This window comes from Panthera pardus, unplaced genomic scaffold (assembly GCF_024362965.1).
Source record: "Panthera pardus isolate Hobbes unplaced genomic scaffold, ASM2436296v1 HiC_scaffold_13, whole genome shotgun sequence".
Lineage (NCBI taxonomy): Eukaryota > Metazoa > Chordata > Mammalia > Carnivora > Felidae > Panthera > Panthera pardus.
In genome coordinates, this window is record NW_026526688.1 from 167,677,072 (window position 1) to 168,253,787 (window position 576,716).

The 576,716-nt window shown below is 36.3% G+C and overlaps 1 protein-coding gene across 2 annotated transcripts; it reads left to right on the forward strand.

Annotated features, from left to right (window-relative positions):
* The first annotated feature begins 24,805 nt into the window (after positions 1-24,805).
* Positions 24,806-277,507, forward strand: KCTD8 (potassium channel tetramerization domain containing 8). Of its 2 annotated transcripts, none has more exons than XM_019413052.2 (2): positions 24,806-25,927; positions 276,124-277,507. In XM_019413052.2, exons 1-2 carry the CDS (start codon positions 24,970-24,972, stop codon positions 276,582-276,584), a joined length of 1,419 nt encoding a protein of 472 aa, XP_019268597.2. In that variant the 5' UTR covers positions 24,806-24,969; the 3' UTR covers positions 276,585-277,507. The 2 variants fall into 2 exon arrangements, with proteins under 2 accessions (XP_019268597.2, XP_053757583.1); XM_053901608.1 differs by lacking the exon at positions 276,124-277,507 and adding an exon at positions 125,899-127,015.
* The last annotated feature ends 299,209 nt before the right edge of the window (positions 277,508-576,716 follow it).

Below are 576,716 nucleotides of genomic sequence, written 5' to 3' on the forward strand. Positions count from 1 at the left end.
CTTGCTTAAAGAGAAGTCTAGTCTTTGCCCTCAGATGCCCTGACTAATAAGAGTGTCTTATTAACCTGGTAGTCCTGGGCCCTAGTAGATAATCTAACAATGTGACATAATGGGGGCTTTGGGTCACATTGTATTAGCTCAAACTTGGGAGGAGTTGGAGATAGAGTTTAGCCATGTGGACAGTCAAATATGTCCATGTGATGGAGCTGCAATAAAATCTCTAGACATGAAGTCTCAGATGAGCTTTCTTGGTTGGTGACACTCTGCGTATTGCCATGCATTGAGGCTGAGAAATTTAGAATCGTCCGTGATACATCTGGGAGATAACAACTGAAAGCTCCATGTATAGAACTTTCCAGGACTCTCCCCGTGTATTTCTTCCCTTGGCTGATTTTAACCTGTACCTTTTCACGTAATAAACCATGAGTAATAAACCATGAGTGTAATAAACCATGAGTGTAAATGCTTTCAGTGAGGTCTATGAGAACTTCTAAAAAATTACCAAAAAATGAGGATGGGGCTATGGACCCTGAACTTGAAGTTGGTGTTACAGGTGAGGGTGGTTTTCAGGACCCCAGACTTTCAGTTGGCATTAGAAGTGAGAATGGTTTTCTGGAATGTTCCTGAACTTTCCAAGCTGTTTCTCTTTACTTTGTTTCTTGTGGCTACTGGAACAGTTAAAAGTATACATGTCTTGCTTTTCTGGCTTGCATTATTTTTCTGTTGTGCATTGCTGGGATAAACTCTGTGTCTAACAGGAAAAGGTAGAATAAGGCAACGTGAGGTACCACAGCTCAATGAAGTGAAAAATTCTTTCAATGGCAATTAGTTATTTAAGTACATATATTTTACTTTGGATTCTAATCACACTGTTGAACATAGTGTTATAGATACCGTGAGTTTGATCTATAGAAAGGTTCAAAAGGAAACTTCAGTGAGTCTCAAGGGAAGTAGTTAGAGGTTTCTGTAAATTTATATGAATCCTTCTGTTTATAAACAAAAATCCAAAATTAAATAAATAAACAAACAAACCAGTTTTTCAGTGAGCTAGAAATTGGAATTAGTAAAAATAATTACTGTTGTAACTGCAGCCAGACTATCAGGTTTTGAAACTTACTCCAGAATTTGTTAGCTGTGTGAATTTAGGCAACATCAAATTATTCTGTGCGTCAATTTAATTCTAAGTAATGGTAAAGATAATAGTGTACCTATCTGAAAAGATATTGTGAGCGTTAAATAGTTTAATATAAACAAAGTGCTTACTCTGTTGGCACAGAGTCCACAGAAATAAGTATTACAGTTACAGTGTCATGACTTACCTGACCATCATTAAATATCCTCTTGAACTCATCCCCTACATCCAGCGAATCATTAAGTACTGTTGATTTTGTTGATAAAGGTTTTCTGAATCTGTCTCTTCCACTCAGTTCTCTCTGCCACAATCCAGTTCAAGTCTTTATCTTTGCTTACTTGGATCATTTCAAAAATTTCTTAAATGGTCTTAAAATGTCTTCCTGCTTATTCCCTCCATCTTGTTTTTACCAGTAGAGTAATTATATAACTCTTGCCCCTAAAGTACTCTGATAAGTCCCCACTATGTACATAATGTGCACAAAATTACGTAACTTGGCATTTCAGTCTATGTTGGCCTCATTATTTCCATTTACTCCCTTCCAATTCTGTGGGGTTACTCAAAATCTTCTGAGCACAGCAAGTATTTTTTTCCCTTAATAACCCACCAGCTGGCAATATTATTTTTTGCCCCAAATCCTTCTACCTTCACCTTTTCCGCCATGCAAATCTGGCCAGAATTCTTTCTTGGCTTATTGTTACCTTAGCATTTTGTTTACCTTGGTATTACAGCACTGTTACTGGATTATTGGTTTGCTCAGCATATCTCCCATTTGTCCTTCCAAGTCCACTCTTGTCATTTTAATTTTTTTAATATTTATTTCTTTATTTCTGAGAGAGAGACAGAGATAGAGAGTGAGCACTAGAGAGCAAGGGAGGGGCAGGACAAGAGGGGGACAGAGAATCCCAAGCAGGCTCTGCACTGATAGTGCAAGCCCAGCTCGAGGCTGTGAGATCATGACCTGGGCCAAAATCAAGAGTCCAATACTTAACTGACTGAGCCACCCAGGCGTTCTTTATTCTTCTATAGCTTTCTCTGTGTTGCAGAATATTCACCTATATGGAAAAAACAATGGGCTCCCTTGCTCTCTTGATTTTGGTTGGGTTTAACCAAGTATAATCACTGATATTAAAGTAAAACCAAATAAAATAAAAAAGTCAAATAAAGTAAAGTAAAAAATAAGTAAGAGAATAAGATTATAGTTTTTATTGTTTTTCCCATTCCTTCCTACTGGGTTGCTCTGGGATGATGCTTTTCTACCAAAAGTCATAGCCCCTGTCAAATAGTCTTCTGCATCTCTGAGATTCCAGTAACTTCTCCTTCCCTTTGCCCTTCACACTTAGGCCTGACAGTCACCCTCTGCTCTTACTAGTCCAAATACTTCCTTTGTTACATTTATTAAACTCTATGCATACCAACTCTTATCAGTAACACAACAGGAATGCGTACCATCAGTTTCCTACCCTGTCTGACCCAAGGCTTATGATGCTTTTTGAGAAAGAGATTGAAGGAGACAAATTCTAGGCTGGAAGGATTGAAATGGAAATAATTTATAATAAATGTTATGAATTTTATTATTTTCTCTTTTACTGGTAAAAGAAACAATTTAAATTTTGTCTTTGCCCATATTCTTTTTCCAAATTTATAGCACATTTGATATGTGATCTCATTAATCCTGGCCAGGCTCTCTCAGGCATCAGAAATTATTAGCTTGAGACACAGTTTGATGTAAGAGAGGAAGCAGAAACCAGCAACTTAGTTTAAGGGAGTCAAGATCTGTACTGAGATACAGGATTTTAAATAACAATATGAGAAAAGTGACAAACCATTAAAAAGTAGTTGGAAACAGGGAATAGACTCACGGTTCAAGATAAACAGAACATCCAAGGAAATGCTGCCCAAATCTGAGGTTATGCTTCATTTTTAAGGAGATTTGGGTGCTTGTCACATAGAAAGCATTGCATAAATATTTATTGAAAGAATTGGTAACAAAATAGTAAAGGAATGCCAGACTAGACAGCATTTACCACTCTTCTATTGAGAATCCTTATCCAGATGTCAGATATGACTATGTGAGGATTTAAGGTACAGGAAGAGGCAAACTCTCATTTATCGATTGCTTAGAGTGTGCTGTGCACAATCCTGGGTACATTTAATCCTTAATAAAATCCAAGTAGTAAATATTAAGATTTCATATTTTATATGTTGATATTGAGACTCCAATAGAATGAAAAAGCTGTCCAAAGTGAATAATCCAGAAACTGGACTGATTTTTCCAAATGTCATACAAATCTTAGGTTGGTGGCCAATCCATGGCTAATATGGAAATTTAGCTTTTTCTGATTCCCAGATTAGCATATACATTTTCAGACATGATTAATTTGATATAAGTAGGGAATGGAGTAAAATAAGAAAAATAGCCGCTTGGTATCTTATTCCTTTGCTCTCAAATGCTGGTTCCTTTAGGATCCAGAGGGCAGCTCATAAAACATTTTACTGAAGTTTAGTCTAGAGATCTAAACAAACCCTAGTTTTATCCCAAATCTACTGGGAGGCTGGTTGAGCCATTTCTTGGAATATTTAGGAAATATCATTTCTTTTATGCAGTCTGTTCAGGGAAGAATAATTCTGTCTCTCTGCCCAAAGCTAAACCCTTCCTGTTCTCTTGATCTCATCTTATTTTAGGCTTTGTTCCAGCCTCTCTTTAGGATTTTCACTTTTTCACAGGCTGCTTCCTTTTAACCTATAAGCATCCTTATTTTTCCTGCCCCCAAGGTTTTTATTTTCATCCTGATAATATAGTATCAGTTATTCTCACCACAACCAAGCTGTGTGTGTTTTCTGTCTCTAGACATTCTCTTGACCAATTTCTATCCTTTACAACCAGATTTTACTCCTACACTGAAAAAATACTGGATTCAAATCCAAATTCGAACTCTGGTAGTTACCTGCTGAGTGTTCTTGGTGGTGATTGACTTACTATTAATGAATCCCTATTTTCAATTTTGTAAAACAAAAATATTACCAACATCTCCTACAGAATTGCTTTTACTAAGTTGTACATTAATGTTTGGTCCTTAGCTCTCAGTCAGGATAAATAGATTTGCTACTACCCTTAATCTACTGTTAGATTTATATCAGGTATATTATTTGTGATATTGACCATTATTAGATAATCAAGCTGCCTCATATATAGAATTTGCTCTCCCAAAGGCATTAGTGATTTCTTTTTTCTTGTGGATAATTTGAGTCATGTAACTGATCACCTTTTGCTTCTTCTAGGAAGCTCACATGCCATATAAGCCCAAATTTTGGTTGGCTTTAATAGCCTAGGATATTATAAAATATAAACATGTTCTAATTTTCATATTGGTCTCAATCTTATATGCTATATTTTCCCTATCCTGATATTTATATATTTATATTTCTCTACAAGCCATCTTTCTAAAACAAGTCAGGGCAAGGATTGGTAGTTGGATATTGAATACATAGATGAGTAGATAGGTAGATCAGTGAGACAGTGTTGTTACTAACTAGACCCTTTTTAAATTTTTTTGTTGTTTATGTTATAATTTAGATTTGAAATACTACTCTCTGACATCCAAATCTATTAAAGTTATGTGTGTTTTAAAGCCTACTTATTCTACTCACTATGTGCTTCTTGAAGCATTTTCTAATCCTTCTACCAGAAGCGCTTTCGCTCTCTCTTTCTGCTGACCCTCATATTACTTTGTGTATTCTTACTCACTGCAATTAATCACATTAATCTTACTCACTGTAATTCAATCTCTGGTTATTTGTGGGCTTTCCTAATTCTCCTTTCCTATGTTGTAAGTTTCTAAGGACAATGGTGTATGTACCATTCATTTCTATAACCCACAATGCACTCAGCTGAATATGTAATTGATATTCAACAAATTGTCAAATTTAATTGAAATGAATTTGGTATGCACTTAGATTTTTAAATTACTTAAAAAATTATTCAAACTATATGTACGACTTAAACATAAACACCATCTTTTTTGGATATTTGTGTTGAAGTAACTAATTATTTCCTTTTATGTGATTTATGTCCCTAAGATTGGGCAGAAAAATTCAAAATTTGTGGGTTCATGGATGGCCATGTACCAAGGTGTGTTATATCCACTGTCTTTTTAATATTTGAATAAGCAAGCAACATGAGTAGTATGGAGTAAATGAGGGTAACATGGACAATAATGAGGAAATTTAGCAGAATGAGCACTGACAGACAGCACTTTTGTAAGGAGCAGAGTGAACTTTGGGACACAGAAATTGAAATTTATACAGTAGAGCTATATCCATTACATAATGATCAGAGTCCAGAAAATTGTTGAAAAACTGGGTAACAAGTACAATTTTAAGTGTTCACAGATGTATCTGTGTTCATGAGGTTAGTATCAAAATGATGAAAAAGAGGTGAATGAGGGAGATTGAAGACTTGCAGACATTGTAAGAGATGTTGAAAGAATGACGCAGAAGGGAGTTCTTGATTAACTAGAGTAAAGGCAAATTGGCTAAAGCAATTTGTTGGAGCACAGAAAAATGATAAAAATGAAAAAAGGAGATCCTTATTAAAAATGGAGGAAATTCCTGGCTATTCTTTCATGTCTTTAGATATTGGCTTAGGGGATGCTTGGGTGGCTCAATCAGTTAAGCGGCTGACTCTTGGTTTCAGTTCAGGTCATAATCTCATGGGTTTGTGAGAGTTCGAGCCCCATGTCAGGATCTTCACTGAACTACTGAACTTGGAACCTGGTTGGGATTCTTTTTCTCTCTCTCTTTGCTCCTCTGCCCCACTTGCATATGTTCTCTCTCTCTCTTTCTCTCAAAATAAATAAATAAACTTTAAAAAATATTGGCTTAAGATCTCACACAACCATAGCATTGTATTTCCTGCTTGTGCACGTGTGTATACCTCTCTGTTTCTGTGTCCCCATACATCACTAGCAGACTACATTATTAGGTATGCAAAGCCTGTAAAATGTGTGTCACAGCAAAATTCTATGGCTCTATTTACAAAGCTCTCTCTACATAAATATTATAAAGGGTGTAATGATCCCCGATTTTTACAGTTTTTGTGGTAGAGTAAAACTTGTAGATATGGCCACAATAATATTTTTGATATCACATGTTCTTACAGAAGGTTTCCACTATTCCTCCAAGCAGTAGAGTCTTTGTTTCCTCCCTTTGAAACTGGGAGTGCCCCATGGCTGTTTTGATAAATAGAATATGATAGAAGTGATACTTTGTGAATTCCTAGGCGAGGTTATAAAATATGACTCAGCTTCTGCATGGCTGCTCTCTCTTGGGTCATGCAACTTTGGATCCCTAAGTCACCATGATGAAAAGACAGCATACACAGACCACATCAAAAGAAAGAGAGGAAGAGACAGAGCAAAAAGCTCCATCTTTTCCAGCCCTCAAATACTTGAGTCTCTACACTGCAGGCACCAGATAATCCCAGTCCAGCCATTATCTGATAGCAACCCTTAAGAGACGTGATCAAGAACCACCCAGTTGAGCCCAGAACCATAAAGATAATGATAAAATGATTGTTGTTAAAGCCCCTTGGTTTTGAGGTGTGTGTGTGTGTGTGTGTGTGTGTGTGTGTGTGTGTGTGTAGCAATGAATAATCAGAACAGTATTTCCCAAAACATAACATGTTAGGATGTATCCATTTGACCAGCTAGGAAAGTGAACAGAAATGACATTTTCTTTGGTTCAATTAATCAATCTGTGTTATTGTTGGGGCTGGGATTAAAACTCATAGTTTCTCTTTCTTATTCAGACCTCTGGTCCACTCTACTTATGATAGGAGAAAACGCAACACACCCTAACATTCATTGGCATGAAAATTTATAACATACGATTTAAGGCTAGATTTTTAAAAAGCTATTTACTGAACCTGAATAACATAGTGCACTATAATGGGTTTTCATTAGCTGAATTTATACCTTATATTAGTTGCTCTCCCAGATTGAAGCATTATGTTTTAATTGTGTCTTAAAAGTCTGACTTGATGGATGTACTTTTAAAAATAGAATCTGGAGATACACAAATATCAATATTTTTCTATTTAGTAGTACACAGAAAAATTAAACAATGCCACTCATGCCTGCAAGTAGTCTCACTGATAATTAGTCATGCTGTAGATAAACAACTTGCCCATCATCATTTTAAACTTCCTGTATGCAGAACACTAATTGGAAATAAAACAACTGGAGAATAGTCCCTGTTTTCAAAGAGTTGTTACCTGGGTAGAGATAGAAAATAGACACGTGTGAAGGATAATTCAGAAGACAAATAAGCCAAATATATACAAATTGTTCTTTTTACAAACTATATGTAAGTAATGAGGGAAGCAAGAGTAAAGTAGGAGATATAACTTTTCTTTCTGAAAAATTATGAATATTTAGCATACCTACATAGGCATGTTTAAAACTCAAGTTATGAATTATGCCTTTCTAAATATTTAAGCATTTACTGATATGGTGCTAGATTCATTTTCCTTGTTACTAAAAACTATTAATTTGAATATTATAAAATAGCCAGTTTTCTTTTTTTCCTATGACTAAATGGCTTTTTTTTTTCTTTTTCAAGTTTTTACTTAAATTCTAGGTAGTTAACATACAGTGTAATATTAGTTTTAGGAGTAGAATTTAGTTATTCATCACTTGAATGTAACACCCGGTGTCATCACAAGTGCCTTCCTTAATACATAGCGCCCATTTAGCCCATCCCCCCCCCAGCAATCCTTAGTTTGTTCTCCATAATTAAGAGATTTTTTTCTGGCTTGCCTCTCTCTTTTTTCCCTTATGTTCATATGTTTTGTTTCTTAAAGTCCACGTAAGGGTGAAATAATATGGTATTTGTCTTTCTCTGACTTTCTCTGACTAGTGTATTTCACTTAGCATAATACACTCTAGCTCCATCTATATCCTTGCAAATAACAAGATTTCATTCTTTTTTATGGCTGAGTAATATTCCATTATATATTTATAATTTATCTTTATCCATTCATCAGTTAATGGACACTTGGGTTCTTTCCATAATTTGGCTATATTTGATAATGCTGCTATAAACATTGGGGATGCATGTGCCCCTTCAAATCAGTATTTTTGTTTCCCAAAAGGAAACAGTTCACCTGGGAGTGAAATTGCTCAGTTATAGGGTAGTTCTATTTTTAACTTTTTGAGGAACTTCCATTCTATTTTCCACAGTGGTTGCACCACTTTGCATTCCCACCAACATTTTACATTCCTCCCCAACATCTGTTGTTTCTTGTATTGTTAATTTAGCAATTCTGAAAGGTGTGAGGTGATATCTCATTGTAGTTTTGATTTGTATTTCTCTGATGATGAGTGATGTTGAGTACCTTTTCATGTTCTGTTAGCCATCTGAATGTCTTCTTTGGAAAAATATCTATTCATGTCTTCTGCCCATTTCTTCACTGGGTTATTTAGTTTTGGGGTTTGAGTTTATGATTCTTTATAGATTTTGGATACTAACCCTTTATCGGATATGTCACTTGCATATATCTTCTCCCATTCTGTTGGTTGCCTTTTAGTTTTGTTGATTCCTTCACTGTGCAGAAGCTTTTTATCTTGATGAAGTCCCAATAGTTCATTTTTGCTTTCATTTCCCTTGCTTCAGGAGACATGTTTAGAAAAAAAGTTCCTATGGCCAATGTCAGAGTGGTTACTAATGATGTTGTCCTTTAGGAATTTGGTGGTTTCCTGTCTTACACTTAGATCCTTCATCCATTATGAATTTATTCTTCTGTATGATGTAAGAAAGTGGTCTAGTTTCATTGTTTTGCATGTTGTGGTCCAGTTTTCCCAACAACATTTTTGAAGAGACTGTCTTTTTCCCATCAGAAATTCTTTCCTGCTTTGTTAAAGATTAGTCGACCATTACTTCTGGGCCATTTCTGGGTTTTATATTCTGTTTCATTGATCTATGTGTTTTTCTGTTGGTACCATACTGTCTTGATTCCTACAGCTTTGTAATATAACTTGAAATCTGCAATTGTGATGTCTCCAGCTTTTCTTTTCTTTTTTCAAGATTGCTTCGGCTATTCAGGGTCTTTTGTGGTTCCATGCAAATTTTAGGATTGTTTGTTCTAGTTCTGTGAAGAATGCTGATGGTATTTTGAAAGGGATTGTATTAAATGTGTATATTCTTTTGGGTAGTATAGACATTTTAACAATATTTGTTCATCCAATCCATGAGTGTGGAATGTTTTTACATTTTTTGTGTCTTCTTCAATTTCTTTTGTAGCTATTCTATAGTTTTCAAAGTAGATATCTTTCAACTCTTTGGTTAGGTTTATTCCTAGCTATCTAATGGTTTTCAGTGCAATTATAAAACGGATCGATTTCTTGATTTCTCTATCTGCTGCTTCATTATTGGTGTATAGAAATGCAACAGATTTCTGAACATTGATTTTCTAGCCTGTGACTTTACTGAATTTGTGTATCACTTCTAGCAATTTTTTGGTGAAGTCCTTCAGGTTTTCTATATAGTGTACCATGTCATCTGTGAATAGTGGAAATTTGACTTCTTCCTTTCTGATTTGGATGCCTTTTATTTCTTTTTGTTGTCTGATTGCTGAGGCTAAGACTTCTAGCACTATGTTAAATAAAAGTAGTGAGAGTGGAATCCCTGTCTTGTTTCTGACCATGGTGGAAAAACTATGTTTTTTCACCATTGAGGATGATATTAGCAGTGGGTCTTTTGTACATGGCCTTTATGATGTTCAGGTATATTCTCTCTGTCGCTACTTGGTTGACAGTTTTTATCAAGAATGAGTGCTGTATTTTGTCAAATGCTTTTTCTGCATCTATTGAGTTGATCATATGGATATTATCTTTTATTTTATTAGTGTGTTGTATCACATTGATTAATTTGAGAGTATTGAACCATCCTTGCAGCCCAGGAATAAATCCCACTTGATCATGGTGAATGATTCTTTTATTATAATGTTGGATTTAGTTGGCTAGTATTTTGTTGAGGATTTTTGCATCCATTTTCATCAGCCATGCTGGCCTATAATTCTCTTTTTTAGTGGGGTCTTTGTCTGGTTTTGGAATCAAGGTAATGCTGACCTTGTAGAATGAGTTTGGAAATTTTCTTTACATTTTTATTTATTGGGAGAAGTTTGAGAAGAATAGGTATTAACCCTTCTTTAAATGTTTGGTAGAGGGCCACCTCAGTGGCGCTGTTGGTTAAGCATCTGACTGGCTCAGGTCATGATCCTGCAGTTCATGTGTTGGGGTCCCGTGTCAGTCTCTCTGCGGACAGTTTGGAGCCTGGAGACTGCTTTAGATTCTTTGTCTCCCTCTCTCTTTGTCCCTCTCCCGCTTATGATCTGTTTCTGTCTCTGTCTCTCCCTCTCAAAAATAAATAAACATTACAAAAAACAAACAAATTAAAAAAACATACATTTGGTAGAGTTCCCCTGGGGAGCCATCTGACTTTGGACTTTTGTTTCTTGAGACATTTTTGATCACTGATTTAATTTCTCTGCTGATTATTGGTCTGTTCAAATTTTCTATTTCTTCTTGTTTCAGTTTTCATGGTTTGTATATTTCTAGGAATTTATTCATTTATTCCACATTTCCCAATTTGTTGGCTATATTTTTTTTCATATTATTCTGTTATAATTGTTTATATTTCTGTGGTGTTGGTTGTGGTCTCTCCACTCTAATTTGTGATTTTATTTATTTGAGAACTTTCTCTTTTCTTTTTGATAAATCTGACTACAGGTTTATCAGTTTTATTAATCCTTTCAAAGAACCACATCTTAGTTTCATTGTTCTGTTCTACTGGATTTTTTGTTTGTTTCTATATCATTTATTTCTACTCTGATCATTATTGTTTTCCTTCTTCTGCTGTATTTAGGCTTCATTTGTTGTTTTTTTTCTAGCTCCTTTAGGTTTAAGGTTAGGATATGTATTTGAAATTTTTTCTTACTTCTTGAAGTAGGCCTATATTATTATATACATCCCTCTTATGACTACTTTTACTACATCCCAAAGGTTCTGAGCCATCATGTTTTTATTTTCATTTTTTTCCAGGCATTTTTTTTATTTCTTCTTTACTTTCCTGGCTAACCCACTGATTCTTTAGTATGATGTACTTTTTGTTTGGTTTTTAAATTTTTTTTAATGTTTATTTATTTTTGAAAGAGAGAGGGAGACAGACTGTGAGCAGGGGAAGAGGAGAGAGAGAAGGAGACACAGAATCCAAAGCAAACTACAGGCTCCGAGCTGTCAGCACAGAGCCCAATGCAGGGCTTGAACTCACGAGCAGCAAGATTATGATCTGAGCTAAAGGTGGACACTTTACGGACAAGCCACCCAGGTGCCCCAGTAGGATATACTTTAACCTCAATGTATTTATGGTCTTTCCAATTTTTTTCTTGTGGTTGACTTCAAGTTTCATAGTACCGTGTTCTGAAAATATGCATGGTATGATCTCAATCATTTTGTATTTGTTGAGGCCTGGTTTGTGACCCAGTATGTGATCTATTCTGGAGAATGTCCCATATACATATGGGACATATTCTGTTGCTTTAGGATGAAATGTTCTGAATATATCTGTTAAGTCCATCTGGTCCAGTGTGTCATTCAAAGCCATTGTTTCCTTGTTGATTTTCTGCTTAAATGACCTGTCTGCTGTGAGTGGGGCATTAACATTCCCTACTATTATTGCATTATTATCAATGAATTTCTTTATGTTTGTTATCAGTTGTTTTATATATTTGTGTGGTTCAAGTTGGAAGCATACATATTTACAATTGTTAGATCTTCTTGTTGGACAGACCCCTTTATTATGATATAGTCCCCTTATTCATCTCTTGTTACAGTCTTTGGTTTAAAATCTAGTTTGGCATCTTTTCATGTGCCTGTTGGCCATCCGAATGTCTTCTTTAGAGAAGTGTCTATTCATGTTTTTTGCCCATTTCTTCACTGGGTTATTTGTTTTTCGGGTGTGGAGTTTGATGAGCTCTTTATAGATTTTGGATACTAGCCCTTTGTCCGATATGTCATTTGCAAATATCTTTTCCCATTCCGTTGGTTGCCTTTTAGTTTTGTTGGTTGTTTCCTTTGCTGTGCAGAAGCTTTTTATCCAACGTTGCTCCTCATCAGGGAAATACAAATCAAAACCACACTCAGATATCACCTCACGCCAGTCAGAGTGGCCAAAATGAACAAATCAGGAGACTATAGATTCTGGAGAGGATGTGGAGAAACAGGAACCCTCTTGCACTGTTGGTGGGAATGCAAACTGGTGCAGCCACTCTGGAAAACAGTGTGGAGGTTCCTCAAAAAATTAAAAATAGACCTACCTTATGACCCAGCGATAGCACTGCTAGGAATTTACCCAAGGGATACAGGAGTACTGATGCATAGGGGCACTTGTACCCCAATGTTTATAGCAGTACTCTCAACAATAGCCAAATTATGGAAAGAGCCTAAATGTCCATCAACTGATGAATGGATAAAGAAATTGTGGTTTATATACACAATGGAGTACTACGTGGCAATGAGAAAGAATGAAATATGGCCCTTTGTAGCAACATGGACAGAAGTGGAGCGTGTTATGCTAACTGAAATAAGCCATACAGAGAAAGACAGATACCATATGTTTTCACTCTTATGTGGATCCTGAGAAACTTAACAGAAACCCATGGGGGAGGGGAAGGAAAAAAAAAAAAAAGAGGTTAGAGTGGGAGAGAGCCAAAGCATAAGAGACTCTTAAAAACTGAGAACAAACTGAGGGTTGATGGGGGGTGGGAGGGAAGGGAGGGTGGGTGATGGGTATTGAGGAGGGCACCTTTTGGGATGAGCACTGGGTGTTGTATGGAAACCAGTTTGACAATAAATTTCATATATTGAAAAAAATAAAATCTAGTTTGGTATTTTTTTTCAATTAGAAGATCAAATTGTCAACTATATATATTTAATTTTATTTAAATCCAATTTAGTTAACGTATGGTATAATAATTGTTTCAGGAGTAGAATTTAGTGATTCCTCACTTACATAGAACACCCAGTGCTCATCCAACAAATGCTCTCCTTAATACCCATCAGCCATTTAGCCCCTCCCCCCACCTCACACCCCTCCAGCAACCTTCATTTTGTTTTCTGTATTTAGGAGTCCTTATGGTTTGCCTCCCTCTCCGTTTTTTTTTTTTCTTATTTTTGCTTCCTTTCCCTTTTATTCATATGTTTTGTTTTTTAAATTCCACATACGAGTGAGATCATATGGTATTTATCTTTGTCAGACTGACTTATTTAGCTTAGCATAATACATTCTAGTTCCATCCACTTTGTTGCAAATGGCAAGATTTCATTCTTTTTTGATCCCCAAGTAATATTCCATTCTGTATATCACATCTTTATCCATTTGTCAATTGATGGACATTTGGGCACTTTCCATAATTTGGTTATTGTTGAAAGCCTTTCTAATATATATTTAAAATGCTGATTGAGAAAGACTCCCTCACTCAGGCAGAATGTCAACTTCCTGAGGGGAGTGGGTACCCCTCTACATTCATTTGCTTAAGTGCATTCTTAGCTATTTAGATTGAACCAAACCAACATTCACAAAATAGACAATTGACTGCAAGATTTCCGCAAAGAAGAGTGTAGATTAAAGATGATTCTAATAATGCAAACTGAGTAAACAATAACAACATGGTGAAATGGCTTGACTTCTATTCCTACTTCTTACAGATTTGGTAGTTTAAAAAATGTATTCATATTTTTTCAATGTTTTAGAACAATTGGAACTTTACATATTGGGTATGGAGATGAATTATTACAAGAGTAAATAATCAGAAAAGTTTGGAAATTACTAAGAGAGGAGAAAGACAATCAGATTTGGAGTTAGATATGAGTTTGCACCAGGCTCTGTATTTTTATTGCTAGATGGGTGATCTATGACAAGTTAAAGAGCTTCAGAGAAGCTCAGTTTTCTCATCTGTAAACCAGGGGCAGCAATTTCAGGGGTTAAAGGAGGATAAAGTTTGAAAGCTAAGCATCTAGCTTGGTTCCTGACACAATTGGTATTCAAATCAGCTCTCTTTGTTTTCCTCTTCACTCAGTCTTACTGAAATTTATGAGATTTTCCTTTCTCTAATCCAGTATTAGGTGGGTAATGTAAAGTAAATATGATCTCAGGATCATATTTGTAAAAAAAAAAAAATATCTGGTTTGGGGCTGGTCCAGAAGGACAGTTGCACCAATGCACAGGAGCTTGGAGTGTGGAGTAAAGTGCAGCAAAAAGCAGGTGTTCAGAAAGCAGGTTGGCCACCCTCAGCAGGTATCTCTGTCCCTATGCTTACAAGGCAGGGGAGTGAAATGGAGCCTTCAGGCTCTTTTGTCCCCTGAAAGGCAATGCTATCTCTCCCAGATGCCTTCCAAGAAGGGATAACACTGTCTCCCAGTGCATCCCAGGGGACTCTTAGTTGCTCTGTCTGCAGTCCTTCTCCACAGGAGCACTGCAGCAGCTTCTGGGCTCAACACCTGCCACAGTGTGGACTTCTAAAATCGGTCTTTGAATTCCACTGGTCGTAAAAACTCATGATAATCAGCCACCCTAGTTTTCCCTGTCAATGGCTTTGGGGAAGTCTTTTTCTTATGTGAGCCCCTGTGCACTGCTCGCTCTCTCTCTCTCTCTCTCTCTCCTCTCTCCCTGATCAGGGCTCTCTCCCCTCTGTAGCACCCCCATCCTTTTCTTCTCCAAATCACATCTCCATACCTCCTACCTTCCACAATATAGCCTCTTCTCTCCCTCTAGTTGTGCAGTTTATTCTGTCAGTCTTCAGATGGGTCTCTTTGGAGTTCAGAATTATTTGATATTTATCCAGCCTTGCTTGAGGGGTGAGGGTCCTCCGACAAGCCTAGGGTCCTCCGACTATTCTGCCATCCTTCCTTCTTTTCCTCTAAGACAGTTGTTACAAACTTAGCTACTTCATATAGTTCAGCCTGACCTGTCAGCTGTTGAATGTACTGTCTCAGGCTCAATTAACCCTTACCAAAGACCACAGTCATTTGACAAATGTTCAGTCATCCTTTTAAAAAAATCTAATGATGGGAGAGTTGATTTCACTTGCAGATACACATGTACTATATTTTATTATATGAAACTATCAGCATTCCCATCCACACTATACATTTATAATTTTACAATAGTAGATTACCTGGGAACATTTATTTTAAAATTTTAATTATTTCTTTTTAGATTTAAGGAAGTTATCAAGTTTTTTTCTAACTGCCAACCTTAGACTGTAGGACTAATGTTGCAAATCCAACTCACCCTGTGTTCCCACTGGAGATAAAATGGCAGGAGAAGGGTAATATATGCAATAATCCTAGTTTGGATCCATTATCTCTTCCTTTGAGAAGCATCAAGTGCCTTATATTAACTACCTAAATAATCTTTTTTGACAAAACTAGTAAGTAGGACAAAAAGTTAAAAAGTATAGGAAATGACTGAATTCCTGCTGTGGTTAAATTTTTGATAACGGAGTCAAACTCACCAGTTAATAAATAGTCAGTTACTGGTCAACATAATAAATTTAAGGAAAGTTTGTAATTTGGGGGCAATTCCAAGGTAAAATCTGAATAGTTATAAGATATCAACATTGTCCTGCCTTATATTTTAGTATCTTCTAATCGGTGAGACTTTTTTTCTGTTTAATTGAAGCACGAAATTGATAAAACTTATATTATGCACATAATATCTCTAGTTATAGACTCCTGGTTTATGTTATCTTAAAGGGTATAGAATCCATCCTGGATCAGAATATTATCCCAACTTTAGAGCCTAATTTTTTTTATCCAGAATGTCCTAAGGTTATGGGGAATTATCTTGTCATTTGCCTCAGGCTTTGGGGAATTAAGCTATGTTTCAAGGAGACAGCTAGTTCAGCAAGATGAAATACTAGACCATCTGTTGCTAAACTACCACCAATGCATACATTCCACACACATTCGACGTATTAATTATATAGCCACCTCTGAAAACATGACCTTTACCTCATATAAGTTAATCTGAAAATTGTTTACAAATGATTTTATTCACAAACAACTGTTGATCACTTTTTATGTGCTAGACACTATACTAAGTGCTTAGATATGTTGAACCATAATCTATAAAAACTTTCATTAATTTCTTTGGGTATTTAATTTCATGGAATTTTACATGTCACCCTAACTTTTAATTGTGCTTCTGTAAAATTTATAATATAGAATTAGAATTCATATCACATTATGGTAAGATATTTAAGTTGCCGGAATATGCTATATAACATGTGCATCAAGCACCTATACTTCGAGCTTTCCAAATACCTCATTTACAAAGTTTTTCATTTCATAACATCATTGAAATTCTGAAAACTGATATACGAGACTTTGAGTAAATTACTTTTTAGACTCCGTTTTCCAACTTTCCCCAGATTCTATAGCAATTGTTGAATTTGAAGATGGTCCTTCCCATCTAATATTCAGTCTTGTTCCTACCAATGTTGACCCTGATCTAGCAGCAAACCTTTTGCTTTTGACCTTGCAGGTGGTCATTGGCCCTTGGAGTGGCTTCCTTTTTTTTTTTTAATTTTTTAATGCTTATTTACTTTTTAGAGAGAGAGAGACAGAGGCAGAGACAGAGACAGAAACAGAGTGCAAGATGGGGAGGGGCAGAGAGAGAGGGAGACACAGAATCTGAAGCAGGCTCCAGGTTCTGAGCTGTCAGCATGGAGCCCAACGCCAGCTCAAACCCACAAACCATGAAATCGTGGCCTGAGTCTAAGTCGGATGCTTAACCGACCGAGCCATCCAGGTGCCCCTATTGGCTTCCTTTTCATAAGAGTGATGTGTGTAGCAAAATGTGCCCAAATTTCACCATGTAGGGATATGACAGATTTTAAAGGGAAACCAAAATTCTTCCACTGGTAGAGTATATATTATTTTCTTTTTTCTTTCTATAACTTTTCCTTCTTCTTCTCCTTCTTCTTCCGGATGGAGAGATGCCTCAAAATCCCCAATGTATGTGTCAGTGATTCCACTTATGTGATGAGCTCCAGCCTCCTCCTTTTACAAGTCCTGTAAGGAAATCATTTAAAAGATATGTTATCTTACCTAATCTTCAAAACAAGTAGGTATTAGAATCACAAATGCTGTAGAGCTGTGCTGTGCAACATAGTAGCCACTGGCCATATATGGCTTTTAAGCACATGAAATACAGACTAGTACAAACTGAGGTGTGTTATAAGTGTAAAATACATAGCATGTTTTGAAAAACTAGTTTGGAAAAAATGTAAACTATGTCATCATTAACTTTTTTATTGATAATGTGGAAATGATAACATTTTGGGTACAGTAGGCTAAATAAATGACATCATTAAAATAATTTCACCTATTTCATTTTTACTGTTTTAATGTGGCTACTAAAAAATTTTAAAATTACATACGTGGTTGACATAGTTTTATAGGACAACACACTGCTCTAACTGCAAAGCTTCTGGTACAGGAAAGAATCTCAGGATTTTTGCTTAGAATTACAAACACCTGAGCTTTGTTTTTTTGCTAATTTGATAAAACTTTCAACTGCCTTGACTAGGAAAAACAGATACCAGGAAGGTTCCTGAAAATTAGAAGTGCAATTGAGCTTGGATACAAGCCTTGGTCATAGTCAAATGACTGAACACATTTTTTTTTAAAGAAAAGAACCAAGGTAAATTAAATAATAAAATTATATAAGTATCTGGGATGATAAAGTACAGCAAGAAAGAGGACCAGAATGGATATAGACAGGGAAGGACATGCTGGGGGTAGTGTAGGGATCTTCAAGTTGGTAGGACTATGTTACCTCAGGCCCTACGGGTAAGATAATTGAAAGGAAAGCAGAGCTACTATAATCATATCTAATTATAATATATCTGCTTGGGATCTCAGATACATCTAGTTAGGATGTGGCTCTGCTCATCCTCAGAACAATGGTGTGAAACAGACAAAATAAATATGGTAAACTCCATTAAACCTCAATGGGTCTGTGACTGGATACACAATACGAAGTCTGTGATCCTTATTATTTCCACTGTATCCATGAAAAAACTGAAGTTTAGAGAGGTTAAGTAACTTGATCAAATCAAAAAGCTAGCACAAAACAAATTTAGATTTTAATCCAGTTTGTCCTGACTTTGGATTTCATTGTTATCTTCTGTGTTCTTCTTCCCCTATCAAAGAAGAAACCTGGCCTTAAGTAAATCTCAGCCTAGTGAAGATATATTTTATTTGTTTTAAAAAACAAATTAATTTGTTATAATCTGGCCTCAATATATATTTTTTCGTTAGTGTGCTGTGCTTTTAGAGACACAATTTTGGACATGTTATTTAAGTGTTTTAAACAGTGTTGATTTATTTTTGAGAGAGAAAGAGAGACAGAGCATGAGCAGGGGAGGGACAGAGAAAGAGGGAGACACAGAATCTGAAGCAGGCTCCAGGCTCTGAGCTGTCTGCACAGAGCCAGACATGGGGACACGGGGCTCGAACGCATGGACTACAAGATCATGACTTGAGCTAAAGTCAGACTCTTTTCCAACTGAGCCACCCAGGCACTCCTTGACCATGTTATTTTAAAATGTGCTATATATGTGAAGTGATCTAGTGTAGTTTCTAGTCAGAGAAGTTTGCTGTCTTATTTTTGCACAGCAACAGAAGATCTTAAGGACCCATCTTTGGGTCCTTATGTCCAGTTGGCATAGGGAGCATTACTGGTGTCTGTGATATTGAGCAAGATGGTTTTGATTACAGGCATACCTCAGTGTTCATTGCTTCAGTGCATGTAAAGGTTGTGTTTATACTACACTGTAGTCTGTTAAGTGTATAATAACATCTTGTCTAAAAAAACTCCACAATGTAGGGCACCTTTTGGGATGAGCACTGGGTGTTGTACGGAAACCAATTTGACAATAAATTTCATATATTAAAAAAAAACACACAAAAAAAACCTCCACAATGTATATGCTTTAATTAAAAATACCTTATTGCTAAAAAAAAAAAAAGTTAACCATCACCAAAGCTTTCAACAAGTCATAATCTCTATGGTGATTCTTGATAACTGATGAGGGTGGCGGTTGCTGATGGCTAGGGTGGCTGTGGCAATTTCTTAAAATAAGACAACAATGAAGCTTGCATTTGGATTGACTTCCTCCTATGAACGATTTCTCTGTAGCATGCAATGACTGTTCTTTGATAGTATTTTACCTACAGTAGGGCTTTCAGAATTGGGAGTCAAACCTCCTCAAACCCTGCTGCTGCTTTATCAATAAGTTTATGTAATACAGTAAGTTCTTTGTTACCATTTCAACAATCTTCACAGCATCTTTGCCAGGAGTAGATTCCATCTCAAGAAACCACTTTTGTTTTTTTTGCTCGCTCATAAGAAGCAACACCTCATCTGTTGAAATTGTACGATGAGATTATAAGAATTCAGTCCTATCTTCAGGCTCCACTTCTTTTTATCCTCTTATCACCTTTTTTCCCCCTAAATATAATTTACTGTCAAGTGACCTAACATAACAGTATATACAGTATGCTCTTGGTTTGGGGAGTAGATTCCCATGATTCATCACTTACATATAACACCCAGTTCTCATCCCATCAAGTACCCCCCTCAAAGCCTATCACCCATTTTCCCCTTCCCCCTGCCCGCTTAAACCCTCAGTTTGGTCTCTGTATTTGAGAGTCTATTATGTTTGAAACTATTTTTCTGTCTGAAACTATTTTTCCCCTTTCCTTCCCCCATGGTATTCCCTTAAGTTTCTCAAATTCCACAGCATATATCTGTCTTTCTCTGGTTGAATTATTTCACTTAGCATAATACCCTCCAGCTCCATCCACATTGTTGCAAATGGCAGGATTTCATCCTTTCTCATTCAGGCTCCACTTCTCATTCTAGTTCTCTTACTATTTCCACTACATCTGCATTTACTCCCTTCACCGAAGTCTTGAACCCCTCACGGTCATTCATGAGGCTCAGAGTCAAATTCTTCCAAACTCCTGTTAATGTTGATATTTTGATCTCTTCCCATGAATCATGAATGTTCTTAATGGCATCTAGAATCCTGAATCTTTTCCAGAAGGTTTCCAATTTTACTTTGCTAAGATCCATCAGAGGAATTACTATCTGTGGCAGCTAAAGCCTTAACAAAAGGTATTTCTTCAATAATAAGACCTGGAAGTCAAAATGATTTAGCAGGCATGAAAACAACATTAATGTCATTGTACATCTTCATCAGAGTTCTTGGCTGACCAGGTGCATTGTCAATGAGCAATCATATTTCAAAAAGAATCTTTTCTTCTGAGCAGGTCTCAACAATGGGCTTAAAATATTCAGTAAACCATGTTGTAAACGGATGTGCTATCATCCAGGCTTTGTTGTTCCATTTATAGAGCACAGACAGAGTAGATTTAGTGTAATTCTTAAGGGCCCTAAGATTTTCGTAATGGTAAATGAGCATTGGCTTCAATTTAAAGTCACCGGCTGTATTGGCCCCTAACAAGAGAGCCATCCTGCCCTTTGAAGCTTTGAAGCCAGGCACTGACTTCTCTTTTCTAGCTATGGAAGTTTTAGATGGCAATTTCCAGTATAAGGCTGTTTTGTCTCCAATGAAAATCTGCTGTTTCCATTGAAAATAGCCGCTTCCTGAATTATTTTAGCTAATCTTCTGGATAACTTGCTACAGCTTCTACATCAGCACTTGTGGCTTTACCTTACACTTTTATTTTATGGAGGCAGCCTTTTTCCTTAAATTGCATGAACCACCCTCTGCTGGCTTCCAACTTTTCTTCTGCAGCCTTCTCACTTCTTTCAGCCTTCACAGAATTGAAGAGAGGGAGGGCCTTGCTCTGGATTAGGCTTTGGCTTAAGGGAATGTTATGGCTGGTTGGATCTTTTATCCAGACCACTCAAACTTTCTCCATATTAGTAATAAGATTGTTCCACTTTCCTGTCATTCATGTGTTCACTGGTGTAGCATTTTTAATGTCCTTCAAGAACTTTTCCTTTGCATTCACAACTTGGCTAATTGTTTGGCACAAGAGTCCTAGTGGTTAGCCTACCTCCACTTTCAACATGCTTTGCTCACTAAGCTTCATTATTTGTAGCTTTTGATTTGAAGTGAAACACGTGGGACTCTTCCTCACATGAGCACTTAGAAGCCATTGTAGGATTATTAACTGGCCTAATTTCAATATTGTTGTGTCTTGGGAAATAGGGAGGCTTGAGGAAAGGAAGAGAGATGGGGGAGTGGCTGGTCTGTGGAGCATTCAGAACACATAGTGTTTATCAATTTTGCTTGGGTATGGTTTGTGAAACCCCCCAAACAACTATAATAGTACATAAATGATCACTGATCACAGATCACCATACCAAATATAATAATAATGAAAAAGTTTGAAATTTTGTGAGAATTACCAAAATGTGACACAGAGATACAGAGTGAATAAATGCAATTGGAAAAAAAAAATAGTGTTGATAGATTTGCTCAATGCAGGGTTGCCACAAACCTTCAATTTTAAAGAATCACAGTATCTTTGAAGTGCAATAAATGAGGTACACCTGTATAGTACTTGGTGTTGATTGCTGAGCTCATCAAAACAATTGTTCTAATATGTAGATCTCTTTCTTGTTTTCCTTTCACTTTAGATTGAGTTTGTTTTGATCAGATTCTGTTCTCACTCTTCCTAATTAGAATTTTGAAGGACCAAGTCTTACTCATCTCTGCAATCTCATTGTATAGCCCAGTGTCTAGCACAGACTTGATGCTTTGTCATCCACTGTTCCATATAAATACGTTCATCAAATATGAGTATATTTATGTGCAGTAAACACTCCACAAATAGAAATTTTCTATCTCTTATGGGGTAGGCACCATGTTGGGGACAGAATAGTGCATATGGTCGTATGCCATACTTACAATCTAATGAGAGACAATGACATATCAGTGTGATAAACCTTGCCCATGTGTAAGCACAGAGTGCTATGGGAACACCTGTTTTGGTAAGAAGCTGAAGATTTCCAGGAAAAGTACTATTTAAGCTGAGACCTCAGGGAAGAGGTAAACAGGGGGAAAAGGTTGGGGAACTGGTAGAAAAGGAAAGGCGTTTCTAGAAAGAAAGAGAAAGAAAGAAAGAAAAGGAAAAAGAAAGAAAGAAAGAAAGAAAGAAAGAAAGAAAGAAGAAAGAAAGACATTCTGGACTTGAGGTTTGTTCAGTTTGGAGTTTGGTTGTAGGGTTTAGTTATGGGAAGGAGTGAGAGTCAAGAGGAGTATGGGGAGAGAAGGGATTAAAGAGAAATGTTCAATCAACATCGAAGGAATTATTTTAAGAAGCAATGTATCACACAATGCATTTCATTAAGAATTCTAAGGTGATTCATTTAGAGTAGAAATTCTACACCATTTTATTTTAGAAGAATATTTTATGTAATTAAAAAATTTAAATGGATTATAACCAGATAATATTGGAGACCTCATATTCATAGATAAATATGCATATGTATCATATGTCCACCTCATTGAGATTCTATAGTCTGTACCATACTTATCATAAAGGACGTTTCCCTCATGATAAATGGGCTTCATTAGTAGTGGTTTGAGGCATTATTATTTATTCATCTATAAAGGTTATGAAGATTCTATTAATTCATTTTCCAGGAGCTATTATTTTAAATTCTAAATGCTTTGCACTGTTAGCTTTTAAATGAATAAGGTGAAAATCAATTCTACTTCTTAATTTGATCAGTTTATAAATTTTGGGGGAAATGGTCTTGAATAAGAAGTTTGCATGAAGATGCCTATCTTCAACCCAGGTTTTCAGTCTCAGTCTTTTGGAAGATATGTTGCATTCTTTCATTGGTCCACTAGGTTCTCTCAGTCTCAGGTAACCTAACTTCAAAACTGATACAACATTTTCTGCGGACGGGGCTTAGAAGGATCAATGAATTAAATATTGTTCATAACATTCTAAAGAATAATGTATTATTTATAAAAATTTGAAGTTGGTACTCTTATCTCATATCCAGTACTTTTTTTTTTTTTTTTGGTGGATTCAGAGAAGGAATCCTAAATAGGCATTTAGAATTTTTTTTAAAAAACATTAAAGTTTGTACATTATTTTATCTATTAATGGATAAAATTTATCTGTAATATTATTATAATAATAATGATTGAAGCAAACTACTTTGTGCCACAGTATACTCTTTTCACTTTTGTACCTCATAAATCAATGATTTTTTAATGTTTTCCTACACAAAAGGATGCCCCAAGTGGATAGCCACAAGAAAGGAGAGTTCTCATTTGCATTTCTATCCTAACTAACTCTTTATCACAAATAATGCTGACCTTGCAGACTGTCCCTGTGCTATATACAAGTGGAAATTAAAGTAAACCTAAATTCATATAATTTTCATTTTGTGGCCTATTAGAAAACTAATAAAACAAGCCATTTTTCTTGCCCCGTGGAAAATGGAGAGATTAATGAAGGGACTGATCGAGATTAGAACAGAGTAACTTTTCTCCGTGTTTTCGTCTTTTCCTCCATAAACATTTATTAAGCATTTACTATGAATCAAATATCGAGAAGATGAAAGAAGAAAAGTCACATTACATACAATCCTTTATTAGTTTTGTGACCTGAAATCAGATATTAAAGATTCTTCAGTTATATGTAGCGCATGCAGTTAAATATGAAATCATGACAACTGATCGTAATAGAGGTTTGGACATTTCGCCCTTCACTTCAAAAACTATGGCAAGAGCCCCTCAAGAGATTCACAGCCACGCAGTCTTTGCACTCACTGCTTGCACGCCAACATTTGTAGTAATTTCAGATTAGAAGCCTCTCAATTTTGCTGTAATACAAACCTTCCCGCCCTGCCCCTGACGCCCACCGCTCCCCACTCCACTTTCCACCTAAACGGAGTAAAAACACAAACAAAACAAAACAACAACAAAAACCAAAAAGCACCCGCCCCCAACTAGTTTCACTGGGTGAACAGGGGCGAAGAAGGTAAGGAAGTAAGGTGGAGAAGGAAGAGAAGGAAGGAGGGAGGGACGGATCGGGCGGAACGAAACGAATGAAGGAGAGATGCTGTTCCTCCCTCCCCCCACCCCGCGTTGTGTTTTCTGTTCCCCGCGCGCTCTTCCCCGCTGGCTGCCAAGTAGCCTCTCCTCCAAGCTCGGCCCCCGCCCCCTAGCGTCGGAGCCCCGCAGCCAGCGGCTGGCGCCTATCTCTTTAAATGACAGCTGTGGCTCGGGTCCCAGTCCGGAGCTTGACGTCAGTGCCGCCTCCCCGGGCTGCGAGGAGTAGTTAGCGCCACCATCCGCGCCCGGGGCTTGCTGCGCGCTCGCAAGCTGCTAGGGCGGCGAGTTTTCTTTGCTCCGGCCCCTCCTCCAGCCCTCCCCGCGGGGAGCCGAGCGGCTGCCTAAGAGCCTCTCGCAAGTCTCCCTCACACTTCCCCGCCGTCACCCCAAAGGAGCAGCCGCTCCTCCTCGCGCCTCCACCGCCGCCGCGGCGCCCGCGGAGCTCCTCTCCCGCGCGCTTCGCTCCCCCGATGGATCCTGGGCGCCGCCGCCGCCGCCCCGAGCCCTGAACGGGGACGCCCCGGCCGAAGGAACGTGCCGCCCGGCCCGAGGGCGCACCAGGCGCACGCCCAGGCCGAGGGCTGCCAGGGGTGCAAGGCGCGGGCTTCGGGAAGGAGAAAGTGCTGCTCTCCCGTGTCACTTGGCCGGCGGCGGGGGGACCATGGCGTTGAAGGACACGGGCAGCGGCGGCAGCACCATCCTGCCCATTAGCGAGATGGTCTCCTCGTCCAGCTCGCCGGGCGCGTCTGCAGCCGCCGCCCCGGGGCCCTGCGTGCCCTCTCCCTTCCCCGAGGTGGTGGAGCTGAACGTGGGAGGTCAGGTCTATGTGACCAAGCACTCGACGCTGCTCAGCGTCCCGGACAGCACTCTGGCCAGTATGTTCTCGCCCTCCAGCCCCCGGGGCGGCGCCCGACGCCGGGGAGAGCTGCCCAGAGACAGCCGGGCGCGCTTCTTCATCGACCGGGACGGCTTCCTCTTCAGGTACGTGCTGGATTATCTGCGGGACAAGCAGCTCGCGCTGCCGGAGCACTTTCCCGAGAAGGAGCGGCTCCTGCGCGAGGCCGAGTACTTCCAGCTCACCGACCTGGTCAAGCTGCTGTCGCCCAAGGTCACCAAGCAGAACTCACTCAACGACGAGGGCTGCCAGAGCGACCTGGAGGACAACGTCTCCCAGGGCAGCAGCGACGCGCTGTTGCTGCGTGGGGCAGCGGCAGCCGCGCCCTCGGGCCCAGGAGCGCACGGCGGCGGCGGCGGCGGCGCGCCGGACAAGCGCTCGGGCTTCCTCACGCTCGGCTACCGCGGCTCCTACACCACGGTGCGCGACAACCAGGCGGACGCCAAGTTCCGGCGTGTGGCGCGCATCATGGTGTGCGGGCGCATCGCGCTGGCCAAGGAGGTCTTCGGGGACACGCTCAACGAGAGCCGCGACCCAGACCGGCCGCCCGAGAAGTACACGTCCCGCTTCTACCTCAAGTTCACCTACTTGGAGCAGGCGTTCGATCGCCTGTCCGAGGCTGGTTTCCACATGGTGGCGTGTAACTCCTCGGGCACCGCCGCCTTCGTCAACCAGTACCGCGACGACAAGATCTGGAGCAGCTACACCGAGTACATCTTCTTCCGTAAGTTCCCAGGGTCCGCGTTTCCTACTTCTCCCCGCCCCTTCGCCGACCCGCGGAGCGTTTGAGCTGGGCTGGAACCCGGACCGGGCAGGTGTCCCCGGCGGGGGCTGGTTAGCTAGTAAGTGCGAAGGGCTTTCTCTTGTAAGGCACAACTTACGGTTTCGTCTCTTTTGAGTCCCGTCTCCACCAACTCCGGAACACGCAGTTCCCAAGCATTCCTTTTTCTTAACTTTAGTGATGGCGCCCTCTCCCCTTGCCCTGCTCCCGGAGGCGCTGGGCGCCCTTCTGCGGAGGGCGGGAAGAAGACACGCAGCACAAAGCTGTGTGCCCGAGTCCTCACCCCTGTCTCTGCTTCCGCGGAATTCCTGGGGGTTAACTTATGTGGGTCTCAGCGGGGTCCCTCCAGAGGGCAGTTTAGCATCGAGGCATTACCGCGCACCGCCAGGATCACATACAGTTGGTGCCTTTCTGGAGCAGGAGCGTACAATTACGGTGTTTTTGGAAGGGGGCAACGCGAGCAGTGGCGACTGCGCCTACCGGGCTCCTCAGGGGTCCAGGGCAGCTCTTGGGAAAGAGGAGTCCATCCACTCATAGAAACCTCAGATTTCCCCCGCCAGTTGTCAGTAACTGCTGGTTTCCAACAGCGGCTGGTGGAAGGAACTAGAGTTTGGATGTCTGCTGCTGTCAGGGTTGGAGCTTAGGAAGGGACTTGGTGCGTGCGTGCGTTGTGTGTGGGTATGCGTGTATGTGTATGTGATTGTGTTTCCTTTCTGGGCACCTCACGTGCGAAAGGAGGATTGAGTCCACTTTCCCAGGGGGAATAAAATGCAGTGGTTTTCTGAAATGAGAGAATGGGGGCGAGGATTTGGAAAGGATTTCGCGTGGTGCTTTTTGCAGTGCGCTTCGGGAGGGGGCTCTGTGGATCAAGTTCAAGGACTGCACCAAGTATCACTGGGGCTGGGGGGGATGGGACCGGCACAGTAATCAGTGATGCTTATAAAGTGAGGGCCACAACTAGAGAGCTGTTTGGACACAGCAAAAGCCAGCTGGGATGGCAGCAGGAACATCATTTGGCAGACGTTTGTTTTTTCTTTGGCAAGACACAAGAAGCTTTAAAACTTGCCTGTAGAGTTAAGGAAGAGTAGGAAGAGTATCATTGACAGCCTATGGTAGAACTAGACCAGCTTTAAAGCTTTAATTGTATCTTTTTTTTTTTTTTTTTTTTTTTTTTTTTTTTTTGTAATTCACTCACTGGGAACTAGACAATTTATTGTACTTTATTTTGATTAGAGAAGTGGAAGGCATATTTATTCCACCGCCCTCCCTCCCCCACAGGTGCAAGCTTGAATGGAACATGCTCTTTGTGTATTCTAGTAACCTTGGAAATAGGGTGACAAAACACAGCACACTGGGCCTTAGTATTAGATTGTCTTTTTTAATGGTGCTGGATTTCGTGTGAAAATCATTTCGCAGAGAAGCAAAGAAAATTCCCTGAAGTAGTAGATACCAATCTAATTGTCTTAATTATATCAAAGTGTTACTTGTTACACAGCAAAAAGTTTTATAGAAAAGCTGCCCAGAGGAAGGTAATATTTTATTGCTTGTATAAAATTGGGATCTCTTCAACATAAAGTAATTAAAACATTATTTAGCATCACTGTTTACATTTTATCCTTTATCAATGGGACCTTTATTACCATTTTAGCTCTTAAACATTTGTCATTCCAGTGTGGATATATTTATAAGCATTTTAGAAGATGAGATGAACTTTTGACTCTTTTGGGGTTAGTGGTTTTTATTAGAGAAGAAATGAGCATACATGTTCAGTAGTTCAGATTCTTGCATTTTGAAATCTTTCAGTGTTGGCCTTTTTCTCTGAGAGTTGTGGACTTCAACATGTCCATTACTTTATGAAGGGGATATAGGTTGTCTCTCAATTATGAAAACATTCCCTTAAAATAGTTTATTGCAATTGGAAACTCATACACTTTAACTAATAAGGTAATTTGTGAGATATTTGGAATTGAGGATATTTCATTTCTGGAGCCACAAGGAGCATTAAACAAAATAAAATATCCATATTACGAATAGCTCTTTGCAGAGTCCTCATACAACTAATGAGCTCTGAGATTCATTCATAAAAGTCCTAGAAATCTAAGCAATGCACAGCCTTCTTTATTGATTATTCTGGGGGGGAAAATACACAATCCCAGGTTAAATATTGTTCTTCTGAAGTGGTATTCTAGTCACTGACTAAGCAGATGTAATATAAAACAAGCCAATTTGCCATGTGAAATATTGTATATGCATTTACTTTATGTTTGTATAGATTGTAGCTAATTTTCACAAGTTCTTTTGCACAGGATTTCTTTTAATATTGGTCAATGAAAATACGCTGTACAATGTTTGTATCTCCATTTCCTTCAGTTTAGGTAATGATATAGATATACAGAGTATAATTATTTTGTCTAGCAGTCTCTGTTTACAAAGACTAACACTGTTATTCATAAAAACAAAATCATTGGATGAACTTGTTTGTCCACCATGTTTTAGTGTCAGAAGAGGGTCTTTTAGCTTTTATTTCCCCCTTGACACAGGTTCTTCAACAAATATTTATTTTAGTGTGTCAGTCATTTTAACACCTCTAAAAATTCAGGCTATGTGTGAAATTAGCAATATGAAGATGATCTGAACCTGTAGAATTGTTGTTTACAGGCTGAAATATGGATTTCAGCTCCTCCCTCCCTCTCCCACTTGCCCCTAAGTTTCTATACAGACGGGAAGAGAGTGGCAAATGGTCTGGTAATCCCAGACACTGCCATTTGCCGAATGTGTGATCTTGGTTAAATTATTTACTTCTTCTAAGTCTCCATTCCCCTGCCTGTATAATGGGGATTGTAGTACCAATTTTATAGGATTTGAAAATACATGTAAAGTGCTCAGACCAGTGCTTGACACATAATAAAAGCCGAACAAATATCAGCAGTTACAATTATAAGCCGTATTATACAGACTTTATTATTCTTGTAAATATTACATTGCAATTTTGTTTTATGGTAAGTATGGTTGAATTAATTATAAAGTTAATTAGAAAATTATTTTGCAATTAAATGATAGTATAATAAACTTTTAAAAGTTTGGCATGGCCAATTTAATAGCAAGTTCTTTCCCGGAACTTGGATTTTTAGGCCAAGTTCAAGTCACCTATGTTTGCCAGTCATATTACGGTTAGTGTTTTTGGATCAACTCCAACAGAACCCTTTTCTGATTCAGAGCCAAGAAGTGTTTTAATGCTTTCTACTAGGACTTGAAAGTTTGGTAATATTTTCTGACAAACACTGAGCTGGATTCATTATCTCCTTAAGTGCTTGTATCCACGTCATTGGGTTCTAATGCTCAAGGTTATATACAGGCTATTAAACATTTAATACCAACTTCATTTGGCTACATGGACACTTTTATCTGTTTTCAGCATTAACTCATTATTTTACCAAGTCTTTTAGATTCTGGAACCTATACTAGTGATACTGTATTCCATATTACTCTTTTAATACTGAAGATTGTCTTTTTTAAAAAAAATAATATTTATTTCTGAAAGAGAGACAGACAGACTGTGAGTGAGGGAGGGGCAGAGAGAGAGGGAGACACAGAATCCTGAAGCAGGCTCCAGGCTCTGAACTGTCAGCCCAGAGCCTGATGCAGGACTCGAACTCACGGACTGCGAGATCATGACTTGAGCCAAAGTCAGACGCTTAACCAACTGAGTCACCCAGGTGCCCCTGTCCGTCCTTCCTTCCTTCCTTCCTTCCTTCCCTCCATTCTTTCTTTTTTTAATTTTATTTATTTATTTTGAGAGAGAGAAAGAGAGAGAGAACATGAGTGGGGCAGGGGTAGAGAGAGAGGGAGAGAGAGAATCCCAAGCAGGCTCCGCACTGACAGTACAGAGCCTGATGTGGGGCTCCATCTCACAATCACATCTCACAATCGTGAGATGATGACCTGAGCCAAAGTCAAGTGTTGGACACATCACCAACCAGCCACCCAGGTGCCCTAAAGATTGCCCTTTCTTGAAGGAAAGCAGAGTGATTTTTGTGCTTTCTGGGTTTTGGGGGGAGGGAGGGTGTCTGTTAAGTGTGCCTGTGGCTGCTTTTAGCTATGTCTGGAAGACAAGGCATTTTATGTTGACGTTGTATTATAGACAATAGATAGTTATAGGCATGGAATGTGATACATAGACTACCCATAGTTAGAATAAACATTGTATATATCCTTTATTTCTCATAATCAGTGTGTTTACAGAATGGTAATACTGCTTTTCTCTTAAAGTGCTTCCTGTTTTGTATTCCATGTGTTGGTTGAGTAATATTTGGTGTGAAAGTATACACTTCTCCAGGATGCACTTGATATTCTTTAAGTTTGGTATATTTTTGCTGTTGTTTTGACATATGAGAGTGCCAGATCTAGGGATTAATGCTATTACTGACTGACCTATGAATTCTGATTTGTCTGAATGGGCTTTTATATCTATTCTTTCATGTATACTGATTTATTTTACTGTGTTGGGTTGAAGTAGCTAGTTGAGTTGAAAATATTCAAACACCTCTTCAGTCCTATGTTGGTAGGCCTGTTGTATTAAAAGTTTTCTAGGAAATATCATTGAAAGGTTATTCTATTTATAAGCATACCTTTACATTTTTATGTTATTTTCCTAGAATAATGTTCCTACTTTTATTACAAACACTGTTGTATGGAAAATAATTTTGTTCATGACTTTTTATAAAGTTGGTTCTTTTCCTTCTAAAGAATTACTAGTTATTTTCATAATTATATTGTGAAAATTTCTTTTGCATCTACATGACTGAATGACTTTTGAGTCAGTGGAGAATAAGCAAAAGGAACAGATAACTTTTTAAAACAGCAAGGTCCTGATTTCATATAAATAGGTGGAGTGCTAAAGCAGACGGAAAATGACAAAATTCTTGGGGTGCAAAAGGTTTGGAGGCTGTGCTATGGCATTGGCTCCTGTTTAAGGACATTGAACTTTTATGTCTGGCATGGTACTGTCTCTAAACTTGATCATTTCTTACAGAGTTATGACTTCAGTTTTTCCTGCTACCCTCTACAGTGTCTTGTTAACCAACTATTATTCACATTATGAAGCTGAAACACTGATTGATATTATGTTTTATTTGGTAAAGTCCTTTTTTGTAGCTTAGAATACCAGAACTCACAGTGTGTGTGTGTTCATGCGTGTGTGTGTGTGCCTTAGTTAAAAAAAATCCCCTGTAAAAAGAGAAATAATCTGTATGAAAATAAGCATTAATTATTATCTATTCTACTGTTATGAGTTATTAACTGACAAGAGTTGAAACTGTGAAAATGATCAACTTTTCATTCAAAAGTAGCCCTTGTTTGATTATGAAAGTGATACATGCAGTTTTAAAAATTTTACAAAAGTAAAATAAAAAAATCACCAACAGTAACTGCTAATAATTTTTGATTTATTTTCTTCCAGTCTTTTTTTTTTTTTTTCTTCCAGTCTTTTTTCTATTCATAGGTAGGTGGGAGACATATTTTTTAAAAGTTATGGTTGTAGTATACAAATGATTTGTATGATGTCCTTGTTTTTGACACATTCAATACAGCTAATGACACTTTTGCATGACATTAACATTTTTATTGATGTCTTAAATAATAAAAGTATAATACATGTCCTTTGCTCCAGAAAGTATTATAAATTAATCTTGATGTTAGAAGCTTAGAAAAAACTTGATTTTTTTTCAAAATACAGATTGTATAATGAAAAGAACATTTACTACATATCTAATTTTGTGATGCATTTTATGCACATTACAGTGTTCCTTGAACTTGGCATTGGTTCCCTACTACTTCAGTTGGGAAACTATGATTTGAAGAGGTTATGTACCATCCCTGGGTCATAGAGCTATATGGGGCTGAAATGGAATTTGAATGGTTCTGTCTTACTTTGAAGCCCTTCCTCCTAAACATTTAAAAATTATACCTGTTTCATTCAGTAAATTTGACAAGTATATTTCAATGTCCACTCAGTACTTAGAACTTAGCTCTACAAGCAAAAAGAGGTAGTGTGAACTACATATGAATGAATCAAATATTTCTTAATCTATGTTAAATTTCCATAGGAATACAGTACATGTTTTATGTATTTACTTGATGAAAAGGTTAATTTTTTTTTTGACTAAGGCTACCATATTCATGGATGTTTTTCAAATTAAAGAAAATAAACCATTTGACTCAATTTAGCACTTTTTTGGAAGAACAAGTAGTATTTGTCGGTTTGATAAATTGACAAATTTGAACAGTGCTAAGGTAGTCGTATACTCCTTTTCTATAGAAAATTCATTTTCACTTTGTATATTAGAACACATTTTATATGTTCTTTCCTTAGAAGGTGGCATAATGAAGAGGCTATTTTAGTTGAAATCAAGTTTTGGTAATTTTATATAGTTTATTGGTTCTGAATATTGCTTAATGCCATTAAGTTATATATTTGGTATGATTAAGTTAAAAAAAGTATTAAGTACCTGATGGGTACTGGCATTGACTTTCGGTATTTTAGAAGCCATGTTTTGGAAGTGTGTGCGTGTGTGTGTGCGCGCATGTGTGTGTATATACATATATATGTGTGTGTGTCTGTCTGTATGTATATTTATATAGTATATACAAGTGTATTTGAAGTTCTTGGAAAGTAGCATTTTATATTACCCTTCAGTTCATATTTATTTACAGGTATCATTTCTAAACCCTCTTTTGAATTAACTTCAGGGTATTGAGTGAACTGTCAGCAGTTACTAGCAGCCACTATCCTGCAAGATGTGCTGGTGGCTTTTCTAATCAAGTTCATTGTTTTAGTAGTGAGAGGCTGTCCCATCAGAGGTTTTGCAAGGAGTTGCCTAAAGATGAGTACAACTTTATTCAGAGGATTTCAAGCTCATTCCAATAGGTTAACTACCTTATAGGTTCTAAGTGTAATGGTGAACCTCCAGCTGTAGACTTGAATACACATGTCTTGTGCTTATCAGCTGTAAACTTCCCATCATTCATTTCCGTGTGGGAGTATTTCATGAAATCTAATTATTCTACAAGGCTAGTTGTATTTTGCACCTTCAAAAACAAAAGTAGGTGAAATATTTTATGCTGAGCTCATATTATTTACCAGTTTGTATCCTAACCCATTGGTTTTTTAAGTGTATTCTTTGGTATACTCATGAAACACTGACTCCTTGCTATAGAATCCTTTTGTATTTAGTCTCTGTACTTCCCCAGGTACAGGGTCCTTATTGAATGTCCTACAATATGTAATTTCCTTCCTCTCTCTTCTTTCCTTTCCTGATAGATTCCATTTTTCCCCCTAACTTTATTGAGATATAATTGACATATAACATTTAGTAAGTTTAAAGTATGTGACATATTGGACATATTGATTTGATACATTTATATATCGCAATATGATTACTACTATAGCATTTGCCAGCACCTTTATCATATCACAGAATTACCATTCCTTTTTTGCAGTGAGAACATTTAAGGTCTACTTTAACAACTTTCAAGCATACAGTACAGTGTTGTTGACTATAATCACAATGCTGTACATTAGATTCCCAGAACTTAATCATCTGATAATTGGAAGTTTGTACCCTTTGACCAGCATCTCCCCATTTCCCCCACCTGTCAGCCTTTGGTAACCACCATTCTGTTCTGTTTCTATAAACTTTGTTTGTTTGTTTTTTCAGATTCCACGTATAAGAGGTATCATGAAGTATTTGTCTTTCTCTGTTTGACTTAGCTCACTTAGCATAATACCTTCAAGGTGCATCCATCACAAACGGCAGGATTTCTTTCTTTCTCAAGGCTAAATAATATTCCATTGCATATATACTACACTTTCTCTTTCTATTTATCCACTGACGGACACTTAGGTTGATTCTATATCTTGGCTAGTATGAATAGTGCTGCAATAAGCATGGGGAGTGCAGATAGCTCCTCAAGATCTTGTTTTCATTTCCTTTGGCTGTGCACCCAGAAGTGGGATTGCTAGGTCATGTAACAGTCTCTTTTCATCTGGATCCTCTGCATGAGTCCTCTCCTTGAAAGTTGACACCAAGTCTTGCTTTTGTGTTCTCAGCAACAGGTGCAATTGCTAGTACACATTAAGAACTCAATAAGTATTTGTTTTTTGAATAAAGGTACAAATCAATGGACGAACCAGAGATGTTGGTGGTTCCATTAAGGTAGTTATTGAATTGAGATTTTGTATCACTTCTATTTAAATTGAGCTTTTTGAGCAAATGCCAGGCTACATCATGAGATAAGACATATGAATGAAAGAGACCTTGCATTTCAATACTGATCTTAGTAAACTTTATGTAACTGTGAATTATGTTATTAGGTATTAGTGTATTAGCAAGAGGCCAGAGTAAAGACATGAGAAGTTGTTACACAGGCATTTATGAAGAATGAAAATAAAGAAAATGTTAACAAAAATAGGGGGCAGATTAAAATAATGTTATACATGAGCTTGTTAGCATTGTAATCGTACCCACACACATTTATTTCTATTTAAATGCTATGAAGGATGTTGGGCAAATGCTCTGTGCTGCAATCTATCTGCAACCACATTGCTGAGTATTTGCCTTTCAAAATATCTTAGATGTGGTGTGGCTGCTACCTCCAGATGTGGTCAGGCCCTATCGTAGTGTAATATCAAGTCAGGAATTACCTGGCTATACCTGTAGGTATTTGCAAAGGTGAGGATCTGGTTAACTCTATATTGCAATTTCTATTCTTAGTTTTTAAAAGGTACCTTAAAAGACACTTAACAGATACTACTATTTTGTGATCAGTATTCCAATATCAATTTTACTTATATTTATTAACCTTGTGTCAAGGCAGTTAATAAAAATAAATCAGCTTTTTCTGGCAATAACAGCACATGTTTCATGATACTGGACAGGATGCTCATTATTTCAGTGTTTATTCACCAAATTTAGTTTGATCTTGTTCAGCAGGTAACTTAGAATGTTAGTACTACCATACTATAACCATTCTCGTATTAATGTCTATTTACATAGGGTGGGGAGAGTAAGTTAAATATAACAAAAGAATATAAATTAAAAATATATAGTGTTGACTTCTCTTCCCCAGAATAGTGAGTGATTTAACCATTCAGTTGTGTTACTTCTATTTCTTTCACTAGTTATAATAACCAAACTTTGAGCATAGATGAAATTCATAATATATTGCTTTTTGTCATCATTTGGTATAATTATACAGCTGCAATTTTTGGTATAAAGAGAATAGGGAGAGTAGTAGTGTATTAAGGGGTAGACAATACCAAAATCTGTTATCTTCCGCTCTTGAGAAGTGAAAACCTTGAACACTATGAATGGTTCAATATCCTTTGTGAGATTCCTTGACAATTTCTGGATCTGTCTTTGAGATCTTGGAAAAATAATCTCCCCTCTGAAGGGAAAGTGAGGGAAACAATAATGCTCATAGGTTTGTTGTGAAAATTAAATTAAATAACCCATATAAAACACTTAGGGGTGTCTGGGTGGCTCAGCCAGTTAAGTGTTCGGCTCAGGTCACGATCTTGCAGTTTGTGAATTCGAGCCCTGTGTCGGGCTCTGTGCTGACCGCTCAGAGCCTGGAGCCTGCTTCGGATTCTGTGTCTCCTCTTGTCTCTGCCGCTCCCATGTTCATGCTCTGTCTCTCTCTCTCTCTCTGTCTCTCAATGATAAATAAACATAAAAAAAATTAAAAAAATAAAACGGAAGAATATTAGACAGGCACAAATTAAATGCTCCATACATGTTACCTGTTGTCAGGGCTTCAGATCACATAACTATTCCCATTTCTCTACAGTATCAATTCTCAGCATCAGATTTCTTTTATTCTTCTTTTTGAGGAAATTGGTAGCAATACTTATGAGATTGCTCTGAAAAGGTCCCATCATCATTAGTGAAATTTTACAAAAAATATTGACTTAATAAGTGTAAAATCAACATTAAGATACTGTTTCTTAAGCGTATTTATTTATTTTGAGATAGAGAGATTGCGCACGGGTTCTCGCACTTGAGTGGGGAAGGGGCAGAGATAGAGGGAGACAGAGAATCCCAAGCAGGAGATTGACAGCGCAGAGCCAGATGTGGGGCTCGAACTCACGAACCGTGAGATCATGACCTGAGCTGAAATCAAGAGTGGGACACTTAACCGACTGAACCACCCAGGTACTCCAATGTTAAGATATTATCAAAATAAGTTTATTCTAGTTGGTTCTTCATTGCTTAGGGGAAAAAATGTACTTTTCTAAGTTGAGTACCAGTCACTGGTCAATTTTTACACAATTAACAGGAATACTGGTATTCACTGGTTATTGTCTCAAACTATAGGATGTATTTAGTCAAAGCACGTCTTTTTTTAAATAATTTTTTAGTATTTATTTTTGAGGGAGAGACAGAGAGACAAAGCGTGACCAGGGGAGGGGCAGAGTGAGAAGAGAATACAGAATCTGAAGCAGGCTGTAGGCACTGAGCTGTCAGCACAGAGCCCAATGCGGGGCTAGAACTCAGGAACTGGGAGATCATGACTGAGCCACCCAGGCGCTCCTAGGCAAAGCACCTCATACTCCATATTTATATTTCTTGTGAATGCATTTAGCTTTCATTTTCAGCAGTTTTGTGTAAGAGAACAAATTGTCACAGCGCCAGGTGGACTCAAACATTGCTCAGAATCTGGGCACTTGGCCAAAAATTTTAGGCTAGAAATTGGATTTAAATACAGATTTCCACATTTTGAGGAAACTATGTTAGCTTAGTTAACTCATCAGCTCCTATTGAAACTAGGCTACACATTTTGAATGTAAGTTTTTTAGTTGTTGAAAGTCCAGGTATATGAAGAAAGCAGAGAGATCTAAGGCAGATGTTCATAGCCACTCAGAGGTAAGGCTCCCATATTTTGACCTCTTTTCTTCTGGTTGGTGAAAGCTGCATGTAGGATGTCTCTTTGCAGGTGCAGGATAAGGATTCATACATACAATTCCAGTGATTTCTGTTTTTTTTTTTAAGTTTAAGGTGTGTGATGTGTTACTTTAATACATTTATATATTATAATATGATTTCCTGTGTAGCAATATTTATCTTATTGTATAATTATAGTGCAATATTATTGTCTGTATTCATTATACTGTGCTTTAGATCTCTGTGGCTTATTTACTACTGGTTACAGTTTGTATCCTTAAACATCATCACTCTTAGTGCCTCCCCACCGATCCCCAATAATCACCAATTTACTCCATTTTTTACAGGTTTAACTTGTTAAGATTCCACATGTAACTGATATCATACAGTACTTGTCTTTGACTTATGTTGCTTAGGATAACATGTTAAGGGTCCATCCATGTTGTGACAAACAGCAGTATATTCTTTCTCATGGCTGAGTAATATTATACTGTGTGTATGTACCACATCTTTTTTATTTATTATTCAATTGCTGGGCATTTCTGTATCTTGGCTATTGTGAATAATGCTGTGATAAACATGGGCTTGCATATATCTCATCAAAATCCTGTTTTCACTTCCTCTGGGTATATACCCAGGAATGGAATTGCTGGATTGTATGCCAGATCTATTTTTAATTTCTTGAGAAACCTACATATTATCGTCCTTAGTAGTTGGGCCAGTTTATGTTCATACCAACAATGTATAAGGGTTCCTTTCTCCCCACATTCTTGCCAGCACCTGTTACCTTTTGTATTCTTGGTGATTGCCATTTAAAAGATGTGAGGTGATGTCTCATTGTGGTTTTTATTTGCATATTTCTTTTTTTTTTTAATGTTTATTTATTTGAGGGAGAGGGAGAGAGAGTGGAGGAGGACCAGAGAGAGAGGAAGAAAGAGAATTCCAAGCAGGCTCCACACCGTCAGTGCAGACCCTGACATGAGGCTCAATCTCACCAACTGTGTGAACATGACCTGAACCGAAATCAAGAGTGGGATGCTTAACCACCCAGGTGCCCTGATTTGCATATTTCTGATGATTAGTGATGTTGAGCATTTTTCATGTGCCTGTTGACCAGTTTGATGCCCTCTTTGGAAAAATGTCTATTTAGTTCTTTCCCCTTTTAAATTATAGTTTGTTTTCTTGTTATGTTGACTGAGTTGTTTACATATTTTTTATATTAATCCTTTTCCAAGATATAGTTTGCAAAAATTTTCTCCCATTCTGTAGGTTGTTTTTTCATTTTGTTAATTTTTTTTTTTTTTTTTTTGCTGTGCAGAAGCTGTTGAGTTTGATGTAGTTCCATTTCTTTATTTTTCCTTTTGTTATTTGTGCTTTGGGTATCACATCCAAAATATCATTGTCAAGACCAATGTCAATGAGCTTCTTCCCTATGTTTTCTTTTCTTTTTCTTAACATTTAAAAAAATATTGGTGTATAATTGACATACAATGTTATATTACTTTCAGGTGTACATCATATTGACCTGATTATTGTATACATTATTCAGTGCTTACTGCAGTAAGTGTAGCCACCATTTGTTACCAGATGGTGTTATTACAATATTATTGGTGATATTCCCTCTGCTGTACTTTTCACCTTGGTGATTTCTTGGTTTTACAACTGGAAGTCTGTAACTCTTAATCTACTTGATCTATTTTGCTCATCCCTCCACCAGCCTCCCCTCTGGCAACCACCAGTTTGTTCTCTGTATTTCAGAGTCTGTTTGCTCATTTGTTTTGTTTTTTAGATTCCAAATATGAGTGAAATCATACAGAATTTGGCTCTCTCCATTTGACTTATTTTACTTGGCATAATATCCTCTAGGTTCACCTGTGTTGTTACAAATGGCAAGATCTCATTCTTTCTTATGACTGAGAGATATTCCATTGTATATATAACACGTCTTGTTTATCCATTCATCTTTTGATGGACTCTTGGGTTGCTTCCATATCTTGGCTTTTGTAAATAATGCTCTAATAAACATAGGGGCATGTGAGTCTTTCTGAATTAGTGCTTTTGTTTTCTTTGTGTAAATATCGAGTAGTGGAATTACTGGATCGTATGGTAGCTATATTTTTAAGTTTTTGAGGGACCTTCATACTGTCTTCCACAGTGGCTGTACCAGTTTGCATTCCCACCAACAGTGCACAAGGTTTGCCTTTTCTTGACATCCTCACCAGCACTTGTTATTTCCTGTCTTGTTGGTACTAGCCATTCTAATGGGTGTGAAGTAGTATCTGTCTGTGGTTTTGATTTGCACTTCCCTGATGGTTGACATTGAGCATCATCTGAAGTGTCTGTTGGCCATCTGTCTCTTCTTTGGAAAAATGTCTATTCGGGTCTGATGCCCATTTTTTAATCAGATTTTTTCTTGGTGTTCAGTTGTATAACTTTTAAATATATTTTGGATATTAACCCCTTATTGGATATATCATCTGCAAGTACCTTCTCCCATTTAGTAGATTGCCTCTTTGTTTTGTTGATGGTCTCTCCTTAAATTTTTTTTTTAATTTTAGTGTAATCTCTATAGTTTATTTTTATTTTATATTTTATTTTGAATATAGTTGACACCAAGGTTATATTAATTCAGATGTACAAGTGAGTGATTTGACAGGTTTACACATTATGCTGTATTCACCACAAGTGCAGCTGCCATCTATATACCATTGGATCTACATCACTATTACAGTATTGTTGACGGGGTGCTGTGACTTTTTTTTTTTTTTTTTTGCTTTTGTTTTCCTTGCCTGGGGAGACATACCCATAACTGTGTTGCTAAGGCTGATGTCCAAGAGATTACTGCCTATGTTTCATTTTAGGAGTTTTACTGTGTCAGGTATCACATTTAAGTCTTTAATCCATCTTGAGTTTATTTCTTGTGTATGGTGTAAGAAAGTGATTAAATGTCATTCTTTTGCATATGGCTGTTCAGTTTTCCCAGCACCATTTGTAGAAGAGACTGTCTTTCCCCCATTGTATACTCTCGTCTCCTTCATCATAAATTAATTGACCATATAGGTGTGGGTTCATTTCTGGCCTCTCTGTCCTTTTCCATTGATCTATGTACCTATTTTTGTGCCAGTAGCATACTGTTTTGATTACTACACGTTGGTAATATATCTTGAAATCTGAGATTTTTGTGATGCTTCCAGCTTTGCTCTTCTTTCTCAACATTGCTTTGGCCATTCAAGGCCTTTTGTGGTTCCATACAAATGTTAGGATTATTTGTTTTAGTTCTATGAAAAATGCTATTGATATTTTAAAAGGGATTGCACTGAATCTATAGATTGCTTTGCATAGTATAGATGTTTTGATGATATAATTCTTCTAATCCACGAGCCTGGTGTATCCTTTCATTTGTTTCATCTTCAGATTTTTTCATCAATGTCTTATAGTTTTCAGAGTATAGGTCTTTCACACCTTTGGTTAAATTTATCACTAGATATTTTATTCTTTTTGGTCTAATGGTAAATGGAATTGTTTTATTAATTTCTCTTTCTGTGACTTCATTATTACTGTATAGTTATACAGCAGATTTCTGTATATTAATTTTGTATCCTGTAACTTTACTGAATTCATTTATTAGTTTGTATAGTTTTTTTTGGTGGTTTTAGGGTTTTCTATGTGTAGTATCATGTCACCTGCAAATAGTGAAAGTTTTACTTCTTCCTTACTAATTTGGATGCCTTTTATTTCATTTTCTTATCTGGATGCTGTGGCTAGGATTTCCAATACTATATTGAATAAAAGTGGTGAGAGTGGACATCATTTTTTTCTTCCTGATCTTAGAAGAAAGGCTCTCAGTTTTCAACCATTCAGTTTGGTTTTAGCTGTGGGTTTTTTACATGTGGCCTTTATTATGTTGAGATATGCTCCCTCTAAACCCACTTTATTGAGATATTTTATCATGAATGGGATGTTGAATTTTGTCAAAATTTTTTCTGCAACTACTGAGATGATCATATGGTTTTTATATGTCATACTAATTTTTGATCATAAGTGTTTAGGTATGATGTGTGTGTGTGTGTGTGTGTGTGTGTGTGTGTGTGTGTGTGTGTCCACACATGAGAATTCTTTGGAGGAGCATAAGTATAACTCCATGGCCACTGCAGGCAATTAAAAATGTTTGCCCTCTGAACTGTGGTTGAATAATGACTTATGTTTTATAAAAATGTAATACTGTTATTGATCTTGACGTTTTGTTGAACTTGCCTATTTAGAAGTAAACTCAGTATTTTCAAAGTGATAATATTTTTGGTTTCTGTATTACACCCGAATCAATTTCTGAGAAATTTTATCACTTGAAGAAATGAAAAGTCTTTTCAAGACTCCAGATTTTGTCATATTTCTTATAGGTGTTGCCTCTTTTCTATGAAAAAAAATCTAGTCAAATTAAAATGAAGATGTCTTCTAGCCACTTTTTAAAAAATGTTTATTTATTTTTGAGATAGAACATGAGCAGAGAGGGGTAGAGGAGAGAGAGAGAGAGAGAGAGAGAGAGAGAGAGAGAGAGAGAGAGAGAGAATCCCAAGCAGGCTCCATGCTGTCAGTGCAGAGCCAGATGCAGGGGCTCAAACTCCGGATCTGTGAGATCATGACCTAAGCCAAAACTAAGAGTCAGACACTTAATTGACTGAGCTACCCAGGTACCCCTACTTTTTATTTCAGTCAAGTGGACCTGTAATGGCATAATTCACAGACAGTGGTAAAAAGATACACATTTGTTTTATAACAAGAAGATATGGAACTTAACAGTCGTTAATGTTACTGGTAAGTGGAACCATGGATAAATATGCTGGGAAGTCCAGCATCTAAGATTCTGTAGCTTGGCATAATTATTTACATTTCTTCTGCTGGACTGATGTATTCCTAAGGCATATATAAGAACCATTACAATACTTTAGTTTTTAGTTCCTGTGTTAGCATGTTTGGGCTGTAAGCTTAGTTATTTCAAGCTGTCTGTTTTATAGCTACCACTGTCAAGCCATATTTATCATAATCATAATTTGGTACTTAGCGTTCATACTGTGAAGCTTGGTAATACTCGGTATTTGGTAAAAAAAAAAAAAAACAACAAAAACAAAAACAAAACAATAACAGGTTTACCCTACAATTTTAGTAGAAGCACCAGGCAATAATGGCTAAAATTATAGTTAAATTGTATGCAGTATTTTATGGGTTGTATTGTGTCTCCCCAAAAAGATATGTTGCTACCTTAATCCCCAATACCTCAGAATGTGTGATTGTATTTTCAAACAGGATCTTTAAGGGGTAATCAAGTTAAAATGAGTTCATTAGGGTGGGCCCTAATCCAGTAATACTGGTGTCATAAGAAGGAGAAAATTTGGACATAGAGATATAAGCCTGAATGCACACTGGTAGAATACCATATGAACACAGAAAGTGGAAATCGGGCTGATGCATCTCTAAGACAAGGAGTGCTATAGATTGCCAGTAACCATCAGAAACTAGGAGAGAACCCATGGAATAGATTCTTCCTCATGGCCTTCAGGGAGAACCAATCCCTTCAATATCTTGATCGTGGGCTTCTAGCTTCCCGAACTGTGAGATAATAAATTTTTGTCGTTTAACCATCTTGTCTATGGTACTTTGCTGCTGCAGCCCTAGCAAAGTAATATATTCCTTTCAAACTCTTTGTGTTGTAAGAAATCTGGGAAAAGTTTAAAAATACGATGATTTTTAAACTCCCCCTGTTTTGTAGAGGTGTTAGTTACAGACAGCAGGCTCCACTCTAGATAATTTAAGCTAGAAAAAACTTCCTATTAAGTATAATGCAGATAGCACACAGATTGCTTCGGAAGCCTGAGCTTCCTTCCAGGAATGATTCCCAGCCACACCATAGAATAGGGCTATCAAGGACGGTGCAGCCTTGCAATGATGTGGGAGCTCAGAATTAGGCAGCTGCCATAAAGTTTCAGCGTCTAGACCCACCCCCTCTGCCAAGGTCCGTAACAGTCAAAATAAGATAATTAGCAAACTGCCTGTCTCTCCTTATGCCTCAGTTCACAGTGTCTGGTTATGCAATCAACATAAATCACATATGGAACTCTAGCGAAAAGAGACTCTAGAAATATACCTTTAAAACAAAAAACCAGTAATAACGAATCTTCATGGTACATTACCAACCTTGGTCTGTGCATGCCTATTTCTTATTTTTATTATTGTGTTTAAAATTTAAACCATTCAAGTAATTGTAAGTATACTGGAATTAAAACTAAAAACTTTAAAAAAATTAAGCCATTGAGTCTCTACCACTTTATCCCCGTAGACATTCTAATGTATTTAATGTATATCTGTGTACTTTTGTGTTCTTGCAAAATGTGTCTTTCTGTTTTATTTTCCTAAATTATTAATTTACATATATGTTATTTCTGATTAAGGACTTTAGTTTAAAGATTTCTTCATTTTCATGTGCACGTCTAAACGAATTGGTTATTTCTAACTGTTGCAAGTTACTTTCTGGTGGGTAAATGTACCTAACTAACATCTCCTTTACTGATCTACACTCAAATTGCCTTCGGCCTGACCGTGACCAAGTCCACGATGGTCCTGTGTGAGAGTTTTTTGCAGTATACATCTGGGAGGGAAATTACGAGCTCACTGAAGATGCATACGCTGCGTTTGATTGAGTACTCTCAGATTGTTCTCCAGATGAAGGCACCAGCCTTCACTTCGGAGAGCAGTGCACGACAGTTCCCTTTTCTCCAATTTCCTGCCAACACTTGGCAAAATTCAGTTTTCTAATTGTTGCAAAATAGATGAAAAGTGATATTTCATTGTCATTTTAAATTTCATCTCTTTAATGACTAATGACAGAAGTACTTTTTAGCTCTCCAGTCTCTGTAAACTAGAAAGCTATTGGAAAGATTTCAAGTATGCCTGTCAACAGGAGCCACTAGAATCTCTTTCCATGGCCGCCTTCTTTCCTTATTGAAATTCCAACCGCAACAATAGCATCATCAACATGTGCTCCTCCATGGCATGAAGAAATTGCCCTTCATGCATGTGAATATTTTACTAGACTTTCTCACAAAGGGGAGACACCAAGTCTCATTAGCCCTGCCCCCATTTTGGGTAACGTGCTGTACATTTATGAGATTTGAATGTGATTTCTTGTGGAATGGTCACCTGTGAATTAACATATTAATATATATGTTATTTGCCCTCAGTACATCCATAGACAGTATCAAATGGGACGTTTGGATGACTTCAGTAAGAACTTTTCTTCCAAGAATGGGAGGATGTGGGCACACAGCATTACGGGTCTATAGCAAACCCCACTGTGCAAACAGTGGAGACTCCCTTTACTGGCCATAGAATAAATTTCTTGTTGAGACTATGTAGTAGCACCTGGTTCTCCCATTGAGAAAAAACAAAAACCCCTTGCCTCTTGTCCCTTATGATCCCTTTCTTAACTTTCTGTTGACACTCTTTTCTGTTAATAGTCCTCTGTGGCCACATCTGCAAGAGATACTGGGTAGTACACGCTCTTTGCAGCAACACAGCCTCCATGACCCACTTCTTAACTTTGCAGGTTCAGAGAAATGAGGGCTGCCTGAAGGGTTAAACAGCCTAGGCTATTGATGGCCAGTCTTGCAGTTTCTTTGGCAAAAGAATTGCTTCAAAATTGTGGTGCACTTTTGGTCAGTTACACGAGTGAAGTGAGATCAATCAAAATCTTGTGTTGTATCGTTTTTAGTCTCTTTATTTATTTATTTTGAAGACTCTTTATTTTGTGTCCTCTGTGAGTCAGTCATTTCAAATGATGTTTTAGGAGGATGGTGCCAGCTTTGTCAGCACGGCTGTCACCGTTGTGTGAAAGAGTTATCTCCCCTGCTAACGCCGCGGTTTGGTAGTTCGATTTTGTTGTTGCTATCGTTTCCTTAACGTAAATTTTTAGAATATGAACGTTTTAAACATAATGAAAACAAAACCCAGAAGTGAAAGTAAAAAAAAAACAAAAAACAAAAACCTCCCCTATGTTCATATTCTAGATTTAACAATAATCAAACTATCACTTCATCTCTCTGATTTTTTTTTTTTTTTGCTAAAGCATTTTAAAGAAAATCCAACGCTTTATTTCACGTCTACATACTTTAGTATCTAAAACAACAAAAGAGGATACTTTCTTTATTTTAAATTTTTTTAAATGTTTATTTATTTTTAAGAGTGGGAGAGGGAACACGAGCAGGAAAGGGCAGAGAGAGAGGGAGACACAGAATCCAAAGCAGGCTCCACGCTGTGAGCTGTCAGCACAGAGCCTGATGCAGGACACGAATTCACAAACCGTGAGATCATGACCTGAGTAGAAGTCGGACACTAACCGACTGAGCCACCCAGGAGCCCCAAGGATACTTTCTTATATAACCACTCTTCCAATCTCAACTGTAACAAGACAAATAATAATTTTTGTAAAATCTGATGCATAATCTACAATCGTATTTCCAAGATTGTCTCAAAGATTTTTAAACAGTTATTTCTTTTTCTTTCTTTCTTTCTTTCTTTCTTTCTTTCTTTCTTTCTTTCTTTCTTTCTTTCTTTTTGTTAAATGTGGGACTGTATGTGTCATTATTGTGTGCCTTATCTCCATGTAGGATAGCTCCTCCTCTCTCTTTCTCTCTCTTTTTTATCTCTGTATCTGTTTCTTTACAGGTAATGCTATCAGTTTGCAGAAATAAGGTCTGTTGACCTGATTAATGATCTATGTTCTGGATATGGCAGCTTGCTTTCTTGTGACCTCATTTAAATTGTTCCTTTGTCGCTACCTTTTCTGTAAATGAACAGTAACTCAAACTTGATTAGATTCTTTTTTTTTTTTTTTTGGCAAGAGTATTCATAGGTGATTCTGTGTAACTCTATTAATATCTTAGTTCACAGGTGAGCATTCCACAAGTGCCAGGTTGCCCCATTTTTAATGGTAATTAATCTGCAGATGTGAGTATTGTCAGTCTGATCCCTTCATTGTAAGTGCCCAGGAAACATTTATCTAATAGTTATCTTTTTAATTTAAATCCAAGTTAGTTAATATATAATATAATAATGATTCCAGGAGTAGAATTTAGTAATTCATTCCTTAAATATAACACGCAGTGCTCAACCCGACAAGTGCCCTCTTTATCATTGATGACCATTGCCTGATGCAAATATTATATTAGGGGATGCAAAAATTGCGATTTTCTTATTTTATCATTTCTTCCACATTTGTTAGGTGGAATCTTATAAAGAAGAACTCTCTCTCAAGAACTGCTTAAAATACAGTTCATAGAGAGAAAGCAGGGAAAATGCATAATTCTTTCTTATTTCTTGCCACTTTCCACAGTAAGGAGTTGGTTCCTAAGTAACTTCCAATGAAATTCAGTAAGTTGTTACTATTATTTTGGTATTTCAGGGCTTCCCCTTTTATTCCCCAGTTGTGGTTGTCCTCATCCTTGTCATTCTTCTCCTCCTTTGCCGCTTCTTTTCTCAATATCTCTCCCTCTCTCTGTCTCTGTTTCTGTCTCTCTCTCTTAAGAGTAGTTGTAAAACCATGGCCATTTCTTTTGTAGCAATGTGGATGGAACTGGAAAGTGTTGTGCTAAGTGAAATAAATCATACAGGGAAAGACATACCATATGTTTTCACTCTTACGTGGATCCTGACAAACTTAACAGAAGACCATGGGGGAGGGGAAGGAAAAAAAAAAGTTAGGGAGGGAGCCAAACCATAAGAGACTCTTAAAAACTGAGAATAAACTGAGGGTTAATGGGGGTGGGAGGGAGGGGAGGGTGAGTGATGGGCTTTGAGGAGGGCACCTGTTGGGATGAGCACTGAGTGTTGTATGGAAACCAATTTGACAATAAATTTCATATGTAAAAAAAATAATAAAACCATGGCCATTTAATTTATTTAAACATTTACATCAATGACGTTTATTATTTTGAATGCTCAAACTGTCCAGTCTTTGACCAGTGAGAGACTTGGTGCTCTTGTGACAGCTTATACGTCCTTGGAAGATTACCCGCCATTATGTGGCTACATCTTTTAACTGCTTCAGTTTGTGATATGGAAATAGTTGGATTTGTCAACTCTGTAAATTTCCAAATTCTAGGGCTCTGCTTCAAATTCTCTTTCCGGCTTTAGGCAAAGGGAGGAAAGAGCATCTCCTTTAGAAGAGCTGGGTTCTCTTCTGTCTCTTCTGGAAGGTTTGCTAGATGGGTCTCTCTTATCAGGCTTTGCTGAAAGAAGCAGGAAGCAAACACTACACACTAATATTCTGAGATCGTCTAGTATTTTCTCTCACATATACTATACTATGTACTGTATATTATACTATATACAATATACCATACTATATACTATAGCTCTAGATGACATGTGTCTATATTCTAAGGTACAGCAGACCATAATTTGACCAAATGGTCACCATCACATAATAGTTGTTGTTGTCTTTCTCATCTATTATATCTTTATCCTGTCACTGACCACCTGGCTGCCTTCTGCTACATTAAACTAGGGCCATATTTTGGGTTTTGTTATTGCAGGAAAGATCTATATTCTGTACTCCAAGTCATATTTCTTAGCTACATAAAACCAAATGCACTCTAGTTAGTTTAAGGTGAGTGGGATTTATTACGGATATGCATATCTCAGAATCATAGGAAGAATTGAAGAAAAGTGCCTTATGTTGAGCCCATAAGAAGGACTTCATGTCCACTGGAGAACTGGCCACTGAAGGACCTACTGCTTTGTTGCCATCAGAGAACCCAGAATCAAGACCCTGCCAGTACAGCAGGTCACTTGCTCTGCAACACCGTGCTGCTCCACACCCTGCCTCTCTTGAATTTGGAATGAGGGTCTGTGGGAGGACAGCTCACTAGGGCAACACCAATCACATCCAGAAGCCCATTCCAATGGAATCAAGAAATTTAGTTTTTAGTCATCTAGCCTCTTCATGTTAGTATGGAGCCACTCCATCCACTGTCTCCAGCACAGCCTTGCCATATTTGAATTTGAGAGAAACATCGGAAAAAATGCTGATTTATATTAAAATACTTGCAAATGTATACATATTTATGCACATCTCATTTATGTAAGGATATCTACACATAACTCCCCCCACGGACCTTCCTTTACATACAAATATATGTATAATAGAAATGAGGCTGTTAAATTTAATCTCATTGTTTCAGTGCAAATTATCAATGAGGAAAAGTATAGGAAGTACGATTGCAGCTTGTATAATAAAATAAAAGATGAGTAATGTTTAAAGTATGTAATTTCAAAATATGCATGTTAGAATCTTAGATAAATGAAAATCTGCTCAATTACTAGACAACTGTATCTAGATATGCTAAAGTATACATGGATTCTGGTGAAGATTAGACAAAATCAAAGGATCTTGGCTAACTTCTGTCACTCTCTAGTTATTGATTTAATGAAAATGACTTAAGTGCTTTGAGATAATTTCTCCACCTCTCATCTGAAAAATGATCTGGGCATAAATGAGATAATACTTGTCAGGTGTTTTTAGCACATCAGTTGAATTGCACTATGTAAGAACCAGTAGTAACAAAATGTAAGTTCCTTTGAGTTAAAATATGAGAAAGAAGCTGATGAAAGCACTAGCTCATTCTCCTTAACAGGCAAGATATGAGCTGAGGGTTCTACCCTAGCTACTTGCCAGACGAATAACTTTTGTCTGACATTGGAATGTGAATTTAAGTTCATGAAGTGCAAGATATAAGGCAGTTGTAGGAAAATTACAAGCAACAATAATGCCTATACATTGTAATAAATAATCTTACAAAAACCTATGAATGATAGCAATTACTAGATTACTTTAACTACCCAGAGAAATTCACTGTTAATCCACTGATGTGAATGTTTTGGCCAATTAAGTTAAGGGGATAATATCACATTAGACATGCTTTCCCTTCTGTGAAGTCTCAGTGTATCTGACAGCACTCTTCCTTCCTCTCTTCCTTTCTTTTTTTGCTTTTTATAGAAAGAGAGAGAGAGAGAGAAAGAGGGTGTGTACTTGTGAGAGCATGCTTGTGAGCGGGGGAGGGGCAGGAGAGGGAGACAGAAAATCTTAAACAGGTTCCATGCTCAGCATGGAGCCTGAAGTGGGGCTTGATCTCAGGATTATGAGATCATGACCAGCGCCAAAATCAAGAGTCAGATGCTTAACTGACAGAGCCACCAGAAGCACAGAAGGTGCTTCTCTTTTTAAAAATTTTAATACTAGTATAGTTAATATACAGTGTTATTATCAGGTATATAATATAGTGATTCAACAATTCTATACATTACTTGGTGCTCATTGTGATAAGTGTACTCTTAATCCCCTTCACCTGTTTCACCCCTCCCCCCACCCACCCCACTCATTTGCCTTCTGATAACCATCAGTGTGTTTTCTATAGTTACAAATCTGTTTTTTGGTTTGTCTCTTTTTTTTTGTTACTTTGTTTTGTTTCTTAAATTCCACATATGAGTGAAATCATATGGTGTTTGTCTTTCTGTTTGACTTATTTTACTTAGCATTAATCTCTCTAGATCCATCCATATTGTCGCAAATGGCAAGATTTTATTATTTTTATGGCTAATATTCCACCATATATATATATACACACACACACACATACATACACACACTCCATCTTCCTTATTTATTCATCTATTGATGAACACTTGGGCTGCTTCCATAATTTGGCTATTGTAAATAATGCTGAAATAAACATAGAGGTGCATATGCATATATCTTTTTGAATTAATGCTTTTGTATTCTTTGGGCAAATATCCAATAGTGGAATTACTGGATCATATGGTAGTTCTATTTTTAATTTTTTGAGGAACCTCCGTACTGTTTTCCATAGTGGGTGAATGCACCAGTTTGCATTTTTACTAACAGTACATAAGGGTTTCTTTTTCTGCACATCTTCACCAACAGAAGATGTTGTTTCTTGTGTTTTTGATTCTAACCATTCTGACAGGTGTGAGGTGATATCTCATTGTGATTTTGATTCACATTTCCCTGTTGATGAGTGGTGTTGAGCATCTCTTCATGTGTCTATTGGCCATCTGGATGTCTTCTTTGGAAAAATATGTGTTCATGTCTTTTGCCCATTTTGAAATTTTATTATTTGTTTTTTGGATGTTGAGTTGTATCAGTTCTTTATGTATTCCGGATACTAAACCTGTATTGAACATGTCATTTGCAGATATCTTCTCCATCCTTTTAGGTTTTTTTTACTGTTTCCTTTGTTGTACAGAAGTTTTTTATTTTGATATAGTCCCAATAGTTTATTTTTGCTTTTGTTTCTCTTGCCTCAGGAGACATATCTAGAAAAATGTGGCTGTGGCTGATGTCAGAGAAATTACTGCCTGTGTTTTCTTCTAGGATTTTTATGGTTTCAGTCTGACATTTAGGTCCTTAATCCATTGTGAGTTTATTTTAGTATATACTGTAGGAAAGTGGTCCAGTTTCTTCTGTTTGTACGGAGTTCTCCAGTTTTCCCAACACCATTTGTTGAAGAGACTGTCAGTACTATTTCTTGATTGAAATAGTGAAGGGTGGTATGTGCTAGATATGTTTTTAAAATGATATTAAAAATTGTGTTTCTTCAGTTAGCGAAGCTGAATTTTTAAATTAGATTTACTCTCCGTGCCCCACTCAGTGAAGCTTCATACTGTGTCTGGCACCAAACTGTCACTTAGCAAATGTTTGTTGATTTAACTAGGGAAGCTGTGTGATGGGCAAGTAGAGACATATCATGAGAGGATTTAAGGCAGAGTGAATCAGTACTATGTTCATATTCCAACTCTTTTAGTTAATAATTGTGTGACTTTGGGTAAATAATCTTTTGTCTCCAAACCTTGGTTTCCTCTTTTATAAAGTAATGGACTAATAGTACATATTTCATAGGGTACACCGAGGATTAAGTGATATGATGCATATAAATCACTTGGCATAGCATTTTATTCAAAGTTGAGGCTTTCTAAAACTAACTATTTTACTTATTATTTACAAAGAATGAAGGTAATACAGAGATAGCTGTTGCCTGAACTGAATGGAGGAATTGTGGAAGGCATTAGACTTTGCAAATTAGTGACAGAATGGTGGGCTTCCACGTGAGAACTTGGGAGCCTTGTTAGACAATAGTTTGATTTGGCTGGATATCAGAGAATGTGTTAGGAAATCTGGAAATGTAGATACAGGAAAGATAATAAAGTATTTTGTATAAGGCAAAGGGCTTTAAATCATGAAGGAACATGGTCAAATATGCATTTTAAAGAAGCAGCTATGACAGTGGAGTAATATGATATTGGGGTAACCAAAGATATTGGTTAGTTGGTGGTTATTAGAAAGGTTCAGGCTAGAGATTAGCTGATGTGCTCTAGAAGGTATAGGGAGTAAGGAATAAATTCTAGTGCTGTGTAGGTAATATCATTAATTGAACTTTGGGAGGAAAGACTTATAGTTTCTAGCAGTTGTCCTATGATTCGTTTATTCCCTTAACCTGGAGGATCCCTTAGGAGAAAGAAGCCAGGTGACTTGGTCTAATCTCCTTGTTAACTGGCTCTCCAAGTACATAGATGAATTATATTTCTAGGAAGAAGAGATCTTCTCTAATGAAGGCCTTTACCAGATAACCTTGGCTAAAGGCTGACTTACGGTAAATAAGTATAGTATCTATAAGGCATGGCCCCAATACAAGCTGTTCATTTCTCTGGGTACCTATTTTGAATTTTTCACTGTTTATTTGGAGCCAGAGAGTAAATATCTTACGTGAGAAAGAAGGACCTGGGGGGGGGGGGACGAGGGATGCCCCAGACCACTCTTTGTTTCATCTGTGCCTCTATTCTTGAAATTGTTGGTTAAATCTAATACTTGGAACTCTCTTTCATGGGAGTCTATTTGTTTATCTGGTCCTGTATCTTAGCTCAGACTTTGTGATCTAATGGATGTAGGTGTCAGAGAGAAAGAGATATAGAGGATGACTCCAGAGTTGGTGATGGCCTTACATGAAATTAGGCATCCTGGAGCAGTGAGGCCCTGCCCCCATCATTAGGGAGAATATAATGAAGTTGGTTTTAGACCTTTTGAATTTGAGTTATCTGTGTAATTTTCAGGTAGAGATGTCTCATACAAAGGTACTGGAGATGAGATGGTCAGTAAGATTGGAGAGGCAGAAAATGTGCTGAGGCTGTTGAAGGTAGGTAAAGGTGAGCCTGGGAATGATATTGAGAAAGGCCAGGTGGACACTGAAAATATCAGAAGAGAGAAGTGGTTGTGGAATCTATGGGAAAAACAAATCTTAAGCACCAAGAAGTGAGTTTTAAGCCCAATGGTGTACATGCTACAGAGGGTTGACCGTAGATTAAGACTGCAAACGTCGATTAGATTTACCAATTAGGAACTCATTAGTGATGTTAGAGATAATTAAAGAAAATTATAAATTTGTAGCGGTAACAAATTGCATGACTGGGAGACAGTCTCTGGTGTGGATGTAGAAGTAGAGAGGGTAGATACTGGGATTCATCCAGGCTTGTGGATGGTTAGTGTTGGTATGATGAAAAACAGAGAAGAGCTAGTTAAGGCTGCTGGTAAAAGAGAGTTGATACAACCAGTTGCTTCTTCCAGGATGAGCAAAAAAAATCAATAAAGCTATGATATTCTAAATAATTTCTAGTAGTATCACCTGGGATGTTGGTTAAAATTGAATATTTGTTCCCTGCTGAACTAGAATCTCTGGAGAATGGTGCTATAGAATATTCTTTAAGCAACTTTCCATATTAATTTTTAAGAGCCTGTTTAATTACAAACAAGTGGGTTCTGAGAAAATTGCTGAAATATTAAGTGAAAAAAACAGGACAGAGATCTGTATGCATAGAATGCTGTTAATTATATTAAAAAAGCTGCGAGTCAGTGTTCATGCATTAAAAAGGCTGGAAGGAAATGCTCTCAGTTATTTCTAGCTTGTAGGACTTTAAGTAACTTTCATTTATTTATTTTTGCAAATCTTTTAATTACAGCATATATTTCTTTCAGAATTAAAGATAAATTAAAATTATTAAAATTGGTAGCTAATAAATGATGCATTTCTGTATTCTGGGTTATAGTTACAGAGAGATAGGATACTGTCTTAAAGAGGCTGTTTTGATAAAATAGAAGGAAGAAAGAACATATAGACATTTTATACCTGAATTAGGTATAGAGGGAAAGATATCTGAGAGGAACATGGAGTGAAAGCCGAACTTTGTAGAAAATAAATTCCATGTACTTCATAATTTTGCCTAGAGTGGCCTATTTTCTAATACTCTAAAGACTGTAAGTGTTCAGACTTTTAGCTTTTACCCATTTTTTTTATCAAGACTAAAACTGTCCAAGTGTCATGGAACAAATAAAATAATACAGATCACTCTGTAGAATCAGTACAGTGATTTAGAGGGAACATCAGTCTGAACAAAAAAGCTGAGGTCATGAATCCAGCTGTGTTAGGAAAATCCCAAAGGCCATCTTAGAGAAGTGGTTGAAATCTGCCATAGATTTCTAGTCACCTAGGAATATATCTGTCAACAACCATTCTGACAAAAATTGGGCACAGGAGACCAGAATATTCTTTCGAAGCTTAAACTACAGATCTCTCTCTTTCTCTATCTTTTGTATTAAGAATTTGATAAAGCGGGTGTCACAGCATTGTCAGAGAAAAGTGTGTCAAATTCATAGATGTTTATCAAGTAAACATTATAGGCTAGACTCTTTGGTGAGGGACATCAAAATGTCTATATCATAAATATCCTTAACTTCAGTGAGCTTACAATACAGATGGGGAGACAAAATAAATGAGATCTTTATCCTTAAAATAAAGGTAAATATCAAAATGCAGAGGCAAAGGAAGACATGAAAGGAGTAGATTATTATGGCCAGAAAAGCCTTCGGGAGGTGATTGCAAGAGTGTAGGCATGAGATGGCCCTAGTTTGAACTGAGCTGATGACAATGTAAAGGCAAAAGAGGGGAAGGGTATGAGAAATATGGTTAAGAAATAACCATTAGGGCTTTTCAACTGCTTATGGAATACAAGGGAGGTGGGGAGGTAGATTCAAAAGTGACTCTAATGCTTCCATACTTACTACGCAGAAAAACTCACAAGCATATAAAAGGTGAGAGGAAGGACTGATTTAGGGGAAGGAGGGAAATGATGAGTCATTTATTATATCAAGTTTGTCATTATTGTCGTAGCAATATCCATGAGAATTTGGACTTCTGTTTTCTTTAAAAGGTAACTTCATGCAAAAAGGATTGCTAATAAATACTCTAGATGGATAGATTACTAGGGGTGACACAAAGGTTGGAGATGGGCAAATTTTGACTCTAATATTTTCCTGGTCACTAACTCAAGACAACAAACAGACCATATGCTATATATTCATAGTTGCTCTACTTTCAAAACTATTGATTTAAAATCTCATGGCCCATCCATAATATCCTTTCCTGCCAGCTTGTGTGATCACTCTCTGTTATAGCCACTTTCTCTCAATTCATCAGCCTACTTTTGTTCACTGCCCTCATTATCTAATTTAGGTTACAGGTTTATAATTGCAGTCACTCTCCTGGAAATAACCTAAATACTCTTTTTCTTCTTTTTTTCTTTTTCTCCCCCAATCCCTTTTGTGGATCTGAGTAGACCCAACTAGCAACTTTCCCCTGTTATAAGCAAAAGACCTAGGTGATGCTGGAGAAAGCCACATAATAACAGATGACTTCTACTAAAAATCCATGAACACTAGCCTTAAATAGACCTTCAGCACCATCTGGCAGTTCCCCTTTGCTTCTCTGGTAAACTCTTCTAATCTTTACAATATATTCTTATTGCAACTTTGTTTTCAAACCTCCAGTTACCTCACCTATTCCTGACCATCACTTTGAGCAAATGTCTTTGCCTCTTTCTTTACAGGGAAAATGGAAGCCATTACATTGATTCAGCTTCCTGCTGCCAATGGTACAAACCTATCCATAATTGAATCCAACTTCTGTTACTGTAAGAGAGGAACTGTCATTTCTGTCTGAGGGTGGTGGTTCTTCAGCTCTATGCTCTGGGTCCTATCACTTCCATCATATTAGGGATCTTACGTTAATGATTATTACTGTCATTTCTTGGCATTTAACCTCTCTCTCTCAACTGCATCCTTCCCATTAGCTTTAAAACTTGCTGGATTTCTTTCGATTAAAACAATAATGAAATAGTACCAAAGTTCCTTATTTTTCCCCAACTACCCACTTACATAGTTGAATTTTTGAAAGTTATCCCGTATCTTTATCCAATTAGCACCTTAATCAAGTGACCATTTTGAAAGAACGTTCTGTATTTTGAGTGAACATTTCTATCTCTTTTACTTGATGGTAATGTCTCAGCACACTTCAATCTGGCTTTTGGTCCTCAGCACGTCTTTAACACAGCCCCTTCCAAGGGGCCCAGTGTTTTTCATCCATACCATTAAATCCAGTAGCTGTCTTTCCTTCCTTATTTCTACCTCTTATCAACATTTGCCATTGTTGGGTATTCTGTCTCCAAACACACTTTCTCTTGGCTTCTGTGCATATGGCTGTTCAGCTTGTGCCTAACTGAGGGGATAGAATCAGATGTGTGATCCTCTATCCAAACCTTGTAAAAAAGCATGGACAAGTGCCAGACCAGAAGAAAAAGATTTTTCTGTTCTCCCATTCATAAGGATACTCTTAGGATTATTAATTTTAGGACACAAGAAGCTTATCTTCTCAGCTCTACTTTTTGTTTCCTATGTAGGATCATCATTCTCTCCCTAGTATTTAAATATTAGAGTTACTTAAGTTTTTGTTCTGTCTCCTTTCTTACCATTCTCTTGTCACTCAGAGATCTAATCCACCATGATGCAATGATCACTTATATGCTGACGGCTCCCAAATTTATACCCAAAGCAGACTTATTTGAGTGCTATACCTACTGGTAACTCAGCTCCCATTAAGAATTTCTGGGGCACTTGGGTGGCTCCGTCAGTTAAGCATCTGACTTTGAATCAGGTCAGGATCTCATGGTTTGTGAGTTCGAGCCCCTCATGGTGCTCTGTGCTGACAGCTCAGAACCTGGAGTCTGCTTCAGATTCTGTATCTCCTATCTCTCTGCCCCTCCCTGGCTTGCACTCTCTCTCTCAAAAATAAAGAAACATTAAAAAAATTAAAAGAATTTCTATGTGAATATGTGAGTGACATGTCTGATTTATTATATTCAAGTTAACAACTTATGAACAAAATTCATGATCTCCCTCCTCTCCCACTGCTACCAATATCTATTTCAATTTCAATGTTGCTTCTTTCCGTAATGGCCATTTTATGCATTCTGATACTTAAGCCAGAAACTTGGTAATCTTCCTTCACACATTTCTCTCCTTGTTTTTCTTTTAGAGTTGAAAGGAATTGTAGCTGTTTGCTAGTTTAGAACTATTTGATCTGGGGCACAGGGACGTCTTGCAGGTCTGTGAATTTTCTGATATTTGCTTCACAATTATTTTTACATAATCATCTGATATGATAATATTAATATGATAATATTAATCAAGATTTTGATTAACTTTCTTACTTTTGGATGAGGAAACTGAAAGCCAGAGAGGCTAAGTAACTTTGCCAGGGTCATAATTCTGGCTAGAGCCAGAGTAGGAACCTGAACCTAGGCTCCTGACTTCAGGCCACTACTCTTTACCCTTTAAGGCATTTAGTGGTCAAAATCAAATTGTTTTCAGTAGAGGCCATCATCTCTTATCCCAAATAAAATTGCATTCACAGTAATTTAAGACTGAAGGTACTTGTTCTTTGCTGTGGGTGAGCATTGGAAAATTCCCAGTTTATAATTTATTTCAGATTCAAATAGGTTATACTTATATGAAAAATAAAATTATATTTTCATCAAATTTCATACTTAAAAATTTTTAGAATTAGCCTCTTTTTAACTTGTTCATGCAAATTAATTTCCATTGTTTCACGTGCCCTTATCTCTCTCTGACTTATGATTCCACTGTCACCTAGCTCAATTCCCAAGGCCCACTTTGCTGTTGAATGAAATGATTAGGCTCCACTATGATCACAGGATGTCAAAAGCCACAAGGGAAACCTTGTACAAGATGTTTCTTGTATTATCTTAATAGTTTTACTTCTTGTATTAAGGTCTTTTAACCATCTTGGAGTACTCTTTGTATGTGGTATTCAAAGGCAGGATTGCAGTTTTATTTATTTTTCTGTCTACTACACAGAAGTCTATACTTTATTACTACAAAGAAATGTATCTTTTCTGCCTTAATTTATGCTACCACACTTGACTCATTACCTTGTTTTGTGATATGACCTTACTTGTGTATTAAGTTGTTTTTTTTATGCTTTGGAGAGTCTCTGAGTCTCTGTTTTGGTCCATTTGCTTACTTTTGTTTATTCCAGTGTACTTTTCTCTATTCTTCCTTATGTTGATTCCTATTTGTAGGTTTTCTTTTTCTATTATGAAGGGTATTTTGTGTCTCATTGTATTTTTTAGTTGGTTATCTGGTAGTGTCTAGTGTAGAAAACCATTCACAATTTTTGTAAATTGATCTTGTGTTGGATCAAATTCTTTTGTTGTTTTCATAGTTTGTCTAATCTTATCATTTCTCTCTGTCGTAGACCATCATATTATCCAAAGGACAGGTTTATTCCTTGTCCGGTCTTTTCTTTTTTCTTTTCTTTTTTCTTTTCTTTTCTTTTCTTTTCTTTTCTTTTCTTTTCTTTTCTTTTCTTTTCTTTTTTCTTTCTTTCTTTCTTTCTTTCTTTCTTTCTTTCTTTCTTTCTTTCTTTCTCTTTCTTTCATATCTCTTGCCAACATTTATAGTACTATCTAGAGCATATATAATCTTGCAGTTACTTGGACAACCTTCAATTCTGTAAGTCCCCTGAAACTGAATATGCAGTTTTGTATGAATGCCTGTCTTAATTGTAAAAGGAATGTGTCTAAAGTTTTCCCCTTAAATGTAGTGTTTAAGCGTGTTTGCTTTAGGTATTAGTTCATAACCATCACTAACATTAGGCTGTTCCTTGTATTCCTAGGGAGTGGATGTCTTTTTTAATTATAAATAAGGTTTAAATTCTATCCAATTTGTTTTTCTTTATCTCTTGAAATAATCATATGTTTTCTCTTTGTTAGTATAGTGATATGTTGAATTATATTGGTGTATTCTTTGTATTAAAATATTCTCATAATTCTACCTGATCATTTTGAATTTAATTTTAATATACCTTTTCATTTGCCTAATATTTTATTCTGGGATTTGCACATGCATTTGTAATTGAATGAGCTTATTTCCTTTCTTTTCTGTCTTCATCTAATTTGGGGATTAAAATTACATAGCTGTATAAAGGGGGCTTTTCCTTGAAAAGTATGAATGATCTGCTCCTTGATAGTTCGGAGCAGCAAGAATGCACCTAAAAATCAGCGAGGCCAGAGGATTTGGGGAAGGAAGAGACTTCACTTTTAAATTTCTCTAATACTTATTGATCTACTAAAGTTTTCTATTTCCTTTCATACTAATTTGACATTCTGTGCCTTTCCAGTAATATGTTTTGTTTAGGTTTTCAAATTTAGTAGCATATGGGTACTCACAATATTCCTTTATTATCATTTTAATGTTCTTTTGTGTCTATATTTTTTCTTACTTATGTCTTTAATTTGTATGATCTCCCTCTGTCCCTCCCCCCTCTTTCTGCCTCTCCTTCTGTGACTTTTTCCCCTTCTTCCCCCTTTCCCTCTCTTTCTCTCTCTTCCCCTTCTCTCTCTTTCCCAAAACTAACTGCTAGATTCTATTTATTAATCTCCATAATGCTTTTAATTGTTTTGTTTTTACTGATTTTTTTGTGGGTTTCTTCTCTGTTGATTTTCATCCGTGTCTTTATTATTTTTTTCCTCCTTGTTGCTCTGGATTTGCTCTGTTCTTTTTCCTACTTTCCAAATTCATTGATTGGTTAATTTTTCCAAACTTCTTCTTTCTTGATGAATGTACTTAAAATAAATTTCCATTGAAATGGAACTTTGTAAGTATTCTATATTTGTTGATGTACATTATTGAGTTTACTTTTCTAAAATAATTTCTCTTTTCTTTTTTTAGTATGTTATATTGTAGTATTGTACTTGGTTTTCCTTTTTTTCAATTCCTTTTTTTATTGATTGCTGATTTTTATTGCTTTTGAATCAGATATCTTTTTTTTTTTTTTTTTTTCTGGGAAAGAGAGGGAGTTGAGCAGGGAAGGGGCAAAGGAAGAGGATGAGAGAGAATCCCAAGCAGCCTCCAAGCCCAGTGCAGAGCCCAACACGGGCTTGATCCCATGACTGTGAGATCATGATCTGGGCCAAAATCAAGAGTCAGATGCTCAACCAACAGCTACCCAGATGCCCCGAATCAGATATCTTTGATATAGACAAGCAGCTGCTGCTAGTTCCTATCTGGCAAGTGGTGTGGAGCAGACAATGATTGTTCAAAGCAGTGTCTAGGAGAGGCAAGAGCAGAGTCTCTCCGAAACTAATCCTCAGGTACTGTGTGTAGCTACACTCTGCCACATGGTCTTATAATTCCACAACAGCTTTCTCATGGTTTTACATAGGTTCTTCAGATCTGTGATTCTCTCTGTCTTTTGTTATAAGGGTGATTTTTAGCTAAGAAGCAATACCCTGTGCTAGTTTGCCATCCTGTCAGGATCTAGTAGAAGCTACTAGTATTTTCTATTCATTGATTCTTTCAGCACTCAACAACTATTGATTAAGCAATAACAATGTCCAGAATAGTTCAAGATTCTGAGGACTAAGTTGTGAAAAAGACAAAGTAAATTACTACCTGTTAGTACTTACGTTTTTATTAATTAAAAAAAAAAAACATTTTGTTTCAGGCCAAAATGAAACATGTCCTTCTACTTATAAATGCAGAACTAACTGCTTTGTCAGACTTAATTTAGTGTAAGCATAGTTATGTGATATTAGGCGTCAAGAGAAATGGAAGACTGGCTGACTGTAGTATCTGCTCCATTACCTTTTGTCTTTTTGGATGCAGACAGACTAAAATTAGTAAAACACATTTGAGAGTGGAAAAGCTTATGGTTAGTGGGAAGTTTTCTCCCTTTTAAAAAAATTTGTAAGGACACCTGGGTGGGTTGAGTGTCCAACTTCGGTCTTAAACGGTTCTTGAGTTTGAGCCCCACATTGGGCTTGCTGCTGTCAGCATGGAGCCTGTTCCGGATCCTTTGCCCTCCCCCGCCCCCACCTCTGGCTCACCCCTGATTATGCTTTCTCTCTCAAAAATAAATAAAACATTACCAAAAAAGTCTCAAAAAATTTTGTAAAATTTTAGTATTGGTTTTATAGGACTGCCATAACAAAATACAAAGACTGGGTATCTTCAACAACAGAAATTTGTTTTCAATTCTGGCGGCTAGAAGTCTGAGTTTAAACAAACAAACAACAAAAAAGTCTTAAAACAAGATGTTGGCAGGGTTGGCTTCTTCTTCTTTTTTTTTTTAATTTTTTTTTTAATGTTTATTTATTTTTGGGACAGAGAGAGACAGAGCATGAACTGGGGAGGGGCAGAGAGAGAGGGAGACACAGAATCGGAAGCAGGCTCCAGGCTCTGAGCCATCAGCCCAGAGCCTGACGCGGGGCTCGAACTCACGGACCGCGAGATCGTGACCTGAGCTGAAGTCGGACACTTAACCGACTGAGCCACCCAGGCGCCCCATGGTTGGCTTCTTCTAAGACCTCTCTCCTTGGCTTGTAAATGGCTGTATTCTTCCGGTGTCCTCACATGATCTTGCCCCTGGTATGTTTGTGTCCTAATCTTCTCTTCTATTAAGGACACTAGTCATATCAGATTAGGGCCTACCCCAATGAGCTCATTAAACCTTAATTACCACTGTAAAAATCTTGTCTCCAAATATAGTCATATTCTGAGGTATCAGGGGCTAGCACTTCATCACATTAATTTGGGGCGGGGTACAGTTCAGTCCTTAATGGGAATTATATAACAATGAAGAGTTTCTTAATATGATCGACATCACTAAGTAGACAGTCTTTGTGATTAAATTAGCAGGACCATATATAATTACCATGTTAATTTTGTAGTTGACTTTTTGTGGTATTGCAAATGATGTAGAAAAGCTTTTCAGGGCATATGTCAGAAGCAGTTGCTAAACTTATTTTCGGTCAACACACCTGGTTTATAGAGGAAAAACCTCACATAATACTATGAAACGAGATTGCCTTCAATTGATATTTTCTAAACAGTATTTAGAGGTCTTTAAGATTTTGTAAACGTTATTCTTTTCTGAATTTCCCATGCTTCTGTACTAATTTTTTGCTTATAAATGTAGAGGTAAAATTGATTGTCAGGGAAGAGCTTTTTACATTTTGTGTATATGTAGGAATCTATAAAATTATGTAGAAAAAGCAGGGTCATTTACTAAGAAAAGCTCTAAGAAAGCTGGGCTGGGAGCAAGGACAGTTAGAGGAGACTCTAGGAGCTGCTACTATATAGAGAGTCAAATGTATATAGTGGAATATATACTGGCGGGTGACCAGAGGTATGGTTGGAGGAGTTGGTGGGAGACCCAGGATAGTCTCCTTACGGCCATAGGTATGTCTTTAGAAAAGGCTGGCCTACCTATATTGGTTAACAGTGTCTCTCTGGACCTTCAGAGAAGACAATGTTCATTGCATAAGATCAAACTAGAACCTATTTGTTTGGGTTGAAAATGGATAGTGTCTGATTAAACCTGTATAAATCATCTACTCAGTACTATGCTATGAGGTATAGTTCAGTGTGAAATTATGATATCATTTATATTGTTTATACCATCAGCAAATGAAAATCTGTAAGTTCCTTCTGAATGAATTTTACTATTAAGTCCAGTCACAAGGCTTATTCAGAAGTTTCATCACCTGCAGAAGAAAGTAAATTCACCTGCAGAAGAAAGTAAATTTTTCTTTAGGATAAAACTTCCAGATGTATAGAAGGTGTATGGATTGCTGATAACCACACTCTTCCTTTAATGTTTTAAGCAGCTCACCTTGTGTTCATAGCTAAGTGTGATTAAAAAAAAAACATATTTCTTTATCATTCTTGATTCAAGTAAACAATAATCTCGTGGTACATTTATTACTTACTTTTTTTCCCTGCTAACTTTTTAGTCTTTCTTTATCTTTAGAATTCTGGGTTTGCTTTGAAAGGGAGATAAAGTTTATTGTCTCTTGTGGACCATTCTCAAGAACTTTTTCCAGTTTAAATTAACAGAGGAATTGGGTCACTTTTTATTAAGCAGACATACTCATAGACATTCCCGGGAATCACAGCTGTGTCAGTAAATGAGCTGCGGAGAAGCTCTTTTTCATTGATGTCTTGACAATTAACAAAATAATTAACAGCATAGCTATTTTACTAATGGAATATTCTGCGTTCCGAGTGTTGTGACTGTTTATTTCAAAAATTGCTAAAGAGTGGAAAAGCATGTACCCTGCATTGTGTAAAAGATGTTCACTGAAGAAACAATGTAAATGTGTCAAATTAATAAAGGGCGGGGTTTCTCAGCTTCAGTACTATTGACATTGTGGGTCCAATAATTCTTTCTCTGGGGTTTGACCTCTGTAGGATGTTTAGTAGCATTCCTAGCCTCTACCCAATAGATTCCGGTAGCACAGCCTCCTGGTCTCCCTGGCCCAAATGTGACAACAAAAAAATGTCCCCAGATACTGCCAAATGTCTTCCAGTGGACAAAATCCCCCTAAGTGAGATTCACATACTTGGATGTTAACATTCACCCGGAAAATGAAGCAATCAAATTTGTGGTTGGTAAAATAGAGTTTGTAGGCCAGTCTCTTGCTAGCCAAAAACAACAGCAACAGAAATAACAACAGCCGTTCCTGCCACCATGCCCATGAGGACACGGAAAGGAATATTTGCTGGATCTGAACCAAGTACTAGGTACTATCTTAGGCCCTTTATGTTATTTCATTTACGTCTCCTAATTGACCTACGAAGAAGGACATTATACTTCTCATTCTTACAACCACAAGAACTGAGGTGTTATTAAGCTACCTACCTGAGGCCAAATATCTGCTCAGCAGTGCAGTTGGGATGAAACCTAGACAGATCTACCCTCCAAACCCTCCTTTTTTCTGTCTGATTCTACTGTACTTTTCAAACACTTTCTTCTGTAAGTTCTGCTACTTCTGTTAATGTAACATGATTCTAGCATGCAGAGTTGTGTTGTTTTATTTTTTTTTCAATTTTTATATATTAATAAAATTATTAGCTCTAATGCAAATGTGATATGGCTTTCTTTTTTAAAAGCACACAACAAAAATTTGGGTGGAACTTCTTTAAACTACATCTCCTCTCCAAGGAATTCTAATAGAGGTTCTTTCTTGGCTAAGAGGTTGGTTCAGTCTCCTCCCCCTACTCCTGCATACCCAAACTGAAAATCACACTAATAATACTTCTCAAAGCAATTAATATTTTTTCCAGCAATTAACAATGGAGACAAATATTCTCATAAATACTTTAATTTCTAAATTAAAAGTCTTTCTTTCTAATAGCAAAATGGTAGATTTAAATTTAATACTTTTTATTGTTCCCTTGGAGAGACAGGTCTGATCAGCAAGCAAATGGCTAATACGTAGACAGGAAAACTGAGGAGAGGCAACATTCTAAGCTAAGGATGTGAAAGTTTGAGATTCCTATTTCGTTGCTAAAGAATGCAGTGTATTACATTTAGCATAGACATTTAGAAAGATATTTCTAAGTAGCAAAACTAAGAATGAATGGCATATATTTTAGGAGCAGTTAATTAATGCCCATGCTCAGATTATGTAGCTGCTGTTAAGTGCAGAATACTTTAAATAAACAGAAAAAAAGGAGATCCATAGTTAAAATTGGAAACTATAGCACTATTATGAACAGGCCATTGTGACTTTTTTCTATAAGGATTCTGGGCTTTCTCCCAACAGTGGCTACATCAAACATTGAAACGTCTGAAACAGATGTTGCATGTTTTTTCCCCATAATTTCCAAGGACTTTATTAGAAAAGGTAGGTAAGTGATAGGGAGTCATACCATACGTCTATCATGCATATATTGTGATGGGACTTTTGTGAACTGTTTGGGGAGGTTCTGAAAAGCCTAATCTTCAGAAATTTGTCCTATTTCTTGGAAAGAAACATATACCATATGTCACTAAATATAAAATCAGGGTATGAAGAAACATTTTGCTTTCAGGGAAACCCACTTATACTATCTCAGTTATTTGAATCAAACAAGGAAGAAAACAATAATTCGTTCATGAAGAGATTCTACAAATCTCTTGTCTTCCTGTTGGGAATTCACTGTCTATCACTTTTTTCCCCTTCTACACTCTCCAAAAAGCAGCTGATTTTTGTTTCTGGACAGATGCCATCTTACGGACCATGAACCCTGCTCTATTTTAAATGTTTGATTGTGGTTCCTTTACAGCCTTCATTTTCTGACTTGTTCTAATTAGCTTCCTGACGGTTTTATAATCCTTCCCTATCACTCCAATCATACTATCTGAGTTTCTCTGGTAGGAATTACTATTTTATTCCATGAGGGAGGCTTTCTCAGGATTTTCCTGATCTTTTCTCTGAGTGCCTAGGGGAGAAGCCGGGAAGAAGATGTGAACTCTGTTTATATTTACAGCTCTCAGGGACTTTACTCTCTCTCAGTCTCTAGCAGTTGACCAATCATCTAGCTGACGAGTGACAAATCATGGTCCGCTCTGTATTTTTATAAGTAAGTAAACTTCTATTGGGATACATCCATGCTCATTCATTAACCTATTAGCTATGTCTGTTTTTGACATAGCTGAGTGGTTATGACCCAGTCTGTATGGCTTTCAAAGGTGAAAACACTTGCTGTCTGGCCCTATGAAGAAGTTTTCTGACCCTTTATTTCTTCTTCCTACTGTCCAGATGTATCTTGGTTAATTACATCACTACTCACCTCTTGTCTCTTCCTGTCGGCACCTGACTCTCCTTAGATTTTGGGTCAGGGGCTTTCCCTGTTACTTCAGCACTACACTAAATTCAAGTTGTCAAGTTGCTGTTTGTTCATTGCTATAGACTGAATATTTGTGTCCCCTCAAAATTTATATATTAAATCCTAATGCTGGATGTAATGGTATTTTGAGGTGGGGTCTTTGGGAGGTGACTAGGTCATGACGTTGGAGCCCTCATGGATGGGATTAGTGTCAGAGAGCTCCCTTACCCCTTTCACCCATGTGATGACACAGGGAAAAGACGGCTGTCTGTGAACCAGTGAGTGGATCCTCACCAGACACTGAATCTGCCAGTGCCTTGATCTTGCACTTCCCAGCTTCCAGAACTGTGAGAAATAAATTTATGTTATTTATAAGCTGCTAAATCTATGGTATCCTGTTATGGCAGCCCAATGGACTAAGACACCCATCACGTTTTGTTTAAAGTTGGGAGTGAAGATATGTCAACTCTATATCTCTAAGTGATATTCAAAAGTCTTCATTCCTCTTCTCCTCACTTTTTTTCACCCTCACAATTTATCTGTTAATGAACCTGGATAATTTTGCAGATTTCCCAACAGTCTGTAGCTTTTGTCTATAAGCATTACAATAATATGATGTCTTGCTTTCTGAGAATTCCTGGCTTGGTTCCCAAACGCTGCTTTTTTTCTGGGCTTTCTTGTGCTGTTCCCCTTTTGCCTCTCTCCTGCGGTATTTTGATCCCATTCCCAATTTTTCCTCAGTATGGAGTCCTGTTTAGTAAGGCAACTTAGAAGGCCCCTTTGTAGAAGCCACATGCAGTAAACCATTCCAGCTCCTTCAGCTCTTATCCTGGGACCCTGTTGGGACCCAGGAAGGTCTTGTGGCTGTTAGTGGCTTGAACCCACCCACTTTTACTTTGGGGCTTTGCAAAATATCTTGTTACCTAGTTTTGGTAAATATTGCCCATGGATTTGTAGTTTTGCTATGTACTGACTCTGTATGTTTTTATATGGATATTCAGAAGATATAAAATTATGTTTCCACAGCTGCCATCATTTTCCCTGAATTCTTGGTTCATTTCTTTGGCTAGTGAAGAATATTTGAATGTATTACGTTAGCGTGTTTGAGAAGAAGGATAATGAAATAATTTGAGTTTTATTAAGTACAGCCACATTTGGATATATACAAGATGGTTGTCACATGAAGAAACCAGATATTCATCCATTTAAAAATTGCAGTAGTGATAACTACTCCTTTAGGATCATTTTCTGTGTGTCATGTGCTTTCCATTTTCTTAATTAACCTTAGGAGACACACAGTATTTGTTTTTACCATTTTACAGATGAGGAGACTGGGACTCAAGGAGATTAAATCTGATTTGCACAAAGTAACACGCTAGTAATTGGGGAGTTGGAATTCTAACCCAGGCATGTCTAATGCCAAAGACCATGCCTTGACCACTGTACTATACTCGGCAGATGTTCAGCAAGGCCTGTTTTTATTCTTTGCTCTCTTTTCCCTGAACTTCATCCGCTGCTTTAATCCTCTCCAATAGCTTCTAAACATATCCCCACTCCCACCCCCAGTTGTTTCCCACCTTCCTTCATGACTGCTGACATTGATCTGGCCCCTTGCTTACCTGTAAGAGTATAGAACGAGAAATGTTAAGACTTCTGTGATGAGTTCTGATTGGTCAGAGATATATGGGAATGGACTCTATTACAGTTCATATTTCAACTGTTCCACCATTGGTTCTTGCTTATTTTTTGCCCTGTTTCCGATTATTGCCTGTTACAAATCATTGTTCTGGCCACGTCCATGTATTGACCGTCTGTAGTGCTGCCATTTACTTTTAGCCTTGTGTTTGCTCACACTGCCATCTATTCATGTAGGGTCCCCTCTTTGCACTGCCATTCTTTAGTGACAGATGCTTAGGGTATATATACAAGATTGTTGTCTTGTATGGATGGATGCCTGCTCTGGAGAGCCTTCCCTGGTTTCCTCCAATAATGAGCGAATTTATGGTTCCTTAATGGTCCTCACACAGACATTGGAAAAGAGCTCTATCATAACATTCATCAGAGCATGTTTAAGTGAGATATTTGTGAACCTGTCTGTTCTGCTAGACTCTGAGTTTACCAAGGAGCAGGACGTATCTACTCTTTGTAAACCCAGAGCCACCACAATGCCTGGAACACAGTAGTTAGTTAAATCAGTTTTGTTAGATAAACCCAATTAGTGTCATTGACATTATATTGCAAACAATAAGGTTAATCGTATGTGTGTGTGTGTGTGTGTGTGTGTGTGTGTGTTCTTTTTAAAAAATTATTACTATTTTTTTTAACCTGAAGTATAGTTGATACACAATGTTACATTGGTTTCAAGTGTACAACATAAGTGATTCATCACGTCTGTATGTTATGCTGTTCATACTAGGAGTATAACTTACATTTGTCACCATGTAATGCTATGACAACACCATTGACTGCATTTCCTATGCTGCAATTTTATCCCCATGACTTATTCTTTCCATAGCTGAAAGCCTGTTATAAGACTAATTTTAACTTCTTGATTAGAAAACAAATACTTGGGCCGCCTGTGAGCGTCCGACTTCGCTCAGGTCACGATCTCACAGCTTGTGAGTTCCAGCCCCGCGTCAGGCTCTGTGCTGACAGCTCGGAGCCTGGAGCCTGCTTCAGATTCTGTGCCTCCCTCTCTCTCTGCCCCAGCCCACTCACATTCTGTCTCTGTCTCTCTCAGAAATAAATAAACATTACAAAGGAAAAAGAGAAAACAAATACTTAACAATTGCACACTTATTTTGCCTTACCGTTATGACATATCTAATAACATATATTCAAAACTATACCTATGTAAGCATGGCCAATCAGGCAAAGAGCATGTTATTACCTAAATTTGCCATGAAATTAATCTTTTTTTCTTGCGTGGCAGTTCTCTGAGAATTATCTGAGTGTGAATTTATATATTTTCATGTAGCTCATCATGCCCAGCAAAATTAAATACTTTAATTAACATTTGTAATCAGCTTTTCCTGTTCTTGGGTCTACTGGTTTATATTCATTTAAACAAATTGAATTGTAAAGATAAGTTAAATACAGCCTTTACAACACCGACTTCAGATTGATTTTCTTTTCTCTAATGTCACGTACTTTATCAACTTACATTTTCATCATTCATTTATTTGTTCACTCATTTAATAAATCAGATGTGTGTTGAAAGCTAATAACTGTCATCTCTGGATAGGTCTAGAATTTGTTCAAGTCAGGGTGATGGATTTTCTGGAAAACACTGTGCTTTAATTTTTAAAATCACAATGAGACAGAAATTTCAAGACATCAGGGGATACAGACTAGACCAAATAGTTTTACTATTCATTTTTTTTTTTTTCTGATCAAATAGTTTAAACAGTATTCACAGGTTAATTGAGCTTCTGGTTCTCTGCCTAAAAGTGACATTATTCAGTTGTCCCAGTAGGTCCAGGCTCCGGGTTATTATTATTCTTTTAATGACTGAGATTAATGAGTGAAGATGTCTTACTTTGCAGACAAGTTAAATACTTTATAGGCTTAGGGGCTCTTTAATAAGGGGATAGGCTTTTGACTCCTTTTTCTCAGAGTAGAAATTAGGGATCTTTGAATGGCATTTGAACATAATTTTTTAAACTCACGGCACTTCAGAGAAAATTCATCTCATTTGACACATAAATATAAGAGCAAATAATTTCCAGGAAACTAGAGGATCTTTGATGTTCTTCTTTCTTATTGTACTTTGCAGTCTCTAGCTTTGGAAAAAGGCACATAGACCTTAGAGAAGCTTCTTTAGGACAATAGATACTGCGTAGACAATCTGCTAATGCTACCAGCTTCCCACAAGTAAGGAGACTTTTTTTTTTTTCCAGTGGGTGTTGGTTTTTCAGGCCTCAGGGAGAAGATGTTTCTTAAGGATATGTTATAGACAGGGATACAAACCCAAATAGAGCATGGTGCTTTCTCTTAAGTAGTTTATAATCTAACCAGAATAACATACACCCAGAGATTCCAAAGCAGTGTGACACATTCTTTTGAGTCACCAATTTACTAGGATAGATGGTATTATTGTTTTCAAGGCTGATACTTCTGCAAAAGACTACTTGTAGATAAAGTGCTCTCCTAGACAGTAGTAGCCTATGAGCTATAATTTGGACATACCTTTTAATAAACTTTGTTTCCTAATTTCTGTGGGAGACATAAGTTAAATTCTGATAACAAGGTAGGAAAAACTGGTAAAGACACCAAAAATGAATTTCAAAAATCTAGCTACAGGGGCAATTTGCTGTGTGAGTGAAAAGCCAAAAGTAGTCCCTAACATCATTGTATTACAGTGATCGTCATTCAGATCTTAGAGCTTTGAAGTCAGACACACAGGGATTCAATTTCTGGTTCAATATTAATTGTGTGATCTTGGATAAGTTACTTAACTGCTCTAAGTATCATTTCCTCATGTGTGTGATGCCTTGGAAATTTTTTTGAGGACTGGAAGAAATTATGATTGGAAAAGTTTATAGTATAGTGCATGGTAGGTAACAAGCCCTCAAAATATAGTTACTATCTTTATGTTGCTGCAATAATGCCCCCAAAGCAGTTTCAAAATATTTTAAACGATTTCCAGTATATCTATTCAAGGAAGTATCAAAATAAAAGGAAGCGAGATAAAGGTGTTACAAAGGGATCGTGGCAGGGCACGGAGACCCCAGAAGGAATGGCTATCAATCTGATCCTCAGTCATGGCTGGCCAAATAGTCTCTTTGTCAGGATGCATCTTTTATAATGGACTCATAAGGATCAGGGGACACTTCCTACTTTGGTCTCACTTATAGTGGAGACAATGCTATTTCTATATTACATTTCACCAGACAGAGCACTTTTCCCCCCCTTGTTTCATATCCTAGAAACAATTTGGTCATTAGTGGTTTGCATGGTGAGCACAGAAGCAGATCACAAGTAATTACATTATCTTCTGGAATTTTTTATCCAAGTTTTTTAAAAGTGCAATGACACCTCCTGAACAAGAAGAGCGTACCTTTCTGATAACCAGAGTACTTCCGGGTCTCTTTCCTTTGGCTATACTGAGTAAAAACTCTTCCCAATCTTTTGTGCTTTTTCAGTTTTCTTTTTTCAGTACTCTGAAGAACACCAGACTAGTTTCCTGTTACAGCTGTAACAAATTACTACAAACTTAGTGGCTTGAAACAATGTACATCTCACAGTTCTGGAGGTCAGAAGTCTGGATGGGTCTCACTGGGCTAAGATCTAGGTGTCAGCAGGGCCGTGTTTTTTCAGGAGTTTCTTGGGGACAATCTGTTTCCTGCCTTTCCCACCTTCTACAAGCTGCCCGTATTCCTTGGTTGCCGGTTCCCTTCCATCTTCAAAGCCAGCAGAGTAACACTGCAGAAAAGTCTCTCTATTTCTCTGTCTTTGCCTCTCTGTGTCCCTTTCTCCTGCCACTTTCTTTCACTTTTAATGACCCTTGTGATTACATTTGGGCCTACCTCAATAATGCTTGATTATCTACCTCCCCCTGTCCCCTGTCAAGATTCTTCATCACCTTTGCAAAATCTCTTTTTCATGTAAGGTGACCTGTTCACATGTTCTGGGGACCAGGGGGTGGACATTTGGCCAGAGGCATTATTCTTTCTACCACAACTACCTAGATAATCTTTCTGTGGGTATGGTAATACTGTTGATTGCATAATGACATTTTTCACATGTAACAATGCTACAATTAGATTTCCAGACTGCTCTTTAAGCATTGATTTGGGAGAAACCTAGTCCTTTCGGCAGATTTCTGTAATAGCCCATCTTATTCCTTATGTGGCTATAACCTTAGAGGTTAATGTTATACTGAAGTTTAAGTACTTCTTTTACTTACCAACTAGAAATCGCAGGAGGAAGTCATATATTTCAAAGATTTCCATCTGTAGGAGTGAGAATTCCTTTTCCAAATTTTAATCTTTTAAAGCTGCAAGTTTCAGTTACCTGGGAAATGCACTTGCATACAATTACTTAGTTTTTAAGGATGCTAATTCAGTAAGTTATTACTATAGCATATGTACGAGCTTCTTAAAATTTAGCAAGTACTGTAGTCTGCCTCCTCATTTAGATGTACTCATGCTTTTCACTGTCCTTTTAGGTAAGTTATACCATAAAGCTTCCTTTTTGAGGGTCTTTCATATATTGATGCAATATACTGGCATGGACTTGATGAGATATAATAGGTACAGTTTTTAAAGGGTACTGTATTAAACAGCAAAATATAAGAGCAGAGTAAGCATCGTCTACCCAGGAGTGACTTCTAGATGGCATACAGGCAATATTTTATTGCATTATGTATTCATTTTATAGGTCTTGAACTCCTGAATAAATTGCAATAGCAGGGAAGCATGATCATGACAAGGTAAGAAACCTGGAAGAAAGGGCTCAGAAGAAAGAAAAGAGATAATTTTTTGTGTGTGTTTTGGACAAGCCCTTTGAACAAATAGAGATTATCTGCATTAAGTCTTAGGCAAACATCTTTACATCATATTAGATAATTTGAAAATATGCCTGGAAAAATGATGACATTAATTTTACATTGTATTTTGAATGTCATGGTGGTAAGTGCTTTCCTTTTCATTCCTGTTCTATCCAATTAAACACTCTTAAAATTTGTAATCTTAGGCCAAGGTCTGCCTACCAAGTTAATCAAAGAAGCAGATTTTCTAGGAATCTCTTTCATGGCAGGCTAATTTTTGAAGATGTATGGCTCTATGCTGTCTTCCAGTAAATGTACTGCTTTTAGAAGTTGTACTAACTCTTCTGAGCCATTAAGCTAATGCATAATATTTTATGGATACTACATCTGAGAAATTATAACTTTGGGAACCTATTTATAATATCTACTCTTTCTTCACTAAAATAACAATTTTAAAATGACTTTGTGGTTTTCTGAGGTAACTCAAGGGTGGTGGTTGGAGAAATAATATTGATAGTAGAAAGTAGCTAATGTAGGAATTTATCTTGCTTGCTTTTCATAGACGGTGTATCCTGGTTAGTCACTATGATAATCTTACAAGGTTTGAGCTGGTAACCCCATTTTCCAGATAAGAAAATTGAGTTTCAGATAGATGTTACATTTGTTACTCTAGATTATCTTTAAAAAATAACATAAACAAGTAAATCTGTCTTCATCTGACCACATGCATACCTGCTCTCAAGTTTCTTTTCAAAATTATTTGCTCTTTTTTATAAAATTTTTTATATGTTTTTATTTATTTTTGAAGGACAGAGAGAGACAGAGCATGAGCGGGGGAGGAGCAGAGAGAGAGGGAGACACAGAATTCGAAGCAGGCGCCAGGCTCTAAGCTGTCAGCACAGAGCCCAATGCAGGGCTTGAACCCACAAACTGTGAGATCATGACCTGAGCTGAAGCCGGACGCTCATCCAACTGAGCCACCCAGGCACCCCTATTTGCTCTGTCTTATTATTAAGGGTGCTTTCCTAGAAGTATTCTAGGGTTTATTTTTAAAATATTTTTTAATGCTTATTTATTTTTGAGAGAAAGAGAGAGAGAGAGTGTGAGCAGAGGAGGGGCAGAGAGAGAGGGAGACAGAGAATCTGAAGCAGGCTCCAGGCTCTGAGCTGTCAGCACAGAACCTGATGCAGGGATTGAACTCAGGAACCGTGAGATCATGACCTGGGCCGAAGTCAAACTGAGCCACCCAAGTGCCCCATAAATATTCCTTTTATCCCATGTTCAATGTATCAAAATTTTATCTCATTGTAATTCATGAATGTTCGTTTCCTCAGTTGCTGTAACAAAGTACCGAAAACTGGGTGGCTTAAAACAACAGAAATTTATTCTCTCCCATTTCTGGAGAAGTCTGAAATCAAGGTACTGGCAGGACCATTCTCCCGCGTTGGGGTTCTGAGTAGACTCCTCACTTGCTTCTTCCTAGTTTCTGGTCTGGCTGTCGCAGTCCTTGGTTTGCAACAGCAATACTCCAGTCTCTGTTTTGGCTGTCACACGGTATTTTCCCTGTGTGCTTGTGTGTTCGCATGACATTCTTCTTCCTGTCCTCTTCTTCTCTTTCCTCTTTTTATAAGGATACCAGTCATATGAGAATAAGGGCCTACCCTACTGCACTATGGCTTCATTTCAACTAATTACATTGGTAACAACCCTATTTCCAAATAAATTAATATTCTGAAGTCCTGGGGATTAGAATTGCAATGTATCTTATTTGGGGGACACAAGTCTATCCATAACACCATGTGTTGGAAAACATTTGGAAAAACATAGAGTTATTTTTGTAAATTGTGTTTTTTGGCATTATGTTCTCAGCTTTATATCAAAGGATGTTCCTAATGATTGTAGGAAAATAATTATTGTACTTTATAAATAAGCATTTCTCCAAGTTTGTTCCAAGAAACACTAGTTTTTCAAGATGTTTTAAGAAAAAAAATGGAATGTGTGGAGAACCTGGGTGCTTAGTCTGTTAAGTGGCCAACTTCGCCTCAGGTCATGATCCCATGGTTCGTGAGTTCGAGCCCTGCATTGGGCTCTGTGTTGACAGCTCAGAGCCTGGAGCCTGCTTTGGATTCTGTGTCTCCCTCTTGCTCTGCTCCTCCCCTGCTCACACTCTCTCTCTCTCTCAAAAATAAATAAATGTTAAAAAAATTAAAAAAAAAAGAAAAATGGAATGTATTATCAAATAATTGTGGGATATACTGAACATTATTCTACATTTTATTCACGCTTCTTGGAGACCTAGTGACCCTTAGGATGTTAAAGTCACTTGGAAGTCCTGTGTAAAATCTGTTAAACCGACCCTATGTTTCCTAAACATATTTGATGTTGGAAACTGTTATGTCACACTTGTTACTTTGTACAACCATGTTGGAAAATGGCACATTTGGGGATCACAACATACATGCAACTGTCCCTTTTGGTTAAGAACATGGGCAGGTTGCTTAACCTTTGTATGCTTCAGTTTTCTTAGCTGAAACGTGAGAATAGTAATTCTTGTTATATCACAGAAATCTTATCATGCACAATAAGATAAAACAGGCAAAGAGTATGATCCAGTGTTCAGCCACAGAAAGAGCTCAATGCCTGTTTATCATTATTGTGATTAGTATTATGTTTAGTCAATATTTGTTCACAAGGCATTAATCCCGAGTGGTGTTGAGCTCTGTCAGACAAGAAGGCCATAATTATTAGCTTGAACACACTTTCTATATAATTTACAGAGTAAAGAGATCAGACTTTTTAAGAATTTGAATTTTTTATTCACTTTGAGAGAAAGAGAGAGAAAAAGGGGCAGAGAGAGCACGAGAGAGCGCGTGCTCTGTCAGTGAGGAGTGGGACTCGAACCCACGAACTGTGAGATCATGACCTGAGCCAGAATCAAGAGATGGACGCTTAACCAACTGAGCCACCCTCTCCTCCAAGAGATCATACTTTATATCCTCAAAGTGCTTAGTACTTTAACTGTTTATAACAATGTCTCAGGAAACAAAGAAAAACAGACTACATTAGAATTGGTGTAATATGTATAGTAAGAAGGAATGTGTCGTACAGTTTAGAATTTTTGGAGAATGATTAAAATTAAGGTCTCCTTAAGAATACTTGTCAGGGGAGCCTGGGTGGCTCATTTGGTTAAGTGTCTGACTTCAGCTCAAGTTATGATCTCACAGTTCGTGAGTTTGAGCCCCATGTTGGGCTCTATGGTGACAGCTTGGAGCCTGGGACCTGTTTTGGATTCTGTGTCTTCTTCTCTCTCTGCCCCTCCCCTGCTAGTGCTCTGTCTCTAAATGTCTCTCAAAAATGAATAAATGTTAAAAAAAAAAAAGAATACTAGTCATTTTTTTGTGCTATTAATAAAATGATGCCACAGGAGCAGTTGAAATATATAAGGCTGAGGGAACTTGCAGTAAAAACCCCCGATAGTTATGCTTTGGATTCTTATGACTTTTCTCCTATCGACTTTTATGTCAGGCGTTCAGTTGACAGTTTTGTTTGTTTGTTTTTCCTATTTCTCAGGTACTCTATTCTATCATTTATTCTAACCACTTGCTGTTTTAAAATATACTATAAACTAGAAGACTGATAATGAAGGTTATTCAGTTGTTTCTAAATTAATAAGATTGCTGAAAGCTTTTTTCCACATGCAGATTCATTTTGGTTTGTGTGTGTGTGTGTGTACGTACGTACGTATGTGTGTACATACATATATATATATATATTTTTTTTTCTTTTTTTAGAGGGAGAGAGAGTGCCAGCAGGAGAGAGGGGCAAAGGGAGAAAGAGAGAGAATCTTAAGTAGGTTCCATGCTCAGCATGGAGCTGATGTAGGGCTCAATCCCACGACACTGGGATCATGAGCCAAGCCAAAATTAAGTTTGATGCTTAACCAACTGAGCCACCCAGGTGCCCCCTGTTTGTTTGTTTTTAAAACAATTTATTTATTTGTAAGTTTATAAAATTTAGTGCTTAATAATTGTTTTGTTTAATTGACTCACAGAATTCCTGAAAATTGAACAACTAGGTTCTCAGCATGCCACACATGTTGATATTTTTTAATATAATTGTTTTTTTTTTTTGCTTTTATTTTTATTTTTTTCAATATCTGAAATTTATTGTCAAATTGGTTTCCATACAACACCCAGTGCTCATCCCAAAAGGTGCCCTCCTTGATACCCATCACTCCCCCCCCCCACCTCCCATCAACCCTCAGTTTGTTCTCAGTTTTAATGAGTCTCTTATGCTTTGGCTCTCTCCCACTCTAACCTCTTTTTTTATTTTTTTCCTTCCCCTCCCCCATGGGTTTCTGTTAAGTTTCTCAGGATCCACCTAAGAGTGAAAACATATGGTATCTGTCTTTCTCTGTATGGCTTATTTCACTTAGCATAACACTCTCCAGTTCCATCCACGTTGCTACAAGAGCCATATTTCATTCTTTCTCATTGCCACATAGTATTCCATTTGTGTATATAAACCACAATTTCTTTATCCATTCATCAGTTGATGGACATTTAGGCTCTTTCCACAATTTGGCTACTGTTGAGAGTGCTGCTATAAACATTGGGGTATAAGTGCCCCTCTGCATCAGCACTCCTGTATCCCTTGGGTAAATTCCTAGCAGTGCTATTGCTGGGTCATAGGGTAGGTCTATTTTTAATTTTTTGAAGAACCTCCACACTGTTTTCCAGAGTGGCTGCACCAATTTGCATTCCCACCAACAGTGCAAGAGGGTTCCCGTTTCTCAATATTTTTAAATATAATTATTAATATTTTATAACTCTTTTATTTTTTTTAAGTTTTAAATCCAGTGTAGTTAACATACCGTGCTGCATTAGTTTCCGGTGTACAAGACAGTGATTCAACACTTCTGTGTACCCAGTTCTCATCAAGACACCCTGCACATTCTTGAACACATTTTCCCACATATTCAAATCGCTGGCTCAGTGACTTGTCTCCACTTTGTAAAATGTTCCTGTGTTATGTAATAACTTCACCGTTATTTCTTAGTGTCAGAAGGCCTCTCTTTCCCCATCACTTTCTCCAAATGGGTGCTGAGCTGGCCACCGCCATGCCATTACAGCTAGACCACTTGAGTCAGAACCTTGCCTTCCTGCCCAGGAAAGGGTGTGAACTGCTCCCCCAGTGCGGCCTTGTCAATGCAGTGCAGCTGCAGACAATGCGTGGGGTCCCCTGTGGGTAGATACAAATGTCACTTTATTCAGTGTCGGTCATTTTACTTATAAAGATCGTAATGCTAAAATGATGGTTAGAGATTTTCCATTCAGGTCTTTTTTTTTTTTTTTTTAACTTTTTTTAATGTTTATTTATTTTTGAGACAGAGACAGAGCATGAATGGGGGAGGGTCAGAGAGAGAGGGTGACACAGAATCCGAAGCAGGCTCCAGGCTCTGAGCTGTCAGCACAGAACCCGACTCGGGGCTCGAACTCACAAATCGTGAGATTGTGACCTGAGCCAAAATCAGAGGCTCAACTGAGTGAGCCACCCAGGCGCCCCATCATTTCAGGTCTTTCTGATTCAAACATATTCACACTAATTTCTCCATTGTTAAATATATGAAACCCTGCCTTGCTGTTTGTGTATATGTCATTTGAGGGGATTATTTTTTGTTTCTTTTTGTTTTCTGTTAACAAAGAATTATAGTTAAACGCAACATATGTATCAGGTATATATTATCAATTTTCAAGGAGTTCATAGAACATAGAATGTATAGGGAGAATGAAAATATGTAACAGATTTCCTTTTTGGTTAATACTTAGGGATCATTTAGTGAGTCAAGGTTATAGTTTTAACAACTACTTTGTGCTTATATTTAGAAATATGAATTAGTATTTGATATACTGCCAAGTAAAATCACTAGTCTGTGCCAGTACTTTATATACAATGTTTCATTTCATCTTTTATTGGCCGTGTTAGTTTGGCTTTATTATCCCCTGTATTGTAGATAATGAAGTCAAGGCTTGCGGATTTAACTTGTCCTTCACAGTGGATAGATGACAGGGCTGGGATTCGGTCTCAACATTGCCTGAAACCTCAGTGTGTGTGTTTCCTACTCTACTGTTCTACTTCTGATGACACAAGGGTAAAAAAAAATAAAACAATCAGAGAAGAGGTGAGACCAGAATAACTTTTGAAGCAAGAGAATTTGTTAGGCAGTGAGTAGGACATCCCTTGTGGATGGAGAGTGGGGTATGGAATAGAAAATCAGCAAGTCAGAGACCTAGGGTTGTTTGTAGAACTTGGGCAGCATATTACAATTATAATGATGGAATTTTATCAGAGAGAAATTTAGGTAGTGTTATCTTCATAACAGACTGGAATGTTTAAACTTCTTTCAGTAGGTGATGGAGAATTGGTCCAGGCTGATGGGATGTCATGATCAAAGTGTTGAATTAAAAAAAAAAAAAAAAAAAAAAAAAAAAGTAATATGATGACTATATCAGGGTCATTGAAAAGAGGTAGTCTTTGAAGCATTAAAATTAATAAGGAGTTTGTTGTAACAAATGAGATGAGAATGATGAAAACCTAAACTCGGTTAATAAGTTAGTAGGAGATTTTTTGAAGGCAGTATCCTTTGAACTTGGTTGAGAATGAGAGAGATGACTGAAAAAAGGAAGATGTTGAATTTTTTTTTTTTTTTTTTTTTTTTAGAGACAGAGTGGGTGCACAATGGGGGAGGGTCAGAGGGAGAGAGAGAGAATTTTAAACAGGCTCCAAGCTCAGCACAGAGTCAGACACGGGCTCAATCCCACGGCCCTGGGATCATGACCTGAGCCTAAATGAAGAGTTGAATGCTCAACCGACTGAGCCACCCAGGTGCCCCTGAAATCTGTGTTTTAAATACTTAGAAGGATTGTGATAATATTGATTGAAATAAGGGCAATATAAAGCAATGTAAACCTTTTATGAGGAAGAAAAAGTAATGCATTTAGAAAATTGTGGGTTGATAGTTGGAATATGAAATGCATATGTCTAGAGGGCCATATGAGACAAATGGAACCGAACTCAAGTGTTGGCTGAAGATTAAGGAGAAAAATTAGATAGTCATCTATATATATTTAACATCCAAGATTTGTGTTCTTATATTTATTTAGTTGTTATGCTTAATTCAAACATTTAAATACCCAACTTGAGCTCTTAAAATTAACCTGAGAACAGAAACATTTGTAAATACAATATGTAAATTTAAGAATAAAAATAATGTGACAAGAAGCACAGATGGGATCTTCTTCACTAGAATCATAAATATGTTTTTTTTTCAAAAATTATACTTCAATTTTTTTTGGTTAAAGCTGTCATTCCCATAGATATTTATGCTCCTACATCCTTTTCTTAGGTTTGATATTTTATAGATCATGTTTGTCTTAAGAGCAGAGCCATATCTCTCAATGCATGAAATTATGTTTCGAATTGAATATCCCAGCTATACTTAACTCACGAAAGATAGGTGTTATATACTTTGAGTACTATGCTGACCTCCCAAAAACTTGTCCCTTTTTTACCTTAACCTGAGAACTGAAAATCACTGTATATTCATTCACCTCCTCATTCTTGGATGCCGTTCTAGTGTGAGAGGAAGAAGCCGGGGTCCGATGAAGAAAGCAGAAATGTCTCAATCTAAAGGAGACATGATACATTTTTTTTATTAGCTGTAACTCTACCAAGAAGTGCAAAATTTAAGTGTTGATTTCAAAGAAAGAAGGGCTGCTAAAATGTCATGCCAATCTTCTGGCATGACCACTCCTTTTTTCTAACTCTTGTTCAATTCCCTCCAACCATACCTTGTTACAAGAATGGGTCAGAGAAGGGCATCTGGTCAGTTAGTTGAGCATCCAGTTTTGGCTCAGATCATGATCTCTTGGTTCATGAGTTCGAGCCCCGCATCGGGCTGTGTGCTGACAGCTCGGAGCCTGGGGCCTGCTTCAGATTCTTTGACTCCCTTTCTCTCTGCCCCTCCCCCACTCGTAATCTGACTCTCTCTCTCTCTCTCTCTCTCTCTCTCTCTCTCTCTCTCTCTCAAAAATAAACATAAAAAAAAAAAGGATGGGCCAGATTATAAAGACATGCTTTGGGATGATAAAACTGTCTTACTGCTTATTATCTGGAAGAAACCAGGCAGATCCTTCAAATACTCATAGCTAGAGGGATGATTGATCAGTTGACCCCCAAATTAACCTGACTGCCCTTTGAAAACTTCCTAGTTTTTTCCTTGGATTAGGATAAAACTGGGGAACACCCTCTTCTTGGTGTGTAGTGCTGTTTGAGTAGAAGAGATCCTGAGAAGAAAATAGAAGAAAATTAGAAAAGTGGGACACTAAGCAGCTGTGACCACACCTTCTTTTACTCTTCTGTAATTGTAAAGACCTGGCTGATCAGATCTTCCACCCTGAAGAGGAGCCCATTTTGCAAGTGATTTTGTTGTTTGAACCTAAGACCATGTATGAGCATTTTAAATCCTTTTTCTATTGTTGTTTCTGTTGGAACAAAAGCTGGTATGTTTGGACATGAATATTAGATCCCCAGAAGGTAGAAATTCAGATCTAAATTAAGAAGCCTCATGAATTTTAAATTTAGAAAAATAAAATTGCAGTTATCTACTTTGAACTATAAATTTTTTAGGCTTTTCAAAGCAGCTTCGTCCGAAGAAACCCAAAATATTTTACTTCAAACGTTGCCGACTGAAGGTGAACTGTGATTATTAAGAAACAAGAGAGGCATTTAGCAGTCGAAAGTCTGACCTAAATTCTTCTCAACATTTCAGGCAATGTTGAAAGTGAGATTGCTTGACAAGCTTCATTACTTTTATGTGACTTCAAACATGAAATTAAGTGTGAAATGATAGAATGTCGAATGAGTGTGAGTTAGGAGGTTTCTTGAAATGCAAAACATGAGGATTTTATCAATTAGATACCCGTTTCTGTATCACCTTATTCCCCTGGGTGTCTGTCTGTTAAACGGGCCAGCTCTCGAGGGCATTCAGCTTATTTCCTCTTCTGGATCCTGTCTCCTCAGGCTGGAGGCAAAATTTAGATCTTACTCAAGGACATGCTGATGTTCCTGGAGAAACTCTACACAGGGTTTGTACAATTAGTGTCCCATTAAAGAATGATGTATAGACTATAATACAAAAAGATAAAATGTCATACTTATTTGTCCTGTTGGCAAAGTCAGACTCATATAGACATTGTTTGTGTCACTAGGCAAAGTTTTCTCATTGGTAATTTAAAATTTGTGTACTTATGACCTTTCCAAAGATACAGAAACAAGACATGAAATACAATATAATGAGAACACAGCACAGAATTTAATGTCTGGATTTAAGGACAGTTAAATATTAGGAGGGGGAAAAAAAAAAAAAAAACCTTTCTCTTTTGGCCTTCTAAGGAAAAAATTTGAATATATGACATTTCATAGATGACCATTTCTTTTCAAAATGTAGATATCTTGTATTAAAATGGACACAACTTATTTTTCAATGTCAATAAAATGATTTCTATTTTAGAGATTAATCCTTTGAACTCTGATATTCTCCGAAGACATTGAATCTATGAGATGGGGGTATACCTCAGTTTTGCGGGGACTGAATAATGCAGTATCGGGGGCAGGCAGCTTTCCTGAAAGAATACAAAATAAATTATGAGTACAAAACTAGGTACAAAAATGAATCTATCTTTCACACGAGAAAATAAATTACAACAAACCGCACATTTAAAAAAGGTGACAAATGACAAAAAACATTTCAAAGTCCATAAAAATGATATACTTCTATAGATTCCTTTTTTTCCCCCACTACATTTTATGGCTGTGTACTCTTAGTGTCTATTACGGGCTGAATTCTGTTCCCCCAAAAATTCTTTTATTGAGATTTTCACCCCACATATCTTAGAATGAAGACAGGGCCTTCTAGAGATAAGTAAGTTAAAATGAGGCCTTTAGGGTAGACCTTCATCCAATCAGATTGATATCCTTGTAAGAAGAAGAAGGACACTCAAAGGGACACCAGACATACGTGCTCACAGAAGAGACTGTGTGAGGACGCCGTGAGAAGGTAGCCATCTGTAAGCCAAGGAGAGAGGCCTGAGGAGAAATTAAACCTTGAGTTTGGACTTAGAGACTCCCAAACTGTGAGAAGATAAATTTCTGTTGTTTAAGCCCCCAGACTGTGATATTTTGTTATGGCAGCCCTAGAAAAGAAATATGGTGCTTCTACCTTCTACCTGTGAGAAGGATTTTACAATATTTTTATAGGAAAAAATAGATAATCCAGGTGTTTTCTTGTGTGATTGAAATATATTTTTTCATTATTGGGATGCATAAAGCATGTGACTTTACATGCAGATGTACTGACTTTATGGCCAGCAAATGGAGTCATTGTGATGAATTCTGTTTTGCTCAACTCCAATCCCTCATGCATTCATAATTTCCCATGCTGCATTGTTGAATATGTTCATAAGAGATATCTTGAGCTTTAACTGTGTGTTGAGAAATTTTCCATTTTCAATTACACATTGAAGTGTTTGAAAAATGAAAAAAAAAAATTCCCACAGATTAGCTTTTAGCTCATTCATTTCCAATCTTGTTTCTCTTTCACTGACCACACACTTTTTAAATTTTTTTCTTTACATTTATTTATTTTTGAGAGACAGGGAGAGACAGAGCACAAGTGGGGGAGGGGCAGAGAGAGAAGGAGTCACAGAATCTGATGCAGGCTCCAGGCTCCGAGCTGACAGCATAGAGCCCGACGCGGGGCTCGAACTCACAAACCGTGAGATCATGACCTGATCCAAAGTTGGACGTTCAACCGACTGAGCCACCCAGGCGCCCCTGACCACTAGTGTTGGGTACAAAGGACACATTTATATCAGTGTATAATCTTCAGTCTCTGCCTTTGTGTTTCAGAGCTAAATAAGTTTTCCTAGTGAACAGGAGTGTTTTTGGAAGCCATTTGTACAGTGGGATGGCTAATGTAATGGAAGCTATTTAAGATCATTTCAATATATCTGACTACATGTATTCCCAATTCATCTTCCCCTTAGCCAGATTCCTGAAATGTTTCCAAACACCCCAGTGCCAGCTGCCATAAGAAATCACCATGGGAAAAGACAGCAATTATGATCAATGTCACAGGAAATATATTTTGCAAATTTTATGAATATTTAAATGTAAACACATGGCTAAGGCCACTCCTCAGACCTGGGAAACAGCCTTGAAGCTTAAACTTTATTCACAACTGGGTAAATTGGCTTCTGAGACTCAATAGGTTTGCCTGAATTCACACAGTAGTTAATGGGAACACTGTCATATGTCTCTTTCTCTATACAGTTTTTTTCTCTTTACTTGGCAAAGCAGAGATTTATGCATTTTTGTTCTTTCTGGCATATTTAAATGTCATATGACAGTTAATTTCAATTAAATAGTAATTAAATACTGATATTCTGTTGAGGACTGTAATGCCAAGAGGAAATTGTCTTGGAATATTTGCATTAATAGATTATTGTTTACATCACTCTGTTGCGCTAAGGCCTGTGCTTAAAAGAGAAAATAAGCATTTGAAGTTGAAAGGTTTAAATTCAGAGATACTAAAATGAAAAATCAAATTGCAGCATGACTAAAATCTAAGAAGTTAAAAAAAGTGACTGAGTTGTCCTTTAATCTGTTGCTGTTCTCCAGCTACTTATCTTTTTCCTGTATACGTAGTCATTCAAATGCCAGGTTTATTTTGCCTTTCTGAATTCAGTGTTCATCCTAGAATATAGATTTTTATTCTAAAATTTAGAATTTTTTAAAAGTGTAGAAGCTGAAATAATTCGGGGAATCTTTGTTGGACTACTTTATGCTTCATCATAGATTTATGTTTGCGGAACTTCATAAAATTTGTATAAAATTATTTGTATAAAATTTGTATAAAATTATTTGGGGAGACCTATGTTACTCTTGATAATGTAAAAAACAAAATTTATTTATTCAGTGTCATGATAAGGTTGTAGTTTCTGGGTGGAGCAGTGTAGGGATGGACATAAGAAGGGATGCCTAAGTAGAATAGTAATTGCTGCCACTTATTTAAAATTTAGTATGACCTTGGGGCGCCTGGGTGGCTAAGTCAGTGGGGTTGAGCGTCTGACTCTTGACGTCACCTCAGGTCATGTTCTCACGGTTTGTGTGTTTGAGCCCTGCATCAGGCTCTGAGGTGACGATGCGGAGCCTGCTTGGAATTCTCTTTCTCCTTCTCTCTCTGTTCCTCCCCCACTTGTGCTCTCTCTCTCTCCCTCCTCCCACAAATAAATAAACTTAAAAAAAAAAAAAAGATTTAGTATGGCCTCTGTCCAGTGTTAACGTTCTGCATGTATTAACCTATTTAGTCTTTAATAAAACAACTATAACATAAGCGTTATTTCCATTTCCATTTTATAGATGAGGAGACCAAGGCTCAAAGATGTAAAATAACTCAGAGAAAGGCGACTTAAACTCAGATATTTCTACTTCACAGCCCATGTGCCTAACCACTGGATTATACTGCTATTTTATGTTTGAGTGAGTCATTGCCAGCTGTAGGAAGATGCACACCAAGGAAACACACTAAACACAAGCAAGGCTGAAAAAGCTCTATTCATTCCAGAGAGTTCTTTTTTTAAAAAAAAAATTTAATGTTTTTATTTTACTTTTGAGAGAGGCAGAGAGACAGAGAGAGTGGGGGGGGTGGCGGGGGGGGGGGGCAGAGAGAGACACACACACAGAATCCGAAGCAGGCTCCAGGCTCCGAGCTGTCAGCACAGAGCCCGACATGGGGCTCGAACTCACTGACAATGAGATCATGACCTGAGCTGAAGTTGGACGCTCAACCAACTGAGCTACCCAGGCGCCCCTCATTCCAGAGAGCTCTAAAGAATTCTTGCTTCTGATATGGTGCCTAGAGGAAAAGTACTGAAACTAGGCATCATCGCCTTGTTGGAGAGCAGTCCGTGCCATTAACCTACTGCATGTCCCCATTTGCCAAACTGTATCTTAAGAAACTCATGATCAAAACAAAATATCATGGAATTTATCCATTGAACTAAAATAAAATAGTCATATGTGAATTCCCATGAGATTGATTGAGCTGGCAGAGTTGAAGGTCCTCAAAGAACTGCTTTTGATGCCTTTTCTTTTTTTTTCTCCTTCCGTGAGAGCATGGTAACAGCCTGCTAGAAGAGATGGAAACTGAGAGACAGGAACAGGAGTCTGACCCGACCTCACTATCTGAATGAAGCAGTGAGAAAGTAGATGAAACCCCATGCTTTAAAATATTTTTGAATGTCTTACATCTGATTCATACATTTAGTAGTTGTTATTTGGCAGGCACTACAGACCATTATCTTAAGACTTGAAGCAACTTTACAGAAACTTATTATCAGAAATTAAATAAGACTGAGCAAAACTTAAGCCTGTCTTCTTCTAGGGATAAAATAATGCAGATTTATTTGAATAGAAACAGACAGTTAAAGTATCAGTCACAAAATTTGAAAATGTACTATGATGAGTTGAGTTGATAGTAACAGGAAACTGTCAGGGCGCCTGGGTGCTTCAGTTGGTTAAGTGTCTGACTTGAGCTCAGGTCATGATCTCGCAGTTTGTGAGTTCAAGCCCTGCGTGGGGCTCTGTGCTGACAGCTTTGAGCCTGGAGCCCCTCTCTCTCTGCCCCTCCACCACTCATGCTCTGTCTCTCTCAAAAATAAATAAATAAATAAATAAACAAACAAACAAACATTTAAAAAGTAGTAAACTGTCTAGTTTCTAAGTAATGTGAGGTCTCTTTTTATCACAGAAAAAAATGCTGGATGAAAGAGTGATAGAGTGAAATTCAGAGTTGTTTCAGAGGACATTTAAAAATGTGATGATTTGGCTTACCTACAAAAATATATTTATTTTCAGTACCATCTAGAGTAGATGCTCTGTAAAAGATTTATCCCATCCACAGTTAGAGGGAGATAAACATAGCCCCACTTATGCTTGGACCTGTTTCTTCTGTTGTGTGATTAATGCTATTGAAGGTTACTTGCATCCTTATTTGGACTTGTTTGCTCTTTTTTTTTTCCAATATATGAAATTTATTGTCAAATTGGTTTCCATACAACACCCAGTGCTCATCCCAAAAGGTGCCCTCCTCAATACCCATCCCCCACCCTCCCCTCCCTCCCACCCCCCATCAACCCTCAGTTTGTTCTCAGTTTTTAAGAGTCTCTTATGCTTTGTGTCTCTTCCACTCTAACCTGTTTTTTTTTTTCTTTCCCCTCCCCCATGGGTTTCTGTTAAGTTTCTCAGGATCCACATAAGAGTGAAACCATATGGTATCTGTCTTTCTCTGTATGGCTTATTTCACTTAGCATCACACTCTCCAGTTCCATCCACGTTGCTACAAAAGGCCATATTTCATTCTTCTCATTGCCACGTAGTATTCCATTGTGTTTGCTCTTTTTCATTTCGGGAGGGAACTTGCAATATTTAATAGGATATGTTCTACCAATTTTACTTTCTCCTCAAGTCCCCAAGCTATATACTCATTGCTTTATTGGTTGTTCTTTATCCCGCTGGGGGACCATCCCATGTGAATTGTACTAGCCTTTTCTGTCATTTAAAAATGGCCATTGATCTTTCCTTAAACCCTTGCCCAGGGCCACTCTTTCACCTCTGACTCTGATCCCTTTCCCTTCTGCCTCCTCTGCGATCTACTTACATCCCCAGTCTCTCCCTGATCCACTGGCTCTTTTGCCTCCACTAGCATCTGAACTAAAATTTCCACATCCCAACAAAAACTTCTTTCAGTATTACTTCTATCTGAGTGGTCTCTCTTCACTGATGCTTCTCTTACTCCCTTCACTTGCAAAATATTGCCTGAATTCTTTCACTGGTCAATTATTTGTTATCCTCCAAAATCTGGCTTCTGCCTTTTCAATATTTTATTGAAAGTGCTCTCATCTAATGGATAGATGGAATGACCTCCACAATGTGCCTGTAATGTTCAGCAGTAGTGATCAGCTCTCCTTCCCCACCTGAAGTTCTCTCCCTTGGTTTCGGTCTCATAGTTCTATCTTGATTATCTTCATTGTGTCCCAACTTGCTAGTTACTTTTCTTTCTCCTCTGTACCGAATGTGTCAAGGCAATCTGGAAGGTTTTATCATTGAATCTGTTTTCTCATTTGTTTATTGATTTAAAATGAAATCCATTCTCCTTACCATGGACTCCAGGAGTCTGCACGAGCTAGGACTGGCTTACTTTCTGACCTCAATTTCTACATCTTTGATGCAGTATGCTCCAGTCATTCTGGCCTAGAGTTTGTTTTGAATTTTTAATTCTGTGATAGACCTAAGTAACCTAAGGTGATAGAGATAAAAGACTGCTTTAAGCTGAATACCTTCAAGTATCCCCTTCATCAACTGCGTGTCCACAGCAGCTAGAGTATAGTTGATGCACAGTGGATGCTTAATGAATAAATCATTTGTCACCATGTGACTTAGGGTAAGTCACTTCTCTCTGTACTTCAGCTTTGGTGTTTATGCTTCAGTTTTGCTTTCTTTTATTTCTTGTGAGAAGTGACACAGAGAATCTAATCCTTTCAGGACGAAAGGTAGCAAGTGTTACAGAGAAGACATTAACGCATATACCCTGTCATCATTTTCTTGCATCCTTGATTAATGAACTATAATAGTTGACTTTTTAAACTTCTAAGGAATAAACTTCAGACAATAAGGAAAATAAATAAAAGACTGACCTCTGGGGGCATAGAACTGTGTAAATTTGTTATTTACCTGACAAACATCATTTTAAAGATTTTCTTAGGACTCCTATAAGATGAAATACACTTTTTGAGTTTCAGTCTCTGAACCCATGAATAAATATTTCAGCTTTCTCTCAATGTTTTTACTATAGAAACATGGCTGTAAAATGAGTCCTTTGTACTAAAAAAAACCCATCTAAACAAAAGCAAATTTAGTATCTTTTTAAAATGTAGATTTAATGTACTTCATTATGCTGCAACTACTTTTAACCACAACCAAATTAATTCCATTTGTAAGATACTATAATTGCAATAAATTGTGCTTTAAATAGCAGTTCAAAATTCTTGTTATGTGTTCTTCCATAGTAAGAGCATTTAACAGTATATTTTAGTTTTAACACATTAGCAATAATAAATCCTAACTTCTTTTTTCTAAAGAATGATTTTGTTCCTTTTGTAAGAAAAAGATACAAGCCTATTATTAAAAAAAAATAGATAAGCTATACAGTAACATTCAAGACTATAAAAAAGTTATTCAAATGTAACCACCCAGAAAATACTATTACCAATATTAAGCATATGACATTCTAGTTATCTCTTTATATAAGACTTGACTCCTTAACTTCCATTTGAGCCAGGAACATAAACTCTTATGTACCATTGATCACTGTCTTCTGCATATATGTTCATATGTGTATGTATGAGTGGGTGTATATACTACACATGCACACATAAGTTTTTTATCTTCATATATATGAATGTATGTATCAATATATGTATATATGTATCAATGAATGTATGTATGAATGTATGTATGAATGTATGTGCAGGTATAATTAATGTATATATATATATATTTAAATAGATAAATGGGCTTAAGATTTGCTATTTATAGTTAAGGTACTTATAAATCAGTAAAAAAGGTTTTACTAATTGGTATGTGATCTATATAGAGACTGTTGTTCCTTAATGTTTCCGTGGTCCCTGTTTTTATATAAACTGATTCACTCAGGTTTGGCACAATACCTTTATTTTATGTCCAATTAATAGAAATTCAAAATCTAGCTAACAGAACTTGAAAAACTGTGGCTTAACGAAATTAAGGGTGTTTTTTTTATTCACGTGAAAGCCCTAGATAGAGGCAGCCTCAGAAGGTTATTGAAGCCTCATTGTGTCCCCAGAAACCGGACTCCCCTTAGGTTTCTCAGCCTGCTCCTGAGAATGTGATACTTCTCATATTTGCAAATTGGCTGCCAGATTTCAGCCACCAGGTTTGAGTTTCAAGGTGTAAGAGAAAGACAAAGGGCAAAATGGGAGATGCCAGCTGAGTTGGTGTCTTTCTTTTGAGGAGCTTTCTTAAAACTCCTTCCAATGATTTCCATTTCCATTGCTGGGCTTGAAATGTGTCATGAGGACGTTCCTGGATGCTAGAAGTGGAGACAAGATACTGAGCATGCAAGTTGTGGACTATGTTCCCAATCAGCTAGGCAGACACTGGCTTGGTTTTTTTCTTAGGCTTTAATCAAATCATTCTTGTGTTTGTTTGTTTCTTCAGAAGTTTCATGTTGTAAAGCAGATCCATGAAGAAGTTGCTAAAGTTGTTTATGATTCTGTGACCCAATTTTCAGGATAAACAGAATCGCAAGTATCTGTTGTAATCACAAAATCCTTCCTTGTAGTTCCGGAGGCAAACCCTGTAGTTGGATCCCACAACACCCTTTCGCCTCTTCCTTCTTTCATTTCTGTCTTTTCCGTAAAGGCTGGAGAGCTGAACACTTCTTTCCCCCGCGTTTCTGGCTGGTAGGGTTAGAAAGCTCACAGCGTTTTGGCTACTGGACATAGGAAGAAGTGTGCTAGGAATGTGTATAAGAAGCTTTACTTTTTCATTAAAGGAAGGCCAGGGAGAGACATTACCTCTTTCTCCTCATTCACGCCCTAAGTACAACTATGATGCCTGCAGCCTGAACATCCGCATTGAGAACATGAAGGACAACACATGCAGGAAAAACCTAGATAATCACAGTCTTAAGCCCTAATTAATTGTGGAGTCACTGGGCCAAGGTCTATGTCAGAACCTACATGCCTTCTTAATGTGGAAAACTGTCACTGTCAGTTTTTCCATTATTTTCAGGTAAATTCTTGCCCACTTGATGCTTTATTGATTTCTTCACTGAATCAAACTAAGGTTTTTGTTTTTGTTTTTGAGTCTTCGGCCAGGTTTAGAGTTGTGATCAAAAACCTCTACAGGGAAGGCTTCATCTGTCTAAACCTTGCATGCAATAGTAAAACGGTGTGTTACCTGCTTGAGGCTCAGTGTGGTTTATGTTGTTTGACAGACTTAAGTTTGAAGCCAGGATTTGATTTTGAGGAGTTAAATCCAAAAGAGGAATAAAAACGACTACATCATGAGGTTTTTGCAACATTGAATATTATAATATGGGAATACGTATTGCCCAGACATTGGCTTTCTCTTGGAGTAATTTCAAAAAAAAAAATTATGTTCATTTATTTTTGAGAGAGAGAGAGAGAGAGAGAGAGAGAGAATACAAAGCAGGTTCCAGGCTCTTAGCTGTCAGCACAGAGCCCGACATTGGGTTCAAACCCACAAACCCTGAGATCATGACCCAAGCAGAAGTCGGACGCTTAACCAGCTGAGCCATCCAGGTGGGCACTTAATTGACTGAGCCACCCAGGCACTCCTCTTGGAGTACTTTCAAAAAGACCAAAGATTTCCTTTTTTGCTGAGATTCAGTTTTCTTTGAGACACTATGATTTTTATTTTGGGATCACAGATTTGGGAAGCTCAAAGAAAAGAAGTACTCAAATCATACTTGTATGAATTGTGAGCTGAGCTGGTTACTTGATCTTCCTGAACCTGTTTCTTTGCCTGCATTGAAGGGTATAGAAGCACTTACCCTCAGCTAGATGAAATGATTCATGTGAAAACTCCTAGTCTTTGCCATCCTATTGAGCAATTAGTACATGCTATTTTTCTTTTGTTTCATTAGAGTTTGCTACTCAAAATTATATTTCAGAGTGAATACCCTACATTTTGAAATAAGTATTCCTTTTGATACTTTCTAATGACTTAACAGAAAGTAAACTAGTGACAATAAGCAAACACACAGAATTGTTGGGAAATATTATATTCTCCTGAACTCTGTATTCTCATTGACCGAAACCATAGATTATCAAATTCAAAGTATACATATAATCAATATAGGCATAATACCACCTACTTTTATATTAATGATTCATAAGATACTTTCATATCTTGACAGTTACTATCAAGAAACTCCATTGTTCTTTTTTTTTCAATATATGAAGTTTATTGTCAAATTGGTTTCTATACAACACCCAGTGGTCATCCCAAAAGGTGCCCTCCTCAATACCCATCACCCACCCTCCCCTCCCTCCCACCCCTCATCAACCCTCAGTTTGTTCTCAGTTTTTAAGAGTCTCTTATGCTTTGGCTCTCTCCCACTCTAACCTCTTTTTTTTTTTTCCTTCCCCTCCCATTGTTCTTATAGTAGATTTTTTTAAATGCCATTTGAATTTTATGACTGGGATTTTTAAGAAATTAACTTTAATATTTATCATGTTAGGTAGGTAGATGGATACTTTTTTCATGTATTTTCTTCAGAGTGATGTTTAGTAGCTACTGTTTTGAAAATACAGTATATTTATTAATGTTGTTGGTGTGATTTTGATTTTCTAGTTTTTTAATTACCTATTTTTTTAACCCCATGGTGTATCAATGACTGTTAAATATAGTTTCAGACAAAAATGTTGACAGTAATTTTCTAAGGAACATAGTATTTGCACAACCAAATCTACATTCTTCATTTAACTTTCTCTGTAACTTTAAGAAAATAACATAACCTTTGTTTTTGTCCCTATCAAGTCTCTTTACTGAAACCTGATCCTACTTTTGAAGAGCCAGCAAAGCTATAGTTTGCAGTTATGATGCTCCTAAAAATACTGTGTTTATCTTGTGCTCACTACAATCAATGCTTAAATATGGAAAGAGTACAACTCTGCTATTGTCACAATATTGCATCTTTCCCACATTTTATGGCCTATTTCCAGCAGGAATGGGGATTCAGTGTCAGCAGTTTTCCCAACTATGACTTAGCACTGATCAGTATTCTTGCTTTGTAGGCTGGGAAGAAAGTGCTTCTCTGTCCTTATCTGTTCTGACAATTTGATATATTTAGGTTTATCTCATGAATATCATTTGGCGTTATTTTTGGCATTTAGTAAAAATAGATGTTTTTCAGCTGTACAGAGCTATAGTTTATAATAAACTTTATATTGCCGTGTTCAAGGAAGAAATTATGATAAATTGAGACCATTCTCTGCCTGTAAGCCAAATCTCTCCATTTTTACACTTCTTATTTAGCTTGGAGGGGAAGTTGTATCTACCATTTGGGATTATTTTACCTGGCTATTCTTAGCTCCAGAAGTTTGTCATCATCCGCATGATTAAAAATACTTACCAAGCATCTTTTTAAATGATCCTTTATATGAGTGAATCAGCCTCCAACTTTTGGATGGTCATGAGTATTGGCAGGGAAAACCAAAGTGGTTTGGAGCAATTCAAAGTCTTCTCCAAGCACATGGAAACCATTTAACTAAGGTTTGACTTTGATGTTGTGGGCGATCTGTCTCAGTGGTAGTTGAAATTACGTAATGATAATTAAACTACCAACCCACAAGCTCAACTTGTGTGTTTTGTTTTGTTTTGTTTAAGACTTGGAAGACATGGTCAACAAATAGGCCATTTCATATACATTTAACGCTTTGTTTTTGCAGAAGGCCATGCACATTACTAAGAGAGGAGACGGTCCCATGATATACCCATTTAAAGGACCAACTATCTTTCCTTCCAAAACCTGAATGTCTTTTTTCAATACAACTTACATAAGGAAGATGTTTATTTAAGGTTTAGGGACAGTAAGAACCTATAGGTTCAATTCTGTAAGTTAATGGATTGAGCGCTAGTGTGAATAATATCTGTGTGGGTTGAGAGCAGGCAGGCAAGGGGCTGTTTGACTAAAAATTTGTTCTCAACCTGTCTGCCAAAGTTTCTGAAATCTTCACATCGCAAGACTCTTTTCAGCTTGTCCTGAGGTTTGGCAGAAGCCTTGACATTTAGACAACACAGGTTGTTGGCTTTAGTTTAGGTTCAGGGTTTGGAAGACTGATTTGCTGAATGCCATCTCTGTCATTTCCAGCAACCTGGAATTTGTGTGAGATTATGTGGATTAAGCATCCGGTGATGATACATCTCTAATCAGTGTAACAGTAATGTAAACCAAAGTATGCCATTTGTATTGATTCTGAACATCTGAATGTATTTTTATGATTTAAAAATTTTCAGTGTAGTGAAATACATGCAACAGAAAATTTACTATCTCAACTATTATGTATGCAGTTCAATAACGTTAAGTACACTCACATTGTTGTGCAGCTGTTGTTTAGGCTTCTATGATATGAATCCAAAGACTGACTGACTTATAAGCAACAGAAATTTATTTCTCACATCTCTGGAGGCTGGGAAGTCTAAGATCAAGCCACACGCTTATTTCGTGTCTACCTTTGTGTTCTGTTCTCACTGGTGCAAGGCGCAAAATTGCTCTCTGAGATCTCTTTTAGGAGGGCACTAATCCATTCATGAGGGCTCCATCGTCATAACCTAACCACCTCCCAAAGGCCTTACCTCCTCATACAATCACACTGAGCATCAGTTTTCAACATATGAATTCTGTTAGGGCACATACGTTCAGACCATATCAGCAACCAATCTCTAGAATTCTTTTCATATTGCAAAATTGAAATTCTGTGCCCATTAAACTACTCCTTATTCCTTCCCCTGGCCTCTGGCAACCACCATTCTGCTTTTGTCTCTATTAATTTGACTACTCTAGATACTTCATGTAAATAGAATCATATAGTATGTGTATTTTAGAATGGCTTGTTTCTCTTAGCATCATGTCCTCAGGGATCTTCCACGTTGTAGCATGTGTCAGAATTGCCTTCCTTTTTTATGTTGAATTATATTCCATTGTACATATACATCACATGTGGTTTATCCATTCCATATTTTAGCTATTGTGAATAATGCTGCTATGAACATGAATGTAAAACTATCTCTTTGAGACAGTTTTCAGTTCTTTTGGGTGTACACCATAAGAAGAATTGCTGGGTCATATGGTAATTCCATTTATTTATTTATTTATTTATTTACTTATTTATTTATTTATTTATTTATTTTAATGTTTATTTTTGAGACAGAGAGAGACAGAGCATGAATGGGGGAGGGTCAGAGAGAGAGGGAGACACAGAATCTGAAACAGGCTCCAGGCTCTGAGCTGTCAGCACAGAGCCCGACGTGGGGCTCGAACTCACAGACCATGAGATCATGACTTGAGCCGAAGTCAGACGCTCAACCGACTGAGCCACCCAGGCCCTCCAGTAATTCCATTTTTAATTGTTCTGAGGAACTGCCATTTTGTTTTCCATAGCCACTGCATTCTAATTCAGTAGTACACAGGGCTCCAGTTTCTCCACATCCTTGCCAATACTTGTTATTTTCTGTTTTCTTTCTCTTTTTCTTTTTTAAATAGTAACTATCCTCATGGATATAATATGGTGTCTTATTTTGGTTTTGATTTGTATTTTCTTAATGTTTAGTGATATTAAACATTTGGGTGTTTGTACTTGTTGACCACTTTTATGTCTTCTTTGGAGAAATGTCTTTGCCCATTTTTAATCAGGTGTTTTTTTTTTGTTTGTTTTTTTTTTTTTGGTGTTGAGTTACAAGAGTTCTTATATATTCTGGATATTAACCTTTTATCAGATATATGATAAATATTTTCTCACATTATGTGGGTTGCCTTTACATTCTGTTAATTATGTCCTTTGATGCACAGAAGTTTCACATTTTGATGTAATCCAACAGGTACTTTTTGTGTTGTTGCCTATGATTTTGGTGTCATATCCATGAAATCATTGTCAAATCCAATGTCATGAAGGTTTTTCCCTATGTTTTCCTCTAAGACTTATAGTTTTAGCTCTCATGTTTAGGTCTTATATCCTTTTTGAATTAATTTTTTTATATGATGTAAGGTAAGGGTTCAACTTCGTTCTCATTCCTGCACTCTTCATTCATTCGTTTGCATATGGATATCCAGTTTTTTCAACACAATATGTTGACAACACTGTACTTTCTCCATTGGAGAATCGTGACATACTTGTCAAAAAAAAGCATTTAACCACATGAGTTTCTTTCTGGGGCGTCTCTTCTATCGGTCTATATGTGTGTCTTTATGCCAGTAGCACAGTGTTTTGATTACTGTAGCTTTGTATTAAGTTTTGAATCAGGAAGTGTGAGACCTCCAACTTTGTTCTTTTTCGGAATTGTTTTGGCTATTTGGGGTTCCTTAAAATTCCTTATGAATTTTAGAATGGATTTTTCTGCAGAAAATGCCTTTGGGATTTTGACAGAGATCACATTAAATATGTAGATCCTTTGGGTAGTATTGACATCTTAATTATGATAGGTCTTTCAATCTAGGATCACATGAATGTCTTTCCATTTACTTGTATCTTCTTTAGTTTCTTTCAGTGTTTTATAGTTTTCATTGTACAGGTCTTTTGCCTCCTTGGTTAAATTTATTCCTATAAATGCAATTGTTTTCTTAATTTTCTGTTTGGATTATTCATTGTTGTTATGTAGAAACACAATTGATTTTTTGAGTGTTGATTTATATAATGCAGCTTTGCTGAATTTATTGTTTGATCTAAGAGGATTTTTTGTTGATGAACATTCATTTTTAAAAATAGGCAAACATATATTATGCTAAGCAAAATAAGTCAGAGAAAGACACATATATGATTTAACTTATATATGGAATTTAAGAAATAAAACAGATGAACATAGGGGAAGGGAAGAAAAAAAGATAAAAACAGAGAGGTAGGCAAACTATCAGAGACTCTTAAATACAGAGAACAAATTGAGGGCTGCTGGAAGGGAGGTGGGTGGCGGGATGGGCTAAATGGGTGATGGGCATTAAGGAGGGCACTTGTTGGGATGCGCACTGGGTGTTATATGTAAGTGATGAATCACTGGGTTCTGCTTCTGAAACCAATACTACAGTGTATGTTAACTAACTTGAATTTGAATAAATAAATTTTCAAAAAAGGAAAAAAAAAAGGCAAACATTTGAGAGATAACAGTGAAAAATCTTATGTGACTTACACATTGAAATATAAGTGTATGTTAGCGTAAGTGTAAAATGTTACATTGAGGAATAATTGTAAATATTTTATTAAGAAAAATATTGGGGCACCTGGGTGACTCAGTCAGTTAAGCATTGATCTTCAGCTCAGGTCATGATCTTTCAGTCTTGGGTTCAAGCCCTGCATTGGGCTCTGTGCTGACAGCTCAGAGCTTGGAATCTTCTTTGGATTCTGTGTCTCCTTCTCTCTTTCTGCCCCTCCCCCGCTCATGCTCTGTATCTGTGTCTCTCAAAAATAAACATTAAAAATTATAAAAACAAAATTTAAAAAGTATTTATCAAAAGTTTCCATGTACATTGAAATCTAATGGGTCTATTAAGAGTGATTACAATGGGGCGCCTGGGTGGTTCAGTCGGTAAAGTGTTCAACTTCGACTCAGGTCATGATCTCCCTGTTCATGGGTTCCAGCCCCGCGTTGGGCTCTATGCTGACAGCTTAGAGCCTGGAGCCTGCTTCCGATTCTGTGTCTCCTCTCTCTGCTTCTCCTTTGCTCATGCTCTGTCTCTCCAAAATAAATAAATGTTAAAAAAATAGAAAAATTTAAAAAAGAGTGATTACATTAGATAGCTTAGGAAGACAGTATATTCTTTTTGAATCCAAAATGTTTATAGAATTTTAATAATAAAAGACAGAATATAGTTACCTGACCTTGTAATAATAATTTTTAAGAATTAAACAAGTGAAGTTTTCACGTTGAAATTCTTCACATCTTTTAAGCAAGAGTGACAAAGCATATCAACATTGCACTTCAAATTCACAAGGAGAGAAACCTTCAAAATCATTACATAGGATTCATGATTAATCCTCTTCAATACAGACAATATAGGAACTGTAAAAAGGTATGAAGAACAAATTATACAGAAGTTGAGGTATGCCCTAAACATATATATTTTTTTACTACACAGTGAACATGTAGGATTGTAGATGTGAAAATGGGTGACCATAGGGAAAATGTGGCCATAGGGACTCTGTATGCTAAGAAATTGTCTGTCCTGCACTAATAATGTCGAACTTTTAAAATATGACCATCAAATATGTGCATAATAAAATTGTATTAATAAGTAAAATCATTTAATAACATCTCAGATTTATTCTTGTATATCATAGGTTCATTGTATAATTAAAATATTCACTTTGGCCTTCGCCTTGGCAAAATATTGATTTTTAACATGTGCTCATTCAGCATTTCATTTATAATATGTAATTGGTTCGCCTATCTTGTGTGGATAAGTATGTTTACCTGAATTATAGAAGTGAGCTGAAAGACTAGAGCCTAGTGTAGCTTCATTTGATAATGCTGTTGCTGAACATTAAGAGAGTGGAGGTGCTATGGGGAAGGTTCAGGATGATATACATGATGTGTCTCGTGATAGAACAATAAAAGGGAAAAGGTAAATTTTACTTAACTTACAGATTGTCTACGGCTGTTCCGGAATGTCACAATTATTGATAAAGTGTATTTTCAAGTATGACACTTTAGAAAACAAAACAATATATGCAAGGAAACGTGCAATATGCCAGGAAGTTTGTGCCTTTATCAGACAATGCTAAACTTACCATTGATATAAAAGAGAAATATGAAATATTATAATAGATTTTATTTAATTGAAAAGGAAATGCCTAGTACATCAGTGGATTAGAGTGAGCTAATACAAATTTTAGACTTTGAGCATACTTTTAAAATACAAATCAGGTTCTGTGTAATTGCTAGATTATTGTGTATATAATGGTCATGCAGTAGAATTGAGTAAAATAAAAAAAATAGTAATATAAAAATTAATGTAATTTTATATAGCAATAATACATAATTCCATTACCTAGATTAATATGGTATTTCAGTCAAATTAAAAAGCTAATATCCTCTGCAATGTACTATCTCACAGAAGATATTTTATAATAAAATATGAGGAACATGGGATTTTGATTCTTAAGCAATTTATCCATTGTGATATGTCATTGCTCTTTTCTCCCCAGCATGCGTGTGAACATGCATACAGACACAGAAGACAGACAGACCATACACACATGTGTGCACACACCCACACACACCTGCTTTTACTCTACTTATATTAGTTTTCATCAGTTAATTACATGACTTACACAGGATTTGTCAAAGACCTAATGTATACAATGGTAATGTTCAATCTTCATATGCAAAAACCTAATAGTAGGTTTCAGGAGTTCATTAGCTGGTGTGCTATAATCCTAAAGTATGCCCATTTCAGATTAGGAACAGTGATAAACAACTTCATTTTGTTTACTTTTTTTTTTTTTTTCATTTACATTCTATTGTCAAAGAGTAACATGCATATGAAGTGTTATTTTGGTCGTTTATGCTGGTGGCTACTGAATGCTACCCCCCAAAGATATCCATGTCCTAATCCTGGAGACCTGCAAGCACATTAATTTAAAGGGACTTTGCATATGCTAAATTAAGGATATTGAGATGGACAGATTATCCCGGGTTATCTGGGTGGGCCCAATGTAATCACAAGGTCCTTGTAAGAGGCCAAAGATTCAGAGTTGGAGAAACAGATTGGAAGATGCTGTGCTACTGGCCATGAAAGTGGAAGAAGGGACCACAAGCTAAGGAACGAAGAGTGCAGGCAGCCTCTAGAAGTCAGAGAAGGCCAGCAAGCACATTCGTCTCTAGAGACCCTAGAGAAAACCAGCCCTGCTGAAACTTTGATTTTAGCTTACTAAGACAGATTTGGAACTTCTGACCTCCAGGATTGTAAGATAATAGGCTTGTGTTGTTTCAAGCCACCAAGTCTGTGGTAATTTGCAGCCATAGGAAATTTGTGACAGCAACCAACAGGAAACTAATGTACCCCAAATATTTGTATGAGTATTTCTTTGTGATTGCTTTATTAGTAAAATATGATCACTACATTGTTTATTGCAGTAATTGATAATTAAAAACCATTTTTTAATCAAGAAAATGCAAAGGTTATCTTAATATCTTATTCATTCAATGGTACACACACACACACACACACACACACACACACACACACACACACACGGCCAGGGTCGGAAGAGAGGTGGCATTGCCCAGAGAATGGAGGCTGGAGGCTGTGTCTCCACACACTATCATGCTCTGGGGTGAAATGTCAAGTAATATAAGAATTCTAAATTTCTGGCCTCCAGGTTGTTAAGACTGTCTATTTGTAAATGTAGAAGGCTAGAGCACAATTTATATAACAGTAGGTTAGCTTAATTTATATATTTCAAATATTTAGACATACGGTAGGCAGGCTTCTTTTCATTCTGGGTCCTGCAAATGTTAGTGTCAGGTATTTCTGCAATATCATTTTCTGCTGGTTCTCACTTACTCTGTGTGCTCCAGATTTAACTAGTCAAGTGTGGATTTCTCAGCCTTCCATGCTACTTGATACTTTTGCATGCATTACCTCCTTTGCCAGGAGTGCCCTTTCTTACTCTTTCACCTAGGAATCTGACAAGTATTCTTAAAGACCTAGATCAAAAGTTACCTCCAACCTCCTCTGGTCACAATTAACCATTTCACTATTGGTGGTTCTTTTGCTTCTTTTATTCCTAGTACAGTTCTCATATCCCTAACTTGAGTGTGAGTTTCTTAGTTGAAAGGACATTTTAATTCACATCTGTATTCCCACTGCCTTGCTTATAGCCTTTATTACTGGGGGGGGGGGGGAGCCTACTCTGTTTCTTACATATGTTGATAGTGTGAAATGAAAATCACTTAGTTCTCTTCTTCTTGTTGGTCCCAGTTGATAGCACACATCCACACTAAATGCATAGGTATTTAGGCTGAGAAAAATGAGTTTTACAAATGAAGACCCCAGAGGCCCAAAGTTCATTCCTCTCTGGTGAAAGTGTGTTGAGAGCATGACTATATCTTGAAGCTGAAGTGGGACTGGGGCCCTACTGCCTTTTTTTTCCTAAATCTTCACCTTAGGACTGTTTGTAGGGAGAGGCTCTGAATATGCTTACCATCCAGCTGTAGGGAGCATTACATGTCTTCATGCACTCATGAGCAGGTGAGGTAGAGAGCTCCATTAAACACTAGAGGAGGACTCCAGTATCATCTCAGGAATGAAGGCTTCAGGCCTGATCCTCTGTGCCTTCTTCATGGGTTGAAGAAGTGTGTGAGGAAGGCTGGCCCTGATTCTCTGATACGTCATCAGGCAGTTTGTGTGGGGTTATGGGTGGCGAACCTAAGTCTCTTTTCTGAGGAACAATAATCATAACCCTTAGCAGCAATCTTTCTAATAACATAGTCTCTCCAATCACATGATCACTTCTTTTTGAGGTGGAGTTAGGAGGACAGAGAAGTAAAAGAATGAGTGAAAAGTGGAGGGAGAAAGATACAAAATATTCACTGTAATATTTCCTGAATCATGAGGGCAAAGAATGTTTCATCCTGTGTAGAAAGGAGAAGCTAGTGCTTAAGTATAATCTCCTAATGGTAGGAAACCAATATAATTTTATTGAGTGGTCCATTGGTTGTCATGACTGAGAAATCATGCATGAGGGCTACCCTTTGTTCTGCCTTCCCAGTAGGCTCTCCACTCTGTTCTTTGTACCAGGAAGCTCATCTTGATGGATTGTTTCAAAGCATTCTCTTCCTTTCTGGCTACTGGTTGGATTTCACAATAGGAGGTTTCCTGTAGACAGCTGCAGTGCATGTGTGCTCAAGAGAACATGGGATCTAGACACATAGGTCCTGAAATTATTAGCATTTTGTTATTGTTGAAGCCCAGGGAGTCTTTGAAATCACCTAGTGGAAACTCAAGAATGCAGAAAGAAATCTCACAACACTCTCCCAATACCTTTACACTGTGCTTCTTTCCTAACCCATTGACTCCTATTTTACCTCCTGTCCCCAATCCCCCATATTTTCTTTTTAAATTTTTTCTTAATGTTTATTCATTCTTGAGAGACAGAAAGAGACAGGGCACGAGCAGGAAAGTGGTAGAGAGAGAGAGGGAGAATTCTAAGCAGCCTCCAGGCTCTATGCTGTCGGCACAGAGCCTGACACTGGGCTCAAATCCATGAACTGTGAGATCATGACCCAAAGCTGAAGCCGGACGCTGAACCGACTGAGCCACCCAGGTGCCCCCCACCCCAATATTTTCTTATTTCACTTCAAGTGCTTCCTTCACTTATATGTTCTTTTCTAGGCAACCTCAATTTCTGTATTTGTCACTTTTGCTTAGAATCGCCTGGCATTTTTCTCCTGCCTCAAACATCACCACCACTTCCTGGGCTTCTGTGTTTCCTGTTTCTTACCTCACTCTCCCAGTATACACCCCTCTGTTCCCTGGCCTGTTGCTTCTGTCCCTCTCCACTGACCATGTTGTCTGTCTCTCCTGTTGTCTTACATCTTCTGCTTACATGGAAATAATTTATGTAATGTTTAACACTCCAATTTTGAGGTCTCAATGTAAAAGAAAAACAATTCAGCCTAGTGAATTTGATAATATAGTTAAATTATAAGGAAGATACTGGTTTTACCTAATACACTGTGACTTTAATAAGTTGTTGAGAGCATTAGGATTTCAGGTCACAAATTCCTACTTAGTGCACTAGATGGTATTTATGAATGGAAAGATTGCACCATCTCTTTCTCTCATAGCTCATGTGGGGAACCTGTGTCATTTATTTGTTTTTTTCTTCCAATGGTCCTTTCATTGGCCACCATTTTTTTCCTACTCTTGAACATTGGTCTGTAAGAAGTTACAGAAAATATTTAAGATATGACAAAAAGGTATCAATGACTCACCATGCATTTAGAATTCCTTAGCAGAGATTTGAAGAAATGAAATAAATTCCACCTAAGACTTTCCTGGTCAAAATTATATGTACCAATTTTTGTTTTGCTCAGTGTTAACTTAGAGATAACTCTATTCTAAATCACTATATAAGATATTCATGTTTAGAAAACATATGTAAACATATTTCCAGATATGTTTTCTTTCAGATGAGTAAGATTATTTTATGTAACTAAAAGATAAAGAAATGAGAAACTGAAAAATGTTCCCAGAAAGCACAAGTAATTTTGTAGGGTTAGTTGTCTGACTTACCTATAATTTATCCTTTGTTTGTAACTTGGCAATCTTTATTTGTTAAAAGGTCAAATATTAACCATAACAACATTTATTTATTGCTAGGTATTCTGTAAGGGACACAGGTTTTTTTCCATTTATCTATCTCTCTATCTGGATCGATAATCACAGTATTTTTTTAATGTACAATCAAATAAATAATTCTTTATACTGAATCATTCTTTATTAATCCTAGTATCAAAGTTGATGTAAAACATCTAATATTCTCTAAACTCTTCTGAAAAATCAGATTCTTTGAGGACCTATAAATACTGATAGTCTAAGGTCATTGCTGTTTTAAGTATATTTACCACGTCTTTGAATGTGAATTTATTTCTGAGTAGTACATGTATCTAATATAATGATATATTTGGATATGAGAAGGTGATCCTAATTATTTTGGTTGCCTTTTCTAAGGAAATCATTAGAAAGCATAATTTTAAAATGATTTCTCATTAATATGAATGTCCATGTTGAATTGAAGACTCAGAACCTGTCAAGGCTTGAAGCCATTTGCCTCTCCTTGAGAACTATAAGAAAATGATGATTTGGAGAATTATAAATTCTCATTTATGACTGGTCAAAGTTATTATTATTATTTAACTAGCATAAAACAGTGGGAAAATATGACCTTTGAAATGAGACAAAACCAGGCTTCAAATCCAAGCTTCAAGTAGCTTTTTGACTGTAGGAATATCAGGTAATCTCATGAGGCTTCACCTCCTCAATATTGACATGGATACAAAGATAGATAGCTCACTGATTTTTTTTTTTTTTTTTTTTTGGTAGAGAGCAAATGAAATAACAAATATAAAGAGTTTCTAATATAAAACCTGGCACATATCAGGTGCTCAGCAATTAATTAGCCCCCTTTTTAAAAGTTTATTTATTTTGAGAGAGAGAGAGCAAGTGGGGAAGGGTCAGAGAGAGAGGAAGAGAGAATCCTAAGCAGGTTCCACACCTCCAGTGCAGAGCCTGATGTGGGGCTCAAACTCATGAACTGTGAGATCATGACCTGAACCAAAGCCAAATGTTTAATCAACTGAGACACCCAGGCACCCCAATTAATTATCCCTTTAAGAAATATTCATTGTTAGCTTTCTCACTGTAGCCTCGGTCTGCTAATGTACAGGTAAATTGCTTCTTATCACATGCCTGCACTCCTCTCCATTTTGATTGTCTTTTCCTGTCTAGGAGCACTTTTATATACTTCTTTGGCTTAGTCTACACTTTAAATTTGGGCCTGCCATCCATGTTTACATAGTAAAAACCTGTGCGATCATCTCAAAGTTGCAGGTAATCTTGACTAACAAATATTGACCATTATCCACATATAGACTAGTTTTGAAGATTGCCTAAATTCTGGGAAGACCTTAATAGCTGTCCAAACTATTTTGTGTTAGTTATAAAGAATATTACTTGGGGAGAAATAGATTTAGATGTTTTTAATCAAGCCTGACCTTTCAATGCAACAAAGGAGGTGTGTGAAATGTCACAGTGTCTAATGTAAGGATTTTATAATGACTTGGAGTATTGACTGGCTGTCTGAAATGTGAGTGAGAGAGGAAGAAGGAAGAGCGAATAAAGAGTCTTGGGGCTGGGGAGGGAGGCAGGAAAATAGGGAAGAGTCAGACAGGAGAACAAAATCTGGTCAATGACTTTCTTCTAATCATTTATTCAACACATACTTATTATCTGGTGCCAGGAGTCATGTGAGTCCTGAGCTTATGGTGATGATTGAGTGATAAAAAATAGTGAAACTTACATGGTACTTAGGGTGGATCAAGTCTCAGAATAAATGTTTTAACAATATTAAATCATTTTATCTTCATAATAACCCTATAGGGTAGATATCATTGTGGTTCGTTTTACAAATGAGGAAACAGAGATATAAACAGGCTGAGTACATACAACCATAGGGAACCTGAGTGGCAGAGCTGGGATTTGATCCCAGGCAGTCTTGGTCCCAGGCGGCTCGGAGTCCTTCCTTTTAACTGCAATACTGTACTGAGCCTTCTTGGGGGTCTACAGTCCATGAACACTATAAGTGCAGTGAAGGAGAGGGCCTATTAGAAGACATTTGTTAGAATAAAGAGCATAGGAAGATAAGGGAGCCATCCAGAAACACTTTCCTCTCATGGTTTCTGAGTTAGGAAGAGATTCCCAAGAAGGTGAGGTTTCTGACTACTGTCCATGGTTGAGTAGAAGGCAGTCATTTGAAGGGAAGAAGAAGGAATCTGGAGGAAGGGTGAGCTCCACTAGTAAAGGCAAATATTTTGCATTTATTTTATACAAAAGAAATGGTATTTGCAACAGAGTATCATTTTGTATTGAACAGAAAACTGTCCTCCATATTTTTCCTGAGCTGCTAAAAGCTCTCAGGGATTTCCAAAACCATTGATACAACTGGGATCTTGATTATCGTTGTGCCATAATGAAAGATAATGTGGAGTGATTTCTATGCCCCAAGCATGCAACTTGTAATAGTGTCCCAGGTTTTTAAAAGAATTGAAGCAGTGTCTCTGAACTGTGATCTGGTTTTCAGAAGCATAAGTTAAGATGCAAATCTGTGCCTGGAAAGGCATCCTATTGTTGGCTTTAAGACCTTCTCTTTCCAACACAGTGAAGGATGTTTATTGATCAGAAACTCCCTGGATTCTGAAGAGAGTCTGTGAGTAAAGTGATAAAAGAAAAAAATGCCCCAAGTTTCTTTCCATAGAAATGAATAATCCTTCAAAAGATGTTCTCTTTGCTTTTCTTGAATGCTTTACCTCCCTTCCCTCCCCTTAAAAAGTCCACTTGTTTCTGTGATGTGAAATATGTGTTACCTCCTCCTTAAAGTCACCTTATGCTTCCTCCCCCCTAGATAGATCCTGTAACCTTCCTCCAACTCGGGCACATACCCTCACTATGGCACTCACATCACCAGTGCATGTGCCTCACATACCTCTCATTCTTAGTACATCTGTTTGTTTTTCTGTAGACCACGAGCTCCCTGAGAGCAGGAACCGCATTCCCTTCAGTCTAATGGATTGCATGACTGCTTATTAAAAGACTGAATCACCTAATACCGCTAAAATATGATCTAGTGGGGGAATAATGCTGTTTCAACTAGAAAAAGCAAATGCATGGCTCCCTAGAAATACTGGATGTGTCACCAGAATTTCCTTTGTTTTTAAACCACTTCATGGTCAGGATTGGCCTCAAATACAGAACCAGAAGAATGTAGCTGTAAACCTGCCTCAGTTCTCCGGAGCAGGAAAACAATGCTAAAGTAAAAATTTTTTAAATGGCTAAAAAGCTAGTCAGAATAGGGAGGGAGAGAAAGCAGATTCTTTTAGATAAGTAACAAGTAAGATATACTGCTGTCATTATCATAGCAAACTTGGGATGTTACTCATCTTACAGTATAGATCTAGAGCACAGCAGGATTATAATTCTCAGTCATACTAACTAAAGAGATCACTTTTAACAATCTGGAATTTATTTTATTTCCTTTTTAAAAAAAATGTTCATTTATTTATGTATTTATTTATTGAGAGAAAGAGAGTGAAAGGGAGGGGGGGAGAGACAGACAGAGAGAGAGAGAGAATCTCAAGCAGGCACTGTCAGCGCAGAACCTGATGTGGGGCTGGAACCCAGGAACTGTAAGGTCATGACCTGAGCCTGAAATCACGAGTCGGATGCTTAACCAACTGAGCCACCCAGATGCTCCTGGAATTTATTTTCACACTTGCTTGTTTGTGTATGTTTCACGACTGGGATCACAGAATATATGGGTTGCCTACTGCATTCTTCATTTAATACTTTGTCGGGAACAATCTCCAATGCGGTTACTAGTCTTTTGACAATATAGTTTTAATGGCTGCCTGTATTCTATTAATTTACCAGTCCATTCATTTATCAATCACTTACTGAACATTACCAGGTGCCAGGCAGTATGCTGTACCACAGGGATACAAACGCCAACAGATAAAACCCCTGCTTTCGTGAATTTGTTTTAAAGATTTAATTTATGTGGCCAATACTGTTGGTCAGCTAAATAGTATTCATTTCCACCTCCTCCCCTCTATTTACAGGAATTGAGGCTGGAAAAGAAATGCACTTTTCACACTTCTCTTTCAGCTAGGGCTGGCAATGTAACCTAGTCATGGTCTGTGGGACTTATGTAGAAGGCTCCTGATGGATTTCTGGGAATTTTTTGCTTTTTTTTTTATTTTTAATTAATGTTTATTTATTTCTGACAGAGAGAGACAGAGCATGAGTGGGGGAGGGTCAGAGAGAGGGAGACACAGAATCCGAAGCAGACTCCAGGCCCCAAGCTGTCAGCACAGAGTCCGACGCAGGGCCCGAACTCACAGACTGCGAGATCATGACCTGAGCCGAAGTCAGACGCTCAACTGAGTCACCCAGGTGCCCCACTTTTTGCTTTTTTTGATAAAGGGGGTGAGCATTTTGAGATTTGTTTGTTTGTTTGTTTTTACCATTTTCCCTTCTGAAAGAATACGTGATGTCTGAGCTGTGTCTTCCATCTTCCAGCAATGAGAATACTGGCAACATTCTAAGGATGTCAGAGCACAATACAGAAAAATCCTGGGATCCTGGTGTCATGGTTGAGCAGAGCACCTAAAGCAGTGGAAGCGACTTCGTATCAGTAGACTTATTATGTGAAAAAAATGAACTCTTACTTGTTCAAGCCTCCATTAGTCAGATTTCCTGTTATTTACAGCTAAATAGAGTCCTAATGTTACATATTATTTAGCCAACCTACTATTTCAGTGTCATTAGGTTGATTTTCACTTTTTCCAATTTTTAAATTACCCTGTAATGAATAACATCTTGCAGAATTTTGAGCCCGTTTCTAATTATTCTGATGAAATACGTTTCTAGGACGTAGAATTGTTGGATCTAAGAGTTTGATTCTGGATGCATTTTAGCCATATTTCCATCTAGAAAGTTTGAAACATTTTATATTTTCAAAGATGTGAGAGCACCCAATTCAAATGGCTGGTATTTCTTAACTATATATTTTCAACTTATTGTACCCTTTCAATGATGGTAAAGATTTGAGTTCAGACAATGTCCCCGTGTACCCTCTGTGAGAAAACAAGGTTAAAAGGAAAGTAGTGGAATACTAATGGGCACCCAGGCGCCTTTTGTAAAAGGAGAATATTTCCTTGTGTAAACTCTGTACGTGGAAAAAGAACCCAATCTTGCTGTTTAAGATGCAGAAACAGAAAGAACTGCAGTATCAAGAGGCATTTGTTCTCATCCAACTTGTCTTTTATTCACTATTCTGAAATATCTGTGCAAATTTTAAGCCGGAAAACATGTTGAGAATTTGTGTAAATTCCAGGGATAATCCAGCCAACAGGTGTGGTATTGCTTATTAAAAAAGCAAAGCAAAACAAACAAACAAACAAAACCCTGTAAGTACTCAGAAAAGAAATCCCAGTAAAAGCATTTGTGCTCAGGTATTATCATCTTACCCATTTTATTAAAAAAAAAAAAGTGATTATCAGCTTAGTTCAGCAAAACTCAAATGATCTCACATTTATGTGCTCTACACGTTGCCAACTCCTTCATATAACATATGTTATTCCTGCTAGCAGATTGGAATGGTTATTTTCTCTTAAACATACTCTTATCTGATTTTGGACTATGGAGTATATACTGAACTAAACGTTATGCACAACTTTCCTATATAGAACACAACAAGTTTCCTTTGGGAATTGTTTTCTGGAAGGCTAAACATGACCTAATTAGAAGTACAGATAACCTTGAAGGAGCTTAAATAATCTCTCTCCAATCAATTACTAAAGGCTATGCTAGGAAAGTACTTCTCCCTCTTCAGCGCAGTTCTATTCCTGTGTAGAGCCCTTCTATGTGAGTAAGAGCTCTAACTTTTTCCCCTTCGCCAGAAAGGAATGTTTTCATTCCGTGTCTTCCTTACAATGGTGTATATTCAGCTACTACGGGAGTAGAGTCGCTGGTGTAGAAAACCTGGACGGCTAGCTTGCACGTATCTTTGCAAAAAAGGGCAGAAGGAGCTGAGCAGAGTCTATGCTGATGACTCACTGAAGTCCAGTCAAGTGTAAAATCAAGTTAGAAGCAGTCCAGTCCGGATACTGGAATGTGCCAGAAGGTAAGATTTCTAGAAAGTGTGTTTTCGTGATGATTATGGAAACTTTAAAGCTTTCTCAAAATATCATCATTGCCCTTCATATTTAACCCTAACCCTGGTCTATGTTGCTTTCTCTGGAGCAAGTGCTTTTGAAAATACTGTGGGGTAAAGATGAATTTAACAGGATTTGTTGTTTGTTGTTTCTGGGCTCACCTCTTTACCTTATAGTTTACATAACCGCTTTTCCCTTCAAAAACCTGTTCCCCTTCTGGGTACCAAAATCCACATTTGTCTTCCTTCTACAAATTCCAACAGTCAAAGGATGTAAGGCATGGCTTATTCTACCCATATTTATAGGGGTTCTTGGTACATTAAATGTGGCCCTGCACTTAATCTCACCAAAAAATAATTTTGTTTTGGGCATTCTGCTGTTAGCTTAGTGTCACTGCATTTCAGCAGCCATTGGCTGAGTTCCACAGTATGGCTCACGCAGAATCTGATTTGCCTGTACAAAAAATATAAACCAGACACTGATGAAACTGTTCAAAAAGCTCAGTGCGATATGTGTGAAATCCTGGTTTTATCCTTAATCTCAAAGATTGGGCATGACTGCTCATATCAGAGGATTTCAGCTCAATACCATCTTGATAAAGCAAGCACAAAATTTTCTAAAGAAAAAGATTTTTTCCCCTACTCTGTCATTTCATTTTGTGGGGGTCCTTGTCACAGTTATAAGATAGTAACCTGCAGCGATAGCTTTAAAGATTTTATAAAACCATGAATATCTTTGGCTAGGTGACGATTTCTGTGGTGCCACTTGCTATATTTATACATCCAATAACTGGAAAGATATTTAAAAGATCATCTGCCTTACAGTCAATAAAAAAAAGGGACACTGCCCATCACTTTTTCTGTAGCATCAATATAGTCAATTGAGTAGTTAGAGGCATTAATTCTAATTTATTTCAAGTCTGCTGAGGTCCCTCAAAAAGGTGACTATTGAGAGAAAATATCTTTTACTTTCATTTTACTTTCATATTTAAAAATACTTCTGGGGGGGCCTGGGTGGCTCAGTCAGTTAAGAGTCCCGCTGTTGGTTTCCGCTCAGGTCATGATCTCATGGTTCGTGAGCTTGAACCTTGTGTCGGGCTCTGTGCTGACAGTGCTGGGCCTGCTTGGGATTCTGTCTCCCTCTCTCTCTGCCCCTCTTCTGCTGACTTTCTATCTCTGTTTCTCATAAATAAATAAATAAACATTAAAAATAAACAAATAAATAAATAAAAAGGCTTCTTTTTAAAAAAAAAAAATATTTCTTTGTAAGATAGATCACTGATAGTCTGACCATACCTGATTCCTTGTTGTAAACTTAATGCACAGGGGAAACATTGCTGCCTGATGTGCTAAACTGGATCCAGTAATGAAAGATGAAGCTCTAAGAACTTTGCTAACTTTGAGATTGATTGATTCATTTATTGATTCATTCAATGAGTGATTTATTGGGTTCCTTCTGGGTATCAGGCTGTGTGCTGGCAATGTGATAGTAAGCAAAAATAGACATGTTCCCTGTCCCCTTGGAGCCGACTGTGGAGTAGAGGAGAGAGGCATTAATCAAATATATCACATATTGCAGCCGTGATAAGAGCTTCGAACGAAGATGATGCTTTGTGATTGTTTAATGAGAGAATTTCACCTCGTCAGAGAAGTCAAGATGGGCTTTACTGAGGACTTGGTGGTTGAAAGGACATGTGGAGGAAAAGCAACTGTTACCAAGGGAAAGAAGAAAAGGAAGAAGCAGCAGGCTGTCCACAGAGCCTGTGGCAGAAGAGAGCCCAGCAAGTCTGAGGGACTAAAGGAAGGAAGACAGGGAGACGAGTGTAGAGAATGTAGCTCACTGTGAGGCTGGAATGGGTAGATAACAGCCACTCACGCTGGTCTCAAAGTGTTTTACCTTTATCTGAAGAGCAATAGGAATTCATTAAAGGGTTTTTAAGCAGGTAGTTCAGGGAGCAGAATAGGACACATATTATATGAAATTTCTATTAGTCTCTGGTGGGGGGGGGTGAGGGGGGTAAAAAAAGCCGGAAGACAAGGAGCGTATGTATACCTGCTGTCTGGTTAGGGCTTTCGAGGACTTTACAAATGACAGAAGGGCAGTAAGTGGAACGCTGTGTTTCTTAACCAGGTTTCCAGAAACTGGTAATGATGGTAAGTCCAAATCCTGTTACAACAAATTATGGATGCAACATTTATTATGATGATAATTGTTAGTTGGTAGGGTAGGCAAATCCATATGGCTAATCTTCCCTCATGGAGGTCTTCATAAGCAGGATGTCTGTTTTGGTTTTGTTTTCTTGCTTGCTTACTTATTTTAATTAATTATTTTTCTAGTTCCACATTCTTTTTTTTTAATTTTTTTTAATGTTTATTTATTTTGAGAGAGAGGCAGAGCATGAGCAGGGGAGGGGCAGATAGTGAGAAGGAGACATAGAAACTGAAGCAGGGTCCGGGCTCTGAGCCCTCAGTCCAGAGCCCTATGCGGGGCTCAAACTCGCAAGTGGAACCGTGAGATCGTGGCCTGAGCTGAAGTCCAAGGGTCAACTGACTGAGCCACCCAGGCACCCCTCTAGTTCCGCATTCTTAAGATGTAAAAATAAAAGCAAAGATTCGCTCCCAGCCCTCTCTCTTTGCACACACAGCACACACCGAAACACATACCAATGTATATACATCAGACGGCTTATATGTAATTTTATATAAATTGTGCTAGAAATTTACAGCCTGCATATCAAACTCCATTTATAAGTAAGATATTCCCATGTCAGTGAAACATATAGCGGCTCCACCTTGATAATTGCATCATCTACTGTACGGAGTGACTAGGATTTTGTAGTAATTTCCCTTTCGATGGACATTGTGTGTTACTTCCAGTTTTCCCTATTATACAAGACTGGAATGAATATTTTTGTTCATAAATCTTTTAATCCTTGTGTAAATATGTCTTTAGGATAAATTTCTATGTGAAATCACTGGGTCACTTGGTATACACACTTATTTATTTATTTATACTTTTATGTATCTATTTATTTTATTTGAGTATAGTTGATACACAGTGTTACATTAGTTTCAGGTGCACCAGGAAGTGATTCCACAGGTTTGCAAGTTATGCTGGCCTCACCAGAAATGTAGCTACCATCTGTCACCATACAATGCTATTGTAGTATCATCGACTATATCCCTTGCATTGTACCTTTTATTCTCCTGATTTATTCATTCCACAGCTGGAAGTCTGTATCTCTCACGGCCCTTTCACCCTTTTTGCTCATCCCCCTCTCCCCTCCCCTCTGGCAATCATCAGTTAAAATTTCAATGTGTTTATGAAGTATCTGCCCTCCCCCAAACTTGAAACAATTTGATCTTTATCAGTTTTGGAGACGATTTCCGTCTTATCACATCTTTGTCAAGGCTGCATGGGCATATTTTTATTCTGATTATAATTTTTTTGCCTTTCTGGTAGGTTACAGGTAATGTGGTTTTGTTTTGTTTTTGCTGTTTTCATTTGCTTTTTAAAATTTTAATTGACGTCATCATTCTCAACGGCTCTGTATCACATTTTGGTGTGTTCATTTCACTTTTAGTAATTCACTTAAAATAAATATCCTTAAATTAGTGTTTACTGTGACATGTCCTTTCTTTGCAGACTTTGGAATCATTTTTTTATTCAGGGAAGTATAAGAATTTTGATGTAACCAGATGCAATCAACATGGAAAAGACACATTTTCCTTGATGCTGTTATGCAGAGCCCTGTTTTTCTCCAGAAGAAACACTCCACAATTTTTTTTTTATCTAATCTTTCAAACATTAGTAGACTTTATTTTTTTTAGAGCAGTTATGGGTTTACAGAAAAATTGTGCAGAAGATGTAGAGTTCCCATATGCTCACTGCCCTCCCAACAGCATTTCCCCTCCTATTAGTTGGCATTAGTGTGGTACATCTGTTCTCGTTGGTGAACCAATATTGATACATTATTATTCACTATTGTTTGTAACATATTAACATTCACTCTGTGTGTTGTACAGTCTAAAGGTTTGGAGCATGTATCATGTCACATATCTACCATTATAGGTTCATACAGAATCAGTTTTACCACCTTACAAGTCCTCTGTGATCCGCTTACACATCCCTCCTCCTCCCCTGACACCTCACCTGAACCCCTGGAGGCCATGGATACTTTTACGGTCTTTACTGTTTTGCCTTTTCCGGAAGGTCATATAGTTGAAATCCACACTGTATGTAGCCTTTTCAGATTGTCTTCTTTCACTTAGCAATATATACTGAAGATTCCTGCATGTCTTTGTGTGGCTTATTGCTGAAGAGTCTTCTAAAGTACAGTTTGTTTATCTGTTCACTTCTTGAAGGACATCGTGGTTGTTTCCATAATTTGGGGAAAGTTATGAATAAAGTATTTCCATCTGTATATCTTCTTTGGTGTGGTGTCCATTAACATGTCTTAAGCCTTGGGGCGCCTGGGTGGCTCAGTCGGTTGAGCGTCCAACTTCGGCTCAGGTCATGATCTCACAGTTTGTGAGTTCGAGCTCGACATCAGGCTCTGTGCTGACTGCTTGCTCAGAGCCTGGAACCTGCTTTGGATTCTGTGTCTCCCTCTCTCTCTGCCCCTCCCCCGCTCACGCTTTGTCTCACTCTACTTCTCAAAAATAAATCAATGTAAAAAAATAAAAAAAAAATAAAATCTCTTAAGCCTTTTTAAATTGGGTTGCTCATCTTCATATCATTGAGTTTTAAGAGTTCTTTATATATTTTGGGTGCAGTTTTTTATCAGATATGTATTTTGCAATTTTTTTTTTCCCATGGACTGTCTTCACTCTCTGCATAGTGTCTTTCATGGAGTAGAAGTTTTTCATTTTAATGAAATCAAATTTGTCAATTTTTCTTTCATCATAGTGCTTTTGGTGTTGTATCTAAAACATCATCGCCAAAATCAAGGTCATTTAAATTTCTTTTATCTTCCAGGAATTTTATAGTTTTGTGTTTTATATTTAGGTTCGCAATCTAGTTTGAAGTTATTTGTATGAAAGTTGTAAGGATTGTGATTTTATTTTATTTTTTGTTTATTTATTTGTTTTTTAAATTTAAATTCAAGTTTGTTAATATACAGTGTAGTCTTGGCTTCCGGAGTAGAACCCAGTGATTCATTTCTTACATATGACACCCACTATCCATCCCCAAAAGTGCGCTTCTTAATGTCCATCATCCATTTAACCCATCTCCCACCCACCACCCCTCCACAACCCTCAGTTTGTTCTCTGTATTTAAGAGTCTCTTAAGGTTTGCCTCCCTCTCTGTTTTATCTTATTTTTCCTCTCCTCCCTTATGTTCATCCGTGATTTTATTCTTTGATTTGGGTGTGGATGTCCAGTTGTTCAGGCACCACAAATGGATTTGTCCATGCTTGGGACCCTCAACTACCCCTGTGTTATTGATATACAGACTCAGATGTAGGCATGAATATTTTGCCACTTCTGAGTAGCTTGCTTGAAAGCCAAGCACAGTAACTTATATTTATTCTAAGAATCTTTAATTTAGGATGATGTCACTGGCAGGAGCACTTCCATAATGTCCAGTTTTAATAGAACTGGTGTATTGTTTGGGAACACACAAAGGACTATTCAAAAGCTGGTGCAAAATTATAGGTGTGCCTAGAGGAGAAATTGTGTTTCTTAACATCTCCCCTGTCTGCTCTGGTTCTTCTTACAGCTTCTCATTTTACTCAAGTCTGTGATCTTTGTCTTTGTTGGCTTGCCGTGAACCTCACTCACTGATGCTGGAGGCAGGAGAGTTTTCAGCTAGGTGCCCTCGCTCCTGAACCATACCCTTGGGGACTGGCTCTCGTCTCAATATTAAAATGTGCAGGAATACATCAAAGATACATTTTTTAAATATCCCCCTTTAACCTTAGAATACATAACTTGGAAGTATTTCTTTTAGTTCCTCAGCTTTGATATGACTTACAATGGGATAAAAAGACAGGAGTTTCAGTTCCTTTTAATGCTTCTCTTCTAATAGTTCTCTGATTTCATATCACGGTGACAGGCATCAGGAATTACTTAGGATTAATGATACTTGCAGTTGATTTGAAAAAGAAATGTATTTTTAATTCCTCTAGCTTCTTGGTTAAATTGCCATCTTGCATACAAACTCCTTTCTGGCATAAATGAATTGAAAATAATGGGGCGCCTGGGTGGCTCAGTCAGTTAAGCGTCCGACTTCAGCTCAGGTCACGATCTCGCGGTCTGTGAGTTCGAGCCCCGCTTCAGGCTCTGGGCTGACGGCTCAGAGCCTGGAGCCTGCTTCCGATTCTGTGTCTCCCTCTCTCTCTGCCCCTCCCCCATTCATGCTCTGTCTCTCTCTGTCTCAAAAATAAAAACGTTAAAAAAATTAAAAAAATACTGATTTCAAGAATTGTTTTAATTCGTATAGCACCATGCTTATTTCTGGCTAACTTTACCAGGTTATTTTAACCCAAATTATAGAAACAACAATAAAATAAAGAGTAAAGCAGATGGCTTAAATATTACAAGTACATCTTATAACACTTTTGGTATTTAGAAAATTACGTTTAGAATTGCTGAGCTCTTTCTTAGTATTTAAATGTCTGCTATTAAAATATTTTTGGTCTTCACTGGGTTAAAGTTTTAATTTTTTTTTTAATTTTTATTATTTTTTCAAGAGCAGGGTAGAGGCAGAATGAGAGAAAGAGAGAGAGAGAGAGAGAGAGAGAGAGAGAGAGAGAGAGAGGATTCCAAGCAGGCTCCATGCTGTGAGCACAGGACCCAACGTGGGACTTGAACTCAGACATTATGAGATCATGACCTGAACTGAAATCAAGAGTTAGACTCATAATCAACTGAGCCACGCAAGTTCCCCTATTTTTTTAAATTTTACCTTGAATGCAGAAAGAAATAGCCACTTGAAGTTATCCTAGTACTCCCTTTATAATACAGCAAGAAGCTGTGTTGATTGTTTGCAGTGTCCTTTGATATATTTTCTTCTCATTATTTTCCTACGGCAACCATTGCAGGTTTCCACTTCATCTCACCTGGACTGTTTTTATAACTTCTTGATGTCTCTGACTTCAGCCTTTTCTTGTACTTCTTTTCTTGTACTGTTTTGCCCCACACTCTACACACTATTTGATCTTCTACAAACACTATACTGCTCATATTATTGTAGAAATTGTTCTGCATTGTGATGTAGAAGGAATATAGATTTTGGAATAAGTGCTACTTGTTATCTCTATGCTTTTGGACACACTGTCTAATCTCTCTAGGGCTCAGTGCCCTTAATGGTACAGTATTGTCAGCACTCTCCTAGAAGTTGGCGTTATGATTAAGTAAGAACAGTGCTCATTCCCTTAATACTTCTCATGTATCTAAAGAAAACAGTCCAAAATTCTTTTCTTGACATATGAAATCAACCAAAATATGCGTCAGACAAGCTTTCAACACACATTAACTCACCTGTATGCACCCAAAATTTTAGCCAACACTCATACAGAACTCTCCTACCCCATTTGTGTCTTCCCTCTGCCTGTTCCTTCACCACGGTTTATATTTCTGCTGCTTGGAATTTCTTTCCTCTTCCTTCACCGTTTACTGAAATGCTCTCATTTCATTAAAGTGACCTGAAATGACATGTCCAGATTCTTGATCAAGTGTAGCCAGGCTAAAATGGTCTTTTTTCCTCCTGATATTTGTAGGGCACTGACTTTTGCTTACTCACAACACTTAACAATGACTGCTTTGAATAATAGTTATTTGTGCAGAGATCTTTTCTAAGAAGTCACAAGGGACTCAACAGTGAAGCCAATGTTATATTCATGCACACTTATGGCACTTAGACCACAATTGGACACATAAAAAAGTTTTCAATAACCATATGGTGAATTAAGGTATCATTTACCTTTTTAACATTCATCATTATTCTATTATTTCAGGATTATCTCTCATAGAGATATTTTTTCCTCATTAAATCATTAAAAATTGTCAACATTTGAGATAATTTGTGGCTCAAGAGGACTTACTGGACCATTTCAGCCCTGCAGAGTGCATGCATATCACTTTGAGTTTTTTTATTTTTATTATTACCTAGAAAGTTAACTCAAATTGACTAACAGCAGAAATGTCCCCTAATGTATCAGAGTTTGACAAATCTATGCCCATTAAGGAAAAAAAAATCCGAGGCATTGTTAGTTAATACATCATACTTTCAAATATCTAGGTTATTTTTGACTCCAAGCCTTCTGAACATATAAGACTCTATTGTATTATTGAATTAATGTCCTTTTTTTTTCAGAAGCATATGTTAAACAATGCCTCAAATAATGAATAATATCTCATTAGACACCATAAAGCTAAGGAAGACTTCTTAACCTAATACATTTTCCATATTTTCAGGCTAGTTTTACCTAAACCATTTCTGACAGGAAGACAACTTTTCTAGTCTTAATTATCCCAAGGGAAGATGATTTCACAGCCTCCCTTATAAAATAAAGATCTTCACAAATGAATGTGGTAAATGAACTGTAGAGCTATTGCAGTGACAAATAAAATATGTCATTGAAAAACTTGGAATTAGTAGGGGCAGCTGGGTGGCTCAGTCAGTTGAGGATCCAACCTGACTTTGGCTCAGGTCATGATCTCACAGCTCATGGGTTCGAGCCCTGTGTGGAAACTCTGTGCTGACAGCTCAGAGCCTGGAACCTGCTTCAGATTCTGTGTTTACCTCTCTCTCTGCCCCTCCCTCTCTCTCACTCTCTCTCTCTCAAAAATAAATAAACATTAAAAAAAGAAAAGAAAAACTTGGAATGACTAACATCAAGGAAGAAAATAATCTCACCTTGCCTGAGATCAGGTAAACATAAGGCATATATAATGGCTTTTAACGATGCCTCTCAGGATATCCTGCTTTGCAGTAGAGAATGAAGAGAGGATAACTGACTTTGATGGATAGGGAGAAGAAAAGAAAAGAGCATTTGAGGAAACTGAAAGAAATATTGGGAATTAAATAGAAAAGTGCCATATGGAAAGGAATATACCCATAAAAAGTATAACCTGTGCATTTATATTAACTGTTAATCTTAAAAAAAAATTAAAATCTTTAAATACTAATTTTTATGATTGCTTTCCTAGAAGTTTTCATCAAGAATTTCTTTGTTTTCACTTTGGTTAGTTTTTAACAAGTTAATTAAATATAAGGATTGTCTTTATATTCTCTTCTCGTGGTACTCCTGGCTGTTTGAAAAAGAACACTGAATTCACTTAATAAAGAAAACACTTGTTCATTGGTCCACTTCTCAAGACTTTCAGCAGATGTAAGGATAATTAAAACCATGCATTAGTATAGTTGTTGTTGTCCTCCTGGCAGCACAGTTCTATTTTTCTTTGATGACATCTAAGTTTTATTTCAGAATTTTATGAAGTTGTCCAAGAAAGGTAACTTTAGGATCCTGGGATGGCACTGATAGAAAGAAGCCATACATAGTTAGTGTAAATCACAGGGAGCAGGGGGTCTTGATTTCTTTCATCCTTTCTTTAAGTGTACTTAAAGCAAATAAAAATTTTGTAGTTTCTTAGAGAATTTGGGTAGTGTTTATGAAGCAATCTGGATAGCCTACTTTTTTATTATATTACATTTATAATTTATATGTTCCATAAATCCATTTTTTGACTAAAACATTTTATTAAAACATAAAACATTTAGTTGTTGGATTCCTGTAAACTTCTATCTACTGAAAAAAAATTCACTGAAGTATTCCCAGTTCCCTTTATCATAAGGATAAATACTTTTGCTCTTGAGAGGTGTGTGTACGTACCCTCGATGGTAATAATCAGCTGTGTTTTTAACCCTGATGAAATAATGCAGTATTCCTTATTTTTTAAATAAAAGTCATGTGTATTGACCTATTCACTCTGCAACACATAAAGATAGAATAAAAATGTATGATTTTGTTAAGCTGTATTGACTCAAAATTTAAAGGGAGGATTACATGTAGATTTCTTCTTATTTTTTTTTTGAGATTGAACGTGTGTATGTACATGCACACACAGGTTGTGGGGAGGGGCAAAAGGAGGGGGAAATAGAGAATCTTAAGCAGGCTCTACATTCCACACGGAGCCCAACATGGGGCTTGATCTCACAACTGTGAGATCATGACCTGAGCCAAAATCAAGAGTTGGATGCTTAACTGACTGAGCCTCTCAGGTGCCCCTACATGCAGATTTTTAAAAATAAAGTTTTGTCTGGTCTCAATCTGGTCTTATCTGATCTCAGTCTGATCAATGTTGAATTTATTCAGAATGGTCTTTAGAGATTTTGCCTAAGCCTAGAGAAAATATAACCATTCTACATAGGTTTAAGCTTTGAATTAAGCCTCACAAACAGCAAGACCAAAATAACAGGGTTAAATAACTAAATAAATAGATGATAATTACATAAAATGAAATAATTATGTTGAATGTCTTGAATTTTATATTACTTCAATAAAAGAGAATATACATATAGAAACTGTTACACAAATATTTCGTATATATTTCATTTCCTGCTTGGTCTCTGAGATTTGCTTAATGTCCAGTCTGCAAATAACTGATGATGTGTATGATCAATATATTTCATAAATGATATATGGAAAACTTAATTCATTTTATTCATATCACAAGCTTCGACCTGCCATTAATTTCAATAAAATATCAATAGGGTAAGAAAATCATATAATTTCATGTGTTAGGGAAAGCCAGCTAGTAGAAGAAGGAACAGTGTATTAAAATCTTGCTAAATAAATGAGTCTAGGAAAGAAAAATATAATATCATAAGAAAAACAAAGACATACATAACAAAAGCTTTTATAGTACTATTAACATATGTGGGATCTTCTAAATTAAAATATATGATTTGGAGAATAAAACTTTTAATTTCATTTATTTTTTGAGTTTTTATTGCACTGGCATCTATTCTGGAAAGTCTCTAAAGCAGACTTACACACTTTATTTAGCTCTTGCAAAGCCAACACCTGTGCAACCACATCTAGGACAGGAAATTGATCTTTAACCCCTTAATCACTATCCGTGTGTTGACCTCACAATTTTTATGTGGACTTTAAAGTTACTCATTGAATATTATTAATTTCCTTGCTTTTATTTATAATTTTAATTCTTAAGTGTGTATCCATAACCACAGCTAAAATGGTTTAGTTGACCATTTTTTGAAGAAATGGAATCATGCAATTCGCATCCTTTCAAGCCGAGCCTCTTACTCCCAGTGTGGTGCTTGTGATACTGACCCATGTGTTTGGCTGTATACTATTCCCTTTCATTGCTTTAAAACTATTTATTGTTTGGCTACTTCAACAATTTTAAATCTATTCTACTGTTCACGGACATTTGAGTTGTCTCTTTTGATCTGCATGTCTCTTAGATGTGCACTTAGATGCAGAAGTGCTAGGTACACGTATCTTTAACGTTAGTGGATAACGCCAAACTTTCCACAGTGGTAGAAACTAGGCACTGCCACCAGCCATTTGCTATTTTCCCCGTTACTTCACCTCCCTATCAACCTTTGGTTATTTGCCAAGCTTTTAAAGTCTAGCCACTCTGGGGTGCCTGGGTGGCTCAGTTGATTAAGAATCCAACTCGGGGCACCTGGGTGGCTCAGTCAGTTGAGTGTCCGACTTCAGCTCAGGTCATGATCTCACGGTTCGTGGTTTGAGCCCCACGTGGGGCTCTGTGCTGACAGCTCAGAGCCTGGAGCCCGCTTTGGATTCTGTGTCTCCCTCTGTCTCTGCCCCTCCCTCCACCGTCTCTCTCTCTCAAAAATAAATAAACATTATAAAAATTTTTTAAAAATAATGTCTAGCCACTCTGGTGTGCTCTGGTATCCCAGTGTACTTTTAATTTGCATATCTGACTAATTAGGTTGAGTTCCGTTTGGCCATCTGTGAAATATTTTATTTAAATCTCTTGCCTTATTTTTCTGCTGGGTTATCTTTCCCCCTCCTCTACTGATTTGTATGATTGACACACACACACACACACACACACACACACACACACACACACACTGTATAAAATACTGTGTTGGTTCCATTTGTTGCAAATATCTTTTTTCAATGTGTGGCTTACCTTTTTCCTCTCTTAATGCTATCTGCTAGGAACATAAAGAATTAATTTTTATGTGATCCAATTTATCAGTCTTTCTCTTCATGGGTATTGCTTATTGTGTCCTGTTATGAAATCTTTTTCTGCCCTGTCATATGCTTTCCTATATTATATTCTAGAAGCTTTATTGTTTTGCCTTTTACATTTGCTCTACAGTTTACCCAGAATTGATTTTTATGTATTATGTGAGATAGATGTCTAGTTTCATTTTATTCCATGTGGATATTAAATTGTCCTAGAATCATTTATTGAAAGAGACTGTCCGTTCCCCACTGTATAAAATGATATAAAGTGATAAAAACCAATTGTCTGTATATGCATGCATCTGGTGATGAACTCTCCATTTCATTCCATTTGTTCACTTGTCTGTCCTTGTGCCAGTTGTTAATTGTATTTTTGTAACAACTCCTGATATCCCAGAGAGCAAGTCTTTCTGCCTTGTTCTTCCACAGTAGTGTCTTAGCTATTCTTGGCTCTTTGCATTTCCACATTTTACTAGCAACTTGTCAAGTTATACACACACGCGCACACACGCACACACACACACACACACACACACACACACCACAAAGTTGCAGTTTTTATTTGGATTTATTCAATTGCTAGAGTAATTGGGGAGAATTAATGTCTTAAAATTTTGAGACCTCAAATCCATGAATGTGATCTTCCTCTCTAGTTTTTTTAGATCTGCTTTGTTTTCTGTCAACAGAATGTTATATTTTTCTGTGAGGAGATCTTGCACTTTTTTTATGAGATTTAATCCTAGTATTTTATTGGTTTTTCTACTGTTGTAAATAATATGCTTTATAAACATTTATATAGCACCCTTATAAAACTATGTATCTGGCATCTTTGTAAATCTTTATAAAATTATTTTATATCAAGGTTTAGTAATTCTCACTGTATCTAAATTCAGTACTTTTAATTATACACTTTGTCACTGCCCTCAGATAATCTATGGAATTTGGCTGTCCGCAACAGAAACTAATTTTGGCTAAGCTATGCAAAGGACAATTTATAAGAAGAATGTAGGTGAGACCACAGATTTCTGGGTTTCTGGGGATATGTTTTTGAAAACAAGTGAGAACCAAGGCAGCCCCAAAGCCCTCAGAGTGTGAACTGAAGTTTGAAAGCGTGATGCCTTTGTGACGGCTTTCCTACACCTGTTCCTGCTTATGCCAGCATCTTGTCCTCAGCTGCAATATTCACAGCACAGAGCGCTTAATTCACCAAACATAGGTTACTTCCTGATTCCCTTTATGTAAAGAGAGGGGAAATCTGGTCTTTGGGCTTCTTTAGTGTAGGAGACATTTACTGAGAATTATCTTTCCACCAATGCCACACACATTGGGCAAGAGATAGCATAATAGAATTCCTCAAAAGAAAATTGGGTGCTTTTAAGAAGGGGCTTTGAATGTTGGAGAGTAAAACCAACAAATAATCATTTCACGTAAGAGGAAGATAATAGACAACCTGTTGCCTGTCAGGCAGCTTTTCTAAAGTTTAGTAGTAAATACTTTACTAAGTATGGGTATCTACTGTAATAGGATTTCGAAATTGTGATTGTTGTTCTAATTCTCCCCCTCTTCCTCCCCCTCTTTCTCCTCCTTTTCCTCCTCCTCCTTCTTCTTCTGCCTCTTTTTCCTTCTCTATCTATATTCCACTATTACGCCTTATTGATTTTAATCTATCCAAACATGCTAATTTATAACAAAAAGGTTTAGTGAAGCAGGAGATTAGAGAGTTAGGAAGCCAAGTCTTGGTATAACTATTTAATTTTTTTCTGGAGAAATTTTTATTTTTAAGTGAAACGTACCCTATACCTTAATTTCTCCGGGAGTTAAAATAAGGTGTAGAACATTTATTCATCTGTTACTACTACTACTACAGGTTAGTATTTAACCCTTTTTCCTTTCCCAGGGATGCCTCCAACTTCAAACATGTTACTCACAAAATTAGTAACTTGCTGTATAGGTGTTTCTAGATGTTGTAGGCTTGTGGGGATCAATCACATTTGGAGTAATGTTTATGTATGCGCAGGATTAAATGTTACAATGGCATGGTAGTTTACTGTACTTCAAAGAGACTTCTGAGATCTTTTAGTTCAATCCCTACCTAATAAAAGAACTTGACCTATATATCTCTGTACTTTATTGTCTAGCATCCAATGGTAGCTTTCTGGGATGAAGAAAGGTACTCTATGAGGCAACCTTGTCAATTTTTGGATAATGCTAAAATCACCTTTTCTATCAATTCTTTAAGCCTCAATGGCTTTACTTACTTTGTATATACTTCTTCCTGCATGTAATTTTTAAAACTTTAAACATAATCGATGTTTCCTTTCATTTATAATAATTTCTTTTAAAAAATTTATGCAGTTGGTAGAAAATTATATGAATTAAAAAGTAAAAATTTAGGAGTGTCTTATACTGCTAAAGTAATTCTTTCTCTATGGGATTTCCCCACATCTAAGTTCAGCCTTTTGGAGCAAGAGAATGTACATGTATCTACTCTTTCTTCACATAAAAACATTGCAGGTGTTTGAATGCAGCTATCATGACCTTGTTGTTTCGTTTTTTTCCCTTTCTTACTGTGCCATATATTTTCATAGTTAAAACAGATATTGTAAGCATATACAAGACATCTTTAAAAGAGAAAATGGAATTGTTCAATATGTTTTTATAGAAACACTTGTATGACATTCATGCAATTTGATTTTATTACTAAAATTTAGGACAGTACTGAATAAAACTGACTCTTCACTGCTGAGTTTTCACATGAAACCTCAGTATGAATACCCATTTGTACCCTTTATATATCCAAAAGGTATTTTTGTTTTGGACATTCATTCAATAAAAAGAAACATAATTTTGTCATTAATATGTTATATGTCTAAATTCTCAAAAAATGCTAACAAGTAGAACTGGTAATAATAATTCTTCCTTTTATATAATAAAATCCAAAGATAGCATTACTTTAATTTATAAAATCACTGCGTTGAAAGATCTTTAGAGTGCCTCTGTCAGTACATGTATCACCTTTTTAATGAAGGAAAAAAAGTGTCTTGTCAAGGTCACATGAATGTAATCTAGTTCCTGTGCAAATAATAAATAACAAATATTATCAACTCTTCTAGTTAAGAAAGAGGTTCTTATCGAGAAGACTTAACACAGCAATAGAATGAAGAAAAGAAATTAATGTATGCCCATGATTGTGTCACTGAGATATATTTCTTAATATTCCCCCCTAACTTGTATAACTTATAATAAAATGATTAAAATATATAACTACTCAGCAATTTTTAAGCAATGATGTATATTTGTATTAATAGAGCTATCTTTAAAACAATTAGCTGCTTATTGTTCCATACCTTGAGTGTTTTAAAAATTAATTTATCCTTTCCCCTTCTAATGAGTATACAAGTATTTTGATTCTTTATAACAAATAATGTTGCAAAGAGCTTCTTTGCAAATGTGTGTGAATATTTTTATAATAGATTCCTTGAATTGGAAATACTGGGTTCAGAGTATGTGATTTCAGTTATTGACAGAAATACAAATTGTTCTCTAGTGACATTGTGATTTCCATTCACACCAGGTATGTTGCTTTGAAGAATTAATTTCCTCACATTCTCTCCAATAATGAATAATTATCATAATATTTTTAATTTGGGCAAATTGATAGTCAAAAAATGACATCTCATTTTAATTTTTCAATTTTTTAATTAAGTAGGTTGTAATTTGGCACCATTTGAATATCTTTTCCTAGGGATATCCTTTCCATATTTTTAACTGGACTGTTTTAATTATTGTTGATTTATTGGAACCCTTTTAAAATTAGGGCTGTTATTTTTTGTCTATTACATATGGTACAAATATCTTATTCCGGTGTGGTATTTGTTCTTTAACTGTAGCTTGTAGAAATATTTTTTTGCAGAGGACTTTTTTTTTTCTATTTTTAGTCTGTCAATTTTTTATAGTGTATGGTTTTCTTTCATGTTTATGGCAGCCTTTTTTACCCCAAGATAATAAACTGTTATTCTCTATTTCTCTTACTGATAATATTTTTTTTTTTTTACTGGATATCAAAATAGAAAAAGAAGCAATGTAATAATTGTTAATACACATTATGGCTTGCGTAATGTGGCAGGCAATTTCCTAAGATCTTTACATTCACTAATCCATTTATTCTTCAAAACTGATCAGGTAGGTTTTTCTGACACTGTAGATAAGGACACTGAAGCACAGAGATGAAGAGGTCACTCAGCAGGTATATGGTGAGTCAGGAATCAGCCCTTTGGAGTTTACCACTTCACCCTGTTCAGTAAACCATAATGAATTAGTTGCTAATGCAAACAGGTTTACTTAAGAATTATGTTTGAATATCTCTTTGTTTCCAGTACTCCTGCATTGCATTCTGTGGGGGGATATGGTGGAAGGTTAAGTGCTTCTTTCTTCTCCACGGAATGAGAAACTAAGAAAGTTGTATCGTAACTTGAAAGCAAAGGAAAACAAGTACACCAGGGAATCAGAAAACGAGTTGCATACTTCAGAGATGGGAGTTTTGGGTGATAAAATTCACAGGTCATATAGCATGAAGGTTTTGGTTTTGAGAGTTCTCCTTACCTCTCTCTGAAAAATCAAGACTATATTGACTCAAAGGAGAGATTTGAAGGAACAGAGGTCACTGCATTTCTGATAGAAAAAGAAAAAGAATCTTCTCCAATAAGAAAAAAAAAAAAGTACAATAATTCAATCTAGTACATTATGGCACCTAAGGGATCATCTGAAACAATCATGTTATTTTAATAAAAAGGAAAAAGAACTTTATTGAGGAAAGTGATTTTACTTGCTACTGGTTCTGGGACTAGAACTCAGTTTGCTAGCTCCTAATTCAGTATACTTTCCACTACTTCCAGTTTTTCTGCTTCATATCCTTTATAATGTAATGGCTTTGATTGAAATAATTTTTAAACTGCTAATTAAGCAGTGACCCACCTTGATATTTTAAGGAACATATTTATGCTCATATTAAATTACAAGAAGTGTGTAGCTTCCGGGAGGGGGGGGGAGGAAAACAACCCTGACCTTGTAAAGTCCTTCCTGTATGGATTTGGTAGAAATTTCCAACTCCATTTCATCTTCTATATTTAGATACTTTAATAACATTCAAGGTTATAGGAAAATATTTCTGGCAGTGTTCCTTTTCTTTCATATGTTGTTTTTTACTCTATTGTGAAATGGAAAAAACAAACAAATAGAGCAGATGAAATCCAGAACATCCAATTAAATAATATTTACTGCGTAGAGAGGATCTTGACTATTATGCCAGATAAAATTATTCATTAGCTTTAATATTTCCTTTTATTTGGATGATACCCAAGGATAGCATTTATTCAAGCAAAAGGTACAACGTATGAAATGAAATATCTACTTAAAAATATATACAGAAGTCAATTGAATTTTTTTCCTTCAATTTTAGGTTAGTTACAGAATGGTGGCCATTATGCGTAGTGTTCCCACTCACATCCTCTGAAGGATAAGTCCAATTCTGGTGACTCCTTTGAATAGAGTTTCTCATGGACTCTAACTTAATATTCTTTGCTCCTTTCAGTTGGGGCTTTAGGAGGGGAATCCTCTGACCTAAATATTCTTGTAATACACTTCAGCTGTTTGGTCTTTTATATTAAGAGCTAATGTAGTTGTTTTATGAAATTGGGTTAATCTTAGAAGAAAAATGCATCCATTCATTCTTTACACATTCAGATATTCATTCCTCTTTGTCTGTGGCAGTGATTTGGTGATGATGGATGAGAGGGAAGAGAAGGAGAAAAGGCTGGACTGAGGAAGGAAGAACAATGGCTGAATCCAGAGTAGTCTCAGAAGTGAAGCTGCCTGTGTTCCTTCCAGCACTTTCCTAACATGACATTAATCAAATTATTTCACCTCTTTGCCTCTCAATTTCCTCATCTTTAAAAGGGGGACAAAGTGGTGTGGTAAAGAAAGAGATATCAAGTAATAATGTAATGTGAGTGTTAACTATTTTTATATCTTTGTTTTGAAGATTTTGTTTCTGTTTTCATTTTAAATGTCTTCTTTTCAATAACTGCCCTTAAATTGAGTTTTGTGAAAAATGGCATGACATCTTACAATGGAGGACTGTCTGTGAAAATAATATTTAATAATTTTATACCATTTAGAGTTTTCAAACTAAAGTTCTAAATGTGGAATTATTGAGTGTTATGACAATTTTATTTTTTAATTTACTTATTTTTTGAAGTTTATTTATTTATTTTGAGAGAGAGAGAGTGAGAGTGTGCAGCATGAACCAGAGAGTGGTGAAGAGAGAGGGAGAGATAAAATGTTAAGCAGGCTCCGTGCTGTCAGCACATAGAGCCAATGTGGGGCTCAATCTCACAAACCATGAGATCATGACCTGAGCAGAAATCAAGAGTCGGACACTTAACTGATTGAGCCATCCAGGTGTGCCAACACTCTTATAGAATCGCCATCATGGTCATTAATATCCTCATATAGACCAAGCCTATTAGTCTAAGTTACACAAAGAGAAAGCTGAGACAGAAATGAAATATGAATCACATAAATTTTGCTCTTTTCATTTGATACTACCTTGCTGGGGACGTAGGTCCCTGATGGGGATAGAGAAAATGGGAATTTAAGAACATGTTAAGAGAAAGGAGCAATTACTTTCATAGCTGTCAGCTAATAATGCTTAGTCTTTCTTTTTTATTTTGCCAAAATAGAAACAAAAATGATGCAAAGAAAGTAAAGAGGTGAGAATATATCCAATAGTCTTAACTCACAGCAAACTGCTTGGAATCTTTAGGATCTTAATGAATTTTAGGCAAAATAAGTAAAAATTAAAATCAAGTGAGCGATAGTAAAAAATACTTTTTAAAATACGTTTATTGTAAAGCTAAATAGTCTTAAGCTGTAATAAAAATCAGAAAATTAGGAAATATTCAGAGTAAGAAGGTTGTGTACTACTCAGTGGTAAGGGGCAAAGCCAATAAGGGATGAAGAAGTTATGTACAGCGTATCTATATATAGGGTTAAATATGTGCATTCATGTGTTTGTGTAATTATTTTCCAAGTTTAGATAGTGGTTATTTTACAAATTATTGTTGATGATAATACTCAGATTTTTAATTTCTTTAACCTTTATTATAATTTGTATTGATTATTTTCTATATTTCTGTGAATTTTCTTTAATGATTATATTTAACTCTTTCAGTAGCTTTGTTCATTTATTGAATATTTTACATAACTACACTGTACCACATGGAATGTAAAGATGAATAAATCCCATTCTTAGAGACTGATATTATCAAATGGAGACATATGTTAATCTGGGTTTCTTTTTTTTTAAATTTTTTTTCAATATATGAATTGTCAAATTGGTTTCTATACAACACCCAGGGCTCATCCCAAAAGGTGCCCTCCTCAATACCCATCACCCACCCTCCCCTCCCTCCCACCCCCCATCAACCCTCAGTTTGTTCTCAGTTTTTAAGAGTCTCTTATGCTTTAGCTCTCTCCCACTCTAACCTCCTTTTTCTTCCCTTCCCCTCCCCCATGGGTTTCTGTTAAGTTTCTCAGGATCCACCTAAGAGTGAAAACATATGGTATCTGTCTTTCTCTGTATGGTTTATTTCACTTAGCATAACACTCTCCAGTTAATCTGGGTTTCTTGATTGTGTCCATACCCTCAATATGTAGACCAAATAATTTTTTAAATTTTTTTAACGTTTATTTATTTTTGAGAGAAAGAGACAGAGCGTGAGGGGGGAGAGGGACAGAGAGAGAGGGAGACACAGAATCCAAAGCAGGCTCCAGGCTCTGAGTTGTCAGCACAGAGCCCTACGCAGGGCTTGAACTCACGAACCTTGAGATCATGACCTGAGCTGAAGTCGGACGCTCAGACAACTGAGCCACCCAGGTGCCCCTGTAGACCAAATAATTCTCACTGAGCCACTGGATAGTAATTTATTCTAGTTATGTTAAATACTCTATTTGTGTAGAAGTCACATTCTGACAGCTCTAGCAGTTAAATTCACTAACACACAAATGAAAACAATTTCTTACTGGAAAACATATTGCAAAGTCCATAGAGGATTACAATAGGATTAGAACCACCCATAGTGCCAGGGAATATTTTTAAAATTATGTGTAAAGTTATGTTGACTAATTTAGTAAATTTGACATCATAAACTATTAAGAGCAGGGATTAGAGTTACTAAAAATGGAAGCAATGCGTCATGGTTCCTAATGAGGAAGAAAACACCAGAAGCAACATGCCCAGCAATAAAGCAAATGTCTTCATTGATCGCACTAACTCCTGAAGGCATGACCTTATTACTGCATAGGTCAGTAATCAATATTTCTAATGACTGTACGACAAAGAAAAAGCATACATTATATTTGGGTATTCCCTGTTTTAAGACGTAGGAAAACGTATAAGATATTTCTCAACAATGTTAGTAATTTTAAAAATAATGTTTTATTAGATAAAAGGGTAAACTTTAGACTTATCTGGAAATAAGGGCAGCTGGGTGGCTCAAGCAGTTAAGTGTCCGACTTCAGCTTAGGTCATGATCTCGCGGTCTGTGGGTTCCAGCCCCACATCGGGCTCTGTGCTGACAACCGGAGCCTGGAGCCTGCTTCAGATTGTGTCTCCCTCTCTCTCTGTCCCTCTCTGTCCCTCCCCCACTTGCACTCTGTCTCTCTCTCTCTCAAAAATAAATAAACATTAAAAAAATGTTTTAATTAAAAAAAAAGACATTGCAAAATTAAATAGGATTAAGCCTGGAAGCTGATACAATTAAAATTTTATCATAGAAAATTAGTATAGTTTGTTTATAAGAGGTTGGAGGAAGAGAGGCAAGTTGTATGTTATTGGGAGAGAAAAACCCAAAACCAAAAAACTGACCAAATAAAGAAGTAGGTTAGTGATGAAAAGATTGGGAAAGATGGAGTTGTGTATGAATGTTAGAAAACTAACTTTTGTTCAGGTTGACTATATCCAAGATATTTTTAATCTTAGTGTGGGTTGCAGGATGACTAATAAAAATGCTTACATAATCCAAAGCAAATTTTCCAGTCATGATAGCATGACTGGGGCTGGAGTAGCTGTGTCTCAGTAAATCACTAGAGCATTGGATAAAATAGGTTAAACATTGGGCAGTGGGAAATGCAAGACGGTGATCACAGAAAGAAGAGAATACAGTGAGGAGAGCCCTATTATCTTGGCATTTTCCCTGAAAACATGTTCCTAACCATGATGCAAGGAAGAGAAGCCAAGACATAATCCAGTGGTCTCTCTGGTTGAAGGGACATAAATAGTATTTGGAGAGGTCCAGACTGCTGGAATTTGCAGGGCAGGAGGGAGGTATGGAGCAAAAGAGCTCCAGAACTCTAATTAGTGGTATCATTGGGTCTATCCTTGAATACCAAGCTGGTCAGGTGTAGAGGGAAATTCCATGAGGATGACTTGGGAATGAGTAGGGAGTTATAAGTTGATCAACTTTCAGAGGTCACCCAAGACTAGGAGATGTTTCAAGCAAGAGTAGGGAGAACTGTTTGAACATCTGAGACATTCATAAAAAAACCCATAAGGGTGACACCTTAGAAACAGATGTAAATTTAGCTTAGAATAAAAGCTACACTACCCCCTCCCCAATAAAACAACCCTAAAAGAAGCCTCAAAAGGATTAGCCTGATCTTCACATAACTGCCTATCAGAATATAAGTCTAACACACATTTTTTAAAGTCAGCAAAAGGCAGTACTCAATAATATAACATTCATGATGTCTAGAAATAAACAAATAAAAATTACTAGATATGCCAAGAAAAATATAACTTAATTCCCTTAGGAAAAAAATCAGATAATAGAAAGTAGTATAAAAATTACAGAGATATGGAAAAATCAGAAAATGAATTAAATCACTTGTAATAAAAAGACTCAGGATTTAAAGCAAAACATGAACATAACAACAATAGGCATGGAATCTATAAAAGAGAATTAAATGGAACTTTTAAAGCTGAAATATAAAAGATATGAAAGGAAAATTCAATGAATTGGATTAATAGCAGCTTAGAGAGTAGAGAAAAAAATCAATGAATTTGAAGACATAGAAATAGAAACTATCAAAATTGAAGCACAAGGGTAAAAAATAATATAAAAATAAAAATAGACCCCCAGGGATCTATGGGATCTGTAAGACACTATCATGTACTCTAAAGAGGAGAGGGGGAAGAAATTTTTCTTAAAAAGTAACAATCAATTTTTTCCAAATTTGATTGAAATTATAACAAACATATCTACAAATATCAGAGAACCCAAAGTGGCATAAAAACAAAGAAAGGCAACGCAAAGTACATCATAAGCTAATTGCTAAGAATCAGAATTAAAGAGAAAATCATAAAAAGAGTAATAAAAGGAAGGCATGTCATATTTGGGAGTGGGGTGGGGAATATCAGATTTATTACATATATTTCATCATAAATAATTCAAGATAAAAGACAGTGGAATATATTTTTAAGAATGATGAAGAAGAGAAATAAACCAAATCTAGATTTCTATATCCAGCTAAAGCTTCCTTCAAAATGAAGGTGAAATATAGATTTTCTTTTCCAGAGAATCAAAACCTAAGAGAATTTATCACCAACAAACCTGCACTACAAGGAACGTTAAAGGAAATTTCGAGCTGAGGGAAACTGATATAACGTAAAGAAAATGCTTGTGTTCCTACCGGTGACCAGGCAAGAAGTTCGCTGGATTCCTAAGCCCATTTGTTCCTTTCAACTATTTATTCCAAAGACAAAAACAAAAACTATAATCTATTTCATGTTTTATTTCTTTTTTAGACTATGGCTTTATAGGCAAAGAGGAATGGACATATAATGGAGTTTAAATTTTGACCAAATAAAGTGAAACTAAAATGTTGAATAAAGAATAAATGATTCTTTTCAGCTCAATCTAATAACTATAATTGATGCCATGCCTCCGTATTCAGTAGAGGTCTAGGCAGAGAGATAATGTAAAGTTACTGAAAGGTCAGATTCATGTTTTAAGGATCTTACAAACTTTTTGTCCTATGAGAACATACTGATACTTTACATTAATGATATTTTCTCGATTGTTATACTGTCAGAGTAACAGAACCTCATTTTTTATATCATGCCATCTAAAGGAAATATTGGGTGGAATACCAGTGTATAAAATTAATGGAAAATAAAAAAGGCAAGTGTGAGGGGATGTGAGCCTGAAGCCCTTGAAACTCAGAACTCAGTGTTTTATTCATTTCAGAAATCTCCACAGAGGTCTAGGGCTCCTGCTGAGATCCCCACACCTCCTTGGAACCTTAGATTCATGAGCACACAATTGAAGGTCGATAACAAAGATAATTTTGCAGCAGTCTCCATTATTTTTTTCTGAACAAATGGCCAAAATGATACAGAAATCTAACTCGGTTTTGATGCTAACTAAAGGGTTTGTTTAGATACTTTTAATGCACAAAATATTTTAATAGCCAAAAATTGAACGAATTTCAGTCCTGTGGTGAAAATATCAGATCATCTAACCCATAATAATATCTTCAGAACATCATTTATTCATGCATGCCACAGTTACTTCTAAGAGCCAGGAGCTGTTCTAAAGGCTAAGGATAAAACAGCAAATAAGATAAAGTCTGTGTTCTTATTAAACTTGCATCGTGGGGAAGGAGATTTAAAAAAAAATTGACCAATTTAAAAAAATCGATATGTATGTCAAGTAAAATTATATATGAGGGCAGAGCACAGTAAAGGCATGGATAGGGGATTGGGAAAGCTGAGGAGCTATATTTGAACAGATATCTGAATGAAATTGATATACCGAGTGAATCAAAATTTACCCTTTGAGTGTTCCAGGCAGCCCACATGGAGTTCATTGGCTGTGATAATGGTTGTATGCAAGTGATGGGGACAGAAGTCTGCAGCGGATAGGATAGGAGGAGAGATAAAGAAGAAAGTAGATATTGACAGCTGTTTCAAGGTCTTTGACTGAATTAGAGCAGAAAATCAATGTTTGTTAAATAAATGATAGAAAGGATGGGCTAGTTTTCCTGATTCATTTTAATGCCATTTTTACATTGATGGCATTTCATAGATTAGTGGCCATCAAAATTTTTCTAAACAACAAAAATGTTTTATTCATTTTGGCAAAATATGAGCCATCATCCATAAACAGATATCCTTAGGACATCACTAAATAATCTCATGAAGTTGTTAGCTTGCATATCACCAGATGATGTTACCTTGAAATATTTAACAAGGATTTACTATTGCAAAGACTAGCATTTATGTTTATATATAAATATATACACACGCTGTCCTTAACCTGATGATACATTTACTCTAGGAATAAATGAAAACAAATGGGCGCGGAAAACAAAGGAACATGTGACTTTCCATGAGTGTTCCCCCAACTGGTTGGTTTCATTTTGTTTTTAATCTAAATGATGGAGCAACATTTGCTGGGGTGATCAGGAGGAGGTGGACTGTTAAGATTTCACATAATGGGTACAATTTTAATGGCTGAAAAAGTATTGGGAGAATGAGTATGTTGTAGAGAAAGAATTTAAAATAGGGTCAGAGGTAGGGCTCGTGGGTGGCTCAGTCGGCTCAGCGTCCTACTTGGGCTTAGGGCATGATCTCACGGTTTGTGAATTTGAGCCCCATGTTGGACTCTGTGCTGACAGCTCAGAGCCTGGAGCCTGCTTTGGAGTCTATGTCTCTCTCTTCTCTCTGCCCTTCCCCTGCTTCTCTCTCTTTCTCTCTCTCTCTCTCACACAAATATAAATAAACATTAAATAAATTTAAAAAGGGTCAGAGGTAGGGCATTAGGCAGGAGAGTATGAGACATATCCAAGGAATGGTAAATGATCTGATTGGATGAAGGCAGAGGAGAAATAACAGTAAAAGGAAATTAAAATGTATTAAGTGTTTTTGTGCCCTAAAATTATCTCAGTAAACTTTTGCAAAACACACCTCAGGCATTCTTATTTTACTAATGGGGAAATAAAGATGAAAAAACATACCTAGCAAGCGGTAGATAGAAACTGCATTCTAAATCTTCTCTGGCTCTGAAGTGCCTTTTCTACTGCACTTTACTATTTGGGTAAACCAATAAAGAATGACCGGACTCAGATTTTGGTGCACTTTCAATGCTGAGTTAAAGAATTTCAACTTCATTTATTAAATAGTAAATATGTGGAGTGCCTGTGTGTCTCAATCAGTTGAGCGTCTGACCCTTGATTTTGGCTCAGGTCATGATCTCACGGTTGGTGGGATAGAGCCCCAAGTCGGGCTCCACTCTGACAGCATGGAGCCTGCTTGGGATTCTCTCTCCCTCTCTCTGTGACCTTCCCCTGCTTTGCTCGCTCTCTCTCTCTCTCAGAGTAAATAAATTTAAAAAAAATATGTAGTAAGTAATAATATTAAATAATATTGAAGGCTTTTGAGTAGACATTGGTATAATCAGAATTGTGCTTTGGAAAATTAATCAGGTAGCTGAGTAGAACTGAGTGGTATGAAGAAGGCAGGATAGAACCCACCAAGCATAAGTCTAATGTAGTTGTGTCAGTGGAAAGTATTGAGGGGATGGCAGCCATGGGGGTGTGCCACTCAGCTATACTTTCCAGAAAGAACCTGCTGGTCAGCTGCAAGTTATAGAGTTGGTGGACAATTCCTACTGTTAATGCTTTCAGGATCCACACCTGCTTTTGAACCAAGGCCATGCTTTTCTTGGGCAGCTCTTTACCAATGGCTGAGCATGTCAGGGGTTCTAGAGCTTGGCCATTTCTGAACAATGTGGAACTCCTATAATAGGAGGTCCTTGCTCCAAAGTTTTGTGTAAACCAAGACTTTGTTAGATCTTAACTGTGTTTTGAGGCTTTCTTCGTCCAATCCTGCATCCCTTCTCCAACCAAAGCCTTTTCTTAACATTTTACACATCTATATCACACTCTGAAGTCTTACCCTACCCATTGTTTCTTCTTCCCCTTTTATCTTTCACAGGTATAATCCCCAACAAATCTCATGTGCTTCTAACTCTATCTCAGAGATGTTCATCCCATGATAGTTAATGTGTGAACATCAAAATGCGAGGACAGATGGTAGAACTGTTGCTGGATAATGATAATGATATAATGATGATGATTATGATGATGATGATGATGGTGATAAAACTGACTTTAACATCACTTAAGTTTTTCTGTAGTAGCAGCCAAAAATGCAGTTTATAAATGTACAGTTTCAGGAACTGACAATGTATCCAAAGAGATGGACTCTAAGAAAGAGAGAAAAAGAAAAAAAATAAAGGAGGCTCAAGGGTAGCAAGAGGAGATCTGTGCCAGCAGAGAAGAGTTTCATTGAGGAGACGGGAATCAATATCGTAAATGCTGCCAAGCTGGAAAGGAGGGTGAACACAGCCCAAAGGTCCTGTAACCTGCTTTGTGTGTGTGTGTGTGTGTGTGTGTGTGCTTTGTTTTTGTTTTGTTTTGTTTCTTTCTGAAATGTTAACTATTCTTTTTAAATTATTTTAGTTATTTTTATTTTTAATGTGAAATTTATTGTCAAATTGGTTTCCATACAACACCCAGTGCTCATCCCAACAGGTGCCCTCCTCAACACCCATCACCCACCCTCCCCTCCCTCCCACCCGCCATCAACCCTCAGATTGTTCTCAGTTTTTAAGAGTCTTATGGTTTGGCTCCCTCCCTCTCTAACTTTTTTTTTTTTCTCTTCCCCTCCCCCATAGTCTTCTGTTAAGTTTCTCAGGATCCACATAAGAGTGAAAACATATGGTAACTATTCTTAATGTGAGCATAAATGACTACAAGCAACAGGGACTGAGAGGGGTCACTAATCTAAAATCTTGGGTTTAGAACTTAATGATGTGAAAATCCCTGAGGAAATAGCTCTTCCCACCTGAAGCAATAGATGTATCTTTTCTTATAAGTAATTTTGATAAGGAATTAATATAAGAAACATAACCAACTGTAGTTAAGACCTACAGATACTCATTATTAGAAAACCATTGATCAAAAGTACAGAAACTTTGAAGATACACATACACGTACATGTTTAGTTTGCCTTTGTCTTTGTGATTCTGGCTGGTTTGCGTGCATTTTCTACCCTGGGTGAAGCAAATGGAACTAGACATAATATCTCCTTAACTTGGGTCACACCTATATTTTCTAGAGTGTGGCTTCCAGATTGGTGTTACATACGCCATCTGCATTATTGCAGTTATTTAAAACTGTGTTAAGAAAGGGGAAGTTAGAAAAATAGAGTTTTGGATAATGGCTTTACTTATCTAATATTTAGACCAATTAACTGTGTCATTTTTCTGTCGTGATTTTCGCAGCTGACCTACAATCTTTACCATACAAAGTTGTGTGCTCATTTTTATGTAATACAGTCATTTTAATTATGTTTTTAACTCTGTCCTTCTATGTTATTTGAAGCTAGACACACTCATTAGGAAGGAATAGTATATTTCCAAGTAAAATTGGGCTATAATTCCTGTACCTGCTGGGTGTATTCAGGGAACAGTTCTCCAACTGTGATATTAATATTACATTATTTATCATGAAGGAAACTTGCTGACTTATTTCAAGTGAAAGGCCAAGATTATGCCCTACAGGGATAATAATTGCATTTATTTTTTTTTTGTATGAAAGTATTGATATAATTATTTTGTTAATGGTACCAGGAGAAACATATGGCTGCCTATATTACCATTAGTATGATTCTGGTTCATACATGTAATATTAACTTATATTTAAAACTAATTTTAAAATCTTACAACTGAGAAGATTTGTGTAAAATTCTTATATTGATCATAAATGTCAGAATGTTGATAATGCTGATATACTTTTATATAATTCATTAATTCTACTAAGGATGTATACAAAAATTGTGACATATTTGTTAATGATTTACTGAGTTTTAGGGCTAAGTAAGCATGTTTGGTTAAAAAAAAATACCTCAGGAATGCTGCATTAAACAATGGAGAATTAATAGTCAAACTGAGGAATTTCTCCACAAACTGTTCAAAGTTCAAATTTAAGGATGGAGGCTGGAAGGTCTGCATTGGCCAGTAGCTCTTACTGTCTTCAGGAGTGCATGCATTCTGGCTTTGGTTGCCACTGATTAGTACCCAGAAAAAACTGGGTCACTTGCATCATTTTTGCTTTATGCTGCCATTGTTTTGGTGCTGTCGATCTTTTAATTTAGCTAGTGTAGTGAGTTTTTGGTGGTATCTTGTGGTTATTTTTGGTTATTATTTCCATGATGATATTGAACACCCTGTATATGCTTATTGGCCACTTGTGCTTTTTTAAATTTTTAAAGTATCTTTTCCAGTTGTTTTTCCATTGGGGGGGGCTATCTTTTAATTATTTTGAATAATGCTTTTATGTTTTGTACAAATATTTGTCAGGTGATTATTCAGCAATTGATTAATTTCCAAGTAGTTGGCAATTATCTGAAATACAATTTTTAATTGAATGTTGCTGTGGTCAAATGGCATATCATATATGATTTAAATCCTTTCAAAGTCTTGATCTCCCTTGATATATGTGCCTTCTCAACATTTTATTGTATTGTTCTCAAATTGTCAATTACTTTAAGTTGGTTGATAATATTGTTAAAATATTTTCTATCCGTAGGGATTTATCCTTTCTCTTTGTTTTATCAGTTACTGAGAGAAGAGGTTTAAATCTTTCAACTATAATTGTAGAACTGTCCATTTCTCACTATAATTGTGTAATTTTGTTTTATGTATTTTGAAGTTCCACTATTAGGTACATATACATTTAAAATTGTTATATCTTCCTGATAAATTGATCCTTTTATTGTTTAAATCATCTCTGTTTTTTTTATAGTACTCCTTAATCAGAGATCAGTTTGATATTTACCACTACAACTTTTTAAGGATTAGTGTTATCAAGTAGTAACTTTTACTATCTGTCTGCTTTTAAACCATCTCTGTATTTATATTTATTTTAATGTGTGACTGTTAAGGATAATATGTGCTCAACTCTTGTTTTTTTTTTTCAACTCTTGTTTTTTAATCCACTGTGATAATTGCTCCTTTTAATTAAGAGAGCTAATAAATTTATGATTAATGTAATTACTGTATGGTTGATTGTCAGCCAATTTGCTAATTTTTTCTATTTGTGCTATTTTATCTTTGTTTCTTTGCCCCTTCTACCTTGCTCTTTCCTGAGTGGCTGTAAATATTCTATAATATATCTCCTGTTGGTTATTATTTTTTTTAGATTTATTTATTGTTTAATTTACATCCAAGTTAGTTAGCATATGGTGCAACAATGATTTCAGGAGTAGATTCCTTAATGCCCCTTACCCATTCAGACCATTCCCCTTCCCACAACTCCTCCAGCAACCCTCTGTTTGTTCTCTATATTTAAGAGTCTTTTATGTTTTGTCCCCCTCCCTGTTTTTATATTATTTTTGCTTACCTTCACTTATGTTCATCTGTTTTGTATCTTAAATTCCTCATATAAGTGAAGTCATATGATATTTGTCTTTCTCTGACTAATTTCGTTTAGCATAAAACCCTCCAGTTCCTTCCATGTAGTTGTAAACGGCAAGATTTCATTATTTTTGATTGCTGAGTCATACTCCATTGTATATACATACCACATCTTCTTTATCCACTCATCTGTTGATGGACATTTGGGCTCTTTCCATACTTTGTCTATTGTTGATAGTGCTGCCATAAACATTGGGGTGCATGTGCCCCTTCGAAACAGCACACCTGTATCCCTTGGATAAATACTTAGTAGTGCAATTGCTGGGTTATAGGGTAGTTCTATTTTTAATTTTTTGAGGAACCTCCAACATGTTTTCCACCATGGCTGCACCAGTTCGCATTCCCACCGGCAGTGCAAAAGAGATCCTCTTTCTCTGCATCCTCGCCAACATCTCTTTTGCCTGAGTTGTTAATGTTAGCCACTCTGACAGGTGTAAGGTGATATCTCATTGTAGTTTTGATTTGTATTTCCCTGGTGATGAGTGATGTTGAGCATTGTTTCATGTGTCAGTTGGCCATCTGGATGTCTTCTTTGGAGAAGTGTCTATTCATGTCTTTTACCCGTTTCTTCACTGGAGTATTTGGTTTTTGGGTGTTGAGTTTGATAATTTCTTTATAGATTGGATACTAACCCTTTATCTGATATGTCATTTGCAAATATTCTCTCCCATTCCATCGGTTGCCTTTCAGTTTTGCTGATTGTTTCCTTTGCTGTGTAGAAGCTTTTTTTTTGATGAGGTCCCAATAGTTTATTTTTGCTTTTGTTTCCCTTGCCTCCAGAGATGTGTTCAGTAAGAAGTTGCTCCTACCAAAGTCAAAGAGGTTTTTGCCTACTTTATCCTCTAGGATTTTGATGGTTTCCTGTCTCACATTCAGGTCCTTCATCCATTTTGAGTTTATTTTTGTGTATGGTGTAAGAAAGTGGTCCATGTTCATTTTTCTGCATGTCGCTGTCCAGGTTTCCCAGCACCACTTGCTGAAGAGACTGTCTTTATTCCATTGGATGTTCTTTCCTGCTTTGTCAAAGATTAGTTGGCCATATGTTTGTAGGTCCATATCTGGGTTCTCTATTCTGTTCCATTGGTCTGAGTGTCTGTTTTTGTGCCATTTACAGTTGCACCAAAAACCATAGAATACCTAGGAATAAACATAACCAAAGAGGTGAAAAATGTATATACTCATTATTTATTTTTAATTTACATAGTGAAATTTACTTTTTTATGGCTATGTAGATTTTTAAAAAATGAATAGAATTATGCCACCACCATAATCAATATAATAGAATGTTCTATTAATTCCCTGTATAGTCAACCAGTTTTCTCACAGCCATTCATCTGTTCTCTATCCCTGTATTTTTGCCCTTTTCAGAATATGATACAGATGGAATCAGATAGTATATAGCCTTTGGGTCCAACTCTTTCACTTGAATATGCATTCAAGAGTCATTTGTATTGTTGCATGTATTGATAGCTCATTCCTTGTTATTGAAAGTAGTATTTCATTGTATGGATGTGCCAGAGTTTCTTTAGCCATACCTTGGGTAAATTACATTAAGGTTATGGTAACTATGAAAGAATAAGTTATAGATACTCATCTAGAAACTATTGTGTGCACGTAAATTTTCATTTCACTTGGATAAATACTTGTGCTATGTCCACAGTGCTTAGAAAAGTAGAGCTGCTCTCAGATATTTTTACAGGAAATTTCAGGATCTTTCTTTTAAATTTCTTTTAAATTTCTCCTTTTATTTCATTCTTATTTATGAACATCAATGTTTGAAGTGTTTTATAATGACACTTATATTTAATTTAAAAATTCATATGCCATTATGTTTTATAAACTTCACGGGGCATTGATTATTCTATGAAAGTCCTGGTTCTGAGTGAGAGAGCCAGTAAAATAATTAGACCTTGGATCCTGCAAATTATGCAAGTGCTCAAATAACACAGGGATTAGGGTTTGAGTTTCATCTCTACCTTTTAGTAGCTAGATGATATTAGGGAATTTACTTTATTTTTCTAAGTCTTAATTTATTTATCTGTAAGCTAGGAATAAAAATAAAATCTACCAAAAGGGCTTCCTGAAAGTTACATACGATAGTTAGTCAACTATTTAGGATAACACTTGACATTCTATATGTCTTATTGTTGTATTAGTATTAATTATACTTTTTAGGTTTTATTATTTAATGACACTCTAAAAAATTGGTGTAAATACTTTATAATCAGTTAACAATCTAATTATATTGAACAGAACATGAGAATTTTATGACTGTCATTTGTTCCACCAAATGAGTTTTAATATTTTGTCTAAGTGTATGATTCTGTATTAGCTTCCAAATGTCATAACAAATCACCATAGATTTAGTGGTTTGAACAACATATATGTATTGCATGGATCAGTGGCCTAGTGGGGGTTCACAGATCAGAAATCAAGATGTCAACAGAGCTATATTCCTTTCTGGAAGCGCTAAGGAAGAATCAATTTCCTGCTCATCTGGGTCTGTGGCAGAATTAAGTTCCTTGCTGACTGTAAACTGAAGCCACCAGTATTCCAGCAACAGTGGATTCAGTGCTTCTCATGTTGCATCTCTCTGACGCACTCTTTTCCACTGTCTTCCGTTTTCGGAACTGGTTTGATTAGATTGGGCCCACCCAAATAATCTAGAATTATCTCCAAGGCTTTAAACTTAATCATATCTGTATAGTTTCTTGTCATTGAAGGTAAATTGTCACAGAATCTGAGGGTTAGGTCTAGGGCTATTTTTTTTTTTTTTTTTTTTTTTTGGTGGGCATGGGGGAGGAGGAGTCATTATGCCACCTACCACATATTCTAATCAAGGGAAATTTCTTTTAGTTCAGGACCTACATATAGGACATAACACCTCAAAGATGTCAGATTTTGTCTTTTCACATCCATTACAACTTCAAATGCTAACCAATGCTCTATGTCCTATTGCACAGGAACCAATAATTTTCTGCTTTTGTTATATCAAAGGTTGGCTAAGCAGTTACTGCTGTGTAGTAATAGCTGGGGGAGAGAAAAGACCAAAAATGAGATGAACTCACAAAATAAAAAGGGAAAAATATATGTAAAAGAGGCCAAAGAATTTGATTGTTTTGTGATCTTGTTTTAGCAACTTAATCTTTATTTTCCTTTCAGTAGTTTTTTTGTTTTTTTGTTTTTTTGTTTTTTGTTTTTGTTTTTTTTTTTGTTTTTTTTTTTTAGTTTTTGTAATGTTTATTCCTGAGAGAGAGAGAGAAAGAGACAGAGGGTGAGTGGGGGAGGGGCAGAGAGAGAGAGGGAGACACAGAATTTGAAGCAGGCTCCAGGCTCCAAGCTGTCAGCTCAGAGCCTGACACAGGGCTGGAACCCATGAACCGTGAGATCATGACCTGAGCCAAAGTAGGATGCTTAACCAACTGAGCCACTTAGGCACCCCTTCTTTCTGTAAATTTTGAGCGAATGATGTCACACACACGCATACACACACAATTTTTTAATTTATCCAGTTTTCACCCTGATTGAAATAATGGTACTTTTAAAACAGTCTTTTTTCTTGCCACCATTATTATGCTTGGGTATTTTGTTAGGGTTTTTGAAAACTCCAGAATAATCATTAGTTCTCATTTTAAAATTTACTGTTCAAGTTAAGGACTCTTTTGGCTATACATCCAACACAAATACCCAAATTTCTTGTTAACATGTTATTGGATAGTGTATTTCTTCTCTCCTGAATTATAGTTATATATTTTGAATATTACAAAGTTCCTTTTGCAATTTTTAAAGAAGGAAACCATATAATAACTAGCAATCGCTTTGTTAACTATAGATTCCTATATCACATTTGGTCTTACAACAACTCTGCTAGGTAAATTGGTCAGGTAATATCTCTATTTTGTAGACAAAGTCAATAAGACTTAATGTCACCTAGCATAAACTATAGATTCATCTGTTAAACTACAGTTTCATGATTTTAACCTGTTTTTTCCTTTTCCCCAAAATCTAAATTCCCCTGCCGTGCAAGATTATTGAAAAATTGAAAAAAGAAATCCCATGTTTTCTCCTTTAAATTCAGAATGTGCTCTTCTATTCAATAAAGGCCCCAACTAGCTCTTTCTCTATTTTCTTGTGAGTGTAGATATATGTAAAGTATAAATATGTATGTAAAGTATAAAATATAAGAGATATTTAAGAGATATTTTTCTATTATAAATACAAACTTTTCCTCACCATCTTCCGTGTCATTTCCTTCTTCTAAAAATCCAGTTCTAAATTTATACTTTAGAAAAATCCCTGATTAGCTCTACAGTAGTTAGATCCATCTATAATTTGTTTTACTTTGTAATTAATCATTAGTCAGACTGCACATTTTGGAGGTATTTATTACCTATGTGCCTTTCTTCTTTTATGATCTATCCATTGAGATTCTTTCCGGGATTAACTCCTTTTTGGACAAATGACTCTAAATATTTTCCCATTTGTCATTTTAACTATTTAATTTGTTTTCATGGATCATTTCTTCAAAGATTTTTAAACATAAAAGGCTTCTCTGAATTAGAGATTTGTTATATAGCAATTTGTTATATAGCAATTTGTTATATAGCAATTTGTTATATAGCAATTAGAGATTTGTTATATAGCAGTGTTTCTTTTGACATACAGAATGGGAATATAATTTTATTCTTTTTTTTTTTTCTTACAAAGTGCTCATCAACTCTTTTTATATCTCCCAATAAAGGTATGTAGGTTTCTCCAAATAGATGCCACACATTTATTGTTTGGGATATTTTAGTTTCATGATATTATGACTTTATATGTTTTATTTTCTGTTACTGTTACAGAGAAAAGTTAGTGATTTTTTCATGTTTATCTCCTTTCTAGCCATTTGAATGAAATGTTTATCTTTAGTTTTTCAGTTGATACTTGGCAAATAATCATACTTTCTCTTATAATTATAGCTCCCATTTATGTTTCATGGGTTTTTTGTTATTTTATAGATGAGAGATAGTAGCATTTTGGGGGTTTTTATTTGGGTGCCTTCGGTGAAGGCATAAAATATCTATTTGAGTATGACATGCTTTATGACTTTAAGGAAATATTCCTCATTCCTGGCTTTTTAATTGGATGGTATTAAAACTTACCAAATTAAAATTTTGATTCTATGATGTTCTTTTTTCTAACTTGTCCTATTGATAAGATATATTATTTTATTAGAAATTCTAGCATTAAGGGATTTCATATTTCTGAGATGAATCTTTATTATGTATTTTTGGCTATTATTTTAATACTCTATTAATTAGATTTGCTAATATTTTATTCATATATTTAAAACTTTCTTTTATAACTTCTTTAATTTTTTTTTCTGTTATGGTCAGAGTTCCTTTGAGGTTGTATTTCTTTCCTTGAATCAGAAGATGCTTTTCTTCAGCATTCTCCAGAAAATTGTCATTTTTATTGTATCTATATCTATACTGTACCTATAACAGATATCATCTCTTCCTTGAAAGCATATTAATTCACTAATAATTCTCAATTCACTAATAAAACTGCCACTTTTACAAAAGATTCTTTCTCATCATTAAGGTATTTTCTTTAACTAATAGTCTTTTGCATGGTTTTCAGGATTTTTTTTTGCTTATTTGTTTTTGTTAAGAAATTCACTTAAAAAAATTTTCCATTTCATTGAGATGATCAATTTTGTTAGCATAGAATGGCACATGGTATCACAATTTTCAAATATTTTTTATATGTGATGTATATAAGTTTTTAATCCTAACTTTATTTGTGCTTTCTGCCTACCCCATTAAAAAATGTTTTGAAAAAATATAAAATAAAAATAAATGTTTTGCCAGAGTCAAATGTATTTAATTGTCTATGTGACCAATTTTAATTTCTATCTAAAACTATTTTATGTTGTCTTTTGTCTAATGAAAATTTAATCATTTTATGAATTTGCCTATTATGTATTAACATTAAAAATGTTTACGTATGTTATTCCCATTTTGGATGTATTACAGATAATCTGCAATGTATATTTGGATTTCACTTTGATGACAAAGAGTTGAGCAAAGTATTTCAAAATTTCCAAGGCATATTTAACTTGTAATCCTCCCTGGTTTCTGCTCTCAGCCTGTAATATTTATGATTGTCAATTGATGTTTTGTTCCTTTGTGATCGTATATTAGTTTATGTCTTGGGTTTTTTGTTGTGGTTATGTTCAAGGATCTTCTGATATTGTTAATGTATTCTCCTCAAACCTGTATTTTAAGTAGTTGCATATTATTACATAATATAGTTTTTTAAAATTCCATTGATTTACAATTTAATCCTTATGAGACTTTTTAATAACGTAGCTAATTAATACCTTGATAAATACCCTTTTAAACAAATCTGTATGCCTATCTCTAGTTATTTCTTAGAATAAATTCTCAAAAGTAGTATTACTGAGTAAAATTGGTACAAACATAAACATATAATAGTAATAATAACTGGTGAGGATTTTGTTTGAATATGCCCAATTTAATTTCTTCCTGTGTCATGTTGTGATTAGAAAATGTATCCTGTATAATTTGTGCGTTGGAATTTATTGAGGGTTTTCTGGCAGCTTACTAAAATAGGACGTGTGCTGCATGATGAAAAGAATTTCATCTTTTGTTCTTTGCTGTGTCCCAGTTACTAGAAGAGTGCCTGGCACATAGTAGACAACCAATGTATCTAGTGACTTTTAAAAACCCCTTCGTGGTTTACTGGAATAAAAATTATATCCTTCTGAAGAGTGCTAAGTTCAATATACTATAGCCATTAACTATATTAATTCCATTCTTTAAATTCTGTCCTAATTTCTATCTTCTTAATTGACAATAAGTTGGTAGTGATATCTACAGTTATATTTTGTTCAATTTTTCTCATGCTTCTAACAGCCTTTATACCAGTTATTTTAATAATAGCATTTTAGTGTAAAGGGTTATGAATATTATATCATTTTATGAATATTAACTTCTAAATATGTAATCAGCCATCTTTTCCTTTATTTCTTTAGCAACTAATAATATAGCCATTATTCCTTTTTACGTTTGGATATATCTTACGGTTTTGCCTTTCATTTTTGAAATTTTTTGTCAAAAGAGTGCCCATGTTCGTATTATCAACCTCATTCACCTCAGTACATCACATCCTTAGCTCAGCTGCTATATTGTCTTATCCTTACTTTCTAATCTCTTGCATATTAACAGATAAAATGATCACTTAATAAATGTGTGAAGAAATAAATGAGTGATGGGATCAGTTAAAGCAATCATCAGGACATTCCTTGAAGGTCTGTCAGGTATTGTTACTATAAGTAATCATGAATCATGGAAGACTTGTTCTTAATTATATCTACCCATGTGCTCAGTTCTGCCCTTGCCTACTGCGAATCACCTGGAGGATGTGGGAAAAACATAGTACTTGAGAAGTGTTGAGTTTTGTCCTTAAGATGGTAACCAGGATTTTATCCAGAACATCTCCAATAAAATTCTTAGTTGGTTTGCTGTTGACTTATATAAGTACTTGATATTCTGTATACAGTCTGCTATTCCATGTAATTTGAGACAGTAATATCAGTTTTTGGCCTCACATCTTTCCTAGTTTATGTATTAATATTCCTATATTTATCTTCAGTATCAGTGAAGAAATACAGTGTTTTCCAAGGTTTAATCAAGTGCCTGTATTCCAAGATTTAATCAAGTACCTGTATGAAGTATTAATTCCACTGTTTCCTTATGGTTAAAATGAGCAAGCTCCAAAGTGAGTTCGCTGTTTGGGCCATTTGAAAACAGGAATGGCATTTCTCTCTGTTCAGTCTGGACAATTGTGCTAGTCATTGGGGAGAATATAACCAGCATATTGAAATGAACTGGTCACTCACTGCATTTGACTTCAATGTTTGTCTGTCAAATGGTTCTCACTTGGAAGGTGATTTTGTCCTCCCCTTCCAGGGGACATTTGACAATGTCTGAAGATATTTTTGCTTTTCTCAAGCGAGAAAATGCAAACACCATGTAGGGGATAAAGATCATGCATAGTGGTAAGTGTCCTGAAGTTCACAGGACAGTAAACCACAACAGAGGATTATCCATCCTTAAATATCAGTAGTGCCATGGTTGAGGCTCCCTGCTCTATCATATCAAAGAAAAGGCATTTTTGAAAGAGCGACATGAGTATGAAACATGTGTGATAAGTGGTGGCATAAAATAGAATCATTCATGATGAAATTAGTGTGATGAATTTGTCTTTTCCTAACTATTGAGGTTTTTTTTTTAAGAGAAAGACTAATACAGTGAGAAAAAAACCTCCTCCTCTTTCATTTATACTTGTCTTGCCTGTTTAATTAAAAATTTTTGTGATGTTTATTTATTTTTGAGAGAGAGAGAGAGCATGAGCAGAGGAGGGGCAGAGAGAGAGGGAGACACAGAATCCGAAGCAGGCTCCAGGCTCCGAGCTGTCAGCACAGAGCCCGACGCAGGGCTCGAACTCACGAACTGTGAGATCATGACCTGAGCCGAAGTCGGACACTCAACCAACTGAGCCACTCAGGTGCCGCTTGCCTGTTTCATTAATGGTAAAAGCAAGCAAAAATAATGTGAGAAACTGAAAAGGCTTTGCATAACAAGTGAAATAGTACATAAGTGTAAGGTAGAATTGCAAATGAAGACATTCAAGTCAATAACCCTTTATTGAGCACTTATGCTGCATGATTCTCCTGGGAATAAAAATGTTGAATAATATTCCATTCTCTGCTGTGTTGAGAGATTGAAATTTACAGACTGGGGATTAATACTTTTTAGAAGTGGGATATTTGATTTGAAACAGTGTTTAAGGCATGACAGCCATGTGGGGCAGCTGAGCCTGAAGGTCCTGGACCATATTTCTCTCGTCTTCATTCCAACAGAGCAGACCCACAGTCAGCTGTTGGACACATACTGCAATTCCATGTAGATTGTGATTGGAAAAGAGAAGTCAACTGCTAAGAAGATTAGTTAGAAAAATTCTGGCTGAGCTACAGCTCCTTCATGGCAATTAAGAACACTTAAATTTACAGGATGGGTGACTTACTCAAGATTCTGTAGCCAGAAAATAATTGAATGATCAGTGAAATTTAGGTCTTCTGACTCCTCAGAGTACTTCCTTTAGCATATTGCATTAAACTTTATGTGCTAAAAGGTGGTGATCTCAGAGAAAGTTGCTCTTTGTTTTAATTGAAGGTATCAGTTTCTGTGGAATAACTGTATAATCATTTCTAATTAAGTGTCTCTTATTTCAGGTTTTTGAAAAATTGGTCTCAGGATGTTACGGTTATTTGCATGGACTCTAGTAGGATTGCATGCACTCTTTCTCTCCATATGTAACACACACAAACACACACATCTCTATATAATATGTCATATGTCCTATATATATCTTATATGTCATATATATGTATATATTATACACCTATATATAGTATTATATATCTATTTGTATGTCATATTATATACCTATGTATAGTGTGTATTTGTACATACAGACTATATATATATATATATATATATATATATATATGTGTGTGTGTGTGTGTCCCCATATATGGTCCCCAACCTCTGCCATTTTTGAGTAGAAAATTCACTGCTAATATTTGGCAGAGGTTGGGGATGCCTGGATGGCTCAGTCAGTTAAGCGTCTGACTCTTGGTTTCTGCTCAGGTCATGATCTCATGGTTCATCGGTTTGAGCCCAGTGTTGGGCTCTACACTGACAGTGTGGAGCCTGCTCAGGATTCTCTCTCTCTCTCTTCCTTTTTCTCTTCCCCTCCCCTGCTCTCTCTCTCTGTCTCAAAATAAATAAACTTAAAAAAAAACATTAAAAATGGCAGAGTCTTTCTTGCAGATTGATTTGAATTCACATTGTGTCACATTCATTATATCAACAATATAATCATCCCATCACTAAGACCTTATCATGATCTGTTTTCTCTCACTGATAGCAAATCATTTTCCCAGTGCTTTATAATAGAATATAGCGTATTATATTGAGTGGATATATTTTTCTAAAAGAAACTAATTTTATAATACTATGATTGTTAAAGTGTGTAGGCACTTTTATTCCTATCATCATTGAATTAAAATATCCTCAACACTAGGTGTGTCTGCATGTAATTAATATTCTGGTCCTAATTTATTTTTAGTTTGCATTATTAGAGGTTATAAAATTCAGAATATGTACTTATGGCCCAACAATTAGAACTTTTTTTTTCTTCAAAAATCTGCCAAGCTGGGAAGCAGCAGATCACTTCAAAAATGTAATCTTCTTAAATATTTCATGTTTTCGTGGGCTTTCTTTAGAAGTCATGTGAAGCTATCATGCCTTCTTAGTTTACAGTGTACCTGGGGTTATAGGACAGTTTCTTCATTGACGAAGTAAAATTTTTTTGTCATGTGATGAAGCATCTCTTAGATCTTAGTGACATGTGATGAGGATGGGGTCGGGAGATGTGTCACCATGCAGCATGCCTCTTCTGTGCTCTAGGAGAATGCATTTGTGCCCAAGCCCTCCCTTCTCCAGCTCAAATGGGAAAGTGATGGAAACTCTGAATCAGCAGCATGGACACATTGTCTTCGTCGGCACTGTTGCCATCATTATCATCACAACCGATTCCAGCATAAACTGAGTACCTTCTTTTACTGTGCACCATGTGCCTTGCATATATATCCTATTTAATTTTCATAGCACCCTTTCTGGTAGCCATTTTCAAACCTAACGTAGGGACTTATTCACTGAGGCTCAAGAGCGTTAGGTAATTTTACTCAAGTTCGGACCTCTGGTAACTGTCAGATTCTGATTGGTAGATAGGTCTGTCTGATTTTAGATTTTCCATTTTCTTTCTCCATAACCGTATACCACAATCAGCCCCTTAGTTTTTAACCTAATAGCTACTACACACTGACTGGAGCCCCTGCAAAATAGATAACATCTTGGGAGACTGATAACCAGCCATGAATAACAAAGCACTTGTGAAAATGACATATGAAACTAAGTCCCAGAGATACAGACTCTGTAAAAATTTATAAAGAAGGGAAATCAATGTATTTCAGAAGGGCAGAATTAAATAAAACACGAGAATGATCCAGTGGCAGTGTTATGGAAAATTAAGGACAGCACTGGCCTGAGGTTGCAAGCTAGTAGTCAGTGTGGGTATAATATTTGTAAGTGAACTATCTGTCTGAGATAGGACCCATGTTTGTAAATCTTACAGGAAGTTCAAATAGTACAGTACTGACGACAGAAAGACTCACCCAAAGATCCACCTAACCACTGTGATTCAGACATGTCTAGTCTGAAAGATGAGGCTTTTGGTTACACAAAAAGGTAGAATGAAAATAGAAAAAGCTGAGAGGCTCCTGTATATTTTTTCCCTGAATTGTTGGGGCTTTTCTATATTGAACATAAAGTGGGTGCAGTGGCCAGATTGTGAGGTATTGAGCCATGAAATTACGTGTTCTATTTATCGTGGCATTCCTGGGAAATTCCAGGAGGTGAAAGCTGCCATGGTCTTAAGTGAAAAGTTATAGTTACACTCACTGTTGTCTCCTGTGAGCTGAAATCTACGAGGGCAAATTTAGAATAAATAAATTTATTATTTACCTGTTTATATTTTTCTTTTTTTAATTTAACTTTTAGTTAGTTAACATACAGTGCAATGTTGGTTTCAGGAGTAGAATTCAGTGATTCATCACTTACATACGACGCCCAGTGCTCATCCCAACAGGTGTTCTCCTTAATCCCCATCACCCATCTAGTCCGTCTCCCACCCACCTCCCTCCATCAACCCTTAGTGTGTTCTCTATCGTGAAGAGTCTCTTGTGGTTTCTTTCCCTCTCTTCTCTTTGCCCCCAAACACCTTCCCATATGTTCTTCTGTTTTGTTTCTTAAATTCTACATATGAATGAAATTACAGTATTCTTCTTTGATGTATTTCTCTTAGCATAATACGTTCTAGCTCCATCCACGTTGTTGTATAGAGTGGACATAAATGGAAAGGCTTTTTCCAAGATACATACATGGCTATTTATTTGGAATATTTAAAATGAGTTCCAGATTTAGTACATACACTCCATGAATGTTTCCCTATATATATTTACTGTATAGAACATATTATTGCTTTTAATTACATTTTTAAAGTTTATTTATTTATTTTGAGTGGGGGGGGAGGGCAGTGAGAGAGGGCAAGAGACACAATCCCACACATGCTCTTCACTGGCAGCGCAGAGCCAGACATGGGGTTCGAACTCACTAACTGTGAGGTCATGACCTGGGCCAAAATCAAGAGTTGGATACTTAACTGACTGAGCCACTTAGATGGCCCAATTTTAATTACATTTTAAAATCTACCTTCCTTTTTCTCTAGGTGTCACAACCTACCCCTATGAGCATTATGACATTGAGAAACAGAAAGTAGTGATTTGAGCTCTTTGCATCTTAAGAAAATCACATTGATAGACTATTATTAAGATTATGTTTAGAACTGATGCTCTACATTCTCATCTCACTTTTGTTTCCCATTCAACAAGTTTGTATCGATTGCTTATAATCTGGTACAAGGTTGGTGTTGGGTGCTCATTTTTAAACATCTGATTGCACCGAGAAAGCTAAGGGTTCATTGTAACTCTGATTAGAATTAAGAACATGAGATCGATGGATGGGTTACATCTCTATAGAGCTTTACAGTTTGCACACTGCTTTTGTAGTTGTTAAAGTTCATTCTTGTAACATTTCTCAAACTTTGATGTCTATAGAAATCGCTTGAGGATTTTATTAAAATGTCAGTTCTGATTAACAAGTCGGGGCTGTAGCCTGAGAATCGGCATTTCTGCAAGGTCATGTTTTACCTGCTGCTGGTTCACTTCCAGTTGCAAGGCCTTTTGCACTTGTTCCTCTTTTGCTGCACGTGAAGCAACTTAGAGTAGACAGGCTGAATGACTAGCTCAATCACAGGGTGAGACCCTGCCAAGCCAGAGCAGTACACGAGAGGCTTGATTCAGACCAGTGCGAGCGCCACCTTCCCTGATGTCACAGAAACTAGTGCTTACAGAGAGACCCTCTAAAAATAATTAGGAGAAAAAATAATACAAACTTATAAAGAAATGTGCAAAATGAGACAGGCTTCTTTTGCCCCTCAAGATTTTCAGAATACTGCCTCAGAGACTTCATCTTTTCCAGAAATGAAATTGATTTGTGAATGATCCTTTTTTGAGATTTCCATATGTTTTAAATAGAAACACATTTTAGAAGAAAAACATGGCGAGATTGTTTGCTCTTTAAAAAAAAAAAAAACAGAAAATAGCGAATCTATCCTTAAAACTATTGAAATGCATTAATTTGTACAAGTCCCTAAGGTAATATTTACTTCTCTGATAGTGTGTTCCAAAAGGACCACTCTGTTTCTTCTGGTACCTGCCCATGACCCCAAATTTAGTAAGATCTGAAAAGAGATGTTTTAGTGCCAATATGTAGATGGAAAAACAAAAGCCATGGAAGGATAAGCCACTTACACAATATATTATCTAAGTGGCTGTAGAACAGGGATCAGAACCCAGTTTTCCCTTTCTCTGTACTCTTCTCCTTAGGTGCCTGGGAATGATAGACAAACCCAGTATCTACTGACAGTCAATAATGAAGTAAATCTCAGAGCTCACTAAAGATTAATGGATTTTCCAAAGTAACTTCTGGGTAGTTAAGATTTGACTCAATAAAAGCTGGAACCATCTTCTCTAGCTGAGTTCAGCCGCATCTATTACTTGCTGAAGCTTAAAAGTATTCTCTGGATGGCACTGATTATATAGCAGCTTGATTCTTTGCAAGCGCAGAATAGTCCATAGTTTTGTGTTCTTAATGGCAAATCACCTAAAATTGTTTTTATTGAGTACTTACCACGCGCAATAATATCTGTATATTTTATGGATGCCTGTATGGAGTGAAAATTGCTGTAAACCAGGAAAAGATACTTGTATCAAAGCCAAATCATCAGGATTGCCAAAGAGTATATTGTAACAAAGTAGTCATGCAATTCTCAGTTAGGCTAAGATCTCTCCCTAGTTCAAATCTATTTGCTGGAGTCACAACAAAGTATTTAGTAGGTGTTAGGAAATATCCTTTAATTCACTTACAACATGGTTGCCCTTAGTATCAACACATTTAGCAGCCATGTGGTTTATTTTTATGTTGATGCTTTGTGCAAAGTGCCATCTACAACCAATAAATCTAATTATTATGTGTTCCTATTCAAAAATAAACGCAAGGTTTTGTATCTATATAGGTACATCAGCTAAATATTAATAAAAATATTAAATATGTACTTGTTGTGAAACAGTGGCATTGCTTAACTTACTTAGAAAAGAAGTATCCCTGAAGGAGTGTATGAATTACCAATGTGCTTTGTAAGTTAATATTCTAAAACTACTTGAAGTTACCAGTTTTTGGTATTATAAATCGCTTGGAACAGTGTCTGATGCAAAGCAAGTGCTCAGTAAATGGCAACCCTTTCTAATGATTCATTAACCTTCACAACAACTTTATTTTATTTGTACCTTCCCCCTCACCACACAGGCCAACAGATGAGGTTACCAAGGCATAGATATGTTGAGTAACTTGCTCAAGATCACACAGCTAAACAGCTAGGCAGTTGTAAAATTGGTCAGTGAATACAAAAATTTATCCTCAGATACTATATATTCTTAATCCCTCGCTTCTGTAAGCATTTAAATAAAATAATAACAATAATAAGTAACTTATTTCAAACTCTTGTGTTTTCTCTGAGCCTTGTTTATTTCACTATATCCTTAGGGTTTGCTCTCAGTTCCAATATTAATAAAATCTTTTGCAGCCAGAACTACTGTAGAGAACATTATACAGACATTCTTTATTACCCCATGTGTTAACTAGGAAATATTTCATTTGCCAGGAAATGTAAAACAAAGACCTGTAATTAAAAGAAAATAGAGACGGTGAGGCAGAAGTTAACGTGCTTAATTCTTACTTGGAAAAAACATTGGATGCTGAAATTAATATGCATCAAAAACTGACATATCAAAACCTGACTTAATTTTAAGCTGTTTTTAGATGAATTGCCCAAATACTTAGAGTTAAGTCACAGCCAAAGTTGTGTTTGAGGTTTCGCTTCATACAGTTTGAACTTTCTTGCTATAGAAATAGGAAAGTCTTTTGACCCCTGACTTTTTATGCTTCACTTATTTGAACTGCATTTTTATTTTCTCACAAATTAAAAACCATATCTTTCGGCAAAGAGCCTATTAGGGGAACAAATCTTCCTTGAAAATGTTCTGAAACAGGCTTCATTTTCATCCTTGTGTAATTTTATTTCCAAACTGAGAGCCAACTGGAGCATGTCAGAAACAGCTGATGAGTAGATGAAGTAATGACTTCTTACATAACAAGATTAGTTTTCTCATTTGGAAGAATAAAGGAATGAAAAATATGAGGTGGTTAATTCCACTGTCAGAATACCTGTTACTCATGCATGGGAATCTTTCTGGAAAACAGCTTCCTTTCAAATGTTCAGATATTAGAAAGACAGGAGTATCAATCATGGCCATATGTAGTAAATAACAAGAAGAGAGAAAGGGCTCATGAGACAAACAACTAAGGCATAAAGCAGAGGAAGAAAGACACAACTTATTTATACGAGAAGAAAAAAAAGAAAAGAGCTAATATGTGAAAGATAAAATGGTGCTTAAGCTTTAAACTGATAAGACAAATGTAATAGAGAGTGGAGGCAATTACCTTGGTAGCTCAGGCCCCAAAGTCTGCAGGTAAGTAAAATGTATGAGAATAGACCTACATTTTTTCCTACTTTGGGCTTTCAGTAATCACTTTCACTCATCAAACTGCTGTAGTCACATTCTGAATCCGATGGGATTAAAGGCATATGGCACAAAATAGAATCCTGGTTTTTAGAAAAAAATAATCCAGATGGTGTAGACGGCTACTAAAATATATGCACGTACACACACACACACACACACACACACACACACACACACAGAGTCATGTTTAATTATAGTGTAATTGGTGCTGTGCTATTGTTCATGAAGGTAAAAATGACCCAGAGTATGAAGTGTTCAATCTTAAAATGTACAGAAGGCTCATCACATGTAGAAGATGCTCAATTTATTTAATGAATGAAACAAACAAAACACCAAAATAGTACAAAGTTGTGAACATAACAGAAAAAGCAAAGGCATACAAGGATATGCATTTCAAACTGAATATTTTTGAGCACGTCTTGGATCTGGTTATTTGCACAATGGTTGCCTTGTTCATATTTGTTTTCCCTTTATATTCAGAAATTCTATTTTGAGAAGTTATGCATTGAGTCTGGATTTTTCCCACCTCACCACTCTTTGAAGCAGATGAAAGGCATATCTTCTATCTGTACAAGTTTCTTCCTGCCCTGTTTTGGATTTCTTATGCCTTATAACACTAGGTTAATTATATCCCCTATGAATTAAGGAGATGTGGATACACTTCCTTCTGCAGAGCTATATATAAATATTTTCTACATATGGAGAGAGTTAAGACTAAGCAAGCCTCCTGCTAACATTTGCAGGCCTGGGGCAAGAATATATGCTATATGTATGACTATTTATAATTATACATCAAATTAGCAAAGTATTAAATAAAACAGATTTATTCATACCTTGACCAAGATATTTTTCATAAAATTCTAGAAGGTTAGTTTTAAACTTAGAATTCTTAGATTCTTGAGGTTTCTATTCTAGAATATGGCAGTGGGGGGAGAGCTGGTCCTCAGCCCCCCCCCCCCATGCTGTTTTTATCCCATTGTCTTCCCTTTGGATTCCTCCTGTCTTTTCAAGGGACTTACCCACATGTGAGATATCCCAGCTTACAAACCCAAACTTCTGCCAACCCTCCCAAGAAACCGCGCTGGCTAGGTATCTGCACTGCAGACATTCAAACAGACAATTGCATTGAAAGCTCTTCTTGCCCAGAATTACAGACATTTCAAATTAAACAACACTTAGAAATTCTTGCCTTAATGAAGATTATTCTTTGCACTCTACTTTTTCTTATGCCTATGAAATGTGATATTTAAAACAATGGTATAATGATATCTCTTGGTAGATACGTGAATCTGATGAAGAAAATTTTCTTCAGATGAAGAAAATGGAGTTCAGGGATGTCAACATTCATAACTTTTAAAAATTCATAGGTTAAGAAAATAACACATTTACCACAAGTCTTCAAGGGAAAGCCAATATCAATACTGGGACATTAGCAGAAGACTTTTCATTCCTGAAATACTATTAGGAACAATTACCTAGCCTAAGGTACAACTGAGGGAGAAGCTCATCAAACAAACTTTGAAAAATATTTTATGATGAATATTTATTATTCGATTTTAAGATTGCAAGCTAGGTATGGCCTATTACAGACGTTCATTGTCAATATTTTATGACTATGCTGAAATGTCCTGGGAGAACTTGGGGGAAAAAATGGAAATGAAATTGCTTTCTGAGAGCTAAACTGTGAAATCAACACATAGTCGATCAGATCAGAGATCTGCAAAGTCGCTTTAAAGAGAGAGATTGGCTTCCTAAATTGCAAAACTAAACAATCTAATTGAATGTAGTAAAATAGCAAAAGAAAGAATTATGCCCATCAGAAAGAAGTTAGTCGGAAAACGAAATATAGAAAAGAGAGGGTCCCAGAACTGAATTGACTATGTCAATATAAATATACTCTCATGGACAAGATGCCTTTTTCAACAAATTTTGAATATTTGTATCTCAGTGGAAAGGCCATCCCTAATGTGGGTATGTACATGTCAGGCTGTCTGATCCTGCCAGTAAATATTTATATCATTTAGTTTTCTCTCTTTGTCCTAACTCAGTTCTTTCCAGGCCTTCTTCTTATAAAGAATTTGTTTCTGATGTAGTTCAGTATAAATGGCTAATTATGCCTGCTGGGAGGACACAAATTATGTACGATGATTTTGTTGTTATATATTAAGAGGCATTGTAGTGTGTGTAGGAGAATGTTAATTCTCTGCTCAGACTTCGTATTAACAGAACCCTGATATTTTTGTAATGTTCCTAGTTTCACCAAATAAATAAAAACTACATTTTCCAGCTTCTCTTGCAGGATACAAAGGCTGAAATAACAGAAAATCAGAGGATCTCGTGGTAATGTGGAGTTGCCACACCTCTCCTAAGCTACTTACCTCTGAGTATTTTGTTATATGGAAAAACAAAACAAAACAACTCTCCCCTTCGGATAAGCCACCATAGAATCCATGTTGCCTGCACCCAAATAACAGTCCTAAGCGAGAAACAGAGTCTTCTCGTCAGCCTTTGAAAAACTGTTGTCATAAAGCTGAGGATGGTGAATTAATTAAGTCAACAAGTAATAATCAAGTGCATACTGTGTGGGAAGTTCTTGGCAGACATTTGGACTTAAACCAGCACTGTTCCCGATCTAATTGCCCATGCGGTGAAAATGGGGCTTAGACAGAAGACAGAGAAAGTAGGAATCGACATGTAAAAGTAATATAATAAATTATAGTATTATTATAAATCTGCTGAAGGAAATGGACAGAGTGAAGTGATGGGCAAAACAAGGTAGAAAGCATTTACCCAGGGTGGTTGTGAAAGCTGCTGCCAACAAATGCACTTTTGGAAGAAAAGTGAAATAAATGGAGCATGAGCATTGGAAGGAGCGTCTTCTAGGCACATAGAACAGCATGGGCAAATCCACCTGGGAGTGCCATTTTGTGAGGCCTCCTGTTTTTGTTACCAGCCTTCTACTGTCACTGTAATCTTGTCCCTTTGCTGGACTTCTTGAGGGGTCTTAAAAGAAAGTACATTAACAGAGAGGAGGTATTAGCTAGGGGTTCTTGCAGAATTAGGAATAAACCACACACTTTGTTTCATTTCCTTCTTCCAGTCACCATTGCACCATTGCTTGGAATTTATTATCAATTCATTAACATTGTCTCCATTTTCTCATACACAACTATGGCTTTACTGTGGTGCATCTCAGTCTCTCGATTTCAAAACCTTTCCTGAAAATGAATTCTAGCAGAGTGCTCTAAAGCTGTAATTATGCTTCCAAAATAAAAATGCTTTATTTTTCAGTGATTCTCTCTACATCACCAAAGCGTATGAAGTCTTATTTCAAAATATTTACAGGGAAAAAGCACCAACGACTAGGCATAGCTATATATCTGAATCATAACATGTATTCTTATAATTTAAAGCAGTACCAGAATCTAAAGAGAGATTCTACTGAAGAGACTTTTGAAATCTCCCTAAGTATACTTGAAAAAAGAAATTAGTTGCAATAAAAAATTCCCTCCAGATCTGCGGTTCTCAAACTTTTCTACAACAGGGTCATTTTCTTTATGTGAAATGGTGTCTGAAAGGATGGCTAGAAAGTGTGGGAGGAGATAAGAGTAATGTGTTCCGGGATTTGCTATTTCGTGGGAACAGGGCATAGAACTAACTGTTAGTCTCTGCTTATCCCCCTGTCTCTGGAAATATTATTGAGACACAAGGAGAGCCTGAAGAACATAGGATTGACTGTAGAAACACCTGCACTTCTCAAATTTCAGATCTATCACTTTTAGGCATTATCTAACCTTTGCAAGTTGCTGTTCTGAGACTTGATTTTCTCCTCCGAGAGGAATTGAGTAATAATTTTTCAGTGTGAGAATTTAATTAGATAATTCATTTCCACAACTACAGGAGGGATGGATCACGTCATCGAAGTGCTTTTTTTCTATTATTTTTAACTTAAACATTTTTCTCTCTAATTGCTGCTTCTTTTCCTGCAACTTTCTCACTCTATAATTTTACACAATCTTGTATTTTTTATCACACAGTTCCTAATTCCTCTACATTTTCTCCCTATCAGTTACCTCGTATTTTAAACATTATGGTCAAATTTTATTCAGTCTTTTGCTAATCTCCCAGTTATGCACTGGGAAAAAAAAAAACCCTGAATTTCCGTGACTCCAACTGTGGACTTTTCTGCACCTCTATTCAGATTGTGGAAAGCTGTTACAGAAAATTACAGACTGAAGCCTGTGTCACTGCAGAAGAATGAGAGCTGCCTTCAGTTGGAGCCTCAGTACTTCCTTAATAGTCAGTGTATCCAAATCTCTCTCTCTCTTCCATTATCTGTGGCAGCTCTTCCAACCCTCTGGATGTCCTAGGCTAGTGAACACCCAACATACATGATCAGCTGGTACCTCACATGGAAAATAAAAGTGATAGGACAAAATCTTTGTGAACTACTGCTATCCGATTCTGATTGTATCCACACCCATCCTTTCCTCTTCTCCTGTCCACCAACTTATTTAAAGTATATTCTTCTACTCATGTGCAGGATTTTATTTTTGTCTGCCTCTTCAAGGATGTGTTTCATAAACTATTTTCTCTCCTTCACTCTCTCTTCAACTAAAATGTCTTTCTGTCTCAAAGTTTCAGCCACTGGACTTTAAGTTTGCTAACGATAAACAAGCAAACACAGGTCCACTATTTAGTCACACATTCCCAGTCACATACCAGCCTATTTCTCCCCTCTCCTTCACTAGAAAGTTGGATGTGTTCACTGTATCCATTTCCTCAAATCTCCATCTTTCTCCAAGCTCGTGCTCTTTGCCCTCTTCCCCGCCACTGTTCCACTTAATCTATTACATCCAAGGTCAGAAATGCCATCCTTGTTTCTGTATCTAGAGCCATCTTCCCACATCTCATTTGGAGTCTCTTCAGTATTTAGCAATATTGATTATTCCTTCTTGTACAGCTTTTTTCTTTTGGAGTTCCGTGTACCAAATGATAGCTTGAGCACAAGAACCTAGCTCACTTATTTCCAAAATTGTCTTGGACTTATAAGAAATTTCATGAAAACAGGGGATACAGTTACAATGATAATAAATAAATATGTTATGCCAATAATGGATCAGAAGCTTTCTGGTAGTTGGGATATAGAAAGCAGATAGCATAGACTTGATTCGGAATATACTGCAGACATCAGAAATAAGCAAGGATTTCCCACAGAAGTCCAGAGGTGCTCTAACTTCATGGTCAACAAATGCGAAGACTATTGAGAATCAGCCAGGTACTTTATTACGTAAACAGTATTAGAATACCGGAGACAGATGCTTTTCTTCTATTTTCCTGTTGTAATCCAAGTATCTAGCATTTTGAATTTCTGACATCATGATACTGAGAATTGTTCCCTAAACACTGAAAGGGATCTACCTGGGGATAGCTACTAGTGACTACCAGAGGATGAGAAAGAAGTATTGAAGAGCTTAAGGGTACCCTAGACCAGAAGTTGGCAAAGATTTTTAACAAAGGACCACATAGCAAATATATTAGGCTTTGCAGGCCTTATAGTCTCAGAACTACTCTACTCTGTTATTGCAGTGTGAAAGTAGCCATAGACACTCTATGAGCAAATCAGTACGGCTGCGTTCTGATAAATCTTTGTTAATGTATGTCAACTCATGCTCTAGATCAACCCCCCAAAACAAAGAAATAAAACAAAATAGGAGCGTCTGGGTGGCTCAGTCGGTTGAGCGTCTGACTTCGGCTCAGGTCATGATCTTGTGGTCTGTGAGTTCAAGCCCTGCGTTGGGCTCTGTGCTGACAGCTCAGAGCCTAGAGCCTGCTTCGGATTCTGTGTCTCCCTCTCTCTCTGCCCCTCCCTGCTCATGCTCTCTCTCTCTTTTTGTCAAAAATAAATAAACATTAAAACAAAACAAAACAAAAAAACAAAATATAACTTCATCTAGTAGGGAAAAAAATAGGGGGGCGGTGCCTGGGTGGCTCAGTCAGTTAAGCCTCAGACTTTGGCTCAGTTTATGATCTCACAGTTCGCGAGTTCAAGCCCCATGTCAGGGTCTGTGCTGACAGCTCAGCTCCTGGAGCCTGCTTTGGATTCGGTGTCTCCCTGTCTCTCTGCCCTTTCCCTGCTTGCACTCTGTCTGTCTCTGTCTCTCAAAAATAAATAAACATAAAAACATTTTTTTTAAATGTTTCTCCACTGTCAGATTGCTTATTCCTTACTCTGGCAAGTATACATGTCTGACTTTCTGTTTCTGATCTGTGCAACTTATAGGATGATTAACCTGTTGACATGTCCAAATATTTATATAAAAAATTGCAGTTGGTCTTCCAATTCAAGAAAGAGATCACCTACGGGAGACCTACACAACTGGTGAGAAAGCAAATTTTAGACATGCCTAGTGGCTAACCTAGTACTTCATTTATATTTATGAATGGACAGCAGTCCATCTGACATCTGAGAAAAGTCAACATCATGAAAGAGATGGACCAAATTAAACTAAAAGAAAAACCAGCCCTGGAGGATTAGAAATCATTCAGAGAACAACAGAAATCTTGAAGATAACTGTAATTGTCCTTATAAAGATTTGGTATAAATTGCATCTACTGGAAAGATTAATAATAAATTTAAACAGTGAATGTGGAAATAAAAAGATGGTCAAATCTGGATGGTAAAAATGGGCATAGTTGAGGTGTACAGGTAGAAGAAGTTATCCCATCTGAAGGAAACCATCTGAAGGAAAAGTCAAGGAAATCAGAAAGAATTCAGACATCCCCCCCCCCCAAACAAACCCCACCGGAGATGAAAATTAAGAGCCAAGAAAACTAAATCAGAAAAATCCAGTACATTTCTAAAATGAGTTTTAGAGGGAAAATAGATGCTGACTTGCATTATCTGATGTTCTGAATAAACATGGATTAAAAAAAAAAGTTTTTAATTGCTGAGCAAGATTGATGAAAAGAACCAAAACAGTAAAATTTTAGGATATCAAATTTAAAAAGAAAATCCTAAAATCATCCAGAAAGAAATAAACAAAACAAAGTAATTATGTTAAATTATGTTGATTTCAAAAAATTGGCGCTCAGAAAGACATCAGACTTTTCATCAGCAACATTGAACTGTACAACAATGACTTCCTAAATCTGAGAAAAAATGTTTTGCACTTAGAGTTCTGTATCCAGATGTTATCAAACAACTGTGAGGGTAAAATACACACTTTTTCATATACAGAGTAACTCATAAAGTGTGCTATACATATTTACTTATTAAAAGAATTACTTGAAATTTTCCAGAAAATAAAAGGAAATTCCCCTCCCTACCTACTCCAAAAGGGGGAAAATATGGAATACAAAAAGTCTTATAAAGATGAAAAGGAAGCTAGAAACAAGAGTTTAAATGACATAATCTTATATCTTTATGGGTCCAATCCCACATTTTGATTATGTGATACATAATGTTTTCCTAATCGTATACCTTACATTCTCTATAATGGGTAAACATTTTTAGTATTAAGCTATAGAAATAAAGAAAATTCCCTTTAGAATTTATATTTGAGGAAAAGAATGCAACAGTGATAAGCCTTAACAACATAAAAGCATAACTTCTACCTAAAATTTTTGAGAAATGGAAGAAAACATGGACAGAAGCTAAGTATCTAATTTCCATTTTTTTCAATCCAAAGGAAAACTGGATAATATTAAAAGTGATAATTCAAGGGGCGCCTGGGTGGCTTGGTCGGTTGAGCGTCCGACTTCGGCTCAGGTCATGATCTTGCGGTCCGTGAGTTTGAGCCCCGCGTCGGGCTCTGCGCTGACAGCTCAGAGCCTGGAGCCTGTTTCAGATTCTGTGTCTCCCTCTGTCTCTGCCCCTCCCCTGTTCATGCTCTGTCTCTCTCTGTCTCAAAAATAAATAAACGTAAAAAAAAAAAAAGTGATAACTCAAGAAATAGAGATTACAATCTGTTATACAAGTAAATAAAAAATAAATTCAAACCCTAGAGAAATTAAAATGATTAAATAACAAAGATTTGGATATGGGGCAAGGGAAATGAGAGGTTGCATAAATTGCTTAAATTTTTCATCTTTTATAGGTAGGAAGTAAAACAGCTACAAAATTGATGAATTATGTAATACAATTTTAAGTCTAATGTTTATAAACTTGACCTCCAAATATCCTAAAAAGTGAAGAGACTAACAGTAATTGGTTCTGGAGGAGAGAAAGAAAATTTTAAGTTTTCAATTTTATTTTTATTACTTTTTTCATAATGTCTTGAATTATTTTTATTATAAGCATTTAAATATAAATTTAAATAAAGTACTCATGATATATTCATAAAATGGAATATGGTACAGCCATTAAAATGCATAGGATCGATCCCTATATGCTCATAGTGAGATATATCCACAATTTAATGAATAAATAAGCTACAGAATATAGAATATGACCCTAGTGTGTAAATATGCATAAATATAGAGATGTATATACATCTCTATTTCTATATAAATATATCTCTATTTAAATATATCTCTATTTCTATTAAATATAGAAATAAATAAATAAATAAATAAATAAATATATAGTAAATATATCTCTATTTCTATTAAATATGCATTAATATATGCATAGACAATGTCTGGTGTAATGCACACCAAAATGTTACTAATGACTTCTGAGGAGTGAGAATGCATTGGTAAAGGAAGCAGGATTTCTTTTTTACTTAATGCACATTTTACTGCTTGTATCAGATTATGAGGAATGTAAATCATTTATACAATCAAAAAAATAAAAGCTACCACTTTGCTTCCATGATGCTACCTTTTTTTTTTTTTCTCGCTGATTTTCTGTCCATTTTTTTATCAGCCTGCTTCAACTTTCAACTATATTCTGATGGTTACAAATCTAATTCACCAACCCAGATATCTTCTGGAATTCGAGTCTAATATACCCAACTACAACCAGCTGCATCGACTTGTATGTCTCAAAGCATTTCAAACTCACATTTCCAAAGTAGAATACATGATCTCTGTGTTTCTCCTCAGCAACCTAAAGCAATCTGTATTGTCTGCCTTGCCTTTCTTTATGCATGAGACCTCCATCCCACCAGATGTCCACAGTAGACTTTGAGTTCACATCAGTAACCGTCCATCTTCATGACTGGCCATATTCAATCAATTACTAAATCCTGTCCATTTAACTTGTTATTGCTTGAATTTATCAGTGTTCCTTTTTTCTACAACTCCACTTTAGTTTAGGCAAAATGCTTACTATATTTTACATGATCATTCATCCTCTGGCCACTGGTTTATTTCTTCATTCAGTCTTATGACTCCTTCCTCTTTTATTCAGTTTCATGTAGGTGGAGCTACTTTTATTTGTCTTAATTTTGGTAGGTCTACCTTCCAGGCCTTTGCAAATGTTTTCTGTGTTTGAAATTTCTTTCCTCAAGTCCCTCCCTGGCCAACTCCTGATTTACTCTTCAGGTCACAAGTTAGATATTCTTCCCAAGCATCCTGTGCCTATCCCTGTTTTCTTGTCTTATAGGTATTTATCTATGTCTCTTACTAGGGTATTATATCTCCATTACGTAAACCAGGGCGTAGTAAACTGTAGACATACGATAATTTTGTGGTAAATGCATTAGTGAATAATATGTAATTCTTCTAGGCAGAATCTGACTTGTAGATGTACCAAATAAATGGTAGTTTTATTAGTGTTGAATCACTTTACAAATCAACTCATTGCTAAGGATTAACAAGTAAGAGGGAACATATTTTCATTGAGTTTACTGTGACCCAGCATCTACTGGTGCTTCAAAATAGATAAAGTACCAAATTAGAGACTGACTTTAAGATTATAGGTGCCCTATCAAGGCCAAATGACCTACCGGTCTCAAGGCATTGCTAGATCACAGGTCACATGACCATATGGCCATTACATTCACTATGACTTGCTTTAACTCTCCCTGCATTAATGCTCCTTCTGTTGGTGTGCTTAGTTCAATGCTTTTGACATGCACAAAGTCATCATTATCACTGATGCACAAAGTTTTGGGGACACACACTAAGGTGTGTCGCTTTACTCTGATGGGAGCTCATGGGCAGATCACAGATAGAGGTCCCCAGTTTTCTTGAAATTCCACAGAAAGCATGCTTGGGTTGGGTACAGCTGGCTCCACGTAGGACTGTGTTACAAGAAAGTGACCCACCACCTTGCTGCTCTCATTTTGAGTATGAAAATGACTTCAAAAATGGGACGAAACTGTCTGATTTTGGAAAAATAGTCTGAACCAGGATATAAGCCAATAATACAGTTCAGAAGATGCCAGCTGCCTGCCAGTTGGAGGCTTTGGAGAAAGTAAAGATACTACATAACACTCCTTGTTGGGAGAGAAGGAAAATCTTGTCCCAGCTAGCTCATTGCCAGGCGATTTCAGAACAGTACCTGGATCATTTACTTAACAAACTTGTTTGCCTTTCCATAAACATTATTGCATATGTAAAGTACCAACAACAAATAAAGGAATCAAATCATCAGTCTATAATGTATGTGTGTAGAAACATATTAATGCATAAGGAAAATTGTGGAGGGATGTGTATCAAACTTCAATCTTAAAGGAAGCAAAGGGTGGGCTATAAGTAGCGGTTTCTTCATACATTTACATAAAATTTAAACTTTACTTACTGGGTGAATCAAAATGCATTTAGAAGTTATTTCTGTATCCATATAGTAGTTATTTCTTCTCTATTGCCTTATTTAAGGTTTTATACTTTGGATAATTTTCATTTAATACTGAATTGAAAAACAAGTAAATGATTGAAAGGAGAAAAATAACATGAATATTTAATCATATGTCTTTATTATAACCTAAAAAGATAACAGATTATTGATCCTGAGTGATTCAAGTCCTGACCTGAATGCCCTTTCTGTTTGCAAATGCAATTAGAAAGTCTGTTCAGTTCCCTTTAACAGTCCATTCACGTGAGTTACCTGGCTTAGAACCTTCAACACTTTTTGAGCACCTAAATGTGTTTGGGGAAACAAAAATAATTAAAACACTCCCTCCACTCTAAAGGAGCTCCCAAAGAGCTATCTACATCACTTGTAAAATCTTTGGAGAACATTTTCCAAGATCGAACTACTTCCAAGTCTGAAAATATACTCCTCCTCGTACTCACATTTTATCTAACTTTTTAAAAATCATAAATCAAGATTCCCAAAGCTCAAAGAGAATGTGGGTTTTGGAATGGAGAGGGGAGGGCAAAACACGGAGAATCACGTGATTCTTTAGCTCTGATACGCGTCTACAGAAAAATGAGAAGGTGGTCTCGTTATGACCACAGCTCAGCTTCTTCACTGAATTCCATACAATTAAGTATCTTCTGTGATGATGACATAGGATTAGAACATGACAACAAGGAAACTAAGAGGGAAAAATATAACATTTAACCTTTAAAATCCAATTTAAGGGTTTAGAGATGCCAATACATTAAAGTGGCTTTCTGTTTTGCAGATCCTGAATCACTTGTATCTCAGATTCATGCTATAAAGCACATTTGTTATCTCCTCCCTTTGGGTTTTTTTGGTAGTGCCATGTTTTGTTCAGTTTTAAATGTTCTATGTTTTCACTTTGGTCCCAACATTGTAACAACAGGCTCTCAGTCTGATCAGCAGAGGGATGGGTGTTTTTATATTGCGTTAAACATGCTGTGTTAGGGGCGCCTGGGTGGCGCAGTCGGTTAAGCGTCCGACTTCAGCCAGGTCACGATCTCGCGGTCCGTGGGTTCGAGCCCCACATCAGGCTCTGGGCTGATGGCTCGGAGCCTGGAGCCTGTTTCCGATTCTGTGTCTCCCTCTCTCTCTGCCCCTCCCCCGTTCATACTCTGTCTCTCTCTGTCCCAAAAATAAATAAAAAACGTTGAAAAAAAAATTAAAAAAAAAAAACATGCTGTGTTATCTGTTGGAGACTCTTGGGTTTCAAAATATAATAAAGTGAAAGGGGATAACATTGTTTTCTCTATATAAATATGGCTGGAGGTTGAGTGAGCAGTTTTCATTTTCATCTGACGAATGTGAACGTGATGGATAGACAAGATGATTATCTACTTTTGCGGTAAAAGAAATTCCTTTTATTACCACAGAAAATGATTTGGAGTTTGAAGGCAACACTAGATGAGACAGAGAAGTAATGGCAGTAAAGAGCTTATTGCAGATATGATCTTTATTGTCATTTAAACTGTGGATATAAAATAATTTTGAAAAGTTTGGAAGAGGAAAATGATGGGCGAAAGAAGATATTGGAAGTAAAGGCTATTCATGTCTCTAAGATATTGGTTGAAATGTTATTTATGGAAGAATTTGAAGGCTTCTGTCTTTAAAGGAGAGATTTTAGAAAATTATTTAAGAGGAATCACCAAGCCTGAAATTCATAACTATATAAAGGTAATACAAGGGAATGGGAAATAGGTGTAGAAGTGTGTCAAAGATGAGCATAGAACAACTGTGCTTTGGAAAACTGAGGACGTGATCTCTGCCTACCATTACAGGCAGTGGGAAGGGAATGGGCTTATCAGTGCTAATCTTTTCTACTGAATCCAGGAAATAGTTGACTTATACATAATTACACAAATATGCACACACAAGCAAAATTAAATCCCTCATATCGGAACTGATCAAACAGAAAGATTTTCACAAATGAAAGTAGGATTTATAACTGAAATGTCTCAATCACATCTACAATGTGTCTGTGCACTAACAGTAACTAATTGTGTTGGGATCACCTTTCCTTATTGTGCAATTAATGTTTCCTAACTGAAACATTTCAAAGTTTAAACTTTTTATGATAAGATATAAAGCGTATGATAGTGAAGTAGTTTGTTTTTTTCCTCTGAAAGTGATTAAGCAGCAATATCAATGGTTTTAGAGCGTATCAGGAAACATTAGGACTTAGTTTGCTGAATATGTATAAAAATTTGTATTTTTATTCTCATTTTAAATATTTTGATTATTTCATAAAACTCTCAGTTGCCCTTTTTTATTATAGCACTAAAAACTATTCAATTCAAAAACACTTCATTGCACTTAGTGTCTCTAGGCCTAGAAATTATGTAGTAAGGATGTTTTTATATTCAAAGCTAGATTATTCACAAAGTCTCCATAATACAAGCAGCATCTATACTATCAATGTATTTATTTCACCGGGCTATGTATAATTTTCAGACTGATCTCTAAAATGTTAAGTGTTTCTAAATAGTACATATAAACAAAAAAGGCTCTTCTCAATTGGATCTAAATAGTAATACCCTATGCTTTTAAGAAATATATAGTTTTTTTTTCTCTCTTTCTTCTTGAAGGCTGGCTTCAGGGGCTTAGAAGTCTCAAAATGATACAAATCTTATGATCAGATCTCCTTCGAAGACTCAATACACTGTTAGGCAACTGTCCTTTACATTGCTAGATACAATTATTTTAATAGATACAGTTATTTTGACTGTATTTGAAATATCAAACATTGAGAATTAGGAAAAGAATATTAAGGGTCTTGTGAAACTTATCTTACATTTTGAAAGTCATAATTAGCGCCGTTTTATCTCAGCTATACAATCCAGTAGTATGAGTTGCTGACTATTTTATGAGTAAGAGAATTAAACATAGTTGTAAGAATGTACTGGATTTACAGTATATTGTCAATGCTCAGAATAATGCAATTTGTTAAGTTTGTACAGATTTCCCCCGCTATCCAGAAGTAGAGCATCCTATAGAACATTTCATAAACTAAACTGGCATACAGGGAAGAGTATCCCCTGCTTTCCAAAAGTTCATGTTAAGCCACCTCAGTTTTGCAAACAACCTATACTAGTAGTTGGTTTCGCTAACCAAGGGAAATCTGTGGGGGGCGCCTGGGTGGCTCAGTCAGTTGAGCATCCGACTTCAGCTCAGATCATGATCTCATGGCTCCTGAGCTCTGTGCTGACCCAGAAGCCTGCTTTGAATTCTGTGTCTCCGTCTCTCTCTGCCCTTCCCCTCTTTGGGCTGTCTCTGTCTCTCTCTCCCCAAAATAAATAAAAGCATGAAAAAATTTAAAACAAAAGGAATCTGGAAAGGGTTGTCACTTTTCCATAAATAGCCATTACTGTACTAATGTAGGTCTTTTGTAAAAGCGAAGTGGTGTAACTTGAACTTTTGGAAAGCAGAGAATACTTGCGTCTTCCAAGGAGACTGTAAATTCTGTGAAATCTTATTTTTAGGTTATTGTAACTAAGGTAGGTTTGGAATTGAATTTAATTGAGGAGTTCAAGCACCTGCTTTTAAATGTTAGATTTAAATTCTTTGATTTGGTTTGTCAAAGATGAGTGAAGGTAACTTTGACCTGTATTTGATTAAGATCATTCATTATTCAATATAATTATGTACTTTAGGTGTTGTATATCAGTCATTGCCACTCCTGCTCAAACTAAGATTAAGGTGCTGTTTTGGGACAAACTCTTGGAGTTTCTAATTTATAACTGTATTGTGAAAGATACATGGCAGTAATTCAACTCTTATTTCTTCTTATTTCACTTAAAAATCGTTTTAGTGTCTTAGTGAATGTTTTTGTTAGTCTGCATTTTTTGTTGTTGTCGATTAGTGTACTCTTTATTTTTAAATTGCAATCTAAGTTTGATTATTTTTATCTTTAACTTTGTAAGAGAGGGACTGTAAACATTAAATATTTGCATAAGTGTAAGACATATTTTCTGTCAATAAGTATATATATCCTTGTAAACATTACAACCTTATTTAAAAAGATGCATCCATAAAATCAAGCTAAAATATAGACAAAATGAAATATTTCAATATTTATATTATATAGATCTTGACAGAATGGATCAAATTTCACATTGTTTTCCCTTATTTCCTCCTTTCATATTTATATATGACTCTGCTGGCTTGTGATTGATATACAATCTATTAAACCAGGAAAATGAGATTTAAATAATCTTCTTAATGAACTGCCTGAATGTGGAACAGGTTGTACTGTTTTAGGGAAAAAGAAGAAGGTTTATTATAATGTAATTTCTACTAGGGGCACAGATTTAATGAGCACTTTGATTGATTGATTGATTATACTATACTCATATCAGTTTGAAAGTTTGTTGCCATATCCAGCTATGAGATATCACATGTACTTAAACATTCTCTTTTTCATCTTGACCCATAGAAGATATTATTTAACTTATAAATGTGGATCACCAAATTATATATATAGGAGCACCTGCATATAATGAAAAAAATCTTGTATTTACATATAATTATAATTTAATATATGAAAACTAGGCAGGGAATATATTTCAGGATATGGAGCTAAGCAATAGCGTCTATAAGAGTGGGCTATATTCCCGTGTTCGTAAGTTGCTTAAAGAAGTGTTATTAGCCTTTTTGTAATTAATGAATCTGTCTTCTGTCTGAATCTCTAAACTGTTATGCACTGAATTTCTACACTATTTTAATTTTGTGTATTTTTTACCAAAGGTTTTATTTCAGTACATAAGTTTATAAACTGTAAGACTATGCATTTAAAAAAATATGTACACTGGCCTATTTCATGATAATTTCTACTTTACTCGTCATGTCAGTTGATATAATGAAAACCATTGGCCGATATGCAGCTTGAATCAGTGTTTTCTCTTGGAGTTTGAAATTTGATTATGCAATTAATTGGAAAATAAATTACAATGGAAATAATCTTGTGTTAAACCCAATAGTCTATTATTTCTTTTGTTAAAGTTGACATCGTGTTTGTGACATACTGACATCATAATGGCAGTATGTTGAACTTTTATTAAAAACGTGCATGGGGTGCCTGGGTGGCTCAGTCGGTTGAGCATCTGACTTCAGCTCAGGTCATGATCTCACAGTTCGTGAGTTCGAGCCCCACATCGGGCTCTGTGCTGCCGGCTCAGAGCCTGGAGCCTGCTTCGGATTCTGTGTGTATGTCTCTCTGTCCCTCCTCCGTTCACACTGTCTGAAAATAAATAAGTAAGACATTATCAATAATAATAAAAGAGAAATAAAAACGTTTCCTTTATGGGGCATCTGGGTGGCTCAGTCGGTTAAGCATTGACTTCAGCTCAGGTCATGATCTCACAGTTCATGAGTTTGAGCCCCGCGTCAGGCTCTGTGCCAACAGCTTGGAACCTGGAGTCTGCTTCAGATTCTGTGTCTCCCTCTCTCTGTCTCTGCCCCTCCCCAGCTTCCTCTCTGTCGCTCTATCAAACAATAAATTTAAAAAATTTAAATTAAAAAACCTGTGCATCTAATGTTGTACTATTTTCTAAAAATGATACTACCCTTGTAAATAATGATAAATAAACAAATATTGGATGACTTCACAGTGTGAGTGTTTTAGCATTTCCCATAATATAACATACCTGTGTTAGAAGATGGGTATCGATGAGCTAGCTTAATCTATCTATATAAGTTCAATTAATTCTAAGTATCATACACAAAGAAAGTATGTGGTCGTCATTGCTAGAATCTAGGTGTGGGCTTGGAAAACCTCTTCCCTTTCTCTTAGCCTCATGTTCTCTTAGACAAATAGCTCTTCTACAATATTCCTAACATTCATTCTGGTGAAATTCTTTAGGGATGGGGACTTCTTAACTGGCTTTGCTAGCTTTTTGATTGGATAATTCTTAATGAAATATTCTTCTTCTATTTAGATCTTATTCTATTCCTTCACAACTCTTAATGACTATTCCTGTGGTTAAATAATTTATCATTTATTTGAAGACGGCTGTCAAGTTACTTTTTTAAGTTGAAATGTCTCTATTCTTCTTTTCTTTTGGTTTTTCAGACTCCCTGGCTATTCTAGTGCGCTCCTTCTGCTGAAGATAATCTTAGTTTGTTAACTAACAGCTTCCTTTTATGCTTTTCTTTCTTGTTCTTTTTTATTAATCTATGGCAGAGAATGCTAGTTGTATATTAAAATTTACTTTCACCATTACTAGGAGGTCAGTTTTATTGGAGACATATCCAATAAAAATTCACATTTCATAGCTCCCTGAGATGGCAATATACTATGGTCAATCACATTTAAGCAGGAAATGTTGGATATATTTTCTATAAAAAATGCCTTTACAAGGGGATTGACTCACATTGATGAGCCTTTTCCTTTAACCCTTCTCCTTCTTTCTGGCTGTAATTCACAAGCAAGAGTTGGATCAGTCATCTTCTGTCAACGAGGCAACAAGCACTTACTAAGAAGGGCTGACAGAAAGCTGAAAGGACAATAGATCTCTGATGATATTGTAGAACTGGTGTACCATCTTTGAATTGCCTATTTCCAAATTGGTCTTCATATAAGAGAAAAAGAATTCACTAACTTGTTCATGATTTTTTGTTAGAGTTTTTGTTTCATATAGCCAAACTCAATACCTGATGCACCTGTTTAATATATAGGTCTGGAACTAAAGTAGCACTGAAGGTATAGCCTAATTTGGTAATCCTGCCAAAGTATGCATTTGGCAATTTTAAGGGTGCATATATAATTTTAAGTGTTACATTATACTGCATACTGAGGTTACATTTATTGTCTATTAAAATTATCTGGTATTTTTTTTTTACATGAAATACCGTCCAGCTTTGTCTTCTTATATGTAGATGTGATTTTTTTAAATCCAAAATACAAGGTGCACACAAAATACCTTGATCATTTGATGTGAGTATGCCACATTATTCTTCATACAGAGACAATTTTAGATGAAGAGTGAGTTATTTATAGCAGTTTCTTAAACTTTAATATGCCTTTGAATTATCTGATCATCTTGTTAAAATGCAGTTTCTGATGCATATATTCAAGGGTGGGCCTGAGAGTTTGGATTTTTACCAAGCCTTTAGGTAATAGCAGTCCATGAATTATACTTTGAATAGTAGCGATATGGGTAACTTTGTAATTTAGGCCCCCATATTCCAATTTATGAAAAATGATTTATGTATTTTTTATTTTGACCATATGACCTATGAGGCTGGCAAAGCATGAACTAAGAAGACTAGAATTCAAGAGATATCATTTTTGATAAAGACATGTGAAGCTGTTTAACGTGTATTAGAAAAAACCAAAGGCTTTGGATCTGGGGAAACATGCATTTTAATCTCCACCTTAGTAAGTATCTAACCTTGGGCAAGTTATTCAACAGGCAAGTGAGGACATAATGCTTGACTGATTTAAACATTAAATAATAGTGTCACACTAAGAAGCAAATAGCATAGTGGCTCTTGCACATTAGAGGCCTAATAGCTATTACTCTTTTTCTTTTATTTATTTATTTATTTATTTATTTATAATTTTTTTTTAACGTTTATTTATTTTTGAGACAGAGAGAGACAGAGCATGAATGGGGGAGGGTCAGAGAGAGGGAGACACAGAATCCGAAACAGGCTCCAGGCTCTGAGCTGTCAGCACAGAGCCCAACGCGGGGCTCGAACTCATGGACCATGAGATCATGACCTGAGCTGAAGTCGGCCGCTTAACCGACTGAGCCACCCAGGGGCCCCTACTTTTTTCTTTTAAACTGACATTATCTTCCTATTTTATCTTCATTTTTAAAATAAGTGTTTGGTTTTAAATTCGTTATTTCATTTCTCCCACTTTCTTTGGGTTCATTCCTGTATTCTTTTTCTACTACTGTGCAAGTTAAATATTTAGTTTATTAATTTTTAACCTTTCTTCTTTTCTAATATGAGCATTTTTGGGGGGCAGGTTTCCCTTGAAATGCTATTTTGATATGTAATAATATTGTACATTTTTAAGTATTTTCTAATTTCTGTTATTTTTAGGTATCTGGAGAATTATTTATTTAGAAATGTTTATTGTTTTTAATTTCTAAATATTTCAGCATTTGTTAATAAACAATTTAATTGCTTCAGGGTCACATATATGATAGAAGTGTTGTGATAGCAAATCTGAAAATTTTTGAAACTTAGTTTGTGATAAAGTTGAAAGACCAGATTTTATATGTGTCTAATGTATACTTGAAAACATCCATATTGGGGCCTCTGGGTGGCTCAGTTGGTTGAGCGTCCGACTTCGGCTCAGGTCACGATCTCACGGTCCGTGAGTTCGAGCCCCGCGTCCGGCTCTGGGCTGATGGCTCAGAGCCTGGAGCCTGCTTCTGATTCTGTGTCTCCCTCTCTCTCTGACCCTCCCCCGTTCGTGCTGTGTCTCTGTCTCAAAAATAAATAAACGTTAAAAAAAATTTTTTTTTTAAAAAGAAAACATCCATATTTTCCATTTTGGGGTAAAGAGTTATAATATACATATTTTAAATCAATCATATTAATTGTATTATTCAGTGCTTTATAGCATTACTTACATGTTGTATTGTTTCTTTCTGCTTGATCAATTATTAACTCAGAGAAATATAAAATCACCCAGTGTGACAATAGTTTTGTCTGTTTTTCCTTATTCCATTGTCAATTTTTGAAAATATATTTTGATACTGTGTGCATAAAAGTTTGGAAATATTACATTACACTGGTGAACTTAATTATTTAATCACCATGAAGTGATTCTCTTTAGCTCTGATAATGCCTTTTCTTTTAAAATGTAATATTAATACAGCTGCACCTCCTTGGTTTTTACATGTCTGCTTTGTTTGTTAAAATATCCTTTGACTTTCTGTGTTTCTAAGTCATTAAATTTAGGATTTTTTTTATAACCGGCACATAGCCAGATTTGACTTCCAAATTATCATCTTCATCTTTTAACTCAACCGTGTATTCCATTTATAATTAGCTTGATATTTTAAATAGAGGTAATTCTGTCACAAATCTTGTTAGTTATATCTATGCCATCTTTCTTGGCTCCTCTGGCATTGATTTTTTAATTCATTTTTTCTTTCTTGTAGATTGCAGTATACACAATCTATTCTGTTTTTTATGTGTTTGTCCCACTCATGTTAATATAAATATTTACTTGAGTAAAGCATATGTTTAACCAATGGGGCATTTAAAAGACATACTGTAAAAGTGGTTAGGGTCCTTTTTTGGTGCTAGTTATCACATACGATAGTATTTTCTCTTGTTTTCGTTTAGATTGCAAAACTGATGATTCTTTTCTGCACTCTTTTACTAGAATATCACACATAAGTTTTCATTTAAAAAGAGATGGCAATACAAAGAATGATTTTCTCATAAAACATGTATAATGTGAATATAACCTTTTTTCTGATATCCTGTTTGGAATTAAATTTAGTTTGAAAGGCACTCTACATTTATTATTATCTAATATTTCTACAGTAAAAATCATGATTAGAAAGCAGAAACAGAAACTACATCTCTAAGAAATATCAGCCCTTTGGAGGATTATAATCTCTTCTAATTTTTACATAAGAAGGAGGACTTAATTATAATCTAAAACAATGTGTCACTGTATACCTCTATAGGTCATTTTAGACAACTCTGAATTTCCATGACATATTAAACATAGATTAGATTTCAGCCTTTTCTCTAATTACCCACTAAATTTTTATGCAAGAAGAAAGGAGCACACAACAGTTTGCTGTCTTACTTTCAACTTTTAGTGGGAATATTCTGGAGTTCCATTACTTGAGAAGGCTGCTACATGGAAGAAGAACTTGTAGACAGTAAGACATGATAACATACCTACTTTTTAAAGAGAAACAAGGAAGAGTGTTTCTTCAAAAATGAGACTGAGAAGATCCTTGCAAACATCTGTTCCAGTGCTAGCTAAGGATTTTAGCAGTGCATATCTTTAGGTTATGTAGCTATTTAGCTTTTTAATATTCTTTGTCACACTTTTTTTTTTAAGCTTCCACAGCATGTATTCAGTTCTGTAATGGGAAAAAAGAATGGTACCGAGCTAATTTACATTAAAATAAATTATAGTGATGTTTATGTTTCTAACCTAGCTGCGTGGCAATTTTCAAAGAGGCTTGGAATAATAAGTGGTTGGATTTTATTGCCATTGGAAACTTGAAATTAATTCGTTTGCCGCTATGTGTATTTTATCATGTTTTCACCTTTGCAGTCTGCCTGTTTACATGAGATCTATGCCTTTTTCAAAAGGTTTCATTCACTCATTACTTTATTTGCTGTCATTTAATTAATATTTATTCCATGTTTAACTTCTGTGCTGTCGTACTGTTCTTTTGAATCTAGTGAGGGTTATTCAGACCAGAAATGTTGTCACCTGTCTTTAAGAAGGTAGCATTTTGTCATTTGGATACCCAGTGGGAATGAACTCTAAACTGGTAGCTATTCTCCATACTTTAAAAAAAAAAAAAAGTTCAGTCAGTTCAGTCAGGGACTTTGTTTCACACTGTGATGTCAGGATGACTATCCCGATGCAAGTTACAGGGAACTTCTCCAGGAAGCTACTTCCTATTGTTTCTGTGGGCCTGTCAGCTCTTCCTCTGAGGTTATTTTAATGTATATTTATACTTATTGCTGCTAGAACAGAAAACAAATTTAGGAAAAGTCAGTGGTGGTGATGATACTCCCCCCCCCAATTCATTTTAGTTAATTTTATCTTACGAAAAAAAATAATAAAGAGGAGGGCAGCTCATTAGTGTGCGAGCGTTCTGTTCGGAAAAGTAGAGGCTTTGCCATTTCCCTGCAGGAATCTGGATCCATGTGGGATACATTTCACTCAAACACATCATCTTCTAATTCCCCAACCAAGGAAGCCCTGAGAGACTAGTTGTGGGAAATGAGGCGGTCTTTAGTGTCAGTAGATCTGGAAGGACTACTATAAATCCTCATCTGAGCACAGAAAGAGAACGAAAAACTTTGGACCACGCATCCTTTAATTATTTCTGTGGCACCTTTTTGTATATATTCTTGTATACACATCTTCTTGTGTATATTTTCCATTATAGCTTCCGTTTCTGTTTTCTTCAATACTGACACTCTCTGTACCAGGCACTGTGCTCCTTGTGAAGGGAAACAGATAACTTGGACAGTTGTGGATTTCACCAGATGTAGTCTAGTGCAGGCTCAGATATGGAAACACGAATTATAACATTGGACAATAAAAGGATGTTCAATCTGGAGCGCCTGGGTGGCTAAGGCAGTTAAGCATCTGGCTTTGGCTCAGGTCATGATCTCACAGCTTGTGAGTTCAAGCCCCGCGTCAGGCTCTGTGCTGACAGCTCAGAGCCTGGAGCCTGCTTCGGATTCAGTGTCTCCCTCTCACTCTCTTCCCTTACCCGTCTCACACTCTGTCTCTCTCGATAAACAAACAAACAAACAAACAAACATTAAAAAAAATTTTAAAGGAGGTTGAATCCATTGTGTACTTTTAAAGCCAGGACTGACCTCTAATTACCAGAGATAAAATTCTATGCAGAACCATATATTTTTTTCCATGTAGAATTACTCACAAGTGTTAGAAAGGCATTGCACAGGGGCGCCTGGGTGGCTCAGTTGGTTAAGCGGCCGACTTCGGCTCAGGTCATGATCTCACGGTCTGTGAGTTCGAGCCCCGCGTCGGGCTCTGTGCTGACAGCTCAGAGCCTGGAGCCTGTTTCAGATTCTGTGTCTCCCTCTCTCTGATGCTCCCCCGTTCATGCTTTGTCTCTCTCTGTCTCAAAAGTAAATAAATGTTAAAAAAAATAAAAATAAAAATAAAAAAAAATAAAAAGAAAGGCATTGCACAAGTGTTGTGTTCCATGGACGTCTTAAACTTACCATGGAGAATTGTTTACATATATAAAATAAACATTTTCTCTTGGACTGTAAAGAGGCTAAGACATACCATATTCCTATTTTGTATCTTGGAAAGTTCTGCCTGGGAAGAAGCAGGTATGGTATTCTACTCATATATTATTAATAAACACCATCTTTTTCAAGATGCTTTTAGGATACCCATATTTTTTAATTAAAAACTTATGTTTTCAGAAGCAGTTTTAGGTTCACAGCAAAATTGAGGGGAAATTATAGAGATTTCCCATTAACTCTTGCCCCCATACATGCAAAACCTTCCCCACTATCAACATCTCCCACTAGAGCAGCAATTTGTTGCAAATGAACCAACATTGACACATCATTATCATCCAGAGTCCATAGTTTATATTATGATTCATTCTTGGTATTGTACATTCTTTGGGTTTGGAAAAATGAATAATGACATGTTTCCTTCATTATAGTATCACACAGAATATTTCCACTACCCTAAAAATCCTCTGTGCTCTGTCTATTCACTCACTCCGTCCCCTGACCCCAGGGTAACCACTGATCTTTTTACTGTTTCCATGGTTTTACTTATTCCTCAATGTCATATAATTGGAATCATATAGTGCAAAGCTTTTTCAGATGGCTTATTTCGTTGATTTTAAGTTCCTTAATGTATTTTCACAACTTGGTAGCTTATTTCTTTTAGTGCTGAATAATATATTTCATCATCTGATGTAACACAGTTTATTTATGCATTCACCTACCGTAGGGCACCTTGGTTGCTTCCAAGTTTTAGCAATTATAAATAAGGTTGTTATCAATATCTGTGTGCAGGTTTGATGTGGACATAAGTTTTCAACTCCTTTAACTAAATACCAAGTGTGTGATTTCTGGATCGTATGGTAAGAGTATGTTTAATTTTGTAAGGGACCACCAGACTGTCTTCCAAAATGGCTTTGCCACTTTTCATTCCCACCAGCAATGAATGAGAATTCCTGTTGCTCCAGATCCTTACCACCATTTGGTGTTGTCAGTGTCCCAGATTTTGGTCATCCTAATAGGGGACGTTATTTTTTAAAAGATGTGTTAAAGTACAAGGTAATGATAAATTACTGTTTGCTTTAAAAAAGAAAGAAAACATACATATATACTATGTTTCACTGATCCTAAAGTTGCTGTTTAATTAATAGTTTACCAGAGGAAAAAAGATCTAAGAATACTATATTAAATGAATACATCTATTTAGATACAAAAAAATGTGCATAATAGAAATACAGAATCATGTTATGAAAAAAAAAATGGGGGGCACAAAAACAGTAAAAAATGTAACAATTTGAAAAGTGATTTGAAATTTTAAATGGCTATCGTATTTTTACAGTTTTGTTGAAAATGTTACTACTAGGCCATTTTAATTTAATTTGTTCTGTTTACTGAATATACCTATTTGTTGAATGCCTTTGGTTTTCCTGTATTTTAAATTATGTTTCAACTTAGTACTTTACATTGGTAGCATGTTTTATGTGTGTTAGTGTTTCAGTTGAATTATTGAGTGTGTTATTTGGGCTTTTATGTTATCAACCCAGTGCTTGGCACATAGATATGCCAAGAGTATTCATGAAAGTACATTAAATATACTCTTTAGCTACTCTGTAGCATTAAATATACTCTTTAAAATATGGAGTGTTGGGGCGCCTGGGTGGCGCAGTCGGTTAAGCGTCCGACTTCAGCCAGGTCACGATCTCGCGGTCCGTGAGTTCGAGCCCTGCGTCAGGCTCTGGGCTGATGGCTCGGAGCCTGGAGCCTGTTTCCGATTCTGTGTCTCCCTCTCTCTCTGCCCCTCCCCCGTTCATGCTCTGTCTCTCTCTGTCCCAAAAATAAATAAAAAACGTTGAAAAAAAAATTTAAAAAAAAAAAATAAATAAATAAATAAATAAAATATGGAGTGTTAATTTGGAGAACCTAATGTAGTATGCCTTACTGATGTAAAAGAAAATGGAAAGGGGTCATTTTCCATTATTTAATGGAGTATTTCAGATTAGGTTTCACATAACTTGGACTATGTGACCCTGTGGATAGAATGATCCTTGGGTTGTCATTCTTGAACTTTTTAGAAGTCATTTGTATCCTTTAATTTTAGCTCACCACCAAGGGACATACTTTTTTCTTTAGTGTTCAGAAAATCATAGAAACTAAAGATTGAAAAAGGAAACAAATACCCAGCTTTCTGATGTCTTTATGAGAACTCAGGGGAAAAAATACTAGTGGAGCTTAAGAGATATCATTCATCACTATGTTATCAGCAGAGTTAAGTAATTTTGTGAACTTGTTAAAATCAACAAAATCATATGCAAATTATATTGGTATCTGAGATATTCTGTTTTCAGCAATAGAACTGATTTGTGGATAGTGATGTTCCATAAGTCATTAATGTAAAGATTGAAACATTATAATAGCATTATAAATGATTTCTTAATCCCTAATCCTGCTCAGAAATGGCTAATTAACCCATGTGGATAGGAGTTGGAAATCAAACTAAAGAAAATCATTATTGATGGCTATATAGTTAAGGGGGAATGGGGAGAAAGTAGTTTCAATTATCTGGGGATTTACACAATTAAAAAAAAATAGTGTTTATTTTTGAAACAGAGAGAGACAGAGCATGAGCAGAGGAGGGGCAGAGAGAGAGGGAGACACAGAATCTGAAGCAGGCTCCAGGCACTAAACTGTCAGCACAGAGCCCGACAGGGGCTCAAACTCACAAACCGTGAGATCATGACCTGAGCAAAGTTGGACACTTAACCGACTGAGCCAACCAGGCTCTCCTGGAGTTGCACAGTTTTAAAGTTATCTACTAAAAGACTAGGCCAAATGTTTTACAAAAATAAAAACTATTAAAATAAAATTAATATTTAGTGAATCACCAATATTAATAATTATATATCAAAATAAAGGAAAAGTAATACATGAAAACCTAAAGAGAACAAAAACATACTATTACAAATAATACAAATAATACATATTTATCTGCAACATTAAAAATTTTAAGCTTTTTCTTTGCTCTTCTTCCCTTTCCCAGAAACTGTCTATTAAATGAGAATGAGTTCAAAGGACCTGACAGGAGGGCTTTCCTGGGCCTCATATATAAGAGCTACTGAGCTGGCCAAATGCCAGCATCTTGGTTCTAGAAGGCCCCATTAGAAAACATGTGGATGGAGGCACCTGGATGGCTCAGTAGGTTGAGCATCCAACTTTCGTTCAGGTCATGATCTTGCAGTCGTGAGTTCCAGCCCCACATCGGGCTCTCTGCTATCAGCCTGTGGAGCTGGCTTCTGATCCTCTATCCCCCCTCTCTCTCTGTACCTCCCCCACTTGTGCCCTCTCTCTTCTCAAAAATAAATAAAACCTTAAAATAAAATGTGTATGGCCTTTTGGTTTCTCTGTCTCAGATAGCCTTTTAGCCCCTCTTGTCCTAGAACATTTTGTCTCAGCCTTTCCCTAGTTCTGTGGTGTTTTCACCTTCTCTTGGCATTGAGATTCAGTGGACGTGCTTCAGGATTTTGCCAGGGAAAAGTGGGACCTTAACATGAAGGGTGCTGGTATCTCACCCTGCTTTTAGCAATCCAGCTCCACTTTCATCTGTTCTGTATATTGGGCTTTGCATAAGATTAACTTAGGAAAGCCAGCCCAAGTGAAAATATGTAAGTTCAAAAAGTTGGGTGAAAATTGATATAGAGGATGTTATGCAGAATCAGCAATCTTCCGTTCTATTGATGATGGCGTTTTGTGAGAAACCAAGTAAAACCTCAGGGACACGTTGTCAAGAAAATCAGTCTCCGTCAGGAAATTGTTTTTCAGTATTCTTGAGTAGGTGCTCTTTATCACATTGAGACAGTGCTTTTATAAATCGACACCAGATAATCTCACCAGTTTCTATGGTGCTGAAGGGTGATAAGGAAATGAATTTGAACTAAATGCCATGAGAAAAGAACATATTTTCTTTTAAGAAAATATTTTCTTGTTACAATGAGAAAATCCGGTCTATAAATCTTTTTTCGGAATGTGCTCCCCTATCATGATCATGCCAGTGCTTTGATAGCTCCTAGGTAAAGTGGGCAAGTGAAACATACAAAATCTACTAAGCTTCTGAGGGTTAGACCGGCTTCCATCTTTGGTTGGCTTTCCACGAGCTGTTTGACAATGTTTTCGTCCTAGATCGTGTTAACTCCTAAATGCTGAAAGAATTTTTAAGTAGCTATCTCTGCTATTTTTTACATTTTTATTCCATTTAGAGGGAGTAGTAAAAGGGTTCTTAGGTCTTTTTCTTTTCTTTATGTCATCAAACGATTAAAATACTAACAACTGACGTACCACATCAGTTTCCTTAAAAAAATAAAAATAAAAATAAATAAATAATCAAAGCTTTGAAGCCTAGCATATGAAGTAATACATATCATTTGCTTTTCCCTGACTTTTTCTTGTATGAATCAGATTTCTTTATGTTCTTAGTGAGTTGCTCCTCGCTATTATACCTTTAGAGTTTCCATACTTGAATCTATAGATACTGATGACTGTTTACCCACATCCAACATAAACCAAGATGCAGAACTGAGTTCAGAATTTTGGCAGTAGTTCAGGTTAATATTGTCCAGTAAGCATGGGGGATATATTAATCTACTTTTAATTTGGGCAAGCTCAACATTGCTTTTGAAATTACTGTGAACTCAATAATTTGGTGGATTATATTTCATAACTCTGGCTGAAGGAGGAAAGCTCATCAGCTGAGGAAAAAAAAACTTTAAAATTACTTTCAAAAGAAAAGTATATAGAAAAAAATCAAGTTCAAACACAGAAGTGTTAGTTTTCATAATGATTCTTTAGATAAAGTTTCCTGTCTGTTCAGATTCTGTTGTTTCTTTAACTACCTAAAAATTTATTTACATTTTCTCTGGGGTGTTTTATCAACATCTCTCAATAATACACAATGACTTTGTACTCAATAATTATGGGTTTGTTTGCAAGGAGGCTTGAATAGGACTTCAACCATAGAAGATGCAGAAAAATACTTTCCATAGTCCCTGTGTAAACATGTAGCAAAAAATCAGTTGAACCACTTTAGAATTAAAAAACTATAATTTTTTTAAAAAAATTTGTTTGCAAATGGCTGGTATTTCTAAGATAAAATCTAATCCTGTAAAAGTTTCTATAATAGGAAAATTTAGGCCATTTCAGGTGAAGAATTGTTACTAAAGACTGAATCTTACCTGATACTTCTTTAACTTTCTCCCCCAGTATACCTAATCCTGATAACTAGTCACTAAAGAAAAATACACATCACAATCTAATTGTATTTGAATGATGGATAGGTGGGATCTGTCTTGTTTTACCTGAGAATAGTTATACCAACTTTGTATTTTAACTTGTATTTAATTTTTCTTTTTACTTTAGCCTATGATTACTTATGCTGAGGTGATTATATTAATATACCGTGAGAGATTACTACCGAGGTGTATTGGCTCATATAATATTAATATTATTATTTCAATATACTATATATTATTATATAGTATATAATTATACTAATATATATTAGATTAATGTAAAATTCTAACATACATTATATAACATATATTTATAAATGATGTGTATGTATGTATGAATAGGAAACAACAGTTCAGAGAGCATTTTGTATGTATCAATTTGTTTGAAGTTCACAACAATCTGTAGGAGAGATAGTATTTTTATTTTATAGGTAGGAATTCTGAAGACATTCAGGTAACAATACATAAGTCTAAAATTAAAATGCAGACTTTTAAACTGTATTGTTTTTTAAAGTATACTTGCTTTATTGTTTTTCTTAATGATATATACTCATTAAAAAATTCAAAGACTCAAAATCTGAATTCCCAACAATAATCATTACCCATATTCTCTGAATGTATTCCATCTACATCCTCCAATATACAGAATGAGAGGGGGCAAGTTACATGGCTAGTCAGAAAGAAATAACTTTTGAAAATGGAATGATACAATATATTTTCATATAAAGATAGAAAACTGATTAAATTTTACTTCAATGTAACTGAAATAAAAGGAACAGAAGTAAAGCTGAAGGAATTGATCAACTTGAACGCTTCTTCATAAAAAGAAAAGCTTACCTCTAAATTTAAAATGATCATGACCGCAGGTGCTTAGTATGTTTGTGACTGTTTCAGCTATGCAAAGTATCCACTGACTCCCTGCTAGAAAGGAAGAGGAAATTATCACCTTACAAAACCCGCACTTGCTTACTTTTTATATTTAAATAGATTCAGTACTCATCACTAGGTATTTTTGATTTATCACGTTTTTCTATTTATTGAGCTATTCTGATTAATTTCTTACTCTGAAATCTCTTGATTTCATTGTCACTTTGTATGTCTGTGTGTTAAAAAAAAAACAAAACTTACATGAGCTAAGTTGACTAATGCCTTGCATAGTGTCGGTGTTTCTGTTGATTATAGATGAAGCAACACTTGGCTGAATATACAATTTTTGATTTATACTTCCACATTAGAACTGTGTAGTCATTTCTCAACTATCTCCTAGTGTTAATTATGTGCAAGTCATATGTATCTTCATCAAAAAGGATTAGAAATATTTTCTTAATATGCTTTAACATTTTCTTTTAGCACATGGGCTTGAAGATACCAAGGACATTTAGCCTGGAGAATGGAAACAAGAGACACATAATATTTATCCAACTAAAGGGCTATTAGCAAGAAGGCAAGTCTTCCTTATCCTGTTTAATCTAGGCCAGGTGTCCTTTTTCTCACTTTCATAGTATTCTGTACTTCCTTTTAATACCCTATTTATGAGGTTGTTTTATGATCATCTGCATACAAATCTAGACTGAATTCCTTGAGTACAGAAACATAATAAGCACTCAATAAATAAATAAATAAATATATATATATATATGTATATATTATTTAGAAATATTAAGTTCATCTTGTATTGATTTGTAGTGACTGCCAAGAATACTATGTTGAGAATGATTCTGAGGCCACTGCTGGATCAGCAGGGAAGGGTACACTGATCAATTAGCAATGTCTGTTCTTGGCAGAAGAATGAAAAGTGGTGCTGAAAGTGACAAGTATTGTTCATCTTAGATTAGATATGACTTATTTACCACAAATAGCAAAATCAGGACTATTAGATAAATACCCTAGGAGGTTAGATTTTGGCTCAGTATAAGGAAAAGTGTTTAAATGATTCAATATGTTTAAATGTTGAGTTCGGTGCTCAAGTCACTGGATAGGTGAGTTTCCTCTCCCTGGAATTTTTAGCTCGTAGGTTAGCCAACTATTTGAGACATATTAAACATTATAGATACTTTCCACTGTATGATTCTAACCTTGTAGGACACAGTTTATCAATGAGACCAATATGTGGTCAAGGAATTCATTTCAAAGCGGAAAAGCATTGTTAGGTATATGAAATAATTTTTAAATCTCAACTTTTATTGAACTTATGAAATTTATATGGTTTAAGTCTGTAGAATATTTAAGTGAGAATAAACAGTCCTTGAGTTATATGTTTGAAGATGCCATGAAACCATACTAGGAGAATATTTCCTAACTTCATAAATAAAACCATCTACCAGGTTGCTTAAGCTAAGAACCAGATGGTTTCATTAATTCCTCTTTCTCTTGCCTCCCCTCAGCCAGTCCATCAACAAACTTCATGGTCTCTACCTCATTCTTGAACCTGCCCTCTTCTTGCCATATCATCTCCCCTGGTCTACTGAAATGCCTCTTATGTGATTACCTCTGTTTTTACCTTTGTTCCTATGCCAGTCATCCTCCTTCCAGGCACAGTTAGCTTTCTTAAAACATGAGTTAAAACATTTCACTTTCCTACTTAAAATATCCCAGTAGTTTCCTATCACAGTAGCATAAAATCCAGGCTTTCTATATTTACCTAGAAAGCTCTGCAGAAATTTATCTCTGGCCTTTCTTTATGATACCTGCTCTGTTACTTCATCCACATGCCCAGCCATACTAGACTTTTTGCCTGTTAGGAGACTATTGCATTATTATAAGTGAGAAACAAGGGCAACAGTATAGGAAATGATGAGAAGTAGTCAATTATGGGTGTGTTTTGAAGATAGAGCCTACAGCAATCCTTAACAGATGTGTTGTGGCGGAAAGAGGATTTAAGGATGACTCCAAGCTTTTTGGCATGAACAACTGGAAGGACAGAATTGCCATCAATTAAATTGGGAAAGGTTAAGTTTGGGGTAGATTTAGAAGAGAATGTCAGGAGTTCAGTTTTGGAGATGTTGAATTTGAAATGTCTAGGAGTTGGGTATTATGACCCTGGAGTTGCAAAGAGAGGTCTGGGCTGAGATAAAATTCAGTGAGTGCATCATTAGAATGTACTTGGTACTTAAAGTCATGAGACATCCCATATTTACCAAGAGAATGAAAATGGACAAAAATGAGAAGAGGCCAAGAACAGACCTGGGGAGTACTAGAATATTAAGAAGTGTTAGAAAAAGAGTAGAAATCCGAAAATGAGACTGAAAATGAAGTAGGAGGAAAACCAGGAGAGTGTGGTGTTCAAAAAGTCTAATGAAGAATATGTAACAAGAAAGGAGAATGATTAGCCATGTCCAATGGTGCTGACTAGTCAAGTAAGATGAGGACTGAGAACTGACCACTGGGTTTGGCAACACGTATGTTCCTGATGACCTTGACAAGAGCAGTTTTGGTGTAGTGGTTGGTGGAGGTGAAAGTATGAGTAGGTTAGGAGGACAGGAATTGGAGACAACAAATGTAAACATCTCTGTCAAGGTAAAGAAATGATGTAGGTTGTGGATGGAGCAGGAAATGGAGTCAAGTGTTGTTTGTTTCATTTTAGGCAGAAGAAGTTACATCACATTGATGTTGTTTTTGTGTTGATAGAAATACACATGGAGAAAGCAAAAGTTGATGATGTAGAAGAAAGATGACACATGCGTGAGTAAAGGATGTGAGTACGTGAGAGAGAATACGATTTACTGTACCAGTAGAAAGAATGGCTTTAGACAAGAGCATAAGTGGCTCATTCCTAGGAAGGCAGAGAAAGTGGGTGCAGTCACTCATAAGGGGTAGATGTGAAATGGCGTGGAAATCTATGGAATTTTTTCCTTTTTTTTCCCCTAGAGAAATAGAAAGCAAACCCATTAGCTAACAGAAAGTCCCAATTTTCTCTTCTGTTTAATGGGAGCATTTTAGGGAGAACTAAATGAGAAAAAGTAAAAGAAAATTGTTTTGCAAAATCAAATCCGGTATATAGCTTTGCATACTATTTTTAATGGTTATAGTCTCTCTAGTCTTATGTTACATGGAAAACTTTTAAGTAATGTGATATCCTTTCACTGCTATGAAATAGACAAATGTCAAAATACCTTATAAACAAATGTCAAAATATCTTAAATTGGAAAATTTTAGGTGTTGAAATGATTGACTAATAAAAAACATTGCTCTTCATAACAGATTCTATAAAATACTCTCAGACTAAAAATATCTTTTATTCTCGAAATCCAGCAAGTACACTGGAACTCATTTCTTACCATCTGGCATTATTGCCTTGCTAGATAAAGAGAATGATCACTCTGCTCTATAATAAAGATTTTTTTTTTATAATACAGATTTTTAGTTGATTTTTCTCTGGGTATATATGTGAAGTTTAGTCAGAAATATATTTACTTTTTCTATATGCTAACTAACGTGGATGTAAATTTTAAAAAATAAAAGCTAAAATTAAAAAATAAATAAATAAAAACAAAAAAAGGAAACGTATTTACTTTTTCTTTGGTTTTCATAGATTTTTTTTCAAATTTATTCAGTTTATTTAAAGAAAAAGAATCATTAATCATTTTGTTTTCTCAGGTTCTCTGTGAATCAGATATTCATATAACTAAAAAAAGTAAACCCCTCTATTTCAATGTGCTGGGATAAAACTATTTTCACCTCAGTTTAGCTACATAGCTTGTTCATTGTTACATTTGATTTAATCATGACTGACTTTCAGATTTGTTAAAAACCCAAACTGAAGGCATTATGATGAATCTGGTATTGCAATTTTGTTTGTATGTTTCCATTTACATCCCTGAGAAGCAGACATGTAATTGATAGACTATACCTTTTTGATTTGTGTGCTATTCAGTGCTTGTCTCTAATTTTTCACTGTGCTAAAGAGAAAACTAAAGAGCATAAATGCAGAAGCATGTATTTGTTTCTTACAAAGGACTCAATGCATTTTGACTGCCAGACCAAAAAAAAAAAAACAAAAAAAAACCCCAAAAAAGCAAAATACACAAATCTTGTTTTATTTGCTTACAATTATTCACCTTTTAGAGGTATCTTCACTTACATGGTCAGGTGGGAAGTTCAAAAGAACCATAATTTACTAAGTTTTTGTATACGATGTCTCAAAATCACTATGCAGTTCTATAGCATGTTATAGTATCCGTTTCATATTCACTACGGCTTCAATATTTAGTATTTTATGGTACCATGAGTCTTTAAATATTGCTAATTCTTGTTTAAATGTAATAGTGCATCAGTCCTTAATTGTTACCATAATTTCTCAATCATTCCAGGTGAATGATTGCTATATGAAATTCAGGAGAATAATCCCAAATATGCTTGATATTTGTTAAGAGATTAGATACTTTACTGAGTGCATGAGGACTTACAAGAATTAAGCTGTGGTATGACAAGCCATATGTAGTTAAGCAAGTTCAGATTTACTGCTTTGTTTTGGAATTACTTCTCATTCTTTTTAGACAATTTGTCCACATGCTATTCATCCTCAGGGGCCACTTTCTTTTAGGATATCCTTTTGGGGATGAATGTTTCAAATGTGTTGGTCCAGCATCTTCATTATACAGATAGGGAGTGCAAACCTCAAAGAGCAAAGGACGTCTGCTTCTAACTCTTTTACGGTAAAGGATTGCTCCCATTATTGATGGTGTTTAATACCTGTGCTGTGCTATTAAAGTTGTCCAGTCTTGGTGCAAAGTTCTTTATAGCTGCTCTCAATCTTTTCTCTGCTGGTACATTTTTAAGACTAATTTCTAGTAGGATTCTGGGCTAATTAAATGATAGTGGAAAAGCATTTTCCATCATTACCGTTGGAATAGGAACAGTAAATCACCAGAGGTACAAATTGGGAACTCTGTCTTAATATCATTAGACAGAGGAAGGCACACAGAAAATTCTTATAAGTCAAACCCTGCAATTTAATGATTGTACACATCAGTTCTTTCGGAGTAGTGCCCAGAAGTTGCTGGAAGCAGGTATCTCTGCAGCTTGAGCCATTTGTAGTTTAATATGTGGAAGAGAGAGAACAGGATACAATGTCTTCTAAATCTAAGTAGCAAAATATGTACTCTTTATAAAATGGAAACCAATCATGTGCATTCTTTTTGAAAAGAACAACCCATAAGTTTCACTCTGCTTCAATCAATAAATATTCAACAACCAGTAATAGTGTTGTGATCAACATTGATTCATTTGGGTGTAGATATATGGAAATAGTTTTGAAAATTGACTGAGGTTACCAAATTTTGAACAGGGTTGGTCGTGTGGTATAGTGGAAATAACATTGGTGGGCCCTTCCTTGTGCAAATCCTCCATAGTCTCAATTAAGCTGTACTCCTCTAGGCAAATTACTTAACTTCTCTTAGCCTCAACGTACTCACTTTTATTTTTTTTAATTTTTAAAGTTTATTTTGTGAGAAATAAAGTGCATGCACAAGACAGGAAGGGGCAGAGAGAGAGGGAGAGAAAGAATCCCAAGCAGGCTCCACACTCAGCATGGAGATCAGTGAGGGGCTTGATGTCAGAACCATGAGATCTGGAGCCCAAATCCAGAGTGAGACACTTAGCGTGAGCCACCCAGGCACCATATTCATTTTGAAAACACCATATTTGGATTAGGTAATCTTGAACCTCATAGCTCTGAACTCTGTCATCCTTATAAAATGACAGTTTTCTTGGAAAAAGAGAAAAAATAATCTATACTGTAAGCTACCTATTTGGGGAGAGATACCATCTCACTTTTCACACTACTTTTAATGAAATACTGCAACCATACTTCCTTGTTCTCTCAATTTAAACTTAATAGTACTGATATGATGTTTATAAGCCAAAGGAATCCAAGAAGAAAGCCAAAGTCACCATGTCTGTAATGGGGGGCAAGAATTTCATCTAGATTTGGTAGGTGAAATGAGTTACAGGATCATAATGGAAGAGGTATATGTAGTACAGAGAAACTTTCTGAGAGTACAAAGACAGAACCATCAGTATTTTTCTGGCCAGCTAGAAGGACAGCTGCATGTTAGGAAATGTATCTGTCTCCCTCTACAGTTTGATTCCTTGAGATAGTCTCCTTCACCAAGGGTAGCTGTGAAGGGAGGCATACAACGGAGGTTGTGAATCCATCCTAATTCTTGGTAGTAAGATTAGTAATTGCCATCATTGATATCTGAAGACAGGATGCTACTTTTGACAGTGATAGAAGAGTTGGGTGTTTGGGAAGAAGGGGAGATATAACCTTAATTGCTTTAAAACCTGTAATAATCTGCTAAGCAAAAAGATACCCCAAGGTTAGCAGTATAAGTTGCCCATTGCCCAGTGGCTCCCACCTATTTAAAGAAACTTCTGGGCACCTGAGTGACTCAGTCAGTTGAACATCCAACTCTTGATTTTGGCTAAGGTCATGATCCCAGGGTCCTGGAATCGAGCTCTGTGTCAGGCTTCCTGCTGTGTGTGGAGCCTGTTTGAGATTTTCTCTCTTTCTCTCTCTCTCTCCCTCTCCCCCACTGTGCTCTCTCTTGAAAAGAACACAAAAAGAAAAGAAAAGAAAAGAAAAGAGAAGAGAAAAGAAAAGAAAAGAAAAGAAAAGAAAAGAAAAGAAAAGAAAAAGGAGGGAGGGAGGGAAGGGAGGAAGGGAGGGAAGGAGGGAGAAGATAGAGGAAGGGAAGGGAAGGGAATGGAAGGGAAGGGAAGAAGGAAGGAAGGGGGAAGAAAGAGGAAGGGGAAAAGAAAGGAAGGGAAGGAAAGGGAAGAAGGAAGGAAGAAGAGCAGAGAGTCTGACAGTGAACTACAGCATAACAACAAAGAAAACACTGAGGAAAGCATGCAAAAGGTTTTGGGAGTGAGTGCAGCTTGTCTCCACAGCAAAGCGATAATGGAGACAGAGTTGTCAACTCTTGAGTCACGGCTGAGAGCTCAAAAAGGATGAGAACAGAGTTGAGGCCTTGGATTGGCTCTGAAACAGGTCACTGTTACTCTCATCATTTCTCTTTCCAGACCCTTTTCATTTTTTCAACCTGAATGCTATTGATCACTGCAGGTGTGATAGGTTTTCCAACTCCAACAGAATTTTAAAGTATGCTTGGATGACTTCCCAGGATAAGCCCAGAGAGCCAATGACTATTGACTGTTTCCTCTATAGTTTCTAAACTGTTTCGTCATCACCTTTATAAATATGCTGCCCCTTCACTTTTCACCATTGCCCTTGTAATCAATATGAAAGTAATCACTATTATACCTTATCAATATTCCGACTTTTTAATAAGCATTTCCACTATAAAAAGCACTTCACAGCTATCTTTCTTTCTCCACAATAGGAATGAAAAGAAAGTGAGGTTAGTTAAGGACAAATGTGGGATAAAGGAAGTAACCCTGAGACTGTGGGCATATTGAGGGAGGAATACAGAATATAAGATTAGGTGTAGAATGGGGCATCTGGGTGGCTCAGTCGGTTAAGTGTCTGAATCAATTTTGGCTTATGTCATGATCTCACAGTTTGTGGGTTTGAGCCCCATGTTGGGGTCCGTGCTGGCAGTGCAGAGCCTGCTTGGGATTCTCTCTCTCTATCTCTCTTTCTCTCTCTCTCTCAAAAATTAATAAATAAATAAACTTTTAAAAAAATTAGTTACAGAATACAGCATATTTGTAAATGATCAATATTGACTGATACAAAGAATTATTATGTATTTGGAATTTTTCTCTAATATTCCCATGTATTACTTCCCCCGTGGACTTGGCTTAATATATATACATGTCTGTGTAAAAACACTGCTAGAAGTCAAACATTTGAAGACAGAAGAGGAAACCCAAATTAATGAAAAATAGAGAGGGTAATGAGTCTCCAAAAATTAAGGTTTAAATGAGCTATTACAACTGAGCACATTCCTTAGCTTTGAAATTTCTAGAAGGTGAGGCAATAGAAGAATATTTAAATAACTATGGTTTTACCAGACAGTAAGCTCCTTGAGGAACTGAATAAAATTTGTGTATGAATATAATGGTATAGTAAGAATGCATATTTTGGAGTCAGGAATATCCTATTCCAAAGTCCTATTCCAGATATGAAGCCATAAAATTCCTAGAAGAAAACATAGGCTGTAATTCCTCTAACATGGACCTTGGCAGCATTTTCCTAAACCAGTCTCTTCAGGCAAGGGAAACAAAAGCAAAAAGAAGCTATTGGGACTACACCAAATAAAGCTTTTGCACAGCTAAGGAAATCATCAATAAAACAAAAGCAACCTCCTGAATAGAAGATATTTACAAATGAAATATCCAGTAAGAGACGGAGGTCCAAAATATATAAAGAACTTACAAAACCAAACACCAAAAAAAACCCCAAATAATCCAATTAAAAGTGGGCAGAGGACCTGATAGACATTTTCCAAAGAAGGCATACAGATGGCCAACACACACATGAAAAGATGCTCAATATCACTCATTATCTGGGAATGCAAATCAAAACCACAATGAGATATCACTGTACACCTGGAAAATGCATAGAATCAGAAAGACAAGAAATAGTGCTGGCGAGAATATGAAGAAAAAGGAACCATTATACATTGTTGGTGGGAATCTAAATTGATACAGTCATTGTGCAAAACAGTATGGAGGTTCCTAAAAAAAATTAAAAATAGGGGCTCCTGGGTGTCTCAGTCAGTTAAGCACCCAGCTCTTGACTTTAGTTCAGGTCATGATCTCATGGTCCATGAGATTAAGCCCTGTATCAGGATCCACACTGACAGCACTGAGGCTTCTTGAGATTCTCCCCCCCACCCCCACCCTTTCCTCAAAATAAATAAAAATGAACTTAAAAAAAATAAAAAAAAAATAGAGCTACCATATGATCCAGTAATTCTGCTACTGGGTATTTACCCAAAAATGAGGGAAACACTAATTTGAAAAGATTTTTGAACCTGTATGTCTATGGCAGCCTTATTTACAATAGCCAAATTATGGCAAAGTTTTTTTATTCCCTTATTACAGATGAAGAAACTTAATCTCTTGTCCAAAATCACAAAGACAGTAAGTAGCTAGATTGGAATCTAGACCCAAGTACTCCATCTCAATGGCATACCTACAGTATTTAAATATGTGCATCATGGTAGCATAATCTGGTTTTAAATGGAAGCCACCACTTCATTTGATGTGGATCAGTTTTTTAACATCTCATTCTCTATCTGTCAAAATTATTTTCAGTAAGATTCATGTAATAATCAATTACAGTCCTTTTCTCAATTCACTCTTTAATTTGAAGATAATTGAACTCTTGGAAAGAACAGTAAATTTGAACTTTATTTAAATTCAGTAGTTAATATATAAGATAAAATGTGCACTTACCAAACAAAAATATGACACCTTGTGTTTCTCTGTCTCATAGTTTATAAAGTTTTAAAGCCAGGTGGTCACATAGAATGACAATTCAAATAACTCAAGTTTGCTTTCTTTATTGTTATAATTACTTTGCCATTATTATTTATTCGAATTTCTGTGTAAACTAAGGAATATGTATTACCACTAGGATAAAGCCACAAAATGTGACCTAAGAAAGTTTGAACAATTCTGCATCCTTGGGAACTCATTTCAAAAGAAATGCATATAGCTGAGTCCACATGGGTCAGAGGCCAACTGTATAACCAGAAATTCTCAGAATTAATTTCTATATAGAATACTATGTCATTAAAAGATCTATTACACAAATGTGTTAATTTGGAGCTTATATAAATAATGAAAACTTGGTAGAAACTGTAGCAATTATTTGGAACTTAGTCAACCAAAAGATGTGTTCAGGGAGGAATATTTCATCATGGAAATCGCTGAGAATTACCCAAGCAAGGTAGTAATAAAAAGACAGTCTTTTGTTTGGTATTATTATTGTTTTTAAATTGTCCACAATGTATCCACCTTATTTCCTACACAGGGGTAGATGCTTTCCACTGTGTCACTGTTGGTATCCCACTGTTGGGGGTCCATGAGAGCAACCACCCCTATATGACTCTCATGGAATAAGAAACCATAATTGAAGCAAGTTCAATTGCATTTTGATTCAGACCTCTTAAGAAATGTTTTTGTAGCTGATATCAGTTGGTTAATTGATGACTAATGAAAAGTTGCTTTGCTTTTCTGTCGCTTGCTTTATGGGATAGAATTCTTCCTGTCTTGAACCCTTCTCTTTCTTCACACTACCACACTACTTGCTGGGAGCGCCTTCCCCTAGTCTCACGTTGATATGTGGGCATGCTTACTGCAGCAGTGGCTTCCACTTAAAACCAGATTGTGCCACTATCATGCACAAGAAATAAGCTGGTAAAGGATGCAATAAAGAGGGTGTTGCTTTTACATTTTATTTTATTTTCCTTTCTTTGTTGCTTTTACATTTTAAAAACATACTGTATATTTTAGTCTATTCTTGACTTTGTTTCAACCACATTTCAACTTCTTCTAGTTTATATCCATAAGCCTGACGTAAGCTTGTATCCTTATTTGTATAGTTATGAATAGTAAAGACTCCCTCCTCTAAATGTCTAGAAATTCCCAAAGATTCTTGATCTCTTCTGCTTTCGTGCCTTTATGCCTGCTATGGGTACTTTACACCATCTTTTTAATTTAGTTGTCATATTAAAAAAGAAGAAGAAGAAAGGAAAGAAAAGGTAAAAGTAAGAGAGATGGAAAAAAGGAAAAATATCTACTCATAGAGATATGACTGATAATTTACCTTATGTTCATACCCCACCACTTAGAATATTAAGAACTAACCTTTTACATTCCTATTTTCCAACATTTAGAGTTAGAAGCTACCTAGACTTCTTATGTTTTCCAAGTGATCTCTGTCTCATTCCCATGTTCTTTTTGTAAGAATACTTTCCCTGTATGTGCACACAGTTTAATCAAGAAGCAACATAAAGTCTTCATCCTGCCCCATAATAGATTTATTGTTTTAACAAGAGCTTCAAATATTAATTTTTATTCCAAGCTCTCATTAAGACATATTTTCTCAGTAAATCACTTCACCTCCTAGAAGCCATTCTAGGTAATAATAATGGCTTTACAACTTTGTATATATGTAAAACACCTTAATCAGTGCAAATTATAAAGAAGCATTAATAGACTATAGTGGATCACATTCCAATCTCTAAACTGATTAAACTCCATTTTGAAGGTATAAGAATAGATATTTATGCTTTATAGCAACCTGCCTGGCCAATGTAATTTCAATTTGAGACTATTTTAGAAAGCAGAATAAACTTTATTAGGGATGTACCTCCCAGTTCAGACCTTAAATTCTCACCACGAATGAACAAGTAATTTTCAACTAAATTCCTGGCATGGACCAAGGAATGACTACATAAACATTAACATAATATAATTAAGTTCAGATATTCAGATATAATGAAATTCAATCCAATCTGATAATGTACCATAGAAGAATAGTGTTTGAGAACCAGAAGACAGGCTCACAACAGCTAATATGCAACCTCAGTATAATCTTATAATTAGCATTTTGTCTGACATGGAGCCTCACAATATAGTAGTGCAGAGGAAAAACTGAAGTCTTTAGACAGTGATAATGAAGATTAAAAAATGAAAATACTAAATTAATTTGAATACCATTGAGGACAAAAAGAAAAAAATGAGATGTCAATGAAAAACACCCAACATCATTCAAAAGAATGACCTTAGTCTAAGGTCTAAGTCTAAGAATGATTCTTAGACTTTCTTGAGGCTACAAGGCGAGTCTCTGATATTACTCCAAGAAGCATCACACATATTTGAAATTATTAAGCCTATGAGATATCTCTTTCAAAAGCTAGTATTATAAAATCTTTGTTACCATCTCTAAAATTTGGCCACATATTCAGTTGTATTGAAATAATCTCTGGAGTTAAACTTGAGTACAGGGAGTTTTGACATTGGCAGATAGATCCAATAGGGCTATATAATCTTTTTCAATTTAGAAGAGTAAGCTGAATTAGTCTTTCTTTTCCTGTTGTTGCCTGTTTCCATGATTTCAAACAGCAGAAAGACTTATACAAAGATATAGAAGTTTTTAGATAGCAATAATCTAAGTTTTTCTGAGAATTGATTGGTGTTTTTAATAAACATAGCTATGAGAATCCAATTTAACATCCACTCATCTTGACAAGATGTTTATAAAGTATATTATAATGATAGCATTTTTGGATTGTTATTGATCATTTTTATCAGTCTGCAAGTGTCCAGATTATTTGGTTTACCTGATAGTGTTGTATTTGTTCTGTTACATATATCTTTGGCTTTTAACAATGTTATTTCTTACAATGCATATTTCCAAAAAGAATTCTTAAATTATCAGTGGAAAAATGAAGAAATGCCCATGTGTGCAGTATCCTGGCAATATAGTTTATAAGTTGCTTTCTGAGTTCAGGAAAGGCGACTCCTTTTCCCTGAAATCTTCATCTTTTTCCCACATGGTTCAACGATTGGATTGAGAGACATTTTCTACCCTTCCTAAGATTTCTAATTCATATTCCAAACCTCTGCACTCTTTCAGTCATGAAAAATTCATTAAGATTTTATGATGCTAACATTGAAAATGTCTTAGTTGTTTTCTCATAGAAAATATTTATGTAGAGGTCTGTTAATATACATATGACAAATGTACACACATGCTTTTTTTGACTACTCATTTGCTACTGGGAGAGTAAGCTTTTAAATTCAAATGGATAGTTAGCATCCTTTCAATGTACTTATTTTTTACCTGTATAATGGAAGCATGGAGAAAATCATGAATTATATATGCCACATGGAAAGAATGTCACCTTTTGAATATTTATGAACACTTGATTTTCTGAAAATTGGGAAACATTTCTTTTTAGGGAAGAAGCCATTGAAGAAATGAACTGTCATATAACATTCAGAATTCTTTAAGCAGGTTTGTGATTCACCTATTATTCTTCCATTTTCCAATTTTGTTGTTAGCTTTCTAACTCTTCAAGTCAAATAAGAGGTTTTGTGGTTCTTAATATGTGATGTGACTCATAAAAGAAGAGGGATAATCTTCTACATAAGAACAATTTAGTCTCTCGTTTTCAGAAATATCAACCCTGGCCCTCCTAAATGCTTACAGTGAGAAAAGGAATATGGATTTTGGTATTTGAAGAATTTGTGATTCTCTGTTTTGATGATTTTGCAATGATAACTGGAATCCAGCAGTTCCAGTGGTCTGTGCCTAGTTGACGGCAGAGACCCTGCCTGCCTCATTCACCACTGTGTCCCCGGTGCCTGAAACCCCACCTGATGCAACTGACGTGAACATGGATCTGTAGAATTAACGCATGAATCAAAATGCACAGTGCTCTAACTTGTGCTACCATTCATACAATTCGTATGCACACATTACACATATATATGTGAGCTTATGGTAGCACACAATTTTAACAAACTCTTAAAATGTTAATTTCAGGTATTGATTACCTAAAGTAGTATCCTAGACAGATTATCATTTTTCAAAGAATATAAATGCATGGGAATACACTTCATTCTACACATACTTTAAATATCTGATCATTTATAGTTTATAAAGTTTAAGTTCATGAAGGGTCTCATTTTGAATGGCCATTATTCCTTACTTTACACATGAGTATGAGCGAAAGGGAAAATTTATGCTGTTTAATATATCCTTGAAGTAGCCTGATTAGTTATTTATTTGTTTATTTTTTAGTTTGGCTCATTTGCTCATCATTTGTCCTTCTGAAAAGGTCGATGGGGAAACATGTTCCTATTGCTAACTTTTGTGGGGTTTCTTTCAAAGTTTCTAGAAGTTCAGTCTCTGTGTGCATTTATTAGATTTAACTATATAAAACTTCCAATAAATGACAGACATGGACAAAAACAGTAGTTACTTGTGGCTTAGCCTAGTATATATCCATGTTGATAATATTATGGGCATTTATTGATGGCCCATTATTATGTATAGGCACTTAATATATATCTTCTCATTTCATACTGACAATATCCCATGAGGTATAGGTAATTGTATTATCTGCGTTTGATAGAAGTATTAATAGGATCATACACACAGTAAACTATGGCACTGGAATTGAAAATAGAAGTTGGAATCCAAATCTGTGGACTCTTAATCATTATTCTCTTTTGTCTCTCACAATAAAATAATTATTTGCAAATTAGTTATCTGGTGTAGTCAGTATATCCCAGCATGATTGATTACTATTCATTAGGCTGAATATTCCTTCTGGAAGACTGGAATTATATGTAAATATTGATTGAAGATGAACTCCAAATGAAAGGACTTTGAAGTACATTATTTCTTCTGACAGGCAATAATGGGTATATTAAATTAAGATTTTAATTAATTATATAAATGAAGACACTTGTATAACTTGCTGTTAATCTTTATGGATTTTAGCCTCAATTTAGCTCCTGATTTCATGCCTTTATATAATGTGCGAAGGGAGTATAGTGTACAACCTTCATCATTTTTCCTAGCTCCTTCCATAACAGATATAGTCAATAGGTAAGTTAGCTATTTTCATATTCTTAAAGTCTGAATAAAAGGAGAAATGAAAGACGATAAAGGTTGACAGAGGCATACTGGGAAAAAGGAATAATATTCTGGGAATAAGTGGGTTTAAAAGAAGAACTCTGATATCACAGATTTACAGAGAAAAGTCTAATCATCTTGACATGGAAAGCATATGGAACAAAATAAGTATGTGTGTGTACATATATTTGTATATATACATATATGTTTGCATACATGCATACACATATATATTTTTTTGTAAAACAAAATCATTGATAAAATATGGTTGCCAACAAACTGTTTGTGATTTTAAAGTTTCTTTTTATGTGTAATACACCACTTATATTCCCAAAGCATTTGTTAAACCCAAGTGCTAGGACGGAAGTATATAAAAGTTTCCAAAAAAGAAAGGTCTGATACTGATTCTAGAACTTTATATTTAATACAGATACTCTGTTGAGGCTTGACAAGTGCCGTTGTCTAAAGAAAATAAGAAAATTTAACACTGCCTTATAGAAGTGCTAAGAAGTAATTTTGATTTTATATTGGCTAAAGGGGACAATATTGATTTCTGGCTCAAATACGAGGGCAAACTTTGAGTAAGTTTCACTTTTTGAAAAAGAATGATAAGAAATGTCTCTTCTTTGTTATTGTATGACTAATCGTAATATTAACAATAATTAATGTTTATTTAGTGTTTAAGATATGATAGATACAATTTAAAGCAACTTACCCTTTTTTACTTCATTTAATATCCATGATAACTTTTTGAGGTAGAAACTGATATTATCCCAGTTTTACAGACGAGACAATTCAGGCAAAAGAAGATAAGTCATTTTCTCTGAATTATTAAGTCTTCGTGGCACAGTTAAATATGGCTGCATATTCCAGGCACTTGGAAACAGTGGGAGAGATTGGAGACAGGGTCCTGCAAAGAAAAGAAATGCCAACTGATGTCATAGCGTTAGGGACACAAGAGCCTTCTTTGGAATGCTTTCAGTTTCTGCTAAGGAAATGATGTTGCTAGCAAGTGTGCTGATAGATAAATATTCTACTTTCTATCTTGCTGGTGGATTCAACTTCTCATGCCATTTGAACGCTGTTGACTAGGGATGCATTTTAAGACATCACTAATCCTGATAGCAGTTTTCAATATTTTAAAACCATTTCCCTGAGTATTCCCTTCCCTTGCCTTTGTTTCTCTTCCCTTCCCTTTTTCTTTCCTTCTGTTATTTTTACAATTTTCAGTTTTTCCTAATATCAAAGTAAAACAAAATGGTAAACTGTATAGTAATCCGTCTGTAGACAATAAGAATGCACAGTGTTTATATTTGGATTTAGAAGGCTTGAAGCAACAGCAAACAATTAAGAAGTAATTGTTTTTAGGCCCCAAACATCAGTGCATTCACACAAAGGCAACACCATTAATATTGATTTGAGGTCATGACATCATTGGTGTTCCACTTATTCTCTTTGAAAGAATTCAGAGATTTAGTCATGGTTCATGTAACCTGTATTCTTTGAAAAATAAAGCAACTCCATTTCTTCATCTACCTAGATTTCCAACCAGAAGTTCATGTTTGATAGAGGGAAAGAAGCAGATTTTCAACTTACTTGTTATGCCTAAAATGTGACAAAGATTATAAAAATATAGACCTAAAAAGAAAAACTACCATATGCTTTCCATTGCTGCACTGGCAGAAGAAAGAACACATCAGAGAGAAATTCAGAATTGTCATGGGCAGAGTCAAAACAATTACACAAAAATCTCATATAGCAAACAACCCCTTGCCCTAAACTGATCTCTTATTATGGTAATTTAACATATGTTGAATTTCATAATATCAGCTATTCTACTTTACTCAAGTTTTCATACAAACTACAACATCAGTAAGTCTCACTTTGAAGTTTGAAAGACATCCCGGAGAATATTGAATATTAATTTTTGAACAAGCTGTTACACTTTCATTTGGGAATGAAGTATTAGTCCATGTTTCATTAATCTACTTGTTTGCAACCTTCATCCCACTAAATTAATATTTGTAAAAAACCGAAAGGGTGAATGTAGCCATTACATAAATTATTTTCTTTTAAGGCTATATCAGTTATCTTTATCTACCATAAGACATTGACAAAAAGACATTGATTCTAATAAACTTTAATGCACACTTTCTAGAGGCTTTCTCATTAAAATATCTCTAATAAAATATCTCCTTAATATTAAAGAATAAAGCATTTTTTTTACCTTAAGGCACAGGTGACTTCTGTCAAGAAGGTTTATTTTTTCTTAAGTAAGCAATGTCTTTCTATAATTAATATTAATTCCATCCTTTATTGCTTTTTCAGAGATTTTGTTAATGCAGCTGTTCCTCCTCTCTTCTTTGTCATCAGTTATCTTTTCTGTTTTGTTGATGGATGGATAGATAGATAGATAGATAGATAGATAGATAGATAGATAGATAGATGAGATACTGACCTTGATCTTATAGCCCCCTTGGCAGTAATGGCTGCCATTTGTTCTGCTTAGGAAAAAAATACTTTGAAATCTCTACTTCTCATCTCCCATTCTTGAACCCACTATAACCAAGCTTTATTCCCTATCACTCCACTAAAAATCAAGTCAAGATCTTGTCAAAGTCACCAATGACTTCCTCATTGTCAAATTCAATGGACACTTGTTCACAGATTATTTTTTAGAAGCATTTGACAGAACTGTTCATTTTCTTCTTAAGTACCTTCCTTCCTTGGTTTCTAGGACACTGTACTCTTCTAGTTTTTCAATCTCAATATGACTCCTTCTCAGTCTCTGTTACTAGCTTATTTTGCCAATGGAGAGATTGTTGCGTGCCTGAGGGCTCGGGGCTAAATTCTGAGACCTCTTTTTTCTATTTATATTAGCTTCTTTGGTGACCTCGTTCATTCTCCTTGTTTTTAAATAACCTCTATTCTCTGATGTTGGTTAAATTTTGGTTTACAAAACAAAACTTGCTACTGAAATCTAGTCTTGGATGCACAACTACTTACTAGAATTTTCTCTGGATATGCTGGTGTCACATGGGCATTTCAAACTTAACATTTGATTTTTGCTCCCAAACCTCTTCCTTCTACAGTAATCCCCAACTCACTGAACACCTTGCCCAGCTCAAAAATCTTGGCACCTTCCCTGAGTCCTCTGCTCTCTTTTTATTTCTCCTGTGCAAACCATTAGAAACTCTACCAGCTATACTTTCAAAATGGATCCCAAATCTTACCACCTCTAATCCCTACCACCAAGACCCTACTCCAAACCATTTTCATCTCCTCCATGCTTTAGCTCAATAGGCTCTAACTCTCCTTGCCACTTCCCGTCTTATTTCATTGAAGAAGTCTATTTATCACACAGCAACCAGGGTGATTTTTTTTAAAAAGCAAAATGTGTATCATGTCACTAATCTGCTGCTAACCTTCCTAAATTCTTGGCTTATCTGTCATGGTCTAAATGATCCCGACCTCAGTTGGCTCTCATCATGCATTCTCCATCACTCTTCTTCCTCACTTAGCTCCCGCCACACTGGTCTTTCTGTTGTTCTTTGAAAATTCTAAACATGACGACAGGAGCCACAAGAATTTTTGCCCTTGAGTTAGGAAACTCTTCTTACATATGTTTGCAGGGGTCAACTCTCAATTCTAGCCCTTGCTAAAATGATAGCATCTCCAAGAGCATCCCTTGAGCACCCTATCTTAAGTAGCACCTGTCCTCACTCTATCCCCTTAACCTGTTCCGTTTTCTTTCTCCAAAGCATTTATCAGTACTTTATGTTTTATATAATTTTATTTATTATTTTGTTATTACTGATCTTTCTGCCTGGCAGGTGAGTCCCATGAAGGTGAACACTTTTCCTCCTTTGCTCAGTGCAGAATTTCTAGTGCCTAGAACATAGTAGGTGTTCAGTTTATGTGTTAAATAAATTATGGTTATAACTTCCATTCCCCCCTACTTTTTAATTTTATTCCAGACATTTTCTAATGTTAACCTACTTACTTTTCTATTTGCCACTCCTCTTATTAGTTTAATAATTGTTTTTAAATTTTAACATAAAGTATTTATTTCTATTTGATGTTATCTCCTTGTGCTTACAACCAGGTTAGCCTTTTCAATGTTTCAGATGCTAGTAATTCATTCTATTCCTTTTCTGGCTGGCTTCCTAATACCTAATAACTTGTGGAAAATGTAAGTATATATAGAAATTGAGTCTTATTGTCAAATTTGTACTTAAGATATGCAATTGAGCATGTAATTATATGATCAAAATGGTCAATTTGCAATTGGAATAAATACTTAAGGATGTTTTGGGGTAAGACAAACTATAAAAACTCAATATATCTCAAAGAACATATCTCTAAAGAACAATTTGCCTTTAGACTTTTTTGCTTCTATCAAAACTGTCTAGCATTAATGGCTTCAAACATTTCACAAAAGTCATGATAAAATTCAGGCAGCTTCTATGGAAGAAAAAAGTCAGGTATAGAAAAGGACTGGAAATAGAAATGTGGTCAATTTTTCACTCCTGAACTGGCCTTAGAAAGAATTATTTGACCATACAAATTATAAGAAATTAGAAGAAATTGCCAAAGAAAATACATTTCCATTTCAAGAGGTTTGAGAAACTAAAATAGACTGTTACTTTTTGGGATGGCTTAGGTGTTTGGATGTAGGAGGATAAACTAACTAAATCTTATAATTACTTTCTGCTCTATTGAATCTCTGTTTCTATAATCCTATGTCCATTTCTGCTTGAAAAGAGAAGTAGAAGCTTTATTTGCCAGATTCAGAGTGTTAGTGTGATATGTTTATACTTGATATATAGTGGGAACCTGGCCATGATATTTGAGGAATACCGAATTTCCTTGTGACACGGGAAAGATACATGTAATTACCCTCTCTCTACCTAACCTCTACATGTATAAGATTATGTATTATCACTCAGAAAATAAGTAAATAAATCAATCAGACAAAACTAAAGAATCTTCTCTGTAAACAAAAATTTGCAAACAAAACTTTTGGAGGCACTATCTCAGACCTAGAAGAGAGTCCTTAGCTGGATGTTTAAATGGTATTGGTATTGGGAATTTTGAAAAGGCTGCTTTCCCTTCCAGAGTTTCCTGACTCACTTCATTAGTTGTGAAAAACATGTATTTATAAATTATTGCCAATGAATGATATAGTAATAGTTAACATTTGTGAGTGCTATGTGTCAGGTATTTCACGCCAGTTTTACAATGTAGGTATCATTGTTATTCCCGTTTTACAGATGAAGAAACTGAGACACAGGGAGGTTAAATACCTTGCCTGGGATCACACAGTTAAGTGGTGGAACCAGATTGGAATCCAAGCAATGTAGCTAGAGAACCCACATAAACTACTTGATTCATATGTCAATATATAAGTATTGAAGACTATCTTCACAATCAATTTAGATGAAAGGGAGTTGGGCCAATATGAAAATAGGGTGAGGTATTATCCAGCAAAATGTATTAAATATTCTGTTTGGGTTTTAAGGAAAAGAGCCTTCATAATAACTGTGAGGCCAAGACAAGCGGCCCTCTATCTGGTGTGGCCAAGACTCTGATTCAGGTGCTTTGAGAAATCATTTGGTCTTCACGATAACTTTTCATTCTCCAAGCTGGGACAAATGTGACTCAGATATCAAGGAACCGAAGGACCATCAACTCATAAGAAGTGGCGCTGCCAGTCTTAAAACCTAAATCTGTCTATTTCCAGAGCCACACAGCTGTCTCGTCATTAGACAGCAAAAGAATAGAAAGAAGATGGGAATGGCTGGTGGCAGAAACATTCCTACCCATGATCTTCTTTCATCCTCCTGAGTACCTTCCCGTAATTTACAATCATTTCCTATAAACAATAGCTTCCCACAGGACACCATTCTACTATACGGTTTGCTCCCAAGGAGTGTACTCAGTGCCCCTGTCTTTCAGTGGCTTTTCTCTCTTCCCCTATTATCACCCACTTCCTCACTATTCCCAGGTAGAGCTAGTAGATAGAATGTAAAATGTCCATGCAATACCGGGGACATACTTATACGATAACCCATTCACCATGATGGCCTGGAATTCAAATTTGACTGAGAAACCTGTATTTCTATTTGTTAAATCTGACAACTCTATAATCAGGAGACATTAATGTAAGAAGAATATCCAAATTCTGTTATCAGTAATCTTGCTCTCAGAACTATAAATTGGTTCAAACTTCCTTTTCCTTGGGCATCATCTCCATATTCAAACACAAAGATATTTATAAGAGGCTGATTTTTCGTCTTCTTTTCTTATTATTCTGAAATTGGATAGCAGAAAACTTTTTTAACATGCGCATTTTTTTCCAGTTTTTTTCTTAGAGTGAAATAAATACGTCCCAACATCTCCCTCTTTCCTCTAGCAGTTCCTTAAAGTGGCCAAAAATGAGTACAAACTGTTTGAATATGTGACTTTCAAAACCGTATAAGACATGTCCGCAGGTCACCTGGGTGGCTCAGTCCATTAAGCGTCCAACTTCGGCTCAGGTCATGATCCCATGGTTTATGACTTCAAGTCCCATGTCGGGCTCTGTGCTGACAGCTCAGAGCCTGGAGCCTGCTTCAGATTCTGTGTCTTCCTCCCTGTCTGCCCCTCCCCCAATCACTCTGTCTCTCTCTATCTCAAAAATAAAATAAACATTATTATTATTTTTTTAAATTTAAAACATGTCTGCAAAGAAGTGTTTTGGGTGAGGATAATGAGAATAGGGGATAGTATAGCCAGCTGGTTTTCTACTGAAGTGAAGAGAGAAGGGAGCCTGTAAATTAATCTAATACTCCTCAGGATGTTTTAAAATATATAAAAGACATAGGTATCCCTAAGGTGGGACAGAAAAATGTGGGATATAGCATGCTCAAAATAATAGAAGAGGCTGACTTTGGCAGCTAATTATCAAAATGTATGTAACTATTCATGTTTGGAAACCTCAAAAAATTATCTGACAGAAAAGCAACAAACTCTTAACACCTAGCTAACAATGTACATGGAATCTGGGTTAACATACATGTATATTCTTGCATGTTTTATGGCTATTAGAACAGGTATTAATGTGAAATTTTTCTTTAATTTTCATTAGGAAAAATATGTTAAGATATAAATAGAAAAGAAAGATAAGATTATTCTCATAATTCAATACAGTGATAAAGGAAACTATCAAGAAAATGAGATTAAGAGTGTGGTCTAATTGGTGTTCAAATGTCAATATCCCAATACCCATATGCCAGCACTACAGTTAACTTAATTAGTATATTTTCTTATCAAGCAATAAATCAAGTAGAAGACTGATTACAGAAGAATCAGCTGACTCTTATGAAACATTATGGAATTGGTTTTCCTTTTTTAATATTTATTTATTTTGAGAGAGAGAGAGAGAGAGAGAGAATTAGCATGGAATCCAATGTGGGGCTCAATCTCAGGACCATGAGATCATGACCAGAGTTGAAATCAAGAGTCGGACACTTAACTGACTGAGCCACCTAGGGGCCCCCTGTAATTCGTTTTCCAAAACCAAGATACCTCCAGACCAGGTCAGAAAATGCTTGGAACAATGTGAATAATTTAAGGATTCAGTACATGATATATAACCTGTATAATCCTCACAGTGCTTTTTACATATGCTTCCAATACTTTAGCTTTTCATAATTTTTTTTTAAATAGTGAGACGATAGTAAGCCCTAGATCAAGCGAACAAAAACAAAAACAAACAAGCAAAAAACAGCAAAAACAATTCCACCATCTGTTATTAGTTAGTGGCCATATTAGAAAGAATCATATGATGATTATCCCCCAAAATGGCTGATTCAGAGCTATGATAGATTCCAATATATGAAGACATCTGTACAACATACTTATTTCTGTCACATGGGAAATCCTTCTAATTTGTTTTGACATTCAATTGGTTCAAACTAAGTAGAATTCCAACCTGAACCTTTGCAACAATCCTCAAGGTAAACCAACCTCAAATGCTTTCATTCCTGGCAAATGATTCTGTCTCCTACTTAAGAAGGAATTTTAAGTCATTGGGTATGAACTACAATTCTTCCAACAATCAAACTCATCTGCATTTTCTCCTGTTTTTCTCTCCATCTTTCACAGTAAAGTATCTCTCCTCTTGTTTCAAGTTAGTCACCCCACTTATGGTTTTTAACCCATTGTTTTCCACTTTTTCCAGAAACATTCTCCATTGATCATATCTAATTCTTCAAGATCTTTCATCTAAAAACATTCTTCTTTGAGAGGAAGCAGGTTTAAGTTTCTCCTATTAGGAAAATAAAAAACCCTCTTTCGGCTTGGATCCATTAGTTAAGTGTAGCTATTCCTTTTTCTCTTTCTCAATTTTTCTATTTTATCTTCCTTAAAGCACCATCGATCCTTCATGGGTTTTTTGTTTGTTTGTTTGTTTATTTATTTTTTAATTTTTTTAACGTTTATTTATTTTTGAGACAGAGAGAGACAGAGCATGAACGGGGGAGGGTCAGAGAGAGAGGGAGACACAGGATCTGAAACAGGCTCCAGGCTCTGAGCAGTCAGCACAGAGCCCACGCGGGCCTTGTACTCACAGACCGCGAGATCATGACCTGAGCGGAAGTCGGACGCTCAACCGAGTGAGCCACCCAGGCGCCCCTCCTTCATGTTTTTAATTCCTCACTTCACATTCACTCTCAGGGGTCTGTCCTACTTCATCCCCACCTTCACCCCCACACCCTCCCTTAGAAATACCCTTGCTAAAAGCAACTCCGAAAGACTGTTGCCAAATCCAGCCACTATTTCTCAGTCCTTATATTTCCGTGTGGCCTTTGAGAGGGTACATATTTGGCCTCCCTGCCGTCTTCCGCCCCGTTTGTCCTACTTGCTGCTATTCCCTTTTGATCATAGCTGGATCTTCTTGCTCTCTGTGTCCTCATCTCATGGCTTTCCACAAAATTGTGGTACACGCCCTTTGATTTTTTTTTTAACTTGACGATTATTTTTTGTAGTATTGTTTGTAGAGTGGTCATTTCCAATTGATGTCCATAGTCGAGACATCTTGAAGGAATTCCAGAGTAGAGCGAGCATATATCTGCCACCTGGTCATCATTATCTGAGTGCCTTACAAATCACTGAAATCAACTGGTTCCAAACTTACCATCCTATACCTCCCCTACTGCCTCTGCCCTTCACTTCCTCAAAACTGCTTTTTTGTTTGTTTTTCTGTATTCCTTATCTCTTTATGGTGTCAGTGGTTGCAAATGGGGCAAAAATAATTTTAGATCCATTTTTAGTGATCTATGCTCCCACCATCCAAGTAATCACTCACGTCAATAGTTACAATTTCTAATTATTTCCTGATTATTTTTCTCTTTTATTATCTACACTGTGATGGTCACTATTCTCTCTGTCTCTCCCTCCCCCCCCACCCTCACACACAATTTCTTTATTGGACTATTCAATAATTGCTTTAAATTTTATTTTACCGTGGTAAAAACACTTAATATGAGCTCTATCTTCTTAACAAATTTTTCATTGCACAGTACAGCAATTGTAATTGTAAGCACAATATTTTACAGCAGATCTCTGGAACTTACTTATCTTGCATTACTGAAACTGTATACACGTTCAATAGCAGCTCCACATTCCCTCACACCCCAAACCCAACAAACATCATTCCACTCTCTGTTTCTATGAGTTTGACTAGTTTAGATACCTCATATAAGTGGAATCACATAGCGTTGGTCTTTCTGTCTCTTGCTTATTTCACACAGTAATGCTGTCCTCCAGGTTCATCTATATTGCTGCATATGGGCACAATCCCCTTCTTGTTTTAAGGCTGAATAATATTCTATTGTATGTATAAACCACATTTCTGTATTCAGTCATCGTTAATGGACGTTTAGGTAGTTTCTGTATAGAATTGGCTATTGTGAATACAGGTTTCTCCTGCTTCTGTGAAGGGTTTTGTGCTACTTTGCTTTTACAAATGACCTATATTAGGTACCTGTTTTTGCTAACTGGAAGAAATCCAAAGAGGATTTTTGCTTTTATGAAATGGTAATTGCTTCTTCACTTTGTGCCGTTTTGGCTTACGAAATGTTTCACGGGAATGCTCTATTTTTGGGTGCTACAAGAAACCTATGTTACTATAATGAACAGGGAGGCTCCTCAAAAAATTAAAAACAGAACTATCATATGCAGCAATCACACTTTTAAGTATATATCCAAGTGAATCGAAATCAGAATTTTGAAAAGATACAATAGTCCTTTTCCTTTTTTTTCCTGGTTCTGGTGTTATCCTTTTCAAATCTATATTCCTTTCTGCTGCCAGCATGACTTTCTGTAACAGTCATATGACCCTGACTTTCATATGCTCTCTTCAAAACCTTGAAATGACCCATTGTTAGAAAAAATTAAAAAATAAAAAATGAAGGACCCATCATTACCCACCAGAATGAATATAAGCTTTCTCTCATGGTATGACAGAATTTCATGATATGTAGCATTGCCAGATTTAACGAATGCAATTATTGCACACAACATACTTAAATTAGTCATTATTTATCTGAAATTCTAATTTGATCAGGCATCCTGTATTTTACTGGCAGCCTTGTGATAGGGAACTGGATTACTTGTCTAAGTCATCTCCTCCTGTGCTCCACCCATAACACTATCGCCACTTCTGTACATTATAATCCATCCTCCCAACAGAAAGAAAGAAAGAAAGAAAGAAAGAAAGAAAGAAAGAAAGAAAGAAAGAAGAAAGGAAAGGAAGGAAGGAAGGAAGGAAGGAAGGAAGGAAGGAAGGAAGGAAGGAAGGAAAAATTTACGGGCCTATTTCACTCTTTCTTCTAGTCCTTTAAAACATTTTGCTTTCCTGCCAGAAATGTCTCTTCTGTATCTGTCATGTGTTCCCCTTCTCTGTAATAGCTGTACCTATGTCTGTCCAGCTAGATCCCAGTTCTCAAATGGACTTGTGTCTAGGTGTGGCCATATGATCAAATGATCTCCAGTGAAATAGGACCAAATGTAATAATGTGCCATAATCTAGTCCTGTTTCATAAAACCTCCAAAGAGTACCCTTCAATGTTCTTTGGGATTATGAATGACATGGAGAAGGATCTTAAATCCATGTATGCTGGATCCATATATCTGGACCCATCTCGATCCATCTCGATCCAGCTACCGTCAGCTTGAATCCCTGAAAAACTCCATGGAGTAGAGTTTCTCCATCCCGCTCGAGCACCTGCCTCAGACTGTTTTGTGACCAAAACAGTCTATTGAGCCATTACATTCCGGATCTAATTAGCCTATCTCACTAATTCACTATTTTCCCTTATATTCAAGTCTCAGCTAAATAATTATTTTCTAAAATGGAAAGATTTTCTGGCCTCCAAAATACTGGGTGAAGAAGGTGTAGAGTAGATAGATGAAGGAGGTTTCGGAATTCTGAGGATTAAGAGCTGTAGTGAGAAAAGTAAGGTTTTCATTAAATTTAATTTAGGGCATGGATTATAATGTATGAGGCCTAGATCCTCATTATTATGAACAAAGAAATATAGATTAGTGAATCTTTTTCTCATGGCTAAATCTGAGCTTTTCTGACTTTCACCTTTGAAAAAACAATTAGAATTTCACAAGGCTTACCATTAAAGAGGCTTTCGAATAAAATCACTCCAAAGTCAATTCCCTTTACAAGTCACTGCATTCTATTACATGTTTTTAATATATTTATTTAATGTTTTGCTTATTTTTGAGAGAGCGAGAGACTAAGTGGGGGAGGGGCAGAGAGAGAGAGGGAGACACAGAATCTGAAACAGGCTCCAGGCTCTGAGCTGTCAGCACAGAACCCCACGCAGGGCTAGAACTTGTGGACTGCATGATCATGACCTGAAGTCAGATGCTTAACCGACTGAGCCATCCAGTTGCCCCAGTAAATGTCTTTTTTTTTAATTAAAAAAAATTAACGTTTATTTATTTATTATTGAAAGACAGATTCAGCGTGAGCAGGGGAGGGGCAGAGGGAGAGGGAGACACAGAATCTGAAGCAGACTCCAGGCTCTGAGCTGTCAGCACAGAGCCGAAGGGGGGCAGGGCTCAAACTCAAACTGCTAGATCATGACCTGAGCCAAAGTCGGATGCTTAACCAACTGAGTCACCCAGGTGCCCCAAATGGTGTCTTTTGAAATTTAACGGTATAGATTAGTTAGTGCATTTTCACTGCTCTTTAATATTTGGGTTGCGTCTACAGTTCATTCACCACTCTGCACTGGACAGTTTGTACTGTTGTTGTTTTTTAACTCTAACCAACATTGTGGCTATAGGTATCTGTGTACATTTGTACAAAAAGGGTATGTGTAAGGTTATGCATGTCCATGGGTGAGATTTTCTCTTAGACTTTTCCAAGTGGAAATGCTGAGTACTAATATTACACATATTTTCAATTTTGCTATTGCCAAATTACTTTTTAAATTAGAAGTTATGTTGTTACTAGAAATATATTGGTTACCGTTTCCTTATACCTTGCTACTCAAAAGTGTTATCTAACTTAAAATTTTGCCTGTTTGATGATGTTAAATGATTTTCCCTTGTTGTTTGAATTATAACTGCTTAGACTTATCAAGTGTGTATGGTTGAGCGTGGTCTAAACGGTTACTATGTCCTAACACACCGTCTCATATGAAGAAGGTATTATTTTCACTTCCATTTTACAGCTGAGATATCACAGGCTCAAAGATGTAAAATAATTTTCCCAGGGTCGCTCGGCTAGTAAGCGATAAAACCAGAAATTGAACCTAGGTGGTTTGATTTCATAGTCAATGTTCTTTACCCACAAAACTAACAATTCTCTCTCCAGTTTGCTTTTCTCTGACAGTGAGGTTGATGACCATTTTATATGTTTACTAAACTTCAGATTTCTTCCTAAGAGCTGCCTGGATATATGGTTGGCTCATTGGCTCCTTATTACTTAATTGTGCTCATTTTTATTGCTTTGAAGAGGTTTCTTTATATAGTCTAAAAAGTGAACCATTTAGTTTATATAGGTTAAAAACATTTTCTCTGAGTCAAAATCTTGGCTTTTCCTTTTTTATGTCATTTTGAGTTTTTTTTTTTTTTTAATTTTTCACGTATGAAAATGGATCACACTTTATTTTTTTTTCCTTCATGGTTGTCTTTTAAATTCTTATTTAAGAAATTCTTTCCTATTTCAAGGTCATAAAGATATTTCTTTATGATTTCTTTTTTATGTGTCTTTCTTTTTTTTCCATATGGATAGTCGATTTTACCGGTAGTATTTATGGAAAAAGCCACCCTTTGCTCCACAGAATAGTAATGTCACCTGCGACATTTCCCATTTTTCCTACATGTAAAATTATTCAGAGGCTTTTTCCATTAAAATATTTATCTCTTCACAGATAACAAAATATTTTAACTCCAGTATCTTTTTAGTAAGTCTTATCATCTAGTGGAGTGAATTTTCTCCCACATTATGAAAATACTAACACTTGGGTATTTTCATCTCTGCAGCTTCCCATGTAAATTTTAGGGTCTGCTTGACAAATGCAAAAAGAAACAAAACAACCATAAAAATCAAACAAAACCAGCTGCTGGGTGGGGGATAATTTCAATACATGGATTACTTTAGGGAGAACTGACATTTTTTTGTATTGAATCTCTGCAAACATAAACATGTCCAATCTCTCAATCTTTTGTGTCTTTCTTATGTCTTTCTTTGAGATCTAATATATTTTTTGGTAAAAGTTCCACATAACTTGGGGTAGATAACCTTATTTTTTGTTATTATAAATAACTCCATTTTATACTTAGTTTTTTAAATTATTTATTGCTGGAATTTATGACAGCTATAAATTCTTATAGTAGTAAGCTTCCTTATTTTGTTGCTCCTTTAAAATAAAATGTCTTTGGGGTGCCTGGGTGGCTCACTCGGTTGAGCGTCCGACTTTGGCTCATGTCATGATCTCACAGTTCGTGGGTTCCAGCCCCGCCAACAGCCCCGCTTGCTTAGAGCCTGGAGCCTGCTTCAGATTCTGTGTCTCCTTCTCTCTCTGCCCCTCCCCCACTCACGCTTTGTCTCACTCTGTTTCTCAAAAATAAATAAATGAAAAAAAAAATTTTAAAGAAAAAATAAAAGAAAATATCTCAAACATTTCTTCATTATGAATGATATATGTTATACATTTTGGAAGACAATCTTCAGTGGAGTTAAGAACACTCTTTTCTATTCCTAACTTACTAAGACTTTTTTTTTAAAGTTTTTATTTAATATCCAGTAAGTTAACACACAGTGTTATATTAGTTTCAGGCGTACAATGTAGTGATTCAACACTTCCATGTATCACTTAGTACTCATCACAAGTGCCCTCCTTAATCCCCATCACCTGTTTAACCCAGCCCCCCAGCCACCTCCCCTCTAGTAACTGTCAGTTTGTTCTACAGTTAAGAGTATGTTTCTTGGTTTGACTCTATCTCTTTTTTTCCTTTGTTCATTTGTTTTGTTTCATAAATTGCACATATGAGTTACATCATATGGTGTTTATCTTTGACTTATTTCTCTTAGCCTAATACTCTGTAGCTCCATTCATGTCATTGCAAAAGGCAAGATTTCATTCTTCTTTATGACTTAATAATATTCCATTACACACACACACACACACACACACACACACACACACACACACTGCCACTTTATGCATTCATCAGTTGGTGGACTCTTGGGCTGTTTCCATAATTTGGCTATTGTAGATAATGCTGCTATAAACATTGTGGTATCCCATTGAATTAGAATTTTTGTATTTTTTGGGAAAAGTCCTAGTAGTGCTCCTGCTGGGTCATAGGGTAGTTCTATTTTTAACTTTTTGAAGAACCTCCATACTGTTTTCCTGAGTGCCTACACCAGTTTGCAGTCTCCACATCCTCGTCAACCCCTTTTGTTTCTTGTGTTGTTCATTTTAGCCATTCTGAGCTGATCTTTCATTGTAGTTTTGATTCATGTTTCCCTGATGATGAGTCATGTTGAGCATCTTTTCGTGTATCTGTTGGCCATCTGTATGTCTTCTTTGGAAAAATGTCTATTCATATCTTCTGCCCTCTTTTTGGATTATTTGTTCTTTGAGTGTTGAGTTTTATAAATTCCTTATATGTTTTGAATATTAACCCTTTATCAGAAATGACATTTGCAAATATCTTCTCCCATTCCATAGGTTGCCTTTTACTGTGGTTGATTGTTTCCTTTTCTTTTTTTCTTTTTTTGATGAAGTTCCAATAGTTGATTTTTGCTTTTGTTTCCTTTGCTTCAGAAGACCTATCTAGAAAAAAGTTGCTGCACCTGATATCAAAGACGTTATTGCCTATGTTCTCTTGTAGAATATTTATAGTTTCATGACTCATATTTAAGTCTTTAATCCATTTTGAATTTTGTTTTTGTGTATGCTATATGAAAGTGGTCCAGTTTCGTTCTCGTACATGTTGCTGTCCAATTTTCACAACACCTTGAATATTCTTTCCTGTTTTATTGACTATTAATTGACCATATAGTTGTGGTCCCATTTCTGGATTTTTTATTCTGTTCTGTTGATCTATGTGTCTACTTTTATGGCAGTACTGTACTGTTTTAATCACTACAGGTTTGTAATAAAATCTGAAGTCTGGAATTGTGATGCCTCCAGCTTTGCTTTGCCTTTTTTTTCCCCAGGGGTGCTTTGGCTATTCTGGATCTTTTGTGGTTCCATACAAATTTTAGGACTGCTTGTTCTAACTCTGTGAAAAGTATTTTGGTAGGGATTGCATTAAAGGTGTAGATTGCTTTGGGTAGTATAGATATTTAATAATATTTATTCTTCTGGGGCTCCTGGGTGGCTCAGTTGGTTAAGCGTCCAGCTCTTGATTTCAGCTCAGGTCCTGATCTCACAGTTCATGGGTTTGAGCCCCACATCAGGCTCTGTGCTGACAAGCGTGAAGCCTGCTTGGGATTCTCTCTGTCCCTCTCTCTATCTGCCCCACCCAGCTTGAGGTCTGTCTCTCTCTCTCAACAATAACCATTAAAAAAAAGAACCCAATATTTATTCTTCCAAATGCTTTTTTGCATGTGCTAAGAAGTTATTTCCCCTTTATTATTTACCGTTGAGAATTTCAGTAAGATTTTTGTCATGCTAAGCCACTCTTGGTTTACTGAAATACATTCTAACTTGTCTCATTGAATTTTTAAAAGTATACTCCTGGATTGGTGTTGCTAATGTTTTATTTAATATTTTGATATTTACAGCCCCATGTGACATGGTTTATGGTTTTCTTTCCATAAGAGATACTTAAAAAATTTATTGAATTATATCAGTCTCACAAAATGAAAAAAAGTTAATTTCCCCTGTTTCCTGGAAGAGCTTGCATATTATTGGAAGTGACAATTTGATGATTGACTGTAACCTAACCTTCAAAACCTCCTTAACCTAGTGGTAGTTTTGTATTTGAGGATATCTTTTATTTTTTAATTTTGGAGAGGGAGAGAGAGGAAGAACATGTGTGAGCAGGGGAGGAGCAGTGGGGCCCAGTATGGGACTGGATCCCACGACCCTGGGATCATGACCTGAGTTGAAATCAAGAGTTGGTCACTCAACTGACTGAGCCATCAAGGCACCCTGAGGATAGCTTTTAATGTATTGATTTTGCTCATTTAGTGACTAAATTTTTCAGATATTCCTTTTTTTTTTCTTGAATCACATGTCAGAGTTTCACAAACATTGGAATAAAATTATGCATAATAAAGGATTAAATGCTTTTGTTATTTTTAATATTCTCATATTCCAAAATTAATGACTTTTCTCCTTTGTTCTTGTTAAATCTTGCTAGAAGCTTTATAGTTCATTAATATTTTCAAAGAATGAGTTATGGTTTTCTTGATCTTTCTTTCTTTCTTTTTTTTTTTTTTTTTTTTTTTTTTACAAAATTTACCAGTGACTTCATCTAGGTCTGGAGTTTTCTTCATGGGAAGGTTTTATATTACAAATTCAATTTTTTGGGGGGAGATATGGGCTAATCATATTTTAAATTTTTTCTTCCTTGAGTTTTAACAAACTGTGATTTTTGAGAGTTTGTCTCTGGTGGATTAAAAATGGCTATAAATTTTTGTCACTACCTCATTTATGGCATTTGTGCCCTCCTGTTTAGATCTGGATTGGTTTGGCCAAAAAGAATCCAGAGAACATGGCAGGAATGATGTCATGCCAATTCTAGACTTAGCTTTTCAAAGGGCTCACAGTTTCTTTCCACTTTCTCCCTTATTGTTTGACTCTTGGAATCTAGGTGCATATAAAGAAGCTACCCTCATGGAGAATCTAAATGCATAGGGAGAGAAGTATGAACCTTTTTGTCTGTTTGTTAGTTCTTTCTAATTCTCTTGGCATATAAATGATTGAAGCCATCTTGACTTTTTTAGCCCTATCTGCCTTCTGTTTGCAGCCATATAAGTGAGCTGTATGAGATTAGGGGAATAAACTACTTGGTCAAACCAGAAATTTATGAGATAGCAAATGATCACTTTTGTCTTTTGCCATTGGGTTTTGGAATTCTTGTTACATAACAAAAAGTAACCAGAATAGAAATTGGTCCTGAAAAGGGGTTTGACTAGATCAAACCCTAAAATACGTGCTGTTGCTAGTGGGTAGAAGCTAGGACAATTTTGAGGAAATTGTTGGTGCATAGTGTAAGGACAATGAGGAAATCTTATTGCAGGAAGTAAAAAAGACAACCTGTGTTATGCATTGGTAGAAAATGTGGCAACACTGTCACCTACAGTAATATGAGGGATAGAAAACATACCTAATGAATTTGTGGATTTGGCTTGGAAGATTTCCATGCACAATACTGAAAAGACTGGTTTCCTTTAGCTGTATGTGCTAAGCCGTGGAGACAGGTGAAAGAAATAGAAAACTATTCACTTGTTAAGCAGAATTTAGAGAAAATATTTCCAACTGAGGGCTTGCAAGTATAAAACTGTTTCTAATTCCCAATCTCTCCCAGAAAAAAAAAAAAGATTTCCAAAATAAATAATGGTCTAAGGGGGGAAAAAATTAGGGGTCCTTGGGTGACTCAGTCAGTTGAGCATCTAGCTCTTGATTTATGCTCAGGTCATGATCTCAAGGTCATGGGATAGAGCTCTGCATTTGGGGTACATGCTGAGCATGGAGCCTGCTTAAGATCCTCTCTCTCTCAACTTCTGCCCCTCCCCCACTCACTCTCTCTCTCTCCCTCTCTTTATTTTTTTTTAATTTTTTTTAACGCTTATTTATTTTTGAGACAGAGAGAGACAGAGCATGAACAGGGGAGGGGCAGAGAGAGAGGGAGACACAGAATCTGAAACAGGCTCCAGGCTCTGAGCTGTCAGCACAGAGCCCGATGCGGGGCTCAAGAGACTCACGGACCATGAGATCATGACCTGAGCCGAAGTCGGCCGCTTAACCGACTGAGCCACCCAGGCGCCCCATCTCTCCCTCTCTTTAAAATAAAAATTAAAAATATAAATGAATGAATGAATGAATGAATGAATGAATGAATACATGCAGGTCCTGGTAGGAAAACAGGGTCTTAGGATCGGGATGCTGATGAGCCCTTGTGCTGCTCAATCTCTGATACCTGCATTCAATTCTCAGCCTGCAACATTCAATCATTGTTGGGTTTACAGGGACTTATCCTGCAGGTGCATAGCCCTGCCCTTGGCTAACTGTCTGTGGCGAACACCAACCTAGACTTCTAATTTCTCCCAATGCAGTTTCTCTTCTCCAGTTCTTTTCTGCAAATTTCAGACACTTTAGCAGCCCTGAATTCTGATCTACATCTTCTGCGCTCCACAGGTCAGCCAACTTCTCTTCACTGTGGTAAGACCATTTGGAGCACCTGGGTTAATAAGAAGTTCACTTCATGTATTTCCCTTATTTCCAGAATCTCAGCATCTCTGCCTGTCATCCAATAACTGAAGACAGTTTTGTTAAATCTTGCTCAGTTTTGTAATTGTTATGGTGGGAGGAAAGGTCTGGTATCATTTACCTTGTCATGGTGAGAGGCATAACTTTTCAGCCTATATTTATGTGTGCTTCTTTTTTTTAAATCTTTGTTAATATTTATTTATTTTTGAGAGACAGAGAGAGACAGACAGAGTGTGAGTGGGGGAGGGGCAGAGAGAGAGGGATACACAGGATCAGGATCAGAAGCACGTTCTAGGCTCTGAGCTGTCAGCATAGAGCCCAATGTGGGGCTCAAACTCACAAACTGTGAGATCATGACCTGAGCCAAAGTCAGACACCTAACCAGCTGAGCCACTCAGGTGCCCCAATGTGTTCTTCTTTCTTTATGCAAGAATATTTTATAATTTGGGTGATGGAAAATCCCCCCTAATCAATTTTGTACTTAATTTCTGCCAGTGTGCTAAGGGTTTTACCACCTCAGAAATAATTTCCATGTTCAAGAGTAAAATTCAAAACTTAAAACCAATGAATGCACAGAAATTTTTTTTTTTTAACTCAGCGCCCATGCACAAAAATATAACAGCATCTTACCTGTGATGGCAAACAATCTTTCTACTAAATCATCCTGGCATTATTTGCAGCTTTTCTTGACTAATGAAGAATCTGTGGCCCGAGCACCTCAACACAAGCAGAATCTGTGCCTTCCCTTCTGTTTTGCTGTGGGTGCTAAAATCTACTGAAATTCCATAGGCAGAAAACCCTTTTAGTCCCCAACCATCCCATTCTTTCCTCAAGGAACCAGCAATATGTCCATTTTGGGCATCCGGCCTCCAGAACTGTAGATAATCAATTTGCGTTGTTTTAAGCTACTAAGTTTGTGGTAATTTATTACAGGAACAATACAAAATACACTTCAGGAAACAACTATTACTTTCCTCAGTATATGCTTAACAGAGAATCCATTCATTAAAAGAAGTGCTAGAATATTCATACCAACACTATTTGTAATACTGAAAGCTAGAAACCAGTGGCCCAGCAATGGTAGAATGGACAAATAAATTGTAGAATATTCACATAATGGGATACTATGTACCAGTGAGAATGAACCATCTATACATATATGAAATAATGTGGATAATGTCACAGTGTTGACAGATAAAGGTTCAACACACAAAAGTAAATGCTGTATAATCTAATTTACATAAAATCTAAAAATTAAAAATACTGTGCTTATCGAAATTTGAATAGTGGCTATCCCTGGGGGCAGCATAGAGCCTATGTGGGAACAAAAGCTGTGTTTGGGTGGTGTTAATGTCTGTTCGTTAGTCTAGGTGATGGTTATAAGAGGGTGTTCAGTTTGTGAAAGTCCATCACTTTCCTGTGTATACTTTTCTGTTTATGATAGTTCAATGAAAATAAATTTAAAATATGTCCCAGATTTGTCTTTTGATTGACAACAATGAAGATTAAAACGTGTGAAAAATTTAAAATACTTTTTAAATTAAAATGATTCAAAAGTCACTTCAGATAAATCCGTCAAGAAACATTAACCAAGGTCTTTTTGAGGTCTTATTTAAAAATTGAAACATTCTCTCAAGGCCTAAGGGCCTAGCCAGAGGCTAGGACACTTCCCCAGAGCACTGTCATGAGGCCATGCATATTTAATTGAATAGTTAATTGAAATACACACAGAGAAAAATTTTCCCAAAGCTGACACAATGGTAACATTTTTCTTTCTAATTATGTGTTCCCGTGTCTCTATTGGGACTAAAATCTTCATGCAGGCTGGACTTTTCGCTGCAGTCACTTCTGGTTAGATGTCTTTCAATTCCTAGTAAGCCTTGTGTACTATTTCTCCTTAGCAGACACACTGATGTCATCAGCACCAGCTGCTCTCTGCTTAGAGAGAGGATGGGTGAGAATGCAAGGCAACCAGAATCTGGGTTTGGAAAATGAGTTGTGAGTAACGGACAAGGCCCCTACTTTCCCTCTGTACCTCCATGGAGTAAAAAAGGACCCCGCCGTCAAGGTACAGAAGTCTTGAATCACTGACCCGAATTCTCGTTTTCTAAAGAGCCAAATTAATGTAATAAATATAGGAGATAAGCCTCGTAGTCTCCATGCTCTGCACACTGAGTAGTCAGTGATACGGAGGTGGGCAGCTGAAGTGAATGTGAAAGGCAGCAGGGGACTGACAAGGCGCAGACTAATCCAGAGAATGGCAGTGATATCCCCTTGGGTAGAAGCCTACCTATATGATCACAGCAGTTGAAGCGAGGGGCACAATCCACCATTACGCTTTCACTGTAGACATAAAGAACAGCAGGCGTTTTTACGCCCTCTCTTTTGTATAACTCAGAAACCGTGTTCGTAACAAGGTTGCTTTATGTGGGCTGGACTCCGGGCGTATGCTTTCAGAAGTTTGGATGTGGTTTACTAGACATCTGATTAACTCTGCCTCCTGCCATTCAAGGGCTAAGTCATTTGCTGGCTGGGACCTCTGACTTCATTGAACTGAGAATTCAATACTATGGAAGTTATTTATTTGCTTTCTATAGGTGGAGTTTTTGAAACAGAAAAGATTACATAAATGATATTTATTTTGTACCCATCCAGTGCATATAGTATGTACTCCTTAAATATTTCTTTAATTCATTCTGGAATCAGACAGCCTGGGTCCAAAACCTGACTCTATCATGTTTTTTAGCTATTTGACCTTTGGAAGTTACTTAACTGTTCTACGCTACAGTTTCATTTTATGAAATGGAGATAATCATAAAGGTTTTGGCAAGGACTGAATGAGTGTGTGAGTATATATTTAATTAATATATATGAGCATATATATATGTATATATGTATATATATCCGTATATACATACATATAGTCTGTCGTATTAAATACAACTTCCTAACTTTTCTTTCAGAATTCTGATAGAACGTTCCCGAGATAAATCTCTTTATCAGTCAATTATAGCCCTATGTGTTTTTGATCGTTTATGAAGTGTACCAATATTACAAACATGATCTGGTTTTCTTTTTCCTGGATAAAAAAGAGAAAATGTATGTAAAATTCATAATCAGTGCTTGACACCTACCCTATCGGAAAGTGAAGGAAATGCAGATTAGGGATTTCATAATTGTCAAAAAGAGGACAGGCCAACCTTGAGCTTTGCAATGTAGAAGGGAAAGAGTTGGTAAGGTGGGAACGACAGGGACGTGAAGCAAGGGTTTTGAACCTGAGAGACTGTGGTTCTGACCAAGATCATAGAGAAGGGAATCAAGAGTAGAGACCTGTTGCGGGTCTCCCTCTGAATGCTTGCGGACACACTCGTTATGGAAAACACCAGAAATTTCTGTTTATTCCCCTGCACTTGAACAACAGCCTCAAAGGCTATGTAGACTCTGCACGTGTTTTTAAATTTTTTTTAATGTTCATTTATTTTTGAGAGAGAGAGAGAGTGCAAGGAGGGGAGGGGCAGAGAGAGAGGGAGACACAGAATCCGAAACAGGATCCAGGCTCTGAGCTGTCAGCACAGATCCTGACGTGAGGCTCAAACTTATGAACCATGAGATCATGACCCGAGCTGAAGTCAGATGCCTAACCTACTGAGCCACCCACACTTGCGCCCTTCTGCACATTTCTAAATACATTATTTTGACCGTGGCCAGTTGATCTTTAGAACTGTGATCATGTCAGCCTTAAAGGTTTTTCAAGTTGCTGTAGGGATGTCTTTCTCTGGGCTCCATTTCCTGTCACAGCCCTGGGAAGGATGATGGAATCTTTCATGAACACAAACAAGGATAAAAATCTGCTGATAATAATTCTGCTTCATGGGTGGAGTTGAAGACATATATTAAAATATGCCGGGAGCAATACAAGACAGCGATGAAAAGTGTGTGTGGGGCTTCACAATCTGCCTCTGGCAATCCCCGACTCTCAAATCTCTCTTTAATCTCTGCAAAGTAAGGGAATAGGAAAGGAGTTGTCAGCATCTAGAGGGTAAAACAAATGTGAACAATGAAGACCGTGGACTCCTAAGAGCAAATCATGCAACACTCACTTGATTGCTGTTTCGGTGTAGGGTTACTATTTGTGGCTGCCAGGAAGGCACTAGATCTATCTTAATTTCAGCGAATCATCTGTTAGCGTCTCAGGCATTTTTACAAATTGGTTTAAAGGGGATTCAAAGTGAATTGCTTCACCTATGGTGACTGGCAGTGGGGTCACGATAAATGGCACTGTGCAAAGTTCTCGTGGTTTCCAAAGGAGTTGGTATTTAGCGGCATTGCTAACTTCCTTATGATTAAATCCATACGGGGAGGCAATTGGCATGAAATGGGGAAGAGAGCTTACCAAATCTCAAAGTAAAGTACCCTCCAGACCAAGAGAAACTAGGTAGCAAGGTTAGAGGCCAAATTACTTTGGAAAATGTAGAGGCCTAGCCTGAGAGATTAAAGTGCAAGGCCATCAGAAGAACCAGGCACTCCTCCCACCGGGGAAGGAGAAGACCGAGTAAAAGTGAAACAGAAAGACAGTTAATTTCCAACTACTAAAGTGAGAGTCTCCTTTTAAAAATATCTCCAAAGTGTTAAATGGACAGAGGATTCTTTTTTCAAATTTTACACCCAGAAGGCTGCAGAATCATGTGGTGAACAGATTAATAAACTGCCACCACCCACACCATGCAATATAGGGAACTAACAGGCTAGACAGTGGATTGTTAAAAAGCACCAGTCCTGTGAATCATCGTTAATACTTAACCGATGCCTACTCTGCAGTGGCCACTGTTCTTCGGGCTTTCCATGTGGTACTTCATTTCACCTGCATGATAACACTATGTGATATATGGTATTACCGCCTTCACATTGCTGCTGAGGAAACAGAAGCACAGAGAGGTTAAGGAACTTCCCTGAGGTCATACAGCCAGCAAGTGGGGAAGGTGAAATTGGAGACCAACCATTTGGCTTCCAGACTGTGTTCTTCACTCCCACACTTCTTGGTCTGGGAAGACGATGATGGAGCTTCAGAGACCTCCACGACATCAAAATCCTTTCTAAAGTACTGTAGCTTAAGGATAGCCTGTGATTGTCTGAGATTTGAACTGTGCTTTGCATTTTACCAAGAGATGAGACCGCGTTCTTTTATGTAAAGAAGACAGACTAGACAGCCTTCCCCTCATTCACACAGATGTTCAGGTTGTTTAAATTTACCCCTGCACATGACAAGCAATTTGTGGAATTAACTAGAAACCAAGTGCTCTATTTTTTTCCCCCCAAAGCAATCTGCTTCCCCTATTCTGCTTCACAGCATCTTATGATTTTCTTTTATAAATCAAAGCTAAGATAAGACTGTTGAATTTGCAACATTTATTTTAGAACTAATTTATAATGTTAGAAAATTCACTGGAGTGTCTTGATAGTTAAGATAATATGTAATAGTGCTACCATATACATGAATTACATAGACTTTTTTTAATGGGGTAATTATGTGAACAGTAAAAGAATAACTTCATTGTACCACTGTAACTATGCAGAGAAGACTTTTTCCACTCACAGCTACTAAAATAACATGAACTTTTTTTTGAGAAACAGAAAATATACTATGAAAATCTAATATAGAAAACAATTGACTTCTCTATATGGAGTATGTTCTTGAGATATACTGAAATCATATATCCTATAACCCATAAAAGCTATTTAATCCACATTTCTGCATATATACACATGGCGTGTTTACATATTTACATATATATTTTTTATTTGCATAATTTGCATCCTTCTTTTACTAATGATTTCAATTCTACTAAACTCTATCATAAATGATAGGTATAGGAACACCTGGGTGACTCAGTCATTTGGGCTTCTGACTCTGATTTCGGCTCAGATCGTGCTCTCTCGATTTGTGTTAGAGCCCCACATCAGACTTTGCACTGACAGTGTGAAGCCTGCTTGGGATTCTCTCTCTCTCCCTCTCTCTCTGCCCCTCCCCTACTCATATTCTCTCTCTCTCTCTCTCAATAAATAAATAAACTTAAAAAATAATAATAGGTGTAGACTATATCAGAAATATCTTCAGGAAGCTGCATTCCAGATTAAAATTGTCATTAGTCAAATAATCCCCATTGGTAAATGAAACATTGTAACTGGAATAAGTTGTGGTGGAGTTGGAGAGAGAGAGAGAGAGAGAGAGAGAGAGGATGAAGCTGTGAGAGTATGTAATAGTAAGAATAACCTAAGCTAGAGGGTCAAGAAAGCTTCCTTGAGGAAGGGAAGCTCAAGCTGAAATAGGAAACATGAGTAGCAGTTAAGTAGGATAACTGGTGGGGAGAACATTCCAAATAACAGAAACAGCATATACAAAGGCCCTGTGGTAGGAGGGAGAATGTTAGGTTTGCGGAATAAAAACATAGAAAGTGAGGAAGATTGTGTACAAGATGAATCCTTAGTGGGAGAAAAGTCCACAGCTCTGATCTTGTCAAAGATTTCAGACTTCATTCTTCAAACAAAGGAAGATATAGGAGGGTTTCTGTTTTTGTTTGGTTCTGCTTATTTATTGCTGTTTTGAGTTGGATGCTTGGAGAGGGAGTGGTGACAGAAGCAGATCTGGGTGTTATGTACACACAACTGAAAGCTGTGAAATTTGGACCTCAGCTGTTTCATTGGTTTCTGCATAATCTCTCAGCAGCGTTTCTCCCCTCTAACACCTGAGATTTATTTAACGAGTCATCCTATTTTAATGATGTTTCTACTCAAACCAAGCTGGCAGAGTAAGTCCTACAAAAGGTGCATATGCTCAAGGTTAAACAGACAATCAGATAAGAGAGATCTCTTATGTTATTTTGTTCTTCTGGTTAGTTGTTGCTGGACTTGTTTTCAGGATGGGGTAATAAAGATTGTCCCTCTCTTCTTCTCCTAAGTTGCAAACCAGTTGAAGTGATAATGTAAGTTAGACAAATGGCGATCAAAATGTTCGTTTTATTGTTGGTAAATCTGAGTAGGATAATACAGTTTACATCTACGTCACAACCAGTCTTCCTGACACTCTTCCTGGAATTAATTTTACTCACCCAGAACTCCAGGCCACACCACCCACGTCAAACTCATTTCTGTCTCCCAAACAGCAACCTGGAGGGTCAGAGTCTGTTCTGTATGCTTAGCCCAAAGAAGCAATCTTGTGTATCTCGACAGAAAAATGGGAAGAAAGAGAAGAGGGAGGGAGACTCTTTCAAACCATTAACCTGTTAACTATAACTCTTTCTTCCTTGAGGAGGAGCAAGAAGGTATGGAAGAGAGAGGCATAAAGGATCCCTCCCATATTGTTCCTCTTAGGAATACAGTGGAGATTCCTTCCACTGTATTGGATTGTTGAAGCACAAGGCAAGGTGAATAAATGTTCACCCTCCCCCCTCGCTATTTAGCTATATTCTCTTTCTTTTTGTTTGTTTTATTTTGTTTCTTCAATATCTTCCAAAGGATCTGGCCCTTTCTTTTTGTCCTCCCTGCACACACACATATATATCAATGTGTACCTTTCAGACAAATTTAAACACAATATCCCAGGTGGAGAAGAGTAACTGTGGGTTGTTTTTGTTGTTGTTGTTCTTTTTGTGTATGTAGCCTCAAAATTACATGCTTACAAATGCACAAATGAAATACTATCAACTCACAATTATTAAAAACTCTAAAAGAGATGGGAAGAAATAAACACTGCCTCCAAAATGGAACTCTTTTTAAAGTAATATACTTGATTTCAAAATGAACTCTTCCTCCTTTTCTTCTTGATTCCTTTCTGAGTGGGTGCTACAACCACTACCCACTGAGTGGCCAGCAATCGTGGAACCAACTTGGATTCCCACTGATACCTCACCCTTCAAACTCCAGGAGGCTGACCTTTCCATCCTACATTATGGCCACTCACACTGTAGCCTCCCACAGGGCTCTGGCAGTGGGGTGCCCCACAGGATGTTGGGAGAACTGGAGAATAATGAGGTCTGGGTATTGATTGTGCTGGCTCCCTCTCTCACGGGCCCCATGTGGGCGGTGGCTGTGTTCTTGGACCTGGGGCCAGAGCCCCTGCTGGGCAGCTCTCCTCTCCATTGCAGGCTCTTCCCAAGCTGAGGTAGCTGCACTCCCCTCTTGCCCTTCAAGTCTGGAGACAGTAAAGATAACCCTCCGTTGCCAGCCATGTAGTGCTTCAGCATCTGCATGGGGGGTTCCCTTTTTTCCCACTCAACCTTTGTCCATAATCCCTTCATTAACTTCTACTCCACCAACACCTTTTAGTGCCCTGTGTCCTGCGATGACCTTGATTCATACAGGAAGCCATTGTAATAAAGAGGAACTGTGTATAAAATCAAAACCTAGAATACTTAGGGGATGTTTTGGAGAGAATTGATTCATTAGACTCTTTGGATAGATACGGACATATGCCACACAATTGAAATATGTATGATATTGTTTCTCTATTACATTTGGTATACTAATTAAAATAATGTAATCACAAAATACTAAAAACGATTTTGACGGCAGACTGAAAGCTATTTGGTCCATTTCATCAATCTATCTATTTATCAATCTACCCTTATATATAATGATAACTAAGGATCTAAACCTTAGTTTTGCCTCTTACTTAACTAGGTGACTTCAGACTGACTATTTAGCTCTCATAGGTCTCAATTTTCTCATATACAAAAGGTTTTGAGGGTTGAGTGAAATACTGTGTATAGAAAACTTAGCACACTGCCTCACAAGTTTTAAGGGCTCCATCATTTTTCTATTATTATTACTGGCATAGCGTTATCACTATTATTGCTCAACAGTGGTCAACCAACTCATGTTTTGATTCAATGACTTTGTGGTCATGATTTGTTATAATTAGAGTTGGACAGCAAGCCAACATCACTGTCTGCTTCACAATTTTTCATAGGTTGTATTCATTCTTTAGGCCATTGCTGCAGGCTAAACTCATCTGCTAACTCTGTCATTAAAGGAAATGCCAATCAGAACTGAGCCTGAGTCTGTCTTTTCTAGAATATTCATTTTTTTTAAATATTAATTTTTAACGTATTTTTCCCTGAACAAGAGTGAAGTCTTTATTCTTGTTAGGTTCACAAAGAAATGTAAAGGCCGTGTGGACACAGACTGTGTCTGTAATATTCCCTACTATTTCCCAGCAGGGCCTGGCATATGTGGTCTTTTATATGTTCATGGACTGAAAGGAGGTAGGGAGGATAGGTAAAAGGAGTGGCTTTCTGTTCTGCGCTCTCTCTCTGAGAGTCAGAGCAGAGACGAATCACAACCTGCTGACTGCCCTTGACCAGGACTGGACTCCTCTCTGCTAACTTTGCCCATCCAGTTGACACTTACAAATAATATTAGAGAAAAAAGAGCTTCACCTTTCTTCCATTCATCCTAAAAAGCTTCTCTCAGCTCTCTTCTTTGATACCGTTTACCCAGGGACACCTGCTGAGGCTATCCTTGTCATCTTCAGAACTCTCCTGGAGTGTAGCTTCTACTACTTTATCAAATGGGGCCAGCTCTGCCCTGAGGGTTTTTCTTCACCTTCGAGAATAGACAGGAGCCTCCTGTTGTCTCCATCCTACCTCCCACTTGTCCATGCCCAGACACTAATCACACTTGATTTTAATTATTTTCTGTATTCTACAGAAGCTCCCCGAGATCAGAAACCATGACTGTCATCAGTCGTAGATACCACTGTATCTCAGCCCCACAGCATCACTTTCCTAATCTATAAAATTCAGACGTTGTTAAGAGTGACTCTCTCCTGGGTTGTGTTGAGGATTAAATGATGCTTATACACAAGGGGCTTTAAAATAGCTCCTGCCACATGTTGAGTGTTATGCAGAAGTGTTAGCTTTATTATTAAATCAGTTAGCCTTATTGTGTTGATAATAGTTTAAACTTTATTTTATAGGAGAGAAATGTGAGGCACAGAGAAATTAAACAATTTTCCCAAGGTCATAAAGCCAGTAGAAAATAATGTATAAATCAATAGGAAAATATTTGAAATCATCGTATTTACACACAGACTTTTTATAGAAATGCTCTACAGTGTGTTTATGTCAGTAATACACAATATTAAAGAAACCCCGATGCTTAGGAAAAAAATACATAAAATTCTTAAAGACCATATAAGATATGCTTTTTGCTTTTTAGAAACTAGAAATCTTGCGGTAAATTGTGTTCTTAATCTAAATGTTGAGAACCTTTGATATCCCACCCCAAGATACAGAATTTATATGAAAAATAAAACAAGGTCAAATCAACATAGTATACCTGACATTTCCATATGACAGTAACCTGGTTTCTATCCTTCATTTCATTGTATCTAAACCTGGGGGCAATGGTATTTGCTACATTAAAGCAAGTTTAATCTTAATGAAATCGGGGATTGACAGATTCAAATGCTGTCCAGATTGCTGAGTGGTAAACAACCCAGTGGAACTGGAACACCACGCAGCATTGAGATGAATTAGGGAGCTACTTGAAAAAGAACAGATTATATTTGTGATTATTAGATTCCCAGAAACAGAAACACTCTGAATTGAAATGAACGATAAAAATGGTAAAAGAATTGATCTTTAGTAAAATAAGAACTTGAGGCTTTAAGACACTGAAAAGACAGAAAATATTCAGGCGAATGAAAAAACTCGTAAAATAAAGAACCCAAATCATAATTGTGTAAAGATAACAACTGAAATGAATAGGAAGGAAAACACACATTTCTTTCTTTCTTTTTTTTTTTTTTTAATTTCTCTCTAGAAAGAGTTTTGTAAGGTAAGCACCTAAATGATTCAGCTTGCTTCTAGAAAACAACGAAACAAAACATTTTAAGCCAAAACCAAACAAATAAAAACATTAGCTAAGCTAGTATCCTTTAATTTTTTTATTTAGGTTTTGCACTTATGTAGTAGTACCCAACACAGTTGCAAAGGTCAACTCATGCTATAAGATTTGTTTGTTTTTTTTTTTTTTTTTTAACGTTTATTTATTTTTGAGACAGAGAAAGACAGAGCATGAACGGGGGAGGGGCAGAGAGAGAGGGAGACACAGAATCGGAAGCAGGCTCCAGGCTCTGAGCCATCAGCCCAGAGCTTGACGCGGGGCTCGAACTCACGGACCGCGAGATCGTGACCTGAGCCGAAGTCGGACGCTCAACTGACTGAGCCACCCAGGCGCCCCTCATGCTATAAGATTTGTAACGAGAGTTCCCTGTACCTTCCCCCACTTTCCTATTCCTCAGTTTAGCTCCTCTGAGGCAACCATATTCTACTTATTTCCTCGCTTATTAATTACATCATTTACCTCCATGTTTCAATATAAATGTGTGACACCATCTTATTTAAATAATTAACTAAATCAAACAGGCACAAACAATAATGGAATGAACCTGTATTCCAACTTTAGAAATGAAACGCATCAGCCAGAGTTGGACTGCCCCTTCCCCGAGGGTTAAACTAATACAAAGTTTCTTCTTCTATTATAGAAGGACAAATACTGCTGAATTACTTTTTTTTCTGTAAATTGAGTGGAATGTTATGGCCACTTCATTCTCTGGCTATGCAGCTACCTTGACAACTGTGGTATGCTAATGACTCTCCCCGTCCTTCCAGTCAATCAGACTCTGTGCTAAGCGGACTGGATCTATGACAGGGCAGGTGACATGATGGAGCAAATGGAGTGGAGAGTGGTTTGAGTCTGCTCTGCTGCTGAAATTTTTGACAGCTCCCCTAACCACTCCAATCGTTAATAATGGAGAGGTGAGATCTGGGCCCTGGGGAAAATAAAGCAAGACCTTGAGAAAGTAATCAGTAAGAAAGATAGTGAAGGAATGTTTAGGCAAGATGAAAGAGCCTTTTAGTCTAGAAATAGTTGTTCCTGAAACTGCCTTTTCTGGATACCTCAGCAGTGAAGTGACCACTAACACTCATCTGGATATTTTCAAAAAATAAGTCTCACTTTAGATGTATTGAGTCAGAGTTTCTACGGTGGAGATCTAGAAATTTGCATTGTAACCAGCACACCCTCTCCTCAGAGGATTCTAATAGATACATAAGTTTGGGAATTAGTAATAGTGACAATATTATCCAATTTCAAACTGCTCACTTCATCTTGTACATACCCGAAGATACTGAAGAGGTTTCTCTTTTGGCCCTTGACTTTTACAGGAACCGCTCTCATTTCATTTCTGGAGTCACTACCTAGAATTAACCTGGTAGCGACTTGTTATTCCATCAAACAGACACAGGAAAAGAAACAGAAAGAGAGAGAGAGAGAGAGAGAGAGAGAGAGAGCCAGGAAAGAGAGAGAAGAGAAAGGAAAAGAGAAGGGAAAAGAGAAGGGAAGAGGGAGGCGAGGCGGGGCGGGGCGAGGCTAGAGACTGATTCATTCCAAGACAAATTTTGTATAAGAAGTTGAAATTAAAAACATATATAGTGAATTGTTTAATATGCCTTTCTTATACATGAGAAACATTAAAATGATTATCAGTGAGGTGCAATATTGGTTTTTTAATGCTTCTAAGATAATTCTGAAAATATTTAAGCTACATATACGAAGATAGCATTTCATTTTGGTCAAATATAGCTTCATCATAATTGTTTGAAAAAATAAGATAAAGGCTATGTAGTATTTCAAATAAATGAACTAAAAACCAAGGTCTAAGCATCGACCAAGTCAGTACTGGTAAATGTCACACATGATTTTATACACATTTTATTACAAATAACCCCCTTCCTGGAGTTGAGTGTTCTGCCTCAATATCTCAGGCTTACAGTGTTTGCTAATTATAGTGTTCTGAAGTGATTTTCCTTAAATACCCATTTAATGTCGTTATAGCTTGGATTAAAACAATTATAGAAAGACGTGAAAATCAGAGATAGGGCCTGTGTGGGGACAAACTGGGTGAGATATAGGATCCTTTTCTATCCTACGTATGAGACAAGTCACATGGCAGCTGGGGGATAACTGGGATTATTGAATAGCGACCAACTCTTGGCTCAGGTGTTTGGAATCCAATGTAATCAACTAAATGTGCACATCTGAGTTTGTCATTACCACTTAGCATCTCTGTTGCCCAGTGGAGGAACACTAAACAAACAGAAAATTCAGAACCAAATTTATAAATTTGCAAGCAAAATCAATTTTTTCAGCGTGTTTGCTTGGAACTGCCTGGCACAGATGGCCAGATGGGTTCAGAAACCACTCTCTTTCCCATCCATTATGCTTGAGAGTCTGGATATTCCCAATTGGTAGCTGATGAAAATGGTATGTTCTAATAAGATCTCTAAATCCTGAAGATGAGCCTTGAATATTAAGAGATTTTAATGGCAAAGCTGAACTGAAAGTTTGGCTCAAGAATTCCCCCAAGAGAATGAACACTCAAGAGTAAAAGGAGCATTTTTATACTGAATTTTGGGTGCCTGCTGAGAGGCCCTGAAGCATCCTGCTTTCTGCTATAGATTTCTGCTAGTCACTGGGTCCCTCCATCCTTACAGAATCTTTTTTTAGAAATACTTTAGGAGGAGTTAATTCATAAAATCTAATAAAGTCCCTTTTAAATAATGTTTCTTGGAACACAACTTTGTAATCAGGTGACAAGAAATGGTGAAGTCGGTACTAAATAGTATGATTTCTTTTGTATTAACTATATGATGGACAATCTTGCTAATCATGCTTATCATAATTATTACCCCAATATTACATTTTATGTTTATCTTATCTCATCTGCTTTGAATTAGTAAATTGAATTTTATTTGAATAACTTGACTTCTATAGTCTCCCTAACTATATAGTAAAGTCCTTGTAGGCAGAGACAATGGCCTTAATCTCTTCTTTATCAACTATAGCAAATAATACTACACCATGTATATATTTAGTAATAATAATAAAATAAAAATGGCAAGTATTAATATGGCATTTACCCTGTGCTGGGCATACCTCTAAACACTGTATGTACAATTCATTCAATCAGAGTAATGATCCAGTGCCATAGGTATTAATGTTACCTCCATTTTGCAGATATGGCAATTGAATAACAAGGAGGCTATTTATTCACGTTGCCCTCATTCAGAGCTATGAAATGACCAGGCTGGTTTTGAAGCCCAATAAGTTTGGCTTCAAAATCTATGTATTTTAAATCCAGACAATGGCAAGAAGTTTGAACTATTAGATGACTTATCTGACTAACTTTCCTACCTTCTATAAAGCAAAAGGAACAATCATTCATTCATTCACCAATTGCTTCTTGAGGCCCTGTGAAATATGAGTCACTATGCCATGCATGGAGCGACCAAGGCAAGAAATGAGTTATCCTAACACCCTGCCCTGATGTAGATTATATTTTAAGGAGAGACACAAACAATGAATATGCCAAAATACATTATGAGGGGGTAACAGTGGGCAATAGTGGTGCTTTAGGTTTGTTGACAAAGAAAGACCTCTCTGAGGAAGTGACAATGAGAATAAAAAAGAAAGAAAAATCCAGATATGCAAAGAGTAAAAACAAAATTTACCGTGTCACATTTCTGGAGGCATGAAGTCCAAAACCAAGGTGTCAGTGGCTCCATGCTCCCTCTGAACCCTATAGGAGAAAGACCCTTCCTTGCCTCTTGCAGTTTCTGCTAACCTCAGATATTTCTTGGCTTCTGGAAGCATTACTTTAATCTCTGCTTTATCTTCACATGACATCCTCCTTCTGTGTCTTCCCATCATCTTTCTTCTGTGCGAGTTTATCTTCGTGTCTGACTTTTTCCTTTTTATGACACCAGTCATATTGGAATAGAATCTACTCTACTGACCGCATTATAATTTGATTCTCTCTGTAAAGACCTTATTTCCAAATAAGGTCACATTCTGAAGTACTGGTGGTTAGGACTACAACTTATCCCTCTATTTTGGCTGAGGGAGGAGGAGCACAATTCAACCCATGACGGTTTCTAGAATTGTGTAGCCACATACTTTCTAAGACTATCACGTATTTGGAGTAGAGACCATCTATGAATCTTACCATCACCTCAAGGATATTGTCTCTCTGGAAAGATTCACTGAGTCCATTTCCTCCTGTGTCATCCAAATATCAATCTTGGTATTACAGGGATAAGGAGATCCTGGGTGCTTTACTCAGAAAAATAATTTCCTGAATAACAAAGTCAAAATTAAATCCAATGCAAGGATTTTTCACTCATCACCACAGTGGATACAAAGAGTATTAGGAGCAATGTCAAGGATATTATCAGAATAGTAAAATGGGAAGTAAAGTAAATACTAAGACACATAATAAACACCTGATAGACCATGTTCAGAACCTAATAATAGCTTTTTTAAATGCTACAAAGGTTGGATGAGAAATAGTGTTTATTTGAGTAGTAGGGTAGTATGGAGATGTGCCATGAAAGATGTTTAGCAGAGACTGCTAAGTGCCCATCAAATATTCGTGCTCCGAAATGCTCACGTAGACTTTTTGCTGAGGAGTAGATGCTTAACTAGGGACTGTATTTCTCAATTTCTCTTGAAATTATGTGGGGCCATATAACTAGCTCTCACCAATGAACTGCAGGCAGAAGCAAGGCATATGGCTCCTTTGGGATTAGGAAGTGGTACCCCTTCTCGACCATCTCTTCCCATTCTGTTGGCTGGACATTAATGCCTGGGTTGACCTTGGATGGCTTGAAGATGGGTGGTCTTGAGTAACTTTATGATGTAAACTACCACTTTCACCATACCTCACCCCATGCCACTGATGAAGAAACACCTGTATTGAACTATTATGGGAACAAGAAATTAATTTTAATTGTGTTGTCACTAGAGTTGAACAGTTTGTTTTAAGAGCTAACATCTTAATAAATGCTGATGGATATCATTGAAACGGCAAAGAGTGGCAGAAAGAGAGGCTTTCTGGTACAGGGAATGGCATATGAGTAAAGGCACAGAGAGGAGAAATCACAAAGGAAAGAGACCAATTTGGCCGAAGCACCTCTACTGAGGTGTAATTGGAGATAAGCCTAACTAATTAGGCCTTTACCATATAATGGAGGCTTTCAAATGCCAGATTGGGTTTTTTATATTTAATTCATAAGGTAGTGGAGGTCTGTGGAGAAATTGAGTGTGGGTGTTATATATTCAAAGGCATTTTTAGAACACTTTTTCATATTTATTTAAGTATACCATGTCTCATTAAAGAAAGGATTATAGCAACCTTTGAAATATTAATTTAGCAGTGATGTTTAAGAAAGATTGGATTGAGGAAAGAGAGGAAACATAAAAGGGTATTGCGATACTTTAGTCTAAATCAGGGATCTGCAAATGTCTCTTAAGAGCCAGATAATAAATATTTCAGGCATGTAGGCCATGGTCTGGATTGCAGTTACTCAACTCTGTATTTGTAGTATAAAAACAGTCATAAACCATGCAGAAATGAATAGGTATAGCCATGTTCCAATAAAACTTTATTTACAAAAACAGTTGAAAAGCCACGAGGCTTTAGTTTGTCCACCTCTGGTCTAGATGGAAGGGTAACAAGGCTTCAAATATGGGGGAACGGAGTGGAAGGACAAAAGAGTAAAGACATGTAACACAAGAGAAGTCAATCAAACAGAACTTGCAGAGCTAATGTAGTGCTTTCAATGTTGACTCTGTAAGTACCATACCTCATTTCTGCTACTCCTAGACTAGGATCTCTGTGAAGTAAAGGCTCAGTTGTATTCATCTTCATATTGAGAACATACAAAGTAGCCAATGAAATATTTACTTAATTAATTGGATAAATTTTGACTTACTGAATATGTAGAGTGAGGAAAAATTCACAGAGACCCAAATGTTTCAGAGTGTCTATTAAGCTTGAGTTAAGGTCAATACTAATGTCATTATAGGAAATATTCTTGACGTTTACAAGTTATTTAGCCCTTCCATACCTGAATGTCCCAAAGGCATTTCAAAATTAGCAGGTACAGATACCACATTTTATTTCCCTTCCTCCTTCAGCCCCAAATCTAATCTCCTAGGGTTCTCCATTTTCATCAATGTCTTTGCCATTTATCTAGTCAGTAGAAGCAGAAATCCTATGAGCCATCCTTGTCTCCTTCTTTAGAGGAATGCAACTTGGGAGAAAATGTCCTGTAGATCCTACCCCTGAATTAAATTTATAAAAAGTCCATCAATTCCTCTCCACCATCATTCTTCATATGGATTACTGCAGAACATCCTTGATTCCAATATTGATACCCTCCTTACAATCTCTACATAAATCTGTAATTTTCTATTGAATTTGTAATAAATCCATACTCCACATCACGACCCGCAAGTACATCCGTAATTACTCCCGTGTTTATATGTCCAACCGAGCATCAAGGCCACTCTCTACCTTACCAAATAGCAACCAGTCATTGTTGCTATCATTTCCTAAAAACTCTCAAGCTCTTCTTTGCCTCCAGGTATTTTTGCTCTCCTTTCTTTCTGGTTCTTTCCTCCTCTGTTTGCATGTTAGGCAAGTATAGTGCCTTTGTGCTTGGTCTGCCAAACTAGGATACCCAGAATTTTCTCCTCTGCATAGATACCAGTTAGCCTTGGACCCAAAATATAATTTGTATGAGATTCAGAAAGTGGAAAGTGAAGCGGCAGCCATATTTTTTTAACTCTCTGAATGATGATGCAGAACATGAAGACCTCTGGCATCTCACTGATATGGTGGCTGCTGTTTAGGTATGTGGCAGCATCCCAACCCACAGTTCTCCTAGCTTTGGCCAAAGCTCCAACCTTAGCTTCTCTGGGTCCCAGGCATATGTGTGTAGCTGTGGAAACATGGGCTGCTATTCCTGTAGGTTACCCACAGGATCAGGGTTGGAGTTCTTTCAAGACAGACCCAGTTTTAGTAGTCCTTGTTTTCCTTTTGTCCCTGTAGGTTACATTTTGTTGTTGCTTTCATCTACATTCAGCTTCCCCTCATGACTTCCAATCTTCAGGATTTTAAGGCAACGTTAGGTTCCACCCTGCAAACAGAGTTCAATAGGCTGCCTGTACTGTCCCATCAGCTCCCACACTCACATAAGGGGTAACCCCCTTTTAAGTTGCTATAGAATCATGAAGGCGGGAAGTCATGAAGGAAAGCCTAGGGTATATTTCATAGATCCAAGGTTAGGGGTCTGGTATATAAATCCAGGCCCTATCTCCTCTAACAGACACATGATGGAGAGCAATTCTGCACAGAAATTTCACTTAGAACTTTCAGGATGAACCTTTCTAACTTATATACAGATAACAGCAGCTCTCCACTCTATGTCTATTCATTTTCCTATGTTCCAACTCACAGACCCTTTTTGGCCAATCTGAAATAATACCTCAAGATAGATTTAACAATTCCTCATAGAAAATGCTTTATATATCTTGTGTTCAAAGCCCTGCTTATTTTCTAGTCCCATAGAGTTAAGTGTCTCTAGCATGTTATCTCTCTGACCCTTAATTAAAGATTCTAGCTTATTAAGAAATGGACTTATATTGAGTCTTAATTTAAAAAATTGAACAATTTCACGAGGGATTTTTGAAAAATTCTTTATTTTTGAGACATAAATCTCATCCTCCAATAAGAACCTCCAGTTCAAAATTGAAGTCTCCAAAAATTATTTCAATTTTAGCATGCTCTCCACAGTCTTTTTTAGTCTGGGTCCAGTTAAGAATCAGAAACCATAAATCACTTTAAACAGATTTAATATGAAGATGTATTAAATATGATAGAAGAATAAGTATAAAAATGTAGTAAGAACTCTAAAAAGTAACTCCTTAAGGCTGAGAGACGGTGTCTAAGGAAGGACACAGTTGGAATAAGGCCCTTCCTCCTTGTTATGGGTCAAATTGTGTCCACCTACATCTTGAAGTCCTGATCTCCAGTATCTCAGAATGCGTGACCTCATTTGGAATAGAGTTTTGCAGATGTAATTAGTTACATTAAGATGAAGTCACACTGGAATGGGATGGGCCCCTGATTCAACATGGTGGGTGTTCTTATAAGAAGATGACCATGTGAAGACAGAGACACACAAGAAGAATGCCACGTGACAATGAAGGCATATATTCGAGCAAAGCTGCTGTAAGCCAAAGCAGGTCAAAGATTACTGGCAAAGTACCAGGAGTTAGGAAGAGGCCAGGAAGGATCCCCCTACAGGTTCCAGAGGGAACATGGATTTCCCAACACCTTGATTTCAAACTTTTAGCCTCCAGAATTGTGAGATAATAAGTTTCTGTGTTTGTAAGCCTTCCAGATTTTGGTACTTTGCGATAATAGCCCTAGGAAACTAACACACTCCCCAAATCTGATATCAGACCTCTTTGAATAAGGTGAAATTGCAGCCGCAGGATGGAGAAGTTGCTCAGAAAACAGTCCCCTGTGGCATAGATGAGCAGAAGCTGGTGGGTAGGTGTGCAGAGGACGTAGGGGCACCAGTCTGGGCATGAGTCCTGACTCAGGCATTGTTCATGTTAAGAGGGCAATAGCAGTGACATCTGCAGTGCCTCTCTGGCCACATGGCTAAGACAGAGCACCCCTGGATGTCCCTTCACACACACATGCACACACATACACCTGATGGGCCATGGAGTAGAAGCAAGGAAAGCAAAACAGAACAAACTAGAGCTCCTCCATTCCTCCTGCGGAATCCCCCCTACCACCACCCTGAGCTAACAGTTTTGAACATTATATCCGTTGTAAAGGAGAAATACTCAAAATGCTTAAATAGTCCAGTCTGTTTTTACAAAGAAGGTACTAAGGGTGAATTTGGAACTATGAGGCAATAAACCGATAACTGCTACAGAGCCCTTTTGGTATGTTGGTAACATTTCAAGGACAGTCGTGGAACTCCTGCTGACATTTCCCCTATTTGTACACTTTTAAGTCCAGCATTATGCGTGTGTGTGTGTGTGTGTGTGTGTGTGAGTGTGTATGTGTGCTGGCTTTTGATCCTTACGTCCAAAATCTATTGCGTGTCTCCAAAAATAGAACAGGCAGAAAGCCAAGGAGCTCGTGGTCTAGGATCAGAATGGTAATATGGTCAAAAGCCTTCAACCAAAAGTAATTTCCCAAACACTGTGAATGGACGTAGTCCATGTTTAATTTTCATTTTTCATCTTCAGTTTATTTTCCTCACCTACCAGAGGAGTGAATCCTTCACCCCAAATACTTCTGAAACTTTCCAACTTTGATCCCAGCTCCAAATAACTATTGTTCTTCTCCTTTGACTTCATTTGTCTCTGTTTAGAATTAAGATGCCTCAAAGAACTTTGCATAACAAGGCACATCCCCTTGTGGAGTCAAAATCAAACTGCTCCTAAGTGGATAGCACGAGCAGAATGTTTAGTATGACCGACTTCATTTTGATGATCACATCTTTATTAAAGAAATGGAACAGGGGCATGGAGTGGCGTTTGGGGTACGATCAGGAGTAGAGTATGGTCTTGTCTTCCACCACACCTTGTCACTAGCCAGACCTGAGTTGACTCTTCAAGGATATTTCTTATGCGTCTTTTCATCAGTGCCTGTTTTACTGCTACTGCATCCTAGGTGTTAGATAATGTTATGTGTACCCTTCACAGACCTACTTGTACCTACTCCCTATTGTAGAAAAAACAAGTGAATATTTCAATGTCACTCTGGTTATTTGCAACCTATGAGGATACCCCTATGTTCCATCTCCAAAAAAAAAAAAAATGCAAATATCCCTTTTTTCTATACGTCCCTACATGGTAGCCACTCTTTAAAACATCACCATTTGGGGATTAAGCTATATAAAGGGGGGACCTGGGTCCCCATTAAAATTCTTTTAACCTCCTCTGCCTTGCCATTCCACTATTACTTTTTAAAAGAAATGGGCATGCTGTTTTATAACACTTGTCATGGGTACTATTGATTGAATTTGTGAGAGTACATAGTCTTTCAATACCGGTTTCCCTAGGTTAGTAAATAATTTAGATCCATCACATTGGTGGCATGGCCTCATTTTCTACCAGCGCATCAAATGCAGGCATTCCCCTACATAGTGTCATACCAGATACTATTATGTTATCAGTCATCACTGGGAATGCCCAGTCCCACAAGGAAATCCATAGTACAGCTTAGAGATTTAGGTACAACAGACAAGTAGCATTTTATTTCTAGCTTTATGTATTCTTTCAAACTGCTACAAAAGCTATATGGCAAGCTATTAAGAATTTATCTTTTAACTTAGATAAATATGGGATAAAATTCCGAAATTCTGAACTCATCTTGAATCTAAAGGCAAGGTTCAAGGCGCAATATCAATAAACAAGCAGTAAAGCCAGTGGAATCATTGATGAAAACATTTTGTGTACCAGATGTGCTTCTTTAACTCATGTATGTAAAACCTTTGTGCTTTCCTTCAACACGAATGCAGAAACCAAGTCTTGCAACTGTTTACACCTTCGGTATCTTTTTTACACTTCGATTTTGACTACATAAACACCCAAATAATAGTTTTCACTTGCAGGAAATAAAGTAACATTTTTATATTTATAAATTACACATTGTTTTGGTCTGAATCTTATAGATAATTGGCCTTTGACCAAATGTTTAAATCATCCTAACTTTATTTTCACGGATGTAGGTCACTGTTGGAAACATGACTATCAACTTTATTTCTGTACAGATATGGTGACCAAAAATTGTGTGTAAACATCACTACCGTGACAAATAATTATAAAGTGATGAATTTCCTAGGGCCACCATGATAAATTACCACAACTGGATAGCTTAAAACAACAGAAATTTATTCTTTCATTGTTCTGAAGCCTAGATGTCTGAAATCAAACAGCCATGCTCTCTCTGAGACTCTGGGTAGAATCTTCCTTTGCTTCGTCCTAGCTTCTGGTGGTGGCCTTCAGTCCTCAGCATTCCTTGACTTGCAGCTATGTAACTCCAGTCCCTGCCTTCATCTCCATACGACATTCTTCTTTCTGTGTCTTTGTGCCCAAATTCTCCCTGTAATATAAGGACACTGATCATCAGATTAAGGATCACCTTAATAATATGACCACAACTTAAGATGACCAATCTTAAGTTGATTCGATTGGCACAGACCCTATTTACAAATAAGATTGCATTCGAGGTACCGAGGTAAGGACTTAAACATATCTTTTCAGGGGGTACCTAACTCAACCCACAATATAAACTAAACATTTGTCGTTTTTTTGCCTCATGTTGACATTCCTATTTGCTTGAGATGATCGAAATTTGACTTGCAATGTTTAAACAATTTGTACAAATAATCTAATTAATAAAATCATGGAGTGGGCATAAACTCAAAAATCAATTGTGATTCATACTATTAAAGCCTTCTTCACCAAGAGTGTTTTGTGATTTGGTTGATCGGTAACACTTCCTGAGGTTGCTGAAAAGAACCAGTGTTAGGCTCATGTTTGGGTGATGGTGGATGAGCCAAGACAGCATGGAGTCGTGCCCTACAGGATGAAACAGTGGACCACGGCACTGTGAACAGAGGAGAATGAAATTGCCCGTCTAGGCACGTTTAGGAAAACACAGTTCCTGTGTTATGAAAGCCAGTGGCCACTGAGCCTTGGCTGTGGTTTTGCGAAGCGGACAAAGTGTCATCATTATTTAACTCAGAATCTCACGTTTTCTTGTATCTCTAACGCTTGTTTCACTTGGCTACCCTGACCCAGAAAGAGTGGAAGATGGGGCTCGAGGAAGGAATTTGGGGAAGGTCTTTGACTTAGAGACAAAAAGAAATACAGACATGATGGTACTTCATGTTTCTTGCCTTTTGAAACTAGTTCAAATGACTCCTACCCACTTCCACATTGGTGCTAATGTTTTGTTGTTGCTTTCCATGGATATTTCTCTTCTGGCCAATAATAATTGCCTACAGACGAACTTAATAGTCCCTTTTTTTCTTGTATCCCCTCCTTATTTGGAGGGCAGTAGATCATAATCTTTGTGTCCTGTCATTTCATTAGACTGCTTCATTTATTTTGCGGGAGTCTTAGAGATTCTTAGGGAAATGATCTGTGGGTGGTTGCACCAGGAATCTGCAGATTAAAAAGTCGCTTTGCTAATAAGAATAAGAAAACTGAATTGTGAAATTCCAAGATGTGTCTACTGTTAATCTTTATAAAATGGCAAATTCTTTCTAGTGTCATCAGCTCTAGTTCAGAATTGCCACTCAGAAAAATTTAGTGGCAGAGGTAGTTTTCGCCAATACTAATTTCCTGCTCTGTGCTATTTTCTTTCATTCAGCATCTCTCTGTATAAAAATCGAAAATGCCTTTTGGCTAAGTGAATGTTAGCATTTGTCTCTTTCCGCACTTCACCGTCTTATCAACCTGAGTACTTTTTAAAGCTGTGAATAAGACATGACACTGCCCAGGCGACCTGCTTCTAGTTTTATATTCTAAGAAAGACATATCAGTTTAGGCAGGCACCCTGCTCTTTTCACATTTGTGGGTTCTTTCCTTTCAGGAGAACTAGAAAGATTAATACTGGCCTACTAGTTTCCAAAAGCCCCTTAGTATTATATAATTCTGGATTCATTAAATCTCTGTATAAGTTCAATGAAGCATTACAAATTGGGAAGATAACCAGATCCTCAAAGCAGTCCTGGGCTAAAATTCATGACCAGTTCTATGTAGCATTTTCTGTTACTTCTCTAAGATTCTGAATTAAGGATTTCACTTATTAAAAAAAAATAATAATAACATTTGTTTTTGAGAGAGAGAAACAGAGCATGAGTGGGAGAGGGGCAGAGAGAGAGGGAGACACAGAATCCGAAGCGGGCTCCAGGCTCCGAGCTGTCCGCACAGAGCCCGACGCGGGGCTCGAACTCACAAACTGTGAGATCATGACCTGAGCCAAAGTTGGATGCTTAACCAACTGAGCCACCCAGATGCCCCTAGGGACTTAACTATTGACCTCCTAGTTAAATATCATAATCAGAATATATAACCCTGAAATTTAAATGTGTTTAGCTTTCCAGGCGTGTGGGTGGCTCAGTCTGTTAGCGTTGGACTTCAGCTCACATCGTAATCTCATAGTTCATGAGTTCGATCCCCCAGTAGGGCTCTATGCTGACAGCTCAGAGTTTGGAGCCTGCTTTGGATTCTGTGTCTCCCTCTCTGTCTACCCCTCCCCCTTCCCTGCTCTTGCTCTGTCTCTCTGTCACTCTCAAAAATAAATAAACATTTTAAAAAATTTAAAAAAAACCTGTTAAATGTCTTTAGCTTTCAACTAAAATTGACAAAAGTGTTTCCATATAAAAATTATAAACTATTTTTAAAATGTTATCTAAAGTTAACTAAGTAAATAATTCTATTATTTATGTAAATTTTGCTTAAAAATGAATTATGACTCATTAATATTTTTAATTGAAAAAATCCTAAAAATAAAACAAGTTTATATCTGGGTTATGATATTTATTACTTTATTTGATAAATAGTTTAGCTTAGATTTAATATTACACTGGTAAATATTAATTTGTACAGCAGCGCTCATATTACTATTATGTATGGGTAATTAAAATGCATGATTTCCATTATAAGCAGAACTGAGAAGCCTGTTGATAAGGAGAAGACTGCATTTTTGTATACTTCAGACACTACCCCAGGCAGAAAAAGAAGAGAGACCAGGTAAAGAAAGTAGGAACTGAAGGGTTCACATGGATCATGTTGAGTCATAAACAATCACTGAACAAGTGTTGATTTTTAGAATTCACTTGATATTCAAAAGGTAAAGGGATAAAGGGATAAGGGCAATATCATTGCCTAACTGCAGGGATTTTCCAGTCTAAGGAGACAAAATTGATATTCATTACAAATAAATAAACCATAAAAATGAGTATAAACTAAATGATGATGAATTGGATAGTTCATATTATGCTACACTTTGAGTTCAAAGGAGCTGATAATAACGGACTTCATCAATGAGAGCCCATTACACTTTTATAACAGATGGAAGAAATTGGAATTAGAGCTGGACATCATATTATAATGCCACCTTTGCCACTTTTTACCTGTATTACTTTAGAAAATTTGCGTGACCTTTCTTTTAGTTCTTATCTGTAAGATGGGTTAGTTACAGGACTTGGTGTTTTCGTTGTTGTTGTTTTTGTTTGTTTTTTTTTGTTTTTTGAGAGAGAGAGAAAAAGCAAGTGGGGGAGAGGGTTGGAGGGAGGGAAAGAGAGAGAAAGAGAGAGAGAGAACCTTAAGCAGCCTCCATGCTCAGTACAGAACTGGACATGGGGCTCTATCCTACACCTCTGGGATCATGACCTTAGCTGAAGTCAAGTCGAACACTTAACCCACTGAGCCACCCAGGCGCCCCAGGAATTGTTTTGTTGTTGTTGTTTTTTGTTGTTGTTGTTGTTGTTTTACAGCAGTAAAACCTACTATATATTCTAAAGAATATTCTAAATAATAATCTTTCTACAAGAAGATCATTGATAACCTACCATAAATAATAATTTAAGGACTTTTGGACTTCCAGGGAAATCCCCAAGGGTCAAAAAAGGAAGGAAGAGGAGAAGAGGGAGAAGAGAATTTGGATAGTCTCTATAAGCCAAATATAGCCAAGCCCTGTATGAGGGCAGACACCAATAAGGGAACTGAGATAGCCAAATCAGAAAAGAAGGATAGACTGTATTATCACAAGTCAGGGAAGCCAAGCTGATATTCTGCATTAGTCTAGGGCTGATAAAGGTAAAAAGTGTCAATTTGGGAAAACCTGGAACAAAGTAAAAGGAAACCCAAATTCTGTTTGCAAGAAAGTAATTTATACAGTTAACAAAATTGATAAACCCCTAGCCAGATTGATCAAAAAGAAAAAGTAAAGGACCCAAATAAATAAAATCACAAATTAAAGAGGAGAGATCACAACCAACATCACAGAAATACAAACAAAATAAGAGAATATGATGAGCAATTATATGCCAACAAATTGAAAAATCTGGAAGAAATGAAAAAATTCCTGAAAACATAAAAACTATCAAAGCTTAAACAGGAAGAAATAGAACATTTGAACAGACCCATAACCAGTAAAGGAACTGAATCAGTAATCAAAAATATCCCAACGAACAAGAGTCCAGAGCCAGATGGCTTTCCAAGGAAATTCTACCAAATATTTAGGAAGAGTTAACACCTTTTGAAGCTGTTCCAAAAAAACAGAAATGGAAGGAAAACTTCCAAACTCATTCTACAAGGCCAGCATTATCATCACCTTGATTCTAAAACCAGACAAAGACCCCACTAAAAATACAAACCAATTTCCCTGATGAACATGGATGTAAAAATTCTCAACAAGATACTAGCAAACCAAATCCAACAACACATTAAAATAATTATTCACCATGATCAAGTGGTATTTATTCCTGGGATGCATGGTCGGTTCAATACCCACAAATCAATCAATGTGATATATCACATTAATAAAAGAATAAGAACCGCGTGATCCTCTCAATAGATGCAGAGAAAGCATTTGACAAAATACAGGATCATTTCTTGATTTAAAAAAAAAACCTCAAGAAAATAGAGATAGAAAGATTATACCTCAAGATCATAAAAGCCATATATGAAAGACCCCCAGCTAATATCATCCTTAATGAGGAAAAACTTAGAGCTTTCCTCCTAAGGTCAGGAACATGAAAAGGATGTCCACTCATCACTGTTATTCAAATACCATTGGAAGTCCTAGCCTCAGCAGTCAGACAACAATGTATTCACATCAGCCAGGAGGAAGCCAAACTTTCACTCTTTGCAGATTACATGATACTTTATGTCGAAAATCCGAAAGGCTCTACCAAAAAACTGCTAGAACTGATAACATGAATTCAGCAAAGTCACAGGATATAAAATCAATGCACAAAATCTGTTGCATTTCTATACACCAAAAATGAAGCAGGAGAAAGAGAAATAAAGGAATCAATCCCATTTACAGTTGCACCAAAAACCATAAAATACCTAGAAATAAACCTAAACAAAGAGGTGAAAAATCTATACACTGAAAACTATAGAAAGCTTATGAAAGAAATTGAAATAGATACAAAGAAATGGAAAAACATTCCATGCTCATGGATTGGAAGAACAAATGTTGTTAAAATGTCGATACTACCCAAAGAAATCTTCACATTCAATGCAATACCTATCAAAATAACACCAGCATTCTACACAGAGCTAGAACCAACAATCCTAAAATGTGTATGGAACCAGAAAAGACCCCGAATAGCCAAAGCAATCCCGAGAAAGAAAACCAAACCTGGAGGCATCATAATTCCGGACTTCAAGCTGTATTACAAAACCATAATCCCCAAGACAGTATGGTACTGGCATAAGAACAAACACATAGATCAGTGGAACAGAATAGAGAGCCCAGAAATGGACCCACAAATGAATGGCCACCTAATTTTGAAAAAGCAGGAAAGAATATCCAATGGGAAAAAGGCAGTCTCTTCAGCAAATGGTATTGGGAAAAGTGGACGGCAACTTGCAGAAGAATGAACCTGGACCCCTTTCTTACACCATACACAAAAATAAACTCAAAATGGATCAAAGACCTAAACATAATACAGGAATCCATCAAAATCCTAGAGAAGAAAACAGGAAACAACCTTTTTGACCTCAGTCACAGCAACTTCTTACTTGACATGTCTCCAGAGGCAAGGAAAACAAAAGCAAAAATGAGCTATTGGGACCTCATCAAGATAAAAAGCTTCTGCAGGGTGAAGGAAATAATCCGCAAAACTAAAAGGCAACCAACAGAATGGGAGAAGATATTTGCAAATGACATATCAGATAAGGGTTAGTATCCAAAGTCTATAAAGAACTTATCAAACTCAACACCCAAAAAACAAATAATCCAGTGAGGAAATGGGCAAGAGACATGAATAGATAACGTTTCCAAAGAAGACACACAGATGGCTGACAGACACTTGAAAAGGTGCTCAACATCACTCATCATCAGAAAAATGCAAATCAAACCACAATGAGATGCTACCTCAGAACTGTCAGAATGGCTAAAATTAACAACTCTGGCAACAACAGATGTTGGTGAGGATTCAGAGAAAGAGGAACCCTTTTGCACTGCTGGTGGGAATGCAAACTGGTGCAGTCACTCTAGAAAACAGTATGGAGGTTCCTCAAAAAATTAAAAATAGAACTACCCTATGACCCAGCAATTAGGTTACTAGGTATTTATCCAAAGGATACAGAAATGCTGTTTCAAAGGGGGCACATGTACCCCAATGTTTATAGCAGCATTATCAGCAGTAACCAAAGTATGGAAAAGAGCCCAAATGTCCATCGACTGTTATATATATATATAATGGAATATATTATATTCCAGTAATAATGGAATATTACTCAGCAATCAAAGAGAATGAAGTCTTGCCATTTGCAACAATGTGGATGTAACTAGAATATATTAGGTTAAGTGAACTAAGTCAGTCAGAGAAAGACAAATACCATATGATTTCACTCAGATGTGGAATTTAAGAAACAAAATATATTAACATAAGGGAAGGGAAGCAAATATAATATAAAAACAGAGAGGGAAACACACCACAAGAAACTCTTAAGTACAGAGAACAAACTGAGGGTTGCTAGAAGGATATTGGGTGGGGGGATGGGCCAAATGGGCAAGGGACATTCAGGAGGACATTTGTTGGGATGAGCATTGGGTTTAATATTTAAGTGATGAATCACTAAATTCTACTTCTGAAATCATTATTACACTATATGTTAACTAACTGGGATTTAAATTTTTAAAAGTAAGAATAAAAAGTAAGAAAAAAGTTTGAAAAAAAAGAAAGCAATTTATAAAAATATATATATATATATATTTCAAGTAGAGAGAAAATCATTCTAGCAGAAAAGCTCAATAGCATAGAAATTAATTATCCTCTGCATTCATATGTATATATATAGTTAAATATAAAAATGACAATATCTAAATTATAGAATTACAAAAAGTTAAAAATAGACACTACCAGCTAACAATAGCACGTACTTAGAGAGGGTGATAGAGTTCAAATTTCTACTTTCTTGTTTTGTTCAAGAGGGTGGCCAAAATATTGATCAAGCTTAGGCCTGAAGTCTGAAGATGTTACATATTTGTGGTAAAATTTCATACTAAAAAGAATAAAAACAGAGATCTCAAATTTATAGATCTCAAATTAGTTGAAGAAAAAAATATGAAATCAGAATGAAAATATAATTTAAAATTTCAATCAATAAAAAAAGAAAATGAAAGAAACGGATGAAAATGAAAGTGAAAAAAATAAAAATTGACAAGTAAGAGGTTAGTAAAATTTCCAGCTAAAATTCACCGATTTTCAGTTAAGATTAAAAAAAAAATCCAACTAAACACTATTTACAAAAATCATTTAAAACATGAGGAAATATAAAATTTGAAAGTAACGTAATGGGCAAAACAAATACTAGGTTAAGTCTAATAAAATTTGTATTTTTTTAAACTTCAAATGTTTTATTTTTAAATCATTGTAACATCATATGCAGTTGCAAGAATGGTGCAGACAGCTCCTGTGTACCCTTCATTCTGTTTCTTCCAGTGATAAACGTTTTTTTATAATTGTAGTTCAATATCACAACTGGGAAATTAACATTGAGGCACCCATTTGACCTAACTTATATCTTACTGGTTTTATGTGCACTCATTTCTGTGTGTGTGTTTATTTCTATGCAATTTTGCCATGTGTGTAGGTTTATGTGACCACTACCAGAGTCAAAATACAGAACTATTCCTTCACCACAATTATCCCTCGTGCTGTCTTTTGATAGCCACACCCTAACCCCAATCTCTAACCCCTACCAACCATCGGTATGTTCTATTTCTATAATTTTGTTATTTTAAGAATGTTATGGGGCGCCTGGGTGGCTCAGTCAGTTAAGAGTCCGACTTCAGCTCAGGTCATGATCTCATAGTCCGTGAGTTCAAGCCCTGCGTCGGGCTCTGTGCTGACAGCTCGGAGCCTGGAGCCTGCTTTGGATTCTGTGTCTCCCTGTCTCTCTGCCCCTCCCCTGCTCATGCTCTGTCTCTCTCTGTCTCAAAAATAAATAAAAAACACTAAAAAAAAATTTAAAGAAGAATTTTATATAAATGTAATGACAAATGAAATTTTTTTTTTGCTTTTTTTTAAATTTTTTTAACATTTATTTATTTTTGAGAGAGAGAGACAGAGCATGAATGGGGGAGGGGCAGAGAGAGAGGGAGACACAGAATCAGAAGCAGGCTCCAGGCTCTGGGCCATCAGCCCAGAGCCCTACGCGGGGCTCGAACTCATGGACCGCAAGATCGTGACCTGAGCTGAAGTGGGATGCTTAACCAATTGAGCCACCCAGGCACCCTGACAAATGAATTTTTAAGCCCACAAATATATTAAGTAAAAACAGGAATACTATAAAATTATAAAAATTTGAATTTATCAGGAATATATAAATACTATAAAACTATAATAATAAAATACAAGAAAAATAAAATAATAAAATAACTGATAAGTATGTAAAATATATAAATAAAATGCAGAATTTTACAGATTACCTTATGGGAAATTTTTCCACTTTTAATTATATTAAAGTCAAATGGACAAAAATAATTAGTAAGCTAGGAAGATGGAAAAAGTAATATGACATTATCTTACAAAGTTAAATTATTCCCTCTTGTAATATATTCTACAGACTTTGTACATGTGTGTACTAGAAGACATTAGTCCGAATGCTTACAAAAGCAATGTTCATATTTGCAAAACCTGGAAACTACTCCATCATACACTGATGGAAGGATAGACACACAATGGTATAGTATTCAGCTGTGAAAAAGAATTAACTTCAGCAACTCACAACATGGCTAAATCTTAGAAATATACTATTAGATTGAAAAAAGACTAATAAAGTAGGACAGCATTTTCAGAAAGCTCAAATATAAGAAAACCCAAAGCAAATATATGTGTGTGTGTTCATGTGTTCTAAAACTATTTTTTCATTTTTTTCAATGTTTATTTATTTTTGAGAGACAGAGAGAGACAGAGAATGAGTGGAGAAGTGGCAGAGAGAGAGGGAGACACAGAATCCAAAGCAGGCTTCAGGCTCTGAGCTGTCAGCACAGAACCCAATGCAGGGTTAGAACCCACTTGAGCCAAACTCGGATGCTCAACCGACTGAGCCACACAGGCTCTCCCTAAAACTGTTTTTAAAAATAACGTAAATTAATTTAAAAAGTGAAAGATAATAGCTAACTTTAGGGGAAACTCGGAGAAATGACATCAGAGAAAAGCCACAGGTTTTATGAGGGACACTGGTGAAGTGTTACTTTTTGAGTTTGGTAGTGTGATCACAGTTATTTGCTGTATTATGTTTCATCACACAACACATACATTGTATGTGTTTTTGTATATATGACAGAGTATGTAATAAATATTTTAAGTAAATAAAATGAGCCTAATAATATTCCCCCATATTATGATGGTATTTTAAAGATATTTTAAGGATATACGGAACTAATGTAAGAGGAAGCCGCTTTGCCAAATATAAAATTGTTTACAGACATCAGACAGAATCATAATGAATACAGTTCTGCTTCTAGATTACTGGTGAGTTTCATCTCTGCTACAGTCCCAACTTGCCCGCATCCCTAGTTCTGCTCTTACTCCGATTGATGGTGACAGTGAGTCTCTGCTCACCTCCGGAGAACAAGCTTTTCTACTTCTCTCTTTTAATTTCAAGTGAAAACTCTCCTAGGACCTTAACTGTTTAATATCTGGCTGCAAGCCCCAGCCTCCAAGCCCATGTTAAAACCAGAACGAGTGGTCCCCCTATTCCCGTCTTCCCATCAGAGATGGGATTGTACCCCATCTCTATATGCCTACAAGAATTTTATTATCCCCTTCTTCCAAGCATTTGTTGATCAGATTTAACTGCAATCTCATGGGGGATTTTTAGTAAGACTTTTTTCCTGTGTGGTTATCAAAACAAGCAATGGAGAGGTGCTCTCTGAGGCAGACAATAACCGTGAAATAGCAGTGAGAGAACTACTCGTTTTTACACCAAACTGCTTTGTAATTTCCTAATCACGTAGATATATATCCTCATTTGATGAGACTTCTTTCTTGGTTATTTTATAAAAAAACATTTTCCAGATTATGTTTTTCTTGATTTCAAAACAAAATTACTGTGACTGAGAGGAGGTAAATATGCAAGATAAATGCTTAGCATTTTTCTTTTGCCGTTGCTGCGGATATACTCGGATAGTTAGAGAATCACGAAACCTCACTGTGATCCTCTGACTTCCTAAAACCCTCTCTTTTTTTTTTAATGTTAATTGTGGTAAGAACAGATGACATGAGATTTACTTTCTTAACAATGATAACTCCCCATCCCCATAACTCTTTTTTTTTTTATTTTTTTTTAATGTTTATTTCTGAGACAGAGAGAGACAGAGCATGAGTGGGGGAGGGGCAGAGAGAGAGGGAGACACAGAATCCGAAGCAGGCTCCAGGCTCTGAGCTGTCAGCACAGAGCCTGACGCGGGGCTCGAACTCACCAACCGTGAGATCATGACCTGAGCCTAAGTCGGTCGCTCAACCCACTGAGCCACCCAGGCGCTGCCCCATCCCCATAACTCTTAAAGGATTCAGATTCACTGAGGACACTTTAATGTTATACAGGCGGCGGGGGGGGGGGGGGGGTAGGGGGGGTTTGGGGGGGGGTAAACACTTTCAGGGAAGGAATTGTGAAGCAAAGGACAGAGATAAGTGCTATCTGGTTCACTGTTGGAATATTTACATAGTGCCAAGAAAAAAAATACATGATAGGCATTCACATAGAGAAATCTCAGACTGAGTTCAGAGCGGTTAATTTGCCTTGTGGTCTCTCTATTTTAACTCTGCTTTTTATTTTACCATTCCTCTGTTCTAGAACTCAAAGCAGCTTTCACCTCTTGGAGTTACTTAGCTAGAACTCCACAGTGTATGTTGGTCTGTAGGGTATATACCCCTTCCACTTTACATTTTCACTGCTCAGTCCTTCCAGCCTCTTTAACGTACCTCTGCTCATACATTCATTTTTGTTCTGTGATTTTCATTCACAGTCTTGAGTTTTCATTGTATATGTAGTGAAAGAAGGAAAAGGAGACCCCTTTTTCTAAAGTCTATCAAATAAAATGTTTGCTTTTGATTTTATTGGCTTAAAGAGTGAACTCAAAAGGATGAAAGTCATATTTGAACCTGACATTCCCTAGCGGGTATCTTGCTTTTGAGTAGGAATCCTGAATTTCATATTCTTCTATTAAGTTCCCTGCTCTATCACATCTCTTTTCTGTTTCTCATTGCAAGAAAAGCCATTTTAAAGCAAGCCCTGTATGGATGCATAATAAAAACCCTCCACAACAAGCCCCATTTTAACAGATCATTAAATTTATTGCTTGTGATGGGGTAAAAATCCAAGATTCCAGAACAAACACATTTTTATTCCTTTTGTTTCAATTTTTCTATTAGGATACTTAAACAGAAAGCACATGCCATTTCTAAAGTAACAAATCCTCAAGTAAAATCCACATACAAGGAAACTAAATGTCTCCTAATAAACAAACTCATAAAATCCTTCCTATATTGCTAGAGATTTAGATGGTAGATTAAAGATGGATCTTCAGTTTTGTGATTTTTTCTGTCTTGACATCACTTATCAAGTCAGAGATGATAAGCGCCATAGAAATAAAGAAATCCTCCCGGTCTTATTTCGAATTCCAGTATGATGATGCAGCCTTCACTTTATTCAGTAGTTGCAGTATTTATAAGTGGGGGAGTTTCCAGTTGAGTTTTATGAGGACAAATGAATGGCAGGGCAGGGCAATATATCAGGGAGAGTTAAGAGGCACAGGGCTTCCATAACGGTAGCTCAATTATTCTACTCCTAGACAAAAGCTTTCTCTTAGGATGACAAATTTGCATACATTGTACTTTTGGAGCATACCAAACTTCTCATTTTGGGTTATTGTGCAGTTTTCAACATACTTCGTAATGCCTTCTTGTGGCCCCATACGATGACCCTCATTAGGGAATGACTCATTGTACGTAAGTAGCGATAAGAGGTGCAGGGGCAGATTCAAAGGCTACTCATTAAAATGCATTCTGGAGGGGCTACGGTTCTCTGAAGGTGCTTGTGGCCATGCTCCCCGGTAATTACTTCCCTACTAGCTGGCCCTTCACGGCGCCAGGATACACAGGAGCAAATTGGAGAGATGACACCAATCAGTATCGACTGGGGAAAACCGTTGTAAAAATAATTACCAATAGCGCCTTTGGCTAAAGACTGAATGCAATTACTATATTACAATTATTAAGGTAGTGATCAGAAACTCTGTTTCCACAGAGAAAAGAAATGAATAGGAGAGAGATCACTGCTGGGGTAATTGAGAAATTTTCTTTTCTAAGGAAAGAAATTTTCTTTTCTGGGCATGGAAACTCTTCATAAAGGTTGTGTTCACTGCTTGTACTCAAAAGTAAAACATTGCAATGGATACAGGCTTTCTTAGCCTGTCACAGTTTCCTGGGACTTCTTTAATCCTTGTCTCTTGAACTCCACAAGAAGTCCTGATGGCACTAAATAGGTCAAGTGTGATCATCCTCAGCCTGGTCTTTGTACCTCTGATTCCCATCCCTGCTTACTCCGCCAGTGTTTTTACTGCTAGCAACTCAGCAGCAAGCCATTCCCCATGCTTTGGAACACCTAATAAACCTCCTCAGGCAAAGCAATTTCATCTTTCAGCATTATCCTAGGCTTCCTGTGGAGAACAGTGTTGTTGGTTTTTTGTTGTTTTTTCCCCCTCTGCAAAGGAGTTTTTAATATAGCATGTTCCGTGCTTATGTAGCAGTTGAATGGGTGACATGTGCCAGCAGGTTTTCACCCCCTCCACAGAACTAAGGAGATCCATGTTTCTTTAAAAACGTCAACTTTACAAGTTGACACACACATTTGTTGAGAAAGTAGTTTTGTATTCTGATAATATAGGACAGAGGAGAAGGATGGGTGAGGACTTTCCATTCAGGATGGGAATCAGGAGGACAGAAGTGGACGTGAGTTATGACTTAAAAATACGGCGGTCAGAGTTGAACTCACTGATTGAACACACGGAAGAGATTGTGTAACATGACGTACCGTTTATACCGTACTTTACCATTTGCATTACATTTGAAGATCTAATCTGTTATTTCGTTAAAAAATATTTTGGAGTATTTACTGAGTACAAGGCAAACATTTTGTGAAAGACATTTTAATCTCTGTTTTACATATAAGGATTACAAGGGATGGTGAGTTCCAGTAGCTTGTTCAAGGTTACACAGCTGGGAAGTGACAACACAAGTAATTAGAATCAAGCCCTCTGCTATCTCCAGTGTCAGGTTTCTCATCTGATACTTGGGCACAAAATAGACTATCTCACAAAGTCGTCGTAAGTACAGCTGTTAGAAAAGCACCTGACAAATAATAAAAGTTCATCTTGAGTGATTATGAGTATTTGTATCTTCTAACTCTTAAAATAATCATGAAAGCCTACTATATGAAAATGCAGTATCTGTATAACATGTCTTATGTAACCTTACAACAACCTTCATAGATGGGAAGTCTCTGTAGAGAAACTTTTATGCACCTTCCCTAAGGTGGCCTCCAGCCAAGAAGTGATTAAGCCTGTGCTTGAACTCAGGCCTGTCTTGAAAGCATGGGCTTGTGGCAACTACCCCAGACACAATTCCTTTTCAGTTAGAAGCGTCCAGTCCAACTGGAGATGAACAAAGATTCATGTGAATTTAGATGAGATGACCTTGCTCTGGCGCCCAGAACAAAAAGAACAGTCAGCAGGTTTATCTAAGGACCCTTGTTGCAGTGCTTAGGTCACTGGATAGATATCTCTCATTCCCTTTCAGTAGTCCACACGAGGTCCTAGACGGACGCAGCACTGACCTGGTTATTTAATATAGAACAGTTTCAGGTTGGTCGCCAGCAGCTCTGAAAATTGGGTACACATGCTGTGGGCTTGTGGCTGGAGGCTGTTTTCAGTCAAGGGGATAGATACTAGGTCTTGCCAGTGGGAATCAGTGGGTCCCAAATCACCATCTCCTTCAGCTGGGATGTTTGCAAAATTCAGAGCTGAGAGGGATCACCTGGTGGTTCCCTCGTAATTGTTTTCCAAATTGAAAATTGGGGCCCAAATTGGTGGAATTCCTTCTCAAAATCCCTGCTAGTCTCTGGCAGAACTGAGACTTGAAGCCATATCTTCTGTCATGTGTCCCTCAGGCTCTTTTACTCACCAAGTAATGGGAACATACTCATTGCAATTAAAAATAAAAAATTAAGGTGAAGGAGGAAAGCCCCTCTTCACTGCTCTCACACCCAGGCTCTTCTCCCTGGAGAAACTACTCTTATCAGATTGGTGTGCTTCCTTTCAACTTTTTAACCATCTTTTGTTTGGGACCTTAACACTTCCAGGAAAGGTACATTTGCTTTGCAGCTCTATGCCATGAACTTTAGAGAGGCCAGGCCTCCAGGAGATGTGTGTGTGTGGTGTGGTGTGGTGTGGTGGAGGGGCCTGTAATTGTCCAATTCTGCCTATGACACGGTAAGTTAGTTTAATTCTGCAATGCAGTGATAACAAGATTGTCTCTCACACCTCACCTCATGTCTTCCAGTGGCTTTATCATGGATACATGTGTCATTTTGTCCTCCATCAGCCTGACTACTTGGCTTATCTTTCAGTGGAGTCAGAATACATTATATTTGTTGAGTTGTTTCCCCACTTTGTCGCTAATCTTTAATTTTTCGTTGGTAACTTTTATCCTATAGAGATTTTATATTTTTATGAAACAAGTCGTTCATGCTTTACCTTTATTGGACTTGTATTAACTAGCATAAAATTATTTTTAAAAAACTATATTTTCTTTGAGTACATTAATAGTTTTATTGCTTACATTTGTTTTTTTTAATTCATCTAGAATTTGTTTTTATATATAATGCGAGGTATAAATATATGTGTTTTTCCAAATGGATGGCCGGTTACTTTAACACAATTCATTGAATAGTGCATTCTTTATCCACTGAATTCAAATTCCAAATTTCTATAGATATATGGTTTAATTTTTGCACTTTCCATTCCATTTCATTGACATAATTTTCCACATTGTTACAATCATGATAAAGTTTTAAAATATAATTTTATATCTAGGAAGGCCAGACTCTCGTTTTTTTCTGTTTCAAAATAGTGTAGGTTATTCTTGCATATTTCCTTTCCCAAATTATTTTAACATCAGTTTGACAATTTACATAAATACCTTGTTGAGATTTGTGTTAATCTTGCATTGCATTTATACATTTATTTGGAGATAATTAGACCTTTACAATATTATTCTAACAGGGAACATACTTTTTCCCTCCATGTATGCCATGTCTCCAAGTCTCTCAATAAAGTCCAGTAGTCCCAAAGTTTCATGCTTTTCTTCATATATCTCTTACACAGTGTGAGACAAGAAAGAAATCAAATTATATATGATATATATAAATCAAATATATGATATTTGGTATATATTTGATTAGCACTGCCGATACAGAGGAAAGCAGTTGGTTTTTCTGTGTTGATCTTCTACCTAGCTTTCTTATGAAACTCTCTTAAAGAGTTTTCAGTTGTTCTAGATCATATCACCTGAAATAACAATGCCTATTTTGTCCCTTCCCAATATCACTACTTATTTTTTATTACTTATTTTGTTGACTGTACTCTTCAGGAAAAAAATTGAACAGTAGTAATAATTACAGGTATTTGGGGCTGAATTTTGACTTTAATAGAAATGATACCTCACTATCAAGTTAAGAAATTATTTTTCTTCCAATTTCTAATTGACTACTAAAAATTAAACCAGGTATGGGTATTGGGTTCTAGTCAATGTTTCTTCATATCTATTGTGATGATTACATAATTTTTCTCATTTTGTCTGATAATGTAATGTATTATATGTTTTATGGTGATAAAATCTCTTTGATTTTTGAGATAAATATCACTTGGTCATGATACATTATCCATTTGATATATTGTTGGGCTAAACTTGTATATGTTTTATTTAGGATGTTTACATCTAAGTTCAGAAAGTACATAGACCCACAGTATTCTTTTTGGTGTGTATTTTTTTCTGTATTTGAGATCAGGATTATGATGTTTAAAGAATTAGTTATGAAACTTTCTCTCATTTTCTATTCTTTGAATCAGTTTCTATAGCATAGATCTTATCATTTCCCCAGAGACCTGAAGGACCAAAGGAAAAAGAACTATGGATTTCCCTCTCTTTCCCTTTCTTTCTATGCCACTATATTTAGTATAATGATGAGTAAGAAAGGATATGATGGGATTCTTGGTCATTCTTGCTACTCAGAGTGTAATTTGCTTTCCTTCTGAATTCAAGCAAGTTCTGGTTGGAACAGAAGGCGTGGCCTCTGAGGGCTGTAGTGCCCCCCTCTTCCTGTCCCTTTACCTAGTGTTAAAGTAGGATGCTTATACTTACTTTGAGAATCTCTGAAACACAAGTTCAAATAAAAGAACCATGCAGCCTTTCTGAGTGGGAAGCCCTACACAGGTTGTGAACCCATGAAGTCAGCCCTGTTTTTGTTTAATTATTAAATTATACTTGCATACAATGTTTTATTAGTTTTAGGTGTACAATTTATTGATTTGACAATTCCATACTGTTCTCAGTGCTCACCACAATAAATGTAGTCACCATCTGTCACCATATAATATGATTACAATATTAATGACTATATTCCTGATACAGTACTGTTAATCTCCACAACTTATTTATTTTGTAATTGGAAGTTTGTACCTTTTAATCCCCTTCATTCACCTTTCTCCCACCTCCCATCACTCTGGCAAACTACCAGTTTCGGGGTTTTTTGTTTGTTTGTTGATTTGTTTTGCTTTTTCAACTCCACATATAAATGAAATAAAATGATATTTGTCTTTCTCTGATTTATTTCACTTATATAATACCTTCTAGGTACATACATGTTGCACATGGCAGCATATCATTTTATGGCTGAATAGTGTTCCATTATATATATATAATAAATATATAAATACATAAATAAATATATCACATCTTCTTTATCCATCCATCCACTGGTGAACATTTTGATTGCTTCCATACCTTGACTATTGTAAATAATGGTGCAGTAACCTAGAGGTGCGTGTATCTTTTTGAATTAGTGTTTTCATTTTCTTTGGGTAAATACCTAGTAGTGGAATTATTGAATCATATGGTATTTCTATTTTTAATTTTTTAAGGAATCTCTGTATTCTTTTCTACAATGGCTGTACCAATTTACATTCCCACCAACAGTGCACAAGAGTTCCTTTCTCTCCACATTCATAATTTCTTGTGCTTTGATACTAGCCATTCTGACTGGTGTGAGGTAATATCTCATATCTACTGAATGGGAGAAGATGTTTACAAATAATATCTTTAATAGGGGGTTAATATTCGAAGTATATAAAGAACTTCTATAACTCAAGACCAAAAAAATTAAATAATGCAATTTAAAAATGGGCAGAGGTTCTGAACAGACATTTTTTCCAAAGAACACATGCAGACGGCCAACAGACACGTGAAAAAATGCTCAGCATCACTCAGGGAAATGCAAATCAAAACCACAAATGAGATATCACCTCACACCAGTCAAAATGGCCAATATTGAAATATGCCCTGTTTTTAACCTAAAAGCTAGTTAGGAACTATTCAAATATTAAATATATTTTGAATATTTAAAATATCCACACATGTTGAATAGTTAAAATATTTGAATAAGAAAAATGATTAAGTTATTTTAACTCTGTTATTTAGAGATTTTACATCACAGTACTCATCTATTAATAAATATCCTCCTTTTATTTTCAGCTTACTACTTTTTTGGCTTGATATTTTTGTCTTCATAATTTATAGTATATTATGTTTTATTGATCACTTATGTGTTCCATTTTATTTTTTACTTCAGTTTTTCCATGCATGCTTTGTATTTTTATTCTGTTAGTATTTTAAAATTTTTAACACATGCTTCACATATTTTCCAACAATATATAGAATTAATCAGCATCTATTCTCTTTCCCAATATCCTTAGTATGCACTTACTTCCTCTCAGGCCCTTCACATTCCCTGTTGTAATCATTTGGATCTTTGTTCTAGATTGCGTAATATAACCATATGTATGGGGTGCCTGGGTGCCTCTTGATTTTGGCTTAGGTCATGATCTGACAGTTCTGAGATTAAGTTCCACATCAGGCTCTCCACTGAGCATGGGGCCAGCTTGGGATTCTCTCTCTCTCTCTCTCTCTCTCTCTCTCTCTCTCTGTCTCTCTGCCTCTCCCCTGCTCACACTCTCTCAAAATAAATAAGCATTTTAAAATATATATAATCATATTTATATTATGACTTAGTGATTTCTTTTTTCAACAGTTTTTTTAGGCTCTCTGCATTCTTTCTTGGACTCAGGGGCCTTATTTTTTGAGATACAAAGAGAATGTGTTCCAAAGCATACCTGAATTTCTACATGGGTATGTTAAACTGTCTATATTCAATAGTTTCGACCACAAATGAACTCATGATTTTTTTCTAATACACCTAGTTCTCTACCAGTATCTACCACCTCAATATGGCAGAACCATCCAATCTATTATGAAGGCCAGTAACATAAGTGTCATCATGATATATGTACCTTCCTCATGACGCTCTCCTTACTCACCACCAGTTCATTACTATATTCTATTGGTTTTTCCGTTCTAAATTTCTATGCTATTTTCACGTGTCTCCATCATCATTACCACCACCACTAAGATTCTACTCTAATGTGTCTTCATCCCTCATCTGGAAAATAGGGAGAGGCATCTAGTTGCTATTGCCCTATCTGCCTACAGTCCCCTCCCAAGCCATTCTTTCCCATTTCAGGGTGGTGGTTACAAAACATATTTGATCTTGTTCCCAACTTCCTCTCTGGCTTAAATTGTTTCACTGTACTCCCTTTACTCATTGCACAAATGCCAAATTTCTTTTTGGTGCCTTATAAGAACTTGAATGATCTACAACATCTGTGGTCTAACTTGGGCCGTGTTGCATAAGTGTGCTGCCTTTATTGAGTTTTACGACTTTTCATACTTCCATGCAAATGGCACCTTGCTCGTGCTCAGGTATCTTGCTTCTCTCTCTCCTAGTCATCCAGTACCTGCTATGATTTCTTTACCTTCGTGACTCCTCCCTTAGAGAAGCCCTTCCTTTACATTTTGGGAAACATAACTTCCTAAAATATCATGATATCAGTTAACACCACTGTTAATGCAGTTACAGTTCAGCATTACTTTGTGTGATTGTGAAATAAATGTTTATCATCATCGTTAGATAAATTAAACACAATTGTGCATTTTACATATTTCTCCCATTGTCTGGCAAGATGTCTTCCATGTGTTGACTCTCAATAAGTATTAAATATGTGAATCAACAAATGAAACTTGATATTCATTTTGCCTGGAGTGTAACCTTGGCAAACTATTTCATTGAGGACCCTTGGATGGTAAAGTATTTGTGTCTCCACAAATAATTCCTACATTTGAATGCTAAGATAGCTGGGACAAGTCTCTAAGTTCAAACTACTTTTTTTTTTCTAAAACCTTCAAAGGTTTTGACTCATGGTCTCCTAGAAATCAGGAGTAGTCACTGAAACTTTTCCCTAATATTTTGTCTGCAGGATGTTTTCTTTTCCTCTGGAAATGTTTAAAATTCTCTCTTTACCTTGAAATTCTGATAGTTCATGGAGATACATTTAGGAGGTACATTTTACGTTCCTTGAAAACTCAGTGACTCTTTTTTTAATGCTTATTTATTTTTAAAATAAATAACATTAAATAAATATAGATAAATAACATTAAATAAAAATAAATGACATTAAAGTGGCAGAGGGGCAGAAAGAGAGGGAGAGAGAGAATCCCAAGTAATCTTCATGCCGTCCCCGTAGAGCCCACTGCAAGGCTCAATCTCACGAACCCGTGAGATCACCACCTGACAGAAACCAGGAGGTAGACACTTAATCGCCTGAGCCACCCAGATGCCCCAACTCAGTGACACTTTCAATCTTAAAAGTATGCCTAAGATATTTGATGGACATTTTTCTTCTATAATTTATTTTGTTATTATTGCCGCTGATTTCATTCTGCTCTTTTTTTTAAGGAATCCCTATTGTTTAGATATGGACATGCTGGATTGATTATTCTTTTATACGCCATCTATGTATCATTTTGCTGCAAATTCTAAGTAACTATCGTGACATTTTATTCTAGACTATTAATTTCATTTTTAGTCATGTTCGTCTATGTGCTCATTTTATCACATCCTACTTTTATAATAAAATATTTAGTTCCCCCCAAATATACTTTCTTAGTTGTCAGCTCTTTAAAGACTTAATATCCTCTCCTTTCTCTCTGAGGATTCTAAATAGAATTTTTTTAAATTTTCTTCTATTCTCTGAACTATATTTGTTCCAGACAAAAATATTTTCGTTGTTTATCAAGTCTCTCTCTCTAATGCTCTTATTTATGTAAAATGTCTATTATTTTTTTTTGTTTTCTGATATATTAATGAATGAATGGCTAAGTTATACAGTATAGGTAGATGGCATATGCTTAGCCCAAAAGATTTTCAAGTACATTTCTCCAGCAGGACACTGTAGTGCTTAGGCTCTGCCCTACTGAGGAAAGAGGGTAGTATATGTTGACTGGATGACCTTATTTTAGAATGTGTTGGTATTTAACTAGTATGTAGACTGAGGCCATCCCAACTGCATGTACACAGTACCCACTTCTTACCTGCAGTCAAATCAAGGAGAGGTTTTGTTTGTTGGTCTTTTACTGGGTGGATCGCCTTTCTTTTACAAGTTCATCCATCTATCCCCTCGCTTATAGCAGACATCTGAAATTACCTTCATCCATTGAAGGAATTATCCCCAGAGAGACAGTTGATTGAGAACAGTTGGATTTTTGTCGTAGGATCAGTGCTTCCTCTGCCTTCTGTTTAGGGAAATGGATCAGCCCAGCCATATAAACAAGGCCCAGGTCTTCTGATAACTGACCCAAGATTACTTCCATTTCTTTTAATTAATTTACTCTGGGCTTTGAGTTCTACTAAATTATTCTTTATTTTTTTATTTTTTCCTGTGAGCACGTCAAGCCAATGCTTTCTCTACTCTTCTTTAGACTGATCACATCTGCTTTCTGTAACCCAGTATTTTCCCAGTATTTGTTCTGTTCATAATGGTTGTTTTGTTTTCTAACACTTTCAGGGATTTAGTTCATTTGTTCTCTCTCTTTCTCCTTCACTTCCTGGCCATAACATTTTAAAAGGTTTTATAAGAGATTGAGCAATTAAAAAAAAAAATGGGGCACCTGGGTGGCTCAGTCGGTTAAGCGTCCGACTTCGACTCAGGTCATGATCTCAGGTTTGTGAGTTCAAGCCCCACTTCGGGCTCTGTGCTGACAGCTCAGAGCCTGGAGCCTGCTTCGGATTCTGTGTCTCCCTCTCTCTCTGCTCCTCCCCTGCTCATGCTCTGTCTCTCTCTCTCTCCCTCAAAAATAAATAAAAACATTAAAAAAAAAAAAAAAGTCTGCCATCTTGATTCAATCGCCTCCATTTCTTTTTCCTTCTAGGCTATATTACCCTAGGGTAGAATATATTCTGTAGTCTCTATGACATCAAGCATGATGCCATATTCCCTGATGATTTTCAAAAATACGTAGTACTAATAAAAGTGATATGGGTTTAATTCATTTTTCCTTTGAGTTTTATAGAATGCACTGTGCTAAAAGGGAATATTTTTAACAAATATGTATTACCAAAAACTGAATTATGAAACAACCTTTATAGTATTAATTAAATACTTAATTTTAGACAAATTGGACCCATCATATTGAAGATTTTGATTATAAAGTTTTATTCCATGTATATGTATATTTTTACTATTATAACCAAAAGGGATAAATTAATAGAACAAATGCAATAAAAACAAACATTAATAATTCTCATTTGCTTTTTGATCTACACACTCCGAATCTTCTCAGTCTTCTATATGATCTTTGACCTTGACCTCGGAGCTCTACTTGTAAGATAGCTCACAGCACATCAAAGACAAGTGGAATAGCCAGCCATTCAAGCAAAGGAGTTGTGAATCTTTAATCATTGGCTAAACATTAAACATATTGTCCTTCTCTAATATTGATATATAGTCACAGTTGTATTAAAATGAATCATAATGTTAGTCCTAATTTCCAATTAATTAGTGATCTTCATGTACATTTCTTGTAATTGAGAAAATGTAGCCCTAGTTTAGTTCCTTGTTATGGAAAAATTTGCCCTGAAAAGACTATATATATTTGAATTTTCATTCAAACTGTACACAAGTTGTTTAAGTAAGTTTTGTGAAGTGAGTAAATAGTGACTACCCCAGATTATATTCCCTGAACTACATGAAGTCAAAGCAGAATATTCATTTCTGTGAATCCTGTGTTCTCCGAGCTTTATGGAGAGTTCTTTAATGCATCCTACTGGGAGCAGACTCTATTACTAATGCTTCGTATATTAAAAAAAGATTCTATCTTCGAGCTTTAATAAATGACTCTTAGTATATCTTGTAATTAAACATGGTTTTCCAAAAGTATTCCCAGCACAAATTCTTCCTTTACATAGCCATTTTGATTGATCCATATAGAAAGTATTACCAGTATATCTTTTTGTCTGGTAATGGTTTCATTAACACCATTTCACAATCTTTTACTTTTAATCTGTGAGGCTTTAATGTCAGAGAGGGAGATTGATATTACTGCTGCTATTGAAATATTAGGTTTAGACTAAGTGTGCTATAAAGTGATATGAGAAGTTCAAGGTGTCTCAGTCCTGACAGAATCTACTCATTATTTAATTAGGCTCTGAAAGCTCTGAGCAGAAATTTCTGGCCTTATGTGAAAATGTTTCCTGATCAAAAGGTGCCTATCATTGAAAGGCTCAGTTTTAAAAGTGCCTAATAGTACAAATATAATTCTGATATTTTGGAAATTATAGTATCTGACAGGTCATGAGTCTTAAGATAATTCCCTCATCCTCTCTGGTTTTTCTCTGCTATAATTCTACATCTGCTTATCTAATTTCCTGATTATTTTCACCCTGTAAATTTTATAGTGGGATTCAAAACTTTTTTTTTGAGAGAGAGAGAAAGAGCATGCACATGCATGAGTGAATGGGGGAGGGGCAGAGAGAGAGCAACAGATTGAGAGAGAGAGAGAGAGAGAGAGAGAGAGAGAATCCCAAGCGTGGCTCAAATTCACAACTGTGAGATCATGACCTGAGCTAAAATCAAGAGTCAGACACTCAAACAACTGAGCCACCCAGGCACCCTTCATATCTTACTTATATATTTTTTCCTTAAACCCTATTTGCTTTTTGACCTGTGCTTATTTAATTAACGTAAAAGAACCTTTTTTTGAAATTGGCCTAAATTTGCAAAATTATGCTTTTCTGAGGATATTGCAGCATAAACATTTGTTTTAAATGTGGGGAAATCTTAAATTTGATAAATAGCGATTGCCTGGTTAAAGGGTTTTGGCCCCTGTAATGGTGACAAAGAAAGGGGTTAGAAGGCATGGTCTTCATTTTCATCTGTTTAAACTTTTTAATTTATTTCTTATTAAAATAGCCAGGTATGATAGAAAAAATAGTATACTGTAGATGATCTAAAGAAATTCTAACACTTAGGTAAAGTTAAGCACTTTTATTCTCAGATTTTTATAGCTGTGCATCACAATTTAATCTTATCAGATTACTTAAAGCTCCTGAGTAATTGTAGCTCTAGTTTACAGTTTTAGAGAAGCTGATTTAAACAGCATTTTCAGGTTTTTGAAGCAGTGTATCTCAGAGCTTAACTCAGCATAAGCTCTGAAGTCTGGCAGGTGAACCTCTGAATCCTGTCTCTGCCACTCCTAAATGTGACCCATCAAGTCACATAACCTCTCTAAGCCTTGGTTTTCTCGTGAGTAAAAAAAGCATGATAGGCCCTTACTTTATAAAGTTATTGTGAGATGTAAATGAGATGCTATGTATAAGCATTTAGCATGGTGCCTGGCCCATAGTAAGTGTTCAATAAAAGTTCGATATTACTATAGTGTTGTACTCACTTGGGAAAATATGAACCAGGAGAAACGGTCCTGGTTGCATTACTTTGTTTTCCTCAGCTCATTATCTCCTTTAACTACTGGCTACACAGAAAAAGATGGCATACAGTGATGGCGTGAAACACTTATTTCACTATAATACATCTTGCTCTCTGCATTTGACCATACTTCCATAATGAAGTATATATTGGCTTGTGGGTCTGTGTGTATCTTTGTGTTACACACTTATTTACTTCTTGAGACAGATCTTTTCTCCTAGGACACAGGAATCGATGAGGAACTTAGTATAGGACAATAGTAGTATTTTATCCACACTAGTCGCAGGTTCTAAGGCAGGGATGGGAGCCCATGGCCCTGTTAAGTAAAATAAAAGTATATCCCTGAGATTCCTTAAATAGTGTATATTCCTATTATAATGATATGCTCATAAATGCATACTGATTTTATAGTGTCTATAAATTTCTCCCGATTTTCTGATCAGTAACATAAAGTGTATATTAAAATTTTAACTTTATGCATTTACTATTAAGTTTTAGAGTTCTCCAATGACAATACAAAGAACATATAACTCACCTTGCTTAAGCAAAGAGGCTTCAGTTACACTTCAAAGTTATGTGCATCTAATCAAATATCTAAACAGGTATATTAAAATGATTTTTCTGATAAGATTAATATTTTATTTGGTCTGAAATCCTTGTCTAACAGGTGGAGCTGGCCACCTATTAGAGGGATTATGGAGTCAGACACCCAAACTCTGTTAAAACTTGCTTTCTGCTCCTATTCTCATCTGGTATAATTGGGGCTGGGAGACTTAGTCATTGGCAGTCATATCTGAGAGCTTTTTTGGCCAGATACGTAAAAGCCTTCTCTTTCTCTCCCCTCATCAGTGGTTTATTGTTCTAGGGATTTCCTGTTATTAATCTACCCAGATTACTTGCCTCCCAGCCCTCATCCCTGACTTAGATTATGGACATCATTGGTAAGGCATTATGAATGGCTGAGTCTACCTTATAAACCCATGCCTACAGCCTGGGGCTTGGGGTCTATTATATAAGATAGATAGGATCACCAAATATATTCTCAGACAAACATACACACACAGCCAATAAATACTTTACTCAATTTAGGGTACTTGGGTTGAGCATCAGACTCGATTTCAGCTCAGGTCATGATCCTAGGGTCATGGAATCGAATCCCAAATCAAGCTGAGTGTGGAGCCTTCTTAAAACTTTCTCTCTCTCTCTCTCTCTCTCTCTCTCTCTCTCTCTCTCTCTCTCTCTCTTTCTCTCTCTCTCTCTCTCTGTCTAAAATAAAAAAAAATACTCCATTTATTTAAGTATGGTACAAAATAGAAATCAATCTACAATTTACAGATGTGAAGAATTGAAGACAAGAATACATGTAATAGGATGATATCAATATCTCCAACTTGGCTTAAATAGAGAATGGAAGCAATAGAAGAATGAGTTTGAGAGTTTAAGTTAAGAACACACCATAGAGAGTCTTATTCCTGGGGCTAAGAGATTTGGATTGTTGTGGAAAACCTTTGATATTCTCTGAGAACAAATACTGTAATAAAAGCTATGTTTCAGTGCTTATGTAGCTGGGATTTTAATATGGATTGTAGGAGGTTGATATTAGAGATGAAAAGATCTCTAGAATGTCATTTCAGTAGATTCAGGAAGAGGTTAGAAGGTGATTACAATAGACTCAATACGAGTTAATGAGGATCACAACTGTGGGGAGAAGACTGAAATGAGGGAATGACTGTGACATTATCAAAGTATGCGCGACAGGATTAGGTGGCTGTTACATGAGCAGGAAATCAATAGGGGGGTAGGGATAGAAATAATGCAGAAGACTCTAAAAGCTGACTGATTACAAAGATTGTGCTGCTTTTATAAAAAGGAAAAATAGAAAGCATAAGAGGAGGAACTCGTTTACAGGGAAAAGAATATTGAGTTCATTTTTTTGCATGTGGTATTTGAAGCTTAGGAAATGTCCCAAAGGCAGTCAACTCATGGTGCTAGAACTTCACGGAATGATCAGGTGCTAGACATGTATGTGGAGAGACAGTTCTCTGGTTATGTAGATATACCATGTGTATATATGTGTGTAATATGATGTGTGTATATAATACATAACGTATTTATATATACCGTGTGTGTGTGTGTGTGTATGTGTGTGTGTGTGTGTGTGTGTGTGTGTAATATGTGCATGAGGGTAGGTGAGTGTGAGTATATGTGTGTGTAGAGAGAGAAAAAGGGTATTTTGTGGGAACATTACTTTGTAGGGTATATTGCGATGTGACATTAGGAGACTATAAACCTCATTATTGCAAATAATGGTTAATTCATATAATTGGAGAAAACAGACTAGAGATGATAACAGTTTTCTGAAATCTTATGGGCTATTAGTTGAAAGAGAAATAAGATGACAATCTGGCAGGACTGTAAGAGATTGTGTTTTATTTTATTTATTTTATTTTATTTTATTAATGTTTATTTATTTTTGAGAAAGAGAGCATGAGCAGGGGAGGGGTAGAGAGAGAGGGAGAGAGAGAATCCCAAGCAGGTGCCATGCTGTCAGCAAAGAGCCCAATGTAGGGCTCGAACCCATGAACCGTGAGATCAGGACCTAAGCTGAAATCAAAAGTTAGACAGTTAACCAGCTAAGCCACCCAGATGCCCCAAGAGATTGGTTTTTAATAGAGAAACTTAGATCCTGTAATGCAAATCAAATAACATCCAGTTGTTAAGGGTAATATTTTCACTTAAATAAATGTCATAACTCAACATCCACTGGGGGCCAGACATGAGACTAAATAGACTTGTATTAGTTTCCAGTGGCTGCTATAACAAATTACCACATCCTTTGTGGCTTAAAACAACAGAAACTTACCGTCTCACAGTTCTAGAGGCCTGAAGTCCAAAATCACTCTGACTGGGCTGAAACCAAGGTGTCAGCAGGAACACCTTGCCTCCAGATGTTCTAGGGGAACCTCTGTTGCTTGCCTCTTCCAGCGTCTTTCTGGTGGCTGCTGGCACTCCTTGATTTAATACCGCATCATTTCAATCTCTGACTTGATGGTCACACTGATGCCCCTTTCTCCATGTGTACCAAATGTCCTTCCACCTCCCCCTTGTAAGAATACCTGTAAGTGACTTAAGATCTAATTGGATAATACAGAATAATTTCACCATCTCAATATCCTTAATCACATCTGCAAAGACTTTGTCATACAAAGTGACATCTACAGGTTTCAGATATTTGGAACTGATATATTTTGGGGGGGCTGCTTTTTAGCCTAGTCTAAGGCTGTTCCTCACATACATCTTGACTTAAAGCAACTCTAGGAGGGAGGCACCATATTTTTTTAAATATATATTTTAAGTGTATTTATTTATTTTGAGAGAGAGATAAGGGAGAAGCAGAGAAAGAGGGAGAGAGAGAGAATTCCAAGTAGGTTCTGCACTGTCGGCACAGAGCCCAACGCAAGGCTCGAACTCACGACTGTGAGATCATGACCTGAGCCGAAACCAAGAGCCAGAAGCTGAACCGACTGAGCCACCCAGGCACCCTGAGGCACCATATTTTTAATCCTTCTTAAGCAGGATACGAAAATGACCTTGGAGATGCCCATAGCTACATATAGCTAGTAGGTGTCAGAACTTCACTTGAAACACAGTTTTGCTATTTCCAAAGGTGGAGCTTTTTTTTTTCTTTTTTTTTTCTTTTACTGTCACACAACTTCACATTAAACTCTGCTGTGAGCTTATATGCTTCCATTTTCCTTTCACTGTAGTGCTTTTGCACGAAGCTGCCTCCATAATAGGCACACTTTTATGAATCTCAAAGTGAAAAGAGGTGGCACTCACATTAAATAGTATGGCAGCTACAAAATGTTACATCTCACTGACCATTGTTAGAAGTACTTGAAAGTACTTACTGGCAGGCAGACACTCAAGATCTGAAGAGATCTGACAAATAAAAATCCCCTCAACTGTGACTTTCTGTCTGCAATTGCTACTGCTTCTAGAATCCAAGAGTATTACCCTTTTTTTTTTTTTTTGCCCCATCACAACCTCTTCTTTCCCTGTTGTTGTCAAGAGTTTTTTCTCAAGCCTGAGGCAGCTGTTTAGTATTTATAATAGGCAATGATAATTTACAGCCAGCATGGTTTTATGTTCACATAAATGTGTTATACACAGCACATCCTAAGTGTACCCCCAGCCTATATTTACAGAGCGCCTTTCTTTCCCCTCCCAGGGCCATCAGATGCGTTGTAGATACAACCTCTCATTAATCCTTGCCAAGCACCGTGTAGGTGTTATGATCCACAGTTTATGGATGTGGAATAAGCAAAAGTAGGCTTGTGTTCACAAATGTGAAAAACAGATAAATTATCCCTCTTATACAGAATGTGACTGTGCAAAGGGAGGTCATTAGAAGGTGACCACCTAGGCAGGTGGAAAAACACTCCGATAATATCAATTAATAAGGATTGACATATTTGGAAGTGGGAACCTGGAAATAGACAGGTTCTTAATGACAGGGTCCAAGATAAGTGTGAGCATCTTAATGGAGGGTTTTTTGGGTGGGGGTGGAATTTAAGGGGAATTTATTTATTTATTTATTTATTTAAACACAAAAATAATGAATGTGCCATAGAATTCTAGCTCCCATGAGTGAAATGTGGAGGGATGTTTTAAACGTAGACCTCTTACAAGTTGTCTGTAACCATTTCGCATGTGATAGAGCTTCCAAAGGGGCAAGTGAATATTTAGATGCAAGAATCCAGTGCAATCACATAAGTGATGTGGAATTCTTCTGCAGAGAAAAGGAGATAGATTTTCCTCATTATTTATGGTTCCAAAATTATTTCTTTTTAATAATCTCAAAGGAATAATATAGGAACCTTCCCAAAGGAAGATTTTTGAATAATTGGAGAGACTATAAGGTCCATCTTATAACTCACTGCCAAAGGCTCATCTCCTTTGTTTTTTGCTCGTTTTTGTTACACCTGGTAAGCTTAGTTATACTTGATAAGCTTAGTTATCTTTTTTAGTTAAAAGAAAACAGAAAAAAAAGGAAGCTCTTGGGGAATAAAATAAGTCCCTGTGTGTTTAGACATTCTTTTGTAGGTAATTCTAATTTCATTTAACTCAATTCTATAAAGAGTTACTGAATTGGTATGAGCCCAGTCATGGGGTAGTGCTTCAGGAATTTCTGTTACTAATGTAACAGAAATATACTATAGTGTATTCAGTACACTATAGTGACTAATGTAGTTTGTATGTGTGTATTTGTGTGTGTGTGTGTGTGTGTATGTGCGTGTGCATGTGTTGTGGGGCAGAACACAGGGATGAAAGTTAAAATTAGCATAGAAGGGATTATTATTTAAGACAAAATAGGCTCAGTACTTTGAGATAGATTCAAACAAAGTGCTCAGGGTCATTAAGAGAGCAAGAGATTATATCCAAATGTGAGAATGGAAGGTTTTATGCTGAAAACACCATTTGGAGCAGGTTCTGAAAGGTATGGAGCAAGGAAGGAATACAGTCCAGTCGAGGGGAGGAGGAAAACCGACATGAATTAAGCAAGGCGTTTACCAGAAACAACAAGTATATTTTGGCTACTATATGGGGAGCAATACAAGATGGGCGGGGATAATCATGTGGGTCACACTGAGGACAATCCTCAATGTCAAACTGCGGTATTCAAGTTTCGTTCTGTCTGCAGAATGAGCCATTTAGAAGGTTTTGTACAAGTGAGATACTTGATGAAATTAGACTTCAGGAATATTTATTCAGCAATGGTGCAAAAAGGGTTTGAAGTGGGACCAAAGTGACATCAGAGAACTGGTTAAGAGACACAGTAAGAAGTGATGAGAAACTTGTTATAAGTTGTGGAAATGGGAGCAGAAAGGAAGGAATTGATTCAGGAGCCACTGTAAGGGTAGAATTAACAGGACCTGGAAGTAATGGGAAATAAAAAATGAATCCATTGGGTAGCCAAAGGTGACCTGGGGTGTCATCTAGGAGGACGCAGATGTGTAAAATGGAAGGCAATAAGACCACTTTTGAAAACCTCCTCAAGTATATGTTCAATTAAACATATATTTTCTCCCACTTTTTTTTCCTAATGCTACATTACATTTACTTACTTTATTAGCACATTTGGTGCCATGACAAAACAAATCAGTTCCTGAACTGAGTGATATAAGGAAACAGAAGATACAGTCCCTGCCCTCATGGAAACTATAACCATTTTGAGAAAGAGAGGACACCATTGGGATAGATATTTGTATGGGGTGGATGGGAGCTTTCTTAACACTTGATGGTCATCTTGGTGAACATTTAGGAACCTAAAAGAAACTGAATGCTCAATTGGTAATGAATGATATAGTAAGGAGTAGATACTGTAGAAATTCAGGGAGGTGAAGATCAGTTTATTAATTTGCTCAAGCAATTACTCTGATTGAGGCTTCATAATAGGCTAGAGAGGTAGTTTCTACCTTTAAGGCGTTTACAATTTAGGACCGGGAGACATACTGTAAATAAATAAGTACAGTACAAAGTTAACAGGTACAGGATGGATCAGAAGAATGGACTAGTGACTAATCACGTCAAGATGTAAAAAGGAATAATGCAGTGTGTTTATCTTTTCACACATAGTGGACAGTAGAGTAGAGATAGTAGAGACTATAGACAGTAGAGACTATAGAAAACATAAAGAAGAGTTTAATTTTTCTCATGTAGAAACTAGTTTTTATTTTTTCAAATAGCCCTTTACTCTAAGATGAACCCATCTCCTATGTGAACTCTAAATTTCAATGAAGTGTGAGAATTTAACTGATGAATGAAAACTAATGCCCACTCCTTAGATCACTCCAATCACAATTTAATGCTACTCCCTCCTCCTGTCCTAGTCAAACTTCAGAAACAGCTGAATTACTGTCACCCTAAGCCTGACCTGTGTGTGTGTGTGTGTGTGTGTGTGTGTCCTTCCTCTTGTAACTAACACTATGCCTGGCACACGGTAGGTGTTCAACAAATGTTTAGCAAATCAAAATGGAGTTTTTTCCCTTTTGATTCAACCGCTTCATACTTAGAGACATGTGGTGCTAATATTTCAGATGGATTGTTTCATTCTGTTCAAGTGCCACATAACCATCCGCACACCATTGGATTTAGTACTACTAAAGGGTAATTTCCCTTCTGGGAATTGTGCCTGTTGCAGATATAATTTACATATTCTGTCTTTTTTATCATCACTAGGCAGGTAAAGAGATTAAAATAAAAGGTTTTTTCAAGTGTGCAGTTGTACACATAGACTGCCTTTGGAAATGCCTGTGTATTCCAAGAAAAAATATGGAATCCCTCTTACTGAACATGCCCATGCCCAGAACTACCCAGAAATCACTTGTCTTTTTTGAAGATGAAAATATTAACATTTAATTTCTGTACTACACTAGCCACCCAAATGACTTAGACAAGCTGTAATTTCTGCCCTTTCGTATCAGTGCAATAAAATTCAGTGGAATTAATTGAAAGCCCTATTTCGCCCTATGTTACAATTTTGGCCCATTGTGATACTTTCAATTTATTTTATTTTGTTTAATGTGATGTTTTTACTACTGCCTTTAATTCACACATCTTAATAAAAGAGAGCTTTTGTGCTTTATTTTCTCAAATAAATTCCTTTTCAGACATGAAAATTTAATACTTCATAGCCTCTCAGACCTATTGTGGAGAACATCACAGCGGATTGCTTCAACATGAAGTATCTCCTTTCTGATTATAGCCCTGTGACTAGGTATTACTATATTCTTATTTAATTTTTACCAGACACAAAACTGAGGCCTAAAGAAGCCGGAAGACACCTGCACTTTATGTGTTCGTAGGTAGCCTGTGTAAAGCCAGAATTCGAGTGGAAGTATGTGGGTTCTTCTCTTAGCTCTCTCAATATTCAGATAAACAAATAGACCATGCTATGGCCAAATAGCATGGGTTGTTTTTGCTAGTCGTAGTAATTAACATTTTGGGCATTTATACATGCCAGGCCCCTCCTAAATGCTTTACATGTGTTAGCTCATTTAATCCTTGCCACATCTCCGAGAAGTTTAAATGTAAGGAAGCAGAGGCCCAAAGAAACTCACCCAAGGAAGTCACACCTGGTAAGCTGTTGAACTAGGATGTGAGCCCCGCCAGTCTGCACTGTGTTGCTTTACATGTTATTCTCACTGCTGTGTTTCCACGACAGGAACAGAGTTAATGAAACAAACAAACAGCAACAACAACAAAACACTGATGATGTCTTCTAAACTATACTTCCTATCAGTAAACTTAGAGAAAGTTATCCTTGAACCCTGTACTGCTGTGAAGTGCTTTAGGGGAAATTGAATTTGCTTCCACATTTTAAGAGGTAATTTTTATTAATGGTAACTCTTTAGTGTTTGTTATATATTAAAATCTGATTAGAATTTTATTGCCTGGAAAATCCCTTCCTATTCATTACATAATTTAGAATTACTGAAATTTATACCATAAAGGATCTTAGACATTTTAACCAACAAAAATCAGATTTTGGAGAGGTTACATGATGGACACAAAATACTTTCTTAGAGTAGCTTAGCCAAGCTCAAACACAGACCTTCCAGGCCTTTCCCACATTGAAAAAAAATGTGAGTGTAATAAATGAAGATAATGTGTGTGTGTGTGTATGTGTGTGCATGTTGTACACTAACTGTTCCTTAAAAAATAAGGAAAAATTGAAAAATAATAATTGTGGAGAGGCATGCATGACCTAGTTAGCTGACTTGCAGGTCTCCTAGGTAAGTCTGTCATTACCACTGAAAGATGATCAACTCCTAGATGAAAATCCTAGTCTATTTAATGTGAAATAGCCAAATGAAAAGATTTATCCAAATACTTTTTGGAAAGTTTCTAGGTATACATATGTAATGTATACTTATAAATAATTAACTCCTTTTAAAGATTAAATCCTCAATAAGTAAAAGATTGGCTTATTCATTGATTTGTTGCTTATTCTAATAATTACTGGTGAACTTATTTATGTGATGGGAGAAAGCCCACCAAATCATGTTTCATTTTCTTTTCTTAAACTAAATCCAATGCGTGCTTTAAGTCAGGACCAAAATGCTTTTAAGAAGGTCATTTAGGTATATGTTTTATTTTATTACTAGTGGAAGAGACACAGAGAAGTTTCTGAGACATATGCTGTTCCCATATATGCAGGACTTAGTGCTATTTAAATTATTTTTCATCTTGTACTTAAAGTATTTCATGTGGCTTTGGATCATTGAATGGAATGATATAAAATAAAAGTTTTAAATTATTCCTGGAAGTCTACAATTAGCAGGCATTCCCAAGAAAAACTAAGAAACTTGGGGCATTTGGGTGGCTCAGTCGGTTGAGTGTCCGACTTCAGCTCAGGTCATGAACTCACAGTCCATGAGTTCAAGCCCCGTGTCAGGCTCTGTGCTGATAGCTCAGAGCCTGGAGCCTGCTTCAGATTCTGTGTCTCCCTCTCTCTCTGCCCCTCCCCCATTTGTGCTCTTTCTGTCAAAAATAAGCAAACATTAAAAAAAAGAAAACTAAGCAACTAAAGTAAATCATTATTTCCTCTTAATTTATTTAAATTTTCTTAAACGTCATGTCATAAAAAACCCATAAATCATTGTTATTTTATCTTAGCCCCAATTTGAATCCACTAAGTTATCAGTAATTACTTAAAGTATGCTTAATCAAATAGCAATAATAATACATAATATGTTATGCATTATCAAAAACTCTGACATCAATTAAAAGGAGTCTATTTGTTACTCGCATTGATTATACAGAGAACTGTTATAGTATTCTGTACATTCAAAAGTGTGGACAAAATAAAGTTAAGCCCTTTTCTTTAAGTCATAATATAAACATCTGAGCCACTTTGGTCTGCTGATGTGAGCCCACATTACCTAAAGATAGCTTGTGAAACGGAAGGAATGAAAAACACAAGTGTATATTTGTTTCTGGTTAATACCTGTACCTATTCTAAGTTCTTAAAAAAAGAAAAAAAGAAGCTCCTAAGATAAATTCAGGTTCCCACTTCCTTCTTTTCAGAGTTTAAAATCTATAGTGGGAGATACTCTAAAGTGTCCATGCATTTCAAACACTTAATGTTATAAAATATCATAAAATAGACTTCGAACTTCACCAGAGCACCTACTATGAACTTCCTCTAGATCCAAACACAGTGCCTGGAATATAGTGGTAACTCAGTACAACTCCATTGACCAAACTGATTAATGCCTTCTTTAAAGAAGTCTTCCTGGATGTTCTGTCTTATACTACAAGAGCAATTCATTTGCAACATACATACATATATTGTATCTGCTGTATTGTGGGGTTTCTATATGTGTCTGTGTGTGTATTGGAAAGACAGGGAGGAAGCTTATTTCCATGAATAAATTGCAATGCCATTAGGCATAATAATTGTTTGTAATTTATTTAGCTAACACTTGGACTTTATGTAACTCTGTACCCTCCCTAGCATATGTCTTTCAGCATCTTCCTTCCAGTGAATCAAAATGGAATGAAGCATTTGCTCTGGTGGTACCTACTACCCTTTCTCTGTCCTGTTTTCCACTCTGATGTTACTACTTTTCTGCTTTGGTATCTTTATCAAATGGTCTATTCCCCTGCCTCTTAACAGAAAATGATTTCTCATCATTCAATTGTCCTTAGATATAAATTGGTTTTCCCAGGCATTTGCAGTTAATCCTTTAGTCATTATTGGGAATGAAATCATAGATTCTTCTGTAGGGATTTCAGGTTGAAGTAATGAAGGAGATTGACAGAAAGGGTAAAGAGCATTTATTTATATCCTATTTTGGAGTAGCCTAGTGGCCATCATGCTAGTTTGAGGTCACACTCACCCATAAAGATAATTATATAAATAGACTCTGCACCTCCCCCACCATCCAGAGCTCCTTCAGCAAACTCGAAATCTCCTGCAATGGCCTGGAAATCAATGATACACTCTCGTTGTTGAGATTTATTGCACTACACCCTTTTGTAGGGTATTTCAATTAATCTCAAAATAACCCTATGAGGAAAGTACTACTACCCCATTTTACAAATAAGAAAATTGAGGCTTAGCAGAGCTATGTATCTTGTTCAAGGCCACAGGACTATTTTCCAGAGAACTAGAATTTGATTCCAGGTCACTAGGACTTTAAACCCATATCCTTTTCAGTATTATTGCCACTAAAATCTGATGTCACTAAAATACTGATCCTATAAATAATGCTGGAAAAGATGGTTAGTTCCGGTGTGGGTCTAATAGTCAGGGTCCCAGAAGAAAGAGAAGGGATATCCTATTGGGTAATTTTAGGAACGTTAATTACTGACAGTTTACAACAGAGTGCCAATACCCTCATGTCGATTACAGTGGACATGGTTAACGCTTGTCGACCTGAAGATGTGAACCTCTGTTTAATAGAATATGGAAATAGGAGTGGCAGAGGGAGGGAGAGAGGGGGAACGTGGAGAGAGTTGCTAGACAGGGCTATGCCTCTTAGTCCAGGGGGCAGCCAGGTCAGAGAAATCTTGGGGGTGGGATGGGGTGAGGGCATGGTCTTGCCACTCTTTGTCACTGGCTGAATTCGACTGAACGCCAGAAGGCAAGGGAGTCTGAGGACATAGTTTGTGCCCATCAGCCACTAAGGACAGAGGAGTGTTCAGAATGAACCTGAATAAGGCAACAAGGAATGCTACAAGTGTATCTCCTCTGTCCCCATCCCTCAGATCCACTCCCATTCTCTCTTAGCATAAAAGAAAACGACAGAGGCTTAAAAAACAACTGCTTGTTTTTGTGTTCTTTAATTCATGGTTGCAACGTTCTTGAAATGTATTAGTATGCTTTCTTAGTAAGCCTTCATGAGCATCAGCATTTCTTATAATTTTACTGTATTGCAAACGAAGTATGAAATATTAGTTAAGACATTCCCTCAAATAGGTACATATGCTTTAAGGGTTTCTGTTTGTTTGCTTTTGGTTATGTCAATTGAGATATAGTTTACCTACCAAAAGACACCCATTTTAGTTATATAATTCTATCAGCTTTCATAAATGCCTACAGTCCTATAACACTACAATCAAGGTATAGAGTTTTTCCATCATTCCAAAAAGTTCTTAAGTATTTTAAATCTTTAATCCTACCCAACTCAAACTTCATCCACTCAAATGCTCAGTATCTCCTTTTGTTTCTTCTGATTTTAAATGGGAAAATTGGCAATGACACCCAATAGCATGTTGCCCATAGTACATGCTTTTATGAAGAGTATTTTTTTCATTAAAGTTGGTTTGTTTCCTCACTTTTCTGAGTAGTATAAAGTATTCATACTGCTTATGAACTCATTTAATTATAGTAGAATGTGGAAAGGTTCATAATTTTGGCTACAGGTTGAAATCACCTGGATCTATTAAATGGCCCGATGGCCATTAAACTAGGGTGCCATCTCATTAAACTAGGACGTCTGGTGTTGAGACCAAGGCATCAATAATCTAAGCTTTCCAGGTAATTCCATATGTGGCCCAGGTTGAGACCCTATGAATTAGACCAATTGTTCTCAATTCTGTAGAATCGTCTGGGCAGTTTTGCTTAAAAACACTGATGCCTTTCCCCACTCCCCATTCTGATTTATATAATGTGTTTACAAAAGTTGACTACAAGAGAAAAATAAGATTTGAATAACCTAGTTTTCAGTGGTTGGGCTTTAGTTAATCAAGGTTTTATTATAGTTCTGGGTATTTGGTAGTGTTCAGTAAATGTTAAATGGAGGTCCTAATCTCACAGCAGAATCAAAAAGAATAAGATATGCTCCCACTTGAAAATAAACCGTTTGTGTGTTTGAAATAATTATCTTGGCAAACTATCACTTTCTGAAAATTGTCCTCCTAGGTAATTTACCTCAAATGATAAGCCTTGTATTTTAAGAAAATACTATATTTCTGCTGGATTTTTCACTGTAATAATAGACACCTATATATCTTACATCACTTTCATAACCCTCTTCAAGGAAATACTGGAAACGAGATTAAGAGACTGAGGATAAGATTTAAACCAGTCTCCCACTTGGAAACATAAACAATGCTGTTGGACCTCTGGCCTCAAGAAAACGGCTACTTTGTAAAATAGAGCAATGGTACTTTCTGCTTTTATAGTGGCAAAATATATACACAAAAGACTCCTAGCCCAATAATTAGAACCGAAATGAACAAAGTGTCTAATGAAACAGGTATGGGACTAACAAAATATTTACATATGATATCTGGTTGGATTTCAGGATCTAGTAACTACAATAACAAAAATCATTTTAGTATAAAGTTATTGATGATCTATTCTGGCAGAAATACTTAAGAAAACCTCCCACACTTGATTGTATAAATAATTAACCAGGATGCTGCATGTTTCAAGGTGCATTACTAGACCTAGGTGTTGTATTCAATCCCTCAAATATAAACGGATACAACATAGAACATTTTTTTAAGATAAATATTCTTGGTTTAAAATTTTAAAAATATAAAGTTATTTAATTTAACCTTCCCGCTTCTTATTTAGTTGTTCTACTTTTTCTTTTTTCTCATTTTAGGACCACCTCAGAAGATAGTGTCACCTAAACAAGAACATGAAGATAGGAAACATGACAAAGTCACAGATAAAGGCAGTGAAAGTGGGACTTCCTGTAATGAGCTCTCCACTTCCAGCTGTGACAGCCACTCAGAGGCGAGCACTCCCCAGGACAACCCACCCAGTGCCCAGCAGGCGACAGCTCACCAGCCCAACACCTTAACATTGGATCGCCCTTCCAAAAAAGCACCTGTGCAATGGATGCCCCCACCCGACAAACGCAGAAACAGTGAACTCTTTCAGACACTCATCAGCAAGTCCCGGGAAACAAATCTGTCCAAAAAGAAAGTCTGTGAGAAGCTAAGTGTGGAAGAAGAAATGAAAAAGTGTATTCAGGATTTTAAAAAAATCCACATTCCAGATTATTTTCCAGAGCGCAAACGCCAGTGGCAATCTGAACTGTTGCAGAAGTACGGGTTATAGTAATAGTCACATTCCTGCAGTATTTCAATGACATTCGATGTCCACTACGGTGTCACCACCTGACTATATCCTAACAATGGTCAGTGTGATTCTTGCTGCTCTTCCTTTTTGTGAACAGTGGATGTGGGACAGTATTTTCTTTCATTCTTTTTCGTTGTTGTTGTTGTTTTTAGAAGTATGATTTTGAAAAGAGAAAATAAATAAATAAATAAATAAATAAATAAATAAATAAATGTTTAACCAAAATGGCATATCGGACTCAAACCATTTGCAAGAATGAAAGTAAAATGTGCATGATCCAGAAGCTTAGAATCTTGATTTTTGAACTGTGGTCAACTGGATATGTTTGTCATTTTGTAACTCACCGAAAACAAATCATCATATCACTCCAACTAAAATGACAATATGGATGAAGCAACATCAAGTAAAATGTTAGATGATGGTTTTGGGACCCAAATCCAAAACTGTTTAAATGTTAATGCAATAAAACAAGTATTATTTTTGCATGAACACAATGTTACAAATAAATCACATGACATAGGGAAGATCTGTTTGTTGCTTGGAAAGAAAATTACAAAAAAAATAAAGTAAAAAAAAATGTTTCAGGCAAAGCCTATAAATGTAAACTGTCTAAGAGATCGATTTTATTTGTCTGGATCTGTGACTTTTTGTGTATGTGTATGGTGTTCTGTATGTTAAGATGGTGTAAATATGCCTTATGCTGTTGTGTTATGGCACTGACATTCATCTATTAATGCTAGTCATGATTATTTCTGTGAAATGAGTCCTTACATCAGGCTGTGAAAATTGGTATAATAATGCTCTGAAAGATACTATTATCATGTTAATCAAAATAACTGAGGGAAATGGTAAAAAGCTTTATGTATTTATTAAAAAAAAGGAAATATATTGGAATTCCTTGATTTCTATTGACTCTTCTTTGAAAACACTCAGTTGTCACATTGTCTTCAATATTCCTTTAAAATCTCAAGCTGGAGAATGATTCGTTCAACCATGATGTTGACAGGTGAGAGTTTTAACATAAATCAAAAGGGAGTCCAATCCAGATAGCCCTGGGATTGATTAATAAACCCTTAGCCTGCAAGAGAAAAAGACTTCATCTAAGAATGCACCAAAATTTTATTTTAGCTGACAACCAGATTGAAAGCTTCCCCCAAAACAATTGGGAAGTTACCTCTTGCAAATTAAGAGACAAAAACGTTAATAGCGAGCTGAAAGGTCAGCCTGAATGACAAGTGATTTCTTTCTGATTGCATATGTGGAAATAAGCTTTCACAGTTTTTGCCTCACCATTTCTACGGAAAGAAATACATATCATGGAATTTTACTAAAGAATAGGATGAGAGATGGTAAAAATATCTTCAAGAATTATAGAGCTCATCTCCTCTGTGGTTAGTTTATACAAGCTGAGCAGCACTCGTGGTATCATTTCTTTAGTATAATATAGGGAGATAAGCATTACTGACTTCAAATTCTTTTATCTGCATACATTTTTTAATATAGCCTTAGGTTTCACACTTACTATTAAATAAAATATCATCTACAGTGGACTATTGAAGAAAACCCAGATATATGATTGACCTTGAATTACCTATAAGACTTTAGGGAGTTACTGACCAATTCTGCATTTTATTTTGGGAAGGTTGGGAGTCCTGCCATGGCTTGATGTAGCTGCAACATGCTGGTTAAATGAATAAGGCTTGGTGGTTAGGTTGCCACAGTTTAAAATTGTTTAAAGTTTATTTATTTTTGAGAGACCGAGAGAGTCAGAGCACAAGCAGGGGAAGGGCAGAGAGAGAGAGACGCAGAATCCGAAGCAGGTTCCAGGCTCTGAGCTCCAAGCTGTCAGCACAGAGCCTGATGCCAGGCTCAGACCCACAACCCATGAGATCATGACCTCAGCCAAAGCAGATGCTCAACTGACTGAGCCACCCAGGCACTCCTACACTGCCGCAGTTTAAAAGTCCCTCCTCTTATGACCTGTGTGATCTCAGGGATAACGGGGATGATATCATAGAGAAGACTTAACTGAGGTAATTGAAGAAAAGCATCACCACCACTCCTGGAGATCGAGGGAAAAGAAGTGGTGGTCTTTCTAGAACCCAGGAACCAAGGCTATCAGATGGGGAATGTAGAATAGAGAGGAATAAGTTGTCCAGTAAGAACTGTAAGCCACTAAAGAATCACAGTCACTTCTCAATGCCTCCCAAAACAAAAAGAGGGTGGGGGGGGGGGAATTATCCTGGCTTCCCACATTCCAATATCCCATCAATGTTCTCCATTGTTCCAATATAAGTGGAAGCCAGTTGGCAAAGGAGCATAGGAAATGTAATTTATAAAGGTAATCATCTTGCTATACAAAGCCCAGCAATGGAGGGCAGGGAATAGAGCTGAAAAACACCTTACACCCTGCTCTATTTTTTCCAAACATAGAACTTAAAATAGAATTGCAATGACAAGAACTTAGTAAATGTGGACTATTTCAGATCTTCTTATCTCTATGTCACAAGAGAAGTGATGACAGTAGGAATGTCTATCCTTTTAGTCCTTAGTAAATCAGAACCCATTTCAATAATAGTGTATTGAACACTTGCCATACACCAAGTTGCTCAAAGGTTAGCAACACATTCAAGAAATATGAATTGCCAGCTATTACCTTTGGGAAGAAACTTAATGGTCTGATTCTCCCAAACCATTGTGTTTTCTCCAGAGGCTAGAATCTGACTAGCCCCAGTTGGGGTTACAAGGGTATCAAGGAAGGCGGTTAGAATGGGGACACTTCCCTAAAGAAAAGGAGACTCCAGATTTAAAGATGAGTAGGGCTAAAATTGACGGGTAAATCTCCCTTAGCAAAGAATCAAGAGATAAAATCTGGAGAATCACCAAAAGCCCAAAGTGCTGGAAGCTGGTACTGAAGTTGAGTATTTATGGAGAATAAATGTATTTTGGAGCTCACATATATATTTTTTGAATATTTATGGAGTTCACATGGTATACTTTTCTTTGGTATAGACGCTCAACTTGTGACCTGATATCTTATTGTTGTTATTTTAAACAGAAATATATTGAATACTAAGATGAGAAAAGGAAATGAAAATTAATTGTGAGATTTTCAATTTTGGAAAAATGGACTAGACACACTTTTCCCTATTCTGCCCACTAAGTACAACTAAAAATCCTAGACATTATATACAAACACACTTAAGAGGCTCTGAAAGGCTGAGAGAAGAAGGAAGTCTAAGTAAGGGTATTGTGACCCAAAGAACAACAGGGTAATGAGTTTCCTGGGTTTTCTTTTTGCATCATATATCCCAGTCTTGGAGCTGAAAAAGCACCTAGTACCCCAGAAACAGTAACAGGTGCAGAAAACACACACACACACACACACACACACACACACACACACACACAATCCTGCTCTCTCTAGCCACAGTGCTAGGAAAAGTACAGTTTATCAACTTAGCAAAAGAGAAAACTTTTAGATAATAACTACTGTGCCTTTTCAGGTTGCAGATAAATTGACACAATTGCATTACACACCACGTTTTAAAAGACTTGTTTAGAGTAGTTTTAGGTTCACAGCAAAATTGAGAAGGTACAGAGATTTCCCCCACACCACTACTCTCATACATTCCTAGTCTCCTCCATTATCAACATCCTCCATCAGACTAGTACACCTGTTGCAACGAATGAACCTACATGGACACATCTGATCTTTTTCCTACATTGCTTTTCCCTTTCCAGATTTTGTACAGTCAGACTTGTACAGTACATAGACTTTTCAGATTAGCTTATTTAAGTTAGTAATATGCATTTAAGTTTCCTCCATGTCTTTTTGACTTGATAGCTCTTTTCTTTTCAGTGCTGAATTAATTATATTCCATTGTCCGGATGTCCTACAGTTTATCCATTCACCTACTGAAGGACAACATGGTCGCTTCCAAGTTATGGGAACTATGAATAAAACTGCTGTAAACTTCCATGTACAGGTTTTGTGGGACCTAAGTTTTCAGCTCCTTTGGGTAAATACAAAGGAATGTGATTGCTGGATCATATGGTAAGAGCATGTTTGGTTTTGTAAAGGATCCAACAGATCATCTTCTGAAGTAGCTGTACCATTTTGCGTTTCTATCCATAGTGAATAAGAGTTCCTACTGCTTTACATCCTCACCAGCATTCGGTATTGTTAGTGTCCCAGATTTGTGCCATTCTAATAGATTTGTAGTAACATCTCGTTGTTTTAATTTCCATTTCACTGAAGACATGTAATGTAAAATATCTTTTCATATGGTTTTTTGCCACCTGTATAACTTCTATGGTGAGATGTCTGTTAAGAACATCGGCCCAGTTTTTAAGCAGGCTTTTTGTTTGTTTTTTATTGCCAAATTTTAAGAGTTCTTTGTCTATTTTGGATAACAGTCCTTTATCAGATATTTCTTTTATGAATATTTCTTCTAGTCTGTGGCTGGTTTTATCATTTTCTTGACATTGTCTTTAACAGAGTAGAAGTTTTAAATTTTTTAAATATTTTGATGAAATCCAGCTTATCAACTATCTTTTATGAAGAGTGTATTTGGTGTTGTATCTAAAAAGTCATTACCATACCTAAGGTCATCAGTTTTTCTTCTGTGTTATCTCCTATCCAGGAGATTTGTCATTTTTCGTTCTAAATTTAGGTCTGTGATCCATTGGTTTTTTTTTTTTGTCTGAGACTCATTTGAGTTAATATTTAAGGGTATGAGATTCATTTTTTATATGTGGATGCCCAGTTGTTTCAAGACCATTTGCTCCACTGCATTTCTTTTTGTTTATCAAAGATTAGTTGACTATGTTTATATAAGTCTATTTTATTCCATTGATTTATATATCTACTTTTTTAACCAATACCATACTGTCTTCATTACTATAGTTTTATAGTAAGTCTTAAAGTTGGATAATATCAGTCCTTTTCAATCTTCTATAAAATTGTGTTGGCTACTGGGTCTTTTGCCTCTCAATATAAACTTTAGAAGCAGTTTGTTGATATCCACCAAAAACAAAACAAAACAAAACTTTTCTGGTATTTTGCCTTGTATTACATTGAATCTATAGATCAAGTTGGGAAGAACTGACATCTTGGCAATATTGCATCTTCTATCCATGAACATGGGATATCTCCTTCTATATCTACATCTATATCTGTATCTATATCTATATCTAATCTATATCTATACGATCTGTATCTATATCTATTTTTTTAACTTGACAGAGAGAGAGAGAACATCAGTGGGAGAGAGGGGCAGAGGGAGAGGGGAAGAGAGAGAGAGACAGACAGAGAGAGAATCTTAAGCAGGCTCCACTGTCAGCGCAGAGCTGACTTGGAGCTTGATCCCATTACCCTGGGATCATGAGCTGAAATCAAGAGTTGGACACTCAACCATCTGAACCACTCAGGCACCCAGGATTATCTCTCTATTTAGTTAGCTCTTATTTAATTTAATTCATCAGATTTTTTGTAGTTTTTCTTATATAGAATTTGTACCAATTTTGTTGGTTTTATATGTAAGCATTTAATTTCAAGGGTACTAATGTAAATTGCAGTGTGTTTTTAATTTCAAATCCCATTTGTTCATGGCTGGCATATCAGAGCCCCCCTACTTTTTGGATAATAAAATCCAAACATTCTAGTATCACATTATAGACCCTCAATAAAGTAGTTTCATATCAGCTTAACTTTCTTGGGCAACAAAGCACTCCCAAAACTTAGCAACTTAAAAACAATAACCATTTATCAACTCACCATCCTGAGGATTGACAGTTTGGGCTGAAATCAGCTGAGCTGTTCTCCCACTAATGTCACATGGCTTATTCACCTGGACAATTTACTGGTAATTGTCAGTTGCTAGATAATCTATAATGAGCACACTCCATATTTGGCCTTTGACAGGCTTCAGTCAGGGTGCCTCAGTTCTCTACATATGCTCTCCAGTAGTCTAGCTCACATTTATTCACATGAGGCCAGAGCTTGTAAGGCCACTGGAAGCCAAGCTCCAAATTCATACTATATCACTTCCCCTGCACTCTATTGGTCAAAACAAGTCTTCTCAAATTCAAGGGATTTGGAAATATACTCTACCTCTTCATGAAAGGAACAAGGAGTTTCTGACCATTTGTAATCTACTGTGGATCTAGTCTGTCCTTTCCAGGTTCACAAACTGAACACCAGTTACTAGTGATTTGCTAAAAGTAAAACTTATCACCCTCCAAACACACACTCATACACACATACAAAGTTCATTCACATTTGAAATCTTATCCAAATTACATGTTTTGGTTCCAGTGACACCTACTCTCCAAAACTTTCTTTAGTCCCTCAGGACAGAATTATTAATCATTCTATTTTCAGATATCTCAGACCATTTACAAAACATCCTGACTCGATGTATGTATTATGTTTCATAATATAAAAGAGTAACAATATACATTTGTATTTCCCATTAGTTTGAGAGATTTTTCATGTAGGTTAAGATCTTACATTTCTTCGAATGAGGGGAAACAATCAGTAGACAGTTTCTAGCACCCAGTGGTTATTAATAATTTTGGCAAATGAATAAACACACTTTTCCAGGTAAGAATCTCTTCAGCAATCCACAATAGATACCACTGCTGCCTCACTATATCCTAAAGCCATTTTGCAATGTTTTCAGGCCAAATCCTACTCACTGGTCCTCACTGCAAATCCCTCACAGAGAGATTACTCAAATGAGTATTTAAAAAATATCTCAGTTTGTTCCAATTTGGATGAATGTGATTTTAGCACCTCCTGCTAGAGATTCAGCAACTAGGCTGACTACTAGGAACTTACTTCTCCTTACTAGCAACTAGCAACTAGGAAATTACTTCTCCTCCACAGGGTTTACTTTTTGTTTAGCACATAAGAAACATAACCTGTGACTGTGTATATTGGTGTTTGTTTGTTTTTTTAGTTTAGGTTAGTTAAGCAAATATTATGAAAGAATAGTTATGTTTTAATAGTTTTAAAAGGATGCAATTTGAAAGAGTTTCCTAGAAATCCCTGAAACATTAAATCTATTTTTTTCTAAAGTATTCTCCCTGTCCATTACGTAGTCCTAAAAACCTGAAGCATAACATAACATAGGTTAAAAGAATCCCACAACCACAGGATCAAAAGACTCTTAAAAGTCATGTACAGTTTTCTATATAAATGAACTCAAAGCAATCTGTGCCTACTTCCTGGGTGCCTACTATGGGTAAGGCATTTTACCAGATATATTGGAGACAGAGCAGTAAATAAGCAATAATAAAAAAGCCTAAGAGCTTATAGATTTAATTTCAACAAGACGATGTATACACAATCACTATGATAAAGTGTAGGAAGCAGTGTGGTCTATAATAAAAGTACAAACATTGCGACATAGATTTAGAGGAAAGAGACAGTTTTAAGGTAGAAGTAGAATTTGAGCCAGGATGTTAAAGAAGGGGGATTTGGATTTGTACATACATGGAAGTTGCAAAGGAGGCTCTGCAAGGAAAGGAACAAATCCTAAATAATTAAGAAGACTGGAGTAGGTGAAAATATCATAGGAAATTTTTCACACAAAAATACCATTGAATATATTTATGAATACAGCTTTTTTCAGTGAACATTCTTAGGTTGAAGAACATATCAATCAAGACTATTTTAATAATTTTCATATTCAAGATTATGTTCTCATAACTTAATTCTTCTTATATCCACCCCGTTTTTCTCCACGGCCCTCAGTCTCTGCAGCAGCAGGAAGTAAAGGTAGAGGCAAATTAAGTTTCCTTGAAACGTTGTTAAGAGACTGAATGGAAACTGGTTAATTAAAACTAATGAAAAGAAACAAGGGAATTAGAACTCAGACCAACAACATGCTTTTTTTGGGGGGAGGAGTAATTTAATTTAACATTGTTTAGAGTTGTGGCTGCATGATGATAATAAATAGTAGATTAATTTTAGATCATCAAAAAGTAGTTGGTTTTATTGGCATTTAAAAATTATCTACTTTTATTGCCTGCACCTGGGCAAATTGGTCCCATCACCGGTGCTCAATATTCATTGCAGTTCAATGCAGAAGACAAACTAGAAATTATGGCATAGTTTAACAAGCACCAAACTAGAGGCATATAAAAGGACCCTCTCTACTGCAGCTACAAGTTCACTCCGTCATCATTTTCCACTTTGGCTTCAGTCATAAGGACTACACTAGTCTGCCTTCAATCATTTTCCTTCTAGTCCATTCTTCACGCCGCTAGAAAAGTGATCTTCCTGCAACACAAATTTTTCATTTTCTCTACTTAAAACCCTTCATCTCAATGCCTCTGGGGAAAAAGTTTACACACCACTTTGTAAATTAATGAAGCCTCCATTTTCTGCCTGCTCACTTGATCCAGTTTTGTCACCATATATCCATGTGTACACCTGTACACACGCACACACACACACACGTATCCTTCTTTTGTGTGTCCACCATTGTAATATTTATTATGACAGGGACAAAATTCACTAACTGGCATAAATGTTCCCTCTGCCTCTCCCAAACTAAAGATAGTCTTCCAGTTCAGTCCTCTGGTGATATAAAGTAAAAAGAGGTTGAGAATGAAAGAAACATAGTACACAGCACTTTCCTACCATATTTTTCTTCTTTCTTTTAGGTTTTGTTTTCATAGCAGAGTAATAAAAAGAAAATATCACCATTTTGCAAACCCTGATAAAAAAAATGGACCTAAGCAGTAGTTATCCATGGCTGCCAAAATGATACATGAAAAGATAAAGGGAAACTTTACAATGGGTGGATTAGGCTGCTGGTATCTGATCCCACTGCCTAATCTTAACCTCACGTATAGAGAGACCCGAGGCATTAGTGTGCCTCTTGATGAGAACCAATAGGAAGCTTATAGCAGCAGCTATAATGTACTTTACCAAAAACATTAGAGCCGAATCTGATAGGTCCCTAGATCTATGCTAGTGAAAAGATGGACCTTAAAAACTCAACGGGATTTTAAAAAATAAATAAATAAGTGAATAAAAGAGAAAGCAATATATTGGGGATGGGGGTGGATAATGGAGTGAATACTAGGCTGGAAATCTCATGAAATCAAAACATTACCTCAGAAAGAGTAGTTGTATATGCAAACTGGAAGGAATGGAGAGGGTGGTCATAGAAAAGGATTATTTTAATTGGTGATTTTAATAGTTTAGGTTTAAAAAGAATCCAGAAGTGCCAAAATCATTTGAATCTACTTATTCCAACTTTATTTGCTAAGGGATTGACTTTCATAATTCTAACATTATTGCATGATTGATTAATCAATACCTGAGGGCTATCCCTAAATCCTTTCAAGTAAATGACCCATAATTCTACTGCCTACTCAAAGCTCTCAGTGGCTCCTGTCTGCCTCCAGATTATATCCAACATTCCCAATCTGTTATCACCAGTCCTCTCTCCACTGGCCACATTTTGTTCATTTTACTTTCCTGTCATTAATTCCTATCAGTCTCTGTTCCGATCAAACATATCCTCTTCCTATTTGTTTCTGCTCTTTCTATTCTCCAAATTTGGAATTCCCTCTTCCCTATAAGGTTTTTCATAACAAGTCAATAATCCCATCAAAGTCCAGGGAAACACAGCAAAGGTTGCCTGGGTTTGAATCCTACCTCTACCACATAGTAGGTGTATGTAATATGGTGATAATAATAGAGCCTTTCCTAAGAGTTGTGAGGATTTAATATATGTAAGGCACTTTAAACAATGTTTGGCATTGGCCAAAAACATCTTCAAGTACCTAAAAAAGGATCTTCTGGCCATGAAGATATTTCCTTATTTGAATGTCTTTAGTAGAGATATATATAATTGCTATACCTCCAAATATTTTCACATGTTTCCTTAGATCAATTCTATAATTACACAAAAGAAGAGCTATAATCTCTGCTATTCTTGTATTTATTATGTTTAAGTGGTATTTCTCACAATTAGCTATTTAATAAATGCTTATAAGTAATTAAATATCAAATATACAAATTAAATCAAGTAAATGTACAAATGAATATATTAATGAAACAGTAAATGAATGAATGAATGAGAGGATTAAACAAAGTAGCATGAATTTGTAAGGTGAAACTTCAGAACAAACGAATGATCTCCATTTCCCAGCTTATTCTACCATAGGATGATAATTCTTTATTTAGGCTGTAACTGTGAGATTCCCAGGTTATGGCCTCCCATTAACTATTAATCAACTTTCTGATTCAGAAAACCAAAATGTATCTATTTTTTATCATTATAGCTGCTCCTTGTTTGTTAGTAAAGTTAAATTGCTGTACAAACTTTTGAGAAAATGCTATTTTACAGAAGTTTCAAAAACATAGCTAAACTTCATAGAGAACTTCTGTGTGCTGAGGTAATTTTAAAAAATAAATGCCGGGGTGGCTCAGTCAGTTAAGTGTCCAACTTGGGCTCAGGTCATGATCTCCCAGTTTGTGGGTTCGAGACCCATGTCGGGCTCTGTACTGACAGCTTAGAGCCTGGAGCCTGCTTTGGATTCTGCGTCTCCCTCTCTCTCTTCCCCTCCCCTGCTCACCTTCTGTCTCTATCTCTCAAAAATAAATAAAAATGTTAAAAAAAATTAAAAATAAACTCTGAAGCAAATCAATGTTGACATTTTAGATGCTTATCCATGTAAGTGTTTGCTGTATCTAAGATTCAAATCTATCTTTATCAGTGTAGTAAAACTGAATTATCTGAACGCAAATATACTTTGAGAATCTGCTAAAAAGTTTTTTGGGGGTGTTCTTAATCCAAAAATAACATTTATTCTAAATTTTGCTTAATATTAAGATATCTTATTATCTGATTATCTTTGATGTACATAAAAATTGATATCAAAATGAATTTCTTCTCTCTCTTCTTAAGTGAACAAATGTGTTCAATGTTTTTGTTAAGATACAATTCACATACCATAAAATTCACACTTTTAAAGTATTCAATTCAGTGGTCATTAGTATATTCAAAACGTTGCAATAGCATCACCAGTAGCTAACTCAAGAGCGTTTTTATAATTCCATAAAGTCCATACCCATCAGCATCATTTCCCAATGCCCTTTCCCCCCCACCAGCCCCTTGGCAATCACTGATCTACATTTAGTCTTTCCAGATTTGCCTATTCTGGACATTTCATATATATGGAATCATACAATATGTGACCTTTTGTATGGAACTGCTTTCATTTAGCATATGTTTTCAAGGTTTATGGATATTATATCATGAATCAATACCTCATTTATTTTCAAGGCTGAATAATATTTTATTGTATGGATATGGGACATTTTGTTTATCCATTTATCAGCTGATGGACATTTGGGTTGTTTCCACTCTTTGGCTATTATAAACGATGCTGCTATGAACATTTGTATGCACTTTTTAAAGAAAATAATTATATTCCATTCTTGAGGGGATACACGTAGGAGTGGAATTACAGGATCCTGTGGTAACTTTATATTTAACTTTCTGAGAAATGACCCAACTCTTTTTCACAGTGGCTGCAACATTTTACATCCCTGCAAGCAGTCTATGAAGGCTCCAATCATGACATCATCAACTAATGTCATGGGATGGGAATCATGACATTCATTGCTGTCAGTTTTTCTGATGATAGCCACCCTAGTAGGTGTGAAGTGGTATTTTGTTGTGGTTTTGATTTGCCTAATGACTAATGATGCTGCGCACAGTTTTATGAGCTCATCTGCCATTTGTGTGTCTTTTTTGGAAAATGCTTAGTCAAGTTCTTTGTTCACTTTTGAATTGTATCATTTGTCTTTTTGTTGTTAAGTTGTAAAAGTGCTTAATATATTCTGGATACTCGATCCTTATCAAATAAAGGGTTTGCAAGCTTTTGTTTAAATGTTTACACCGTAAGTCTGCTAGTCATTGCCAAGAAGCTTTCTGTGCATGCTAGAGCATGCCTTGAACATTCAAACAGATTATTACTCCATTTTGGTTTTCACTTACAGATTGCACAGAGCCTGAAAGTCAGCCAATGGTGAGAGTTTAGGACATTTTCAGGTCTGTCCTAGGCATCTACACAACCCCAGGACTGCACACAGCCCTATAAATTCTTGAGATCTTGTAGGTTCCCAGAAATACATTGCAGCTTTTTTTTTCTTTCTTTTTTTAAATTTGTTTTTATTTTTATTTTTTATTTTGTAACTTTTCAAAGTTCCCTATGGGTATATCATTCCCTAACTTTTCTTTATAATTGGTTTGGTCAGTTGGTTGTTTGCCCCAACTATTATTGCCTTAGGTAGCTATGATGATACACTATTGCCACTCATTATTTTCAACAACACTTTCAAGAAAAGACTGTTTACACTAGAAGAAGTCTGAGTCAGGTCAAATAAAAACAAGTCTTGCCAGTGGGATTATCCAGGAAATCGAGGGGATTGTGTTTTGGAAGAATCCCAGCCCCATCCCATTTCCCTCTGGAAGATGTTAGGCTTCTGGTTTTCATTTTGATTGTGAGTTGTTGGTTTTCAAGGTCAGCACAGACCTAGGAGAGAGGGTTCTGGGACTAGGCCATGTTGAAATGCCATAAAACTCACTTTGATTGCCGAGATTCAGTAACATCTTGAATAAAGACTCCCTAAGTTGTTGCAAAGTTTATTTTCACCCCTTTTGCCAATTTTTTCATTGCCTTTTTGGAGAGAAGGCATTTTAAAAGTACTTATCCATTCCTGCTCTATCAGTAGGTTTTTTAAATATTTATTTATTTATTTTTGAGAGAGAGAGAGAGAGAGCATCTGAAGGGGTAGATGGGCAGAGAGAGACAGAGACAGAGACAGAGACAGAGACAGAGAGCGAAAGAGAGAGAATCTCAACCAGGCTCCATGCTCAGTGTGGAGTCTGACACGTGGCTCGAACTCACAAGCAGTGAGATCATGACTTGAGCTTGAAATCAAGAGTCAGACGCTTAACTGACTGAGCCACCCAGGTGCCCCTGTATCAGTGTTTTGAAATTTCTTAATGTTTGTCTTTTCTGAGGAAATTTTTCACAAATAGGAAATTGCATATTTTCTATGCACAGAAAATCTGTGCTTATCCAGTGGTATCATATAGACTCTTACAGGGTCAATCCATTCCCTCCACTGTCTTCTCAGAAGTCCTAATTCAAATACAACATAATTTGACGCTTACAGAACAGAAACCACAGGAACAATCATTTTCCTCTTTAGTCATATTTTTGCTTCTTGATTTTATCACTCTGAGATTGTATTATAATCCTATGATGAATTATGCACCATGCAAAGTAAGACTACAGTGGAATAACATAAATCAAAGAATATGTGATGCGTTGAAAGTTCTATTTCTCATCACTGAAAATACTGGCAGTTCTGATCTAATGATAATAAAAACACTGACTGTTATATCTAGGTTTCTTTTCCTGGACAAAGATTGATAGTGATCAGTAGAAAATCCATTTTTCATAACTACCTTCATTGTTCTAGAGTTTCCTGCATTCTAAATGGCATAAGAATCACTTCCCTCAGTACCTAGAAATCATATGCCCCTGTGATAAAGACCAAGCTGGACGCTGCCACACTAAGTAATCAAGTCAATCACTTCAGAAGAGCTCATATCTTAGTCATGATCGGATAAGACCACAGTAAAAAGTTTGCTGTTTAAAATACTTACCTTGCTCACAGCACGTGTCAGTGGAGGTATTATTATTTAAGTTGGAAAGTTCTGCTAAGAGAACAAGATAGCCCCTCGCCAATGGAGGTGCAAGTTCAAAGCGCTGGTGAGCACCTGTCTCACGTGGAACAGGATGTGTATGGTTATGCATGGACTGGCTTGTAACAAGATAGCAGGATATCCTTTTAGAAACTTATTGCTAAATAGTCCTCTCCAGGGTGCCTGGGTGGTTCAGTCGGTTGGGCATCTGACTTCGGCACAGGTCATGATCTCTCGGTTCATGGGTTGGAGCCCCGTGCCTGGCTCTGTGCTGACAGTTCAGAGCCTGGAGTCTGCTTCGGATTCTGTGTCTCCCTCTCTCCCTGTTCCTCCCCTGCCCGCACTCTGTCTCTCACTCTCTCTCAAAAATAAAGATTAAAAAAAAATAGTCCTCTCCAATTTGAAGTCAGAACAAAATGCTTTTGATATGACAGTAATAAAGTCTCAAATGAATGAAAGAATTAGCATATTTTATAGACTGCCTTCTCACTTCTCCCTCATTACTTCAACACCCCCAGACTTTTTTCTGTTTGAACCAGGATGGTGCACAAGCAGGGACACAGCAGCCATTTCATAATCACATAGAACCGTTCATAGTCGGTGTCAGCAATATTTCAGGGTAAAATTCTGAATATACCTATACACAAAACATACTTAATTAAATTAATTGAATATCAAACTAGAATCTTTCCAATAGTAAATAAATTGTCACTGAAAATGCTACTTCTTGCCACTGGGGACATGAAAAAAATGAAGTGTGACATAAATACATTACTTTATATTCAGCAATTTTGCTTTTAATAATCATCCTTGAAGTCTTATATAAAGAATATTTATTATCTCAGGGGCACCTGGGTGGCTCAGTCGGTTAAGCTTCCACCTTTGGCTCAGGTCATGATCTCATAGTTCATGGGTTCAAGGCCCACGTAGGGCTCTGTACTGACAGCTTATAGCCTAGAGCCTGCTCCAGATTCTGTGTCTCCCTCTCTCTGCCCTCCCCTGCTTGTACTCTGTCTCTCTCTCTCTCTCAAAAGTAAATAAACATTAAACAAATTTTTTTAAGAATATTTATTATCTCAAGGAAAGGAGTAGGTCACTATTCCTAGAGTTGAAAAAACAACACAAAATGAATAAAGCATCATTAAGTCATTTAATGCTCTAAGTGTTTCACTGAAAAAGCTCAAATGGTTTTGCTAACTTATTTTTAAAGCAGAACTTCCTAATTTCTCCATTTGATAGTGGAAATCACCTATAGATACAGAACAGACAGGATCTGTGTTCCACTTAAGATGAAATTTCCATTTCACATGTGCTGTTGTCAGTATCTGTACTGAAACAGATGCATGTATAACACAGTTAAGGATATAGTTGAAATTTAGATTTCAGATAATCAGAATTTCCTAGACTGATATAAGTATGCCTTTTCACCATACCCAACACTATATCTTTTCATTATCTATTTGCAAACTATGAATTCTCTTATTTTAAATAGTCATTCCATAAAAAATTATTAGCGTAGAAAACACCCCATAGGTTGGCATTATGCATTTGTCATATTGGTTTTCAAAGTATTGGGCTTTTAATTGGGTAGTTGAAAAAAAAAAAAAAGTAACTGGAACTCTGGCTGGAGAACCATTCATTTTTTTATTCACATCTGAACCCACCATTCCATTTACACATTCATTCATTATAAATTTTTGCTTATTTTGTTTCTGATTTTTTTTCTGGCTATCAAATTAAACATCAATGCTACAGTCATGGGTAAGAAAGATGTGATGGCCTCACAGAGTTTGATATCAATAAATAATATGGGTGTAAAGAAATCTTACAGAATGGAAGCACAGATGCCATAGGAGATCATGTGGATCTCAAGTGATCTGAGAGAAAAAGATCTCCCAGATGTCTCCCAGCAGACATCTGGCCTGCATCTGAAGAATTAGTTGGATTTTAAAAATTAAAAAAAAAAAAAAAAGGTGGGGGTACCTGGGTGGCTCAGTCAGTTGAGTGTCCAACTTCAGCTCAGGTCATTATCTCACAGGTCCTGGGTTTGAGCCCTGCATTGGGTTCTGTGCTGACAGCTCAGAGCCTACAGCCTGCTTCAGATTCTGTGTCTCCCTCTCTCTCTCTGCCCACTTCTGCTTGCGCTCTCTCTCTCTCTCTCAAAGAAAACAAATAAACATTTTTTAAAAATTAAAAAAAAAAAGAATTAGATTTTTCTAGATAGGAAGTGAAGAGGCTGACCCAATGCTTTGTAGAGAGAATAGTATTTTCAAATTCAAGAGAAAGGCTTGAAGGAATAAGAGAAGAAATCTTGAAGACAGAATGCAGAAAGATGAAACCGTAGTTGTCAGTGGAGACTTGAGCCTTCTGAGCCAGGTCAGACTATACATTTTTCCTGGGGACAATGGAAAGCCAAAGAAAGTGTGGAAATCGGAGAGTATGTGAAGGTTTTAGACTGTTCCTGTACTTGACAGAGGAAGGAAGGTAAGAGTTTGTATATGACCAGATGGAATTCTATCCCAGTAATCCAAAGGGGAAATTTCTATTTAAACAGGTTGCTAAATACTGGGTATGGAGAGCAGTGAAGTAATTGGAAAGACTCGAGGCTATTAGGAATACACTTTTTCTTAGAATATCCCAGCACATCTGATACAAACGCTTCCAGTGAGCTTAACCCTTTGATAACCTTTTTACAACCATTATAACTTAATTGTCAGTGGAAGTTAGAACTAAGTAAAAAGCATAGCAATTGGAATTCCAGTTCATTATTCACTGCTTACTGGCAAGTCACTTAGTCTTTTAGAATTAGCTCTTCCTTGACTAGATAGTGGAGATCCTCAATATCTAGCACATAACACACAGTATTTTATAAACTACAAATATAAATAGCATTATTATTAGCAGAAAGCATATTCAAGTAGGTGGCAGCAATAATTAGGAAGATAGGAGCATAGAGATGGGGAATAAACTATTCTTAAAAAGACAATGGGAATGGGAAGTTTAATGCTCCATTACACATTCTAAGTCATAGCCTGTTGACTATTTCATCCGTTTGTCACATCAGACATCTGCAGAAATCCCATTAGCCTGCAAAAACCAGTTTAGGGGCCAGGTTTGCAACTCTAATGCCAATATCTCTTTTTATCCTATGTTTTGTGAATATGAGACATTTTCTTCCCTTCCTTGTGAAGACCACCAGAAAGCTGACCCAGCACTGTCCAGCTGTTATAGGTATAACACGTATGTCATTTATATCACATATCTCCAGGGCCAGAAACATGGGTGTCCAGTGCCTCAAAGTGTTCCAAGTTCACGAAGCATACTCTTCTCATATTTTTATTTACTAGCAAAATTCGTGCGTCTTTGATAATAAAAAAAAATACATTTGCCTCCAAATTAAATGACTCCACAATTTCTTGGCATGAGTCCGTACTTTCGGAGTTCCCAATTAGGAAATAACCTCAATAATTACGTATTGCCTTTGAATCTTTTCATTTAAATCACTCTTCGTTGCAAGAGTAATTCTCAACGGCCATATACAAATATCCTCTTACTCTGAGGCCCACTGGAGTGTTTCATTGGATTTAGATCAATTAAATCCAACCACTAGATATATTTCAAAAAGTGTCAGTGTTTAGATACGGGATGTCAGATTGTGCATAGAGACTTATTGCCAGAGACTGTCTTTTTCTTGCTGAAGGCTTGTGTGTTTGCTTTGGCTAGCAATTCTTTAATTCACAAGCTAAAGACAGACATGCCTTTGATGCTAAAAATGTTTCAGTTAATGTCATGAGAGGTAGTTGTATAAAGAACTTTTTCCATGTGTTTGCTTTTCCTCCCCTGCTTGGCTTTGCTACATCATTCATGGTCACCTTTAGTCCATCTGACCACATTTTCTTCTTTATTCCTAGCTCTACATACATGAGATAACATTACCAAGCATGATGATGTTTGACTAACATCGTCTAGTACAAAAAGCAACTGATGGAAATTGTTTGGTAGAATCTCACTCTCCTGTCCCCCTGACCACCCTAATATCAGTGACAAGTTGCTTGAACAGCAGTGCCGTTTAATGTGCTATCGTTTGTGCTGCTTTGCCTTGTTCTCAAATATGACTTCGAGTTTTATTCCCAGACAACCAGAGCTGTTTAATTTTCATTAAACTTTTGTTCAGATTATCAATACTAAATAAAACTGAATCTTACTATGTGAATAGCAGTGTGTAGATAAATAAGAATTCTGGCACATGTATTATGGCAGTGTTTCATTATTTTGCATCTCTGATGAATTTGAGGTGTTAATTAACTGAGCTAATTTAAGTGCCTCTTATATGTTAGACTCTGTTGCTATATTTGTGTTTGTTTAATTTTTTTTTAATTTTTATTTATTTCTGAGAGAGAGAGAGAGAGAGAGAGAGAGAAAGCTCAAGTGGGGGGGGGGGCGGCGCAGATAGAGAGGGAGACGGAATTCAAAGCAGGTTCCATGCTCTGAACTATTGTCACGGAGCCCAATGTGGGGTTCAAATCCACAAACTGTGAGATCATGACCTGGGCCGAAGTCGGACGCTTAACCTACTGAGCCACTGAGGCACCCCTTTGGTTTTTAAAGAAGTCTTAAGAATCTACTTTTCTGTCTTACCAAGTACGATAGAATATGATTGACACACTTTCTCATGAGAGGATCTTGCTTCAGCTTTAACACTCTTAAAATTTCAGCTATTTATATAGATCTATGTAGACAAGCAAGGATGATCATAGTTAGGGGCCTCCTGACATATACTGAAAGGCATGATTAATTTGCTATAATTTTTCCTTATGTTAATCAAATAGGTTACCATAAAAGTTTTTATATAGCTATTATTTTGTCCTCTTTGCCAGAAGCACATAATGAACCCTGAATCCTGCAGTTGTGAACAAAAATACTTTTTTTTTCTACGGGGCATTTAGAATGTTGGTCATGGGCTATGGTGGTTGAGAGCTGAAATGGAGAAATAGGAATCAAAATGCCCCTACAGGAGACTTGATCTGTTCTACAGTGTTTCCTGGTGCCAGTCTTCAATTCTCTATCACTTTTCCATAAATTGAGTGCCTATCACTTGGACCCAATGATAGCAATCTACGTCTGCATTCAAGTTAAAAAAAAAAAAAAAAAAGCGCCAATGAGTTTGCTGTCAGCTATTTTTAGCCTTCCCTGGAAAATCTCCAGTTCTCCCAGTGAAGATTTAATAGCTTCTTCAGTAATAGTTAACCTATCATCTTAAAGTTGAGCATAATCAGATCCTGCATTGCCCTCGCCTCATTTCAGAATATATTTACAGCGTGGGTCCTTGCGCCAGAAGTTCCTCAAACGATACAGCTTGAGTAAGCAAAGAGAGTTTCTTGGACATTTGTCTTGAGACAATGTTTACTTCAACTGTGAACACATGGGCTCAGCAAACTATCTTTATGAGTCCAAGTGACTACATACCTAGGCCGTTCCATTTCCAAGAAACAATTTATATAATCTGTAACAGGGTGAAAAGAACAAAATAAAGCATAATATTTCTTCACTGTTTCCATCTTTCACAGTCAAGAGACAGTTTTGCTTGCTTGCAACTCTGTAATATCTCTGTTAACAAATAGAAGAATCCTCCTTCTTCATGCACCAAATAATAGAGAAAAAGATGTAACTAGACTTTAGGGTTGTCATTTTGGAAAACAAGGAAGGAAACAAGTCACTGAAAAGGAAAGAACAGTGACTAGAGTATGTCCTTTGTGCTTGCTTGGGCTTTTGTAAACTCCTTGGAAGAGGTATGAAAAAATGGTAGGTAATATTTGATTATTACTTAATGTTACCACAAATAGAAAATAAAGGGACTTTACTGAGAATTTCCTTAAACTGGTATCCATTGCCTGGATAAGTGAACCTTTCATTCATGCTTTATTAAAAACTAATCAATTTGAGGCCTCGTCAAGACAAACAAGTCTTCTCTGATTTGGGGGAAAAAATCCTAAAACAAAGTCTTCTAAGTAAGTATATTTATTGAACATTCATTTTAACAGCTGTATTTATTTTCTTTTAGTATTTTCATCCAAACAAATTGTACGCTACTCCATTTCAGAAATTTACATGATTTCCTTTTATTTCTACAACATGATCAGTTTCATCTCTAGGGAGTTGATAATTAGTAATTTTGCCACAGAGTATTTCTGAGGACATTTATTATCGCTCATAAGGTAAAACCACTTGCTTTTCTTCTCAGGATATCTGTGAAACTTTCTCCTTCCAGTTTTGCACCCTTTGGAGAAATTAAAGTCCCAAATAGCTAGAGACATAGTATTAATCTCTACCTTATTGGCTTTATATGTTAATTTTCCTCTCTGTGCATATAATATTCCCATCAGTCTAGAAGAATCATAGAGCTGACATTTTACAGGTTTTGAGATTGACAATCAGTGTTGAATGATCACTTGGATGACCTCAGCATAAAGACAACACATATTCCTCTCAGTGTCTTCTCTGCTGTTTCCTGATTGAAGTCGTTCTCTGGCAAGACACAGAAGCTTTATATCTCCGTGTCACTGAATTCTTGCCCCAGATGCACCGAAGAATTGGGAGACCCGAGACCAGAATGACGAGATAGGGTTTATGCAGTAGGTGAGTACAGCTCTTTTTCAAGAGAGAAAGCAGACCACTGCTGGAGCAAGAGTGTCAGTGGCCCTGAGAAGCCCTCGCTGCACCCCCTTTTTTTTTTCTTCACTAGGCTTTATGCCCAGCCCCAAAGCAGAGCCCAACATGGGGCTTCAAGTAAGGATCATGACCTGAACCGAAATCAAGAGTCTGACGCTTAACCAGCTGAGCCACCCAGGCGCCCTGCTAGCTACATCCTTTTAAGCCTGTTTTTAGTATATGTAAATTTGGCTTTGACTGACATTTTTTATTGACAGCTGGTGGTTATATAACATTTTGGTTTCTGTGCATACACCTATCCGTGATGCATTCTGTTATAATTGTATTTATTTGTGTATTGTATATTTATGAGTTTCTAATGAGTTTTATTGCGACCTTAAGGGCAACTTGCACCTTTTGTGGGTTCATGCTCAGCTCTTGGCAGTCCCTTTTTGGCTTTTGAGCCAGCTCTGTGGCTAGGCGCTTCCTGTTCTATTAGATCTTAGAGGTGGCTCTCAAGGTGTGGCTGTTAGCCCTCAGGGGATGGCTTCCAGGGGTGGCCAGCATCTGTTTTATCCCCCTCAATCATGCCTAACTGTCTCATGCCAGGAAGCCCTTTTATCCTTTTTCAGCTCCCATACTTACCATTTTTATACACCTTAGGCTGTAGTCAAACTAGATTGATCATCATTTCACAAATAACCCTGGGTTTCTATCATTGCTTACATTATTTTACCATCTGGAATTTCCTTCTGTACTCATAAAGAGATCACTGTTCTGGGGCGCCTGTGTGGCTCAGTTGGTTAAACATCAGACCCTTGATTTCAATGCAGGTCTTGGTCTCACCATTCTTGACTTTGACCCCCACATCAGGCTCTATGCTGGCAGTGGGGAGCCTGCTTGGGATTGTCTCTCTCTCTCCCCGTCTCTCTCTGCCCCTCCACTGCTCACTGTTACTCTCTCTTTAAAATAAATAAATAAACAAAATAAAAAGAGATAACTGTTCCTTCAAAATTGTCTCAAATTTTTCTCCTACTTCCTGATTGACAACACAAGACCTAATCTGTCCCTAATGCCAATGCCCACAGCACCTGGTTTGTCCTCTATGATAATTACAGATTCATATGCTTTATATTAATAATTATTTATGTGCTTATTCCTCTCCTGATATGTAATGTTTCTAAAATCCCAGAATGCGTTTCTTCTTCTTCTTCCTTTTTTTTTTTTTTTTTAGAGGGAGAGAGAGTGGTCAAGAACATGTGAGTGGGGGAGGGGCAGAGGGAGAGGGAGACAGACTTCTAAGCAGCTTCCACACCCAGCACAGAGCCCCACATAAGCCTCTATCTCAGGACCATGACGTCATGACCTGAGCCAAATTCAAGAGTCAGATGCTTAACCGACTGAGCCACCCAGGCGCACCAAAAGCTTCTTTATCAACTCTGTATCCATGTAGCGCCTACTATGTGTGTGTGTTTGTATGCGTGCGTTTGTGTGTGTGTATACATATTTACATATATTTGTATTTTATGTTATTCTTAATGATTGTATCATATTCCATAATTCATGGTTTATTATAAGTTATTGATGAGCATTTTGCCTACCTTCAAATTTATTGTTACAAATAAGACTAACATGAATATCCTTTAGTGTATACAATAATAGTCTCAAATTTTATTTCTTTGGAATAGCTTCTTAGATGTGGGCTTTCTGGTCAATGAGTATACCCAATTACAATTTTAATATAGCATGCTAAATTAATTGCTGTGGAGTCTATAGTTGTGTGTAATTGTATCTGTTACCTCACTATTTATCCATATTTGACATGGCTAATATTTTGAACTTATTTCTAATCTGATGGCAAATATATTCCATTGCATTTGAATTTGCATGTCCATTGCTATATTAATTCAAATTTGTCTTTAACATAGTAACTCTCAGTACTTTTTCTAGGCCATTAGTAACATCTTTTATTTCTCAGGAGTTATTTCTTCAGTATTTTGGCAGTGTCTTTGTGAGTAAGGCTTAGGATCATTTGTCTAATATACAAATGAAGAGCGAATTCATTTACATAATTAGTAACATAGTAATTTCATTTTGTCCATCTCATCGTCAAAAATATGGGGTAGGAAAAGGTGCTTGCTTTGTCATTTTTTCATATGTCACAGAAGAAAAACATAAGTCTGTGTACATAATTTCTAGAAAGTTGGAGGCTTATTTACCTGAGACAGTGGTCTCCTGGAATGTCATTATTTCTATCCCCACTCTTTTGCCCTAACTGCTCAAAGGATATAGGAAAATAAAATAATTGATAAAGTGTAATGTCCAAGATTTAATCTGTGCACATGTCTAAAATACAAATATATATCGTATTTGTAATGTTATGTATTTTGTAGGACCTATATTTCATAAAATTGTATGTTCATTTTCAGATGTGTTAACAATTTTTAAACTATAAGTATAGACATATAGAGATAGATTCAGCAATATAAACATGCAGTGTTGTTTTAATAGCATTATACATTTAGATAGTACTTCCATTTTATCTCCAGTATTTATGCACAAACACATTAAATGTAGACAACTATGTTATATATCACTAATACTCTCCATTTAATTATACTTTAATCTCTCCTCTTCTGTGCTTTGCATCTCAGAGTCAATAACTCTTTCCTCCTCCCTCACATGCCCTGTCAACTTTCCTGTATCTGAGTAATTTTAAATGAAATCCTATTTATCATTGTTGACACATACCCCTGTTGACACCAAGATTATCAGACTTAATTTTTTATGTATAAAATAAGAAAAAAAAATCCTCGTAACACTACCCATTAAAACCAGCATCGTAACTCTATTATCTTTTGGTCTTTAAAAAGTGTCTAACAAAAATTCCTAAAACTGTTGGTATTGTTTTTTTCTGCTACAACGGATAGATCTTAGTTTTTAGAGCTACTTTTATGTAACGTGTTTGTAGAGAGGATAAAATTTATGAGAAGAATCAAGGTTGTGTCTGAGGATGATAGCAAACCATCATCACGAGCCCCCAGAATTTGCAACGGATGCTGCACTGGTGCTGACCGGTGGCAGAGAATCTCTGAGCACATCTATGCAATATTTAAATGACAGTTACGGTTAACACATGAAAAACCCAAACGATGATGTGTTTTATAAACACAATGTTAAATAATCTCTTCAATAACGTATTTTCCCTAAAGGGTTTCTATTTTCTCTCCTTTGGATCATATACATAGTCTAAGCTACCAAAACTCATCAGCAAGGCTAAATTATCATTTCCATCTAAAAAGCTAATTCATTAATTATTAATGCCTGAAACTACATTTAGCAAATACAAAAAGTGGAAAAGGAAGACTCCTAGTGGGAATGATGTAGTAAAAATCTGGCTAAAATTTTGGATTATGTAATAAAATACCAAAGAATTTCTAAATGTTTCTGGCCAGTATATATATATATATATATATATATATATATATATATATATATATTTTTTTTTTTTTTTTTTAAAGTTTATTTATTTATTTTGAGAGAGAGAGCATGAGTAGAGGAGGGACAGAGGGAGAGAGAAAGAATCCCAAGCAGGCTCCATGCTGAGCATGGAGCCCAATGCAAGGGCTTGATCTCACAATCCTGGGATCATGACCTGAGCCAAGATCAAGAGTAGGATAGACGTTCAACCGAATGAGCCACTTGGATGCCCCATTTTTTTAAAAGCATATATCCATCTTTGAAGAGAAAATTGCCAGTAACCTGGTGTTGATAAGTAAAGTCTCTACCCAAACTTTCTCTTAGGATTTTTGTTTAAATTTGACCCTCCTTTTGTTTTTAAAGGGATTTTTAACCGTCCATGAAAATATGCCTAACGTTATTTTCATATCACATGTAGGAGAGAAATAAGAGGGTGTTCTTTAATCAAGTAAATTTATAATTGTGTTTTTCTAATAACTAGAAATTTTTATTGTTTGGAAGATAGGACCACTGTCTTCCCTGCATGTTCAGAATCCTTGGTGTCACAAGTATTGACTCCTCATAGTTTTGTCGTTTAAGACACTGCCATGGCTGTATTTCCCAGAGGTGTGCTTTAATAGTGTTTAGTATAGGTGTTTTTAGTAGCTTGCTACTTTCAATCATTTTAGAGACCTAAAATATCTGAGAAGACTAAAGTGTTTGTTCAGAGGCATGCCGGAAATAAAAGCTTAGCCTGTCTTTAGATTCCGTTATTTTGACCTCACCTAGTTGCTATTGGCCACAATGTATCTAATGAGGACACTTAATAACCATGAATACTCACAAAAAGAGGACTTATTTCCCTAATTCAGAATTTTCTTGGCATAAACCTTTCAATGTTAGCAAAGAGTTTAATTCTTCATTACCTCACAGACATAGGATTCTCTCTCTTCCTTCATTTCTCCCTCCTTTCCTCTTTCTTTCTCTCTTTCTCTCTTGCTTTCTTGCTTTCTTGCTTTTCTTTCTCTTTTATAAATTTGGCTTCCCTGTTTTGCAGTAAAGCTGGTGCCTGAGTTGTTAAGAAGGTCTTCTGTGATTTTTGGTTTTGTTATTACATGGTTCATGGAGCAGAGAAAAGAGAAGTCTGAAAATAAAAGAATTTTAGAAGACCTTGTCCCAAGCTGCTTAACTGAATATGAATTATAAAATGAATCCTAGAAAAAAATATTTCTGGTAAATTTATCTTTGGCTCTGATTGGCTATGGGGGTGGGGAGTTCCCATACTAAATTGTTCAAAATTTACTTTCTACTGATTACATTTGGAACATTACACAGATTTTATTAATGACACTATCCTTGACTATCACAGTGTTATATTCCTAAGCAATGAATTGTAAAATCCAGTACAAAAATAATCATTTGAGGGCTGAGAGAGAGAAATGGCAGTAATAATGCATTACAATGAGGCTGGAGTAAATAAAACCTTAGTATTTTATATGATAGGATGATAGACAGGAAAAGGAGAGTGAGAGGAGAATTCAGAAAAATGTAGAAAGCACGAGAAAAAAAAAACTGTTGAGAAAAGACAGTACAACAGAGAAACTGAAAATGGGAAAATTAAAAAGATAAATGCAGAACACAACAGTTTAAGGAGAACGAGAAGAGTAGAAAAAAAGAAAAGGTCAAAAGTGAAGGAAAAATAACCAAAAATGTAACTAGTATGAAGAAAGGGAAAACACGAAAGAAGGAAAGAACAGATGAAATGTTAAATTAATCAAATCAAAGATGCTTTAATGAGATACAAATGAAAAGAATGATATAACATTCCAATCCTTTTTATTTGAGTTTGTATCAAAAGTGAGTGATTAGCATACTCAAAGTCATTTTGATGTGATTTGAAGTGTTGTTGTTCAGAGTCGATGGCCAAGAAAGAATTCTTGAGGTATCTTTGGTGCAAAAAGGTGGTTTTATTAAAGCACAGGGACAGAATCCGTGGGCAGAAAGAGCCACACTGGAGTTGTGACAGGTGACTGATTATATACCTTTAGGTTGGGAGTGGGTTAGGGATAGCGTAAGTCTCTAAGGAATTTTGGAAGCAAGATTTCCAGGACCTTGATGGGCTAGCTGTTGTTAGGAAAAGGTCATTTATTACTGTTTAGTAAAACCTCAGTCATGAGACCCTTCAGATATATATCCAGAGGGTTCTTTTGTTTGGAGTATGATTGCCAACATATATTTTTGGGGGGTTAGAGACAAAGGAAGTTTCCAAAGGAATTTTTATATGTTAAAGTAGATTCAGAGGATCCTGGGGAGAAGGCGGGGAGGGATAATGTTAAGCTAAGCTTGCCTTTGCCCTTAGCAAGTGTCAGCATCAAGGCAGCTGAGCTCTGAGAAGAAGGTCACTCTGCCTGTTTCAAGGAATTGCCAATGGGCTGTAGGCCGTAAGGAAATTTAATTTTTTTCTTCTGCCTTTGTTTCCCACATCAATTTCACATGGGAAAAAAATCAGCAAAATGCAAACCATTCAAATGCTTTTTATGAAGACTAAAATTTGCTTTCATCTTTTATGATTCTCCCAGTGTTTCATGTGTGTGTGTGTGTGTGTGTGTGTGTGTGTGTGTGATATGTGTTTGTGTATTTACAGATTCAAGGCTGCTTCCACTGGTAATTTTCAGTTATATCTTTATATTTAACAAAACGATTATTTAATTGGACTTTTCTCAGGGAGTTAACATAGAAGAAGGCAGAGATTAATATTCATTTCAATTCTACAATTTGAGGTTTTGGAAAGAGGGACTTGCCTGATTTGAAACAATTAAATGATTAATTAAGTTTTCCCAATAGAGTGAAACCTCTGCTATTAAAATTAAAATTTGCTTTATCAGGGAATAGCTGTCTGTAACTTCTATAATATTAATAACCAAATGCAAAAGGAAATAATGGATGAAAATAGCCCACAGGAGAAACCAAAACCATTTATATCAGTGGAGGTTGAGATGTAGAGCTTAAATTATTTCACAAATGCAACATAAGACATCTATATAATGACAGAAAAAAAGCAAGTTTCAATGGTCAGAAAAAGGGTTGCTGAGGTTTTATGATTAGTTATAGGATACATTTAAGTTTTTCTTTTGTTATGTAGTTAACACTTGCTAATGACTTAGGATCAATGTGATTAATGGACCATTCTCTCTGCAAATTTGTTTTCTGTGCTGCAGGAAGAAATACCAAGCCGTAGTGGTAAAAAAAAAAATAATAATAATTAAGGCAAGAACAATGACTTTACAGAGAATAAAAGCAAAATCTGTCAAAATAGCTCTAGAGCAAGTCCAAGAGGAGCCCAGCTCTCTTTCTGGATGTTGCCTCTGACAAGAAACAAGGGGGAAAGCTTTACCCATACTCACTGGAGATTTTAATTTATTTTAACAGAAGCACTTCCAAGATCACTGGTTTGTAAAATGTGCCCAGAGCTGAGCCCTTAGGAGCACTTCCAAACAACAATGTATCATTTTCCTCTTTGCCAAATCTGTTTATTTATTATTGAATACACATCCCCTTGGCCTCAGAACAGATTTTTTTTTTTTTTTAGCCACTAAAATGAATCCCAGTTATTCTGTCTTTATACAGTCACAAACACAAAAGCCTATAATCTCCAAGAATAAAGTATTTGTAAAACCAGATAGACTCCTCCTGGTGCTAATGCAGGAGGTGATGCTTGTGGAATGGCATTGTGTCTGCCATCGGGGTTGGTGAGCAAAGGGATAGAAATTTGAATTCTGCCTCCCAGATACCTGGTCCTGCGTGAGTTAGAAAGCTTGGGTTGTTGGGGCACCTGGGAGGCTCAGTCGGTTGAGCGTCCAACTTCGGCTCAGGTCATGATCTCGCAGTTCATGAGTTCAAGCCCGGCATCAGGCTCAGAGCCTGGAGCCTGCTTCAGATGCTGTGTCTCCCTCTCTCTCTGCCCCTCCCCCACTCACACTTTGTCTCTCTCTCTCTCTCTCTCAAAAATAAAGATTAAAAAAAATTAAAAAAGAAAAAAAGAAAGAGTGGGTTGAGTTAAGGAGAAGTGATTGCCCAAATCATCTGTCCTACCAGAAGAACCAGCTGGCACAACCATAGCACAGGGTTGCTTGTTCCCACTGGGCTAGGGGGAATGGCTGTTGAAGCTCAGAAGGAAGAATTTGGAAAACAAAAATACAGTTTCTGCTTTCCTCTTCCCTCCTCGTCTCTCAGATATTTGCAGGGAATGAGTTTAAGCCCATTGGTTCTGCCTAGATCCCTTTACTGAGCCCCACAGTAACTTTGCTAGTTTTCCCTTTTCTCTAAATGTATCTATCGTTACATCAACAGGCTTCTAGAGTTCCATCACTGCAAAGGAAATTAATAAAACGAAGCAAACTACTGGTTTGAGTAAATCACACTATGTATTCATGAACACTTGACAAATGAGGAGCTCGCAACCAAAGAAAACAGCTCTAAAATGCAACCCAGTACTATTGCCTGCTATCTTGCTATCTCTCCAAGAACCTCTTGGGAGCTGGCCTAAATCCTAGACCAAAGGCAATCAGGGAGAAGAGAAGGAAGGGAGCCCCTAACTTGAGCCTTTGGCACCAGTTCTGAAATCAGGGCCTGATGAGGTACAACACTGCCTTGTATTGTGTCTCCCCAAAATTCATATCTTGAAGTCCTAACTCCCAGAATCTCAGAATGTGGCTGATGGGGTCTTTAAAGAGAAAATTCAGTTAAAATTATGTCATTATGCTTGGGGGTGAGATGTGAGTGGATGGAAAATTATCAACAGGAAGCGTCAGGGACAAAGGGGAAATCTGGCTAAACCAACCTTTTAGGATTCTTACTGAAGCCAGGCCAAGAACCCCATCAGATATCTAGGGTGACCAGGTATCAAGATGGGGAGGGGGTTTTGGCTAAACTGATTCAACAAGACACAGTATTCTTTTTTTTTTTTTTTTTTAAGGAAATGTTTTAAAAAATTTTTTATGTTTATTTTTGAGAGGGAGAGACAGAGCATGAGTGGGGGAGGGGAAGAGAAAGAGGGAGACACAGAATCTGAAGCAAGCTCCTGGCTCCGAGCTGTCAGCACAGAGCCCAACGTGGGGCTTGAACTCACGAACAGCAAGATCATGACCTGAGCTGAAGTCGGATGCTCAACCGACTGAGCCACCCAGGTGCCCCCGTATACAATATTCTTGCTAAGACTGGATGATGGAGAGGCTAACACAGAAGCCCCAGAGTCACAAACTAGCTGAGAAGACAGTTCAGGGGAGCTTAAGTAGAGTTTGGTCAAGAGATAATCTTTGTCAGCCCTAAGCCAATGCGACTGGTGTCACGTTGAGGTGATGAGAACACAGACTGTGACAGAAGGAAGATCCTGTGAAGACACAGAAAGAATCTTGATCAGCTGTAAGCCAAGGAGGGAACCCTCAGAAGAAACCAAACCTTCCAGCACCTTGCTCTTAGACTTCCACCTCCAGAGCCTTGAGAGGATAAATTTCTGCTGTGTAAACAGTCCCACCCCCACCCCAGTCTATGTCCAGTCTATGGACAGTCATTACACCTTATAATGCCCAACTCCATGGAAAAACCACACATCTGCAGTTTCTTGTTCCATACCTTTCTGAGAAGCAGTGACCAGACATTATGCTAAACAGCAAGCTCCTTCAGGATACTTCAGGATACTTTTCATTCTTTGGGACTGTGGGTGGAAATCTCTCTAAAAGGGCTAAATGTGCCACAGAACAAGTTGAGAAAAAAAGAAACATTTGGGGGAAGCATGAACTTGTGGTTTAGATATGACCTGAAACTTTGTTATCTCTGGTTTGGGTCCATAAATGCAGCAGAGTGGGCTAGGTTTTAGCGGCACCAAAGGGAGCGAGAACAAGCTGGGTGAAGGAAAATAGATTAGCAAGTGGGAAGCCATGCATTGTTTACAGCAAATTCACAAAGGAGTCACACTTCCTGACAATTACATTCTATTCTAATGACCAGTAAAAATAACTTGGGGTTAAGAAGAAGTTTAAGGCCCCATTTGTTCGTTTATTTTACTGTTGCCTGGCTCCTCCAAGGCACTGATTCACTTAGTCAGTATTTATCTCTAGGAAAGTCTATTTTCCTCTCTCTCCTACACATACTCATTAGTGTTTTTGGAGCCTCTGTGTCTTAAAACTGTATGAGAGTGACTCATGGTGTGAGTCCCTAAAGATAATGGAGGAAGAACAAGTTCTGAGTGCTTTCTCCGGGTCTCTCCTTTGTCCTGTCACTTCCATAAAATTCTGAGTGTAGATACTTGCTATGGGCATATCTAGTGATGCGGGAGCCATGGGGCAAGCTGAGGGCAAAATAGAGGCTAACAACACCCCCCCCCCCCGCCCCTCGCCAGGTGGAATGTTGGTGATATTCCTCGGACACTCCTGGTTACCCAAGAGCAAAGGAAAGGGGTTTAAGTGTTTGCCATGGTGATGTGGGAAACTAAGGCAAATGAAAGATTAAATTCTGTACTGTCTACAGCCCATGGACAAGTCCTTGAAACCGCAGGGTGACCTGCATCTAAAAGCTCAGCTGCCACAGTGATGACAACTTGCTGGGGGCAAAAGAGAATCTTAGCTTAACATTATCCCAACCTCGAGGATCCTGTAAGTCTACTTCCTTTATCTCAACTGCCCCAAGATATATGCTGGCAATCATACTCCAGGCTTATGGCTCCCCGATATACATCTGAGGGGTCTCATGACTGAGGTTTTATTAAATAGTAGTAAATGTCATTTCCCTAGCAACAGCTAGCCCCTCAAGGTCCTAGAAACCTTGCTTCCAAAATGCCTGAGAGTCTTACTCTATGCCTGATCCCCTCCCAACCTGAGGGTATATAATGACTTACCTGTCTTGACTCCAGTGCAGCTCTTCCTGCCCTTGGGTCCTGTCTCTGTGTTTTAACAAAATCCTTTTTGCACCAAAGATGTCTTCAATAATTCTTTCTTGGCCATTTCTTCGGACCACTCCACCATCACCCCAAAATAGTATAGCACTTACTCTATGACATTGTCTGTGCCAAAAAGCTGAAGATGTATTTTTTTAAAGTTTATTTATTTTTCAGGGAGAGAGAGAGAGATCTAGAGAGCCAGCGACAGAAACGGAGTATGAGTGGGGGAGGGTCAGACAGAGAGGGAGACACAGAATCTGAAGCAAGGTCCAGGCTCTGAGCTGTCTGTTGGCACAAAGCCTGATGAGGGTCTCAAACTCACGAACTGTGAGATCGTGACCTGAGCTGAAGTTGGACACTTAACCAATTGAACCATCCAGATACTCCCTGAAGATGTATTTTTTAAATTTAATCTCATAGCTTGGATGAGACAGGTTTTGAATTCAGTCACACATCACTTTCAATGAAGTTTTTGCTTTTTACTAGCTGTGAGACTTTGACCACAGCTCTGGGTCTCAGTTTCCTCATCAATACAATACACGGCATGGTATTGTTCTGAGAATTGTATGAGATGCTGTATAGAAAATGCTTAGTAGAGTCTTAGTAAGACGGACTAATATCTCAAAATATGTTAGTTGCGATGATGAATATGATAAAGATAAAATAAGGATGGGTTGATGTCCCCACTTAATAAATATAAATATTGAAGCTCAGAAGAATTGTGTAATTTGTCCAAGGTCATGCAACTGGTAGGATACATTACTGGAATTTTAACCTAAGTCTGCAAGCTTAACCATTTTGTTATATTGCCTCTTAACTCATGGTTACTGGACCTCCACCCTGTAGCAGCAATGATGCTAGCTTGGGAATTACAAAATAAATTGTGATATGAGCCTCCAAACTAAAGGAACTTATATCTGTGACTTATCCCCCTAAATACTGTGGCCATTAATGTTGAGAAGTATGTTACACTTTCATTCTTACCGTAAATGGGCACAATCACTTCTTTAAGAAATCAATTAATCCTATTTTCATCTTACATTACTTATTTCTTTCCGCTTTTTGGGGAGGGTATGCCCTGCGGTATCATGTGAATTGATTCTAGACAAAGCACTGCATTTAATAGTACTGGGTTTCCTTTTTAGCTCTTGGAGTTCCATAGCATATTTCTTTTGTTCTCACAGGATGGCTTAATTTACTTGATATCTTCAGGTTGCATTTGGGGGTATGGGCCAATAAATGCACAATGGTTATATACTCAGAAAAGCCAGACAGCTATCTGCAGAGAATATGAAAGAAGAAGCTTTCGTATTATTAAATATTAAAAACATAAAAATTCCAGCAATACTGTAACAAATGAATTAAAGGAAGGCAACTGAGAATTAAAACTTCAAGCCTGCCATTAACTCACCCCAAGAGAGATTCCAGCATTCTCTGTACACTGAACAATGAGACACAACACAATTGCTTCATTCTCAAGGCACAGTGAGTTAAGAGAAGCTGTGACCCAAAGTTATAAAAACAACTGTTTTGTTGTTTTATTTTTTTCCTTCTTTAACAAAGCATAGGAAGAAGCCTAACTTTGTAACTGACATCGTATTGCTTTTAGAAGCTGAAATTTAAGAATTATTTCGAGTGGAATAATACATCTCGTACCAATTTGATATTGCACTAAAAAATTTTTGGTTTAGTAGCAAATTTAGTGTCTCATGCATAGTAAACTTTCAAGTTCAAGACTGAATAGGTTTTTAGATAATTTAGCAAATAAAAAAAGAACAGAACTGTTTTTCAGATATCTTAATGGTATAGGAAGAAAATGGGAAGATGTTGGGCCTAGATATTCTAGACACTTTGCTTCTTTGGGAAGATTACTCTACCATTTTCTTTCTCATGCAAAGGAGTGTAGTGAAATCAAAGTGTCATTTATAAATAAAAACGATCTTAAAACCACTAAAATTTAAATGAAACTGAGACAAATTCCAGTACTTTATTATTGGTAATAATTAGTTTGCAAATGTCTACCGTATATTGTGCCTCACCAGTATATCCAGACCCAGTGGGAGAGAACCACTTGACAATAGGAAGTATTTGTAAACAAGTAACACTTAGGTGCTGTGACAGATGTTTGTATAGGGCTCAATGCAGGCACCCGAGTAGTGTGGTCATTAAAAAGATACAAAGATACTGAGTGGAGGCTTTTTTTTTTAAGCACAAAACTTTGAAAGTGAATTCATTTTCTTTGATGCATAATCTCTGAGTCTCTATAACAGCTATGATGAAGTATTAATTTTTTTTTTCTTTTGAGGAAGTGATATTCCACATCAGGCTGAAAGAAGAAGAGATACTTAACCAGTAGAAATTGGGGAACACCAGGTGAAATGGGATGTCAAAATTCTTCCAAGGAAAGGAAGCGTGAATATCACACATACAAGGCTTGGATATCACATCACAAAGATATTGAGAGAAATTAAGTAACACGACTCACTTGGACATCTCCGAATAGCTTAGAGTGCCGGGTACTCCTTCAGGGATGGGTAGAAAAATGTGTGGAAGATAAAAATGAGCTGGGCCATTATGATTGGTTAACAATTCACATAAGTCTCTTGTGTGTCAGCACATCTTGTAGACAAAGACACCAACATACTTTGTTGCAGACTATCTTTTTAAGGATGTTATCAAATAAACTTGGAGCAGAAGTAAGGTTTGTTTAGTGCCCAGTACAATAAAGAGAGTCTTTCTCTATTGCAAACGTTTAGCAGGTTTTCTTGCAGCCCAGTCTAAAATACTGGATTTGTCTAATCTTGGGTTTTGTCAGGTGTGATACAAACCTATGTGTGCAACAACCTCCTGGGCCCTCGTCAGTATTGTCTCCATGGGACTCAGGGAGCAAGAGGAACCATAGGCACAGGAAGCTCATACTGTGTGCTGCCCCACAAATAATAAAACCTTTGTCTATCACCCAGAAGTCTCATTTCTTCTACCAGGACCTGTAAAACTATAATAGACTAAATTGTCAGCTTGTAAATAGGGCAAGATCTCAAACCCTTCGCTCTTCTTAACAATTTATTGTTCTAAATTTATTCATCTCTTCCAACAAATATTTTTAATGGCCCTTATGATCTCATAGGTGTTCCAGGTTTCTAAAGAAGAAAAAGGAACATTTTCTGCACTCTCATGGATCTTACATTCTAGTGTAATTGGAAGAAGATCAGAGAGGACACCTCAATAAATAAGATATATGATATATTACATAATGATTAGTGCTTTGCCGTAAGGTCAATGAGAAGCGAGTTTCAAAGTCATGACTGAAGTACGATACCTTAGAATCTTCAATAGGATCCTTAGGAAAATTTTGACTGAGAAGGGGATATTTGAATAAAGATCTTGAAAAGTTAAGGAAAACTTTGGAAGGTTATTTGACGGTTTCTTAAACAACTAAACATACTCTTACCGTACAATCTAGCAAAGACATTCCTGGTTATTTTCCAAAGGAGTTAGGAGCTTATGTCCACACAAAAGCCTGCAAACAAATGTTTGCTGCAGTTTTGTTCATAATTGCCAAAACTTGGAAGCAACCAGATGTCATTCAATAGGCAAATGTATAAACAAACTGTAGTTCATCCACGCAATGAAATATCATCGATCAAAGAAAAAGAGCTGTCAAGCCATAGAAAGACATCAGAAGAATCTTAAAAGCATATTGGTAAGTCAAAAAAAAATCTGGAAAGTCTATGGACACACTGCGTGATTCCAAGTATATGGCATCTGGAAAAAGTAAGACTTGCAAGCAAGTAAAAAGATAAGTGGTTGCCAGGAGTTCAGGTGGGAGGGGGAAGAGATGAATAAGTGGAATCCAAGGATTTTTAGGGGCAATGACACCATTCTGTATGATACTATCATGGTACATTCCTGTCATACATTTTTCAAAACTCACAAAATTTACAACACAAAGAATAAAACCTAATGTAAACATGTAAACTATGGATTTTAGCCAGTTATATTATATCAATATTATCTATTAACTATACAAATGTACCACATTTAATGATAGGAGAAGCTCTGAGGGCTGGGTAAAGAAAAACAGGAGAACTGTACTTACATTCCACTCAATTTTTATGTAAACCTAAAATTCCTCCAAAAAATAAAGCCCATGAAAAAAATTGTTTCTAGGGGCACCTGGGTGGCTCAGTCGGTTAAGCGTCCGACTTCAGCTCAGGTCATGATCTCACAGTTCGTGAGTTCGAGCCCCGCGTGGGGCTCTGTGCTGACAGCTCAGAGCCTGGAGCCTGCTTCGGATTCTGTCTCCTTCTCTCTATGCCCCTCCCCTGCTCATGCTGTGTCTCTCTCTGTCTCAAAAATAAATAAACATTAAAAAAAAATTGTTTCTAACTTAAGGAAAATGTCATTCGGAGAGATAGCACAAGAATCTAGTCACAAGGCATAGCAAATCCAAACATCCTTAAGCAGGAACATGCCAACATGTCAAGAGTGAGGAGGCCAATGTGACTGGAGCAAAAGGTGAAAGGGAAAGACTGGTAGCAAATGAGGTCAGAGCACTAACAGCATCACTGTGTAGACAGGTATGGACACATTGGCTTTTCTGAGTGAAATGGGGGGCCGGTGAAGGTTTTCAGCAAAAGAGTAATACCATCAGTGTTAAATTTTAAATGGGTCATGTTGGCTTCAGTGTTGAATATATTGTGGGGAATACAAAGATAGAAACAGGCAGACTAGTTAAAAGTCTTTTGCAATAATCTTGGAGATAAATGATGGCATTTAGACATTTTGACCAGGATTTCCGACCTGAGCACCTGAAAGGATAGAATGCGACTTTACATAGATGGAGAAGATGTGAGGAAGGCACACTGGAGGACAAGAGGAGGAAGTGGGTTTTGATTGGGATAAATTACAGATACATAATAGACATCATAGCAGAGATATGGAGTAGGTGCGTGAATATTCAATTTTAGGTAGAAGTCTGACAAGAGATATCAATTTGAAAGTTATGAAGGATGAAGCAACAGCAGTTAGAAATTTGAAGAGAAAGGAAAACATTATGAAATAATTGTCTAGAAGAGCCTGTAAATATAGAATAATGCAGGGTGGCATTAAAGACCCACTTGAAATTTGTGGTCATAACAAGTCAGACCAGTCAGCATGGACGAGTGCTCTCTCAACAACATTCAACTGCTTAGCTGTAGGAATCGAGCAGGCAAAAAAGCAAATTCAATGCTTCCCCTCCCCACAACCCCACCACCATGTTACTAAGGGCTCATTTACTGCAATTCTTTTTACTCAGTATGTCATTTCTGTATTTCAACAAAAAATCACAAGGCATACTAAAACAGCAAAAAACGCAGTTTGAAGGCACAGAGCAAGCCTCAAAACCAGAGTCAAATGTGGCAGGAATGTTGGAATTATCAGGCTAACACGTAAACGGAACTATGATTAACATGCTAAGGGCTCTAAAGGAAAAGGGGATAACAGGCAAGCATAGATGGGTGATGTAAGCAGAGATGGAAAATCTAAGAAAAGACTCAAAAGGAAGTGCTAGAGATAAAATAAATGGTAACAGAAATCAATATCTTTGATGGACTTATTAGTAGACTGAATACCTTTCAGGAAAGAATCTCTGAACTTGAGGACATATCAATAGAAACTTCCAACACTGAAAGGCAAAGGGGAAAAGATGAAAAAAAAATGGAACAGAATATCCAAAAACTGGTGCTGTACTCCGAAAGGTGCTACATATGTATAGCAGAAATACCAGAAGGAAAAAAAAGGGAAGGAACAAAAGAAAAATTTGAAGCAATAATGGCTAAGAGTTTCCTCATGTCAGATGCTAAACCACAGACCCAGGAAGCTCACAGAACATCAAACCAACAAACAAAACAACTCTATCCAGGTATATCATACTCAAACTGCAAAATCTCGAAGACAAAGAAAAAATCTTTGGAGCAAAGATAAGAATTATATCAACTTCTCAGAAACCATGCAAACAAGAAGAGAGTGGAGTGACATTTGTAAGTATTGAGAGAAGACAAAACAAAACAAAACAAAACAAAACACCCACCTGTCTAGAATTCTATAGCATACGAAATTATCCCTTATATGTGGAGAAATAAAGACTTTTGCAGATAAACAAAAACTCAGGTAATTTGTTGCCAGTTGGTCTGTCTGACAAGAAATACATATTTTTTAATTTTTTAACGTTTATTTTTGAGAGAGAGAGAAAGAGACTGAGCATAAACTCAGGGTGGGGAGGTGTAGAGAAAGAAGGAGACACAGAATCCAAAGCAGGTTCCAGGCTCTGAGCTGTCAGTACAGAGCTGGCTGGGGGACTTGAACTCAGGAACCGTGAGATCATGGACTTAACTGACTGAACCACCCAGGCACCCCTGGCAAGAAATCCTAAAAGAAGTTGTTCAGAGAGAAGGAAAATGATAGAGGTCAAAAGCTCAGAGCTACATAAAGTATGGAAGACTCCCTCTCTCTCTCTACCCTTCCCCCACTCACACCCTATTTCTCTCTCTCTCAAAAATAAATGAACATTGAAAAAGAAATTGGGATGCCTGGGTGGCTCAGTCGGTTGAGTGTTTGACTTCGAGACCCTCGTCTGGCTCTGTGCTGACAACTCAGAAGCTGGGGACTGTTTCAGATTCTGTGTCTCCTTCTCTCTCTTTGCCCCTCCCGCAGTCACACTCTGTTTCTCTCTCTCAAAAATAAATAAGCATAAAAAAATAACGGAAGTCATAGTGAAGGTAAAATAAGGAAAGACATAGTGAAGGTAAAATAAAAGCTTACTTTTCTTATTCTTAATTGATCTGTTAAATGCATAGCAACTATGCATTTGATGATTACATTGATTTGAATGACAGCAATAATATAAGGGACAGGAGGAAGGAATTAGGAAAATTCTGTTATTATAAGGTATGTGCATTTCCTGTGAAGTGGTATAGTATTATTTGAAAGTGGATTTGGATTAGCTGTAAGTGTGTATAAACAACTCTAGGGCAACCACTAAAAAGGTTTAAAAAAAGAAATATAATTGGTACACTAAGAACTGATGGGCCCGGATATCAAATTGTCATCCACATGAATACTGAAATTGTCAAGAGCAAAGACAGAAGTTATGCTGAGAAAATCGCCTTGATCCAAAAACTTAAATATTCAACAGATGAGAGAAAATAATCTTAAAATCTGTAGGAGTTACAAAAGGGATAGTAAGTGGTATGGTTTGACGAAAGAGAATCAAAGTTGGGAGATTTTAGGAAGGAGGGAAAGAACACAATCTGGAAGCAGCAGATGTGTGAACTTTGTGTTATAGATAATAGCGAGCAATTTAGTATATGGCCAAATTCCCACTTTAGGGAGACCACTCTGACAACACAAGGCAGTGAGGATTGGATCGATGGAGGTTATTGGGAGAGGTATTGGGAAAGCCTGGAACAGTAAGATAAGAAAGGAGAGAACAGATATTAGAAGCTAAGAAAGGGGAAGCACTTGGATTTGGTCACTGATTACATAGGAAGCATTAAAATAGAATAAGGATCCTAGGATCATTGTCAGTTTCTGACTAAGGCGACTGAGTAAATGATGACCAAAACAGGGAAAAGAGGTGGGAGATTCTGAAAATATTTGGGAGAAGGATGAAGAGTTCAATTTTGACCAATTAAATTTTGGATTCTCGTGAGACATTGAAGCAAACGTGAGGAGGGAGAAATTCAGGATGACCTCTGGATTCCTGTCCTGGTTAACTTGGTAAATGGGAATTTTCTAAACTGTGATCAGGAATGTACAAGAATGATCAAGTTTGGAGGTATATATAATAAGCTAATTTTAAGAAAGAGAGAGTCTAGTTACCCGTAAATAAAATATTCTGTGTAAGGTAGGATTAAGTTCAGAAGATTATAGCAGAAATTCACCACAAAATGGTGAAATCCACAAGTTAGTACCTTCTTTCTCTCTTATGGTAAAGAAACATGAAGGTAGGTAGTCCAGGTCTAAAAAGTCACTTAGTCAACCCAGATGTACCATAATTATGAACTGTTGTCCAGCTTTCAATTGTTAAAATATCGAAAGACCAAAGGCAAACTTGCAAACTTTTCTGTGACAATCTAATATATTAGGCCCAGATTAGTTATTTGCACATAACAGATCTTTTCCAGATTTCTGAGGTGAAGTTACTTTTATCTTCATTTTATAGATGAAGGAAAAGACTCAGAGAAGCTAAAGCTAAAAGATCAGTTGTTAGCAAAAGACAGAAACAAGTTTTCTGACTCTATGTTCCATGTTCTTTCTTGGTAACCTACTTCCATTCTTGGATTTCCAGCATTGGCTGTGGAGTTTTAGGAGAAGGGCAGTGCTAAAAAGTGAGAGAATTGAATGAGTATGGCTAAGACATTGGGTATAGAAGAAAATAAATTATTGCAGAAGCCTAGAGAATTCAGGAGTGGAGAGTGAGGATGGTACTGATTGTTTATATAATGCTTTTGCTACATTATCTATTAGGGATTTTTTAAATTGAAACTTTCAGTGTATTTTTCAGAGTGTGTTCTTTTTTTTTTTTTTTTTAACGTTTATTTCTGAGACAGAGAGAGACAGAGCATGAATGGGGGAGGGTAAGAGAGAGGGAGACACAGAATCTGAAACAGGCTCCAGGCTCTGAGCTGTCAGCACAGAGCCCGATGCGGGACTTGAACTCACGGACCACGAGATCATGACCTGAGCCGAAGTCGGCCGCCCAACCGACTGAGCCACCCAGGCACCCCCAGAGTGTGTTCTAAAGCAATTAAGGAAAGATAAAGTTTACCTTTCCAAGGCAAGTGTATACAGATGTGTGTATATATATAAATTTCTTAAGGTATAATTTTATATAGGCTTTCTAAGTTTGAAGAGGTTGAAGCCTTCCATATACTCACAACTTTCATTGATAGAAATTATTTTTCTCCCTTAAAACTGACAATGCTTAAGCTTATTTTTTTTTTTTTAATTTTTTTTAACGTTTATTTATTTTTGAGACAGAGAGAGACAGAGCATGAACGGGGGAGGGGTAGAGAGAGAGGGAGACACAGAATGTGAAGCAGGCTCCAGGCTCTGAGCCATTAGCCCAGAGCCCGATGCGGGGCTCGAACTCACGGACCGCGAGATCGTGACCTGAGCTGAAGTCGGACGCTTAACCGACTGAGCCACCCAGGCGCCCCTTAAGCTTATTTTTATAGTGAGAGACTGGTAGAGTGATAATTTTCTGCTGGCTCATGTTAAAAAGAAAACCATGGCCCCAAAATGGCAAAATGGCATCACTTAGGTTAAAGCCCCAAGTTAGTCAACCAAGACTTAATACCTCACTGAACTGCAGTTTCAACTCCCCAGGAATCTAACCTTTAACCCTCAGGCAGGAATTGTCTAGTTAGCACCGACATGATAATCTGTCAGATGGATCTTCTTCATCCCCCCCAAAGGAAGTTGAGACAGCTTTCCTACTAAGATTCATTTGTTCCCGAATGAAGGTGATATCCTTTGAATAATCCTTTTTTTCTGTTTATGACTTCCTTTTCCTACCTTTATTATTTTAATATTTATTTGTTTATTTTGGAAGACCACAAGTTGGGGAGGGGCAAAGAGAGGGGAACAGAGGATCCAACAGCAGCGAGCCTGATGTGGGACTTGAACTCACAAACCGTGAGATCATGACCTGAGCCAAAGTCGAATACTAAACTGACTGAGCCACCCAGGTGCCCCCTGTGCCCTATCTTCAAAAACCTTTCCCTTTCCATAGCACTTTGGAGCTCTCCTCTACTAGTAAATAAGATGCTATCCCATTCAGGCATTGATTCCTAAAACCAATTAGATCTTTAAAATTTGCATGGTTTAGGGGTGCCTGGGTGGCTTAGTTGGTTAAGCATTCAACTCTTGATTTGGGCTCAGGTCATGATCTCATTAATGTGAGATAGAGCCTCACGTCAGGCTTTGTGCTGAGCATAGAGCCTGCTTGGGATTCTCTCCCTCCCTGTCTCTCTCTCTGCCCCTGCCCTGCTTGTGCTCGCTCTCTCTCTCTCAAAATAAATAAATAAGCAAACAAACAAATAAATAAATACGATTTACATGGTTTAATTTTTGTTATTTAACACTAGAAAACTACTATTTACATATATATAAAAGCTACACTTTTTTCATGCAACCAGAAGACATGGTCTGAAACTCTGAAGTATTGATAAAGCTTAATCTATGGGGCATTATGTCTATACTGCTAAAACAACACACATTGATCTCAGGGATGAATCTCTTGGAATTTGTAATACTTTTTCACAAGTCTAGAAACAAATGTTGGCATATGTCAGACTTCATGGAATGGCCATATTCTAATAATAACTGGCTGTTATGCAGCATCTTATAAGAAGGAAAATATTTTTTTACTTATGAAAGTTGTGAATTTATGTAGGCTAAGCTCTAAGGTTAATAGAAGAGCTATAGTAACTAAAAACTTATCTGACTATGAAATTAAAATAATTAAGATATTATCTGTATTATTAGCATCTGCATCATTTAAGAAGTTGTCACTTAGAAATTGCCTAAAAGAAGAATTGGTTCAAAGTGATTGGAGATATTTGAGAAAAAAACAGCTAAGTTATTTTTCATTTACTGAAAACCAACAAGAAAATTCTAATTCCTTTTAAGGAAAGAATATTTATTCATCCATTGTTAATCCATTCATTTACCCATTCTTTAATTTATTCAATACCCATTAATTTCCTTCTTTACACTACATATTGGGACTGTGGGATAATGGTTTTTAACCAAGGATAATAGCACCCACTTAATGGGCATTTGAAAATTTGATTTATTCAGTTGGAGCCATGAATGGACATTTCACGTAAAGAAGAAGAATTCTACCGAAAAAGTTGTTAATAGCACTTACATTAACAAATACTGTGTGCACAGTAAAGACCTTAACTTTAAGGGACACACAGCTTGGTGGAAGAGATCTAGAAATAAATGATAATGTGTTATCCTGGATGGCAAGTGTTCGTATGCAGCCATTCATTTGTTGTAATAGGAGAACAGCCTGGCAGAGAGGCAAGAGGGGCCTGGAAGCTTTCTCAGGGAGATAATCCATGAACCATGAGGACTCAACCAGGAAGAGAAGAGAGGTGACAAGTATTCCAGGAAGAAGAGCTGTGATGGCCAAGGCAAGGAAGCATGAAAGAGGATGGGGAATGTGTTCTGCAAAGTAAAAGCAGTTGGTTGGCTATTCATAGGTAAATGCAGAAATGCAGAAATGCAGAATTATGTGGCATAATAAATCCTGAAGAGACAAAGTACAGGTCAGGTTGGAGATGAGGAGGCAAGTTAGGAGGCTGTGGTCGTAATCCGGTGAGTAACTGGCCAGGGCTCCAACTGCAGAGGAAGGAGTGAGGGGATGGAATTGCGAAAATACCATAGATTCTTTGCCTAATACCTATACAGGTTTGCCCCAGTATCTAAAAGCCCAGCGTTCTGTGAAAACTTTTGTAAATTGAAATGGCATAAAATGAAGAAGCAACTATCATTCATTTACATGGAAAATTTTTGAGTTTTCCCAGACCCAAAAAATAACCTCTTTTACTCTTTTCTGATACCTTAGGACACATTTTACTAACAAATGCAAAATAAATGGAGATAAAGCACGGACACTCACAGACACAGCTCAGAGCCACTGCAGCTTGATGATGAGATGCGGAGTGTAATTCCGGGGAAGGAGCCTGAGGGGGGGCCCTCTTGCTGCTCCCCAAGGGTGTTTGCTGCAAACAGTGAATGTTATTTTCCCTTTCACCTTTTTTCATAAAAGCGAAAATCCTCTTTGGATTTCCTTTGGTTAGCCAAAACAGGTACTAATGTAAGTCTTTCATAAGAGTAAAGTGGCTTAATGGAAACTTTCAGAAAGCAGGGGATACCTGTGTATCAACATACAACCGAACATCTCAAAGCAAATATCCCAAATGCCCTTTTTTGAGGACCTGAGGAAGGCGGATTTGTCCTAAATATATGTCTTAATGTTTCCTGTCGTCTGAAATACCTTTAACATCAAATGAGTAAATTCATTCCAGCAGTTCTGTTTGGAATAGGAAATCTATTGACTTGGATAAGGATGGTCTATCATGTTTAGCTAGTAGAAATAGCAAGTATTAAGTCAGTGCATTTAGGGGAGCATGTGCAGATCACCACAATGTTAGAGAAAATCAGGGTAGGATAAAAAGGAGAGAAGACTACAGAATGCTTGCATTCTTGTGATTCCCAGAGTCAGATGAGCCCAGATGAAAGTAGTAATTTGAAAAAATGAAAGAGCGTATCCAACTGAGCCCGAATTGTTCATTACTACACTTGGAGTGACTCCAAACACAGGTGAAGAATAGTATGGTGAAAAAAAAATATTTACAATAAAGCCTTGGATTGCGAATAATTGGTTCTGCAAATGTTCCTCAAGATGAGCAAACATTTCTAATAAATTTTAACTTGATAAATGAGCTATGTCTTGCAATACGAGTAGTACGTGAAGCTGAATGTCACATGATCACAACTGAGCCAATGGTTCTTGAAATTCCCTTTGATATACATGTGCTTTGGATTACAAGCATGTTTCTGGAACAAATTATGTTTGCAAACCAAAGTTTTACTATATATGGATATAAATTAATTCAACAGAAAACAAAAAATCTACATTGAAGGATTTTTTTCAGTGATAAAAGAATAAGATCATTCTAGTATGGTCTAGGGTTGGATCACTGGAATTGTATGGACTCTAAGTTTTGGAGAACTTCTTGGGACATTAGACTTACTGAATTGCCTATTGAGATAATAATCTTTTGAGTAAATAAATTAATGTTTTAAGGATCCATGTTGTGATACCTAACTTACCCCATATTGTTAGGGAACAGAAGAGAAACCTAAAAGACACAGTGTAGGTGATTCAACTATTCAAATGCAATTACCTTTAAGGAGGAGGCAAGGAATTAAATTATTTTCAAATTTAAATTACTAGTATCAGAATAATTTTTGAAGACATATTTTGATAATGGAAGAGAAATAACCAGATTTTGTTGTTGTTTGTTTTTAAAATGGGGGGAAAAAAGACAAATGGGATTCTGAAGTCAATTTTCACCTATAATAATAGTATTATTCTTACATTACTGCTTGTGAGGGAGAAATATTAAATTATTAGATAAAGCATTGATAGTAAGTCTTATCTAAAATTTGCTTGAGATGGAACATGATGACAGCAAATATTTGCATGTGGTCTGGTCTACTTTTTTTTATTTATTGTTTTAAGTTTATTTATTTTGAGACAGAGAGAGCTGGGGAGGGGCAGAGAGAGAGAGGGAGACAGAGAACCCTAGGCTGTCAGTGCAGAGCCCAATGCGAGGCTCTAACTCACGGAACTGGGAGATCATGACCTGAGTTAAAGTTGGATGTCTAACCGCTTAACAGGCTGAGCCACCCAGGCACCCTGTGGTTTGGTTTATTTTTATATTACATATAAAACCAGACGGTTTTAACAAGTAAAAATGGATATGTGATCATATTTTATTAAAACTATTTTAGTATTGTGGAGAGTCACAAAAATGATTAACTTAAGCCTTGATAAATCAGAGATTATGCATAGATTCATGCATATTTCATATCTACATGAAAAGATTTTCCACAGAAGTATTTTCTAGAGAAGTCAGACAATATGTCTAGCTCATCTCTTCTCTTTCAAAACAGTCTCATATTTGGAACCATCATAAATCCTAAATTAAAAAAAAAAGGTTGGTTCTTTTTATATGTGGGTAATCACAGCAGTCATTCCTATATAGAAACTGAAATAAATGTTAATGTCATGGCTACTGAAGAACCATTTGGTAAATTTGTATTTGATAAAATTTTGAAGTTTTCCCTTTCACACTCTAACTCAAACAATCTTTGAACATATTCCTTGTTTTTCATGGTTTCTCAACCATGGTGTTGGAATAACTTTTGCAACCCCCTCCACAAGTATTCCAGGCCTTTTGGGTTATGTTGAACTGTCAAGCTTCACAATCCCTTCTGGGGACCTGGGCCTGAACACTTAAATTTATTTCAAATGTCGGGGTATTTGTGCTGTAAGTTTTCTTATTGAGACTTGATTTCCTTTTAATGATGTTTGCTTTAGCATTTCTTATTTTAAAATCAACCTCCTTGGTTAAGAATTCCAAGGTTAGATGAGACTGCCTTCTTTATACTAAAACAGTACCTGACTCAAACAGTTGTCCTCTTGCTTTCTTTGTCTTATTTTTTAAAAATGTATCTTGAGTTTTCTTTTCATTGTTATAAAATTGTTCGCCGCTGAAAATATTAGTGCCAAGTCAAGTCTCTATGAATCACTGACACATTGAATCTTAGACATTATTTTGTGATATTATCCTTTCAATGTTCAGTCTTGCTTATCACACAACTTTTTTGGGCATATGTTCTCTGTAAAGTCGTGCTCTTCAGAAAATTCACTGAACAGCCACATTTATCTGTCAGCCAACTCCTTTTTGTTCTTTATTTGGGTTATCAGCATTTAACAAAATTTTTAAAATGTCCTCTAGCCTATTTTAAAATTCTTGTTTAGGGGTGCCTGGGTGGTTCAGTCTGTTAAACATCGGATTCTTGGTTTCAGCTCAGGTCATTATCTCATGATTTGTGAGTTCAAGCCCTGCATTGGGTTCTGTGCTGACAGTGTGGAACCTGCTTGGGATTCTCTGTCTCCCTCTTTTTCTGCCTCCCCCAGCTCATACTCTCTGTTGCAAAAATAAATAAATTAAAATAATAATAAATAATAAATTAAAAAATTCTTGTTTATAATATTAACTAAGTTAGGCTTTAACATTCCCCTCAGCTTAACTAAATTTAGACAGGTTTTCTCCTGAGTGGACCCCTGACCTCCCTTTTTCTAGAACATTTGGTTTAGGACATTTTCTTCTTCTTCCTCTTTGAGATGCAAATCTTTTTAAAAAGCCTCTAGCCAGTTTATAGCACAGAAATGTCTTTCTCAAGGACCAGAAAACTGTCTTTGAAATGTAATCATCAAGGAAGATACATCCCTAGCTCCTAGTTTCTATGGGAGGTTAGGAGACTAATTTCAAGGGAAACTTGCTCCAAGCTATGAAACTACCTCTCACCTTAGTTTACATTTCTTAAGCTCAGATAGTCTGCAATCTCTCCCATTCCAGTTTTTAAAATGCTCTAGTCCTTTATATCAGAAGAGTTGGGTTCAGACTGAGTTCTGGCCTCTTTTCCCATTGCAGTAGCCTTGAATTAAATCTTCCTTGCTGGTTTGATTTTGTCTAGGGCAGTTATTGCTTTGACAATAAATTACTTTTTTTAAGTAATAAATTGTCTTCTTTAATTCTTAAATGGATGGAATACATCTCTAACTATTCTCTGATTTCCCTCTTTTCCAATTATACAACTATAGTAATTTTTTTTTCATGATTTATCCTTCTTCCTTCCTTCCTTCCTTCCTTCCTTCCTTCCTTCCTTGGACAAAGAATATTAAATCCTATAATAATCTTTGTCCAGAACTGTGCTGTTAAAGTTATAGGAGTGGGTGTAAATTTCTTGTTTCTATGAAACTATTTTAGTCTTTTGCCTTATTAGACCAATATGAGTGGTAAGTATCAATGCCTACCATTTCTTCATCAGAGGAAGAAGGAAGAGAGCTTTTCATCCCACATCCTCAGATTTTGCTAATGGATTTCCATCCCACTCTTCAGAGGAAGTAGTGGTAAGGTATTTGCAAACACTTTCTGAACTCCTCACGGGAAGATTCCACCATCATACTGGTGCTTTGGGACACATTAAGGTGAACGATTACATAAGAAGCAGTACTGGCTTGTCTCCTTCTTGTGTTTTATATCTTGTACCTGTCATGTGAAACGGGCATATACATACAGAGTTTGCTGTGCAAACACGACTTTTTCCCAGACAGAATCTTCCTAATCTGGACTTTTACCAGAATCTAGATTAAGGACATTTTTGGGCTGGGGGGCAGGGGAGGGAAGGCAAGTAGAAAGAAACATAACAAGTTCTGCTTAGGATGTACTCTTAAACAGTTTCTGTGCCATATTTGGGGGTAACAAAGCTCAAATAATTCTTTAAACCATGAGCTCATTTTTGTGCTTTTTTTTTTCAATTAGTTAAACACCATAGGGGAGAAGGCATCGATAGGCAAAAGCTCTGAAATGTGAAACAAATCCCTCCTTTTTCTGTAATGAAACTATCTCCAAGACAGGAAGTTAGAAGATAAACTGCTTTGAGTAGAATTAGTAGCATTATTCTAGATCCAGATTCGTAGCATACCTAGAGTTCCATATACAGTGATACGTACATCATTTTTACTCACTGTTTCAGCGCTGAAAATATTCCAATTCTAAGTCCGTGTCCTAGGATTTAAATATCTCAATCATTAAGGTCTTTCTGCACCAGGAGAAAAGAAAAAGACAAGAAAGAAATAATTAAAATGTGCAAACTTTATCCTCTATTTTCTTAGATATGTTGGTTCAACCTTCCATAATAATATGGTATCTGATTCTCTCCTATTCTCACCTTCCTGTTTCCATTCTTAGGTTTCTGGATTGCTTAGCATAAAAGAGATCTCAATGAAAAGAAACATGCAGCTGCCTTTGTAATGTACAGCATCTGAAATTAAGTTCAACCCAGAGTGGCTCAGGTTCTGTCTGGAGTGTGAAGTCTTCTTGCACTAGCAATATTTTAAACTATTATAGTTATATCATCAATTTGCTTCCTACTTTTTCTCAAGTTTGACAGTGAACTCGCTTTTCTAAAGTGACAAACCTTCTTATCTCTATCTCCCCAAAAGACACAGCTGTGGGAGGAAAAGGAAGAGGAAGGAAAAACAGCCTATTTATATTTATATTTTCCATTCTGTACATCCTCTCTGCTTAAATAGATCTTGCCTTCCTGGTGGGTGTTTGCATTGGTTCTTAAAGTTCAGCCTCCTGGGGCTGGCATTAATGACTCTCCCATAAGCCCTATTTCCCTAAGGCAATGGACAGAGGACTTCAATGAGACATTAGCATCTGAATAGGTCAGGAGTCCTGATATTTAGTGTGCCAAAGATTGGTCATATTTATTCATTTAATTATAAATCAAAAGTGTCTAGGGTTTTATCAGCACTTGAGGCTCACATACAATCCAAAGTTTCCTCTCTTAAATCACATAGCTACCATATGTGTTATTCAAGCAGTAAAGATATATATATATATATATATGTATAGATATATATATGTGTGTGTGTATATATATATATATATATATCTTTAGGTATATATTTCTCTCTATATATGTCTCTCTCTGTCTCTCTCTCTCTATATATATAGACTATATATATTGGACTGTAATAAAAAACTCATAACTTTGCTCTGTAGAGGTCAAATCTGATTTTACAGAGTGATTGCACACTAGCTACCCTCCTTTTTCTGCCATATATTTATGCCAAAAACCTGTTGTCCCTGAGTGTGTGACCTATCATTCTGTCTATATGCCTTTTACGAGCCTATCTGCTCCTTTCACAAGCTGTCACATTTGTAGGTGATTGTCACCTGAAATCCCTGGGTACCGAATTGAAACATGTAGAAGACAGCAAGAAGAGAGATTCATTTCTCTCTGGGTATCACTGCTTTACTGTTATCACTCCTGATGGCTATGAGGACCGTTCTTTGTCATATTTTGTGGCATGTGAAATCTGCAATGAAGAAGTATAAATAAGAAATATGAATGGCCTCATTTGCAAAAGGCAAGGAGAGATAAATTAAGCAAAGGTTAAATGATATGCCTCATTGCATTTATCTATGATAAACATCTATTGAAAACTTGCTACATGCAAGATACTCTAATGTGTGCACCTTGAGGTAAAATGTGACACTTGACACCTTAGGCAATATACGTAAAAAAGAGAATATATATTTTTAAAAAATTCTTTTTAATATTTATTTATTTTTGAGAGAGAGAGAGAGAGAGAGAGAGAGAGAGAGAGAGAGAGAGTGCAAGCGGGGGAGGGACAGAGAGTGAGGGAGATGCAGAATCCCACCCAGGTGCCCAAAAGAGAATATATTTTAGATTCTACCCTCTCACTTCTTGCATAACTTTGGGCATCATACTTAACCTGTAGGAGTCTTTGTCTCAAATCTATGGCCTGAAAAGGTTAGCATTTGGACTGCCTGCTTCAGAAGATAGTTGGGAGATTCAAACAAGATAACGTGTGTAAGAATGTCACTAGAACCTGTGGTATTTAATGAGGACAAGAAAGGGGGCCCCTGGCTGGCTCAGTTGGTTAAGGTCTGAGTTTGGCTCAGGTCATGATCTCATGGTTCGTGCGTTTGAGCTCTGCATCGGGCTCTGGTCATGATCTCAGAGTTCATGGGTTTGAACCCTATGTGGGGCTCTGTACTGACAGCTCGGAGCCTGGAGCCTGCTTCAGATTCTGTGTCTCCCTCTCACTCTGCCCCTCCCCCCATTCACACTCTTCTCTTTCTGTCTCTCAAATATAATGAATAAATATGAAAGGAAGAAAGAAAGAAAGACAGAGAGAAAGAGAGAAAGAAAGAAAGAAATCCTTTTTAAAAATGAGGACAAGAAAGTTTCATAAATATTTGTACAATTGAAGAGACTAAAATGCAATATGAACTTATTTATTTTTAAATGAGAGAGAGAGAGTGGGACAGAGAATCCAAAGCGGCTCTGCACTAACAGCAGAGATCCCGATGTGGGGCTCAAACCTAACCAGGAGATCATGACCTGAGCCAAAGCCAGATGCCTAACCAACCGAGCCACCCAGGTGCCCCAAAACGGAATATGAATTTAAAGAAGTCAGATTAATGTGATGATTAAGACCACAGATTGTGGGTTTAAAACTTGGGTTTGCCATGCATTGACCGTGTAATCTTGAGCGATTCATTTCATCTGCTTCACCTTCCTCGTATGTAAAATTGAGATAGTATTATATCTAGTTCACATTAATATTATGAGGAGTAGATCAGTTAGCCTTTGCTACAAAACAAATTACACTTAGTGGCTGGAAACAGCGGGGTGATTCCCCTGCCACATTTGCTGGAGTCATTCATGCAGCTACAGGCATCTGGGGATTTCACTGAGGATATTTGATGTAAGAACTTCACTTAGCTATGTGGAAAGTGGGTGTAATCATTGACTGTCCCCTTTCTTTGCACAGTCGCTGACACTCCAGGAGGCTGGTGTGGTTCTGTCTACCTGGCCATCTCAGGGCAGCAAGAAAACAAGAGAAGCTGAAAGAGTTCTTTCATCCTAAACTCTCAACTCACCAAATGTCACTTTTGCTCATTTTACTGTCAAAACAAGACACGAGGGCAATACATTTTAGAGGAGATTTGAGAGGTGTGGCAAGGTCCCGTTACAAAAAGGTGTGTAAACCCAGGTGGGAGGAGTCGTTGCTGTATTTTGCAATCTCCCACAAGCTTACGTGAAATCATATTTGCGAAGTGCTTAGAGCAGAGCTTGGAACACAGGCAGCACTATATAAACGTTTATTGAATAAATCATTAATACACTTTACTGGAGAATAAACATTTACATTTTCATATGAAGTAAAAGTCTGCAAAACTGTCACGTGCACGCTAACACAAAGGATGACTCGAGAGATCCTCTACTTTTGATAAACAGAAAAACTTAACAGAGAAAATGGCATTTGAGTGTGGCCTTGAAGGAAAGGTAAAAAATAAATTGGCAAACCAGGTAATATGCAGAATCCTGTCTCCTCTGAGCTAGAATCTCAGAGTTATTTTACCATCTTTACCAATATGCCCACATGATTCCTCCTTCATTTTAAAGGTAAAATATCAGATTTTAGAGGAGAAGCAATTGTGCAAGTTAATAAGATTGCTTTGAGAAATTTTAGATGTCCCTGCTTACCCTTTTCTGATGTGGAGTGAATTGCTCTAATCCCCATGGGCTGTTTTTCATTTCTTTTTTCTAACTTAAGCAGGTGAAGAAAATAATAATAACTAATATTTATTGAACCTGGGCCAGACACTGTTCTAAGTCCTTTATATCTATTAATTAATTTAGTTTTCACTCCAACCCTATGAGTTCAGCACTGATCCCTAGATGAGAAAATTTAAGCACAGAGAGGTTAAGTAACTTGCCTCAAGTCACACACTTAATATATGTCAGTGACATGATTTAACCACAGCCAATCTGGTCCCAGCGTGTGCCTATGACCTTGGCAATGCCATGATGGGCTTTCTCTCCACTGGTATCCAGCTCCTTCATAATATAATAGATTCTAAGGTTGCATGTTTTTTTTTTTTTTAACAAAATGAAGTTTCTAAATACCACCCAAGTCTGAAGATCTATAAGAACTCCATACCAGTGAGTCACAGAATATGGAACTATAGAGTTTACAGCTGGAAGATATCATAAAGCTCATCATCTGATGTGACTACCACTTTTTATAGTTAAGGAAGTGAGTAATGTTTTATTTATGATACATTGTGAACTATAGGCATTGGCTAAATGCCAAAGAATGTTCCTCTCTTTGTACATGTCCCTATGTGAACTTAGAATCAGGGCATCTGGAAGCTGGAAGGGATTCAATGATTGCATTTTGTTCACTTTTTATAGACCACCTAGATCATTTCAGATTCTAATGCTTTGCTATAAAGCTTAATTTCCCTAGCTCGGTTTTTTTCTGATTCTAAAAATAATAAAATTCATTTGAATTTGCATGCTAATGAACAATATAAATATATAAAAGTACATAAATGCAAAAGAAAAAGCCTGTTTAAAACAAAGATTACACATAGTCCCACTGTCTAGAGCGAAGAGCCGCTAACACACTGGTCTATTTTTTCATGTCTTCTGTCTGATTTTTTTTTTTTTTTAACAAAATAGCCCTCAGACTAAGATCCCACTTGTTTTCACTTTAACCACTGCTAATGTTTCCTGAAGTCATTAAATATTTTGAAGATAAAATCTGTAATAGCTACATAGTATTTCATTTTATGGATATAGCATAATCACATAGTCTTCATTTAATGACTCAGCTCGCTGTGCATTTTCCATTATCCCGGTTTGGGTGCAATATCCTATTTCCCCGTACAATTTAATGCCAATGCAGATGTCACAATTTCTATTCAATCTGAAGGTGTTTTTTTTTTTTAAGTTTATTTATTTATTCGGAGGGAGACAGAGACAGCACGAGCAGGGGAGAGACAGAGAGAGGGAGAGAGAATCCCAAGCAAGGCTCCATGCTGTCAGCAAGGAGCCCGATGCAGGGCTTGAACTCATGAACCATAAGCTCATGACCTGAGTCGAAACCAAGGGATGTTAAACCGACTGAGCCAACCAGGCACCCTCTACTTGATCTCAAGTTTTGATCCTGCTCGGGGCACCTGGATTGAGGCTCCAGAAATCAGAAAAAAAGAAAGATTATAAAACCTCAGAGCCAAACAGGAGAAAAGCAAGAGGGGGTATTTTGCATTTCAACCCAGAGGTGAAATAACATTTTAAGATGTAAATTTTTGGTCAGAATGAGTTGTTGTTGCTGTTGTTTTTCATATGAAAGCTTCGTCAAGATCTCTGTACCCTTGTCATGTCGAATAAAGGAATGCTAACACAATATTAAACATACCTAGACTTGGATTTCAAACTAGCCTGCTCATATATCCACTCACTCTGTATTCTACTCAGGCTTTCTAGGAGGGATGTTACATTCTTATATATCTCAGTCACTATTTTCTTACTGCATAAATTAAACTTACTGTTTCTTTCTTTTGTTAATGCTGTTTGGAAATTACGGTGCTTAGGCATTACATCGGGTATCACTTATTAAGTAGCATTCTCCAACTGCCCAATTCCAGATTGCCTTCTATCTGCCATATTTCAGAGCACAATGCGGTGTTGATTTCTGAATTCTTCCTCTAGGAAATCCTCCGTAATGATTAGAAACACAACAATGTGTGTTGTTTACATAAGGCTGTAGGCCTGGGGCCACTCTGAGCTGTTAGAGGCAACCTTTGGGTCCCTGCCCCGTGCCTCTTCCATAATCCCTCCCACAACCTGGCAGCTTGTTTCTTCAAGGCCTGCAGGAGAGCACCTCTGTGTTGAAGGAAGGCATCTATTTTTTTACCGAAGGGCTCACCTTCAAAACTCAGAAAAATCTCCATTGGATTAATTTAAAGCACTGATAAGAGTCCTTAATTACATTTAAAAGCTCTCTTCACCTTAACCATGTGAATAGAGATACCCCATCATATTCACAGATCCCACCTCCACAAAAGAAGTGGGTTATGCAAGGGTAGAAGATCACTGGGAGCCATATTAGTTTTGTAACGGCCGTAGCATCCTTCTCAACCCTTTCCAGTTTCCCTACCTTAGCTTCCCTCATCTTTGACTTTGGCTGAAAATAAGACATAAATTTGATCTGTGGTTGCTCTTGAAATATTTCAATGGCATATGTGCATGATTTTGAGTAAACTGTAGGTTTAAACCTTGTGTTCACCATTTTTTGGCTACTAGGATAAGTTATTTAACCTCTATAAGCCTCATATTTCTTCTCTAAAACTGGGGATAATAACATCACTTCCATGGACTGTTGGGAAGACTAAATATGATCATACATGTAAGGCATCAAATTGTATCTGCTATACAAAAAAACTCTAGGAATTATTGTTAACAGTTAAAGCATTTTATCATTATGGTTTTACTTTGTCATACTGAGTACATCACTTATCCGTGTGTGATAATAGTACATATCTTACAATGTAAATCTGGATTGGATACCTATCTGTTAGTTTGTTCTGCTTATAGGTACTTTTGACTCAATGAGATCGATACTTTCTTTAAATCAGACATAAACTATTAAACAACTAAATCAGTGGTTCTCAAACTCTTTTGTTTCTAGAAACACATAACTCATGACATTCCTAAATGAGACATATTTTCCTAAATATACGTAGGATTATACACAATTCTGGATACAGTAGTTATATTTTCAATATTTTTTCTCCTCTGTGAATTAGCATAAAGCAAATCTGTGAGCGTGTTTTTATTGTAGAGCTACATTGAATTCATGTTAATTAATGGAAGAAATAGTAAAATAATAAAACACCAGTGACATTTCTTACAAGTGATCTGGAGACATTCTTGTGGTGGGGGTCTGCTGAACTAAAATATCAGTTTTGGTGAAGAAAATGTTTTCATATGTGATCTTTTGCTTCAAATTAATGAGGATTTACTTTATGTATAGTTTAGAACTGAAGGCTACCCAGAGGCTAAATGCCCCAGCAGGAAGGAATAGTTAGTAAATTCATTCATTATCTGTTTACATTTTAATAAGGAGTGAGGCTCTCTGCCTTTATCACAAGTGTGAATTAAGGGAGAATTGTTCATTTAGGCTGAGTTTGTCTTCCTACTGTGAAACGCAAGATTTGTGAAATTCCAAGAGTTGCCTGTATTATTAAACCAATGAGCCAAGGAGAGTCTATTCCCTAAACAATTAGCTTTCTTAAATGAAGTAAAGAAAGGCAGCTCATGAATTCATTACTTGTTCTTCCTGGGTGCAGGCATTAGCTGGCTTTAAGGCTCTTTGAGTTGTGACATATGAGGTGTGATTCAAAAGGAAGAGACCAATTGCTACTAGTCACCCAGGAAATCAGTCACAGCCTTTTATAGTGACATCCACATGTTCAGTACTCATTATGGGGAAACACATTTTACCTTAAAAGTAGAAAGCTGTGGTCTCAGTACTGTGTTCCCCCTACCTTTCTTGGTACCTTTGTACCTTTGTTCTCAATTATCAATATGTTTTATTAGCCATCCTTTGAGATATTTTACAGGAATATCCAGATGCCACCCAAATGAAAACTGGCAACTCTCAAATAGTGTGACTATTTCAGTGACTATAAATCATAACCTACAGCTGCGATCCCGGTTCATTCTGTTGTCTGCGTGTTGCTTCGGGGGTTATACCTCGTGAACCCGCTTTCAGGTTCCGTTTATGGCCTCAGCCAGATGAATTAACTTGAGTAAAGCAAATGGCATACTTTCATTAATTTAAACTTAATTAAACAGTGACAGGTAAAACATTTTATAAAATGTTCAGTGTGATATTGAGAAGTATTGCATTAGAAACACAGGATTTAGAGTCCTAGGTGAAAATACTGTATCTGCCATTTCCTAGGAGCTTGACTTTTAAATCATTTAACATCTGTCAGGCTTATCATCCAAAATTGGGGTAGGAATCCTATCTGAGCATTAACGTTATAAGATAAATGAAAGAACTTGTCAGAGTTTCTGGCATGTGGATGTGCATAAGGGAAAAGTGGTGACGTTGTCAAGCATACAAACTGTGGAATCAGACTGTTTGGATTCAAGACCCAGTTTTTGCACTTACTGGGAATATGATCCTGGTTACAAAGCCTTGCCCTTTATTCCTCAGTTTTCTTGTCTATGAAATGGGAACAAGAATCATAACTATCCATAGTTAAGACTATATGTTACAGAAATCACTCAAAACAATGTCCAGAACATAATAACTATATACATGCTTGCTATTAATATTAATAATGTTATTTTTTATCATCATCATTATTAGATAAAGCTTTTCAAAATATTTAGTCCATAATGCAATCAATACGAGGTCATAATAATAGAATTCTGGTTTTTATTTTTACTTCTTGTGATACTTCATAGTGCCTGGCTCTTTTGGGGGCGGGGAGAAAGAGAGAGAGAAAGAGAGAGAAAGAGGGAGAGAGAGAGAGAGAGAGAGAGAGAATGAATGGGGAAGGCGCAGAGGAAGTGGGAGAGAGAGAATCCCAAGCCGTCGCCGCCCTGTCCACACAGAGCCTCATGCAAGGCTTGATCCCATGACCCTGGTATCATAAGCTGAATTGAGATCAAGAGTGGCACACTTGACCTACTGAACCACCCAGGCACCCTACCTGGCTCTTCTTAAACAATTTAGTACTGTGAAATTTATTCAAGTCTGGAAAAATTATTCAGAGGAGAAAACAAGGTATTGATCTTTGTATCATTTAAAACTGTCTTTTCTCTTATAATATTGGCCACCCCAATTATTCTTTATGAAATAATAAACTTCAAATTAAATGAGAACTCATTTAAGAAACTTCTAATGTACGTATTTGCAGACCCATATGTGTAGTCTATACATGTGTATGTGTTGAGACCTTAACAGATACCATCTTGTTTAATTATCCATTTATATTTTACACCTATAGCAATCCCACGAAGTAGGCAATATTATTTTGGGGATATAGGACACAGAAAACAAGACAGTAGTTCAGAGTGTAATGTCTTTCTCAAAGTCACACAACAGGATGAATCCTTTAAGCCACATGTGCCAGAATCCTAAGTCCTGTTGTGCCCTGGGAAGGTTGTCCTGTTTTTTTATGACTAGAGTCAATTGTGACTGCTTGCTGGGCGCCCAGGCCTAATTAGCTATTGTCCATGTTGAACCCATTGTTAATTGTGTATAGCTACCCAGCTCTAAGGCAGCAGACAATATTGCTAATTTTTTTTTTTTTTTGAGTGCCTTGTGTTGGTTCCTGAGTGGGTTTTCAATAATCATCTGTTCATTCTCTTTTAAGTTCTAAAATATTTCTGTTCTGGGATATTGAAGGAGTCAGTCATTCTTACCTTATTTTTCAGAAGTCAGAAGGAAGCGATCCCAAAAATTCTGTACCTAAACTCTTTGAACTAGTGGCCCAAGTATGTAGAGAAATGTTGGAGACAAAAGAGGGGCAAATTTGCTCCAGGATCGTTCACCATCTTCTTGACATTAAAAACTTGTCATGACCTGAATTCCGTAATAAAGATGCCCCAGCAGGCAGGCTTGGAAATAATTAGTTTACTTATAATATAGTTGTCTAATTTCTAGATGTGCCCAATGAACCAATTGTTGGCAAGCATACAATATTTAAAAATCCCCAGTTTCTCACCTTGAATTTTTATAAAAATAAATCATTTGATTTAAACTCATTTCCAAGAAAAGTATGTAGTTGAGAATAGAGGATTGGAAACAACACAAAACCCAACAATAATCTGCTTGAAGCCTCCTAAGTGCCCTTTAAAAAAATTAGTTGATAAAAATACAACAGCAATTTTTGTATGTGCTCTCAGGCATTTATTCAGCTTTCAATGGCCTGGGAAAATAAAAAGTCCAAGGCCCAAGAGATGAATAATCAGGATAAAATTTTCAATTCAGCATTTTTCAGCCAATTTGTTTTACAAAACAGCAAAGGTAAGAGTGTAAATACAACTAGGTACAATTTGGATGGCTCTGACCTTCAGTGCATAGCAATCTAAGTTTGCTCTAGGTCTAAGTCACCAGTTAGACACTCTTTGGAGAACTATCTAACAGATTTTTTAAGTATTTATTTATTTATTTAGAGTGACATGAGCTGAGGAGGGGCAGAGAGAGAGGAAGTGAGAGAGAATCCCAAGTAGGCTTTGCACAGTCAGTACGGAGCCTGACATAGTTCGAACACACAAACCATGAGATCATGATCTGAGCTGAAACCAAGAGTTGAACATTTAAGCAAATGAGCCACCCAAGTGCCCCTCTAATAGATTTTGTTTTAACAGTATTCCATATGATGGAGTAAGCTAGTAGTGAATGTGAAAATGTCCCAGGACCTGAATGGTGAGTGAATGTTTAAACCTAGTGCATTTTATTTATCAATGTATCCTTCCATGTTTTCTCCTCTCCCAGCCATTGGTAGACACTCATTCACAATATCTGTAGTTTAATTCAGAATCAATTGTATTTTAGATTTATAATATTGAATATGAATTAGTGACTGTTATGGGCTGAATTGTGTCATTCTTTCCTTCTACCTCAAATTTGTATGTTGAAGTCCTAATTCCCAATACCTCACAATGTGGCCACATTTGGAGATAAGATCTTAACAGAGGTCATCAAGTTAAAATGTCCTAACTCAATACGACTATTCTCTTTATAAGATGAGGCAATTTGGATACAGGCATGGACAGAAAGAAGATAATACAAAGGTACAGGGAGAAGATGGCATCTAAAAGCCAAAGAGAACAGCCTGGAAGAGACCCTTCTACCACAGTCTCCAGAAGAAAGAAATTCTGCTGACCCCTTAATCTTGGACTCCTGGCCTACAGAACTGTAAGAAAATAAATTTCTGTTGTTTAAGTCACACAGTATATGTTATGTTGCTATGGGAGTCCTAAGCAACTAATTCAGTAGGCTAATCTTATAAATTTTTTAATGTTTATACATCTTGGAAAAGATAAATTTGGAATGCATATTTAATCTCATCTAAATTAAAATTCATCTATGTGTAGTCCATATGAAATCTAAAGTTTTAAAATTAAATTGAAAGCCAACACTGTTGATTTTAGAGGCCAACTGCACGGTATATCAGGTAATGAGTGCTACATAGAGAAAAACAGGAAAGTGGAAAAGGAAATATTGGGGGTGGGGTGGTTGTAATTTTAAATCCAGAGTAGGAAAGGCTTCATTGAGAAGGTAACTTGAAGAAGGTGAAGACAAGAGCCATACAGAAATCTGAGGGAAGAATGTTTCAAGGAGTCACAAGAGTATAATGGAGTGTATGTAGTTTAGTAAAGTCTAGTGTGGGTCTGAGGAAGAATTGTATATACAATAGTAGTAGAGCATGTGGAAAGAGATACAACAAGGTAAAGAACCATGAGAGCCTCATGGTTCATTGCAAATATTATGAATTTCACTCTGTAATGTAAGATCCCACTAAAGAGTTATAACAGATGAGAATCACAATTGCATTTCTATGTTAATGGGATCAATCACTCTTTCTACATATTTGAAGGTAGACTTAAAAGGAGAAGAGTGTCAGTAGAGACCTGGTGAGGAATGAATGAAGCTAGGACTTGCATGGTAGCAAAAAAAGTGACGACAAATTGTCACATTCTGAATATCTTTTGAGGGACTTAACATTGTTTAATAGTGTATGGGAAAGACAGGAGTCAAAAATAACTATTGCTTTTTATCTGAGAAAGTAAAATGATGGAGTTGCCATCATTCTGGATAATACTGGGGATGGGAAATATTCAGGGGGATATTCAAGAGCTCATGATGTTGAGGAAAATGTAAAGTAGGAAGATATACATATGAGCCTGAAGTTCAAACAACAGAATGGATTAAAGGAGAAATCAACATGTATGTAATATTTAAAGCCTTGAAGCTGATAAGGTTATCTAAAAAGTTGAAGGTAAGAAATGAAGGCATTCAAAGGATGAGTTTGGGGATACAACAAAACTTCAAATCATATTGAAGAGTTGGAGTGAGCATAGGATACTGGGGAAGAATGGACAATAAGTTAAGAGGAAAAATGAGAAAAAGAATGGCCTGGTTGGAAAGTGAGGCAAGTATGTCAAGAAGGTTTGATAATTGGGGCATCGGGGTGACTCAGTTGGTTAAGTGTCTAACTCTTGGTTTTGGCTCAGGTCATGATCTCACAGTTCATGGGTTTGAGACCCATATCAGGCTCTGTGCTGCCAGTGTGGAACCTTATTGGGATTCTCTCTGTCTCTCTTTCTCTGCCCCTCCTCTGCTCCTGCTCTCTCTCTCTCTCTCAAAATAAATAAATAAACTTAAAAAAATTTTTAAAAGGTTTGATGATCAAATATATAAAATGCTAAGATGTGTCCCTTATAGTGAATTCTATTAAAAGATGTTTCTATTTCCATAACACTTCCATATATACAAAATCCTGATTGTAAACATTTGTTTATTCATTCATGTATTCAGAAATGCAACATTTATTCATTCTTTTAGAATGGCAGTGAAAGTTATCTAATTTAAATTTCTTCTGCTATTATCCACCCTAAACCAGAAAACACTGGTTGTTGAGTGAGGCACTCTGAAGAGGATTTTGGTTAGCTTTTGCTACATAATACCCACAAAATCTCAATGGCATTCTCATTTAGGTTATTTATGCATCATGTAAGGGTTGACTGATCATGTTCCATCCAGGATGATTGTGATGGGACAATATGACTTATGCCCATTTCACCCTCCTTGACCTTGTGGGTCCAAGGAGAGCATGTTCTTCTCTTGGCAATAGCAGAGAAACAAGATTAAATCCAACCATCGTGCAATTTTCAAATCTCTACCTGTGTTACATAGATAACATCTACTGGCTAATAAAGCAAGCTACATGGCTATGAGCAAGTTCAGAATCAATATCTGGAAGAAACAAGCAAAAAATTACTGAATAATAATTTAATCAATGATACGCACACAACAGTAGCCAGGAAAAAAGTCTTCTGGATGAACTAAAAAATTTTAAAAGTCCATTGAAGACAATAAATACAATTATACGGAGAATAAAATTTAACAAGAAAAGAAAAAAGTAGAATGATTTTGGAATTAGATAAATTAATGGAATTTAAAAAAATATTGGCTATATTTAATTCTTTATAAGTCACTTACTCTGGCCACACTTAAGATGCGGGGAACCTGACTCCATTTTGTAAGAAGAGGAATGTCAAAGAATTTTAAAGCATAGGTAAAAAACGCCACAGCTAAATAATAATCGCAATAAAAGAATAACGCCATTTACCTGCAAAATTATCATATTTTTTTCTCCAAGTTTTTCTTTAATTTTCAGGTGGTTAACATAAAGTGTAATATTAATTTCAGGTGTAGAATTTAGTGGTTCATCACTTACCTACAACACCCAGTGCTTATCACTGCTAGTGCCCTCCTTAATGCCCATCACACATTTAGCCCATCCCTCAGCTCCCCTCCCCTCCCCTCCAGAAACCCTCAGTTTGTTCTCTACATAGGTAGTTAAAAGTCTGTTTCCTGGTTTGCCCTTCTCTCTCTTTTTTAATATGTTTGTTTTGTTTCTTAAATTCTACAAGTGAGTGAAATCATATGGTATTTTTCTTTCTCTGATTTATTTCCCTAGCATAATACTCTCTAGCTCCATCCATGTGTTGGCAAATGGCAAAATTTCATTCTTTTTTTATGGTGAGTAATATTCCATTATAGGGATATATATATATGTGTGTGTGTGTGTGTGTGTGTGTGTGTGTGTGTGTTTATGGATATGTATATACATGTGTGTGTGTGTATCAATCACATCTTCTTTACCCATTTATCACTTGATGAACATTCGGGCTCTTTCCACAATTTGAGTATTGTTGATAGTGCTGCTATAAACATCAGGGTGCATGTATCCCTTTGAATCAGCATTTTTGTATATCCTTTGGAGAAATACCGAGTAGTGAAATTGTTGAATCATAGAGTGGATTGATTTAAAAATTATTGAGGAATCTCCATACTGTTTTCCACCATGGCTGCCCCAGTTTTGATGCCCACCAACAGTGTAAGAAGGTTCTACTTTCTCCACATTCTTGCCAGGATCTGTTGTTTCCTGTGTTGTTAATTTCAGCCATTCTGCCAGGTGTAAGGTGATATCTCATTGTAGTTTTGATTTGTGTTTCCCTGATGATCAATGATGTTGAGCATCTTTTCAAGTGTCTGTTAGTCATCTGTATGTCTTCTTTGGAAGAAAAAATGTCTATTCCTGTCTTCTGCCCAAGTTTTAATTGGATTATTAATTTTTAGGGTGTTGAATTTGGTAAGTTCTTCATATATTTTGGATACTAACCCTTTCTTAGGTATGTCATTTGCAAATATCTTCTCCCATTCTGTAGGTTGCCTTTTAGTTTTGCTTATTGTTTCCTTTGCTGTGTAGAAGCTTTTTATTTTAATGAAGTCCCAATAGTTCATTTTTGCTTTTGTTTTCCTTGCCTCTGGAGACATGTCAAGTAAGAAGTTGCTGTGACTGAGGTCAAAAAGGTTGTTCCCTGTTTTCTTCTCTAGGATTTTGATGGATTCCTGTCTTATGTTTAGGTCTTTGATCCATTTTGAGTTTATTTTTGTGTATGGTGTAAGAAAGTGGTCCGTGTTCATTTTTCTACAAGTTGCCCATCCACTTTTCCCAACACCATTTGCTGAAGAGATCGCTATGGCTGATGCAAAGAAGTTACTTCCTATGTTCTCCTCTAGGGTTATTTATAGTTTCAGGTTTTACTTTTAGGTCTTTCATCAATTGTGTATTTATTTTTGTGTATGGCATAAGAAAGTGATCCAGTTTCATTCTTTTGCATATTGCTATTCTGTTTTCCCAGCACCATTAGTTGAAGAGACTTTTTTCCCATTGGATATTCTTTCCTGTTTTGTTGAAGATTAGTTGACTAAATAGTTGTGGACTTATTTCTGGGTTTTCTAGTTTTCTTTTTTTAAGAGAGAAAGAGAGAAAGAAAGTTCATGTGAGCATGGAAAAGAGGTAGACAGAGAGAGAGAGAGAGAGAGAGAGAGAGAGAGAGAGAGAGAGAGAGACTGAGAGAATCCCAAGCAGTCTCCAAGTTCAGCAGCAGCCTGATGTGGGGCTCCATCCCACAACCCTGGGATCATGACCTAAGTTGAAATCAAGAGTCAGACACTCAACTGACTGAGTCACCCAGGCGCCCCTGGGCTTTCTGTTTTCTGCTCCATTGATCTATGTGTCTGTTTTTGTGCTGGTAACTTGCTGTCTTGATCACTCCAGCTTTGTAATACAACTTAAGTCAGGAATTGTGATATCTCCAAGCTTTGCTTTTCTTTTTCAAGACTGCTTTGGTTATTTGGGGTCTTTTATGGTCCCATACAAAATTTAGGATAGTTTGTTCTAGCTCTGTGAAAAATGTTGTTATTTTATAGGGATTGAATTAAATATATCGATTACTTTGGGTAGTATAGATTTTAACAATATTTCTTCCTTCCACCCATGAGCATGGAATGTTTTTCCATTACTTTCTGTCATCTTCAGTTTCTCTCATCAGTGTTTTATAGTTTTCAAGGTGCACATTTTTTCCTCTTTGGTCAGATTTATTCCTAGGTATCTTATGGTTTTGGTGAGATTGTAAATGGGATTGATTTCTTGATTTCTCTTTCTGATGATTTATTATTGGTCTATAGAAATGAAACAACTTTCTGTAAGTTGATTTCACATCCTGCAACTTTACTGAATTCATGTATCAGTTCTAGAAATTTTTGGGAGTGTTTTGGGTTTCCTATATAGAGTATCATGTCATCTGCAAATAGTGAAAATTTGACAGCTTTCTTGTCAATTTAGATGCATTTTATTTCTTTTTGTTGTCTGATTGTTGAGGCTAGGACTTCCAGTACTATGTTAGATGACAGTGGTGAGAGTGGACATCCCTGTCTTATTCCTGACCATACAGGAAAAGCATGCAGTTTTTCCCTTTGAGGATGATATTAGCCTGTGGGTTTTTCATATATGGCCTTTACTATATTTACTATGTTCCCTCTACTTTGTTGAGGGTTTTTATCATGAATGGATGCTGTACTTTGCCAAATATTTTTTTCTGCATCTATTGAGAGGCTCATAAGATTCTCATCCTTTCTTTTATTAGTGTGGTGTATCATGGTGATTGATTTGTGAATATTGAACCACTCTCTCAGCCCATTGATCATGATGAGTGATTTTTTTAATATACTGTTGGAATCAATTTGCTAGTATTTTGTTGAAATCTTTTGCATACATGCTCATCAGGGATATTGGTCTGTAGTTCTATTTTTCAGTGGAGTTTTTCTGGTTTTGGAATCATGATAATGCTGGCCTCATAGAATGATTTGGTAAGTTTTCCTTCTATTTCTTTTTTCTTTCTTTCTTTCTTTCTTTCTTTCTTTCTTTCTTTCTTTCTTTCTTCTTTTTTTTTTTTTTTTGGAATAGTTTCAGAAGAATAGGTATTAACTCTTCTTTAAATGTCTGGTAGAGGGGAACCTGGATGGCTCAGTCGGTTAAGCCTCTGACTTCAGCTCAGGTTATGATCTCACAGTTTAAGCCCCACATTGGGCTCTATGATGACAGCTCAGAGCCTGTAGCCTGCTTCAGATTCTGTGTCTCTTTTGCTCTCTGTCCCTCCCCTGCTTGTGCGCTCTCTCTCTCTCTCTCAAAAATAAATGAACATTAAAAAAAATTTAAATGTCTGGTGGAATTACCTGGGGAAGTCACCTGGCCCTGGACTATTGTTTCTTGGGAGATATTTGATTACGGATTCAATTTTTTAGCTGATTATCTGTTCAAATTTTCTATTTCTTCCTGTTTCAGTTTTGATAGTTTATTTATTTCTAAGAATTTATCCATTTCTTCCAGATTGTCTGATTCAGTGGCATGTACTTTTTCATAATATTCTCTTATAATTGTTGTATTTCTGTGGTTTTGGTTATTATTTCTCCACTTTCATTTGTGATTTTATTTGGGTCCTGTTTCTTTCCTTTTTGATAACTCCGTCTAGGGGTTTATCAATTTATTTTTTCAAAGAACCAACTAGTGATTTAACTGATCTCCTGTATTTTTTTTTTAGTTTCTATGTCACTTATTTCTGCCCTAATCTTTATTATTTCCCTTAGTCTGCTGGCTTAAGGCTTCATTTGTTGTTCTTTTTCTAGCTCCTTTAGGTTTAAGGTTGGGTATTTGAGACTTTTCTTGAGATACACCTGTATTGGTGTATACCCTCCTCATGACCGCTTTTGATACATCCCAAAATTTTGGACCATTGTGTTTTCATTTTCATTTGTTTTTGTGTATTTCTTGATTTCTTCTTTAATTTTCTGGTTGAGCCATTCATCCTTTAGTAGCATGTTCTTTAACTTGGATGTATTTGTGGTCTTTCCAAATTTTTTTCTCGTGGTTGACTTCAAGTTTCATAGCTTTGTGGTCAGAAAAGATGATTGGTATGATCTCAACATTTTTTTATTTGTGGAGGCTTTATTTGTGACCTAGTATGTGATCTATTCTGGCAAATGTCCCATGTACACTGGGAAAGAATGAGTATTCTGCTGCTTTAGGATGAAATGTTCTGAATGTATCTGTTGAGTCCATCTGGTCCAGTGTGTCATTCAAAGCTTTTGTTTCTTCATTGATTTTCTGCTTAGATGATCTGTCCATTGACATAAGGGGGTGTTATTGTCCCCTGTTATTATATTATTATTATCAATGAGTTCTTTTATGTTTGTTATTAATTGTTTTATATATTTTTGTGTTCCAAGTTGGGGGCGTAACTATTTACAAATGTTAGATCTTGTCAGATAGTGACATTTATGATGACATAGTGCCCTTCTTCTCTTGTTACAGTCTTTGGTATAAAATCTAGTCTGTCTGATGAAGATATTGCTATTCCAGCTTTCTTTTGACATCTGTTTGCATAATAGTTTCTCTATTTCCTCACTCTCAATCTGAAGATGTCTTTAGGTTTAGAATGAGTCTCTTCTAAGCAGCATATATATGGGTCTTTTTTTTTTTTAATCCATTCTGACACCCTATGTCTTTTGATTGGAGCATTTAGTCCATTTGCGTTCAGAGTAATTATTGATAGATATGTATTTATTTCCATTTTATCACTTATTTTGTCATTGTTTGTGCAGATTTTTCTCTGTTCCTTTCTAGTTTTTGTCACTTTTGATCTTTTCTTTCCACTCTAAGAGTCCCTTTTAATATTTCTTGCAGGACTCTTTTAGTGGTCATAAACTCCTTTAGTTTTTATTTGTCTGGGAAACTCTATCTCTCCTTCTATTCTGAATGACAGCTTTGCTGGACAGGGTAGTCTTGGCTGCATATTTCTTATTCAGCACACCGAATATATCATGCCACTCCCTTCTGGTCTGCCAAGTTTTTGTGGAGAGATCTGCTGCTAACCATATTTGTCTTCCCTTGTAAGTTAGGGGCTTCCTTTGTCTTGCTGCTTTTAAGATCTTTCTTTAACACTGTATTTTGCAACTTTAACTACAATACGTCTTGGTGTTAGCCTGCTTTTGCTGATTTTGATGGGAGTTCTTTGTGCCTCTTCGATTTGAATGTCCGTTCCCTTCTTCAGATTAGGGAAGTTTACAGCTTTTATTTCCTCAAATAAACCTTCTGCTTCTGTTTTGCTCCTCTTCTTCTGGGACTCCTCTGATAAAATATTATTACGTTTTATATAGTCACTGAGTTACGTAAGTCTTTCTTGTGATCCATTATTCTTTCTCTTTTTTGTTCAGCTTCTTTTTTTCCACAATTCTATCTTCTGCATCACTATTCATTCCTCTGCTTCTTCCATCTTTGTTATCATAACATCCAATCAGTTTCAAATCTATTATTGTATTTTTTCATTTCTGCCTGATTGTTTTTAGCTCTTTTATCTCTGTAGTAAGACATCTCTGATGTCTTCCATGCTTTTCTCAAGCAAGTGAGTATCTTTATGATTGTTGCCTTAAATTCTGCATTAGGCATATTACATATATCTGTTTTGATTAGATCTATGACTGGGACTTTTTCTTATTCTTTCTTTTGGGATGTATTCCTCCATCTTGGCATTTTGTCTAGGTCTCTGTCTTCTTCTCTGTGTTAGAATATCCTGTCATGTTTTCTGCTCCTGTGAATGATGACTTTCTGAAGAAGGGATCATATAATGTCCAGGGCCTGGCACTTCAGGAAGTGTCTCTGGTGCGTGCTATGCACACCCCGCTGCTGTGTTTTGGCTTCTCTGTCCCTCAGACCAGTCATCTTCAGAGGTTCTCCTTGCCTTCAATTGCAAGTGTTTTGACCTTGGCCAGAGTGTGATGAGTTTTAACTAGATGCGCTCTGGTCTACTTGTTAAATGCAACCTGATGTTATTGCCACTAGAACAGAAGCTTTGCTGAACTCTATGGTTAGTAGACATGGTGTGTGTTGAGGGTGCTGGTCTGCTAGGGGAGAGGCCTACTGCTTTGGTCCTTAGGCACCCTTGTCTGAGAAAAGCAGCACCAGCACAACACAGTGGGGCAGCACTTGGTATAATCAGGCTAGGCAGCCGGTGTTGGTGCTGTGCTATTTACTGAAGTTGGTTTATTCTGAAAAGCCAGGGAGGGAAATGGTGCCAGCCAGGTCCTTTGTTCCCAGAGAGAGTCCATGCTTGCTGCTCTCAGGGAAGCCCTCCCAGTAGAGTATATAATTTCCCCTCTTGCATCCTAGGCATTTTTTAGATCGCTGTTTTCACACTGTCTGTCTGGGTTGCTTCTCTGCCTGGAGTAGTGCAGTGTACTTTGGACTCTGTACCAGCCAAGCCTGTTAACCTTCAAAACTCCAAACTCTAGGGACCTAGTATGGCGGGGACCTTCACTGATCTTCTGGGAGAGGGTCTTGCTGAATTGGGATGGTGCAGGTTTGACCCAGAAAGGCAGTAGCACCAGAATGCAGGGGTGTGGGATTTTGAGCAAAGCAGGCTAAACAGCCAGTGTCCTGGTTAGACATCCTAGCAGATGTTTCTTTTCTATGCTGAGGGGTAGGAGAGGGAAATGGCACCCACCAACTCCTCTGTCCCTAGAGAGGCAATGCCACCTTTCACAGATGCACTCCAAGAAGAAGGAACAGTCTCTCCTCATGTACCTTAGGTGATCCTCAGGTTGCGTAATCTTCCCTGGGGATGCTTGCCTGCCTTCTCTCTAGGAGTATGGCAGCACCCTCAGGTGTCCATCCCAGCCAAGCCCACAAACCTCAAAACTCTAGTCATTGAGTGTCAGTGGCTGCAAAAACTCACAAAAATAAGCCCCTCTCATTTTCTCAGTCAGTGACCTTGGGGGATACTCCTTGTGTGTATCCCTGTACACTCCACTCTCTCTTGCCCTTTTCTGTGACCAAGGCTCCCTCCCCTCCATAGTTCCCATGCTCTGTTTCTCCCCAAAACCATACATTCACACCTCCTACCTTCCTCAGTTGGACCTCATCTGCTCTCCAGTTGTACAGTTTGTTCTATCAGTCCTCAGGTCACTCTCCAAATAATTCTATCCGTTGTCAGGTCAATCAATAATTTGAATACAGTTATCTAGCTGTATTCAAGGGACAAGGCAAGCCTAAAGCCCTCCTACTATGCCACCATCTTAGCTCCACAAACCCAAATTATCATATTTGAAATGCTGCTTTTGATGTTAGGCACTGTGCCTCTTCCTTGACCATATTTGCCAGTATGCCTACTGTAATATTTAAGTTCAATTAAAGACAATAGTCCTCCAAATAATTGCAAGTTTTCTTGGTTATTCACTTCAGTGATTAATTAGAAATTGTCTCAAATTAATATGTTTAGGAAGGAAGCACATTTTAATTTGTTTTCAAGTGTTAGAGTATTTAATCCAAACAAACAAAAAAAATGCTTTTTTGTTTTTTTTAAGTTCAGATAGATGCTGAACTATGTATTTTGTCTCACATTAATTGTTTACCTGACTGAGACGTGCCTAAAGGATCTGGTAACCTTAAAAGTTTCTCTTTATATTTCTCTTGTAAGGTCTTCTGAATTTCCTTCTTTCTGCCATCCTCTCTTTCTCTCAGGTATTTTTGGTTGTATGTGGTCTTCAATCCCACTCAGTTTTATTTTTCATTTTAACCCTAGGCCCTTTTCCAGGGCTAGTTTGGCTACAACTGGACTGGTCCATAAGCAAAAGGGGAAAGAAATATGAAAGAAAATCCAAAACATAACTAATACTTACAGGTTTAAAACTTGAAATTAATTAGGAAATTCAGAGGTGCAATCAATAGCACTTAATTTTCTCTGTAATTAATTATTTTGGAATTGTAATCAAGACAGACACAATTACCTTGAGCAATTAAGAAGCAACTTTTCCCAAGTTACTCAATAGATTGCAATAAAAATAGAAAATAATCCATATACCCTGTTAGCAGTTTATTTTTATGCATTTCAGTGGGATTTATTTAAAGTGATGTTAAAATAAGTGCATTGATTTTATGCAGAAAGAGAGCCAATTAAGTGTAATTCTTAATTTTCCTGGTATAATTTATGGGAGTAGTTAATCCATGATTAAAAAAGAAAATGTTAAAAAGAAAAAAAAAATCCATTTTTTTTTTGAGTGTCCAAATTATTTGAGGAAACACATCTCCTATGCTCCTTCACAGTGGTTTTTGTATCCTTGCTTTTGTGTGACAAGTCACTGTATTCCTTCAGAATTTTTGTCAAACACGAATCAATCTCTTCGTATTATGTGAACTGAGCTATGAAATATATGTTTCCCTCAGACCCCCTTCTAATCGATGTGCAACTTCTCCTATAACCAGGAAAAGGAATCAGCACTCTCCTTATTACTTCCTACCACGCTGTATGTTACAAAATAGTCCCTCCATCCTTCCCTCAGTTCTCCCACCACCACCCCCTCTCTAGTTCATGCCATAATTTGTCCTTCCTCAATGAAGTACATAAATAAAATAATTGATTCATCATCTTCTCAAAAATGTCACACCTTCAACTTCCTGAACTCGATAATCTCTATGTCTCCTCTATTTCTGCTGCCCAAATCTTAAATAAATTAATCTAAAACTATAGTATATGTTAAGATTGCCTAAGAGAACTTGGTAAAAATAATTCAGAGGATATAGGTTGAGACCCAGATATGTCTTTTTTGTTGTTGTTTATTTATTTATTTTAAGAGGCAGAGAGAGAGGGAAAAAAGAGAGTCCCAAGAAGACTTCATGCTGTCAGCACAGACCCCAATGCAGGGCTCAAATTCACAAACCGTGATATCATGACCTAAGTCAAAATCAAGAGTTGGTTGCTTAATCAACTGGGCCAGCCGGACATTCTCTCTCTCTCTCTCTCTCTCTTTTTTTTTTTTTTTTTTTTTTTTTTGTAGGCATCCAAGGTGATGTTTCATGCACAAATACCTCTGTAAAGTACTTTATGTCAAAGATCTCATGCTTTGAATACTATGTTTACACCAGTAAAATCGTGCTCTCCTGCCATTCTAATTTCTTCCTTCCACATATCCTCTTTTCCAACTTTGCCATGACTTTAAGCCATATCCCCACCCTCTGTTTCCTCTAATTCTTACCTTGTCTCCCACATGCATACTTTGGTTTCACTAATCCCCATGGATCTGCTGTCTGCTCACCTACGCACATGGATCATCACCAAATGATAGCTGTAATCGTATCTTAGAAACTTACCAGAACTTTTCTCATTTTTTTTTCTTTCCAAGACAAACCTTTGAGTTATTATCTTGTCTTTTAAGGAATAAATAACATTTTTTCTCATTATAATATTGTAAATTTTCATAATAAAATGTGAAAAATATATATCATAACACAATATTTTGAAAAATTATCTCAGTCATAACTTTATTACTAATTTTCTAGTATAAAATCAGCAATAATTTCTCTAAACATTTTTGTTTCCTGAAAGGACTCAGCAGGCTTTCCCTAGACACTATAAATGTTCATTCCTTGATCTTGGATTTTCTAGCCTTCAGAACTATGAGAAATAAATGTTTGTTATTTAAACCACCCAGTCTATCCTTTTGTTGTTGTTGTTGTTGTTGTTGTTGTTGTTGTAATAACAACTCATGTTGACTGAGACATTTACAGATTGTTGATGTACAATTTTGGTAACATATATAAGATCTTAAAAATGAACATACACCTTTACCCAGCAATTTCTTATCTGAGGATTTATTCCACCAACCAATAATGGTCTGAGTCATACAGCTCAGATGGCTGGGTCCACAAGCAATTGTGTTCTACATCTCTATTCGTTCTGCTGAGGCTATATAACCTTTTCATGCATCTTTGCACACTTTTGGATTCATGGCCTACACAATTTTCAGACTTTTTGCTCTCCTCCAACCTGTAGTCTGAATCACATTTCCTCATTCTCCTTTTTAACCGTATTATGAAAATGAAGTCAATCCAATGTGCCAACCTGTTTAATATCTCTTCAACATCTGCCTCTATCTTTGGCAATTTACTGTTTCTCTCCCCTATTGACCATTCTGGGACTTTTACATTCTGGGAACTATTACATTTTATTTATTTGCGTTTTTCTCTTTTCTTTTTTCCTCAAAATCTAAAAAATAAGAAAAAAAACACAACAAACAAACAAACAAACAAACAAACAAAATAAACAAAGGGAAAAGCTTCTTGATGCTTGGCCTTTGGCAGTGATTTCTTTAATATGACACAGGCAACAAAAGCAAAAATAGACAAATACAAATGAAAAGCATCTTCATTGCAATTTTGTGACTATTAAAAAATAGTATACTTTATAATAAATATATAATAAATTTACCAAACTTTACAACTTACAGAAGAAAAAAAGAAAAGAAGTTTTTTAAACTATTAAAGGAGGTAAAATTGTATTAAAAATTTCCCAGAATGAAAGCTTCTGTTTTATATAGCTTCTACAGCCCATTCAGTCACCCAAGATATAATATCAATCTTACACAAATTCTTTCAGAGAATAAAAAACACTGAAAATCTTCCCAACTCACCTTATGAAGCCAGCATTTGTTAAAAATTGTATACTATTGAAATATAAAACTGGTTTAATATTATAAAATAAATTGCCCATTTGAAGATAAAAGAAAAAAATATAAAATTATTTTAATACAGACAGAAAGATAATAAAATTAAATATCCATTTATGATATTAGTAAATGTCAATTCTCAAATAGGTAGATTCAATTCAATCCCAACAAAATTTTTAGTATTTTTTTAGGACTTACTTGAGAAGAATAACAACAAAAAGAATTCTAAAGTGTTCATGAGAATGCAAAGGACCAAAAACTTCCCAGACACCCTTAAAGATCAGGTTGGAGGACTTGCTATTCTAGAAAGCAAGATGCACTATAAACCTACAGTAATTAGTCAAGTTTAGAATCGATGTAAGGATAGACAAACAGACCAATAAAACAAAATAAAGAGCCCAGAAACAATTCCATACCTATGTGGACAATTGGTTTAAAACAAAACTAGTGTTTCAAAACAGCAGGGAAAGGATTGCTTTATTTTAAAATGATACTGAATCAATTGGGATCCACATGAGGAAAAAGAATACTTGATCTCTGCCTCATAAGATACATAGAACAAGCATCCTCTGCTTTGCAAAAGTTTGTGTTGTGCCACTTTGCTTTTTTAATTTTTTTTATATTTAAAAACATTTTTTAATGCTTATTTATTTTTGAGAGAGAAAGAGAGAGAGAGAGAGAGCGTGAGAGCATGCAAGAGCAAGCTGGGAAGGGGCAGAGAGAGAGGGAATCTGAAGCGGGCTCCAGGCTCTATGTTCTGAGCTATCAGCACAGAGTCTAACGAAGGGCTTGAGCTCACAAACCTCAAGATCATGACCTGAGCCAAAGTTGGATACTTCACTGACTGAGCCACCCAGGCGCCCCTGTGCCACTTTGCCTTTGTGAAAGACCTATATTAATACCTGCTTTCTTAACAGAAATCCAGAGAAGATTTTTGCTTTTATGAAAAAAGGTGAAAAGAAAAAACAGCATTTGTTTTGCAGTGAGCTGTTACAAAGCCCGTAGGCACCCTGAGCCGTGAGAGGGGACCCACCAATCTCCTTCCCTAGCAACTACAGAAAGCCTGTCAACATTAAGCCACAATAGCTTTGAACTAGGTCATGGGCATCTGTGATTTATCTTGATTTATTTTGTTTATCCATCAGCAAGATTTGTCCTAAGATATCAGAGAAGCCTAAGAGAAGTTTATTTTTTGAGGGGTGGGGATCTGAGAACACTAAAAATTTCCATATAAATTAATGGTAGTTTCTTTCTTAATTTATGCCATTTTGCCTTACAAGGGGGTTCAAACGAAGGCTCTTCTTTTGGGTAGAAGAGGAAACCTATAAATCAATTCTAGGTGCAATGTTTCCTATATATGAATTGTAAGATAAGGAAATTAAAACTTCATTTTCATAACATTTTTTCAAGACTAACAAGATGTTTTGAGCATGGCTGGTAATAGAATGCATGACAAAATCAATACATGGTAGGTATATTGTCTCGAAATGTTTGCTCATTTTGCAATAAAAAAATACGGTATTTGCCAACTGAACTGAAAATGACTTTTTGATTGGTCCTGGATTAGTCAGTCATCTCCTCAGCAACCATTTCTTCTTCCTTCCCTCTTTTTAGCAAAGAAGTCATTGAGAAATCCACATCTCTTAGAGCATTTCTCTTTTCCACGTAATATGCATGGGTACATATAAATTGACATAGTCAGAATCCCCGTTGTTACATCATGGGTTCAAGGATGAGCAAAAGCCCAAGTGTAAGCCAACAACCATGAAATATTTGCTCTGATCACATTTATTGGTTTCTGTTAGTGCAATCAAAGGGAAACTCAGAACTCATTCGATAGTTGTGGAAAGTCACAGCATTGCAACATAAGTGTGAATGAGAAAATCTGTAACTGGAGTCTGTAATAACTGTTGGAAAACATTTTGCAAATGAAGGAAGCCAACCTCGGGAAGAAGCCAACATAAAAAAGATAATTTAGCCAGGAGAATTACTGGGAAATTGGTTACTTGTCTTGTGAAAACAAGAAAAATTAAAATCCAGAGTTATCCAGCTCAGCCTCTTTCATGTCTGCACTGTCCCTCAGGCCTCACGTCTCCCCCACCTTATATCCCTCGCCAAACCTCACTGAAGTGTGTTTCCTTCCATTTAGTTTGATATTGCTTCCCTGGGAAACTCAAACAACAGCTTTCCCTTTTCACAATGAGGATGTCTTTTCCCTTCAGGCCTCAGCTTGGCTAAGGTAAAGTTACTTCTGCATCTTTGCTAGTCCAGTGGAAGAAAGCCAGAGGAAGCTGGCTATTTGCAGAACTGGCTTAGAATTTCAAAGCACAGCAGAGAGGGCAGGGAAAGTCACTTAGTAAAGTTATTTGGGTTCCTGAGATCTAGAAGATTTAAATAGCTTGTCTAAGATCACACAGTAATGAATAATAAGGAAAACATAAGGGCACCTGGGTGGCTCAGCTCAGTTGATGAAGCATCTGACTTTGGCTCAGGTCATGATCTCACATTTGGTGGGTTTGAGCCCTGAGTTGGGCTCCGTGCTGATAGCTCAGAGCCTGGAGCATGCTTAGGATTCTGTCTCCCTTTTTCTCTGCCCCTCCCCCACTAGCGCTCAGCCTCTCAAAAATGAATAAACATTAAAAAAATCTATTTTAAAAATAAAGAAAACATCATAAAAATTAGTGATTTGAGCTTAATAAAAATTCTCAATATCTTTGGGGATATTGAAAAGTTATAGCCTTTATCATGCCTTCCGAAATTCAAATAATTCAGGTAAATCTTTTCATTTGCAATGAGAATAGCAGTCAAAAATAATTATTTGCTATATAGATATTTCCATCTTCCACTTTCTCTTAGATTCCAAGAATAAGCCATGCCTTTTGGAACTGATACTATTCACTCTAGACAGGATTTAAAAGAAACATCTTTCAAAAATAGACTTGCCCATTCTCAGAGTTAAAAAGAATTTCAGCAAGTTGATTGCAAGAAAGTGTTGAATAAGGGAGTGGAAGAGAAAAATTAGACGAGTTCTAGGCTCAGATTCATGTCTCTACAGCATCCTGCTGAGGACTTTTTATATGGAACTTTCTTATGTGCAAGTTGCTAAGCTTAAGCATAAAAGGTCCCTCTGTTTGTGTAGTCATTTTCTCACTTTATTTGTTTTAAATGTTTATTTTTGAGAGAGAAAAAGAGAGCAAGCAAGTGGGGGTGGGGAGGATAGAGAGGGGGACAGAGGATCCAAAGCAGGCTTCATGCTAATAGCAGAGAGCCCCATGTGGGGCTGGAACTCGCAAACCAAGAGATCAAGACCTAAGCCAAGTGGGATGCTTAAATGACTGAGCCACCCAGGGGCCCCTCTGATTTTTAAAACAAACTTATGAGGTTGTTGGAAGCAGGTTTGTATTGCTGTTTGTTTTTTTTTACTTTTGCAAGAGAGGACACTAAACTTCCCAAATCACCCATCTAAGAAGTCAGAGAACCTATCAGAATTCTTTCACCTATATTGAATTTCCTCAAAATTTAGGCAGATCTATTTTTAAATAAAGATAATAAATATCCTCAAGACAAATAAAGGTGACATTTGTGTTATCTCTAGTAATGAAGAATGCATGAATCAATTCCCCTATTCTGTTCCATTATGGTGAGGTCTACTCTACAAAATTACCATTCATTCAGACAATAAAAATTTGAAGTGATTTTGTTTTGTAAGAACTGTTCTGGGATTGATGTAACAAGAGAAGTCAAGCTTCATTTCATAATGGAGAATAATAATAATCAAACTAATTTCTCTTCCTTAAATTCAATGGGACTCTTTCAGTAGACTGCTTCTCTGGAGAAGGTTAGTTGGTTTTCCAGACTATAAAATAACGAGCAAAACTTTTTCTAAAACTACTGTTGCCTGGGTGATTTTATTTCCTTTCAGAGACCTTTGGGAAAGAAATGGTATGAAGGAATTATCCACTGAATTGGATTTTTGGAGTGTATACAACTGAAAGCATTCAATAGGCTCTAATATTTCATCTTTGGGAGTGGAATACCCCAAGTGATTCCATCAACATTTATTGATTGTCTTTTATGTTTAATGGTTTGTGTTTGTTCCTGGAAGGCTTTAGCTTGTGAATATACAAAGACATATCACACAGATTTCCCATACCCAAAATATGTATAAACTTGCTGGAAACTTCCTTTCTCTCTCTGCCATTTCCCAAAGTATAGCAGAGAGACTGTTTTCATTATGTTTAAATAGAATAGACATTCAATGTTCAGTAAAAAATTTCTATTAGAGTGTCTTCTATGTGCCAGACACTGTTCAAGATCATGGAACATAGCAGCAAACAAAACTTTAAAATTCCACACTTCTCAAACTTAGATTCTTGTATTAAGAGAAACTATTTGCCTAAAAAATATGGAGAATGATGACCAGAAATAGGTTTATATCAATGAGGTGACAAAGGATGATTAATTAATGTCAATTCAGAAAACAAACATTAACTGAGCATTAGACTTGAAATCAAAGGAGCCAAATCCATTTTGATTTGCCCTTTTCTCCAAATGAAGTATTATCTTCTCTAGAAGAATCTTTATGGTTCTGAAAGCCTTTTGCAAGGATCTCATTTGCATAATGGTTTCTCTGTTTCCCCCCACCCTTTTTTTTTAACCTAGTTACGGATATTGAATTATTTATTTATTTATATGTTTATTTATTAAGGGGCAGAGGGCGAGAGAGAGAATTTCAAGCCGGCACCATGCTCTGTGCAGAGCCTTACATGGAGCTCTATCCCACGATTCTGGGATCATGACCTGAGCTAAAATTAAGAGTTGGATACTCAACTGACTAAGCCACCCAGGCACCCGACCTAGTAAATGGATTTATAATATTCCTATTATTCCCATAATATGTTAGAAATCAGTCTTTTATGATTTGGAAAGCATAATATAATTGTTTAAATCTTAGAGTATTTTGGCTTATAAATCTTTGTGAACATAGGTTTCTGGAGTCCGGATGGAACCATGACAATGATTGACTCAAACAAAAATCCACAAGGATAGTGACAATAATAAACAAATAACAAGAAACAAAACAATGAATCTCTCAGATTCTTCAAATACATAATATCTATTCCTTTAAGCCACCCAGGATTCTAATATGTATGGACTTCAAAAAAGTAGAAGATGGCCTTTAGTAGTTTTACCAGTGATCATTTGAATGGCTGCAAACATTTGTTGTTGCAAAAGGATTCACACCTTGTTTGCTACAATAAGATTTCCTTTATCATTTGAAACTGGCTTAAATTTGAACATTACATTCATATATTAAGTTCTATTTCTTCTTGTGGCAAAAAGAACATTTTATCAGAGTTTTTCTTAGACAAATGGTAGATTTCTTGGAAATCTGGTATCTTCTTGCTTTGTTTTTTAAAACATTTACAAACTGGTATGGAAAATAAGCTATTTTTTAAAAAAATATATGAAATTTATTGTCAGATTGGTTTCCATACAACACCCAGTGCTCATCTCAACAGGTGCCCTCCTCAATACCCATTACCTCCCCTCACCTCCCTCCCATTCCCCATCAACCCTCAGTTTGTTCTCAGTTTTTAAGAGTCTCTTATGCTTTGGCTCTCTCCCACTCTAACCTCTTTTTTTTTTTTCCTTCCCCTCCCCCATGGGATCCTGTTAAGTTTCTCAGGATCCACATAAGAGTGAAACCATATGGTATCTGTCTTTCTCTGTATGGCTTATTTCACTTAGCATAACACTCTCCAGTTCCATCCATGTTGCTACAAAAGGCAATATTTCATTCTTTCTCATTGCCATGTAGTACTCCATTGTGTATATAAACCACAATTTCTTTATCCATTCATCAGTTGATGGACGTTTAGGCTCTTTCCATAATTTGGCTATTGTTGAGAGTGTTGCTATAAACATAGGGGTACAAGTGCCCCTATGCAGAAATTGAAGAAAATAAGCTATTTTGGTGAGACAACAGATAGCCACCTTCTGGGAAGCAAATAGCATTTTTGATAAAATGCATATACAAGGAAAATAATGAGACAGACTCCTTTTCTTGGAAAGTAGTAACCTAGCCATCCAGAGACTAGACCTTTAATCAGACATTTTTTTCATTTCCTATCAATTGTAGCAATAATTTTTGTAATTATCAACTATATCAATAACTTTTAAAATTCTACTCCCACAAATATTTCAACTAAGATAAATATTCTTTCAATGAACGGTCTTGGGACAACTGGATACTCACATGCAAAAGAATGAAGTTGGACCCTTACCTCACACCATAGGCAAAAATTAATTTAAACTTGATCATAAACCTAAATGTAAAAGCTAAAATTATAAAACTCTGCGAATAAATAGGTATAAATCTTTGTGACCTTGGTTTGGGCAATGGTTTCTTAGCTATAACATTGAAGGTACAAGTAACTAAAGAAAAAATCAATTAATTTCATTGAAATTAAAAACTTTTGTGCTTCAAAGGACGTCATCGAGAAATACCACCTGCAAAATAGGAGGAAATGTTTTCAAAACAAATCTCTGATAAAGAACTTGTATCAAGAATATATTAAGAATTCATACAGCTTACCAATAAAAAGGCAAAACCCAATTAATAAGCAGACAAAAGATCTGAGTAGGCATTTCTCCAAAGAAGGCGCCGAGGGCAAACAAGTGCACAAAGAGTTGCCATCCGGGAATGCAAATCAAAGCCACAATAAGATCCACTTCATGCTCACTAGAATTATAATTAAAAGATATGTGCAATAACAGTATTGATGAGGATATGGAGAACTTGGAATCCTCATATATCTCTGGTAGGAATGCAGAATAATGCACTGCTTAAGAAAGGAGTAAGGCAGGTCTTCACCAAGTTATAACAGGATTATCATATGACCCTGTGATTCTACTCCTAGGTAAATATCCAAGAGAATTGAAAATTTATGTGCGCACAAAAGCTTGTGCAAAAATTTTCATATCGATATTATTTATAATAACCCAAACATAGAGAGACCCAAACCTTCATCTACTAATGAATGCGTAAACAGAATGTGATATACCCATTCAATGGGAAATTATTCAGCAACAAAAGAGAGTAAAGTATTAGTACATGTTACAACTGAAGTGAACCTTGAAAACGTTATGCTAAGTGAAAGAAGCCAGTCACAAAAGACCACGTTTTGTATAATTTTATTTATGTGAAGTGTCCAGAATGAGCACATCTATAGAGACATAAAATATGTTAGTGGCTGTCTAGAACTGGTTCTGGGATGTGAAGATGATGGGAAGGTAGTCACTACTAATGGTCACTGAGTTTCTTTTGAGGATGATAAAAATATTCTAAAAACAGAGAGTGGTGATGGTTGCACAACTTTGTGAAAATACTAAAACCCACCAAATTGTGCACTTATAAGGATGGATTTCATGGTCTGTGATTTATATCTCATTTATATCTCAATAAAGCTGTTAAAAATGAGAACTACTTAAATTGGTTTGTTAGAAGCCATTTACTTTGAAGAAAGATTATATTAAAACTTTGAAATATAATTATAAACAAATTATTTATCTTTCTGAAAACACTGGTCCTAGTATATAAAAAAATTGTATTGCTATTCCTTAGTCCAATTGCTTTGCAGATTTGTTATTTGAAGGGAGATCATTAGCTTTCAGAAAAAGTAATCCAAAACATCTTTTTAAACAAATGATGGAAAAAAGTCTTTTTTTCATAATTAATAAAAATCATACTTAATTTTACCTCTTGCTAATTATTACCTATGATTTTTTTTACTCATCCCTCTGAAAACTAGACAGCTAATTAGAAACTAGGCTTTGCTGAAGTGACACCTATTCATTCCCAGTAAGTTTAAAAAAAAAAATGAGAGAGAGGCACTTTTTTAAGTAAACAGAAAGTACATCTCAAGCCTTATTCTTTTACCACCTTCAATTCATATATCTCTGAGATCCCATATTTTAAAGAAAACAAATCTGACAAGGTGAGTAATTCACTCTCTTATCTGCAGACTCAGATGTGCAGCCCTAACACGTGTTCTTCAATCCTGACTAGAACTTTGTCCCTCTACTAATATCTCTCTAGTCCATGATAATCTTATTCTAAGAATTCTTCTCCTCCCCAGGCAGCCATATTTATGAGGTATGGCTCCATCCTCCTGACCATAAGTGATTGTCATGGGGTGGACATGACATAAGCTGAGCCAATTGCATTTTCCAAGTGGTTTCTTTGGAGAATTCTAATTAGGTGTGTTATGTGATATTTCATGATTAATGCATAGTTCTGTGGAAACACAAAGTAACGTCCTAACCCAGGCACTCAGGGAAATGTATGACCAGGCCGAAAGGACACTGGAGAAAGAAAGAAAAGAAATCTGCAGTATTGGACTCTTCCAGAGTCCCTTTTGCTCCAAAAAGTCTGATTTTCACTGAATCCCTTTACTCTTCTGGAAGTTTCTGTACTCTAATACAATGATGCCTAGAGAGTAGTATGTAGGGTGATGCTCCAGAGTTGGGCATTCTTCCACTTTCTCAAAATATTTTAAACTTCTGATAACTTTCCCTTACTCGGCAAGATTTACCTTCTACACCTAGAGTAGTCCAGAGGGAGAGGAAAAGAAGACGGTGTATGAAGAGTTTTGTGGAGGATTTTCATTTTTGATATACAAAAGCCTTAAAAAAAAGTGTAGTGTACTTATTTTGAACACATGACAAGGAAAGTGACATTAGAGCTATAGTAAACATTATTCATGATTTATAGTGCACTGACACTAACAAAGGGATATAAAAATTAAATTTTCTTCTTGAAATGTAATCACAGTTAGTTTAGGAATTCAAGAAGGGATATGACTTTGGGGGAAAAATAACCTTTTGAGAATTGGAACACATTTGAAAAGTCAAGTTACTCAAAATACTCTGATTCCAGTAATAAAATACACTTGTTTAATTACATACCTACTCAGCTCTTTTAGAAGGTAGACTTCTTTGACAATTGAGAAAGCCAAAAATTGGACATCATTAACCTTGAATGCCAGAGGGCATATGTTATTTATGCTTAGTATAAAATAATTGAATCCAAGTCTAGACACTCGGGAACAATTAGAGAGCAAGCTGTTTATTTTCCATAGCCTCTGATACCTTTTGGGAAAGCTAGGACTTCTCATCTTAAAAACAAACAAAATCCTCTTTAGATTTTTTTGTCACCTAGTTTCACCTTTTATCTCACCTTTTCTTCATTATCTCTACATGTGTACCTCTGTTCATTAGCTGAAAACTAGTAATATTTTTTCAGACATAATTAGTTTCTCTGAAGTATTTGACACAGTCATTCCTTTACCTGGCTTCCTTAACACCAATTTCTCACAGTTTTCAGGGTTTTTTTTTCCAGTCTTGGCATATTGCATATTATTTCACTTCAATTTAGTTCAATTCAATTAATTTCTGGGAGAGCTACTATATTATGTGCTAGGCAAAGTGCTAGGTGTTGAGAATATTATGATTGGTAAATGGGTGTTTCTCATTAAGAAACTCACTGTAATTAGAAAGATAAAATGTCAACAGACAATTGGTTATGAGAGCTCATAATAGGGCTGCTTCACCATGATTTATAGGGTCAAGAAAAATCTTTCTGTGCAGATGTCATATAATCTGAGTTTTAATGACGAATAAGAGTTAACAGTATGTGGCAAATCTGTCCATCATAATCTAGATTTTTCCTTCCATGGCAATGCTGTTGTATCTCAGGGATAGTCGTCCAAGCAGGAACTATAAACCTCAGCCCTTTGGAAACAGATAACATCATACGATTAAGCTCCTAACAAAGGAGGATAAGCAGAAATCATGCCTGGCTCCTTCCAGGAATGGTCCATAAAATTTGGAAGTACCCTCTTCCACAACTTCCTACCTCCCATGGACTGAAATGATGACAATGACAAACACCTTAGAAACAATGTGTCTATGGCAGAGCAACCATCAGCCATGGACTTTGAATGATGGTGCAGAGAAGAGCTCTATCCCTTGATTTCCCTGTACTGAAATGCCCGTCCTGAACTATTGCGTGAAAAAGAAAAGTGTCTATAATGTTTGAGTCATTACGTTATATTTTTGGATCCATTTGCTCTAGTCGTTTAGTCTAATTCAACTAATACACCAGGCTATAGGATTAAGGAAGACAGTCCTGTCAAAGACAGACGCCTAAAGTAGTTCATTGTCACTTGAGCAGAGACTATGAAGGAAAATATGGCAAAAATGAGGTGGAATTGAGAAGTGAGCCAAAACATGGCAGACCTCACTGACCCTGGAAAAGTGAACAATTCAATATTTTAAGAAATGTGAAGGCATTGCAGGATTTTAGAAGTAGGGTGACATGACTTAGATTTGACTGCCGTATGTTATAAAGGTTTGGAGGGCATCAATGCAGGAGGAAGAAGGCAGTTAAAGAGCTACTGCAAAAACTGAGGTGGGAATTGATGTACACCTGAAGTCTTGAAATATAGGTTCTGGTGTTGGATGCTTGGAGTTAAAATCCTGGCTGTACCATGTACTAAATAAATGACATTCTATAATAAGAAGATACTTTGGAACCTATTTTACAAGATCCACATGTGGATTAAAGGTGACAATCTACATAAAGTGATTACACACAAATGTAGACAGACAGTAATCATTGCTACTGTTACCGGTATGACACTACCGCTATTTTTAAGGGGCAAAGATGGATAGAAGGTCATTTTAAAGAAATATTAACCTGGTAGTATTCATTGGGTTTGGGAGCCAACTGGACTTGTAGAGAAAGAGACAAAGAATCAAGAAATCTTCCCAGAATTCTAACTCAAAGGTCCAAGTGAATGTTGGTGCCATTCTAAAACATTAGGAAATCTTGATATTCTTGACATGGGGAATGGCGAAGTCACATTGCAGAAGAGCATACGACAAGGCAGATATCATTGGTCACATCTTTGGAAAATGTAATCTTCCATATCTGCTTTTCCACACTTACAAGTTCCCAGACTTTGAACTTTATTTTCTTCTATTTGTACTTTTAAACTAAAACTCTCTTCTTTTTTTTAAGTGTATTTATTTTTTTCAAGAGTGAGCATGAGTGGGAGAAGAACAGAGAGAGAGAGAGAGAGAGAGAGACAGAGAGAGAGAACCCCAAGCAGTCTCCATGCTGTCAGCGCAGAGCCTGATGTGGGACTCAAACTCAAGAACTGTGGGATCGTGACCTAAGCTGAAACCAAGAGTGGGCACTTAACCGACTCAGCCATCCAGGTGCCCCACTAATTCTCTATTCTAACAAGCCACTTGTAATTGTAACAACTAATTGAGATTAATAACAAAATGGCTTTCCCATTTCTTCCTGTAAGCCACCTACGGTGAGCTGGCATTTTTAAGTCAGAGAGACTTAAACCAGAAACATTGACTCTTCATATGAAAACTGATAAAATTAGATATAATTATCTTATACCACACACATAAAATTCACAAGACTCTAAAATTATTAAAAGAAACTAGAAAATTAGCTCTCAGTTGTAGGAAGGGAAGAGTTTCTAAAAAGCATAAATTAAAATAGTAAGAGTAATGGATTACATCCTATTAAGCAGTAAAATAGAAAATAAATGTGAAACATAAAAAGATACGCAGTTTAAAAGACCTGTGACAAACTGGGAGAATTTATTTGGAACAACTTTATTAAGTTGTTTGTATTCATAACTTATTACAATTTTTATATGTCAATGAAGAAATATGAATAATTCAAAAGATAATTGGGAAATACACTGAACTAGAACATTTAAGAAAAAAAAAAGTCCATTTTTCTCCTAACAAGGGACATGAATTTTTTTTTTTTTTAAGTACCATTTCATACATGTCTAAATGGGGGGAAATATCTGACAATACGAAGTACTGGAAGAATCTGGGATAAATAGATAATTTTGATGGGTCCTGGGTGACGATTAAGTGTCTGACTCTTGGTTTTGGCTCAGGTAAGGATCTTGTGAGTTTGAGCCCCAAATGGAGCTCTGCCCTGACAGCGTAGAGTCTGCTTGGGATTCTTTTCCTCTCCCTGTCTCTGCCCTCCTGCTCTCTCTCTCTTTCAAAATAAATTAATAAACTTAAAAAAAAGAGAAAATTTTGAAATCTACTGGTTGAATCGTAAATATAACCACATTGGAGAACAATTTAATAATCTCTACTGAAGACAGAAATACATAATCACTAGGTCCAGAAATTCTGTTATTAGCTATACATAAAATTATTTCCAGTAAATATTTATAAAGATATGTCTAATTTGACAAAACAAAACAAAACAAAAAAGGGACGTACCTAAAAAAAATTTTTGGTGACCCAAACAAGTATTAAAACATGGAAAATAATACTAAAAGCATAATTAAATGATACATGTACCTGCTTATGGCGTAGAAGAACAGGATTTATATTCTGATTCTAGAATTTGTAACTTGTGTGAACTTCGGTAGTTTATTTAAACTCTATGTGCCTTAGTTTCCTTATACATATTTTTTTTTTATTTTTGTGTTATTTTTGAGAGAGAGAGAGACAGAGTGCGACTGGGGGAGGGGCAGAGAGAGAGGAAGACAGAATCTGAAGCAGGCTCCAGGCTCGAACTCACGGACCATGAGATTATGACCTGAGCTAAAGTCAGCCGCTTAACTGACTGAGCCATCCAGGTGCCCCAGTTTCCTTATATATAAAATAAGTTGTTTTGATGATTAAAGGAGTTAACATGTGAAAAACACTTAGAAGATTCCTTACTTTATAGTGAATGCTCAACAAATATAAAAAATGTCATTACTTTTTAATCCTTCTTCTGCTCCTCCTCCTTATTAAAATATGGACTAAAGAATATTCACTAATTTATAATAGTGCTTGTTTCTAGGGACAGAGATAAATGGGACCAAGCATAAAGCGGGAATGGACTTCAACTTGATCAGTAATATTTTATTTCATTTATTTAAAGATATAAAACAAACAAAAAAGAAAGTATTTACTATTCCATGTAATGGGCACAAGTATATTTATATATTATTCTCCAAACTTATTTTTGAAAAAAAAAAAAAACCTTTAAAATATGATGAGGTATCTGAAAATTTTAAATATTTGTTTCATAACTGGCCCTGCTTTGCGATAGTGGATAGGGGCGCCTGGGTGGCTCAGTCGGTTAAGCATTGGATTTTGGCTCAGGGCATGATCTCACGATTCGCTGGTTCAAGCCCCTCATCTGTCTCGTCGCTGACAGCTCAGAGCCCGGAGCCTGCTTCAGGATTCTGTCTCCCTCTCTCTCTGCCCTTTGCCCGCTCACCCTCTGTCTCTGTCTCTGTCTCAAAATTAAACATTAAAAAAATATGATAATGGGTTGTTTTTTTAAGATTATTTGTTTATTTTGAGAGGAAGAGGCAGAGAAAGAGGGAGAGGGAATCCCAAGCAGGCTCCCCGCTGTCAGCACAGAGCCCCACGGGGGTGGGGGGCTTGACTCCAGGAACCATGAGATCAAGACCTGAGCCTAAATCGAGTGGGTGGCTTAACTGACTGATCTACCCAGGCACCCCAATAGTGGATAGTTTAAAAAAAGAATTTAAGCAACTAACTCGTTGGAGAGTTTACAGAGCATTGGTACTTCCTGGCATCCAGGTGAGCAGGGTTAACCCTGAGTCTGCAAATACAGTATTGTATGTGGTTTTGCACATGTTCTGTTGAAGCAAGTATGGGCGCATCTTGCCAAGCTGGTAAATGGAAAGCCCTTGAAGGTAGCATTTTTAGAGGGAAAAAAAAGTGACATTTGTTCCCCATTGTCCTTTAAAAAATTAAAATAGCATGGAAAGAGAGGTGCGGGCTCTCGTCAGCAGGAAAGGCAGAGCTCAGCCAGCTGGTCCTGTCGGTCTGCCAGAGACATTTATTCTCTCTTCTTATCTTGCTCTGTGGCGAGGGGCCTTTCTGTTCTGGAATGTAAGATGGACCCTGATTTTAATGAACTCGCCCTAGTCTCCCTGTAAATATAATTGTGTTTGTCAGAATTGTTCCAATTGTAGTTTTCAGAATGATCATCGACAATGTGTCTATTGTAAATAAAAGTTGCAATAATAAAATGGTTTACTAAGAATGTGTAGTAAGTTGATTAATTTCTCTCCTTCTGTGTTATCTCACTTTATATATTAGGGTGATCCTGAATCATTCTATGTCCCTTCACAGTTTCCCAGGAGTGTGTAGCCTAAATGTTACCAGTGTTTATCTAATGGGTGTGTGGGTGTGGGGGGGTGGGGGGTGTTGGTGGTTGAGTTTATTTTCATTAAGAATTTACTACAACCTGATTATAAAACATTGGATCAACTGTAATTACACAGTGCATTTAGTCACTCAACCAGAAAGCAGAACTCTAGCTTGTAAATAGAATAAGAAATCAATGATAACGTCCAGTACTCTTACACTACATCTAAATGAGGTAAACAGGAATATGTGTTTTCTGGAAAGGCGAGGTAAAAGAAAAAAAGAAAAAAAGAAAAAAATTAAAGTCCTAAAGTGGGCTTCCAAACCAACCAAGTCAGCGTTTACAAAGAAAACCAAGAGTAGAGACCACATCATATTTGATGAGTTAAAGCTTTCAAGGAAAAAAAAAATCCAAATGGTTTACAAAAAAATAAAACTAAAAGAAGACATTTTAGACATGGAAATTATACAGAATAAATAAGGCTTTTACAATGATATTAAGCAAAGAGAAATACTAGAGAGAAAATACATGAGAGACATGAAAATAATATTGGGTCTAAAGTTTCTAAGAGCTCCTAATGATTTAATTCTCTTTTATACTTACCTTTAAATGACACATAAGAAGAACTTGGCCAAGGTAACCATGTTAAAATAATAAAGATATATGAAAAATAGAAAGATGCTTTAAGGGAAAATGCACATAAATCTTGAGGTTCATCTAAATAAGATAAAAGCTTTGCAGTGAAAGGATCAACACACTCTTAAAAAAATTGAATGTCTTTTGATTTTAGAGTTATGAGTTATGAATTGAGGTAGGTGAAAAGAATTATGCTAGTAGGAAAAAATGAAAATACCAAGAATATAATGAAGTAAATATACTGTGATGGTAAAAAAACTTTCAATTTCTGATATGATCATGTAACACACAGAATGCTAAAAAAAAAAAAAAAAACCCTCCAAAATCCAAACTTATTAAACAATGTATCATTAACTGAAATTGCACAATATTTGGATTTTTAAAATTATTTTGCTATGAGAAATAATTGTAAGACATTTTTTTTTTAAATTTTTTTTAACGTTTATTTATTTTTGAGACAGAGAGAGACAGAGCATGAACGGGAGAGGGGCAGAGAGAGAGGGAGACACAGAACTGGAAGCAGGCTCCAGGCTCTGAGCCATCAGCCCAGAGCCCGACGCGGGGCTCGAACTCATGGTCCGTGAGATCGTGACCTGAGCTGAAGTCGGACGCTCAACTGACTGAGCCACCCAGGCGCCCCTGTAAGACATTTTACTTTCACTTGAAGTCTAGTTATCACAGGTTATAAACAACACAGGCTATAAACTTAAGTGAAGCATGTAAGTTCAAAATAAAGTTAGTAATGAGAAAAGAGCCTAGTTATGTTTAAGACCCCAAATTGCTTAGAATTGATTAATTTGCATGAGATTAAAGAGTCTTACTTGGTAAAGTGATAAATAAGAGTTGATGCAGAAATTCTCGAATAAATACTGATAATGCAAAATTAAGGGGTAAGCGCTTCTGCCCTAGATACTGAGAACAGCAGATTTATAGACCAAGCTACTTTATGATAACATTATTTCTTTTCTTTCTCATTTAAGATAAATCCTATTCTGGCTTGAGCAACTGACAGCAACTGGCTTCAACAGGAGGCTTCGAAGGAAATGAAGTCCTTACATAGAGGACAACCACAATAATTACTAGGGAGAGATGAGCTTAGGAGCAAAGGTACAAAATCGAGGTGCTGTTTGATGTTGCAAGTGGGAAATGAAGGAGGAAGGAATAAAAAGACACTAAGTATTATAGAAATGGAAGTTGGTATGAAAATCAATGTGAGTTATTTGATTAGATTTCAATTCTACACAATTCAATTCAACCCAAATAACTTATACTGTGGATTTGACTCTGTGCTAGGCACTGGGTTTGCTTTTAAAGAGCTTGAAGTCTGAATTAAGGAGCACAAACTAAATGACCATGGGGACTAGAGTAGGTTAAAAAACTAATAAAAGGAAAATATGCCCGATGTTACAGAACAGATAAAAGAGTAGATTATAGCAAGCTTAGTGGGCAGATGACTTCTTAAAGAGAACACCTGCTACTCAGAGGACCCAGTTGTTACCAAGAGACAATGTTGGCCCAGAGATACTGGTATTCTTCTCTCTTTCCCCTGCCGACCTGTCCCCTGTCTGCTCTTTCTCTCCTCTTCCCTCTTCTCCTCCCTCTTCCTTTGTTCTTTTTTTTTCTCTTCTCTTAACTTTTATTCCTTCCCCTCTCCCTCACCCTCTCCTACCTTTTCCTCTTATTTCTTCTTTTCCTTAGTTTCCATATTTTTCAATAGAGGTCAGAAAGCCAAATTTCATGCAAAGCTTCTCAATTGTCAATGCTGCCAGTTAACTATGAGAAAAGAAACACTGGAAAGCCACATGTATCTGGGGGCAAATACAGTTCATTGACTGTCATTTTCAAACCCTGGTCTAAATAGTTTGAAAGCTAGAGTTTAAATTATGCAATTAGTTCTGGATTGAGGACAATCCTAAATACTGCTAGTGAGTTTTTTGTTCCATGAAGACAAGCACGTCTTAATTAAATGGAATGAAGATCATTTATGGGAGTGAATCTCTCTCTTTATTCTCTGGTGACAGATTTAGGGAATGGTGCTTATGGTGGGTGCACCTGTTAATAATGTTTTACTCCGCTAGCTATTAACAAAAGATCATGGACTTTTTAAATTACCCTTATTCAATTTACTTTGTGGCTTTAAATTGGGAAATTGTCATAGATACATGATTAAGAGAATGAGGAAATTATACAGAATATCTTCAAAGATTTCCTGACAGTGAGATCAATTGTGCCAAGATTGCCTTTTGCAAAGGACATTGCCTTTTGCAAAGGAAACCCTACTGCTAGAAGCATATGGAGATAGACTGCACAAAATCAAAGACATTAAATTGTAAAGAATAATCTGGCTGGTACCCCAGGGTATGGCCTAGATAAAGCAATAGTTAGTTTTCATCTTTAATTTAGGTATTTCTAAGACAGGGTGAAATTCATTATTAAAATCTTCATTGTAGCTCAATTTTAAACTACACATTTAACTAAGCTGGTTACTCTAAGTGTGAACATGTAATTCTACCCACTGTTACGAATGCCCTTGGAAATATGTATCCTTTGATTCATCTCGTGTTATGGAAAATAATTAATCATATTCTCAGTCATTATATATCTGCTTCATGTCTACAAGTGCAAAGAGTTTTGCAATTTAACTTGATAAGTTTGTTCTTCATAGGCCTAGTTTTCAACATCTTTTTTGGGTCCCTCACTCTAGCACAGAACAGAAAACATCTAGGGACTTAACAAATTTTTATCATACTGAATTAATTAAAACTTAGCTTGTGAAGCAGTTGGACTCCATGTGAGTCTAAGGATAGATCAGAGATGAAATAGAAATAAAGATACTATTCAGGCTCCTGGGTGGCTCAGTCAGTTAAATGTCTGACTCTTGATTTTGGCTTGGGGCATGATCTCACGGTTTGTGAGATTGAGCCCCTTGTCAGGTCTAGTGCTGGCAGCGTGGAGCCTACTTGGGATTCTCTCTCTCCCTCTCTCTTTGACCCTCCCCTGCTCTACGTGCATATTCTCTTTCTCTATCAAAATAAAAAAATTAAAAAAAGAAATAGATACCCTTCTGCATATTGAGATAAGACATGTTTACAGAAATTAAAGTATCAAGCATATTTAATTTCCCTATAGAAGTTGAAATTTCATAACTTCTGTTTTTAACTACTGTATTTCACCATTTATAATTTATAATTAAAAATTAAAATGTTTAATTTTGTAGTTTTGAGGAAAGGGATACATCCAAGGTGATAAAGTACGACATGTTTTGTTTACTTTGAATGGCTCTTCCATTGTAAACTCAACTTCCTAAAGAGGCATAGGATAGAATAAAAAGTATTAAGAAAAACTAGATGAAAAATATGGATTCTTATCCTTGTTTGATCATACTTTAATGATGTGACCTGGCTATGTCAGTCATCTTTCTGAGAATTAATTTCTCAACAGCCTAGAAAAATAACATTTACTATTTCTGAAATGATTGTTTAAAATGGTTGGGATGTGGATCAAATGAAGAATTCATACAAAAGTAGTTTCACTATGCAAATATATAATTGTACTTTTTTCAGAGCCCTATTGTAGATACAATTGTGTAATTTTTTAAATGTTTGTTTATTTTTGAGAGGGGGGACAGAGTGTGGGTGGGGGAAGAGCAGAAGGAGAGGGAGACACAGAAGCCGAAGCAGACTCCAGGCTCTGAACTATCAGCACGGAGCCCGATGCTCGGCTGGAACTCACAAACCGTAAGATCCTGACCTGATCCGAAGTCAGATGCTTAACCAACTGAGCCACCCAGGCACCCTTAAAATTTTTGAGGATATTTGCTAACTTTAATAACCTCTGAGCACAGACATGCAGCAGTCACAGGTGACGGTGTATATACATACCCTCCAAATCCCTGTGGCTTGAACAAAACACATTTATTTTTCTCAAACCATGCAAGTCATGGGGACCATATTCTGCATCATACTTCCTCAAGGACTGAGGCTGATGAGGCAGTACTATCTGGGGTATTTCCTGTATTCTTGGCAAACTGGAACACTGCAATGGAAAAGCATGCTGGAAAGGCAGATCAGCAATTTAAGGCTCCCAGTTCACAGGGACCAAATTAGATTGTTAAGACTGCCATTAAAAAGTGCTTAAACAACAGGAATTTATTTTCTCACAATTCATCAGGCTGGAAGTCTGAGATGAAGGTGTCAGCAGAGTTGGCTTATTATGAGGCCTTTTCCTTGGCTTGTAGATAGCCATCTTCTCCCCGTCTCTTCACATGGTCTCCCCTGTGCATGTATGTGCCTTTGTCCTAATCTACCCTACTTTTGGGTACATCAGTCATATTGGATTAGGGTCTGACATAAAGACCTCATTTTAGCTTAATTACCCCTTTAAAGTCTCTATCTCCAAATACAGTCACATTCTGAGTTACTGGGGGTTAGGCTTCAACATTTGAATTTTTAGAGGACACAATTCAGCCCGTAACAGGACCTCCTCAAATGAGGGGGGCCAGGAAAGACAGCATCAGTGGCTACAACAGCTATCTTTTCACTGCTCTATTAAAGTATACGGCCCCCAGTCAGTACTTAATACAAAAGAAATATTGTTAATAAAGTATTAATATACCAGGCATCTTTTTTTCTGAAAACATATGTATAATTTCACATGTAATATAGACACATAATTTTATATATAACATGCTATATGTCATCTACTTTAATAAAAATATATTCTATAAAGCTTTAAACAAAGGTATGCAATAATTTTTTCCCTCTTTGGAGTAAAAGTGCTGGAATGTATCCTGTTTTGTTTTGTTTTTTTTTTTTTAATCTCCAGAGGCCTGTTTCTGTCTTCCTATTATACCTAAACTTCTACCCACCTTTTCTCGAGCATAGAACTTAAGCTCTCCTTGAATATGATTTCAGGAAATCACATGCCATTGATAGAAAGAAATCTATCTATTTCCAAGAGCACCCCAAAACAGAAACCATCAGTAAATCAGTCTTACAAGGGTCATATATCACCTGGCTCATTAGAACCCACGCTTGCTCAACTTAGAATTGAAACGAGACTACCTCAGTGGGGTTGGTTCAGGGAGTAGCTCTGTAGGACAATTTATTGTCTCCATGTTCCATCTCAAATATTAATATGATGTTACATGGGACAGAGGATGTGAAGCACATTTTCTTACCTACATGGATAACTTTGTTGATAATTGGTACCATCCTTTAAGGAAATTAGAAGCTTTGGGGAATTTTTTTGAATATTTCAATGCAAAAGGCTCATTACCTGTCTGTGGCTCATTTACAATAATATCATTTGGGCTCCAACCATCAGAGGATGGAAATGGGTATCGATCAGTTGTTTTAGCAGTGGAATAAGAACTTCAATTTAATGGTTGCATAATAACATTATAATGGCAATGGTTATGAACAAGATGTTCATTATTTCACACACAGGACAAATAGCTTAGCTTCCTTATAGTCCTAATGTCCATGTAATTTAATTATTATGCTCTCTTCGATATAAACGAGCTGCAGCATACAGATAACTCAGTTCTTTAAAAATAGAAAAGAATAGCCAATTAAAACAGCCCTGTGGTCAAGACCTCTATTAGGTTTTTTTTTTTTAATATTAGTCCTTTAATTTTGTTATGTATTGGTATGCATTTTCAAAGTTGCAAAAAAAGGTATCCTAAGAAAGGAAACTTTCTTTGTCTCTGTGAAAGTGAATGTAATTTCTACATCAAGATCACATTCTGCATGCTGGCAGAAAAAGTAATCTAGTAAATGTCAAACTTTATAAGTCAGTTTGGGGTTTTGTAAATCATTTCAGGTTTAAACTAAGTCAAATCTGGAATCCCTAGAAGGCACGAGAAAGTTTCACCTGCTCTGTGCCACTCAACTGGAGCCTTCAGGGGACTTGTAACTTTCATCAGACCTTCTTCCAGGCCCGTGGACATTTCTCCTCTTACGCAAAAAATAGATGTCAGATTTAGGATTAGCACAAGACTAGCTACGAACTGGAGTTTCAGCAGTACATCTTGTGGACAAGACTTTTCCTTGTGGCTTGGTATTTCCTTGACCTTAACACTGGAAGCTAGGCATAGGTTCTTTGAAGCATCTATTGTCTTTTTTTTTTTAATATGAAATTTATTGTCAAATTGGTTTCCATACAACACCCAGTGCTCATTCCAACAGGTGCCCTCCTCATTGCCCATCACCCACTTTCCCCTCCCTCCCACCCCACTTCAACCCCTAGTTTATTCTGTCTTTAAGAGTCTCTTACGGTGTGCCTCCCTCCCTCTCTAACTTTTTCCCCCCTTCCCCTCCCCTATGGTCTTCTGTCTTAAAGGGATTCCCAATTAAATGTTGATTTGGGTTGAAGGTCAGGGTGTATGGCCCTCAGGTGCATTTACATATCTGTGACTGACTTTATAGCTCCTTTCTCCCTGTCCTCAGAAAATATTTAGTCTGAAGGGGTTGGGTAGATCAGTCTGGTGAAACATTTTCTGTCTGTTAATATAAATGGAGGCTTTTGAAGACAAATATAAAAATGTGATGCCACTGTGTTTGAGTCATGCTGTTTTGTTCCTTCCTTGGGATAGCGGCTGTGGCTGTGTCTGAATGAATGGAAGGTAAGAAGCCCACCTCTGGCAACAAAGAGATTATCAGTGTTGAAAAGCAAAAGCAACATTGTAATAATGCCTCCCTACTGAGCCACAGATTAGAAATTGGGGAGACGGTATTCTTCTTCTATTTGGCAGCAAGAAGTATAATAGGAAGATGATGAGTTTCAGAGTCAGATGTTTGCATCTGAGTTTGCCACTTCTAAAATTCTTAGTCCTGTGTCTTTTTTTATATATAATATAAATATATATATAAATATCAAATATATATAAATATATGTATATATTTGAAACTACTGAAAGATTGCAAAAATATTTACCCTTAGGATGATAAATGAATTATTAAACATTTTTTAAATGTTTATATTTATTTTTGAGACAGAGAGAGGCATGAGCGAGGGAAGGGCAGAGAGAGAGGGAGACACAGAATTGGAAGTAGGCTCCAGGCTCTGAGCGGTCAGCACAGAGCCTGAGGCGAAGGGGCGGGGGGGAGGCTCAAAACCATAAACCGTGAGATCATGACCTGAGCCAAAGCTGGACACCAGTGGAGCCACCCAGGCGCCCCGGATGATAAATAATTGTTAACGCGGTGTTTAACATTTAATATTTGGGGAAAATATGGTTGCTATTATTATTAGCATCAGAAAATTTTATTATACATGGTGACTTTTAATATTTTATCTACTTAAATCCACTTTGGCTCCTATATCTATAACTTTAAAATGCCATTTCTAATGTCCTCATTTTACTGTTTTAAATCTATATTTTTCTATTATCGTGGATCAGATAGAGTTAAGCAGATTTCCTTGAATTCAATTTCTTTTACATTAACTTTTTCCTTACTCTCATTTCACTGCTGAAAGCTATGCTCTTATGGTCTAGGACAGTTAAGTAGATTTCAAAAGCCCAATTTTCTTTTTATCAACGTGGTAGTATATTTGAATTCTATAGTAATGGTCTTTCCTCACACTATTTTGTTTTAATTCTTTCCTTTTCTGCTTGATGTAAAATACTTTGCACAAATGCATTTGCGTGGAATTTGAAAATAGTTTTCCTCTAGATGAAATGGTATAAAGTAGTGGGTAAAGGCTAAGCTAAAAAAAAGGTGATATAGGATCTGAGGTCTGGTCTGTCTCAGTTCATTGGGTAACCTTGAGCAAATCACTTCACCTGTGTGGGGTTCAGTGACCTCATCTGCTAAGTGCTTAAGTTCATTTAAATTATCTCCAAGAGTTTCCTTGCAGATTCTAGTTGGGGTCCACTTGAATCTGTATGAAGGCTAACAGTATTAGCCAGCTCTGTTTTAGGCATTATGCTAGGCATTTCGTAGGTGAAACGTCATTTATTATTCACTCTAATACATATATGGTATTATCTCATTTTGCAGATTGGGAAACTAGAGATCAGCGTGGTTATGTGACCTTGCAAAAGATCATATGATTGGTAAGTGGTAGGTTTTTTATTTGAAATCAGGTCTTTTTGATTCCAAGTGTTTTTGTTTCTATCAACTATTGCCGAAGTGTTCTAAATTTAGGGAGAAAAAATGAATGTAGGAAGGTCATGTAAATTGTCTGATTCTGTCATAAAAATTGGGGAATGAGTATTTTCTGAAAATATGGGCTTGGTATTAGCCAAACAAACTATTTCTTTTTTAACCTTTTAATGTACAAGAATTCCTATCAGTGGTATAATGCGAGTTTTGGCAGAATTAAAACAAATTATGTTTTATATTAATCTGTCCTAGAATACCCAGTTTTATTTACTACTAACAAATTATGCTTACTAATGAAATTATCAATAATACTTTAGTTAACACTAAACCATGTGTTTAAGGATGAAGTTGGAAGCTAGTGCAGAGAAGGTTGAGGAAGCAGAAAAATAGAATAGATGGTGTGATCCCACAGATTTTAACAAAACCTAGAGAGTGGTTTTCATTGCAAATGCTCTGATTGGGGCGCCTGGGTGGCTCAGTTGGTTAAGTGACTTGGGCTCACGTCAGGATCTCACAGTTTGTTAGAGCCCACATCAGGCACTCTGCTGTCAGCTCAGAGCCCACTTTGGATCCTCTGTTCCCCTCTCCCTTTGCCCCTCCCCCGGCTCATGCTCTCCTGCTCTTTCTCAAAAATAAACATTAAAAAAAATGCTCTGGTTAAGTAGGCTTCATGTCTATATACAGAAACATTGCCCTCTTTATGTGTTATGCTAATATCTCCTTTCAAAAAGAAACAAACTTAGTTTGAATGAATGGGAGCTTCCATTCTTTAAAAAGCCAATTGGAAGTCCCTCTGAGTAAATCTAGATACACAAGAGAAGTGGAAGAAGGGACACACAGAACAATAGAAACACACACACACCCAATGTGGAAGGCACAAAGGAATGATAAGCTTACCCTAAAAGCTCATAAATGGTTTACGTCTATTATTCATTAGTAAATAAGCAAAACAGCTACATGTTGATAGATCTGTTACCTACTTATTGACAGATAGACTTGATTTTGCATCTAAGCTCTGTTCCCTACCAATTGAGTGCTCTTGTAAAAGTTATTTAATCTCTCTTAATAGTACCTGCCTCATAGGTAGGTGAAGAGAGAATAAAATGAAATATGTTATGCATAGCTCTTAACATAGTGTCTTGCATAAAATTAATTTAAAAGTTTCAGTTGTTGATGCTACTGCATTATAAACAAAAATAAGATAAAATAAAATAAAATAAAACAAAGGAGTGGGCAATGCTATTTTTTAGAGCCCATGGAGTAACAAATGATAGATAAATTGGAAAACTACATAACATCTATTTAGTCTGTGTCCTCCCATAAAAAAGAATGATTTCAAAATTAGAAAGGAGAAGGGGCATCTGGGTGGCTTAGTTGGTTGAGCTTCCCACTTTTGATTTTGGCTCAGGTCATGATCTCAGGGTTTGTGAGATCGAGCTCAACCCGTGTTGGGCTCTGCACTGAAGGCGTGGAGGCTGCTTGGGATTCTCTCTCTCCCTCTCTCTTTGCCCTTCCCCCTCTCACTCAGAAAAGTAGATAGGAGAGAGTGAACAGTAAAGAGTACTTTGAAGCCAGTGATAAATGAGGGGCTAACAAAAGGATCGATGACCTGTTTGAGAGACATCTTCTCCCTTTGCCACACTGAGAGTCTCATCATCTGTCATTTGAATTATTGATTGGCAATAACCATCTGGCCTCTAGTCTCACTGATTCCAATATTCCATTCATGCTGCCAACGCTCACCAGAAAAGAATCTCCATGCCTTGTATAATACCCTTCTCTACTGAAAATCTTTAGCTGCCTTTGATTCCTATAGGATAGATTTAGAATGGCATTTATGGCTTTTACCAAATCGCACTCTGTTTAAATCTAAAAGCATGACTCTTTTTTTAGTTCTAATTTATGCCTTCGCATATGTTATTATCTTACCGAGAGTACTTTAACCACTCCCCTTTTCTCTGATAAATAATTCACTTTCCTTCAGAATTCAGTTTAAGATTACCTTTATAAAGTTTTTCTCAAATCTCCAAGGTTTAGTTAATTTAATCTTATTCTTCTCCTAGGTTCCTCTGTATAATTCTGTTAATGCAACTTGTTATATTTGTTCAAAAGTCTATCTCCTTCATAATATTTTGAGCTCCTCAAGGACAGGGACCATGTCTTGTACTGATTTTCAAAACAGCAAGGTCTAGTGTGGTGTCTGCACCACTTTATTAATGTCTATTGACTGGATGAATAAATTAGTAAAGAAATGTGTTAAATTTTAGGACATTTCTAAAACATATTTAAAGCAATGCAATAAGTTTATGTTTCAGGAATCAGTGGGATTCACTGGAAACTAGTATATGAAACTGAACTTGTGTGTTTTATATTTATAATGTATTTTATATTTATTTGTAGTGGAAATTCACAGTTGTCTCCCCAGATCCATTTTTTTTTTTTATTCCATGGTAACAGAATACCTAAATTTTTACTGGGCACATGGGCACACAGAATTTAAAAAAAGAACTTTCTAGATTTCTTTGCAGTGAGATATGGCCATATGACTAACTTTTACTTTTTATTTAAATTTTTTTCCATATGACTAACTTTTAGATAATAAGATATATGTGGAAGTGTCATATTATAGCTGCCAGAATCCATTCCTAAAGCAAATTTGTGTAGTACATTCTTCGTTACCCTTCCTTTCTGCTGCCTGGAATGCGAGTGTAATAATTGGAGCTTGGAGCAGTCAACTCATGAACGAGGAGTTGACCTTGAGATTGGAGGCCGTGAATGATAAAGAAATAAGACAGAAGACCTGGGATATTGAGAATTGCAAAGAACAGAACATCTGTACTAGCTTTAGACAACTATCTCAAACTTTTAAGTGAAGAACAGATATATTTTTATTACATGTTAAGCACTTTTATTCTGGTTCTCTGTTACATATACTGGGAATTAGCAGACAGAATTCAGGGTATAACCAAGTACTCAGGGCTGAGTATGCAGTTTGAAATGTGTGCATTGCAGAGATCTTAAGAGACTTGCTTAATGCCACAGGGCTGGTAAGTGGTGATTTATGGAAAAAGAACGTGGACCCTTGCCTTCTAGTTTTGTGATATCACATACCTATATAACTCCCTAAGCCTTTGTGCCTAATTTGTAGAGGATAAAAAGACCATCTCAGAAGGTGGTCCTAAATGAGATGATGCATTTTAAAGGCTTAAATGTTCAATAAATGTCCACTGCTTTCCCCAACATAACTGTCTCTGCTAGATCTGTAAAAGTAGAAAAATATTCTTGACACAATTTATCAGAGTTCGAAGAGAATACTTAGTAAATTCCCTTGGGTATGAAATACTTATAGATAAGATAGAGAAATGTGCATTAAGTGATAGAGCAATTCAATAAATGCTTAGCCACCCCCAAATGTGTTGTTTAATAAATGTTTGTCACCTTGAGGGAGGTATTTTGTGGCACGTCATAAGATTCTCTACTTAGCCTTATAAATTTTCATCAGCGACTTGGCTGAAGGGACGTTTGTTAAAGTTATAAGTGATGCAATGTTGGCAAGGGAAGCTAATGTTTTAGATGATAGAATCAAGGTTCAATACTTTTCCCCAACAACCTTAACTTGTAGACCTAATGTAACAAGAATCTTAACATAAAAATTGTGATTTGCAACAAAAATATCAGTTGCACAAGTACTGGACTGGGACAGCTGGCTTTACAGAAGCTCAGATTGAGTTTACTGTAACAGGAACCAATAGTAGTTAAGGAATGTCATGAATGTGTTGTTAATAAGTCTATACCAAGGGTTTTTCCAAGTATGCTTTGTAGACAATTCAGGTCAGAATTCTTTGAAATGTTTCCTTAATAATCATACTACTAATAATTTCTGGGGAAATACATTTAAAATATGTGTCCCAAACATTTCTTGGGAGAGAAGGGCTTTAAAAACTGAAAATCCTGGTTTGGATGAGTAAAGTCCCACTTTTAGAATACTCTCTTCCATTCTGGAAACTGAATATTAAAAGAGACACAGTGATGCTGGGTCCATCCAAAATCAGCCCTCCATATGACAAAGGATTAAGAGGCCATGGTTTATAATGACACAAATGAGAAATTGAGAATATTTATAGTGTGGAAAATTAGTCAGGTTGTTTAGAAGCAGAAGATAGAACTTTATATCATGGGGTCAATACTACAGTATCACCTAAGCAGAAACCTAGATTCAATCGATAAAACACATACATATTTGAGGCTGTCATCTTCCTGTAATTATTCAGGCAGACTAGAAAACATCTTGCAAGAGGACTTCCCATTTTGGCAGGATTTTATTAGATGATATCTAGTGTTTCCCTCTTTTTGAATAATCTTGGTACCTTCTTTTAGCTTTCTATTTCTTCCAATGACTCATTGATAGAAAACCTGGAATTTCTACGCTTAAGATGAAGTTTTGGGGTAATGGGGGTATTTGTGGGGTCCAGAGCTGAAGACCAAAACAGAATTTTTGAAGACGTCTTTGGTGCAAAAAGGTGATTTTATTAAAGCATGAGGACAGGATCCATAGGCAGGAAGCGCTGCATTGGAGTCATGACAGGTAAGTCATTATATACTCTCAGGTTGGGAGGGGCTCAAGGATAGAGGAAGTCTGTAAGGTATTTTGGAAGCAAGGTTTCCAGGATCTTGAAGGGCTAGCTGTTGCTAAGGAAATGACATTTATTACTATTTAATAAAAGCTCAGTCATGAGACCCCTCAGATGTATATCGGGGAGCAATAAGCTTGGAGTATTATTGCCAGCATATATCTTGGGGCAATTGAGATAAAGAAAGTAGACTTACAAGATCAAATTTGGGATAATGTTAAGCTAAGATTCTCTTTTGCCCCCAGCAAAGTGTCATCATTGAGGCAGCTGAGTTCCTAGAGGGAGGTTACTCTGCTGGTTTCAAGGACTTGTCAATGGGCTGTGGGCAGTAAGGGAATTTAATTTTTCACTTGCCTTAGTTTCCCACATCACCATGGCAAGCACTTAAACACTTTTCCTTTGTTCTTGGGTAGCCAGGAATGTCTGAGGAATATCACCCATATTCCACACGTGTGTGTGTGTGTGTGTGTGTGTGTGTGTGTGTGTGTGCCAGCCTGTATTTTGCCCTCAGCTTGCCCAAAGCTCCCTCATCACTGATACATAAAACAAGAATACTTTACTTCTAAATACTAGGTTAATTTAGAGCTGTTTGACCTGAAGAAACAAACTGTGACCCTCTCCATTTACCTGGAAGGTTTAGGTAATCACTCAGTCTAAATACACTTCCAATAAAAAAAAAACTTTGTATATTATTGATTTTTTAAATCAATAAAAACATTAATACATATTTTAATTATTGATGAAAAATATGAATGTCATATTTACTTTCTAGTGTTAAAAATATGTACTGTCCACTGAACATATCCTTGGTGCAGCCTTAAAACTCTCCTAAAATCTCAGTGAAAATACATATATTTAGATTTGGGCAGGGGATGGGGAAAGTTATGCTCGTGTTGATCTTAAAGTCTGTTCATAGATAGACCCACTGCTAATAGATTTGGTCGGTATTTGCCAAGGAATTGTACAGTGTGGGTATTAGTGCTGAAAAGAGATATGGTGAGTCCAATTCCACACGGGGTGAAATTATTGATTTGTGTAAGCTTTCTCCTGTTGGTGCCTTCAGAACTGACTGAGCTAGCAAGAAATGCAGAATCTATTTTACCATATCTTCGTATGATTGCATTTATTGCCCTTGGAATAAGGTTAAAAATTAATTGAGCTCTGAGGTCAAAATTTTTATCAACATTATTTTTTAAATCAATTTAATTCTTAAAGAGTTACATTTTTACAGAGCTCCTAAGCTAATAATTCTTTAAACTCTTCATGGCATAAGGGAAATTATATTTTTTAGATAATAAATCCCCAAGTTATTTAATACTGTTTGCTTGCAAATGTAATGTATAAGGCATTCAGCAGATAACTACAAAAATATATTTAAAAATTGTCAATTAATTAACTTCTACTTGGAACAGAGCCTGTGCATTGTTAAAGTGTCCTAAATACACAGATGCAAAATCCCTGCAGTCACATTGCTGAGAAGAGAAACATTAAAGTGGAATAAATTGCACATGCCTCCAAAGAGCATAGATCTTTAAGCATGAATTAATGTGTTTAAAACAGGCTGTTAAGAAGTAAGTTATAGTGATAAGTAAGGATATAACTTTTGAATCAGGGTTGGCAACTCTTTCTATTTTGAAGGAGCAGAAGGAAGTATATTCAGGAAGTTAATATGAAGTAAATAAAATGCGAAAGTGAAAATATGATCATCCTCACATAAGGATTAGAGCACAAGCTTGCAAAAAAATACCCCCTTAGAGACAGAGGGACTTCCTCACCTGGAAGGTTTGCTGTGACATGATTAATGTATTAACATATCTAAGGAAAGATCATATCATTTAGGAGATGTGCTGCCTGTCATGGAGATCTGGAAGGTAGGTCTCAGAGGCAAATGACCTTTACATAAGGCAGTAGTCTCTTACCATCTCCCTTCAAGCCCGGCTTTTAGCAAATCCTCCCTCTGTATCCCTGACCCCTTCACCTCACCTTCTTAGCCGATGCCTTTGGCATTTACATCCACATTAGTTTGTATTACTGTTTCTTATTTATATCCTGATGTGTTATATGTTACCTTCCTGTTAAGGACGATGTTGATTTAGCTCTATCCTTGCCACAGGCATTTGCATTACCCACCCTCCATTACAGTTATGTTATGATTTTGGTTTGCTATCACTACTCGGTTGTTATGATGACATAAAAATACCAACATCTGATAAACGTAACAAAAACAGCAGCGGCAACAACCACACAAAACTCTTCTTCAGCATTTACTCTGCGTAAGAGTCTAGTTTCATTTCCTTCCTCTGCCATTTTTATTGGTGAAGTTCAAAATTATTTCTTACTCTCCCTTTTAAAATTATTCATCTATTTTAAACTTTCTAGTACAATTGGCCTCCCAAGTACGTCTCCTCTTAGTACATGAAAAAAAAACCCACAAAAACCCACACATCAAGTATATTACTAATTTCATCTTTTTCTTGCATATCTCTCCGAGAGTCTTACCTCCATCTGTTTCAACCTGGCCACTATCTGGGTCCCCTGGGCAAACACTAAATTGGTAGCTACCGCCATCCTGTCGATTTCCTTCACGTGTCTTTTGGTAGCATCCTTCTAATTCTAATGTTGGCGGTCCTAGATTTTCCTTTCTTTCTTTTTTTTTTTTTTATTTTGGTTTAATTCGTCATTTTGCTAAAGCGTATCTTCAAGTTACTTTCTGAGAAGTATTAAGAAGTGACTTTTGACACATTGATTGTCTGAAAATATCTTTATTCTCAAACTTCAGAGTTTGCTGTTTAGAGTTTTATGAAAGAATTACTATTTTTTTTCCAAAACCTGCTGGTGATGGTCCATGGGTTTCTAACTTTCAGTGTTGCCTTTGAGAAGCCTAAAACCAACAATCTGATTTCTGAACCTTACTGTGTTCTTTTTCTTTTCTTTTCTTTCTTTCTTTCTTTCTTTCTTTCTTTCTTTCTTTCTTTCTTCATTACGCTGGGCAGCAAAAATATCTTTACATCTAGCAGCTTGACTCCTTTGGGTCTGTACTATTTTTCTGTATTATTTAATTGATAGTTTCTTCCCCTCTATTTCTTTCTATTTTAAAAGTTGCTATTATTTTAATATAGACCTCCTGCTAATCTTTTTAATCTTTTTTTCCTACTTTGCCTTTTCATCTGTTTTCTAAGAGGTATCTTCAAACTCACGTTTTTATCTGTAGAAGTATCTATTTTACTGTTATATTTTTAATTTCTTAAATCACTTTTCTTCTCTGCATGTTTGTCTGTTAGCTCCCCATATATATCTGTGCTTGTTTCAGAGTGGCAATATCTTCTCTTTTATCCCTTTGGATATTTAATAAAGTGTTTTGAAGTCTTTTTATCCTCTCTGTTCTTCCTGGTTCCCCTGACTTCCTTTCTGCTGATTGTCTCTTTCACATCAAAGCATTTTTTGAAGTGTCTATTGATCTTTGATTAGATATTTCTGTTTAAGACATTGCCTTCAGAATCTTTGTACGTGCTTTAGGGAAAAGGAGACTTAACAATATTCATAGTAAGGTGATCTCCAGCTGGTGGAGATTTACATAACTAAGGGTGTGTTCTGTTGGGATAATAAAATCACCTTGTCTGTCATTTGGGAAATGTACATGTGGCTGCCAACATTTTTGAAACTAAAGGAAGAAGAGTATATGTGGCTGATTTTCAATATGATGTCTCCTGGGGATGCCTGGGTGGCTCAGTCATTTAAGCATTGAACTCTTGGTTTTGGCTCAGTTCATGTTCTCACAGTTTTGTGAGTTCAAGCCCCACATCAGGCTCTGTACTGAGAATGTGAAGCCTGCTTCGGATTCTCTCTCACCCTCTCCCTCTGCCCCTCCCTCACTTGTGCTGTCTCTGTTTCTCTCTAAATAAATAAATAAATAAATAAATAAATAAATATGTATGTATATATATAATATGTATATATATATACATATATATATATATACATATATATATTTTTTTTTACATATATATATAGTACCTTCTGGTCTCTCTAGTGCCATGTTCCCCCCAAAGTCCAGTCCTTTTAGATTAATATCTCCAGAAAGGAAATCCTGGAATCCAGTAACTACTTATATAGATTTTCAAGTACTCCTCTTATTTTTTTCCTTACTGCCACTCCTACTTTTAGAGTTATAAGTTTCTTCCAATTTCTTAGTCTTTCCACATTTCTAAAGATCAGTTTGTTTCTTGATTTCTGCCCTGCATAATTGAGTTTCAGCTTTAGCAGTGTTGGCACATTATTTATCGTTTACCCATGTGCTTTATTTTTTTTTTTTCATTTTGCCTTTGTGGGTTTTACTCTTTTTTGTAATTTAGTAGGATTTGGGGATGGAGAAAATGTAAATCGATCCTTAAAATCATGTAACAGAGGAAGTTCTAAATAATTTTATTTCAGGAGTGACAAAATTAACTCTACCTCTTCCCAAGATATAATCTTGAGACAAAATATGAATTGTTGCTACTTCTCAGATTATAAAGCAAAGGTCATTGACATTGACCGTGGCTGCCCTTGTAATGGTATAAACCAACATTTGGCCAGAGTCAAATGCCAGTTTGTACACTCCATTGTGTGACTTTCAATGTTGAAAGAGCCGGTTAAAGTTAAGAGATTATAATAATGGTTTTCCTGAGCACCCTCTATGTAACAAGGAAATATATTCAAGTAGAAAGTAAGAGCTCTTTGGTTTGAATTCCCATGAATATCTTTCTTTAAGACAGAACAGGTGTTGCCTGAGGACACAAGAATGGTAACTTCTGAAGTCATCATCACTGTAAACTAACTTTCCGTTTTTGTGGATCATTCTTATGAGCTTTTCTTAAGCCTACATGTCCTCTTGGTGTGTTGACAAATCAGGTTTAGACTATGCAAGGTTTATGGACAAACTCTGGACCAACACAATTTCACAAGATAAATGTGGTGCCGAGTTGGAGAACAAATTTCAGAAAATAACCTTAAAAAACAGACAAATTGGGCAGTCAATATTTCAAACATAAAAATGGTCCAGTGAGGAAACAGAAGATACTAAGATGGAAACAATAGTGACCGAAGTCAGCACCTATTTTCACTATGCCTCTTGGAAGCCAGGTATATTAATCTGGAACCATAAAGCAAAACAGAGAGGGCATATGGATTCCAATAAAACACTCCATATTGTACATATAAGGGATTTACTGCAAAAATTCTGGAAGAGCCTGAAAACCAGACAGGATTTCAATGAAGCAACCAGGGGATAGTCAGCTCATGCCCCCTTGGGGCAGGGGGATGCAAAGAAGGATTGACTGTTGGAGTGTAAGAGCTGGTCTGCCTGGCAGGAGCTGAAACTACAGAGGAGATCTATCTATTATGTACAGATTCCACTAGAGGTGAAGAAAAAGAGAGGGACAAATACTTTGGTTTTTCCCTTCCTCATGTCCTCCAATATCCCATCAATGCATTCCATTGACTGACCTTAATTAGAAACTAATATCAGAGAATCCTAGAAAATATAATTTTCAGACCAAGGCAGTGGATGCAATTAAGAACAAATGGATTAAAATCTGCACTTAGGGTGTGGATACTCTCTCCATGAGTGTTGTGTTGATAAACCCAGCAAATGAGCACTGGATGGGTAGAGGATAACACCACTAACTTTCTGATTGGATCCTTTTGAATACCTGGATATGAACAAGCAGGGCAAGCAGGGGAGGGCTGAGAATTGAAAGCAGGCTCTGCGCTGACAGCAGAGAGCTCCATGTGGGGCTCAGACTCGCCAACTGGGAGATCACGACCTGAACAAAAGTCAGGAGCTTAACTGATTGAGCTACCCAGGTGTCCCAGTAATTCAGTCATTCTTAAAGACCCATCAATCTTTAAAAATGGTCAAATTTGAGAGTTAAATGGGCTGTGTTATAAACCATTACTCTTGCATTTTTTTGCCTTTTATGTTGGTACTCATCTCTGACTTTTCATTATTGAAAAGTATTCGGTATTGCTTTTTATTTACAATTGTTTTAGACAGGATGAACTGTAGCAGCTTGGCACCTCCTTCTATAATAACTCTTACTAAGGATTCTGTCAACTGGTTACCTTATTTCCAGAAACCATACACTCTGGAACTGGGGGGAGACAACCGCAGGTTTTATCATCAGGTATACAATGAGGTGGCCATGGGCCAAAATTACATTTTTTTATTTGATCCCCAACAACATCTTTGCTTATTTTCCCAAGAACTAGTATCAATTCAGAGGCAGTGCCTAATAATAAATTTGGCAGGACCTTTTGGAAAAGGCCAGGAGATACACTCTTAGCATTTATTTATGATTTCATTCTGGTATCTTTCCTCATGAGTACCTGACATCTTCTTAATTCAAGGGTACCAGGTCTGTTATGGGATTTAGGTCTGGAAATTCAATAAGAAGTTATGGCTTTCTACTGAAATGACACTCCAGACTTCTGCCCATCTCATTTGGATATTTTCAGCTGTATTAACCAAGTATGGTCTTTCTGTACATTCTATATTAATGCTGTGGTCAAGAAACTTACTATAAAGGTCACTGGGGGGGGGGGGTTAATGATATTAATAATCATAATTTTCTACTGCCTGACGTGGTTAACACTGAAAATCTGCCTCTGGCATTTATATTACTCCTTTCACTCACCCACTTGGTAACTTTCTGCCCATGGAAATCAGAGAATCTATTTCAACTGCAGCATGGAAACATCTCTAACCAACATCCTAGCCCAACAAAATTACACAGTTAAAGACTTTTAAAGTTACTGGTGATATCATAAGACTTCATTCATATGAGGACTTTAAGACACACAATAGATGGACATAAGGGAAGGGAAGCGAAAATAATATCAAAACAAGGAGGGGGACAAAATGGAAGAGACTCTTAAATACGGAGGACAAACAGAGCGTTGCTGGAGGGATCATGGGAGGGGGGATGGGCTAAAGGGGTAAGGGGCATCAAGGAATCTACTCCTGAAATCATGGTTGCACTATATGCTAACTCACTTGGATGTAAATTTAAAAAAATAAAATTAAAAAAAGAAAAGAAAAGAAGAAAAGTTACTGGGGCTCCCAGCAACAGTGCATTTCTTAGGACCTCAATATAGGGTATAGCTTCTGATAAACAGTTAGGAGATACATGGATGGGCCCTAACTGACAAAAACATTCTAGTGTTTCTCTTTCACAGAGCGTTTGAGTTTCTTCTTTACATCATACCAAGTCATTTCTCTGACATCCCAACTCTATTTAGAAAGGGCAACTCTTTAGCAAAGACTTCCGTTAACCCAGTTGAAAAAGCCATTAGAACCACTTTCAAATGCTCAGGCTGACACATTGATCCTGAGATCTGCAGTAAGTACACTCATGTTAAATTACAGCCTCACCTAACATTATCTTCACTCCTCTTTCTGGTGTCTGGCAATTAATTCCTCCTCTAGTTACCCAAGTATTTGCTAATATAAATGAGAAAAGTTTAAAAAAATTTGGCATGCACTTCTTAGCCTCCCTGGGCTGGTGTTTCGACTGCCTCCTTACCGGTTGCAAGTAGGCTGTGACATGATGGTGATTATGGGGCTAGAGATAATGGGGAGGGCAAAGATGGGGCACGGAGAGAGCTGACTCCCTCTTGTACAGTGACAGGGTCCCCTGCATGCAGGACTACACTCAGAGGAAGTCAGAAACAGGGCTTTTTTGGCTGATTGGGTTTGTGGGTACAGGGTGTGCCAGCTCTTCTGAATTCCCCCATACGTAGGTATCCCAATCCTGGTTTCTTCTTCCCTATCCATGCCATAGTCCTCACATAATAATCTTGAAAGCATTGTAAACTCACTTGATGTCAAAATTTGTCAGTCTGTAGGATAAAATAGTGTGCTTTTAAATTTTGAAATATCTCTGTCCTTTGATATTTTATTTATTTTTGAGAGACAGACTATGAGCAGGGAGGGGCAGAGAGAGACAGAGACAGACAGACAGAATCCGAAGCAGTCTCCAGGCTCTGAGCTGTCAGCACAGAGCCTAATGCGGGGCTCGAACTCACAAGCCATGAGATCATGACCTGAACCGAAGTCAGACGCTTAACCAACTGAGCCACCCAGGTGCTCCTTGTCTTTTGATATTGAAAGTTTGCCAATCCTTCTAACATACCTCAAAGCTTCCACTGGTACCTTGAGCCAAAATTTTAGGTATTTTGGAGACTGTACTTTATGATTCTCTTTTCGTATGGTATTCATTGCTGTAGAGGCAACTGCCTCATCCCATAGTCCTCTACTATCTAATGGACTTTATGTTTTAAAAGTAGCAATGCTTGCCTTCATTTCAAAGAGGTGATTTGATTAAATGTTTTGTCACCATTCACCAAGGTGTTCCAGGTTATGATTCCTCATTAGTGGATTTTCACTGTCTTTTGGTCAAATTAATTGCTATCACTATAGTCTGTTCAATGGTGCCTCCTAGAAATTCACATCCACCAGAAACCTCAAAATGTAACCTTATTTTGGAAATAGGGATTTTGAAGATATAATTCAAGTATGGATAGAAATTAGATCATACTGAATTATCGTGAGCCCTAAATCCAATGCAAATGTCCTTATAAGAGATAGGAAAGGACACAGAGACACAGAAGCCATATAAAAATGGAGGCTGGGGTAGGAACTATGCTGTCACCAGCCAAGAAATACCAGGAGTCACCAGAAACTAGGAGACAGAAGAAAATATTTTCTCCTAGAGCCTTTGAAGGGAGTACAACTCTGTCTACACCTTTAATTTTAGACTTCTGGCCTCTAGCACTGTGAAAAAAATAAATATGTGCTGTTTCACGCCACCAAACCTGTGGTAATTTGCTACTGCCCTTGGAAACTAATACAATCACAAATTACATTTCTCTTTATGTATCAGAGTTATGTGCACTCTTCTTTTATCTGTTTCTTTACTAGTTGGGATTCTTAGTTACAGGCAAAAAAAAATTCTTTCTGATTAAAAAAAAAGCACAATTTATTAAGGATATGGATGATTCACAGAACCTCCTTGAATGCTTGGGAATGAAACTAGGAAAATGGTTAGAAAGTCGATAGTAGTCTAGGCAGTTAGAAACATCCCCGATCGGGACCCAGGTTCAGTCTGGTGAGCCCAGCACTGCCACAGCCTTGGGACCAGACCAAAGAGCTGTTCCTCTTCAGTAGGTCTGGACCCTGCATAACACCACTGACCCTGGTGTCACCGTCCTAGGCCACTGAACACTGTGATGCCTCTGACACTACCACAATGGAATTTTCTCTCTCTCTGCTTCTTGGCATCATTAGATGCAGAGTTCTAAGAGGTCATATGACATTGGCCTAACTTGGGTCAGTTTTCCAGTTTGCAGGAAGACAAAAATAGAACCTGGACCTGCAAACATCCATCCTCAGAAATGGATGAGGATTCTGCTTCCCACTAGATCTCATAAATCCTCGCCAATACATATTGCACATGTTTATCTAAGGCCAGTTCCATTGACTCTATACAAAAACCCATCCATACTCTGTCAAAATTTGACATATAACCTGAAAGAGAAGTAGGAGACGTTGCATTAGGTTCTGTTACCCAAATGCTGTCTTTCTAGTAGAGAGAGAAAAGAAGAATGGCAAATACGCAATTGTTCTTTGCATCTCACTGATTACAAGTTTATAAAACTCTTGGAACAATAGTATATTTACCTTTCTTATTTATCTCCAAGAGATCCTTGCCCGTATTTTACCATTATGTTATCTTTGTCAGCTCCATATTCAAAATTAAACTCAGGTGGTAAATTGATGACATTTGAAATGAATGAAAATGCCATGTTTAGGGATGATATTAAAGAAACTTGAGGACTTGATACTCTGTTTAAGCTGCTTTAAATGTCAACTTATGATATTATTTCAAAGGAAATTTATTTCATATCGATCAAAAAGAAACCACTCAAAATGAGTTTAATAGATCACTTGAGATGAAGGAAAATTTAATGACTATGACAATATCTTATTGTCTAGGAAAGTCAGATTCATTATTGAAGTTCCCTAAAGAAACTTATTAACCAGTTCAAAATAAAAATCAATTTCCATGGTTTCTGCTGTCACCGCTATTGAAGTTTGAATACATATGACTGAATGGTTTCCCTTTGTGTCTGTGGAGTACTATGTGAGAATAAGTCACCAGTGTAGCATAACATTTATCAAAGATTTGGGAATTGGAAAAAAAACACAAAATGTCATGTCATGTTACTTTATTCCATCACTCTGCTATGGAATGAACTTCTGGTAAACATGAGAAAGAATGGGAATCTGAAAAGGTTTGGCAAATATTTTCATTCCATGAATTCACGCAATCTAAAATTAAAAACATTCTCTTCTACTACCTTTATTTGAAGATGAGAAGACTTGTCTTGAATCTGCCTTTGTGGTTAGGTACTGCAGATTGCTTTGCACTTCCTCCATTCTACCAGTCTTCTAGTATATTTTTCTCATGCAGATGTTGCAAAACTAAAAATTACATTTTTAATACTTCTTTGTACTTAGGTTCCAGATGCTAACTGATTTCCACTAAAAATATTTTCGCCTATATGAGACATAGAAAGCTCAAGTGGGAATGAGGCCGTCTTTGGGTGTTTGACCACACCCCATGGGCAGCCAAGTCCATGGAGATAGGATATTTTTCTGCAGCAGTCAGTATTCCAGTTTCTCTTCTCCAGCTTCCTGGTGATTAAGAAACTATTGCCATGTTCCAGAATCTAGACACTAGTTTTGTGAGCTGGGAGACATTTGTGGCTTCTTGACTCTGGATTCCTGATGTCTGTGATGAACCTCAATGGTTTTAGTGGTCGTTTTGGTGGAGCCAATGGAGCTCCTGTGGAAAGCAAGTTGTCAAGTTTGGGGGTCACTCCTGAAATCCCAATTCTATATTGCATTCTTCTGACCCTTGCAATAATTCTGTGGATATCTATTTCCCTATCAGAAATCTCTTTCCAAATGAACATATAGAATGCTTTAATGTTTTCTATTTCTGGATTAGAATGTTGTTCTATAAAACATTTAAAAATAATCCTCACCAGACAATTTCATCCATCTCCTCAACATGAATGATGGAATCCAACAAAGTGTAGACAGCTCAATTTAAAGATGGACACATCTTTGAGAGGCAGCCAGTCAGATGTCCTCTCCTAGAAGACTTTGGCTTCGGCTGAACCATGACTTCTTTAAATATGCAAGACCTAGAAGGATGAAGAACAGAACAAACTGCAAGTCTCTCAGGCAGTTAGTTGGGGAAAGAATCTTCATCCTCTCTGTGACCCTCAACCCCCACTTCCCAAAGCTTACCTTTCACTAATGTATTCGTATCCTTGCTGCTATCATACCTTCACTCGAAATCTGGACAATAAGCAATCTAACAGGTAATAAGATTGTTTCAAATTTCCAAAGAGAGATGGAAAAAAACATTTTTATCAGTCGGGTTTTCTCGTTAGACTTCATTTAGCTATCATGAGATATGCTGTTTACTTTCTTCCGCTTCACTCAAAATAGGGGCACATCTACTTCTCAGAGACGTCTAGACTTCACTTAGTGGTAAAGAAAAGCATTGCCATAGCTTTCCTGCAGACTTGTTTTCTGTTCATTTGCGTTAATTTTTATGGAGATGGTAATTAGTGAATTACTTAACTGAAATATCTTCCCAGTAATCAGGAGTTCATATTTTACAATTATTACCAAGTTCTTCAACAATAAATAGTGGCAAAAAAAGCATTTGAAGCCATAAAAAAGGTGCCATTTAATGAAATTAAAACCCTGGCTTGCCAGAGTATTATACATGATGACATGTTGCTTGAAGGAAGTCCATTTTACTAGGAATAAGTAAACACTGGTGGAAAATAAATCTCTGTTTTAGGTTTCAAATGCGGTTGTTTACAATATTGCACCTAAGGGTGAGAAACAAATGAGGTAAATGAATTTGTATATACATTCCATGATTTTCCAGCAGTGTTATAATTAAGACTATAAAACATTGCCTTTAGCAAATAGCTATTGTGGGAATTCTTTCACACAGCCTTGCGCATGGCAGCCACATTTTGTTTGCCTTGATTTCCTCTGACAATGATTGCAACTGTCTGCGGAAGGAAGGCAAAATGTAATTGTTATATAGAATTTGTTTACAAGAGAGACAAATGCTAACAGGATTAGCTTACCCCGATTAGCTTCTGAAAAATAGAGACAATTCTAGATTCAAAACCAGTTTCCTTCATAGAACAGAGAAAAACCATCCTTGTGTTTTGAATGGAACCACTGAGGCCCGGATGGTCAGGGGTCAAAGGCACGGAATATCATAAATCATACATAGAACTGCACAAATTCTCAGATAGGTGGGTGGATTTAGTTGAATCTCTGCACTGTCAATGTCTTTGTCAATATTTGGTACCTTATCCCTAATGTGACTGTATTTACCTCATTTTTAGCTCAAAGGCAGACTGCATAATTAATCCGACATTAATAGCCCACAGCCACGCCTTGATGTGATAGTGGGAGCCAACTTCCCAAAGCTCCTGGAAGTATTCCCTGCTGCATCTGAGTTTCCTCCTGCCCTGCACACTGCTCCTTCTAAGTTTCTCCCATTGGCTCTTCAGCATTTTCCATCACTCATTCCTTGTGCTTCTTCTCTTCTCCATCGACACTCATACTTTGGGTAATTTTATGCAGAAAGGCCATGACCATAAATACCATCCCATGATTGCCAAATGAATACCACCAACCTCAGATATCCCCTTGGTCCTAGACTCCCCTATCTGACTGCCTACTCACCATGGGCACATAAATTTTACATGTTTGCAAAAGGACTCCTGATCTGTATCTCCAAACTCAGTACCTTCCCCTGAGTCTTCATATTACTTTTCACTAGTAAGTCAGGAAAAATTCTAGGATCATGTTTATTTTTTTTTTCTCTTATCACAGTCCAAATCCAACGCATGAACATGCCCTGCTAAAATACTTCAACATATATCCGGAATATACTGTGTTTGAGTTGCCATCGTGTCGACAGTGACAACTACATCTCCCAAATGGTCTCATTCCTTCCATCCCTCCCTCTTACCCTCCCCACCAACCTCACCCTCAAGTCTATTCTCCATATAGTTTAAAAATGTTTATTAGAGCACATTAAATTTAAATCCCTTCAATGATTTCCCTAGCATTTAGAATAATCAAAAGTCTTCCTCACGGCATAAAAGATCCTCTTGGTTCTGAATTTATGACTATCTGAGTACCTGATCTCCTCTGAATTCTCCTGGCTCACTCGCTTCCAGCCCCACCAAATGCTTGACTGTGTTTTGAGTACTAAACCTTGCTTTGGAGACTTTAAATTTGCTACTCTTCTCCAGTGTCACCTCATTTAAGAGACCACGACTGATTCTCCAACCTAAATAGCATAAAAAACGTACATGCTCTATTTCTTACTCTGTTCTCTTTGTCTTCATATCTCTTAAAAAATTTTTTTTTAAATTTTAATGTTTATTTTTGCCAGAAAGACAGAGAGTGTCAGAGCATGAGTGGGGAAGGGGCAGAGAGAGAGAGAAGGGGAGACACAGAATCCAAAGTAGGCTCCAGGCTCTGAGCTGTCAGCACAGAGCCCGACACAGGGCCCAAACTCAGGAGTTGTGAGATCATGACCTGAGCCTAAGTTGGATGCTTAACTCACTGAGCCACCCAGGTGCCTCATCTTCCTATCTCTTAGAAATTCATCTTTAGGATATATATATATATATATATATGTATAATTTTTTTTTAATTAGCCTACTTGTCCCTCTCCCTCAATAGAATGTTAAGTACCACAAGTACACATTCTTTTCATTTGCCACCATGTCTTTGTGCTTAGATTGCAGCCTGGCAAATAGTAGATGCTCAAATACTATTTATTAAGAAATAAAATTTCCTTTTTCCCCCCTTCTCTAAATCAGCCTTCTCCTGAGTATAGCAATATCAGCATGAAATCTAATCTCCCTTTGAAAAAGATTATTATTAATCCTTACTTGCTTACTCTGAGCCACTATTACTCCTAAGTCTCATAGAGGCATACTCCCTGAACCTGATTCTCCTTTTGGTTGTCCTCACTTTACTAAATATTTAACATTAACGAATTATTGTAACTTCAAGAAAGAAATTATTTTTAGTCCGAGATTATAGGTTCCATTTGGATTACATACTGTTACCAGGAATTAAAAGCAGAATAATTTTAATAAAGATTTCCCAAACAAAAACATAACTTTAGTTATAATAATTTTATTTAAAATGATTCTTGTTTATTACTTATTTTTTCTTTACTCTTTGTGCTGAACATAAGCTTATCTTTGTCTTCATTGCAGTTATAGAGTGAAACAGGAAAAAATCTATAATTATTATCAGTGTTTTCAGATTACTATGTTGTTTTTAGTTTCTTTTGTGTCTATGATCTTTTGATATTTAGAATTTGGTACCTGCACAAATACCAAGATGAAGATAGTGTGAAATACTAAAGTAAAGATGATATATATATATATATATATATATATATATATATATTTTAATTTTTTTAATTTTTTTTAAATTTTTGATAGAGAGAGACAGAGCATGAGTGGGGGAGGGGCAGAGAGAGAGGGAGACACAGAATCCGAAGCAGCCAGTCTCTGAGCTGTCAGCACAGAGCCCGATGCGGGGCTCGAACTCACAGACCGCGAGATCATGACCTGAGCTGAAGCCCGACGCTTAACCGACTGAGCCACCCAGATGCCCCAAAGATGGTATGTTTTGTTCAAGTTTGTAGACCTCAGAACTGAGCAAAGTGCATTTATGTTGAATTCGTATTTTTGAATTGGATTAATTTGATTTGCTCATAAATTGATGGAATACTAAGCATCATTAAATATTTATTATAATTCCATTATTTATGACACAAGCTGTTTACTTGTGGTTTTCTTCTTAATACTTGTTTTCTATTGAATGAGTCATCTTCATAATGATATAGATTAGTGTTCAAGGTCCTTTGGATATTTGGTTTCCCTTTGACAGTTTATGATTCCATCAAGTGTCTTCTTGTCAATGAGCTATTAAATACATGGGAAATTAGCATCTTTTATTGTAGTTGAAAAAAATCTCTATCATTTCTATGTGTTTTAGAGTTTACAAAGACTATCACAAATACTATTTAACTTGTTCTTAACAGTACCACGTTAGGGTTGTTGATGTTCTTGCCAAACAACCTCTAAAGAAATAGTCTCTGAGGTGCTCGGCAACTCCTGAGGATTATAGAGCTAAAGAGAGGCAGGATCAAAAGTTTAAATGAGGTTCAACTGATTTCAAATCCCAAGCCATCTTTTTGGAATAATTTAGAAGAAAGCTTTAAAAAAAAAAAACAATATGATATGCTGCTTTATTGCTTGTACTAGTTTAGTAGAATTCACTAACAGTCATATCAGTTTCTTAAACTAGGATCATGTTTCCTGTTCTCAGTTAGAAATAGAGCTGATCCTTGGACAACATGGGAGTTAGGGGTAGGAGAAACTTTTTTCATCAGTTTTTCTCCTTCATGGTTGTCTCTCTGCTCTGGTCAGATTATAGTGGGTTATTCATCTTTAAAATTATTATTATTTTTAAATTCTCAGTACGATTAAAGTTGAATTCTTTTTTTTTAAATTTTTAATGTTTATTTTTGAGAGAGAGAGAGAGAGGGAGAGAGAGAGAGAGAGAGAGAGAGAGGGAATGAATGGGAGAAGGGCAGAGAGAGAGGGGGACACAGAATCCAAAGCAGGCTCCAGGCTCTGAACTGTCAGCACAGAGCCCAACGCGGGGCCTGAACCCACGAACCGTGAGATCACGACCTGAGCTGAAGTCATATGCTTAACCGACTAAGCCACCCAAGCGGCCCAAAACTGAACTCTTCATCAAATCCTTGTTTATCGGAAGATATAGTGGGGAAACAGTTGCCTCAGAGAATCAATACTTTGCAGAAGGCCCTAACTAGACATACGAGTGAAAAGCCCAACATGTAGATTTGTACCTGATTATAAACTTTGTGACTGATGCTTAACTGTGTTCACCATTATAATAAATAGAGCATATGATGCTCCTATTCATCATAGTAGTACTTTATTTCTTCTGGGATATGTTGGCTATGGTAATTGAGCCACTAATAAATCAGAAGGAAATGAGAAATAAAAAAATATTAAAGCATTTCACAGACATTAATATAAAGTCCTATTCGTATATTTTTTAAATGGCAGAGATTAATCATCGAGTATAGTTTCTTCCATCAAACAGCAACATGTGGGATCAGGTTCCCTGACATAGCTGAACTTTAATCAGAGGAAATAATTAGAAATTGCTCGCTGTAATAACTTATTTCTCGCAATTTAGAGTGTGTCATATATCAACAGAAACAGACCAAGAGAAGGGCAATGGAGATAAATTATGTTCATAAAATGTTCATAATATTAGTAAAGGAGTAATGATTCTTTTAAGTACAGATGTAAAAGCAAAATTCTAATTATGCCTTAACTTTCTCACCAATTGTAAGGTGCTGAACCTCTACAATCTCTAAATAGTTTCCCAAGAAATGCTTCAGTACACTAATTGGATTGTTTGGAGGTTGTTAAGACACACGGTTCTTACAGCATTACAAGTATGCTCTTGAAGGCTGGAGGAGACTGGGGAGACTTCTCCATAAATCCACAGTATTGGTTCTCAGTGTTTTGCTTGAACAACCGGACAACGGGAAACGATATCTGTTATCTACCGTCCAAGATACCTTTCTCAGGAAGGTATACTCCAAAGGGCTCTTTGCTGAGTGGCAAGATGGGTGTGGGGACACAGTCTCAACTACTCTCCATAGCAAACGAGAAAGATTACCCTGTGGGTTGGGAGGGGAAGTTACGAGATCGATGACCTCAGTGGCTTGAAGAACGGGACACTGAGTGAGATTGTTTGTGCAGATTGTAATACTCCTCCATGAAGAAAACCTTCAGTAAAATGCAAATCGCTCTGTCACACAGTAGGCCATGGCCAGGGCTGTCGCACTACAATGACAAATAGAACTCATGCTTCAGTACAAATTAGAGTAAATATGTGTAACTGTGATAGGTCAAGAATTCCCTTCTGTGAGCCCTTGAATGCTGACATGGTCCAGCATTCTAGTTTAAAGGAACATAAAATGTCTGGGCTTTTCTGACCTGTCTGATTCCTCCTTCCATGTCACACGCTGAGCTCATCCAATTATTGGTGTGCCTCCCTGAGGAACAATGAGGGGCAGTGAGGGACTGTATGCACTCTATTTTTTTTTATTCTTAACTGTAGACACCTCGAATTGCTTTTCACGAAGTGAAAGTAATGAGTCAAATCTAAGTCACCTCTCGCCAGGATCCTCAAACCTGCAATTGCCTTTGTGGCCTGCCCTACTTTACCCTTACATTGGACACTCTCTAGAGAAATATAAACTTTGTGTCTCTGTTTCAGGTGTTGAGGTGTTTTTAGGATACAAATAAGGATGCAGCTGGTGACGGTCAAAATGTGGAGCGGAGCACCAAGTAAGGTGAGTAGAGCATATCAGCAGTATTTCCAAAGCCCATAAAAATACAGAAATAATAAGTAAATCTACAGGAAGAACTAAGGAAGACCGTACTTACTAAACTACCATAATGAAAACTATAGAGAAACAAAATATGGAGAAGTATACAAATTATAGAGAACTCTGTACTCAACACTCTACACTCAAACTCTGAACAAACTATAGAGAAAACTACAGGGAAACAAAGAAAAGTGTGCTTACAATTTAACTCTGTCCCATCTGAGAGAAGCGTACAAAAAAAAGATGAAGCAGGAGGAGGGCTATTCATTATGTTGAGGTATGTTTTATTAAGAGGTTTTATCATCTGTTTGGTTGAGAGGTTTTCCCATTAATGGATGTTGATTTTTGTCAAATGCTATTTCTGAATCCTTTGAGATGATCATAAGGTTTTTCTCCTTTATTTTGGTAATGTGGTGTACCACATTGATTCATTTGTGGATGTTGAACCATCCTTGCATCCACAGAATATATCTCACTTGATCATGGTGTATGATCCTTTTAATGTATTGTTGAATTTGGTTTGCTACAACCTTGTTGAGGATTTTTCATCTTTGTTCATCGGGGATATTGGCCTATACTTTCCCTTTACGTGGTATCAGGGCAATTCTGGCTTCATAAAATGAATTGAAAGAGTTTTCTATTTTTTGAAAGAGTTTGAGAAGGATTGGTTTTAATTATTTTTTGAATATTTGGTAGAATTCACCAGTGAAGCCATCTGGTCCTGTACTTTTGTCTGTTGGGAGCTTTTTGATAACTGATTCAATCTTGTTACTAGTAGTTGGTCTGTTCAGATTTTCTATTTCATCATGATTTAGTCTTGGTAAGATGCTTGTTTCTAGGAATTTATTCATTTTTTTTCCTGGGTCACCCACTTGGTGACATATAATTGTTTATTGTGGTCTCTTAATAATTCCTTGTAATTATGTAGGACCAATTGTAACATCTCTTCTTTCATTTCTGATTTTATTTATTTGAGCCCACTCTCTTTTTTTCCTGTTGAGTCTAGCTAAGTTTTTGTTTTTTTGTTTTTGGTTTTGTTTTTAAGAACCAGCTCTTAGTTTCATTGATCTTTCCTGTTGTCTTTTTAGTCTTTATTTCATTTACTTCTGTTCTAATCTTTGTAATTGTCTTCTTTCTACTAACTTTGGGCTTTGTTAGTTCTTCTTTTTCTGGTTCCATGAGGTGTGAGGTTAGGTTCCTTATCTGACTTTTCTTATTCCTTCAGGTAGGCATATATTGGTGTTGACTTCCTCTTAGAACTGGTTTCGCTGTGTCTTATCACTTTTGGTATGTTATATTTCCATTTTTGTCTCAAGGCATTTTTTAATTTCTATTTTGATTTTTTCTTTGACTTACTTGGTTGTTCAGCAGCATGTTGTTTGATCTCCACATATTTGTGAATTTTCTAGTTTTCTCTGCGTAATTTATTTCTAGTTCCATACGTTGTGGTTGGAAAAGATACTTGATATGATTTCAATCCTATTACATTTATTAAGAATTGTTTTATGGGGCTTCTGGGTGGCTCAGTCAGTTAAGCGTCCAACTTCGGTTCAAGTCATGATCTCACTATTCATGAGTTCAAGCCCTGCATTGGGCTCTCAGAGCCTGGAGCCTGCTTCAGATTCTGTCTCCCTCTCTCTCTGCCCCTTACCTGCTTGCTCTCTGTCTCTCTGTCTCTCTCAAAAATAAATAAACATTAAAAACATTAAAAATAAGAAAAGAATTCTTTTATGGCCTAACATATAACCTATTTGGAAAATGTTCCAAATGTGCTTGAGAAGAATGTGTATTCTATTGATTTTGGGTGAAATGTTCTGTATCTGTTAAGTCTATCTGCTCTAATGTGTTATTTAGGGTCAATGTTTCTTTATTGATTTTCTGTCTGGATGATCTATCCATTGATATAAGTGAAATGTTTACGTCCCCTACTATTATTATATTGCTGTCTATTTTTTCCTTTAGGTCTGTTAATATTTGATTTATATATTTAGGTGCTCCTATTTTGGGTGCATAAATTTTACTAATGTCATGGCTTCTTCTTTTTTTTTTAACGTTTATTTATTTATTTTGAGAGAGAGAGAGGGAGAGCAAGCAGGAGGGGGCTCATTGAAAGAGAGAGAACCCTAAGCTGATGTGGGGCTCAGCCTCACAACTGTGAGGTCATGACCTGAGCTGAAATCAAGTCAGATGCTTAACCAACTGAGTCACCCAGGTGCCCGTAATATCATGTCTTCTTATTAGACTGACTCCTTCATTATATAAAGCCATTTTTTGTGTCTCATTGCAGACTTTGTTTTAAAATCTATTTTATCTGATGTAAGTCTAACCATTCCAGTGTTTTTTTGGTTATTTTGCAAATGGTTTGTTTCCATTTGCATGGAAAAAATATTTTCCATTCCTTCACTTTCAGTCTGTGTATGTTCATACATCTAAAACAAATCTTTTGTAGGAAACATATAGATGAGGTTTTCTTATCCATTCAGCACTCTATGTCTTTTGTTAGAGATTCAACTTCATTTACATTTAAAGTGATTATTGATAGGTGTCTACTTATCGCCATTTTGTTCATTGTTTTCTGGCTGTTTTTGTAGTTTCTCTCTTCCTTTCTCTCTTCTCTTGCTTTCTTCCTTTGTTGTTTGATCACTTTCTTTAGTGGTATGCTTATATTCCTTTCTCTTTATTTATAATGTACTTACTATAGGTTTTTGCTTTGTGGTTACTCCAAGGCTTACATATATAGCAACTTATTTCTATAACAGTATTTTAAGTTGATAACAACTTAAGTTTAATCTCATTGTAAAGCTCAACATTATTATTCCCCTTCACCTTTTGTTTTTGATGTCACATTTTATACCTTTTTATCTTGTGTATCACTTAAATTATTGTAATCATAAGTTATTTTTACTACATTTGTCTTTTAATAAAGCCAGTAGGCTTTATGAGTAGTTAATCCACTACCTTTATTATTTACCTTTCAGTAGGATTTATTCTTTCCTGTGTGTTCTTGTTGCTAATTAGCATCTTTTATTTTCAATTTAAAGACTTCTTAATTAAAATATTATCCAACATTATGTCAATATACTTTCTGGAAGAAAATGCAGCATAGAAAATCGGTTGAAAGGAAGCTCACAAGTTTTCAAAGTAAGAACATAACATATTCCCTTTCATTTATTTATTTTAATGCCAAGGGGTGCCTGAGTGGCTCAGTCAGTTAAGTGTCTGACTTCGACTCAGGTCATGATCTCATGGTTTGTGAGTTCAAGCCCTACATCAGGCTCTGTGCCAAAGCTTTGAGCCTGGAGCCTGTGTCCAATTCTGTGTCTCCCTCTCTCACTGCCCCTTTTGCTTGTGCTCTCTCTCTCTCTGTCTCTCAAAAATAAATAAACATTAAAAAATCATTAGCAGAGCAACAATAAATAAATAATTTGGTTGTTCTTTACTTCCACTTTTTTTTCAACATAAAATAAAATAATTAGTATTTTAAACATCCATGACCCTGCATATTACCAAACTAAGCTCCTAAAATTTTTTAGCTAACTTGGTAAAATGAGGAGTTATAAGAAGTAAACCCAGGGTGAGTGAAGTGATTAGGACAAGAATCACTGGGAATATTAGATTTGTCTCCATTCTAAAAGAGCTCTTGGGGATTCTTCTGTACAATATAGGGGTAGGAAAAGTTGATTGGAACTCCAGTGGAGAGTTAGACACTGTGAGTTCTCTTGTAATTTATGATTATTTCATTTTGAGACAAATTTGAGTAAAAAGTAAATTCCAAGTTCAGTGAGTGCATCAATCCATTCGTAACTTGATTTACATTTAATGACAATTTTCATTGTCACTTAGACTATGATCAGTGTTAGTAGAGACGTTTGTTGATATTTGAAAATCAAAATTCAATCTTATCTTTGAACAAGTGAAAAATGATGAAAAAGCCAACGTTATATAATATCTTAATTATTGTGCCTTTAGTTTTGTTAGTTTTTATTTGTATATAAGTGCAAATAAAGAATTACCAAATAATTCCATAAAGTTTATTACCCAAAATAGCAATACCTCCTTCCTCTTCCCACCAATACTCTTTAAAAACAATCATTTTCAACTCGCAGGGGACTTATAACCTTCACTTAGTTACTTTCCATTTATACAATTTATTAAATTTCCACCATGGAAGATAAGAAAGATTTCAGCTCGATTTAAACACCACTGCTCACTGCTAACAGTGCAACTCTCAAATCTATATTCTTTTAATATAGTTAATTTATAATTTTGATCAAACTAAGTATTACTGTTTACATAAATATTACTATGCTGAAGCTAGTGGGAGTTTATTTGTCTAATACAATATAATTACTTTTCCCCACAACTTTGTATTGTCATTGGTATTAAAATTTTTCTTGTTTTGTTTGCTTATACTTAAAAAATACTTATCACTAATTCATCCATAAACTGTTCTCCAGTTGTTTCCACTCTTTCTTGTGTAAACCAAACAATAGCCATAAGCTTTGGATACTCTATCATTATTATCCTCTCTTTCAAATGCCCCTAAGCTACCAGTTTGGACCCATCATACTCCAGAAATGCTGCATGGAACTTACTTATTTTCCATCACAATCAACCAGAGAATTCTCAACCATCTCTCAGTGAGATCACCTGTTTCTTAGATCCGATGTCTTTTACTTGGTTGGGTTGTGTTCCTTTTTTTTTTTTTTTTTTCCCCTTCTCCTTGAATCACCTTTCCACCAGATTCCTGAGAAAATGTGCAAGAGAGACAAGTTTTTAAACCATGATCTGAAAATACCCTTAATCCAGCCTCACACTTGGTTGAAAACATGGTTAGGTATAGACTTCTAGGTCTTTCAAAAGTTAAAAGCATTTTATTAATTAATTCTAACTCCTGATGGCATTATTAATACACCCAATGCAGTTTTTATTTTTATTCTCTCAGTAATGTATTTATTTTATTTTTTATTTTGTTTTTATTCTCAAAAGTATATCCTTTCCACAATTTCTGAAGGTTCATTAAAATATGCTTTGGGATGGATATATTTATATATTTGAATAGTCTGAAGCACTTTAGGGGAATTTTCCAATGAAATGCATTTACTTAATTTTCGGAATAATATTTTGAAGTATTTGTTGATATTTTCTTCTATTCCATTTTACCCTGTTACTTCTGTATTTCTTTGCCTTATATTTTGCTGTATTTTTTGAGATTAAAAACATTATAATTTTTGTAAGTATATGTATATGTGTGTCTTGAGTGTTTATACATATATTTTTCAAGAGCTTTTATTTGTTTCCTGATGATTTCTTCCTTCCACTATATTGAATAATTAATATATTTTTTCATTTTAGTAAATCAACATCATAAAAAGATTTACCATGAAAAGCATTATTCTTCCACTTCTCACTTATGTATCCAGTTCTCAACCATAAAAATCAGCACTTTCATAAACTTTACAGATTTTTATACAAATTAACTTAAAATGTTTTTTTCTTCTTTTTGACACAAAAAAATGGAATATTACCTTTTTCTCTGCCTTTCTCACCTAATATTTGGATGCCTTTTTTTTGTGTACAGTTCATAGAAATCTCCTTCATTCCTTTTTATGTATAATCATTTATTTTATGAGTTCTCTCTTGATAGGCATTTGATTAATTCCCATTTCTTATTCTGACAGTAATGCTACATTGAATAACCATGTTTATAAGCCATTTAATGTGTGGGAAAATATATGCTTAATGCATGAGCAAACATAAGTTCTCCAAAGTGCAATTTCAAGATCAAATGTTATACAAATTTGTAATTCTGAAAGATAGTTTCTAAAGCTGCACACCATCATCAGTTTTTGACTTTGTTAATTAAACAGGTGAAAAAATATTCCAGTGTATGTTTAATAAATATATTTTTATCATGATGAAGGAAGATTTTTTTTAATGTTTAAGAGACATTTGTATTTCATTTTCTTTTTTTTAATATTTATTCATTTTTGAGGAAGAGAGAGGGTGGGGGCAGAGGGGCAGAGAGAGAGACACACACACACACACACAGAAACCAAAGCAGGCTCTAGGATCTGAGCTATCAGCACAGAGCCTGATGCGGGTCTCGAACCCAGGAGCCACGAGATCATGACCTGAGCCAAAGTCGGATGCTTAACCAACTGAGCCCTCCAGGTGCCCCTGTATTTCCTTTTCTATGAACTGTTTATGTTCTTTGCCAAATTTATATTTTGCTTTTTGCTTATTTCTTATCAGTCTACAGATTTTTATACCTATACATTAAATAATTTTTTTGTCTCTGATATGATTTTCAGGTTTGAAAACATTTTTCTCATAGTTCTGGGAGTTGGAAGTCTGAGATCAGGGTGCCAGTGTGGTATAGTTCTGGTGAGAACCCTCTTCCTGGCTTGCAGATGGCTGCCTTCTTATGATATCCTCACATTGTGGAAAGAATGAGAGAACTTCCTGGGGTGTCTTTATATGGACTGTCATCTCATTCAGGAGGACTGAATCTTCATGGCCTATTCACCTCCTATTCATCAGGAGGGTTTAAACATAAGAATTTTGTGCAAATGCCAACACTCAGTTTGTAATAGCCCATCCTGGCCCCTCAAAATTCATTCTCTTCTCACATACAAAATACATTCATTCCGTCCCAGCAACCCCAAGAGACTTAACTCATTCCAGCATCACTCTAAAGGTTAAACTCCAAAGTTTCACCTAAATATCATCTAAAACAGATATGGGTGAGATTTGAGGTATGATTCATCTTGAAAGAAGATTTCTCTCCAGCTCTGAACCTGTGAAATCACACAAGTTACGTGCTTCCAAAATACCCAAAATGGTGGGACAGCCATAGGACAGACATTCCCATTCCAAAAGGGAGAAATTAAAAAAAAAAAAAAAGGAAGGAGTGACAGGTGCCAGGTAAGTGTAAAACATCACAAAGCAAATTCCATTATATCTGAAAGCTGGGGAATAATCTTCTTTCACCTATTTCTCTTCCCTTTAGGACCTTTGGGTTGCAGATCCATCTTCAGGACCAGCTGGGGTGGAGGTCCCAACTTTGGGGCCCATTGAGGGGATTGATCTGCCCCTAGAGCTCACACTCCCAGGGCTTTGCCAGGGGACCCTGCCTCAACTTGGATCAGCTGCTGAGATAGGATCTGTTAGGGTTTGCCACTGTAAAGTTACTCTTTTCCCTTTTCCAAGCTGTACTCATTGAAAGGCTGTCATTATGCATGGCCATGATGGAATAGGGAGCTATTTTCCACCTGTCTTAGTTCAGGCTGCTGTAGCAAATTAGCATAGACTCAGTGGCTTAAGCAACCATGGAAACTTATTTCTTGAGGCTCTGGGGTCTGGATGTTGGAGATCAGGGTGCCTGCATGGTCAGGTTCTAGTGAGATTCACCTTTCAAGTTGCAGGTTGCTGACTTTTTATTGTATTCCATCATGGCAGGAAGAGTTAGCTACCTCTTTGGTTTCTTCTCTTAAGGACATTAATCTTATTTATGAAGGCTTCACCTTCATGTTCTTATCACATCCTGAAGGCCTAACCTCCAAATATCATTGCATTGGGTTAGGGTGTTGACATATAATTTTGATAAGGGGGACACAAACATCCAGTCCATAATACTACCTCCTTATAAGTGTGTATCTACAAAAATTAAGATTTCTTTTGCATGGGAAACTTTTCATGATGTTTTTAACCCTCATGAATAACTTTAAAAAATGTTTTGTTCTATGCAGTTCTCTATTTTTTTAAATTTTTTAAATATTTATTTATTTTTTAAGAGAGAAAGACAGACACAAGTGTGGGAGGGGCAGAAGGAGAGAGAGACACAGAATCTGAAGCAAGCTCCAGGCTCTGAGCTGTCAGCATAGAGCCTGACGCCGGGCTCGAAGTCATAAACTGAGAGATCCTTGAGCTGAAGTTGGACGCTTAACTGACTGAGCCACCCAGGTGCCCCTGTAGTTCTCTATTTTTAAGCATAGACGATTTGCTTTTTTTTTTTTAAGTTTATTTATTTTGAGTGAGAGAGAGAGAAAGAGTACAGATGGGGCAGAGAGAGAGAGAGAGAGAGAGAATCCTAACAGGCTCTGCACTGTGGGGCTCGAATTCACAAACTGTGAGATCATGACCGGAGCTGAAGTCAAATGCTGAACCGACTGAGCCATGTAGGTGCCCCAGAAGATTTTCTTTTAAATATGGTGATCCTTGGTTGTCTGCTAATAAGTAAGGGCTGGGAATAAAAACTAAAAACTAATAAACTTTCTGTATGGGGATGAGGCATATTGGCTATCAGCTTCACTGTTTAGTGTTGCCTGGCTAGATAACTCTATGTCGGTATCATCAGGGTTTTGTTGTTGTTGTTTGCTTTTTTATATGATACTTTGGGGTGGACACATTCTGCAGTCAATAATACATTTACAGTCTCCTACTGAGAGGGTATAAGGAAACTTGGCTACCAGCTTAGTGAGTTTCTGAGCTGAGGATCTGAGGAAAGTTTGGGATAGAGGTGGCATTGTCTCTGGGGATGACTCAGCCCTTAGAGTACAGACAAGTTTTCATTAACTCCTGTGAGACTCTAATCCTCAGTCCTTAACTGTGCTATCTCTAAGGCGGGGATCTCTTACTCTGCTTTGCATTAGGCAAATGAGATCAGGGGGATTCTAACTGCTTCTCTCCTCACCCTTATTTTCCATCTCTTATGTAAACCTGAGGCACATGTGAATTTAACTATGAAGCAAATATCAGTCAAAGGATCTACCTTTATTCTTATTTCCAGAAGCACCTGGCTTCTGGAATCCTGAGCCTTTCATTTGTTTTGATTTATAAACCAGGTTGCTTTTCTTTTTTCTTTCATTTCTCCCAAACTGGCTTAGGATTCAACTTTCTTAGTAATATCTGCGGGCTTCCTTTGCTTTGAGACTCTAAACTGCTGTTGCTACATGTTTTTGATTTCTTGGTCTTAGGGAGTTTATGATTTTAAAAATTCATTTACTTTTTTTTTTGTTGTTTTTTTTTTTTTTAGTGGAGCTTGGGAAACAGATGAAAGTAAATGCATGAGTAAAATTTCTTACCTGTGATGAGCTAAGTTTTATCTTCATAGTGATATAATGAGTTGAGAATATTATTCTCCATCAATGTTTCATAGTATCTTTCTAAATGCTGTCAGTAAAGGGGAGGGGAGGGAACATGGAGATGTGGTCTCCTACAGCTAACCTGGAGTGAGGTAGTCTTACCAGTCATTAAAAGCTGAAGCATGGGAGGCTATATTCAGTCAGGAGACCATGGATGAAGGCTCTTTAGGGCTAGGAAGAGGCTGGAGCTTTGATGAGAGCAGAGAGCAGCAAGACAAGAGAGAACAACGGGAGTGAAGAAACTAGAGGTTAGAAAAAGTTGAGTGAAATTTTAAAAAAAAACGTTTTTTTAATGTTTATTCATTTTTGAGAGAGAGAGGGAGACACAGACTCTGAAGTAGGCTCCAGGCTCTGAGCTGTCAGCACAGAGCCCGACGCAGGGTTCGAACCCACGAACTGTGAGACCATGACCTGAGCTGAAGTCAGACACACAACCGACTGAGCCACCCAGGCGCCCCAGGTCAAATTTTAATAGTTGTCATGAGTTGGGACAATGGGGAGAAGATGTAGGTCAGTGTTTATGAATACTTTCTGTGATTTTATCTTGTTGTTGTTTTTTTTTTTTTTTTTTAATTTTAAAGAGAAAGAGCATGCAGAGTAGAGAGGCAGAGGGAAAGAGGGAGAATCTTAAGCAGGCTCCATGGTCTGTACAGAGCTTGATGCGGGACTCGATTCCATGACCCATGGATCACGATGTGAGTTGAAATCAAGAGTCAGATGCTCAAGTGACTTAGCTACACAGGTGCCCCTTTTTTTGATTTTTAGATGTACAGTTTCCTTTTTAGTGTCCCCAGGATTTAATTAATCAGCATTAATTATGTTTGCTGTTCTTCTTGGAGTCATATTTATGTTTCTTTTTATGTGACTTTGTTGAGGAACTATGCATATTTTCTAATCAAATATGCATGTATTTAAATTATAATACACTTGTTTCTTCCAAAATCATTCTACATAACTTACATTAAAAACACAGACATATTTACATACTACATCTGCAAATACAGAGTAAAATTTAAAAGAGATAATAAGTAGGCAGGAAAAACATGTGGTTGACATTGTAAAATCTCTTTTTGAGGAAAATATGATGTAAGGCAATCTCCCCTTCCCAGGTAAAGGAGTACAATGCTCATGGACGTTTTATGGTGAAGAAAGCAACAGACATGTTTCTGAAAAACATAAAAGGAGTTCATGAGGACACCTGGGTGGCACAGTCAGTTAAGCGTCCGACTCTTGATTTTGGTTCAGGTCATGATTTCCCGGTGGTTTGTAAGATCGAGCCCCACGTGGGGCTCTGCACCCAGTGAGGAGGTTACTTGGGATTCTCTCTCTCCTTCCTCTCTGTCCCTTCCCATGCTCATGCACACATGTGCATGCTCTCTCTTTCAAAGTAAATTAATAAACTTGAAAAAAAAAAAAAGAATTCATGGACACTATATTAGTTTCCTGTTGGTCCTGTAACAAATTGCCACAAACTTAGTGGCTTAAAACAACACAAATTAATTATCCTAAAGTTCTGGAGGTCGGAAGTCCTAAAATCATGAAGTTGCAAACTTCATTCCTCTGGAGGCTTCAGAGAAGAATCTGTTTCCTTGCCTTTTTCAGCTTCTTAGAGGTTACCTATATTCCTTAGTTTGTGGTCTCATCATTTTCAAAGCTGCAAAGTAGCATCTTCAATCTGTAGTCTCTAACCTCAGTCCTGCTCTTATAAAGACCCTTGTGATTGCATTAGATTCAACCAATAATCCAGGATAATATCCCCATCTGAAGATTTCTAACTTAATTATATTTGCAAAGTTCCTTTTGTCATATAAAGTAATATATTTAGAGTTTTCAGGGCTTAAGGCATCTTTGGTGGAGAGAGAAGGCATTATCCCACATATGGATACATAAAAGGTGAAAAAAAAAAATTCAGTCTAGGGAGTAGGAAGATATAATTTGTATGCGTCCAGGCAAAAAAAAAAGTCAAGGACAATAATTCATTTCATCCTTTCAGACATCTGCCCATTTCTTTGCTCATTAATAATATCATTAAATCATAACAAGCAAAGAAGGGAAATGGAAAGCACATGAGAAAAGACAGCACAGTGGCAGGAATGGGCAGTATACGGTTGGACAGGCTGTGTATGTGTGTGTGTGTGTGTGTGTGTGTATGTTGCATGTGTCTGTTGCATTTTAAGCATGTTATTAGAGACACACAGAGGGTTATAATCTAGGAATGTAGCATTCTGACTATATCTGGTTCTATAGAAATAATTCCACCAACTGTAGAGCAGAATTGTTCTTAGTATTGTTTTTGATTTATGTACCACGTTGTAAGATTGGAAATATGCCAAAACAATTTCCCTCTTTCAAATAGGAAGTACAAAAAAGTAAACCAATGAGAAATTTTCCAAAATAACTTTTAGCAAAAACAGTAAGTAAGACATTTTTGAGACTGCATTGAACGAGAGGCTTAGAACTAAGTATGAATGATTTAGAAATAATAATTAATCTTATAACCATCATTTGAAAGTACTTATGGCCTAAAGTGCCTTTATTTATAAAGTCATCAAACCACCTCATCATTTAGGATGGGTAATTACTTATATTGTTCTGTGATTTGGCAAATGTGCGAGTGTAGACTGCTTGCTAAGATGAAAACAATATTCAGCAGTGGTTTCCACTGATATAGTGTCTTGCTTTTGAAAGAAATACAGACTATCTTTCACTAAGTTTAATAAAAATTCAGTTATTGAAATGACTATTAGGTTTGTTCCAGTACCCACAAAGAATTTTAAAAAATAAGAGAAGAATATTTACATTTCTGCCTCTTTACATGTTTACAGATAAATATGCGTAAGTACAGACCTTAGTCATGGAGTCGGATGCCCAGCCATGTGTGAGGATAACAGTCCTAAAGGAGGAAGTCAGAAATCACATTTCATCTAACCTTGAAAATCTATGTGCAGAAAACTTGGGGCATCTTACCATTTCTTAGTCAGTTGTCATTCCTGTTTATACTGCAAGCATCTGAATAAATGCAGACTTTTTGGGGGACTCTTTCTCAAAATAGAGAGAACCTATAAATTATTTATGTTATTGTATAATGGTTGCATAACCCAAACTGATCAAACGAAAACATCTTTAGAGTGTGTCAGATGTAAATGAAATTCACCATGCCACATTAACCAACAATCTTACTCTTTTGGCATTTGCTTCGGTATTTAAATATGATGCTTGATATTGCATCCAAAACTGCTGTCAGTATAAGTAGGTAATAAGTCTATATTTGCCATTCTTGGAACATTTCTTACAGGGTTGGTAAACAATCGTGGGTGTTAACTTCCTCCCTTGGTTACATAAAGTTAGATAAAAATACTCTTTTCCTGTATATGTTATTTTTTTCCTCATTTTATTTTCCTCCTCAATAATTAGGATGATGCTATCATCAGTTTGTTCAAAAGAATCTTTATTGTTGTATTTCTCTATGTGTTGCAGTGCCCTGTATTATCGTATTGCATTACTTTTCCTTTCTTCCTGGTCTTCTTTACTCCTGTTTTCTCTAGCCCGCTTTACTATGTAACAAATTTTCTTTAATATGTATACAACCTTATAAAATACATAGTTTTCTTCATCCCCTTTTTTGCTTTTATTTATTTATTTTTATTTTTAATGTTTATTTATTTTTGAGAGAGAGAAACAGAGTGTGAGCAGGGGAGGGGCAGAGAGAGGGAGACAGGTTCTGAACTGTCAGTATAGAGCCCAAGGCAGGGCTGGAACTGATGAACTGTGAGATTATGATCTGAGCCAAAGTTGGATGTTTAACCACTGAGCCACCCAGGCTCCCTCCCCTTTTTTGCTTTTCTAATATTTGAATTTATCTAAGAATAGTGGTTTGTTTGAGATTCCCTCTTTTTCAAATTTGGTATTTTATAGTGGTTCTAGTAGTTATTCCTCTGGTCTATGTTTTAAAATTCATTGATATATGGTATTTAGATGCTGTTTCTTAATTTTGCTCATATTATTTGTCTTATTTTCTTGTTCTCATTTTGCTTTTTTTATCTTCCCTCCTCTTATTTTTTGTTCCATCCTAGAAGATTTTCTGTTATTGATTTTTTTCCAAAGATTTGCCTTTTCATGCTCTTCTAAAAAATACGTCATTAATTTTTATTCACATTTACTATTTCCTTCCTTTTTACTCTTCTGCTTTTCTCTGTTGTTCTATAACTATTTTTTTTTTTAATTTTTTTTAACGCTTATTTATTTTTGAGACAGAGAGACAGAGCATGAACAGGGGAGGGGCAGAGAGAGAGGGAGACACAGAATCTGAAACAGGCTCCAGGCTCTGAGCTGTCAGCACAGAGCCCGAAGCGGGGCTCGAACTCATAGACCGCGAGATCATGACCTGAGCCGAAGTCAGATGCTTAACCGACCGAGCCACCCAGGCGCCCCTATAGCTATTTTCTAAAATTGCATATTATTAGTTTTTAATTATTTCATGTTTTTTTCTGATAAATGTGTTTAAAGCTACAAATTTAAAGGATGAATTTAGCTATATTCTATACATTTAGTTGAGTATTTTTATTTTAATATATTCCTGAGTGTTTTGTAATTTTCTTTTTGATTTCTTATTCAATATAAAGTTTATTTATTGATTAGCTTACAAAGTATGCAGGTTTTTTTTTTTTTTTTTTAATTTCAAGTTTGAATATATAGCATTAGAATACAAAGCCTGAGTTCTGAAACTTTAGAATTCATGAAGGTATCTTTGTGGACTATATTATCACTGATTTCTGCTCATGTTACATCTGTAGTTAGTGTTCTCTGTTAATCAACTATAAAAGTTTATATACATGCATTCACACATGTAAAAAATATGCATGTATGTATGTGAGTTTATTAGTTGGGATTTAAAAGCCTAGTATAATTTTGTTTAATATTTTTTCTATATGTTTAATATTTTTTCTATATGTCTTTCAGCTTCTGAGAGGAATACATTAAAAAATTCTAAGGATCAATTTGATTTATCCATTTCTCCCTTTGGTTCTGTAAGTTGTTGCTTTATTTAATTTTGAAGTTCTATTATTATGTACATATAATTATGATCAATACATTTTATTAAGCTTAATAATCTTTTGTAAGTACATATTTTTATGCTTTATGATACTTTTGCCTTAATTTTGTTACATGAAAGTCTTGCTTCCTCTTTCTTGTGATTTATAATAGCCTGGCATATCTTTTTTTCTTTTCCTTTATTTTCATCTTTTCTTCACCATTTTATATATCTTTTATAACACATATTCCTGGATCTGTTTTAAAAGTTTTCTCTAAGCCGAGACTCCGCGTTTTGATAATTTAATCCACTTGCATATTTGGAAATACATTACATTCAGGAAGATCTTTTGTTTTATTTCATTTCTTTTTTAGTACATTTTTAAAAATCTAGTTTAATTTTATCTTTCCTTCCCTTGGGTTAGATTAAAATTTCCTCTTCTGTCTTCAAAATAATACTGTCAAATTAGTTTTTTGTATGATTATCTGTTACTTATAAGACGCAGTCAAGTTCACATTTTCTTACAGATTTCTTACAATTATTGACATCTTGACCTTTCGGCAAAAGAAATACATGTTTTAGAACACTACTCTTTTTTGGTTGTGTGCCCTTGGCAATGTTTTCTTCTGTAGTATCTCCAAGACCAGACTGAATAATAGAACTACCTTCCTGTACTAGCTTTCTTGTCCCCTCCCCAACGTCGCTGGAAATCTGTGAGGTCTCAAGTTATCTGAGAGGTATTAGAAGGCTTTAAACAAAGAAAAAGACAATCAAACAAAAAATAAGTAAGTAAAATAATGTCTCTCTCTTTAAAATTCCTTATCAGAAACATACTTTGGATTTGAGCAACATATATATAGTGACATATTTTCCAGAATATGCATGTAAGAGATCACATGGGCTATTAAATGGAAGGAGCCTAGAGGCTTAGAACTTTCATTCATTAATTTATTTTAATTATAATTTCTCTTTGGCATTTTATGTTATCCTTAACCAATTAAATGGAAAGAAAATGAAAACTTGGGCAAAAATATGATAGAACCATAACTAGGAAATCCATAGCTTACTGGATATATATATATATATATATATATATATATATGACACATACATACATATGCGTGAGTAGAAGAAAGGTGCACAGGAAGGCAAACTTTACCTACTATTCAACTGAAGAAGAATTTCTGAAACAAAAAGTGAAGTCATGATCTTTTCACCCCTGTACCCATCGTTGATTTATTTTATGCAGCATGAATCTTCATAAATATTAGAACTACTTGTATAATGCCAGTATATAATATAAATGCAAAATAACATTATTAACAATTAGACCATCCAGACAATCTGTCAACTAGAATTAACAAAGGGTATGTCTAAATCGTTGCTAATGGTCCATAATAGTAGTGCTTTATCATCTGAATTAATACAAAAATCCAGTCCTGTTCTTTTAAACAAACAAGCAAAAAAAAAAAAAGTCCATCTATCTTCCTTCCATTTACTGTTTTTATAGTGAATGGATTATTTTTATTGTATTTATTTAGTTTCTGTCTGGTCAGCATTAGCTCCCTTCTCTTGTCCTCCCACTTCCCTCTTAACTTAGGGGCTGCTTCTTTTTCTTTTCTAGCCACTCAGAGGGGACCATTAAATACTCACGTAGGCTCCTCTTTGGCCACAGTTGACTGGAGCTGAGGTGGATAGTTATCAGAGAGCAATCGTTGGTCTTATCTGGGACTGTAAACCTGGGAACCGAGAAGTCAACCTCCTGGTGGAAGAAACCATGGGACGTGAAGTTCTCAAACTATTTGTGCCCATGTTTCCCACTGTGCAGAGAAACTCTGTGGAGAAACAAAATTGATATACTCTAAAGAGACAGAAAGGAAGAGGACTCTGATGGAGGGAAAGAGAGATAGAAAGAGAGTTGCAGAATCATGAAAGAAATTCACACTATATAAATAAGCTGTGAGTGTGTGTGTGTGTGTGTGAGTATGTGTGTTTGAGAGGTTTAATAGTCCTCTACATAATAATTGTTGACAATCCACATTCTGACCTAGAATCGTGAATCAAATTTCACTTACCAGGATGGAAACAGGCGAGTTATTTGCCTTTTCTGTGCCTCACTATCCTCCACTATTAGACGGCAACAATTTGAACACTTTTCTAGAATAGCCATAAGGTTTCAATGACTGGGTAGAAAGGTATGGATATAGATATAGATATAGATACGTATCATTTAGAACAATGCTTTGGAAGAGAAAGTGCTGAACAATATTATTTGTTATTTTCAATAATTGCTAAATGCTAGCTTTTGTATTTTTCTCTTATGACAGGAGCTACATGAGTATCAAACAATCACCATTCTTCTCTCCAAAAGCACACTTAGAATTCCCATCAGCAATTCTTTCCTCAGCTACACCATATCACCGCTACCCGAGGTAAACCTGTTTCACAAAAGAACAAAACAAAATTGGCAATAATAACCACAATTGCTTTTGTGTGAAGGTTACTACAGCATAGTAATTTTATGTTTAACTTGGTTTTTTTGTCATGACCAGTTCTTGCATTTGCACTACAGTGATTTGTATGATTTATCTTTCTAAAATGTGTTAATAATAAAAGATACACACACACACACACACACACACACACACACACACCCGTATATACATACATACACACATACATAATTTGTTTTGTAAAGTTACAGGGAACAGAATTCACATGTTCAACTTTCGGTGTATGATATGCAGCGCCAATGGAACTGATGGATATTTAATAGGTTGTACTGAACAATGAAAACATGCTAGCGCTAGTGATTGTATTTTTTAACCAAATTCAGAGTAGGATTCACTGAATATATGTTATTTAAAGTGCAAAATACATTTTGAATTCGCTAAACATAAGTAACTTTATAACACAATTTTAGAAGGTCATCTTAGTTTCAGGACATTAATTTTGTATTGATATAAATCATTACACGTTACCTTCTATCTAGTTAAAATGCAGCAATAGGAAAAGGTTTAAGCTTTATCATTACATGGAATTTCATTAATTTTATAAGAGTTGAAATAGAATATGAGTTCTTGGGTGTGTGCACACATATAAAAATGCATATATCCAAAATATGATTTTATGTCATTTCACATGCACATTTATATATTAAGGACATATATTTCTGTGAACTCATGTTAACAAGTTTAATATAAATATGGTTAAATTAAGGAAAGTGTTAAGTGATTTTTAATAGGTGAAAATAAAAACTAAATAGAGAAAAAGAAACTAAGGAAACAAAACAAAACAATTTAAAAGTCTCCGGAGAAGGAAAAGAGGGAACATTCAACAAATCTATGATGAAATGTGTCATTATTAATGTTACAATGTTTGGAGAAGTGGTTTATAGAACCAAAAAATTAGAGCTTTAATGATCAGGATATTGAGTGATCTGATTTATTTCATTCTTGATATTTACAGTGAGTTTTGAATATAAAAATATGTGACTAAGGAAACATTCATAAATAGACTGTGCATACCAGAACAGCACCTCATAGATTTAACCGTGGAGCCCCATTTGCAAGATGGAGTCTATTTTTAGACCAGTGAAACATGCACATCTTCTTACATCATATTTGTGGCGTAAAAGCCTCACAGACTCCTAGATTCTTTCCTTATAAGTAAGTAACTTTCAAGTCTCTTCCTTTCAACCACATATTACCTATTAGTTCCCTTTGAAATTGCAAAACATTATTTTCCTATATATTATCCGATTATTTCAGCTTGAAGTGATTTCAGAACATGAGAGAACTGCAAAAATTCTCTTTTCCTGTTAAAATCATATAATCTTCAGTAACTTTGGGAACACTTACTTTAGAATATTCTCACCCAGTTAGATGCATTCCTAATTCTCCCAATGTACCCGACACACCTGTACCACTCTGTGTGATAAGAAAGTGGAGAAGTATGTACAGACCTGTATTTAAATACCCGCTGTCAATCTAATATACAGGCTGGGCTGAGGATAATTGATGTGTGTAGGGCAATGAGAATCAGCCCAAATACTAAATTATGTATTTGTTGCTGCCATGTCATAAAGTCCAACATATCTGGTGTGCTTATAAATTTTAAATTCTATTTGCAGGGAAGATGCGTTTCTAATAGCTCTGGCTTCACGGTGAAATGAGTCTTTAGAAACATGATTCCAATATGTACTTACTTTGGACCCTACATAAGAAGATAATCTTTCTGTATCCTGGGCTAAATATTTCTTGAGTATTAAGTATTGAAAAGACTGTATTTCTTGATAACAAGGAAAGACAGACAACTGCAATGGTTCTAGAATATTTTCATATGAATGCTTAGTCCCCTTTTCATCATTAAATTAGAAATCGACACGGACTTGGGGGCATTTAAATTTTAACTGGTTAAAAAAGATAAATTTTAACTGGTGAATTTATGGAGATCATGAAGAGATGTACATAGGGACAAAGGGCTGAAGGGAAAGAGAGAAGGCATAGTACGTGGTTTCATGGTATCTTAGATCTAGCTCTCCCTCTAGCCAGTGAATTTCTAAGTAGAAATGTGGGGCAGAGGAGGGCTAGAGGGTGAAGAAAGTACTATTTTAATTTGTATATCCCCAACAGCCACTTCTGAAATCACCTCAAAATACATTACTGTCAGTCTACCACCAGCATACCAACAAGCTAGATTAGCAAAGTTCATTGTGGTATGTTTGGGTGTTTTAAAACACAAAACACATTTTCCTATGAAAATATAATAATGGCGTTCTTATGTTAAAAGTAACAATTTTCTAGCCCAGGCAATATTGTCATATTTAATCTCTTAAAGTTGAATGATGGGACTAAGGAATATTATAACACCTGGCTAAAATTTATAAAATTAATTGTACAGCAAGCGTTTTCAAGTGCTAACCTGATCTTCGAGAAGCATATCTTGGCAGTGAAACATCTAGAATTGGTAGTTCCAGTGAACGATCTATAGATTTGTATGATCTATAGATCTGCATGTTTAAAGCGATGTACAACCAGAAGGAAGCATGAATGAATCAACTAGAAGGCAACTCATTATGTTTCCTCCTGCTACTGTGTTTCCTATCAAGAGAATGGCTTTTTCAGTTGGCACCATTGTGTAACAGAAAACATAACCCACAGTTTACAGAGGAAGAAACGAACTTAGAGTGATTGAGTGATTTGCCAAAGATCATACAGCTACTAAAGTGGTAGATCTGGGATCAGGGCCAGCTACATAATTTGAGGGCCCAGCAGAAAATGAAAATTCAAGGTCCCTTGTTCAAAACTCAGGAAAAAAGATTTTTCCTTTCTTCCACAGTCTGTCTCTTCAGCTGTCATATTTTTTATTTGCCATTTGATGTAACGTTCCTTCCAGCATGAGGATATGGGTGGGGTGAGTACAGCGGACTCGTATGGAGTCCCACCCACTCTGTATGTGAGGCAGGTGCCACTCCTCACTACCCCCTCATGAGTGAAGGATGACAGCAATTGCTGGGTGGGGGCAAGTGGCAGAGAACCCGCCCAGGAGAGACAAGGAGGTGTGGTGGGGGTGGGAGGCAGGACATATGTGAGCCAAGACTGTAAGTCCCCTGTGCATGCACGCTCCCTTGTTCCATCAGACTTCACTCACACACACAGATGCGAAGATAACATTATCGAGAATTTCAGAACCACTTTTGCAGACCATTCGCCGCCGGGTTTGGAGCCCCCTTCTGGTCACGGATCTTGGTTTGAAAGTCACGTGCACTTGAAACTGATCTTATTCAGGACACTAGACCCAGGTCAATTTATTTCAGAATTTCATATTTTTCTCCATACTAACTACCTTTCTAGGCTGAAGTTTATTTGTAGCATGACCTTCTTAAAGTGTAGCATTTCCCCAGAGTGGGCTTGAAATTTGAGATGTTAGAGAACCCCGGACAAATGGTTCATAGATTTTGGCTTTAGAATTGCTCCAAGGACACACTCTTCATACAAAGTGCATGCACTTCACATTCTTGCCAATAGCAACAGTTGACTCCCCTTAGCAGAATAGCCCCTGTGCTCTTGATATCGTAAAACTCACTAGACACAAAATATATATATTCCACTGGTGATTTCTTGACAATTAGTGACTCAAAGCATCAGAAGTAGAAGTTGGCTTTCAGTTTTATGTATCTTGCTCTTTTTCCTCCATCACGCAACCCTTGCCTCCTCTGGACTTGGCATTTATTGGCTGGTTTATTAGCTGGTTTATTGAAGTATACTAGATCCATCAGGTACCAGGTCCATGTTGTAGCTTTTAGTTATAGCTGTGTATGCGATGGGACTTAGGCGCAAATTGGAAGGAATATGAAATGGAAATGCTACTCATCTAAATCCTAATAAATAAACCAATTAACAGACTTTCTCAACAGGCTATTGATAAAATTTATATTGTTGTTTGTTTTATCAGTTAAGGTTCAAATTCAGGCAGAAAGGATTTAAGATAATTGTGCTTGGTTCCATTAATGGAAACAGGTGTTTATATATTTTTTTTCTAGGAAAATTTTTGGCTTTTGAAATACCAAGTGTCTAAATGTACTGTCAATTTGCTTACCGATAGTTTCTCAGCTACATAAGCAGTTTGTGCTCATCTTTGTTTTTATCTTAAGGGTGACAGGCATTTTAATGGTCCTGGCTTGATCTAGAATGATAGTTATAGCTTTTTTCCTATCTCTCAAAAGCACTCTAAATCTTTGTAAGCAAAGGAAGATAGTTAAGATTGACTGTGTTTTCTCAATTTGCTGAGATAGAATTTTCTAAATATTTTATGTGCTCAGGTGCATGTGAAAAGTTGTAGGGCTGCGGTATTTACTTGGAAATGACTTAAGGAGTCAGCTCCATTTATGATTGATTCTAATTATTTCTATTTAATGAAGGTAATATGAAGGTGGCACTGCTTTTTCATCCTTACATCACTTTTTCTCCTAATTGCCCAATTGATCTCTCTTAGTTGTGTCAAAAAGAAGTCTCTGCTTCAAACGTTTCCCCTGTATTATCTTTGCAGATTCAACAAAAACAATTAGGAGGGTGGAAATGAAGTGTAAATGATTCTCACTTTTTCAGATTTATTCAATCAGCATATTCAAGAGTAAAGAAACAGGAATCTGAATAAGTAGTTAATTTCTGTAATGATTACGATGCAGTCAGTCCAAGTCTAACATATCTCTTCAGTCAAATTCCTGGAGTTTTTCTTCTATTCTTTCCATGATCATCACATGATTGTTTTCTTATATTTTGCAGGCCTCAAATCAAATGTTCCTTCTGAAGCAGAATTTTTTCTGAACAATCTAGCTAAATGGGTGCCTTCCTTCTGTATCCTATCCCTGTCAGTCTATAACCTGGTTAACATTCCTTTTTTCTTTGGTATTAATTTGAAATTGTCTAATTTATTTATTTCTTAATGTAATGCTAATTGCAATGGAATGTTAATTATAAAAAAAATCTCACCAGACATTAAGCTTCATGGAAGATTTCTCTTTATTATTCATTGATGCATTCCCATAACTAGAATAGATCTGGTTCATAGTAATTATTTTTAAAATAATTAATATTAATTAAATTAATCTTATTTTTTTTAATTTTTTAACGTTTATTTATTTTTGAGATAGAGAGAGACAGAGCATGAATGGGGGAGGGTCAGAGAGAGAGGGAGACACAGAATCTGAAACAGGCTCCAGGCTCTGAGCTGTCAACACAGACCCTGACGCGGAGCTCGAACCCATAGACCGCGAGATCATGACCTGAGCCGAAGTCGGCCGCTTAACTGACTGAGCCACCCAGGCACCCCAAATTAATTTTAAAAATAGTTATTGAGGAGGATCAGCACAATGTCAGCATCATGATGGCCTAAGAATCAACCAAAAAATGTTGGAACTAATCAAGAAAGTTGTAGGACATAAATTCAACATATAGGAGTCAGTTGCATTTCCATACATTAACGATGACTTATGAGAAAAACAAAGAAACAATCCACAATAGCATAAAAAAATCAGTAAGATATTTAGTAATAAATGTAACTAAGGAATTGAACATCTGTGAGATGAAAACTACAAGGCTTTGATGAAAAAAAGTGAAGAAGACACAAATAAATGGAAAGATAGCACATGTTTGTGGATTGGAAGAATTAAAATATCAATACTATATACCAAAATATCAATACTACCCAAAGCCATTTATATATTCTATGTAATTCCAATAAAAATTCCAATGGAGGAGCACCTGGGTGGCTCAGTCAGTTAAGCAGCTCAGGTCATGATCTTGTGGTTTGTGAGTTTGAGCCCCGCGTTAGGCTCTGTGCTGATGGCTCAGAGCCTGGAGCCTACTTCAGATTCTGTGTCTCCCTCTGTCTCTGTCCCTGCCCCACTTACGCTCTCTCTCTCTCTGTGTCTCTCTCAAAAAATAAACATTAAAAACTTTTTTAGGGGCGCCTGGGTGGCTCAGTCGGTTAAGCGTCCAACTTCGGCTCAGGTCATGATCTCACGGTCCGTGGGTTTGAGCCCCGCATCGGGCTCTGTGCTGACAGCTCAGAGCCTGGAGCCTGTTTCAGATTCTGTGTCTCCTTCTCTCTGTGACCTTCCCCCGTTCATGCTCTGTCTCTGTCTGTCTCAAAAATAAATAAACGTTAAAAAAAATTAAAAAAAAAAAAACTTTTTTAAAAATTCCAATGGAATTTTTCATAGAACTACAACAACTAATTCTAAATTTATATGGAACAAAAACAAAACAAACAAACAAAAAATCCCCAATAGTGAAAACTTGAGAAAGGACAAAGCTAGAGGTGTCATGCCCCCTGATTTCAAAATTCACTTTAAAGTATAGTAATCTTGGCACCTGAGTGGCTCAGTTGGTTGCATGTCTTACTTCAGCTCAAATCAGATTTCATGGTTCAGTTCATCAATTTAAGCCCTGCATTGGGCTCACTGCTGTGAGTTCAGAGCCTGCTTCGGACCCTCTGTCCTCCAACCTCTCTGTCCTTCCTTTGCTCTCTCTTTCTCTCTCTCTCTCTCTCTCTGTCACTCTTCCTCAAAAATAAATAAACACTAAAAAATAATGCTATAGGAATCAAAACAGTATGGCACTGACATAAGAATAGACACATATACCAATGGAACAAAATACAGAGCCCAGAAATAAGTTCTTACATATATGGGGTACTAATATTTGACAAGGGAGTCAAGAGTGCTCAATGCGGACAGAATAGTGTCTTTAATAAATGGTATTGGCAAAACTGGATAACCATATTCAGAAAAATTTAAATTGGACTCCTTTCTCACTCCTGTCTCACCGACCACACACACACACACACACACACACACACACACACACAATTCCAAATGGATTAAAGACTTAACCACAGGACCTGAAAGCATAAACCTCCTAGAAGAAAACATAGGGCAAAGGTCCTTCACACTGGTCTTGGCAACAAGCTTGTATTTGACTCTAAAAGCACAAGCAATAAAGAAAAACAATCAGCAAGTGGGATTACATGAAACTGAAAAGTTTCTGCATAGTAAACAATCAGCAAAATGAAAAGGTAACCTATGAAATGGAGAAATATTTGCAAACTGTATATGGGATAAGGGTTAATATTCAAAATATATAAATAACTTCTACAACGCAATAACAACAACAGCAAAATTCAGTTAAAAAATAGGCAGAGGAACTCAATAGATGCTTTGTCTAAAGAAGATATCCAAATGGCCAACAAGTACATGTAAAGATGCTCAACATAATTAATCATCAGGGAAATGCAAATCAAAAACCACAAAGAGATGTTACTTCACACCTGTTAGAAATGCTATCATAAAAAAGACAAGAAATACCATGTGGTGGCAACACTGTATGTTAATTATACTGGAATTAAAATTAAAAACTTAATAAAAATGAAATATTTTCTTAGGTAAGAAAAAAAAAGAACGTGGAGAAAAAAGAGACTTTGTGCACTGTTGATGGGAATGTAAATTTGTTTAGTCACTATAGAGAATAGTGGAGGTTACTCAGAAACTTAAAAATATAACTTCCAAATAATTCAACAATTTCACTATGGGGTATATATCCAATGGAAATGAAAACAGGATGTTGAAAAGATATCTGCACTCTCATGTTTATTGCAGCATTATTAACAATAGCCAAGATTTGGAAACAACCTAAGGAGATGAATGTGTGTGTGTGTTTGTGTGTGTGTGTCTTTCAACAGATGAATATATATGCACATCCACATATATGTATGTGCAAAGAAGGACATCGTGCTATTTGGGACAACCTGGGTGGATCTTAGGGCATTATGCTAAGTTTGAGAAGTCAGAGAAAAACAAATACTGTGTGATATCACTTATATGTGGAATCTAAAAGAGTCACACCCATACAGAGTAGAATGGTGGTGGAAAAAGTATGGAGATGTTAGCCAAAGTGTACAAACTTGCAATTAGAAGATGAACAAGTTCAGGAGATCTAATGCACTGTGTTGTGATCTTAGCTAACATACAGCATTGCGTACTTGGAAGTTGCTAAGAGAGTAGATCTGAAATGTTCTCAGAACAAAAAAATGATAATTATATGATGGGATTGGGGTGTTAGCTTATGCTATGTTGGTAAACATATTGCAACATGTTAGTGTATCAAATCAACAGGGTTTCTACCTTAAACTTACACAATAGTATATGTCAATTATATCTCAATAAAAAATAGTTATTGAATGAATGAGTGAATTGTATAAGTGTATTACATTCTCGACAGTCATAAACAATTTCTTAACATTCATACAAGGCAACCCTACTTCATTGATTTCTCTACCTGGAAAACAGCGCGATAAGGATAGCAAATGGTTTCTTTACTATCTTCTCTCAGAGTTAGAGTTATATATTTATGTAAAAATAAAAGCCCCATAAAATATGCCACTAAAATGGAGATTGTTAGAACAAGAAGGGAAATTATGAGATCTTTTTATCATATTTATTTAATAGATTATAAGCTAGGTTCTGAATGAATAAATGCCTGATTTAAAGACACAACGATCTCCAGAGGAATAAGGTCTAGACTTAGGTTTATCAATCCACCAGCCAAGGAGTATTGTCATAGCTTCCTTTTGTTTAATGAGAATACTTAGTTTTAGAAATCCAACTCAAACAAGGGAATTTGCTTACCACACAAGAGGAAGGGCAGTACTAACTTTGGTCTCTTCTTGATCCTAGACCTCATATAGACTTGTACATGATTTCTATGTCTGTATCCGTCTCTTCTCTGCTGCCCTCACTGTGCTGGTCTTAGGTTTCTCAGCCTAGAGATATGCTAATTTATCAGTTCTAAATTCAGTTATTTCTTTGTATCTAAAGCTTCTGACATCTCTTGTGAGATTATTATATATTTTCTTGGTGATCCTTTCCAAGCTACATCTCAAAATAGAAAAAAAAAAGGCTTGTATTATTTGAATATAAACCATAATTCATAAAGAGGAATTGAATGCCTTGATAGAAGAGAAAAATTGTAAAAACTAATTTCAGCTAGTGAACAATCAATTTTCGTAAAAGTATTATCCATAGCTATTATGAACAGTTTTCCATACTATTCTTTTAACTCTGCTTTTTTTTTAAACGTTAATTTATTTTTTAGAGATAGAGCATGAGCAGGGGAGGAGCAGAGAGAGAGAGACAGAACCTGAAGCAGCCTCCAGGCTCTGAGCTGTCAGCACAGAGCCTGACGCAGGGCTTGGGCTCATGAACCATGAGAACATGACCTGAGCTGAAGTCTGACACTTAACCAACTGAGCCACCCAGGCGCCCTGACTCTGGGTTTTTTTAAGTTTATTTATTTGAGAGAGAGAAGGAGAAAGCATGTGTGAGTGGGGGACAGGGGCAGAGAGAGAGGGACAGAGGATCCAAAGCAGGCTCTGTGCTGACAGCAGAGAGCCTGATGCAGGGGTAGAACTCACAAACCATGAGATCACGACCTGAGCCGAAGTTGGACACTTAACCGACTAAACTATCCAGGTGCCTCTCCATATTACTCTTTAAATGTGTGACTTCTAGAGTAATTGCTTGACCCAAATATGTTCATAGTATTTAAGAAAAAAAATATTCCATGTGAAAAGATCAGCTTTTTTTTTTACTTTCTTGCCATGCCAGACCCCTGTGCCTGATCTCTCTGCAAATCTTGCCCTTCTCAGAAGTAAAGGTATCCTCACTATTGCTAGAAGAAGGAAATATTACTCTTTTCTTTCAACTATGTCTTGGACAAGGAACACATAATCTCTGTAATTTTCCACAGGACAGTCAATTTTAGTCATCAGAATTAACAAGAATTTCCTAAAAGTTTAGAATTTTGGAGGGAAGTAAGTACAGCTTGTAAATTCTGTAAGATTTCTAGTTTTAGAGATCTTTAATGTGCCACCTCCTCGCTTGTTCTTATACCACAACTCTGTGGCATTGGGAGGGATCTGTGCATTGCTATGTTTCAGAATCCAGAGGAAAAATGACTCCAATACTTAGAAATGAAGTTCCTTTCACTTTGGTTGAAACCCAGTGTCCAGAGTCTTTATTCCCTGGATAATTTCCCAGGTAATTTGCAATGGATAAATCTAATCCCTTTAGGGAAATCTCAACTCCCATCCACAAGGTTGCAGTCAGGGCTTTATGTCCAGACCCCATGTTTGAATTTGGAAAAGGCATCTCATTCAGGCCAATATAAGATAGTGCTCCTCAGAGGGCCAGATCCAGAGTTCCACTGTGTACAAACAAAACAAAACAGGCCACCTTTTCTGAACACACAAATTGCACAGTTGTGTATAGCACCAAGTGTATGGTTTTGCAAAAGTTATCAGAACAATAATTCAACGTGGTACATTTTCTTATTATCTAAGAAATTTAGTCAGAAATAATAGCATGAAAGAAAGAGAGAGAAAGAAAAAGAAAGGAAAAAGAAAGAACTAATGAAAGAAAGAAAGAAAGAAAGAAAGAGAAAGAACTAATGAAAGAAAGAAAAGAGAAAGAAAGAAAAAAGAAAAAACTCATGAAAGAAAGGAGAAAGAAAGAAAAGAAAGAAGGAAAGAAAGAAAGAAAGAAAGAAAGAAAGAAAAGAAAAGAAAAGAAAGAGAAAGAAAGAAAGACAAATAATAGCAACAGTGTCCTCTGAGCCAACTATGTCATCATTCTGAACTAGGTCATGCTCTGCATCCCTAGTCCAGATTGTTTTCATCAAGTCACCTATGCTAGAAGGTGGAGAACTTACCAGGTCTGGATATCCTATTGTTTTAAAGGTCTACATTTCAGATCTCCTAGGAACAATTGTATAGTAGCTCACCTCTGCAGGAATACGCCATTATAAGATAGTCTAAATTCTTCCTTAGAAAAAACACGAGTCTAAAACAAGGCTATGCAGAAATGTAAATCTACAACAATAAACAGTAAATTTACATTGCTAAATATAGCACTTAAATGCTTGATCCATAAATTCTTCCTTTCAGTTGCTTTCTTCCATTAAGGTCTTGCCTAACTCACAAGATTCTACTGAGTGATTTATCTTTCACTGTCCAAAGGGAAATGGCACAAAGATAAATTTAAGTTCTAACACTAGGTAAACAGAAATTTCTTTCAACTTTTAAATGACAGTCATCATAACTTAAAACAACAGCCACTTAGGCTCAGTTCCCAGCTAGGGAAATTTCTATATTGTCAGAGAAAATCTTGATTAGAGACATAAAGAAATAAGGTAAGAACAGAGCTCTGTTCTCTGTCCCCTCCTGTCTCCCTCCCTTCTAACACCAGTAGCTATGGAGTATTCTCTTCTAAAATTTTGTCAGCTTTCATGAATATGCATCTAAGGAAAACACTCAAGATAATCTTGAATTCAATAAGAAATAAGAAGAGGAGCCTAAGATGTGGATTCAGTTATTTCCACGTTTATAATATAAACAGAGTCACATCTCCGGTTTATAGTTGATCTTTGGGATCTCATTGCCATAATGAGTGTGATTTGGCATCAGTGGGATAGAAATTATTTTTTCTAATGTGCATTCTACACAAGTACTTTAGCGATAAAGCCCAATTTGGCCTTGCCCATTTTGATTGATAAGAGTGCTAGATTGTCAATGGAGAAAGGGAAGCCAGATTCTCTAGCACCTTACTTTATGTAGGCCTTTCTATCTGAAACTTTAAAAAAATCTGTTGGAGGATTTTGAATTTCCCTTAAAATATAACTATTTCCTCCTTTCAAATTGATGAATACTGCTAACTACCAAATTTGTGCAATTTTTATTTAGAATTTAATATTTTCACTCATGTTTTTCAGACTTCATAATCTTGGGTAACAATTAGCTAGTTTCATATTATGGATATCAGAAGAGGCCAAGTTGCTCATATTTTAATCCATGCTTCAACTATTGCTTTATCAATAGAAGAGAAGGACATATAAAATTTAGGAGACCCTTGATGATTGAACTAACACTGCTGGTTGGATCTATATAAAATTATTAGCCTATTTTTGTAAAAGAGAAACACTAAGCTTGCCTTTTTTATATGCATAGTGCCAAGTGAATTATTTTTTATTAATATAAAACAATATTCAAAGAGGACCGTCAAATTACATTTAGGAAAAACAATTGGGGACTGCCGGTTTCAGCAAATTCAATTGTAAACAGTTTTAATGAACTCTTACTGATTTATCCTATTAGTTATTTTCCTTATCTGTAGAACAAGAATAGTAAAGTTATTTTTAATTTGTTAAATGGAAATACAGAAATAGAGTACGAGCCCCAATTATTTTCTTGTATATTATCCACATTTGTTGCCTTCATAAATTTTTCATCAGCTGAGATTATCTCATTTATTAATTTTGTATCTGTTTATATTCTGCTTTTACCAACAGGAATGTAAACTAACAGGTCACTTTTCTTCTCTGTTTCAACAAAGTGTCCCTGGCACCTATTACTAGACACATACTAAACATGTCATAAATATTGTTTGAATAAAACAATGGATAATGAAATGTACTATATTCTGGATACATAAAACATTCATTCATTAAATAAATGCTGATTTTCACCTATCAGATGCAAAATATTCTTATAAAATGAAATATGTTATCTGGCAATAGACATGCAGAAAAATATCACATACACATAAACTTAGTTTTCAACAATATGGGGACTTATTTCACTTGGATAAGCTTAGATTTATGATTTAGGAATCAACAGAGGTCAGGGGAAAAAAATCTACTAAAGCCAAATATTCTAATATCAACTCTGAGTTGAGAAAGTGCTAACAGAATGGAAATACTCTCTCTCTCTTTTTTTTTTTTAATCTAAGGAATTCTTTAAGACACAATGATAAAAAATTTTGCTACTTTGAAAGGGTAAAATCTCACACGCATGAGAAGAATGTTATGACTACCAACTTTAAGAAAGGACTAAGAAGTTATGTCTGCATTAAATTAAGGAAAGACAACACTGTTTCATTTGAGATGTCTGGTTTACATTCAATTCATTTCAAACCCTGGTCATTTAGTGAAAACACAAGTAATTAACATTCTGTTCATTAACCAACTAACTAATGAACTATTCTCCTATGAGTAATTGTTTACAGGTATATAGCCACACAACCTCTTGTGTCAGTAAACACTAGTCCTACTTTCCAAATCTATAAGCTAGCTAAAAGCAATTGCCCATAACTTGGTAGTATCATGAAAAGAATGAATACATTTTAACATGCAAATATCCCTGTGTTCTCCTTCATTTTTCCACTTACTGCTGTCCATACATTTACTGAGTGCCTACCCTGTGTCTTCTATTTCTTTTTTCTTTTCTTTTCTTTTCTTTTCTTTTCTTTTCTTTTCTTTTCTTTTCTTTTTTCTTTTCTTTTTTTGCTCTGTGTTTTCTATGAGCAATAAATATAATACCTGTATCCTGCAACAAAATCCCAAATCTTACATATTAAAATAAAACTCGGCGATTAAAATAAAACTTAGTATACTTAGCATGCTCTGAAATAAAGAGGGAGTATCTATTTACAATTTACTGTGTTTTTCCAATGCGTTGAGATACAAATTAACCTATTTTAGCTCTGAATATTTTGGATACAGTTGGTCAGTAAAATAATTTCTACAATCCTAAAAACACTGACTAAATGTAAGAATTTAATGTATTTTCAATATTAGACTTTTGTTCTTCATTAGCTGTTCCTCAGTTAATAAATGCCTGTTGAAGAGCCAGTAAAAACTACCTATCAGTACAACACAGATTTACATCACTTGTAAGTTTCTTCACTGAATGTAAATAAGAGCTCTCTTTCATTGAGGTTTATGATTTGCAGTGGTTACTGAAGTTATAAAATTGATGTCATTGGATATTGTTAAAAATAGGATTCTCAGGAAATACAGTTTATGTGTGATGTTCTGTGGGGGAGGGAGACATCCATGTCATTTTCCAAGGTCATGTCTACTCTCTATGTATGGCAGGCACATTCGTAATATACCATAACTCTAAAAAGTGCTGGATCAAGGTTTTACCAGGTCACAATTTCATCATCCAAAGTCAATGGCTGCTGTCTAAAGATTTGCAACTACAGCAGAGACATTGAAATTTGTTACAGATGTCTAACAGTTCCCATTCCAACTTCTGCCATATGAAAGGATTAATGCTGTGCCATTTAAAAAAAATGTTTTATCTTGCATTAACTTTCTTGATGATTAGTGGAGCTTTAATCAAGTGGGATAGAAAGACCAGCTATTCAAACTACTGAATACTGAAAAGGTCACGGTATTGCAGCACACTCCCATAATTTACTGTCTTCTATTACATACTCTAAAAATGATCACATTCCCTTCTCAAAGACAAAATACTAACTATCTGACATAAAGTCACCATATCACTGAATTGAGATTCATTTAAGGTCAAAGCTAGTAACACTACGTTACCTGTATAAAAGCATTACTTTGAAGAATATAGCATAGTAGAATTATACCAGAACATACTAGATTCAATTTACAACTACACATCATTAGGAATAGGAAATTCTAAGTATCATGTGTTTATAAATTATACAGAAATTGTTTTTAAAAATCGTAGGTGGTAAATACGCACTGACTAGATACATACTGACTAGAACGTTTCACCATCCAATGCAACAGTTATCCAAGAGATTTCCACATATGTCTTCATGTAAAAGTTAGTTTTACCTAATCAAGACATTGAAGACTTCCACTGGATCCCATTCTTGGGATGATGTCCCTCACTTTTTTTACTTTTGACTCTTCTTCAGAGAGCTGCTTACAGCATACTCATATAATAATAGAGTACAACTTGTGTGTGCTGTTAATTTCCATGTTCATAGTCTCATTTCTTAAAGACACATTACCCAAACCTTTAAAATTACCTTTTAATCTTTACTCCTAGAGTAATTGATTTTTTTTCTTCTTCACTGGAGCATTTAGGCTATTTCACCCTTCTATTCTCCAATTGTGGCCTCTGATTGTGACTGTCTTCTCTGCCACATTATAGACCCAAGACAGGGAGTTCAGTGCTTTCCTCAATACTTCCCAGAAACTTTTCACTTTATCTCTTTCTGAGAAATCATCATTTTGTAAATTAGTTGAGAAAATATTTTTTTTATATTTCAAATAATTTAGGAATATGTGTTTCAAGAAGAATCGTAAGTGTCCATCTTACATTGTAAATAAATGTTTAGTGCAGATGGAGTTTAAAAACACAACTCTGTTTTCAATTTTATCAGAGGGTCACAGAAGGTTTATAATGAAAATTTGTAGTCCCTTCCCTTACCATACTACTCTGAACAAATGGTTTCTATCCTCTTAAATCTTCTTATTTTCATATTCCCCCCCCCCCCCCCCGCCCTCCAGCATATCTCTAACTAATATGCTGGTATTGGTCTTGCTTGATTTGGGAACTTGAGAGTTTATCTACTGATTTTTACTGTGGTAGATCATGATTAAGCACACTTCTACACCCTTTCCTTTCCCCTTTTAATGATTCATTATATCATTATTTTAATTCCTCTATTGGTTACTTCTCCCACTCTGAATAATAATGTTTTTAAAGTGTATGGCACCATCACCTCAAAATACCATCTCTTGACTCCTCATATTTTGGGAATATGCAGTGAGCTCTTACATCCCTTCACTTTTTCTTTTTTCTTTACTGGTCTCAACTCCTTTGCTTTGTGTATATCTATATATTTCTAATATCATGGGTAATGTTTTACATGTAACTATTCAAACTTTGACTATATATTAATTCTGGAAGTTAAAAATCAATATATAAGGTCTGCATAATAATGACCATACAAATATCGTTTTTTGTATACTCGAATAGTATCGTCTATATTTCCTTTTTGTAATGTTCAGTTTTTATTTCCGTGTGTCAGTTATTAAAGATAGTAAAATCTTTCTCTTTTTTCTCATTCTCTCTCTCTCTGTTATTCCCTCATGGATGTATCTCCCTCTTTCAGTTTTCCATTCTCTTGGTTTCATCTGGAGTATTTGATTTTTAGACTGTTCCTAGTGACTGGCCACCACAATAACATTCCTATCATGCACAGCCTGGCTCATCAATGTCAAAATACCATAACCTTTTACTTCCTCATGGCCATGGTATGAAAAAGCACTTCCCTTTAACTCTGTGTTCCTCACAGATCTGTCTCCTTCTCCTGCAAGTGATCTTCTCCTTTTAAGATATTACATGAAATCTTTGTGGCCTGTCTGACAATTCTGAATTAGTTCTTAAGCAGAGCAAATGGTCAACACCTGAGCCCAATAATTATGCACTCTGCCTATTTCTCTTAGATTTCCTTTGTGGCTCCCACTTAGACATTCCCACGGCAAAGTGGAAGATTTCTAATGATCTTGGGTGATTATTTGAATAGATATTATGCTGTGTAAAATTGAAGAAAAGAAATCCACTGCTCTTTTTATGGTGTGATGAGATAAAATCTTATACAGATTAGTGTAAGTCCTTATTGGACATTTCAATTAGTTATCTGGAAGACAATCTCAATAAGATTAGTAAGTGAATTAGGAGACATTTGAATCCTTAATCATGAATAGTAGTTGCAAAGAGTTATAGAATTTAGTAAATGAACATGATTGAATTCTCAAATTAGGGTTCTTAATCAAACGTCTTCAAGTAGGAATAGAATGTTACAACAAAATAGACTGTTGTTAAATGTTCAGTTGGAGGAAGAAATGTCAAGAGATCTATTTTAAATATGTATATTGATTTAGTGGAAAAACTAGGATTGCAGCAACAATGAACACAATCGTTTAATTCTACATTAAAAACAAAATACTCTTTTGGGATCAATACATGCTAAAAATTTTTGAATTAAATTATCAGTAAGACTAAAGTGAACATAATTTATTCTATTTTGGGTACCTTATTAAGAAAAGTATACAAAAGAACTAAAGCCACCATATTATGAAAAGGTAAAAAGCACCATACATTATTGCAAATCAAATCTATAAATCTGTTCATAGCATAAAAGCTACCTGTAAGGAACAGGTCAATTCAATATGGTCAATATAAAATCAATTTGAACTTAGTGAAGAATGTTGGATATCATGTTAAAGAAAATTAAAATAAAACAATGCCTTCCTAAAGTTGATGTCAAATGTGAAAGGAAGTTAGTTTTTTATTACTACTATTTCTCTAGAATATATATATTTTCAAAATGTTTATGACCATGCATTACAGAATTTATATAAAGAGCTGTAGGAAGGTGTCCAATGGCCTGACCAAAGACATTCCAAAATGACACTCCAAAGATGTTCTAAAATCCAAAAATGGTTAGTCTACAAAAGGACCTTTGGGCATTAAATCTGACTTCAATTCCTGTTCTTCTCCCCATTATTGTCCCTTCCCAGCCACACTGCCTCAAACCCAACTAAGCTGATTTTGGCTCTGCCCTTCATTCTTCCTCTTCTCTTTGCTTGGAACCTCTAGATGTTAGCATAGCTGGTTCCTGACTTCAAACATCTTTGATGAGCTCATCTAAAATAGCCACCTCTCCCCACTCCCCATCATCATCCAGACGTTGACCCTGCTTTATTCTTTTTCAAGAAATTTATTTGATATTATATACGTGGTTCTTTTTCACACTCATCTTCTCACTAGAAAGGCAGATATTTGTCTGTTTTTTTTTATTAACTTATTTTCCTAAACACTTTATTGATGTATCATTTGCATATCCCTTTATGTGTAAAATTCAATTGTTTTTAGTAAATTTGCAAAGTTGTGCATGTATCACCACAATCAGATTTAGAATATGTTTTTCACACAAATACAACCCCTTGTGTCTCTGCTGTGAACCCTGGCTGCCACCTCCAGTCCCAGGCAAACATTAATCTGTTTTCTGGGTCCATAGATTTGCCTTTTCTGGACATTTTATACAAATAGAATCATATAATATGTAATGTTTTGCAATTTTGTCTGTTTTATTTATTGCTGTACCCTACTTAAAACAGAGCTGGGCACATAAATGGCCCTCAATAAGCATTTGTTGTATAAATACAAGAATGAATCAATGCAGATTTGGGGCTAAAATTCCTAAGGCTGCAATATATAGCTCAGATGTAAATTATCCAGATTAGCAGCTTTAATAGTTTAAATTTAAAATTTCTTAATAAAGGGAAAATGGGAATGAGAAAGAGAATAGAGGAAGCCATAATTTAGAATAATAAGTACTGTTTGGTAGAATAAATGTATTAATCTTTAATATTCATTAAAATATGTAGATCCAAGAAATCTTAAAGACATCAATGTGTATTTTTTGACTCAAAGTCTGAGACTATATACAGGCTGACTTTTTTTTATTATAACAATAGGAAATGCTAAGAGCTGCTGGTATAAAAAGGAATATTCCCTGGTTTACCTAGGTAATAGCATGGACAAATAAATTTTATGCTTCTGCTGATAAATATCTCAAAAAATAAGCACATCTTTATAATGAGGCAATTCAAAATTTATTTTATGTCACTCACCATAGTTATAAACTGTAATTATAAATTATTTTGCATGGGTAAAACAATCCTTTGAGCTCCATTTTAAATCTCTCTTAATTAAATATGACTCTTAAAAATATCTTTTGTAATGGCTAAAAGAGAGAGAGAGGCAAACCAAGAAACAGACTCTTAACTACAGAGAACAAACTGATAATTACCAGAGGAATGGGGGGGCTGCGGGAAATGGGTTCAATAGGTGATGGGGATTAAGGAGTGCACTTGTGATGAGCACCAGGTGTTGTACATGACTGTTGAATCCTTGTATTGTATACCTGAAAATAATATAACTCTATATGTTAACTAGCTAGAATTTAAATAAAAATTAATATGTGTGTGTGTGTGTGTGTGTAATCTTTTGTGTCTATGATTGCCTCTGAAGTGTAAAAATTTTTTTATACATTGGAGAGTTTTCAAAAAATGAAATTACAGGGACAGTTGGGTGGCTCAGTCGGTTAAGCATCAGATTATGGCTCAGGTCATGATCTCGCCTTTCCTTAGTTCGAGCCCCACATGGCATTGGGCTCTCTGCTGTCAGGGCAGAGCTTGCTTCAGATCCTCTGCCTCCCTCTCTCTGCCCCTCCTCCACCTCGCACATACTCTCTCTCAAAAATAAATAAACATTAAAAAAATAAAAAAAATAAAAACTGAAATCACACTCAGAACAAGACCTGTGATGATATTTTTAATACTTTCTGAACAATATTCTAGTTGCAAACAGTTAAGTTATTTTTCTGCTTTTAGCTTTTTTCAAGAACAATGGGCAAACAATTGGTCCATGGCTTTGGAGAGCTGGAGTTTGAATTCGGGTGAGCGACTCACAGTCGTTTTCGGCAAATCCATTATATCACTTGAGAGAGATTAACAAACTTGTTTGTTTCTTATTTATTTTCCAAATTCCTGACACATCCTTTTTGCTTTCATGCAGCTTAGGAGGAAAACCACGAGATGAAAAAGTTCATATGCTTTTCCTATTGTCTAAGAATTCTACTTGTTTGGATATGTGGGATGCTTTGCTGTTGTTTTATTTGAAAATATTTCTGCTTATAGGAAGTGGGTAAAATATTGTTAGCTGTGTTGAATTTTTTTAGAGTCTATTTCAGAGAAGGAATTTGAATAGCAAGCTGAGATACACGATGGGCAGGAAAGTTGACTGGTATGAATGATAACTTGGCTCTCCTAGTATTGGTCAGACCACATAACTGCTTCAAGTTTACTGTGGCTGTTTTTGTTTTTGTTTTTGTTTTTCATTTTCTCCAGCTGTAATATAGAGAATGTATTGATAATTGAATGTCATAATCAATAGACAGAGGTGTCCATTATGATTACAAAGAAGAGATTTGTTAGTAGAAGCATTATCTTTTTTTTTCAATATATAAAATTTATTGTCAAATTGGTTTCCATACAACACCCAGTGCTCATCCCAAAAGGTGCCCTTCTCAATACCCATCACCCACCCTCCTCTCCCTCCCACCCCCCCATCAACCCTCAGTTTGTTCTCAGTTTTTAAGAGTCTCTTATGCTTTGGCTCTCTCCCACTCTAAACTCTTTTTTTGTTTCCTTCCCCTCCCCCATGGGTTTCTGTTAAGTTTCTCAGGATCCACATAAAAGTGAAACCATATGGTATCTGTCTTTCTCTGTATGGCTTATTTCACTTAGCATAACAATCTCCAGTTCTATCCACGTTGCTACAAAGGGCCATATTGCATTCTTTCTCATTGCCACGTAGTACTCCATTGTGTATATAAACCACAATTTCTTTATCCATTCATCAGTTGATGGACATTTAGGCTCTTTCCATAATTTGACTATTGTTGAGAGTGCTGCTACAAACATTGGGGTACAAGTGCCCCTATGCATCAGTACTCCTGTATCCCTTGGATAAATTCCTAGCAGTGCTATTGCTGGGCCATAGGGTAGGTCTATTTTTAATTTTTTGAGGGACCTCCACACTGTTTTCCAGAGTGGCTGCACCAGTTTGCATTCCCACCAACAGTGCAAGAGGGTTCCCGTTTCTCCACATCCTCTCCAGCATCTATAGTCTCCTGATTTGTTCATTTTGGCCACTCTGACTGGCATGAGGTGATATCTGAGTGTAGTTTTGATTTGTATTTCCCTGATGAGGAGCGACGTTGAGCATCTTTTCATGTGCCTGTTGGCCATTCGGATGTCTTCTTTAGAGAAGTGTCTATTCATGTTTTATGCCAATTTCTCCACTGGGCTATTTGTTTTTTGGGTGTGGAGTTTGGTGAGCTCTTTATACATTTTGGATACTAGCCCTTTGTCCGATATGTCATTTGCAAATATCTTTTCCCATTCCGTTGGTTGCCTTTTAGTTTTGTTGGTTGTTTCCTTTGCGGTGCAGAAGCTTTTTATCTTCATAAGGTCCCAGAAGTTCATTTTTGCTTTTAATTCTCTTGCCTTTGGGGATGTGTCAAGTAAGAAATTGCTACGACTGAGATCAGAGAGGTCTTTTCCTACTTTCTCCTCTAGGGTTTTGATGGTTTCCTGTCTCACATTCAGGTCCTTTATCCATTTTGAGTTCATTTTTGTGAATGGTTTGAGAAACTGATCTAGTTTCAACCTTCTGCATGTGGCTGTCCAGTTCTCCCAGCACCATTTGTTAAAGAGACTGTCTTTTTTCCATTGGATGTTCTTTCCTGCTTTGTCAAAGATGAGTTGGCCATACGTTTGTGGGTCTAGTTCTGGGGTTTCTATTCTATTCCATTGGTCTATGCGTCTGTTTTTGTGCCTATACCATGCTGTTTTGATGATTACAGCTTTGTAGTAGAGGCTAAAGTCTGGGATTGTGATGCCTCCTGCTTTGATCTTCTTCTTCAAAATTACTTTGGTTATTCAGGGCCTTTTGTGGTTCCATATGAATTTTAGGATTGCTTATTCTAGCATCGAGAAGAATGTTGGTGCAATTTTGATTGGGATTACATTGGAAATGTAGACAGCTTGGGTAGTATTGACATTTTAACAATATTTATTCTTCCAATCCATGAGCACGGAATGTTTTCCCATTTCTTTATATCTTCTTCAATTTCCTTCATAAGCTTTCTATAGTTCTCAGCATACAGATCTTTTACATCTTTGGTTAGATTTATTCCTAGGCATTTTGTGCTTCTTGGTGCAATTGTGAATGGGATCAGTTTCTTTATTTGTCTTTCTGTTGCTTCATTATTAGTGTATAAGAATGCAACTGATTTCTGTACATTGATTTTGTATCCTGCAACTTTGCTAAATTCATGTATCAGTTCTAGCAGACTTTTGGTGGAGTCTATCAGATTTTCCATGTATAGTATCATGTCATCTGCAAAAAGTGAAAGCTTAACTTCATCTTTGCCAATTTTGATACCTTTGATTTCCTTTTGTTGTCTGATTGCTGATGCTAGAACTTCCAACACTATGATAAACAACAGCGGTGAGAGTGGGCATCCCTGTCGTGTTCCTGATCTCAGGGAAAAAGCTCTCAGTTTTTCCCCATTGAGGATGATGTTAGCTGTGGGCTTTTCATAAATGGCTTTTATGATGTTTAAGTATGTTCCTTCTATCCTGACTTTCTCGAGGGTTTTTATTAAGAAAATTTGCTGAATTTTGTCAAAGGCCTTTTCTGCATCAATTGACAGGATCATATGGTTCTTCTCTTTTTTTTTGTTAATGTGATGTATCACGTTGATCGATTTGCGAATGTTGAACCAGCCCTGCATCCCAGGAATGAATCCCACTTGATCATGGTGAATAATTCTTTTTATATGTTGTTGAATTCGATTTGCTAGTATCTTATTGAGAATTTTTGCATCCATATTCATCAGGGATATTGGTCTGTAATTCTCTTTTTTTACTGCCTCTCTGTCTGGTTTAGGAATCAAATTGACACTGGCTTCATAGAATGAGTCTGGAAGTTTTCCTTCCCTTTCTATTTTTTGGAATAGCTTGAGAAGGATAGGTATTATCTCTGCTTTAAACGTCTGGTAGAACTCCCCTGGGAAGCCATCTGGTCCTGGACTCTTATTTGTTGGGAGATTTTTGATAACTGATTCAATTTCTTCGCTGGTTATGGGTCTGTTCAAGCTTTCTATTTCCTCCTGATTTAGTTTTTGAAGTGTGTGGGTGTTTAGGAATTTGTCCATTTCTTCCAGGTTGTCCAGTTTGTTGGCAGATAATTTTTCATAGTATTCCCCAATAATTGCTTGTATCTCTGAGGGGTTGGTTGTGATAATTCAATTTTCATTCATGATTTTATCTATTTGGGTCATCTCCCTTTTCTTTGTGAGAAGCCTGGCTAGAGGTGTACCAATTTTGTTTATTTTTTCAAAACACCAACTCTTGGTTTCGTTGATCCGCTCTACAGTTTTTTTTTTTAGATTCTATATTATTTATTTCTGTTCTGATCTTTATTATTTCTCTTCTTCTGCTGGGTTTAGGCTGTCTTTGCTGTTATGCTTCTATTTCCTTTAGGTGTGCTATTAGATTTTGTATTTGGGATTTTTCTTGTTTCTTGAGATAGGCTTGGATTGCAATATATTTTCCTCTCAGGACTGCCTTCGCTGCATCCCAAAGTGTTTGGATTGTTGTGTTTTCATTTTCCTTTGTTTTCATATATTTTTTAATTTCTTCTCTAATTGCCTGGTTGACCCACTCATTCTTTAGTAGGGTGTTCTTTAACCTCCATGCTTTTGGAGGTTTTCCAGACTTTTTCCTGTGATTGATTTCAAGCTTCATAACATTGTGGTCTGAAAGTATGCATGGTATGGTCTCAATTCTTGTATACTTATGAAGGGCTGTTTTGTGACCCAGTATGTGATCTATCTTGGAGAATGTTCCGTGTGCACTCGAGAAGAAAGTATATTCTGTTGCTTTGGGATGCAGAGTTCTAAATATATCTGTCAAGTCCATCTGATCCAATGTATCATTCAGGGCCCTTGTTTCTTTATTCACCGTGTGTCTAGATGATTTATCCATTGCTGTAAGTGGAGTGTTAAAGTCCCATGCAATTACCACATTCTTATCAATAAGGTTGCTTATGCTTGTGAGTAATTGTTTTATATATTTGGGGGCTCCCGTATTTGGCGCATAGACATTTATAATTGTTAGCTCTTACTGATGGAAAGACCCTGTAATTATTACATAATGACCTTCTTCATCTCTTGTTACAGCCTTTAATTTAAAGTCTAGTTTGTCTGATATAGGTATGGCTACTCCAGCTTTCTTCTGACTTCCAGTGGCATGATAAATAGGTCTCCATCCCCTCCCTTTCTTTTTTTTTTTTTTTTTTTTTTAATTTTTTTTTTCAACGTTTTTTATTTATTTTTGGGACAGAGAGAGACAGAGCATGAACGGGGGAGGGGCAGAGAGAGAGGGAGACACAGAATCGGAAACAGGCTCCAGGCTCCGAGCCATCAGCCCAGAGCCTGACGCAGGGCTCGAACTCACAGACCACGAGATCGTGACCTGGCTGAAGTCGGACGCTTAACCGACTGCGCCACCCAGGCGCCCCCATCCCCTCCCTTTCAATCTGAAGGTGTCCTCAGGTAAAATGAGTCTCTTTTAGACAGCAAATAGATGGGTCTTGTTTTTTTTTATCCATTCTGATATCCTATGTCTTTTGGTTGGCGCATTTAGTCCATTTACGTTCAGTGTTATTATAGAAAGATATGGGTTTAGAGTCATTGTGATGTCTGTAGGTTTCATGGTTGTAGTGATGTCTCTGGTACTTTGTCTCACAGGATCCCCCTTAGGATTTCTTGTAGGGCTGGTTTAGTGGTGACGAATTCCTTCAGTTTTTGTTTGTTTGGGAAAACCTTTATCTCTCCTTCTATTCTAAATGACAGACTTGCTGGATAAAGGATTCTCAGCTGCATATTTTTTCTGTTCATCACATTGAAGATCTCCTGCCATTCCTTTCTGGCCTGCCAAGTTTCAGTAGAGAGATCGGTCACGAGTCTTATAGGTCTCCCTTTATATGTTAGAGCACGTTTATCTCTAGCTGCTTTCAGAATTTTCTCTTTATCCTTGTATTTTGCCAGTTTCACTATGATATGTCATGCAGAAGATCAATTCAAGTTATGTCTGAAGGGAGTTCTCTGTGCCTGTTGGATTTCAATGCCTTTTTCCTTCCCCAGATCCAGGAAGTTCTCAGCTATTATTTCTTCAAGTACACCTTCAGCACCTTTCCCTCTCTCTTCCTCCTCTGGAATGCCAGTTATGCTTATATTATTTCTCTTTAGTGCATCACTTAGTTCTTTAATTTTCCCCTCATACTCCTGGATTTTTTTTATCTCTCTTTTTCTCAGCTTCTTCTTTTTCCATAATTTTATCTTCTAGTTCACCTATTCTCTCCTCTGCCTCTTCAATCCGAGCCGTGGTCATCTCCATTTTATTTTGCAGCTCACTGATAGCATTTTTTAGCTCCTCGTGGCTGTTCCTTAGTCCCTTGATCTCTGTAGCAATAGATTCTGTGCTGTCCTTTTTACTGTTTTCAAGCCCAGTGATTAATTTTATGACTATTATTCTAAATTCACTTTCTGTTGTATTGTTTAAATAGTTTTTGATCAGTTCGTTAGCTGTTGTTATTTCCTGGACGTTTTTCTGAGGGGAATTATTCTGTTTCGTCATTTTGGATCTTCCCTGGAGTGGTGCGGGACTGCAGGGCACTTCCCCTGTGCTGTCTTGAATAACTTGCGTTGGTGGGTGGGGCTGCAGTCAGACCTGATGTCTGTCCCCAGCCCCCCCTGGGGCCACAGTCAGACTGGTGTGTACCTTCTCTTCCCTTCTCCTAGGGGCGGGATTCACTGTGGGGTGGCGTAGCCCATCTGGGCTACTTGCACACTGCCAGGCTTGTGGTGCTGGGGATCTGGCATATTAGCTGGGGTGGATTGGTAAGGTGCACAGGGGCGGGAGGGGCAGGCTCATCTCGCTTTTCCTTTGGTGATGCACTTCAGGAGGGGTCCTGCAGCACTGGGAGGGAGTCAGACCCACCGCCAGAGGGATGGATCCACAGAAGCACAGCGTTGGGTATTTGCAAGGTGTAAGCCAGTTCCCTGGCAGGAACTGGTTCCCTTTGGGATTTTTGGCTGGGGGATGAGCGAGGGAGATGATGCTGGCCAGTGCCTTTGTTCCCCACCAAGCTGAGCTCTGTCTTCCAGGGATCAACAACTCTCCCTCCCGTTGTCCTCCAGCCCTCCCACTCTCTGAGCAGAGCTGTTAGCTTATAACCTTCCAGATGTTAAGTCCCACTTGCTGTCGGAACACACTCTGTCCAGCCCCTCCGCTTTTCCCAGCCAGACTCGGGGTCTCTGCTTGGCTGGCAGGCCGCCCCTCCACCCCCTCTCCCTCCTGCCAGTCCATGTAGCTCTCACCGCCTCTCTGCCCTTCCTACCCTCTTCCGTGGGCCTCTGGTCTGCGATTGGCTCCGGAGAATCTGTTCTGCTAGTCTTCTGGTGGTTTTCTGGGTTATTTAGGCAGGTGTAGGTGGAATCTAGGTGTTCAGCAGGACGTGGTGAGCCCAGCATCCTTCTATGCCACCATCTTCCACGATCTCCAGTAGAAGCATTATCAAAGGACGGATGCTAGACTAGAATTTACTGAGCTATTACTCACTTTCAGGTACTCTTATAGCATTTTAATAAATATTATTTTATGCAAATAACTATCTTGGGAGTATTATTTCTATTTAGTCTATAAAGAAAGAAAGTATCTGATAGGTAACTTTACTGACGTGGATAAGCTAGTAAATAGGAGTTTTATCAATAATGTTGATATTTGAGATTTGGCTTTATTTTCTTCATGAAATTACTGTTTTTATTTTATTGACATCTATTTTTATTTTATTCTCTTTGCTGACTTTGCATTTAGTTTGATTCTATTTTTCTAATTATTTAACATGGAAGTATAGCTCATTGATTTTAAACTAGAGGTGGAAACACTATGTCCTGCAGGGCAAGTGTAATGCATGGCTTGTTTTCCTATGATCCTTGAGCTAAGACTGGGTTTTATATTTTTAAAGGATTGTTTTAAAAAACACATAAAAAAAACCAAGTAAATAAAAAAGAAAATGTGAAAGAGACTATAGGTGGCCCATAAAGTATAAAATATCTACTCTCTGACCCTCTGTAGAAAACAATATGCCAATCTCTGGTTTAGACTATGTATATTTTATGGAATTATTTCTGATGTTAAATCTACTATCCCGCTATTTGTCTTCTATGTGTCCATTCCGTACTTAGCTCTTTGTATCTTCCTTCCAAGCCAACTTTTGGACTGAATATTTTCATGTTTCCATTTTATCTTCATAATAAGATTATAGCAATAACTCTTAGTTTGATTTTTAGTAGTGACCTGAGGATAATAATACACATATTTATTTATTTATCAAATTTCAAAATAATATTTTATACACACAAATATTGTAAATATCTTACAAAAGTACACCTTCATTTCACCCCTCCTGCTCTTTGTCCTATTGTGCTAATCCATTGTATTTCATCATACTAGGAACCACACAATGTATTGTTATTATTTTTTATTTAAATTATCAGTTAATGTTAAATAGTTTAAATATTGAATATTTTGTTTGCCCGTATATTTACCAATTTTACCACTCTTCATTCATTTGTATAGATATAAATTTACATGTGGTATCATTTTTCTTTTTCCTAAAGAACTTTTCTTTAACATTTCTTGTAGTAAAAGTGTGCTTTCAATGAACTATCTCAGCTTTTTTGTTGTTGTTCTAAACTTTCTTTATGTTCCCCATTTTTAGAATACTTTTGCTGGCCAAAATTTCTAGGTTGACATTATTATTTCCTTGCAGTATTCTAAAGATGTTCCAGTGTCTTTGGATTGAATTGTTTCAGGTGAGATTTTACTATAATTCTTAGTTTCTTGGTACAAAATGTACCTTTTCTGCAGTATATGTTTAAATTTTTTCTCTATTTATTTATTTTATGATGTACCTGGATGTGATTGCTTTTATATTACTTTTACTTCGGTCTCATTGAACTGTGTATGTCTGTGGGTTTATAGCTACTAATTTGAGCAATATTTTTTAATCTCCAATATTTTTTCTATCGACTTGTGTTCTCACCTGTTTTTCTGGGGCTGCTTGGTACTTTCCCAGAGGTTACTGAGGCACCACTCATTTTGTTTTCAGGTTTTTTTTTTTCCCCTCTCTGTGCTTCATTCTGGAATGTTTCAAAAACTATGACTTCATTGGTCAAGTTGACTTCACAAAATCAAATTCACGGATTTTTTTTCTTCTTCAGTGTCTAGTCTAATGTTAAACACTTGCAGTGTTTATTTAAGAGAGTTTTTTATTCTTAAATGTTTCATATTATTTGTAGTTCAGTCTTTATATTTGAAATAATTTTTATTTTGTGATTTACCCTGAGATCTGTCACTTTTCATTCTGTGTCCTCTTATTGGCTAATCATAACATTTTCCTTATTTCTTTTATTCTGCTTTCCTTTCACGTGTGTCTTATTTTTTTTTTTTTCAACTTTTTTTTTATTTATTTTTGGGACAGAGAGAGACAGAGCATGAACGGGGGAGGGGCAGAGAGAGAGGGAGACACAGAATCGGAAACAGGCTCCAGGCTCCGAGCCATCAGCCCAGAGCCTGATGCGGGGCTCGAACTCATGGACCGCGAGATCGTGACCTGGCTGAAGTCGGACGCTTAACCGACTGCGCCACCCAGGCGCCCCACGTGTGTCTTATTTTTATATTTGTTTAATTTTTAGTTTTGATATTTAAAAATTTTTGATTTGCTTTTCTTTCATCTTTTTAAAACCTTTCTTTAATCATACTTGAAAATTCTAGTTCACATTTTTTATTTGCTTTGCGAACATGGCTTATTCTTATTGCTGCTCACAATATAAATATGTTCATAGTTTAAAAAATATTTGTAAAGGTTTAAATATTGTGCCTGTAAGAGCCTCTTTTTAAATTACAGGTGCCTTGCAGCACCTGGATGGCTCAGTTGGTTAAGCGTCTGACTCTTGATTTCAGCTCAGGTCATGATCTGACGTTCTGAGATTGAGTCCCACACTGGGGCTCTGCACTGGGTGTGGAACCTGCTTGGGATTCTCAATCCCACTCTCTCTGCCCCTCCCCCACTCATGCTCACTCTCTATTTCTGTCTCATAAATAGATGATAGATAGATAGATAGATAACACAGCCTTTATGAGCTATCAGAAAAGGAGATTTCTGAAGTAACTTTTCCTGGGCTTATGGCTCAAGTCCCTCCCTACCCCCACATCTGTGGCCAACTATTTGCTTCTCAGGGCTCTTCCGGTTTAGTAATATTTTTTTTACCTGCAGCCTCATACTCCAGCACTAGATAGTACTCCCATCCTAAGATGTTATATTTGGTGTTTACAGACTCTTCTGGGATCTATCTCTTCTCCCAACCAGTGTGTACTTTTCCACTCTTACCTCCAGTATTTCTGTCCTTCTCAATTAAGTTTGTTTCCTAGTGATTATCTTTCTGGGTCAGAATTTTCTCTCCTTTAAGAAAAAGTAGTACGGTCAGTTTCATTTGTCAGCTTGGCTAGTCTCCAATCATTAGATCAGACTCTACTCTGTTGCTGTAAAGGTATTTTGCAAATGTACCTAACATCTTTAATCAGTTGATATTAAGCAAATGAAGTTGTCTCAGATACTTTGGGTGAGCCTGATTCAGTAAGTGAAAAGATCTTAAGACCACAACTGAGAATTTTGGGTTCAAAGAAGAAAGGTGGGGCAAGAGAAAAAAAATAATTCTACTGTGTAATAATTCTAATATATATGTTTCTGTGAGAGAACACTGATTGACACAAAATATATTTTAATATTTCTAAGGTTCTTGAAAATCACACATGCTTCTCAGAGCCCATGAGAATTTTCTAATTATCCTCGAAATCATCACCCCAAGTTTGTGCTCAAAATTGAGTTCTGTCCTTTCATTAGTATAGAGGCCTTGGGAATGCACTTCTCAGATACTCTGCAAGTAATATAGTTAGTGGGCATCATCTATCTTCAGTACCTTTGGGATAGATACCTTTTAATATCTACACCAAAGCCATGATCTCCCCAAGCTGCTTCCAGTCAATGACTGTGGATAGTAGGATTAATTGATCTGGACCTTTTCAGCCCAGCGTAGGACTTATCTAATGGATAATATTTGCTAATTTCTAATGGGATCATCTTTGCTAATGTTATATGTGTTCTTAAATTCTTAATTATTATAATTATATTTATCACTTTGCTAATGTTCCAAATGACTGAAACCTCTTTAAGGACAGGAACCATCTCCTATTTCTTTTTGGAAAGTAACATTGCATGATGAAAAGTGCATAGTACTTGCAACCAGGTGTATATTTGTTTCCTTTTTTGAGAAAGAGAGAGAGAGAGAGCAAGAGAGTGCAAGCAAGTGGGAGTGGAGGGTGGTGGGAGGCAGCAGGAGAGGGATTGAGAGAATCTTAAGCACGCTCCATGCCCAGTAGAGAGCCCGACTTGAGGCTTGACATGAGGCTCTACACTGGGCTCGACCTCCCAATTGTGAGATCATGACTTGATCTGAAATCAAGAGTAGGATGCTTAACTGACTGATCCACTCAGGTGCCCCACAACCAGGAAATTTGATTTTAAATACAAAGCCAACTGTTCCTTACATGTAAGAGACTTTGCCTTTCCTCTGAGACTTTCTCAGAAATATACAGCACCACCTTTTCTAACCAATACTTCTCCATGTTTGAATTATAAATTCTCATTGTTGAGTGTGGGCCTTTTATTACTAGTTTTTTCAAAGATCTTGAATGTCTTCGTGGGTTTTATCTCAGAGAGTTATACACATTGTTTCTATCGTTTTTGACTTAAAAATTTGTCTGAGTCCTACTATAGGAGCTTCTCTACACATATTTTGTTTGCTTAGAATCAACAATTAAATACTTGTTTTCTTATGCTTTTATTTCTTTTTGCCTCCATTTGTTTTGTCACTGTATTTTCCTACACTTTCTGTATTTTTCCAGTTTGAAATGCCCATTTATTGGCTATATTTGAATGACAATATATTTGAGTAAAATATTTTTGGACACATTCTTTCCCTCCAAACTTTTCTTCTGAGTTTGAAAAATTCTGCTTTATCAACAGTATTTTATCAATAGTATTTTTCAATTTTTTTTTGAAATTTTATATCGCTTTAAATTTGGATATCAATGGCTTTCGTTATGCTGTGGAATCATGCAATTCTGGTTTAAAATACTTGATTCCACATGTGCTACTGGTTTAAGAAAGAACCATTATTTTTAAAATGTGATGATTGCCTTTGAAAGTGAGCTTTTGAGAGCAATTCTCAAATTTGACTAAAGAACTTTCTGTGCAAATATTATCGAGAATTCTCAGAGGCAAGAGGTTAAGATAAAACAGATATTACAAACTAAGACAGCAATCATGCTTAAATCTGTACTCTTGGGTTGAACTCAAGAGGAAAGACTCAGATGAGATTTACTCATAAGATCCAAAGGATGTGGAAGAAAATCTGTTTAGTTAGTAATATTTTGACAGGCTTTGCCTAGAACTTTTCCATTTTTGTATACAGGCAATTATACTCAATTATCCTGACCCTTTTTTCACTTTTATCCTTTCCAAAATTGCATCGATTCTTTTCTTCCTCTCTTAGGTACTTTGAGAAGGTGCTATGTTATAAATATTTTCATTAGCAATAAAATGTTATAGAGTAAAATTGAAACAGATAATTACTTAACAAATACTTGCTGAAACAAAACAAAACAGAATACCATTTATTAATTATTTATCATGGGTAGTCCCTGCCCTAGAAACTTGACATACTTGATTTTATTTTAACCTTCACATACATCTTTCAGTTATTAATATTCCCAATCTAAGAAGGAGAAGGGAGCTCAAGTCATTAAGTCACTGCAGAGTCTCTTACATCTAATAAATAGCTGGCTTTGTATTCAAAATTACCTGGTTGCAAATACTATATGCTTTTTATTATGCAATGTTACCTTCTAAAGAGGAATAGGACACGATTCTTGGTTTTAAAGAGGTTTCAGGGCGCCTGAGTGGCTCAGTCAGTAGAGCATCCAACTTGGCTTAGATCACGATCTCGCAGTTCGTGAGTTCAAGCTCCACATTGGGCTCTGTGCTGACAGCTCAGAGCCTGGAGCCTGCTTAGGATTCTGTCTCCCTCTCTCTGTCCCTTCCCCACTTGTGGTCTGTCTCTCCTTCTTTCTCAAAAATAAACATTAAAAATTGGAAAAAAAAGTTAAAAAGGTTTCAGTCAATTGGAACGTTACCAAAGCAATAGAAATCATTTTGATAATTTAAAATGTATAAACACATAAAATATTAGCTTTAAATACTTCACACCTGTCAGCATGCTGACCCTTGATTCTGACCCTTGTTTTTCCACATTCTATTGCTGAATCTTTTAATAAACATTCAATACTTATGACTTATTTATAATACTTTCCTCTCTTTGGAGCATCATATCATTTACTTGAGGATACTTTTATAATATCTACAAACTAATGACTCATGAATAACACACATTATAAACAATATCTATGACAGTTCACATATGAATTAATAGAAAATATGTCATTTTTTCAGAGTACAATGAAGCAGCATAAGGGATATTTCTCTAGTGAATTTATTTTATTTATTTTATATTTTTAAACACTTAAATCAGTTCTGTGGAATCATGGGAGGTCTAGTGAAAAAAACCACCGGGAAGTCAATAAAGCTTATGAGCAAGGGGGTGACTGATTGGATCTGAATATTAAAAAGAGAGGTAGAGGGCAGAAGAGACTGGAGAGAGGGAAGCCTGTAGGCAGAAGAGATATTCTAGTAACAATTGCTATGTTATGGTGAGAAATGAATGCCCAAGGTAAAGCAATAGTGAGGATTAAGAGGATGGGGAACATAGGATAAATGATTAGAAAGGAGAAATGACAACTCTTGAGAGGAACAGTTCTCAACTCGTGTGTGTGTGTGTGTGTGTGTGTGTGTGTGTGTGTGTGTTTGCATTTGGGAAAATTGTTGGAAAGAAACTGGTTAAGAGGCAAGTAAAATTTGTACATTATACATAATGTGCAACCATCTTTCTTTGCTATTTTATGGCCTTAAAAATTTGGAGCTGTCCATGGGAGTTCTAGTTCAACAGGTATGTCTGAAGTGCAACAGGGAAGGAAGGTTGAAAACTGCTTGACCATACCCAGGGAAAGATGGAAAGTCAGCTATCCAGGATGATTCTGTAGTTTCCAACTTCAGTGTCTGACTATATGACTAACATGGACCAGTATCCGAAGAATAGAGGAGAAATAGGTCGGTAAGGTGGAGATTGAATTTCTCTGTCTAGGATTAGTAACTTGAATAGTTAATGAAATTCATGAATACAAGAGCCAAATCTTATAGAACGCTTCCAGCTGTTAGATATGTATTATTTTCTTCTGATAAGTAGGATGCTCACTTTTACATAATGCAAGAGGTTTCTGAGAAGATGATGCTTTAAAATCTTTGTGACTTTTTCCTAATCCCTTTATCATCAGGCTTGTAAAGCTATTTTATGATGTCATTCTCTTTTGGAAGTATATACTATTTGTCAATTGCGTCATATGTGTGTGATGTGTCCACATTGTTCCTTCAGCGCTATAGAGCTGCCAGTGTTAATTGCAATTACAAATTGCCTAATTTTCCTGATTACTTTTTAAAGTAATCGTTCCTATCACATATTGTGTGTTCAAGTAGTCCCTCTTGTGCATATAAGGAACAAGCAGCTTTTTTCTGAAAGAGCTTTGGAAAATTTGGCAATGGGTACCAAGGAACATTTTCAAGTTTTTCTAAAACTGCTTAAACATGAAACTTCACATCACTTTTTTTCATTAAGACTGAATTCTGTTTTAATACAAATTTCCAAAATACATCATGAAGACAATGGATAATAACAACTAGCGATGAAGGCTAAAAACCATTATGTGGATTGTGGTATTATTTATTGACTTGATTACACGGGGCAGGTTTCTTTCCACATGCACCTTTACATTTTCTGTAATGTCAACCATCAGGATTTAAAAAAAAATGTTTCTTAAAAACATAATGCAGGTTATACCTGAGGGAATATACACATGGAATGTAAGGAAATGTGATATGAGAATTTGAATCATTGAAGGTGAAATGAAGAAAAAATTACAACACGTCTTCTTATTAAAGCCACGACTGTTGACACCCTAAGACTGTCTCCAGTCCTTTTATGTTTGAGAAAACAGAACATTTAGAGAAATGGAAGTTTATGCTGAGAAGTAATCATCATTAGCTGTATAATGTTTCACTTGAGGCAGTATGGTGTCCTGCTTAGAGCATGTGTTCTGGAATCATACCAAGGACCTGGTTCCACTACTTATTTGGTTCCCAGATCAAGAACCTTAGTATACTCTGCATCACGTTTATAAAGTTTCTAAAATATTTTTTCCCAAGGGGTAAGTGAAAAATATACACAGAACACTTATCACTAGGGGATAGCAAGACCTTTGTTTATGAAAGTTATAACTGCTACTACTATATATATTTTTTAATTTGGGGAAGTCAGAAGTTAAAAGAAAGCAGTTTTGAAGTAGATTTGATCACCGGATCAAAGAAACATTCACTTTTGTGGATGAAAGAATTGCCTATGCCTGAGTGATCTAGAAATTTCAAGAAGGGTTGTAAATAATGATAATATTTGGTGTTTGTTTAGATTTTAAATTATAATAATTTTTCCTGATTTATTTTCTGTTCCAATTGAAGAAAGCCCCTTGAAGACTGCAACTACATCTTATTTTTCTTTAGAAGGTAACATGATGCGTTGGATATAACCAAAGTTTGCAGTTGTCCAGTTCATTGATAAGGGTGGGAAGCTTTTCTCTTTTGATAGTAATAAAATTTGCTACTAAAAAAATGTATTTCAGACATATGCTTTGAAATTTTGGTTTCTTTTTATCAGCTCAGTATCAAGGGTAAAAACCCGTGACACTTTCTGACTTTCTGCATTGTAACAGCTATTTTTGAAGTAATTAGCAAACTCATCACAGCCTTTAGGTCTACTAACCTGGATATTGAAGGTACCTCTCTGTCGCCAAAGAGCTCAGTTATTTACTAAGACTCCTGCTTACACAAGAATCAGGAGCAGGGAGGGAATGCTGGAGAGAAGGCTGGATAGGTCCTGGGAACTCTTTTATCTAAGATAAAGCCAACTATGGGAAAATTACAACCACTCGTAAAATTTCCCTTAGAGTGAGTTTGTATTTTACCGAAGATAAAAGATAAAGCAGTGCCTATAGCTTTTAAAATGCTGGAAAAAATAGTAGAGTAGCAAAAATCAATAGTAATAGTTTATTCATAAGGTAAACAGTATAATTAGTTGAGTCTGACACTTTCTGTACATCACAAATTTCATGTTCCACTGAGGATTGGCAGATTAATTGCACAGAAACTTTGGTCAGCAGATTCTCCCTCCGTGAACAATTGTCAGAGACAAACACTTCTTAAATGCCCTCTTTTTATTGATTACTTTTAAAATTACATTGTTGATAAAATGTCAATATAAATGCATTATTAATTCATTTTTTATGCATTTTTGTGAATACGCTTTTTAAAATATCTCTCCTGGTTACATATTTCTGTGTTCGTTTTCAGTGACTTCTCAGGGAAAGTCATGGCACTGACGAGTATTTTCAGGCAAATTTCAAATACCTGTTAACCCACAGAGTTCATGTCATTCAGTGTATCCCCCCACCCCCACTCTTTTTAATAAGTCACAGGTTCCATTAAGCTATAAACATCTTTGAAATACCGATGGTACTTGGAAAATAAATGAAACAGGGAACACTTGCAAGTAAAATATGGAAAGTCTACGAAATTAAAAGGTGAATACCGAAAGTTATTTATGGCCATTTTCCTGGATAAGCCTCAAAATTGCATCCCAGAACCATTAACTTTCTGTTACCATCTGGCCCTGCTTCTAAAAAGACTTCCCTGGCTTGATGTAGTCTGAGGACATATCATCAAAACCTGAAGGCACTTACAGCACTAAGTAACTACCTTTGCAGATCATAAAAAAAAGGATGGAATCCTACTTAGCATCTACATTACATCTGCTTAGTTTTAGAAGGTCTTACTGCAGGGGTACAGGAGGAATAAGCATCTAGTTATACGCAATAAACTCCATACTTTATGGCTGATTCTAAAGGCATCTGGCTCTATTATATTTGCTTAAAGCTCTGCTTTATTTTCAACAAGTGGTTGTTTATATTGGTCTCCCTGTAGCCCACGGTGATGGTTTATAAGATGTTATGCTATTTTTGTTTACTGGGGTGGATATTTATATATATACACTTTGGCTTCAGGTGTTTCATTTTGTCTTTAGGGATTCTGTATGCATATGCAGAGAAATGCTGACGAGTCACTGCACTTACCTACTGCTCAGAGAGATGATGATGGGTCATAAACCCAGATATTAAGACAAACAGCTAGAGAAGAGTTCATTTCTTTCAGGTCTGATCCCTGCATGTTTTTCTTACCTGCAAATGAAACAGAGAGCAGAAGCGAGTCGCATTAATAACCCCCTGACACATCATATTTATTTGTATCATTGTTACGTCATTAAGTAGAACCCAAATCTGTACAATTTCTTGTGTTTATCCAGTACTCATTCTGTGCCAGATGGTTCTCTAAATGCTGTGTGTGAATCAATGTATCTAATCCTCAACACCATCCTGTGAGGTAAATACTAGTATTCTTCCAATTTTGCAGATGAGATAACCAAAGCACAGAAAGTATAATAATTTGTTCAACATTGTATAGTTGGTGAGTGGTAGAGCTAAGATTCATGCCTAGAAAATTTAGTTCTAGAATCCATATGGCTAATTACCAGGCTAACCTGTCTCTCAATGTAAGTTGACACCTGAAAGTGCAGGATGATTTAATTTTAGAGGGATGAATTTTTGGCCTAAAGAAATTTGTGAACATTGTCCAAAAAAAATCACTATTACAAACTTCATATGATTTATAAAACATCATAAAATATAGGGACTGGTAAATCTTGAGAACTTGTTCTGGGGAAAAATGAGAAAAGTAGCCATACAAATTCAAAGAATATAAAGTTGATGATAAATACTACAATCAAATGGCATTCATTGTGATTGACTGTTTATTAAAAAAAACCTCAAAGCCAAATTGATATAATAGATTTATAAAAAGTAGTAGACAATAACCCAGACAAAAATGTGAAAGTAAGAAAAATGATACATTAAAAGCCATAATGTCTTTACATGTCGACTGATGAAATCTTTCAAAATTTGAAGAGAAATTTGGTTATCAAGTCATATTATCTGCTCTAGATCACAAAAATAATGTGGGATTCGCAAATTCATCATATGAAGCTACTATTATCTTAATACTAAACTTGGTGACAATTAATTAAAAATAGAAAACTCGACACCAATTTCACGTATGTACATAACAAACAAAAAATTTAAACAGAAATATTTAACTGCTACAAACCAAACCAAAAAGATTGATCCAAGAATGCAAGTATAGGTGATGTAATGAAATATGTTAGTTACTAAATTTAAAGTCATAGTATTGATTAAATATATGCTAACATTAGTAACTCAAATGCCTCATCTCAACTTTTAAAATTGAATTTAATTGTTTTAGAGAATGATTCTTTAATGAAATATTTTAAATCAAAAATTTTAAACTTTATGTTCAAGAAAAATGATTTCTGCTTCATGATTATTATTGAGTATAATTTGGAAATGTTGGTCTAGTCAATGGTGTAAGAAAATAAAATCAGGAGTAATGAATAAATCAAGAGGAAACATAACTATATTGTGTACAGATGAGGTTATTTTATCTCTAGGAACTCTAAAAAACATCATATTAAAATTGGCTTAAATTTAGTAACATGATGGATAATATTATCAAAGTCTGTATATTAGCAACTACTATGGAAAATGTGATGGCAAAGATGTGAGAAACACACTTCATATTGCAATGGGTAGAGAAGGCTTCTTGCAGAAGATTCCCCTACAAATGAAATTTGAGGGAAAAGGAATGAGCTAGTTTAACCAAGAAAGGAGGGCATTCTCAGTAAAGGGAATGCAAGTGAAACTTGGCATTTGACTAGATCTCTCTCTCTCTCCATTTTTATTTTTTAGATTTTTGTAATATTGCTGTCCTCTTTCTGACTTTCCTTTGGTTTTCTCTCCTTTTTTATTCTTACACATGAAATATTTTACAAAATTCTGTACATGATTCTTATCCTGATATTGTTAAACCTTGTTTAAATTATTTAAAATTTAAAAATATGTTTATATTGTCATTAAATATTTTGAGACACCATAAATTTCCCCAAAAGTACATTTGAATAAGGTTTTACATTTTCTTTACTTCCCTTAGACCCCTGAATGGATGACAATTGTGGCTGGGTGGACAAAGGCAACCCAGTTATTCTTAGAGTGAATTAGAATTCAATTTGATTCTATTGCTTATGGTTAACACTTCATCATTTTATTTCCTGTCTGTGACAGAGTTAGGGAAAATGTATTGAAGACACCTAAACAATTCGTGTCTCTATATTTCTCACATCATGTATTTTGAATCTAGTGGTACTCTAGCAACATGACTTTTTGCCCATCACTTCTGGTAAAGACAATATATGAAATAACCAAAAACTCCATCATTTAAGGAAAATGTGTGCATGTGGAAGTGTCTATTTTATGCAATCCGATTAAATTCCAGTAAGGAGACAGTTCTGGGAACCATTAAAAGAAATCTAAGTACCGAGGAAGGCCTGCAACTCAGTCACAAATTTCTACTACTATTGTGTTGGTATGGGGCCACATGGGGGTGTTATGAACTAAATATTTGTGTCTGTCATACATTCATATGTTGAAACTTCAATCCCCCGTACAACTGTATGTAGAGGTAGGGCCTGTGAGGAGGTCATAAAACTTCAGTGAGGACATAAGAACGCGTCCCTGATCTTAGAAAGAGACATCAGAACTCTCTCTCCCACCATTATGTAAGAACACAGTGAGAAGGCATTCTTTGAAAGGCTGAAGAATGCTGTCATTAGGAACCAAATTGGTTTGCACCTTGCTCTTGGACTTCTCAGGCACCAGAGCAGAAAATAAGGAGAAAACAACAGAAAATAAATTTTTATTGTTTAAGCCACCCAGTCTATGGTATTTTGTTACAGAAGCCTGAGCACTAATACATATTTTTATACTGTGAATTGGGGAGCTGCTGTAGCAAATACCTAACCAGGTGGAAGTGGCTTCGGAACTGGGAGATCTGTAGAGGTTAAGGAGCTCTGAGGTGTGTGGTAGGGACACCCAAGATTGTTGTAAAAGGATTCCTGGTAAGAATAAAGATGTTAAAGGTCATTCTGGTGAGGGCTCAGAAAGAGAAGAGGAGAGCTGGAGAGATAGCCTTTTTTTATTTTTTTAGAGAATAAAAAATTAATCATGAGCAGAATGTTGGTAGAAATGTGGATGCCGAAGTCCATTCTGGTGAGTTTTCAGATGATAATGAGGAGCATATTATTGGGAACAGAAGGAAAAGCGATCCTTGTTATAAAATGACAAAGAGCTTGGCTGAAGTGTTTGTGCCCCACTGTTTTGTGAAAGGTAGAATTTGTAAACTGTAAGCCTGAATATATAGTAGAAGAGATTTTTAAGCAAAGTGTTGAAGGTGTAGCTTGGATCCTCACTACTTATAGTAAAACACTGGAAGACAGTGATAAATTAAAGAAGGAATGGCCAAGCAAAAAGGAATAAGAAGTTGAAGCTTTAGAAAGTTCTAAGCTTACTCATATTGAAAAATATATATATATATATATATATGTATATATATATATATATATATATATATATATATATATATATAAAGTTTGTTTTGAAGAGAACACTACAGGTATGGTTAAACAACAATTTGATAAAGAGATGGTAGGTAAGACTCATGGGCTTAAATCAGCCATCTCAGCAGAAGCCAGGAGTATAGAAGGAGTTTATCATCTCTGCCAACTAGGATCAAAGGAAACAGAAAATGGGAGGGAATGCACTATCCTTGAAAATGAAACTGGAAACCCATCCAGAAATAATGAGAACTGCCATTTCTACCATGGACCCAAGGACAAAGCCACTTCCTTCTCAATTTCAGGAGGTGGAGCTTTGCAAAAAGCCACACATGTAGGACCACCTCACAAAGGGGTGAGGTTGACTCGTCAAGTTGTAGGGGTGATGCTGTCATCCTAGTTGCCTTGGAAGGCGGAGCATTGGTCCAAAGAGGATTATTCTTCAGATTTAAGATCTAATGGATCTTGCCTTGCTGGAGTTGGAACTTGCTTAGAACCCATCACCCTTTTCTTCATTTCTATTTCTCTCTTTTGGAGTTCAGAGTCTATCTTATATCTGCCTCACTATTAAATAGCATATATTTTATTTGATTTCACAGGTTCATAGCTGGAGAGGCATTTTCCCTCAGAATAAATCATGTTTTGAGGCTCACTCATGTCTGATTTAGATGATATTTAGATGAAACTTTGGACTTTATAGAGTTTAGAGCTGATGCTGAAGTGAGATGGAATGAATACATTTACATGTGAGAAGGACATGAATTTTGGGGACCCAGAGGTAGAATGGACTGAATGTTAGTGTCCCTCCAAATTCTTACATTGAAGTAGCTCACAATTTGATAGTATTAAGAGGTGGAGCCTTTGTGAGATAATTAAGATTAGATTAGGTCATGAGGGTAGAGCCTTCCTGATGAGGGTAGTGCTCTCAAAAAAAGAAGAAAGAAAGAAAGAAGAAAGAAAGAAAGAAGAAAGAAAGAAAGAAAGAAAGAAAGAAAGAAAGAAAGAAGAGGAGAAGGAGAAGAAGAGAAGGAGAAGGAGGAGGAGGAGGAGGAAGAGGAGGGGGGAGGAGGAGGAGAGGAAGAGGAGAGAGAAGAGACACTACAGTTTCCTCTCTATGCCATGTAAGGACAAAGCAAGAGGGCAGCCATCTGCAAGCCAGGAAGAGGGCCCTCGCTGACAACCAAATCTGCTGGCACCTTGATCTTGGATTTCACAGCCTCCAGAACTGTGATAATCGATGTCAGTTGTATAAGTCTATGACATTTTGTTACAGCAGTCTGAGCTGACTAAGACACTCAAATACAAACTCAAAGGACAGAATTGAATACACTGATAGATAGACCTGAGATTATAGAAAAGATAAGGCTTAAGCTCTAATGAAGAGTAGCAAAGATTTCGAATCCATAAATATTTGTCTCTGAAGTTACTTCTAGATTTCTTAATTTACTTTAATGTGCCTTTTTTAGTCCTTCATAGATAGAGAGCATGCATTCCCCCTCCCCAAATGAGAGAGAGAGAGAGAGAGAGAGAGAGAGAGAGAGAGAGAGAGAATGAAAGAATATTACTATACTTTTTGGAGAATATTGTGTGTGTACATATATACATACATATACACTGTGTGTGAAAGATTGTACATTATCATTAAAAATGCTGTGAGATGACAGCATTAGCACATTTTTTTGAAGATAATAGACTGAGGCACAAAAATAAAAATGACATAAGATTCCACTATTTGGGAGTTAATTAACAAGAATTTATGTCCAGTTAGAATATCAAAGCCTACAACACTGAATGAAATTGAACCATATTGTGGCCTTCACATCACAAAGTTCTGGGTCTACAGAAGTTCTGAAGAACACATTTAGATAAATAGTGGATTATCCCATGTGTAAGGATTTTTTTTTTGGCATTTTTAATTATTAGAGGACACCTGGGTGGCTTAGTCAGTTAAGATTCTGACTTCTGATTTCAGCTAAGGTCATGATCTCACAGTTCGTGGATTCAGGCCCCGTGTCAGGCTCTGCACTGACAGCACAGAGTCTGCTTAGGATTCTCTCTTTCCCTCTCTCTGCCACTGCCCTGCTCGCTTGCTCTCTCTCTCTCTCTCTCTCCCTCTCACTCTCAAAATAAATAAATAAACCTAAAAAATAATTATTAGCAGTAGTAATTATGTAAAAACTGTTTTTACAGTTTCTTCCTCCTCCTTCTCCTTCCCTTCTTTCTTCTCCTCCCTCCTCCTCCTCCTCCTTCTCCTCCTCCTCCTCCTCTCCTTCTCCTCCTTCTCCTCCTCCTCATCATCGGTCGTCATCCTCCTCCTCTTCATTCTCCTTCGTTTTCCACTTAGGAGGGGAGTTAACTGGAATAAAATGGATCTTTGACTGAATTGTGTATAGATAACAAAATATTTGCTTTAGTGTATTGTTCATAGAACTGAAAACACACCAAGAATAGAGGCTGTCCAATAAAAAGATATTTTTAGGTCTGTCTTTCATTTGTGTTGTGTTCTAATGTATATCAATTTATCTTCAGGTCTCTTATAAGACTTCTTCACAATATTGGCTCTCTCAATGACTCTACATAGTTCCCATTGAACTTCAATTCTCTCAAAGCATCTCTTCAGCTTTATCCCCTAATATAAATTATGTTGGTACTCTTTATCTCAATATTTTCTAGATCAGATTTAAAAATTAGAGAGCATGTGATTTGACTATTTGAGTTTCTTTTGTTATGCCTTATCATAGGACTTTGTCTTACATATTGGCCACCTTTGAACTACCTAGCTCTTACCTGAATCAATGGTAATCAGACAGGGGAGGAGTGGTGGGGGGGAAAAGGCCAATATTTGTTGTGTCTTAAGCTAGGTTTGTATCTATTCATTCAGTTATTCGTCCAGTAACATTTATTAAGTGTTTACTATGTACCCAACATCATTCCAGGCCGCGTTTCAACTGTGGTCAAAACAGACAAAATCTAATGTAGGCCGTATTTAATAGGGGAGAGACATACAGAAAACAAAAGATTTTGTGAATATTCAGTATATCAGGAGGAAATAGGTCCTTTGAAATAATATAAAGTATGATACAGGTGAGAAAAGTAGTAGGGTTGCCAGAGGTAATCAGACAAGAATTCTCTGGTAAAGTGACATTTGAAAAAAGACATTAAGGGTGAGATGAGGAAGCCAAATAACTCTCTGGGGAAATGGTGTTCTAGGTGTTCTGTGATGTGAGCACAAATGGAAAACTTAAGGATCAGGCAAGGACATCAGTGTTGTCACAGAGAGTAGCAGGAAAGTGATAGAAAATGAGATCTGAAAGGCAGTTAGCCCTTTTGGCCATAGAAAGCACTTTGATTCTTACTTTTTTTAGATGGAAGCCATTTGAGCATTTGAGCAACAAATTGGCATCAACTTATTCATGCTTTTCTTTACAAGCATTGTGATGGTTGGCTGTGGGAATATTTAATAGAGTGAGAATGAGAACAGGGAATTTTTCCTTAAAGAAGTTGTGAATGATACAGCACCATGACTGATATGCGTCTATTTCAATTACATAGAACATTTGATCAAATCTAGCATACACTGTGAAACAATCTACTATACTTAATATTTATAGAGTATACAAAAGAGTTGCTGATATTTATAAATGTGTATTTTAGGAGGATATTAACAGTATCAGGAAACTCTCATATTCATTGAGAACACTTCTGTATATCCTTATAAAGTTCAAAAGTTACCAATGCTATTTTCAGTTAGTTCCTTTTACAGAGTTCTGCATGCACTAAAAAGTATGACCTATTCATTTCATACTCATTAAGAAATCAATTTTTTTAGAGCAAATGTTACAAATGAATATTTAATTTAGTTGCAATTAGGAATGTGTATTTACAGAACATTTCTTATTAATTAACACAAACCAGAATAGCTAAACATAGAAAAGTTTGACCTTCTACTAAACCATTCACTTGGCTCTGTATTATTTTCAAAAGCACCAGAACTTGATCCAACCTGATCATGCCTCCCTCTGTAAACACATCTCTTCCTAATGAGGTTCCACTCCCCGGGTGGTTTGCAGCGGGTTCAGCTCTTTGCATTTCTTTGCAAAGAGTCAAACACCTAAATCTCCAGTTGATACTGAAAAAAGTTTAATATCCAGAAGCCATTCCAATAAACCGCTATTACAAAGTGACTTCCATTCCAACTCAAAATGAGCAACGAGTGACTTTCCTCAAAATGAGATCTTCAGCACAAATATAAAGACAACACACTTAGATATACACTTGAGTTCTAGCCTTAGGAATCACAAATCGGAAGAAAAACTGCATTCTAATTTAATTAGACCTTTATCCCTTTTTTTCTCCATGGGCTTTTCTTCTAATTAAAAGCCAAAATTAACATCAAATAGTTGGAAACTATGCTGTAAAAACTTTACTAAAGCAGTCAACTAATTTCTGAAAGCATGCATTTACTAAAACTTGGTGAAGAAAAGAAGTCACAGCATGCTCCTGGACACCTAAAGAAATCACCTGTGCTCTTCTGCCTGATTAAGCCCTCCAAAAAAACATTGAAAACATGTTCTTCCCACGTTGCCGCTCATCAAACAATACCCAAGCCACCAAGTCCCAATCATAGACCATGATGGTTTCACAGTTCACTTCAACCCTTTAGAAATAAATAACCTGCCACTTAAGTCATGAGCATTGCTTATACTTTTGTTAAAATTGTAGTCATTTTGCTAAAGATAGAGTCATGAAGAAATAAGAGATAGTTCTATCTACCATTTGTCACCACTTACCAATGTGTTCTGGGATTTAGAAGTTGACATTTGGTCTGTTATACCATGTAAGAGAATTAATAGGGCCATAGGTATGTTCTTATTAATGTTATATATTAATGTCTTGAAAAGGTTGGCAGAGGATTGGTACCTAACATTGTTAGAGCTAGGAAGTAATTATTCATTGCAGATTTATGCTATAATGTAGGTAAGTGACGATAAGCTGCTTTCTTGAATGTTAATTAAGAACCTTCTTAATTTGTGAAACTTTATACTGTTTCTGTGGAGCATTGAACTAGTCCACTCATATTGCCAACTAAGCTCCTCTGAATAAATCATGTCTCAGTAATGATCATCTGCATTTTTTTCAGGGCAGAATAGTTTAGGGAACACCATATCAGAAGGCACTGTGTACATTAGACAACCACTGGAAGACCTTATCTTGTCCAACCTTACGATTATCGAGAATATTTAGTAAGATTATCTCTGAGTATGAGGAAACTTGGATTTCTGCTGGCAATTATTTTTTATGAGAATCATTAATGATTTATATCTTTCACTTATCCTAATTACACAGAGCATATGGATTTTCAAATATATGAATGAATCACATAAAGAAGACCCTTTTTCGGAATGTCACATAAACACTTTATGATAGATGTTTTTGTGGTGGGCACTAAAAAGAATCCCTAGGGAGAAATAAAGCGTTCAGTCAAATTTCTATCTCAGAAGTCTCCAACAAGAACAATTGTTAATTATTTTCTGTAGGATTCTTATTTAAATTTATGGTAGAGGACACCTTTCTAATGTCACATTATGCCAAGAACTATCTGCCTTGTATGGAGTGTGTGGTGTGTGTGTGTGCATGTGTGTGTGTGTGTGGGGGGGGGGTGACATAAATTGATTTAACGATGTATCTTTGCTCCCAGTTTTTACTTTCATACAGAAGGTGTGATGATTACATACAGAACAAAAGAACTGCAAACTGTTAAATTTCACAATTTAAGCATTTTTATATAGTATTATGTTCTGTGGTCTATTAGATTGAAGAAAGTTGTATTTCCTTACAGCCACATTTTCCTTTGTTAGTAAAAAGTCTTAGGGGTTTCGTGTGACAGTCTCCAAGTTCCAAGTGCCATCTTCTGTCACCCAGCTTTGAACAGCAGCAAGGACAGTCTGTGATTCTTCATTATAATCAATACCCAATGGAGGCTAGAAAATAATTAATGGTATATTAAAAGAAGACTTGATTTTCCTTGGTTCCAAATCAGTCAATTTTCCATCTTTTGTGAATATTTTGATTCTCTCTTTGAATTGCTCTTGTAATTTTTGGAATTATTTTTAATTCATGATACTGTTTTACCACACATTTCTGTACAAAGTATACTTTCCTCCTGGAATAAGGTCATGTAATTACCCACTGGCCAATCTCAAAATCCCTTCATATTTGTCAATCTCCACACTATCAGTGAAGTCTTGAATTTATGTCACACACACACACGCACACACACACACACACACACACTATGCACTCCATACAAGGCAAATAGTTCTTGGCATAATGTGACATTAGCCATAGCAAATAATACTCTACTGCCTATTTAAAATGTGCTAATATCTTTTGTCTTCTTACCACAAAAATAACAATGGTAATAATAATAATAATAATAATGGAAAGAAACTTTGTGAGATGATGGGCTTGTTTACAGCCTTGATGGTGGTGATGGTTTCACAGATGTGTAGTTATCCCCAAACTCACTGAGTTGCATACCTTAAATATGTACGTCTTTTTCTATGTTAACGATGCCTCAATAACATAGCTGTAGTCATGTGTTATATAGTAGTTCTTTGAATTTGAAGTCCTTAAAATTATTTTTGTCAGATTTTAGACATTTGGGGAATAATTTTTACATTACAGATGAGGGAAATGAGTTTGTCATCAAGATGTATGAATATTACACATAACTGCTCTGTTTTCCAATCTTTGAATATATTAAGGCATTTGCAGGGGGGTGAATTCTGTTTATTTATTTGGTTGTAGATTTTGGATTCTATTTCATTACACAGTATAGTACTTTGGAATATAATGTGATCAGGTCAAATTTCCATAAACAAGACGACAAAGGACAGTTTGGTCTGGATACGTTCAAATAACAAGAGTGGCAGCGACAGCAATAATAATGTCAAGTAGCATTTCTGGAAGGATACCAGTAATGGTGCTGGGTATATCACAAACATGAACGTTTAGTTCTCACAGCCTATGGGATGAGTGTGCATTGTGGTCTAAATTTCACAGATGAAGTCATTGACACAGAGAAGGTAAATGCTATGACCAAGTGACCCAACAAGTTGGTAGAGCTACCATCCAAATCGGGACCCATTCTTGTCCTCAAACCTTTATAAAACGTACTTTCCCACTTGATTTTGTCATATTGTTTTATAAAGTAGAAATGCACAGAATGAAAATTTTTATTGCTTTTTTTAAAAAAGAAAAAAAAATGAGTATAAAAGGATGGTAAACATTGTAGAGCAGAAGCTTTACAAACACCCAGCTATCATGTAGTAATTAAGTACTGGATTTGATGTTGAAAGACTTAGTTTGAGTGCTTACTCTCACCCTTATTGTAAGGCATCTTGAAATTTCTTAGGGTTCAAATTCTTTTTATGTAAAGAAAGTATAATAGTCTCTGTGTGGTAAATACAAATTCAGCAGGTACTTTAAATGGAAGCTTTTTATGAATGTGAGGATATGGATGGCTTTTATGAATATAAGCACTGCCTTGTGTTATCTATGCCTTAAACCTAAGACTTAGGCAGCTTACTTGTCAAATCTTGTATGTCCTCTGTTACACATGGGCACTTCCGGGTCAGGGATGTGATGTGGATGATGTTGCCTGAACAGCTCTGTGCTGGGCAATCAAGCCCCCTTCTTTCTCTCCTAAAAGCAATGGGATGCATTTGAAGCAGCCTGTAACGCGTTTTAGTGAAAACCTAGTTAAAACTTTCTTTGATACATGAAGAAATAGACCTTGGGAGGAGAAAGAAAAGTTACCTGAGGCAGGTCTGTTTAGTGACAGGGTGAATGAAGCCCAGGCCCTGACAATCAGTCCAAGGGTTTTCTCCAAATGCTCTCTTCATGGTTGGAGCATTGTCAGAATATGCACAAGGAAGACATTAATTGCCCTTTACAAGATAATAATGAGTTACTTGATGGTCTTCTACAGACGAAAGCAATTATCATTTATGAATTAAAAGGTGATATGGGATTATTGAAAATATCATAGAATCCCTTCTAGGGATTGCCTTGCTTAAATATCATTTATCAATTGGTGCAGCAGAATCATTCATTTCTTTTCAAACATTATTCTGTAAATGTTTCCACGAATACAATGGTGCCCACCAGTATTTTGGATGCCTAACTAGATGAAGGGTGGATGATAGGATAAGGCATTAATTCTAGGTGAACTTTCACTTTTATTCATCTTCAAATCATATCTGGGTTTTAAGTCTGTTTCTATGTTACCACTAACTACCTGGGCAAACTTGAAAATTAAAATTAACTCCTTTAAGTGGATCCAACTTATTGTATCTGTACATAATTTACTGAGGGCCTACTATATATCAGGCACGTTGCAGCATTCTTTAGGCAAAAATTCACTTAATTCTACCATCGCCAAGCATGGAAAATACATTTTCTTCAGGTTTGTGGATGAGGAAATCGAGAAGAAGACAATTTAAGTAATTTACTCAAAATTAGTCAATACAGGAGATTTTAACCTATGCATCAGTCTCTAGGATAGGTTTTTAATTATTACATTATACTCTATCCTTCCTACATTACAGTTCTACCATTTAAAGATTGACCGAGATAATGCATGCAAATCACTTAACCCATGTCTCATTTGAGGGCTGTGTGAGGGTTATTATTATTATATGCTAAGGTAATCTAAACTTTATGCATCATTGAAAGCCAGGTGAAAAACACATAGGACCAGTGCAATCTATGTCTCGTCATTATGTCGATGTCAATAACCCATGTGTTTTTGTTTTTGTTGTTGTTTTTAACATCTTTATTTTTGAGAGACAGAGAGAGGCAGAGTGTGAGTGGAAGAGGAACAGAGAGAGAGGCAGTCTCCAGGTTCTGAGCTATCAGCACAGAGCCGGATGGGGCTCAACCCACGAACTGTGAGATCACGACCTGAGCCGAAGTCAGACCCTTTACCGACTGAGCCACTCAGGCGCCCCAATGACTCATGTTTTAAGAACAAAGAGAGCAAACAAAACATGGTCTTTTGTCCCAATGGACTTCTTTATTCCCTCTGCTGCTTTTTCTGTCACCATTTCCTTGTTCATTAACACTTTCACAAGAGGATGAGCTAGGTCAGAGGAACTTTGTGAAAGCCAATAATTTGACTTGGCAGCATATATAAAAAACATGTATTTAAAAGAAGAAGAACATGGGCATGAAATATAGTGTTTAAAATAAGCCTCAGGAATTTGAAAATTTCGATTACTTATGCCATTTCTTTTCCCTGTGGCCACATGTAACAGAATCTCTGTCTCTACTCCACTTCATCATTCTTAGACAACCTTGACTATAACCTGTCAAAAATATCATATTATTTTGATTGTTTCATGATAGAACATTCAGATTCGGATAATGCAAAAATCACCAAAACCATCTAAGCGTTTTAGAAACTCAGGAAATATTTATCTTTCAGTCTGTTTTATAGGCTTTCTTTCGTCTTTCCAATGGTAGTTTTTTTGTACACATTGGCCACAATTTCTACAGAGTATTAATTCCCCCTAGTTTGTAGTGCAAAGAAGTGCCATGATGCCCAAATTGTGGGTTGGAAATACACCTTCATTTTGCTGATGGTTCTAGCCTGCTATATTCCAAGTGGATAATATTACTGTTTTAAGGTCTCAGTGCTCTGTTTTTATTTTGAGGCAAATTGACATCAAATGTCATATTAGTTTTAGGTGTACAATATAGTGATTTCACATTGTATACACTGCAAAATTACCACCACTATAAGTCTGGTTACTTTCTATTAACATACAAAATTAATATAATATTATTGACTATATGCCCCATGCTCTACATTATATCCCCATGACTTATTTATGTTATGTCTGGAAATTTGTACGTCATGATCCCTTTCATCTAACCACCAAATTCTTCTCTGTATCTGAGTCTGGGTTTTGCTTTCCTTGTCGTTTGTTTTCTAGATTCCACATATTTTTCTTTCTCTGACTTATTTCACTTAACAAAATATCCTCAAAGACCATCATGTCATAAATGGCAAGATGTTATTCATTTTATAGCTGTGTAATATTCTATTACATATATGTATATATATGTATAATGGAATATATATACATATATATGTATAATAGGATATACATATACACACACACACATATATATGTATATGATGATTAATGATAATGAACATCTTTGCATGTGCCTGTTGGCCATCTGTGTGTCTTCTTTGGGAAAATGTACGTTCATATCCTCTGCTCAGTTTTTAAAATGTATTTTTACATATTTTTGAGAGAAAGATCACGTGCATGCACGCCAAGTGGGGGAGGGGCAGAGAGAGAGGGAGATATAATCCTAAGCAGACTCCAAGCCATCAGCACAGAGCCCAACACAGGGTTCAAACTCATGAACCATGAGATCATGACCAGAGACAAAATCAAGAGTCCGATACTCAACTGACTGAGCCAGCCAGGCTCTTCCATCTTATTTCTGATGTTAAAGGAAAAGCTTCAGTTTTTCCCCATTGAAATGTGATGATAGCCATGGATTTGTCATATGTGGCCCTTATTATGTTGAAGTACATCCCCTCTGCACCTACTTTGTTGAGAGCTTTTATCATAAATGGAGTTTGAATTTTGTCAAATGCTTTTTCTGAATCTATTGAGTTGATCATATAATTTTTATCTTTTATTTTGTAAATGTGCTGCATCACATTGATGATTTGCAGATGTTGAACTACCCTTGTGTCCCTAGAATAAATCCCACTTGATCATGGTGTATGATTATTTTAATGTATTGTTTGGTTTGCTAATACTTTTTTGCGCAGAAATATTTACAAACGTTATAGCCTTTTGTTGGATTGACCTCTTTCTCATTATATAATGACCTTTTTGTCTCTTAATTATGGTCTTTGTCTTAACGTCTATTCTGGCTGTGTAAACACAGCTACTGCAGCCTTCTTTTGGTTTCCATTAGCATGGAATATCTTTTTTCCATCTCTTCACTTGCAGTCTGTGTGTGTCCTTACCTGTAGTGAGTTCCTTGTAGACAGCAATAGATGGCTTTTTTTTTTATCCATTTATCTATGTCTTTTGATTTCAAAATTAAGTCCATTTCCGTTTAAAGTAATTATTGGTAAGTATCTACTTACTGACATTTTGTGAATTGTTTTCTGGATGTTTTTGTAGTTCCTCTGTGTTCCTCCCTTTTCCCTTGGGGTTTGATGGCTTTCTTTACGTTTAAATTCCTTTCTGTTTTTCTTTTGTGTATTTATTACAAACTTTTGCTCTGCGGTTACCATGAGGTTCACATATATCATCCTATGTATGTAACCGTCTATTCTAAATTGATAGCAACTTCAATTTGAACACATTGCAAAACTCCATGCAGGAAACATCCCTTAATTTCCTGGCTCTGGTGGCCAAGTGGGTTGGTGTTCCTGAGCTCCATGGAAATATAACAATAGAAAAGAAAGCTTGTGACAGGCCAAGATTTTAGCAAGGCAGCGGGAGGGAGTAGGGGATGGGGCACACTGGCTGACCTCAGAAAGGTGCAGGGAAATATCTTGCTGACCCTTACCTATGGGCTTCAGAGATGTACAGGGAGAGTGCCTTGGCTGTGTTCACATACTGGCTTTAAGCTGGGAGCAGGAATATGTCATGAGTGCCTGCCCTTGCCAGATGCAGCCTGGGAATGGGGTGGGGCCCACCACCCATGATCCCCAACTTGAGCTAGGGAAGGGGAAAAATGCCTTGGCCATTCAGTGCTACAACTACCTGTGCTCTCTGGCTTTAGGGATACAGGATAGTACCGCATCCACTAAGATCCACTTGTCATAGAAGGTGGTGGAAGGTCCAAACTCACCCACATATACTAGCAGGGTAGATGGAGGGTGCAGAAATGGTGCCTGTTAGTAGCTTCAGCCCCAGGGAGTTTCAGTAGTCCCCTGCTGCTCCTGCACATACTTTTAGATCAACAAATGAATGTCACTCACATGTGGTCTGGGTGCTTCTCAAACTGCTGTTTTGTTTTATTTTGTTTTTCCTGGTTTCAGAGTGAGTGATTCTGCACACAAGTCTTTTAAAAGGGAAGCTCAGTTTTCTGTAGCACTTTGGGTCCTTGGACATCAAGCCAAATCTTTGGGGCCTTATCTCTCTGGTGCGGATCCCAGGATTTGGGGTGCTTGATGTGGAACACCAGCTCCCTGCTTCCCCTGGAGAAGCACCCACCAAACTGGTGAGACCCTCTTTGTTCTGCGTCACTGCACTGGAGATGGGACTTTGGAGAGACCATGTCTCTGACTCTCCTACTTTTTTTCGTGTGGTCTTTTTACTCCTTTGTTGTAGAGAAGCAGCTCACCTATTTTTCAGATCTTTTTCAGAGAGAAATGATCCATATTTAGCTGTAAATTTGGTGTGTCCATTGAAGAAGGTGAGTTCAGAATCTTCCTATGCCACCATTTTATGGGAGTCCCTCAGTGTTCTGTTTATTGAAGAATTAGTCCATTTGGAATGAGAGAAAAGCTGAGACAAATCCACCTTTTTTATTTTATTCCCCACTTTAAATATTTGTCAAAGATGTCTCATTTTACTAACAGCAAAGCCATTTTCATCTCTATATTATACATTTGCAAATAAATGAATAAATAAATAGTTCTATAATATTCTCAGCAGGAGTTCCTTATGGTTTCTGTTGAAAACCAATGAGCTGGATTTAGATTTTCAATTAATGCTACAATAGAACTATGCAGGAAGCCACAAAATATTAAAAAAATTACACAATATTCATACAAAAGTTATTATTTTTTTATATTGCTTTTTTGGGTAATCTTGCTATAATATGGTCTTTAAATTATGTTATAGTTAAAAACGACTGCATGCTGCAATGGTTTCAGGAGGAGGAGAGAAATCATGGTAAAATTCACCTTTCTTTCCTTATGGAGTTTTAACCTTTGTAGCATATTAATAAAAAATCACTAGTAAAGCAGAAAATAGATATCAATTTTTACGTCCAAATATTGTGGCCAATTTGCTCAGATATGCCTGCTGAAGTCTGACTGAGACCAGACATTGTTTTCTCTTACCCAAGTAGGATTTCAGGCCTGATGCAAACTCCCCTTTACAAGAGAGGGTTACTTTGTGGGTCTTTCTGCTGGAAAGAGTGAAGAAGTTATGCTTGTGTATGTCTTAGAGGTAGACGTTGGTCGGGGGGGGGGGGGTGGGGAGGAGAAAGAAGTGCAAAGCCTTAGTTGTGTATAAGCCAGAAGTAATGTATTGACCAGAGAACAAACTTGCAACAAATTAAATTCGGGAACTTATGATACTTGCTTTCAACACTCATCACAATCTTATAGTAAACAGTGTTCCATTGGCTTAAATGTAAATAAATACATCAACAACAACAACAACAAAATAAAGTGCAGAACAGGCACCCAATCACATAATTCATTGATTTTTTAAAATAAAAGTTGCCGAAGTGATTTAATGAGAATACAATAGTCTTTTGAACATAGGATAACGAAAAATTAATACCTGCCGAAAAAATAAAATGACCATATTTTATATCAAACACAAAAATTGATTTGAAATGGAATATAGACTTTAGTGTAAAAGCTAAAAGAAATAAGCTTCCAGGAGGAAAGAAGGTAATTTCTTCATGGTCTTGGAGTATGCACAGTTTTGGTTTTTTGTTTTTTTGGTTTTTTTGTCTTTTTGTTTTTTACAGAAGCCAGGTGCAGTACATATATCCGACAGAAAGCTTCTATTTTGAATATATAAATACCTCCTACAACTCAATGATAAAAATGTCGACTGAATGAATAAGGTAATTAAGTGGGCACTATACAAATAAACAAATAGAAATAATTCAAAAGCACATGCAATACTGCTTCACATGACTAATCATTAGAAAGATGCAAATTAAAACCACAGTGTGATACTCCTTTTCACCCACCAAAAAATGTCTGCAAATTAAAGGCCTGATAACATTCTGTTTATGTACGTCGAGCAACTGGAACTCTCATACCGTGCTGCTGAACTACAAGTTGCACAACCATTTGGGACATCATTCTGGTAGTTTCTCAGAGAGCTAAACATACATCCTTATGACCTACCAATTCCATATCTAGACATTCACAAAAGAAAAATTAAAACATATCCATAAAAAGACTTATACAAAATGTTTATAACATCTTTATGCATAATAGCCCCAAGCTGGGAATTACTCAAGGGAACTATCAAGGGAGGAATGGATAAACACTTTGCATAAGTCCATACAATGTGTCTTCTTGGTTAGGTCCAGTTGCTATAACAAAATACCTTAGGCCAGGCAGCTACTTACCACAATTCTCAAGGCTGGAAAGACCAAGATGAAGGTGCCAGCCAATCCAGGCTTTGGTAGGGCCCTCTTCCTGGCTTGCAGACGGCTACCTTCCCACTGTATCCTCACATGGCAGCGAGAGGAAGCTCTGCTGTCTCCTGTCCCATCCAGAAGGGCAATAATCACATCATAGTGTGTCTCTACCCTCATGGCCTCACCTAATTACCTCCTTATGTCCACACCTTCAAAACCAGCACATGGGAGGTTCGGCTTTCAACATATGAGTTTTGGGGGAACACAAGCATTCAGTCCAAAACACCCAGCTATAATAAAAATATGCTACTAAGATATGTAATAATATATATGAATCTCAAAAAACATGCTGAGTAAAAGGAAACATGTACAAACAATACTTAATTTGACTCAATTTATATGAAGTTCTAGGGCAGACAAAGCTAATCTATGGTGGAAGAAATTAGAACAATGGTTGTTTATTGGGTTGGGGACCTGGGAAAGAAGGGGCACAAGGGAACATTCAAAGTTTCTATATATTGGTAAGACTGTGACTTACGAGTCTGTTTATCAAAATTCATCAAACTATACTCTGCATTTCATTATAATATAAATTATAATTTAGTTAAAACTTTAAAATATTTTCCATTCAGTGAAAAATTCTATGATAATAATTAGGTAAAAAAAAAGAAACATTGGGGCGCCTGGGTGGCTCAGTCGGTTGGGCAGCCGACTTCAGCTCAGGTCATGATCTCATGGTCCGTGAGTTCGAGCCCCGCGTCGGGCTCTGTGCTGACAGCTCGGAGCCTGGAGCCTGTTTCCGATTCTGTGTCTCCCTCTCTCTGACCCTCCCCCGTTCATGCTCTGTCTCTCTCTGTCTCAAAAATAAATAAACATTAAAAAAATTAAAAAAAAAAAGAAACATTAATATACTTGATCAAATCCACCACCTATTGTAACTACAATTTTACCTCAAAATACACCAAGATCGAGCCATTTTCCCCCACTTGTGCTATTGTAACTCTACCAGAACAATATCTTTATTAGATCACTTTATTAACCTCTTGATTTGACCCAACTATTTCAATTCTTACTCCCCTATAGTTATTTTATTCTTCAAGTAGTGTCAAAGATAAACAAAGCCAGACACTAGTTAAAGCAGGAAGGATAGATTATTCACTAATAACTATCATAATAGGGTTGAGGATCCAGCATAAACTGAACTCAATCAACTACAGTTGTGTAGACGTTACCGGACATTTTAAAGGGAAGGTGAGGGAGTAAGAGGAGCTTGAGAAGAATCAGGGAAATGAAAACTTTCAAAAAGTGAGAAGGGGTATTGGTTAATGTGATTAGGCCATCTGAGTCTGCTAACAGTTACTTTCTGAAGTTATGCTTTTACCTCCCCACAGAGCCTGGGAGACAAAGGTCCTATCTTCAGGTGTTAGCTGGAACAAACAGTAAATTCTTTTGGCAGCCCTTGAGCTTTCCCAGGCAGGAAATTAAGAGGCCTGCAGTCATGCAGGAAAGCAGCTTTGAGCTATTAGAAATCTCTAGTGTTTGTTTAAATCTTACTGCTTTTGCATTGCTGGGGACAATGTGGGTGGAGGTCGATGGACAGTCAGTAGCTTTTATAGGCTAAGGTTGAGACGTAGGTAAGGAAATAGCTCAGAGGATCCTGAGTAGAGTTTGGTTAGGGAGACAGTCTTTGTCACAGCTAGAGAAATCTTTTTTGCTAGGTCAATCAGTTTCTGTCATGCCCTACAAAAAATTCTCCAATGGCTTGCCATAACACAGAGAGTTATCAAACCCCTTAATGTGGTATGCAAAGATTTAAATGCTCTTTCCCAGTCTGTTCATCCCAAATCAAATCCAACATTTTCTTCTTGATTATTCTGTTCCAGCCAGCCAACCTTCTTTATAATCACTGAATATACCAAATCTTTTATTATCTTAGACTTGTCTTACTTGTTGCTCCTTTTTTCTGCAAGCTTCTAATTTGTGTCTTTACATAGCCTGCTCCTTTATATCCTTCAGGATTACTCAATCCTTGTTATTCTTTAATCCATTTTACTCAATCCATTTTATTATTCAATTCCATTTTTCCTCCTAATGGCATATACTCCTAAGGACAAGAATCTGTCTCTCTTTTTCACAGCACTATTCTCTGTTTTTAGAAGAGCACCTAGTACTTAGTAGATGCTCAGTAGATATATGTTGAATGAATGAATTTGCAATATGTGGTTTTATACTTTTACTTGAAAAAAATTAGTGATGCTACATAAAAGTATGAGTTCATATCGAATTTCAAGTTAGCAGCTTGCTAGTCATTTAGAAAAAAGGACTGTTTTTGGAGAAATTGGTTTAAAACCATTTCCAAAACTTACATTGGCAATTTGAAGACATTATGAATAAGACATATTGAATCTGATGAAAATTTCATGAAGAATTAAAACTTTTTTTTTATTAACAATACACTGATTAGGAAAATAAGTGGTAATCCAAACATGTAAGAATGGCAGGTAATGGAGAACATTTAGCTTACCCTTGTTCAGCGATATACTTTCCTGAATTTAAAACTCCTTTCTGTTGAGTCAGATTTATAGCACTACCTGTCCAGGATTTTGTTTTTATCTGATATTTCCTTGTTTAATAAATTAATAGAGTTATTCTGCCTACACAATGTTCATCTTGGACCTTTTTATCAACTTGAAAAAAAGTAACCATTTACTTGAAAGAAAAAAGAATTGCCATTTGATGGCGGTGATAATGACTTCCGTACATTACATTTCGGTAGGATTAATGATTAGATATTCGTCCCAGGGACATGGATGCCTCCTGAATGATCATTAATCCCCAGAAAACCACCTGCACTTTGATTGTTATCCTTAAATTAAAACTTGGGGGCAACACAGAGGATAAGGCAACTGATCACGATTCTCTCAAATTCCAGTACCAAATTATGTTCTGATAAAGAATTCCATTCTCACAGAATCTCATAATAAATGACTGAAGAAAATAAATGAATGTGTTTTATAAAGCTCTGGGTCAAATGATTGAGAAGTCTTGGTACACTTAAATATTTAAGCAGTAGCATGTTGTGTATTCAGATATTCTTAAAACTTATATAAAAATCACTTGATATATATTTTCTTCTCTATTTTACTTAATTTCAGGCTTTAATAAAGGGATGTCTCTAAGAGAAAATATGTTTGAATGGTGACTATAAGAGTGGAGTTGCAGGATGGATAAATAGGGAAAAGGTCAGAGACAGATGAAATAATGGCCATCTTTCTATAAGATGTCAATGCTAGGGGCGCCCGGGTGGCTGAGTATGTTAAGGGATGACTTCCACTCAGGTCATGATCCCAGGATTCGTGAATTCAAGTCCTGCCTCTAGGCAGACAGCTCAGAGCCTGGAGACTGCTTCGGATTCTGTGTCTCCCGCTGTCTCTCTCTCTCTGCCTTCCCTGCTAATGCTCTCTCTCTCTCTCTCTCTCTCTCTCTCTCCAAAATAAACAAACATTAAAAAAATCAAAAGAAAAAAAAGACATCAGGGCTAAAAGGTAATAGACAACAGGAAGGCAAGGGCATTTATCTGCCCTTGAGAGCCTATTTGTGAGTCCATACACCTGCCTCTACCCCCAGATCTTTATTTCCCTTTTATGGTTTACTATTTTTCAAGAATATTTGTCACTATCTACATGCTATATATTTTATTACTTACTTTGTTTTAAGATAAGTTACTTCGTTGGGATTTTTGTTTCCTACTGTTTCTTTATCAGCTGGAACCTGACTGTTACATAGTGGAAACTCGATAAATATTTTTTGAATGAATTAATGAGGAATGTTATTTGTCAACTTCTACAAGACAATCATCAAATTCTGTGCCAGTGTTTCTTTAAAATAATATAACCAAATCACTCAAAGAGAATTCATCTTTACCATTAAGCATGGTTTGATTATCAACAAATTTTATGAAAATATGACAACAGTATCATCATTTGACCATTTAAAATTCCTTTTTAAATTTTTATTCTTTCCCTTAAAAAAAAAAAAACATTTCCTCACTCTCTAGAATTTTTTACTCTCAATTTGTTAAATGGGCAAAAAATACTTGAAAGATCATCCATCTGATATGTATTCATGGAAATTCAAATAAAACAACACATGGATATCATTTTTACCCTCATAATTTGACCAAAAACTAAAGGCAGACAAATTGCTGAGGGAGATGTAAATGGTAAAACAATTTTTGAAAATAAATCAACATTATTTTGTGATATGGAGGTATATACCTCATAAACTAGCAGCTCCACATGTAGGTGTATCTGCCTAAAATAAACTCGTGGCCGTGAGAACCAGGACGTATTTACAATCCATTGCATTGTTTATGATAACAAACAGGAAAAGTTAAGTGGAAACTGTTTGAAGTTATTTCTATTCTTCATTTATAATCATTTTCCTTCCTGCCCTTGCCACATTTCCCTGAGGGTAGGGTATATTTCCTACACTATTGATTTTAGGCTTTGACACGTGAGCTTACATGACCAATAGAATGTGATCATAAACAACATAAGGTCTGTTAAATGCTTTCATTTAAACCATCTGAGGTCAATTATCTTCCTTTCTGAGATGTGAACTTCCTTACATGCGGTGTTTCTGAAATGCCATGATTTGTTTACCTATAGAATAATAATTGCACAATTTATGCTTAACTAAAATATGAATAAACTTGTCTAAACTGAACTAGAGGCCCTATTAAGTAAAGCTTCTGAGAGGTGAGCATACTGAAAAGATCAACAAATACATAAATGATTTATTACCAAGTAGTGTTTAGGCCCCAAGTCTTAAGAAGCTAGGCTAGATCACATGAAATTCTCTCTCTCTCTCTCTCTCTCTCTCTCTGTCTCTTTCCCTTGTCTATTTTTTTCTTTGAAAACTAGCAAGTTTGAAAACTAAATACAAAGCTGGCTAAGTAGCTTCTTAGCTCTTTTCCATCTAAACTCACAAATAGCCCTTGATATTGTATGTCTTACCAACCGTATAGTAAGGTAAGGTGATTTCAAACAAAATGAAATCAGTCAATGAGCAGGATAAACACATATTTATCCCCAATGCCAAAGAAGAGGTGCAGGTGTTGGCACAGCCTGGACAGCGATAACAGCCCCTTGTGTGACCCAGCCAGCCTATGTAGGAGAAAGAACCAGGGACAGAACTCTCTACCTCACTATGGGCAAATGAGTGGGAGGAATCAAGAGAAACCTTGAGTCATGTCTGACATAATAACGGTAACCATGCCTATTTCTAGGTCTTCAGGTCTCAAAAATAAGGCTGGTAGAGTTACTTCAGGTAAACAACTCATTAGATTAGCAAAAAACTAATAGAATAGGTGATGGAAAAGAAAAAAAAAATCCATATGGACTGAAGGTCTCTTTTTAATTCTTTGCATTATTAAAAACAATCCATGTATTTAGGCCAATAAAAGACTAGAGAAAGCTCAGTAGAAAGATAATGCTAATCACTCTTTTATAGGCATTAGATAATCAGGCAAATAACATGTAATTCTGTGTTCTTACAAGAAACAGAAACACTTGGAGATAGATCGATAATCTAATCTATATCATCTCTATCACTTACATCTATCATCTATCTATCTATATCTTTCACAAATTTATCATAAGCAATTGACTCACATGGTTATGCAGGCTGAGAAGGATCTGCAGTTTGCTAGCTGGAGACCCGAAGAGTTGATGGTAAAATTTTAGCCCAAGTTCAAAGGCTTGAGAATCAGGAGAACAGTCAGAGTTAAGTTCCTGACTGGAGGTTGATAAGTTTAAGATCCAAGTAGGGATGATTTTTCAGTTGCGGTTTGAACCCAGGGAAAGACTGATCTCAGTTCAAAAACTAATCAGAGAAAGGGAATTGTTTTTCTCCCTTTTTTTCCTGTTCAGGTTTTCAGTGGATTGGATGAGGATCACCCACACTGGGAAGGGCAATCTTCTTTAGTCAGTCTACTGATTCAAAAGTTAGTATCATCTAGGAACACCCTCACAGATACATCGAGAATAATGTTAAACCTAATACCTGGACACCCGTGGCCCAGTCAAGTTGACACATAATATTAACCATCACACTCAGGCATCCATGGAAACACAACTTTTTAGGAAAGATTGTATCCTGTGTTAAGAAATCCTCAGTTTATGTTTCCATCACTACTTTTTTTCTAAGTTTTTCTTTTTTACTTCTAACATGACATATTTTCTTCATATGACTTTTATTGCTCACAATGCATATATTATGTTCAACAAAAGGACAAAAGGAAGTGAAAACTAAGCCCTAAAGTTAGCAATATTTACTTTAGCCTAGCGATGTGCCAGCTAACTTGGATCCTTTGGGAAGTTTTATTAATCTTTTCAGGTACCATTTAGTAGCTTATAGTTGTTCTTGATGGTGTGAAAGATCATGACTGATAAGGAGGAATGCACAAATTGAGAGATTGTCCTCTAAGGCTGATATTTAGGCCCTTCCATAATCTGCTGCCGATTATGTTTATCTCCTTATTTCCTGGTACGACTTCTCAAGAGTCTCCCTGTCACTCAGTTTGGCTGTCTCACTGTCTCTCGCTTTTGACCCTTGTCCTTGATTCCTTGGCACATATTTTCCCTGCATGTGGAGCTGTCTACTACTGATAGTCATAAAGGAAGAGGCATCTTAAACGGGTTGAGTGAGACTGGACTTGTGTTTCAGCACCACCAATACCACCTGCGTAATTCTGTGCATAGACATCTCCTAAGTGGATGTTCTTTTCTCCAGTCAGAATAAAGTTAGTTTGTATAAGTCCAAAGCTTTTTGAAAACAAAAAAAAATTCATTATTACCAAACGTTACCACATTTCCATTGCCATCATGTTCTTGTCAATCCTATTAACTCTATATTAAAAAAAAAAAATTTAATGTTTGTTTATTTTTGAGAGAGAGCAAGCATGAGTGGGGGAGGGGCAGAAAGAGAGGGACACACAGACTCCGAAGCAGGCTCCAGGCTCTGAGCTGTCAGCACAGGTCCCGACGAGGGGCTCGAACTCACGAATTGAGACAACATGACCTGAGCCGAAGCCAGACACTTAACCGAATGAGCCACCCAGGTGCCCCAATGAACTCTATATGTTAAAGGAGCAGAACAAGATTTTGAGTCATTTTAAGTCCCCCTAAAATAGCAGCCAAAGAAAATAGTAATTTAGTTAATAAAAGATAGAAATCTTTGGTGATAATAATGGGAAAAAGCGACTTGAAGTATATAATTTTATCTTAACAACTGTTTTGGAGAAAATGTGTTTTTCTTAATTCAGTCTAATTCTAGAGTAGCATGAAAGTTCAATGATATAATGAAAAATGATAAAGAACAGATTAAATTCATCTGGAAAAATAAATATGTCTGGATTTATTGTCCAATGTAGAATACACAGAATGGTGACTATATCTACTTCTATGTATAGTATTGTATCTACCGTATTAATAGGGTTCCATAAAGGTAGTAATAAAGTGTTCACTTTATGTGAAAATGTAAAAGAAAGTTCTCGGAGTGGAATCACTTGATTCTACATCTTAAAATTTTATAGGATGGTGGGTGTATTATATCTCCAAAATAGATTCCCAAAATCACTGGTGCCTTGAATTTTAAAATGATCTTTCATGAATTCATGCATGAGTCACTTAAAGAAGTAAAGTTACTATATCAAGCATTTCATTTACAAAGCAGCTATTTCTGCAGAGATAGAATAGTCAGAACTGTGAAAAGCTACAGCACTAATGATGATAAAGAACTCAAGTTTATGTAGATAAAATGGATTTTGGCAACAAATAAAGCACAAAGTGACCGTAAAAGTAAGTGTACACAAAAAAATTTTAATTAGGAATATATATATTTTTTGTAAAACCACTGACAATATGACAATACTCAGGTTCCAATTCTATTGCTAATATCTCACCTGTGTCAGGCAGACATAGAACTTTTTATTTCAGATTTTTTAAAGCTATAAAAGATCTATTCTAAATGAAATGTAGAATGACATATTTGTTTATAATTATGTAATTGATATAAAAACATCAGTTGTACGCAATTTTGAAAATGATAAATTATTTAACATTGTTTTCAAGTGATTACATTTTAAAAAATCTTTAATATTAATTTGCCTCCACAGTAGGTGTTGTATGTAAGTGCTGAGCCACTAAATTCTACACCTGAAACTATTATTACACTGTATGTTAACTAACTGGAATTTAATAAAAACTTGTGTAATGATGTCAAAAAAATATTAGTCTGGCTCTAAATATGACATAAGCAGGTGACAAAATTCATTATTAAGAGATAAGATGGTTTCCTAAAATTAAATCATAGTATCCTTTATAAAGTGCATCATGTTGGTTTATGTTACAAAAGAAATACATAATATTTTCTCAGTATGACATTTCTTGACTAGCCAAGCATGGAATCTACACAGTTATTTCAAATGAGTTTCTTGAACATTAGAAATTATATTTCTGTGGTGCAGGAAACAATAGTCTTTTTTTCCAGAGAGGGTCATTCTCCAAAGACAGTTACTGAAATTGCCTTTAATTATTGAGCTGAGTAGTTCAGGAAAACAAATTCATTTTTACTCATGCATTGTATGCATATTTGCTATTTCTTATTTAAAATGCTGTGAGTCCCTTCAGTGTTCTGTTGATTACAATAGATTACATCAAATTATATAAATCAGTGTCTGATCCAGTGAATAAACATAAGTAAGCATAGACTCGCTAATTCTTGGAAAAAATCCATAAACTTCTGCCCTAACAGAGCATTGGAACACACGCCTATAATTCTTTTATGCCTTGCATCATGCTGTTTTCTGTTGTAGAAGGCTACTGTTTCTATTCTACACCAATTTGAACGTGACATTGACACTGAATTGTTTCCAACTTCCTGGAGCATATCTGCTGCTTCCTTCCATATTGCTCCTGAGGACATTTGGTCATATCATTATTGCAGCATTTCTCATGTTATGCTGTCCTATTTTGTTTAAAAATATGACTCTCTTAGACTTGGACATCTTAAAGGCAGGAACCCTGTTGAATATGCATAGTCATGATGCCTAACACAATAAAGGAAAACTAGTGTTATACAATAAATAATGTTTAAGTATCTTATTTGTTAGATTTAAGTGTCTTATTTGTTATATACATATACGTGGAGCAGAACCTCAATGAAATCATTTTTAACAAAAAGAAAAGAATACTAGACAGATTTTGTAGATCTTGAAACATATACATTGGGGGATCTTTTTAAAGAAAAAGGATGTGAAATTGTAAATAAAAATGATTAATGAAAATAGGTCATTGTTGGTTCTCAATCTCAGGAATTTCTCTGGTGAAATCTGAAACTGGCATCCATACATGGAAGGCCACTCCAGGTTGGTAGGTGGCACGTTTAATAAACAAGGGAACTTGTATACAAAGCTTGCCTTCAGTTGCCCCAAGACCAATAGATTTCTGCATTTGTCCACCAGAATCTTAAAAGTTTTATATAGAAGCTTTAACTGCCTTAAGGCACATATATTGTCCAGAGGGTCTCAACAACACATTGCTTCTCAGGGATGTGTCATTGAAAATGCTTCCCATTGTAGATTTGGTGGACAAAACATACATTCCAAGGACGGGGGGCAATAAGGAGCTTCCAATTGCTTGAGTCTAGCTCAAGAGTAAACTTGCCATCACATCCTCTTGAAGACCTCCTCCAACAGTCATTAGAGCATTCTTTGTAGCCATTGCTACTTCCAAAAGGCCAGCATTAATAATTCATGGAAGGGACCAAAAACCATATAGATATTCTCCATAAACTGAGCTAAATGTATATCCAACTCAATTTAGCTGATTGCCAAAAAATGTACTTGACCTCTGCAAAGACACTTAATGGAGAATGTGATGAAGGGAAGGTCAGAATGGAACGAAATAGCATTATTAAATGATTGAATTAAGATCACTTCTGCAAAATTTACAAAAACAAAAACAAAAACATATTTTACGTGAACACTTTGCTTGACATCTCCCAGGGCTTCAAATGGAGCCAGAGAAGGCCAAGGAACCTGAAGCTTCACTTTTTTTTAGCTTCACAATGTTGCTACCTCTGCCAGACAAGAAGCTAAGAAACTTGTATTCAAGTTCCAGTTTTTTCACTTAATAGTGTTATTAAGCTTTTTTTCAAGGTTCAGTTTTGTGCATTATCAACAATAGCCAGACTATGGAGAGAGCCCAAATGTCCATCGTTTGATGAATGGATAATGAAGAGGTGCTATATATATATATATATACAATGGGATATTTCTCAGCCATCAAAAAGAATGAAATCTTGCCATTTGCAACAATGTGGTTGGAGCCAGAGTGTATTATGTTGAATGAAATGAGTCAATCACAGGAAGACAAATACCATATGATTTCATTCATATGTGGAATTTAAGAAACAAAACAGATGAACATATGGGAAAGGGGGGGTTAGGAGAGAAGAGAGGGAAACAGACCATAAGAGACTCTTAACAACAGATAACAAACTGAGGGTTGATGGAAGGGAATGGGTGGGACATGGGCTAGATTGGTGATGGATATTAAAGAGGGCACTTATTTATGAAGAGCCCTTGGTGTTATGCGTAAGTGGTGAATCACTGAATTCTACTCCTGAAACCATTAATACACTGTATGCTAACTAACTAAAATTAAAAAAAAAAAAAGTTCAGTTTTGTTTTGTTTTGTGGGTTTTTTTCCCCCTATAGAATGACAAACTCTGAAGTCTGTTCTGATTTTGGTATTCTCTATCACATTATAATGCTATCACAACACTTTACTGTATTTTCAAGTTAGTTGAATCCTAATCAATTGAGAACTTAAAACTAATGCATTTAGTATATAACATACTGCCTTCTATTAGTTGAACTGGAAATTTTATAAAATTAAGTTGCAAAAAAAAAATGATTCACCTTCTGAACCAATGCAATCAACTTTGTCAATTCTTTCAGGTAACTTAAATATACAAGGAAATATAATCATTCTGTGTCACTCAAAGAAACTCAGACTTCCAAGTAAATACAATTCTCAATAGCGATTTAAAAGCTAATGTTTATAAATAAGGTATTGCCATAAAAATTGGAGATTTCTATTCTGTAACTTGCAATTTCATATGATAATAGTATGTCTGCAAAGTATTTTATATTATAAATGCAGAGGTACATTGTTATTTTAAACTTAAGTTTTGTATAAATCTATAATCATTTATCCAACTAATTTCCCATTAATTGTCATATAATCTATGTTGAATTTTCAGTATTATAAATAATGATGACACTGTGCTAACGTATCAAAATATAACTTTCTAAGCCATTTTTTTTTCCTTTGAGATCCAAATCCATATATTGAGCTACTTTCCTTACCTCCCTACTCAGATATAATAACGGGACTGGAGACTCAACATGTTCATAACCAATGAATGATATTCCATGTCTATCCTTGTCTTCTTCCAGGTCTCCTCCATTTCCAAGAATAGAGCCACCATTACACTTTTGTAGAAGCCAAACCCTGAAAAATTTGTTATTGGAATTTCCTTTTCTGTTAAACTCTATTTGCAATTAATATGCTACTGATTTTATTTTGTATATAGCTCTCCAAACCATTAGCTTCTCTCCATACCCACAGCTTTCACACTTGTTAAAGTCACTATCAGATTTTGGTTGGTTTCTAGGAAGTCCTATAATTCCAGCAAGTCCCCTTCTACCCTCTAACAACTTCAAATTATAGTTTATACTTCAATAAAGGTATTTTTGAAACACAACTTTGTTTTCACATATTGTGTGAAAACACAAAGTGATCATGTCACCTTCTGCTTAAAACTCTCATAGGTTTCTCCCTTGTCATTGGACTGAAGTAAATATTCTTGGAATAGCTTATGTCTTTGCATGGTCTGACTCTTCCACCCCTTACCAGCCCTCTTCTCATAGCACCACCACCACACTGTCTGCACCATTCAGAAGAGCTTTGTTCCTCACCTTCACCATTCTCCTGCCTACTTCAAAATGTGTGGTCCTACTTTGTTCCATTAACATTCTTTTTCTCCTTGACAAAGAGATCAATTAATTATTGTACAGTCTTCAACTGAGCACAAAAACTGAAATTAACAAAATGCAGACCAAACAGATATAGTAGGAAAGATAAAGACATCTAAATGATAGGAGTTTAAATGGCAAAATAATAAGAGTCACAAGCCTGAATTAAAAAAAAAAAAAAAAAAGATTGAAAAAGAATGCTATTAAGCAAGATGGCAGAATAGGAGTTCCTGAGCCCTCATCCCCTCAGAGAAACAAAGATTTGGCAACTTTCCACAGATTACAATACCTTTGTGAAAGTTCTGGAACCAAGGGATGAGGTTGTGACACCGGGTAGAGCACAAAACACCTTAAAGAGGGTAAAGGGAACAGTTTCACGTTGTCATCATTGCCTCTCCCCCACCACAGGGCTTGCTGACAAGGATCTTTCTGGCTTATGATTTCTCTAGTGGGGCAAGAGAAAACAAGGTTCATGTCCAGCTTTCTTAGCAGTTTGGGGCACTGCCTGAGAGGCCCGTTCTGCCTTGCCTCACACAGAACACTGAGGAATTGGAACATGGACTATCCAAGGACAACAGGGAACAAAGAAATGGTGTAGGGACTCTTAGCCATCCTGTGATCCAACAATCCCACTTCTGGGATATCAAAGAATTGAAATCAGGATCTGAAAGAGATAATCTGTGCTACCATGTTCAATGTAACATTATTCACAATAGACAAGATATGGAAACAACCCAAATGTCCATCATTGGATGAATGGATAAAGAAAATGTGGGATATGCATAAAATGAAATATTATTCAGTGTTTTCAAAATAGGAAATTATTTGCAACAAGGGTGGACCTGGAATACACATCATGCTAAGTGAAAAAATACATCAGCCACAGAAGGACAAACACTGCATGATTCCTCTTAGATGAAGGATCTAAAATAGCCAAGATATAGAAATAGAATAGAATAATGGTTCCTATGGCATGGGGGGTGGGGAAGGAAATTGGGGAGTTGTCCAATAACTATAAAGTTACAGCCATACAAGATTAATAAATTCTAGATGCGTATGTATACCACAGTACTTGTAGTAATCAATAGGTATCATATACTCAAAATTATGTTGAGAGTAGATCTCATGTTAAGTATTCTTACCATAATAGCAATAACAAAAAATTCGCAATGAGACTCAAAGCAACTTTTGTAGGTGAGGGATATTCTCACTACATGGATTTTTGGTGAGACTAACCTGAATGTATACTTATGTCCAAACTCACCAAGTTGTATATATTAATTATATGTAGTTTTCTGTGTACCAATTATATTACGATGGAGCTGTGAAAAATTTAAAAGATTAAGAAGAGAGGCACCGGGGTGGCACAGTCAGTTAAATGTCTGACTCTTGATTTCGGTTCAGGACATGCTTTCACGGCTCGTGGGATTGAGTCCTGCATCAGGCTCTGCACTGACAGGTGGAGCCTGCTTGGGATTCTCTCTCTTCCTGTCTCTCTGCTTCTCCCCTGCTCATGCATGCACATGTGTTCTCTCTCTCTCTCTCTCTCTCTCTCTCTCTCAAAATAGATGCATAAATGTATAAATAAATAAATAAATAAATAAATAAATAAATAACCATGATTAGGATAGGGAAAGAATTCTAAACAGCAGATATTGATGTGATTAAAATAATTGTGAGATAATTCTCAGTGCAAATATATGGTCAGAAAAATGAATGGATTAATGAATGCCAAAGGAAATGATCTCTTAAAAACTAAAATTAAAAAAATTAATCTCCTCAAATCATAATACTTGATTAGACCATTTATCATTAAATACAATTGAAAAGTTACTAAAGATCTACCTTTAAAAATAACACTAAGGCCAGAGACACCTGGGTAACTCAGTTCAGCGTCCAAGTTCAGCTCAGGTCATGACCTCACAATTTGTGGGTTCAAGCCCCATGTCAGGCTCTGTGCTGACAGCTCAGAGCCTGGAGCCTGCTTCACATTCTGTCTCCATCTCTTTCTGCCCCTCCCCCACTTGTGTTCTCCCTCTCTTTCTCAAAAATAAATAAATAAATAAATAAATATTTTAAAAAATAACATTACAGCCAAAGACCAGTTAATTCTAATATTTTAAACAAATATGAAGCCCTAAAAGATATAAAGATACAAACTACTATCATGGGAATGTTTGTGTACCCCCAAATTTATTTGTTAAAATCCTAATCCCCCCAAATGATGGCGTTAGAAGGTGGGGCTTTAGAGAGGCAATGAGGTCATAAGGATGGAGTCCTCAAGAATGGGATTAGTGTCCTTAAAATAGGTTTCAGGGAGATCACGGCTGTGAAAACAAGCAAGAAGTCACCAGCTTTGAACCCTCACCTGAAGGCAACCTTGCTGGCACCTTTATCTTGTACTGCCTAGCCTTCAGAACTGTGAGCAATGAATTTCTATTGTTTATAAGTTACTCAGTCAGTTGTGTGTTGTTATAGCAGCCTGAACAGATGCAAACATGAGTAACAAAGCTTGACTAAATGTAGTTCAAAGGGGTGCCTGGGTGGCTCAGTCGAGTGAGTGTCTGACTCTTGATTTTGACTCAGGTCAAGATCCCAGGGTCATGGGATCAAGCCCCATGTTGGGCTCCTGGAGTAGGCTTAAGATTCTTTCTTTCTCCCTCTGTCCCTCTCCCCCACTTATGCCCTCTGTCTGTAAAATAAAAATTTTAAAAAAAAGTTCAGTAAAGGAAATCTGCATGTAAATTTATAATTCTTGTGATGAGTAAATAATTTGAAGTATACAGTTTTTAAGACAAGAAAACCCAAGGTATGATAGCTAAAAACCTCTTCTTTTTTTTTATTGCTTATTTAATTTTGAGAAAGAGAACACATGTGTGAATGGGGGAGGGGCAGAGAGAGAGAGGGAGAGAGAGAATCCCAAGAAGTCTCCGAGCTGCCAGTGCAGAGCCCGAGCTGGCCTCGATCCCACAGAACCATGAGATCATGACCTGAGCTGAAATCAAGAGTTGAACACTTAGCCAACTGAGCCACCCAGGTGCCCCTAAAAACCTCTTCTTTTTAATAGGAATGCTAAGACCACAATTACAGTATCAGCAAAGGGAATTGTACAAGGTATGAGAAGAGCATGTTATGACAAAACCAAGGTTTAATCCAGGAAACAAGGATAATTTAATATCAAGTATATAACAGTTATATGAACAAATGAAAGAAAATGATATCAAATACTAAAAAGGCAATGTACAATTTGTGGCCATTCAAAAAATGTAAGTGTAAGAAACATTTCTTATGTAAATATAATACTTGCTATTTACCCCAAATCAATGGCAAATGCCGCTACATATTGAAACTCACAAGCCATGTAAAATAAAGCCAGCAACTTGGCAGGGATTTCTCATTACTACTTAATATGTACATGGAGATTTTAGAAAATGCCATAAGGCATTTTATTATTCAAAATAATAAATGCCTGATATAAACACTGGAAAAAATAGACAAAATATATTTTTTTCTGATTATATGGCTAAAGAACTTAAGTGATAGAGATGAAAAACAAAACAATAAAAAATGGGGCACCTGAGTGACTCAGTTGGTTGAGTGTCTGACTCTTGATTTTGGCTCAGGTCATGATCACAGGGTCATGGGATCGAGCCCCGTGTTTAGCTACACACTGAGTGGGGAGCTGGAACCTGCTTGAGATTCTTTTTCCTCTGCCCTTCTCCCCCATGCTCTCTCTTTCTCTCTCTCTAAAATTAAAAAAAAAAAATAATGAGACTTTGGTTAGTCGCTAGAGTCAACACAAGTATCCATAAATCAATAATATTTCTCTACTCTGTGAAAAGTAGTGCATGTGTGAAATAAAGTGCCCATTAAGTAGCAAAAATATTACAACCTAAGAATATTAACATTTTGAATTATAAGATACCATGTTACATATCATGTACGTGCAATCTGAGCTATAGAAAGACATACCAAATTCTGGATGAGAAGACTTTATTTAACAAAAAAGTGAATTCTCCTTAAATTGACAAGGAATGTGCTAACATTCCAATTATATTCTTAAAAGGCATATTGCTGGAACCTGGATGGATAAAAGGATCTTAAAGTTTACAGGGTAGAATGAATGTCAGAGACTAAGAAATAAATAAAAAAAGAACTATTAGGGGGGCACTTAATTAACTAAATATCAACATGTATTATACTAATAAATCAACTGTATTAAAATCATTTGCTTTTGGCCTGGAAATAGACCAAACCAGAGCAATAGAATGAAGAATCTAGACATTGATTCTAGAATTTCGAAGAATACAATATATGGAATTTTCGACAGTTCAATTCAGGAAGAAAATACATAGATTATTTCATAAAATTTGATGGTATACCTCACCAGGAGAAGGGGTAAACATTAACTAAGTTTGAAAACTCATAATTAAGATTATAGTTTTTCTTTTAAAAGAGGAAGTATTAAAAAAAGACATGGGAAGATATATAGGAAAGGAAATATATATATTCACCCATACTAAAATTTTTTTAATATTAAATGCTAAGGTCATTAACAATATCATTAGACAAAGCCGAAAGCTAAAAAACATGTAATATAGAAGACAATGAATCAATAATCTATAATCTACAAAGCCTCAAGTTGACACATGTCCAGACAAATTAGTAGAAGAAAGAACTTAAGAAAAATAAATTTTTTAAAGAAAAGATGAGTGAGAAAAAACGTTTCTTATACTCAGGAAATGTAGCTTTATAATCTTTATGTCCAACAGAGTAATAATAATCAACAAGGTCTACATCACTATTCTTGGAGGTGATGTGTGGAAAAGGACTCACATGTTACTAGTAGAAATGTAAAGTGTTATAGACTTTTCAGGGAGCAATCTGGAAATATCCACAGAAAATCGCATATCTTCAATCACAAGTATTGTACTCCTGGAAATGTAGCCCATATCTATTAATCAATTGATAGATACACACAGAAAAAAGAATATTTTTGTAGCCCTTTTCAGTATCTGAGAAATGAAATAAAGTATATTATAATGAGCAGGGGATCACAGAATAATCTATACTATATGTACTCTATGTCATGTTATGCAATCATAAAATGAAGACTTAAATAAATCATACTAATTGGCAGGATTTCTCACTAGATAATGCTGAGCAAAAAAACTGTAAAAAAAGTATTTAATACGACTAATTTTTTTGTAACATTGAGTAGATGTTTTTATATTTTGTAAATTTACACTACATTGTAAATATGCATTGTATGCAATGTATACAACTGTATGCAATGCAAAAATATACAATGTAAATATGCTATCTGCATATTGGCATATATATGTACTTACATGTATACATACTTACTTATACTCTCACCCAGAAACAAATACCCCATGTATATATGTACTTTTTTTTTCTTTTTTCTTTTTTTTTTTTTTTGGTTAGCTAATGTTGGTGAAGAGAAAATGAGAGAGGAAGCCAAGTAAAATAGCACTTATGGGGAAAAATTAAACAACAAATGTAATAATATTTATGCACCCATGCAAAATTATGTGAGTTTATAAATTATAAATAATTAAAATTATTATGATTAAAAAACTTCAGACAACTATACTAATAAAAATTGGCGAGTGACATGTAAAGCAGTAGAAACAGCAAGTGTAGAAAACGAGTTGTTCAAGGGCTATGATCAGGAGAAGCAAAGAAATTTGACTAGAAAAGGACAGATTTTTAAGATGAGCACACACTATGGTACATTTTTACATTCACGAGAATGAGTTAGTAGAAAGGGAGAGAGTGACGGCACAGAGAGGGCCAGGTAAGAACTGGAGGAAAGCCCCTTGCAAAGTTGAGAGGGATGGAAATCAAAGTGCAATGGAAAGATCCACTTGAGAATTTCTGGTCCCTTCTAGGGGCAGAGGATCCCCCAGGGAGACCTTTCCTTCCCTTTTGGTAACAAGAAAGGGGAAAGTAAAATTGACCAATTGCATAAGCAGTCCTTCGGACATCATAATGGAAAGGAGGGAGGTATGCCTGGTGGCTTATATTCTTTCACTGAAACACACATCTTTCCAAACCTTGAATTTAAACTCATAAGAAAATCACATGGGAACATGAGGTTCTTCTCCACATTTCTTTCAACGGTGACTATTATCAGTCTTTCAAATTTTTGCTAACTTGACAATCTAAAACTTCTATCTCGTTTCATTTGCATTTATTTATTTACTACTTTGATGAGTGTGAGATAGTAGAAGATATTATATATATATCTGTCCCTGAACAGAGCTCTTGAAACCATTGTAAATTCCTGACTGATAAAAATGCTGGAAGTGTCCTGGTTCTAATATTAGGTCTTTGACCCCGACACAAGGTACTAAGCCCTTGGAATTTTCTGGGTGATAGCAGTGTCTTTGGTTCCAATGAGGTGGTGGCTCCAGGTGAGCTCCTGGATGGCTCCTGGGTGGGATTGGTCATCTGAAAAAACAAGCCATGATTAGAAGCTTGGAATTTTCAGTCCCACTCCTCATTCTCATGAAAAAAGAAAAGGGCTAAAGGTGGAGTTAATGATAGGTAATGACTAAGTGATGAAGCCTCCATTAATGTCCCCAAAGTACAGAGTTCAGAAGAACTTTAAGGTTGGTGAACACATCTGGGTACTAGGAAGGTAATGGACGCCAGTTCCGTGGAGGACAGAAGTTTCTGAGCTAAAGAACCTCTCAGACCTTACCTTATGTATCTGTTCATCTGGTTTTCATATGTGTCCTTTATCATATTCTTTAATAACCTGATAAATATAACTGTTTCCCTAAGTTCTGTGAGCCTCAGTAGCAAATAATTGACTCCAAGAGGGAGAAGGTCACGTGAACCTCCAATTTATAGCCAGGTCGGACAGAAGTTGTGGGTAACCTGGGACCTACTACTTTTTAAAAATTTTCTTTTAAACATTTATTCATTTTTGAGAAACAGAGAGAGACAGAGTGCAAATAGGGGGTGGGGCAGAAACAGAATCCTAAGCAGGCTCCAGGCTCTGAGCTGTTGGCAGTGTCCGATTCTATATACCACAGGGAAGATAGTGCTGTTTATATGGTGTGTGTGTGTGTGTGTGTGTGAGAGTGAGAGAGAGAGAGAGAGAGAGAGAGAGATTTATTCTGTTTATATCCTTTTTTTTCAATACATGAAGTTTATTGTCAAATTGGTTTCCATACAACACCAGTGCTCATCCCAAAAGGTGCCCTCCTCAAAGCCCATCACCCACCTTCCCCTCCCTCCCACCCCCCATCAGCCCTCAGTTTGTTCTCAGTTTTTAAGAGTCTCTTATGCTTTGGCTCTCTCCCACTCTAACCTCCTTTTTTTTCCCTTCCCCTCCCCCATGGGTTTCTGTTAAGTTTCTCAGGATCCACATAAGAGTGAAACCATATGGTATCTGTCTTTCTCTGTATGGCTTATTTCACTTAGCATCACACTCTCCAGTTCCATCCATGTTGCTACAAAGCGCCGTATTTCATTCTTTCTCATTGCCACGTAGTACTACATTGTGTATATAAACCATAATTTCTTTATCCATTCATCAGTTGATGGACATTTAGGCTCTTTCCATAATTTGGCTATTGTTGAGAGTGCTGCTATAAACATTGGGGACAAATGACCCTATGCATCAGTACTCCTGTATCCCTTGGGTAAATTCCTAGCAGTGCTATTGCTGGGTCATAGGGTAGGTCTATTTTTAATTTTTTGAGGAACCTCCACAAGTTTTCCAGAGTGGCTGCACAAATTTGCATTCCCACCAACAGTGCAAGAGGGTTCCCTTTTCTCCACATCCTCGCCAGCGTCTATAGTCTCCTGATTTGTTCATTTTGGCCACTCTGACTGACATGAGGTGATATCTGAATGTGGTTTTGATTTGTATTTCTCTAATGAGGAGTGACGTTGAGCATCTTTTCATGTGCCTGTTGGCCATCTGGATGTCTTCTTTGGAGAAGTGTCTATTCATGTTTTCTGCCAATTTCTTCACTGGGTTATTTGTTTTTCGGGTGTGGAATTTGGTGAGCTCTTTATAGATTTTGGATACTAGCCCTTTGTCCGATATGTCATTTGCATATATCTTTTCCCATTCCGTTGGTGGCCTTTTAGTTTTGTTGGTTGTTTCCTTTGCGGTGCAGAAGCTTTTTATCTTCATAAGGTCCCAGTAGTTCATTTTTGCTTTTAATTCCCTTGTCTTTGGAGATGTGTCAAGTAAGAAATTGCTGCAGCTGAGGTCAGAGAGGTCTTTTCTTGCTTTCTCCTCTAGGGTTTTGATGGTTTCCTGTCTCACATTCAGGTCCTTTATCCATTTTGAGTTCATTTTTGTGAATGGTTTGAGAAACTGATCTAGTTTCAACCTTCTGCATGTGGCTGTCCAGTTCTCCCAGCACCATTTGTTAAAGAGACTGTCTTTTTTCCATTGGATGTTCTTTCCTGCTTTGTCAAAGATGAGTTGGCCATATGTTTGTGGGTCTAGTTCTGGGGTTTCTATTCTATTCCATTGGTCTATGTGTCTGTTTTTGTGCCAATACCACGCTGTCTTGATGATTACAGCTTTGTAGTGAGGCTAAAATCTTGGATTGTGATGCCTCCTGCTTTGGTCTTCTTCTTCAAAATTACTTTGGCTATTCGGGCCTTTTGTGGTTCCATATGAATTTTAGGATTGCTTGTTCTACCTTCGAGAAGAATGCTGGTGCAATTTTGATTGGGATTGCATTGAATGTGTAGATAGCTTTGGGTAGTATTGACATTTTGACAATATTTATTCTTCCAATCCATGAGCACGGAATGTCTTCCATTTCTTTATATCTTCTTCAATTTCCTTCATAAGCTTTCTATAGTTTTCAGCATACAGATCTTTTACATCTTTGGTTAGATTTATTCCTAGGTATTTTATGCTTCTTGGTGCAATTGTGAATAGGATCAGTTTCTTTATTTGTCTTTCTGTTGCTTCATTATTAGTATATAAGAATGCAACTGATTTCTGTACATTGATTTTGTATCCTGCAACTTTGCTGAAATCATATATCAGTTCTAGCAGACTTCTGGTGGAGTCTATCAGATTTTCCATGTATAATATAACATCATCTGCAAAAAGTGAAAGCTTAACTTCATCTTTGCCTATTTTGATACCTTTGATTTCCTTTTGTTGTCTGATTGCTGATTCTAGAACTTCCAACACTATGTTAAACAAGAGCAGTGAGAGTGGACATCCCTGTCGTGTTCCTGATCTCAGGGAAAAAGCTCTCAGTTTTTCCCCATTGAGGATGATGTTAGCTGTGGGCTTTTCATAAATGACTTTTATGATCTTTAAGTATGTTCCTTCTATCCTGACTTTCTCAAGGGTTTTTATTACGAAAGGATGCTGAATTTTGTCGAATTCCTTTTCTGCATCGATTGACAGGATCATATGGTTCTTATCTTTTCTTTTATTAATGTGATGTATCACATCGATTGATTTGTGAATGTTGAACCAGGCTTGCATCCCAGGAATGAATCCCACTTGATCATGGTGAATAATTCTTTTTATATGCTGTTGAATTCGATTTGCTAGTATCTTATTGAGAATTTTTGCATCCATATTCATCAGAGATATTGGCCTGTAGTTCTCTTTTTTTACTGCCTCTCTGTCTGGTTTAGGAATCAAATTGATACTGGCTTCATAGAATGAGTCTGGAAGTTTTCCTTCCCTTTCTATTTCTTGGAATAGCTTGAGAAGGATAGGTATTATCTCTGCTTTAAACGTCTGGTAGAACTCCCCTGGGAAGCCATCTGGTCCTGGACTCTTATTTGTTGGGAGATTTTTGATGACTGATTCAATTTCTTCGCTGGTTATGGGTCTGTTCAAGCTTTCTATTTCCTCCTGATTTAGTTTTTGAAGTGTGTGGGTATTTAGGAATTTGTCCATTTCTTCCAGGTTGTCCAGTTTGTTAGCAGATAATTTTTCATAGTAATCCCTGATAATTGCCTGTATCTCTGAGGGATTGGTTGTAATAATTAAATTTTCATTCATGATTTTATCTATTTGGGTCATCTCCCTTTTCTTTGTGAGAAGCCTGGCTAGAGGTTTACCAATTTGTTTATTTTTTCAAAACACCAACTCTTGGTTTCGTTGATCTGCTCTACAGTTTTTTTTTTTAGATTCTATATTATTTATTTCTGTTCTGATCTTTATTATTTCTCTTCTTCTGCTGGGTTTAGGTTGTCTTTGCTGTTCTGCTTCTGTTTCCTTTAGGTGTGCTGTTAGATTTTGTATTTGGGATTTTTCTTGTTTCTTGAGATAGGCTTGGATTGCAATATATTTTCCTCTCAGGACTGCCTTCGCGTTTGGATTGTTGTATTTTCATTTTCGTTTGTTTCCATATATTTTTAAATTTCTTCCCTAAATGTCTGGTTGACCCACTCATTCGTTAGTAGGGTGTTCTTTAACCTCCATGCTTTTGGAGGTTTTCCAGACTTTTTCCTGTGGTTGATTTCAAGCTTCATAGCATTGTGGTCTGAAAGTATGTGTGCTATGATTCCAATTCTTGTATACTTATGAAGGGCTGTTTTGTGACCCAGTATGTGATCCATCCTGGAGAATGTTCCATGTGCACTCGAGAAGAAAGTATATTCTGTTGCTTTTGGATCAGAGTTCCAAATATATCTGCCAAGTCCATCTGATCCAATGTATCATTCAGGGCCCTCGTTTCTTTATTGACCGTGTGTCTAGATGATCTATCCATTGCTGTAAGTGGAGTGTTAAAGTCCCCTGCAATGACCACATTCTTATCAATAAGGTTGCTTATGTTTGTGAGTAATTGTTTTATATATTTGGGGGCTCCGGTATTCGGCGCATAGACATTTATAATTGTTAGCTCTTCCTGATGGAAAGACCCTGTGATTATTATATAATGCCCTTCTTCATCTCTTGTTACAGCCTTTAATTTAAAGTCTAGTTTGTCTTATATAAATATGGCTATTCCAGCTTTCTCTTGACTTCCAGTGGCATGATAAATAGTTCTCCATCCCCTCACTCTCAATCTGAAGGTGTCCTCAGGTCTAAAATGAGTCTCTTGTAGACAGCACATAGATGAGTCTTGGTTTTTTATCCATTCTGATACCCTATGTCTTTTGGTTGGCGCATTTAGTCCATTTACATTCAGTGTTATTATAGAAAGATATGGGTTTAGAGTCATCGCAGTGTCCATAGTTTTCATAGTGCAATGTCTCTGGTACTTTGTCTCACAGGATCCCCTTTAGGATCTCTTGTAGGGCTGGTTTAGTGGTGACAAATTCCCTCAGTTTTTGTTTGTTTGGGAAGACCTTTATCTCTCCTTCTATTCTAAATGATAGATGTGGTGGATAAAGGATTCTCAGCTGCATATTTTTTTCTGTTCATCACATTGAAGATCTCCTGCCATTCTTTCTGACCTGCCAAGTTTCAGTAGAGAGATCGGTCATGAGTCTTATAGGTCTCCCTTTATATGTTAGAGCACGTTTATCTCTAGCTGCTTTCAGAATTTTCTCTTTATCCTTGTATTTTGCCAGTTTCACTATGATATGTCATGCAGAAGATCAATTCAAGTTACGTCTGAAGGGAGTTCTCTGTGCCTGTTGGATTTCAATGCCTTTTTCCTTCCCCAGATCCAGGAAGTTCTTAGCTATTATTTCTTCAAGTACACCTTCAGCACCTTTCCCTCTCTCTTCCTCCTCTGGAATACAAATTATGCGTATATTATTTCTCTTTAGTGCATCACTTAGTTCTCTAATTTTCCCCTCATACTCCTGGATTTTTTTTATCTCTCTTTTTCTCAGCTTCTTCTTTTTCCATAATTTTATCTTCTAGTTCACCTATTCTCTCCTCTGCTTCTTCAATCCGAGCCATGGTCAACTCCATTTTATTTTGCAGCTCATTGATAGCATTTTTTAGCTCCTCGTGGCTGTTCCTTAGTCCCTTGATCTCTGTAGCAATAGATTCTGTGCTGTCCTTTTTACTGTTTTCAAGCCCAGCGATTAATTTTATGACTATTATTCTAAATTCACTTTCTGTTGTATTGTTTAAATCATTTTTGATCAGTTCGTTAGCTGTTTTATTTCCTGGACGTTTTTCTGAGGGGAATTCTTCCGTTTTGTCATTTTGGATCATCCCTGGAGTGGTGCGGGACTGCAGGGCACTTCCCCTGTGCTGTCCTGAATAACTTGTGTTGGTGGGCGGGGCCGCAGTCAGACCTGATGTCTGCCCCAGCCCTCTGCTGGGGCCACAGTCAGACTGGTGTGTGCCTTCTCTTCCCCTCTCCTAGAGGCGGATTCACTGTGGGGTGGCATGGCCTGTTTGGGCTACTTGCACACTGCCAGGCTTGTGGTGCTGGGGATCTGGCATATTAGCTGGTGTGGATCGGCAAGGTGTACAGGGGCGGGAGGGGCAGGCTCAGCTCGCTTTTCCTTCGGAGAATCGCTTCAGGAGGGGTCCTGCGGCACCGGGACAGAGTCAGACCCTCCAGAGGGATGGATCTGCAGAAACACAGCGTTGGGTGTTTGCGCGGTGCAAGCAAGTTCCCTGGCAGGAACCGGTTCCCTTTGGGATTTTGGTTGGGGGATCGGCGAGGGAGATGGCGCTGGCCAGCACCTTTATTCCCTGACAAGCTGAGCTCTGTCTTCCAGTGCTCAACAACTCTCCCTCCTGTTGTCCTCCAGCTCTACTGTTCTCTGAGCAGAGCTGTTAACTTATAACCTTCCAGATGTCAAGTCCTGCTTGCTGTCAGATCACACTCCATCTGGCCCCTCCACTTTTGCCAGCCAGACTCTGGGTGTTCTGCTTGGCCGGCGGGCCGCCCCTCTGCCCTGGCTCCCTCCTGCCAGTCTGTGTAGCGCACCCCACCTCGCCGCCCTTTCTATCCTCTTCTGTGGGCCTCTCGTCTGTGCTTGGCTCTGGAGAATCCATTCTGCTAGTCTTCTGGTGGTTTTCTGGGTTATTTAGGCAGGTGTGGGTGGAATCTGAGTGATCAGCAGGATGCGCGGGGAGCCCAGCGTCCTCCTACGCCGCCATCTTCCCAGCATCTGTTTATATGCTTTCTTTGAGATGTTTCCTTTTTTTTTATTTGCCAATGATGATATTATATCTGCATGAAAAATCATCTTCAAATTTGGTATCTAGTATGAAATTAGTTCCTGTCAAATAAAATGTAATGTGAACACCTTGAAATAGTATCCAGTGTTAGTGAAACAAACCTACCTTTCCAAACTAAACACTCACTGTGTGTGTGTGTGTGTGTGTGTGTGTGTGTGTTTAATTCAATTTAACCCTCTATGCTCAGAAGAAGGCAGAGCAGTAAGGTTGATAATTAACTCAGCCCTTATTTGCCATGTGATCAGATGTCTTTATAGATTACTTTTTCAAGCACATGAACCATATTATATCTTCTTTTTTTTAATCCTTACAGTGTTTAGGATAATTGGTTAGTTAGTTGTGACATGTATTTTCTCAGTGCAAAATATTTACTAGATTCTGTCACTGTAACTGCTAGTTGGCCACTAAGATTGTCCCCAATTATCTGAGTCTCCTGGAATTCACACATTAGTAGTCCCCTCCCATATTTTACACACAGAGTTGGTCTGTGTGATCAAAAGAAAATGGCAGAAGTGACAATTTGTCACTTTTGAGATTAGGTTATTAATACCACTTCAGCTTCTGTCATTCTTTCATATTTTTTCTCTCTTTCAGATCACTTGCTCTGAAGGAAACCAGCTGCTATATCTTGAGGACACTCAGGCATAACTGTGGAGAGACTCATATGGTGAGAGACTGAAGCTTCCAGCCAAAAGCCAGCAAGGAACTGAGGACTCCTGGTAACAGCTATGGGAGGGAACCTTCTTGCAAGCAGGTTCACAAACCTCAGCCAAGACTTCAGCGCATAATGCAACCCAGTTGAAAAATTGACTTCAGTCTTAGGAGACACTCTCAAAAAGACCCATCCATCTAAGTTACTCCAGAATTCCTGACCCTCAGAAACTGAGATAATAAATTAGTGTTGTTTTGAGCCATTAAACCCTGGAATAATTTATTATACTGCAATAGATAACTACCACAGTCTTCGTAGGTATAAAGAAAAGCAGCCATAGACTATGTTTTCATCTTTAAAATGGGAACGATAGGACCAGACAATACAACATTTGAAGATCAGTAGATGAAAGACCTTTTTAATTAGAATATATTTATTTTAATTTTAGCCTACACTGCTTGTTTTATTGGCATCCAGTATGTTTCAAAAATATTAAAGGAAGAACTTGAACCAAAAGTTAATTGACTAAATGGTTTGCATTTTATTTAAGTTTTGGGGTATTTTTTGACCATTTGACTTCCTTTTAGTTACTATAAGAGACCAACCAGTATTGGGGCACCTGGGTGGCTCAGTCGGTTAAGTGTCCGACTTCGGCTCAGGTCATGATCTCGTGGTTCACGAGTTCGAGCCCTGGGTTGGGCTCTGTGCTGACGCTCAGAGCCTGGAGCCTGCTTCCAATTCTATGTCTCCCTCTCTCTGACCCTCCCCCCATTCATGCTCTGTCTCTCTCTGTCTCAAAAATAAATAAACATTAAAAAAAAATAAAAAAAAAAGAGACCAACTGGTGTCAATTCCACAAAATATCATCTTTCACTATCACCCCAAGAGTTTGGCAGGTCGGGCTACAGAAATCATCTTAGGAAGTTCCCAGCACAGGTTAATGATAACAGGGCCTTTCCATTTCTGTGTTTTCTTGATCTTACCACTGTTACCTCAGTCTGTTTATTGTTTGCCTTCTCCAGTTATAAGGACTATCCTAGCTTGTGCTAAGGCTCAGACAGGTTTTAACTATCTTTTATATTCTGTTGACTTATCACTAATTAAGTGTTAAGGTTTTTGTAGTATCAGAATCAAATCCAGGCCCATGCATTTATTGGTCATAAAGACTCTCTTCCATGAAACAAATTTCCCCTACAGTTTGTTCTAATGATCGTTATATACATAAAATCTGAATCCTGAAGTTCATCTGCAAAAGCCGGCAAACATAGAAAAAATACTATGTTGGATGATACTAATTGGGTAATACAGATTTATTCTAAAACCTCAACTAGTTAAATTTTGGGTCGGAGGCCAAACTAATAATTTGACAGTCTTTAAATTGTGTGTTCTATAAGTGGTGAGTGACTTTGTCACTAAAGCTGTGAAACATAGTTTTCAAATTTCACCAACCTCTATCATATAAATTTGGTTATGCATCTACATTACCATAAACTTCCAGGATTTAGAAGTTATCCTTGGTATTAATCTAAATTTGTAGTGATTTATTTACTATTATTTATCTTCATATTCAAGAGAATGCACAATATCCATGGGCTTATCAACAGCTTTGTTTGTGCAAGTATCTAAATCTGTCATAGTAAATTTTTGAGAAAAAAAATATAAAGGAAACTTAGAAACACAGAACCATTCAGCATGCTCCAGTGGCTGTATATATAGGAATTTAAAAATAGGCTGCAATGCACCCTTCAATGTCAAAAATTCATTTGTTTGTAAGTTTTGTCTCTCAGAGACCTTTGATCTGAATCCTATTTTCCATCTTGCAACTTCAATATGTATAATGTTGATTCATTATTTTCTGACATTTTGCTTCCTAGTGAGCAGGTAGAATTCTAAAATGGAATAAAAAAGCAATTTCTAATGGTGTTTCCAACACATAACAGGCAATCAAATTTTCAATGGCTCATTTGAATGAAGAATCTCAGGTTTTGAGGCTCCGAATTGAAGATTTCAGAAAAATATACATTTTTTTTTTATCTAACCACTCAAAGGGATTTTGAGGATTTAAAAAAATCTAAGTGTGTACATTTTTACTATGAGAATTGGAGGCTATACATACTCATATTAGCTGACACAAAGTTTGGGAAGCCATTATTGTTGCCCTGAACATATCTGTTACTTTATAGTGAACAATCCTGAATTTATTTTATAATATTGTCCAGATTTCACTGGTTACAGAGAATACGAAATATAAAGTAAATTAAACTTGATTAAATATGAAAATAAAAATGCTGATTATCAGTTCATATGGTTAAGAAAAAATACTTATAACTTGGAAGCAATGTAAAATGATGGCAGTGTATACCCAATGTCATCCTTCGTCATTGTTCATCGGGTCTACCTAAGGCTTATTCAGCTTTCTAGGATATTGTATCTGTGTTTGACTTAGCCATTTACTCTTGGTTAGAGCTCACACTGTATGGAATTGTAAATTAATTTGTAGATTTTTGTCTGATTTTGTCTGATTAATTTGTAGATTTTATGCAAATGATTTCTCTCTGATAGAAGTAATAACCTCAAAGGTTAGGGTTATGATGTCATTGCCTTGGTTATTAACTAGTTTTATATACAGTGTAACAATTTTACTCTCTTGTTTATTTTTGATTGCTTATAAATTACTCATTTCAACAAATAATATTTGAATCAGCTTTAACATTTCACTGGTTTCTTCATAAATCAATGCAATAAATTTTTGACAAGTTTAAGTTAAGTTCAGTGTGTTTCACTACAAATCTACAAACATTCTTCAAATCATGCTACATTTACATAAGAATCTTTAAAAACTTTGTTTTTGAAAATTATAATTGGCATTTTTAATCATATTCTGGTAATTAAATATGTTTAAGTTTGATGCAGCCTTTCTGAACTTATTTCACCATGGAAACTTTTCATGTAATATGTATGAAATTCTGTAGTATTAGTAATATAAAACTTGCCTGGAATATGGTTAAAAAGGTAGGCTCCTGACCATATAACTTTTGTCACACTATTGCCACCATAGTGACTAAATGCCTTGGTCATTACAATTATCTCCTAATGCCTTGTTCACCACCTGCCCTCATCCAATGACATCCTACTAATAATTTTTATAATGATTCTCCCACATGCAAGGATTACCAGTGCCTCATTTCCCCCAGGAAACAAGTTACAAGCAGTCATCAAACACATGAAGTTGCCAGATATTACCAGAAATATTTAGTACTCCTACTATTGATTCCTGTTTTGAATAGCCTGGCAGGGAAAAGATAGATGCTTAAGTGAGATAATGGGAGAAAAAATTAATGGACTCTTCATTAAAGTATAGCCAGAATGAAAGGGAACCAATAAGGAGGGTTGACCCACTCCCGGATTAGCAATAATAGGCGCCATTACCAATCCTACACCTGAAGGAACAATGAAAGTGGTGCACCTGGAGAGAGTTAAAGTTGTAGCTACAAAGACAAACTGTTGTTTTTTATAGAAAAGCCCAGCGACTGTCCACCTAAAGCCTAGTGGTAAAGAAGGCAGGGGTATGAACTTCCCTTTCCTGTGGCGCTTCAAACTGGAAATCAGAAGTCAGGAAGGTCCAGTTGCTGTAGCCCACAGAGGTCAGCTTCACAGGACATGGAAACATGTAGAGCATAGAGCTATAAGGACAAACAGAATACCCAGGAAAGCTCTCTATGACCTAAAATTTGCACAAATTTCCCTTGTCAGACAACATTTCCTAGTTAAATTCCCAATGTCTTAACACAGAAACAAAGAGAGAGAATTGTGAGCATAACAGTGACATGTGGGCAATGTCTTAACTAGAAAAATATGTCAAGAGAATCCTACTCTATACCAAAATATCCAGATAATGATCCATCAACCATGGAGAAAAAAAATACAAACCTATGCTTTAGTTGATTAACCTTTTTCACATGCAAAGAAAGAGAATCTCAAGCTAATCAAGTACATTTCTGTTTAATAGAATAGATTGCTCACTTCTCATAGCAGTATCCTGCTAATGGATGACAAGAGGTGAATGCTTATCCAGGATCTAACCCAACATGTTAGCTAAATTAGAAAGATATCAGAAGTAGTATGATTTGATCTCCATATGAAAGTTAAATAACGCTGGAGACAAATGATAAGGAAATACAGAAATTGGTATCTGTGGAGTCACTTTGATGTCTGCTCACTAGCTCATTCATTATCTTTTTGTCAATAAAGCCTTTGGGGGTTGAAGATTCAGGAAACTGTGTGACAAAGATCTTCAGAGCAGCAGGCCCCATAGTCTTCTGCTTTTATGGCTTTGTCATTCTCTTCCTCCATGTGTAAGGTCAATGAGTCATACTTAGCATCAAGTATCAGAACAAATTAAAAATCCACTAAGGTCCTAAATTTTGATCAATTTACCATTTCCAGCCAAAATGGTAATACAGGTAAAATTTGCCTACATGACTCATTTAGAGTTCTCCAACTCTTCTGTGCTATGGCTTTTTCTATTTTTTTCCCTCCATAATAGTTATTTCATGTCATTTTTAAAAAGTCCTATAGCATCCAAGAAACCTGATTAAAAAAAAAAATCAAACTAATACGTTTAGGGTTGACAAGGAACAAACATGGTACTTTTACAGATGGTTATTTTTCTTTTTAATATATTTGAATTTTGTTACTGGGCTCTGATGGATAAACCTGAAGCAGAAGTATTTTGGAATGTCCAAGAACTTTGGTGAAGATAACCCCTCTGTGGCTGGGAGATGTTTTTTGTCCACCAATTAGAATGAGCAGCCATTTTGGAGACTGGGTAATTCTAGGCAATAGACGAGCGGCTGTGACTCATTCCTGGTAAATAATGCAATGCCCTAAATGAAGAAAGTGCCTTCGAAGTAAGAATAGCACTGTTTTAATAATAATAGCATCATTCCAGTACTTTTAGAAAACAACAAATGATATTTAATTTGTCCTCCCTCCATTTTTTAATTTCATCTTTCCCCTTATTAACACTTGTTTCACTTATTAACTGTAATCATTTTGCTTAGTACAGAGATATTTTTAATATAATTTTTAATATATTTTTAATATAAGCTCTTAGAGTTAACATAAACTTCCCTGTAACTAAATCATTTTATTTCCAAAGTAAAATCCTTTCCAACGTATACCACTTATTTTAGAGGCTGCTATTTAAAAAAATACAGCCTTGGAACAAATTGGATCTATAAATAGAAAGAAAGAAAGAAAGAAAGAAAGAAAGAAAGAAAGAAAGAAAGAAAGAAGTAGGGAGGGAAGGAAAGGAAGGAAGGAAGGAAGGAAGGAAGAACTGATAAATATACCTATATGTCAATCCATAGAAAACTTATTGAGATTTGTAATTTGCTCATTTTTGCATAATGAAAAATACTTTGGTGATTTAAAAAATGTATGGCAGTTTATAAACATGAATTGTGATCTGTAAATACATAATTGTGACATTATGTCTACATATAACACCTTATTAGTGAAACTGATTTTCGTTTCTGGATTTCTACATAATATGATACAATCAACTTCTTGTAATTTAGCACAATATGCTTACATGGATTTTTAAAATGGATAATGTTTTGTGGAAAAAAATCTTATTACTAAAATGGAGATGCTCACATTATAAAAAGTTGTTTTGCGTTACTTTCTTTACTTTCTAGAAGATTGCATCTTATCACTTCTTTAAATCTTTCTTCCAACATTTTTCATTTTTAAAGTAAACTCTTATTTTAAAGTAATTAAAATACATGAGTTTGTGTAAATGTATATTTAAAAGCTTAAGAGATATGTCCCCCATATCAGCCACTTTTCAAGAGAACTTTTATAGTCATTTCAGCCATACAACAAAGGTCACACTTCTTAAACTCACTATTGGAATATTCCAGAAGTACAGAGTACATGCAAATTGGAGTGGAGATATGTTTTAATTTGGAAGTATAAGGAAAAAGGGGAATTCTTTCACATTTTAACACACTTAACAAAAACATATTTATTGTATAATAACTTCAAACTTCAAAGTTGGAGGAATAGGAATACTCATATTCTCTTTACCCAGATTCACTACTGTAAACGTTATACTATTTGGTTTTAACAGAGACGTCTTTCCTCATTTTCATTTGCCTGGTGTTTGGCCATGATTAAACTCAGTTTATATGTTCCTGGCCAGAACATATAACACAAATCTATGTCCTTTGCGGGTATTGCATCTAGAGACATTGTATCCATCTGACCTTTACTGGTGATGTTAATTGGTCAAGGTGGTGTCCGATGTGTCCATGTATAGGTACTATTTTTTCTCTTCTAATTACTAAGCAATCTATCAGGAGACAAATATCCTTCTTCTCATCAAAATTTCACCCTAAGTTTATTATCCATCTATGATTCTTTTCAAAAAAAAATTTTAAAGTGATGTTTGCACCCCATTTCTTCCTTGTTGGCATCTAATATCAAGATGTCTCCCTTTTTCTTGTATCATCTATCTCTCTATCTATCTATCCATTATTCAAGTGTATGTGTGTATGTATTATCTATCTATCATCTATCTATCTTATCTATCATCTATCCATCTATTATCCAAGTCTGTATATGTATGTATTATCTCTATCTATCTATCTATCTATCTCTATCTATCTATCGATCCATCTTGTCTATCATCTATATATCAATCATCTATTACCTATCTATCATCTATCTATCTATCTATCTATCTATCATCTATTATCAATATAAACTCATGGAATCCAATTTTTCTAATTGTTTGTAAAGAATTTCTCTACTTAATGATTTGCTGTTTAATTTGGTGTCCTGGATTTAGCCAAAGGAGCTCCTTTGAGGGAGCTCCTTTATTTATGTGACTTGTGCCCATCATTTTTGAGCCCTTCTTTTATTTCTGGGGTATCACAAGATATCCAAGGCACATTTTGTGCTTAGCCTGCCACAAATCTGAAAACAGCAAAACTTTAAGAAGACTTGGTTCCTTTTAGTTGGAAATAATGCTAGAGATCTAGTTCTGAGTATTAGATTTCCTCATTATAATGCAAGAATGTACCCATTAGCAGACAGCACAAGGAAATAAATATATGCATATTAATATAAACTGTATACATAATATATATATATATATACACACACATATTGTTATGCACATTGTTAAAAAAATCAGTCTTTTTCAAAAGGCAAATGCATGTTTCTTTTCAAACATAAAATGAATATGTGTCTAATTTATTTAATTTTATTTGTTTTATTTAATTTATTTGTTAATGAGGACACAAGTAATATATTACCAGTTGGTTCAAACAGGGATTCAAAGAGCTGAGACATACAGGAATCCTTTTGCTTCCTGAAAGGTTGCATTACACTATTTCACTTTTATGAAAGACCTACGTTAATACATGTTTTTGCTAGTGGAAAATAATCTGAAGAGGGTTTTTGCTTTTACAAAAAAAGCCTTTACTTTAATAATGTAGCGTTATTTATAAAAGCAAAATGGCCAAACGTGAGCTTTTGGAAAGCGGGTGGGGGAGATGAACACAAAGCTTGTTAAGATATTGCCACTTGCCAAATTTGCCTCCATAAAGGTTGAATTATTTTGCATTTCTACCAGCAATGTATAGATGGCCTGTTTTCACACAACCAAATAAACATAGTGGATTGTAAAGTTTTTAAAATTCTGACCAATCTGATAGACAAGAAGTGATACTTCTCTATAGTATAACTTGCATTTCTCTTATTATGAGTGAAGTCAGCGTCATGTAACATTTAAGGATCATTCTTAAATCTATTTTTATAAATTTTCATGTGTTTTGTCCATTTCTATACAATTTTTGGTCATTATTTTATCAATTTTAAAAGTTTCTGTAAATTAAGGCTATCAGCTCTTTATGTTGCAAATACTTTTTCAGCTTATCATTTCTGTTCACTTTGCTTACATATTGTCTTTAATTTTTGTAGTCAAGTTTATCAATCTTGTTTTTATATTGCATTTGGTATTTGACTCAGAAGTAGAAAAGATTTTCCTCACTCAACTTACTGTTAAACTGTCTTATTTTGCAAAAGCAGTTATCACCAGTTTCTAAATTAGAGGTCTGAAATCAAGAATTATTAATTATACTGCAAGAATGTACACATTAGCAGAGGAGAACGTATCAAGGAAAACAGTCAGAACAAAGAAGAATTTAGGGTATCCTAAAGTTCTATTATTTAGAATAGAAAATCTCCAAATATTTAAATTCTCATTTCTTAGAGGATCATATTAATCCTGAGCTGCACCTCAGTGTAAACAAAGAAGATCTCTTTTTATAGATCATTAGGTATAATTCTCTAATTTCTCAGCTTCCTGTTGTCCTATCCCCTATGTAAACAAACAAACAAACAAACAAACAAACATTCCTTGGACTATAATAACATTGAAATTGAATCTCAATTTCTTTTGCTTCTTAACTCTGCTCAAATTATCAACTCACTACTCAAATTGAATTAATTCATACTTTCCCCTCCAATGCAATCTTTATTACTGCTAAATTGTCACTTTCAATTTTGTTCCTTCTCTTCCTCACCAATCTAAACGTCCCATAAGAACAAAGTTACCTTTATCTTTATCTTTAAAGCTTTCCTAATGAGAAAATGGCAAGACCAAGGCTATCTAATTTAATTTACTTGACAAATTGTTATGAATTCATGCATCCCTCAGCAATTTAATACTAATATTGATGCTTAACCATATACTGATCTGTATTGGTGTCTTAACATTTTATTCTGCACTATTTAAAACCATCCGAAATAGAGAGTTTCTTGAAAGAAAAGAAAGTGTTTTATACTTCCTTTGGAGTAGTGGACATTTGCTAGTTTTGACTGGTTGTGGCAAAAACTCTCCAAGTTCTCCCTCTGCTTCACTGAAAGCTGATTTTCCTTTGAGGTAGGCATGACAGTCTGGCCTCAGCAAATGGAATAATCTCTCTCTTAGGCTACAGAAATAGGGGAAGAATGTCATGGAAACCCTACACTAAGTTGATCAGACTACAGCCCAGGACTTCAGTTTGAAATTGGTGGCAAAAGCATTCTCTTTTCTTAGACAAGAGTGAGGAACAATTTATCCTAGGAGTCATTGACAGTCAAGTTGGCTTCAAAAGTACAGATATTAAAATACATAGAAGATATAGATAGATACAGATATAGATATAAATATAGATATAGATATAGATATAGATATAGATATAGATATAGATATAGATGATATGGATATAGATATTTGAAGTGTATGGATTCTAGGCTAAGGCAGAGGAGTCAAAAAAGCAGAGTATCCTCCAAAGCTAGTACTACCTCTGGAAGTTCCATCTCTATTTCTAACCACTCAACTACTCACTTAAAAAAAAAAAAAATTAGACTCTGGCTTAATACAAAAATAACTTTATTTATATTAAAAGGTTTCTCCAACCAGGATTATTATTAGGTATTGCTGTTAGTTAACACTATGATATATTAAAATAGTGGGCTATGATTTTCTGAAGCATACTTTCAAGCAATGCATAACATTTCCTTTGAAGTTTTGTGAAATAAAAATGTATTCCAAAGAATCAATGGAAAAAATATAGTTTTGAAGGTTCCTAATGGGGAAGTAAGCTCTTAAATTTAATTTTTAATTAAGTGAGAATATGGCCTTGAAATTTCCCCCCTTCTGTCTCTATAAATATATTGAAAAGAAATAGCATATTAATGTATATGTTATCAAATTTACATCATTTTTAAAAATCACCAATTATACATCAACATATAGGAAATCATTGATAAATCAAGACTCTTTTATTTACTGAGATAACCACATCTAAATTTTTGCTCTCAGAATTTTTTTTAAACTTGATTTAAGACTCACAGGCAACAGAATTCACTGGCAGAAGATTAGTAAGAGACTTAATATCAATTACTCCTAATATGATCTGATGTTTTTCAAGAGAGAATTGTGCTAATTATGATTATCATATTTTTGCTCCAGTTAAGGCCAGTCTTACTTGCCTTTTTCTCTCCTCTGTGCACTTTACACAAGGCATAAGCCCCAAAAGAAAATCTTGCTTATAACTACGTCTGGTTTTCTCACAGAAATTAGTGTCATTCTTGATTCGATGAATTCAGATTATTGTATCTAATTTATTGCAAAGCTTCAAGCTGATTAACTGGTAAGAGAAAATGTGTCATCGCCTCAAGGGAAATTCTTTGATCAAAACTGTTTCTTTAAACTCTACCTGCACTGCAAATATTTCAGCAGAGAATAATTGAATATGGTATTGACAGTATGCATGTCCCATAAACAAATGCATGATTAAAAAGTCAAGTAAGCCACAAAACTTAAAACTTCAGAAACGCATGATGAAACCCAACAACAACAGAAAATTCAGAAATAGTTCAACGGAATCAGAAAATTAATTTTGTAAAGCTCAAACACTCAGATATATCTCTTTAGTATTATGGCAAAGTAGGAGCCTAGAATAGAGTCTGGCTTTCTGCCAAATGAGGTTTTTAATGCTCTTGAAGTGATTAATTTTCATACATAAAAAAAGCAAAGAGAACATGATTTCCAGCCTTGGAAAGATACCATCAGTGCATAGAAGTTTCTACACTTTTTAAATTAAACTTTGTTGGATGTTAACACAAAAATGATCGGTAACGAAAATCTCATCTTTTAGAAGAATTTTGGATGGCATGGAAGAGAAAGTCTGGTTACAGTGAGTGATACTTCACTGAAAGTGGATTACTATTGTAATTTTCATTTTCTTTTGTCTAGAATTGTACATTTTAGTTGCCAAGTCATACTGACATCTTTTGTGAACACCAGGATAGACTTGGGGCCAGGTCTTTTCATTTCCTTTCTTGTTTTCTTTTTGGCTACTGAATTCCTAAAGAAAGGGTGAAAACAATCACCTTACTTAAAAAAAATATTAAAAACAAAACAAATAAACAAAAGACTTTACATATATGATGTTTGAAAAATTAACCAGCCTTAAGTTTGGCTAAATACCCTCTTAGAAATGACCTAACTGAATAAAAAAGGACACTTTTGTGGCATGATATCCATTTATTATATTTAATTTAAAAACAAAAAAAGGAAACCTATGAAACATTAAAGAATGTTAGTCTGGGGGCACCTGGCTGGCTTAGTCAGAAGGGCACGCAACTCTTGATCTTGGGGTTGTGAGTTTGAGCCCCACATTGTGTGAAGATATTACTTACCTAAATAAACTGTGCAAAAATAAATAAATAAAATAAAAAATAAAACAAAAAAAATTAGTTTTGTTGCCATCAGATGTCACCGGAGTTATGCTTAATTCTTTTCAATACCTATTTCCATATCAGAATATAGTATAACTTCTAGCTCTCACTAAGTGGGTTTTTAATTTGTGTATGTGTGTGTGTGAGTCCTGAGGCCTTTATTCCCTCACCTCCAAGCGTATTACATCAGTGTTTTCAGTACAGTGAAAGAGTTGGCCACTTGACTGCCTAAGCTTCCCAGGAGCCACACACTCATTTTTTTTTTTTTAAACAAGCCATGTTTTAATGGCCTTCATTTTATTTATTTATTATTTATTTATTTATTTATTATAATGTTTATTTATTTTTGAGAGAGAGAGAGACAGAGTGTTAGCAGGGGGGGGGGGGGGCGCAAGAGAGAGGGGGACACAGAATCTGAAGCAGGCTCCAGACTCCGAACTGTCAGAGTGTCAGAGCCTGATGCGGGGCTTGAACTCACGAACCATGAGATCATGACCTGAGCGGAAGTCTCTCTAGGTTTCAGATTCTTTCTCTATAAAATAAATAAAATAACTTCCTGCAGCTCTGATGAAGGTTCACATGAAGATACGTAAATATATTACCTAGCACAATGCCAAGCACAAAGCAAGTATTCTATAAAAATATATATTATTATTTTTAGTATCAGATTTTGGAACATTTTTGAGATTTGTATCTGTAACCAACTACTTAAGTTTTAACCAAACCTTAGTTTTGAGTCAATTCTTTTTTAAAAATTTTCTTTAATGCTTATTTATTTTTGAGAGAGAGAGAGAGAGAGAGAATCTGAAACAGGCTCCAGGCTCTGAGCTGTCAGCACAGAGCCCCACATGGGGCTCAAACTCAGGAACTGTGAGATCATGACCTGAGCCCAAGTCAGACGCTTACCTGACTGAGACACCCAGGTGCCCCTTTGGGTCAATTCTTAAAAAGTTATTTTAAATTGGAATCTTTCGAAAATGTGCCACATATATTTTTTCCTTTTCTCAGTCAATCAAGATATACAGTAAAATAATTAAAATTGTCCTTGATGATTCGGTCTTTTATGGGGAGTAAATATCATGGGACTCTTAATAGCTGCTTACTCTATGCCATGCCTTATACTAAACACTTTAATTATCTCAGTTATTCTCAAACAGATACAAGTTAGATATTGGTAATACATTTAGAGGCAACATAACTGAAGGTCAGAAAGATTAAAAAACTTGCTTAAGATCAAATAGAGGGAATAAACAGTACAGCTACATTTCAAATCCAGATTCGTCTAATCTAAAAACTTGTGAGTTTAATTACTGTAACATCTGTTAAACTTTGAAGTAAATAGTGAACATCGTTATTTTTTGTGATTTTTTTTTTACAAAGGGCTTTCACGATTTTTTGTGGACAGGCAATTGGAAGCAGGCACACTTTGTTCGTATAATGGAAAAATTGCAATTAAAAGAGTGTATGCGTCTTACCAAGCTTATGTAACAATTGGTAGATATATTGTCACTTTTACCCCAATATAATATGTAGTCTAATCAAAAGACAGAATGTGTGAGAATATGTGGATCCCGTTTTCACCGAAGCAAATGAGAAGCATGTAGCTCTGAATTAAACTGATGCTTACCTGATGCCTACTTAGTGTAAAAACTAATTGTGAACTTGGACTATATTGATACATACATAGTGCTGCGGTTAAGGAAGTCCTTTGCCCTAATGGATAAGAGTAATATTTACTGCTGTTGGAACGCTTTTCAATAGGACACAGAGAGTGGAGTAAACTAAGAGCAGCGTGAACAATATGATAAAGTACTTGTAACGCCTGTCATTGACAAACAGTTACAGGTACCGAAGACACTCAGCTTTAGAGGAGTTGGCAGCACGATTTCTGCCTTCAAATATTTGAAAATCTGAAACTTGGAAGAGGAATTGGAATTTATGTTCCATCCAGGTACAAGAATGAGTTAGAATAATTGAATGGAGACAGACTTTGATTTCAGTAAAAGGAAGAGCTGCCTGGCAGAGCTAGTCAGCAAGGTAATGAGTTGCTTATGCGACTGGAAGGGTCTTGTCCCTAAAATGTTTTGCCTTCTCAATAAAATATGCTGCAAGTTATATAAAATTTAATGGTGCATAAAATGTATTCTTTGGTGACCGTTTTTTTTTCCCCTCCTGAACATCAAATCTGTGCTCCTTACTCTCAACCCTTCATTCCCTGTAGAAATGGAAGGTAGGTATAGCCCATCAATGAAATCTAAAGCAAATCCCAAATTTCATTTGAACAATTAAATTCCAACCTTCTTCCCTTATCAAAATCTTCCTGGAGCTGTTAACCAGCTGGCCTACCAAATTGATTTACACTTCAGACCTTTTTCATGTATCTGGTTTAAGTAAGGATGGGGGAAGGGGAAGATAAACAACAGAAAACAAACAAACAAATAAACAAACAAACAAACAAAAATCCTGAAGATACCTGTGTTTGTACATTAACCTTCCGTAGTATAAAATCTACATTCTTATGTTTTTCTATTAATATATGTCTGAAAAGATTAATTGATATTATTTTACTTGCTTTCCCCTTTGAAAACACCTCTCATTTTATTTTGTCTTTCCCTCTTCTGAATATTTTCTAGTTTTCCAAGCCACTATTTCTCTGCAGATGACCTCATGCATAACTTAATAAGGAAAGTATTGATTCTTTCATAAGCAATGTTAATTCCCACACTTAGATCTTAACCTGTATATACTTGCGTCTTGAGTTGAATCAAACTCTATGCCATTGCCTCTCAGTGAGTGGTCCCAGGACCAGCAGCTTTACCATCACCTGGAGCTCGTTAGAAATGCAGAACTTCAAACCCCAACCCAGAAATTACTGAATCAAAATCTGGATTTTAACAAGATTCCAAAATGACCCCATTTTACAATAAAATTTGAAGAGCAATTCCATATGCTTATCCTCAGATGCTTTGGAAACTGTTAAATTTAATCAGTTTCTACTTCTATGCTGATTTGTTAGTTCATTCAGTCATTCCTTCATCCAAGAAATACTTTTTGAGGACCTATTATGTGCAGAGCACTATTCTAATTGTTAGGCACACTGTTCTTAAAAATATAAACAAGACCCTGGCCCTCTAGTAGCTTATAGCAATGAAAAAAAAACCAAGCAAACAAACAAAAAATAGTTTCAGGTATGTGTTGTGCAAATATGTGTCCCAGTCTGTGATATGTCTTTTCATTCTCTTAATTTTTTTTTTTTTTTGGAAGAGCAGCAAAGCTTCTAATTTTGATGAATCCTGGTTTACCAAATTGTTGTTTTATGGTTGGTGCTATATCTAAGAACTTTGCCTAATCCAAGGTAAAACATTCTATTTCTTCTGGAAATTGTATAGTTTCAGATTTTATATTTAGATGTGTGATTCATTTTGTGTTATTGTTGTTTATGGTGTGCAGGATGCATGGAGGTCCATGCTTTGTTTTGTATATGAATATCCAATTAATTCAACACCATTTGTCGAACAGATACTTTCTACACTGAATTAATTACTTTGTACTTTTGTTAGGAATTAGTTGTCCATAAATGTGCAGGTCTATATTTGGGCTCTGTATTTCGTTCTTTTGATCTGTTTCACTACTTTTACACCAACACTGGATTCTTTTGATCACTGCTGGTTTATAACAACCATGCCACTATTCGTGGAATCAGGAATCATGTAGCATTCACCTTTCAAATTTGTTCATCTTTCTCAAGGGAATGATATTTTTGTTTCAGCAGTCCAGACCCTGAGCATTTTGAATTTTAGAATCATTTTGTTGATTTTTATGAAAAAACAAAAGCAGAAACAACACAACTGTAAAAATTTTAATTGGTATTGTGGTGAATCTATACATCAGTTTGGGGAGAATTTATATTGTAACACTAATGAGTCTTTTGACTCATGAACAAACATATTTCTCTCTTTTTGTAAGATTTATTTAATTTCTTCCAGCAATAATTTGTAGCTTTTAGCATATATGTCTTGCACAGATTGGCAGATTTATATATAAACATTTCATATATTTTGATGTCAGTTTACATGGTATTTTTTTTTTTACTTTCCATTTCTGATTGTTGCTAGTATTTAAAATACACTTCATTTTTATATCAATCGTGTATTCTACAATGATGCTAAATTCATTTATTAGCTCTATGCGCTTTTTTAGTAGGTTCCATCACATTTTCTACATAGATGATCAGGTCTTCTTCAAACAAAGGCAGTTTCACTTCTTCCTTCCCAATCTGAATGCCTTCTGTATATTTTTTTTTCATTTTTGTCTGAAGACACTGACTAGAACCTCCAGAATGTGTACTAAATATCATATATATATATATATATATTATATAATATAATATATATTATTGTAAATATACAATATATAACACATATATTATATATTGAATATAGTCTATATGTTCATAAAACTCGCTAATAAAATCAGTACAATTAAAAATGGGCAAAAGATTTTAAAAATTTGCTATATAAGTGATATATATGGCATATAAGCATGTGAGAATATACTCAATGTCATTAGTCATCAGGCAAAAGCAAACTGATAGTGCAGTGAACGATCACTACACTATTAGATCACTACACTATTAGAATAGCTATAATTGAAACAACTGGCCATACGAAGTGTTGGAAAGGATGTGGAGGAAGCGGAAAACTGATGCGTTGCTGCTGGGAATACAAAATGGTGCAACCCCTGGAAAATTTGACATTTTCTTAACAAAGCTACAATGCAGCCCCGCCATGTAATTCAGACATACTGCTTATAAGAATTTCCCAAGGGAATGGTAAGCGCATGCCCATGCAAATACTTTTACACGAATATTCAGGGTCGCTTTCTTTGTGACTACTCCCCAACTGAAAAGAACCAAATGTTCATCAACAGATGAGAGGGTAAACAAAGTTTGATATATCAGTACAGTGGAAGACTCAGCAAAAAAAAGTAGTAAACTATTGATACATGCAAAAACCTGACTGAATCTCAAAATATTTATGTCAATTGAAAGAAGACCCAGACAAAAGAGAGTGTGCACTGTGTGATTCCACGTGTATAAAACCGATCTGTGCTGATGGGAAGCAGTTCAGTTGTTGCCTGTAGGTAAGAGGGACCAGAGAGGGGATTACAAAGTACTAGGAAGAAATTTTTGGGTGAGATAAATGTGTTCGTTATCTTGATTGTGGTGATGGTTTTCACAATATACACGCTGTCCACACTGAAGTATACAACTTGATGTTTAACACATATAAAACCACATACATGATACACATAACATTATATATGAAGCTATATATACATATATTTCTATAGATAAATATATACATGTCTACACATATACATATTTGCATATATGCATGCATATATATATATATATATATATATATATATACATATATATATATATATTTGGCTTCATTTATGTCAAACATCAAATTGTAAACTTCAAATGTGGGCAGCTTTATTATAAAAAATAATCTCATCCTTAGATGATATAATATAGAATAACAGTTTGGGGGGAGCAAGAAACATTGGGTCATTGATTAACTATTTTGCTATAGTTTGAAGAGTAAATCTGAACTAAGGTTTTGTTAGAGTCTATTTTGGTCTCTCGAGCCTCAGAGCCATTTCCTACTGTATGTGTCCTGTTTTGACATACCACATGCATCTACAACTTGTGCTCAAATCTGAACTTGTCATCTTTCCCCAGGAAACTGATTTCTGCATATTATCTCATTTAAAGTTATGTCTATCTTTCTAATTGCTCACGTTGCTAATTCATGTTGCTATCATACAGTTAGGCTAGGCAGTAAATGTTATTTGAGGAGGGACTTGAGAGAAGAGCTCTTAAATTATCCTGGGATTTTCTCATTCTGTCTAATTCCACGTCAAATCAGGCACTAAGTTCTGTTGCTTCAGCTGTGCAATGTCCTTCAAATTTGTACACCATTTGCTTTAGTTCAGGATGCTTTCCTTCCTCTGTTATAGGACCAGCTTCTTAACTGATATCCTGTGCCCTATTTAGTCTCTGCAATCCATTTCTAAACTGCAAATCGAATTATTCCAAGAGCCAAGAACAGTGCCTGGCAGGCGCTCAATAATTATTTGTTGTATGAAAGAACAGATGAGTGCCACTCTCCTCATTAAAATTCTTCATTAGCTCAGCATTGCACCCAGGTTCAAATTAAAATTGTCAGTCGTAGCCCAAAAGGTCTTCCCAATCTAATTCCTTGTAGCATAATGATTAACAACATAGCTGCTGACCCCAAACTGCTTGGGTTCACTCCTGGCTTTGCCGTGTACTGTGTGAGGTTGTTGAACCTCTCAGCTTCCTCTATTTATAACCGGGCTAATAGTAGTAGGTGCCTCCTAGAGACTGTGTAGACCTCTAAAGGGCATTAAATGTTTTTAATACAAGTTAAGCATCTACCATGCCAGTTACTACTGAGTAAAAGATTCCACTGTTTATTTATTTAATACTTAGGAGCAGGCTTTGCCTTTCATAGCTTTAACACTCCGTCCCATTTCTTCCTTTTATTTTCTCTCTGGGTATACAAATTTAGGCACCTAGATGGCTCGCAAAACATGTGTCTAGGACCTAAAGGGAGGCATTTGCAGCTGAATGAATTCAAATTCTCTGTAAGCACTAGGTGTAGAATGATATAATCAAATGGGAAAGAGTGTTAGTAGAAAAGCTCATCCAGCCTTTTTCTCCATAAAAACCTATGAATATAATAAATGATGCCTTCACAGCTGAAAATCAGCAGGCATTATAAACAGTCACAAAGTGGGTTAAGGAAATGTTTTTTCTTCTTATGGGAACAGCAGTTTAAAAGGCCTAATGATGCTAATTATAATAAGTAGCTGGTAAATGTTTCATCAGAAACAGTGACCCACAGTCTTAGCAGGTGCTCATTAAATGTGGTAGATTTTATTCTTAATAACCATTTACTCCCTTGTAATGTCTACATATGTAGTAAAGAAAAAGAAAGCAATGAACGTTTTACTGGGGAGACTCATGAGGCTGTGAAAAATAATATGAATGCTATAGGAAAACGTTTTAATTTCTCAGGCATAAGCACTAAAAGTTAAGTCTTATAAATACATACCCTTGAACCACAAAATGACTTTAAGAGAATGCCACTTTTAGATAAGGTATTTAAAGCTCTGGCATTGTATAATTTTAAAAACTATACTAACAAATATTTGATTAGACAAGAGACATTTTGGAAGCTACCAGGATCTCAGTTCTTGTTTTATCTTATTTTTATTTAGGATTTATAGCATAAATTCTTTAAAAAAAAAAACAAAAAGAGTGGGCTGACTTAAAATTTATCATGCATAACATGTACACAAATAAAGTGGTTTTTAAAATATGTCATGCAGGATGCCTGGGTGGCTCAGTCATTTAAGCATCTAACTCTTGACTTTGACTTAGGTGATGATCTCACCATTCGTGGGGCCGAGCCCCTCATAGGGCTCCGCACTGACAGCATGGGGCCTGCTTGGGATTCTCTCTTCTCTCTGCCTCTCTCTCTCTGTCTCAAAATGAATAAATAAATAACTTTAAAAAATAAAATAAAATAAGTAATGCATTCACTTATTTAAAAATGAAATAATATATAAAAGTTTACAATGAAAATCCTCATTCTCACCCCATCCCCTCCTACTTCACTACCTATAACTAATTTTACCGATGTCTCTCTTTTCAAGGAAATACAACCACACAAAACCATAAATTTCTTCATTTCTTTCACAAAAGTTAGCATAACATAAGCATTTTCTGTATAGTTTGCTTGTTTTAGAATAATATGAACCACAAAAAATGACCCAAGAACTATTACATTTGACTCCCCAATTTCATATGACCCAGCATATCTTCGAAATCTACTCACATTAGCACATGGAGAATTCCTTAGTTTTTCTTTCCTTCATGCTTTCCACAGTTGCAGAGCATTTCACTGTGTGGATATTTCATATTTTCCTTAATCAGTCCCATAACACTGAACCCTGGGTTGTTACCTGTCTTTTGGAATTATGAATGAGTCAGCTCATACACTCTCAAGTGCATTTTAATCACAGGAAACAATATCTGTAAGATATATTCCTAGAAGTGGAGTCATTGGGTCCATGGTACAACGTATTCAGAATGTAGATGGAAAATGGTAGGATTCTTTTGTTTCTCAATTCAGTTATAACTACAGAGTTAAAAACTAAAGCTACAACACAACCGTAGCAGCATCCTTTGGGCAGCACTTCCAACTTTTTATTTTTTAATTTTTTTTAATGTTTATTTACTTCTGAGAGAGAGAGAGAGACAGAGCACAAGCGGAGGTGGGGCAGAGAGAGACAAGAGACAGAATCCGAAGCAGGCTCCAGGCTCTGAGCTGTCAGGGCTCGAACCCATGAACTGTGAGCCCGTGACCTGAGCCGAGTCCGATGCTCAGCCTACTGAGCCACCCAGGCGCCCCGGGACTTCCAGCTTTCGTCCAAGTACCTTGAGGAGGGACTGGAAGTCTCTCTGTTATAGTTATTTTGGCCTCATGTATGGCAAGAGCTGTTTCTTGAAAAGTAGATAAATTTCTGATAATTCTTTCTTTTCATGTATTTGGTTTAACAAAACTTTTCTACACTACTGAAATATTTTCATCGGGGAAGAGCTCATAAGAAACTGAGTTTTCTTCTTAACCAGGCCACATAGGAACTCAAGCATAAACAAGCACTATCTAAATTAGGTGTTTGGGGACCTGCTTTTAGCCGATGAGGGAAATTACAAATTAGAATATCATTGTTTACATATAAAACGGTGCATCAAAATCTGTTAACAATGTTTATATTGTCAATTTTAAAGTAAAGCTATGCTCCCTAGGTAATGATAGTTCCTTTCAAGTTTATCACAAATTCTGACTAAATAGGGCTCAAGTTAATAACTTCTATTCAAGGATCAAATGATTTACCACCCACACTATTACCGAATTGACTTCTGAAGGACATCTTCACCTTATAAATATTGCATAAGATTCCAAGGGAACAGTTATTTTTATTTGTAATGGTGACTTTTTCTTTCATCTAGTAATGGGTGGGAATTTTATTTATTTTTATTTCTTATTATCTTCCACACAAGGAACTACTACTGATATATTTATAAGTAAAATGGAAAATAATTTATAAAATATTAAATTATAATTTCAGAAAATGAGTATGAGTTCTCTGTGTATTTGAAGGAGTCAAGAAACGAGGCTTCTTTCATCTTGTTTCTCCTTGGTGCTCCAATAACTTAGTTCAGGAGGGTGGCATTTACATTCCAGGAACCCAAGTTCTAAGCAGCAGAATGAAAGAATTGAAGAATACAAATTTAAAACTTATGCTCTTAAGAAAGGCCCCTGTAATCTGCTACGTGGCAATTTCCATCTACCTCCCACTGTCCAGAATTTAATCTTTTGGCCATAGTAACAAAAAAGCAATCTGGGAAATGGAAGTTTGTGGCTGAACAGCCATTTTCCAAGATAAATATGAATATGACTAAATAGAAGAGGCAAACTGTTATTGGAGACCTCAAACAATTCTTTCCCCATGTCCTTACACAGTTCTTGAGAAAATATCACACCTATTTAACAGTATTTTAGAACTAGATTTAATCCCAGAAGATGGTATCTTGAAGTAATCATAAAATCCTACACAAAACGTGTATATCTTCCAAAATAAAATGTTGTATAGCTAGCAGCCTCTGAAGTTCTGGAAAAAACAGGGAGGAGGGGAAAATGAAACATGAAAACATTAAAAAGATAATAACTCATGACAGCACCAAAAATCAACATATTTCGTCAGTAAATTCTTCAAATCTGGGAAGAATTTTCCTTAATGAAAGAATTTCACTGGAACTCAGATGTGGCCAGCTTAACCACTTCCTCTTATTGGATTCCTGCCATCCTGAACTGTCTAAGAAAACTTGCCATCAATATATAAGGTTTTGAGTATTTAGGTTCTGCTCTGGTCTCCAAATTTTCAGATGACAATTCCCACAAAAATCAAAGTGGTGAACCTGCCTATGGTACAAGCAATACAGGGAAATGGAATCTTCACAAGTAAAGCCCTAAAGAATTCAGTGAAAACCTTAATAAGACCACATGGTAGGGATTGGTGTGTGTGTGTGTGTGTGTGTGTTAGTGTATGTGTATTTTTGAGGACAGGGTGATTATTTTTGTTTATTAACATCACATGGCCATAGAGCTATGCAGTTGGTAAAGGGGGAAAGTCAACCTCACATCAGTAAAGATGAATGCCTGATGGGTACCATTAATTCCACTAGAAGCTGTGCATATCAATTGATTCTTCAGTTAACTAAAAATGAAATTATTATTCATCTATTCAAGAACACATTGAACACTTTTGGTAGAAAGTAGGTATACAGTGGTGATCCAATTAGCTATGGTCCCTGACCAACTGAAAGTGTCATTTATTTTTTTGGCAAGAGATAATTTACCTACTTCCTACTCTTCATTGTTTTGCAAATATTGGCAAAATCCTGTACTAGATAAAATGATGTTGACTTAAAAAAAATAAACCACTGTGGATTCTATGTCACCAACAATATCTTATGCATGATGATATAATAACGTATGAATGAGGATATGGATAAAGAAAACACTTTTAGTGAATTTTACTAAAACCATAAGGAGAAAATTGTAGAACGTTGTATGATGATTTCACTAAGATGAATAAAAAGGGATAGCAATAAAAAGAGAGAATGGATTGAAAATCAATTCTTAAATAGAAAAATTTGCCTGAGTTCAGAAAAGTATTTAAGAGCACACAAAATGCACTAGGTACATAAAATACAAATTAGGAAATGTAGAACTAATTAACACTGAAGAAAATGAAACAATAAATGTGTAGGATAAAATTATGATTTTTTATAAAAGTAGTGTTAAAAATATTAATGAAAATAATTGGATAAGAGATATACACAAAAAAGACAGTGGAGGTCAAAGTCAACATAAGACCTACATATGGCTAAATGGGTTACATTTGGCAAAAGACTTTAGCAGCTAAGATAGACCTGAGTATTTATTGTATTTTAGGTAAAATTAATAAAAGACATGTAATCATTATTATTTTCAGGCAGCATTACTTGAGCCATAGAAAGTCAATGGAATTCAATGGAAAAGATATTGAGAATTATTAAAAGTTTACTAAAGTGTCTAGTAATAAGACAAATACAGACACACCAAATAATAACAACACGAAACTTTCTTATGTACAAGCAAAAGAATAGTGAAAATAATAATTCCATTTAAAATTACAAAAATAAACATTAAATACCTATGCGTCTCTCTAGTGAGAAATGAATGGATATTATAGAAAGAAAATTATGAAACATTAGTGAACTCTCTATAAGATTTTAATACGTGGAAAGATAATGCCTCCTACAGAAACCTATGGCCATGAACTACCCTTTCAGATTAGATCATGTGGATATCACAGTCATTTTAGAGCCCACACCAATTTGCTGTGCTCCTTTTACTTTTGAGTAGGCGGTATTCACAATCAGATTAATTCTTTCAATCCCATCTGCCTTTGGCCTCATCTCTTTTTACCCATTCTTCTACTGCTACAGTTCTGGCTTTTCATGGCTAAGTACACAAGAGTGAAGTATCGGAGAAGAGACAGACAAGGTATAATTCTAAGACTTTACATAAAGAGACTCTTATTTCTCCCTTTAAAAACAACTTTCTCTAAGTACATGCAAAATAATGTGAGTATCAAGAGCCTAAAACTAGAATTAGACAGACCTTTGCTGGAATCATGACTCATCATGTAATGATTTCATTATTTTTAACATTTTACATAGGCCCCTAAGCCTTGGCTCTTCCTCTGTAAAATGAGAACAACCTAACATATTAAAATCATTTCCTAGAACTGTTGCTACTGAATGTCACAATTATTAGTACTAGGGGGTGTTTGGGATAAAAAATAGATCTATGTAACACCAAAATCACTATTCTTGATTTTTTTTACTACAAATTTTGTGATATTTTCTAATTTTTCACAGTTAAAGTTTTAAATCTTTGAAAAAAAGTAGAAATGGAAGAGTCAGTTGTAACCCAAATTCATCAGCATCATGACAGAATCCATTTGCTCTGTAAAATATTGGACAGGCCAAACTTTATGAGATAAACTAAGAATAAAATATCTCTAGTTCATAATCTTACAGTCCTATCAAAATGTGATGCAATCTATGTAGTCCTATGTTTAGAATATGTGACACCAGACCAAGTGCATCTGTTTGATACGAAAGACCTTTATCAAGCTTTAATTCTAGAACTATTTATGTTTTTCTTAGTAGTTGGTTTAATTAGAACCAAGATTCATAGATTTAAATGAACCCTTTTATTCTTTTTTTTAAATTTTTTTAACGTTTATTTATTTTTGAGACAGGGAGAGACAGAGCGTGAACGGGGGAGGGTCAGAGAGAGGGAGACACAGAATCTGAAACAGGCTCCAGGCTCTGAGCTGTCAGCACAGAGCCCGACGCGGGGCTTGAACTCACAGACCGTGAGATCATGACCTGAGCCGAAGCCGGATGCCTAACTGAGCCACCTAGGCGCCCCTAAATGAACACTTTTATATAATATGAGCTGTGTTACATCTAGAACTACTTGAAGCAAAGTTTGTGGTAAATAAATAGTTAAGATATGTTATGAATCTCACCTAAGCAGAATAAGGTGAGAAAAATAGATGGACCATTGGCATCAGAAGAATTACCAGAAGAAAATGGGTTATGAGGGCAAAGAATGGAGAATGCTAATTGTTCAATGATTTAAAAAGAGTGACAATTGTCTCTAATAAGGAATTAATGTGTATTCCTCAAATTTCCTTGGGTCTGGAAAGCTACCCATAGGTAGGAGTAGGAATCAAGCACAAGAGGTAAAAACAGTTAAAAGTGGTACCCTGAGGGTTTGGGTATTTAAAATTGTTAAATTAAACTTGAAAATTTTTATTTCTAACAAAGTGAATTAATGACATTGTGGCTCCTGATTAAGGAATCTGTGATCAGTTAAAGGTTAAATAAGGATTATCATGGTTTTATGATTTTGACTTAAAGTTGTATAATGGTTACACAGATAGCATATTTTTAAAGTATATGTATATTTTAAAAGAAACTACAATCAATAAAAACATTTCTCCCTGTAAGAGCATCCCTCTGTATTTCACACTAGAATGTGAGTGTCTTTCTGGCAGGGGCAATGCAAGTCAATTCATCTTTTCACCTGCAAAACTGGACACACTGAGAGTGCTCAATAAAGGTTTGATTGATCAACCCATGAATGAATGAAAAGCAACTGAAAGCAGTTACTTATGCCACACCAGAGCTGTGACTTTTCTCTTTTGAAAGGAATCAATCATTCCACTTTTTAACCATGAACCACATTTCTTCTAGATTTCTTATGACATTATGACTACTACTACAACTCTAACCCTTTGACACTTCTCCTTTATTTCTATATATATTTAATTCCTTACTTATTGAAGATCCTTACTTACTTATTGATGACCTTTCCATATCCATTATTCTTTTGGGATATCCTAAATTTTCTTCCTTGCTGTCCTTGATTCCAAGACCCGTGATCTATGACCCTGCGCTTGCTCTGAACAAATGTAGTTAAATCCAAGTATACTTTCCTGTCTTACCCCCAGATTAAACTTGTCAGAGAAAACTCCCCATCTATACAGATTCATGGTTACAGTCTTCAACTAGAATCTCTGTACCTGCCCATCCAGACTGCCTTTTATGTTTTAGATTTTGTTCAGTTGCTAGAATACAGGAAGAAGGGTAAGACTTTTACTGAAGGCATTTATAGTATAGAATGAGAGACAGCTAGCTAACAGACATACAAGCAAATACATGTATAGGACAGAGACAGGTATTAATGAATGCCATGAAGAACATGAAATAAGATGTTTGCAGTAACTCTCCTAGTTGGTGGACAAGGAAAAGATCTAAGAGGAGGTGTCATTTGAACTGAGACCTGGACTGGAAAATATAGGCAGCCTTGTGGAAAGAGCTTGAGAAACAGGAGAAGCAAATTCATAGATCCGGAGATAGCAACATGTTTTTCATGATTAAGGAAAAAAAAAAAGTTAAATTTGCTGAAGTATAATGACTGATGTCAAGAGAGGAGGAAAATGAAGTTAGCGAAGCTGTCCGAGATGAAGTTCCAGCCATTGTTAGGGAGTTGGATTTATTTTAAGAATAATGAGAATGTTTATGAGGGTGTTCAGTGGAGCTGTATCAAGCTCTGATTTCTATTTTAGAACAATCATGCTGGCTCACACTTGAAGAGACAATAATGGTAGCAGGGAGATTAAGTGATAGACTATTTTTATGTTAGATGTCAGAGAGCATGGTGATTTGAACTATAAAATTAGTAGCTGAGATTTTGAGAATTGGTTGTATTTTGAAGACATAAATAGTATGACTTGCTAAGAGACTAAGAAAATACAAAAATATTTGTGAGAACACTAGAAAAATGAAAGATGAATCAACTGGATAAATGATGGTATCATTTACTGAGTCTTAGAAGACTTTAGATAGAGAGTAGTTTCAACGAGAAGAGATGAAGACTTCAGTTTCCATCATGTTTAGTTAGAGATACTTACCAAGTATTAAAACGGAGTTTTCAAATATATTTATGCATATACAATTATATATATGTAACTATAGCATATATGTTTCAGGAGCTCTCAGGGGAGAGGCCAGGATGGAGAATCATATTTGAAGCTATAAAACTGGATGAAGTAATTTAAAATGCAGAAAATAAACTAAAATGCAGCTAAAAAAAGGTAGAGACCGAATATAGTGCCTTGGTTGCTATAATATCAAGAGGCTGATTAAGGACAAAAAGGCAACAGTAAAAGCCATGTGTAAGAAGGAAACCCATGGCGGAACAGGAAAAGAAGGAACTCTATGGCAAAGTGATATCCTAGAATTTAAGGGAAGGAAGTATTTAAATGAAGGAATTGTCATCTGTGTCAAATGTTGAAGAGGATTTAGGGAAGATGAAGTCAGACAACTGACTGTTGGCTTTTGCAAGAAGGAATGGCATCCAGAAAAACAACAACAACAACAAAAGAAAGGAAGGTAGAAACACCTCTTGCATTATAATAAGAGGGAAGATAAAATATGTGGTACAGGTATCAGTGACTTGTTGGAATTAATGAGAAGTCATCCGATACTTATATTTTCCTATGAAAAATAGAAAAGTCCATTACCAGAGATTCAGGGGAGCAAGAAGTGATTAAGAGTTAAGAATAGGAGATTTTAGGGGGGTTGGTGGCTCAGTCAGTTAAGCATCGGCTCAGGTCATGATCTCACAGTTTGTGAGATGGATCCCAGAGTCAGGCTCTGTGCTGACAGTGTGGAGTCTGCTTAGGATTCTCTGCCTCCCTCTCTCTTTCTGCCCCTCCCTCGCATGCTCTCTCTCTCTCTCTCTCTCTCAAAATAAATAAATAAACTTAAAAACAATCTTCCCCCAAAAAGGAGATTCTAAAATCTTTAAAAAAAAAGAGAGAGAGAAGATGAGATTGTGTAAATAATAGTCATAGATTCTGGGAAGATGAAATTTTAAGGAAAAAGGCAGTAATATTTTCTGGTAGTATAGATTATTTGGTATTTGCAATCATAACTGCAAGTGATTCCAGTCAAAACTTCTATATACTTTTCTACAGCAACTTTTGGCTACACAGAAGTGAGATCCTGGATTTAATCTTGGAATTTTCTCAGGTAAGAAAGAAGAAGGAGAGAGAAGGAAGGAGTTGTAGGTGTTTGCAAAGGAATGAATGTAGTATGGGACCACAGAGGTTAGGATGAATTCAGAGGGAAGTGAAGATATGAAATTGTAATGTTTACTGTAAAAGTCATTGTGTTTACACTTGTCAGAATGGAACAGTAGCCAAGGGAGATAAAGGATTAAAATGGTGGCCAAAAATGGTACATTTCAAAGACTTTGATGTATAGTTACAGAGGATAACGGTAAATGTAATTAGATGATTAATTGAGGATATTAAGAAACTGTGGGTTATAGGGAATGGATCTTCAATGGACTTCAATGTTCAAATTACCATGGGGGTTGCTCTTAATAGTAGGGCAGTGAAGGGAGAGTGTCGGTGATAACACGTGCAGGAGTATGCACTCAAGGATGGAGAAAGACTGGAGCACCTGGGTGGCTCAGTCGGTTGAGTGATTGACTTTGGTTCAGGTCATGATCTCATGGTTCATGGATTTGAGCCCCACATCAGACTCTGTGCTGACAGCTTAGAGCTTGCAGCCTGCTTCAGATTCTGTCTCTGACTCTCTGTGCCCCTTCCCTGCTTGTGCTCTTGTCTCTGTGTCTCTAAAATGGATAAACATTTTAAAAAAAACAAAAACAAAAACAAATTAAGGATGGAGAAGGACTGGGATGTCAGCAGGTACCAGTCTTCAGCAAAAGAAGGGGATAATTTGGATTGGGTCTAGGGAACTGGGTGCTAAATTCCTGCCTCATTCTGAAAAATGTGGGTCTTACATTTTCAGAAAAAGACAGATACCTATACCAATGTCTGTTTTTACTTACAATCTGATGATATACTTTAAGAAAATATGTAGAATTTCAGATAAATGGAAGTTAGCATTTAACATTTATTTTAATCTAAGTATAAGTAAACATTGAGACTACTCAGGAATTCAGACTCTATTTTCTTGCTGTTTTCTTGTTAACTGGTTATTATGTAGGCATCACTCTGAAAAGTGAAGGCTCACTGAAAAGCTATCTAAAACACATAAATGTACCTCTCTGTCTTAGGGAGCATGGAACATTAAAATATATCTTTAGTAGCTGAGGATGTTGCCATGTTGGAGATGCTCATGTTCTGAGTATGAATTTATTTACATAAGTGTATCATAAAGGACTTATCTATATAAGTATTTATTTATGCAAATAGAATAATGAACCTGAATCAAATAACTTCAAAATTGTTTTCCTCAAAATGTATGTGTATATAATCTTATAATATTAAAAAAAAACAAAATACGACTTATGATTATATTTGAGTGATTCTCAAACAAAATCCTAATTATTGAGCCCTCTTGCATGATTGCCTTTAGAAACAGAAGCTTTACCAAGACAAGACTTTTTTTTTTTTTTTAAGTTTATTTATTTATTTTGAGAGAGAGAGAGGAACTATGCAGGGGAGGAACAGAGGGACAAGGAGAGAGAGAATCCCAAGCAGTCTCCAGGCTTTTAGCACAGAGCCCAATGTGGGGCTCAAACTCGCAAACCCAACCATGAACGGAATCCAAGAATTGGTTGCTTAATTGAATGAGCCACCCAAGCACCCGCAAAGACAAGTCTTTTAAGATCATACACTGAGGCACCTGGGTGACTCAGTCAGTTGAGCATCCAACTTCGGCTCAGGTCACGATCTCACGGTTTGTGAGTTCAAGCCCTGCATAGGGCTCTGTGCTGACAGCTCAGAACCGGAGCCTGCTTCAGATTCTGTGCCTTCTCTCTCTGCCCCTCTCCTGCTTGCACTCTCTCTCTCTCTCAAAATAAATAAACACAATTAAAAAAAAATTTAAATCCTGTGCAAACTACCTAAATTCTAAATATATGTTATTAAAATGTACCAACCACAGCACTTAAGGACAAAGAATTATTTTCAAGTCTAATTCTTATGACATTTTGTCTTGAAGCAACAAGTTATTAAGATATTATTATATTTTATTAAGTTATTAAGATATTATATTTTAACATATTATATTCTAATATGATAACAAAGTCACTTTAATTCTGAAAGATGATGGTGGGAGGAGTGTGATGTCACTGTTATGTGCACAGGAAGTGCTAGGAAATATGGTGGAAGAAACTGGAAAACTATAAGAGACACACAAACTAATTTCCTATTAAAGTATGAAAACTGTCTTCAGTTTGCCTAATTTGACAGGTTGAAAAAAATACTATCTCTAAAGTGATTTTCAATTTCAATGCATTTTTTTCATTGCTTCATTCTATTTCATTCATGCATGCATGCATTTTTCTCTATCTTTAGACTTCTCACTGAACGGACACCATAGTAACACATTAGATGGTTGTAACTGCATTTCTCAGCGAGTTCTTTTTTTTATGGAAATGCATTCAAAATTCTAGTTTGTTAAAAACTTCCTCTTGATTAATTTTTCTCCTCACGGTATGAATTTTAACAGAATGAACCTCTGAAATCTTTTACCTGGATTTAACTTTACCCTTGTTGACTTATCAACTTGATGTGCATAAAACAAGAGTTCCCAAAAATAATTGACTGTCTTCATTAAAAATAAAAATTAACTGCCCTTCTTACTAAACTTGACTTATTAATCACAACCCACATATTGATCCGTGCAGTATGTCAATCACTGTACGTAACCACCCATATTTGTAAGTGTGTTCTTTGTGGCTCCTGTAAATCAAGAAAAAAAATTAAATTACCCACTAGCAACTTGTATTAAATAGCTATGCTGAGGATAGAGAAAGCATGTCATAAGTACTCCTTAAAATAATTTCAAAGAGCTTTGTTTTCATTAAGAAAAACAGTAAAAACTAGGCTAAGTAGGGCATTACTGTATCCTAAAAAAATAACAATAGTTCTTTATTCAATTAGTAAGAATGCTTCAGAAATAGTGGGGTGATTACTTCAAAATCCTGAATGTGAAAAAACTACTCTGAAAAGAAATAATTAAGGTGGAGAATGTGTCACACCTCTTAACTTCTGCATAGTCCTCTGGATAATTTGCACATCAGATGATTTCAAATATTTTTAGACTTTAGTCAAATATTTATCTCTTACCAATTTTAGAAAGCATGTATCTCACAGAGAAGAAATAACTCCTCCCAGAGGAGTGAGCCTCCACTACCTGAATAGGTGAATTGAGGATGAATATAATATACATGGAAATCTCAAGTAGTGTTGAACATCTCCAAGTACAAAATCACGTTAAAAGTGTATATACATACAAGGTTGATTTTTTTCAGGATAACAATTCATGTATCTTTACATAAAACCTCAGATAAGCCTGTTTACATGAGCTACTGTGGTGTATGTATTAGCCCACCACCCTTCTCCGGACCTCACCCCTTTCCTTACACTTAACAATTCAATCTCCTGAAACAGAAGATAAAAGAAAAGAATGAATGAAGCCAAGACCCTTTCTCTCTGCTTCTATGTTCTTTGTTTCAAGGCAAGAGAGTGCCCTCAGCGCAGCATTCACTTATGCCTCATTCCTTGGTTTCTTTGAATTCACTGGAGTTTTGATTTTCAAATTCCTTAATTTATTATTTTTTTAAATATTTGCTTTTGAGAGACAGAGAGAGAGAGAGAGAGAGAGTACAGGGGAGGGGCAGAGAGAGAGGGAGACAGAGAATCCAAAGTAGGCCCTGTGCTGACAGCAGAGAGCCTGATTCAGGGCTCACACTCACGAACCAGGAGATCATGACCTGAGCCAAAGTCAGACACTTAATCTACTGAGCCCCCCAGGCGCCTCTCAAGTTCCTTAATTTATGATGCTATACTCTATTTCAGTAGACCTTCATTATTTACAGATTCCATATTTGCAAATTTGCCAGCTCACTAACGATTATCTGTAACCCCAAATTCAACCTACATGGTGCTTTGAGGTCCTTTGTGAGCATGCATAGAGTCATGAGAATTTTAGTTGCTTGATGCTCACGTTCCCAGCTAAGGTCGAACAAGGCAGTGTTTTTTCTCAGAGTGAAAACAAGTACTCTTTTCAGGATCTATGTGATGCCATGATTTCCACATTTTTGTGCTGTTTTTTGTTGGTGATGTTGCTGTTTCTAATGCCTCCCAAGCATAGTGCTGAAGTGCTGTCTAGAAGTGCAAAAAGTCTATGGCAAAACTTCCAGAGAAAATATGAGTGTTACATAAACTTAATTTTGGTAAGAGTTACACTGTTACTGGCTGTGAGTCTGATGAATCAGCAATATATGTTAAATAAGGTATCTTTAAATAGAAGTACACATAAAACAAACTTATGTATTGATCAGTTGACAAAAATGCAAGTACAGAATCCAAAATTCCAACTCTATTTTTCCCCTAGGAACAGTTGTTCGTTCACTAATTCAGTGTTCATGGTGATGCTATAGAACCTAATTATCATAAATAATGAGGATCAGCTATACACTGTTTTATGTTTCACTGTTAATAAATGCTACTCTTCTTTATTTTACTTTTCAACTTTTTAATCATTAGTCCTTACATTTTGTCTCCCGTCAATTTCTTGACTCGTGCAATGTATTTGTTCTTTTATTGCTGTGATTTATTCTCATTGGTGTAAATATTTATTTTTATATTTGAATTTTTGTCTATTTAAACTTATTTGTGCAGTGGAAAAGAGGCTGAATGTTGGACTTAAAATGATTCCTCAATTTTGAGCTGGGCTTAATTCTGACAACAGCATGAACAAGTGAGAATTTATAGCCAAGGAACATAGTAGGGGAATCAATGGATGCAAACTTACTAGAAGAAACATCAGTGGTCAAAGGGGCAGTTCTTGGACAGGATTCTTGCTAAAAGTGGGCCAGGGTGATGAGATATCATTTTGGAATGTGGAGAGAAAAAAAAATGTGATCAGGTATAGAAAGTAATCAGATAGTAAGAGTAGGGAATTCTCCCTAAACTTATTTAGCAAGATTTTTGCTCCTAAGGTCAAAGCCCAAGAATGACACCTCACTGAAAACACGTGAAGAGGAAACTCAAACTCAGGTTTGGTTAAGAGGAGAGTTTTTAGAGTGTAAGGCTTGGGATACCTTGGGACCCTGCTTGGACTTCATATTTCTCAACCCAGAAATATGGAGAGAATCCTTCTCCATGGGCTGACGCTTTGACTAATAGAAAATAAGAGTTGATAAATATGTTTACTATCTTCTGTCTCCATATCCTCCATCACTGTGAACTGTTCTGAGGTATAGTTATGTGACATTTTAACTTCTAAGATGTCAAGTTATTAGAATCGGTCACTCCCAAGGACCTCAGGTTGGATCTCCCTCTTTTCCTGTCATTTCTTTTGCTCCTTACTCTTGTTTTCCTGAACTTCACACATAATGAGACAGTGGCAAATGAGCATTTAGCTCAAAATTGGCTTTCTAAGAATCACAGATTAAGATATTCAGAACTTTTTTTTGTCATTATTACATAATACCCAAACCAGAACTATCTGGTGGTGTGTAGGCTTCAAAGATGACTCAGTTCAGGGCTCCAAAATTATCATCAGCCAAGATTTCTGTCCAATCTTGTTTCTGTTTTGTAATTTCTTGTCTTTATTCTTAAGCACCATGTGCAACACAATGATAGTGTTTATTTGGTTCTGAAATCCTAGGTCCCATTGAAAAATCAACAGCTCATAGCATGCTGCCAAAAGAATTTGTATTTCATTGTCCTGATTGAGTCATATTTCCATCACAGAAGCAAACACTTCTGACATACTAGCTCAAGTGTCAGTCATGTTCTCATCCTGTGAGTTAAAAGTGAACCCCGATGGCCTGTAAGGGCAGGGAATGATGTTTCCCAGAAGGAAATCAAAGCTTGTATGTGAATGGAGACTGAAAAGTCAACATTTGTCCTCTACAAGGATACAAGTACAAGGGATAGAAAAGGCATTTTCCTAGTTCAAACAGCTCGGGTGCAGAAGCATCTAGAGATTAGCTGTAATTGGTGAGGCAGTGAAGCACAGAAAAAAACAATACTTCTAGGTGAATCCAAATCCAGGTGGACTATTGTTATTGTGTGCATAGCTGAACAAGAGCATGGGGGCCTAGTAGACTGGTGCATTAAAGAAATGAGAAAAGAAACATCTGCCTACAGGCAAGAGAGGTGTTGGAAGCAGCAGTTGCAACAGATGTAAATGGAGGCAAAGCCACCAATAGGAATTACATGTTTTAGTAATCCCATTGACTCTCAGAGATTTAAAAAAAAACAACAACAAAAAACAAAAACTAAGTAAGATCAAATTTTGTTATTTGGAGGGTGAAATCTATTGAGTCAGTGGATTTAGGCATAAACTCCTTAATGCCCTTATCTACGCTCCCCATATCACCAGATTCAATGGTCAAGTCAACTTAATGAAACTTAGCAAAGGCTGAGCTTTCATTTCTTTTGATTTTATATTTATTCATCCCAATTTGCATTTTGAATTTTCTTCTATGTATTCTTCTTACAGGGTTTGGATTCTAGCTCTCCACTTACATATAATTAGGAGGAAATCATTTAATCTCTCTACCTCAGATTCCACATCTTATAAAATGAGACTGATAATGCCTACCTTTTAAGATTGCTTGGTTAAGAGACAGTGCTTTGGAGGCAGATCACCTACCAGGTCTCAGCTTCATTATTTACAGCTATGTGATCTTGGTGAAATTATTATTAAATGTTCAGGTTTTATTTTCCCACAAGAAAAGAATCAGAAAAGTGTCTACTTTGTAGGTTGTTATGGGAATGAAATAAATTGGTGTTAGTAAAGCGTTTAAGAGAGTGTCTGGCATATAGAGGGGCTACATTGCTTAAAAATGGTCAATAAGCATTTGTTTCCATTTATCACAAATTATGGAAACTGGAAATCATCTTCTTTAAAAAAATGTGCTAATTATTTGGAGACATTAAGATAGATACTGTTTTTGTAATTTATGTGTGCACTTTAGACAATCCTAGAATGTAATATTTCTATTATATATAATTTGAGATCAAGTGGAAAAATAATGTAGACTAAAAATTAAGACATTACCTTGAAAGATGAAATGAATGTATCTCTGTAACAGAAAAATATTAGATTTGTTCTGAATGGCTATATATGGGAAAATTTAGTAACGATTAGCATTTAAAAGGAGGCAAACTAGAGGTGTGATCTTTCTTTAAACCTGAGTATCCAGGGATGCTCTGTTTTCCTTGACAAATAGTGAATTTACCATTGTTGCAGGATTTTTTACCTCAATACCCAGGGTTCATTGTCTTGATGCTTTGCAGAATGAAGCGGTGAGCACAAAATGAGCAGCAAAAAGTTAATTACAGTGTAAGAAAGTAAGAGTGGTATGAAAGCTCACTTTACAGAAAGGGGGAATTTGAAAGTGAATGCCCACGACTATTGGCAAGGGTTCTTGTTTTATAAAGTTCTGGTCAGCTCTGCCTTCCCTTCCCCCTTTTTGTTTCTCAGGTCCTACCATTATTGGCTTGATAACTCTAGGTGCTGGGTTGTCCATTCCTAATCGGCTTGAATCCATTGTATGAGGGGTGGTTTATGTCCATATCATTCCTTGTAGGTCATATGTTTTAAGGTCTACTTATTTTTAGCCAGGTCTTTTGTCAAATTCCTGAGAGGAACCTGAGGGGGAAGTAGGTGGCATCTGTTACATTCCTAAGAGGAACCTCATGCCCCAGGGAATTTGCTATGGTCAGACCCTCCCAGCATTCCTCCAAAATATGTGTTTTCCCCACCCAGGGTCTTCAGGTCTTCTCCTTTTCCTCTCTGCCTACTGAATCCTAAATTTTCCTATCATACCATCTCATCTCTAGAAGTATGCAAACATGCACTAAATTCTACATAGCTACTGTTGTGGAGTCTACTTTAGAAATGATTGGAAATTGCTTCAATAAGTGTTTCTAATCTTTCCTATCTTGGAACATTATAATGTAAAGTTCATTCCTTCCAAATTTAAGTAAGTTACACCTTTGAAGAGAGAAAGAAAAAATGAAGGCAAATAACCATGTTTAACAAAGGAACCAAATCTACAACCAATTTTATTTACTTATTTATTTTAATTTTCTTTTTATGTTTATTTATTTTAGAGACAGAGAGACAGAGCACAAGCGGGGTTGGGGCAAAGAGAGAGAGAGAGAGAGACAGCATCTGAAACAGGTTCCAGGCTCTGAGCTGTCAGCACAGAGCCTGACACGGGGCTCAAACTCACGAACCATGAGATCATGACCTGAGCTCAAGTCGGACATTCAACTGACTGAGCCATGCAGGCGCCTGTGCAACTAATTTTTAAGGAGCGATGTCAAGGCAAGTTCTCATCTGTTTTTTGGACCTTTTGAGAGATCTGAGCTAACTTTAAGGCAAATGAAGCAATTAGAAAGATAGCTGTGTGCATCAGATGCTCTACTTACCATTGAAGGCTTTTTCTTATGCTTTGCTGAATTTCTAAACACGTCTCACATTACACAGCTCTAGTGGTTTAAACGTGTTTCTCTGTGACATACAAGTAAGGAGAGCATTTACTTTTTCTTTAAACAGAGCTGCTCATGGGGTGGGAAAGGTCTAAAACTTTTAATTTTCTTTTCTTCGTTTACATAGAGCCATAATCTGCCTGGAGACTTGGAGGCTTCCCATGGGCAGCAGACATAGAAAGATAATAAAAGCGGCTTTATGTTGAACCACGGCACAGTTATTTTAGAGAAAATCCATGAAAATCTCCTCTTCTATTGTTAATGCATTTTACTTTTCCTATCGAATTGTGTATTATTTAAGATCTAATGACCATGCACAACTGTAAAATACATTTTAAGTATAAAATACATCTGTTTATCCATAGAGATAATTTGTAGTGTCCAAAATCGTTAATAACTTCAGCAAGACACCACCAGCCTCAACAAAATGATAAGATATTTATAACAAAATTACAAAACTGATAAACTTGAATGGATCAACACAAATTAGTAAGAGGGAAATGTGTGCTATTGTTGAGTGTCTACAGATGTGCCAATTACTTTACATGCCTACGACTCTCTGCATTTATTATTTATTAATTTTTTTAAAAAATGTTTATTTTTGAGAGAGAGAGACACAGAGCTCTAGTGGGGGAGGGGCAGAGAGAGAGAGGAAGACACAGAGTCTGAAGCAGGCTCCAGGCTCCAAGCTGTCAGCACAGAGCCCAACGTGGGGTTTGAACCCATGAACTGTGAGATCATGACCTGAGCCAAAGTCGGACACTTAACCGACTGAGCCACCCAGGTGCCCCCATGCATTTATTATTTATTAAATAAATATTTACTGAACACCATTTATGTGCTGAATGTTGTACTCACCAGTAAGTGAGAAAGGCATGATCTCTGCTCCCATGCAGGTTCTAGGCTAATAGTCTCGGTTTTCCCATGATGAAATATGTGAACCATTAGCTTCACTTTCAAAATAAGGAAACTAAGGCTCAGAAGAGTGTTGTAATTATCCCTATGTAACACAGTGGCAGATATCAAAGGTGGGATTTAAACTCATTTTCAGGGGAAACTTGAGTCCAGCTCCTTCCATTTTTTCCATTAACTTAGGATTTCTACTTCAGCACCAACATTTTCCCTCATAACGTCTTCCTTTTTAATTTTGGATTAAAAAATACGTGTATTATTCTTTTGAAACTTCAGGGGGAAAGTGCCTATAACTTTGATTTTTTCATGAATATTTTGCCCGGAAAAATAGGAAACTACTGATTGAGTCAATTTTAGATAAATTAATAATTAAAGATGAAGATGAGGAAGAGAGGTTGAGCTTGGTGTTCATTTATCTACACTGAAAAATCATAAGCATGGACATATAAACCATGGGCACAATAGAATAAAATAGAGCTACATAAAGTAAAAAAAAGTGGCAAATACATCTAGTAAAAAATTTTGCTCTCTCAAAGACAGGTTTTCTACTCTAGCTTATAAATTATAAATTGTGCTCACATTCAACAAGTGGATTCTAAAATACAGAATGAAATTTTATCTCTACATGGATTTGCAAAGTTCAACAGTAAGTCAGCCAAAAAATTCTAATAACCATATCATAAAAAAACTACATGTATGTATGTATTCATTCATGTGTGTATGAATGTATGCACTAAAGTAATTTGAAGTTATGTTTATTTGTTTTGTTAATAAAAAATATTTATTTTTTTAAAAAAATGTTTATTTTATTTTTGAGAGAAGAGAGAGAGAGAGAGAGAGCACAGGCAAGAGAGGAACAGAGAGAAAGGGAGAGAAAGAATCCCAAGCAGACTCCATGCTCAGCACAGAATCCAACTCTGGGCTCCATCTCATGACTATGAGATCATAACCTTAGCTGAAATCAAGAGTCTGACGCTCAACTGACTGAGCCACTCAGGCGCCCCCAAAAATATTTCTTAATTTTACTACATTCAGTTGAGTGAAGTGTATTTTTGTTTAAAGAATGGCAGAATATGTCATCCAAAACTATACTAACTAGACATAATAACAGATACAAGAAAAACTCTGCACCTTCCTCTCATTTACCTAAAAGCAAGACACACATTTTCAAAGATGTCTTTCCTCCATTCTCCACCAGGAAGAACAAAGTTAATCACCAGAGAAGACTTGAAATCCCATCATCCTGAAACAAAATCTACCTAACAAATTTTACTAATTAGTCTCTATTTACCATTAGTTTCCCTTATACTTGCCTTCCCATAATTTACTGCCCCTAGAGACATAGGGCCTTTTCCTTTGTCTTGACACTTCTCCAGAAATGTATTGTCCCTATGTTAAGACACCATATAAACTCAAGTTTTAACCAAATCCTTGACTCACTCATTTTTCCTTGGGCATCTCTCAGGTATACATGAAGTATACATATAAACTACTATTTTTCTCTTGTTAATCTTTCTTTTGTTATAAGGGCCTCATACGAGTACTTAGAAAGGTACAGAAAAAATTCTTTTTCCTCTTTTACACTAATTCATATTTAACTGACTCTTCTCAACAAGTCTTCAGTGCTGTGTCAATATAACTATCACTGTTTTTCCAAAATCTGTGATGAGCTCTGTGTGCCTTCCAACTCCAGATACTGGTTAAAACAAAGACATTTTCAATATAAACTGAAAAATAAGAAATATCCTCATGAGTACATGCTCACATTGATATTACCTCTGAGATTCTAAAAGATGAAGTGAAATATTTGTTACCATCTGGTATAGTTTTCCTTCTTAGCGCATATTTTCATATTTTAGGTTATTTACCCTTTACTGATTCATGCATGCATAGAAACATTTGTTCAACATATTAATGAGCCCCTTTTGATGAAGGAGCATGAGGTAGGCTGCGGGACAAAGCATAAGCTAGCGCAACTCCCCCAGATGGGACAGGTATGATATTCCTTGGGCACTCTTGGCTACCCCAAAACAAGAAAGGGCAAAAAGCAAATGGTTAAACTGATGAGAGTCTCCACCAGTTTATCAGAAGAAAGCAATCTCATCAATAGCCTAAAATCCAAGAACTCCCTACTGTCTTAATGTTAAGATATTAACATTAAAATTAAAGCTTTTCTGAAGGGAAAACAATTTTAGCATGACAACAGCTAGGTCTCCAGTAATCGGTGAGTCTTTAGCATATGAAAAACTCATTGGAAAATTCCCTTTTGACTTTGCCTCCCAAGTCCAGGGCATATAACCCCACTCTACACAACCTCAGTGCAGCTCTTTTTTCCTATGAGTCCTGTCCCTGTGCTTTAATAAAATCACCTTTTTGCACCAAAGACATCTTCAAGAATTCTTTCTTGGATGTCGGCTCTGGACCCCAAAACTCCACAATCACCCCAAAACTTCATCACCTCATATCTGCTAAGTACTGTTCTTTTGTTATAGACAGGAAAAGACAACAACTAACATTTACACAATGCTTATTATGTTCTAAGAATTACACATGTAAAATTCATTTTCAAGCCCTGAAAGATTCCACTGTTTAGAAAAGGAACAGACAAGCCATTATGATTCAACATGGCATGTTAAGATAGATATATTTGGAATGAAAGGGTTTGGAACAAATAAATGAGTGATTACTTCTCTTTTGGAGGCTGATTTGGGAAAGTTTACATGAAGTTTGTTTGGTTGATTTTTGTTATACAAGGAAAATGAAAGCATTCTCAAACTTAAGAGAAATGACATGATGGGTTTGAAGAACATCACGCAGTTCAGAACATTTGTTACACAGAAGATGTGGCAAGGTTATAGAAGGAAAATGAGCTTTGTAGCTCTATTGAAATAATTAATTTTCCCCCCAAAACCGGTATAGCAAAGATTAGCCATTGGATGATCATATAGGAACATGACATATTCAAACTGGCATTTTAGAAAGAGCATTCTCTGATAATGTGGTAAATTTAGGCAAAAGCAGGAGAAGGAAATCAAATGTCAGCTCTTTAACCAGGCATTAACTGAGAATCCTCTGAACAAAGGAGGTGGTAATACTGTTGATAGAAGTAGTCTAAATTTTAAAGGGTTAATGAGCTATATTTGAAGGAATTAGTGATTGTTTACAAATGGGAATGGACAAGAACTGAAGACCAATGATGTGCCATGCACTGTTCTTAACAAGAAAAGGAAATCATATGAACAGGGAAGCACTAGTACAAAACAGACAACAACAACAAAGAGTAATGTAGTAGACTAACTATATCAATGATTTTACTGAATGTAAATATACTGAACTTTATAATTAAAAAACAATTTATCAGGGAGAGTGAAAAAAAATGCCTGTATGAATAAGACTCTCTTTAAATACAAACACACTGCCAGAAACTGGGATGTTTACATTTCATAGGTAGAAGAGGTTGAGTTGAAGCCAAGTTAAGAAGTACTTAAAGGGAGAATGATCAGTATAAGAGGGATATGGTTTTTGAAATGTATAATTATGACTTTCTTTTAATTATTTCCTTCTAAATCACCTCTTATGCAACTGAAGACCTTGGTTTCTTTGAGGATGATTAGTAATCTAAAGTTAAAGGGAGAGTAGAAAAACAGTTGCTGTTGTCCAAATATAAGATTAGATAGAGTTGAAATCCACATACCTTAAACAGAGACAAGCAGAAGCCAGAAAGACAGCAACTACAAAGTTCAAAGCAGACTGTGGCTAGCATTTTTCAATGAGACTTGTGCCCCCTTCCCCCATTCCTTTATCAGACACCTTATGGAATTAATTACTTTAGAAACTTTGAAGTCCCTCACAACAGCCTGATTGAAACTCTTGAAGTATTTGGTCACTAGTCAAAGTAATGTAACCTTATATGGTTAATATGAATGTTAATATGAATTGAAAACTAATTTCTAAAATATGAACAATAGTATTACGTCAGCAAAATAAAGATAAATTTTATAACCACAGAATTCTGATTAAAAAATGGACAGGAGTGGAAAAAAATCACTGGACTTGAAGTCAAAAACCATTGATTCTTGTCTTGGCCATTTTAAATGGGTTCTAGAAAATCTCTAGGCCTAAATGTTCTCCTTTACAGTTAAGAGAATCAGATAAGAAATCCAAGGAAAACTTTTAAATGATCTGTGTGCTTATAATAAATTAAATGATCTAAAACACCCCTGAAAATACAGTCAACTGACTTTAGACAAAGGAGCAAAGGAAATACAAAGAAGAAAAGATAGTTTTTTAGCAAATGGTGCTGCAAAAAATAATTGAATCCATTTAAAAAAAAAATAATCTAGACACAGTTTTTATAACTCTCACAAGACTTAACTCAAAATGAAGTGTAAATAGACCTAATTGAAACAAAACACAGTAGTTTAAAACTCCTAAAAGATAGTGTTGAAAGTCTAGAGGACCTTGGGTTTGGCCATGACTTTTTATTTATTTTATTTTATTTATTTTATTTTATTTTATTTTATTTTATTTTATTTTATTTTATTTTATTTTATTTTATCTTATTTTCTATTTTAGAGAGCTAGAGAGAGAGAGCACAAGTGGGGGAGAGAGGCAGAGGGAGAGAGAGAGAATCTTAAGCAGACTTCACACTCAGTGCAGAGCCCAACATGGGGCTTATCCCACCTCCCTGGGATCATGACCTGAGCTGAAACAGAGTTGGACACTCAACTGACTAAGGCACCCAAGTGCCCCTAGAAATAACTTTTTAGATAAAACATCAAAGTCATGATTCATGAAAAAAATAATTAATAAGATGGACTTCACTAAAATTAGAAACTTATGCTCTGCAAAAGACATTGTCAATAGAATGAAAAGACAAATCACAGACTGGGAAAAAACATTTGCAAAAGACATATTTGATTAAAGACTATTATCCAAAATATATAAAGAACACCAAAAACACAATAATAAAAACAAACAAACAAACAAACAAACTTTCCAATTAAAAAATAGACCATAGATTGGAAGAGACAGTTCACTAGATAAGATATACAGATAGCAAATAAGGATATCAAAAGGTGCTCAATATTGTATATCATCGAGAAATGCAAATTTAAATGACAGTGAGATACCTATTAGAATGGCCTGAACTGAAAACAATGACCTCTCTATACTGGCAAGGATGTGAAAAAGCAGGAACTCAAATTCATTGCTGGTTGGAATACAAAATGGTACAGATACTTTGTAAGACAGTTTGGTTCCTTTTTATAAAAGTAAACATATTCTTACCATATGATCCCACAATCTCATCCCTTGGTATTTAAAACCAAAGGAGTTGAAAGCTTATGTCCACATAACAAACTACAAACAGATGTTTACTGCAGCTTTATTCATCATTACCAAAACTTGAAGCAACCAAGATATCCTTTAGTAGGTGAATAGATAAAATGTGGTACTACCAGACTATGGAATATTATTCGGTATGAAAAAGAAATGAGGTATTAAGACATGGAGGAAGTTTTTTTTTCTCCAAATTTTTATTTAAATTAGTTAGTTAACATACAGTGTAATATTAGTTTCAAGTGTAGAAGTGTAGAATAAATTATCATATAACACTCAGTGCTCATCACAAGTGTCCTCCTTAGTACCCATCACTCATTTAACCCATCCCCCCACTCCTCAATATGTTCTCTACAGTTAAGAGTCTGCTTCTTGGTTTGCCTCTTTTTTCCTCCATGTTCATTTGTTTTGTTTCTTAAATTCCACATGAGTGATCATATGGTATTTGACGTTCTCTGACTTATTTCACTTAAAATAATATTCTCTAGCTCCATCCATGATTTCATTCATATTTATGGCTGAGTAATATTCCATTGTATGTGTGTGTGTGTGTATATACATATATACACACACACACATACATACCACTTCTTCTTTATCCATTCATCAGTCAATGGACATTTGGACCCCTCATAATTTGGCTATTGTTGATAATGCTGCTTTAAAAATCATGGTACATGTATCCCGTCGAATCAGTTTTTTTTTGTATCTTTTGTATAAATACCTAATAGTGCAAATGCTGGATTGTAGGGTAGTTCCATTTTTAACTTTTTGAAGAAATTTTTTTTCCATTTGTATTCCCACCAACAATGTAATAGGGTTCCCCTTTCTCCACATCCTCATCAGCACCTGTTGTTTCCTGTGTTTTCCTTTTAGCCGTTCTGTCTGGTGTGAGGTGATATCACATTGTAGTTTTGATTTGTATTTCCCTGATGATGAGTGATACTGAGCATCCTTTCATGTGTCTGTTAGTCATCTCTATGTCTTCTTTGGAAAAATGTCTATTCAAAGACATGGAAGAAACTTAAATCCTAGTAATGCATATTACTTAATCTTAGCAATGGCTGTTACTAAGTGAAAGAAGGCTATTTGAAAAGACTTTATGGTATATAATTCCAACTCAAAGACATTCTTCAAAAGATAAAACTATGGAGACAGTAAATGACCAATGGTTGCCAGGGATTTAGGGGGAGGAGTGATGGATAGTCAGAAAATAGGAGATTTTTAAGGAAGTGAAACTATTCTACATGATACTAAAAAGGTGGATATACACCATTATATTTTTGTCAAAATACATAGAATGCACAATAGCAAGAGTAAACCCTAGCATAAACTGTGTTCTTTGAGTAATTATGATGAGTCAATGTGGGTTCATTGATTGTATCAAAGGTTCTACTCTGGTGTAGGATGTTAATAGTGAGGGAGGCTATGCACGTGTATGGGTAGGGAGTATGTGGGAAATCTCTGTAACTTTCTGCTCAATTTTGCTGTGAACTTAAAATTGCTCAAGTAATGTTTATTACAAATATAAAATGGTATAAATATTCTTACAAAATAGATTTGCCAATGTATAACTTCTTCCATTCTTTAATTTTAGACCCTGGCCCTATGTATAAATTTTGAAATCTTTTTACTATGATTTGTCTCTCTCTAATTCAACTAGAAAATAAACAGCAGCTGCAACATCTTATCATTCTACAGAGTATGAAGACATATTTCCAATTAAATATAATTTAAACAAAGGAAGAATATTTTATTATAGAATATTTTAAATTTTATTTAGATTAGTATTATTCCAAAAAAAAATAGTTTAAAATAGAAGAGGTTTTCAAATAAGTAAACCTAGCACCTCATCTGAAGACTGTAGAAAATATCTTGTTCTGTTGTGTCTGGTTCATTCAATAACCCTCTTTATTCTGGGTTATTTCTTATGCTAATTCCAAATACTATGACAAAGTTTTATTAAAAAAAATTTATTTTCCTTACGGTCTTACATTTTCACTTCCATTTAATCACCAAATAACTCTGCCTTGTCTACAGGATATATTTCTGTTCTTCATTTTCAGGTTAGGGAAGAGAAGCTCGGAGACTCAATGATTTTCTCAGAGCCACAAAATGACTACCCAGAATACAAATCCAGATTTTTACACAATCTGACTTTGTTCCTACTGGGTTCCTTCTGCTTCAGAGTTATACTTAAGTAGAATTGAGTAGACTTTCTTGTTAGGATTCCTGCCTGTACGTTAGATGTCATCTCTTCTTTTTTTGTAATTCCTTAATGGGAAGAGAGAAGGGTGGCGTTATGGATATACAATGAAATTACTTGCAATTTGAAGGCAATAGTATGCCTTTTTATTTGGAAATTTGCACTCAAACTTTTTGCCTTGTATTTTTCCAGAAAAAAATAAGGAAGTAGATTTAACAATCCAAACATTATGTGCTTTTCCCACAAAATTACTCTCCTTAGAAGTTTAACCTCTCATCCTCATCGTGTATTGTATTCTAGGACAATAGTTTCCAAATATTTTATGATTCTGTGTACACACCTCAAATACATGTGTTTTTATTTATTTATAAATATTATGCATGTTCTACTAAAATAAGTGTTATCTATGTTATAAAACAGAATATCTATCTTAAAAGCTAATACTAAATTATAAATAAATATAAAAATCTGATACTGAATAATTCTTAAATAATGAGTAAAATGTAAATATAGATATAAATTTATAAATGCATCAATATGTTGCTCATTACCAATGGTTGCTCACAAACCATTAGTCTACACAAGTGAAACAAGCAAGGTGAAGTCGATCAAACCTAGACAAGTGTTAACTATTTAATAAAAGTAAACACAGATTTGTTCATTGCTTATATATTATAAAGTAACAGCTACCGAACTCTGGAATATAACCAAACCTTTTCTTCAAAAGCTTACACCTAAGGGTATTAAGTCGTGTACATAAGTATCTATTATATGAACATACGATAAGAGTGTATGAAGGAATCAAACATCATGCTGTGGAGATATAAAGGAATCCTAGGCTGGGAGGGAATTCTCATTCTCTCCCTCTGCCATCCCAGGTGATGATAAGAAAATAGCTCTTTTCTTGAGGGTGAATATGCAAACTGCATCAAAGACATATATGACTCCATTAGAAGGAAAGGCTATGTTGACAGCAACCATGGCCATTTCAAAATTAGAAAGGGAGCAGGAGGGTGGGATAACTTGCCCAGGAAAATATTTCTTTACACTGGATTCTCAAAGTGTGTGCTAGGAGTCAGGAAGAAAGGGGAGAAATACAGCTAAAGCATGCAACATCACTGCTTTCCTCCTTCACGTACCATATTTCTGTTAAAGTACCCAACAGGCACCTAATTCATGCTTTTGAGGGCACTTAGGGGTTTCAAAAACTCACACATATATGAGTTAAGGATAATTTACATTTTTACTTTATGAGTATTGACATTAAAATTTGTGTACATCTTAAAAATGAGTGTTATATTCTCTGACATAGACATTTTGACATTCTGCTGGGGTCTGTAATGAAAGCTATGAATTGCCAGATGGATACATGCATAACATCTTTACTGACAGATAATCTTTACTATCTAGATAAAATTTAACATTGAAAACGAGGACAAGGTGCTTCTAGTTTCCTATTGATCTGAAAAAATTATTAGTGAAATCAAATTGTGAAATATTTGTAAAGATCAGAAAAGGTCTGGAAAAGTCAGAATGCTGCTCGTGGGAGATTTCAATTACTTAAATGTTGACTGCAGAACAGCAATGCAGAAAATGTAACAATGTGTTTTTTAGAGAAAATTCCATTTGTTCATAATTCAATTTGAGGAACGACTATTCTGGCAGAAGAGAAAGAACCAGTTTGTAATATGCTGTAAGGCTCACAGCCAGGAATTACTGATAAATAAATATGACACCAGGAACCTTGATTGCATGATAATAACCATGATACAGTTTACAAATAAAGGGGAAAAAATCAGTTGCAAACCTATAGGTTACAAATGCAGTTTCATTTTCTCCAGATCTTAGGCTAAATTTGCTGCCCAGGAAAGGCTACATTCAGCCAAGTTCCTCAGCCAATTGTCTCTTTTTCCTAGTTTGGGGTGAAGTACAACGAGGAGTGCATTAGAAAGGAAGAGGAGATACACACACAGAGATTTCAAGTCAAGTTCTTTAGGCACAAAGTCAGATGAAAAGAAAATAGAGGCAGTCCTATTAATAATTTTTCTCAGGCAGAGGTTTCTTTTGGTGCTATCAGTCATCTTCTCTATGTTCTCCTTTCCCCCTTCTCTCCAGATGTAAGCCTGATACTCCTGACTTTTCACATTTAGAATCTTAGTAGAAAAGATATCAATAGATTTATTTATTTTGTATAAGACTGATTTGTTGTAAAGTACTCCCTTGTAAGGACATTTATATTCCAGTTAGTCACCAAAGCACTAAGCCAAAGGAGGAAAAACATAGAAATAGACATTAGAAATTAGAATCAGGGACACCTGGGTGACAGAGTCAGTTAAGTGTCCAGCTCTTGATTTTGGCTCAGGTCATGATCTCACCTGAGTTGATGAGATCCAGCCTGGTGTCAGGCTCTGTGCTCAGCCTGCTTGGGATTCTCTCTCTACCCACCCTCATGCTCTCTTTCTCTCAAAGTAAATAAATAAACAGGGAAGAAAGAAAGAAAGAAAGAAAGAAAGAAAGAAAGAAAGAGGAAGGAAGGAAGGAAGAGAAAAGAAAGAAAGAAAAGAAAAGGAAGGGAGGAAGGGAAAGAGGGAGGGAGGGAGGAAGGAAGGAAGAAATTAGAACCAGAGAGAGGAATTTAGAATAATAGCAACCAATGAAGGAAAGGATAAATTGAATTTGAACAGAGCTTGATTCAGGCTGACTTGCTAAGCGGGTGTCCCAGGCACCAACAAAGAGGATTTACTACATAGTTGGGAGTCATAAACAACTTCTCTTCTGATAAGAATGATGCACACTAAAGCTATGCTAATTTGCCATTATTCACTTACTAGATTTGTAAATAATCCTATATTTGGTGACATACTTTTGGCAAGGAAGCAAAGGAATCCAAGACTTCAATACATTGCTAGTGGGAGTGTAAACTACTACAATCTCTGTAATCAGAAATGTAGCAGTATTTATTAAAATTTCAAACACACTTCTGATCAGGCAATTCTGTTTCTGGCAGTTTAGTCTACATATGTGGGTCTACATATGCAAGATAACATAAATACAAGTTTATGTGTCTCAGCATTGTTTATAATGGCTAAAGAATAAAAACACCCAAAATACCACGAAAAGGAAAGGGTTTAAAGAATTATGATACATCCATAATGGATGGTATGTGGATAAAAACCAATAAGTAAGCTATCTGTGCACTGACAGGGGAAGTCTTCAAGATACTGCAAGTGAAAAATCATGTGTGGAACCATGTGCATAGTTTACCACCTTTTGTGTAAACAGAGAATCAGGATCTGTATCTATGTTTCTTTGAAAATAAGGAAACTGAAAAGATCCATAAGAGTTTATAACAGTGATTTCCATGGTCAGAGGGGAGGGATAGACAGAGAAGCAATCAGGAAGGGAAGGAGACTTTTCACTGGACACCATTATATATATATATATATATATATATATATATATATATATATATATATACACACACACACATATATGTATATATATGTATATACATACACATATATATACATATATATGTGTGTATATATGTATGTGTATGTGTATGCATGTGTATGTATATATATATGTGTATGTATATACATATATATATACATATATATGTATTACCTGTTGGAAAAGTAAATAAATATATATATACTATATATGTGTATATAATGTGTATATATATATACACACTATATATATGTATTACCTGTTGGTAATAAATAAATGAATAAATAAATAAATAAATAAAGCTTTTATCAAATATTATTGGAATAAAATTGGAATTGTGGAATCATTTAATTTTTGCACCTGTACAAAATGTAAATTGATTCAACTCCCACTGACAACATACTACATTCTAATTAAAAAAAAAAAAAAAAAAAGTGTCCAAGGAACAAGATTCATTGTATTAGTCAGGGTCCAGCCAGAATAGGTTAGGTTATGTTGTGCTAAATAAACAACCACCAAATCTTAGTATTTTAGAAAACACGTTTTTTAACTTTCTGCTGCGCATCTGTTGTGGGTCTGCTTCAGTTCTTTTCCATATTGCCTGCATTCCAGCTCAATGTTGATGAAACTACTCCCATCTAGGAGTCTCATGCCAGAAGCAAGATGGTGAACCACAAACTCCTTAAAGCTTTCTTAAAAGGGACACACATTACTGGGGCGCCTGGGTGGCGCAGTCGGTTAAGCGTCCGACTTCAGCCAGGTCACGATCTCGCAGTCCGTGAGTTCGAGCCCCGCGCCAGGCTCTGGGCTGATGGCTCGGAGCCTGGAGCCTGTTTCCGATTCTGCGTCTCCCTCTCTCTCTGCCCCTCCCCCGTTCATGCTCTGTCTCTCTCTGTCCCAAAAATAAATAAAAAAAGTTGAAAAAAAAAATTAAAAAAAAAAAAGGGACACACATTACTTATTATTTAGCAATATTTTATTGGCCAACGCCAGTCATATGGCCTGTCTTAAATTCAACAAGACAGAAACTAAACCTTCCCACAAAGGAGGGGTACATCTCAAGTCACACAATCAAGCTGAAATTAATGGCGTAAGGAACTAACCGTAAATCTGTCCCACGCAGGAAATATTTTGAAAAATAATACTAATTACTATATATCCTTTGTTACTAAAAGATCTTCATTTTCTCTTTGTCTTCTTTCAATATATATTGAAGCAATCATAAGACTGATGCTAATTCTAAGCTTGTATAATAAATAGAAGATTTAAGGAATCTGCCTAGAATTCCTACATTTCTCACTGCTCTCTTGGCAGGAGCAGACCTTGGAATGGTTAAAAATGTCAGGAAAGGGACTACTTTGCTTATAAGTGAATTGGTCCTGTTTTTAAAGTGAGTATTCACTGTTTTCTAATAAATCACATCACACAGTTAAGTCCTCCAATGTAGAAATGTATGCCATTTAACAAAGTGAGATATATGTGAAAGATTATTTGTAATTGTGAATGAGCAGATATTTTTTAACCAGCTAAATGAATAAAAGAAACTTGAATTTTAATATTCCCAAATAGGCAACCTGTTTCTCATACTGAAATAGTTGATTAAATATTATCTACAGAATATACTTCAATTAAAATTTTAAACTCCATCATTTAATTCTCCTTAGTCCCTCTTTAGTTATTATCAGCCACTCTATACCTTATTCAGATATGTAGCACATAACATCTGGTATAAAAATTGAATACCAGTTGAATTCTGGTTCTGCCTATAAAATTATATTATCTCTGAATCTGTTAACCAGATAGCATCTATGTGGATTTTATTAACCATAAAAAGCAGAAACCATTTTGACTCTAATAAGATCTTTCTGGGGACCAAACAAAAAATCCTAAACAATAAGAATATTTTTTTACTTACAATCATCACCTGGGAAAGACTACTTGATCGTGATATGAAAGTGACCAAAGACTTGAATTTCATTTTAATGCTACTTCTTAAATTGTCTATGCTGCTGTGATTGAAACTGAGAAGTGAATGAAATTACATGACTAAAGTAGAATAAAGTAGGGGAAATGGTGTGAGCTTCGGCTTAGAGGTAAGATCTATGAAGGGATATTGAATAATGAGAAAAGCAGTCTGGCTGAAATAGAGGGATTATGGTGGTAAGTAATGAGAGGCAGGTTTGGAAAAGTAAATTAGGATAAATTGTAGAGGATCTGGAAATCCAGCTAAGAATTCTGATGGAAATGAGCAGATATGACAGGTTTTCAAATAGGAGGCTGAGACAAAGAATGGAACAAATCAGATTGGAAGGCATGAATGGAAGCAGAGAAACCATTGTCTCCATGTGCAAGAATTAGCGATGATAAGGAATCTGAGTTAGACAATAACATTATGGAAAGATACAAGAGAAGAATTGAAAGCAATGAAAACTATAAACGAACAGAATTTGAGTAAATTATTATGAAACAGAAAGAAGAAAGGAATCTGACCGATTTTGAGGCTAGGAAAAATGGAGGATGGGTGAGTAGGAGAATCAGAATCCACAGGGGCAGGGGGGGAGTGAAGACCAGGCTTGAAGATTAGAGTAGAACAGGTATGTGTAGGTATATGTTTATGTGTAGGGAGAGATTTATTAATGTTGAAATTAGATATGAGATTATACAATTTGAAATGTCAGCAAGATATTTCAAATGTGAAATTCAAATTTGAGAAATCGACCTTCTTTCCTTCCTTCCTCCTTTCCTTCCTTCCTTCTCCCTTCCCTCTCTTTCCCTCTCTTTTTTCCTTCCTCCGTTCCTTCCTTCATCTCTCCCTTCCCATCCCAACCTCAATCCCCTCTCCTCTCCTCTCTTTTTCCCCCCTGATCATTCTGGCTGCTCCGTGTGCACTTGAAAATAGTGTCATAGTGTTCTTGTTGGGTGGAATATTCTATACATGTAAATTAGGTCGATTTGGTTGATAGCGGTGTTCATGCCCTTTACTTCTCTTGAATTGTGTGTGTGTGTGTGTGTGTGTGTGCATGCACAAAATTGTTATAAGACTGTTAGATACAAAAATGGCTAGATTTGTAATACTTTGATTAATTCCTGCTTTATTAATATGAAACAACCTTTTTAAGCCCAGGTATATTCTTTGCTCTGAAATCTACTTTGACGTATATTAATGTAACCACTTCTGCTTTTTAAAAAATCAGTGTTATCAAGATTTATCTTTTTCCATCCTTTCCCTTTTAGTCTATTTCTGTCTTTATTTTCCACATGAATTTTTAAAGGCAGCATATTGAGTCTCGCCATGTTTCATTCATTCTGACAATCTCTGCCTGTTAATTGGCATGTTCCGTTCACATACTTTTATGAGATTATTGATATTTTGATATTGTCAGCTTCAATTTACCACTTCAGTATTTGTTTCCTATTTATCTTATCTGTTCATTTTTCTTTTTCTATTACATTTTTATTTTAGATTATATTTTATAGATTATATTTTAGATTTTATATTTTAGATTATATTTTTATGATTCCATTTTATCTCTTTTGTTGGCTTATAGCTATAGTTTTTTGTTGTTGATACTTTAGTGGTTATTTAAAGGTTTAAAGTATACACTTTTAACTTATAATCAATCTATTTTCCTTGTAAACCATATCACTTCCATTAACATCTACAAATTTCTTTTTTTTTATTTTTTTAACGTTTGTTTATTATTGAGAGACAGAGACAATTTATTATTGAGAGAGAGACAGAGCACAAGCAGGGGAGGGACAGAGAGAGAGGGAGACACAGAATCCAAAGCAGGTTCCAGCCTCTGAGCTGCCATCACAGAGCCTGATGCGGGGCTCAAACCTACGAACCGTGAGATCATGACCTGAGTGGAAGTCAGACGCTGAGCTGAGTCAGACGCTCATTCAGCCTGAGCCACCCAGGTGCCCTAACATCTACAAATTTCTAATAGTATACTTTCATTTTTCTCCTTCCAGCTATTATGATATTACTTTTGTGTATAGATTCTATAGATTCTCAGATTCCATTGCAATTATCCATTCCTTAATCACTAATCTTTTAAAAAGCTTTTTAGAATGAAAAAAATTATATATATGTTTACTTACATACTTAACATTTCAAGCGCTCTTCATTGTCTGTGTAGTTCCAGATTTCTATCTGGTACCATATTTCTTCTGCATTAAGTATTTATTTTCAGATTTCTTACAGTGTACTTTCCTGAAGATGAATTCTTTCAATTCTTGTAGGTCTGAAAAAGTCTTTATTTCACCTTTATTTTTACAAATATTTTTTCCGGATGTAGAATTATAGTTTGGCTCCTTTTGTTTGCATTTAATACTTTAAGGATATTTTCCTCTCTTCTGGCCTGCATTGTTTATCATAAGAAATCTTTGTCATCTTTGTTTCCTTTATGTAACTTTTTTTTTTCCTGGCTGTCCTTAAGATTTTTTTCTTTCTTATTAGCTTTGAATAATTTGGTTACAATGTGCCTTGCTATATTTCCATTGGTGTTCATTTCATGTTTCTTGTATTTGGAGCCTGTTGACTCTCTTGAATCTATGCCTTTATCATTTTATCAAATTTATAAAATTTGGAGGTATTATTTCAATAAATATTTTTATAATTTTCCTTCTCTCTTTTGGACACTCAATTTCCCTGTAGATTAGGCTACTTGAAGTTGTCCCACAGCTTACTGATGCTTTATTCATTGTTTTAAGTATTCTTTTTTTCCTGTATTTCATTTTTGGTAGTTTCTATTGCTATGTTGTCAACTTAACTAACTTAAGTTTTACAATATCTTATCTTTCTTTTATCCTAGCCAGTGCATTTTTCATATCAGTATTATATATTTTTCATCAGTAGCAATGAGATTTGGCCCTTTTTAAAAAATATCTTCCATGTCTCTACTTAGGCTAGTTAATCATTCTTATAGCTTTTTGAATGTGTGGAGTATAATAATAATAATATTATGATGTTTTCCTGATAATTCCAGCATTTCTTTCAGTTCTGAGTTGGTTTAGATTGACCAATTATTCTCATTATGAGTCATATTTTCCTGCTTCTATGCTTGGTAATTTCTTATTAGATGCAAGACATTGCTAATTTTGCCTTGTTGAGTGCAATTTTGCCTGAATGCTGAGTACTTTTGTAATCATATACATTTTCTTGAGCTTTTTCTTCTTGGATTTGTTTAAGTTATTTGTAAATAATTCAAGTCTTTTGGGTCTTCTTTCAATGTGTTTGTTTTGTTTTGTTTTGTTTTGTATTGTTTTGTTTTATGTTGAATAAGAGCAGCAATTAGTCTAGGAGTCATTTACCCCCTTGACTGACAAAAGGTCCTTCTGGATGTACTACCCAGTTTTGCATGAAGTATGGAGCTTTCGAGTATAACTGGATAGTAGGCACTATTCTTGTACCATCGGAGCTCTAGGTACTGCCCTTTTTATCCATTTGGGTGGTTCTTTACATGGCCTCCCACACGTGCTGAACAGTGCTCTGTGTAATACTGCAAAAACACTTCAGGTGTTCAGAGTTCTTTTTCTGTTCAGTTGTCAACTTATAAATAATCTTCCCTGCTGACTGTAGTTGCCCCTGTGTCCTTGAACTATCAATTCTGTGTCTTCCAATAAAGGCATCAACTAGTCCCTCCTTGGTTTTCCCTTTTCCAGCACCATAGCTTGGAAACTTTCATGGAGAAATATATCAAGTAATTGTTGAACTTACTTCATTTGTTTCCTATGAGAATAAGATGTCTTTATAGCTTAATGTCCAGGATCCTGAATATAGTTGTTCTATCCATCTCGACTGGTTATTTGTGTGTGTGTGTGTGTGTGTGTGTGTGTGTGTTTTCAGGTAGATTGGTAAAATCTGTGTATGATAAATCTGTATTTTATCCAGAAGTAGAAGTCTCTTGGTTTTAAGTAATAGAAACCCACAGAAGGAAACAATTAAAAACTGAATGCAGAAGAACACAGCACAAGCCCTTGAAACTAGACTTGTTGGTTTTAAATCCTAGCTCTACCAATGTAACATTAGGCAATTTTCTTGAATCTCTATGATTCATTTGCCTCATGTGTAAACTAACGGTGATAAAAGTAACCACTTCGCCAGTTTCATATGAGGACTAAATCAGTTAGTATATACGAAGTGCTGAGAACACTGCCTGTTTCATGACAAACCCTCAATAAGACTAGTTATTCTCTTATTAGTTGTAGCAGTAAGGAGCTTTTTTTATTATTATTACTACAAGGAGAATGTACAATAAAGTTCTTCAAGGAACTGGAGAGAGAAAACAGAAATGCATCAGTAACCTAGGTTATTGTTTGTTTTTTTTTTCTTTCCCACAATGGATGTACCTCATCTATGTTTTTCTCAGTTTCTTCTTCATTCTGATCTTTCCCTGTGTAAACTAACTTTCTCTGCTTCTCCGAGTGATCCGGACTAAACACTCCTAACCTGAGTTTCTGAGTTTCTATGTACTAATGACAAGAAATTCACTATTGGAAAAATAGACATGACTGACTAGGTAGGAGGAGAACTTTAACAAATAAATACTTGGGTTACAGAGGTGTTTACTACAGGGACAAATTTTCGTTAAGGATCAAAGAACCCGCATTAGGATCACACATCTGAGTTTGCTTTTAGGGGGCTTGAATACCTTCAGAGGTTTTGGTTTCCTTAAGATATTGAGATCTCAAAGAAGTATGATTTTTTCTTATTTTTTTTATGTTTATTCATTTTTGAAAGAGAACAAGCAGGGGTGGGGTGAAGGGGGTGGGTGTAGGACACAGAATCTGAAGCAGGCTCCAGGCTCTCAGCTGTCAGCACAGAGCCCCATGCGGGGCTTGAACTCACGAACCATGAGATCATGACCTGATCCGAAGTCGGATGCTCAACCGACTGAGCCACCCACTCAAAGACGTATGATTTAAGGGTGGTAAAAGAACAAGGTTCACAGGTGAATTAGGAATAGAGTGGAAGAAAAGTCCCCAAGGGTGGTAAACTGTGCTTTCTATTTAAAAAATGTCTCCCTCCTTTTTGTTATTCAGTAAATCTCACTTTGAATCAATAAGTGCCATTGCAGTAATGCTCCATTTCTAACTAGCTGTCTAATTTTCAGAGAGATGAATGAAATAATTTCATGAGTAATAATTAACAAGTGGCAGAAGTTAACTATAATTCTTTTTAATTATGAAAAATAAAATTTTCTTCCATTATTTGTTTAAAAAGTTTTGTTGATTGCTCTTTTCAAAGAGAAATGAGCTGTCTTCAGTTAATGTCTAAAAAAATGAATTCAATGAGAGCCAAAGGATGTTAATATTAGTCCTCTCAGTGTTGATTGTATTAGATCCTATATAATTTTTTTAAAAAGCTTCTTTGGGGCGCCTGGGTGGCTCAGTCGGTTAAGCTGCCGACTTCGGCTCAGGTCATGATCTCACGGTCCGTGAGTTCAAGCCCCGTGTCAGGCTCTGTGCTGACCGCTCAGAGCCTGCAGCCTGTTTCAGATTCTGTGTCTCCCTCTCTGTGACCCTCCCCCCCTTCATGCTTTGTCTCTCTCTGTCTCAAAAATAAATAAACATTAAAAAAAAATTAAAAAAAAAATAAAAAGCTTCTTTGGACAATTTAATTATAAGTACCCTTCAGAGTATTGTTATAATATTTCTGTAAGGCAAAAAGAAGACTCTAACAGATCAATTCAAATATTTCTGCTTTTGTAGAATTATTTATGGGAAAGAGTGTTCAGAAATAGAATTGTCAGAATAGGTAGACAAAGAAATGTTTGGGTAAAAGTTATGAGGCTCTTGACAGACAGTCTTCTTAGTGGATGGGTTACTGCTTTCTCAGAACAAGATTTAGTTTCATTGTTGTTTATAATAAACCACTTTCTCATTTTATCAAGACTATGATTTGCTTCCTGTAAGCAATTTATGCATTTTGTCACCCAAGTAGCTCATTTTCCAAACAAAGTTTTAAGTGTTTTTTTCTTGTACAGATCCAGGTGAAAGAGAGATATTACTGTTCCCCAAAACTTAACCTCTTGTCTAATAAACACTGATAAATTTTTGCTCTTATGTACTGTTATGTTATGTAGATGAAAAATGTGATGTATTATGTAACATGGAAATTGAATCCAGTTTCAAATACAAGAAATGAACTTATTTTCTTTTTTTATGTTTATTTACTTATTTTGAGAGAGAGAGAGAGAGAGAGAGAGAGAGAGAGAACCAGCTGGGGAGGGGCAGAGAGAGAGGGAGAGACAGAATCCCAAGCAGTCTCCATACTGTCAGCACAGAGCCTGACATGGGACTTGATCTCACCACCAGTGAGATCCTGACCTGAGCTGAAATCAAGAATCGGTCACTTAACTGACCGAGCCACCCAGGAACTTGAAGATAAGAACTTTTTAAACAAATCAAGTGTGAATCCTTTTATGAAAGCAAAATTCTTAAGTCATTTAAATAAGCATGTTGATAGGCCAGACAGGGTAGCATATTTGGATGGCTTATAAGATAAGACATAAACTGTTTAAAAATATAAAGATCTTGTTGTCATTGTTTGTTTATTTTGTTGCTGCTTTTGTTGCAGCTTTTTTTTTTTAATCTATCACATTATGGGAACCACAGTCAAGACTATCATCTAAGCTTGTCATAAGGCTTATTATAAGCTTGTGTTCACTATGGTTTTATAAAATTGATATTAAATTATTTAAATAATTGTGTGCCTGTATTGTACAAATCGGAGAGACTGATTTCTAACAAAGAAATAGTGAAAATAATATTCTAAGTCAACTTGGAGGGTCAGAAAGGAAAACAAGAAAGCTATCATGCAAATGATCTTACACAAAGGCTTTCACAGCTATTCTGTGCAGAAGAGAAAATGTTCAATAGAGAGGAAAGGGGTGGACCCCAATCATTTTGGCTTGTCAAACTTCAAATCAAAGTTTTTGTTAATATTCCTTTTCTTATTAGATATCCATAATTCACCCCTTTAATCATCTGTTTGGCAAATTTGTGTTTCTAGTCTTCTTTGCTATTTCTAAGCAAACAATTTTCTTTCTATGATAACATAAGTTCCATAAAGGCAGAAATTTTTCACACTTGAGGTCACTGTTGTCCCTTAAGTCCAGAACAATATCTGACTCATAATAGATTTTCAATAAAATATTTATTGCTGAATGTTGAATGACTTTATAGTACTTGGAAAGTCATGGAAACAGTCTCTCTGCTATACTTATGGGAAAAACAAGGAGAAAAGGGAAGAGAATGTCCAGCAAACTCATAAATGTTTGAGTATGGAAAATCTACTCAAATCCCTTTGTATATTCATAATATAAAAAGCTCTAGAAAAAAGTATAATAGCTCTGAACACAGAAAATAATCAATAACTGTCATTGATGGATTTTATTCCAGTAGTTTGTTCCCAAAGATGAAACACAGAGAATTTTGAGTGCTTTCATTTTTTTGCACGCTGCGAAAGACCAATTCAAGGTTTAGCTCCGTCATACCACTTTTTCTTCACAGGTTTCTAAAAGAGAATAAAACAATCTGGGGACTAGTAGTTTCACAGTGTGGGTTCGGAGGTGATTGGTGTGGCATTTCACAGCTTTTGCAGGAATAAAGACCCACTTTGAGTTTACCCCATTAGGAAATAAAGCTCCTTTTCTCTTTTTGCATCACTCTCAGCACAGTTTTTGCAAATGAAAAATATTTATTGACAGAGTGAATGGTAATGGCAATTGTACAATGACCCTCACTGTAATAGACACTGGGGGGGGGGGGGGAGGGGAGGGACTGGGATAAAGCGGCCCATTCTTCACAGCTGTGGATAATCCAAGTGTCACTTTTACTTAGCTTGGGGTTATTAGTTTTGGATTTCCATTTAAATATGAATAAGCCTAAATTTTTGAGATGATTTGACATAGTAGAAACAGATTGGAGATCATTATCCTTCATTGCCTGATGTAAAATGGATTGAAAATGATTTTTCCCTCTTTTTCTTTCTTTTTTTTTTTTTTTAATTCTTTTCAGGAGGAAGGTTTTTATCTGGTCCTTATTACTTCATGTTGGCTAGAAGCAGAAGTTGGAATACCTTTTAGAAGACTTAGAGACTGGGCCACTTTGGACTCTTCATGCTAGTGAATAAAGAAGCAAAAAAGCAGGGGTGGGGGGGCGCTTGGTTGGCTCAGTCAGTTGAGCATCAGACTCTTGATTTCAGCTCAGGTCATAATCTCACAGTCCCTGAGTTTGAGCCTGCGTAGGACTCCATGCTGTCAGCGCAGAGCCATCTTGGGATTCTCTCTCTCCCTCTGCCCCTCCCCTGCTTATTCTCTCTCTCTCTCTTTCAAAATAAATAAATAAACTTTATATAAAAAGCAAAAAAGTGGATTACTGTACTGGAGATGACAATTGACCTTTAAGAGCCAAAGGGAGGGTTTGTTTCTTACCAACATAATGATAAGAAGGAATATGTCCATAATGCAAAAGATCCCCTGGGGTGTTTCCCAGTACTCCCATGTCCATGGTTAAAGTCAAAGGAAAACTACAATAACCCAGTACAAGCTGGTCTGATGATGGTCCATACACTTCAAGAAGAAGGAAGATTTGGCTCACTCCTCAGGAGGCAAGCAACCATGGCAAGCTAAGGTACCTGGGTAAAGCAGTTATAAATATCAGCTATGACCATGGGATTAGTTGTACAAGGAAGGGTTGAAATAGATATGAGTTTTACTTATTCTGACATGGATATATTTATGTATATATTAACCAGTTTTTTTCTCTTCCTCTTTTCCATTCCTCTACCGTCTGTCACAAGATGTGGTAATATCACCCACAAACAGATAAAAGGACTTTGTGTTCTCTAGGGGAAGACAGTTGGCATATTTTCAGTTATACAAGGGAGAGTTGCCAAAGTTTGCTGTCATCTTTATTTGAATGCTAACTATTGATAAAGGAGATGTTTATAGATTCAGGTGGACCAAGGAGGGGCTAGGGTGGGTTTATATCATGTCAATTTAGTAAGCTGGAACTCTGTTCCCAGAATTTCTTTGTTCGCTGTCAGTGTGTGCCACAAGAAACATTCGGCATAGACTAGGAAGGCGGAAGGAGCCAGCAGTCACCTTCCTATTACCCGCAACAGGTCAGGGCAGCAAGGAGTTACCCAAGCTTGTGCGGTGTGCCCACTACCTGCTGTCGGGCCTGCAGGGACTTCAGATCACATCAGATTTTCTTCTTTAGGTTCAGTGACTCCTGGCTGAGGTCTGTGTTTCATTAGTGATGGAGGGTGCCAGCTTCTCCAGGCAAACACTGCCATCTTTGAAGCTGGAGACCTGGAGAGAGTGAGGCAGGTCGCAATTTATCTTCTTAGGTTCCAGTTCATCTTGTGTTTTCCGGCCCATCTCCACGTGTTCTAATCGGTCCTTGTTTCTTACACGACACATCCATCCTCTCTTCCTGACCGCTTGCCTTGCTGAACTTCAAAACGTAACACCAGATACAGAAGCAACAGTCCCATGTGAATTTTTCAACCAGTGGCGTAAGGCCAAACCTCCATAAAAATCATTTTGTTATAGAGATGTGTATATATGTGAGTTTATATGTGTCCTAGTGATTTTCTCCTCTGAATAAACCCTGGCTGGGACGCACTGCTATCTTATTTGAGGTGACCAGAGAAGACTTCTCTGATACCACGAAATCTGAGTAAAGTAAGGAAATTAAGAATGAATATAATATATCATTTAATGCAGTTGCTCATGATTTGAGGAACTGCATGGAGGCTAAAGTGGTATAGCACAGTGATCAAGGAGGAATAGATGAGGCCAAAATTACCCAGTGGAAATTTACTTACTCACTTATTGAACATGTTCAGTAGCTTGGCTTTAACTGTCTGGGTGGCTCAGTCAGTTGAGTGTCCGAGTCTTGATCTCACTTCCGGTCACGATCTCGTGGTTTGCGAGTTTGAGCTCTGCATCGAACTCTGTGCTGATGTCATGCAGCCTGCTGAGGATTCTGTCTCTCCTTCTCTCTGTCCTTCCCCTGCTTGTGCTCTTTCTCTCAAAATAAATAAGTAAAGTGGGGCGCCTGGGTGGCTCAGTCGGTGAAGCATCCGACTTCGGCTCAGGTCATGATCTCACAGTACATGAGTTCGAGCCCCGCGTGGGACTCCGTGCTGACGGCTCAGAGCCTGGAGCCAGAGCCTGGAGGGATTCTGTGTCTCCCTCTCTCTGACCCTCCCCCTTTCATGCTCTGTCTCTCTCTGTCTCAAAAATAAACACTAAAAAAAAAAATAATAAAATAAATAAATAAATAAATAAATAAATAAATAAATAAACTTAAGAAAAATCACACAAGGGAGACTTCACCTTCTAGTTAAGATGGAAATCCTTGTAGTGGACAAACGTTTCCACCAAGAACAACTAAAGAAGTCAGTTGAAAAATAAAATAAAATAAGATCTCAGACAGAAGTAAACCCTATATGAATAATTAACCTTCTGTCATTTTTCACTAATGTTATTTGATAGATTGTTAGATTGCACGAGGCAAGAATCTAAGAGAAAAGCAGAAGAAAACATGTGCTTGACTGTGCTGTGGTGCTGAAGCGACAAAATTTAGAATTTTGGACTCTCTCCTCAAAGAAGAGTTCTATTAAGAACACATAGGCTCTCTGTTGGAACTCTCAGAGTTGGATGAACCAGATGTAGAAATAGCTTCCAAACTGAAGCCTAGCCTTAAGTCAGCTCAGTTTCTACCTGCATTATTATGATGCTGCCGAACTCTTAAGTGCCTATGAGAAGAGAAGATGAACTTTCCCTGAAGGAAGGTAACATCATCCAGATTGTTGGAAAGCTTCATGCACAATGCTCAGTGATGAATCTAGAATTGTGAAACATATTTAGCAACAAAGTGAAGAAAAAATCAGATGACAGAGACTTATAGATGACCCAGTTATTGGGGTTATAGAACATGGGTTTTAAAATAACCATGACCGCTGTGTCCAAGAAAATAGATTATAAAAGAGAGATTTGCAGAATTAAAAAAAAGAAACCTCTATTATTTACAAAATAAAATTCAAATGAAAATTCTGCTACAGAAAAGAAAAATACCACCATAATTAAAAATTAAGTTTCCAGTGAAGGGTTCAACAGAAAATTAGGTACAGTGAGAGATGGCTAATGATTAGGATTGTAGGACAAAGTAACTGTACAGATGGAAGTTTGAAGAACTAACAGGATAGAAAATATTGGAAAGAGTATAAGAGACCTTTCAGACATGGCGAACACTTCTAACACCTGCATTTGGGAGGCAAAGGATTATAGGGCAGAAACAATATTTGAAAAAATATTGGCTCTGGGAGAATACTTCCCAAACTGATTATAACCATCAAGCCACAGATTAAAAGGATCCTGCTCCCAGGCATGTGTGGGATAGATTATGAAATCAGGGACAGCAACCGTTGTCTATTGCAAAGGTCTAGATGAAAGATTATGGAGCCCAGGTCAGTTGCAACAATGTGAAGGGAATGAAAAGTAGGCTGGATCTGGATATATTTAAAAGGAGAGAAGGAAGGGTGTGCTGATAGATTAGGGCATCTGGTGTAGACATGAGGGTGACACCAGTCTGAACTGGGAAAGTTGAACTGCTTTTACTGAGATGGAGACTAAAATTACGGTGATCAAATTGGAGATGGAGAGGATGTGAGAATTTGTTACAAAATAGTCACAGATAAAGGGTAGGAACTCTATTAAAGAATAGGCAGCCCTGATCAGAACACAGCCACACAGTATAACCACACTGAATAAAAATTCAATTGTAACCATATTCAATAAAGTGTCAAACACTTGTGGTCACATAAAAGTGTCAAGTAAATATAGGATTCAAAACGATATTCTAAAACAATCAATTAAAACCTGGCTAACGGATGAATCCTAATCCCTCGTCTTCTAGAAGTAAGTTTTAAATTGTGTTTGTTTAAACATTCCATTGATCCCCTTCATTTGTAGCTGGTCAGAGAATTTAGCTGGTTGAAATGTATCTGGTAATAGAGTTCTAGATTGAAAATTATTTACTGTCACCATTATCCCAATACTATTTTATTGTCTTCTGACATTCACAATGAATGGGAAATCTGCCACTCATCTAATTGACATTTCTTTGTTTGGAATCCGTTTTTTATTTATGTTCTTTGTATTTAATGCTTTGCAATTTGATTAAAATGTGCCCATGTAAAATATGTTTTATTTTTCTGGTAGGGGCTCAGAATAATTCTTAAGTCCTTTTTCAAATCTTGAAAATTCTTAGCCATTATCTTATCCCAATTCTCTATTTTATCCTCTTGAAAATACTGTTAAATACCTGCTACAATATTTCATTCTAGCTACCAAAACTGTTGGGCATTTTATTACCTTTTGTGTTTTTAAAAATTACTTGGGTATTTTATTCATAAATTCTCTCTCATATTTTCTTTTCTGATATCTAATCCATTTATTGTTTTTATTTCAATAACTATATATTTTTACTTCCAGATCCTTTCCAAATCCATATGCTTATAGTTGTTTTTTAGAACGTTCAATCATTTGCCTGTTCTCGGGATAGTAACCCTTTCATCTGTTGTATGTTTTGACTCCTACTCATAGGGTTTGTGCTGATTGTATAATTTTAATTTTTATTTTGATTTAATCTTCTATGTATGTGTGTTTTAAATAGTAAGACCTCTAGGGCCCAAAATTTACAAAACCCTTTAAAGAGTCATTTTGTGATTGTAGAATTTAAGACAAAACTGATGAACATGCTCACAAAGGATAGGAATTAAATGGCCATCTCTTTATGATTAAAATCCTAGGAAATAACAATAATATGAACCTAGCATAAGTCACATGGCCACCCCTAAGCCAGAAGAACATAAAGGTTCAATCGGTACTCCAAGTATGACTAAATGACAGCTAGAAAAGGGGAGTATGGTAACCAAAGATTATCTTAAAAAACAAAACAAGATCTTTATATTGTTTATCAAACATAGTTTAAGTAATAATGTCTTTGCTAACTATGATTAAAAAAAGAAAATTATGTTTCATCTTCCTAATTCCTAGTAGTCAAGAGATTCATTAAAATTTATATTCTTTGAATAATGAATTTTGGTTAGGGAAAACAACAAATATCTATTAACATGCAAGAATGTTTAATATGTTAATAGTATAATTAGAGATGATGATGTCCTGATAAGAATCAAGAATTGATCAGAGAAATGGGCAGATACCAAAAAGCATTCCCCAGGTATAAGGTAGAGGAAAACATCATTTGGAGAGGGTGATTATAATTTGATATAGTTAGTATCTCTGGAACAGTGACTTGTTGAAGTTGTCTAGATGTCAAACTTGAGTGATATCCAGGAGGGACGAGTGACTAAGTTATAAGATCTAAAAGAAAAAACAGTTTTGCCATTTTTGTGCCTGTGTGGTGTCTATGAAAATGAAAGCAACAGAAATAGAGAAACAGATAGAAAGGCAGAAATCAGTATGTGCATACATTTTGATGTTAAGGGGAAACTGGTGCATTCGCCAGAGAACAAACATTTATATTTGGTCTTCTAATATTGAGATTAATATTCATAAGATATCTAACAGACATTTCAGAATGAAAATCTAGAACTGTTCTGTCCAATACAATAGCCACTAGTTACAAGTAGCTATTTAAATTTAAAATTTCGGGGTGCCTGGGTAGCTCAGTCGGTTAAGCATTTGACCTAATTTTGGCTCAGGTCATGATCTCAGGGTTCTTGAGTTTGAGGCCCACATCGGGCTCTGTGCTGACACCACAAAGCCTGCTTGGGATCCTCTCTCTCCCTTTCTCTCTGCCTCTTCCCTGCTTGTGTTTTCTCTCTCTCTCAAAATAATTAAATAAACTTTAAAGAAGGAAAATAAATAAATTTAAAATTTGGTTTCTCAGTTGCACTAGCCACATCAAAAAGGCTCAATAGCCACAATGTGTCTTGTGTACTGTTTGGATAGTGTAGATAGAGAACATTTCCATCATTGTAGAAAGTTCTATTGGATTAGAGATAGAATCAGGAGAAGAGACTTAGAATAGGGAATCATTGACAGAGATGTATTGGGAGCATTGAGAGAGATGAATGAACAGAACAGAGCAAAAGAAAAGAAAGTAAAGAAAAAAAATCCTACAGGATGCTTTATTTTACATGAGATAAAAAAAATGTGTAAAATTGTTACAAAGCAATTCATATATTCATTATTTCTATTATGCTTAAAGGTTGTTAGAGCTAAAGGAGTGAGGAGGGGGAGAATCAAATATGTTTATCAATTTAGACCCAATGAAAATAGACATGATATGGCAAAAATTGAATCAAATTGCTATTCTTAGAAGTCTAGTTTTGAAAGTTTAAATTCTGTACTTTTATTAAGGATGTCCAGGATAAACTCCGAACTCTCTTTTGATTGGGAAAAAAAAATCTTAAAATTTAACAGAGAAGAGGGGTTTGTCTATGCTTATAGAGTCTTCTTCTTTGTATATCCTTCTTTACAATGTCAGTACAGATTTGAAACAAAATCTTCTCTGGATCTTGTATTAATCCAGTGATTAAGAGACTATGTGGAGGAGGCTGGGAGGCAACAAAGTTGATTTTCATTTTTTAGTGACCTGATTCTTAGACTTTGCAAAGTTTTTTTTACTGGGTGGTTGTAAAAATACCAATATGGATTTCAAAAACCTGTTTTAAAATTATTCTTTATAATTTACTAAGAAATTTGAGACTATCATATACTTCACCAACTGATAACTTTTTGCTTTATTAAAACGTAAATATGACCAAAATGTGTGTGTGTATGCATGTGTATGCTGCTTTAGTTAGGAAATGAGTTTGTATTGCTAAACCGTATTTTAAACATCAATACTCAGAAAAGATTAGAAACAGAATAGAAATTAAAATAGTTGTTATCTCTGATGCCAAGATGAGCAATAGATATGCTCTCAATATTATTTTTTGATTCTTCCCTGTCTGCCCTCCATCAGCTTTAGGCATACAAAATGGTTTCTGCTAATTTTTTTTTTGATTGCCTAATTGTTATTTAAGTCTTCTCTTTGTTTATTTGCATTGAATTCTTTTGACGCTGATCCTAGTTTTGTTTTGTTTTTTTGTTTTTTTTTAAGAGAATGAATCCTTAAACCGTGGACCTCCTTAACCTCCTATGTAAAGTTCATACCTTGACCTTCTTATATAAAGTTCTTTTCATTTGGTAGCTGAGACTGCTTAAATTCTGCACCAGATGTGGTATAGTTATTGCTGTCAGCCCCATCTATATATAGATTAGCTGAAATAGTCATGCTTCATGAACTGTCCTATTCCCTTAAGATAGACTGTCTCAAAGTGTACGTTCAAATGTTATATGTGGCCTAATGATCCAGTTATCCCAAGTCACCATTAGAGTCTTGAGCTAAAACACAGAGAATATGGAATACTTTTCCAACTATCAATTCATTTTTGTATAGAATGAGAACTCTATTTTATTTTATTTATTATTTTTTTAATGTTTATTTATTTTTGACAGAGAGAGAGAGAGAGAGAGAGAGAGAGAGAGAGAGAGAATGAATGGGGGAGGGGCAGAGAGAGAGGGAGACACAGAATCAGAAGCAGGCTCCAAGCTCTGAGCCATCAGCCCAGAGCCCGACACGGGGCTGGAACTCACAGACCGGGAGATCATGACCTGGGCTGAAGTCAGACGCTCAACCGACTGAGCCACCCAGGCGCCCCAGAACTCTATTTTAAATGAGCAAAGCACATACTTCATATAGTCCTCATGATTTGAGCAAAAATTAAGATATAAAATACCTTGGTAATTTTTTGAAGTGATCTTCATATTTTCTTATTCTAACTCTGATTTTTTTTTTCATGTGCAATTAAAGCAAATTCACCTTTTTTTTTTTTTTTTTTGAGGTTTATTGGTGATAACTCATGGTTCTGGAATCATAGCCTTTAAGTTCTGGCATGAGAGGGATTTAGGGTTCTCCTTCTGGTAACAGATGTAAAATAGACCACAGCTATATGGTACATGTTCTCAAGAAACATGAATTTCCCTGAGTGACTTTTTCCATTACCGGAGACTTTAATGAACTCTTGACTACTTCTCTTAAATTTAGTTTGTTGACTCTTGAGGCGAGGCTTAATATTACTCCTAATTTATTTTCAAAAATGACGTTTATTTAATGCAATGCTTCAACAAATTTTTATAGCTACTGTTTGACATAACCTGCACTTTTTAAAAGGAATCATGGCACTTTTCAGAGACATTAGCTTTTAAATTTATTTTAACCAAATATATCTACTTTACATGGAAATAATATTAATTTCCAAAATGTTCGAAGTACGCGCAAGAGCGATAAGAAAATTCTATTGCGGATGTTTAGGAAAAGGGCATTTCTTGCTAGCAGAAGTATTAAGTACTTTGCCAACTGGTAGGTTAACAAAATAGCAAAGTATTCAAATTCCTCCCAAACTGTTCCTGAAAATATTTCCTTCTAACCAATAAAAAATGATATGCTTTGTTTCCTTTCCCCAAATATTCATATTTGCTATTAACTAAAATAATTTGAACCTCTAAATTTTCCAAACAGTGTGGACCATTTATCAACTTAAGTGACCTTAAGCAATCTTCATCAGGAAAATGGGAATAATTATATCCAACCTACAGAACCATAGCTGAGGGGATTAAAAAACGACAAGTTTATAAGCTGCTTAACAAAACCATCTGAGGATATGATGAGGTACATAATAAATGTCATCTCATTGTCCTCACCAATAACATCTCCATTTCAGGACAGATAGAAAGTTATGCATAAGTTTAATAGGAAACATAAAAAAGCTGCTACCCTGACCCACCCCACTCATGTGAAGCTCGCTGAAGTTTGAAGTCGTCTCTTGTTCATCTCAGAGACTGTACAGTTCTTGACGGCAGAAGTAGTGGTTTACTGGTTTTGTCGTCAGGAACCACCACCTATCACAGAGCTTCACGCAGGTAAAGGGAATAAAATATGGAGTCAGAATTTATCAAAGTGAACTCTCATGCTCAAAATTGTTTTTGGTTAATAGTTTATATATTTATAATTGTAATAACAAGCAAGGCAATGGGTGAGCACATTCATTAAGGGCGTCTCTTCCTCCAGAATAATTGAAATTTGTATAGGTAAGTACCTCCAGAGAAACTGAACTATCATATATAATATATATAGTATTTCCAATATCTTTATATAAATATAGATATAAAAATATTTTATATATAGGATATATATTATAGGATATATACATATATGTGTGTTTATATATGCACATATATACATAAATTTATTATGAGAAATCAGTTTCCATCATTATAAAGGTTGAGAATCCCCATGATATGCCATCTGCAAGGTAGAGACTCAAGAGAAGCAGTGGTATAATTTCAGTCCTAATACAAAGGCTTGAGAACCAGGGGAGCTGATAATATAGATTCCAATTCAAAAGAAGGAGAAGATGATGTCCCAGCTCAAGTCTGTAGACAGGAAGAGTGAATCCTCCCTCTCTCCACTTTTTTTTTCTTCTTAGAACCTCAATGGATTGCATGATGACCAACCACCTTGAGGAGGGCAATCTATGTTACTGAATCTATCAATGCCAATTTTAACCTCATTTGGAAACATCCAGGAATAATGTTTAATTGGAGCACCCAATGGCCCAATGAAATTGACCCATAAAATTAACCTTCACACTTATTAAGAGTCCATACTCTTGAATATTGGACCATGTTTCATTGGTAGCTACATTCAGGAACATGAAGGCAAATTAGTGGAAGTTGGACTAGATCACTAAATATGTTTTCTCAATCATTCTCTAATGAGGAATTAATCAGCTAGTACATGGCTCTTAATCACTTAACACTTTGTGAGTTTCTGTAAGCTACAAAATCTGCACAAGACACTTCCCCTGCCTATGTAGAGACCAGATACTTTAATGGGAATATGAATCATTTGTACATGAAATATCCAGTGGAAAGAGTTAGAACAAGGGATAATCTTTTATCCCTATAGTCTTGATTATCCTATCTATTGAAAACAAGAGAAAAGATTGCATAAGTCTTATTGAAAATTTCCCAGGATCTAAAATATCAGACAGAATGTCTTTTTTACTGAACTCATTCTGTGATTGACAGTAGTAACTATTTCATGTATAAAACTCAGGAAATATTATTTGTCTTGTCCTCCTAAGCATAGAAAAACTCACCAGTTTTTGGTTATTGAATAGGAGTTAATCTTTATATTAATTTCCATGAATTGTGTTGATGGCAATATCTTCAGAGGTTAGGGAAGAGGCAGGAGACAGGAGGATGCTACATGAAGAGATGCCAGAAAAATATTTTGTCAATGGGGCCTAGTTTTACTCCCTTTGTAACTTGTAAGATTGTCTTAGGGTAAGTTTCTAAGTGTTTTGCTATCTTATGTATACTCTAGATAAAAACGTTTGCTGCTTTCCCTTAGACTTTGTGATCTTGCCTTCTCGACAGTTCAACAGCTGCAATTCTTCCTAATTTCCTATTTTAAAAAAAATCAGACATTTCTTCTATATATTTTGGCACCTGTATTGATTTTTCACATTTGAGTAGCAAAATGAGAATGAATTTCTTTCATCTGCTCTCATGACCTGCTAGTTTGCAAGTTCAAATAAAGTTGACTATGCAAATAACAGAATATTCAAGACAATAGCGCAATACTTCTTAGCATCTTCAGAAGAAAGGAATCCCTTTTAATTTGCAGGCCATTTGTTTCATTTCTCAAACATGTCTTGAGTACATTCTCAGTTCCAGGCATAGAGGCAGGCAATGAAACTACAGATTCAAATAAGGCACAGTATGGTCTCATACCTAAGCGTTTTGCATTTTATCCTATGGTCTATGAGGAGTTCACTGAAAGGGTTCTTTATAAAATGGTAAAACGAATTTAGATAACTTAGAAGTCTAGATATTAAATTGGAATTTGGGCTGGGATCAGTGTTAAAGGCGGATTGTCAAGGTAGCAGAACAATGAATAGTCTAGGGAAAAGTTAAGTAGGACTGATCAGAGGCAGTGGGCTTGGAGATTAAGAGTTATTAAATTTGAGACATCTTTCAGAGTTGAATCGACTGGAATTTGGTGATTTCTTGAATGTAGAGATATTGACTATGAGTTTGTGAAACTCTGCCTAGGTTTTCAAGAGTAAACAAATATAATATAACCAAGGACAATAGACCAATTAATTAAGAATCCTATAGAAAACAAGTTAGACTTTGGGGCAACTGGGTGGCTCAGCCAGTTAAGCATCTGATGTTGACTCAGGTCATGATCTCACAGTTTGTGGGTTCGAACCCCGTGTCGGGCTCTGTGCTGACAGCTCAGAGCCTGGAGCCTGCTTCAGATTGTGTCTCCCTCTTTCTCTGCCCCTCCCTTGTCTGTGCTGTCTCTCTCTCAAAAATAAATAAACATAAAAAAAATTTAAAAAATATTAAAAAAAGAAAAGAAGTTAGGCTTCGATCTCAGTTGGGGATAGCAGTTTAAAGTTTTGTCTCCAAGAACCTAACAGGCTGCTAAAATCTCTTCTATTCTTACCATCTCAGTGAATATTAAGGAGACATTTATATATTGGAGTAAAGTTGTTTTTTATTTTTACGAGAGGCATAACGTGCAGAGATTAGGGTATCTGGAATCATTACCACTAGCTATAGACAAAAAGTGAGCTGGAATCAAAGATGGAATCAGAATATGAAGTGCACTAAGGAAATACTGGGGTGGAAGGGATACAGGAGGGTTAGAAATGTCTGCTAAAACATCTGATAAAACCAAATTTTAACAGGACTGTTCCGAATTTAACTACTTCTTTAAGAAGTTAGCATTCAATGTGGATTTTGACAGCAAATGAACTACAGTATATTTTTAAAAATCAGTAAGCTTTCAACTAATTTTGGTGGTAGACATTTTTTTGAAACCTAGTGCTATCTATTTGTATGCGTTGGTGGGGGAGGCTTTCTCCATGGCCATTTTTTTCTCCGTGCTCAATACATGTTTACTGTTATTATTCACTGAGGTAATGTTAATAAAAACAACCTGTCAAGTGATGGGTTTATCCGATGGTTTTGCTGACATGGATTTAAAAGGGGATTGATTTTGTGGGATGGACTGGATAAATACCTTTCATCCTCCCCCTCTCCCACATTTTAATGCGTTCTCAGATCAACTGCGGAAAGGAAATATGAGCTCCTTCACAGGAATTTTAACTTGGATAAATAACAGTGGTTAATAAATAAAAATCAACTGACATTTATTACAGAGCCCCACTCTTATTTATGATTTTTGGCTTTAGTTCAAAAAACACATGACTCACTCCTCCTGGGAAGATGCTGTCTTCTCTAAACTGCAGCTCTTATCTTTCTTTACCTGGTGTGGGAGGAATTTTCTGTGCTTCAGTTCATTGCAAAATGTGCATCTCTCTCCCATTAACATCTGTTTCAGCCTTTCCTTGCCCTGCTGCTTATCAGAGCTGCCTGGTGTATTTCCAAGATGAAGAATTGTGGTTTCCTCTTGCCGTTTACTACAGACGGTGCATTTAGGTAACAACACCTTTAAGGTGCCAAGAGTCCTAGAAATTTTGCCTTTAAAAAGTTTTAAATGTTGGCTTCAGCAGAATATGATACACAGCAGGACTTCTCAAGATGGAGAATAATCACAGTTAGAGGCCCAGTCCTCTGGTTATATACTATGAAGCTTATGTGCACTTTCGTACTTTCCATCTACTTTGGTGAATTGATTATATTGATAGTTCTTGTTAATGGCCTCCTTTCATCTAACATTTACCTTGCAACTTCTAATTGCCTCTGATTGGGTTCAGAACACACTACCCTAAAAAATGGCATCTTAGCACGTTAATTATTCAAAATAAAGATATTTGAGAAATGACAGGTGCCAAATGTGCTCTCTGACCTCACCCTTCTCCCCTGAAGCAGGACAGAAGACCCTCTTATGAAAGGTGCTCTCCCTATACAAACAGGTAAGAAACATACTTACCTCTGAATAGGGAGGGACCTTGAGAAGAATCTGTATGATCAGGGCTTGCTAAGTTTCCTCCAGTTTATTACCCTTTTGCTCATTTTTCTGTGACTTTCTATTTTTCATCAAACTTAGTATAAAAATACTCAAGTTTGACCATTTCATCAGGTATTCATCTCCTTATGAGGTCTCCTGTGTCACATAAAACTTACATTAAATAAATCTATGTGCCAGTCCTGTTAACAGGGCCCCAGCCAGAGGACCTAGGAGAGTAATGGGAAAAATGATTATTTCCTCCACTACACCTCATACTTGGAATCTGGAATAGCTATTACTTTGACCAATGTGTTGAACAGAAAAGATTGAACATTTCTGAGATGGGGCCTCCAAAAGGCTCCATGTTTTCATTCTCTGTATTCAACCTTTGTATGTGACATGATGAAAACCTTGGGCTAAAGTGTTGCAGGATGGACCACATGGAGTACAGATGGGAAACCCATGCCAAGATCATCCTAGATTAACACATCCTCCATTGATCTGCAAGGTGCTGTCAGACAAATGAACAAGCTTAGCCAAGGTAAACTAAGTCTGGACCATATCAGTAGCAACGCCCAGCTAACTCATTGACTCATAAACAAAATTAACATTTATCATCCTATGCCATTGAGGTTCTCTGAGAGTTGTTACACAACATTGTTGGGCAAAAGACAGATTATAAAGAGACTTAATAGTAATAATGAATCCTAACTATTACATAAGTCCCATGACACTGTAGACCTTAAGAAAGTTGTCATTACATTTTATTTTGCCTTATACTATTATTACTAATAATGTTATTGCTAAAACCTAAAACTTCATCCTTCCCCTTTTTTGTGTCTCTTTAAAAGACCTAACGTAAATATGGGAGTGGGGGTATGGAAGACCCAACATATAATTATGGACCCTGTTTGCGACTTCGGAATCTCTTATCCCAGAGGAAAGCCCTGGCCTTTGTTGAAGCATTTGCTTTCTGGTCTCCAGGGCTTTAATGTCACTGCAAACACCCCGCTTTCCCTATTTTCTTTTCAAAATATTTATTCTGATAGATTATTTTGGAGTCATCAATTTTTAAACAAATTACTACTAGCTAAATTTAGGCCAGAGGAGCCAAGAGACACTTTCTAAACTTTCGTGTTTATTCTACATTATCTATACATAGAAAGCCCCAAATATTATTAAATGTGTAATTTATGTGTGCATAAGTAAACACTAGACATGTTTAAAATTTTGAATTTAAATTACCTTCATTATATTGTTTTTAAGCCAATGTATTTGAGAGATATGTCATACTTTGATTCCATAAAATTTTACTGAAGAATCACATGTGCGAAACTATGTCATTGTAGTAATTAAAAATTAAGTGCAGATGTATATTTTTCTTTTCTTTTTTCTCTTTATTTTATATATATACATAGTTTTTTAGTTTTTTTTTTTAATGTTTGTTTACTTTTGAGACAATGCAAGAGACAGGGTGCAAGCGGCCGAGGGGCAGACAGAGGGAGACACAGAATCTGAAGCGGGCTCCAGGCTCTGAGCTGTCAGCGCAGAGCCTGACGTGGGGCTCGAACTCAGGAACTGTGAGATCATGACCTGAGCCGAAGTTGGATGCTTAACCAACTAAGCCACTCAGGTGTCCCTATTTTATATATATTGTTTAGAGAGAGTGTGTGTGTGTGTGAGTGGGTGAGAGGCAGAGAGAGAGGGAGAGAGAAAATCTTAAACCAGCTCCATACTCAGCATGGAGCCCAACATGGGGCTCGATCTTACAACCATGAGATCATGCCCTGACCCCAAATCAAGAGTCAGACACTTAACACACTGAGCTACCCAAGGGCCCCTACATTTTATTTCAGAACAAGGAAATCTAGCCTCAAAAGTTATGGACTAAATGATTCTGAAATACTTTATTTTTTTAATATTTTTTTTAAAGTAATCTCCACACCCAATATGGAAGTTAAACCCACAACCCCGGGATCAGGAGTCCCATGCTCCACCAAATAAGCCAGCCAGGTGCCCCTGAAATACTTTATTTCCAATGATATATTTATTGTGAAGTGTTTTGTGAATGGAAAAATAGACCTGTAAATGGAATAATAGAACTTCTATTCCTTTCAGTCTTGGAACAGTGGATGTTTTTGTACCTGGATTGCTATCCACCACATAAAATTTTTTTTAACATTTATTTATTTTTGAGAGAGAGGGACAGAGCATGAGTGGGGGAGGGGCAGAGAGACAGGGAGACACAGAATCCGAGGCAGGCTCCAGGCTCTGAGCTGTCAGCACAGAACCTGACGTGGGACTCGCAAAGCGTGAGATCATGACTTGAGCTGAAGTTGGACGCTTAACTGACTGAGCCACCCAGGCACCCCTTTTTAAATTTTTTTTAAACACTTATTTATTTTTGAGGGACACAGACACAGCGTGAGTGGGGAGGCTATCCATCACATAAAACATTTGAGGGAATGACTTCAGTAAAAGTTTTATTTGACTAAGCATCACTGGGTTAACTTCAGGTTACAGGAATACCATTACTAATGAAATCTTGGTGATTACAATCTCCTGTCTCTGTTCCACAAAGGAGGGGAAAATTAAAATGACAGATGTTATCATGTTTGTAACCAGTTTTTCATCCACAAGTCATTTTTTTTTACCTTAGGGTGTATGCCAATGCCCATCTGATGATTGCTGTGCAAAAAAAAGAAATAAAAATCCATAAAATCACTGTCATGCAATGTAATATAATATACTGTGTATTGAGGAAAAATTTACAACAGATAAGTAGCAAGCTACACGTAATTCCCTAAACTTTAATCATCCAACAGAAACATGTGCTTAGCCTGACAATATTTGAACTGGATGTACCATGGAAAATGTTCCAGCAAAGGAACTTCACCTCCTTAACTATAGATATTTATAGCAAAAGATGATTAAGAAACATATAAGCAATTATGTAATAATAGAGCTTCCCAGGACAGGAAATGACCTTGCAAGAAAGAAATCTTCCTTACTCAGCCTGTTCTTCCATTAACCTACATAAGGCCAGTTGAATCACCTCTTTAATAAACTACAGGATAGGGGGGAGAAAACTAAGCCTTTAGGACCAACTGAATTACTCTTCTCTATGGCCATGGAATAAACTTCCCCCTTCATTTTGTAAATATATCCTTGACCATCTTATATAAAGGTATGAAGGCACATTATTTGTTTAAGTAATTGCCCGAACAGTAGATAGAGATCTGTATTATAAAATATTGAAATTGTGTGAGAAGGATAAGAGGAAAGGTAATAAGGAGGAAAGAGTTAAGCAATGAGTTTGTGATCTACGACTCCTATTATTGGACAGATGCTCCTGAAAAGAAAAAAAAGAAAGCAGGTAATCCAATCTAATCTACTTGTAAACTTGCTGAAAATTGACCTTATTAAGCAGACTAATGCTATTTGTCAGAAATAAAGCACTCGTCTATGGAATGTTTATAGCAGAATGTCCTTGGTTGAGGATTGCTTATGGTAAACAATTCTAGAATTTATGGTTTATGAGGCGTGGCTTCCTGGAAAAACATGTAAGCTGCAGTACTACCTGGGTATAAAAATGGCAATGTTTCGTAACTAAATCCTCCCTGAAGTATGATGTAATTCACACACTTAATTTCCTCATCTGTCATTCTGAGCCAAAGAGTGTGAGTCCAATATGGAAAGGGGAAAAAAAATGGGGAGCCACATTCAATTGTCTAGGACCTCTCCCTGTTTAGTTCTGTGTCTTTTGATTGCTTATAAATTAGAAAGTATTAGTGAACTTGATCCTGGGTAAAATCTACAATTAATATGAGTTTATTTTTACAATTTGACATTTTGTCATGGCTCAAGTGGAAAATAAGGTGTTTACCTCCTATTCTATTTCACAGATAGGGAAGCTTTCTTTCGCCTTGCATAAATCTTCAGAATGTGAGGGTTCCCTTGATTCCTAATGACCCCCATTCCTCCACTCACCTCTCAAGATGCTCCCTTTAAGGGGTTTCATTTTTCTCTTCTTGGGGAAATACAATCCATAAGCTTAGAATCATAACATAGAAATCCTTTGTCTACCTCAATGTCTTATCTATTCAGAAGACTGAGGCATAAAATTCACTAATGAATTTATAAATTTATTTATTTATTTATTTATTTATTTATTTATTTATTTGATAGAGAGAGAGTGTGTGAGCCGGAAAGAGGGGCCAAGGGAGAGAGAGAGAGAGAGAGAGAGAGAGAGAGAGAGAGAGAGTCCTAAGCAGGCTCCATGCTGAGCCTGGTGGAGCTTGATCCTGAGACCCTGGGATCATGACCTGAGCCAAAATTAAGAGTCGGATGCTCAACTAACCTGGGGAGCTACCCAGGTGCCCCAGTGATTTTATCCTGTAGACAGTTTTTCTCTGTGGTGAGCAGAAATGAGTAATGATCAGTGGCTCTACTGATTCCACTCTGGATGGCAGGGAAGAGAGAAAAGGAACTTTGAGTATATGTGTGTTCTCATTGACATATGTGAAGAACGAGGGGTTTTCATTCTAGGCTGAGGCTGGATTCCTTTCAACAAATTTGAAATCAACCATAGATTGTTTGATTCTTAAGAAGGATCAATTTCTTTCTAAAGACATTCCTATTTAACATAAATAAGAAATTCATTTATTTTTAACATAACTTCAAAAACTATTTTTTAAACAATATACTCATTTTTCCCCCCTGAGGCATGTATTCTTTCCTTTCCTTGGGTTTCATAACAGATGTCCTTTACATAAACTAAAATGAATAGTTAGCAGATCCATAGCACTTTTTTCCAATCTATACATTCTATCCTCTACCAAGATAAAGATTCTGGACTATTTCAGCTCTCTTTGCTCTAGTAGCTTCCTTTACCTTGGTTATAGGAAAACTGTTGCTCTACTCACAAAACTTGTGATATCCACAGTGTGGGTTTTCTGCACCAAGCAACTCTCCAATTATCAGCAGACATTAATTGGATGTTCTACAATTTAATTTGATTTTGACTAACCACCTGGAGTTAGCACAGACCCCCACAGGTTAAGGGCTTATTCCCACAAGGCTGCCCCTACTTTGGGTGCCATTTGCAAGGAGTGGGTCCTCAAATTATTCACACTTCTTTCTGATTTGGCTACAAATCAAGGGTTTCCATGACTCCCATCTCAGACTTAATTATTTGTTATAAGGGCTCACAGAACTGAGGGAAACATTCACTTGCTATCAGGAGTTTATTATAAAGAATGCAAAGAAAGAGATATTTAGGGCAAGGTCTGGAAGGATCCTGAGTATGGGAGCTTCTGTCCCTGTGAAGTTTCGGGTTTACCACCCTCCTGACATGTGTATGTGTTTACCAACCCAGAAGCTCTCCAGACCCTGCCATTTTGGATTTTTATGAAGGTCCCATTATGTGGACGTGGCTGATTAAATCAGTGACAGCAGGTGATTAACTCAATCTCCAGTGCCTCTCCTCTCCCAGGAGGACAAGACGGTAGTACTGAAAGTTCCAACCCTTTATTTTTTTATTTTTTATTTTTTATAAGATATTTACTTCTTTAGTAAGGTTTCCTTACAGTTTTGGCATAATCAATTTTTATAAATCTCTTCAGAAATATATGAGACAAAATTTATTTTCTATTAAAGAGCTAGAATATAAGTACACACAGACTCTATCCACTGCATCACATTTTAAAATTATGTATTTCCAGTCATGCATTAAAGTCTCACACTATAACTTTATTTTTATTTATTTTATTTTATTTTATCCAGCTTCTTTATTACAGTTCTAAGTTTAAAAAATTATGCTGTCATAAATGGGAACAAGGGAAATAACATCATATTGACAAAAAAAAGTGTTGAATTCCCATGAAATAGGAACTCAGGATTGAGATGTTAATAACATATATAAATTGAGATCTCTTACTCACAATTGAGGTATGAAGTTTCTAGATAGTACAACTTTTATCTTTGAATGAGACAAAAATATCCTAACACCAACTATTTTGTTTTTTGTGGGTTTGTTGTGGGGTTTTTTTTTGGTCTTTTCCCTTTTCCTCGCTGTTTTATTTTATTTTTTTTGTATTAAACATAATTTATTGTTAAAATGGTTTCCACATGGTTGATTACCAGCCTCCATCCTGAAGCTATCTAGAGACCACTCAAGAGTCACATTATTAACATAAACTCAGGTATGGTGGAAAGGGATTCATAAATAACAAAAGATGCTTTTCTCAGCCTTATCACTCAGGAAATTACTAGGGTTTTAGGAACTCTGTGTCAGCAACCAAAGACAAAGACCAAATATACGTTCCTTATTATATCACAATATCATATTGAACGTGTCATTTAATCTTCTCAGACTGTTTCCTGCCATTCCAGGTGAGAAAAAGAATGCCTGCCCTGTCTGCCTCATGAGCTTGGTGAAGAACAAGCGAGATCACATGCAAAAAACTCCTTGAAAACAATACACTGCTTTAAGATGTAATGATTATGGCTATATGCTTAAAATCAATATCACCTGGAGATTTTTCTACCACTTTATATATAAATATGATTAATTATAATTTCCAGGATCGTATTCCATGGAAATCCAAAGTGGTTTCTAGGTCTTCCAGTACCTGGGAACTGACTGCCTCCTTGATCCTTCCTCTGCAACAGCAGTCCATTTTTGGACATCAGGAGAATTTTGGCTCTTTTCCATTTTTCACAAAGCAAAATAGTAATCCAAGTGATACAAAACATTAATGAGTATAGTAGTCTTTAGCAAATATTTGGTTGGCATGATCTCCTAAATAGGGAAATTTACACTATGGTAATGAAATCGCTTATAATTCAGCACCATTCATCCCTGGTTCTTAAGTGTTTTGAGCATACAATAAAGAGAAAATTCCACTGGCTCTTCCTCCGTGTAGTCCTGTATCTCATACACTTTCTTTTCTTTTCTCATCATTTTCTTTGATGATATCTTTTCTTTCCTCCAACATTTTAGAAGCAGAGTAAATTGATCTCCTACTCTCATAAAGAATACTTTGCCCGTATTTCCCTAGTTTATCAATATAATTTCCAAATACATTTCCTTCTTAAAAATAATCATTACTGTAACTGTTAATAAAATATTTATTGAATTTCTATACTCAGTAATAGCAATTGAAAGCTACAATCCTTCTGACGTACCTCACGATAACCCTGTTAACTAAATTAGTATCCTCATTTTCCTTTTGAGGACACTGAGTCACAAAGATGTTAAATTACTTCCCACATTTCAGACAACTAGTAAATAGGAGAGAACATTTCAATACTAACCTGACTGATTTATATTCTTTGCTTCTAATAATTACACTAAAGATTTTCACTGAATTTATTGATTTTTGAAGGGATTTTAGAATGAAAATAAAATTGTGATCACAAAGATAAATAAAATACAACATTTATGGACCAAAGGACAATGTATTAGGTTCATGTCAGGAGTAGAAGATGTGTACTACGTACTAGAAATATCTCTTAGTGCCTCTTTAGACCTATTTTTTTTTTTTTTTTTACCAGTTGCTTCTGATAGAGAGCCCAGATATGGGATTTAGTGCTTGTGCTCTAAATCTAAATCTTTGAACCAGCCATATGAGAATCCCTTCAGTCCTATACATTGCTCACTTCTAAGAAAGATTGTCTAGTTGACTTGTTTGTAAGAATATTAAGGATTTTATTTTAAAATTTTTCAGGTATATTAATAATTTAAAATATAACAAATACATTTAAAATAAGTTTCTCATTTGTTTTATTTAGAGAAAATTAAGTTATCCTCATGAGTGGTAGACATATCTGATCCTGAAAATTATGGTCTTTAGGTTTTAATATGCTTAGCAGCTAAACTTCTGTGCTATGTTATATACTTATTAAGAGTTTGCATAAAAATTTAACGGCCAAAAAAGCTGAGGTCTTCAGTTGCATAATTGCTTTAAAGTTTAACTTTCTCCATCACTTAACTTTTTCTCGTTGATCTAAGCTGCACACACAACTAAAATAAGCATAAAACTTCCCTTGTAGATATGTGCGCTAGGGTCAATGATGCTGAAGGACAAACATATAGATTTTGTCATTTGCTTCATCTGAGAGTAAAAAGATGAATTAAAACATTTTAAAATAAAAACATCCATGTATATTGCCTTTTTTTGGTCCAGAAAGTTTATAGAAGGTATAAAGCTTTACTCTTAATTCATCTGAATTTCAAAATTATAGAAATAATGATGCTCAGCAGAAAAATCTATAATGACGATTGACTTTTCAACCACCAGCCATACAGCACTGTCATTAAACTGGACCCTGGCTTTTATCATTTATGTGGAGAGCCTGGATAATGCACATAGTTAATGGCAGATGGGTGCTTTAAAATGAGTAAAAGTTTACTACTAACTAATGAGTTTTCAAAGCAGTAAAAATTGGTGGGGGATGAATAAGTGCTGACGTAAGGGCATACTTCATAATAGGAACCCAGAGAAGTTGTGCATTGTTTAGCTCACATAAGTCATTTCAGATATTAACAAACATAGTCTTGCTTTGAATATTTTTACATGGCCAGCATTTGTGATCACAAAGTTTCTGCAAAACAACAAACACTGTCTATATAATAAAGGAAGAATTCACAGAAAAGAAAAAAAAACATGCTAAATCTAATGAGATAAATGAATTATATCTTTTTATATAATTTATATAAATTTATATAAATTTATATATTTTATATAATATATATTTATATATATATTATATATATAATATATATAATAAAAATTATATAAATTATATAATATATATATAATTTATATAATTTATATAAATTTTATATAATTTAATATATAAATATATTAAAGAGAGAAAACTGTTCATATCTGTCAGAGATTTCTATCATGTTCTATTTCTAGAGTTTGAGAGAAATCAATGAATTTTCACCAGGAAAAGTGTTGACAAAATAAAAAAAAAAAATCATCAGTAAAAATTGCATAACTTTCATTACTAGAATTTTTATCACTAAATTTCCAGGCAGCTTGTTTGTGTTATATGCTATAGATTTTAAATTAATACAGATAATTAGAAGGAAAAGACTAATTATTTTAAAGATTTTTTAAAAGTTTTTATTTATTATTGAGAGAGAGAAACAGAGCATGAGCATGGGAGGGGCAGAGAGAGGAGGAGACACAGAATCCAAAGCAGGCTCCAGGCTCTGAGCTGTCAGCACAGAGCTGGACACAGGGCTCGAACTCACAAACTGTGAGATCATGACCTGAGCTGAAGTTGGACGCTCAACCGACAGCCACCCAGGCATCCCAAGACTAATTATGTTAGATTATCGTGGAATAGAAATTAGTTTTCTTTACAATTGATCTGTGTTCTAATTTGTATTTATTTATAGATAATAGATAACTAAATAGATATACAAGTTATATAATATGAGAAAAGTTTCTGGTTCGTAACATTATTTCAAATATACATATACAATTTATATTTGTGTGTTGTTAAAATAATCTTCATTTGTTTTACTGGAACTTTTCAATGTAATCACATTTCTTGAAATTATAACGATATAAAGATATGGACATAAATTGGGACCATATGTTACCATAAATTAGGGCTCAGAGTCACTAATTTACTCTGGAGATTTTTTCCTTTTAGATTACTTTTATTTTCATTTAATTTTATTTCTTTTTCAGGTTATTTATTTATTTTGAGAGACAGCCGGGGAAGGGCAGAGAGAGAAGAGAAAGAATCTCAAGCAGGCTTTGCGGTGTGAGGGAATAGCCCAACTGGGGCTCAAACTCAGGAACCACTCATGACCTGAGCTGAAATCAAGAGTTGGAAGTTCAACCGGATGAGCCACCCAGGTGCCCCAATATACTTTGAAATAGTACATAGAGTACAGGTTTTCCTGATACTGAAAGTGGAGCATTCCTATGATACTTTTCATAAACCAAAATGGTGAAAAGGGAAGAGATCCCTTGCGTTTTGAAAGTTTGTGTTATGCCAGTTCACTTTTACTGAAGGCTTTCATTAGTACCTGCTTTTGGTAACCATAAGAAGTATGAACAGGATTTTTGCTTTTTCTGAAAAAATGTTGTTATTGTACTAAGATAGGTCTTTCATAAAAATAAAGTGGAATAACTTTCAGAAAGGGGGAGGGGGATATCTGCATAATCCTAACTTTATAGAAGATAACACACATATACACTATATATGCTCAAGGAAAGTCTGAAATTATATCATTTAGAAAGTAATAGTGATCATATATAGGTGGGTGGGATACTTTTTTATATGCAATATGTTTTTGACAAAAAGTATAATTTTGCGATAAATATATTCCATATTAAAAATCCATTAATGGAAAGAATTTTAAACAGCTTTCTAAAGGATTTACAAATATGTGAGTTTTTCATTCAAGATCTCTCATTGGCAACCACAAGAGATGTCAGGACTACAGTTGAAAATAATTCCAAAAAAAATGTTGAAATCCTCCTGCAAAATTATCTTTAGCCTTCCCCATTTAATATACGGTGAGGGCAAGGTGATTTATTATCAGCTCAAGGAATAACCACTTTGATTTGCATTTCAAAACTGTACTTGATGGCTTTCTGGTTTGCATTAAGCTTGATAATTTCTTTTAGGTCTTGGGCCAATCGATTTGTGTTAATATGCAGAAATGCATTAAATTAAATGCGTTGCACAGATGATAGTCATCAGATGATTGTTTGGCTATACACTTTTGTAGCAGGTGAGTAGGAATCAGGGGGAATGCCTTGCTGTCTATTTCAAAATATCAGTTGAAAGACGTAAGACATTTGATGAAATAAAAAGCAAAGTACCAAACTACATATTGTACGACACCTCTTTAATCAAGAATACTCTTAAAATATGTACTGATGTGCAGAGATAATTTGTTCTGGAAAAAGAGTAAATCTCAAATAGCAACTCTGTAGTTGGAAATTAGATTCTGCTGTGTCTTTCCCGAGGGCTTTGTCTGAGATCTATGGGATGATTCAGGTATATATTTATGCTCAGTTGGCCTGCAGACTTAATAATTTCTGCCAATTTTTGTCTTTGCATTTGGTGACCCTCTTCAAACTGTGGTGTTGGTTCACAACCCTCTCAGGCCAGGTATAATCCGAAACTGGCCCCCAGCAGGTGGAGAGAAGGGAGACACTGAAGGAAAGGAGTAGGACACTCCCAGTTGGTAGGTGGCAGTTTTAATAAGCAAAAGGAACGTACACCCGAGGCTTGTCCTGGGCTGTGGCCAGACAAATGGATCTGTGTGCCGCCTGCCAGATTGTAAAGGTTTATAAAGAGGCCTTAACTGGGCTCACTTATATATATGATGCAGATGTTCTTAACACCCTCTGGCGATCTCAAGGCTACGTCTGGGACCAGACTCTGGGAGCAAGAAAGGCAAACAGAACCTACATTCCAAGGGCAGGCCAAGGGTTGCGGAGCCTCCCTGTGCCCAGGTCCGGCTCACGGGTCAGAGGTCAAATCGGCAGTCCGTCTTTTCGATGACTTTCTCCAACATATGGGAGCCAATCTTTCCCCAGTGTCACAAGCAGAGCTAAGTTTAAAAACAAGTCACAGCTTCTAGATAATGGAGAGTTTCGATATCACTAGCAAGTTACCACTTCTCAGATACCCACATATTGTAATGCTTCTTTCACTTAAACACTGTGGTGCTGCCATGATGTGTTCCTTCAGAACTGCCACTGTTTTTGGTAGTAAATACGGTTTTGAAGATGACTCATTTGGGAGGGCGAATAAACTTCATTTAATTACTTAATGTTGCCACTTCACTCCCATCTGAACTATGAAATATAACAAGACTAAAGAGCAAAACATTGATTTCTGGCTGCCAATAATTTAGACATGCGCTTCAACAGGAATTTCTTCTGAGATTTCTCACCAAACTTTGCTTTTTCTTTTTTCCTTCAGCCAATATGACACAGTGGATTGGTAATCATTGCAAAACTAGTCATAGAACCGATGAATTTTTCCTCTTTTTGAGCCCATTTTATACATCTGTATAAAATAGTTATATAATATTTATATATAACATATTATCTATGCATATTTTAAGTTTATTTATTTATTTTGAGAGACAGTGTGAGCAGGGGGGGAGCAGAGAGAGAGAGAGAGAGAGAGAGAGAATCCCAAGCAGGTTCCATGCTATCAGTGCAGAGCAAGACATGGGGCTCAATCTCACAAACTGTGAAATCATGACCTGAGCTGAAATCAAGAGTGGGACCCTTAGGGGCACCTGGGTGGCTCAGTCGGTCATGATCTCACTTCAGCTCAGGTCATGATCTCACAGTCAGTGACTTCGAGCCCCGTGTTGGGCTGTGTGCTGACAGCTCAGAGCCTGGAACCTGCTTCAGATTCTGTGTCTTCCCCTCTCCCTGCCCCTCCCCTGCTCATGCTCTGTCTCTGTCTCAAAAATAAATAAAAACATTTAAAAAATTTATAAAAAAATAAAAAAAAAAGAGTGGGGCACTTAACCGACTGAGCCATACAGGTGCCCCATAACATGTAATATATTATTATATGTACTATTATTACATATCATATATAACATATATAAAACATATCAAAGATATATATGAAGGAATCATTTTTTTATTAACTCTTGCTTTTCCATACCATTAATAGACTACCCTTACATATTAGTTAAGAATTAACTCAATCAATAATACCAGAGAATGCATATAAATGCATATTCTTAATTTAGAAATATTATTTATTTCCATTTAATTTCATTCTCTTGTTCTCTGTTGAGAAAGACTAATTGCATAGTATGAATTAGGCATTGTGCTAGACATTGAGAAGGAAAGATAAAAATATTAAGATGCTTAAATTATAAGAGGTCAAAGCCTGAATGGAAAGTTAATCATTTACAACGTAATTACCATTGACAAAGGCTAGAGTAGAAATGTTAATAGCATATCATGTAAGCACATGTGATAGAGCCCATAACTTCGCTTGTAGAGTAATGGAGAAATTCATAGGAATGGTGATATTTAAGATACCAATAATTCTGGCTCTGCCTGAGAACATACTATTTCTCACAGTCCACATTGCTACAATGATCATCCCAGATACCCTCAAGTGTTGACTAGGGTCTCAATAGAGCTCCAACTGGTCTCCCTGCCTCATTCTTGCCTCTAGAGTCTTCCTCCTACAGCAAACTGACCCTCTTGAAAAAGCAAGCCATGCATTAGTTTCCCAAATGAGTAAAATAATGCTTGTCTCATAGGTGCTTAATATTTGTTGAATGAATGAATGAATGAATGACTCAGTGACCGGGAATTTGCCATTGAGACAATTTAGAGAAGGACATACTAGACTGATAGAAACACATGTAACAAATCAGACTTGTAGAAGCTGAAAGTGAAATTTAAAATATTAATAAAAGCAACATGACATGAGCCTTGACTTACCAGTCTGACCAATGACTGCTGGGACCAGTCACCATCCCAGTGAACACCAGCTGAATATCAGCCCAGTTGAGAGAAATTATGTCTTTGGTGATGAGGGCAAGTTATTTCAGCTAGAATTTAAGTGATTAATAAGGAATAAAGGAATGAAATGGAAAAGTAGATTGGGTCCCAAGTTTGGAGATCTTTGTGGGAAATTCTATGAGATCTGATTAGGAGCCATTATCCTCCTTTCCAGAACGCTAGCAGATTTTGACTTTAAAAAAAAAAAAAAAGAATCTGCTCTATACTTTCACATGTTTAAAATGCTCCTATCAGAAACAAAAACTGGGTAAAATCCTTCTCAGTGGTACAGGTGATTATGCCTTGAAAAGTCAATCTATCTCTGCTATTATAGTTTGAAATTTTGGATTGACAATAACAGAAACCCAACTTGAGCTGGCTTAAGCATAAATAAAAAAAGACAAACATTTTTCTAGGACATAAGGGGGCTTCATAGAACTCATGGACAAAGATGCAGCTGGGTCCCAGAAACAATTGAAAATAAACTGAGTGTCTCTACATTTCATATTGCTTCTCACTGCTGCCCTGCTTCATCTTTCATCTTCAGACAAGCTATTTTTCAGAATAAAAGCAGAAAAATAGTGCCACCAAGGTCTCTTAAATCTATATGTCATCTCCTTGAGCAAAGAGTCAGAACCCCAACTCCAAATTTACATTCCTAGAGAATGTCCTTGATTGGCTTGGATGTTAGCTTCCTGACGCTGAACTACTTAGATATAGCCCGGGGGGGGGGGGGGGGGGGGAAGTAACGCAAGATGGATTGGAATAGATATCCTATTCGGTTGGCAAATTAAATGTGTCTAGGAAGCAAGGTCACATTTTATGAGCCTATAATATGGAAGTTACAATCATAACTCGGAGTATGTGTTGAAAGATGAAATGGGTTGCCATTGTTATCTGCTATAATTGGACAGTAAACATCTAAGTTTTATCATCAACATCTGGTAAAATTTCTTGCGTTTAGTAAATGCTCAATAAATCTTTACTGTGTTGATCTAGTTTATCATTGCTTCTCGGCTACCTGCAAGTGAGGAGAGTCCTGGCCGATATCACAAATCTAGTGGGCAACAATATATTGTAACGCTTCATAATGGAAACTCTTTGTCATATTCCCCAGTTTTTAATTCGGCGTTTTCTTAATAGATGGGTGATCCTGAGCAAGTACTTCACCTCTCTGTCTCAGTTTTCTCTGCTGTGAAATGGTCGTTAAATTATTAGTACTTTACAGGTTTGCCATGAGTGTTGCATTAGATGAGCGATGTAAAGCACCTGGAAGGCTGCAAGTGTCCAATAAATTTCAACTGGCCTAATTGCCCCTGGTTATTTTGGTAAAAAAGAAAGATAGGAAGAAAGAAAAGAAGTGAAGCCAGCAGAGTTTTAGTTTTCGTTTAAATTGTTTTGGCTCTTAAAATTTCTTAATAAAAATTTTGCTTTTATGAAACAAAATGAATAGAAATAATTTTGAATGTACCAAGTTGTACTTTTTTTTAATTAAAAAAAATTTTTAACGTTTATTCATTTTTGAGAGACAGGGAGAGACAGAGTATGAGCGGGGAAGGGGCAGAGAGAGAGGGAGACACAGAATCTGAAGCAGGCTCCAGGCTCTGAGCTGTCAGCACAGAGCACAACGCAGGGCTTGAACTCACAAACTGCGAGATCATGACCTGAGCCGAAGTCGGACGCTCAACCAACTGAGCCACCCAGGTGCCCCAAGTTGTACTTTTTTAATTAACTTCAAAATCTTGGGCCTCACTTTACTGTTTATTTTTTTAAAAAATCTACTAACTAGGAAAGTGCAATTTGAATTTATAAGTGGAGATGCTTGAAAGTAGTCAGGTACTAATACTTTGGTGAGGGGAATAAGATCTCTGAACAAATTTTATTTTCAGTGCTGCTGGGATTATTTGTGGCTATTTTTTTAGCTGTGTTTTGTTTTGTTTCATCTTTACACAAATGTCTGTTTGGGGACAGTTTATGCTGGGGCACACTACATCTTTCCAGAACTCATTTCCAACTCCTTGCACTTCTTAGTTGAAAATACTCAGAAAGATCAATAGGAAAAACTGTAACTTTTACAAGGAAGAGGTTTTTGTGATTCATATCTTCCTTTTCTTTTAGAAGAGGCTATTCTAAAAAGCTATTTTGGGATTTCTATTCTCAGTGCACCGTGATAAAGTAAACTTCAGGAAAGTTACAAAACCACCTTTTTCAGGATCAGTAACTCAAATGGTGCTTCAACTTTTCAGTGACAGAAATGATACCCCAAATCCTATAATGGGAAAGCATTATTACTTTTGTGCTCCGGTCAGATTAGTTGATGAAATCCTGGATTTCTATATTTAAATTTCTCTGCATAAAATGTGTTGGAAACTGTACAGTCCTATGGTCACTGACATTTGGTCTGGTGGATACTGGACATTTATGTAACTAGTTAATCTATCAAATGCCGTGTGTAGCACTGTGTTACGTACAACCAGGCAATTAAAGGCTTTGGGTCATTAGGAACAGTTTAAAGGAGCACCATGCTTAACAAACTCTAGGCTTTGAATGAGGATGCAGGTAAATTTCACATAAGTATTTTAATTCAGACTTGAATAGCTTCTAACATTAAAAGGAAGCCCTGGGGACCAGGTGAGGTGCTGCAAAATCTAATTGATTTGTAAAAGTGATGGAGGTCTCTAACAACTTTCATTGAATATCTCACTATGTATATTCGGAAGGACTTGTCAGAAAACATAATCAGTGGGAGATATTCAAAAAGGAAGGGATTTTAAAATAAAATTAGTGCTTAGAAAATTATTGAAAAGATAGCAAAATATGCAGCTCGCCTTTAAATTTTTCTCTAGCTTACAAGGAATGAGAAAACCGTAGACATTTTTCTGATGTAGACATTTTTCTGAGTTGTAGACAGCTCTCTTGCCTATATACCTAAGGAAGTTGATTCCCAGAAAAAAATGCCCCAAAGTGCTGCAGAACCTCGTGTCTTCTGGAGTTTGTGTACTGCCTGAAGAATGGCTCCTGCTTTTCTTCCTCTCTTCATATCTCACCTGAGCCTTTTCATGACCAAACATGAGGAGGGATCTTTCCAGCAAGAGAGTGTGAAAATGTAGTTTTCAACTCTCCACTCCCTGCAATGCAGAGGAGTGCAGAGAAGGCATTGGACGTGATGCTGAG

Bases quoted from the DNA above. Each gene is read 5' to 3' on its own strand.
- KCTD8 (XM_019413052.2), top strand. From the start codon at position 24,970: ATGGCGTTGAAGGACACGGGCAGCGGCGGCAGCACCATCCTGCCCATT. The intron at 25,928-276,123 runs GTAAGTTCCCAG...TTCTCATTTTAG, and splicing joins CACCGAGTACATCTTCTTCC to GACCACCTCAGAAGATAGTG.